The following is a 576,716-nucleotide window of genomic DNA, read 5'->3' as shown; positions in this document are numbered from 1 at the left end:
TGAGGGAGGTTTTCCTTCTAGTCATTTTGCTCAGTGCAGAGTGGCCAAAAGCAAGTTGTATTGGGAAAAGGAGAAAAACAGAGGAGAGAAAGAAGGAAAGAAAAGAGAAACATGGGAAAAAAAGGAAGAAAAAAACGAAAAAAAAGAAGAAAAAGAGAAAGAAAAAGAAAGGAAAAAAAGGGGGGTGGGGGAAGGAAACAAATCAAAAAGCAAAACAAAACAAAACAAAACAAAATAAGAACAAAAAAAAAAAAAAAAAGAAAAAAAGAACCACGGGGGAGTATCTTCTGATTCTGTATACTTTAAGTCCCTTGACTTCCCCTGGAACTTGTCCGTCCAGCTGGTCCTCTGGGGGAGGGGCCTGTTGTGCTGATTTTCAGGCGTTAGCACTTGGGGGAGCTGCTCTGCCCCTGCCTGGTGCAGGGCTCAGTGGGGGTTGTTTACCCCGTGAGGCCCCAGGAGCAACAGCCCTAGTGGCGGGGCCAGCTCTGGAAACCTGGATTCAGCCCCCGCAGGAACTCCGGAGCTCTCCGTCTGCAGGGCCTGGAGGCTCCGGGGCGGGGCCGCTGATCTGCTCAGCTGGGGCAGGGGCGTCCTTGGGGTCCTGGGCCCTCCCGGCCTCTGCCTGTCCCGGGGGAGGCCAGATCCTGGGCTGTGTCCCGGCGCCCTGTGCTCCGGGGCCTGCGCTGTTGGATTCGCGCTCCCGCCCCGCAGCCCCCTCCGCGGAGCCGCCCCCTCCCCCTTCCGAGCTGCTCCGGGTCCCGCCGTGCGCTGCAGCCCTTAGGGAGCTCGGCGCACTCTCCCGGGGCGCAGGTGTCTGTTAGTGTCCCCGGGAGCCCGAGGGCATCCCCGCCCTCCTGGGTCCTGCTCCACCTCCCCGCGAGCCCCTTTCCGCCCGGGAAGGTCGGTGCAGCTCCTGCTCCTCCGGGACGGGGCTCTCCTGTCCTGGGGACACTCGCCCCGGCCTCAGCCCGGCTCCTCGCGGGGCCCCTCCCCCTTGGAGGCCTTTGTTCCTTTATTTCTTTTTCCCCGTCTTCCTACCTGATAGAAGCGCGAACTCTTCTCAGTGTAGCATTCCAGCTGGTCTCTCTTTAAATCTCAGGCCGAATTCGGAGATTTTCAGGAGGATTTGAAGGTTATCTAGGTAAGTTGGTGGAGACAGGTGATTGGGGACCCTACTCTTCCGCCATCTTGCCCCTCCTCCTAATTGTGTCTTTTGATGCAGTTTTTTAAGTTTGATGTAGTCCTAAAACGGAGTTTACTTTCAAGATTTGTATACCTAAAGCATTTTTCCTCCCTTCATTCTCTTTTTTCTCTTCCCAGCTTATTTTATATGTCAGCTTCCTGATCTCTACAGGCCTAGCTTTTATTTATTTTTTTGGAATGCATTAAATTGTTTGGGTTTCTGGTTGTCATAGTATTTGTAAGGGAGTAAAATCCACCAATTTTGCATATCTTTGCCTATTTGACATTAGCATAGCTATAAGATATGTTTTTCTTCACTTTCTTTTTTTAAATTTTTATTTATTTATGATAGTCACACAGGAGAGAGAGAGAGGCAGAGACACAGGCAGAGGGAGAAGCAGGCTCCATGCACCGGGAGCCCGACGTAGGATTCGATCCCGGGTCTCCAGGATCGCGCCCTGGGCCAAAGGCAGGCGCCAAACTGCTGCACTACCCAGGGATCCCTTTTCTTCACTTTCTATGCAACAGGAGTTACTAACCAAAAAAATAATAGCCTTAACTTTGGACCATTGCTGTGATGTTTGGAAAGGAAGGTAAATCCTAATCTGAATTTATATCTACAACTGGGAGGCAATATTCCTATGTATTATTCCATGGAAGTGGGCTTATATAACCTATTTGCCATAATTCTCCAGGCTTTCTTCCTCTGTTAATTTGATTTCTCTCATGATGGATTCATTGTAATGGCTCATATTTTTTGAGCCATTTTTGAATCATACTTAAAGCTAACTATTATTATTTAGATTTTGTTTTTTCTAACCATTGCTATGTTTCTATAACCCTGATGGCCAGCAATTTTCCAGATTCTAGACTGCCAATTTGCAGACCAAATAGCAATGCAATGTCATTTATTATTGCTCAGGGATCAACCATTATCAATTATTATGTGAAAAAAATTACTCTGATATAATAGTAGCTTCCAAGATCACTACCCAAGAAACTATTTCAGAAGTCATGGAACAGAATGGCTCACAGACCAGATTAAGATGCTTGAGGCATATGACTTTTAAAATCAATTAAAATACACAGCAAAAAGTAGGGGGGAAGAGATGGATAACATGCTTGGATAAGGCAAAAAAGAGTAGAAGAATCTTCCTACTTAAATTATGCAAGATCATATATCCTCTCTCTCTCCCCTTCTGCCGTATCAGCATTCTCCACTGATTGTGTAATTTTGAGAACCAGAGTTGAGGTCTGTCCAAAGCGGTTCCAGATAGAAGACACACTGAGTCAATGCATACATTTGCTTTAACCAGAGGGACGCAGAGAGGCACATATGCCTGAACACAGATATGACTCCTCGTAGCCTGACAAGCTACTGTGGATCTTGTTTATGTTCCTTGAGCAGAAAATGCAAGGGATCAGAATGGGTGTCGCCAATAGGTGATCCAATTAAGACCTTAAAAATACCAAATGCTTCAAGTGTATCTTATGAATATTTGATATCTTTTTAGCCCTTCCATCCCTTCCTAACTATGTTTAACACTCATATGCTCTATTTCTTTATATACATCTATCATAACATAATTCACAAACTACTTGCTTCTATACTTAGTTTCTATGTCCTCCTTACTTCATACAACTTTCTCTATTCAGTTACATATATCCTCCTTTGTTTCTCTTATTTTCTATAGCTGAGTTGAGTATTTTTAAACAATATAGCTAACACACATTATAGCAAACAACCATTAATGAGGATGAAACATCTCTATTTACATATTGACTGGAAGTATCCCCAAGATATAGTTAGTGAATAAAACAAGTAAAGGGAATCGTGTATAGTATATTGCCCTTTGTGTGAGAAAAAGTGCTTATGTACTTGTTTGGAAGTATTTTTCTGATAGGATACGGAAGAAACTGGTAATGGTAATTTCCTCTCAGGAAGATCATTAGATGGCATATATATCTTTTTAAACATTCTGAATTTTGTAAGAAATTTTTATAGTTATACATATATTTTTATATATAACCTATTAAAAATTAGTTAATTATTTGAAATTTTACTTATAAAAATACTAAATCATATTTCCTTTTCTATAGACAGCTATCAGAATGACAGCACCACTGAACCTGCCAAAAATTACAAATGACTGGACAAAAGAAGATGTAAATAGATGGTTGGAAAGTCATAGAATTGATCAAAAATATAGGAAAACCTTGCCTGCAAAAGATGCACATGGAGCAATCTTGAAGTGGTAAAAATCACCTTGTTGATTTGGGCATATCACATGGACATTCAACCTATTCAAGATTTACAGAAAACATCTTCTGAAGATCCTATTCAGACATGTAAGATGAAAAAGGTAGTAAAAATGTTCCTAAAATACAACCTTTTATGCAAGAGGAAAATGGAGAAATTTCAAAGCAAAAACAAAATGATAAAGAGAAATCAGCTATAGCTAATGCCTCTACAATGAGTACAGTTACTAAAGGTTCTCAGCCACTAAAAACTAAGTTCATGGAAGATGAAATAGCTGACACAAAGGAAAATCAGCCATCCAGAGAATTAACATGTGTATCATACTTTTTGATGAATTCGTGACTCATATCACTACAAATTGAGTTTTAGTCTGCATCCTGAAACAGGACCACCACTCAACTTCATTGATCCAATACATGAATTCAAAGCCTTCACAAATAGCCACAGAAAAAATGTTAAGATGAAATTTAGCAACAAATTTTTCAATTTGCTTCAGCTTGTATGAAATTCACCTACTAATGGCACCATTCATTTTGGAGTCAAAGGCAAACCCCATGGAAAAACTGTTGACATGAAAGTCACCAATTGCACCAAGAAAGCCCTTACTGACCGATTCAAACTGATGATCCACTAGTATTTTGAAGACCATCAGGTCCAAAAAGCAAAGAAGTACAATTGAGAGCCAAGGTTTGTAGACATTTTACTGCCGAATAGTAAAATCTGTCTGACAGATTTGTTATTGAAGTGAATGTCATTCCAAAGTACTCTGAATGTGAACATGACTATTTCTAGACTAAGATACAAAATCACAACAACAGAACAGGGAAACAAAATCCAAAACATTTAGTCTTCATGCAAGATGGGGCCAACTCTAAGGACATGATGAAAAATAATGAAGATTTCAGAGCATTTAAATTAGATTTAAAAGCACTAGCAGGTGTAGAAAAGAGGCAGAAGAAAAAGCAAAGTGAAAAAAATAAAAAGGAGAGTAAGGGATGAACACTTGTTAAATTGTTGACAGAAAATCAGGATTTGTTTGATAATATATACCACAACTGGTACACATTCTTGTAACAAATAATTCCATCCAAATGAAACACCTAGATTTCCTAAAGGAAATTAAAATGTTTGCTCTATTGGAGTTTAATCCCAAATCTGTAAGCAAAGGGGCAAAGCTTGCAAAGAAAGCCAAGTAGCAAACCTTCACTTTCCAAGTCTATCTGTGGAGGGGAAAACTACATAAAATGCACAGATTTCTAGTCTGAACCTTTATCAGTAATGCAGCTGGATTTTCAGCAATGGCAGGAGGTTATACCATAACAGTGAAAAATATAAACCCTTAGATCCAAGTCCCTGACAAAGAGAAAGACTATTACTCTCTATGACTCTATTAATCTCTTCCATTGATAGCCCACGAGACTGCCTCCTTGAGACTTCTGTGCTTTCTATCGAGATCCCAAAAGAATGAAAAATATGTTGTGTATTTGTGTACATTCACACATATGTCAGGGATGGAAAGATCTACTTGAAGCAGAATTAACAAAACAGCAAAGTGGTTTGTCAAGCTAATGTATTTCTGACTTAAATCTTGAAGAAATAAATGGCACTATTCTTGAACTAAAATCTGTCACTCAATCCTGAAAGAGATTTTTGCCATCTATTGGTTCATTTAACCGTCCTTCTGAAAAGGGAAGAAGTTGTCATAATTACCACTCTGGAATTTCTCTGTAAAAATGAATATGAAATTCTGAGAGAGGAACAAAAATAAAGTATTTGAATTCTAGGCATCAAAAGAGGAAGACTTCTATTAAGGTGGTAAAGTATCATGGTGGAATTTCAACTTTCCTTCTGTCAAAAAGGATAAATACAAAAAATTTGAAACAATGATTCAAAACTGGGCAAATTCTTCTAAACCGACATCTGCCAAAATTATTCATCCATATCATCATCCAGGCTATTGGGGGACTATCTTGGCTGTGCATATTCTTTGGGAACTAAGGAAGAAATTCAGAGGTACTATGTTGAAAAACGAGACAGGATTTTTCTGAAATTGGAGAACAAGTGACTAATTTAGTCACCTTAGGGGCAATCAACCATCAGGAAAACTTAGTTGGATTGCTTCTTGGTGATGATTTAAAGAACAAAACAGGGGATCCCTGGGTGACTCAGTGGTTTAGCACCTGCTTTCAGCCCAGGCTGTGGTCCTGGAGTCCCCGGATCGAGTCCTGCATCGGGCTCCCTGCGTGGAGCCCGCTTCTCCCTCTGCCTATGTCTCTGCCTCTCTCTCTACCTCATGAATAAATAAATAAAATCTTTTTTAAAAATAAAAAACAAAACAGTATCTATCTTCTCTAAGCCTCTATTAGCAGTAGCTAATAACTACATTGGATATGAGAAACTTCCAGTGATCCTCTTAACTTGCATGAGATCAAAGAATCCTGAAAAAAAGCACTAAGATCTCACTAATACAACAACCATCTCCCAAAGAATAGAGTTTAAATAGAAAAAAATTGAAGTGCAACATAAAAACTTTAAAGATTTATATTTCTTCATCATCATGAAAAATAACTTTTAGTTAAAAAATACATAGAAAATGTGCCCAGAAAGAAAAATAAAAAAGGAATTTAAAGAAAGAAAATAGAGATGTCTGGATGGTTCAGCAGTTGAGTGGCTGCCTTCAGCTCAGGGCTTGATTTGGGGGTCCTCGGATCAAGTCCCACATCAGGCTCCCTGTGAGGAGCCTGTTTCTCCCTCTGCCTAGGTCTCTGCCTCTCTGTGTCTCTCATGAATAAATAAATAAAATTCAAAAAAAGAAAAAAGAAAGAAAGAAAATGTAGCCAGGCACATCCTGAAAAGACAAGATACTTCTTCTTTTTTTTTTCAAGGAGCTTTATTGGGTCCATAAAGTCAATGTTAGTTCCTTAAAGCTTTCTGGTCATGTCTGAGTTCATGCATATCTCTCTTATACATGACATTCCAGGCAAAGCCTTGGTAATAGAACAAATGTTTCTTTTTTTATATAATAAATTTATTTTTTATTGGTGTTCAATTTGCCAACATACAGAATAACACGCAGTGCTCATCCTGTCAAGTGCCCCCCTCAGTGCCCATCACCCATTCACCCCCACCCCCCGCCCTCCTCCCCTTCCACCACCCCTAGTTCGTTTCCCAGAGTTAGGAGTCTTTATGTTCTGTCTCCCTTTCTGATATTTCCCACACATTTCTTCTCCCTTCCCTTATATTCCCTTTCACTATTATTTATATTCCCCAAGTGAATGAGAACATACAATGTTTGTCCTTCTCCAATTGACTTACTTCACTCAGCATAATACCTTCCAGTTCCATCCACATTGAAGCAAATGGTGGGTATTAAGACAAAATACTTCTACCAAGAAACAAACCTCTTCTTTTCTGGTTCTTCTTAATTCATATATGCCTGATAGCACCATTTCACTATGATAGTGTGAAAAATTCTTAGGAATCACAAAAAGAAGGCTTTCTGGCAAACAGAAAAACTTGAAGACAAGGTAGGCACTAACTACCTGTTTGGATAAAAACAGAGGTGGAATGTGGGAAGTACTATGTATTACATATTATTCAACCTTTGAATGTGATTTCCTCATTGGAGGAACAGAAGATAAGCTATCACTTGGATAAAAGCCAAATTATTCTAGATATGTTAACAGAAAATGTATTCTATGATACTGGTTTAAGAAAAAACAATCCAATCATGAAATGGGCCATGAACAGAAATCTCACAGAGGAAGACATAGACATGGCCAACAAGCACATGAGGAAATGCTCCGCATCACTTGCCATCAGGGAAATACAAATCAAAACCACAATGAGATACCACCTCACACCAGTGAGAATGGGGAAAATTAACAAGGTAGGAAACCACAAATGTTGGAGAGGATGTGGAGAAAGGGGAACCCTCCTGCACTGTTGGTGGGAATGTGAACTGGTGCAGCCACTTTGGAAAACTGTGTGGAGGTTCCTCAAAGAGTTAAAAATAGACCTGCCCTACGACCCAGCAATTGCACTGCTGGGGATTTACCCCAAAGATACAGATGCAATGAAACGCTGGGACACCTGCACCCCGATGTTTCTAGCAGCAATGTCCACAATAGCCAAACTGTGGAAGGAGCCTCGGTGTCCATCGAAAGATGAATGGATAAAGAAGATGTGGTCTATGTATACAATGGAATATTACTCAGCCATTAGAAACGACAAATACCCACCATTTGCTTCGACGTGGATGGAACTGGAGGGGATTATGCTGAGTGAAGTAAGTCAATCGGAGAAGGACAAACATTATATGTTCTCATTCGTTTGGGGAATATAAAAAATAGTGAAAGGGAATAAAGGGGAAAGGAGAAAAAATGAGTGGGAAATATCAGAAAGGGAGACAGAACATGAAAGACTCCTAACTCTGGGAAATGAACTAGGGGTGGTGGAAGGGGAGGTGGGCAGGGGGTGGGGGTGACTGGGTGACGGGCAATGAGGTGGACACTTGACGGGATGAGCACTGGGTATTATTCTATATGTTGGCAAATTGAACACCAATAAAAAAATAAATTTAAATAAAAAAAAAAGAAAAAGCAAATTTTTCCAAGATCTGCAAGCCTTGCTGCTCCCTAGACACCACAACGAACATGAAGATGAAACTGGAACTTGGTTTTCCCCATTTATTAAAGCATTATATAAAAAATGAAGGAAATATGGCAATTAAAGAAGTATTGCTTGAAGGTGTTCATCAGTTCAGTCAAAATACCTTCTTTGCCAAGCCTTTGCAAGACACTTCCACATTAAAGAGAAGGACTTTGCAATGCTCAAAATTGGGCAAATCAAGCAAAAATAAATAAATAAATAAAAGATAGGGCCTGAGACTTCTTATCTCTCAGATACACTGGGTCAAGTCTACAAAAGTAAAATAAGTTGGGGAATAGAAGATAATGGAAGAAACAGGAATATTTTACTTGCTGATTTAGCTGATATTCTGGATTAGCAGTATATGCCTCAAGTGCATTCAAAGAATTTCAACAACAAAGTGAAAATACAGAGTATAAAGTGACGGAAAAGCTTTACCAGAAGTCAAAAATATGATATCAAACTACAAGATAGCTGGATATCAAGGGGAGATAGAAGTTGGGCTCTACACAATCCAGATTCTCCAGCTCATCCCCTCGTTTTTTGACAATAAAAATGAACTTTCTAAAAGAAATATGATCAACTTTATATCAATAATGATATTCCTGGAGATCCAAATAATGAATTTAAATTAACACCTAAGGGGATCCCTGGGTGGCTCAGCGGTTTAGCGCCTGCCTTCGGCCCAGGGCGTGATCCGGGAGTCCCAGGATGGAGTCCCTCATCGGGCTCCCTACATGGAGCCTGCTTCTCCCTCTCCCTGTCTCTCTCTCTCTCTGTCTCTCATGAATAAATAAATAAAATCTTTTTTAAAATAACATAAATAAATTAACACTTAAGAACTTTATTCCTTATCTAAATAACTTGCAGTTTTCTTTGAAAAAAATCCTTTGAACTTTTTGATGATTATTTTGTCCTTCTAAAATTCATGAACAACATTAAGCAAAATGAACAGACCAAAACCTGAGGAAAGATGGCTATATATTTTAAGAAATTTGCAGATATAGTTGGTCTCTTAGGGAAGTCAAAAAACCTCAAATCAAGGCTAAGTTTGCCACTTCAAATAGATGTGTTTCGAAGAAGCCTAGAAATCTTAAAAGCAGACAGGTTTTCTGGGCTAGTGGGATATCTTATCAAAAATCAAGAAGATGCTATAATCACCATGGAAGATATAGTAGGCAAATATACTTTTCTCTTTGAACAATCCTGCGATAAAACTATGAATGTATACTCTTTTCCATTTCTGATCCTTTTTTTCTGCTAGGGTTAGAAAATAGGCAATGGCTAAAATACCTGAGATCATTTTAATCTTCTCTAGCAAAGATGCGCAACTGTCAAGGAGGCTGCAATTAGGGCTAGTATTTTATTGAGTGTGTGGTAATTTATTGTCTAAAGATGAGGCCTTAATAACTTCAACTAGTAAGGTTAATAGAGACTCATATTCTCTGTAATGCAAGAAAGTTTGAAGTGGATAATAAAAATAACTACATAGAACCACTGCTATACATTTGGAAGTTAAAAAAAGTTCATGAGGTAAAGAGAAAAATCAAAACTGAAATTTTAAAGTGCTTATAGCTGAATAAAAATTTAGACATTACATTTCAAAACTTGCAAAATGCAGCAAAGGTATTGCATGGTAAGAAATGTATAGCCTTAATTGCTTATTCTAAATAATATAAAAAGAATGAAAAATAATCAGGTAGGTATAAATTAGAAAATATAGAATAAACTCAAAGAAATAAAAGATTATAATGAAGATAAAGGCAGAAATTGATGTTTTAGAAAAGAAGAAAACAGAAGAATTCAATAAAGCAAAAACTGGTTATTCGAAAAAACCAATAACATAGGACAAGTTCTGATGTAATTGATCAAAGATTATTAAATATACAATGAATGAAAAAGAAACATAATTATAAAGTAAAAAAGATTAATTTCATCTTCTAGGAAGATGGAATAAACATACTTTTTCTTATTCCTTCCACTGAATATAAAAGGTGGCTCTGAAAGGTGGAGAAAAAAAGGTAAACTAGAGACCTAGAGATCAAAGAAATAATATAATGCCAGGGTGTTAATCAGCACCTACTGGGAAACCTGAAACTTCCACTCTTACTCAGTAGTAATGCCCCCACTTGAATGTCAATAGAAGCCAAGGGAGGAAGGTGGATCACCATCCCTACTTGGGAGTAATGAGGCAAGGGGCACTCCCTCTTTCTCTGACAGAGTAGTATCACAAAAAGCCAAGTAAGACAGGTTTAAATAAGATTTAAAGCCTCAGAACATAATACCTAAGTACCAGGTTTTAATATAAAAATTATTCATCATACCAAGAACCAGGAAAACCTCAACATGAATGAAAAACTACAATTGATTGATGTTAATACCAAGATAGCAAAAAAATAAGATTTTTCTTTCTTTCTTTCTTTTTTAAGTAGGCTCTGCATCCAATGTGGGGCTTGAATTTACAACCCCAAGATCAAGAACCACATGCTTTATCAATAGAGCCACCCAGGTCCCCAAAGATTAGAATTTTCTAAGAAAGATTTTAAATCAGCTATCATAAAAATGCTTTAATTAGGAATTATGAAGATTCTTAAAACAAATAAAAAAGTAGAAAGTTTCAGCAAAGAAATAGATTCAGCAAGGAAATGGAAGATATAAAAAAGAGCCAGATGGAAATTTTAGAGCTAAAAACACAATAATGAAAATAGAAAACTCAATGGATGGACCCAGCAGTAGAGTTCAGGGGACAAGAGAAAGAATTAATGAACTTATAGATAGAGCAATAGAAATCACCCCCTCTGAGTAAGAAAAAGAAAATAGACTGGGGGCAAGGTGGGTGGGTGGGATTCAGAGAGACTCAGGACCTGTGAGATCATAACAAAAATATCAAATATTCATTTCATGGGAATCCTAGAAGGAATAGAGAAAGAGTGAGACTGAGAAAGTACTGGAGAAAATAATGGCTGAAAACTTCCCAAATTTGGCAAAAGGCAGAAATCTACAGATTCAAAACACTGAGCAAACTTCAACTGAATAAACACAAAGACAACCACACCAAGACATAGATACAATGGTCAAAGGTAAGAGCAAAATTCAGTGAAATTCAATTCAGAATAAAAATAGAGAAAATCAACTTTTTAAAAAGCTGGTAATTAGAAAATATCCATTAAATGGACATTAGACCCTGCCTTTAGCAAGACTGACAAAGGGGTAGGGAGAGAGAAAAGAAATAAATCACCTTTATCAGGAATGAAAGAGGGAGATCACTACACATTATGATGACATCAAAAGAATAATAAGGGAATACTACGTATATGTAACATAAGGGAACAACTCTACACACATGAATATGACAACTTAGATGAAGCTGACCGATTCTCAGAAAAGCGCAAACTGCTATATCTCACTCGATGTGAAATAGATCGTTTGAATAACGCTGTATCTCCTAAGGAAATTGAATGTATAATTTTAAAACTCCCAAAATGAAGTTTCACTGGAGAATTCTACGAAGAAATTAAAGAAGAATTAACACCAATTCTAAACAATCTCTTCTAGAAAATAAAAGAAAAACTCCCAATTTATTTTATGGACTTGAAATTACTCTGATGCCAAAACCAGAGACAGCCTACCTCCAAAAAAGTAGAGACCAATATTCCTCATAAACATAAACACAAAGACTTTTAGCAAAATATAAGCAAATATAACTCAGCAACGTATGAAAGAATCATATACCATGGCAAATGGGGCTTTTAGCAGGGATGTAAGACTGATTAAATACTGAAATATTAATCAACTATAAAAAAATAGTCAATTGTCATTATTAGCAAGCTATAGTAGAAAATCACATGATCATATGAACTGACAAAGAAAAAGCATGTGATACTAGTCAACATTCATTTGTGATAAATCTCACAGAAAACTAGGAATAGAGGGGCACTTCTTCAACTTAATAAAAAGCATCTACAAAAACATATATATGTATATATACCGCTAACATCATACTTAACTGAAAAGACTGAATGAATCCTTTTCCACTAAAATTGATAATAAAGCAAAGATAGCTCTTCTTACAACTCTCATGCAGCATTAAACTAGAAGTCTGAGCTAATTCAATAAGGCAAATAAAAACATATCAGATCAGAAAGGAAGACATAATTTGTGACATGATTTTCTACATACAAAATCCAAAGGAACCTATAAAAAAAATCATTTTGAACTAATAAGTGAGTTCAGCGAGGCAAGGTCACCAGATACAAAATAAACATACAAAATCAGTATCACTAATAATCAAAGAAATGCATATTAAAACCACAATGAGACCTTATATTTGTCAGAATGTCTAAAGTCAAAAAGATAAGAAGCAAGTATTGACAAGGATGTGAAGAAAAAGAGCCCCTCATGCATTGTTGGTGAGAATGTTAATTGGTAGAACTGTTATGGAAAACAGTATGAAAGTTCCTCAAAACATTAAAAATAGAAATACCGTATGATCCAATAATTCTACTACTGAGTATTTGCCCCCAAAACCATAGAAATTTATTTTAAAAATATATGCATCCCTATGGCAAGATATGGAAGCAACCTAAGTGTCCACTGATAGATTAATGGTTAAAGAAGATGTGTATGTGGGTAGGGAGTGGGGGGTGTGCAAATACGTGTGATGGAATACTACACAGCCATAAAAAGGATGAGATCTTGTCATTTGTGACAACATGGATAGACCTAGAGCATATTATGCTAGGCAAAATATGTCACACTGAGAAAGTCAAACACCAAATGCTTTCATTTACATGTGAAGTCTAAAAGCCAAAAAACAAGAATAAACAAAGAACAGAATCAGACCTATAACTACAGTGAACAAACTGATGGTTGCCAGATAAAAGGGAGATGAAGGAATGGGCAAAATGGATGAAGAGGAGTGGGAGATACAGTCTTCCAATTGTGGAATGGATATATCACAGGAATAAAAGGCACAGCATAGGGAGTAAGTGAATGGTATTGTAATAGCATTGCATCGTGACAGTTGGTAGCTATACCTTCAGTAAGCATAGCATAACATATAGAGATGTTGAATTTCTATGTTGTAACTGGAAATAATGTAACCCTGGTCAACTATACTCAAAAAATTATTATTAAAAAATTGTCTTTCTATATATGAGCAATGGACACTAAAATGAAACATCAATACTTTTAGTAATCATCAAAAAAACTGAAATACTTAAATGTAAGTTTAACAAAACGTGTATAACTCCTAGGCCAAAAATTACAAAATGCTAATGAAAGAAATAAGAGTTCTAAATAAATGGAAAGACACATTATGTTCATGAACTAGAAGACTGAACATAGTATAGGTATGTATCTATTCCTCCCAAATTGATTTATAGTTTTAGTTTTATTTTTTTAAAAAAGATTTTATTTATATATTCATGACAGACACACAGAGAGAGGCAGAGACACAGCAGAGGGAGAAGCACGGTTAATGCAGGGAGCCTGATGTGGGACTCAATCCGGGATATCCAGGATCACACCCCAGGCTGAGGGCAGCGCTAAACCGCTGGGCCACTGGGGCTGCCCTGATTTATAGTTTTAATGCAACTTCTATCAAAATCTTAGCAAGATTCTCTGTAGATATAGGTAAGATTGTTGTAAAACTTATATGGAAAGGCAAAGGAAGTAGAATAGCTAAAACGGGCACCTGGGTGGCTCAGTGATTGAGCATCTGCCTTCAGCTCAGGTCATGATCAGGTCCTGGGATCCTGCCTCTCCCTCTGCGTATGTCTCTCTCTGTATCTCTCATGAATAAGTAAATTAAAATCTTTTTTTTTTAAAAAAAGAAGAGCTAAAACAATTTTTAAAAAGAATAAAGTGGGAGGAATCAATATATCTGACTTCAAGACTTATATAGTGATCAAAGCTGTGCAGTGTTGGCAGAGAGATAGATACATAGATCAATGGGACAGAATAGAGAACTTATACATAGACCCACATGAATCTTTGACAAGGTTGTAAGAGTAATTCAACGGATGAAAGATAGCCTTTTCAACAAATGGTGCTAGAGTGATTAGACATCCATAGGCTAAGAAAATGAGCTTCAGCCTAAACCTCATACCTTATGCAAAAATTAACCCAAAATGAGTCAAAAGTTTAGGTTTAATATTTTAACTTTATAAAATTATAAACTTTCAGGAAAAAAAGAATAAGAGAAAATCTTTAGTATCTAGGGCCAGACAGCGTTCTTAGACGATATCAAAAGCACCATCGGGAGATCCCTGGGTGGCTCAGTGGTTGAGCACCTGCCTTCGGCCCAGGGCGTGATTCTAGGGTCCCGGGATCTAGTCCTGAGTCACGCTCCCTGCATGGGGCCTGCTTCTCTCTGCCTGTGTCTCTGCCTCTCTCTTTCTCTCTCTCTCTCTCTCTCTCTGTCTCATGAATAAATAAAATCTTAAAAAAAAAAAACCACCATCCATGGAAAGAAAAAGTGATAAATTGGACTTAAAAATTTTTGACTGTATGAAAGGTCCTCTGTGAAAGTGAAAAGACAGGATACAAAATGGAAGAAAATATTTGCAAACCACATAACTAACAAAGGACTATTATCCAGAATATATAAAGAAACCTCAAATCTCAATTGTTAAAAAACAAAACAAAATACCCATTCCAATTAGAAATGGCAGGGACATAAAAAGACAATGAGATACTTCATTCAAAGAGGACATACAAATAAGCACATGAAGAGATGTTCAACATCATTAGCCATTAGGGAAATGCAGACCAAAACTACAATGCAATATCACTACATACTTATCAGAATATCTAACATAAAAAAAAAAATAGTGCCAACACCAAATACTAGCAGAATGCAGAAAAACTCATGCATCATAGATGGGATATAAAATGATACAGCCACTCTGGAAGACTGTTGGCCATTTCCTTAAAAACCTAACTATGCAACTATTATGCAATCCAACAATTGCACTCCTGGGAATTTATCCCAGAGAAACAAAAATTTATGTTCATCCCAAAACCTGTACGTAAATGTTTAAAACAGCTTTATTTATGATATTTCCAAACTGGAAAATAACCCAAATGTTTTCCAAAATAAATAGCTAAACTATAGACATTTCATACTATGAAATGTCACTCAGCAATAAAATGAAACAAACTATTTATACACTCAACAACTTGAGAATTGGTAGAGTATTTTTTTTAAAAAAAACTAGTCCCAAAAGCTTATATACTGAATGATTCAATTCATACAACATTCTTGAAATAACAAAATTATAGAATTGGAGAACAGGCTATTGGTTGCCAGGTGTTAACTTCCAGTCTGGGCAAGTAGTAAGAAAAATGGATTATAAAAAGGCAATAGTAGTGATCCTTACAGGAATAAAATTGTCTGTATCTTAACTATATCATTGGATCTTTATTATTTAACAATTGCATGTGAGTCTATAACCTTTCCCGCCAGAGTTTTTAAATTAAAAAAGTTAGGAGAATATAGCAATAATTTATACCAACTTAATTAATTAATTAATTTGTATATATAAATTTACAATTACAAATTTATTCCATATACATCATTTATAGACATATGTGTATAATTTATAGTTTCCTGAAATTGTATGTAAGCCTGTTTGGCTTATCAGTTGTCTTAGTAGGAAGGCTTAAAACCATGATTTCAGTTTCCTGAAACTTACTTTTTTTAGTCAATTTTGTAAGTTTTCTATAACTTAGGAAACCTCAAGTAAATGAATAAATGTGTATATAATTGCACATAGATGTGTGTGATGCATGTATAATATATATGCATAAATAATACATATGACTTAAAATAGATGTTAATAGCCCCTGGAATGTTATAGCACTGTAGTTACTTTCATCTGTGGTAAATTTGGACGGGATATGGTAGAAGGAGATGCACTCCCCTGTGTCATACTTCTGGCTCTTGAGATTTAGAGGGAAAACAGTAACGATGAAGCTTGTGGGATTAGTTGGTGATCCAGGCTCTAATGACACCATGAGGAGAAAGCCGTGCTCTAGTCACTGCAGGGTCCTAGAAGATAGAGTTCACCAGCCAATACCCCAAAGCCCCAGCAGTCTTCTAATCTGAATCATTGCTGAAGGTTTTAGAAAATTGAAGAATAATTTCCTCCTTTACATTTAGTGCATTCTTTTGCACTAGCCAGCATTCAAAACATGTTTATTCGTCGGTAGATTTTCTTTTCCAAAAGTTTTTATTGTTCTGATAAGTTCCATTTGCCCCATGGGTCTGCTCTTCACCTTCTTCTCCTCCTTTCTGCCCAAGATGCTCTATCTGTGATGCTCACATTGACAGGCATACTCTCACCCTCTGACCTCCAGTTGGGGTTGGCTGTTAGGACCCCTCAATAAGAAACTAGGGGAAAGGTGAGGAGTAAGGATATTTGTTGCCCTGGCTTCCTCTTTGCAAAGTCAACTTTTCGGTTGTGCCCCTGCCTGAGGGAACTATTTTCCACTGAGCCTGCTTGACAAGACTCTCTCCTTTTGGGTTCTAAAACCTCTCCCTGTATTTATTTTAGCCTCAAGGGGAACAGTTGTCGCTGCTATTAAGTCCAGAACATTGCTTATGGTTTCCTTTTTTTTTTTTTTTTTTTTTAAGATTTTATTTATTCATGAGAGACACAGAGACACAGGCAGAGGGAGAAGCAGGCTCCATGCAGGGAGCCCAACGTGGGATTCGATCCCGGGTCTCCAGGATCACACCCTGGGCTGAAGGCGGTACTAAACCGCTGAGCCACCTGGGCTGCCCTGCTTATGGTTTCCTATACTAACACTTCTTCCCTTTAATAATCTTCCCCAAATTATCCTAGTTTGCATGTGTAAATCTATTTCCCACTGGGATCTGACTGATGCATATATACTCTTTGCCTGAATCATCTCCTAGGGGCTGGATATGATTAACTTGGAAGGAGGTTAGCCAATTTCAAAAGAGATGGAAACCTTAAAGCAAAGTCTCATTCTTGGTACTAGGAAACCTAAAGCCTCAGACTCACCAAAATGAGAAAACAGGAAAAATTTGCATCTGGCTTTTTTTCCTCCTCCCCACCCAAGTCAGATATTCTATATAACCCTCTGTTAACTGACTGCTGACAGTTTGCAGACTGTTTTCTAATCTTTGCCCTGAAGAACCCAAAATTTCGGTGGAGGGTCTTTGAAGAAGGAAGTATAGAGAAAATGAAAACAATCTCAGTAGGCAGAGCTTTCTATTTTATCCAGAATACTTCTCATTTTTTAAAAATTTATATGCAATTGTCCCATAAATTTTTACTTGAAAAAAATTTTCATTCGACTAATTTAAAAAAATTTTAAGCACTGGGGCACCTGGGTGGCTCAGTTGGTTAAGCATCTGCCTTTGGCTCAGGTCATGATCTCCAGGTCCTGGGATAGAGCCCTATGTTGGGCTCCCTGCTCAGCAGGGAGTCTGTTTCTCTATTTCTCTCTCTCCTTCTTCCCCTCATCCCTGCTTGTTTTTTCTCTCTCTCTCAAATAAATAAATACAATGTTTTTTTTTTTTTAAATGTAAGCACTGGCTTAATTCACCTTAATAGGTAGCCACTGACAAATCAACACTCTCTAAGGTTAAGAAAGAATCCTCTAATCATAGAACTTCAGGTAACAGTAGAAGTGGTAACAGTGCAGGGATTTAGAGTCAGGTGATTCCAGTCCAATGTTCATCAGGTTATATCTCATAAGGGCCTGCTTATTAGAAACAGCCACTCAAAACTCTGATAATCCATTTCTTTATCAATAAGGATGCCTCCTCAGTTATTTACAAATCTTGACCTCCAGCTGAGTAAATCCTTATATAATTATTTTTATCTTCCCCTAGGAGCCCTACCTAGGCTAGTTGGTAATCAGCCTTCAGCCTAGCAACTGGCATAATTTAATGGCTTCCAATTAGTGAGTTGTTGAATCACAGAAACTTGAAGTTGGAAGAGGTTTGTCAAGGTTGCTCAGCCTGATTTCTCTTTCCTGCTAGAAGATCTGCTCTAATTTGTCTGACAAGTGGCCACTCAGCTACCTGAATGCTTACAGGTAACAGGTAAGACCCTATTTTGCCAAGCACTCCATGTGTGAGAGAGTTTTTCCCTATATTAGGTTCAAAATGTATGTTCCTGTGCCTAACACCAGCTAATACCAAGAATTCCCTCTAAAACAAAGAACAGGTCCCCTCCTTATTTACAAGGCAGTTTAAATATTAGCCAATAGTAATCATGTCTTCACTTAAAATCATCCACAAAAATCACCCATCATCATCAGATCTAAAACTATGAGGACATGTGATCATTTCCAGACCCCTCACTATGCTTGCAGTTTTTTCCTGGATGAAATTTTCCAAATTTCACTTCATTCTTAAAATTCATGGTCAGTATAAAACACCATTCAGGAGACATGTTCTAAATAGTTAAACCCATAGGCTACCTTGCTATATAGATATTAAGCTGCTTAAAGTTACCAAGACTATCCCTGACTTCTTTTTAGCAATCGGTACACACCATCATCCTGACTGACACAGAATCAACTACAACACTCACATCTTCTTCATGTGAGTCTTTATATTCAGATCTCACAAGATAGATACACCCAGCCTAGTATTCAGGTTGGAGAACGTCACTCAAAGAAGCTAAGTATTTTGCAAGGGTCACACAGTTAGTAAGCGGCTTAGCAGAGATTGATTCCAGATCAAAATCTGTATTTTTTCTGCTAGGTCATAGAGACTCTTCATTCATCTACTCCCTATGTTCCACACATTATTCCAAGCCCTGACATGAAGTGGTGTTGAAGGCATGTCCCTTATGGAAATTATATACCAGTGGGGAGTATGCTTTATAATCTTGAAAACATTTAAAGGAAAGATATCCAAAAACACAGGAGAGAAAATGAATAGTCAAAAACATAGACAAAACATATCAAATTTTATACCTTAAATGTGTACAATTGATTGTGTCACTTTACCCTGAATTTAGGGGGTGGAAAGTGCAAGGGAGTTCCACTTTCAGTTTAGATGTAGGATAAAAGACCATCCTTTGCATGGTAGCAGGAAAACACCAGATACATTTAAGAGTATTCTTTTCATTAAAACTAAAGAGCAATGGATACTCTTACTGTTAACGAAGGACATTCCTAGAGGAACAAGCCCCTCATAGGTGAGCAAAGAATAGCAGTCACTTCCACACATGGAGGAAAGTGATGGGACTAGGTACAGTCTGAGAAGCAAACTTTCCAAGGATGAGGAGAAACAAATCATGTTTTCAATGACAATGTGGAGGAGCATGACAGATTAGACTCTGGAAGAGCTCCAAAAACAAAACAATAAATTGTTCAACTTGGGAATCCTTTCCCCTGGTAATTTTTGCTGAGTAAGTAGCAGTAGGACCTAGAGCAAAGAGTAGAAAACAAAATTTCAGTTTCATGTAGTCTTGCAGTGTTTTAATTACTGTGCCACACTCAAATGGAACTCCATATTTTTTTTCTGCTAATAACATTTAAGATTTACTATCTTAACAACTTTTAAGTATCTTGTATCTGTTGAGGTACATTCCTTCTATACCTAATTTCGTAAGGGTATGTATCATGAAAGAATGTTGAATTTTGTCAAATGTATCTTTTTCTGTATCTATTGATATGCTCATGTGATTTTTATCTTTCATTCTATTATTGTGGTATATTTATTTTTGATTTGAGTATATTGAACAATTGTTTCATCCCAAGGATAATTCCCACTTGATAATGATGTATAATTCTTTTAATGTGCTGTTAAATTTGGTTTGCTAGTATTTTGTTGAGAATTTTTGCATCTATGCTCATCAGGAATATTGACCTGTAGTGTTCTTACAGTGTCTTTATCTGGCTTTGATATCAGGATAATACTGGCTTTGTAAAATGCGTTTGGGAGTGTTAGTTACCTCCTTTTTAATTCTTTGGAAGAGTTTGAGAAGAATTGACATTAATTTTTCTATAAATGTTTGATAGAATTCAGAAGTCTCTGGTCACTTTTATCAAAATTATCATATTAGCAAAGCTTTCTTGAAATTAGCCATTTTTTTCTAATTTCCATAACCTTTCTTGTGAGAGTAGACTGGAGTCAGAGGAGAGGGTGTGCAAGAACAAGGAGGGAGAGAGGGAGACAAGCTGTGGGCTCTTGTGATTATCCAGACCAGAGATGATGGCAATTAAAAGTAGTCAGATTCCGGTGTATTTTTAAAGTACAGTCAACAGAATTTGCTGCCAATGCAATATAGATTGGGAGAGAATGAGAACAGTAAATGATGATTCTAGGAGTTCCAGCCAAACTGGAAAGATGGAGTTTCTAGGAACTGAAATGGGAAAGACTACAGATGGAGGTGGTATTGAGGGAAGATCAGGAATTCCATTTTGGTCATAGTAGGTCTAGGATGCATATAAAAGCAATGACATCCTAGTGAACATGCTGAGTAAGCAGGAAGATAAATGAGCCATATATATGTTTGTATATATGTAAAGGTATAGTACAAGAATGTTTTACGCATTGATAAGAAAAAGACCTCTCCCCCAAAAAAAATCCAGGAGGAAAAGAGACAAAAGAAACAATTTACAGAAGACATCTGAATGTCCCAATAAATATAGGAACAGATGCTCAAACTCAGTAGCAAGGAGAAAAATGTAAATCTTACTATAAAAAAGAGACAATAAATCATACCTATCAAATTGGCAAAAATTTTGAAAGACTGCTAATAGTAGGTGTTGACAAGGATGTAAGACAAATGTAGGAGCACTAGTTCACTGCCAATGAAAGTAAAAACTGGAACAAACATTAATGCAATCACTTAGCAATATACTACAAAGTTGATGATGTCCGTGTTCTAATCCAGCAATTCCACTTCCAATTATATCCTTGAACTGTGTATCTTCAAATCAGTATTAGTGTTTTTTGAGAGTATATGGAAGCCTTTCAATGCATACCAGGGTATTGGGAAAGAAATTAGTGTTAGACTTTCAATTTTCATATTTATTCTTTCCTAAAAGTGATCTACCTAAAAACAATGCCTGTTTCATTCACTCTAAAGCTCATATAACTTGTCCTATTCTTCCAACCCTTTTACAAATATCCTTCCCACTTTATAATGCTCGGAGCATTGACTTACCAGAGCAAACCACCCCAGAGCAATTTTTCCTTTGCTACAATAACTGGCAACACCCCAGATGGAAGCAGCTGTATCAGCCTGAGGCCCAGAGTAGGGATAATATACAGCAGAACCCAACTAACCCAGATGGAATGTGGGAGGAGAAATAATGAAACTTTGGTGTTTTAAGCCACTGAAATGGGGGAGGTGTTTGTTACTAAAGCATAAATTGACTATCCTGGCTGATACAGAGACATGTCTCTTCCTATTCCAAACTTTAAACTGGTGCCCCAGTTTAAAAACCTCAGGGGCACCAAACAAAGAAGCAATTTGAGTTATTGGTTTCTTCTTTAATGATTGACTAATGTACCGTACCCAAAGGTCTTTTTGTGCCTTATACATATTTGTTTTAAGATAGAGAAGCAGAGTATTAAGAACAGGATATTTTAGCCCATGCTGGATACTGTGAACTAAATTGTGGTGGAGGAAGATGGAAGAGATGATGTTCATTTAATGACTTCCTATCTTCAGTCAACACTCCTGTTAACACACAACCGTTCTTGAGGAAAGTTCCACAAGAGCAGTGCAAGGAGAACATTAGTAAGAAATAATGAATTCCCAAAAGGGTTTTCCCACATAGTCACATGAAATTAACTTTTTTTATTTTTTTAAAGATTTTATTTATTTATTCATGAGAGAGAAAGAGAGAGGCAAAGATTTGGCAGAGAGAGAAGCAGGTTCCATGCAGGAAGCTCGATGTGGGACTCGGTCCTGGAACTCCAGGATCACACCCTGGGCCAAAGGCAGGGGCTAACCACTGAGCCACCCAGCATCCCGAAGTTAACTCTTTTTTTAAAAATATTTTTATTGGGGTGCCTAGGTGACTCAGTAGGTTAAGCATCTGCCTTCGGCTTGGGTCATGATCCCAAGATCCTGGGATCCAGCCCCACAGCATGCTCCCTGTTCTTTCCCTCTGCCCCTCCACCTCCCCCTGCTGGTGCTCTCTCTCACACTCAAATTTTTTTATTTTAAAAAATCTTTGAAAAAAATAAAAAGATTTTATTTATTTTATTTGAGAAAGAACACACTCATGCATATGCACAAGTTGGGAGTGGGGGCAGTCGGGAGGCAGAAGGGGAAGGAGACAATCTCAAGCAGATTCCATGTTGGGCATGGACCCCCAAAGCAGGGCTCCATCTCAGGACCCTGAGATTGTGACCTGAGCTGAAACCAAGAGTCACATTCTTAATGGACTGAGCCACCCAGGAGCCCCACATGTAGTTAATTCTTATCAACTAGTCTCAAAATCCAAGGAAGTGCCTTCATCTGAAAAGAAATGGGTCTTTGAATAGTTGAAGCAGAACAAGTTAGTGACATAGCTTCATTTACAAGAACCTGGAAAGATATTTAAACTACCTAACATTTCAAAATATACTGCATGGAATTAGGAATGACAATTCAATGGCTATCTTTCAGATTCAATGTATATCATTCAATTTAAACTTACCATGATTCTCACAACCTGTGTAAATATTCAAGGTACTTCTCTTTGTCTTAGTCACCTTGGCTATAAAATGGGAATAAATACAAGAACTATCTCATAAAATTGTTATGAGAAATATATCAATTGACATTTGCAGAGCACCTGGAACAGAATAAACACTATTTTCTACTAAATGACAAATAAATTATAAAGAAATATTCCATGACATAGGTAAAGCATATTAATCAAATTGTATTAGAATTATTTACACCACTTACATAATTATATAATTATTATATAAGATTATATAAGATGATCTGATGTCACCTTATAAGTTATTTCTGGTTCCTATTAAATTGTGGCTCAATGTATTTACAGAAAGTATTTACAGAATATATACCCTTATTTTTTTTTAAAGATTTTATTTATTTATTTGAGAGAGAGAGTTAAAGCAGGGGCCGAGGGCAGAGGGTAAGAGAGAGAATCTCAAGCAGACTCTGCACTGAGCATGGAGCTGAAACCAAGAGGCAGACACTTAAACGAGTCACCCAGGGACCCCAACTCTTATTTTTTAATAGAGAGAAAAGATATGTCTATTGAAAGTGTTGAAATTATTTCTAATTTTTTTAAATGATTATTTCTAATCATTTTAATGACTCCTAATTATTTCCAGAAGATAAAAACAGGAGTGTCAATACACACATACACAAACACACACTTTCTTACCAAAAGAAGTCCGATGTCTTTGCTTACTCCTTTTCACAAATATGTAATTTTTGCAACATATAACATTGTATTATTTCAAATTAAGTAATGAAAAACATTGCTACTGTCCTGTTTTATATTATGACTTATGAGAAGAATAATTTATATTAGAGCTATATATATCACATTAACCTCCTCTTCTTCTATTTTACAAGATGCATTTTTATTTTTCATTGGCTTTCATAATATGCCTCCAAAAGTATATTAACACACATTTGAATTTTTTAAAATGAAGTCATATTTTTACTAACAGAAGCTTTAATTTGGCTGATAGCTTTGCAAATTAAATTTCAGATTGCCAGATCGCTGAGAGGCTCAGTGGGTTTAGCGCCTGCCTTTGGCCTGGGGTGTGATCCTGGAGTCCCAGGATTGAGTCTCATGTCAGGCTCCCTGCATGGAGCCTGCTTCTCCCTCTGCCCGTGTCTCTGCCTCTCTTGCTCTCTCTCTGTGTCTCTCATGAATAAATAAATAAAATCTTAAAAAAAAAACTGTTAAAAAGTAAATAAATTTCAGATTGCCGTTTTCAATGAATCGAATTAAATAAATCTACAGTTCTAAGATTTTAATGAAAATATCCTTAAAACATGAGATTATAGCTGTTTACTAAAAATTATATTAGAAAAGCTGTGTTAAATTTAAAAATATATTTATTTTCCTCAAATTTTCTGATTATATTGGTTTAAACAAGATGCCTCTAAGTAAAACTGAAACAGGTATGATTTTTCGATAGGCCTGCCAAAGTCTTTGTGGTATATTTCCCAGAATCTGAGAAAGTAAATTACTAATACCTGTATGACGAAATATTTTGTAAGTCTAAGTCAGGTTGTTTCCAAATCTTTGTTTTCAATGAAATTGAAAGAAGATCTAAATGAGTTGTCACCTGACAGGCCATTAACATTTATGATAGTTATATTATTTTTTACAGTATAACTCACCATAAGTTCAAATAATTAACATAGTTTTAGCAAAATACTCCATTCTCACCCACTTTTTAAAAAAGATTTTATTCATTTATTTAAGAGAGAGAGAGAGCACATGCTTAGGAGCAGAGGGAGAGGGAAAAGCAGACTCCCCTACTGAGCAGGGAGCCCATGTGGGGACCGATCCCAGGACCCAAGAATCATGACCTGAGCTGAAGGCAGATGCTCAACTGACTGAGCCACCCAGGCTCCCCTCTCATCCACTTTTTTATATGAACAAGATTCTCAGCAGCTTCAACTATAAAAATGAAAAGCAGGAATAGGTGTTATACTACATGTTGACAAAAGAATTTAAATTTAAAAAAAATTTAAAAACAGTAGAATTAGCCACTATGTTCCAGAAATTCAAAAGTTTGCTCAGAAAATTAAAGATCTTGACTCAGATAGATGCTAAACTTGGTGCAATAATTGTGTGAGATAAGGGAATAGTTGGGGTAAGTAGCAGTGACTACTTTTGGTTTTAAAAGGAAGACTCTTTGGGCAGCCCGGGTGGCTCAGCGGTTTAAGCGCCGCCTTCAGCCTAGGGTGTGGAGTCCCACGTCAGGCTCCCTGCAGGGAGCTGCTTCTCCCTGAGCCTGTGTCTCCACCGCTCTCTCTTTCTCTGTGTGTCTCTCATGAATGAATAAATAAAATCTTTAAAAAAAATAAAATAAAATAAAAGGAAGACTCTTCAAATAACCAATGGACTACCTTTGTCTTTGGAATTTTCTAGACATCCAACTCTAGAAAAGCAGTATTTCAATGCCAGTGTATGTGATAGAATATAGATGCATAAATTAAGCTTTCCTTCAGATTTAACAATTGTTTAGTAGCAAAAAATACTTTGCCCGAGTTATTGTTTCCCCTGCAAACTACAAGTTTATAGGGCATGGATTGTGAATAACAAAAATGGACTGATTGTCATTCTGGTCAGGATGACTCCGTGAAGATTATCTGTGCAACACCCTTTCTGATTTGTTTTTTGCTATGGATTTTATTTAAACTGTATACTGAATTTCGGGAATATAATTTTACCAGGAATCGCTGTTATAAGGGCTAATGGTTGTTCCATGCCTTTTATGGGAATGGAGACAGAAAATTGATAATATTCAGTGTTTTGTGAATGTTTTTAAACCAATAAAAACATTTTTTTAAAAAAAGAAGCAAGAATAGTATTTATGCTGAACTCATAAAATTCATAAAATTTTAATATTTATGCTTAATAACCATTAACCAAAATAATTATTATGTTGCCTTGACCAGTTTTGTACTGCTTATAATGGTGCTAATAACTCAATTCAGAATAAAATGTTTTAATATTCAGAGTCTTTTGGTCACAGGGAAAGAACATGTTTAAATTTTTGACGTGCATTTTGTTGTAGAGAAATATGATAGGATAATAGAGAAAATATTTTCAAACATCAAAACATGTATTAGGATAAAACTAGAGTTGATTGGAAACCTGAGTTGAAGCTAGAAAAGAGAACAATGTAACATTTCAGATTATATAATAGAACTTACGTTTCTTTATACTGATGGAGATAGAGCCTATCAATCTGCTTTGACATTTGTATATTTTGAACAATTGTACTTTAAAATACTGATATTTACAATAAACTGAAAATCACATCATTTGCCACTATGCAAATTTTAAATGTAAACTCTTTAAAGCTACCTTTAAAATGTGCAAGAAATTACAGTTTGTCAAGACTATTTTAGGGGTACATAGACAAAAAAGTTGCCTTAAAGAAATTCTCACACATGTGCACATGGAGACATGTTACAGAGCATCATTCTAACATTGCTTGAAATAAGAAAAACTAAGGGGAAAATTATATATTCATCAACAGGAGAATAGGTAGGACAAAAATGGAATGCTACTAAACAGGAATAAAAGGGTGAACCAGATGCGTATCAGTTAACACAAATGGATGTCAAGACCATAATGTTGATAAGAAAGATATTCACATAGATGTTTCAACCAGAAAAACACACACACACACACATACACATTTAAAACTAGAAAATACAGAATAAAAATTTTAAAACATGCTTGGAATTATAAACATCAAATGCATAATAGAGATGAATCCTTGAGAGAAACGGAGAAGAAAAAAAATGAGATTGAGGAGGAATATTCAAAGACTTTAACTGAAACTGTAATTCTTTTCTTATTTAATAATCCTGAGGCTGTTCAGCCAAATGGCAGGAGGAAGGCATGGGACTTGTCATACACCTATCTTTATAGTTGAATAATTTCATGATAGAAATAGCTAAAAAGAGGGGTGCCAGGATGGCTCAGTCCATTGAGCACCTGACTCGATCTCAGCTCAGGTTTTCAGATTAGGGTCATATATTCAAGCCCCACATTGGGCTTCACAGTGGGCATGGAGCATACTTAAAAAAAAAAAAAAGAAACAAAGAAAGAAAGCCAAAAAGAAACCAGTAGTACAATGTATCCTAAAATGGTAGAGAGAAGAATATACATACATAATATCTATATTATACATATATATGTATCTCCAACAGATTATATGAAAAAAGAAAAATAAAATACAAAGAAAAAAACAGTGAATAAAAAACACAAAATACGGTAGTGGAAGTAAGTTTGAATGTATCAGTAATCAGTATTCATAAAGAGAATAAACTCACTATTGAAAGATAGAGATCCTCAGATTTTTTTTTTTAAGCCAGCCACGTAAGGCTTACACCTTAGATAAAAGGACACAGAAAGGTCAATTATTTCCCAGGGGAAGCCATGGATTTATGTGCATTTAACAATGCACATACAAAAAGCAAAAAATCTGACAAAAGTATGAGATTTGGATAAACCACAATCATGGAGAAAGATGATTGCAAAAAACAAAACCAAAAAACAAGCAAAACAAAAAAAAATTATTTCAAGTGCACATAGAACAATGACAAAAATCTAACACAGATTAGCTTTCAAAAGAAGTCTCAACAAATTTCAGGTCACCACACAGATCACATACTGTTCCCACAATAAAATTAAATTAGAAAACAACAATAAAATAACAATTCTTAAGTACTAACATATGTTTGAAAACTTTTTTTTAATGTACTTTTAAAATAAGGAGAAGGGACTCTCAGGTCCTAACCAGTCCAATTTTCTAAAACACTGGAGTTAAATTTGAATTTAAGTTCCACCTCAAACAATGGCAGTAACATATGGGATCCACTAGATGTCAGTGTTACTTTATATTTATTTCCATTTGCTCACATGGCAGAGTCAAATCACACGAAGACCACCCAGTTCAGAGAATTAGATTTCAGACCCAGTCCTAAGCCGGGTTAGGTTTTCACTCAAGGATCTATAAATAATAATATTTGGAATAATTTTAACATACTTTACAAAAGTAAACTTTTGTCATACAATTATTTTCCTAAACCTCCTTCTGTGTATTTCCCACGGAGTATTTTTATAGCTTGATAAAGCAGTTTTGTATGATTTTAAAGGCCTATAAAGAAATTCCAGGCAACATGTATTTTGATTGCTTTGGGAACAAAAATTCCTCTATATTCTTTGATTCATAGGTGTGCATAAAGTGAGTTCCTCTTAGAAACACGGCCTGGGACAAAAGTAATATTAATATTAAAAGAGATCTTTAAAAACCATCTATTCTAACTGCCTGCATCTAAAAAACTGAAAAATGGGCCACTATTCTATTTTTAAGGACTGCAGGGAAGGAAATCATCAGTCAGGAAGTTCTTCTTCCCGTCTAATCTAAATCCCTCCTGATGAAGTTTAATCCCATTTCCTTTAGCATGAAACTTTCTAGTGAGGTTGAAGGAATAAACTGCCCATCATCCTCATGTACAGAATAACCCTTTACTTTCTGGAATGTGGGTACATCAGTCTTCTCACCCCTTAGCCACGGCAGGGATACCTTCTAAGACCCCTTCTGAAACTGCGGATACCACTGTACATACATTTCTATTTTTTTCCTATGTATATTTTCTTGTACATACATTCCAATGATAAAGTATATTTGATAAATTAGGCACAGTAGGAGATTAAAAATAATATCTAATAACAAAATAGAACAATTATAGCCATGTACTATAATAAAAGTAATGTGAATATAGTCTCTTTCTCAAAATATCGTATTCTACTATATTTGCCTTTCCTGTGATGATGTGGGATGATAAAATGCCTATGTAATGAGATGAAGCGAGGGGAGTGACATAGGCATTGGGTAGGAGCGCCTCAGCAGGAGGATCATCTGCTTCCTCCTCATGGTTGTCCGGCTGTTGGTAGGGAAACAAGCCACAGAAAGCCAAGCTGAGGATAAACAGGCGCTACCGTATACTACTAGGCTCTCCTAACTACAAAGTGGATCTCAACATGGGAGGCAGGAATGAGCAACTGTCAAGGTAGTAATAGCCCAAAAGTTATCGTGGTCAAAGAGAGTCTCTAACAGAAACCCTGTAATGTAGAGACCTAGCCTTGACTTAAAGAGATGTGAGTTCTTATCTCCTCTCGACTTCACTATCGCTCTCAGTTGTCTTAGAGGGTTGGATTAAATATAATCCTGATTGAGCACCTACTATAAGATAGGAGGGATTATCATCACCACTACCATTATGATTATAATCATATCCAAATGAGGAAACTGAGGTTTGGGAAGGCTAATCACTTTGCCCAAGGGCACACAAGTGGTAGAAGACAGCTGGACTTTCAGCTGTGTGGGACTCCAGGGCTGCGCCTCTATTCTTCAGATTCTTCAAGCTTTAGAGTGATGGGCTTTAAAAAAGGAAACATGAAAAAAGGAAGTGGAGGTGGATTTCCTTATCCAAGTCACTGCTCCTCCCTTAACCTTAATATGGGTAATTGAAAGTTAACACTGTGTGTTAATATATGATGATCAGCTGTTCTGTTTCTATACTAGGGACAGAGGTATACTAGGGACTCAGATATAAGAAAAGAGTATCTTGTTGTAAAGATCATTACAAATGAAAATGGTTACCAGGGCACCTGGGTGGCTGAGTCAGTTAGTTAGGTGTCTGACTCTTGGTTTCGACTCAGGTCATGATCTCAGGGAGGTGAGATCAGGCCACGCTCCCTGATCAGTGGAGAGCCTGCTTGAATCTCTCTCCCTCTGCCCCCACTCACTCTCCCTTGCTCTCTCTAAAATAAATAAATGTTTAACATTTAAAAACAAAACCAAGTGAGAATGGTTACCAAGGGAAGTTGTGGGATCTACTATTCTGTCTTAAAAAAACAAATAAGAAATATTTGGGATCCCTGGGTGGCGCAGCGGTTTAGCGCCTGCCTTTGGCCCAGGGCGCGATCCTGAAGACCCGGGATCAAATCCCACGTCGGGCTCCCGGTGCATGGAGCCTGCTTATGTCTCTGCCTCTCTCTCTCTCTCTCTCTCTCTGTGACTATCATAAATAAATAAAATAAAAATTAAAAAAAATAGTAATGCCTTTAAAAAAAAAATATTTGCAATTGTCTGGGATTGAATCTGGCCCTACCTGAAGTCATTCTTCCAAGTCCTGGTTAATCATGAACACTGACGTTTAGGGGCTCCCTTGGCTCTGCAGTAAAATAACTGTTGTCTCATTTTCTCCTTCCTTTCTTCCTCCCTTTCTCTTCCTTTCCTTTTCCTCTCTTTTTTTTGAAACAACCAAAGGTGAGGTGGGGCCTGGGAGAGGGGGTGATAGGGAAATGAATGAAAGTGGTCAAAAAGTACAAACTTCCAGCTATAAGACAAACTAAATCCTGGGGATGTAATGTATGGCATGGTGACTATAATAATAATACTGTATTATACATTTGTACGTTTCTAAAAGAATAGATCTTAAAAGTTCTCATCACAAGGAAAAAAAGTTTGTAACTATGTGAGCTGATGGAAATCAGCCCACATTGTTAGTAACTAAGCTTACTGTGGAAGTCATTTTGCAATACACACATGTATCAAATCGTCATGTTGTACACCTTAAACTAATACAATGCTATATGTCAATTACATCTCAAGAAAATTAGAAAAAAATGTTAATTACAAAACTACCATACATTTGTTGAGAAGAAAAATTAAACTATGTAGGCATATAGAAAGTGAAAAAAGATTGAAGTTCTCTTCTGCTACCTTTCCACTCCCTTTGTCCAGGTGGTAACCATTTATAATAGTTTGATGTGTATCCTTTATGGCATTTTCTATGCATTTACAAAGAAAAAGGAAGGAGAGAAGCAAAGAGAAAGAAGGGAGTTCTTTTTCCAGAACTGAGGCAATGTTACTCATGTTGTTCTATTGCCCGGTTCTTTGACGTGACACTATCTCATACACATCTAATATTTATACTTTCTTGTAGCAGCTTTACAGTATTTATTATCTAGATGGCCATCATTTGTTAACCATGGCCCTATAGCTTATTTTTTTTCTTTTAAAGATTTTCTTTATTTATTCATGAAAAACACAGAGAGGAGAGAGAGAGAGAGAGAGGCAGAGACACAGGCAGAGGGAGAAGCAGGCTCCATGCAGGGAGCCTGACATGGGACTGGATCCCAGGTCTCCAGGATCATGCCCTGGGCTGAAGGCGGCGCTAAACCACTGAGCCACCCGGGCTGCCCTATTCATAGACATTTAAATGGTCTCCAATTTGTTTTTATTCCAAGCTATGCTATAGTGAGGTCATTGCCCATATATCTTTTTGCACTTAATGTGAATATTTCTAGGGACAGATTTCTACAAAGGAGATAGCTGGGTCAAAGGTATGGCAGCTACAGTTTTGATAGGCCCTGTCAAAGTGTCCTTCCAAGTCTCTAAGAAGTTACAGGTCCACCTTGGACCTGTTTATCAGTTTAGGATTTTTTTCTTTTCAATTCTTTCTGTGTAATAGAAACAATTTTTGCTTCCACAAAACCAGCAAATAGACAAAGGCTTAAGGATCATAATTTAAGGAGCCTTATACATCTTTCAATGTTCTATGAAATTGTTACTTTATCTCATAGAGAGTGACAAGAATGAAATTGGTTTTTTTCTTGGCTTTTTCTTCTTAAAGACTTTGTTTTTTTCCAGAATAGTTCAGGTTCAGGGCCAAAACAAGAGGAAGATACATAGATTTCCCATATATTCCCTCCCTCATAGACTCCCCCATTATCAATAGCCCCAACCAGTGGTACATTTGTTACAATTGATAAACCCATCCTGACAGGTTATAATTACCCAAAGTCCATAGCTGACATTAGGGTTCACTCTTGGCATTGTATATGCCATGGGTTTGAGCAAATTATAAATATCCATCATTATAATACAACCAGTAATCTTTTTCTTGTCTGCATATTTGGCCTTTTCCAGGATATCGCATAGTGAGAATCATGATCATGCAGCGTGTAGCCAATTTCAGACTGCCTCTTGCACTTAGTGATATGCATTCAGGGTTCTTCTGTGTCTTTTCATGGCTTAATGTCTTAATACCCACTTATTTTTAGTGCTGAATAATATTCTATTGTCTGGATGTACCATAGCTTATCTATCCATTCGTCTATTGAAAGACACCTTGGTTTCTTCGAGGTTTTGGCACTTATGAATAAAGCTGCTATGAAACATCTTTGTGCAGGTTTTTGTGTAGGCGTAAGTTTTCAGCTCCTTTGAGTAAATACCAGGGACTACAAATGCTGGATCATACATGCTGAGTGTGTTTAGTTTTATAAGGAATCACCACTCTGTCTTCCATAATGCCTGTACCATTTTGCATTCCTACCAGTGATCAGTGAGAGCTCCTACTGCTCCACATCCTCATCAGCATTGGGTATTTTCTATGTTCTGGATTTTAGCCATTCTAATAGGTGTCTAGTGATAATTCATTGTTGTTTTAATTTGCAGCTCCCTAATGACATGCGACATGGAGCATCTTCTCATGTGCCTGTTTGCCATCTGTAGGTCTTCTTTGGTGAGGTGTCAAAGCCTTATCCCATCTTGTAATCATGCTGTTTTCTTATTGTTGAGTTTGAAGTATTATTTGTATATTTTGCATGAGTTCTTCATCAGATGTGTCTTTTGCAAATATTTTCTCCCAGTCTTTGGCTGGTCTCCTCATTTGCTTAACATTATTTTTCACAGAGTATAAGTTTTTCACTTTAATGAAGCTCAACTTATCCATTACTCCTTTCATGGATAATGCTTTTGGAATTGTATCTAAAAATTCATCACCATACCCAAGGTCACCCAGGTTTTCTCCTCTATTATCTTCCAGTTTTATAGTTTCACATTTTCCATTTAGGTTTTGATCCATTTTGAGTTAATTTTTGTTAAGGATGTAAGCCTGTATCTAGATTCATTTTTTTGCATGTGGATATCCAGTTGTTCTGGTTGAGGAGACTGTCTTTTCTCCATTGTATTGCCTTTGCTCCTGTGTCAAAGATCAGTTGACTGTTTCTATGAATCTACTTCTGGCCTCTCTATTCTGTTCCACTAGTCTGCCTGTTTTCTTACTAATATCACACTGTGGTGATTACTACAGCTTTTATAGTAAGTTTTAAAGCCATGTAGTGTCCATCCTACAATTTGTCCTTCCATGTTGTGTTGACTATTCTGGGTCTTATGCATCACCATAAAAACTTTGTAATCAGTTTGTCAGTGTCCACAAAATAACTTGCTGGAACTTTGATTAAGTTTGCATGGTATCTGTAGATCAAATTTGGGAAGAATGACATCTTGACAATGTTGTTGGCTTTCTAAAAAGTTTTCTGAAGTAAAATTCATATACAGTGAAGCTCATACATCTAAAGTGTACAATTCAATGAGTTTTCATAACTGTAATAGAGAATATTTGTATTATCTAAGAAAATTCCATCTCACCCACTTCCAGGAAATCCCAACCTCATGAATATTCTCATACACATTCTTCTGTGGACGTATTTTCAGTTTCTTTGAGTAAGTACCTAGCAGTAGAATTACTAAGTGATAGGGTAGTTGTATATTTTTCTGAATACATTACCATACAGATGGTGCCATTTTATATTCCCACTAACACAGTATGGTATTCTACAGTCTCACCAAGATTTGGTATGAAATTATATATTACTATGGTTTTAGTTTGCAGTTTCCTGACAATGACATAGAGTATTTATTCTTGTACATATCTTTTCTTTTGCAAAGCATCTGTTCTAGTGTTTTATCAATTTTTTAATTCTTATTTAATTTTTAGTTGTTGATGTGTAGGAGTTCTTTATGTATCCCCTATAGAAGTCTTTTCTCAGATATATGCATTATATTTTCTCACAATTTGTGGCTTGTTTTATTTTATTAATGGGTCTTTTAGATAAGCAGAAGCTTAAAAGTTTTGACAAAGTCCAATTTATAAATTTCCCTTTTATGTTTAATGTTTTTGTCTTCTCATAAGAAATCTCTGCTAACCTATGGTCTCAAACATATTTTCCTATGCTTTCTTCTAGAAACTTTCTAGTTTTAGAGTCTAGGTTTAGATCTAAAAACCATCTCAATTAATTTCTGTGAGTGGTATGAGGTGGGAGCTGAAGTTCCTATGGTTTCAGGGATCCCTGGGTGGCGCAGTGGTTTAGCGCCTGCCTTTGGCCCAGGGTGTGATCCTGGAGACCCGGGATTGAATCCCACGTCAGGCTCCTGGTGCACGGAGCCTGCTTCTCCCTCTGCCTATGTCTCTGCCTCTCTCTCTCTCTCTCTCTCTCTGTGACTATCATAAATAAATGAAAAAAAAATGAAGTTCCTATGGTTTCAATATGTTTATCCTCTTTTTCCAATACTATTCATTAGCATAAAGTCATAATACTCCCTTATTTTCTTTGATTATCATTTTAAAGCCTATAGGACCCATAGTATTATTCTCTATTTCATTCCCATTATTGGTTATTTGTGTTTCTCTCTTTTTCTTGACCCGCTTGCTATGAGTTTGTCAATTTTATTTAATTTCTTCAAAGAAACTTCTTTTGGCTTTTGTTAACTCTCTCCAGTGTTTTCTACTTTGTCAACTTTTGTTCTTTTAAAAGAAGTTTTATATAAGGAAATTATCTACATGGCTTAATTTCTCCTTATTTTAGAGCAATTTAAAGTGAAATCTTTTATCATTGGTTTTATCTTTTTCTTTTATTAAAATATAAAAGGGGATGCCTGGGTGGCTCAGCTGTTGAGCATCTGTCTTTGGCTCAGGTTATAAACCCATGGTCCTAGGATTGAGTCCCACATTGGGCTCCCTGCAGGGAGCCTGCTTCTCCCTCTGCCTGTGTCTCTGCCTGTCTCTCTGTGTCTCTCATGAATAAGTAAATAAAATCTTTTTATTTTTATTTTTATTTTTTTTTAAGATTTTATTTATTTATTCATGATAGTCACACACACAGAGAGAGAGAGAGAGAGAGAGGCAGAGACACAGGCAGAGGGAGAAGCAGGCTCCATGCAGGGAGCCCGACGTGGGATTCGATCCCGGGTCTCCAGGATCGCGCCCTGGGCCAAAGGCAGGCACCAAACCGCTGCGCCACCCAGGGATCCCTAAAATCTTTTTAAAAATAATAAAAAATAAAATAAAAATAAACAGTAAGCTCTTTGAAGAAAAAATATTTATCTACTTTTGTATAACTATTTCTGGTATTCTTTCTTGCTTCTGTTGATCTGAGTTTGTACCTGCTATCATTTCCATTTAGCCTGAAAAGTTTTTTTCAATGTATCTTTAGGGAGTCAGACTTTACCTTAATTTCTGAAGAATAGTTTTGCTGGATGTAGAATTCTAGATGAACCGAATATATCAATCAGCACTTTAAAGGTGTGCTATTGTTTCTGTTGAAAAGTCAACGATAATCTGTATCACTGTCTCTTTATGTGATGTCTTTTCCTCTGACTGCTTTTCAGGATTTTCTCTTTCTTGTTGGTTTTCAGAAACTTGGCTAAATTGTGCCTAGATGTGGGGTTTTATAGTTAACTTACATGGGTTTGCTGAGCTTCTTGGATCTATAATTTGATGTTTTCTACCAATTTGGGTGATTTTCATCTATTCTTAATTTTTGTTTCTCTTTCTCTCTCCTCTTCCTCTGGAACCCAATTAAATGATTTTTAGACTGATATTTTCCCACAGGACCCTGAAGTTCTTTTCACATACTTGTAAAACATTTTTTTTCCTCTATTCTTCAGATTGGATGGTTTCTATTGATGTCTTCAAATTTCCTGACCCTTTCTACTACTTTTAATCCTATCTGTTGAATTTTGTTTTAAATATTATACTTCTCAGTTCTAGAATTTCCACTTGGTTCATTTTTATAGTTTCCATATCTTTGCTATAATTCCCAACATGTCCCTCATTATGATTATCTGATTCTTTAAGTCCTTTGACAAATATATAATAGCTCCATTAAAGTCTTAGTAACATCTGGTCATCTTGTGTGATTTACTATTTGATCACAACTTTTTTGTTTGTTTATTCATATGTCTAGTAATTTTTTATTGTATACTGGACATTGTAGAGGATTCATTATAGACTCTTGTCCTAGTTGATAATTACATCACTGGCTGATCACACTGAACTTGTAAAGACTTGGTTTGATACTTTGATGGGGTCTGTTTCATTAGGCCTAGAGCACATCCTTTAATTATAATATCCAGTCTTTATATCTAAGGTATGACTTTTCTAGAGTTTAAGTAAAAATCTTGAAAAATTATGAAGCTCCTCAAACTTGGCAGGACTCTGATTCTACACTCTGTCTTCAAGCAGTGAAAAGAAGCTGAAATCTCTGTTCTGTTCTTTCAGCCTCCCAGGAGTAGTTTTCTATGGGGCAACTCAAAATCTCCCCTGCACATGTATAGTTCAGGGGTCAGCCCAGGGCTTGAGAGGACGATATAAGTGGATTTGGGGGTCACTCCCACTGTGATCCCTCTTTCTGGGATTTTCACTCCTCAATTTCCAGTCACTGTGATAGCTCCCAAACTCCACTCTCCAAACCTTCAGGCCAATAAGACAACAACTTTCTGCTTGAGTTTTAGTTGTCTTGTACCAGGCAGACTAGAGCATTCTCAGAAAATTCATAAACATATTGATCTTATCCAGTATAGTTCTTCCTTCAAGGTCAATTCCCTCCAGTTTCTGACTGCTTTTGGTCACTGTCTGATATGTTTAAATAGTTTTCTTGAATATTTTGTCTAGACTGTATAATTGCTATCTGTAGAAAGGATAGTCTGTTACATGGTACTACATTGTAACCAGAACCAGATCATATATCCATAACTTTTTCATTTGATTTCACCCAAGTAAGAGCTGCCTTCTTTACTTGCAGCAAAGATTGCAGCAGATTGAAATTTGGGATAAGCCTTTCATTTTTCAATCAGTGGTTCCCTCTTCTAGATCTACATTACTTTACTGAAAGGGAGATGCTCCAAACAGAGAAACAAATGCTTGACTTCCTTGGGACAATCTCAAAAGAAATACCAAGTCTGCTTTTGCTTTAGTATTTGTAATAGCTCAGGACCATAGCTTTCTAAAATTCTTCAGCCTGAAAGATGTGGCTTCTCAGTTTTATAAATAATCCTTGAAAACAGCTCTATGACTGACCATCTATGTAAATAAGGGAAGCCTTTGTTTTAATTTGTTTTACTGGGTAGACTAGACAAATTAAGGGAAGGAGAGCCAGGTAAAAGAATTTAGTAAGCTGGGAAATGTCGGATGTTTCTTTTGTAGGACGTGGTTTAGAGATTCCTAGTTGGAATGGCCCATACTATAAGAGTTCCGGGTGGGTGCCATGCCACACAGGAAACAATTGTACCCTGCCCCTGGGAGTAAGCCAGAGAGCTAACAAATTCAGTGTGCATTGAAATGCTTCATCAACAGGCCTTCTGCAGGGCCTGCCCTCTCTGCTGGGTCACTGACCTTTATAAGTGCACAGTCATGGCCACCGCCTGACAGGCATGAAAAGAAGACAGACAATGGACGAGAAGGAGACATGCACAGAGGGGGAAAATGCACTCATTCAAGGGATTTACTGGTCAGAGATGTCATGTCCTATGCCCAACTCCAGAATGCAAGTGACGGTGTTTAAACCATGCATACCAGGCCAAGGAAATATAAGAAATGATTATCATTAACATAAAAATATCTCTGAGAATCATGATCAATTTTGTAGCAGCAAAGAAAAATGTAGAAATTTGTTCTTTGCTATAATTTTTTTTACCAACTTCTAAAAGCTGTAGATCATTAAAATTGATTAGAGTGTCATACAGCCTGATTTCAAAGGCATTCCAGACTCCAAAGACAGCATCATATGGTGGCTTGCAAGTGGGCAAAAAAAATGAATTTGGGTCCTGAATTTGTCACAAAGTAGTTGTGTAACCTTTGGCCACTTGCTGCAAACCCTCATTCTCTGTCCCTGTGTTAAGTAGGTGCTCTTATGGTACAATGACCCCATTTCCCTAATATTTGAGGACATCTGTTTGTTACTGTCCTGTTGTATTCTCAGATGATTTGTACAGTTTCTTGTTCAGGAAGTTTAAAAACCATGTTAACATGGTGCTTTTCAAAACAAGCTTCTGGAACCCTAAATCTTTCCTCATTCAATAAGATGCTCTGGTGTTATTTTACATATTAGAATTCCATGTAGGCCTGTGTTTATTTTTATTTTAGTTTTTAAAGGAACCTACTACTAGGGGAAAAAGCATTTGAAATCTCATTCTCCAAGATGTTCTTTCTATCTCCAAAGGCCTGTAATTCCTGTAGTAAAAAAGGAATGTGGGATCCCTGGGTGGCGCAGCGGTTTAGCGCCTGCCTTTGGCCCAGGGCACGATCCTGGAGACCCGGGATCGAATCCCACGTCAGGCTCCCGGTGCATGGAGCCTGCTTCTCCCTCTGCCTGTGTCTCTGCCTCTCTCTCTCTCTCTGTGACTATCATAAATAAATAAAAATTAAAAAAAAAAAAGGAATGTATACTTGTGTACCTTTTATTGATAAACATTTTTCAGAGGCCTCTACCAGTGATAATAAATTACATAGCTCTACTATTCTTGGCCAAAATATGATTCTGATAGAAAAATGATGTATTATAGATGCATATGGAGAGAGACATGTGTTTTGAGAAGCCTAGCCTGGAAGAGGAGCCCTGTCCTAAGTTGCTTTTACACCCATCCCCCACTACAGAGATAGGTCCCATAGAGTGGTGTTATCAGCTGGTTCTGTCCACATTTCATGGTCTTTCCCCTCTTGTCTGGTTACATTAGCTTAAGGGCATCTAAAAAATGGCATCTTGCCTTGGCTTCCACCCCTAAGTGCCTAACAACCCATCTTGCTTCTTGGAGAACTTCTCTTAATGATCAGTTATTCAGGGAAAGTAATCCACTTGTAACACAAACTGAACCCAGACATAATTATGTGCATATGTCTGCAGAAGGACAAGTATATGATGCATTTCAAAGCCAAATACAAGTGATTTCTATTATTAATCATCAAGAAGTAATCTTTCTTACTACTCCTTTCTACAAATACAAAGTAACTAAAGAGTTAAAGTGTGTGAGCAATCTGCAAGTGGGCTCCCAAGTCTAAACCACACTGATATTTACAGTAGCTTTCACTTGAGAACCTACTGTAGTGATTCTTTTTATTCCCAATGCACAAAAGTAAAGAAATTTAGTTCTGGAAAGGATGACATCAAAGTTCATTTTAAGATGCAAGTAATCATTTTTCTCTGCTAAAGAGACTGAACTCTCTATGACAGAACATAAATGTCTGATTAAGGGTAAAGGTGAAAGCCTTGGTTCATCTTCTAGAAGAAGCAGATGATACTTTCTTGTTAGTCCCTAAGCCTGTGTGATTGGAATAACCATTCCCAGAGCTTCATGAGAAATACTCATAGTAGGGCTATGCGTGTGTTTAATATAGTTAAATCACTGTGTTTAATATAGTTACTCCCCAAATACAAAGGTGTTGGACCACCCTCTAGGAGTTTTTATTCAGTTGCATGAAGACTCTCATAACATTCATGTAGCCTAAAATATCACAGTCATATACTAAACATTTTGCACAGTTAGGTTTTTTAGATACATTTTTAGTTTGTTCTTAATTGCTCTATTCATTTTTAAATTTCTCTATTCCTAGAGTTTTCTTGCTGGAGCAGAGGGGGAGCCACATTTAAATATAATAGAGAGGACTGTTAGAATTCTGAGGAAAGTGAGTAGGCTAACCCCACCCACATCATCAGGAGAAACTTCCTGTGTGAGGTAGGATTTAAGTCATATTAATTTGTCCCAGACCACACCAAAATTAAGCTGTTCACATCCAAAACATTCCATGAATTCAGTTGCGAGGAAGAATTTGTTCAGCCATGTTATGGATTCATATTTCTCTCCTCTCCCAAGAAGGTCTGGGTGTCCTTATAAGGGAGAACGCCCCTGTTTCCCACAGTGTGGAGAGCTAAATAAATACTCTCTCACAGTCAATGCAGAGGTAACTTTTTTTTTAATGGATTAAAAAAAAAAAAAAAGCAGTTCTGAGAGCCCATCACTGTTTCAGCATCCCCATTCAGAGAGGGGGCTTTTGTCTCTCTCTCAGTGGGAGCTGCCATTTTAATGGGGCCTCCAGCGGGGCCTAGTTTGATGATGTGAAGTAGGTCTGGAAGAATGGAGGAATTTTTTTTTAATTTAGATTTTGGTTAATTTAACTATACTAGCTTTCAAATGAACTGAAACTTTAAAAAGTAAATACACGGTAAATGCAGTCAAAAGCTGCCACCAAATAATTTCAACAATTTCTCATTTCTGAAGCTTTCTCATTTGAAAACCAATCCCTTGAAGTTCTAACAGGCATTAGGGCATCCCCCTCCCATCTGTTTGCAAAAATGAAAATCAAGAGAGTTCATTCTTAAAAATAGGCCTACAGCATACACACGTACTTGGACACAAAGATACACTCCTACGTGCTAGATGAAAGCATCTTCCAAAAATTGCTTTTAGCTGATTGGTGATCCAAGCCAGAATTGAGATGGCTTTGTGGTAATTCTGGGGTTTCCCTTGGGCCTGAGGCAAGAGTACAAAGATACTCAGAGGACTCCCCCGCGTGCCATAGCCTCAGGAGTGTCAGCATTACTGCCCCCCTTGCCCCAAAGGGGGGATTCCAACCTCCCACAACATACTTTCTAGATAAAACTATTGCTCTCAGGAACAAGGCTGGAGCCTGTGGAGCCAAACTGGCCCTCAGACCGCTTTCTGCGGGCCTTGGCATGGGACCTGCCCTCCCTCAGCCCACCCCAAGGCCTCGAGGCCACACACTGGCTGCTCCTGGCAGCTGTGCACCCAGATGCCAACCACTGGAATGTGTTTTATGTTCCTCAGTCTCTGCTGGCTGGCCTCACTGGCTCCAGTGCTGGGCTAAGGCAGCAGGAGAACTGACATGAGATCAGTTTACAGATGAGCCTCTCACCCTTACGGGAACTGTTTGCCTGCACAGACTCTGAGCGGGAGGCACACACTGAGCTCCTTTATAGGGCTACAGGACCACGGTTCTCTTTGGCCAGATTTCTTTAGTAAGCCGCTGACTGCCTGGACCTGCTGCACCATCCCAGTACGGGGGGTGGGCAGTGTGTGTATGTGTGTGCGTGTGTGCTTGCATACCCATGTGTACATATGTGAGCTCATGTTTATATATAAAGGGGCTCATTCTTTGCAGAAATGAATGAATGGATGAATTAATGAATTCTTTTAAGTATAGTTGACACACGTTACCTCAGCTTCAGCTATATAACACAGTGACTCCACAACCGTATTACACTGTGCTCATCACAAGTATAGTTGCCATCTGTCATCATGCAACACTACCACAGTATCATCAACTACATTCTCTATGCTGTGCCTTTTATTCCCGTGAATGAATGGATTTTTAAAAAGTTGGTAGAAGAACTGATGCATTTCCGAAAAACACAAATATCTGGCAAGATGCCACAGGCTCATATATGTTTTTGTAACATATCTATCCATGATTGCATTCTTGGAGAATTCACATAAAGATATCTTGCAGTCGAGCAACCAGCAAACAAAAAAATACTCCTTGATTGGGTTGAAAGTGAGGAGAAGAAATAAAAAAAGAAGAAGAAAAACTACCCTTGTGAAATAATTTGAAATTCAGCTTTGCATTTTTCTCAGTAACTGTTCCCAGCAACTGGGGGATGAGAGTGGGAGTGGAAAAACCCATCCATCTTGGTGCTGTGCCTCTCAGAAGCAACTGTGAAGTCTTGTAGGCAGTCTGCAATCTGTGTTTGTTTCACACATGAAGTTCTAATTCATCATATGTAATAACATTTGGTATCATGTCATTGCATCATGTCATTCATTGGCAAGTCAGTCCAGAGCTTCTCCTGCTTGCCAGTGTAGCCCTTTGGAATATAAAAGTGTGAGGCCGTCCACCACCAAGAGCTTAGATGATGATAAAAAATCATTTTTACCTCTTTTTTATCTTTTCAATGCTTCCTAAAGGAAATGACAACAGCAGATGCAAGACACTAGGCAACATCTGAGCGAGGGATGAGAAGTCAGGCTCTGCAGACCCAATTTTACATGCAGTTCATTTTTGGAGAAGGCATGTAAAAGTGGACATCAAATTATGTAAAATCTTGACAGCAGATATGCTCTAACTTTGAAAAGAATTTAAATTATAAATGTATTACTTTCTTGTAAAAAAAATACAGTACAGAAATGTTTAAAGTAAAAAGTACACATTCTGCCCTCATTTCTTCTCCCCAGAAATTATCACTTACTAGTCTATGAGTATCCTTCTAGTCTTTTCGCACATGCACATATATAATGCACATGTATACATAACATATATATGTGTTACACATACATGTAAAATGAAATACATATTTAATATATCTACATAGACTGCATCTATTCTCTTTAATGGGATTTTATGAAATATATTGTCCTGTCACTCCCTCCTTACTCAAAAATCTATGTCAGGGACAACTTTTCTTGTCAGTTTAAGCGATTCTAGAATGAGTCTATAATATTCCAGAATATCAATGTACTGTGATTTATTTAGTCCTTCTTATACTTATGGTTATTTATGTTATCCCAATTTTTTTCAGTAATACAAAAAATGCTGTGGTAAAAGTTCTTGAATATCATCAATGTTCAGCATATTGTATTCAGACGCACTATCAGCTAAGCAGACAGAAAGTACAAGAAATGAAGTGTGGGTATTGAATCAAGTATAAATCTGCAAGTTGCAAAGCAGTGGGTTGCCTTGCCTGTAGAAGCAGTAGACTCACTAACAGTTGCATTTGAGTGTGAAATGTATTATTTTTCATAGCCATGACATTATTTGTTCTTACAATATCTTCAGAAGATAACATACCTGTAGGTATGCAGAGCTCTGTCCCCAACGTTATAACTAAAAGAAGTGTGGAATTGGCTCCCCCATATACCTTTGAAATAATGGGAAGGACAGGAATACTCATGGGGTTCTCTGCAGCTAAAAAGACCAGCATTAGCTACAACCTGCAGCTGTGTTTGTCTCCATTTTTCAAGGCTGGAAATCGAAAATTACAATTTATTTTTCCTTAGGTTTATTTTATTTATTTATTTATTTATTTATTTATTTATTTATTTATTTAAAATATTTTATTTATTAATTCATGAGAGACACAGAGATAGAGAGGCAGAGACATAGGCAGAGGGAGAAGTAGGCTCCACGCAGGGAGCCCAACGTGGGACTCGATCCCAGGTCTCCAGGATCACACCCTGGGCTGAAGGTGGTGCTAAACTGCCAAGCCACCCGGGCTGCCCTCCGTCAGTTTAATATCCTGTCTATTCTACCTTCTTTTATTGTGCACCCTTTTTCAAAGTCCCTCACATCGTTATTAATTGGGTCTCGAGTCGTTCCTTTATTATTCAATTATTGATATGCATCAGGATATAATAGAGCTCAATAATCTCCAGGATACCAGGAAAAAATAATTGCCATTCACCATCTGGACCAATGAATCTTTTGTTTGTTTGTTTGTTTGTTTGTTTGTTTGTTTGTTTTGTATTGTTAAGTCATTTATAAATAATTTATAGAAATAAAGAGACAGTCAAAAAGATTTTGTTTCAAACCTTAATAACAATTTAAACATAGAAAATTCAAATTTATATTTCAGATTTTCCTGCTTCTGAAAGTATGCATGCCCCAATGGGTAGTATCTTTAAAATCCAACTGACAGGGAATGCCTGGGTGGCTCAGTGGTTGAGCGTCTGCCTTTGGCTCAGGTCATGATCCCAGGGTCCTGGGATCAATTCCTGCATCAGTCTCCCTACAGGGAGCCTGCTACTCCCTCTGCCTATGTCTCTGTCTCTCTCTGTGTCTCTCATGAGTAATTAAATACAATCTTTAAAAAATAATAAAATAAAATAAAATCCAACTAACAATCCATCAGCTGCCATACAGGAGCCTGGATCATTTCTATACTATAAGCACTAATTTTGGATTTCAAATACCTCTGTAGTAGATTTTAGCTTATCATTATTCCTGGGTTTTGTAGCATTTGGCATTATCAAATGCAAAATAGCTCTGGACATATATCTAAAATAAAATTGCTCTATCATATTAGTTTCTGCACCTGATAGAAATGGAAATTAACAGGTTATTATTTGCACATACTTGAAACCAAGTGTCATATATTTCCAGGAATCATCCAGAATCTTACAGTGTTTAGCAATTTTAGTTTGTGTGGGAGTATGAATATGAAGTATAATGTTTCAGTGAGCCTCCTCCTGTAAGAAGTATCTGAACTCTAATGCCCATTATTTCCCAGTGAAGTTTCCTGATGCCACTCTAGCTGCATTTCCAGTATAAAAGTTGATAGGGCCTTCGGGAGCCTACATCAGGCAGGTAACCAGGTCCTGAAGGAAGGATGGAGCATGGATCTCTCCCTCATTCACTGGGGAATTTCTCATGGGAATCAGGGTACCTTACACCATTTAGAGTACACCAAAAGCTTTTGTCCCAAAAGCTCATTGTTCTCCTTACTTGTTGTTCTTTGCCTACCCTTCCCCTCTTTTTTTTTTCTTACAACCCAGAATTCACATTATAATGGATTTTACGGTTTCACCATATAGAGCTGGTTCAAACTCCCTTTACAACCAGATTAATTGCTTTCACGGAATAACTTCATCCATATCCTTTGCAGATTGTAAATCATCAGAGAACAAACCATAAGCCATTTTCCGATACATTTTCAGAGGTACAGATGCTGGTTCTCCCACCTTCTAGACAGATGACCTTGGGCCACTCTTTTAACTGCTCTAAGCTCCTATCAGCATAAAATCTACTTCACTGGACGATATCAATGATTAAATGAGATTAAAGGAAAAGTTCTGGGGCACTTGGGTGGCTTGGTGGGCTAAGCATCTGCCTTAAGCTCAAGTCATGATCTCAGGGTCCTGGGATAGAGCTTTGCATCACGCTCCCTGCTTAGTGGGGAGTCTGCTTCTGCCTCTGCCCCTCTCCTCCCCTCAGGATCTCTCTCTCTGGTTCTCGCTCTCTTTCAAATGAATAAATAAAATCTTAAAAAAATAATAAAAGAGGAAAGTTCTATAAATGAGCCTACCACAGTGCCTGGCCACTGTAGAAGGGGCCAATAGTGTTTATGAAGTCTAAATCCTTTTTAAAAACAATCTCATTTGGAGAATAACGCATTGCATGAAAAGGATTAGCCCCTCCAAATTTCCAAGATTTTAATTTATAATAAAAGATTTTCTTCTTATATATACCATTTTAAGTAAAATATGGTGGTTTTATATAAAGTAACTAGTAAAGGTTTGAATAATTCTGTGTTTATGTAATTTCACTAGGTTTATCCTAATTTAATAAAAGAGGAAATGGAAGTATATGCATTTGATTACTGAAGGAAAAGACAATTTTTTCAATAAAGTACTTATGAGCCAATTTTCATTTTTTCAGAATATTCGTTTTTATGGAGTGAATCTAGACCTGAGTCAAGTCATAAAGGCATGTTTTACTGAATTTGAGACCCAACTACTTTTGAGGAGCTAGCTAGCAATCTTGAATCTCATCAAGAAAGCATTTGAAATTAGGGCTGCTTATGTGTGATTATTTTCATCCTGTCAGAATGGTCATTTCCTTAGAATCCAAATTATTCATTTAGTTTTTCTTTTTTAATCCATTATTCACCATCTTTCTTCCTCATCCCTCTAAAACTCTCTCCTCTATCATCCCTACCAAACTATGAAATAAGATGTAGTGACTTGTGAGTAGGAGGATGCTTGAGGTCTGCTTCACATACTACACTGTCACCGGTATATGAAATCCCACTATTCTCATGTTTTGGCTTGTTAGATTCAGAGTCTCACAGGTACAGAGATTTTACCTATTTCTAAAACTACCGTACATATAGTGGGTACTTTACACAGTATTTGACATAAAGTGGTGCCCAATAAGAGTTTGTTGAATGAATGCAACACTTTTTAAATTTCTTACCATGATTTAATAATGCAAATATATTCAGTAATAATATAGTCTGCATATCCATCACTAGAACCATCAAGGAACTTAGATGTCTACTATATGCCACAACCATGCTAGTCCTTTCTGCACAATGCACTTAGCAGCTATGATGAGGAATCATATTCCTGATGTTTGTCTGGGAGCAAGTATTATTTGGGGGAAGGGAAAGGATGTGTCTAAGGACACAGAGCAACTTGGGAGGGAGAATCATACAAGGGAAAGCTAATAATAATAATGGTTTCATTTACTGAGTTCTGACTGTGGAGCATTTATTCCATTTAACCTTCATGCCAACAATATGAGGTTATTTCCACTTCACAGATAAAGACTCTGAGGCTTATAGATGTTCAGGAACTTCCCCGAGGTCATGCGACCGATGTATGGCAAGGCTAAGCTTTGAAACAGTTTTCTGACCCTAAAGCCTTGTCTCTAGTTGCAATGTTTCTGGCCTTTACTTCCACAAGGGCAGAGGGTTCCTGGGACAGGGTGAGATGGGATTTGAAGCAAAGAGAAGTGTAAGCCAGTGTGCCACCAGACTAGCCTCCTCTACATCATAAGGTTGTTTAGAATACACTCTATTTAGGACAGAAGGTAATTAATACTCATAGAGTTTAATTATCCAGTTTTACTCTTTCTGACTGAAAGTCACTTGGAACAACCCAAGATACTAGACAACATTCTCACTCTTGGAGGCTTATAACTGAACCTTGGAATTTGTGTGGGAAATACCAGAGGTCCTGAGATAGAAAACTATTTTAGCAAATGTACTAGCCATAATGTGAGATTCTTATGTTTCCTACCGCTGAAGTTGACTCAACTGCTTACCTCAGCTGCTTCCCAGTCTTCTGAGAAAGCAATGGCAAATTCTAGAAAAGTTACATGTTAGGGCAGGGAGTACAAGGTGTCTCATGCAGTCTACACAGATTCTGAGGCCTTAAACCAAGCCAGCAAATGCCTGCATATGGAAGCAAACCCCCCAGAAGCAGAGAGGTCTGGCTTTCCACATAGTGGGGTGGTGAATTAGCCATGTCTAACGAACCAGTGGAGCTGGTCCCAGGAATTGGTTTCCCTGAAGGTTTGTGTCTGAAGAACCAGAGAGGGTGGGCTTTTGGAGGGAGAATGCAGAGAATAATGTGGTGTGTGTCATGGGTTCTAGTTCTTTACCTCAGCCCCATAGACTCTTATTTGAGCCCTGAGGAGGCAAAACCTAAAGGAAGAGTTTTCCTGAGAAACTCTGTGAGGCTGGAGGTAGGAGCCATACTGCTTAGGGCCTGGTGGCCAAGTAGGACAGTCAAGTAGGAAGAACTGTTTTCTCCATATTGGGGTTAGATGCAGCAGCATTTTCTCCTTCACAGATGGCTCTGGCCATGCTCATGTTAAGAACTGGTAACCTAGAAAGCATTCAGGACCCTTGATCCCAGACAAAGGCATCTGTGCTCACAGGTGGGCAGTGGCCATGGGACGGTAGTACCATTCAATGCCTTCAAAGGTGGCTGAAACCAACAGAGAAGCTATAGAAATACCACATGAAGATACTGGTTGTGGGCTTCCTTTAGATACCTTTGCAGCCTTCTGTGAATGAATTCCAAAGTTCCTGAGGATTCTGTGTTTAGAGATAGTTCAAAGAGCTAAATACCTTGAATGATGACTTCAAATGTGCCCACAAAGTCTTGTATTATCTAGAAAATGGAATTTTATGCTACTAAAAATAAGTTTTGAGAATCCCAGACCCACTCATGGAAAAATGACCTGGGACCCTCTCACTTTACCTTTCTTATCAGCGCCTACCCCCTTCTGTCATTCCAGCTTTTCTCCTTGTCCTTGGCTGTCCACACTCAGCTCTTTCCTGATGGTGGATGCACTGGGCTTCTCCCAATTCGACCTTTCTCTTTCTTGAACACTGTTGACTATGGATTACTCCACCCCTTCCCAATCTTGGCCCCTCTCAGAGGACCCCCATTCCTCTGCCTAGCTTTTCCCTGCCTCTCACAAGGAGAGTCAAACATATAGAGGAAAACTTTCCACACTAAGGTTTAGTGAAAGCAGACAGCAAGTAATTGAGACCCTCCACATAAAAGCAAAAAAACAGACATCTGTAGTTTACATGATACATGCTTCTAGGTTAAAGGACAGTATATTACAAACATAAATGACACTTTCAGAGAAGCATATTGTATATATTATAATTCCTAACATTGTAAAACAAGAATGTTAAAGTCCCCTAAAGAGAGAGGAGACCATCTGTGGGTTTATGACGTGAAGCAGATGGAACAGTATCTGAGAAGGGCTTAAGTTTCCGTTCCTGATATTGTCATCAATTCAATCATAACTTGAGCAGTCTGAGAAGGATGTTTTCAAATCCTAAGGTGACATAGTATTCAGGAGGCACCACAGAAATAATGGAGAATTCACCACAATGATTGAGCATCAGTTATGTTCCTGGCATACACATCATCCCATGTGTTGTCAAATGTTAACCCGTATCCTACCCAGGCAAAGCAGTTATGAGAACCAAACTTTTTCCCTCCTAGGTTTTCCCCTGATGTCGCTATTTCCAGTATTGTCTGGCACAAGAGTATTTCAAATCTTTTCCATAGTGTTCCAAGGTCTTGCAGTGGAAAGAATCATAAAGGAAGCGCATAATCTCACCCTTTCATCCAAAGGGAGTTTAGCTCTATAATACAAACTATTGTTGTCTTAAAGCACGACAGCTACCAACTCTACCACAGGCCTCTGAATGAGAACCCCAAGGGGCCTTGGAATCTGCGTTTTAACATATTCCACAGGTATTCTTTTGCACACTGAAATTCGAGAACAACCGTCCCAGAACATCTTAGTTTGCTATAAAAATATGAGAAAATGCTCCACAAACACTATGTTATTATGTTCCTCATATAATCTTAGAGGTTGAAAAGAATCAGAGTACTTGTTGTTTAGTTTGTGAATTTTTTTTTTTAAGGAGTGAAAGATATGCTAAAAGTTGAGGAGGAAAGCTTGTATGATAAAGATCCCAGGAAATGAATTGTACATGTCCTCCAAAGGGGGATTAATTCAGTAGGACCTACACATTTTTACAACCTGGATTAAGCCCGTTCTTACGGCGTCATACAATTAGAATTTGTGAGAGCAGGATTACTTCACTGGGAAATCAAAGCAAAACAGCTTTCAAAATATCATATGTCTTTTCCCACAGGCATAATACACAAAAAAACGATTTAGGCAAATTCACCCAGTGGACACTGTTTATTACAACATACTTTCAGTAAAGCCTCTTTGGACTAGATCAGCTCATAGCAGCTTGACATGGAATGCCCAAACATTGGAACAGCTGCTCTATAAGTGAAATATCTTGTTACATTTTCATTAATCAACCAACTATTCAGAAGGTCCTGTCAGTGTGTCCCACAAACATACAAAGTCCCATAAAACTATTCAAAATCTGCTAAAAATCCAATGAACAATAATAGATATTTCTCCAAAGATGGTTCGCATTCAGTCACAAAGCCCTTTCCAACATCCTTTGTTCTGGTGTACAGAGTAAATTTAGCTTGCTTATTTATTTATTTATTTCACCTTGGACTACAGCTAGCCGCAAAAGCTCTTGAGTTCCCCGTAATAATCTGGACTGTTCCTTAGTTCTAGGTGGCCTACCAAGCCTCAGAGTAACATCTGATTTCTCCTGCACCAAATGGTCTCACCATCCATCTCCAAATCCAAAAGATTTAGGTTGCTGTTAAAGAAGGCTCCTGGGAAGATGAGGTTTGACTACCCAGGTGATCCAATTTACCCCTAAGCTTTCCTGAGAAAAAAATCTGAACGCACTGACCACTAGCCAAGCCAGATCTAGTCCCTCCTTTTCTGCCTTTCAAAGTAATTGTAACCAAATGCAGAAATCCCTAACAAGAGCTTCGTGGATGGGCTTCATCAATTCCATAAAATGCTTGAGATTGTGTGTGAAGATTTTAAATGTGCATATCCAGTTCCCCAAGGAGATTGTCCACACCTTCCTACAGTTTTTTCAAAAGGGTCCATGACATTAAAGTTTATGGCATTCACATCTGAAGTTCAAACATAATAGGACTGAGTTAGAACCTACCCCTTATGCTTATTGACTTACTCTTAGTTTGAGCATTCACTTCTTTGTGTCATGGGTACTACCCATGTACTCAGAAAAAGGTAAGTAGCTTGCCTTCTGTATCAGTCAGGAATTGGCTTTGCCGCTGGTAACACAGATCCTGTCACAGTGGCTTAAACAAATTAGGGATTTATTCTTTCTTGTAAAAGAAATCTGGGAAGGGAAACCCAGAGTCTTTATGCAACCGCCGAGACTCCATTAGAGACACAGGCTACTTCTCCCTTCCTGCTCTGACATCCTCAGGACCTAGCTGTGTACTAGTCAAGAGAGCTGCCATCTGTCTGTTTTCCTTTTAAGGAACTTTCCTAGATGTCCCACCAAATAAATTTACTTTACATCCTTATTAGCCAGAACTTAGCAACAAGGGAGGTAGAGAAGTAAAAGCTTCATAGGCAACTTGCATCCCCATATGCCCCCAAATCAGGTTTTTATTATTAAGAAAGAAGAGTAAAACATGTTCAGTAGGCAACTAGCAGTCTTCTTTATCTTTTATGAGAACAGATGTTAATGAAGTGCCTATTTTCTGCTTAGGTTTCCTCAGGAAGAAATTCTTTGTAGCACCTATTCATTCAAGAAAGCAGAAACGTGTCTATGAAATACACTGTTCTACGTGTTTGTGAATCTCTCTCTCCCTGTCTCTCCACCATAGTCTTTCTCACAAGCTGGCACCTGCTCACAGCCACACGTACAACACACACACACACACACACACACACACACACACACAGGTGCCCAGCACTGCCAGAGCACTTGAAGCTGATTCAAGAACTGCTGACAGAACCCTGCATCCGCGTTCACCTGCCCCCAGCGCACCTGCCCTCACGCGGCATTCCACCTGCTGCCACACACAACACTGGATGAAGAAGGGGAGACTCCCCTCCTCCTGCTGCTCTGTTTCTCAGTGTTGAAGAAAAATGAGCAAAGAACCCGTCTGTGCCACTGGAGAATTTCCTTTGCTGTGCTCAGCCTTTCCTTGGATCCTCCTGAGCTTTATGAGTCGAGTTCACTTTCCTCAAACCCACTTCAGCCGATTTGTAGGATGGGATTGGGATCCCGAACTCTGGATCTCTTTCCGTAGTCTACCTCACTTACTGGGGTTTACATGGTAGACCAGATGGGCTGCTTTGCTGTCTTTTGTGAGAAAACACCCAGAACCTCATTTATCTTTCTTCCCCTTGAAGGATTCTGATTTATTACCCAGAATGAGTTCTCAAGATGACATCAGCCCGTCCTTGGGAGCACCGTGCACGTGTCCTCCAGGGGTCAGAGGGGACAGGAGTGTTCTAAGGCCAAATATTTCTGGGTCCTAGAACAAATCACTTCTGCTCACTAAGCCCGTTTCCCTGTCAGTAAAATGGCAGTGATCGTGTCTGCTCCAAAGATGGGGAAATGAAGCTCTTTCCCCTGAGCAGCAGTATTTTCCACTAATGGTTTCATCCTTGTGGCCGCCCCGCGGGAAGGGAGCAGCCCGAGTGCGAGCAGGCCCGGGCCGCGGAATCTGCGCTGCAGAGTTTCACTTCCAGTCCTTGGAAGCAGGGGGGCTTCGGGCTCTGCCAGGGAAGGGGGCCCAGTCCGCTGGGCGAAGGACAGACGGGTTCCGACCCCCACGGATGGTTGTCCTGTCCTCGGGGCCAAGACGCGGCGGCTGGAGGGTGAGCGCTGAGCCCCCAGAGCTGCGGCTCGGGAGGAAGCGGTGCCCGGGAGGTGCTCAGGGACAGGCGCGACGGCCCGCGTCCAGGATGGGCTCTCTGCGTGGTTTTCCGCCCTGAGAACGGTGTGCATAAGGGTCCCAGGGGCCGCATGGAGGGGGCTCTTTAAAAACAACTCAACTGCAAGCCGGAGATGCTGCGGCTGAGCAGGCTCTGCCCTCGGCCTGCCGAGAGCACAGCCCTGTCTGGCTTCCTGCGAAGCTGCTCGGGGCCCAACATCTTCTCTCCGGATCCTCTTCTCAGCAGCGGCCACAGCAGTAAATCTTCAGAGAGGCCTCATTAGGCAAGTTCCTTTTTGAACTCCCTCCACCCTCCAGACCTCTCGAAACCACCACTGCCATTCTAGCATGTTATTATTTTTTCCTCCTAAGCTTGCATTTTCCTCGATCCTGGCACCTAGGCCTCCCCACACGGCTCTCTCTTTCCTTCACGGACTCTTCTCTAGCTGGAACCCCTCCAAAGGGTGTGTTCGTGCAATCAAAAACTTCCCTTTTTGTTTTATCGCATCACTGAACATACCAGATAAGGCCCAGCAAAGGGAGAGAGGGAGGGCTCCGGCTGGTTGGACTGGGGGCGGTGTGGCGGTGGGGGGCAGGTGAAGGGGGCACAGGAAGAAAGCAGAGGAAATCTTCACTTCAGCTCTGAGGACCATGTAGGGACAGCAAACAGACACATGGGTGTCTGGTGTGGCCTCTCCCCATCCGACCCCTCTCAGGAAGGCCACCTCTCAGGAAGCTGCACGCCCGCATTCAAACCTGCAGCCGATGACAGTCCAAGACCTGAAAAGAGCCTGTAGAACAAACCAGACACAAGATACAGTAAAACACAGATCCCAGGGCATTAAATAGTTAATTTTCAGCAAACCCAAAATTGCATTTCCATCATGTGCAAGCAGTCAGCTGCTATTGTAGGTCACCGAGATACAACGCATTATTTCTACAGTTTGTGGAAAACATTAGGCAGCTGTAATAAAGTCAATGGTATTTCCTTCCTTACTGAAACATGACTTCAGTAAATCCCTGTTTAAATTTTTTCCCCTTTCTAAACATTTCTCTCCATCTGCACGATAAGTCAATAAAAGAAATTAAAAGTTAAAATGCCTAATGAAATTTTATCAGGCATGAAATGGCATTTAAACCAGAGTTGCCACCCGGGCTTAGATGGATGAAAGCTGACCCGAACTTGAGGGGTTTATAAAAAGCAGGGGGAGGGTAACAGCAAGTTTCAGTGGCCTTTATGTATTGCAGCCACTGAAAAAGAAAATCATTCCAGAGAGGCATTCCATGAAACCGAGACTCGCGGAGCAGTTAAGATTTTTACAGGAGGTACATCATTTCTGTAAACCTCCACATTCTTTCAGGCCGCCATTCGTTTTTTTCTCATATTCACTTCTTTGCGCCCACATGCTTGTTTTGAAATCAATCTTCATCTGTGTAGTCTGTCATGATCCCAGGAAGAGTGGCAGGAAGAAAGCCTGAGAACTTTAAGAAGAAGCAACAGATGGGAAGGGTAGAGGACTTAATCTTTCTTAGAGATGAGCACTGGGATGTGCCATGTAGACTCAGAAGGAGTTTTAAATAAATGGGCATGGGGCCGGGGCCGGGGATGGGAAATCATTCTCCCTTATATAAAATTATTTTAATAATTATGTATTACTGCATACTTAGGACATAACAGACATCTCATTTTCATAGGAGTCTGAAAAGAAGCCATTCAATGCGTGTGAGGATAGTTCTCAGATTTAACAATTTAAAAGATTAAACTTCTTTGAAAACAAATCCCAGAGTCATCCTTCATGCAGAACATCCACTGAAGTCAAGAGGCATTCCATCTAGGAAGGGACAGCAGTGGCAGACTCTAATTGGAGAGCATATTCAGAATTTTCCAGAAATATCCTATAGTTTGTAGCCAGAGGGCTGTGTCACAAAGTGGTTGGCCTTGCTGATTGTCTTGGTGGAAGGAAGCTGTTGTCCAGCCTGCAGAGCAAGGAGAGGCACTCTATCCATTTCTAATGGCTCTGAAAATCAGCATGGGACAGTGGTTTTCTCACACGGTGTTCCATTCAGCTGCCCTTGAAAAGCCAGCTGCCAGAGTGCTGAGCCCGAGCAATGTGGAAGAGAGAATCCTTGCCTCTATCTGCACACCGGCCATCAGGTAGGCAGGGAACTATGTTTGTCAGCCGGGGGCAGCGTCACAGCACCAACAGGATTATGAATGCATCCTACCAGCACGCACCTACACTGACAGTATTAAAATTCCCTTACTTCAGACAAGGTGATACAATTTTCAAGTATTTGCACAGCTTTCAGTGTCTCCCAAGTTTTTTAAATCATCCAAGAAATCTGGGTCTGCAAGTCCACAGAGAATGTGTTTACTTTTATTTTTTTAAAATCCTGGTTTTCTGTAACAACAAAACAATTTGCCCTAATTTTTCAAACTTCTGCCTTACCAGGCTAACCCCAGAAATCCTGTAGTATTGGAGGCTCTATGACACTGAAACACACAAAACACTTCCAACAGCGTGCTTGGTAATATTTGGAGGGACAGTTGACCCCGATAAAAAGAGTTGCAAATTCTATGCAACAGGTCTGCACAGTTCCAAGGATGGGGAGCCCTCAAGATCTGCAGCTATGCATGAGTCTCCAGTGTTTACAGCCCAGCCACCAAAGCCCAAACAAGGCTCTTACCAGACTAGGTGGGAGCAGAACGCCTGAGCTGTTGCAGGCTGCAGGGGAGATTCATGACTTACCCTGACAACTAAAAGGCAGAGAAATAGGTCTGACACAGCAAAACTCCGACTTAGGGAAATGCTTTCATGATGGATGCATCACGCAGACTGTGAGGCAACAGTGGAGGTGGAAACAACACCAAGTCAGACCAACAGAGGAGACAAAAGGGTGTGCGTGGTGTGGAGAGGACTGCTGGCAAGTCGGCCATTTCTGTCGCATCTGCCACAGGTGGGGACCCTGCAGTAGCAGCAGGGCGAAGCGACATCTTGTGGACCAGATGCTTGCATAATATAGGGGCCTTTTTTAAGAAAAAAAATTCAATGACATATAAAATTATGTATTGATGTGAAGATTTATTTAGAAGGGGCCCAGGCAGGGGAAGGGCCCTGAGGTTTAAGCTTCATTGGCTTCCCAATAGGCCCAATAGGCCCACCACTGGTAACAGTATCTTTCTCCTACAAGACGGATGCTGCATGAACACAGCTCCAGTCGGTTGTGCAATGGCCAGACTAATGAGGGACTATGTCTTTGCAGGAGGAGGTCTGCTACAGTTTTACAAAGATTCATGTTCTGTTAACATTTCCATAAGGTTACCTCTTCATAAGGTTACCTCTTCATCATGTCTTTCCAACTGACAGGGTGGGCACTTGATCTTGAATTTGACTCCCAGCCGTTATCTCAACCCCAGGATTATTTTTATTAAAAGGACATGCAGATTTGGGCTGTTAAGGGCTAGATCAGATCCCCTGAGCACACAGAGAGATCATCTGAGGCTTTGTGGTGAAGGTCTTTCATGAGACTCTGTATTCTTTTGTGTTCTCCCTCCCTGTAATCTTCTCCCCAGGGATCACAGTATGATCCAAACAGTCACTTGCCACTAATACAACTTGTGATCAGTAAAGTTGATTCAAAATCAGAGTCAACTTCAAGCAATTTGGAGATCTAAACTAGTCATTTTAAGCAGCAAGTTAGAGGACTGTGAATGCAAAACCAGTCTAAAAAACATTAAAAGGAGATACCATTGGAAATAACTGGCCCTTCATGGATGAAGACCTCAAATGTCATTAAAAAGGATAAAAAAAATAATGGAAAAGATTTTTAAGCAAGGCTCTGTCAACCTAATGTCTTATTTCGTGGTAGAGACAGTCTAACTTTATTAGTCTTAATTTAATTATTTATCTCAGATGAAATCTGTGGGATGGTGGGTCCCATAACCTTCTACACTCTCAGACCAACTGTGTTTTACTGGTTGATTCCAGGAGGAAAATACAGCAAATTTCTTCTAAATCTTTCCATTCTGCTTTCATTTATTGACTCAATAGGATTAACAGTTAAAGAATCCACTCCCCTTCAATCCAACAGCAGCAGGAAAATCTTGATGCTGCAACTGCCTTTGATATTAATATTCTTTTTTTAAGATTTTATTTATTTATTCATGAGAGACACAGGGAGAAAGAGAGGCAGAGACATAGGCAGTGGGAGCCCAACGCGGAACTCGATCCTGGGACTCCATCCCGGGACTCCAGGATCACGCCCTGGGCGGAAGGCAGGCGCTAAACCGCTGAGCCACCCAGGCATCCCTGATATTAATACTCTAACATTTTATGAACTAGAAAGTGGCAAATAAGCTTTTTTTTTTTTTTTTTTTTTTTTTTGAGGAAAATTAGACCGAAGGTCCCTAGAGAGGGGTTTTGAGCTGGATGGACACAAGTGAGACAGTTAACTCCCTTCTACACAAAGCTGGTTGCCTGGAAGGTTAGTCCCCAGAGCTGGTGTGGCCAGTGGTCATAACAATGCTATCAGAATAGCTGTCTCTTCCAAAAGGAATTGAGGCATCATTCCAGGGCGACACAACACATTTCCCACATTACAGAAAGAATCATAAAATTGTCAAAATTGCTATGACTGTTACCTATCAATACATGCAAAGTCTATGTTTTTTTTCATTAATTCAACTAACATTTGTTCAGAGATTAGTTTATGTCAGACACAGGTATGTAGAGATGCTTTTGAGGAACTTAAAATACATTATATATATATATATATATATATGTGTGTGTGTGTGTGTATTTACCTCTCACATATTTACCACACAGATACCATACCTTCCTACACACACACACACACACACACACACACACGCAATTGGTTATTTCCAGCTATTTTAACTATCTCTTACAAACCCAAGAACCTCTGAGTCACTTGAGAAGCCAAACATGTCACAAAAGTTTAATGAAAAGAAGTCATGAATTCATAGGAGAAGCCTTTGGGCCCCACACAGAACCCATGTGCTCTTCTCTCACAATTCCAACAAGCTCGATTATCTCATGTCCAATATAGCAGTTTACAAAATAAAAGGCCAATACCAACAGGAGGGGAGAGAAGCTATTAAATGAACACAGGAAGTAAAAAGTATAATAATTTTGCCCAGGGACAAACAAAACTACATCCTCAATAATGCGTGAATTACCAGGCGAGATTAAATTTGTTCAACATATCCCGTTATGAAGACAAGGAAGTGTACAATTCATTTTAGAAAAAATATTTTGTTTTTAAGCTGATACTTTGTTACATTTCTTCAATAGTACTGCTAAACAGATGAGCTGCTATTATGCAAAGACATTTGTCACATTTATCAAGTTTTGTCTGTCACTAGTTTAGGGAATGAAAATTATAGATAGGAAAATAATTATAGGGTGGTAAGTGTGATATAATATACACTTCTTCCACTGTGAAAATACTCTAGCAAAACAAAATTTTGTGTCCCAAAGAAATCCTTTGGTGACAGGGTAGGGAGGTTTCGTCCATTCAAAAGACAAGGCTCAGGCTCTGTCTTCAGCATAAATCCCCTTGATTTGTGACATAATAGTTTGCATGACTAATGTTTTTGATTCCTCATTTCTATGGACTGAACTGGTGAAAGTGATTCTACTTTCCCTGGAATTCCCAAGACCTAAAAGTGAGCTTTTTGCCATTTCAAATACAACCTACACAACCTGTTTTCAAAGCCTCTGAAGTGAGGTGATCCCTTGCACCAGGAAACCATGGGAGAGCAAGATAACTTGACAATCTGAAAAGTATTGCTGTTCAGTAATGCCGCCCACTTGCCTCCCATGGTGCTGGAGACCTGGTATTTGTGACCTCCATGACAAATTACACACATCATAGACACGAAGTGCTTCATTTAAGGGGTTCGTTTGCAAGAGAACATGAAAGCAAGACCTTATAATGAATTCTTAGGATACTTAAGGCTTAAAAGCAACTGATGTAAATTATTATAAGAAGCAAAGGGATGCTTCCAGAATATGTACAAGTGTTCAGAGTAATTACATGAGAAAAAGTTCCTCTCTCAGTATTTCCAAATTCGACAACTCTATGAAGAGTATAATAAAAGCTGGAGGTTGTGCGCCATCTGATTTCAAGATTTAGAATAAAGCTATACAAATTAAGCCCATGTGGTATTTGTGTAAGAATAAACAGAAGACAGTGAGAAATAGATCAACACATATAACTGATTAATTTTTGACAAAGATTACTCAATGTAGGAAAATAGTCTTCTCAATAAATGGCTTAAGAAAAATTGATGTCCATATGCAAAAATCATATGGTCTTTACCACCATATACAAAAATTAATTCAAAATGGTTCATTAGCATAGATGCTAATACTATAAAACTTCTTGGGGGAAAAAAAGAATGGGTAAAAATGTTACCTTGATTAGGCAAAGATTTCTTAGGACATAGAAATCATGAACCATGAAAGAAAAAAATTGGTAAACTGGACTTCATTAAGTCACTTCATTAAAAATGACTCCTCTTTGAAACACAGCATTAAGAAAATTAAAAAGCAAGGCAAAGACTGGGAAAAATATTTACAAATTACAAATCTGATAAAGGACTTGTATCAAGATATATAAAAGAATGCTCAAAACTTATAAGAAAGCAAACCATCCAATTAAAAAAATAGGCAAAAGAATTGAATAAACAATTCACTAAAGAAATATAAATATGGCTAAAAAGAATTAAAAATATGGCAAATAAGCATATGAAAAGATGCTCAATGTGATTAGTCATTGCAGAAATACAAGTAGTATCACAAACCATGATGTGGCTCTCAGAGTGGCTAAATTTTTTTTAAAGATGTATTTATTTATTTATTTATTTATTTGAGAGACAGAGAGCAGGGGGAGGGGCAAAGGGAGAGGGAAAAGGGGAGAAACAGACGCCCAGCTGAGCGAGGAGCCCAGTGTGGAGCTCTACTAGGGGCTCCACTCAGGGCTTAATCTCATGACCTTGAGATCATGACCTGAGCTGAAATGAGGAGTCAGTTGCTTAATCAACTCAGCCTTCCAGAAGCCCCTAGAGTGTCTAAACTTTTAAAATATCAAGTGTTGAAGCTTCGGAATAACTGAACTTCTCATACAGTACTGGTAGGAATGTAAAATGACACAGCCATGTCTAAATGAGTTTAGCAGTTAAAGATTAAATTTAAACACAAACTTACCATATAATGTAGGAATTCCATTTCTAGAAATTTACCTAGAGAAATAACATACCTCCAACAAAAACCTATATATAAATGTCAACAACAGGGTATTTATAGCCACCATAAACTGGAAACAACCTAAATACTCAATAACTGGTGAATGTATAAACAAATTTTGGTACCTCCATACAATAGAATACTACTCTATAATAAAATATATCAAACTACTGATATGCACAATGGTGTGAATCTCAAGAGCTTTGTGGTGAGTAAAAGCCAGATTCAAAGGCTTCCTACTACATTATTTCATGCTTCTGAACTTAGCCTCTTTAACATAATTAAAATTGCCATATAACAGAGGCATATTACAGACTTCCAGATTTTTGTGTGCATTTTCTATTTGGTCAAACTCATAGTTGTTGTTTTCTCCTCAATTAAACTGTTTATCAATGGAAATTAAAGAGCTTCTCCTGAAATTTAACCAAAAGCTTTTTACCATTGGATGCTCAGTGCTTAAAACTAGTTTTTGGCCAGTTTAGACAGCCTCTCTCTCTCCACTTTGAAAATGGCCTAACTTCCATCTTGCTTCTGAGTCTAATCCCATCAAAGAAGACAAATGGGGACAATATGATTGATAAGGTTCTAGAAGAAAGGAACTTGAGAATTGATAAGAAAGATGGTAGCTGGTACCAAACTGGAACTTCACAATTTAGAATGGAAAGATCTGCTGTGATGGTGGTACCTGTCACCCACCAAATCTTCAGTGAACTATGCATTTGTAGTTAATGTGTTATACAATTTAACCCATTTCTACAAGGCATCTAAGCACTTAGTCCTTCTTCAAAGTAGAAGTAGAGGAAAATGAAAGTCACCACTATGGTACAGTCATATGCAATTATAAGAATGACACAATTTGCTTCTCTAAATTATTTTGAGAATTAAATAAGACATTGAAATAGCTTGTATAATACCAGGCACTCAATATATGTTTACCAAGCTTTTATTTCCTTTCACTTCCTTTAGGAAAAGGAGAATATTTTTAGAAGTGGAAAAACCTCAGAGTTTATCTTGTCCAGTGTTTTAACTTTACAAATGAGAAAACCAGACTCAATGAGACTAAGTGTATTGTCAAGCTTACCCAGAGTTAGAAGTTCAACTTCCAGTTTACACACATATTTTTCCTAAAGCAACACATATTTTTCCTAAAGTACCTGCCTTCAATTGCTCCGAGTAGCAGAGCCTGGGAAAGATTGAGGGAGAAGAGGTTTGCTCTATATATTCAGGGATTGTGGACTACTTTGCTTCAGGCTCTATGTTTGCTTTGGCTATTTTCATTTATTTTTTACTTCAAGAATGAGAGGCAATCTCCTCAGAGATTGCCAGATTTAGCAAATAAAACACAGTGCACACAATAAGATTTGGGCTTCGGATAAACAATGTATAGTTTTAGTCCCATGAAATATTTAGAACATAATACTGGCAACTTATCTGCCAACGCTATTAGAAATCAAACAACAGGTAGCTCACAACTGTAAAGATTTTTTTTTTTACCTTAAAGCAAATAAACAATGATAAAATGGTCCTGCATAAATCTTAGCTTCATAACCGTTTCTTCCCCATGAACATTTTTCCTCACCTAGGATCAGGACCACTATAATGAACAGACTCTGTGGCCGAGGCTGAATCTGCTGGGGATGGTGATAGGGCAGGAAAGAGCTGATGAAATTCCTGAGCAGCCTGGGGAAGACATGTTTTGCTAAACAGGAATACCTAATTGTTTCCAGACAGACCAGAATTCAAATCCGTCTCTCTCTTACTAGCTGTGTGGCTCTATGACTTTGGGCAGGTTACTTAAACTCCACCACACCCACCCACCCCTGGAGTCTGCAAAATAAGGATACCTTAAGATTTTCTGAAGATCAAATATGATAATAGGAAGAAGGCACTGTGATCACTGTGCCTAGAATATAATAGCTACTCTTATAATTATCATGTCTTAAACGGTACATACATGTTTTATATACTTTTCTATGCATTTGGTATAGTTCACAATAAAAATTGTTTAAGCAAAATTGCTAGATGAGAGGTAGAGTGGTGAGGGCCTTGAAAGCCAAAATATAGAGTTTGGATGCTAAATTTTATCTTGTAGTTATAGAGGAACCATTGCTATCTACACAGTATTTGGGGTCCTGAATCCAGGAACCTCTCTAAGTTCCCTTTAAAAAACTACCTGGAAAATGGTGTAGCATATGCTTTCCAAGCACACCTAAACTAACACAGGGTGAACTGACCTGCCTCCTAAGCGTCTTCGGCTGCTCCCTCTGCTCCGATCTTGACAGAGAAGGAAATAAGAAGTTGTAACTCTTCCCATTGATCTACATTGTGGTGTATGAGAAATTAACAGGCATCAGACACAACCAGGAATAATTCTATCCATCACTTATTTATTAGCAAGATGGCCTCATCCAAATCAATCAACTCTTTCTGAGGTCTGTACAATAGGGATAATATCAGGGTAAGGTCTCAGAATTAAGACTCTAGAGATTACCTGTTATAGGAGATGCTCAGTATCTGTATTTTTATTTCCACTTTGTTAGAACACTACCCTTAAGTTTTATGAGTCATAGATCCCTGAAGTGCTCTTTCTCACACCCATCATAAAAGTCTTGTGGGGCGCCTGGGTGGCTCAGTCAGTTGAGTTCTGACTCTTGATTTCGGCTTGGGTCATGATCTCGGGGTCATGAGATCGGCCCCATATGGGGCTCCCGCTCCACAGGGAGTCTGCTGGGGAATTCTCTCTCCTTCTCCTTCTGCCCTACCCCCAGCTCACACACTTTCCAAATAAATAAATAAATAAATGAAATCTTTAAAAAATAAAATAAAAGTCTTGAGACTCGGTTTCAGAAGACTGCCCAAAATTGAGGACCAGTCATTTAGGCCAACATTGTTTAGAAAATTCTCACGGGATCCCTGAGTGGCTCAGCGGTTTAGTGCCTGCGGTGGGCTCAGGGCGTGATTCTGGAGTCCTGGGATCCAGTCCCACATCTGGCTCCCTGCATGGAGCCCGCTTCTCCCTCTGCCTGTGTTTCTGCCTCTCTCTCTCTCTCTCTCTCTCTCTCCCCGTGTCTCTCATGAATAAATAAATAAAATCTTTAAAAAAAAAAGAAAATTATTTTACCACAGGCACCTGGGTGTCTCAGTCCGTTAAGCATCCAACTCTTGATTTTAGCTCAGGTCATGATCTTAGGGTTGTGAGATCAAGTCCCCATTGGGACTCTGCACTGGGCATGGAGCCTGCTTAAGATTCTCTCTCTCATCGCTTCTCGGCCTTTTGGCTAAGATCAAGTGAAGAATCTCCCTCTCCCTCTGCCCCTCACCCCCCCCCCCATCATGAGCACATGCTTGCTCTTTCTAAAGAAAAAAAGAAAAGAGAATTGTTTAACCAAAATATCTTAGACAGTTGACACCTGAGTGAGTCAGATTCTTACTCAGCCTTCCATTTGATGCTGTGTAGGCTGCAGTCCTAAGGTTCACCCTTCCCTTGCTCATGCCTTTAGAACCTGCAGATATGTGTTATCTGCTCCTTCTGTTTGGTTAACTTCAAGAGCTTCTAATCTTTTTATAACCAGTTCTGTTGGCTGTTATCTGGATTTCTTGTAGTGCCTTGTCTATTGTACAGTTTAACAGACCTCCACCCTGTTGCCTGGCAATCAGAAGAGCAATATAATTATTTAACAATGTGCTAGAGTTCTATCAGAGAAGCTCCTTAACTGGACATTTACATCCTTTGCTATTTGTGTGTGTGTGTGTGTGTGTTTGTGTATGAAAAGTATTACCTGAAGGTTGTTTTTTTTTTTTTAAAAAGCTAGATTTTTATACAATTCCCTGGGCTAAACACCAAATAAGGACCCAGAGCGCCCTTCTGTCAAAAATCCCCCCTTCTTATCTCTCCATGCAGTCTCTTGGAGAGACAGCTGCTGTTTTTTACAACCTGGAAAAATTAATCAGACCTATTATTTTAGTTTTGCAGCTCTGTTATTTTCTCATACAATCTTACCTCTCTTTCTATTATGATGTCTTTATCTGTGTGACTCCAGGGACAGTGAGATCTCCAATTCTAAACCTAATCGCAGGATAACATAAGAACTGGAAAAAGTAATGACTCTGGGTCAAGAGAGGTAAGTATTCATCCAGGCTCTGCCTCTAACCATGTGACCTTGCCAAGGCAGTTAGTTAACTGCTTTGGCTTCAAATTCCTTATTGATAAAATATCTAGAGAAGACATATTCTCCTTTAGGTTTGTGCTGTGTACACTTTCACCTCTGAAACACCTGTCCTCACATTTATGGGTTTTCTGAATCATTCCCAATCACCCAGCAGAAAACTGCTTTTACTTTAGTTCAGTATTTGACTCTTAATTCTTGCCAAATTTCTACTCATACACTCTCGTATTAACTCCAAATGTCTCAGCTTGACTTAACATGAAGCACCTCACACATACTTCTGAATATTCACTATAGATCCACTAACCTAGCTAGAGTTAGATCTACTATTCTCTGTAATTTCAAAAACAGTCATAAAATTTTATTTTTTAAAAGATATTTATTTATTTTTTTTTAATTTATTTAAGGGGGGGGGAGCATAAGTAGGGGAGAGGGAGAGGGAGAAGCAGACTCCCCACTGAGCAGGGAGCTTGATATGGGGCTCAATCCTAGGACCCTGGGATCATGACCTGAGCTGAAGACAGAGCTTAACTGACTGGCCACCAGGTGCCCCCCCAAAAAAATTTGTTTTAAATAAGTGAAAATGTTAGCCATATAAATTTTAAAGTAAAATTCATAATTTAAAACTGAAATTATATATTTCTTGGTCAACTTGTGAAATTATTAACAATATTTTTCTTTAAAAAAAAGTGGAGTGATAGAGGAGGGTTAACTTTAAATTAGGTTAGTTATCCTCATTCTATGCAAGATGAATTAGAGGGTAATAACCAGATGTATTATGTTTATGGAAAGAAAAAAATATATATTCCAAATGTGGATTTGAAAACCTTCTCAGTCTTTCTTGAGACTTAACAGGGTTCTTTCCCCCTCAGAGCCCATCTCTCCCTGGTCACCATTTCAAGAAGAGCTGATTAAAGCATAGCAATAGAGCTCAGTGTTCCAGGAAACTCCCCAGGGCCTGGCCAGGAGCCTTAAGATAGGAGGTACCTACAACTTGAGTCCAAATCCTTGCATTATCAGATACTTCCAGCCAGGGTGAGGACCAGCTAGTGACACGCACAAATTTTACTGACCACAAGCTACACCCAGCTCTGGAATAACAGCCTCCTATCCCCATCCCATGGTTATTCTAGAGGAAGCAAAGAGGAGGGGCATCTTAACTTCAAAGGTGAACCTATGTTAACATTGAGAAGAGGCTAGGTGTTTCATTGGTGGTGTTTTCCTTTGAATGTAAGTGCATGAAAGTCAATCCCTGTAAACTTGAGGTGAGGTATTGCACAAACTGCTTGTTGTTCTGGTTGATCTCTCCAGCCCTTCTTTTTTGGCTAGATTCAAGCTCCCCCATTTCACTGGACCACCCGTAGTGCTTGAGTGATCGTCTAGTCTTCAGTCTCACCTTGCCTGCACTGTCAAAGTACTCTCCCTAAAAACTGTAATTCAACTGGGATTTCCCTTAACCTTCATTTGTTCCTGATCACCCTCAGGATATAGTCAAAGTTCTTCACCGTTACCTACCCAAAGTCTTCCATAATCTTGACCCTTCATACTCATCTTGCCTCACTCTACATTCTTCTTCTCCCTCTTGCATAGTAAACTCCAGCAGTGTTGAACTTTTCATGTATCTCATGTATCAATTCAAACTTCTAGAGTACCTTTCTCTTGGATCCTCACCCTCTTGTCCACTTCATTAATTCACATTCAACTCCTCTGATAGATAGATACAACTTATATGCAATCTTCAAAACTCAATTCATAAAAATTGAGTAGAGTGGGAAAAATATCTTGTTATTCGTAGTTGCAAAAATTCTTATTACTAGTAATATTCAAGTTTTTTTCATGTTTATCAGCCATTTATGTTTCTTATTTGAATAATTTAATTCTTAACTTTTATCTATTATTCTATTTTTATAGTGTTTTTTTAAGAGCAATGCATATGAAAAAATAAAATAAAAGCAGGGGGGCCTGAGGGCTCAGTCGGTTAAGTGTCTGCCTTTGGTTCATGATCTCTGAATCCTGGGATTGAGCCCTGCATCACATCAAGCTCCCTGATAAGTGGAGAGTCTGTTTCTCCCTCTCTCTTTGCCCCTCCTTACCTGCTCAAGTGCTCTCTCTCTCAAATTAAAAAAAATTAACAAAAGCAATGCATATGATATTTTTCTTTTTTTTTTTGCATATGATATTTTTCTACAAAGAAGATCCATTTGTTTGCCATGTATGAAGGACAAACTTTTTCTTCCAACTTATTGGTTGTCTTTTAATATCTTATTTTAGTGAGTAGTTATATTTCACTGTGAAGAATTTGCTTGTAGTTAAATTCTATCAAAGTTCTATGGCTGATGTGAGCTGATTTTAATTATTAATTATAGCAATAAATTATTCTCTAATTTTTAGTAAAGTGATTAAATTGCATTAATAAGAACAATAGCAAAAACCAGTTTATAAGTCACAGCCCCCAACATAGAGTGGGGGTTCAATAAACCACTGCTGAATGAAAGAGTGCACAGAAAGCCAGAATCCAAGTGGTGAAGCTACAGCCTTTCTATCTTTAAGTCCCATCTTTCTTCTGACTTTAATGGCTTCAGAAGTATCAAATACAAGATGTCATAAAAAGTATCTAAGCAAGTACCATTTTACCTCTAGTTCCTAGTATTTCTTAAAAGGTGACTGTTCCATCTGGAAGAGATCTGAGAAAACCAACCAAACCTTAAGTTTTCTCTATTCCAGAAGAATGCAGGGAAGAACTATTTCAATCTTACCTGAGCTGGTTGGTCAAATTATATAGACATTTTAATTGTTCTTTTGATTACACTTGATCCAGAACTTCTAGTACCTGCTCCCAGACCTACTGTGATAGTCTGGCCTCTTGAGCATTCACATAGTTATTTTGGGACTAACTTGGCCAGAATTGTTAGGGCCAATTCCATCCCACACACTACCAGGACCTAGATCCTATATTAGGTTATGACTAGTGTCCAGACTTGGAGGCAAAAGGAGGTTCAATAGTGGCCTCTGGCCTCAGTTGCCTTATGTGATAGATTGCTTAAGGGCCTGAATCGTATTTTTTCAATACCTATCATATAATGTGAGAGATTAGCTTTTCCGGGAGAAACATAACATTGAAGATATTCACAAGTCATCCCAAACAATATGGAAAACCTTTTGGATTCCATTTTAAAGATGACACAAAAACATAAAACTCATGCAACTATCTGATATGTGTTGAGAACTTCTCTGGGGATAAAGCAGATCTGGAGATATCTAAAGCATAGATACTTGTAATAAGTCATCGTAAATACATATAAAAGATGAAAATAAAAAAGCTAAAACTTTTAAAATATAAGAGTCTAAAGCTTAAGAGTCTAAAGGAAAAAAGACAACTCAAAAGGACATAATATAATAGTCTTAAAAGTCATCTTTTTATAAACAATGCCTTTGCCACTATTCTACAGCAGCAACATGACATGCCACACTGTTTAGGTCTGACCCAACTTCTTATCTCCAGCCCCAGCCTCTCCCCTGAACTCCAGACTCCCTGAGGAATTGAGTCTGTACTCCACCAAATACTGCCTTCTCCACTTGGGAGCTTAACAGGTTTCTCAAACTTAACACATCCAAAAGGACACCCCAAATCTCCATCCTAACACCTGTTTCTCCAGTAACATCCTTTATCTCAGTTAATCGCTACTGCCATTTTAAGTATTCCAGAAACAAATCTTATACTCTTGACTCCTTACCCTCTTTCTCTCTAATGTCCAATCCGTCACCAAATCCAGTTGCATCTATATTTAAAGCATACCCATACCTCTCTCACCTCCACTGTTATCATCCTGATCCAAGTTACATCATCTTTCTCCTGGACTATTGCAGTCTTTTCTCAACTGATCTTCCTGCTTCTGTCCTTGCCTTCTATAGTCTATTCTTAACCAAATAATCAAAGTGGTTGCTTTAAAATAGAAGTATAATAATACTCTGACCTTCGGTGGTTTTCTATCCCTAAAGGTAATATCCACTATCTGCGGTCTTCTATCATCCCCTACTTCCTCCTGAACCTATTTTGTTCCTTCTGTGCTTTGTGAAGAACTCTTATGATGTTGATATGTTACTACTTTCTAGAATATAAAGTTAGTCTTTCAACTAGACTAATTATATAGCATAAGTTACATATCAGAACAAGAAACACATGTCAACTGAAACTAACATTTGTGGTATAGGAGGATAAATAAAGTTGTATCTTGTGTTATCCAGTAACGCACATTTCTGCCAAGTCAAACTTAACAGGGACCTTCAGAGCTAGCTGGGAAGGACTCATCAAATTGTACTACAGCTTTTTTGGACGGAAGGGCCAGAGTTATCTACTGATTCATACACATACATACACACATGTCATTTCTTTTTTGTGGTGAAAACACATAAGATCTAGTTTTTCAGCAAGTTTGAAGTATTTAATACAGCATTGTCTATAGTCAGAATGTTAGATCTTCAAAATTTATTCATCTTTTAGTTGCAAGTTTATATCTTTTAATAACATCTCCCCAATTCCCCCAGCTTCTGGTAACTACCATTCTACTCTGTTTCTACAACTTCGTCTTTTTTAAAATTTTATTTATTTATTCATGAAAGACACACACAGAGAGAGAGGCAGAGACACAGGCAGAAGGAGAAGCAGGCTCCATGCAGGGAGCCCGACGTGGGACTCAATCCTGGGTCTCTAGATCACGCCCTGGGGTGAAGGCAGGCGCTAAACCGCTGAACCACCCAGGGATCCCACAATTTTTATCTTTCTTTGACTAGCTTATCTCACTAAGCATAATGCCCTAAAGTCCCATCCATTTTGTTGCTAATGGTAGGATTTTCTTTTTTCTCATAGTTGAATAATATTCCATTGTATATATACCACATCTTCTTTATCCATTCATCCATTTACTGATAATTAGGTTGTTTCCATATCTTGGCTGTTGTGAATAAAACTGTATAATAAACACAGGAATGCAGATTTCTTTTTCTTTTTTTTTTTTCTTCTTTTCTTTTTTATTTTTGGCTGAGTAAAGTATATTTTATTGATAGTACATGACAAGGTAAGGATCCCCAAGTCCCTCCTCTTCTTCAGGGGGCCCGGGTTGGAAACTGTGAAGGTAAGGAGATTCTCAGTATGTTGGGGGATGATTTGGGGCAAGGACTCCCCAACAGCTGAGGGCTTCTCTCTTCCTCTTGCTCTTGCTGGGATTGGTGGTCCAGGGCACTCTTACTCCTTAGAGGCCATGTGTACCATACCGTCTGCCACCTGGTTTCTATAGCCAAATTCATTGTCATACCAGGAAATGAGCTTAACAAAGCTCATTGAGAGGAATGCCAGCCCCAGCATCAAAGGTGGAAAAGTGAGTGTCACTGTTAAAGTTGTAGGAGACAACCTGGTCCTTAGTGTGGCTTTAGATGCCCTTGAAGGGGCCCTCTGATGCCTGCCTCACCTGATTCTTGATGTCTATACAAAGACAGCTTTTGGCAGCTTTCTCCAGGTGGACAGGTCAGATCCACAACTGACACATTGGTGGTAGGAACACAGATGGCCATGCCACTGATCTTCCCATTCAGTTCAGGGGTGACCTTGCCTATAGCCTTGGCAGCACCAGTAGAAGCAGGGATGATGCTCTGGGCAGCCCCTCAGCCATCACACCCCAGCTTCCCAGAGGGACTGTCCATGATCTTCTGGGTGGCAGTGATGGCAAGAACTGTGGCCATGAGTACTCCCCACGATGCCAAAGTTGTCATAGATGACTTTGGCCAGAGGGGCTAAGCAGTTGGTGGTACAGGAGGCATTGCTGATAATCTTGAGAGAGTTGTCATACTTTTCATGATTCACAGCATCACAAACATGGGGGCATCAGCAGAAGGGGCAGAGATGATGACCTCTTGGCCTCTGCTCTTCAAGGACCCCAGTCTTCTCCATGGTGGTAAAGATCCCAGTGATACCATAACATACTCAGCACCAGTATCACCCCATTTAACATTGGCAGGATCTCACTCCTGGAAGAAGGAGATGGGCTTTCCACTGATGACAAATTTCCTGTTTTCAGTTTTGACTGTGCCACGGAACTTGCCATGGGTGGAATCATACTAGAACCATACTAGAACATATAGACCATGTAGTTAAGGTCAATGAAAGGGTCATTCATGGTGACAATGTCCACTCTGCCAGAGTTAAAAGTAGCCATCTTGACCAGGCTCCCAATATGGTCAATCCATTTACTCCAGTCTTCACCACCACATCTTGTGGATGCGGCTGGCACTGCATCAGAAAATGTGTCTGTGTCCGACAGGGAGAACTAGAGAGCCAAGATTTCTTTTCAAAATCCTGTTTTAATTTCCTTTAGAATGAAACCCAACAATGGGATAGCTGGATCATATGGTAGTTGGATTTTTATTTATTTATGTTTATTTTTAGAGAGAGAGCATGACATAGGGAGGGGTAGCAGGAGAGAGAGTATCCCAGGCAGGCTCCATGCCCAGTGCAGAGCCCGATGCCAGGCTCAGTCTCAGAACACCAAGATCATGACGTCAGCCAAAATCAAGAGTGGACCACTCTTGGCTGGCTCAGGGCCTGGCTGGCTCAGTCAGTTAAGCATCTTCCTCGACTCAGATCATGATCTCAGGGTCCTGGGATCAAGCCCTGCATCGGGCTGGGAGTCTGCTTGCCCTTCCCCCTGTGCACTCTCTCTCTCAAATGAATGAATAAATAAAAACTTTAAAAAATAGAGTGGGCCACTCAAACTACTAAGGCACTGGTAGTTGCATTTTTAATTTTTTGAGAAATCTCAATAATATTCTCCATAATGACTTAACCAATTTACATTCCCACCAACAGTGCACAAAGGTTTCCTTCTCTCCATATCCTCACCAACACTTATTAACCCGTCTTTCTGGTGATAGCCATTCTAATAGGTGTGAAGTGATATTTCATTGTGGTTTTGATTTGCATTCGCCTGGTGATTAGTGATGTTGAACATCCATTTCATGTACCTGTTGACCATTTGGATATCCTCTCTAGAGAAATATCTACTAAGGTCCTCTGCCTATTTTTAACCAGATTATTTGTTTTTTTGTTATTATTATTGAGTTATATGAGTTCTTTATATATTTTGTATATAACCTTTTACCCAATATGCAGTTTACAAATATTTTCTCAGTTGTATAGGTTTCTTTTTAATTTTACCAATTTTTTTTCTGTGCAGAATATTTTTAGGTTGATGTTGTCCCACTTGTTGATTTTTGTTTAGATTGCTTGTGCTTTTGATATCATACCCAAAAGCTTACTGCCAAAACCTGTGTCAAGGAGCTTCTTCCCTATGTTTTCTTCTCAGAATTTTACATACCAGGTCTTTCTTATGCTTAAGTCTTTAATCCACTTCCAGTTAATCTTGATGAGCAGTCTTAAGATAGGGGTACATACTTTCATTCTCTTTTGTCTTCCTTTTCTATAATCATTCCTTTCTCCTTCCCTCCTTCCTCTCCTTTTTTTGTTCTTCTTTTGTTTATAGAGTTTTCTTTTTGTCTTTAGATCAAAACCGTGTGTGTGTGTGTGTGTGTGTGTGTATGTGTGTGTGTGTGTGTGCAATTGTGTGTTGGGGGTGGGCTTTTTAAAGGAGTTTTCCAGTATTTACTTTATGAAAAAAAATTTAGTTTTTCTCTAACTTTTAATGAAAGCCAAATGTTAGAAATAGTAATTAAAATGTTTACATTGAAGTAGATTGCTAGATCTGCAGTGTAGCCAAGGCTGGCAGCTTTTGATAAATTAGAATGAGCCACACAGGCTGGTCTTTTTTTTTTTTCACTAAAATGCCACAGTGTCCTGAAAGCAATTCCACCCCACACATTACCCTTGTTTCAGATCAGATGAACTGAGCAAAGAAAATGCCTCCCAACATGGCAAATTACCTACTGTATCAAAAGAAACTGGAAGATGTTATCAGTGGGAAGGATGGCTTTAGAAAACATGCACATCAGGATTTTGATGTAAAGTTTGATTTGGGGGCTTTTACCAAACTGCCCTTCATTAGGGGAAGCATCATTACAGGTCATTCATGTGACTATCGTTCTACTTTGACCAGTCCAGGTACCACTGATACATTTCAGAAAATAAAAAAAGAAAGGAAGGTGAGGAATCTTTTCTAGCTCACTTTCCCTAAATGCCTTTATGTAAAAAAGGTTTCCCAGACCCCCAGAAGCACTTGTTTCACACTCTTCTGAGTGAATAAACCTTCTGTAGTCTGGAAACGTATCATTCTGAAAAGTTTCCACACTTTCTGGTGACACAGACATCTGGCAAAATACCTATGGAGCCTTCACATCTTCACATAACCCCCGCCCCCCCATGCAGCACTGCCTTCTTAATGAAATAAAGGAATTGCTGGTGAGCAAACCTTGCTGATGGCCATCAATATTTAAATCAGACCTCCTGGGTGGCTCAGCAGTTGAGTGTCTGCCTTTGGATGAGGTTGTGGTCCTGGGGTCCTGGAATCAAGTCCCATATCAGGCTCCCTCCAGGGAGCCTATGTCTCTGTCTCACTCTGTGTCTCTCATAAATAAATAAGTAAAATCTTAAAGAAAAATAAATCAGACCTTCTGATCAGGGAATAAATCATCCCACATTTTCCCATAATTTGCAGTGAATTTAGAAATTATCATGTAGATTTGTGGTGCTTAACACTGGCTACACACAGATATTATGTGGAGAGTTTTTTAAAATATCGTTGCCTGTGATCCATACCTGGGAAGGACAGGTTGTCAGTATTTATTGGAAGCATTTACACACTCGCCTTCCCACTAATTCTAATAGATAGCTGGGCTAAGAACCACTGGCTGTTGAGGGATTTCTGATTTTTAACTCTGTGTTTTTATTGTTGTGAGATTTTCTTTACTGGCGCCCACTAACGTAAGCCTTTCATTTGGCCAAATAACTTTCATTTCGTATGGTAGGATCAGAAACTTGAAACTCTTGTTTTTCAAGTGATCTTTAGGTATACATGTCAATACTGTGTCTGTGGAATGTTCTAAGTTTCTCTAGTGGTAGCCAGGTTCTCCAGAAGAAGGATATATAACCTGATTGCTTGGAAATATTCAGTAAGTCCAGGTGTTAACATATAAATAGTTCTCAAGTTCATGTTTAGCACCTTAAAAATCTATCATCAGTTGCATAAAAAGCCAAAAACGGCCAAAGACTCATTCTCAGATATTAGAGGGCTTCTTCTCTCAAGGAAATTTGGTAAGGAAAACACAAGTTTTAGTTTGGTTTACATAAATGTGTGTGTGTGTGTGTGTGTGTGTGTGTGAGAGAGAGAGAGAGAGAGAGAGATTTTGTTAAAAAGAAAAAAAGCAGTATCAGCAACATGCACACTTTTATAAACATAAAAGTAAGAGTCTTATGAAAGTAAGAGTCATACAAATAAAATGTGTGTTAATGCTGCTTCTGCTGCATTCGTGGCAGATTAATTAAATGACCCGTGCCAATCCATTAATGCTTAAGCAAACCAAAAAATTATTCTCTCCTCCACCAAAATCATAATTCTTCTCAAATTCTATTGGAAAAGCTATAAGAGAAAAAATTTAAAGGTGAATGTTTTTATGAAATAAATTTTTTTCTCATAAAACTGCTACTAAACAAAAAAGTCAGTCAAGTTCTTCTTCCCCTGTCTATGCATATTTATTTCCATGCAATAAGTAAACTGGATTATGCAAATCCCCAGAATAGAAAACTCCCAGCATCTAGTGGTTTTTTGCTAAATGAGGAATAAGTCACATGAAGAACAATCTTTTACAATAAAATGAGTATGTTCTCTCTTAGTTTGATCTTATTCACTATCTCCTGTGTGTCCAAATGCAAAAGAGCTCTGAGATTGAATATAATACAGGGTCAATTCTCCTTAGAAGTATTCTACTTCTTTATCAATACCTATCAGTCCAGAAGAAAGGTCATTTTCCACTGATTTACCAAGATGTCAACTTTGTATTATCAACAAACCAAGCTTCCATTACACTGTAATAGGAGAAAAAGAAATCGTGAATGAAGGGAGACAGTCCCAGTGGCAGAAAAGGAAAGGTGACTGTTGTCAGAGCAATTAGGAAGTCTTCTCTAAAATTAGCTTTAATTTTGATACTCAAATGTGATTTTATCTATTTACCGTGACAGTTGTCTTTACACTCATGACAGGAAGGACAATCACCCTCAACACATCATCTTCCACAATAGATCTTATAGCTCATTCGAAAAGTCAAGTCCAGTGCTGTACCTCATCATGAGGTTAATTTAGGAAATGATACTTTAACTGGATGATGAAAACCTCCATGTTGCAGGTCAATATTCAATTACCATCACATGATGAAAAAAAAGAGCAAACGCTGGAGCCAGGATATAACTCAGTTTTGTTTCATAAGTATGTACGACTTCAAGCAAATCACTTTACCCTCCAGAACTTCACATTCCTTATCTGTAAAATAGAGACAATGATACCCACTTTGTAGAGATATGTCCTTTTTAGGATTAGGAGTAGTATCTGCAAACTGCCTAGCACATAATTGATACTCAATAAATCGTAGCTACTATTTTCCATAACTTCTATAAAGAAAAGTAATCTGTGAATGGCTTATAGAAGGTGCCCAACAAAATGAATTAGTTGTTTATTAAACATCTTTGTCTACTATATTATTCATCCTTTTTGAGTCTACCATTTAAATCTAAGTTAAAAGAGCACCTGGGTGGCTCAGTGGTTGAGTGTCTGCCTTTTGCTCAGGTCCTGATCCTGGGGTCCTGGATCGAGTCCCACATCGGACCCTGCAGGGAGCCCGCTTCTCCCTCTGCCTATGTCTCTGCCTCTCTCTAAATCTTAAAAATAAATATTTATTTACCAAATAATGACAAGAGTCATTTACCAAAAAATGACAAGATAAACCAGATTTTTAAAAAATATGAAATCATGTAAATGTACCAAATATACAGTGGGAAGCACAATCCAACATGAGCTCTGATGAAATTGAGTTTATGTGGCAGAGCTTGAAAATCAGCAAAGAGAATTTCTGACTCTCTTTTCTCTTCCCAGATGTCCCCACTTGGCCGTGACATTAGCCTAGGCACAAGTAGTCATCAAATCCAACATGTAGACGGAGCTTCAACTCACATCTAAAAAAGCCACATGAGAGAGCTTTGTGGTGAGGCCTGGGAACTGGAAAGAGTAATGATGATGACCAGGGAGACAGAGAAAGAGAAAAGAGGGAGAGAAATGTAGGAAATAGAAAGAAGGGGAACTGACTGAAGCAACTAATAAGGACCCTTATCGTTCTGGATGCCTATTTTTAAAACTTCTTATAGTAAAATAAAACACAGAAGCCAAAAACTGCACAAAGTCATAGCTTAGTGAATTATTAGAAGGGGAGCACCTGTAACCACCACCCAGGTCAAGAATGGAACTTTGGTAACATCCCTGAAGCACCTCCATCTGTCCTATTCCAGTCTCAACGTCTTCTCTCTTCCCAGAAGTAAGCACCCACCTGACTACCATCATAGTCATTCCACTGTTTCTTAATGTTTTTATTACTCAAGAGTGGACCTCAAACATTCTAGTTAAGATTTGCTCTTTTTAAAAATTGGTATCTCTTTTAAGTCATTTTTATTTTAGAGATTTCCTGTCTATCCATTTCTTTTCTTGGCAATTTATCTGCTGAAGAACCCAGGGCATTTGATCTGTAAAGATTCCCAGGATCTGAGTTTTGCCAATTGCACACTCATAATGTAGTTCAACATTCCTCTGTCCTCCATAGTCCCTGCAGATTGGCAGCTAGATCCAGAGGCTTGATCAGACTCAGGTTCTATACCTTGGGTAAGTCCATAAGTGGTGATGTATTCTTTTATCAGGAGGCATATGACCTAGCTCTTTATGTTAGTAGCCTTTGATGCTTGATGCCTAGATATTTTAATTGATTAGGGATTGAAAGATGGTGATATTCTAATTTTATCGGTATTTTTACATTTATTGGCTGGAGTATTTATATAAAGATATACTTCTTGGGGCGCCTGGGTGACTCAGTCAGTTAAGTATCCAACTCTTGATTTCAGCTCAGGTCATGATCTCACAGTTGTGAAAATGAGCCCCAAACAGGCTCCACACTCAGTGTGGAGTCTACTTGGGGTTCTCTCTCTTCCTCTCCCTCTACCCCTCCACCTGCTCACTCTCTCTCTCTAAAATAATAAATAAAATCTTAAAAAAAAAACAAACTTCTTTCATCTACTTTAAATTACTCAGTAGAATAACCCATACAGAAAATACAGGATAATTACTTGATTCTTTCCTCTTATTTGCCAGTGTTCAAAATAATTAATTCATTCTTTATCATCATTTAAAGGCGACTGATTAGGGGTTTTGTTTATATTATTATGAACCTATATGGATTTAAGCATATTTGATGGTTCTGGCTGTTTCTACCAGACTGCTGCCATGAATACCAAGTTATCCCTCCAGTGTTTTAAAGGAAATGGTTAATACCTAATGCCAGGTATTTCTTGTGTCTTTACTTGTATGTGCCATCAGAAGGTTAGAGTTGGATACATTTGCTAATCCTTGTTACCACCAATTTGGCAAAACCTAGTTTTATGAACCCGTCCTCATTTGCGCTAAATAAAATGACAGCCCTTCCAAGTACTGGAAAACATACAATTTCACAAATTCATCCTAAGTTTATCATTTTCTAAAAAATATACATAATTTTCAACTTTACTGAGTAAATAAATAAGTCAATTGTTAATTAATTAATTAATCTCAAGAGCCCGGGAGTCATGGAAAAAGAAATATGAGCCATTCAACCAGCAGAGGGAGTACAAGTTAACTGACAAATCCAACCTCCCAAACTCTGCTTTCCTATTGGTGAAATCACTGATAATGTTTTGGAGTGAAGGAAGATACCAGGAACAAGACAAGACATATCTGTGCTTCTCTGAGTCTGTTGGATGCAAAGAAACAACACTGCTTGTTGAAGGGAAAATACAACAGTAAGGGGGAAAAAACTATTCCCATGAATTCCATCAGAGCCTTCTTTGCTCAAAATATAATACATCATTGCCCATAGCCTGATTGATAACTGTCTTGGTGGATATGAAAGGAGGAAGATATGATTACTATACTTTTTGTAAATTTAAAAAATAGAGGCATCCAGAGGTGATATGAATTCTCTCTAGTTACATCAATTCAGAGCAGAGGCAAAATTTAACATAAATCATCCAACTCCCATCCCAACTTTTCACGTGGGACGTTAAAGGGAAAAAAAGGGGAAAAAGTTACAAAAGTACTTTGCAGTTTTTCTCCTTGTCTCTGCTAAGAATGATTCAATCAAGGCAAGAATAAGAGCTTGAGAATATAGAGCACCCAAGCACTCTCTGATTTCTTTGCAAATGTTCCTCTGGAGTTGGTGCTTTAATTTCTAATCAGTCTGAGTCAATAACGTATGGTTGTCAGTACCATTGTTGACTCTCACAATTTCTTGTCTCAATCCCATAGTTCCTAAAGCTTGGGGCTGGGGGTCACTGGCAGGGGTTTCGATTTGGGTCTTTCTATGTTTACACAATAGGGCAAGTCAATATCTCTCCTGTATCAGTGAATTCTAGACTAAACTGATCTATCAAGCATTGCAGACAAATGAAGACCTTTAGGGACAGAAAGAAGGCTCTCTGGAAGTCTCTTCTGCTTTTACATTTCATTGAATCCACAGACTCTCACTTGCTCCCCACAGAGATCTGAATGCAGCTGAATAAGAAAGGAAGAAAAGTCTCATGAGAAGAATGGAATGCTCTTACAATATTTTTAGGCTGCAATGTATACTGAATTCCATTCACACAGTCCTGCAGGAGGTTTGGCCCATCTTCACAGAGCATGCCACAACTCCTGCTTATTGCAACAGATATGTACATTTCTCAAGGACTGACAATAATTAAAGAAAAAACAAACTGGGAGGTTCTTTGCATAGGATTGTTGAGGCAGGCTTTCCCTTTTTCTTTTGTCGATACCTGTTTTATAAAAAGGATGATAAATTTGTGTTGGAAAGTTCAAATTTCTCTCCAACCTGATAGGCTCCTAATTGTGTACCTAATTCAAACCAGTTTTGGAGATAATGGAACTACTTCTAACTTCCCAAGAAGCTAATAAAAAGACCAAGAAATTTTTGAAGAATCTACCATCATTTTTAAAGAAGTAAAATTAACATGGAAATAAATTTTTATGAAAAAAAAGAAAAAATTTTCTTGGAGACGCAGTTTGAATAAATGAGGACTTCTTGGTGGTGGCCATAAAAGAATGAGTTCCATTCTTCCTTTCACTGAACTCAAAGTATACAGGTTTCTACTTGCATGTTTATTTGCCTTTATTCTGTGAACCTACTCTGTCTATCACACATCAACAGACAGCAGGGCCTCCTGAAGTCCATTCCTTCCCAGCCCCGGAGCCTTCAACCTAGAGGCAAGACTTTAATCACTTCCAAGTGTTCTAAAACACCTAAGCTCATTTAGCTGTGTGAAATGAGTTAATGAAATCAAGGTCATTGTTTCAGATATATATAAGATGATTCTGCTAATCTTGTCCTCCTCTCTGTCAAATAAACACATTATTACCAAACATATCTATCCCCACTGGCATTGTAAATCCATTACTCACTGAAAGGGTAGGAGGATATGGTTGAAAACAAACTGTATTAAACTTGTCTCAGCCATCTCATAGCTCTATGAACTTATGTAGATTTCTTATTTCTTAGTGCTTCTGCTTCCTCACCATAAATTAGGAATAATAATAGCATCTACTACCTCATAAGGCTGTTGTAAGGATTTAGTATGTTATTCGTGTTATGTGTTTAACACAAAGGTGGGTACATAGAAATGCTTAATCAATGTTATTTTAAGTTCAATTTAATGCTGTTGGTATTGTTGTTATTATTACTGCTATTCCTGTTGGACATTTTAAAGCCCAAGTTCCATAGTGCTAATTGTCCATAAGTATGTGTTACAGTTTAAGTTCTGTTACCATTGGTATATATTGGCTTTAAAACTCAGATCAAAAAAAAAAAAAAAAAAAAAACAGATCCATGAGGTACTTAGAATCCAGAGAAGGTAATGCATGTTCATGAAAGCACAAGGGAGGCAGTAAACCTCTACTCTCAAAGCCACTTCATACATCACACACTTAAATCAACACAGATGAGCAGCAAGTAACTCATTGGTGCTCACTATGACTTTTCAATCTACTAAGGATGTCTCCTAGTGATGAAGCTTAAACAGATGTTTAGTAATGAGGAGTATGGGATATAATTTTAGACATGAAAAATAAAGTCTCCCTTCTTAACAAATCCAGAGTGCAGCCATTTATCTATTTTGCCTTTTGGGAGAAAAAAAGAAATGAATTAGAAAAGTTTTGTTTCATTTTCATTTCTTCTCTTTTTAAAATAAAACATGTCATTAGTTCTACACCACGGAAGTCAAACAAAGGAACGAATAATTCCCTGATGGTTTAGAGAAGTATCAATATCTATTTCAGATCATCCCCATACCAATTTTTAGTGCACATCTACACAACTTAATCACTCCTCTTTAGCTTGGGTGTGTAGACTAGCTGAGAAGTATATCTTTAAGACAGATGGAAAAAGAGAATGTTCCAAGTACTTGTTTACATTTCAGTAAAAAGCAGTGACAAAATGGGAGCAGTCATGAATATTACTAAAAATATCAATTTCTAGACAACTCCTCTAAGTGATTCTGATTCAACCAGATCGGAGTATGACCTGGGAATCTCTGTTTTCAACACTTGTTCTGGAGATTCTTATGATCTGATACACTGGGGACACTGATCATCTGTTGCTTCTGCTTGCCCAACATCTCTTCTTTCCTCTGATAAAAGCACCTCAATTTTCCTTTGAGAAAGCACTCTTCCCAAGCTCCCAGCTCCTGTGGGGGGTTGGGACTGACTGCACCACGAGCTCTATAGGGAGCCTTGGACCCAGACCTGTTCAATCACTGTAATCAATAAATATCTCTGGTCACACTGATTGGTTCAGAGATAAGTCTAAAACTAAATCCTGGAATATTGAAACCATTGGAAAGAGGAGCTCTCTTTCTTCTGGATTTAGGAAAATTTATCCACACAAAAAAGAAGCCAACACCAAGATGTAATAAATGGAAAAAGGAAAGACAGATTGATACAGAGAGAAAGACAGAGAATGCGAATGAGAATGAATATCTAGATTACTTTGTTTAGATTCCCAGACTCAGACAATTTTTGTTTGTTTGTTTTCAGGAAAAAAACAGAATCCATAATGACAGCAATCAAAGAAACAAAATGGAAACACAACTCAAAGTTTACAAATTCAGATGGAAATGTAAAAAACATAAGCTATATAACCAGTTAATGACTGTTTTCTAAGAGTTTATTAAATAAGATATAGGAAACTATGGTAATCAGATATAGAACATAAGAATGAGTGTATTGTGGGTTTTTTCTTAAATACGTCTTAAGTTTTTTTTAATTTAAGTAATCTCTACACCATATGGGGCTTGAATCCATGACTCAGAGATCAAGAGTCATGTGATCTTCTGACTGAGCTAGTCAGGCACCCCAAGAGCTTATTTTGGTTTTTATATAGTTTCAAACAAGAAAGAGTTATGTTGAAAAATATATGTATATATGTGCCAAATAACAGAACTCCCAAATACATGAGGCAAAACCAGATAGAAATGAAGAGGAAAAAATACACAGTTTAATAATAATAATTGGAGGCTCCAATATCCTACTTTAAATAATAAATAGAATAGATATAAAATCAACAAGAAAATAGAAGACTTAATGCTATACACCAAGTAGAACTAAGATATATCTATAGAACAATCTATACAGCAACAGAATACACATTCTTCTCAAGTACACATTAAATATTCTTCATTATAGACCATATGTTAGGGCACAAAACAAATCTAAATAAATTTAAAGGATTGAAATAATACAAAGTATGATCTCTAGCCACAATAAATTGAAATTAGAAATTAATAGTAGAAGAAAATTTGGGAAATTCACAAATATATGGAAATTAAACAACTCACTGCTAAATAATCAATAGGTAAAAGACCTAACCAAAAGCAAAATTAAAAATACTTTGAGGCAAATGAAAACGAAAACAGAACATGCCAAAATTTATGAAATGCCCCTAAAACAGTATTTACAGAGAAATTTCTAGCAATAAACACTGGTTAAAAAAGAAGAAAAGTCTCAAATCAATAACCTTACTTTCCCCTTCAAGAACCTAGAAAAAGAAGAGGAAACTAAATGCAAAGAAAACTGAAGAAAGAAAATAATAATGATTAGAGCAAAAATAAATGAGATAAAGAATAGAAAAACAAATAAAATCAATGAAAATTTGTTCTTTGAAAACAACATCAAAATTGGCAAACCTTTAGTCAAACAACCAAACAAAGAGAAGACTCAGATAACTAAAATAAATTATTTAAAGATTTATTTATTTTAGAGAGACATAGAGGGTGTGGGGGCAAGGGGCAGAGGAAGAGGGAGAGAGAATCCTAAGTAGATTCCATGCTGTACATGAAGCCCAACTCTGGGCTCAATCTCACAACCCAGATATCAGGATATGAGCTGAGACCAAGAGTCAGACACTTAACTGACTACGCTACCCAGGACACCTAAATAAGATTTAAAAAATAATTAAAATTGGGAAGCCCAGTTGGCTCAGCGGCTTAGTGCCACCTTCAGCCCAGGGCGAGATCCTGGAGACCCCGGATCGAGTCCCACATCTGGGTCTCTGCATGGAGCCCGTTCCCTCTGCCTGTGTCTCTGCCTCTGTGTGTGTGTGTGTGTGTGTGTGTGTGTGTGTGTGTGTGTCTCATGAATAAATAAATAAAATCTTTTAAAAAAATAATTAAAACTATAGGGGAACTATGAATTGTTGTATGTCAACAAATTAGACATCCCAGCTGAGATGGACAAATAGCTCTAAGGATACAAACTACCAAAACTGACTCAAGAAGAAATAGAAAATCTGAATAGGACTATGACAAGTAAAGAGATTGAATTAGTAATCATAAAATATCTTACAAAGAGAAGCCCAAGCTTCACTGGTGAACTCTACCAAACCTAAAGAAGAATTATTACCAATCTTTCACAAATTCTTTCAAAAAATAAGAAAGGAAGAAGCACTTCCAAATTCATTCTGTGAGGTCAATATTACTCTCCTACCAAAACCAGACAAATATTTCATGAAACTGAATCCAGCAATATGTAAAGATTATATACCATAACCAAGTAAAATGGATTCCAATGTGCAAGGTTGGCTCAACATATAAAAATAAATCAATCTCATATATCATACTAATAGAAGAAAAGACAAAACCACATGATTATCTCAAATGGTGCAGAAAAAGTATTTGGCAAAATTCAACACTCTTTTGGGATAAAAAAAAAAAAACTCAACAAATTAGAACGCAGCTTCCTCAACCTGATAAACAACATCAATGAAAAAATTCACAGCTAATATCAAACTTAGTGGTGAAATCATTTTGCAGAACTTAATTCCATCATAGAATACATTGAAAATGCTGCAAGCCCTGGAGTTCTCTAGGTCAAGATTTCTATTTTATTCTGATCTTGACAAGAAGCCATCAGAGGAATTTCAAGCAAGGAAGGATTGATTATGATTTGATTTTTATTTTTAAAAAGTACTCTGGTTACCACATATCCATCCCACTTGGATTCCATTTGTCTTGGGTGTTGGGAATAGGAGAGAGCCCTGGTGTGATGAACAGATTATGGGAATAGTCCAGAAGAGAGATTCTGGTGGTCTGGATGAAAGGTGGAATGGTAGAAACAGAAAAAGTAGTTGTTTTCAGAATACTTTTAGAGATAAAGTCAGTGGTTCTAAAATGGGTTCAGATATGAGGATGAATGAAGGAGATGTTGTCTCCTAGAATTTTGGCTTCAGCAATCAGGCAGATGGTGAGTGATGCCATATACTGAAACAAAGACCCTGTGGGGTTTGACTTGGGAAAGAAAGATAAAAGTTTATTTGATCCACACTAAATTGAAGATTCTCATTTAGAAATAATGTGGAGATGTCTAATAGGGACCTGGGTATGTAATTTGGAGCTCAGAAGAGAAGTCAGAGCTGAACATAAGATTTGGAAATCATCAGCATACAATATTTAAAGCCATTGGATTAACATGGTTGATTTGAAAAGCTGCATAAATAGAGCAAAGAAGGAAGGCCATGATAGAGCTCTGTATTGCTCATATCTATAGCTTTCTGACAGAGAAGATGGAACTCACAAAGGAGACTAAGCAGTTAGGGAAATAGAAGGAAATCAGGAGAGTTTGGTGTCATGGACTCCAAGAAAAGTAACTGTTTCAAGAAGGAAGATGAATACATTCTAGGGATCTACTGTACAACATTATGCCTATAGATAACAATACTGTATCCTATACTTTAAAAATCGGTTAAGAGGGTAGATCACATGTTATGTGTTCTTACCACAATAAAAAAAAATTTTTTTTAAAGATTCATCCATTCATTTATGATAGACACAAAGAGAGAGAGAGAGAGAGAGAGAGGCAGAGACACAGGCAAAAGGAGAAGTAGGCTCCACACCGGGAGCCCGACTCGGGACTCGATCCCGGAACTCCAGGACCGAGCCCCCCTCCAAAGGCAGGCGCCAAACCGCTGAGCCACCCAGGGATCTCCCTAAAAAATTTTTAATAAATAAATATTTTTTTAGGAAAAAGGAAGGAAGTGGTGATCAACTTTGTTGACTACTGCTGAGAGGGCAAGGAAGAAAGGAATGGTAGAATGGCCACTAATGTTTAATATATTGGAATTATCGATAATCTTGACAAGCACAAAGTCAATGAAGTTACAGGGACAGATGTCCACTTGAGGTTGGTTAGGAGAAAATGTTGGTTAGGAGGTTGGTTAGGTTGAAAAAGTAAAGGCAGGGCAGCCCGGGTGGCTCAGCAGTTTAGCACCTGCCTTCGGCCAGGGTGTGGTCCTGGAGACCCAGGATCAAGTCCCACATCGGGCTCCCTGCATGGAGCCTGCTTCTTCCTCTGCCTATGTCTCTGCCTATGTCTCTGCCTCTCTCTCTCTCTCTCTCTCTCTCTGTCTCTCATGAATAAATAAATAAAATCTTAAAAGAAAAAGTAAAGGCAGCAACTCTAGATAACACTGAAGAAAATTTTGATGAAGAGGAGCAGAAAAATTGAACAGAAATTCGAAGGATGGATTCTGAGAGTGAATAATTATTCAGAGTGAGTGAATTATTATTCACTCTCAGAATGGGAAGGAATGGAACATGGTGGAAGTCGTTGACCAGGCTGTCTTTTGACCTGCGTCAAAACACATCAGCCATAGTAAAGAGCAGGAAGTTGTAGGAGTCATGAGGCAAGTTTTCATGGGAGAAGATGAGGGAGTTCCCATCTAAATGCTTCTACTTTCCTAATAAATATAAGCTGATAGTGAGCAGTGAGGTCAGTGGAGAGACTGAGTAATATATCAGTTTCAAAGAGAAGGAGTGAAATGATCACTTGGGAATTGCTAGGGACTGAACTGTGTCTCTCCCAAATTGTCATGTTGAAGCCCTAACCATCAAGGTGACTGTTTCTAGAGATAGGGTATTTAGGAGCTAATGAAGGTGAAATGAGCCCATAAAAGTGGGGCCTTGACATGATAGGACTATGGTTTTATAAAAAGAGAGAGAAAGAGGGAGAAAATCTATGCCATGTGAAGACACAGCAAAAAGGTGGCCATGTGCAAGCCAGGAAGGATGCCCTACCAGAAACTGGAACTAGCTAACATTGGTCTTAGACTTCCTGCCTTTGGAACTGTGAGAAATTAATTTCTGTTGCTTAAACCACCCAGTCCATGGTATTTTTTTAGTGGTACCCTGAAGAGACTAAGATAGGAACGTAGGAAGGTGAAAATATTATTAAAGTTGAGCGAGATTGTGGACATGTTGAATGCCCAGCTTAGATTTGTGGCTATGGAACTTAAAGAGAGACCAGGACATACAGTTGTGTGTGTATTTTTTTCCCCAGCTATTTCAGCTGCTCAGATGCCAACACAGCATCAGCAGACAGATAGGTTTCACCCAGGTCATGACTTTGGAGATAAGTTCAGCCAAGAGAGGACAGAGAATTAAGGGTATTCATAAGACAGTGTTTAGGTGAGATGAGACAAAAATACTGGTGATGACAACTTTAGAAATAGATTCCTCTGCCTCCTCTCTGATATAAAGATGAGCCTTCCTAAGGAAGATTAGCCTAGGGGCACCTGGATGGTTCAGTTAGTTAAGCATCTGCCTTCAGCTCAAGTCATGATCCTGGAGTCCTGGGATAGAGCCTTGAGTCAGGCTCAAGGGGGGGGTCTGACTCAAGGCTCAGTGAGGGTCTGCTTCTCCTTCTCCTTCTGCCACTCTCCCTGCTTGTGCTTTCTCTCTCTTTTTCTCTCTGTCAAATAAATAAATAAAATCTTTTTTATAAAGAAAGATTAGGCTAGATATTCTTTATCCATAATTGCAGTGCAATATGCAAAATTTTGCCATATCAATACAAAATAATCCCACTATGAGTGACAGTGCAACACTTTTAAATAATCATGATGCTACTCATGTGTATATTGCACTACAAACTTCCAAACAAACTGGAGATCCAGGTAGACAAAAATCAGATGAGTACATATTTGTTTAAGAAACTCTTTCAGGATAGAACTTTAGGTAACTCTATGTCTCCTCACCCTTTAGATTTTTCATTTTTAACATTTTTTTCTTCAGAGTTTAATATGTTTGATTTCAGACTGGTATCAGTATGCATAAGAGGAAGTAAAATTTTACAGATGAAATTTTGCCTTGAAAATTAAGTTATGTTCCAGTCTTCCTTCCTGTCCAAATTTTGAGCTAAAATCCTGAAAATGAAAACCATTTCTAGACTCTATGAATGCCCTAATCCTAAATTCTTCCTGAATTGTGAAGTGGAAAATTAAATCATTTTTGTTGGAAAACTCTCCCTGTTCAATGGGTCCAGATCAGCACTCAGATGATGTCAGCAAATGTTACATTTTTTTCCAATTATGAAATGAATTATGGGGCGCTAGCTAACCACAGTCAGTCATTAAATAAAGCTATTTTTGCCGATACATTGTTGTCCTGCCAGAAAACACAGGTGTTTTGTTTTTTAAAAAGTTTTTAAAAATTGCTTTAAGAAAAGATTGCATTAACAGTCCTTCAGTACAAGCAATATAGGAGCGTAAATAAGAAGGTGCCATTTGTAGAGAATTTGTGTGGCAAGGGTAGAGATTGTATTTTCACACACGAAATAAAGAGTTGCTTTATGTCCATGGAATTGAAACATTTGGGCTGTGATGTATGAAGACAGTGATATATGACCATGCATTATTTAAACACATCTCTACACAGAGTCTTAAGAGTTGAATGAAAGGCACCTTATAAACATGAATTATTATTGTGAACAAACTTTCTTAGATTGGTATTTTCAAAGAATGTTAGTTCACTCATTCTATGATGATTCCCGAGGGTTTCAAATCACAGTCTCAAAAATGATGGCATGTACCTCTCTCAATATAAAACATGTACTTGTTAATAGTAGAACCAGAGCCATACTTTCATTTGGAGGCAATTCCTTGAAAGACAAATGAGCGCAACATTTTTTTATTGGCCCAATAGTCATAATGGCGATTTTGAATCATTTTGCATTTTCAGTAATAATATTGAGCCTTCTCGTTTTTTTCTCTCTTTCAATCAACTGTCTTCAATTCACATATCACCAAATTATTCCTTAACTAAGCAGCTGCTTTCAGTTGATTCATCTAGGAATTCAATTATCTCATCCAAACCATGACATCTTGGATCATGCATTAATGGCATGCTTATGGAATGAAGTAGTTTTCTGTTTCAAAATGACTTTTTTCCTCTGTGTGTACAAGAGAGTATAAATGACACATATCTATAATCCTCGGAACTCAAAAACTAATGCAACAATCAACTTCTCATCTGGGTTAAAACTATCTTTAAAAAGAACAATGATCTATTGTCAAGCATAACTTAATAAACTGTTGTTGGAGATAAATCCTAGGGTTTAAGTGTTGAAAATACCACTTTAAATGTATTCTCAAATCCATTTCTAAGAACTAAGTTGCCCAGGTTTTATTTCAGAGTTTCTAAATTCTTTTAATATGGACTTTAGAAAAACCTCCTCCTTAAAGTAATTTTGGACAATCTCATTTTTGAATACTGATATACTAAGATTCTTATTCAAATTTTCAAGAATGTTTTAAAAACGTATTTTAATCAACAGTCCATTCAGTATTACACTAATTACTCATTCACAAGTCTGTGGAATTCACCTGAGGTACAAAAGCATTTTTTTTGAAATACTAAAAAGACAAATTATTTATGAATCAACTATTGCCCATACAAAATTGAATGATTCAGTAACAGCCTGGTAGAGAGAACCATGAGTTAAGCTGTTGTTCAACTAAATGTTAAGGACACTTTGTAAAATGAGAGAACTCAGATCAATGACCAGATTTTATACTATAGTGACATGATTTTGAAAAAAACAAAACAAAACATTATTTTTCTCTGAACATGTAACTCCAATACCACTTCATTCTTTCCATTTTAAATGTGACAAATTCTGTCATCAAGTGTAATTGGCAATATGTTGTTCTTAATAAAAGGTTCAGGTTAAATGACCAGTTCAATGTATGTTTTATATAAAAATATAGCATATAACTATGTACATAATAGATGATGATGAAATTATGAAATAATCATCATCATCATCATCATCGTCGTCATCATCATCATCTTTGGTGACTAAAACTTTGTGCCTGTTCCACTTGCTACCCCTGAGCCTAGGCAGGCAGTAGGGACTGCATTCCATAGATTCCCCCCAATGATAGTAGCCTCTATGATCCAACTGAGGTGGTGCAACGGCTAAGGATAAACTCTGGAAGGCTGAAGAGCCATGATGGACTGATCAGTGGTCTTCTTCAAAATTCTAGGGAAATTTCAGTGGAGAGGAACACACACAGAATACTTACCTACCTAAAGGTAAATTTGCAAGCTGATAGATTAAAGGATAAGATTATTCCCATAGTAGAAGAGTTATAATTCATCTCAGGAACATTTGAAGAAATACATTTTCAAACGTTTGCATATGACTCTTTAAATTATTAACAAAGGAAGACATTAAAAGCTAAAATGCTATCAACTACTGATGCTTTTCAAAAGTATAAGTTCACATATTCATTTTTTAAGATGTAAAACTATTGACCACTGTTCACCACCATTTACAATAAACAATACACAGTTGGATAGCATTCCAATTACTACGAAGTTAAGTTTTTCCAGGCTTCTGCTGAACCTGTAACCCAAATACTGAAAAGGTTGCACCTACAGGCAAAGAATGAGTTGTGGGTAAGGAAAAACACGCAGATCAATAGTTTAGATTACAAAAATTTGTTCACTTATTCATTCCAGCAGATCCTAAGTTGCCAACATCTCTAACCACGTGACGAGGTTTCCATGAACAAAGTCTTACACATTAACCTTCTGGTCGACATAGCACAAGGATGCCAACTTCTAGTAAAGTTTTGCTAGAAGGAACCCTTTGAAGTCCATTTAACTAAGTCTTGCTTGGCTAGTTAAAACACACCAAGATTTGTCTAGTGTTCTTTTCTGGGTGGGGAGATTGTTGGTACTGATAAAATTTTCCCATTAGGAGTTTTGCAAATAAACTTGCATTTATAGGACTATAGTTATAGATATTACATTCTGATAAGGCTGTTTTTAAATTGTCCAATTTGAGTTGTTTCAATATATTTAAATTGTTCAATTAATGACAGAATCATCTATTTACTCTGAAATATTAAGGCTTCAGGAAAACTTTTAAATTTAGCTCCTAATGGTTTATTTCTCAGATTGCTTAGAATGAAGGCATTGCAAAAACACAGGTTTATCCATGGTTGTGAAAGGGCATTTTTGTTTTTGTTTTGGCGAAAACCAAAAAAAAAGAAAAGAAAACTACACACACACACACACACACACACACACACACACATATATATGTGCATGCCCACAAAAGAACAAATAAACATCTCAGACTAGTCCTTAGGCATATGAGTTAAACACAAATTCTTTTTTTCTTTTTTTTTTTCTTTTTTTTTTGAGTTAAACACAAATTCTGATTAAGTAATGGCTATGGAGATCTTTCCCAACCTTTAAAAAACCTGTTCTCTAATGCAGAGGAAATAGTATACTATGATATCAAATGTTCTTTCCTGATAAAGGAAGCAACTAAGAAAGCTTTATTTATTTGTTCAAAGCAACCAGTGCTACAGATAAAACTCCAACTCCTGAGATACTACTGTCAAAACAAATATATCAAATTAGATTTTCATTAGAAGGTAGTTATTTCTTCACACTAATAAATAAAAAATCAAGACCCAGATCTTATATATAGTCACATAAATAATTATATAACATGATTACATATATAGTTGCTAACGGTAGCTCAAGCTATTCTTGAGCTTCAGTTTCTGGACAAGAATGCCAAATTAGTCTCTTTTCATTAAGAAGGATTGCAATTTTTTATTTTTTTTATTTTATTTTTTAATTTTTATTTATTTATGATAGTCACAGAGAGAGAGAGAGGCACAGAGACACAGGCAGAGGGAGAAGCAGGCTCCATGCACCGGGAGCCCGACGTGGGATTCGATCCCGGGTCTCCAGGATCGCGCCCTGGGCCAAAGGCAGGCGCCAAACCGCTGCGCCACCCAGGGATCCCGGATTGCAATTTTTTAAATTGTATTCTTTTTTAAGATTTTATTTATGGGCACCTGGATGGCTCAGTGGTTGAGCATGGGCCTCCAGCTCAGGTCGTGATTCTAGGATCCTGGGATTGAGTCCAGCATTGGGCTCCCTACGGGGAGCCTGCTTCTCCCTCTGCCTACGTCTCTGCCTCTCTCTGTGTGTCTTTCATGAATAAATAAATAAAATCTTTGAGAAAAAAAGATTTTAAAAAAGATTTTATTTATCTATTTGAGAGAGAGAGAAAGAGCATACAAGTGAGTGGAGGGGCAGAGGGGCAGAGGAAGAGGGAGAAAACAGACTCTACACTGAGCAGGAAGTTCATGAGGCCAGAAACCCATGGTACTGATCCAGGCCCCTAAAATCCTGACCTGAGCCCAAAGCAGCCACTTAACCGACTGAGCCACTGAGGCGCCCCAAGGGATCACAATTTGACAGCACTTTATATTTGCCTCTTGCCAATACCAAGCTTCTTCTGAATCTTTCCATTTCAAGAGAAACATTAATTCTCCACTGTTGTCTGCAGCATCAATTATTCATCTGAGATCCTGACCTCTGGCAAGTCCTCTTGGTTTGTCAGCAGCAGCTCTTTTCTCTGGTTTGCAATCATCAGAATCACTGGCAGATAAAGATTTTCTTTTTGTGCCATATTTTTCTTTACCCAGTTGTTTGAGAATTAAAAAGGATTTCAATGAACTCTATAAAATCTAATTTTTCTTCAGGTGTGCCAAGATTATCAGCATACGTATTACCTTCCACTTCAGAAATACTCCTCTACCTTCCTAGTCACTACACACTGGTCCTGTGCTCTTTCCACCACAAGTTCTTCATTCAGGCTTTTACTGTTTCTATTCTGGTTCTTTCCCATTTTTCCCAGTGTAGTTTTATCGGAAACCATGTCTTCTTACAAACCTGAAAAGCTATTACTTGCCTTCTCTGAGATGCCCCCAGGTGTACCACTTCTCCAGCACATTGGACCTCAAGCTCCATTTTATTTTTAATTTTCATGTTACTGGACATCTTTTTTTTTTAAGATTTATTTATTTATTTGAGAGAGAGAGAGAAAGAGAGAGAGAGAAAATGCGGTGGGGAAGGGCAGAGGAGAGGGAGAATCTCAAGTCTCTACTCAGCACAGAGCCTGATGCGGCTCGATCTCATGACACTGAGATCACAACCTCAACCAAAACCAAGAGTCGATGCTCAACCAACTGTGCCATCCAGCTGCCCCCAGACATCTTATTTTTAATTTTCATGTTTTAGGCTGTAAGATACAAGCCGAGTGTCCTGGCACCGCAAGATATGAGGCTCACTTTGGATCTCACCATCTCTCCTTTGGACCTAGCCCCACTCCCCCTGCCACATCACACCTCCATGCATACAACATCTGGTCACTGACTTTGTCCACACAGGCAGAAAAGCAGAATGGAGGGCTCTTGGAACACATGTCCCTCATATTTTGGGGATGGGAATAAAGTCACGTCTTTATGCAGAAAGCTCTCCTAAGTCCTCAGACACCTTTGAGCATCACTTTCACAGGCCTTCCTCCCTCCTATGCCCTCACCCTCCAGGCCTACCTTTACCCTGGTTTTCTTTCTGATTCAAGGCTCACCATCGACGGGACAAAATCCTGAGCAATTATGTACACTTCACAGGAATAACCATGCTCTCCTTTTCTCATCAGAATATCTTTGGTGAACATTTTTTGGCAGAGCTGGGCTGGGAGTGGCCCCAGGGAATTTATCCTCCTTGTCTTCAACCTTGTTTCATCAAGAAACTGCTAGTGGTCAAATGATAAATGTAATAAAACTCCTGAAGCTTCCCAAAACATATTTATAAGGAGATTCTTTCCTGCTTTATTGAAAATTAATTGACCATATAATTGTGGGTTCATTTCTGGGGTTTCTATTCTATTCTATTGATCCATGTGTCTGTTTTCATGTCAGTACCATACTGTTTTGATCACTACAGCTTTGTAATATAACTTGAAGTCCAGAACTGGGATGCCTCTAGCTTTGCTTTTTTTTTTCAAGGTTGCGTTGGCTATTTGAGGTCTTTTGTGGTTCCATACAAATTTTAGGATTGTTTGTTCTAGCTCTGTGAAAAATGTTGGCATTTTGATCGGGATTGCATTAAATGTCTAGATTGCTTTGAGTAGTGTAGACATTTTAACTATGTTTGTTTTTCCAATGCATGAGCATGGAATGGCTTTCCCTTTCATTATACTCTTCAGTCCCTTTCATTGGTATTTTATAATTTTCAAAGTACGGGTCTTTCACCTCTTTGGTTGGGTTTATTCCTAGTTATCTTATGGGTTTTGGTGCAATTATAAATGGAATATTCCTTAATTTCCTTTTCTGCTGCTTCATTATAAGGGGGCATTTCTAGGATGGGCTGTATATCAAAGGCTGGCTGCAGGCTGGAGCTGCCATAACTGCCTTTCTTTCCAGCAGCATCCACCATCCCAACTTGGTAGCTTGTTGCACAAGAAAATATGCTATGTAGCTCAGTTAGACTGATGTATTTTCTAAAAATGTTTGTATCAATGAGTTTTCTATGTGGGAAAGAATCTTTTAAAAGAGCATTTATTGGGTTCCTGTCTGCTTATGAAAGTAATGGAAACCCAACTTTAGAAAAGCATAGGAAGGAAAATAAAAATCATATGTTATTCCACCTCACAGAGACAATGTTAACATTTTGAGGTATTTCCTTTCAGCTGTGAGAGACAAGAAAGAGTTACCACAACTGGGATCATGGTAAATTATAAAGGCATTTTTCATATCTTGCTTTTTAAATTTAACACTACAGCATGCATTTAGCATTCAGCAAATTTGAATGGACTGTTGTAAATCAGAACAGTACTTGTCTCTGAAAATTATGACCATTTTCTGGTGATATTAACTACTCTTCAAAAGCATGATTTTTTAAAAGCTACAGTGTTCAAAAAATTTATTTTTATATAACACAATTACATTCCTCTCCAACTTTTGAACCTACATATTATTTCTTTTATTTTAATAGCTTTATTAAAGTATAATAAACTGCACATATTTAAGATATACAGTTTCTTAGTTATGACCTATGAATGTACCTGTGAAACCATCATCACAATCAAGACAATGAACAGATGCCTCTCCTAGAAAACAAGAGTTTTCTTGTACTCTTTTTTAATCCCTCCCGCCTGTCCTTTCCTAGCCCTATCACTATCTCATATCTGTTTTCTGTCATTCTAGATCAGTTTGGATTTTCTAGACTATTTTATGAATGAAACAATATGCTCTATACCCTCTTTTGTTTGACTTCATTCACTCCTTATAATTATTTTGAGATTCATCTATGCTGGGCTGCAATCGGTATCTTCTTTCCTTTTATAGCCAAGTAGTATTCCATTATATGAATATACCATAATGTATTTACCCATTCACCTATTGATGGACATTGTTGTTGTTTCCAGTTGTTGGTTATTACAAATAAAACTGCTATGAACATTGCATGTGTCTTTGTGTAGCCATTTATATGCTTTTCTTTTAGATACTCTACACAAAGGCCTATATACAAATGTTTATAGTATCTGAGGATGAAACATCTTGGCCATATGATGTGCATGTGTTTCTTTTTTTAAAAGATTTATTTATTTATTTGAGAGAGAGAGCAAGGGAAGGGACAGAGGTAGAGAGAGGATCCCAAGCAGACTCCCCACTGAACACAGAGCCTGATGTAGGGCTCAATCCCATGACCCTGAGATCATAACCCAAGCAGAAATCAAGAGTCAGATACCCAACCAATTGAGCTGCCCAGGCACCCTGGGTTTGTGTGCCTAAGATACTGTTAAACTGTTTTCCAAAGTAGTTGAACCACTTCCATTCTCACCAGCAGTTGAGGAGGGTTCCAATTGCTCTACATCCTTGCCAGCACCTGATATGTTCAGTCTTTCAAATTTTAGTTATTCTAATAGGTATATGGTGGTATCTCATTATGGTTTTATTTTTTATATTTGAATGTTATATTTTTTATATCCCTGATTACTAATAATATTGAATATCCTTTAATGTCCTTAAATCAATCTGTTAGACAGATTTCTCAAACCTTAAGTTAGGTTTAACCTAAAGCAATGACTTTTAGTCACAGAAGAATACTTCAAAATGTAAGCTCTTAGAAAATTCTTTCTTGGATCCCTGGGTGGCGCAGCAGTTTGGCACCTGCCTTTGGCCCAGGGCACGATCCTGGAGACCCGGGATCGAGTCCCACGTCAGGCTCCCGGTGCATGGAGCCTGCTTCTCCTTCTACCTGTCTCTGCCTCTCTCTCTCTCTCTCTCTCTCTCTCTGTGACTATCATAAATGAAATAAAAATTAAAAATATTAAAAAAAAAGAAAATTCTTTCTTTAATGATAACTTCCACCATTTTGTCTCACTCCTATTCAAAGCACTCAAGGATGCATAGAAATAAAAGATTAATGTTATTAATAGATGATTATCAGTGATGATGATGATGATTTAAAAGTCTTACCTAATCATCAAGTGGACAGCTTGAAAACAAATCTATTTTAAGGAAGAACATCACCATTCTAGGTACCAACTACCACTTTCTAAAAGACCAACTATCCCAAGATCATCACAGTTATTATATTACTTTATGCCTTTCTTAGAAATCTCCCCATTTATTCAAGGTGAATTTTACTTAGCAATTTTGATATGGGTCTCTGATCACTTCTGGCTTGTTTCCCCCAACCCCATTCTTCCTCAAATTTTTTACCCTACCCTGTTATACCCTCCAACCCATTCTCCCTTCTCTCAATAGATGATCTGTTCCTCCTGTCTTCAAGAGAATCATCTCTTAGGGACACCTGGGTGGCTCAGTGGTTGAGCGTCTGCCTTTGGCTCAGGGCATGATCCCAGGGTCTGGAGACTGAGTTCCGCATTGGGCTTCCTATTGGAAACCTGTTTCTTCCTCTGCCTGTGTCTCTGTCTCTCTCTCTGTCTCTCATGAATAAATAAACAAAATCTTTAAAAAAAAATAAAGAAAATCATCTCTTGTCTGTGATTTCTACTCCCTTCTTTTCCTTAATTTATAAATACATCTACTTCTTCACTCTTGCTTTCCTCCTTTGCCTTATGTGAGAAACACATACTCCTCCTTTTATCTGAGGCCAGTGCTGCCGCCAAGACTGGATCTCTTTCCTCCATATCTGTAGGCATCAGTATTTAGTATCTGTCTCTTCCTTGTATCTTTAAGTCTTGCCTAACGAGTCACTCCTTTCCTTCCGCATCCAAACTTGTTTAAGATTCTGGTGGCTTAAGATCAAAATCTCCCTTCATTTTGTGTTCTTCAAATAAAATTGCCCTTCCCTTCAGATCCAAACTCTCAGAAAACACAGATGACCCCCACTGCAGTATGGCCCCAGTCTACTCCTTGGCCTATTTTTGCTAAGGATATCAAAGGTCTCCTAATGAAATTGGACAGCCACGCGCAGAAGAATGAAACTAGACCGTTCTCTTACACCATACACAAAGATAAACTCAAAATGGATGAAAGAGGGATCCCTGGGTGGCGCAGAGGTTTGGCGCCTGCCTTTGGCCCAGGGCGCGATCCTGGAGACCCGGGATCGAATCCCACATCGGGCTTCTGGTGCATGGAGCCTGCTTCTCCCTCTGCCTGTGTCTCTGCCTCTCTTTCTCTCTCTGTGACTATCATAAATAAATGAAAATTTAAAAAAAAAATTAAAAAAAAACAAAATGGATGAAAGATCTAAATGTGAGACAAGAATCCATCAAAATCCTAGAGGAGAACACGGGCAACACCCTTTTTTAACCTGGCCACAGCAACTTCTTGCAAGATACATCTATGAAGCCAAGGGAAACAAAAGCAAAAATGAACTATTGGGACTTCATCAAGATAAAAAGCTTATGCACAGCAAGGGAAACAGTCAACAAAACTAAAAGACAACCTACAGAATGGGAGAAGATAGTTGCAAATGACATATCAGATAAAGGGCTAATATCCTAGCTCTATAAAGAACTTATTAAACTCAACACCCAAGAAACAAACAATCCAATTATGAAATGGGCAAAAGACATGAACAGAAATTTCACCAAAGAAGACATACACATGGCCAACAAGCACATGAAAAAAATGCTCTGCAACACTTACCATCAGGGAAATACAAATCAAAACCACAATGAGATACGACCTCACACCAGTGAGAATGGTGAAAATTAACAAGACAGGAAACAACAAATGTTGGAGAGGATGTGGAGAAAGGGGAACCCTCTTGCACTGTTGATGGGAATGTGAACTGGTACAGCCACTCTGGAAAACTGTAGAAGTTCCTCAAAAAGTTTAAAATAGAGCTACCTTATGACCCAGCAATTGCACTGCTGGGGATTTACCCAAAGATACAGATGCAGTAAAACGCCGGGACACCTGCACCCCGATGTTTATAGCAGCAATGTCCACAATCCCAAACTGTGGAAGGAGCCTCGGTGTCCATTGAAAGATAAATGGATAAAGAAGCTGTGGTCTATATATACAATGGAATGTTATTCAGCCATCAGAAACGACGAATACCCACCTTTTGCTTCAACGTGGATGGAACTGGAGGGTATTATGCTGAGTGAAATAAGTCAGTCAGAGAAGGACAAGCATTATATGGTTTCACTCATACGGGGAATATAAGAAATAAGGAAAGGGATTATAGGGGAAATGAGAGAAAATGAGTGGGAAATATCAGAGAGGGTGACAGAACATGAGAGACTCCTAACTCTGGGAAAAGAACAAGGGGTAGTGGAAGGGAGGTGGGTGGGGGGATGGGGTGACTGGGTGACGAGCACTGACTGGGGGGCACTTGATGGGATGAGCACTGGGTGTTATACTATATGTTGGCAAATCGAACTCCAATAAAAAAAAATATACAAAAAAAAAAAAAAAGGTTTCCTAATGGTCAAAACCACTGGACACTCCTCAGCACTGATCTTACTTGACATTGTAGCTACTTTTGATCCTGTTGGATAACTTCCTCCACAATTCTATGCCACAATTCTCTTAAAATTGCTGAAATGGTTTCTGTTATCTGCACCTGAATTCTAAATGATCCAGCCTCCTTCTACACTTTATACTACAAGAGAACTAAACAAACTCTGCACTGCCATGCTCATACTTCTCAAGCTCTGTTTACCGTGTTAGCTCCACCTGGGAGGTCCTCCCCTCCAAATATGCACAGGTTACTTGAGTGAGATTGGAAACTTTGCACACAGTTAAGGAACTGTCAAAGAACTATGGTATGTAAATGTGTCCCTGGATTTGTGAAAAGTTTCCCTGTAACATTTCTCCTAAATCTTTCTCCTGTTCCTAATTGCTAATGATAAAATATCACCTCAGTAATCAGTTCCTTATACATCTGCAAAATTCTGGCTGATTTCCCATAGCTAGCTACCATCCATTACTATCTCTTCTTTTAAAAAGTTATGCTTTTATTTTTATTTTTTATTTATTTATTTTTTTTATTTATGATAGTCACACAGAGAGAGAGAGAGAGAGAGAGAGGCAGAGACACAGGCAGAGGGAGAAGCAGGCTCCATGCCGGGAGCCCGATGTGGGATTCGATCCTGGGTCTCCAGGATCGCGCCCTGATCCAAAGGCAGGCGCTAAACCGCTGTGCCACCCAGGGATCCCAAAAGTTATGCTTTTAATTCTATATCTATATGTCTACCTCAAATTCCTAAGAGCAAACCAAAAATAAAAGTCTCTGAGAAATATCTATTTTTCTCCCAGGAATCCATTTTCTATGGTATTCGTGGAAACCTTCCATAACACAAAAAGAAATAGAAGCGATTAGAAGCTTTTTGGAAAATACAAAATGAATTTTTTCATTCAATTCCCTGTGATCATGAGCCTGAAGATTTTATTCCTGGGAAGAACTAGCTCTCAAGATCATGACATGGCCCCTGTTGTATATGGAATTAAAATTGATTTTTTACTGAGTAGTAGAACATTAGTGCTAGAAGGAATTTTAGTAACTGTCCCTCTCCCTCCATGAATGAGGAGATAGAGACCAAAAAGAGAGAAATACCATACCTATAAAGGTCTAGCATACTTATGGCAGAGTTGTGTCCCCTAATGCCAATTAAAGTATCATTCTCACTATTTTTCAATGCCTTTCTTTTTCAACATTTGCAACACTGATTAATAGTCTGCAAGATTCAGTTGTTATATTATTCATTTTGGAGAAACTGAGAAATGGAGATTTTTACACCATGCAAGCTAAAGCAAAGAACAACATATTCAGAATCTGGAAACCAGATTAATCTTTTCAAATGATCACTCATTCTATCCTAGGCTGAGAGGGAGCAGGCCTCGGGGAATTAGTACATGATACAGGACAATTTAAATTCAATCTCTCATCTTATATTTCTGCTGAGCTGGAATAGGCAGACTTTCTGATGACTGCTTAGATTCAAAGCTATCCTTCATATGTACTAAAACATGAGTCTATGACTTCTCTCATTTCAAGTGTATTTTGGGCTTTCCACAGGGTTTCCAAATATGTATATTTCTCAACCTAATTAACATAACCATCAGTATGTGAGGCCTCTTGTTTAACCAAGTGAAAAGTAAATCTCTTTCAATCAGACCTATCTTATCACCATTCCCACTGCCTTATTTTGGAGCTTCCTAACTATTTAGGTATGAAGACAAGAACTATAATAATTTGTGAACCTCCGCAAGTTAAGAAACTAAAAAAGAACCAGGGAAAGTAACTTGGCACTGTTCCAGATGCTCATGTGCACTCTCATACGTATTGGTCCCTTAGAGAATCAAGCCTGAATTGCCACCCCAATGCTGATGGGTAGGTCACCATGAGACTCCAATTCAGATAGCAGTTTTTACAGATCTAACTACTGTTACTCAACTGGGTGTCCATGGAAACTAAAAAATTGGTTTGTTGCCTAGAGAAGTGGAAAGAAAACCAAGTCATTTGGTTTCTATGTGGTTTCTATGAAGCTAAGGAAATTTTTTGGCAAATGATAAAAACAAGGATGGCTAAAGCTACATGATTCTCTTGGTCAATTCTTGATCTTATCAGGAAATATTCCCTGTGTTTATTACTCAAAAATATGAAAATATTCTAAATAAAGGAGTACCAGATTCTCAGGTTATTTGATTTTTGGCTGGATTGGAAACAATTCCTTAAAAGAGTGACCAATATATGCAACAAAATCTAATAGGTTTAAAAGCCCTTGGATTCATTACATATGGAAAATGTTTCTCATCCACAAACTCAACAGAGTTCCAAGTATGAAAGAAAAAGCCAGTATTTAATAAGGGTGGAGGAGACTGAAACACCTATTCATTAATCCTATGGAAATATTTGTCACTCATATGTGGTTTAGGGAATTGGGTAAAAATAGCACCTTCTCAAGAATTTGTTCATCTGGCCATAGACCTTTATCTATCTGAGCAAGTAAATATGACATAACAGTAGACAAGGGACTTGTACAATGAAGTCCCTGATAAATAGGACTTAGCATATGTTGGCATGATTTGACAGCATCTGTTGGCTTGCCATCAGATCAAAAACAACTCCTGGCAGATCTCTTTTTTCAATGAATGAACAAAATTAACCAGGCCAAGAAAAGTATACATGAGTTATAACCAAGAGTTGGCCTGACCTTAGCTATTCAGAATTTAGGATAATTAATGCTGCTTCTTAGCTTGTCTTAGAATACTGAGAAGAAATACCTATAAAAATTCAACTTCGGACATGAAAAATAGAAATTGGTTTTATTCATGAGTCATGAGCTAAACTGACCAAAGGGCCAAGTAAGGAATGAAAATTAATATATGGAACTGAGTAGAAGCAAAACAATAGCACTAGTGTGATGATAAACATCATTGACACAGGCTCAGGGTTGGAGAATAGCAGGAAGTAATGATGACAACTGTAGAAAAGTATGGAACACATTTCTTCTCGAAAAGGAACAGTCACTGTTCCAATGTAGATATTTGATGCTATGCCTTCACTTATTGCAAAGGAGGTGAGGTTTTGCTTGCCCACATCTTTTTGGAGTACCCACAGTGATCTATTTATTTAAGGAAAAAATAGTAAGAAAAAAAAAAGTAAACCCAACCAACTATAATAAATTCATAAATCATTAAAATTGCTGTGTAATTTTGTACAAATAAAAATTTGTATGAAAAAATATAACTTCACATAAACTGCTAAAAATATTGATGTATGTGCATACGTATATAAACACACAATACACACACTGATTCATGGCTTAGAGACAAAGGAAAGCTGACTTGGTTAGAACACCAAAAACTGAAACATGGGCTCTCAGTCCAGTGGAGAGGAGGAAGATGTTCTCCTGCTTCACCTTCTTCCTTCATGCTTCTGGGCCATCTCCTATGTGTGTTCTGGCTTTGTGTTTTGGGTTTAAGTCATCAAGAGGTTACAGTAAAGGAGCGCCTGGGATGATGCTGACTTCTCCTCTGCTATTCATTATAAGCCATCCCACCTCATTCATATTATTTTTCAATCCAAGATCTTTCCTGACTTCTCAGTACCTTTGAAACAAAGTCCCAACTCCTTGGTTCAGGTCTCAGTGAGCTTCCCATATGTACTCTGCTGCTCCACACACCTTCACCTTTCACCTGACCCTTCTCTTCACAATCCCCTGTAGCCCACTACCACATTGATCTTTTCTACCTCAGAACCATACATTTGCTCTGTTCTTCTTTACACCTACTTGTCCTTTAAGATCCACTTAAAAATCTTACCCTATGTAGGAATCCCTCCTAGACCAGACCAATCCAAGGTGATATCTCTTTCCTCTAAATTTCACATGGAATCATAATAACAATGATGGTGATCCCAGCTGGAATCTGTGTTAAATGTTATATTTGCTTTACATTATTCACTCCTAACCCCTGCTTCTCTTTGAAACACATACTATTATTATCTATCCCCATTTTATAGATGAATAATGGGTGTGGATTCTGGGAACCAGAGATATGTAAATCAGTGACCTCTTTACTGGTAGAAAAATAGGGGTGCCTGAGTGGCTCAGTCTGTTAAGTGTCTGCCTTCAGCTCAGGTCATGATTCCTGGGTCTTGGCTTAGGTTATGATCTCAGGGTTCCAGGATCTAGCCTGAGTCAGGGTTCCCAGCTCAGCAGAGAGTCCACTTCTCCTTCTCCCTCTCCTCTTGTCCCTCCCTCCCCTTGTGCTCTCTCTCTCTCTTTTTCTCTCTCTCTCCCTTTCTCTCTTCTCATATTCTGATAAAGCTGTAAAAAAAAAATGGTTCTAAAAGGTCAACCCATAAAATTGTCTTAGAAATCTTCAATTTAGAATTTTCACTTAAATGAAAAAACTTTAAGTGTAATATAAACATTTGTTGAGATGATCTGGATGACCAGCCTATAACCACCACCAGGTATTATTAGTTCACATGCCCTATTCTTGTTTACAATCTCATTCTCACCACATGAAAAGCCAAAAGGCCTCAAAGCAAATAGCACAAATGAGAGGCTTAAAGTCATCTAAGTAGCAAAAAGTGGTGGGAAAACCCAGCCATCACACACTGTATGGTAATAAAGGGAAACCAGACTCACAGAACCCACCCACAGGAGTTAGGGCCATGTTAACCCTGGTGTGGATCTACTGTGGAGTCCTGCTTTGTCTGCACCATCTCATTAGGTATTAGCAGTGACAGTAACAGTGAGCCTACCATGAAGCACTTGTTATAAAGCAACTCTTTTAGAGTCTTTAATACTGTTTTGGGGGTGTATTCAATAACTGTCAATGTTAAAAACAAGATCTTTAAGAAGAAAACTAATCATATTGATAATGATAATAATAATAATAATTCAAACCATGGTTTATAGTGCTCAAAATCAAAAGAACCAAGTTAACATAAATGTTTCTTTCCTATATTGAACTGAAAGTTCAAACAAGACTGTTTTGTAATTTTATTTATAGTAGATTCCTAAATTTGTTTTTGTTGTGTTATTTGAGTAAGAACTCGAAGTATTATGAATTTAAATCTAGCTCAATCACTGTGTCTATTAAATGATATTAAAAATTGACCTCAGCAAAATAAGTACATGTAAATTATTTTCCTCTAAAAAGTTTCTATGCATTTCATTGTTGTGAGGATTCAGTGAGGCAGTTTGTAAAGTGCTAAGTCAAGAAATGCAGATTTTAGGGTTCCCTGGGTGGCTCAGTCAGTTGGACATCAGACTTGAATTCAGCTCAGGTCTGAATGATCTCAGGGTCCTGGGATCAAGCCTTGCTTGCGTTGGGCTGCACGCTCTGAGGGGAATGCTGCTTAGGATTCTCTTTCCCTTTCCCTCTGCCCCTCCCCCCTGTACTCCTACTCTCTCTCTCTCTCTCTCTCACTCTAAAATAAATAAATAGATCTTTAAAAAAAAAAAAGAAATGCAGATTTTAGAATTGTGCAAATAACTCATGATCGAAATGCTCATAGCCTGAAACCATGATGAAGCTATAAACTTCAGAGAAAGCAGAACATAGTCAACTTCAATTAACTAGAATGTTGGAGACTGATGTGTTTTGTAAAACCAGAAATTTAATTTTCAGTTTTAAGCCTCCTTGGAAGCATCTGTTAAGGTATTTGGTATGCTTTTCTTATTATAGAAGATAATTTCACCTTTATTTTATGACCTAGAAACTGTCAGTGTCTCAGTTTTATCTTTCAATAATAAATTCTTATAGATCCAAAATTACAGAAAACAAAAAAAAATTACTCTTTAAAAAATTAGGGTTAAGAATTTTTTAATGCAATCCCCCCCCTTTTTTAAGCAATGGAGTATATAACATGAGGTTTCTTAGGTTGCAGTCCAGTTAATTGCAGTTTTATTGTGCATATATGGCTACTTTGATGTAGGATAGATAGGCCTGACTGCAGGGAGAGAGAAAGGAGGTGAGTCATTTGTCCCTATGTGCGAAGCAGCCAGGAAAGTTTATATTCCATTTTATACACTTAAACTGAATGAGTGCTATGGAAGAAACTGGGGGAGGGATGAGGAGAGACATAAAGAGATGAGTGAGATATTGTCACCAACTTCTTAGAAATTTAGAGCCAAAAGAGAAATCGAAACTTTGTAATCCTATTGCTTCAGTGGACCTGAACAGAGTTGCAGTGATTAATCCTAAAACTGAGAGAACTCTGGATTACAATATCATCCACAGTGGTGGTGACAGCTTTGTCTATTAGAAAGTTACACTGTCAACCCATCTAATTAATGGACTAATGTCAAGACAGGGCCAGTTCCTGAGGGAGTGCCACAGGGTCGAGTGCAGAGCCCGGTCCTGCTAACACTTTTTTCAAAAATGAGAATAAAAAGCTATTTTGCAAATTTATCAGATCTGCAGTCAAAAACAAACCAGAAAGGACAGCAAACACAGGATGAGACTCAGGATCCAGAGAGCTGAAACATTTGGCTGAATTTAACAAGATGATTACAAAGGGGAAAATGTAAGTTCCTGCACTCTGGCCCATAAAAAAAAAGAAAAGAAAACAAACACTGTGCACAAATACAGGATGGGAGAGGCATGGAATAGTGTGTGTGTGTGTGTGTGTGTGTGTGTGTGTGTTTTAAAGAGTCAGACTTGAACTGGCTTGAACTGACAACCATCAAAGACATATTAATGATTAATAAATAAACAAAACTCTTTACCTTCATTATTAATCAAAGAAATTAAAACAGTAATCCCTCAGTCTACCAAATGAGTAAAGATGATAAAGAAAGTCCTAGGGATCCCTGGGTGGCGCAGCGGTTTGGCGCCTGCCTTTGGCCCAGGGTGCGATCCTGGAGACCCGGGATCGAATCCCACGTCGGGCTCCCGGTGCATGGAGCCTGCTTCTCCCTCTGCCTGTGTCTCTGCCTCTCTCTCTCTCTCTCTCTGACTATCATAAATAAAAAATTAAAAAATATTATTAAAAAAAAAGAAAGTCCTCATAAGTCCTTCTGTAACTATTTGGCAATATGTATTGAAAATCATAACACAGGCACTTGGGTGGCTCAGTCAGTTAGGCACCCAACTCTTGATTTCAGCTCAGGTCATAATCTCAGGCTCGGGATCAAGCCCTGTGTCGGGTTTCACATTCAGTGGGGAGTCTGCTCAAGATTCTCTCCCTCTTCTCTGCACCTTCCCCTGCCCCTGGTCTCTCTCTCTCTCTCAAATAAATAAATCTTTTTAACAAAAGAAAATCATAATACCATGCAAACCTTTTATCCTAATAATTACACTTCTAGCAATTTTCTTAAATAATTAAGGATGCACATAGTGTTTAGCTACTAGAATATTAATCACAGCATTTATTTTTCCCAACTTTATTGAGATATTATTGACATATACCATGTAAGTTTAAGGTATGCAGCACATACATATATATAGATACACATATATATTGTGAAATGATTACCTCAATAAAGTTAGTTAACACATCCATCACCTCACATAATTACCTTTTTTTTCCCCTGGTGGTAACATTTAAGATTTACTCCCTTAACAGTTTTTAAGTATATAATACAGTATTGTTAACTATAGTCACCATGATGTACATTAGATGCCCAAAATGTATTCATCTTAAAACTGGATGTTTGTATCCTCTGACCAACGTCTCCCCACTTCTCCCAACCCTTGGCAACCATCATTCTACTCTATATTTCTATAAATTTGGCTTCTTAGATTCCACATATTAGTGAAAACATATAGTATTTGTCTTTATCTGAATTATTTCATTTAGCAGAATATCCTTGAGGTCTATCCATGATGTCACAAAAGGCAGGATTTCCTTCTTTTTAATGACTGAATAACATACCATTATGTGTGTGTGTGTGTGTGTGTGTGTATGCATGTGTGTATACCACATATTCTTTATCCATTCATCTGTTGTTCCCATATCTTTGCTATTATGAATAATGCTGCAATGAACATGAGCATACATATTTCTCTTTGAGATCTTGTTTTCATGTCCAGAAGTGAGATTCTATATATACTGGATCATATTTTTAATTTGTATTTTTAATTTTTGAGGAACCTCCCTACTTTTTTCCATAGTAACTGTACCAATTTATATTTCCAACAGTTCACCAGGATTCCCTTTTCTCCACATCATCAACACTTACCTCTTATCTTTTTAATAATACATATCCTAATAGGTATGAAGTGATATTTCATTGTGGTTTTTATTTTCATTTCTTTGATGATTGGTGATGTTGAGTTTGAACCTATTAGCCATTTTGATATCTTCTTTGGCAAATGTCTATTCAGATTCTCTGCCCATTTTTAATTAGGTTATTTGGGTTCTTCTGTTATTGAGTTGATGAGTTCCTTATATTTCTTGGATATTAAATTTTTATGAGATAGGTATGCAAATATTTTCTTCCATTCCATAGGTTGCCTTTTCATTTGTTGATTGTTCCTTTTGCTGTGCAGATGCTTTTTAGTTTGATGTAGTACCACTTTTTTATTTTTGTTGCTTGAATTTTGGTGTCATATTCAAAATTCATAGTTAAGACCAATGTCAAGGAGATTTTTCCCCATTCCTCTAGGAGTTTCACAGTTTCAGGTCTTATATTTAAATCTTTAATCAATTTCAAGTTAATCTTTGTAAGTGTGTAAGATAGAGGTCCAGTTTCATTCTTTTGCTTGGGAATATCCAGTTTCCTAGCACATGAAGAGACTATGACAGCATTGTTAAGGGTGGCAACACATATAGACACATATACACTTATATGCATACAAGTGTCCCAAGGTGGGAAATGGGTATATACATTATGGTTGTTGGGTTTTGGGGTTTTTTTTAAAGATTTTTCATTTTTTTATTCATGAAAGACACAGAGAGAGGCAGAGATATAGGCAGAGGGAGAAGCAGGCTCACTGCTGGGAGCCCGATGTGGGGACTTGATCCCAGATCCCAGGATCACACTGTGAGCTAAAGGCAGACACTCAACCACTGAACCACCCAGGCATCCCTACGTTATGTTTTTTTTTTTTTATATATGAGGCAATTTTAAATGAATTTGTAGAAATAAATGTATTGAAACTGGTGAAATGCAAATAAGATGTACAGTCTAGTTAATGGTATACTAATAACAATTTTCTGATTTGGATAACATACCATCATAGTTACTACTGGAGGAAGCTAACTGAAGGGTACACTAGACCCTAATATTTTTGCAATTTCTTGTGAGTTATAATTTCAAAATCAAAAATAGGAAAAAATCAATGTATTAAAACAGAAAGCTGTTCACAATATATCTTTGAATAAGGTATATCAGAAATATCAATAAATCAGAAAATATAATTCTTTTTTTATAAAATATACATGTAATTCACGTAATTATGATGATGGTAATCAAGTGCCATTTTCTGAAGTCATGTTTTGTGGTTACAAAGAGTATCTGATCTAAATCTCACAACAATAAGATAAATGTTGTTATTTCCACTTTCCCAGTGAGGAATGGGATTAGGAGAGATTATACAACTTTTCAAATGTTGTAAACAACTGGCCAGTATTTCAGAATTCATGCTGTTGGCTATGTTCCACAAAACTTACTACATGATCTTTTTTTACAGTCTAGAAAGGTACATATCAAAATTTTTACCATAGTTATCTCTATAGTGAATATCAGTAGCATTATTTTTCTTTTTTCTTATTAGGTATGTGCCATTTGTGTAATTAAAAATAATATGTATTTTTAAGAGACTTGAGTGTTTTAACTGAAAGCAAGGTCAGTATGAGTTCATAGGTTGAAACAAGTGTCAAAATACCTAAGTTTGACTATGTTGACAGAAAAATAGTATCTAAAATAAAGATGCCATCTTTATGATGCAGAGATAAGATGTGATCTGGCATATAGAGCCACTCTTGATAAAGACATTGATATAAAGACTGAAGGTTATTTATAGAAAAGCAATCAGAATGGTGAGACAATCCAACATCACATTGTAATACTGATGGTAGAGAGACCTGGGGACAATAAGTTTAGAATGAGACAGACTCAGAGACAACATGATAACTGTCTTAAAATTTTAAAGGGTCGACACAGTAATAATCATAAGCAACTACCGTTTATTGAGTGCTCACCATGTGCTAAGTACATACAATCCTCACGACAAAACCTATAGGGTATTATATGAATATATTAATATTATTCTCCTTTTACAGATGAGGAAGCTGAAGCTCAGAGAGGTCAGATGACCTGCCAAAGTCACATATGTATTAATGATAAAGTTTCTATTCAAGCCCAGAACATGTCTGTGCTATTAACCATCACACAGGGCTATCTCACATCCCAACAAAGGAAAAGGGACTGTATTTGTTAGTGTGACTCCTCATGAGTAGAATTAGGACCACAGAAGAGATATTCAGAGACATAGTTATCAGCTTAATACTCGAAAGATTTATCTCAGAAAAATCAAAGCTATTTAACTATAGGATGAGTTGCCTTAGAAGATAACGAATGCCTCTCCATACATTTAATGTAGGTTCAGTGATTCAGTGGTGATGTCAGAGAGATCTCAAACTTCATTTTGTATCAGAATCACTGGGGAGAGCTTTATAAAACATAGATTGCAGTGCTCCACCTCCAGAGATTCTGATTTAAGTGTCCTGAAGTGGTGAGATTTGTGAATTTACAATTCCATCAAGGTCCCAGGCAATGCCAGTGCGGCTGGTCCAGGATCACCCATTGAGCTCCCTTCAAATCTTCAATGTCTATTACTTGTTGAAAATCATATTCTATAGATGGGACAAATTTTGTGCCCTTCACAACCTCTCTCGTAGAATGACAGCCATAATGCCCCTAAGCCATACAACAAATTTTGTTTCTTTGCTTTTCCTATTCAAGTACCAGTCAACATCTTTTTTTTTTTAAGATTTTATTTACTTAAAAAAAAGATTTTATTTATTTATTATGAGAGACACAGAGAGAGAGGCAGAGACAAAGGCAGAGGGAGAAGCAGGGTCCCCACAGGAGACTCAATCCCAGGACCCCAAGATCACACCCTGAGCCACCCAGGTGCCCCTAGTGTCCTACATCTTTTAAAATGAACTTTTATTAAATCCAAAAAATAAAATAAACCTTTATAGCTAATTGTTGTTTTTATTTCCCAGAGTTTGCTAGTATACTAGAGACCAAGTCTTTTGAAGTTTTGTTGTTGTTGTTTTAGAAATCCATCTATATTTCTGATAAAGAATGAATAAAACCAAACCTCATTAAATTATTAGACAAGAGGCTGATAAATCTGAGCATGTTCAAATAGTCCAAGAGGAAATGTACTTTCCTAATATGATTCACTCTTCAGCTGTTTAGCTCAATTTGGAATGGGAAGTGGAAATGCTATTGTTTGCCAAGAAATAGGATGATGGCCATATGTTATGAACTGTGCTTTATTATTTTCAACAGTTGGCAATCTTAGCATAAAATAGTTTTAATTTTTCAGAACTTCTGAACTGTATTCATGTTTACCTTAAGGATAGCTTTTCTTCCCCCACTTTCTGATGAAGTTTAAAATTGCCAAGTATTTTTAAAGTAGGCCAAAACCCCAAAATCAAATATTAAGAAGAAAGAATAGCTGCCTGTGGATTGCACCATTGGCCCTCTGCTTTCGGGAAGGCAGTTGATACAAGGCTCACAGCTGCTCCTTGACACACGAGATTGTCCCCTGCCAACCTGAACAGCCAGCATCCCCATATAAGAACCACAAGTGGCTTTTAAGGTGATAAGATAAAGTTTAGCTGCTGTATTTTATGACATAATTCAGTCGGTGTTCCTTTATAGAGTGCCTGCTGGCTGCCTGACTTTAAACAGTCATAAACATTTGATTGTAGAGTAATTTAATTTAATGATTTATTTGATCTTCAAATCACAAGAGGCTGTTTTCAAAACACTTTGTTGCCATGTTGATCCTCTTTTAACCTATGGGATTAATAATTGATGTTGAAATATGGTTGGGAAAAAAATTGACAATGAACTTCTTTCTGAAGGAAACAACACCTGCATGAAATAGCAGATTTATACAATAACTTCCCCCAGATAAGAGATAGATACCTTTAAGTGAACAAACTTTTAAAATCACAGGCATCTTTGGATGGAACTCTTTCTAAAATGTCTTACTGCTCTCTTACCATCTTAAACAGAGTAATGGAACATACTTAAACATCCTTGATGAATCAACATAATCCACATAAATACATATAACTCTATGGTATAACTAAATAGTATTCTCAGAGAGCATAGTCAAGATTTGATCAACTTATTGCCTCTAAAATGCCTTCAGAACCTTATACCATGTGAGTCTTTTCTTGAATTTTTATAGTATTACACTCTGTGTTTCATTTAAATGTACTGACCATAGTTAATTTTTCCTTCCCTTTTAATTTGCTGTTAAATTTATTGTGCACTAGAAATCAAGGTTATTAAATTTACTGGAAGCGTGTACAAATGAATATGAGGAGTATTTGTGAGAATTGTCTGTTACACCTAGTGTGTATAGAACTTGTGCCTTAAGTTTTAGCCTCTCAAGGAGTTTATTTTTAATTATTCCTGCTTCTTATCTGCTGTCCTGTAAATCAGGTTGCCAGATATGCCTCTACTTAAGAAAAGTCTAGGGACATCTGCGTGGCTTAGTCAGTTAAGCGTCCAACTCTTAGTTTCCACTTGGGTCATGATCTCAGGGTCGTGATCTTGAGGCCCGAGTTAGGCTCTGCCCTCAGCTCAGAGTCTGCTTGAGATTCTTTTCCCCTCCTTTTCTCTCCCCCTCTGCTCCTCCTCATTCTCTCTCTCTCAAAGTCTGCCATCAAGCAATGATAATAACTGATATTTGTTTTATCACCATGGTACTCTAGCTGGGCTAACTCTTTGTATTCAAATCTACATTTTAAAATGTAGCACCCACAATACCAAGTGGAATTGAGATGACTTTGCTTTTTAAAACCTCACATTCCTCCATCCTTTTATCCTTTAGACCTCAGAAATGAAACCAGAGGAAGAGAAGAAGACATGACTTCAGATAGGGGCTTTACAACTCATCCCTTAATACCTCCTGCATTGAAGAAAGTCCCTAAATTGTAGCTTTTCATCTCTCCTACTCACAGAGATTAAGGAAGGAACAGGAATAGGAAAACAAGGAAAAATATATATTATTTTACCCTCCTGAAAGTCATGATTCTCTGAAATTCTTTTCAAGTTATGAGCAGTTATTCTGTGTGTTACTCTCAGAAATAGCTTTCATCAAGTTAAAAAAAAAAAAAGAAAAAGGTCTCAATCTGGCCCTCAAAGGCCTTACGATATGGCTCAATCCATCTTTCTAAGCCCATCTTCCACTGCTCTCTTCATGCCAGAACAAATCCTCCATGGATCCCACATCCCTTTCACTTCTCTGCCTTTGGAGCACTTACTAGGTGTTAATATATGCTCCTGAAAGGGAGAAAAAACAGGGTGGGTGTTCCAGGGTCAAATAAATATGGGAAATGCTAGATTAACCAGCATAAAACAGGTTTCTTTACTAGAGTACTTCTCAGAATCTCTTAAAATCCTAATGTTCATTTCAATCTCCAAAAGGGGATTACGGTATAGAACAAGAGTAACTACTCATCACACTTTGCCTAGACAGTCCCAATGTACACCTGTTGTCCTGGTGTATTTAATAGTGGTGTCTCTTCTGCTTCTAAAGTCCTTCATGCTGTACAATATGGTTAGCCTGTATATAGCACTTTCTAAATTAATTTGACCAACACCCATTTCTCATAGAATGTCTAAGTGTCCTGTAGAATGGTTTGGAAATATGACCTTTGCCCCATTTTGCTAGCTGTCACCACCAGCCTAGATCTCAAATCCTATCCCAAATAATTGACTCTCTGGTGAAAGTTTCCCCTGTTTTTGGTCCTCCACAACTGGAGTTACTCCCTCCCTCTCCTGAAGGTCACAATACTTTCTCTGTATCTTTACCTTGTGACATTTTGCACTTTCTGCCCTATTTTTAGTTTGGGGGTTCAAGCCTTCCCTCCTCTATAGTACCATCCATAATAAAATCCAGGTAGTGTTTCACTTTGTACTCCGCTATAACACCAAACTCAAAAAATATCTTTGAATGATTAAACTTATTTGCACCTGAAGCAAATAAGTTTCTCTTTCTCTTTCTCTTATTCCACAGAAGCAGACCCTCAATGCAGGCCAAGACAACCTCACCATGACCCTCACCTCCTTTCTTGGAGACTTCTGCTGATTTTTTTAAAAAAGATTTTATTTAATTTTTTATGAGAGACACAGAGAGAGAGGCAGAGAGACATAGGCAGAGGGAGAAGCAGGCTCCCTGCAGGGAGCCCAATGCAGGACTCAGGCCCAAGACCCCGGGATCATGACCTGAGCCCAAGGCAGATGCTCAACCACTGAGCCACCCAGGTGCCCCAGAGACCTCTGCTGATTATCACCACACCCTATTTCTGTCTCCCACCAGCACTTAAACATACTCAAGATTCTCCTGTCTTAAAACAGCCTGTTCTCAATTTGGCCTCTCCAGCTAGTACCTTAACTTTCTCCTACCTTTCAGTCTTTCACAGTTCACATTCTCAAAAGACTTGAAGAAATGGCTATCTCTAAAAAAATTAAGATTAAATAAAAATAGTTATTCACTTCCCATTCACCTGCCAGCCCACTGCCATCTGGCTTCTAACCACCCCCACCCCTGCCACCTCGGCACCCAAACTGCTCACATCAGTGTCTCCAATCACTTCTTTCTTTTTTTCCTAAATCCAATTGACACTTCTCATTTGGGTTTGAAAACCTCATATTCTGAAATGGGTTTGCCTCTTTGATTTATATTCTTTAAAAGTTTTCAATGTTTCTCAAAAAGTTAAACAGAATTACCATGTGATCCAGTAATTCCCCTTCTAAGTATACACCCAAAGGAATTGAAAGCAAGAACAAACAGATACTCACACACTGGTGTTCATGGTAGAAGTCACAAGAGCCAAAAGGTAGAAACAACACAAATACACTTCATATATTGAATCGGGTAATCAAAATGTGGTATGTAAATACCACGGGATATTTATTCAGCCTTAAAAAGGAATGAAAGTCTAATACATGCCACAACATGGGGTAACCTTAAAGACATTATACTTAATGTCTTATTTTAGCCAAACGCAAAAGGACAAAAATTATATGATCCCACTTATATGACATACCTAAAAAAGGCAAATTCATAGAGACAAAAAGTAGAATAGAGGTTATCAGGGGCCAGGAGAAGAAGCTATTGTTGAATGGATACAGAATTTCTCTTTGGGATGATGAAAAAGTTCTGGACATGAATAGTGGTAGTGGTTGCATAACATTGAGAAGTATTTAATGCCGTGAATTGGACACTTTAAAAATGGTTAGAATGATGAATTTTATGTTGTGTATTTTATCACAGTGGGGAAAAGAAAGAAGAGAGAGGAGAGAGAGAGAGAAAGAAAAGAAAGTGCCCAAAGTATTGAAGCCCCTGAAATTAAAACTTTTGCAGTAAATACAGAAAAATCAGTTTCATAACTCCCTTCTGTTCAACCAGTATCTCATTCTGGGGAAAACCTACAGTGGGGAATTCCCAACCCAGGTAGGCGTCCTGAGTCCGCATCTTGGAAAAAGCTTTCCACTTAACCTTATCTCTAGCCTTTCCGGTGACACAGCCACACCTCATTTTACCAGCTAAAGCCTATTTTCCCAATAACTTACGTTATATAGTCAAGGAAGTTTTATGTCATTTATAATTGCTCTTCAGGTGGCATTGCTTGAATAGTTTTCCCTTTGGGTTTCCTCACTACTCTCTTACCCTTCCCCAACATCTTCCTCTCCAAGTGGCAATGATTTATAAATGAGCAGATAGCCAAGGAGAGAACCAGCCACGTGCAAAATCAAGTAAAAGAGGTACGTGTGATATGAATGGTCCCGGGTGGCTGGGGAAGGGCAGGAGAGTCCACTCCCGCGTGCAATGCACAGATGAAATCTCATCGAGCATTCTGTTATCGATGTTCAAGGGCCTGCTTCTGGGGTAGTCTATATTCGTGTAATGTTTTCTATCGGAAACATGAGAGACTCCTAACTCTGGGAAATGAACAAGGAGTAGTGGAAGGGGAAGTGGGTGGGGGGTTGGGGTGACTGGGTGATGGGCACTGAGGGGGGCGCTTGGCAGGATGAGCGCTGGGTCTTATGCTATATGTTGGCAAATTGAACTCCAATAAATAAAAATAAAATAAAATAAATAAATAAATAAATAAAACAAAATAAAATATTTTCTGTCGGCCGTGAATGGCCTGCTTCCGATGCCCAGATTTTCTGAAACCGCTGGGAGCCAGATCCGTAAAGGTGATTTCTCTGGCTTTGCAGAGGGAACGTGTTACTCGTTAGTATTTGTTAATGACGTGCCCATTGCCTGATACGAAAGTCCTCATTCCGCAGTAAAGCATCTTGCTCCCTCACAGAGTTGGCTCCAAGGCTGTCATAGGAGAAAGCCCCTACTGTTTCAAAGTATGAGCTTTCATTTGGTTTGGTAGCACTTGGGAGCTCCTTGTAAAATTCTCACTCAAGGGTAAGTGAGATGTCCAAACTCCTGCCCCAGGTGATTTTCACTGTTGGGAATTCGGTAGGTTTGAGGGAGGACAGATAAAAGAACTGAGGCTTTTCAGTACACCCAGTTACTAAGGCCTGAATATGGGCTGTGGTAGCGGAAAAGGAATGATTCCAAAAATATTAAAAACACAAGAAAGGAGGGTACTTGGTATCTCAAACCTTCATTTCTCTGAGCATCTGGTCCTTAACTTTTCGGAGCTAGAGAGTTCTCTATTAGAATAAAGTGACAGGAAGCCTTTCCTCACGTTTTTCTCCTTAAAAAAAAAAAAAAAGTCACCACAAGAGCTCTTTACCCTCATGGAATTTCGAGGAGATCCCATGAAACTGTGCGTGGATTGTGCCTCCTCCAAGGACACTCCCTCATGCACACGACGCTGGCCGGATTTTGTAACTGCGTTTATGACTGATTTACAGAACTTTTACTTGGCAGGCCCTGCTGTTACTGTTAGCTGGTTACTATGGATCTTTCAACATGCCACTCTGGCATGTTGCATTAAAAATAACCTCCCAAGACTGTACAGAATACATAGAACAACGGCAGTACAGTCATAGCTGCAGACTCCAGGCTCTGCTTCGGTGCCTACGTATCCACATGTGCTCCTGTGAGAAGCAACTGCAGGAGAAAAGTTCAAACACCTTCTGAAATGTCTGGTCACACTGTAAGCTTCCCCAGAGCCAAAGTTCTCAGAGATCAGCAGCATCGCCCCCCCACCCCTAAAAAAAACTGTGGGCCAAAAGAATAACAAAACAAAAATTATCAGTATTTGTTAAGGGCACAGATCCAAAGACAGACAATCTGAGTTTGAATCCTGACTCCAGTACTAACTAGCTCTGGGATCTTAGCAAGTTCTACCACAAGCACCCGCTATCTCCTCAGCAGAACGGAGTGATAACATCATCGATCCCGAAGTGTCCTTCTGAGGATTAAGGGAGATATTCAGGTAAAAGTCCTTGGTTTAGTACCGGTACATGGGAGGTGCTCGATGAATAGATTACTACTTTTTGAAGGCCATCCATTTATTTATTTATTTATTTATTTATTTATTATTTATTTATTTAGAAGGCCGTCCTTTTAGCATGTAGTCTTCATAGCATTTATCAACACGCAGCTAAGGTCACAGTGCCCGGCACTGAGTAGGTCCTTAATGAATCTCTGTTGACTGTAGGAGCGATGCCCAGGTACTTACGTACATGTCTGATACCCTTTTCTAGATTATATACTTCTTAAGAGCAGCATTTGATTCATCTTCCTATTTTCCACAGCTCTATCGGTGGGTAATGAATAAACATTTATTGAAATAAATGGAAAGAGAAAAACTGTTGCAATGCAAGAGACAACAGTTAGTATGTAAACTGGTAGTAGAAAACAAATTTTTCTTTAAAATCACACGCTTCAAGTGCAAAGAGAATCCAGTGCCAAGAAAACACTGACGTTCCCTGAAACTAAATGAATATATCAAGCTACATATGAATACAATATTTGTAATGCTGGGTCTGGTTCAGTGAGTCTGGTTCTAGCTGGGTACTGGAGAGGGGAGAAAAGCTTTTATCTCTGTCCCACCCCTGGCCTCAGCCCATGACTCAAGGGAAGAATTGCTCTCCCAGAGCCAGACACCACAGTCACCGCAAGCAAAGCAGTTTCCTTATGCCACTTCAAGCATCACTGGATTCGGTGGCAGCAGCGTAAGCAGAAGATTTGTGCTGAGGGATGTGGAGCCAGGAGATTATAGACTCTGTCCCAGTTTCCACCACTGGTGCTTGAACCAGCGTGAACAGAGCTGTGCCCATGTAGAGGTGAGAGAAGGATGTCTCCTCCTGATCAGAAAACCAGTGGGCCATTCTGAATCCTTAGTAGGGAAAATAGTAATAAGGTTCTGTGGCTATGGATCCCTTTCTGATCCTCAGAGCAAAAAAGAAAATAATAAATCGGGGCGGGGGAGGGGGGCAGTGTGTGCACGCATGTGCATGCACACACAAACGTGAAAAATACCTTCTTTTCTGGCAGTATGTGAACACTCTCCAACAAAAGGCCACCAGGAACACACCTGTAGTTGACCAAGCTGGGTTTATCACTTGTTACAGAAAGGTATGGCATTCACTGTGGGGAACCCATGGGGCATCTTAGTAAGGGGATGTTAGAAAAAAACTTTTATAGAATTTGCACTTTGGATAGGTGATTTGGAGAAGGCTCTAGAAAAGTGGGAATTTATTCTAGATTGGATACTATTAGAGAACAGGGATTTTTCTATGATTAGGTATCTCCCCAAGTGTTATCTACAGAAAGGACAGACTAAAGTAAGGATAAAGCTATCATTGCCAAAGGTGTAGCAGTCACATTAGCTGGGAGAGGGGAATGTTTGGTAATTTGTCACTTGGACAACATTCATGTTTTTATCTGTGTTCAGACATAATTACAGAGTCATTGTCTTGATCCATCATGGTCAGAGGGTGATCTAGTCTCATGTTGATGTCCTGGGAAATTGTTTACAACCAACAAGTGAAGGCCAAGACCTGGCTATGACTGCCAGGCCAGTTGGCAATGCCTAGACTAGCTGATTATGCCTAGTACAGAGTCAGATGTCCGTTACTAATGTAGTAGAAGAGGAAAGTGGTAAACCAAATGGAAAGTTATTTCAGTAGTATCCCAATAAAGTTCCTTGGAGCTTGGTACAAACACATAGCATTTAACTGACTGATGATGGCACCCATTTAGAATTGATTATCAGGTTGAGATCAACCTGTGCTATCTACTGGTTTGCTACAGGCACCATCCTTGGTTCTATCTTGCCAATTTGCTTATCATTGAAGGCATGTGATCAAAATCTAAACATATAGTAAATATATTAGGTGGCAGATTTTTTAATCCAAAAAAGAAAATCTGCACAGACTTTAATTATGGCCTGAGTCAGAGAAATTAAGTTTAATAACAACTAATGAAAAACACTTAATTTGGATTCAAAAAAATTAGTACCAAGGATAGGATGGGAAAGACCTGGCTGAGGAGCAAAGGAAGGGGGGAAAACTAATGGTTGGCTGACTGTAAGTTTTATCAACAGTTAAATAATAACATAATTTTAGACTACATTAATGGAAGTATGGAATCATTAGTGAGGGAATTGACAATTTGATCCGTTCTGGACTGACCTGACAATATCTAAAATACAGTGTCCACGTTTGGGCAGCTCAGTTTTGAAGGATATAATTCTTCAGTCAGAGAAAGAGACTCACTGTCCCCCTTCACCTAGAAACTATGGGCCATGTCAACAAAACAAAAACACAGAATCATAGAAGGGGTGATTGATGAAGTAGTTGACATTCAGCCTGGCGCACAGGAGATCAAGTGGAAACATGAAAACTATCTTCAAGCATTTTAAGGATCATCATGTGGAAGACGGATTAGACCATTTTAGCTAGTTTAGTGACTTAGGTTCAGTTAAGTTAAAGGCAGGCAATTTTGTTTTTAAAACACACACACGGGACACCTGGGCGGCTTAGTAGTTGACCGTCTGCTTTTGGCTCAGGTCTTGAACCTGGGGTCTCAGGATTGAGTCCTGCATCAGGCTCGGGAGCCTGCTTCTCCCTCTGTCTATATCTCTGCGTGTGTGTGTGTGTGTGTGTGTGTGTGTGTGTGTGTCATGAATAAATAAAATCTTTTAAAAATAGATTTTAAAAATTAAAAAACTAAAACACACACACACTCATGCACTGACACACAATGACATCAGAAATCATCTTTCTATTGAAGAAGCAAATTTCCCATGATTAGAATTCTGTAAACAGAAACTGAAGGACTATCAATAAGGATATTGTAGGAGGGTATCAAGTGTAGAAAATCAAATTTTTAGCTCCTCCATTAAAGCTTTTACGTCTAAACACCCGTAGTATGATATTCTCTTCTATCTTTCCAGATTCTGAATCTGCTTGACATTTCTAGTAGAAGTAATTTTTTTCTAGGCACACATTCCATTCAGAACCTTGTAAAACAGTCTGCATGTTTATCAAATTTCTGTATAACTCAGCAAGAACCTTAATAGGAATTTAAGTTTGTTCCCAAAAAAATCCAGTGATTTTGGACTTGGTTAACTGATTAGGCTCTATTCTATCTGACTACTTTGACCTATTTGTATCTTAAATTATTCGCATTATATCTGGATATGAAATATTCCAAGTTACAAATTCTACTTATTGTTTTCATAACTACACTGATCTACACCACCTCTTACTCTTGTGTAATGACTAGATTTTACCTTCACAACAATATAGTTCTACTTCTGTGGAACTTGAGAGTTATAAACTTTTATATGACCCAAAAGTCCCTAAAACTCTGAATCCCTCCCAACTTGACAGTGAAAGATTGCCAAATACAGAAAGAAATCCTTTCTGAATATACACAATTGTCTCAAATTCTCTAAGTTTTATGAATGTAAATCTTCCATGCCATGGTATTTTTAAACCTTAAATAAGCTTATATACATATTTTTAAAATAGGCTCCATACCCAATGTCTGGCTTGAGCTCACGACCCTGAGATCAAGAGTCGCATGTTCTACTGACTGAGCCAGGCAGACACCTAAGCTTGTATAATATTAATTCATTTTGTAGGAAGGCTTCTTTTAGTCTGAGATCTCTAGAAGGCAGAGCCTAATCTCAGATGTGTTGACGTCTGTGATATTGTGATATAATAAGAAATATATACTTGAGGTTTTGTCCCTGGCTCCTGGCCAGAGCTCCTAAAACCGTTGTAATTCTCTAAGCAATAAAGGTGCTAGGGGCATCTTTTGTTCTATTTGGTCTTTGACCCAAGTTCCTGACACTAAGCTCCTAAACCTCTTGAATTTCCTGGGTGATAGGAGAATCTTTTGGTGTTTTTTCCCCCCTAAAGATTTTATTTATTTATTTGAGAGAGGGAGTGCATGAGCAGGGGGAGGAGCAGAGGGAGAGGGAGAAGCAGACTCCCCCTTGAGGAGGGAGCCCAACAACATGAGGCTCAATCCCAGGACCCTAGGACCATGACCTGAACTGAAGGTGGACATTTAACCAAGCAAGCCACTCAGGCACCCGAGAATCTTTTGTTTTAATGAGGTAACTATAGGTAGGCTCCCAGAAATCTTCAGAATGGGTGTGGGTCACCAGAAAGACCAAGCTATGATTAGAAATTTGGAATTTTCAGCCTAATTCCCCATCCTCTGGAGGAGGGGAGAGGGCTGGAGATTGAGTTAATAATTAATCATACCTGTGTGAGGAAGCCTCCATAAAAATCCCTGGCCTATGGAGTTCAAAGAGTCTCTGGCTTGGTGAACACATCCATGTGCCAAAAGGGTGACACATCCCAACTCCATAGAGACAGAAGCCCTAGCTCTCAGGACCCTTCTGAACCTTGCACTACATATCTCTTCACCTGGCTATTCATCAATATCCTTTATCATAGCCTTCATTATATAATCGGTAAATGAAAGTGTTTCCCTGAGTTCCGTGAGCTGTTCCAGAAAATTACTGAACTTGAAAAGAAGGTCATGGGAACCCTGAATTACAGCCCAGTGACCCAAAGTACAGGTGACAACCTGGGACTTTTAATGGACCCCTAAGTGGTAATAGTCTTTGGGACTGAGCCCTAAGCTTGTAGGATCTGATAACTCAAAGTAGATTGTGTCAGAACTGACCATAGTTGTAGGATATTCAGTAGGTGTGCACCAATAATTGGGGAAATGCTTGATGTGTGGAAAGAAACCCCACACATTTGGTGGTCAGAAGTGTGAGTATGAGAATGCCTGTGTGACTCAGTGATTGTGCATCTGCCTTTGGTTCAGGTCATGATCCCGGGGTCTTGGGATCGAGTCCTGCATCAGGCTCCTCACAGGAAGCCTGCTTCTCCCTCTGCCTGTGTCTCTGCCTCTCTCTCTGTGTGTGTCTCTCATGAATAAATAAATAAAATCTTTTAAAATTTTTCAATTTTAAAGTGTGTATGATAGTACTAGAAAGTAAAGTAATAGAGGAGGAAACCGAGATTTCTCTTACAATTTGGGAATACAATCCTAAACCAGAAAGAGTAGGGAAAAAAGAAAATGAAACAGCAAAAGATGGGAAGCCATAGAACAATGAAGGATTTCCATGCTGGCCACTGCTTTAGAACGGGCCAGATGCAGCAGGTCTCCTGACTGACCTTCTGGAAAAATTGTGCCTCAGGGGAAGGAGGACTAAGAGGGAATGTATCTGCCTACTTCCCTCCTGACTCTTGGTTTCCATTAGTCAAAGATTGAGCCACAGGCAATTAGCTTCCCAGCCCTTCCAGGTTGCCACATTCAGCCTTTTTGGCATCCCCTTGGAAAGCCAGATTGCACACTCTGCCCATGCAGCATTTCATTCAAGTCTAGAAGAGACAGGAGAAGCTCCACAGCCCAGCCCTCCCAGTGACTGGGCAACGCCAGGTGCTAGAACCACTTAGGTTCTAGCCAAGACTGAGGCAGAGTAAGTGGCTAAGGGACCAGGAGACACTGGTACAGTATAGTGACTCTGAGGAAGCACTAGCTGTTGGTGATACACTTTCTCTTGCCTCTCTAAGCCTCTGTCACTTTCCACCTTTAATGAACTTTTAGCACTCCTTACTCTTCATGGCACAAACATCTAGTGTCTCCCATATGCAAATCTCCCTTCTCTCCTAGATGCGGAGGGAGATTACATTTCCTGCCTCCTTGCTGTCAGGTGGGGCCACGTGATGGTTCTGGCTAATGGTCACCAGAGGAAGTGCTGTGTGTGCTCCTGGGCCAAGGCACGTGAGAGAACATAAGTTCTCATGTTCCTTTCTGCTGCAGCCACCTTGGAAGCCACGCTCAAATTATGGAGTCAGGAGATGGAAACCAAAGCCCTGAGACAGCATGTGGGGAAAAGAGCTGTATTTGTATTTCATTCGTCAGACTTAGCTGATTAGCAACAGAAAACTTACTCTAATTTGCGCAAAATACAAAGGGAGGCTGGAGAAGCAGAGAGCAGACAGGAACCAGAGACTCAATAACAATCACAGTCAAGTTCAGGCCACAGGAACTGTCTGGCCCAGAGAGTGCTACTGGCCACACCATCCCTGCCCCAACAGACACCACTGCTGCTGGACTCTCTGTGCTGCCATAAATAATTTCTAAACAATCCTGATGTCTTTGTATTACTGCTTGCAAGGTGAAAGCAGCAAGGGAAGAAATGATCTCAGCCTATGTCATTATGTCCACACTGTAGCTACAAGGACAGAGACAAGGGACATCTGTCCCATTCTTCTTCCATCCCACCAATACCACTCACTAGGGCACTCCCACAAGTAGGAATGAGCTTGAACACTAAGCAGCCAATAAGGAAAAAAAATCTTAAATCCTTCAAATATCTACTGTAGTCATATGCTACTTTATTTATGCTGCAGTAGTCAATGAATAAATATTTGTGATTGATGAAGAGCTGAGTGGTGTAAATTTAATGATATAGGAAATAAATGGGAAGTTGTAGAATTCAGTACCTAAATCCTGTGTTTATTTCTGATGAGCACAAATCATGATTTAAAAAGAGAATGAAATTTAGGGACAGAAGGTTCTAAGTCAATGGTGTCTATTGAGAGAGTTATTACTACCCTCCCTCACAAGGCAGGCTTTATCATTTCTATGTGGGCCTAGATATCTCCTTGCTTTTTCCTTCTGAGGTCCCATTTTCTGGGAGAAGCAGAAATCACCAGATTAGCATTATTCTCCTCACTTCTTCTTCATTGAAAGAAACACATGATTTCAGTTATCACCCACCCCAGCTCAAGCACCTCTAGCTACCATGCCTTAGGTGACAGTTTCTCATTCTCTACAGAACCTTGAGATTAACTTTAAAAAGATCCATATCCTTTCTCCTTTGGGACTCTACCATACAGTGTGTGACTATATCAAGAAACCAATCCTGAAGAAACAATGAAGTTCTAGATATACAAGTAACAGGCTATTAGGAAGTTATTGGAGATAACTAAGGTATTTTCATAACCTTTGAGACTCCCCACATAATTTTCCTTGATGTAGAAACAAAATCCTGATATGGGTGGACCCATAATCTGGCAGGTTAGCCCATTTTATCTCTTAAATTCTTGAAAGGGGTAATTAAACAATGAACTCATTACTTGAGGAGGATTTTCCTGATTGTTTGTTTTTGTTTTTTGTTTTTTGTTTTTTCCTGATTATTTGTATGAGAAGAACTAGGACAAGGTCAGTGAAGGTAGATGATAAAGACCAGGATGTAGGCTATGGAGATTTTTTTTTTTAAAGAATTTTATTTATTTATTAATGAGAGAGAGAGAGAGAGAGAGGCAGAGATCCAGGCAGAGAGAGAGAAGCAGGCTCCATGCAGGGAGCCCCATGTGGGACTCGATCCCTGGTCTCCAGGATCACGCCCTGGGCAGAAGCCAGGCATCCCTAGGCTATAGAGATTTTAAAAAGACAGCATAAATCTCAGAAAATTCTGGTGTCTGCTCCAACAGGATTTGTATGATAAATACCAGGAGAAAAACAGTACCACTGGAAGCAAGATGGCTTCAGATAGACAAAAGTTGCATGCAGCTCCCCTATGGCAACACAGAGTAGCATCTCCAGAGTCAGAACTAAGATAGTGATTGTTTTGGCAATAATCAGCAGGGCAGCAGTCAAAAGCAACATGCCCCAAGGAAACAACCTGAAATGTGCTCACTGCTTACTTATTGCCCTAAAAATGTACAGAATGGTGTCAAGTGTCCTAATTAAGGAGAGAGGATTTTTGCCCTTAATAATAACTAGCATTAATTGAGTAGCCACCATATGAGGACCACTATATTAGGTACTTAACATACATTGCCTCCTATTCTGTTTCTATCATTCTTACAGATGAGGAACTGAGGCTCAGAAAGTTTCCTTCATTTTTCCAGGATCACATGGCAATAAGTGGTAGTACTAGGAAATGAAGTTAAGGATGCTTGATTCTAAATGCATCCTGTCTTTACTGAACCACAGTGTCTCAAAACAAATGCGTTGGAAGAGAGGGCACTTGACATATGGTTTAAAAATAATGCCATTGTGGGTTACATTGATGCACAGTGGTCAAAATGGTATTTCCTTTGGTGGCACAGTAACACCAATGACAAAGCAAAAAACACTTTCATGGTAATACTGTCATAATTCTTAAATAAATGTAGGGATCTTTGGTCAACGGTACTGGGAATTTCTAGTTATAAGTCTTTGACAAGCTGGTCATTGTTTTGTAGATATGTATTTATTTAACATGAAACTTCTCCTTGGAAAAATCAATTTATAACTTATTACTTACATGCCCCTCAAACAAAGGTTTATTAGGCATAATTAGCTCTAATCACTGCTTCCCTAAGAATGTGTTTGCATTTTCCTTTTGGTAATGATAATGTGTTTTCTGTGTTCCTCTTTTTTTCTAACTTCCAGAGCCAATCCTGATACCCCAAAATAAAAATACTTATTAGTCTATAGTTTAGAATACTTGTTTTCTTTTCTTTTCTTTGATTCTGACTTTTAATCATTTATTTATTCAATAACTTTTGAGTACCTAACATGTGTCAGATACTTTGCAAAGTATGGTGCATACAAATGAATGTAACTTGATTCCTAGCTTGAAAGACCTCATAGTCTAATAAGAAAACTTACTTGAAACAGCTAATTGCAATATCATATGATAAGTGCTATAATAAAATTATATGCATGGAACAGCCGTAGAACAAGATAGAAGGGTCAGAATGATGAGTTTTGAGTTGGATCTTTAAGTATGGGATTGAGTTAATGGATGGTTGACTGGGGGTGAGGAGTTAGGAAAGAGCATCGTAGGTAAATTTGTAATTATTTCACTTTTATTAACCTTATTGGGTAGATATATTTTGTTCAAAATTGCTCTGAATCCTTTTGGAAAAGATATGGGAAGATGATAGGTGGCAAATTTCCATACCAATGGAGTCCTATGCAGTTGGGCAAAAAAGAGGCAGGCAACCAATACAGCCTGATCATAGATTCAAGAATAAAAGGTGCATCCATGTTGACACAAATAGCAAGATATCACTCACTTTTATGGCAGAGTAATGTCCCATTTTATGTATGTTCTGCAACTTCTTTATCCATTCATCCATCTATGATGGGCACTCAGGTTGCTTCCATATCTTAGCTATTGTAAATAATGCTGCCATGAATATAGGAGTGCATATATGTTTTCAAATTAGTGTTAAACCATTTTCTTTGGGTCAATACCCAATAGTGGAATTACTGAATTGTATGGTATTTCTATTTTAAATTTTTTGAGTAACCTCCATACTGTTTTCCAACAGTGGTTGCACCAATTTATATTCTCACCAAGAGGGTTTCTTTGCCTCTACATCCTTGCCCACATTTGTTATTTCTTGTCTTTCTGATACTAGCCATTCTGATAGGTATAAGGGGATATCTCATTGTGATTTTGATTAGCATTTCCCTGATGATAAGTGATGTTGAGTGTTTTTATGTGTCTGCTGGCCATCTGGAATAGCATTGTATGGTTACAGAGGGTTGATAGACTTGTGGTGAGCATAACACAATGTATAGAGTTGTCCAATCACTATATCTCATACCTAAAACTAATGTAACAGGGGGATCCCTGGGTGGCTCAGTGGTTTGGCACCTGCCTTTGGCTCAGGGCATGATCCTGGAGTCTCAGGAAGTCCCACAGCAGGCTCCCTCATGGAGCCTGCTTCTAAAAAAAAATAAAATAAAAAATAAAACTAATGTAACATTGTGTATCAACTATACTTCAATAATTTAAAAAAGAATAAAAGAGTACATTTACTTGCAAATCCAGAGCTCTTAAACGTCCAGTTTTTGGGTTTTGTTTTGTTTTGTTGTTTAGAGAAAGAGTGTGTGAGCAGGAGGGGAGGAGCAGAGGGAGAAGGAGAGAGAGAGAGAATCTGAAGCAGGCTTCATGTCCAGCATAGAGCCTGACTTGGGGCTCAATCTCACGACCCTGAGATCATGACCTGAGCTGAAATCAAGAGTTGGACACTTTACCCACTGAGCCACCCAGGTGCCCCATGTTCACTTCTTGAGTTAGTGTGGAGCTTTTCCTCTTCATCTTTCCTCATTCCCCTTTTTCTCCATGGTCACACCATATATTTCTACTCTCTTAGTGTTCTATCTGTATATTAGCATAAATCTCAACAGATTCTTCTTTCTTAATATACTAGTGATAAATGTAATTCATTTCAGTCATTTAACTTACCTGCAGTGACTCTACTTTTTCTCACATAAGGAAATTTATTACCTTAAATGTTGAGGTGGTTGCACTGTATTGTTGCTAATGGTGTACAATTAGCCTATGTTCTAATCCTCCTGTCTGGTTCTCATTTCTTGATGTTCTCTTTGCTTTGTGTGGAGTATAGAGTAAAAAGCATGAACTTTGGAGTCAAATCTGACTTTGAATTCATGCTCATGCACCTACTAGCTGTGTTATCCTGAACAAGGTATTTAACCTCCCTGAACTTCAGTTTCCGCGTATGTCAAGTGATGACACTAAAATCAGCTTTTTGGAATTGGTGACTTAATATACATGAGGAGTCTTGTACATTGTATATGGTGGCTTCAGTACATGGTTGCTGCTACTGAAGTACCAATGCTTCTACACTATTCATCTTATTGTCAAAATCTTAAACTTCACCCTTGCTCTCACAAAGTTTTTTCAAGGGCATTATATAGACTAAACATCATGCTTACTTTTAAAGAATTTCTTTAGAAGTCCTCCATTCCCTGCACATTCCCATCCCCACTTTTCCAGCGATTTCAGCTTCCCTTCTCTCCTACCTAGGCAGCCTCTCCCTATCTGCCAAGTCTTCCCCAAGTCAAGATCCTACCCCTCTGTTCTATTTGTGCACACTGGAACATAAACTCCCCAGGGCAGGAAACTTGTCTTTCTACATATTTGTCAAGTATCATGTGCATTTAAGGAGATAAATAAATAATAAATATTACACAGTCAGAATAAACGTGTTAAATAAATACCTTGGGTATTATCTCTAGGTTCTAATTACACGAAATCTATGGACATGAGATGTATAAATAGAGGGCTGGCTACAAAATAGTAAAATTACATTTTTGGTTGCTTTATATTGGTAACAGGCTGTAAGTGTGGATGAGTAGCCTACAAATTTCCTATCCTCCACTCCCTAAGAGCAGAGCCTCAGCTATCAGTCACGTGGGAGATCATACCCATATTTTGAGCCATTGCTCAAAGATTAGCCCTGTACATTTTCCTTCCCCTGTGATATTGCCCAGAGCCAATTGCTGAAACCACTCAGGTGGGCATTCTTTTAGCAGAAGTAGGTTGTGCTTTACAATTCCTTGCCTGTGCCTATGTTATTTATTTTCTTTTCTTCTCTCTCTCTTTTTTTTTCAGTATAAAATCTTATTTATTTATCAGTCTGAGCATTTCTACCCTTAATACGTTATTTCTTAATTGTTTTATAGGTCTGGCTCTCTTTAACTAATCTCTAGGCTCCTAGAAAATACCTTTACTTCCCTTTATTCGCTCGCAATATTGATCACGTAATCTGTGCTACAGAATTACTTTGTTTTCACTTGGAAAGCCCCCAGAAGATGGTCCCTCCTTGTAAGGTTTTGACTAATTTCTCATTTCTTTTTAATGTTTTCAAGCTGTGTATATAAAATATTGCCAACATATAGACAAGAATGAAAACATAGTATGATACTTATGTAGCCAGTACCTGGATTAAACAAATATTCATATTTTACCATATTTTCATCCACCCTCTCCTTTGTGTTTAAATGTTACAAACACAGAGAAAATCACCCTCATTCCTTCTCTTTCCCTCCATCCCTCAAGATATCTTTCAGTTGATGTAGTTCATTCACATCTAAGATTTTTAACTAGTACAGGCATAATGATCTATAAACTATGTACTATTGTTTCATGTGTTTTAAAATTTTACATCTTTGGTGTTATTGTATATATATCATGCTGCACCTTGCTTTTTCCATACAAGAGTCTATTCCTGAGATTAGTTCACCTCAGTATTCATGGATCCAGTTCATTCCTTTTAGCTCCTGAATAGGAGTCCATGGATCGATCCACCCATTTGCCTTTGGAGGGGCAGTGTGTAATCATTCACATCTTTTGATGTTCTAAGCAGTGCTGCAGTGAACATTGGTAAACATCACTCCTGGGGTATAAACTTCTGCAGGATGTTTGATGGATAACAGCTTAGGTTCTGAAGCCAACTACCCACTCCAGTTCCAAGCTCTACCACAAAGACCCAACAGTGCAGTCTTGAGCATGTATCTTAATTTCTCTGTGCCCCCTTCTGTAAAATTAGAACAATGGAAGCATTTCCTTCCAGAGAATAAAGCAGTGAAAACAGCATCTTCACCAAGGAAGTACTCAGTATACAACAACAGTTATTATTGGGGCGACCACCTAGGTAGGAAGAGGGTTCGAGCATCTTTGGCTTTACAAAGTATTTCCAAATTGATGTCCAAAATGTTGTACCAATTTACATGATCACCAGCACTGTTTGACTTTCTGTTCCCTACATCCTTTCCAGGACTTGGCATTAGCAGGGATGGCTCCCTAATCTTTTCAAATGCAAGACAATCCAAGAATGAGATGAGAGAATGGGAGGAGGCAGAGGTGTGCTGGTAATAAGTAATCAGAGAGAGCAAATGACCAGCAGGAGCAAAAGGAATGGGCTGGGAGGATTGCAAAAGTGGAGGAAAGTGAATTCTTTTAGGTAAGAAATTTAAAAATCATTCAGAATCAGACTCAGGGAAATTGGAGCTTTACAGAAAATAAGGAGGCATGGTGCTAAAGAATAATGTCAACAGACAGAGTGTGTGATGTGAGTAAAGCAGAAACTCAAAAGACAACAGGCCTTTTGGGAATCTGTTGGTGATTTCTCCAAAAGGTCTGTGAGGTGGTGTAAGTAGGGACAGGGCAACTCTTTCTGAAAAGGGACAAGGCGAAAGAGAGAGTAGCAAAATGTCAGAGTTCGTAGAGTAGCCGAGGTGAGGAGATGGAGTTTCAGGGAAAGAAGTCAGTCGGCAGAACTATTTTTTTCTGGAGACCGAAGGACCGGAGTCACCTATATGATGCAGTGTCAGCCTCTGCAGCATCTCTCTGATTTCTTTCTTTTGCTTGGCTTCTGTGGGCTCTGCTGCACTGCACGTGCTGATTTTCTCACGCTCGCGTGGCTACAGGGGCTGTCGGTGGCGTACTGAACTATTCCTGCTTATGAATGCAAGAACTAAGGCTCAGATGATTCACTAACCTGCTCAAGATCACGCGTCTTGAAAATGCTGAAACCAAGACCAGAGCCTAGGTGTTCCAATGCCAAGCCTTAGCCTTGGAAATCCTTAGCCTTAGCCATGAAAAGAATTCATGGTCATCTTAAATCTTTCAACCTCAACCCTAAAGAAGGTCCCATTTTTCTCCCAAGACAATCACAACTTCTCCGTTTGACTTGCAAGGACTTCCACTAGTTGGCACTTGTCGCTCAGTCCTCTTTCCCAAAACACTCCTGGCCATACTCTCATGGCTGCACCCGAAAGCATGTCTTAGCTGATTCATGAGGTCACCAAGTTCATTCTCACCTCTGTGCCTTTGTTCCTACTATTCCCCTCTCTCAGAGACACAGCCCTCCTTTCCTCGTCATTGCTATAGGCCCTGTTCAAGGCTTACACCTTCTGCGATGGCTTCAGTGCACACTCTTTGGACTGCCATACTGATGTTTCATCATGAAACATGATTCCATTGTACATTCTCTCAAATTATCCTCAAATTGTTACCCTATGCCACGAAACACAAAGCAGATCCCTGGAGGCAGTCATTTACTTGCTTTGTGTTTTCTTACCCACTCTTTCTTGTTATACAGGAATTTTTCAATTACCCTTAGCCTAACACTGAACACATATCAGGCGCTCCATAAATACCTGATGACTGATGAAATATAGAAGGATCACAATTAATAGGAGATATGAAATACAAAGACTTCGGAAGTTATGATAAAATCGGTAATCAAGGATCCCTGGGTGGGCAGCGGTTTAGTGGCTGCCTTTGGACCCAGGGCGCGATCCTGAAGACCCGGGATCGAATCTCACGTCGGGCTCCCAGTGCATGGAGCCTGCTTCTCCCTCTGCCTATGTCTCTGCCTCTCTCTCTCTCTCTCACTGTGTGCCTATCATAAATAAATAAAATAAAATAAAATAAAATAAAATAAAATAAAATAAAATAAAATAAATAAATAAATAAATAAAATCGGTAATCAAGATAAAAGCCTATTGGGCATGGTAGGAAATTTAAATGACAAAGTTATGAGGCAAACTGGTCAAAAAGATGCAGAGGCAGAAATCAATACCAGACCAAACCATCCCATTTTCTGTTCCCTCTATGATGACTCTGGTTTTCTGGTACTCTGCATTATAAGGGAAGTGACTTCTATTCACAACTTAGCAAACAGGCTCACCCACGCTCAGAAATAATCAGTATTATCTGCAAATGAGGATCACATTGTGTGTTCATGCAGCCAAAGCTATATTTAACATTTTATGAAGTGATGCAAAAGATTTTGTGTGTATTCTATTCCAATTTAATGATCACCTTGTTGGTGAAGAAATATCAAGAAGATCCTAGCCTCTGCTCTTGGGGAGCTGAAAATGTGTGTGATTAGGGTAAAGTACTCCTTTCTATGCACAAGTAACATGTAGACAAAGCCAAGTTCATATAACACTAGAAGTATTTCCATGTTGAGGTGATACTGATAAAAAGAAATAAAAACAATTATGTGGAAGATTTCCGAAACAAAGTCTGTAAATAAGATGAACTTAATTTCATGGCGAGGAAAGAGGAAATATCCTAGTGTGTACAAAGTTGGAGAAGTAGGAGCCAATACTTTAGCATAGTGTACCTGGTAAGAGTACAGTGATGGTAGTAGTGGTGGTGATAGTAGTAATAGTAGTAATATTCCCATTTAATAATGGGAGATGAATGGCTGGACACTTACACTAACTTGCCCTAAGTCATAAAGCATGTTACTGGCACAGCTAGGAGTGGTATTTTGGGAACACTTTACATCATGAAACACTAAAGCTGTATGTTTTTTCAATACATGCCAGGACTCCTAGGAACTTCTTGGACTACAATGAGTAGAAACTAAAATGTATGCTTAAAAGGCCTGCTTCATAAATATTGCAAATGACTGGACAAGGAGCCTTCTTATTCCCCTACTGCAGGCAATCAGAGTATTTAAAAGGAAAAAAAATAATCATTAGCAATGTTTCCCGAGGGAGAATATAGACTTCAAGCTTGTGCCAGAATTCCACATTATTACCTGAATTCAGAGATTATGGGTGTGTTTTGCCCACACCCTGCATTTTTGGGAACACAGGCCCTGCTGTTATGTAAGAAGATAACGTGACTCGTCTCTTCATGAGAGAGCCCTTATTCTGATCCATAATATATTTCTTTTCCTTTTTAAAAGATTTTATTTATTTATTCATGAGAGACCAGAGAGAGAGGCAGAGACACAGAAGCAGGCTCCCTGTAGGGAGCCCGATGACGGACTTGATCCCAGGACCCCAGGATCACGACCTGAGCCAAAGGCAGACGCTCAACCACTGAGCCACCCAGGTGGCCCCATAATATGTATTTCTTAAATGTGCTTACCTTAGCCATGCTGACAGATGTATCACTCAGATGGACACACATCTATGCATCTTGATGGCTGCCCACTCCTGTAAATGCTAGCTCTTACACAAGACAGGAAAACCACTTGGAGTGACTGGTCTACTTGTTTTCATCATCTACAGAACCATAGAATGGGGAGGACTCAAAATAGAGGAGTAAATGGTTTTAAATACAATATGCTTTTTGCCCCAGACCACAGCCAAGAAGAGCCCCATGCACCACGTTACAGTATGGGCCTTTGTTAAGACTTCTATTTCCCACCTGTATTGCTTTTTCTTTTTCCAACAACAGTCTGTCTCTGTGCCAGCTCTAAATAACCATAAATTTTGTTCTTATAAACCTTAATGAATGCCTGGCCAAGATGCTGTAACTATTGGCTTCTACGTTGGAGCATAAATGGAAAGGAAAAAAAAAAAAAAGTGTGCACAGTGAAAAACTGGATAAAATGGAAAAAAGATCACAGCAAACCCAAAGTCGCAATTTGCCTTTAATGTGAAGGAGGCCTTGTTTTCACGGTGTGGCAGCTTTCAGGGGTTTTAATCTCAAAGTGGCTGATCAATTTAAGGTAAGTGGCAGGCATTTGGCCTGGTTCCCAGGCTTGGCTTTGCTGCTCTGAGAAAAGAAAGGATTCAGTCAGACACACAGACAACAGGCATCATCGGCGGCTCCCACATTCCAAGCATTTTAACACAGATTAGGTTGGCATGATTCTACTGTTTACTGAAATCTCCTAGGTGTTGCATTTTTCCCTCTCCTTGCGTGGTTATCTGAGATGGTTTTCCCAGGTCAGGACCTTCATATGCCAAATAGCTGGCAGGGCTGTGAAGGGAAAAAGAAGAGCATGGGTCAAGACTTCTGATTCAAACGCTATTTCACTTGCTCCCTGCAAAATCTGAGACTTCAGACAGCAGGTAATTGAGCACTGAACTTTTTGCCTTAGGCGTACATCGAGACAGGAACTGTTTTACATGCATTCCTGAGAGGGGGGGGAACGAAGATAATTTCTTTAACAAGGACAAACTTAATTCAGCTAGAAATGCCCAATGGATTAACAGGGTGATTTGTGGTTATTTTCTCTTCAGATTTTATAAGCCTGAGCCTTTTATATACGTGGAGCAATATGGCAACCGATACAGTCCATGTTTTAAATGAACATTTTCACATGAAATGTTCTTTACTTTTTCAAAGCAGTTAATATTAAAAGAGCTCGATGGATCCCTTACCATTATCTCATTTTTTATTTTAGCCAAAGGGAATTTTCTTAATCCACTTGACCTGAGTTAAATAAAATAGGCATTCAACTGATCCAACCAAAAAAAAAAAAAAAAGTGTTAGTTGTCTTTCATGTACTTTTTTTGGCTATATTATGCCTTATGGAAATTTTATATTTTAAAATATATTTTCATAGTTTCTAAAAATACTTTATCTCACCTTAATATAGTCAACGCTTTTCCTTTAATCATCCTCATGACAGATTTCCTCATTTTTTTCTAAGAATATTATTAAAATAAATAAGATGTATTTCAAAAATAATTTTCCAACCATTAAACTTTTCTTTCTTTCTTTCTTTCTTTCTTTCTTTCTTTCTTTCTTTCTTTCTTTCTTTCTTTCTTTCTAAAGATCTTATTTATTTATTTGTGAGAAAGGGTGAATGAGAGAAAGCACAAGTGGTGGAAGGAGAGGGAGAAGTGGACTCCCCTGCTGAGCAGGGAGCCTGGCAAAGAGCTCGATCCCAGGACCTGAGAATCATGCCCCGAGCCAAAGGCAGATGCTCAATGGACTGAGCCACCAAGGCACACCATTATTAAACTTTTCAAAGGCAATGTCCAAATTATTATACTTAACATACCTGCTTAACATTTCAAAAATTTACATTGACAAAATTCTTCCAAAATCAACATTTTTGCAGTTGAGTAATTAATTAAGAATGTGTCTAGGAGGGCTGCATGTATTTTATGCATTTATTTTAATTTGTGTTATTATATGTGCAAGTGTGATTTTAAAAATCAATATGGGATTCTTCATGGATTAGAGGAAAAAAAGAGATAAATGGGATGCCTGGAACTGAAGCAGCCATCTTGCAACCATGAAGAGAGCTAGCCCAAGACACCAAGCTGGCATACTGAGGGTGGCAGACAGGGAAGATGAAGAGACCATGGCTCTCAATTATGTCATTGAGCTGCAGAATCAATGATCCTGGAAATTGGGACTTCATCTTATATAAGATAATAAATTCCCTTTCATTCACTTACCAATATTTGTTGAGCACCTACCATGTGCTCTAGGCACCCTGTCCTAGATGCTTGAATATCTCAGTGAACAAAATACATAAGAGCCCTGCCCTGTGGAACTAACATTCTAGCCAAGAAATATATTAAAATAAAAACATAAATAAGAAAGTTCTACTGTATGTTACAAAGCAGTAAGTGAATAAAATGTAAAAGTCGAGCATAGTAAAAAGGAGACAGGTGTTGGTGTTGAATAAAGTGAAAGTTGGCCAGCCTCACTGAGGAAGTGAGATTTGAGCAAATACTTGAAGGAAATGAAGAAATTATTCTTTAAGCCGGTGAGAAGTAGGTTATTTGGTTTTTAATTTTTCTTATTATTAAAAACCCTCTAAATGAGAAGGTGGGCCAAGATATATGGATTCTTGGAAGATATCTAATGCCAGTTCCACTCAATTCTTCCAAATCCCTGTGAGCCAGAACATGTCTTTCTTTGTTTAAGTTTGGGTTGGGTTTCTGTCTCTTGCCACTGAAAGAGACAGGCTAGTAAATTTAAGTTGGTCACAAATAAACTAGTTCTGGTTCCACGGAGAAGTCCAAATAGATACTGGTCTGTAATTCCATCCTTTTTTTTTTTTTTTTTTTATGATAGTCACAGAGAGAGAGAGGCAGAGACACAGGCAGAGGGAGAAGCAGGCTCCATGCACCGGAAGCCCGACGTGGGATTCGATCCCGGGTCTCCAGGATCGCGCCCTGGGCCAAAGGCAGGCGCTAAACCGCTGCGCCACCCAGGGATCCCTGTAATTCCATCCTTTATGTCATGAGCTTGCTTTTCCATACTGAGGATGTCTAGGCATCCATAAAAAACATGACTTAGTAATCCAGACAGAGTGCTATTGATGAAAGAAGAAATAAGTCAGTGGCAGAAAACAGAGAGCTTGTAAATAACTCCAATAAATGTAGTTAACTGACCTTTGACAAGCAACAAGGCAATACAATAGAGAAAAGACGGTCTCTTCATCGAATGGTGCTGGAACAACTGGACATCATATGCAAGAAAAGTAAATCTAGACACAGATATTATAGCCTTTACAGAAATCAACTGAAAATCACAGAGGTCAATATAAAACAAAAAAACTACAAAATTCCTAGAAGATGACATAGGAGAAAACCTAGATGACCTTGAGTTTGTCGATGGCTTTTTACAGAGTCATTATCCATAGGGGGAAAAAAAGGTAATGTGCTCTAAGGGATCCATGGGTGGCGCAGCAGTTTAGCGCCTGCCTTTGGCCCAAAGGCGCGATCCTGGAGACCTGGGATCGAATCCCACATCGGTTCCCGGTGCATGGAGCCTGCTTCTCCCTCTGCCTATGCCTCTGTCTCTGTCTCTCTCTCTCTCTCTGTGACTATCATGAATAAAAATTAAAAAAAAAAAAAAAACAAAAACAAAAAAAACTTCTGCTCTATGAGAGACAATGTCAAGAGAATGAGAAGACCAGCCACAGACTGGGATAAAATATTTGCAAAAGACACATCTGATAAAGAGTTGTTATGCAAAATACACAAAAACTCTTAAAAGTCAACAATAAGAAAACAAACAACTTAATTTAAAAATGAGCCAGGGGCACCAGGGTGGCTCAATCAGTTAAGCATCTACTCCTGATTTCAGCTCAGGGCGTGATCTCAGGGGTGTGAGATGGAGCCCCACACTGGGCTCTCATTTGCCTATGCTCTTTCTCCAACAAACAAACAAACAAACAATGAGCCAAAGACCCTAACAGACACCTCGCCAAAGAATATACACAGCTGAAAAGTGAACGTATAAAAAGATGCTCAACAACACATGTCATCAAGACAATGCAAATTAAAATAGCCATGAGGGGCACCATCTGTCTTCAGCTCTGGTGATGATCTCCAGGTCCTGAGATGGAGCCCCTCATCGGGTTCCCTGCTCAGCAGGGAGTCTGCTCCCTCTCCTCCCTGTTCATGCTCTCTCTTGCTATTTCTGTCACTGTCTCTGTCTCTCAAACAAATAAATAAAATCTTTAAAAAATAAAATTAAAATGGCAATGAGCTACCACTACACAACAATTTGAATAGTCAAAATCCAGAATATGGATGATACCAAATGCTGGCAAAGATATGGAGCAATAGGAACTCTCATTATTGCAAAATAGTGCAGCCACTTTGGAAAACAATCTGGTGGTATCATGCAAAACTAAGCATACTCTTATCATATGATCCAGCTATTACAAAGGAATTGAAAATTTATGCCTACACAAAAACCTATACACACATGTTCGTAGAAACTTTGTGTTCATAATTGCCAAAACTTGGAAGCCACCAAGTTGTCTTTCAGGAGGTTAATGGTTAAATAAACTATGATACATCCGGTCAATGGAATATTATTGAGTGCTAAAAAGAAACGAAGACGTGGAAGAACCTTAAATGCATATTAGTGAGTGAAGAGGTAAGTCTGAAAAGGCTATACACCACATGATTCCACCAATATGACATTCTGGAAAAGCAAAACTATGGAGACAGTAAAAAGATCAGCCGTTGGGGAGAAATGAAGAGGTGGAGCACAGGGGATTTTTAGGGCAGTGAAACTATTCTAAGTGATACTGTAATGGTTGATAAGTAACATTATGCATTTGTCAAAACCAAAAAAAGTATACAACACTTTTACAGGGTTCACACTTTCTCACAGTGATGAACCCTTATGTAAACTATGGACTTTAGTTAATAATACATTAGAATTGGTTCATCAGTTGTAACAAATGCACCTCACCAATGCAAGATGTTAATAATAGGGGGAACTGGGAAGGGGGAAGAAATATATGTTCTTTCTGTTCATTTTTCTGTAAACCTAAAACTGCTTTTAAAAAATAAAGTCTATTAAGGTGCCTGGCTGGCTCAGTTGGTAGCGTATGCAGTTCTTGATCTTAGGGCTTTGAGCTCAAGCCCCACATTGGGTATAGAGATTACTTAAAAATATATAATAAAAAAATAATAAAGTCTTTTTTTTTAAAGCACTAAACAGGGATCCTTGGGTGGTGCAGCAGTTTAGCACCTGCCTTTGGCCCAGGGCGTGATCCTGGAGACCCGGGATTGAATCCCACATCGGGCTCCCGGTGCATGGGGCCTGCTTCTCCCTCTGCCTATGTCTCTGCCTCTCTCTCTCTCTCTCTCTCTGTGACTATCATAAATAAATAAAAATTTAAAAAAAAAAGATATTCAGTTCTGATTGTGTCAGATTCACCGTGAAGTGTTCTCTTTTAAATAAATAAATAAATAAATAAAGCACTAAACATAACAGGAAAGATTGGCCATACAGACTTCTTACAATTTAAAACGTCTTTTCATGGGACACCTGAATGGCTCAATGTTGGACATCCGACCCTCAATTTTGGCTCAGGTTATGATCTCGGGGTCATGGGATCAAGTCCCACTGGACACAGTCTGCTTGTTCTTCTCCCTCTGCTCCTCCCCAATTCTCTCTCTCTTTCTCAAATGAATAAATAAAATCTTTAAAAAAATAAAACCTCTATTCATCAAAATATAACATTAAGAGAATGAAAAGACAAGAAGTAATGTGGAATAAGACATTTTACATGGATAAATCATACAAAGGACTATTTCTAGACCATATAAATATCTCTTATAAATTAATAAGAAAAAATTGACAGACTCAATTATTTTTAAGAGAGGATAAAAGACATGAATAGATTTTTTACAAATGAAAATATCCAAATGGCCAATGACCATGAAAATATGCTCAGCATCATTAGTTATCAGGAAAATGCAAGTTGAAAATAAAACAAGGTATCTCTACACACACTCCAGAATGGCGAAATTTTAAAAGGTTGACAATACCAAGTATTAGAGAAGATATAGACTGCCAGAAACTCTTAAAATGCTATGCAAACTGGCAAAACTACTTTGGGAATTTTGTTGCCAAGAAAGGTAAGCATACATACACCTACTCTATAACTCAGCAATTCAACCTCTAGGTGTAAATCCAAAAAAATGCATACAGATGTGCACAAAAAATACTTACAAGAATATTCATAGTACATTATTCTTAATAGAATCAAATGAGAGGGTACCCAAATGTCCATTAACAATGGAATGGGTAAATAAAGTATATGCATAACACAATACAGTAGTGAGTTTGTGTTACACATATTTCTATGTGTAACAACATGGTTGAATTTCAAAGATATAACATTTAGCAACAAAAAGAGTACATACTATATAATCTGGTTTATTTAAAGTTCAAAAACAGGCAAAACTAATTTATGGCAAGAGAAATCTGTGTAGTAGTTACCTTTGGAGATGGGACACAAAGTAGGCCTTTGTAAAGTTGGTAATGATTAATATCTTGCTTTGTGCGATAATCAAGCTGTATACTTAAGATTTGTGCCCTTTCCAGTCAATATGTTAAATTTAAATAGGTAAAACTAAAGATACATGGTTGCCTAAATCAACCAACCGTAAATTAAAGCCATGAGCCATAAAAATTCCTAGGTTACATTTAATCCTACCATTGCAATAAAGAATTATTTCTTCTACATTACTATTCAGATGGGGTCACTATATGTGAATCTTGAAACTAAGACTCCAAGCTATCATTCCTGACTCTCTGGTAAATGGCAAGAATTTCCTCACACCAAAATTCACTCTACTATAGACACTCCAATATTACTCTGATGCCCAACAAATTATTAATAATAATAGCTAACATTTTAAGGACTCTTACTATGTGCTCATACTGAGTGCTTGCATGTATATTTATTTGCATGCATATATATTTAAGTCTGTCATTAACCCTAAGAGACAGGTATTACTAAGCTACTTTACAGATGAAAAAACAGGTTAAGAAAACTTAATAAATGTTCCTCAGGTCATTGAATCAGTCAACATCCTTAGTTACATTTAAAAGCAACCAAAAGTTCAGTTGAAGCAAAAAAGAATGTATTGAAAGGTCATTGTGGGGTACCTGTGTGGCTCTGTCAGTTGGGTGTCTGCCTTTGGCTCAGGTTGTCATCCCAGGGTCTTGGGATTGAGCCCTGCATTGGGCTCCCTGCTTAACAGGAAACCTGCTTCTCCTTCTGCTGCTCTCCCTGCTTGTGCTCTGTCTCTGACAAATAAATAAATAAAATCTTCAAAAATAAATTTAAAAATAAATAAACAAAAGGTCACTGCATAACTCCCAGAATTGCCAGGATGGTGAGTTGAGGCCTCTGCAGTCATGAACCATGTCCCAAATCAAGACATTGAAAGTTAATGCCCAGCACTGGACAGGACGATCCACTCTGCCAGCCAGAAACTCAGACACAGCCATCACCAGAACTGCCACCGCTCTGCAGGGCATCACCAGAACTGCCACTGTTGCACCAACGAGGATGACTCAGTTTCCACTGCACCAATCACATTAAGAGCACACAATTCATGTCCTAGGGCAAAAAGGAATGGTATGTGCACATTTCTAAAATCAGAAGTGCAGGGGTTCTGGCAAGCAGGGATCTGAACCCAGCTGGATTGCCTCCAAAACCCAGGTCCTCAACTCCTATGCTAGGCTGCCTCCACTTGTGTGATGTTACTTTACCATTTGAAGAACCACATTAGGCGAACAAGTATGAAAACCTCCAACAACACTTCATGCCACCATACCATGTAGATCAGAAAGCTTCAGCAATCTCTTGCTTGACTAATTCAGAAAGACAGAATAAAACTACTCATATGTAAATTGAGCCTCTAAAATCAAATGCTTCACTAAAGGCAGGCACAGAGGACCTGGTAGGACATCTCATCAAGACCCACCAGGCACCATGTGAAACCATGTGGCCACATGCTGACTCAGATTGGCGGTGGAGAAGGCGGGCCACTTCTGAGTCACCAAGACCACATCCTGCCCCTCCCTCATTTTTTCCCCTGGAAGCTGCCCATCAGTCTTCTTGCTGAGCTCTCCACCCAGGCATGAGGCTCAGGTATTTGTAGCACATGTCTATGAAGCTCAGAAGTCCCATTTTCCAGGAACATTTGGCCCTGGTTCTGTCAGGGGCGTCTGGGTGTGAAGCTGGCTATGACTAAGTGTGAAACTAAGAGTCCGCATGAAGACTCTGGGCTAGATTCTAATCCTTTCTTATTTTTCACTGTGTTGTGGCAGGCACAACATAACTAACATTGCATATATTTGTGTTCTCCCTGAAAATTGTGCCATAAATGCGTATTCATTATAGCCAGAGACGAAACAGGCATTTCATCCTGTTCTGATTCATCTTAGAAAAATGTGTGGTAAGCAATTCAAAATCCCCCCCCCCCCATCTACTTTCAAATAAAGAACAAGAGGAAAAGTCTTCTTCTTCTTTTTTTTTTCTTTTTTGGTAAAGGCAATTTAGTAAAATTTGTATCTGTTGGGGTTTTTGTTTTGTTTTGTTTTGCTTTGTTTGAGGTTTTTTGGCTTCCACTGAGGACAGTAGTAGGAGTAGGATAACAAAAGCTGAGGTACTCAGTAAATGGAGAGATGTGAATGTGGAGGAGTCTGACCTTTATTCTGTAGGCAGGAAGTAATTCATACAGGTCTTTTTAATCTAATTTATTTTTAACAATTTTTAAGTCAAATACAAACAAACAGAAAAGTAAATTTAATTTAGAAAATAATAAAATCTGTGCAAGTACCACAAGTGACAGGATGAAGGTGGTAGCTAAACAGTTGACCCTCAAACAATGTAGGGGTTGGGGTGCTGACCACCTTCCCTCAAGCCCTCAATCCCCACACAGCCAAAAATCCAAGTATAACTTTTGACTCCCCAAAACCTTAACTACTAAGGTTAGATTCTGTTGACCAAAAGCCTTACCAACAGCAGTCAATTAACATATATTTTGTATGTTATATGTATTATATAGAGTATGCTTACAACAAAGTCAGCTAGAGAAAAGAAAATTAAGAAAATCGCAAGGAAGAGAAAATACATTTATAGGATTGTACTATGTTGAAAAACATCCATATAAAAGAGGACCCAGGCAGTTTGAACCCGTGTTGTTCAAGGGTCAACTGTACTACAATGGTAATCATTTTGCAATTTATAAGTATATTGAATCAACACATTGTATACTTCAAACTATACAATATTACATGTTAATTATATCTCAATAAAGCTGGGGAGAAAAAAGAAATAAGAGATTGTGAGCACTAGAAAATTCCCTAGTGGCATTTAAAAAAATATGATAATAGAGACAAAGCATAAAGCATATATGTCAGTTTAACATGCTGTCCCCTTCAAGGCCATAAAGTCTAAGATCAACAGCATCCCAAAGGTCTCCTGAATTCACCGCACTAATCACAAGTCCCTTCTTCACTCAGCTAAGGCAATTACTACCCTAACACCTGGAATAATCATTTCATTTCTTTTTTTTTTTTTTATGGTTTTACTACCTAGCTATGCATCCCTAAATAACACATTTTAATTTAGCTTTTTTTGAACTTTAAGTGGCATCATACTTTGTTTTCTTTGTTTTTTGCTTCTTTTACGTAAGAATATTTTTTGAGCCATCCATGTTAATGTTTGTACTCTATAGTCCATTCACTTTCTTTATTGTAAATATTCCATTGCATGAGTATATCACAAATTGTTTATCCATGTTATATTAGTTAGACATTTGTGTTGTTTCCAGCTTGAGGCTGTTACAAACAATGCTGTGGTATATTTGTATGTGTGTGTGTGTGCATGTGTATAAGAGAAAAAAGAGGATTAGGAAGATCTATCTAGCAGTAGTGTGTAAGTTGCACTCAAATAAAGAAGGATCAGGGAATTCAGTGGGGTTCATCAGTCATACAAGACTAACACTGAAAGTTAGTGATTAACAGAGTGAATAAGAGACAATAGATTCATAGGAGTAGTTTACCAAGTAAAAGTTATACTTATTTAAAATTTTAATAAATACTGCTACATTTCATTTTTAAAGGCTTTATTTTAAAAAAGGCTTTGAGACAGCCCAGGTGGCTCAGCGGTTTAGTGCTGCCTTTGGCCCAGGGCATGATCCTGGAGACCCTGGATCAAGTCCCACATTGGGATCCCTGTATGGAGCCTGCTTCTCCCTCTCTCTCTCTCTCTCTCTCTCTCTCATGAATAAATAAATAAAATCTTTAAAAATAAAAATAAAAAAGGCTTTATCAATGTATATTCTCACTAAAGGATTGTGTATGAATGAAAATGCCCATTCTTCTACATTTTTGTCAACTTAAGATATAATCCACCTTTTTAAATGTTTGCCAAAATTATCAGGAATATTTTAAATTTTATTTTTTTTAACTTTAAAAATGTAAATCTTTTTACCTTTTATTTTCTTAATTCTTAGTGAGTTTGAGCATATTCTTACATTTTTCCATCAGACTATTGTATTTTGTATATGAATTTCCTATTCATATCTTTTGCCCATTTTTCTATCAGCTGTTTCTTGACTTTCTTGTTGATTTGGGGGAACTCAATAAATTTTTAATATTAATACTTTTATTATCTATATTGTGAATATATCTACCTATCTATTGTCTTTATGTTCACAGTGTCTTTTGCTGTACATATATATTTTAATTTTTGATGTATTCACTTGGCTAGGATACAGTATCTAGTTATTCAATCAAATACTAATCTTGGGTTTGCTGTAAAGGTATTTTTCAGATGTAATTAAAACCCCTAATCAGTTGACTTTAGGTAAGGAAGATTATCCTGGATTATCTGGGTGAGCCTGATTCAATCAGATGAAAAGACTTAGAAAAGAACTGACGCTGTTCCCAAAAGAAGATATGGTTCCAACATACTTATGATATTCCCTTTCTGAAGACCTGCCCTGCTCATTTCAGACTTTCTTAACCAGCCCCAACAATCACACAGATCTATATATCATCTATCTATCTATCTATCTATCTATCTATCATCTATCTATCTAATATTTTTATTTATTTATTTTCCCTATTGGCTCTGCTTCTCAGGTTGAACCCCGACTGATATAGTATAATATTTTTACATAGCCAGTCTACCATTCTTCTCATTTATAGCATCCTGATTTCATGTCTTGCTAAGGTAGGTTTTATACAAAGATGTACGCAAATCATGTTCATGCAGCCTTGGCAGTAATGGCTAAAAACCGAAAAGTTCTCCTTCATTCCCCTTGACCATACCTTTCTCATCTAAAGATACCTATTGTCAATAAGGGAGGGGGGATATATTTTACTGGCCTACATTTTTAAATTTTTTTTATTTTACCTACATTCAATTAATTAACATATTGCATATTATCAGTTTCAGAGGTAGAGTTCAGTGATTAATCAGTTATATATAACGCCAGTACTCATTATATCAGGTGCCCTTCTTAATGTCCATCACCAAATTTCCCATTCCCCTACTCCCCACCCCTTTAGTAACCCTCAGCTTGCTTGCTATAGTCAAGAATCCCTATGGTTCATCCTCCTCTCTGATTTCATCTTGTTTTATTTTTCTCTCCCTTCATTTTTGCTCCTCTGTTTTGTTTCTTAAATTCCACATAGAGTGAAATCATATGATAATCATTTTTCTCTGATTGACTTATTTTGCTTGGCATAATGCCCTCTAGTTCCATCCATATCATTGCAAATGGCAAGATTTCTTTCTCTCAAGATTTCTTTGCATGAGGGTGCAAAGATACAGATGCAGTGAAACACTGGAACACCTGCACCCCAATGTTCATAGCAGCAATGTCCACAATAGCCAAGCTGTGGAAGGAGCCTCAGTGTCCATTGACAGATGAATGGTTAAAGAAGATACGGTATATATATATATATATATATATATATATATATACAATGGAATATTAGCCATTAGAAAGGATGAATACCCACCATTTGCTTCCACATGGATGGAACTGGAGGGTATTATGCTGAGTGAAGTAAGTCAATTGGAGAAGGACAATCATCATATGGTTTCACTCATAGGGGGAATATAAGAAATAGTGAAAGGGATTATAGGGGAAAGGGGACAAAATGAGTGGGAAAAATTAGAGAGGGTGACAAAACATAAGAGACTCCTAACTGGGAAACAAACAAAGGGTAGTAGAAGAGGAGGTGGGTGGAGGGATGGGGTGACTTGGGGACAGGCACAGAGGAGGGCACTTGACGGGATGAGCACTGGGTGTTATACTACATGTTAGCAAATTGAACTTCAATAAAATAAATAAATAAATAAATAAATAAATAAACAAACAAACAAACAAACATGGGGGTGCATGTGCCCCATTGAATCACTATGTTATCTCCTTTGAATAAATACCTAGTAGTGCAATTACTGGGTGGTAGGGTAGCTCTACTTTTAACTTTTTGAGGAAACTCAAAAAGTTTTCCTGTTTTCCTGGCCTGCTTTTTATGTAAAACCTAATAGTCTGTGTGTGTGGGGAGGTGGTATGCGTAGGGGTGTAAAGTCTACAAAGTTTCCCAGAAGAATATATCCTAATTTAATGACAATAACTATCTGTAGATGGGGAAGGGTTGGTAGAGACAAATGAAAGAGGACTCTCAGGGCTCTTGTACTTTTGATTGTCTAAATCTTATACAATGAGAATCTATTTGTATTTAACTTGGGTCTTTTTTTTACCATCTTAATTTATAAGTACAGTTCAATGCTGTTAAATAAATACACACAGTGATTATTTCAAAGGGCAAAAAATACTTCATAAAAGTTATCAACAATGACTGCAATATTTTAACGTTCAGTGACCAGGAAATGACTTCATTGAGATAAATAAATATGCCAAAAGCAAGACGGTTTATTACAAGCATTACCAACTTCAAAGTCTTTAAATACCTGGCTTATGTAGAAGAGAAGATAAAAGAAATGTTGAGTGTGGTGTCTACCTAGGGTGCACACTCTTGGCCTAAATTTCAAAAGCCTATATAGTCCAAATAAAACATACCTCCAGGCCAAATTTGCCTTATAAGCCATATGTATATCACCTTTGCAACTGTGTAGGAAAAAATGAGGTTGCTTTAAAACCAAGAGTGATAGAATTTGAGCCTTAGAGAAATCTAAGAATCACAGAAAACTATGACTCTAGAAAAAACATTTGTCATGTTTTTAAATTTGAGTTGAGATGGTACAAGAATGGATAGTAGCCTGAGAATAAAAGGTTGGCTCAACAGCCAACAATCAAGTAATGTAGGTTGAAAGATGTTGGTAGAGTATGAGGATCCTAGGTTTTCCTCATTCCATGAATACACTAGATACCTGTCAAATCATCCTAAATACCCAGTAACTTACCTGAAAACTGGCAAACAAACTTCACAACTAAAAGTAGAAAAAAGACCCACATCAAAGAAGGTAGTAAGTATGGAGATGCAATTTGGGAGAAAAATAGTTCATAGCCACTGCAGAAAGGATGGAGCCACAATCACAGAGAAGGACAAGAGACAGACTAGCACACAGAGGGGCACATAGAGAAAACAAATCTGCATAGCAATTGGTTTGGAAAGCAAGAGGAAATGAATTTTTTGATTTCTCGCAACCAAAAGAGCTTAAAGCCTGGAGTTTTAAAGATCAGTGGACATGGCTGGGATACAGCCCAGAGGGCATTGCACTGATCTTGGAGAGAAGCCAGGCAAACAACCAGTAGACATACAGTGTGCATACAGCAATCTGAAGTGCACCTGGCACATATATTGGGGAGGTTATTTGATCATCTTGCAGTGCATTCCAGGGAGACAGCATTCACAGAGAGACCCTTCCAGGAACAAAAGTACTGTCCAGTGCCATTTTCCTCTCTTGCCCCTCAGCATAAGCACCAGGCCATCTGCAAGAACCAGCACAGCACCAACACTTATTACCTAACTTGCTTACACTAAGTCCTGCCCCCACACACCATGGTGGAACTGCCTCTCTTAATTATGTTTGCCTCAGTAACAGCACAACAAGCCCCCTCCTACAGAAGATCAACCCAAACCCCTGCTCATACTATGTCTCCCAACCCAGGAGTTATGTAAAGCTTTGGTTCTGGTGGTGGTGGTGACAGGTCTCATTTCATAAGCAGAGAACACCTAGTTAAAATATGCCACATTCAGGCCAGGGACCAAACACTGCCCACAAAAGGCAAAGAGAGCCTCTGCAGACAAATTGCCTGAAGGATAAAGTGGCCAAGACAAAATAGCAGAGCACACACAGCACAAATTGGAGATACTCCTGAAAACACCAAGCCCTTAAGAACAGGAGACACCACATGACAGGACACTACAGTATTTCTTCTTAATAAGACCATTACCCTCAAGAACAGAGACATAGCTGACTTCCTAACACAGAAATAGACACAGCAACTTAGACAAAATAGAAGACAGAGAAATTTATCAAGAACAGAGACATAGCTAACTTCCTAACACAGAGAAATAGGCATAGAGACTTAGATAAAATGAGAAGACAGAGAAATGTATCTCAAATGAAAGAATAGGACAAGGCTACAGCCAGGCATATAAGCAAAACAGCTATGAACAACATGTCTGATAGAAAAATTAAGGTAATGATCATAAGGATACTCATTGGAATTGAGAAAAGAGTGGAAGACATGAGTGAGACCCTTAATACAGAGATAAGGAAAAACATAACAGAGATAAAGGGCTCAATAAATGAAATGAGAAACATGCTTGATGGAATGAACAGCAAGATTTCTATCCGCAGATGAATGAATTAGTGAACTAGAAGATAAAGTAAAGGAAACTAACAAAGCTGAACAAAAGAGAGAAAAAAGAATTATGCAAAACAAGATTAAATTTAGGGAACTGAGGAACTCCATCAAACATAATAACATTCATATTATAGGAGTCCCAGAAGAAGAAGAGAGAAAAAGGGACAGAACATTTATTTGAAGAAATAATAGCTAAAAATTTCCCTAATCTGAGAAAGAAAATAGATATCCAGATCCAGGAGGCACAGAGAACTCTCATCAAAATCAACAAAAGCAGAAGTACACCAATTACAATTACATATTTAAATTAAATTAGCAAAATATAGAGATAAAGAAAACAATGTTAAAGCAGCAAGATAAAAGAAGATAGTAACTTCCAAGGGAAAACCCATAAGGCTAGAAGGAGATTTTTTAGCAGAAACTTTCCAAGCCAGAAAGGAATGGCATGATTACTCAAAGTGCTCAGCGGGAAAAGTCTGCAGCCAAGAATATTCTATCCAGCAGGGTTATCATTCAGAACAGGAGAGAGAGTTCCCAGACAAACAAAACAAAAGGAGTTCATGACCACTAAACCAACTGAGCAAGAAATATTAAAGGGAACTCTGAGTGGGAAGAAGAAACCAATAGTGTCCATATAAAGGTAAAAGACACAAAAGCAGAAAAAAAAATATTTCTATTAAAAAAATCAAAGAACTCACAAAATAAAAGGATATAAAATATAAAAACATATTACTAAAATGTGGGGAAGAGAGGAGTAAAGAATGGATTCAAATCTAAATAACTATCAAATTAATATAGACTCCCTAATGCAAGTAGAGGTCATATACAAACCTAATCGTAACCATATATAAGAATAAAGAGAAAGAAATCCAAATATATTACTAAGGAAAATCAGCAAACCTTGAAAGAGAAAAAGATAAGAAGGGATCAGATAAAAATCTTTGGAAAAACCACAAAACAAATAATAAAATGACAACAAATACATATCTTATCAATTAATTACTTTGAATGTAAATGGACCAAATGCTCCAACCAAAAGACACAGCATTACAAAATGGACAAAAAACAAGAACCATCTATATGCTGCCTACAAGACACTCATTTTAGACCCAAGGACACTTGCAGATTGAGAGTTAGGGGTTGGAGAATCATCTATCATGCAAATGGCAAAGGAAAACCAGAGTAGCAATACTTATATTGGATAAAATAGACTTTAAAACAAAGAGTGTAACAAAAGACAAAGAAGGGCAGTATATAATAACAAAGAGGACAATTCAACAAGATTTCACAGTTGCAAATATTTATGTACCCAGCATAGGGACACCCAAATACATAAAACAGCTAATAACAAAAAGGGACTAAATAATAATATGATAATAGTATGAGACTTTAGCACCCCACTTACATCAATAGAAAGACTATCTTAAAAAACCAACAAGGAAACAATGGCTTTGAATGACACACTGGAACAGATGGATTAACACTGAACAGATATCTTCAGATCATTCCATCCTAAAACAACAGAATACACATTCTTTTCAAGTACACATGGAACATTCTACAGAATAGACTGCATACTAGCCCACAAAAAAAAAAAAAAAAAAAAAAAAAAAAACTTTAACAAATTCAAGAGGATTAAAGCCATACCATGCTTTTTTTTTTTTTTTTTTTAAATCAAGCTTCTTTTCTAGTCACCAAACCTATGAAATTAGAATACAAACCTACTCACACACAGGAAAAATCTGGAAAGACCACAAATACATGAACTTACTACTAAATAATGATTGAGTCAACCATAAAATAAAACGAGAAACAAAAATTATGTAGAAACAAATGAAAATGAAAACACAACAGTCAAAAATCTTTGGAATATAGCAAAAGTGATTCTAAGTGGAAAGTTTATCCCAATACAGGCCTACCTCAAGAAGGAAAAAAAAAATCTATTTTAAATAAACAACCTAATCTTATACCTAAAGAAGCTAGAAAAATAACAACAAACAAAACCTAAAACCAGCAAAAGGAAGGAAATCATAAAGATTAGAACAGAAATAAATGATACAGAAACTAAAAAGAGAATGGAACAGATCTATGAAACCAAGAGCTGGGTCTTTGAAAAAAATCAATAAAATTGATAAACCTATAGCCAGGCTTATCAAGAAAAAAATAAATAAAAGGACTCGAATAAATAAAATCACAAATAAGAGAAGAGAGGAGCAGTGTAAAGAAGAGGCAAGAATGACCCCCGGACCGGCCAAAGCCCGCGTGCCGCTGCATCCCTGCGTCCAGTGCTTACGACCTGCTGCCGTCACCGCCATGCCCAAGAGAAGGGGATGCTGAAGGGGATGCTAAAGGAGATAAAGCCAAGGTGAAGGATGAGCCACAGAGAAGATCTGCAGGGTTATCTGCTAAACCTGCTCCTCCAAAGCCAGAGCCAAGCCTAAAAAGGCCCCTGCAAAGAAGGGAGAGAAGATACCCAAAGAGAAAGAGGGGAAAGCTGATGCTGGCAAGGGTGGAAAGAACCCTGCAGAGAATGGAGATGCCAAAACAGACCAGGCACAGAAAGCTGATGGTGCTGGAGATGCCAAGTGAAGTGTGTGCATTTTTTATAACTGTGCACTTCTGGTGACTGTACAGTTTGAAATACTATTTTTTATCAAGTTTTATAAAAATGCAGAATTTTGTTTACTTTTTTTTTTAAGCTATGTTGTTAGTACACAGAGCATTTCATTGTTGTTTTGGGGGAAGGGCATATGTCACTAATAGAATATCTCCGAAGCTAGATTGATAACAAGGGAAAAAACACCTTTTCCTTCTAGTTTTGAGAAACTTCCTCTTGGCTCCCACGGGGATTCCTTGATATTGACACACATGAGCCACCTTGGTGGTGTGGAAAAACTAAAATTCATCTTTTTATGTCCTCTTCTCCCTCTTTGCCTTCAACATAGACTTGACTCCCTTAAACCCAGAGACCTGTTGGAACCTGACCCCAAGAAATGGTTCCTAATATGTCAGGCAACCTGGACTTTACAGTGTCACCCCTGAGACAGTGTCCCTCAAAAGAGTTTTTTAAGCTTGTGGATCTTCAGATTGATAATTCTGCCATTTTCATTTCATTTCCTGAAAGTCAGGGTCAGCTTGTGAAAAGTTGTTAAACAACATGCTAAATGTGAACTGTCAACCCTTACTTTAAACTTTCCCTGTTCAGAGCATCACATGGAGACTTCATTGGGTTTTATAGTGGCTTTCTGATTTTGGTAGTCCATTGAAGAAGGGAGTTTAAAAGTTGTATACTGTTAACGATCGTCTGCCCATGTTCTGCCTGAAATACCATGATTGTTTATGAAAAGTATCTTTAATAAAGCTGGATACAGTTTGGCTTGAAAAAAAAAAAACAAATAAGAGAATAAGAGAGGAGAAATAACAACCCACACCACAGAAATACAATTATAAGAGAATATTATGAAAAACTATATACCAACTAATTGGACAAACTGGAAGAAATGAATAAATTCCTAGAAACATATAAACTACCAAAACTGAAACAGGAAGAAATGGAATATTTGAGCAGACTCATAACCAGTAAAGAAATTGAATCAGTAATGAAAAAACTCTCAATAAGGACGCCTGGGTGGCTCAGCGGTTGAGTGTCTGCCTTCGGCTCAGGACCTGATCCTGGGATTCCAGGATCAAGTCCCACATCAGGCTCTTGCATGGAGTCTGCTTCTCCTCCCTCTGCTTATGTCTCTTCCTCTCTCTCTGTCTCTCATGAATAAATAAATAAAATCTCAAAAAAAAAAAAAAAAGAAAAAACCTCCCAACAAAAAAAAGTCTAGGACCAGATGGCTTTCTAGGCAAATTCTACCAAACATTTAAAGAAGAGTTAATACCTATTCTTCTCAAACTATTCCAAAAAATAGAAAAGGAAGAAAAACTTCCAAATTCATTCTATGAGGCCAGAATTCCCTTGATATCCAAAACCGGATAAAGATATCACTAAAAAAGAGAACTACAGGCCAATACCACTGATGAACATAGATACAAAACTCCTCAACAAAACACTAGCAAAACAAATTCAACAGTATATTTAAAAAATCAGCCATGGGCACCTGGGTGGCTCAGTTGGTTAAGTGTCTGACTCGATTCTAGCTCAGGTCATGATCTTGGGGTAGTAGGATCAAGTCCCATTTCAGGCTCTGTGCTCAGTGTGGAGTCTACATGAGATTCTCTCCTTCTCCCTTTGCCCCTCCCCCTGCTCATTCTCTCTCTCTCTCTCTCTCTCTCTCTCTCTCTCTCTCTCATTAAATAAATAATTTTAGGGGATCCCTGGGTGGCTCAGCAGTTTAGCACTGCCTTCAGCCCAGGGCTGATCCTGGAGTCCTGGGATCAAGTCCCATGTCAGGCTCCCGGCATGGGGCCTGCTTCTCCCTCTGCTTGTGTCTCTGCCCTTCTCTCTCTCTCTCTGTCTATCGTGAATAAATAATAAAATCTTTTAAAAAAAATAAATAAATAATTTTAATGATATTCAAGTGGGGTTTATTCCTGGGTTGCCGGAGGGTTCAATATTTGCAAATCAATCAACATGAAACACTACATTAATAAAAGAAAGAATAAGAACCATATGATCATTTATATAGGGGAGAAAAGACATTTGCTAAGGTACAACACCCATTCATGATAAAAACATTCAACAAAGTAGGTTTAGAGGGAACATACCTCAACATAATAAAGGTCATATAGGCAAAACCCACAGCTAATATCATCCTTAATGGGGAAAAAAACACTGTTTTTCAGGTCAGGAACAAGACCAAGATATCCATCCACTCACACTCCTTTTATTCAACATAGTACTGGAAGTCCTAGATGCAGCAATCAAACAACAAAATAAATAAAAGGCATCCAAATCGGTAAAGAAGATGTAAAACTTTTACTATTTGCAGTATGACATGATGCTCTATATGGAAAACCCTAAAGATTGCACCAAAAAACTGCCAAAACTGATAAATGAATTCAATAAAGCTGCAGGATATTAAATCAATGTACAGAAATCTGTTGCATTTCTATACACCAATAATGAAGGATCAGAAAGAGAAATTAAGAAAACAATCCCATTTACAATTGCACCAAAAATAATATCTCAGAATAAACCTAATCAAAGAGGTGAGGGACCTGTACTCTGAAAACCATAAAACACTAATGAAAGAAATTGAAGACAACACAAAGAAATGGAAAGGCATATCATGCTCATAGATGGAAGAACAAATATTGTTAAAATGTCTATACTACCGAAAGCAATCTACACATTTAATGCAATCTCTATCAAAATACCAACAGCACTTTTCACAGAACTAGAACATACAATTGTAAAATTTGTATGGAGCAAGAAAAGACCTGAATAGCCAAAGAAACCTTGAAAAAGAAAAGCAAAGCTGTAGGCATCACAAAAAAAATAGTTCCATCTACTATAGCATCAAAAGGATAAAACATTTAGAAATAAACAAAGGAAGTGCAAAACTTGTATTGAGAAAACTATGAAACATCATGAAAGAAACAAAAGACAATGTAAATAAATGAAAAGATGTGTCATTTTCATGGATTAGATAAGATGGATACACTCATGTCCATTGGTAATATACAGATTCAATTCAATCTTTATCAAAACTCTAAGTGGCTTCTTTACAGATGTTAACAAACTGACCCTGAAATTCATACGGAAATCCTAGCTACCCAGAATAGGCCCCAAAAATCTTGAAATAGAAGAACAAAGTTGGAAAACTGACATTTGCCAATTTTAAAACTTACTACAAAGCTACAATAATGAAGATGATATTGGCATAAAGACAGACATATAGGGATGCCTGAGTGGCTCAGTGGTTGCATTGTTGAGTGGCTCAGGTCTGTCTTTGGCTCAGGACATGATCTGGGATCCTGGGATCAAATCCCACATCGGGCTCCTCACAGAGAGCCTGCTTCTCTCTCTGCCTGTGTCTCTGCCTCTCTCTGTGTGTCTCTCATGAATAAATATATATATATTTAAATTAGACAGACATATAGATCAATGGAATAGAATTTAGAGTCCAGAAGTAAAGGCTTGCATTCACAATTAATTGCCATGACGATTCAGTGGGGAAAAGACAAAAGGTTCTGAGACAACTGTATATCCACGTGCAAAATAATAAAGTTGGATTTTTGTCTCACATTGTATATAAAAATTAACTCAAAATAGATAAAAAAATAAAAACAATGAGCCAAAAAATAAATAAAAACACTGAGCCATCCAGGTGCCCCTGAACTGTACACTTTAGTGAAGTGTATAGATATGATTGAGATGGCAGTTTTATCTCAGTAAAGCTTTTGTTTTTTAAAACACAATAAAATTAAGTTAAAGACTGGATGGCAGAAAAAGTGCCCAGTCATAGCTCTTCGGAGAGTGGGATGAGGTAACTATAAAGGTGCATTGCACTATTAGTGGGCAGGTAGAAGCTGGTTACCTCTTACATCCACGTCTTTATATAAACTCCAGGGAGTTCTCCATTTTCTCCTACAGCCCCCTAATCTCAAATTGAGTTCTGTATAACACGGTTTATCATAATCAAAGTGTTGGACCATTCTCTGGGAGTTTTGGCACACTAGAAGATTAAATAAGATCATACATAAAAATCAAGGTTCGGGGTGCCTGGGTGCTCAGTTGGTCAAGCATCTGACACTTGGTTTCTGTTCAGGTCATGATCTCAGGGTCTTGTGTGAGATCCAAACCATGCCCTGCCTCTGCCGTAATGGGCTTTTGCTCAGTGCTGACTCTGCTTGTCCCTCTAACTCCCCTACCCCTACCCCAGCTCATGTGCACACACTCTTTCTCTCTCAAATAAATAGATAAATAAATTAAAATAATAGTAATTAAAAAATCAAGCTTGGGCAGACTTTTGGATAGAGGTACCAGACAAACTTTTCAAAGGCCAAAAAGAAGTCTGAAACAGTGTCAGTCTGTTTATAGCTGTATTTGGAAGCCACACATAGTTTCTACATTCACTTGCCATTGAAAAGACCATTGGTCAATGGCAATGATTGTGTGCCTACTGTATGCCACACACTGTGCCAGGTGCTGGAGACAGATACTGAGTAAAGCAAGTTCTCTGCCTCTGAGAAGTTCCCAGCGTAAAGGGAAGCAAATGATTACATAAGTAATAGATACAGGCTGTAGTGGAAGTCTGGACTAAGCCACTGTGGGAGCAGAGAAGAGGGAACAATTGGCTTTGCATTAGTGAAGCTGAGAAAGCTTCCTGTGATGGTGACCTTCCAGCTAGAGAATGAACAACACCAATAAAAGCCTGAATGCCCTCTTGGCATTTTTTCCTCTGCATATAAAATTCTTGTTATGCTATTAAGCCAGTGTTTATAATTATCTAAAAACGAAGCTGAATTAAATACCAAAAAGGCACTAAATATAGCTATAAAGCTATTCAAAGAATAAAACATGAGTATGTGGTGTGTTGTTTTTTTTTTTGTTTTTTGTTTTTTCTTTTTCTTTTTTTTTTTTTTTGAGTATGTGGTTTGAGACATTTATGGACTTTCTTTATCCTGCATTTTTATAAGAACACAGTTAATTAAGAAAATAATCTATTGTCGACCAGTTCTATTTTGCTTATCAAACAATAGGCTCATTTCTGAATGAAAGACTAAGCTGAACCACAAGATCATTTAATTATAATGCAAGTGGGATGCCTGGGTGGCTCAGTGGTTTAGTGCCTGCCTTGTGTTTAGGGCATAACTCTGGAGTCCTGGGATCGAGTCCCGCATCGGGCTCCCTGCAGGGAGCCTGCTTCTCCCTCTGCCTGTGTCTCTGCCTTTCTCTCTGTCTGTGTCTTTCATGAATAAATAAAATAAAATAAAATAAAATAAAATAATTATAAGATTAGCAGTGACTTCACTACATAGTCTGTGCTTCCTGACTTTAGGCCTGGCTGGGTTTAATTACTCCTGGTTTAAAATTTTTCTTTTCTTAAAATAGTTTAGTATGATTTTCCACAACTTCCCTTGATAATCTGTTTTTTGTCACCTATGGACAGTCTCACATGTCATCCGTCAAGTGAAACAAAGTGGAGTCTTACTGTGCAATTACTATAAAAACAAGCTGGTAACCCAAAAGAATACTAGCATTGGACTTTTCAAAAGGCTGAATTCCTCAGACATTGAAGCTTATCAGCAAATGGCCTGTGAACAATATTTTGCTGCATCTCTGAATAAGCAAAGTGCTTTTATCTTAATATGATTTGTCAAGAAATTTCCCTACCAAGAAAGACACCCCTACCATGTGATTTCCAGGATGACCATCTCCTGCTGTGATAAAATTGAAATTTCTTCTGTCAGTTTAGTGGGAAAGGGGAAATATGTGATAACAGAAAGATTTTTCTTTCAGGAAGCAGTAAGAAACTACCCCCTCATAGAAGAGAGTTTTCTTGCCTTCCATCCTTGGACTTGGCTGCTAATGTCCTAGGAACAGGCAAAAATACTCTCTCACCTCCTATGCCTGGTTACACCCCAAATGAGCCAAACAGATTTACGACTTATATTTGTGAGCTCCCTTTGATTTTGTGTAACTAATAGTGTTATATGGTTTTGTTAAAACTATGTTTGCTGGTCAAAGGTATGACTTTAATTTCAACTCCTTTCTACTTACTTTCTTAAGATTTAGTTCTTGCTTTAATTTCTTTAAATTTAGTGTTTCAATCGCCCCTTCCACCCCCAAGAGGATTGGCTTTGGTATGCTTAAAAAAACAAAAACAAACCCTGATTATGATTGAAACACAGGATGAACTTTGAAGGTATCCAGAGGTACTTGGAAGTGTTTTTCCCAATATAATTTGGCCACAAAATACAGGAGCAGAACAATCTTGGACTTAAATTAGTACTGAAGGTTTACAGACCTTCTACTAGTGGCAAATAATTGTTTCAGTGGAGGACAACTGTGTCACTGGTTTTATGCAAGCAATTTCCTACACACAAAAGCAGAATGTTATTTCTTCTCAAATGAAAGTTTAATTGCATATGACAGCCTTAGAATTCAACCAAGAATTGGGGAAGAGGCCCAATTAGGGATCAGCCATTCTCAGCCCCTACTCCCACCAGCTCTGCCCACCATCCCAGCCTCAGACACTAGCCAGACAGAGCTAATCTAACCCTTCCCAGAAGCCTGTGTGACAGGAGACTTGAAATCAGAGCGTCTCTCAGAGTAAATTCTGACCAAGGTGTTAGTTCATCCTGGCCAACTCCTTCCAGAGAGACCGGAGGTAGACTTCCCCTGAGTCCATGGTTCCTTAGAAGTGTGGTCAGTCCATACCTTGGTGACTCCTTTCAAAGAGGATTCAGCTTGGGCTCTCACTATTTTCAAAGTCTTTGGAAAGTTCATTATATCTTGTGGTGGGACCAAGTCTGAGAAACAGTCAATCTTGGTCAGGTGAACCCTTGCTGACTAGTTTCAGAGCACCTCAATCCATCATTCATTCTTTAAGCGAGTTTATAGGTGACCCATCCAACCATGCAGCCGTAAATTGAATTTTGGCAGACCGTGCCAGCAATAAGGAGCCCACAAGAAAGCAGCAGAGCAGAGTGACCAAAGGCTTGAGCTCTGAACCAAACTGTATGATCTTGGACAAGTGACATAATCCCTCTGTGGCTCAGTAGCCTCATCCATAAAATAGGGATAATAGTATTTCCCCTACAGGCAATTTTGAAGAATGAACGAGTTAATACATCCAAAAGTGCTTAGAATAGTGCCTGAAACACGGTAAATGCCACATAAATATTTGCTGTTGTGAGTTATGAGCATGGTCAACAGACTGAGGTATTTAAAAATCGGTATGATATAATTAAAAACAAATGAAATTGTACTTCACTAGGCTTCAGCTTTGATTGGATTTCCTAGCATGGAGATACGTTTTTGATTACTATTACAGAGCAACTATTCCAACACTTCTTAAACTGGTCTTAACAGAAGATTATTCCAGGAGATGTTAATTAGGTGTGCCAGAAAAAAAATGTTCCTGCAGCAAACAAATTTGTTTGTTCAGCCATTAAACAAAATTTAACTGATTTCTTGACTCCAGGACTTTTTAGTCTTTCATGTGATACGTACGTTATGAAACACAGGAGAAAGATTTGGTGTGCAAGACTTACCAAGTGTAATTGAATGCAGAATCCTCTGTTCTTAGAGTTCTCTTCCATCTACTAAGCATCCCCAAACTGTGTTCCAGTTCCACTTGGCAACTGACAAAAAGACTATTACATCAAGTTACATTTAAGTCCTTTTATCCTAATTCCTAATTGGTATGAACAAATTATATCACACTGAAAAAAAATATTCACAGGTGTGGAAACCAATGAGCAGTTTCCAGATGTGGAGTTTTCAAAGACAAGTAAAATCAATAGGTTGTCACTATTTTATCTTACCAGAAAAGATCATTAAGATAAATTGTCATTTATTATTACCATTGTTTCATATAAGAACCAATTTTAACAACCCCCAAAAATGAAGGAACAATATAACTTAAGGGTAAAGTACCATTATTAAAGTTAAATACATGCAGCCATAATTAAGAATTGAAATAATGATAATTATGATCATTATTGCAAAATTCACTACATTATTTGCATTTTTGTCATTTTGCCTCAAATCAGGGAAAATTTCTTCTTGATCTGTTATTTGGGAATGACTGACATTTAGAGCAGTTTATGGAGCTTGTCAAATTAAACCTATGTAGTTCAGATTTGTTTTATTTTGCAAAATATGGCTTCTTACTTATTGGCCCCATTCGTCACTGTCATGGAGTCCTGCATGTCTGGCTGACTATCATGCATATGTCTGGATATCATTATTTAAAGAGATGGTGCTTCTATCTTGCTAGTAGGTTAGGAACACTGTGGTGGTGGGTAGGAGGAATGGACAGGGCCACTCCAGGCATACCACTGACCTATGAACACATCTCCATGCTTTTTTGGGCATCTTGTCCAAACTTACAACTATATCTTCTGGAAATCCCTTCTATAATAAAGAACATGTACCACGTTTGCCTTAATTAAGATCTAGTTCTCCTGTGAGGAGGCTAGAACCTCTGCCGTCTTTCAAGTAGAAGTTATGCATTTCCCCCATTCTTTCCACGTTAGAAGGAGGGGATGATGTCTTCCTCATTCCCTAGTACAATTTCCAGCCCCATCTTGCTCCATTTTTATATAAAAGTTGCCTGAAACACTCCCTTTTCAGATTTTAGGAGTATTCCCCTTCTCATGGTTTTTCTCTCTCTCCTGCTTTTCAGACTCCTTCATAAGATCGTTTCTTTACCATCTGTCCAAATATGGCATTCCTTGCTTTGGTCAGTTACCCTCTTCTTTTTCACTTTATATTCTTTCCCTGAAATTTCTCAATATAGGATCACTTATCATCTAATTTACTAATGAATCTCAGATTTTTATTTCTTATCCAAAGCTTTCTTCTGGGCTTCAGACCTATGTATCCTGCTACTCATCCTCCCCCTACAGATTTCACAGGTTCCTCAAATTCTAACCAACTAACTTCATTTCTTAGCTAAGTTCATAACTAACCTTGCTTCCTTTACCCCAAACCTGTTTCCTATCCCAGACACTGTACCATCAGTCATCCAGCCAATGCTGAAAACTAAGGGACACTTTAACTCTTCTTTTTTCTTCACCTTCCCATGCCCCAGAGCCCAAATCTCATTTTTCCTTGAGATCAATAAAATCTACTTTCTAAGCATCTCTCAAAATTTACCATTTTCTCTTTTTCTGGACTAGCCCCTGCCATCATGCAAGGCTATTCTCTCTTGCTCGCATCACTAGGACTCCAGCCTTGCCCCTTCAGTATTTTCTCCCTTCTGCAGTGACCTTTCTGATTACAGCAACCTCAGACCTGAAACCCTTCAATGGCTTCCCTACCCAACTCTTTAACATGACAGCAAAGGTCCTTCCTGATCTGGCTGCTGCTTGCTTCTACAACCTGTGCTATTGCCCCTCCATACCCAATGACATTTGGCGACTTACAGAAGCCACACCCTCTTAAGACTCTAGGCCTTTGCACATGTTACTCCCCACCATACACATAAGACCATTTAACCCACATATCCCTTTGCCTGGTTCATTTTTTTTTCTAACTTCAGGCCTCAGTTTGGATATCTCTTCCACCAGGAAGTTTTCTCAGATATCTCAACTCAGTATTAGGTTAAGAGCCTCTCCTCTGGGTTTTCATAGTGTGCTAATTGTAGAATTTCCTACAAGAACAATCATTATTTGTTTGTCCACCTTCTCCTCCAAACTATAAGCTCACGAAGACAAAGACCATGTTGTTTTTATTAACCATCTTATTTCTTGAGCTTTGCACTTGGCCAGCTCATAATAGGCACTTGATAATATTTTAAAAAGATGAATTTGTGCATTTAATGATTGTTTTCTAATTTAAGTGTTCTTATTAGTGGATGTATCACTTAGGTCTCAAGAGGAAGCAGCCCACTCAAAATAAGTTGATTCAGGGACAAGTGACTTATAAAGGGATGATGTACAAGTATGCAAACTTGGATATGCAAACTTGTAGTAATGATTCAGTAACTTAGGCTGTTACCACCTTTAGGAAAGAAGCAGTTGCAGAACAAGAAGGAAAGATACTCATATAAAACTAGTCACTTGACAAGAACATTGGCCATGGTTAAGAGACATAGCCAGCTGAAGTCAGGATTCAACCAGAGAAACAGGGCTAGTAGGAGATAAACAGTAAGACATTGATTGCAAGGGATTGGCTTATGTAATTGTGGAGACTAGCAAAGCAAGGCCAAAATGTGTATAATAGGCCTTTGGGAAGGGCAGGCTGGAACCCTCAGACACAGGATGAAGCTCCTGTCCACAGACAGAATTTGGTCTTCTCCTGGGAAGCCTTACTTCTACTGTTAAGTGCTGAAGTGATGGAGTCAGTCCTGCTCAGATTACCTAGGAGAATCTTCCTTTCATAGAATCAATTGATTATAGACTTTAATCACATCTAAAAAATACTCTCACAGCAACACCTGGATTAGTGTTTGATTAAGTAACTGGGAAATACAGCTAAATTGGCACATAAAACTGACCGTCTCCACTAACCTGAAGGAAGGGATCAAGGGAATGCACATCCTGTCCTCACTCTCTCCATTGGCTGAGCCCTACTTGTTCTCAGTCAGAAGGCAGAACCTATTGATGGACTGAACCCTCACAGGTTACTAGATTCCTCATATCACCTGCACTGTGAGACAGAGAGATGGAACCAAGCTCCAGAACATGCTGCTTGGGTTGAGTGTGAGATTTTTCCAAAATAAATAAATAAATAAATAAATGAGGATTCAGACTGAGTAAAGGAAAATGCTTTTCCTTTGGGCTGTAGGGACAGATCCATGTGGTTAATGATTCCACCTACTACTGCCCCCTTAAATCAGAAATCCCTTTACTCACATCAAGACTTCCTGATAATTTGAATGCACCTCTACGAGCTCATGTGGCATGTTGTAAGGAACAGAGCCAGGGCAGCACAAAGTGATGTGGCCCGATCTGCATAATTTTTCCTGTGCTATCTCCATCAGGATGCTGCAGCCTGTGGTATCTCCACTGGGAGTCAGCCAGGCCTGAAGTGGATGGAAAGCAGCTGGATGGACAATTCAGGAGCTCTGACATAAGTCCACCTGCCAGCCTTTGCCCAGTGCAAAATAATAAGGTGATACAAGTAAAGGGTTGACTATCTCCTGGGTAATACTTACTTTTCATAGTTAAAAGTTCAGACTCCAAAATTAAGCTGGTAAGGTGCAAACCCCTGCTTCACTACCTGCTGAGTATGACTTTTTAGACAGGTTAGTTAACCTACAGAGAGAAAATTATTATGGAGATTCAATGAATTCATGAATATTTCAGAACAGTACCTGGTACGTAGTATCCATCAAAAGCAAAAGCAAATTGATGTTTTCAATTTCCTAAATACAACAACCTCCAGAACTCTAATGCAGCAGTCAGCAAAGCCAAATCCAGTCTGTTACCTGTTTTTTTTGTTTTGTTTTGTTTTTTAATATTTTTTAAAATATTTTTTTATTTTTTATTTTTATTTATTTATGATAGGCACACAGTGAGAGAGAGAGAGAGGCAGAGACACAGGCAGAGGGAGAAGCAGGCTCCATGCACCGGGAGCCCGACGTGGGATTCGATCCCGGGTCTCCAGAATCGCGCCCTGGGCCAAAGGCAGGCGCCAAACTGCTGCGCCACCCAGGGATCCCCTGTTACCTGTTTTTGTAAATAAAGCTTTATTGGAACATAGTCATGCTCAATCATTTACATATTGTCCATGGCTCCATTTACTCTGCAGAATCACATAGTTGCCACAGAGATAGTATGACCTACAAAAAATAAAATATTTATTCTCTGGCCCTTCCTAGAAACCCCAGATTTAGAAAATGAAAGTGATTACTTAAAAGAGATTAAATGGAACTGCTTTATACCCACAAGAATAGATACACTATTACAATACATAAAGCTTGATTTTTCCCAAAGAAATCTTATCACTCATTACACAATACTCAGGAATAAGTATAACGCATGTTCCCTCCACACACCTTTTAAAAAAATTTTGGCCTTGACTGAAAAAAGAAAAGCTTGAGATAAGATTTCAAACTGAATTTTAAAAATGAAGACCCAAAAGATTCCCTTTCCCTTGGTTCTGTATGCACAACTTTGGTCACAATCTGTTTGTGGCAAATTAGTTCAGTCGATTAGAGAGAAGGGTGCTACTGAAACTCAAGTTAAGTCTTTGACCTATAACTGGTCAAAGCTGATGTTTTATTCTGTCTGATGACCTTGAATATAGACCAATAGCTAATTCCGGTCAACTCTTTTACCAACCCATGTACCAGGTGCCCATACTGCTATCCCAAGTGATACTTTATTCCTCCCAAATGTATCATCACTACTGATATAGTCAATCAAGAAATATACCTTCACATGGTGGCTCAGAAACATTCTGTTTACTTGCAACATATGACTGGTTTTCATGGACCATACTATTATGTATATTCAGAGAAACACATAGGTTGACCACATAAAGGCTTATCTGATAGGCAAGGTCAGGTGGGAGATAAAAGAATTATTAAACTCCCTAAAACCCTCTTTTCCTGCAATCTGCCTATTCTTTGTTGCAGTTTATCTTAATTTTTCCTACTTTACTTATTACTACATGCTCCTGACCTTGACTTGATGCCTCTGATTTTGTTTTCTAAGTCCTGATTTAAACATAGCAACTGCTTCTGCTCTCCATCTTTCCTAGATTCTCCCCCTCATGACTTTATTCAAACCTGGTAATTTGACTCTTAATCTCTGTTATTTTCTTTGTACTTGGTTTAGAAAAGAGGGATAAGCCCCTCCACACACATAAAACAGTCCCCCATTGAAAAGAGCCTATCAGTGCAAAACAGGATCAAATGTGGAGAAGGTCAAATACTGACTATTGTATTTCTTCACTTTCTATTGTACTTGGCATCACGTCCATGATCAATCTGCAATAAAATCTACACATGGATTACATGTATGAAAAGTAGACATTCAGGAAACTGCTTTATTTTTAAAACACAATGTTCTGTCTCTTAGCCAACCATACTTATTTTAAAGAGTTGGTATGCAATTAATGTATTTGGAACACATGACTGATTAAAAATAGCAGCACTGTTAAGTTCTAACTTTGTTCTTTTGCCAGTTTTGAAGTTCCATGAGAGCAAAGGATTTAACGATCATAGTAACTAGATAAAACTGAAGCTTATGTAAGTTTGCCTGCTTTGTCTCATTGAACATGTCCAAATCTGCATATATAATCCAAATCAGGTACTGCTACAGGCATATATTTTTCAGTTCTGTAGATCATTTACAACTCTGACATCACTTAAAGTTTTCTAATATATTTTACATATTACCTCACTATATTAGATACACTAGTTTTCAATGAAACTAGATATTTTATTATTGAAGTATAATTAACATATGTTAGTTTCAAGTGTACAACATATTGATTCTATAATTCTATATATTACTAATGTTCACTACAGTAAGTATAGTCACCATCTGTCACCATACAGCATTATTACAATTATTTATTCTATTTTATTTTTTTGAGAAAGAGAGAGTGTGAATGAGGATGAGGGGGAGTGGGGAGGGATAGATGGAGAGAGAGAATCTTAAGCAGGCTCCATGCCCAGCATGGAGACCCACTCAGGGCTAGATTTAAGGACCCTGACATCATGACCCAACCCAAAATCAAGAGTCGGCCACTTAATGGACTGAACCACCCAAGTTCCCTGCATTATTACAATTATTATTGACTATATTTCCTATGCTTTCTATCTTCGTGACTTATTTATTTTATAACTGGAAGTTTGTATCTTTTAATCCCCTTTAGCTATTTCACCCATTTCCCCACCTACCTTCCCTCTGGCAACAACTAGTTTGTTCTCTGTATTTAAGAATCTATTTTAGGAGTGCCTGGATGGCTTAGTTGGTTAAGCGTCCAACTCTTGATTTCTGATCAGGTCATGATCTCAGGGTCATGGAATCGAGCTTATGATTCTCTCTCTCCCTCTCCTTCTGCCCCTCCCCACCACCCTGTTCACACACACAGACTCTCTCCCTCTAAAAAAAAGCAAATTTATTTATTTTATTGTTTGTTCATTTGTTTTGTTTCTTAGATTCCACATACAAGTGAAATCATATGGTATTTGTCATTTTCTTCAACATTTCACTTAGCATGATACTCTCTAGATCCAGCCATGTTGCTACAAATGACAAGATTTCATGCTTTTTAATGGCTCAGTAATATTTTAGTATGTGTGTGTGTACATGTGTATTCTTGATCCATTCATCTATCAATGGACACTTAGGTTGCTTGCTTATCTTGGTTATTATAAACAATGCTATAGTAAATATAAAGGTGCATATATCTTTTCAAATTAGTATTCCAGTTTTCTTTGGGTAAATATTCAGTAGTGGAATTACTAGATCATGTGGTATTTCTATTTTTAGTTTTTTAAGGAACCTCTACCCTGTTTTCCAAAGTACCTGCACTGATTTACATTCACCAACAATGCATGAGGGTTCCCTTTTCTCCACATCCTCCCCAACATGTGTTATTTCTTATCTTTCTGATACTAGCCACTCTGACAGGTGTAAGATGATATCTCACTGTGGTTTTGATTTACATTTCCTGATGATTAGTAATGTTGAGCATCTTTTCGTGTGTCTGTTTGGCCATCTGCATGTCCTCTTTGAAAAAAAATGTCTATTCAGGTCCTCTGCCCATTTTTAAATTGGATTTTGGAGGGGGGTTTTGTTGAGTTGTGTACATTTTTAAAAATATATTTTGGATATAACCCCTTGTTAGATATACCATTTGCAAATTTCTTTTCCCATTCACTAGGTTACCTTTTAGTTTTGTTGATGGTTTCCTTTGCTGTGCAAAAGATTTTATTTTGATGTAGTCCTAATAGTTTGTTTTTGCTTCTGATTCTTTTGCCTGTGGAGACATATCCATAAAAATGTTTCTAAGAGCAATGTCTGAAAGACCACTGCCTATGTTTTCTTTTAAGAGTTTTATGACTTTAGATCTCACATTTAGGTTTTTAATCCATTTTGGGTTTATGCTTGAGTATGGTGTAAAAAAGTAGTCCAGTTTCTAAAGACTCCATCAAACAAGATAATAACAGACCAATATCTCTCATAAACATTGGTGTGAAAATACTCAGCAAGATACTGGCTAATAGGATCCTGGGTTGCAAGGTGGTTTAACACTCTTAAATCAATCAATGTAATAGATCACATTAATAAAAGAAAAGACAAGAACCATACGATCCTCTCAACTGATCCAGAAAAAGCATTTGACAAAATATAGCATCCTTTCTTGATTAAAACTCTTCAAAGTATAGGGATAGAGGGAACATTCCTTAATATCATAAAAGTCATCTATGAAAAGCCCGCAGAGAATATCATTCTCAATGGGGAAAAACTGAGAGCTTTTCCCCTAAGGTCAGGAACACGGCAGGGATGTCCACTCTCACCACTGTTGTTCAACATAGTACTAGAAGTCCTAGCCTCAGCAATCAGACAACAAAAAGAAATAAAAGACATTCAAATTCGCAAAGAAATCAAACTCTCACTCTTCGCAGATGGCATGATACTGTATATGGAGAACCCAGAAGACTCCACCCCAAGATTGCTAGAACTCATACAGCAATTCAGCAAAGGAGCAAGATACAAAATCAATGCCCAGAAATTAGTGGCATTTCTATACACTAACAATGAGACTGAAGAAAGAGAAATTAAGGAATCAATCCCATGTACAATTGCACCCAAAACCATAAGATACCTAAGAATAAACCTAACCAAAGAGATAAAGGATCTGTATTCTAAAAACTACAGAGAACACTTATGAAAGAAATTTAAAAAGACACAAAGAGATGGAAAAACATTCCATGCTCATGGATTGAAAGAATAAATATTGTATAAATGTCTATGCTACCCAGAGTAATTTACACATTCAATGCAATCCCTATAAAAATACCATAGTCTTTCTTCACAGAGTTGGAACAAATGATCCTAAGACTTGTATAGAACCTGTATACTTGTATAGAAAAGACCCTGAATACCCAGAGGAATGTTGGAAAAGAAAACCAAAACTGAAGGCATTGCCAAATGTTGGTGAGGATGTAGAGAAAGGAGAACACTCTTACACTGTTGGCGGGAATGCAAGCTGGTGCAGCCACTCTGGAAAACAGCATGGAGGTTCCTCAACAAGTTAAAAATAGAGCTACCCTATGACCCAGTAATTGCACTACTGGGTATCTACCCCAAAGATACAGATATAGTGAAATGACAGAACGCCTGCACCCCAATGTTCATAGCAGCAATGTCCACAATAGACAAACTGTGGAAGGAGCAGAGATGTCCTTCAACAGATGAATGGATAAAAAAGATGTGTGTGTATATATATGTGTATACACACACACACACACACACAATGGAATATTACTTAGCCATTAGAAAGGATGAATACCTACTATTTACATCAACATGGATGGAACTGAAAGGTATTATGCTGAGTGAAATAAGTCAACTGAAGAAAGACCATCATATGGTCTCACTCATATGTTGAATATAAGAAATAGTGAAAGGGACTATAACGGAAAGAGGGAAAACTAATGGGAAAAAATTAGAGAAGAAGACAAACCATGAGAGACTCCTAACTCTGGGAAACAAACAGAATGTTGCTGAAGGGGAGGGGGGGTGTTTATAGGGCTTGCATTGGATCTGTAGATTGCTTGGAGTAGTATGGGCATTTTAACTATATCAATTCTTCCAATCCATGAGCATGGTATATCTTTCCATTTGTGTTGTCTTCAATTTCCTTCATCAATGTCTTATAATGTTCAGAATATAAGTCTTTCATCTAAATGATTACATTTATTCCCAGATATTTTATTTCTTTTGGTGCAATTGTAAATGGGATTGTTTTCTTAATTTCTTCTTCTACTACTCTGTTCCTAGTGTATAAAAGCACAACAGATTTCTGTATAATGATTTTGTATCCTGCAAATTTACTGTATTCATTTATTAATTCTAATAGGTCTTTTTGTGGAGTCTTTAGGGTTTTATATCTAGTACCATGTCATCTGCAAATAGTGGCAGTTTTATTTCTCCCTTATCAATTCAATGCCTCTTGTTTCTTTTTCTTGTCTGATTGCTGCAGCTGGGACTTCCAGTACTATGTTGAATAAAAGCAGTGAGAGTTGACATTCCTTTCTTGTTCCTGATCTTAGAAGAAAGTTTTCAGTTTTCTGCCACTAAGTATGATGTTAGCTTTGGGTTTTTCATATATGGCTTTTATTTTTGAGGCATGTTCCCTCTAAACCCAGTTTGTTGGGAGTTTTTATCATGAACAAATGTTGTATCTTGTCAAATGCTTTTTTCTGCATCTTTTGAGACTACTACATGGTTTTTATCCATCCCCTTGTTAATGTGATATAGCACATGGATTGCTTTGCAAGTATTGAACCACCCTTGTATCCCTGGAATAAATCCCACTTGATTATGGTGAATGATCCTTTTAATACATTTTTAAATTAGATTTGCTAATATTTGTTGGGGACTTTTGTATTTATGCTCATTAGAGATATTGGGCTACACTTTTTTTTGTCATATCTAGTTTTGGTATCAGAGTAAGACCAGCTTCACAGGATAAATTTAAAAGTTTTCCTTCCTCTTCTATTTTTTAGAATAGTTGGAGAAAAATAGGCATTAGCTCTTCCTTAAATGTTCAGTAGAATTCACTTGTGAAGCCATCTGTTATTGGATTTTTGTTTGTTGGGAGTTGTTTTTATTACCAATTCAATTTCATTACTAGTATTCAGTCTGTTCAAATTTTATATTCCTTCCTGATTCACTTTTGGAAGATTATATGTTTCTAGGAAATTTATCCATTTCTTCTAGGTTATCCAATTAGTCAGCATATAATTTTTCATATTATTTTCTTATAACTTTGTATTTCTATGATACCAATTGTTATTTCTTCTTCATTTCTGATTTTGTTTATTTGAGACCCCTCTCTTTTTTCTTGATGAGCCTGGCTAAATGTTTATCAATTTTAAGAACCAGTTCTTGGTTTCATGGTATTTTATAGTGCTTGTTTGCTTGTTTTTTGGTCCATATTTTGTTTATATTCACTCTATTCTTTATTGTTTCCTTTCTGCTACTAGCTTTAGGCTTTGTTTGTTTCATTTCATAGTTCCTTTAGGTATAAGTTTAGGTTGTTCAGTTGAGATTTTTCTTATTTCTGTATTTTTCTTCTTTCTATAAGCTTCTCTCTTAGCTTTTGCTATATTCCAAATATTTTGGACCGTTGTATTTTCATTTTCTTCATGTATTTCTGGATTTCCTCTTTGACTTCTTTATTAATACATTGGTTGTTTAGTAGCATGTTGTTTAACTTCCATGTATTTGCATTTTTTCTAGTTTTTTTCTTATAATTAATTTCTAGTCTCATACTATTGTGGTCAGAAAAGATGCTTGATATGATTTCCGTTTTCTTAAATTTATTGAAACCTGTTTCATGGTCTGACATGTGATCTCTCCTGGAGAATGTGGAACTAGACTTTGATAATAACAATCAGACATGATTTGGAAGGTTGTTCAACAAAATAAAACTTTATTTTTCAAATTTACCAAACCATTAGCCTATGCTTCCCCAAATTCCTTTTGAATTTTATCCTTTAAAACAGGTTTCTTGGGATCCCTGGGTGGCGCAGCAGTTTGGCGCCTGCCTTTGGCCCAGGGCATGATCCCGGAGACCCGGGATCGAATCCCACATCGGGTTCCCGGTGCATGGAGCCTGCTTCTCCCTCTGCCTGTGTCTCTGCCTCTCTCTCTCTCTCTATCATAAATAAATAAAAAAAAAATTAAAAAAAATAAATAAATAAAACAGGTTTCTTTTCAGAAAAAACTTTATCTGTTAAATTGTATTTTTTTTATTTTTAAAAATATTTATTTATTTTCAAGAAAGAGCACGTGCATGTACATGAGCAGGATGAGGGGCAGACAGAGAGGGAATCCTTAAGCCAACTCCCCACTGAGCTCAAGCCTGATGTGGAGCTCTATCTCAGGACCCTGAGATCATGACCTGAGCCAAAATCAAGAATCAGCCACTCAGCTGACTGAATCACCCAGGCACCCTTATCTGTTACATTTATTTATTTTATTTTTTGTGAGTTTTTGCCCAATGCTCTGCTTCTATATGTTATTATTTTGGAGGGTTTTTTTTTTTTCTGTTTAATTTAAGGCAGCTGGTGGCATGTACTCTCAATTTTTATTTGTCTGAAAATGACTTCACTTTGATTTTTAAAGGGTATTTTCACTGGGCATAGCATTCTAGACTGGCATTTTCTCCCCAACACTTTGAAGACCTCATTCCATATAGTTTTTGTAGCACAGTGTTTCTGTTGAGAATTCAGCTATCATTATAATATTTGTTTTTTTAAAGGTATTATGTACTTTCCCCCACTTCTGACTGCTAAGATCTTTTTAACTGCTATTTATTTATTTATTTATTTATTTATTTATTTTTAACTGCCTTTTATTTTCAGTTTTACTAAGATGGACCTAGATACATTTTTTCTGAGCATTTATCCTGCTGTCATTTCAAGAACTTCCTGGATAATGTACTTCGGTTTTGAACATCTTCAGACATTATTTCTCCCTGGTTGTTTCTCTTGTAACCAGGTTGCTTCTCCTCCCCCATTCTCTTGCTAGTCTCCTTCCAAAGTTAGACTTTTTCACTCTGCCCCATATATTTCTTATTCTATTATTTTTTTATATTCCATTCTTTTTCACTCATGCTGTTTTGGATATTTCCCCTACCTACCTACCTTCCAGTTCTTTATTACTTACTTCAACTGTATCTAAGATTATTAATAAGAATAAATATATAAATAAAATGAATAAGAGAGATCCCACAAAGCTCCCTAGCTCCTTCTGCCCTGTGAAAATACAAAGAGAAATTTGTGACCCAGAAGAGAGCCCTCACCTGATCATGCTGGTACTCTTCCAGCCTCTAGAACTGTCAGCATAGATTTCTATTGTTTATAAGCTACTTGGTCTATGGAATTCTGTAATAGCAGCCCAAAAAGACTAAGACAGAGAATTGGTCCCAAGATGGAGTTGCTGTTGTAACATATACCTAGCAATGTGCAAGCAGCTTTGGAACTGGGTAATGGGCAAAGGCTGAAAGAGACTTGAAGTGAATACTAGAGAAAGCCTACATTGCTATGAATGGATTGTAAAAGCAAGTCTGGCAAGAGCTCAGAAGAGGAAAGCTGTAGAGGTGCTTGGTTGGTTCAGTCCATAGAGCATACAACTCTTGATCTCAGGGTTGTGAGTTTGAGATGTTGGGTGTACAGATAACTTAAAAATAAAATGTTTAGAAGTGTTCTGTAGTTTTTAGGATATATATAAGCTCTTTGGTTAGGTTTATTCCTAGGTATCTTATAGTTTTGGGTGCAATTGTACATGGGATTGATTCCTTAATTTCTTTCTTCAGTCTCATTGTTAGTGTATAGAAATGCCACGGATTTCTGTGCATTGATTTTGTATCTCGCCCCTTTGCTGAATTGCTGTATGAGTTTCAGCAATCTTGAGGTGGAGTCTTTTGGTTTTCTATATAGAGTATCATGACATCTGCGAAGAGGGAAAGTTTGGTTTCTTCTTTGAGAATTTGAAAGCCTTTTATTTCTTTTTGTTGTCTGATTGCAAAAATAAAGTGAGGACGAGGAGGAGGAGGAAGAGGAGGAGAAGAAGAAAAAGAAAAAGAAGAAGAAGAAGAAGAAGAAGAAGAAGAAGAAGAAGAAGAAGAAGAAGAAAGCTGTAGAGAAAACCTTCATCTTCTTAGAGAATTCTCAAGTGGTTGTTAGCAGAATGTCGGTAGAAACATGGATAATAAAGGTCATCCTGTTGAGGTCTCAGAAAGAAATGAGAAACATGTTTGTGTTAACTCCAGGAAAGGCGATCTTTGTTATAATGTGGATAAGGGCTTCACCAAATTGTGTTCTTGTCCTAGCGTTTTGTGGAAGGTAGAACTTGTAAGCAATGAAAAGTAGATATTTGGCTGAAGAAATTTCGAAGCAAAGTGTTGAAGGAAGCATCTGGTTTCTTTTGGATATAGTAAAATTCAAAAAGAGAAATTATTTAAAGGTGGAATTATTGGGATCCCTGGGTGGCGCAGCAGTTTGGCGCCTGCCTTTGGCCCAGGGCGCGATCCTGGAGACCCGGGATCGAATCCCACGTCGGGCTCCCGGTGCATGGAGCCTGCTTCTCCCTCTGCCTGTGTCTCTGCCTCTCTCTTTCTCTCTCTGTGACTATCATAAATAAATAAAAAATTAAAAAAAAAATAAAAAATAAAGGTGGAATTATTAATCTAAAAGAATGCAGAATTTTAAAATTTGGAAAATTCTCAGCCTATCTGTTTTGAAAGAAATAAGAAAGCTTGTTTTGGGAGAGAACACAAAGAGTACAGCCAAATTTGATAAGGAAATTGGTATGGATTGGCCATCTCAACACAAGATAAGAGCTATTCATTAAGACAATTGGTAGATGGTGGGCCTTCCAAACAGAAGCCAGTACTTATTGTTCAAGACAGTAGAAGAATGACCTGAAGGCAGTTCCGGACTGGCCCTACCTCCACAGGTCCAGAGTTCAAGGGCCTCCGGGCCATATTTATTTCAAAGGAGAGGCTGCTGTCTACCTCACAGTGCAGGCTATGCTCCCCCAAAACCCTGAGCTGCACCCCTCAACCTCCAGATGCCGTGGAAGGAGGCCAAGGTGGCAGTCGCACCTGAGAGCACAGGCAGTAAACATTGGAAGAGCCCCTACAGTGATCAGAGTGCACAAGCCTAAAGCAGAGTGAATGGCAAGGCCCACTAAGAATCACAGGATTGAGACATGTTTCAAGTAGCCATGTAGCATCAACATTAAATTCGTGAATTATTCAGTTTATTGCACAAGTTTATCACATAAGCTAGTCACACAAGAAAGTTAGATGGGAATTAATAGACCACTCTGAAGAAGATCTGGGAAGGAGGCATCACAACATGAGTGGGGAGGCTCCAGCCCCATCGTAGGTCCTGCAAAGTGTTGGCCTAGATTGCAGTCAAATGGTCTTCTGTTTAAAGACCTATATGTCTGGCAGTGCCTGTGTGGAGCGTGTGGACACATATAGCATGGGAGATCTGTCAGCCCTCCAGCCAGTGCAAGACAGCTCCTTCTTTTAAGGGTCCTCTGAGTTGGGTGTAACAGTTCTGCCTGATGGTCTGCCCTATCAGCTCAGTCCACTAGATCTCACCCAAGTCTCTCCACAGACCTTTCCTAACAAGTGTTACTTATCTGTCAGCACACAACTTATCTATAGAGGCACACTCAAAGTCCTATATCCCACGTTGACAACTAATAGGGGAGTTCACATTGGCCACTGTGACTCCATCTTGTCTTACTCTAACTTAGCTTATTCCCCATCGTCTATGACTAAGAATCACATACAAAGTGTCACACCAAGACAGAGTCATTAGCCAGTAGAAATATGGATATCTCCCCTAGATCTGAAAAGAATGGAGCCTCCCAGAGCAGCGGGGTCAGAATGGGGAGGGGCCACTGCAAAGAAATCTGATTAGGGCAGTGACCATCTGAGTCCTAGGGCAATGACTCCAGCCCCAGAGAAGGAGGGGCAGACATAGGACTCCAACCTATGAGAGCTCCTGTGTGGGCTGCAAAGCTGTGGGGGCAGAACCACTTGGAGCCTTAGGGGCCCAACTTCCACCTGGTGTGTCCAGAAGGTGGGATCTCTGCCCCCTTGTGTTTTAAGGCTTTGGAAGTGGCTAAGAAATCATTACGCATTTCTTCTTTCCTATTTCTTCCTTTTGAATGGAAATGTCTATCCCATGCAGTCCCTTCCTTATACCTTGGAAGCACGTAACTTATTTGATTTCAAAGGTTCATACTTGGAGAGCAATTTACCTAAAGGTGAATGTCTCACATATCTAATTCAGCTGATAGTTAGATGAGATTTTGGACTTAGACTTTTGAGTTGATGCTGGAACAAGTGAAAACTTCTGGGGCTATTGGGATGGAATGAATGTATTCTGCATAGAGAAGGACATGAATTTTGGGGAACTGGGGGGTAAAATGCTGTGGTCTGTATGTTTGTGTCCCTCTCCAAATTCATATTTGGAAATCCTAACCCCCAAGGATTATAGTATTAGGAAGCTGATCCTTTGGAAAGTGATTAGTTCATAAAGGTTAAGCCCTCATGAATGCAGTTAGTACCCTTATAAAAAAGAGACTCCAGGGATATCCTTTCCCACTTCCTGCAAGGGAGGATACAACTCAAAGGTACCATCTATGAACCAGGAAGAGGGCTCTCACCTGACCATACTGGAACTCTGATCTTGGACTTTCCAGCTTCCAGAACTGTGAGAAATAAATTTCTGATATTTATAAGACACCCAGTCCTACAGTAGCTGAACAAACTAAGATACAACTCATAGAGTCTCAAAAGATATAGCCAAGTACAAAGTTAAATGACAAAGAGCAGATGAAAACACTTGCTACAACCAACAGGCATAACAGAACATAATGTACTTCTTCAAATTAATTAAGACAACTACTTAATAGAAAAATAGTCAAAGGAAATAAGCAATTTATAGAAGTAGTACACATGGCTTCATAAAAACTGCTTATTTGAAAAAAAGTTCAACATCACCACTAACCTAGGAGATGTAAGTTAAAACAAAGATGTGATGTAATTTTAAAAATATAATTGGCATAATTTTAAAAGTTTGATAAGGTCTAATGTTTTTTTTTAAGATTTTATTTATTTATTTGAGAGAGAAAGAGAGTGCAGAGCGAGAGTGAGAGGGAGAGAGAGAGAGAGAGAAGAGAGCACAGCAGGGGAAGGGGCAAAGGGAGAAGCAGACTCCTCGCCAAGTAGGGAGATTGATGTGGGGCTTGATCCCAGGACACTGAGATCATGACCTGAACCGAAGGCAGATGCTCTGAGCCACCCAGGTGCCCAAAGTCTAATATTATTAAGATTGTGAGCAAACTGTTTATTCTATACTATTGGCACAAGAGTAAACTAGTGAAGCCTTTTTTAGAAGTTGGTATGGCAGTATCCATCTCAATTCTAGATACCCAGGAGTTCTATGTCTGAGTATCTGTCTTTGAGAAGCACCCACATACAGTAGGTGCCCAGAGACAAGTACAAAGGCGTTTACTACAGCACTGTTTGTAATAGCCAAAAATCAGGAATGGTCACATAAATGACAGTAGACTTCCATGAATCATTTAAAAAGGTTGAAGGTGATCTTTATATACTAACTTGGAACGATCTCTAAAATATGTATTTAAAATAAGAACAGAACCACAAAATAATAAGTCTATGAAGAAATATCCTATGTAATAAAAAATTATTTATGCAAATAAATATATAGACCTATATTGAAAAATCAGGAATGATACACATCAATTCTCAACAGAGTTAATTAACATTTATTATCATCAAGACATGGGCAAAGCGAGATGCTAACTTCTTACTTTATACTTCTGGAGAAAACATCTGTTAATGTCTTTCTATTCAAGACCTTTTCTAAGATGAATGGATAAAGAAGATATATATACAATGGAATATTACTCAGCCATTAGAAACAACAAATACCCACCATTTGCTTCGACATGGATGGAACTGGAGGGTATTATGCTGAGTGAAATAAGTCAATTAGAGAAGGACAAACATTATATGTTCTCATTCATTTGGGGAATATAAAAAATAGTGAAGAGGAATAAAGGGGAAAGGAGAGAAAATGAGTGGGAAATATCAGAGAGGGAGACAGAACATGAGAGACTCCTAACTCTGGGAAACGAACAAGGGGTGGTGGAAAGGGAGGTGGGCAGGAGGTGGGGGTGACTGGGGGATGGGCACTGAGGGGGGCACTTGATGGGATGAGCACTGGGTGTTATGCTATATGTTGGCAAATTGAACTCCAATTAAAAATTTTTAAAAATTTAAAAATTAAAAAAATGGAAAAAAGACCTTTTCTAAGCATTTATTACCCAACTATCACCAGACTTCATTGTACTATGACTTTCATTAGCTTGTTAGTACCATGTGAAAAAAAACCTAAGAACATGGGAAAGAGTTGTCCTTGAGCCATCCCTGGCCTCGGGACCACCTGCACAGCTGGTGTGGTTAATCTTAGCAAAGTTCTGTTTAGGCCTCAGCAGCCCACAGTAGCATCCTGGCTTCCCATTTAAACTACATCACTGTGGTTCACTCAGGCCAGTAGTATCTCCACTCCAGTGTCACCTCTTCAGCAACTTTTAGGACTTATACTCATCCCTCCCCTGAAAGTCAACAGAAATATGGCTCTTCTTCGTGGGTTAGGCTCTCCTAGGGGGTTTCTATAACATGGTGGCTTGGGTCCTAAGGTGTTATAGCTCTTTTTAGCTTTACACATACACATCTTTTCCCTTACCAGGGTACATCTCAGAGAGAATAGCTAGGTGGTCACTTTCAAATTAAAGAAAGCCACTAACGACTCAGAATTACATTTGGAGGGATTTATCACACAGATGGGATAAATGACTTTTGTGCAGTTATTTACTTAAACATTGTCTGTAATAGCCAAAGATTAGAAACAACCCCAATATTTGTCAAAAGTAACTGATTAGTTAAATACACGATAATATATCTATATCATAGAGCATTAAACAACTGTAAAAAAGAATGAGGAAGCTTTCTTTATACCAATAGGAAAAGAAGCCCAAGATAAACATACAAACAAAAAACAAGGTGCAGAATGGTATGTAAAATATGCTGTCTTTGTAAGCAAATGAAGAGAAGTAAAAACCCATTTGTTTTTGCTTACATACGCTTGAAGAAACTATGGAAATTTACGTAGGAAATTAAGGACAGTGGTTACGAATGGTAGATACTGGATAAGAATTGGACAGATGAATGACAACAATGATAGGGAGACATTTTAGTGTGTATCTTTTAATATTCTTTGGTTTTTAAATCATATTTATGGTTTCTCTATTCAGTCTTCAGATTTTCTTAAAGTCAAGTCCTTGCCATGGACCCATGTCAATAAAATCCTTGCAAGCTGGCTTTCTGGCCCCAATCCTTGTTATGTTTTTGTTTTGCTTTTCTTTTCCCAGGAGGTTCCTCTAGGAATTTTTAAAATTTAATCAATGTAAATGGGTATGGGACAGAAAGAGCACAGGCCATTTTCAACCCCATTTCCCCTTGCCCAGGATTTAAACACCCATAATGACATATGTGTACATAATAACATGTATAATGTTTACAGAAATGCATACTCCTTGGGTTACAAATGCCAGAGATTCAACTCAAACTCTTAAACTAATCCTAAGATTCCCCTGCATATCAAGGGCAAGAAAGTATTCCTAACTTCTAGCGGTGATGGAAAGATGAAGTAAATTAAAGCATATAAAGAACATGGTCATGCACCTCCTTCAGAGTAAATAGAAAATAAATAAATGTTAGTTGTTATTATCATTTGTGGACATTTTATTTTTTTTGAGATTTTATTTACTTATTCATGAGAGACACAGAGAGAGAGAGAGAGGCAGAGACACAGACAGAGGGAGAAGCAGGCTCCATACAGGGAGCCCAATGTGGGACTCGATCCCGGGACTCCAGGATCAAGCCCTGGGACAAAGGCAGGCGCCAAACTGCTGAGCCACCCAGGGATCCCCTGTTTGTAGACATTTTAAGGCATAATATTTGCTTTTCTGTGCCACATGTCTGAATATTGTTTATAAATGTTCAGGATCTATTATACAAGTTACAAAATAAGTCTTAGGTTTTAAGGTTAGTCTTTTCTTTACACACAGAAATTTCTATAGGGAAAGACAAAAAACAAAGTCCACAATAAATTTTTAAATAGTTAAACAAATTTAATTCAAACCTCCAAGTGTAATTGAGACCAAGAATATATGAAAATGCCAAACAAGAGAAAAAAGGGGATTCCAAACGGTGCTTCATAAACACTCATTCAAGATCTCAAATACTCACACAGGGGAAAAGATGAATGATTTGATTGGGCAGCAGTTATTGTTAAAGGAAAATAAAGTGGAAGAAACTGAAATATTTAGGTACCTATCAAGAAGTGATGAAAGCCAGCTGTGGAAAAAGATTCTTTAAGGGAGTTTCTGTATTACAAAGGAAATAGCTGTGCAATGTCAAGAAGGGAATCAGTGAGACAGAAAGTAAGGAAACCCACCACAATAATATGCCATCTTCGCAAAAGCATTACTCACACACAATCTCAACATTTTCTTCCTACTGTGCCGTGCGTGGTTTGAAAATTTTGCTTCATCACTCATGAATTTACCTCCAAATATATGTGGCTATCTCATTAATTTTAATATTTGTCTTCTAAAATATTTTAATATTTGTCTCTTGGGGTCCCAGGAATGTACCGTGGTATGTCTCTTGTTCCACAGGTTGTATTTATTAGTTGAGAAGGGAATGGAGAGTAGAATGTCTACTGTGATTTTCAAAAGGTAATATGTCAGTGCAAAAGCTGAATGTCTAGATTCCTACACATTTTGACAACAATAAATCAGTGATTCTGAATTATTCCTAACACATATTTAAATATTGAGCAGCTTTTGTAGACTGGCAGATAGACCTGTTGGCATCACCTTTCTTATAATAAATATAATAAAGGTGATGGTGTTGATGATAGCAACTGACTATCATTACCTAATATTTTCTGGTTTTAAAAGAATATTTTGAATTTTAGCTAGAAGTAGTTCACTGAAACATTTTGCTCTAAGGTGTGTGACAACTAGAATATGAAACTAACTATACACATAGCCACAGTTGGTGTTTGTGCTCCTTGAAACTTCAAGTGTTTTGAAGTGGCAATGTGGACTGGAAAACCATGATAAGCACACTGTAACTAGCTCATTTCAGACATCCATCAGTGTTTTGATGGTTAATTTTATGTGTTAACGTGAATGGATCTCAGGGTGCCCACATATTTGGTTAAACATGATTTCTGGTTGTGTCTGTAAGGGTATCTCTGGAAATGACTAACATTTAAATCGAGTAAAGCTGATTGCCTTCTTCCATTGTGGGTGTCTTGTCCAGTCTGTTGAAGACCTAAATAGAGTAAAAAATTAAGAAAAAATTCTTTCTCTCTACCTGTCTTTGAGCTAAAACATTGGTCTTACCCTGCCTTTGGATTCAGACTTGGAATGGAACTCATACCATTGGCTCTACTGGTTCTCAGACTCAGACTAGAACTACACCATAGGTATTATAACTAACAACTTACAAAACCTCCGTGTGTGTGTGTGTGTGTGTGTGTGTGTGTATGTGTGTGTAATTTTTTTCTCTAACTGGTTCTGTTTCTCTGGAGAACCCTGACAAATACAAACATAAAATACTCGTTGGGGGTCTTAAAATCAGGCTAGACATCATGAAGGAACAGACAATCTTGCAAGATTTCCAGGACTTCCTGTGTTCAGTTAAGGCAGCAATGCCACGAGATGAGCCTTTCTTGTTTATTTTTGTACTTCCACTTCCTGTCAAGTGCTCTTAACCAGTGAATTCAGAGGTGCATGAACATTTAAATAAACTCAAAGTGTGCATAATTGTATGTTTAGTATCCACTCCCCCTCACTCAATAAGTTCAATTCTTTAGAGATTTCTGCAATTGATCGACCAGCAGAATTTTTACTTTAATTCAAAAGTGATCACCATTACCTCTCTCACTTCTCTGAGGACATATGTAAAGGTAGTGTTCTGTCTTGGGTAATAACTATAATGACAAAAACTTTAACACCACCTATTAGTTCTTTATGATGTATACCAGTGTTTCTCAAAATTCTGGTCCCTAGATCAGCAGCATCAGCATTACATGAAAATTTATCAGAAATGTAAATTCTCAGGGCACCTGGGTGACTCAGTGATTGAGCATCTGCCATTGGCTCAGGTCTTGATCCCAGGGTCCTGGGATTGAGTCTCGCATGGGGCTCCCCACAAGGAGCCTGCTTCTCTCTTTGCCTATGTCTCTGCCTCTCTCTGTGTGTCTCTAAGCAATAAATAAATAAATACATAAATACATAAATATCTTAAAAAAAAAAACACCTGTAAAATATCCAGGTCCACTCCAGACCTTCTGATTCAGAAACTCTTTAAAGTTTGAGAACCACTGGTTTATAGATTCACTTCATAAGCATTATCTCATTAAATCTATCAAGTTTGGTACTATTATCTCCATTTTATGGAAGAGGAAAATAAGGCTCGGAGAAACTAAAAGGACTTCCAATTATCACACCCATAAAAGGCAGAGCTGAGGCTTGAACCAACTTCTTGTGACCCAAACCAATGCTCTTTCTACAACACTTGAGGTTCTCTTCTTAAATAACTGAGGTATATTTCTAACATGTACCCCCACTGCCATGTAAGACTTGGGATACTTTGGGCAGCCCAGGTGGCTCAGCGGTTTAGCGCCGCCTTCAGCCCAAGGAGTGATCCTGGAGACCAGGGATTGAGTCCCATGTCGGGCTCCCTGCATGGAGCCTGCTTCTCCCTCTGCCTGTGTCTCTGCCTCTCTCTCTCTCTTTCACACACACTTTACATAATAACTCCACATAATGGAAATGTGCCTGACCTCATAGGAAAACAACAGTAAGTGGCCCTTTCATAGAGCTTCTGTGTGTTTGCCCCCCATTTACGGGTGGCAATGAGGCACAGAGAAAAGCAAGACCTAAAAATGTTGGGTTCATGTGAGAACAACAGTTCATTCTGTTCTACCCTGCCTTCAACCCTCCTGTCAGGAGGTTTTCATGTTGTTCTTTCTGCTGAATTCTGATTCAGTATAGTTTTGTGACAACAGAATACAAACCACCTAAATGTCCATCGGAAGGGAATGGTTAGTTAAGTTTTGCAATGGTTGTAAAGCATCAAGCAGGCAGCTCTATCTGGACTCATAAGGAAAAGGTCTCTAAGACACATCAATCAGAGGAAAAAGCAAGGTGCAGACAGTGCATATAGTACCCTATTATTCACATGGTGAAATAAGAAATAACTCACACACATATGTGGTTGTAAATGCATAGAACTTCTCCAGAAGGATAAATAACAACTAGATCATTGTGGTTTTTGTCTACCAAAGGAACTAGGGGAGGAGGAGAAGGTAGAGGAAGGGGAAAAGGGAGACTTACTTTTCACTGTAAACCCTTTTGTATTGTTTGAATTATTTTATTTTTTTAATTTTATTTTTTTAATTTTATTTTAAATATTTCATTTATTTATTCATAAGAGACACAGAGAGAGAAAGGCAGAGACATAGGGAGAGAGAGAAGCAGGCTCCACGGTGAGAGCTCGATGTGGAACTTGATCCCGGAACTCCAGGATCATGCCCTGGGCTGAAGGCAGACATTCAACCACTGAGCCATGCAGGTGTCCCTGTTTGAATTCTTTTAAAGCCAAAACTAAAATTACCTCTTTAGTATATCTTTATTAAACATGTTTATTTATTTATATTTTTTATAGGTTGGAAAGGACAATTATGAACTTCCAAGCATTCCATCTACCCTTCATAATCAATTTTATTTTCATTCTCAAGAAACTTCTTATAATTTTAGTTTAAACTAACTTTTTTTTAAGGTTTAAAAAAACTTATTTATTTGAGGGAGAGAGAGAGAGTGAGAGCACAAGCTGGGGAGAGAGGCAGAGAGAGAAGTAGACTCTCCTCTGAGCAGGGAGCCTGGATGCAGGTCTCAAAACCCAGGACCCTGAGATCATGACCTAAACTGAAGGCAGACACTTAACAACTGAGCCAGCCACCCAGGAGCTCCTTAAACTACCTTTTTATGTAAGTTCCCAAAGTTCACCTCATTGGGTGAAGCTGAATTTTTTCTTAAATGTGAAGCATTGCTTCCTAATTCTAGCATACTAGTAGTGATTTCTTCATCTTTCAAAAGCTGTTAAAAATTCCGAAATCTAAAATCCTCTTGCATACCTGGGACATCTCTGAGCCTAGAGCTCTCCATCTTGATTCTTTTCTAATTCGGACAAATTGCTTTCCACCCTGGTTCCTCCAATCTCAAATCCTAACCTGCCTAATACTCTTTAAATGAGCCAATGCCCAATAGATAATTAATGAGCTGTGAAGTACCCTCACAGCCAGGTGCCTTCTCTTTATGGGGGAACCTCCCCCAAACTCCTCACCTTGTACAAAAAATAAAAAGAATGAGCAAGGTTAAAAGAAAGAAAGAAAGAGTCTTGATAATTACTTATAAGGGCCAACTATAATTATGCAAACCAGGATGAGCAATGGTGAGTTCATTTAGAACGGATGTTAAAAAATATTTCAAATAAGGGAGGAAGAATGGCTGTTATACACTGAAAAGTAAATGTGTAATTTCTGGAATGTGTAAAATTTTGAGTGATTCATAAATAAAACTTAGAAGAGTGTAGGAAGCAGGATATGGGCTAAGTAAAAATATATGTACAGGGGTTGGTAATTTATTGGGAAATACCCATAACACACCACAACCTAACTTAAAGTGGGGGGGTTAGAAAGGGGAAAAATACAGTGATGGTAGCTGTGTTGGGTTGGCTGAACAACCCTATTTTGAGAAGACTCACCATACTGAAAGAAAATGTGGAGTTATCTTATTCACATAAGTACTAATTTGTATTACTAATGATTTTAATCACCTAACTAAATAGGTACTAGAGAGTTCACAAAATAACTCAGTTTGTTAGCACATAGAAAAAGAGAGCTCTGAAGTCAGACTCACTCAGATCAATATTCTTACTTATAGCCCAGGAATGTATCCATGTTGATCAATTGTTAGACGATGAACAGGCATTATCTGTCTGAATCCACAGGGTAGGGTAATGTAGGGGAAGAGGGAAGAGCTGGTTATCCTGATAGTTTCCTGGTTCCCCCAGTTCACTGTCACACCAACCTCAGCTGTTCAAAAATAAGATTATGTTTTCATCTGTCCCATAACTTGACAATTGTGGGGAAAACTCTAATAGGAAGACATTCTACAGATACACTCTGTTTCTGGGATTAAGGCAATTTTTAGTATAACTTTTAAGCTGGTTTTTAGCATAAGTTTGTTAAGTAATTTCAGTTACCTTCTATTTGATTTTCTCTTTTCTAATTGATGAGGTTAATAATTATTACAAAGAAATAACTCCAGGCTGTGGGATGTTACATATTTTTGACATTCTAATGCCACGACTAAGCACTGTATATTACTCTATGCGCTCACTCTTTTTCTTTTAATTCAGCACTTTCTGAAGATTGTTTTCTACTAACTTAATGTGCTCTTTCTTTAGCAATCAAGATTTTTCAATGATCTATGCAGGTGGTGGTCATTGTAGGTGAAATAGTCATAGTAAATTAACAGGCATTTAAAATGTATCCTGTGTTCAAAACAAAAGCACCAATTCACCTCTAAAAATAACTCCAATATGAATAATAGAGACTTGGGGGGGTGGCAGTTGATTTAACAAACATTTACTTGGTACCTATTGTGTTCTGGACACTGTGCTAACCACTTGGATGGCAACGATGTATAGGATGAGGTCCCTGCTTTGAGATACTCTCAGTCTAGTGGAAGAGATGGAAAAAGTAAATATGAAACTTCAGTATACTAAGAGCTCTAAGAGAGTACATGAATAGAACATTGTGGCAGGACAGAGGAACCTACTGCTGCCTGAGGCAATCAAGTAAGGCTTTCTTCTTTTTTTTAAGATTTATTTATTTGCTTGAGAGAGAGAGCACACACATGAGTAAGAGGAGGGGCCGAGGGAGAGGGAGAGAGAGAATCTCCAGCCGACTCCCTCCCTGCTGAACTTGGTGCCCCCATACTTGGTTCCATCCCAGGACCCTGAGACACTGACCTGAGCCGAAATCAAGAGTCAGAGGCTTAATTGACCGAGCCAGCCAGGCCCCTGACTAAGGGTTTCTGTTTCATCTTGAAGACATAGGTGGAGTTTGGTGAGCATCTCTGGCACAGTGGAAAAGGTGAATATGGCTTTAGAAGAACTGGTAGCCTGGCAGGAGAGACAAAGCAGCAGAAAAATAGCTATAAGACAATGAGACAAGGACTTTAAGTGGAAGCCTGCATAAAATGATCTGGAACAGCAACGGCAGAACAATTAGTTTTGTGAACATGGTAGGAGTGGGGTGGAGGCTAGCAAAGGGGTGGAGGTTAGCAAAGTATAATAGAACAGAGGTGACACTGCAGCTTCACATAAAAGGAGGAATCGAGATTTGCCAAGCAGAAAGAGGAGAGAAGAAACAGGAACATTCCAGGGAAAAAGAGCGCCTTGATCTTAGCTCTGAAGGCACAAATGGGGAACATTTGGGAGTGTGTAAAGGCATATGGGGGAGGGAGACCAAAGGGTAGATAGAATATCAGACTTGGCTATATTCTGAAGGGGATCTTATGCCACACTAAGGAGTTTTGGCTCAAGTATATCCCGGAGGCAAATGGAAATTGAAGAGAGTCCTTAATCCTGGTAGTGACGGGATCAGATCTGATTGTAGAAATATGACTACAGAAAAGCCTACATGTGACCTACCTCAGGTGTGAGGTGATGAGCTCTGACCTAGACTGGAGCCGTGAAATGAAGAATGAAGAGTCAGGAGAAGGCTTCTCAGGAGGTGAAAGCAAAAGGAAGTAAGGAGGCTAGAGGAGAGGCAGATTCACTCTTTGGCATTTGGGAGAATGATGGCGTTCCCAATGAGCCAGGGAGAAGAGGAGAAGAAATCCATGTGAAGAGTTTGTAGGGTGAATGTCCTGTCAATTCTTTACGGTATGCTGAATTTTGAGGGGCCTCGAGAGGAATTGCTGTGAGTAGTTGGAGATACAGATCTACGGTTGGAGAAGAAATCAGGCCAAAGCATGAGATTGCCTCAGAGTGAGGGGGATGAGGAGGGAAGGAGGAGGAAAGGGTAAGAACAAAGAACAAACCCGAGGGGACCCCAACTTCTAAGGGATGGATGGAGGGATAAAAAAAATAATTGAAGAGGCAAAACACTTGGAGACACAAGGGGAACCAGGAGAAGGAAGTAACACAGAGCTCTGAAGAGAAGAGGACTTGCTTGCTGGAGATAGTAACCATTAGGGGCAAATGGACAAGAGAGGCATGTAGGACAGTGTCCATTGATTGGTCACTCAATGTTCTTACCCACCCTGGTGAGAGCAGCAGTGGGTGTAGAAATCAGAGGGCAGTGCATTAAAAAGGGAATGGGACCGTGCTCCCTTTAGGCAGAATGTAGACTAAAATTGGAACAATACAGAGAAGATCCCTGTGCAAGGAGGACATGAAAATCCACGAAGCGTTCCATATTTTTGTCTTCTGGAGGAGCCACTCTGGCAGGGCAAGCTTCTTGCATGCATTGCTTCAAGGCCAGGCCAGTGTGGCTGAGTAGATGGCTCCATGCGGGAAAGCAAGGAGCTAGAGTCCTATCTGAGGAAAATCAAGGTCCATAAAAGCAAAAAAATCTCCTTTCCTCCTATGCTTGTCATGTAACAAAGGTGTTTATTGTATAAAAAAGAAAGAGAGAGAGAGAGAATAAGACCTAATGAATAGACTAAGTCATGTAGTCTTTTTTGTTGAGAATTTGATGATGAAAAGGTGAAATGTAAGGCATTAGCCCAGAAAAAAAGGAAGTTGAGCTAAAGAAAGAGTGGTTGTTTTTGTCACCGTTTTTTATTTCTTTAACGTCTGGTGGAGTCTTGAGCACATGTGTACCCAGAAGAGAAAGGATGGGTCACAAACAGGAGAGGAGGGGAAATACTGAGGAAGCCAGATTTTGAGGGCTCAAGGTGAAGGCCAAGACTTGGAAAGTGCTAGAAGTTTTTCTTCTGGGATGTTAGGGAAGAAAGAAGAATAGATTTAAGCCTAGAGAAGTCTGAAGATGGTGAGGAAGACCAAGTTGGTGAGTTGATGCCTGACAACCTCTTTTTTCTTGACGAAGCAGCTGGCGAGGAAATCTCTGAAAGTAAAGACAGAATGAACAGGCCTAGAGAGGATGTTGTTAATAAATACTAGTATCTTGTTTACTCCTTTAAACACATTGCTTCACTTTCTCCAGTGAGATCATTAAAGTCTTATCTCAAGAAAGGTGGTTAAATATGACAGTGGAAAATGCAGACCACAAACTTCTAGATACAGAAGAATCTGTGTAGCCGGACTAACACTGGGCTTTCATAGCTTTGCCTGGGGCTTCAGAAATGCTTTGATAATGCTTCTTTGAAGCAACTCTGGGGTAAATTTGGGGTATAAGATTTAGAATTTATTTGGAGTAAAATATTCCAGTACTTGGTATGCTACCAAAAAAAAAAAAAAAAATCAAAGAAACAACAGCAAAAAACTGGACTTTGCCTCAGTATGGGAAATATCTTAAGCCTGCGAGACAATTGATGTGTCTCTCCAGCCTTTTTAGAAACTCAAACCACTGATTATCAGGTCTGGTGTGTGCTGCATGGTTGCCCTGAACAAATGAGCCTCAGACACAACCATAAAAGAAAGACATCAGACTAGACAAACTATCATTTAGAAAGAATTAAGACAGCCATATTGTATGCTTACCATCAGCTCATCTATGGCTGTTCTGGTGTCACTACTCTCCAGAGGCTACTTAATCTCATTGAGACAAGACAGCCAGCCTAATTGATACAGAAAATGAAAGCCCTTTGATCTCATATCAAACAGAGTCAGACTAAGAGAAGGATCCAGCAGGCAAGATGACTGTCTTCCAAAGGAGAATTAACACTGCAGGCAGGAAAGTAGGAAAGGATAATATCTTACTTTGGAATTCCATGGACTTGTTTTACTTAAGTAAGGACTGAAAAGTAATAGATTCATCTCAATGCATGAATAGGGGTTTTTTGCTCTTAGTGCTATGAAATCTTTCAAATTATCAACATTTCCAGATACGTATGTTATAGTAGTGATGAAAAGCACAATGGAAGTATAATTAATGTAAAAACACCTGCCTTTTAGCAGGTAACTATAAAGGACAGGTGTTTGTCAATGTCAACCTTTACTGCTATGATCTGCTGCCCCTACTAAAGAATTTCCTTAGAAGGGGTTTATTATTTTGTGATTTAAATAGCACTCATTATGCTTTATAAACAATTTAGGTAAGTACCCCAGCAAAAAAAAACTGGCTTTGCAATAATCAGAATGTCTATGAATATACTAACATGTCTTTAAAGTTATCAGAGCACTTATTCATGTATCAGGAAACTCATCAAAATTTGTGTTCTCTATTCTAATGCAAAAAGTACACACTTCAATAATCATATCAGTTGTATTTTACATACTTAATATAATGGTAGTTTTGAAAACCAGTCCAAGCCTGTGATTGTATAAGTAAGATAAAATAAGTTATGGTATTTAGGGGAAAAAATGACTAATAGTGTTTTCCTTTCAGATACAGAGGATTACTTGAAAAATAACATACTCTCTACTGTAGTTGGTTCTGCCAACTGGATCTCATTCTTGATGTATTAAAATGCCTTGAGTATCTGATATTTGGGAAAGCATATCCTCCCACTATTTGACACTTTCAAAGCTGAGAGACCATGAAAAAATACAAAAGAAGTTTCAGAAAGGAATCAAGGCAGAATATAAAATAACATCTTTTTCTTACCCAAGATAGTATCCATAATGATGAATAATCAAATCAACAACTAACAAATTAACATGTATTTGAAAGAACAAGAAAAAATATATATGGCTGATGGTATATAGTATCTGGATGTCTTCAAAATAAGTTCTGGCCCTCTTGGGATTTTTCTTTTCTTTTCTTTCTTTCTTTTTTTCTTTTTTCTTTTTCTTTTCTTTTTTTTTTTTTAAGATTCTCTTTATTTATTTGAGAGAGAGCAAGAAAGCACAAGCTGGGGAGAGGGAGAAGCAGTCTCCCAGCTGAGCAGAGGCCTGATGCGGGGCTCTATCCCAGGACCTCGGGATCATGATCTGAGGCAAAGGTAGATACTTAACCGACTAAGCCACCCAGGTGCTGCCCCCCCCGCCCCCCCACCTCTTTTCCATTTTAGATTTTAAGGGATTTCTCTTCCAGGAATTTACAAGCCCAGACTTTAAACTTTTGGACTACTCAACTGTCAACTTCATTTTCCTCTTCATTTAAAATTGACACCAGTTCTCTGTTCCACCATCTTAAAGGCACCACAGCTGTCGTTTACTGAATTCACATGAGACCCACTTCCATCTTTCTAAATGAATATAGCACCTGGCTTATGATCTTCCTCCACATCCTCATTCCTCATCACCACTTTCTGACAACTTCACAATTCATTCTGGGGACCCATCAGTTACCTCAGCTGTGGAGTCCCATGATCTTATTCCCTGCAATCCTCTAACTCCACTCTACTCCAGCCACAGACCAGCAGGATCATTCCCTGAATTTAAGCATTACAGGTACTTGGAATGTTTGTTTTATATACCCAACCCCATGTGTACCACTGAACTCCTCCCCTTCCTAACCTTCTCCTGGCTTTCTACTCACTGAGTTCAATAAACACTAAATCCTTTTTAGTTTATTTATTTTTTAAATATTTTTTAATTTTTATTTATTTATGATAGTCACAGAGAGAGAGAGAGAGAGAGAGAGAGAGAGAGGCATAGACACAGGCAGAGGGAGAAGCAGGCTCCATGCACCGGAAGCCCGACGTGGGATTCAATCCCGGGTCTCCAGGATCGCGCCCTGGGCCAAGGGCAGGAGCCAAACCGCTGCGTCACCCAGGGATCCCCATGTCCTTTTTATTTTAATCCATCCATGAACCCTCTTCTCAGCCCATTATGCCCCTGTCCACCTACACCCCTGTCATATTCTTGTGACCCACTGTCAGTGGGCAAACCCACATCATACATGCTATTTAGTTTTTCCATGTATGCCCAGGAGCATGGCTGGAGGAAAGCTGAGAGTACTCTGGCTCACTATACCATACTCACACTTGCTTTCCTTGTGCCACAATGCCAACAACAGTCCCCGACTCGGTGCCAGGAACATTCTCCCAGACAGCTATACACACATAGTTCTCTCTCCTCAAAATCTCTCATATCTTTCCTGTAAACATTCATAGCAGAGACTTCCCGAAGCAATTGAATGTAACTGGTCTGGTATCCCCTCCACATCTCAGCATACACCTGTCTCTTCATTTAATTTCCCTTAATTTCCAACTGCTTCAAAGCTCTTAAGCCATTTCTCTGACTTCCAATTCTATATTTGTAACTTCAAACTCTCTCCAGAAGTCCAATGTCACATTAACAACTTTTTATAACGTGTCCCCAAGTTGAGTACTGAGCTGACACATGGTAAGTATTCAGTAGATATTTATGGAATGAATGAGGAAATAGATAAATCTACACCTGGATGTTTTACTTCCAATTCGACTCTAGATAAGGGAGGAGAACTTTGTCAAGAGGAAAACTGCTTTCTGCTTCCTCCACTCCAACTCTTGCTAGTACCTTCAACTCTAGTCTTTGGTGCTCAGTTGATTTTTCAACAGAGGTGGGTTTTTGGGGGGGAGTAATTGAAACATGGAACCAGACCCACATATGATTACTCTAAATGAAATAAAAACAACTTGATTTCACACACAGTGTTTTAAAGGGCAATAGTTACTTCAGTACACACTATACATAAAGTAACTTACTTATAAAATCAAAAGGACATCACATCATCCCTAAACCATCCTGATCACTAGCATTATTTTGCTGCATTCGAATTCTTACTGCCTGATGACTACTGTTTTTGTGTTTTTCAGATGTATAGGAGCTTTATGACAGTATAAAAATAGTTACCCACCACATCGGTCTATATGTTTTCCTACATGCTGGTTCTATTATGTATGCTATTTTAAATTTCTTATGAACTTGTTAAAAATATGTGTTTATAAATTGTATCTGTTTTTCTGGTTTCTTCAGCTATGATTTTTTCCCCGTCTAATATGGATGGATTCCAGAAAACCCAGAAACAATATCTAACAAGATCAGAGCAGAGGAAGGAGAGGAATAGCAAATAAACATTTTCCAGTGTCGAGTTAGGAAGATATTCGATCTTCCAATGTGCTCAACAAATGGGTTTAATAATGCACATTTCGGTATAAAACAGTTCACAACAGAAATATTTGCTACTCAGCCCATTTATCCTGGGAATTACACAACATGGACCATTTTCAATAACTCTTTTCATTATAATGATTTCCTCCTGCTCAAGCAATGGAGATGTACAAACCATTTTGGTCTAGAAATGTAATAATGTCGAGATACAAATGTATTAAAGAAAAATTAAAATACAATAATTTTCATCACTTTGGGTCAATGTTATATTGTCTTTCTCAAGGTACTTTAGCCTTCTAAAATCTTTTCAACCAGAATATAAGATTGCTTTTTATTCAGAACCCATACAACTAGATAACTTGACAAAGTATATTTATTTAAAAGTCACAGAAAACTACTGGCAGACCAAAACAAGAGATGAAGATATATTTTTAGGGCACCAGTTGGTTTCTCTTAATTTTGTAAGTTAAAGATCTTGAAGTGCCTTTTGAATCATAAAAAATAATATAGTTTGATATAATTTTGACCTATAGAATTTTTATTTTAATGCCAAATCCATATATGTATTATATAGATAGTAACTTTTACCTAATAAGACAATTGAATTATGTAAAACCTCTTTGGACAGTAGTGGCAGTATAACATCATCCATTTCATCATCCTTTCATTTATTCAGCAAACAGGTATTGAAAGCACATGATGTGTATAGCACAACAGTAGAAACTAGTTCCCCCAAGGAGTTTAACAAATAATAGAGAGAATTAAGATATATTTCTATATCACTATAATTTATAGTATAGTAGTCCCCCCACCTTATCCACTGTGGATACTTTCTAAGACACCCAGTGGATGCTTGAAACCACAGACAGAACTGAATCCCATATATACTGGCTTTTCCTATGCATCCATACCTATGGTAAGCTTAATTTATAAAGTAGGCACATTAGGAGATGAACAACAATAACCCATAATATAATAGAACAATAATAGAACTGTAATAAAAGTTATGTGAATGTGGTCTCTCTCTTTCTCTCAAAATACCTTATTGTACGGTACTCATCTTCCTTTTTGTGATGATGTGAGATGATAAAACGTTTACGTGATGAGATAAAGTGAGGTAAGTGATGTCAGTATCGTGACCTAGCGTTAGGCTACTATTGACCTTCTGACGGTAGGTCTGAGGAGGATCATCTGCTTCCTGACAATGGTTGGCTGCAGGTAACTAAAACTGCGGAAAGTGAAACTACGAATAAGGGGATCTAGTGTAATAACTGCCACAAAAGATATGCTAAGGAAGTTTATAGATTTGTGATAAGTTTTTTTTTTTTTTTACTGGTCTGACAATTTAGTGTTTAGAATTGTATGTTTTACAAAGCTACCTGAATGACAATCACATAAAGCACTGCACTCATTCTTTCAGCCTTTGTGTACTCAAATTTTGACCACGTTTGTCTAGTACTTGGAAAGCAAAAATTCAGGGAGTGTTTAATTACTGAACGCATATTGTGAATAAGGCACTAAGCTCTGCACTGGTCCTAAACATTACAAATGAAGACAGCAGACATGATCCCTTTGCTCAAGGAGTTCCTAATCTAATAGGACAAAGAGGAAAAAAACACTTGCACTGAATATGTCTTTCATTCCTTCCTACATTCTCACCATCACTGGAATTGAACTTTATTAGGCATCAAAGCAACCACATTATTTCATCCATGCCCCCTAGGAGCAGCAAGCAATACAATTGGTTATGGTTGATTTTATGGTTGGCCCCTGATTGTTGATAAGACAAGTCAGTGTTTTCTAAAGCATTGGATGCTGCTGGTATAACCCACACATGGGTTAAAAGTGCTGAGATGGCACTTCTGATCAACTTGAGCAGCAAGCAGTCTTTGATAAAGGGCTTCAGATCTCAGACGCAGAGGCCCCTTGAAAGAGCAAAATTCTACCCAGGAAGTAAGAGCTCCAAAAGATTGCTTCTGGGGGCTCTTCCTGGTGACATGACAGTTCCTTTCCCACCAGAACTCTTCCTCTGTGAGAACAGAAATAGCACGAGAATGGAGGAGAAGACGGTGAGGGCTAATGCAGAACAGACTGTACAATGTATGAGAGAAAGTGTAGAAGAAAGTAAGGAAAGGCAGGATTTATGAGGAGAGAAGGGGGGAAGAGGGGGAAGGAGAGAGGGAAGGGGGAAGGGAGGGGGAGGGGGAGAGAAAAGTCGGAAGGGAGAAGATGGAGCATAAAACACTGGTAGCAAAGGATCCAAGGGTGTGGTGGCTGTACCGATTGAACACAGAGTACTGTGCAGTAAATCCTGGGCCAGGTGCCCAGGAAAAAGGACAGCAAAACTCTAAGAAGTGACAGCTGTTTTATCAGGAGGAATATTAGTAATAATCATAGCTAACATGTACTTTCTATGTGCCAATCCTGTAAGTGCATTACATGGATTAATTCCTTAAATCCTCAGGATGACCCTAGAGGCAGAGAGTCTTAACCCTGATAAAGATATTGAGTTTCAGAGAAGTCAAGTCACTTACCCAGGAACACAAAGCAACTAAGCAGTAGGATCTGGATTTGAAACCACCAAGCCTGGCTCCAGTGATGCAACTCTGAAGCACTAATGTTACCCTTCACTGGCTCCCACCGGGAATGCCAGAACCTGGAGTAGTAATATGGTAGGGAAAAAAACCATGATGGCCTGAGACATGAATCTGGCCATACCTGGGTTCTGAACTGCTTCCCACTCTTTATACGAGGTGAGACAAGAGAGAGCCATGACAAGCATGAGAGTAAAGGTAATGTAGGGCAAGACTGAGATTTTATTCTGAGAGAAATGGAATGACACCAGAGGGTCTGACACTGGAGAGGTGCAATATGAACTGATATGATATGAACTGATATGAAAATAACCCTGCGGAATGAAAAAGGAAAAAAAAGAAAAAAGAAAAAAGGGGGTAGGGGAGGTGGGGTAGCTCCCCTCACATATTTCTAGAGAAAGAGTATTGGGCAGGAGATACAATGTCATCAAAGGCCAAGCTAAGAAGACAAGGTTGAAAGGCAGAAAAGAGGGATCCCTGGGTGGCGCAGCGGTTTGGCGCCTGCCTTTGGCCCAGGGCGCGATCCTGGAGACCCGGGATCGAATCCCACATCGGGCTCCTGGTGCGTGGAGCCTGCTTCTCCCTCTGCCTGTGTCTCTGCCTCTCTCTCTTTCTCTCTGTGTGACTATCATAAATAAATAAAAATTAAAAAAAAAAAAAAAAAGAAAGGCAGAAAAGAGATTGATAGGATGACAGCTCTTGAAGCAAGAAAAGTGGGAGCCAAGGATTATGGGAGAGTGATGGGGGGGTGGGGGGAGGAGCTCTTGCAGGGAAACAATGGCATTCATGGCTTTTAATACAAATGTCAGCACTCATGGGCCACACCAAAGCAGTGGGAAGGAAGAACAAAGAGCCAAATGGAAGGAAGAAGGTGAGGAAGACAGGGAGGTACAGACTAAGGAGGTTGAGCGGTATTGAGGTAAGGTCTCAAGTGAGACAACCCACTCTCTCCTCCATTCCTCACATACCCAGAGATAGTTGTGGTTTTGTCAAAGCCTAAGATAATTTCGAGTGTGTGCTGTTTCTGGGGTTGTTCTTCCTGCAATGGGTAGATGTTTCAATCTTGCTGAAAAAGAAAATCATGTCAGTCAAAGGGTTAGCTATCTTAAAAAAAATTGAATAGGAAATGTCATGAAAGAGATGTTGGTTGTATATTATTAATATTTATTAAAGGTCTATTAAGTGCAAAATATGCATAGTTGACACTAACTGAATTCTCGCCCCAGCTTATTGTGGTGGATAATTGTATCCTTACTCTGTGGGTGAAGGAAACTAGGGATCGGAAAGTTTAAGAATCTACTCAAGGTCACATGGTGGCCAAGCTACTAATCCACGACCATCTGGTTCCAACTGTGAAAATGTTGTTGCACATCTAGGGAAAACCTTAAAACCAACCATGCACATGGGCCAATGTGATAGAAAACAAGGACACAGAGGCAACAGCCTGTTTCTCTGCACACAATTTTAATAATGGCTTTGGATCAGCAGTTCTCAGGATTTCTTATATTGCTGGAGCCCCTCAGATTCACAGCATACTGCCTTTTAACACCCCCCCAATGCCCCACTTCCCACTGCCTCTCACAGGAGGCTGCCATAGACGTTTTCAATGGTTTACAGATATATCACATCTCCCAAAGTTATGCTTCATGATATCTTTGAAGAATTTCTCTGTCATCCAACATTTCTAGTCTTTAGTGTCCTGGTTCTCTGAGTACCATTGTAATTTATTTATCGCATCTTATTAATGAGGGTTGAATAATTTAATCCATCACATTTCGTTTTAGCCAAGTAATTAAAAACCTGGCTCCTCTCTCCCTTGTCTAGTGAATTTTTCAAATGTTTTTCTAGAGGTCTTCATTTCTACTCAATCTCGAAAATACAGAGGCTTATGTTAGAAGACCCCAATATATCTCACATTTAAGTCCAGAACCCTCTCTGGGTTGCTAACATTAAGAGTCCCATCCACTGGCACTATTCTTGTTTAGGGGATTTATAAGAGTAGCTGTATAATGATGGCACCAACTACAGCATTTTCAAGCTATAGCAGCAAATATTAATTGTTGAATGTAGTCAACATTTTTATTGACAAAGACCTTAAGGTCCAGGGGCTGAAATATGTTGCCAAGGCCACACAGGTAGTTCCTGGCCAACTTCCGGTTAAATTTCAGGTCTTCTGACCCACAGACCAGCAACCTCAATTACCTTTCCGTACCTTCTCTTGTGAAGGTAAAACTCTCTGTTGCATCTCTCCAAACAATTTTCATAACATCTTCCTGAATGATTAGCAGATCCATTAAGTAGGCATAGACACTGAAGGTCAGAAAGATTAAATGACTGATAACTGAGGGTGCAGTGGGCATTGCAGTGGAGGAAGAACTAGGAATAAAACACAAGCTCTTGACTTAGAAATCAAGGATTCTCTCCTTTAAAGTATACTCCCATAGATGATAAGGATATTCTCAACAAAATTAGTAATCTTTCTCAGTTCTGAACTATATAGTTTTTCTAATATACCTTAGAGCTTAATACTTGCTCTTTTTTTTTAAAGATTTTATTTATTTATTTATTTATTTATTTATTTATTTATTTATTTATTCATGAGAGACACAGAGAGAGAGACAGAGACATAGGCAGAGGGAGAAGCAGGCTTCCCACAAGGAGCCAGATGCAGGACTTGATCCCAGACCCTGGGATCATGCCCTGAGCCAAAGGCAGACGCTCAACTGCTGAGCCACCCAGGCATCCCAGTACTTGCTCTTTTTAAAGAAAAATTATTTAATTGGAATTTTCTGGGGAAGACAATGCAGAAAGTTACCTAAGTACATTTTTTTGCAGGTAAGATTTTAGAATTTGTTTTTCAGACAAATTTAGAAATTAATCTGAACACATTTTCTTTCAGACAAAAAAAAGGTTTTCAATGACTAATATCTGCAACACAAGAGAAACATAACAAATCCACAAAAAGTAACAGGATGACCTGGTTCTTTCTTGTTTAAGCAAAGTGGAACACTGTCCTCAACTTTTTAGATGTTATTCTAGTTATGCCACGCTGTTCCAGTCTGTCTGTGCCTGCCTGATTCTGTAACACTCATGCAGAGAGACAAGAACCATTGCTGCGTTCATTGACCACCTACTATGGCCAGATGGCACAGCCAGGTGCTGGATCATTGCCAAGGGGAACAAGGCATGGTGGATGTACCTGGGGAGCTCAGGGTGGTGGAGAGCAGAGCATCAAGCTTTTAAAGAGGTAGAAAGCAGATGGCCTCAAGGAGTCAGAGCCAAGAGGAATGTCATTCAGCTGAGGGAATCTCCTAGGTTTTAAGAGCTGGGCCTTAAGAAGATGATAGGATTTAGAGGAGAGAGCTACAGGAAGAGAACTGCAGGTAGAGGAGATATGGTTCTGAAGCCCTGACATCAGCACACTGATCCTTAAACTTTGCTGGGATTATATTTAAAAAATTATTAGAATATATCTCCCTGAAGGGAATAGGAAGAAGTAGTCCCAAAGGAGAGGAATGAAGAGTATAAAGCCAACTTTCCCATTGACTAACATTTATTGGACATAAAATAGTTGCCAGTTACTGTAATAGGTATTGAGCACAGTAAGATCTAGGTAGCTGAACACATTTATAGCAGGGTTTAAAAATCAGATTCTCCCTTCAATTTATGAAAAAAATATCTGATCCACAGAGCTATGCTATTATATACTTTCTTCTAGAAATCCAAAGAACCCTGCAAAGAATTCCTTTCTATATTATTTTTAGGAAAAATCCATAACGAGACAAGGTAAAATAGTTACATGAATATAGACACATACATTATATAATCTCATTTAATAAGACAGATTTCAATGCACAATAGGTGTTCATTCTAGAAGAATTAGGTTGCATGGATCCTCTATATTAGAGCCGTGAGGCTGCATCTCTTGGTTCCAGGACCTTGGTTCCAGGCAGTATTTCCTTTACTTGCCCCTGCTGTCAGGCCATTCACAGAAGTTTCTCCTAGGTGACTTCCTTTGTCCTTCCTCCTACCTCCCAGATCGCACTTTATCATGATTTACCGCCACTGACTGTGTCCTACCTTCTCTGCTTCATCTGAACAGTCTATCTAAAACGTGAGTGCACCGTTTAGCTCAACCAAAGGCAGCTATGGCGACACAATTGTTAGGCCATGTGTACAGTTAAGATGCAAGTATTATCTTAGAAAAGAAATGTTAGAAGTCAGTGAAAACGATAGGACGCTATACATCGAAAGGAAATGTAGGTGTTTCAATGTGATTATCATCATCTTTTATATTTCCACGGTTATTTTTCTGACTATTCAGAATACTAATATAGATGATGAAAGGAACTTAAGAACACATTTTGAACATGTCACGACGGTATGCTAAGAACATACAAGTATTCACACACACACTAAGCAAAAAGAAGATATAGGAATGTCTATCAAAAGGGGAAAAAAGGAAATATGATGACAATTATACAAATATGAACATAGTACTGACATGTTGTACAGGGAGCACAGGGATAATTATAGAGCACTAGAACCCATGAAAACGGAAAGTTTCAAAAAAATAATAATGTCTTGTTTTTTCTTCTTAAATTTATAAGCTACCACCTGATATACTTTTTCCCCTCAGGCAAGTATCAACATCTTTGCAAGTTTCACTGCCTCAATGTAATACACTAAATCACATGCAACAAAAAAAGAGAAAACCCCAGGTCATTTCGAAATTGACAGGAAGTAATTTATTTAGAAGATTGAATTTAAAAAATCATTTAAATGAAAATTTTACAATTCAAAAAGTTGGTAGTACAATTGAGTTTTCCTAATATATTTAGTAAATTTTCAATATTTTAAGGGAAAACCTAAGAAAATATCTTGGAAATGCCTGAGGAAGAAAGAATGCATTAAAATGTACTGCATTACATTATACTATTTTTGTTAAACTTAAAGTTTTTCATAGTAATTACTCAACAATGATAATATTTACATACTCATATAAATCAAGTTAAAGATAAGGGTAACTGATTTTAAAGTTATTAAACCAGAGAAGTTGTTTTTGTTTTTGTTTTTGTTTTTTAATCAGAGCAATAAACAGGAGATCTTTACACACTAAAAGGATACATTTACATGGACCGCCAATCAAAATTACTGGGTAGTATATAGCAAAACCTTATTTCCGAGTTTCTGGAAAATGTGTTTCATAAATTCAAATAGCCAATATAAATCAGAGATGGTTGAGAATTAGATGTACATTATAAAATTACTAATTTTAAATAAGTTACTCATTCCTTAAACAAGATTACAAATCATAGACTAGAACTTTAAATTTTATTTTTATTTTAGAGAAAAACATAGTTTATAGATATTGATATAAAGTGTTCACATATAGAATGCACTTCTTATATGGCACTAGAAAAACTTTCAGTACAAGCTACAATATCATATTTGAAGATAAATCCATGAGGTGTAATTTTTAAAACCCTGTACGATGATTTGCAAATTTAGGATATCAGATATGTGGGATGCAAATCATTATTCTTGAATGCTCTGTATTCATTCATAAAAGACTCCTAAACAAAGGAGTCGGAATTTGGTTCACAGTTTATAAACTTTGCACAAATTTTGTTATGATAACCTGTTACCTACAGAGGAAGTTATCCATAAACAAAAACAATCTGGTATTTACTAATTTTACACAATCCACTGTAAAACTTCCTGGTCTAAGGCTTTAGCCAACTGGGATTTCATATGAACCATAACCAGAGATAGTGAACAGTGATAAATTAACAGTATCAGAGAAAGCAGATGACATAAAAAGAGTTAACACTCAGCATATATCATTAAAAACTTTTTTCTTTTCTTTTTTTTTTACCTTGTACAAGTGATCTAGTGATCTAAATCATGGAATCTCAAATCTATCTTTGGTTGTTGTCAAATTCAGTAGTTAAAAATGCAACCCAGTGTAGAAAAGACACTTTTCTGTTAATTTTAAAGACATTTATGGCTTACTATTTTTTAAACAAATTATTTACCCAAATAAATTCTTGCAGTCATTTGCTGGTTCCTATGACTATTTATTGACAATTATTTCTAAATTACATAAATGTGTAAATCACCAGCAAGTAAATCTTGTTTTAAAAATCATTGATAAATGTAGCAATTATAAAAAATGTAAGAGTCTCATTTGCATCTCTGGTTTAAAGTCTAATTAGTGATTTGTACTGAACCAATATTTTTCATAAATACAAAATCTAAATTTGTTTTCTTAAGTCTATATGGTTTATGAGTTTATAGATACCTTTACAAATTTTGTTCAGAAATTGAATTTTAGAAGACATGCTTCTAAACACAAAATGTATTTTATGAATTATCTTAAGCATAAAAAAACACAAATATCCACTTTTATCATTCAAGAACAAATTACTATAATGTATTATAAAATATTTCCTAATGAAAATGCAAAAATTTTAATTTGCCTAACCTGTTACTTCACACTGTAGTTGGAATTAATTTTATAAGGGCGAAATTTTGATTTACTCTGACATTGGGCAACATGGTTTAATTCAAAAAGTCAAAAAATTTATTGAGGTTAATATTTCCAATTCAAACAGTATTTCGCTGGATTTCAGTTCTTCTAGAGATCTGAAATAAATAAATGTTTTAACTTTGCTTTAAGATGTTTAAAAGGGTTTCAAGTATTCTACAGATACAGACTTTAGAGAACACTGGATTCTTAAAAAAACAAAAAAAAAAAACAAAAACAGCTTTTTTGGGGGGAGGATTTACTCCTTTGCAGGGTCTTGAGGACTTTTTTTTTTTGTCAAAAATCTCATTTTCACCTGCAATAATTGTATTCAGGTTTTCTCAGCAGGTAAAGTATACATTCTTACAAGGTTTCAAATTTCAGAATTCCAATAATGCATTTAAACTGAGCACCCACTGAATCACGTTCTCTTCTCTTTGTTTGGGGTGTGTGTGTGTGTGTATCCATTATCTTGCAGTTCTGATATTTATATTAAATTTTAGTCTTTTTAGCTCCCCAGAAACACCTTAGTGAACCCTTAGCAATTGCTAACCACTTAATAATTGTGAACCCGCGAGCCCCTTCAAGTACGTCGTTAACCACAGAGTGCCTGACAATTTCCAAATCCTATCCTCTGTCCAAAAGGAAAAGATAGGGCTTTGTGAGGCCGAAAGGAAGCGAAGGAAAACAAAACAAATGTAGCTCATGCTGAAAGTGAAAAGTGCTTGGACAGATTAGTATTTTCTTTTCTGCAAGGCGCCCTGCCAGACTTTTTTTTTTTTTTTTTTTTTTTAAATAGAGAAGAGTTATTTTTTTGGTCTGATTTTTCAGTTTCTTGGAAAGTGTTGGTCTTTCCCACCCCCACCGGCCCCTCATAATTATGGTTGGTTGTTTTGTGTTTTTCCCACCCGGCCACATCACAGCCTGCTGGTCCCCCCGCCTCACTCTGTCAAAACCCCAACTCCCGGCGACCCTGGGTTTGGAAACTCCGCGGACTCCCGACGACACGTCCCACTCTCCCTCTCACGCCTCGTATTTTAGTTGCAAGATCCCTCGCTCCAGTTGCAGCGAAAGCCGGAAATTTTCATTTAACTGCCCCCCCCCCCCCCGCCGCCCTCCCGCCCCCCACTCGGAGCCGAGCGTTGGGGAGTGGAGACCCGGAGCACAGCCGGGCTCGCCGCCTCCCCTCTCTCCGGAAGGCTTTAATTTGCACACTTGCTTGCCTCGGCGCAGCGAGCCCCTAGCCCCGTCGCCGCCTCCGGGTGGGTCTCGGGCAGAGTCGGCCTGGGGGGGGGGGGGCGCCCCCGCCCCGGCTCGCCCCGAGCCCCGGCCCGCGCCCCGCAGCCCCCGGCCGCCCCCAGCGTGCGGCGCGGGCGGCGCCCTCCGCCGTGCCTCCGCCGTCCCTCCGCCCTCCGCCGCTGTGCCCACCCCTTCGCGGGAGAGAGCGCCGCTACCTCCTTCCTCCGAGCCGGTTACCTGCTCGGCGCGCGGTGGACACGTGCGGAGGTCGCACAGACACTCGCAGCCCTCCCCGGAGGCCCGACGCGGCCGGGCCCCTCAGGTGAGGAGCAGTGCGGTCGGGTGGGTGGGCTGCGGGGTGGGGGGTCCCCGGGGGAGATTCGGGAGCTTGGCCGGGGTCGGAAGCGGGGGTGTGGGTGGAGGTGACTGTGGTGGGGGGTGTACGTCTTCGGAATCGGCTGTAGTTAACCCCTTACGACCCGAGGCGGGCTAGGGATGGGGACCAGTCCTGGGGAGTTAGAGGACTCTCTCCTAATCTGGCGAGGGAAGGACATCCCATACCAGGGACACCCCCCAACACTAAGATCCGGTGCTGCTCCCACACAGCCGTGCGCGCAAACACCCACGCACTCATCAGGCTCCTTAAAGCGGAATATAAACTCCGCTCGGACCCTCAGAGAATAATCTACCCTTTAGAGTTTAAAATGCACTGCCTCGGGGGGGACTCCATGCGGGACACTGTGCTTCCGTGCCCCACATTCATTTCCCCACCGGAGCTCACTCTCCAGCTCGCGGAGGTGTGGGTGTGGCCTCCACCTTCTCCACCACGAGATCAATGTTAACGCAGGCTTCTTGCTGGAACCCCCTCCCCTGCGGGGGTGTTATGCACACTTAGAGGAGTGCACGCAGGCGGCCAGTGCACGGGCTTGGAGCCCCACAAGGACGCACGTTGGCGTTTAGCTTCCCAGTTTACTTTTATTAATTTGCAGTATCCGAGTTAGAACGCACACCCCGCGGTGAGCAGCGCCGGGCCCCGCAGCGCGCCCCACAGTGTGCACGTGGGGCTCATCTGCGTGTGCGCACACGCGGGAGTCGTGGTCCCCGTGCGGCCTCTTGTCGCTGCGCTGGTGGCGACCCTTGCGGTGCTTGGCAGGCTTCGGGAGAGGCACATGAAGGATTTCATTGAGTGTGAAGACAGAGAGCAGAGACAGAAAGCAGAAGGAGGCGGCTGCAGCCTTTGTAGTCGCGGAGGAATGCGGAAATGTTGAAGCACTATGTCAAACTTTTTTGAAATGGGGTCAAGTCACATTCAGCCAGCGTGGGAAAGCAACAACAACAACAAAAAAAAGTGGAGGAGAGGGGGGGAAAAGGCACTGTTGCTCCCGTTTCTCTCCGCCGGAGCCGACCGTCCGGGGAGCGGGGGGGAGGGGGGAGCCTGGGCGGGCGGTGCGGGGCCGGGCGGGGGCAGCGGGCGCAGCTCCCTGCGGGGGTGGGACGTCCGCGGCGCTGCCGGAGCTGCTGAGCCTCCGGTCGGACTGCGGCGGGGAGGGGGATGCGGGAGGGGCGGGCGGGCGGCGCGGCCGGCGGCTCCGCGGCTACCTGTGTGGCCCTAGGCCTGGCTCGGACCCCCGCGCAGGCTCTTGGGGGGCTCAGTCCTTTCTCCCCCGGGACTCGCCTTTACCTTTTAAGGAGAGCTTTGAATGGAGTGTGAGGGGCCCTGCGCTCGCTGCGGTCCCCTCTGCCAGCACGCCGTGGGGATCGCGCCATTTGTTTAACTCCTGGCAGGAGGCGAGCGGCCGGCGGTGCGGGGCAGGTAATTCCGAGGTGTCCCGGGGATTCCAGACACGCGGCCGGCGTGGCGAATGTACCGCCGAGGCCGCGGCGGCCCTGGATTACGACTGAATGGGGAGGGGAAAGCGTGTCCCTACCCTGCCTCCCCACCCCCGCACTGTGTTGTGCGGAGGGCCCCGAGCGGGGTCGGGGGGTCGGGGGGCGCGTTTGGCCCCTGCCTGATGAGACCAGGCCTCGAGCGGAGGGAGGAATGGAGCAGCCACCTCTGCAACTTCAGATCCAGAAGATCTGGAGAAGTTCCAGGGAGTGGGGAAAGGTTCGGAGTCCCGGCGCCCAGGGCGCAGCCCCTTCTCTCTCACCCCCGAGGCTTGGCATTTACTCCTCCCACCCCCAACCTTTTTAAGAGGAGGTTGGGTTTTGATGAGGTTGAAATTAGTTGAGGATTTCAGGGCGAGTCGCGGTTACGCTACCTTCCTCCCGCAGTTACTCTCTCAGGAGATGACAAGCCAAAGTGCGACGAATAACCCGTCCTCCCACCCTTATGGTCCTTTGGGCGACTCCCCCCTCTGGGGCCCCACCGCTCCTCCACTCCCGAGTAGCGGGAGCCCCAGCCCTCCCCGACCTCATGGGTTTCCACCAGGGAGGTCCTCCGAGTCGGAGGAAGAATTTCGTTTCCAGTCCAGACTTCTTTACCCCAAAAAGACCATTTGTGTGTGCAAGTCGTTTTTAAATGTCTCCTCGCAGAAAAACTGAAAGTAGAAAGAAAGGAAGCAATTTCCCAGCAGATGTCTGACCACCCCTCCTCGCACACTCCCAGCATCGGGTTACAGGGTCCCGGGAGCCCCCACCCACATTCGGCAGCCCCACACGGGTGGACCCACAGCCCCTCCACAGCAGCTTGGGCACAACCCCCGAAAGCCCCACGGCACCCCGGAGCCCCTCTCCCTGCACGCCCAGGCCCGGGGGGGCGGGGTGGGTAGCAGTGCAACACAATGATGTAGGGATAAATATTAAGCCGTGACATTGACGTGCCCGGCACCTCCCCTCCCCCGCGCTCCCGGCACACTCTGGGCTGCTCGGCACGCCCCCTCCCGTTCCACTGCGTCCCGCGCCGCGCGCTCATCCCCGAGGGGCCCCTGCAACCTCTCTGCGCGAAGACGGCTCCAGCTCTGCAGGGAAAGAAAAGTAACTTCGCTTTTCTCGGAGGAACCAGGAAGGATTAAGCAGCCTGGGAGAGGGCAGGAGCGCGCCGAGGGTAGCGATGGGGGCTCTATGGAGTAGGAGGAGGGGAGTCTGCGGGAACTCGGAGGAAGGCGCCCGGGATGTCTGATTGCACTTTTTCTTGTCCTCCCGTCTCTTCTTTTAGGTGGAAGGCTTGTGGACTGAGACGCGCAGGGGTAGAGACTATGTAATCGCTTCGGTGTCTGTGCAGAGGACTGCGCTTCGGGGAGGGAAGAGGAGGGATCGGCTCGCTCCTTGGCGACTCGGCAGGCGGAGTTTCGCGGCGGCACCGGGGTTGCGCCCGCCCGCGGGGAGGTCGCTCCATCCAGCCCCAGCGGCCGCGAGAACCCGAGCGCCGGAGCGCGGTAGTCGGCGGGGGCGAGGGCGAGGGCGAGCGAGACCGAGCTCCGGGGCGCGAGGGAGCGGGCCAGGGAGTCCCGGAGGCGAGCCGAGCGCGCCCCCCGCCCGCCCCAGCGGTGCCGCGCCGGGCGGCGTCCGGGCGGCATGGAGAAGGACGGCCTGAGCCGCGCGGACCAGCAGTACGAGTGCGTGGCGGAGATCGGGGAGGGTGCCTACGGGAAGGTGTTCAAGGCCCGGGACCTGAAGAACGGAGGCCGTTTCGTGGCGCTGAAGCGCGTGCGGGTGCAGACGGGCGAGGAGGGCATGCCGCTCTCCACCATCCGCGAGGTGGCGGTGCTGAGGCACCTGGAGACCTTCGAGCACCCCAACGTGGTCAGGTGAGCGGGGGAGCGGCGCCCGCGCCGTCGGAGGCCGCGCGTGCCCGGGGAGGACCCGGGAGCCGCGGGGCGCGGGGGGCGCGGGGCGCGGGGGGCGGGGGGGGGGGCGGCCGGGGAGGCACGGCCCGACCCGCTGCCCTCACCCAGCGAGAGAAAGTTTTGTCGACAGAGCCGCAGGCCGGAGCCGGCGACCTTGCCAGACCGCGAGCAGAAAGACGAGTCAGGAAATGTGACCTGCGCAGGCTTCCCCGCCGCGGTGCAAGTTCTGTCTTCTCCCTGCTGTCCCCGCAGGGGGGTCCGGGAAGTTGGGAGCCTCGTAGGGAACGAGCCGACCCGAGACGTGCCCTGCCAGCCCCCTCATACTTTCCCTGGCCACTGGGGAATTTTTGAAAGGCTGAGAATAAAGAGAAGTGGCAGGAGGTGATGAGAACTGGTAGGATGAGACCCTTCCTCGTGGAGCCTGGTATAAATAAAGTTTGAAAAACGTAGAGACGTAAGACTATTCTTGCCGATGACGTCGTTTTTCTTACTGAAGTTCTAGAATGATAAATAAGCGTCCAACAGGGTCGCCTACAAAGTTTCTGCCACAAATGTTGCCTATTTGTGTATGACTTTACGTCTCCGAGGTGCATAGTTTTCAGAAGTGGTGATGTGTGACTCTAAGATGTGGAGTCTTCAGATTCTAAGTGTTCTCCGTTTGCTTTTTCTGGAGGGGATGTGGAAAGTGGATGAAAAGACCGCATTTCTTAAAGCCTCTCCTGTGTGGTAACCAGTAATTAAACTAAAGTGTGTGTGACTAGGATAATGGTGTTTTCTTAGTGATCCTGGAATTTCCCCATTGTGTGGTTGACATTGTGTGGTGTGTCATGCTTTTCTTTTCTAAACAAATATACGTAGTTTTAAGTAGAAGAGGAATGCACAGAAACTTCTGCCAGTTCTGGTGTGATTTTACTTATCTCAACTCTTAAGATAGTGTGTTTGAAAAAGGAAATCTTGAGGTGTTCTTTCTGTCTTCTCATCTCTCTGAGGAGTCTGTTCCAGCACATGCCTACTGTGTGCGCTGTGGATGAAAGTATGTTAATAAGCACAGCTAAATATTTTTGTAAAAAGTCAAACAATTTAACATTAGTCATCAAAGTCAAGAGACCCAACACTGACCTTTGAAATACCAAGACCTCTAGAGACACAGAGCCCAAATGTCTTACCAGATCTTCCTGGGAGGTTTTGACTTGTCTCCCCTTATCCTGTGTGATTTGTGTGGTGCTTTGTTCCCAACACAGTGAGACTAGGCTAGAAGGCTGCAAAGAATCACAAATACATAAATAAGGTAGTGAATAGCTATGAAAATAGGATCCCCCATTATACTTCTGCTTTAGCCAGTAAAAGACAGGGGATGAAGGATAATGAGGCCAGGAGAATGAGTGTTTTAAGGAAGATGGAATTAAACATAAGAGCAGTAGATAACGTTTTGTGTGTGTTTTCTTTGTTGAAAACCAAGAAAAGCTCTTCCTGCGAGCCTTTGTGATAATTGGAGGGAAAAGGAGAGAGTACATTTGGGCCCCTGTAACTTAGTCATCTTCCTGGAGGAATCACCTAGGTGCTTCCCAAAGGATAAATTCTACTCCTAGAATTTCAGGAGTGTGTCCGATTAAGGACCATTACATGTAGATAAATTTTTTAAAAATACTGTCCTTCCAACATAGAGATGTCACAGAGGCACCCCTGTGTAATACTATTTTTTACAAGGACTATCCCTATAACAGGATGGGTTTTGCCGTTGAGTTTGATTTTGGCTAACCCATCCTTATACTCTTGATTTATCCTCTTGAAATTGGTTTGTCTTTAGAGATTTCTAACTGACCCATGACTTGGATTCTGTACTGAGAAATTTCAGGAGACTACTTATAAATTCAAGACAAAGTTATCTAAAGGTTTTTTAAAGAGCTTATTTTTATGGGTTAAGTGGTAATGATGGTGCCTACCTCTCAGGAGTTGTGAGGAAAAGCTGAGACAGAGTATATGAGAGTACTTTGTAATTTTAAAAATGCTTCAAATGTCCAAGTATTATATGTTTCCATGCTGACTCGTGGGGCTCTCGCCTCCAAACAAGCTCCTAGTAAAGCATCAGTTCCCCTGACCTTTTCTATAGAACAAATCATCCCAGACGTTACAGGGTCTGGAACCAAGAAGGTACTTGGGTGTAGTGAGCCTGTGGTTTGTCAGAAAAGACCATCAGTCATATGCCATGAAATTCAGTGACACTTGAGAAGAGTATTGATGATGTCATCTTCATGAGCTATGTATCTCCATTCCATTTGGTTTCCTTCCTGTTTATTCTCTTCAGCCTCTGCTTTGGGGCACTCATTGGTCCCCATGACCTGCTTAACTAGACTAAGAATTCAGGATTTTGAAGGTTGCTAATATTTGTTCAGAGAGGGTCAGAATCAAGGATAGGTGACAATGCTTCTTTTCTTTCCAAGGGAAGAGTTGTCACAGTTGGACACCCCCCATACCTGTGACGTATTGGTGTGCCCCACAGGACCAGTTTTACAGCGCTGTGGCTGGTTCTCTAAAGGCTTCTTAAAAGGACAGATGTCTTTGTAAGTGCCTTCAAGTCATAAGTAATTGATCATAATTATAGGCCCTTCCCACAGGTAGTTAAGCCTCTAAGCTTGCAGGAGCATAATAAACATATTAGTTTTTTCAAAAGTTTAAGATTTAATTTTGATGGATTTGCCAGAGAGGCTGACTTGTTATTGCTGGCACTGGCATCGCCTGTATGCACAGGGGTAATGACTTGAAATTCTTGTTTACCCGTGCTTGATGTATCCCAGGCCTGGGCTTGATCAGCCAGTCAATGTCTAGCATGTAAATTTACTTTTATTTTACAGTTGGTAATCCCCAATCCTAGAACCTTTGCCAGAATCCGACTTCTGTGTGAACCTATATTGGAGCTTCTGCACTCCACAAAGGAATCCTGTTTTAGCTTCTGAACACAGTATATATATATATATATGTATATATATATCGGTATATATATATATGTATATATATATATCGGTAGATAAAATGTTTTATCAGCATCCTGTTGATTGACCAAATATTTAATGATGGCTTATTATGTACCAGACCCTGCTAGGAACTGGGGATTCGTTAATGAACAAGTCAGAAAAAGTCTCCATACTTGTAGAACTTACTTTGTAATAAGATGAGTAGTTCTTTCTTCTCTTTAAAAATTCACTTCTCTTTATTTCCATGGGCTTGATGTGCTATGTTTAGCCTAACTAGTTTTATGGAGCAACTAGTATTTATGATAATTTGGTTACCAGGAATTTGCTGATTAAGTAAGATAACCAAAACACTAATCAGAGTCATATGCTTTTTGAAGCATTAGGGAGAGACATACAAATAGATTTCTACATGATGATACTGACATGTAACTAATAGATACGAACATTTGGGCTTTGCATATTTAAGAAGGCTTTAGGAAGGACCTACTTTTTAAAAACGGTGGAGTTAGGTTCTGGGAAAGATACCTGGGTAAATCACACCTACTTCCCTCAAGTAGTTCCCCCTCACTGTGTTTGAATGAATAAGATGATCACTGAACCTTGATAGGCGACAGTGTTGTATCATTACAAAGATACTGGTAAGCGCTACCAGCATTGTCCCCAGGGATTAGGTTTATTAGTGCAATTCAAATCAAGTACTGGTTCAGAAATTAAAACGAATGGCATTTCTAAGTAAGTTAAACTTATGATACCTAAATATGTTAAATTATTGTTGGCATATTTAATCACTGCTTTAAAAAAGAAAACAACCAAAAAAAATAAAATAAAATCCACGCAGCTCAATGATTATTCAAGGAGAGTTTTCCAGATTTTTATTTTTAAAGATCTCAGTAACATATAACATAAAAAGAATATAAAAATATTATTTTCTCTAGGAAAACCGAATCATGGCATATTATTTGAGGTAGCATAAAGCTGAATCCTTAGGTGGGTTTGCTCATGGGAATCCTGAATAAAAGTATTATTTTGTGGGTGAAGGATATGTTCATTAGGATTTGTTTTAGTGAAAGCAGGAAAAACAGGGGTTTAATTTTCTTTTTTTAAGTTTTGGTATGTAACAAGTGTGCTTGGCCCTTCATTCTCTAAGAGTTCCTTGAGAAGTTTCCAGTTTATCAGGGTTCTTTAATACATTTTCACAATTATGTTCTGCCCATTCTTTGTTCCTGCTGAAGAACTAGATAAAGCTAAATTGTTGGCATTGCACTTGAATCCTTTTACATAATTGTTATCACCCTGGAATTATTAGAATGTCTCTATTAAGGAAGAAATGGCTTATAGAAGGGAAACTTGTATAAACTTGAACATCTCTTGGTCTATTTCCCTATGTTTAAGACATGGACAAGTGAATATCAATGAAAACAGACTCTTTGTTAAGAGGAAATTATCTGTTGTCTTTTGTTTTTTGTTTTTTTTAACACCTCACTATCAGTGATTCCTAGGGAATGTTCTTTCAGATTGAAATATCTGATGGTTACATATGTCATTTCAGACTCCTGGGCATTAGAGTTGGAAAGACTTTGGAAGTCTTTTAGCCCTTTTATGTTATACGTAAAGAAATAAAGTTTAGAGGTCAAGCAACGTGTCTGTCATGCCATTTTTAAGTTGTTTACTTGTTCTAAAATCTGAGTGGCAGTTTTTTAAAAAATTCTTTTTGTTTGTTTGATGGAAGAAGTTAAAGCGAATACCTTTCTAGTTTGGGAAAAATGAACTATGTGTAGACAAAGATGATGGTTTGCCAGGAATAAGTGACATATCACTTCAGGAAATTCCTGAAATCTGTGGTATTCCCTGCTGAAGTTTATCTGTAAAAAGTGTGATGATTATCCATTAAGTTAAAAAAAAAAAAAGATTATCCATTAAGTTCTGCCTTGGAAGAATTGGAATAATAACTATGATCACATAAACAGCTGCGGTTAAAAAGTAATATGTTAATATACTTAAATAAGTAATAATAGTGAATTCATTTTAGACAAAACAATAGGAAAAATATAAATGCTCATCTGATAAATGAACTGTTAAATAATGTGGCTCTGGTATCTACTACCCATATAATGAAATAAACATTAAAGTACTTGAAAATCAGGCAACATAACAATCTCTAGGTACATAAGCAAATATGGTACTACTGCTTCTTGAAGAACTAATCATACTATTGCTATATTTGTCAGGAGATTCAGGTGAACTTGTCTTCCTAGGAAGGAAATTGTGAACTTCTTGGTGTAATAGAACATGGCAGAAAAGAAATCTGGGTGCAGGAGGTTTGGTAATAGGACAAGATAGTGTGTGTATGTTGGGCTTTGTCCAAGGGCCAAAAGGCACTGTTGAAAGTGGGTACTGGTGGTTGGTAACAAGCATGCCTACATAAAGGTCATCATTTGTGTAATGATCTAATAATGCTAAGTCTGCTGAGGCAGATAGGTCAGCGATCGGAGGAGTTTTATAAGAGACACTGGGCAGTTGTTTAGAATATCACCAGTTTGCTGCCATACTTGATCTCGTTTTACCATCTCCACATGGAGCTCTCTAATAGGTGAAGTGAAAGTACCTTAAGGCATGTGGCAGAAATCTGTGAATGTGTAGTAGTAGCCTGGGTGTCCATTTGGGATAGAATAATTATTAAACATTTAGTAGTTTACTTAAATTTGAGCAACTGTTGGCTTTGTCATTGAAGTGGCCATTTTTTTTTAAATTCTCCTTGTCTGGCTTTCCTAAAGGATTTTAATGCAGTAGAATTAGAATCATAGTATATGGATTTCTGAATTGGGAAAGGTCTTAGATACGACCTAGTTTAATTCCCTTTTAGTCTGTGTAGGAATTGTTTTGTCAACTGTGTAAAACACCTTATTTTTAGTCAACTGTTTTATTCCACGGTTATATGCATCTTCTACAATACAAATTGATACAAATTGAGGATGGCCTAAGGTTCCGATGCAGGTTTATATCCAGTCTTTGCAGGACAGGATGATTAATGGTCATCGCATATCAGAAAAACACTCCCTTGGGATGTAAAAATTATTTTCAGTTTAATGATTTCATGTTTTTTCTGACTTGACTATAAGATTATATCTTTTATATGTACAAATAACACAATGTCTGTAACTATTAGTTGCCTAGTGTATATTTTCTAAATGAAGGAGAATAAGTTATAAATTCCTAAGGTGAGAACTTTTCATCTTTTTAGAGCTGCATACAGCATTAGCAAGTATCTCTGGCTAAACCCTGGGAGATTATTGGGTATTAATTGCAATGCATCTGCAACTAAGACTATTTAGTAAGAACTTTCAAATACTTATACCCATTTTTAAATTATACAAATACCTACTTTTTTGTCTTCAGTACTAGCTTTGGCTTTGATAGGATTTTCTTGTATTCCTTCTGTGCATTTGCTACATGTATTCTGCTGTGCTGGCAAGTAGACTACTTAATTTTCCCTGAATATGCTCTTTGCCATCCACCTCTGCAACTTTAATTGGGCTGATATCAGAATGTGCACTCAGTACCCTTCCCTGTACTACTGTTTTCTACCTGTTGAAATGCTACCCATCCTTCAGAGGCAAGCCCTAATGCCACCTTTTGTGTGTGTGGTCTACCCACCCCTTAATACCTACACTTGGTTAAAATTTCTATTCCCTTTGAGCCTTGGCATCTTTGGACCTCCTTTATGACAATCCATATATATCTGTCCCTTTATATTGTTTATTATATAATATATGATATTAATCTCCCCCCCCCCAACCACCCTCTTACGATCCTCTACCTTTCTACGTCCTAGTTATAAGCTCCTTAAGGCAGAAAGTATCTTGTGGTCATGTCCACTTGCATTCTATATCCAGTGGAAATAAAATTCATAAATGAACAAATGAATGAAATAATGGAAAAGAGGTTCAGTTATTAAGGAGGGGACCATATGGATTATTTCTCTTACATGAATGTTAATACTAAGGAGTGTCAAAAGGGAAAACAAATCAGTATATAGGATTATATATGCTTGGTTTCCTAGGAATAATGAAAAATACTGAAAAGAGAACATTTCATTTTTGTTGTACTCCAATCTATATAGTTTATATTGAAGTGAGTTTCAAAATTTAAGTAATTCCCATTATTATCTGTACATTCTTGGACTTAATTTATATACTATAATGAAGACATGAAAAAAAAAGACATGAACATTACAAAATGCACACACATTCAGAAGTTGGAAATGATTTGAACATTTTTAAATATAAGAATGGAAGGTATTCTAAATACGTTTTAATCAGTTGCTTGAATTATTTTTTCCCCACTAATTTTAATATTGTTGGCTTTCTTTACTGGAAGAACTCAGGAGGAGCAAAGTTAAGGAAAATCTTCCTAATAGTTTCTAAAAGAATATCAAGATTCGGAATTCTGTTAAAACATTGTCTTCCACTCGACTTTATAATATATGTACAGAGAATTTCATTCCACCTTGACAAACTGGTAGGATTAGTTAAGTATTCTTCCAGCCAGACTAATTCCAGTTCCTCAAGACACATGTGGTTGAGGTGTGTGTGTGTGTGTGCGTGCGCGTGCGTGCATGCATGCACGCACGCGCACATGGGCATATGCATGTGTATGTGTGCATATCCAGAACAGTTGAATGCAAGATCCCTAAAAGATGGGACTGTTTTCTTGTTCCTCTTTTGCTAGTGACTGGCATCTTCTAGCTCAGTATAAATATTTGTGAATGGATGGATATGTACCATCTAGGAATTCAGATTTGGCTTTTTTTAGTCAGAATTGGGTAATAATGTCTGAAAGTATATATGAGATCTGTAGCATTAAGCAAGTATTTATGGGTTATTTGTTATATTCAACATTTTGTTAAATATGATTGACCTATATCTTGAAATATTTCCCCAAAAAGTGATATTAGATCTGGAAGTTGTTTCAAAATAGACTCTAGTTAAAACAAGTTGACCATTGTTAAAGCTTGTAGAAGTTCATTTTCCTATTCTCTCTTCATTTGTATATGTTTGAAATTTTTCATCTACTAATAGTAGTAGAATACTAGAATACTTGTTCTGACTTCCTTGACCTGTTAGCTGAGTGACCTAGAGTAAATTCCTTATGTCTTTGCATTTTGGATTCCCCACCATAAAATAGGATTATTACTACTCTTTTGACTTTAGAAAGTTACTGTGATTAAATGACTTTGTATATATGAAGGTCAAATGTTATGGAGATGTAAGATACTAATAACAAAATGAATTCCTGACCTCAAGAAGTTTTGTAATTTTGTGGAGGAAACCAACATGTATACAGATATCTATATTGCAGATTGTTGGGAGTATGTACTTTCATTTTTTCACCCCATAGGGTGAAAGTATAAATGGAGCTAGGTATTTCTGAAAAGGTATATTTTGGGTTTATAGTAATTATAGTAAAATACAGTCATTAATCTGAGTATTGGTAATTGGTTTCAGATTTACCCAATGCTGTATGCTTTCACTAATGGATTATTGTAGGAGGGTCTGAGGACAAAGTTCTCCTGGGACCACACTGTCAAAACTGATGGGAGTCTGATGATTTTTGTATTTCACTATTCAAATTAAGGAGAACTTGAATTCATTGCTTGTTCTCTCTCTCTTAAAAGATTTTATTTTTAAGTAATCTGTACACCCAATGTGGGGCTTGAACTCAGCCCAAGATTGGGGTCCGACTGAGTCAGCCAGGTGCCCCTTTCTATTTTTTTAAAAAAGATTTTATTTATTTATTCATGAGAGACACAGAGAAAGAGAGAGGCAGAGACACAGACAGAGAGAGAAGCAGGCTCCATGCAGGGAGCCTGACATGGGACTCGATCCCTGGTCTCCAGGATCACGCCCCAGGCTGAAGGCAGCAGTAAACCGCTGAGCCACCCGGGCTGCCTCTCTCTCTCTCTTTTTAAATTTCAAATCTCAAACAAAATTATTACTTTTTATGTCACACAGTTAAAATTTTTTTAAAAAGATTTATTTTTTTGAGAGCGAGAGTGGGGTGGAGGGGCAAAGGGAGAGAGAGAGAATCTCAAGCAGATTGTCCACTGAGCATGGAGACTGACATGGGGCTCAATCTCATGACCCTGAGATCATGACCCAAGCTGAAACCAAGAGTCAGACACTGACTGAGCCATTCATGCACCCCCTAAAACTTTTTTTTAAAAATATTTATTTATTTTAGAGTGGAATGGGGGAAAGAACAGAGGGAAATGGAGAGAGTATCTCAAGTAGACTCCCTGCTGAGCATCGAGCCCAACGCAGGGCTTGATCTCACAACCCTGAGATCATGACACAAGCCAAAATTAAGAGGCAGATGCTCAACTGACTGAGCCACCCAGGTGCCCCTTTTTTAAGACTTTTTAGTGAAAACCAAGAAACTATCTGAATGGTTTCAAGTTAGGAGTTTTAGAGGATACTGTCTACATTTCAACCATGGAGAATCCCTTGAGGAAGTTATTAAGTAGCCTTGGGTAAAAATGGGCTGTTTTCTTGTTGAGCCATGAGAAACTGAGACAGATTGAAAGATTGGGTTAGAAGGAATTCCCAGTGTTAATCATGTGTATGAAGTGTATTTAAATTATGGAAGTCCCCTTAAAGAACTGGGAAGGAAAGCATCCTTTTGAAATAACACACTTTTTACACATTAAGACACAGATGAAAAGTTGTGACATCCTGCTATTCATGCCGATGGGATTTAATCAGTGGTAATTTAGCTAACTACTAGTTCATTAGACTAGAAGTTGGGGTTGTTGATGCCATTTGGGTTCTCCGCTAAACAAGTTAATATTGCAAAGAGAAAAACTCTGTATCAGAGGCATTACTCTTTATTCCTTAAATGTTGGCTGACTCAGAATGTTGGGATTGATTTCAAGGAGAACCATATAAGGGATCCCTGGGTGGCGCAGCGGTTTGGCGCCTGCCTTTGGCCCAGGGCGCGATCCTGGAGATCCGGGATCGAATCCCACATCAGGCTCCCGGTGCATGGAGCCTGCTTCTCCCTCTGCCTGTGTCTCTGCCTCTCTCTCTCTCACTGTGTGCCTATCATGAATAAAAATAAAAAAAATAAAAAAAAAAAAAATAAAAAAAAAAAAGGAGAACCATATAAGAGCATGGTTGACTCAGTGGTACCAATTCTGAATCCTAGAAAAACAAGACTTTTGAAATTAGTCAAGAGTAGCATCATTGTTTATGAAAAATGGTAGTTTTATCTCTTCCTTAGTTGATAAAATTGAGAGGTGACTCATCATTAGGCCAATAGAGAATGGTCTGGAAATTATCTTGTGGTCTGAAAGGACCACACGCTTTCAAGGTGTGGCAGAAGATGAATTAAGTTGAAGTAGAGGTGAGCGATACAGTGACGTGAAAATAAAATACGGTGGTAGAACTTGGAATAGTTTATATAAATCTGAAGTTTCTTAACTCCAAATCTTAAACCTAGTGATCTGAAAGTAGATGAAAACGCTGGTATAGAGAGACCCCAACCAGTACGTGTTGAAAAAGTAAACTCAGACTGTCATTCTTTAATTGTATATAATGAAATGGAATTTTATTTTCTGATCGCTTTTTCATAGAAACTTTATCTTAACCATCTTCACATTGTCCTTTGTCCCTAGCACTCAGATATTTGTGGAAGTGATGCATGAATTAACGTAGAATATACACTTCCCTTTAAAACATAAGCTCCATATGAGCAGGAATTTTTGTGTGTTTTGTTCACTTCTTCGTTCCCCATATCTAGAATAGTGCCTGGCACATAGTTCAGTAAGCATCTGTTGAGGGACTGACTGAATGAATAGTTAAACTGTGACTAAAGATTATTCTTTTACAGTAACTTTATTAGCAGTAAAACTGTAAATTAATATCAAAATTTAGGGGTCCCTCATGGCTCAGTGGTTGAGCATCTGCCTTTGGCTCAGGTCGTGATCCTGGGGTCTTGGGATCAAGCCTCATATCAGGCACCCTGTGGGCAGCCTACTTCTCTCTCTGCCTATGTCTCTGCCTCTCTCTGTGTGTCTCACATGAATAAATAAAATCTTAAAAAAATATCAAAATTCAGCAGATATGTTCTTTTTCTATTCATTCATTAGTATTGCACTTAAAACTCTTTCGGATTATATAGTCTCTAATAATTAGAGTAGTATATTGGATTCTGACTTAGAAAGTAGGAGTTGGTTGATATTTTAATGGTTAGCAAGTAGATTGGATACTCCTAAGCTAGGTCTTCCACTAATGTTTTTATAAGTTATGAATATAATTTTAAATAAAAATATTAAGTGATACCTTAAATGGTTATATCTTTTATAGCAGAATTGATTTAGATGTTTTGGTGGAAATTATAAGGCATGGTTTCAGATTCTCTGGGTTATCGAAATTTTATAAAAAAGGGTTGACACACTCTCCTAAAGAGTTTGACATAAGTTGTCAAGCCTTTGTATATAAATGACTGTAACTGTCCTTATAAGTAGTGAAGCCCAAGTGTCCAGTCCCAATTTGAACCTTGCTCCAGTACTCCTATTTGATGCTCCATTACAAGTACCTTCCTTTTCTGCTTAAAGTTGATTGTGGTCATATAAGGAATCTGACATTACTTAGTCATGACCAGCTATAAAGACTAACAGTTATAATGATAAGAAGAGGAAGGAGGATGAGGGGAAGGAAAGGAAGGAAGGAAAGGAATTAAAAACAGAGAGAAGGAAGGAAAAGGAGGAGTAGAATAGAATATCAGGTATGTTGCTGGAGTTCTTGGGGAATCGTTTGTATTTTTTAAATTTAAAGTAGTTCTAATTTTCTGTTAATTGTTCTGGTTATTACTGTTGTGTAGTCAAGTGGCCCAAAATTTAGGGACTTAAAAATACCATTTTCTTATGCTCAAAGATTAAGTGGTTGGGGAATTCTGACAAAGCACAGAGAGAATGGTAGATTTCTGCTTCATGGTGTCTGAAAGCTTCAAGTGGAGATAAAGTAGCAGCTAGGGGTTTTATCATCTGGAGATGTCTTTATTCTCCAACCTGTTTCCTGTGGGCTAGTAGAGGTAGGATAAGACCTGAGCTGGGACTGTAGTCCCACCTTACCTCTCCATGTGGTCTGGGATCCCTCTCAGCATCAGGACTTCAGAGTATTTGGATTTAGATGGGTGGCTCATGGCTCCAAAAGCCTGTCAGTGTCCCTAGGAACAGGCAGTGTCATTTCTGCCACATTCTGTTGGTTACAAGTTAATTTAAAGCCTTATAGATACAAGGGGATGGGACATACATTATCTCTTATTGGAAAGAGTATTAAAGAATTTGTGGCTTCCCCCCACACACCACCCCCCCCCCGCCCGTCTCTCTTGCTCTCTTTTTCTTTCTTTCTTTCTTCTTTTTCTTTTCTTTCTTTCTTTCTTTTTTTTTTTTTTGTAATCATGACATTAGTACTTGGTGATTAGTATAGAAGAATTCATGATTTCAAAACAAAACAAAACAAAACAAAACAAGGCTCCTGACCCAATTATCCCTATTCCCAGTACTCAGACACAACTTTTAACTCTGTTTTTGGTGCTTGTGATAGTTCTACCTGTTAATCTAGATAAAATACTGTGCTCTCTTTCTTAATACTTAACCTTTAGATACTGGTTGACTTCCTGCTCCGAAAGATGAGGGTTTAGCTCATTAATACTACTCCCTGTTCATCTCCTTCACCTTTTGTTAGATAGGGATATTTTTATTTCATATAATAATTTAAGATAATATCCTTAAAGACCAGGTTTTTGTTCTTTCATTTTTGGCAATATCTCTTGATTCTCCATTGAATTGGAGAAGGGTATTTAAACCCCTAACCTTTGTACTCCTTTTAACATTACACCTTTTTTTTTTTTTAAGATTTTATTTGTTTATTCATGAGACACACAGAGAGGGAGGCAGAGACATAGGCAGAGGGAGAAGCAGACTCCCTGTGTGAGAGTCAATCTCAAGACCCTGGGATCACAACCTGTGCTGAAGGCAGATGCTCAACCACCAAACCACCCAGGTGCCCCTAATATTATAACTTTTATTATCTACTTTGTTAAAGTTGTTAAACATTCATATTCTGTTCTGCAGCCACAACTGCAGGTCCACTGTTATAACTATTTATGAGGTCATAGAAGTCTGTCTTTCTTAAATACCAACATCTGGATTCTCATTTCTTACTCTGTATCACTTTTAAAAAAATTATACTCTATGTTAGTGTACTTCTTATTTAGACCATGACGTTTTTATACTGTTTTGTTTTTCCTGGAGTTTATAATTGCCTTTCTATTTTTTCATACACTGTTTGCCTTTGTCACAGCCTAAACTTTTTTTTTCAAACACTTTATCATACCAGCCATTTCTGCCGAATTGCCCATTTCCTGAAGTTTCTCTGAAGTTTTGATTTACTCTAGACTGGTTATTTACTGAGCCTGATGAACAGTTGTCTTCCTGAGACTTTTTCACTGTTTCTTGGGTTGGAGCCACTTAGTCCTACATCCTGGCCTTTCCTCTTTAGTGGTTCACACCCTTGTTTTGCTAGTATATGTTTGCAAGTAACTTCCTAAGAAATTGTGTATGAGAGATAAGCTTTCTGAATCCTCACCAATTTGGAAACATTTTATTGTCCCTCACATTTGATTGTAGTTTAACTGTTTTTAGAAGTTTAGGATGAAAATTTTTACCACTGAACTTGAAAGCCATTGTTCTCTCTGTTCAGTGTTGCCAATGAGAAATTATTTGCCAATATGATTTTCTAATTAGTTTTTAGTAAGTTTTTGTCTGGAAACTGCTAGGATGTGTTCTTTGGAAATATGTATTTTATGTGGTACTTTTTAAAATTAAATTTGCTGGGGGTGCCTGGGTGGCACAGTTGGTTGAGCATTCAGCTCTTGGTTTTCGCTCAGGTCATGGTCTCAGGGTCATAGGGTTGAACCCCACATCGGGCCCATGCTCAGCAGGGAGTCTGCTTGGTTTTCTCTTTCCCTCTCCCTAAGCCTTTTCTGCTTGTGTTCTCTATCTAAGATGAATAACTAAATCTTTGAAAATAAATAAATTAATTAAAATTGCTGGGCATTCTGTAAGATCTATGTGTAGATTTGTTTCATTTTACTTTAAAAATTATTTATTTATTTATTCTATTCTTCATTTCCAAGACTCTTCTTTTAGATATTTGATCTTTAAGTGAGACCTTGAAGTCCCTTAAGTTCAGTTTTACAGGTTGGATCTTTCTGTGTGTCTTGCCTTCTTTTCTTCTGTTTTCTCACTATTCTATTTGCTTTGGTTTTGTTTTGCTCTATATTCAAGAGAAATTTTCTCTATTATTTTCCCAACTGTATATTGAATTTACTCTTGGCAATTATATTTTAACCTCAAAGCATCTTTTGTTGTTGTTCCCAGTTTGCTTTTTTGGGGGGTAAGCATTTTGTTCTGGTTTTATGGGTGTAATAATGTCTTTGAATTGCTCCAAATGTTTAAAAACTCCATATTATCTTTATTTTAGTAAATGTTAGTTTTAGCTTTCTTTTCCTATTGCTGGATTCTTTCAATGCCTTGTGATGCTTGGATATCCTTTGCTTTTAGAAAAAAAATCAAGTTTATGAGATGTAGTTTATATGCAGTTAAAGACACCCATTTTAAGACTGTGCTTTTTATGAGTCCTGACAAATTTATACAACCACATAGCCACTTTCAAAATCAAGATCTAAAACAATTCTGTTACCCCTCAAGTTCCTCAGGCAATCAATCTCCTCCCCTACCTGGACCCCTGGCAACCACTAAATTTCTTTCTGTCCTAATAGATTATATTTGTCCTTTCTAGAGTTCTGTATACATTCAAACAGCATTGTGTTCTTTTGCATCTGGCTTTCATCACTAATTTTGAAATTCTTTCATCTTTACTGTATCAGTAGTTCATTCTTTCCCAGTATATGGATTTGCCACAATTTTTATATCCATTCACATCTTGATTGTTACTTGTGTTGCTTCCAGTTTGGAGCTATTTTGAATGCTGCTCCTATAAACATTCATATACAGGTCTTTGTGTTGATATGACATATGCATTCATTTCATTTGCATAAATACCTAGATGTGGTTTGCTGGCTTGTATGGCAAATGTGTGTTTAATTTTTAAAGAAATTGCCAGACTTTTCCAGACTCGTTGTACCATTTTACATTTCCACCAGAAATGTGTGAAGATTTCATTTGACTTGCATTCTATTCAACACTTGGTATTGTCAGTCTTTTTAATTTTAACCATTCTATATTAGATGTGAACTGATACTACATTGTGGTTTTAATTAGCACTTACCTAATGACTAATATTATTGACGTCTTTTCATTTGCTTATTGGCAATTCTCTTACCTTCTTTCAGGAAATATCTATTCAGATATTTGGCGATTATTTAAAATTGGGTTATCTTATTGTATTGTGAAAATTACTTATATATTCTGAAAAAGTTTTTTGTCAGATATATGTATTACAGATATATTCTCTAGGCATATGGCTTCCTTTTTTTTCCTTTTTTTTAATGCTGTCTCTCAAACAGAAGATTTTAATTTTTCCAAAGTCATTTTTTCTCTAATGGTTTGTCCTTTTTTTTATATCCTATCTATGGAATCTTTGCTTACCCCAAAGGCATATATATATATTTTTTTCTTCTAGAATTTTATGATTTTGCTTTTATATTAAGTCTGATACATTTAAGTCAAATCTTTGTATGTGGCTTGAGTTAAGAGTTCCATTTTTCTACTGGCACAAATATCCAGCTTCCTAGTACCATTTGTTGAAAAGTCTCTGCTTTTTTTGTTTTGGATTACATTGGCAACTTTGTAAAAAATTAGTTGACCATATATACATTTGGGTCTATTTCTGGACTCTGTTCTGTTCCATTGATTCATATTTCTTTTGTTCTGCCCTGCCATGGTGTTTTATTTACTGTAGTTTTATAGTAGGTATTGAAATTAGATAGTGTAAGTTTTCCAACCTTGTTCTTTTTTATTTTTATTTATTATTAGTTTTTAGGATTTTATTTATTTATTCATGAGAGACACACATGGGGGAATGCGGGGGCGGGCAGAGACACAAGCAGAGGGAGAAGCAGGCTCCATGCAGGGAGCCTGCTGTGGGACTCCATCCCAGAACGCAGGATCACAATCTGAGCCAAAGGCAGATAGATGCTCAACTACTGAGCCACTCAGGCATCCCACCTTGTTCCTTTTTTTTTTTTTTTTCCCACCTTGTTCTTTTTTAAAATTGTTTCTTGCTATTTTGCTTTTTGTAATTTTGCTCAGAATTTTTACATCTATGTTTTTGAAGGGTATTGTTCTGTAATTTTTTTATAATGTTTCAGATCTTGATTTTGAGGTAATTCTGGCCTTATAAAATGAGTTGTTGAGTGTTGAGAGCTCGTCTGAAAGATTTTCTGAAAGATTTTGTGTAGCATTAATATTAATTCCTTCTTATACATTTAATAGAATTTACCAGTTCAGTTATTTGGGCCCAGCATTTCTTTATGGGAAGGTTTTAACTAAAAATTCTAGTTCCTTAATGAATATCGGGTCGTGTAGGTAAAATCATATTTTGTTGTTTGTATTTTTCAAGAAGTGTTGTGTGTTACATGTAGGTTTCTTAGTTTATTGGTATAAATTCTTTATTCTTTATTGTCTCTTATTTTTAATGTCTGCAGAATCTATAGTGATGTCACCTCTTTCAATCTTGATATTGGTAATTTGTATCCCCCCCCCCTTAAACCACACAGGTCGAGTTTTGATAGTTTTATTGCTGATAAATCAGTTTTGGGTTTCATTAATTTCCTTTATCATTTGTCTCTTGTCTAGTTTATATTTACCTTTATTTCCTTTTCCTACTTACTTTGGGTTTAATTTGCTCTTTTAGCTTCTTAAAATAGAAGCTTAGCTTATTGATTGTAGAATTTTCTTCTTTTCTAATACAAGCATTTATGTTGTTTTATTCACTTTCCATAAATTTTGGTTTCTTTTTATTTACTTTTATTTTTATTTTTTTTTAAGATTTTATTTATTTATTCATGAGAGACACAGAGAGAGAGAGAGAGAGAGAGGCAGAGACACAGGCAGAGAGAGAAGCAGGCTCCATGCAGGGAGCCTGATGTAGGACTACAGAATCATGCCCTTGAGCCAAAGGCATACGCTCAACCGCTGAACCATCCAGGCATCCCAAATTTTGGTTTATTGTAGTTCTGTTTTCATTCAGTTCAAAATATCTTAACTTTATTTTGGTGATTCTTCTTTGACCCTTGGGTTACTTAGATTTGTGTTCTTTAATTACGTACAGGATTTTTCAAATTCTTTCTAAATAAATTCTGTTGTGATCAGAGAACAACTCTATGATTTTAATCCTTTTTCAATTTATTTACTTATGTATTTATTTATTTTTAAAAGATTTTATTTATCTATTCATGAGAGACACAGAGAGAGGCAGAGACATAGGCAGAGGGAGGAGAAGCAGGCTTCCACGCAGGAGCCCGATGCAGGACTCCGTCCTGGAACTTTGGAGGCAAAGGCAGATGCGCAACCGCTGAGCCACCCAGGTATTTGATTCCTGCTGCTCTGATTTCTATTGAAACCCTATGGCTCTGAATTATTTCCTTCTCAAAGTGGGATGGTTCCGAGGATGAGAAAGGAGCATTTCTGCTCACATTTATGGCTGTGGTCCTTGGTGTGGGCCACACAAATACATTTTTTTTCTTGAGTTGCCTTATTGCCTATACTTAATATATTAAATATAGCTAAAATTTAGTCTTTAGATTGAGTTTCAAGGGCTTTTTTCTCGATTGCAGCCATTTACTGAGAGTTAGTTAGGCAAAGCAAACCATTTTCTCACGGTTAATCTAAGCAAAACAATGGGAAGGGACATTTGTAGACTCCTCCTCTCTTCTTACTCCCAACCTGGCTGCTTGTTATTTGAATGAAACACACAATGAGTGTCCCTCCTTTTTCAATTTATTAAGACTTTTTTTGGTCCATGTAGTTTATCTTGGTACATTTTACATTTGGTTTTTTTAAAAATATTTTTCATTTTCTTCCTCATTATTTTCATGTTTTCCTTTAGGTGTTTGAGCATATTTATAATATTTTAATATTTGTAATAGTTACTTTGATGTATTTGCTATTCCATAATCTTGGTCTTTCTGGGTCTATTTCTGTTGACTGAATTTTTTCCTGGTGGTGGGCTACATTTTACTGTATGTCTGCATGTTTAATACTTTTTATCAGATGCCAAACATTATGAATGTTATACATTGTTGACTGCTGGATTTTGTTCTATTCCTTTAAAGGGTGTTGGACTTTGTTCTGATGGACAGTGAAGTTACTTGTGGTTCAATTTGATCCTTCCAAGGCTTATTTTTAGTTTCTAGGGTTTTTTGTTGTGGTGGTGGGTTTTTTTTGTTTGTTTGTTTGTTTTGTGGTGTTTTTTGTTTGTTTATTTTTTTGTTTTGTTTTATGGAGAGGGGAATCTACTGTTGGCTTTATTTTAGGGCTAGTGTAGACCCAGTAACTAAGGCATTAGCTTTTTGTAGTCTTTTCTTCTCTAACTGATGGGAACAAACTGAGAAGATTTCTTGCCCTTTGTGAGCTCTAGGAATCATTCCATTAACAGTTTCTTAGTAGTTGTTCTTTCCTGAGAAGCAGTTTTTGCCTGATTTTAAGCAGTTCCTATGTGCAGGTTAATATTGAAGAAGGAAGTAATCGACAGCCCCCCATGTAGATTTCTGAAACACTTTTTCCCTGTGGCTTTTTGTTCAGTACTCTTACAGATTCCAATCACTTTCTTAGCTCTGATACCTTCCTACTCAAGTCATGATACTGTAGTCCTCACCTGGGTTCTTCCTCCCTGTACCTGTGGTCTGGAAATTACCTCCACACAGAAAGCCTCCAGGGCAGTTAAGGGCTTCCCTCATTTATTTCTCTTCTCTCAGAAATCACCATTCTATACTACCCAGTATCTGAAAACAGTTGTTTTATATATTTGTCCAGTAGTTGTTTGTGACAGGTGAGTCTCAACATTCTTGCTTTCTTTCGCTTTACCTTTGAGTGAATGGGAAAACTGATTGTCTGGATGAGGAAGAACCCCCAAATGCCCAAATTAATAAGAAAGGTTTTATCCCAGCATCCTTGGGATGGGGATGACAGTGGGGATGCTGACTGGTGCAGTAACCTGGTGCACACCTTCATTTGACTCCCCTGCCTGGGCTGCCTTTCTCTTTCTCTTTCTCCATCCTACCTGCTGGCTCAGTCTAGCTCCTGCTTTCTCCACAGTGCCCTCATAGCTTATTCTGGGGTACAGGCCTTCCCTTCATTAAAAAGGTGCATGCCCCAGATCATCAGTAACTTATAAAAAAATGCATCTGTCCACAGATGTATACATATTGAAAATCAGAAAAATAATGATTTTGAAATGAAGAAATAAAAATTGCCTATAATTTAAAGGTGTTTTCTTAATATGGTTCCTGAATTACATGTTCACCACTTTGGAGACCACTTTTTTTTGTGACTTTCTCTATTTTCCTCCATCAGCTTGCTTCTATTTATTTTTAGTCATCCAGAAAATCTACTAAACTCTCAGTTTCTTGATGGCATCTTTTTTACTTATGGGATTTATTTCTTTTACTCCAACATCTTGAGAGAGACTGGAGGCAAATGTTTGCAATGGATCTGCCATTTTTTTCATCTTTTTTTTTTTTTTAAGAGAAGGAATGGGAGGGGCAAAGAGAGAGAATCTTAAGCAGGCTCCACAACCAGCACAGACTGCCCCCCCCACTCCACCCCAGGCAGGGCTTGGTCGCCCAACCCTGAGATCATGACCTGAGCCAAAATCAAGAGTCGGACGCTTAGTGGACTGAGCTACCCAGGCACCCACCCATCTGCCATTTTTGACTAAACGTCCCATTTAATGTATTTCTTAAAATTTTAAAAAATTAAAATGTTATTATTTTCTTGCAGTTTTAAGTTTGCTTTCCTGCATGGGAGAAGAGTGTTGGGTGTTGCTAAAGGTAGTGGCCTGAGAATTGCTCATAACCTGAAGGAGGTTTTATATATACAACAGTCTTTACATTTGGATAGATTTAAAATAGTGTGACTCAAAGAAGTAGCCCACACATTTCACCAGGAGCAAAAAAAGTTTAAGAACACATGCCCTGGAGACATATAGAAATCATGTGAGGTAGATTTTCCCCCTATTTTTGTGACATTCTTTAATTTGCGGGATGGTCTAATCATCTGGAAAAGAGCTGTGTATGTAGGAGGAACATGGTCACCATCTTCCAGTTGCCTGTTGCACCTGGTTATCTGCGATCATTGTCATTCTTGATTTTCAAACCTAGTCATTTCTAGGTTTTCATTTAGCATCCCAACAGCTGGTGTAAACCCCATAATGTGCAGCAACTAATTTGACATCATATAGGGAATGTTAACCAATTTATTTTTCTTAAGAGAAACATACAAAAAAAAAAAATAAGACCACTATGAATTAATTCTTTGCAGGAATTTCCCATGTCTGATGATTTAAAAGAATAAATTCTGCATGTAAATGAATCATTACAAGCTTAATTGAAGCTTGTTGGATACTCAAGATTACTCACTGTGGTGTGTTTCTGATGGAGACAGGAAGTGAAAAAGCAAGGTCTATGAGATTTTTTTTGTGCATGAAGTCTCAGCCAGTCTTTTAATGTTTCTCATTGAGGCTTTGGTCGCTAGGGTAAATGACTCAAGGTATCTATTGCTGCTTAGCTGTTTTTAAGGGGGAATTCCCCCCCCCCACGCTCCTCCCTTCCCCAAAATAGCTAATTATATACTGGAAGTTTCAGTACATTGTTCACAGTTTGTGAAGTCAGCATATTTCTGGAAGCTCACTGTGAATGTAATTCTTAGCTGTACGGATGCTTTTGTTTCTCCATCTCTGCAGCCAGCACTGTACTGTAAGGACACAATTCGATCGCTATTTTTTCCCTCACATTTGATGTGGTAGTTTGCATACAGCTGCAGAGTAGACAGTTACCTTTGAAAGGAACATTTGGCTGCTCTAATTTGATTAAAGAAAACCACCTCAATCATTTCTAGACTGAGAACGTTTTCATTTTAACTTGGCAGTAGGAGTTGGGAATGTACTCACTGCACTTAGATATGTGGGGGAGCAGTCAGGGAACAAAACCAACTGCTCCAATGGAGAAAGCTTTGGTGCAGTTTTTTCTTTCTTTTGAAGCAAGCAGTGTTATATAGGATTGATTCTCTTTCTCTTTTCTCCCCAAATTTTCTACAACCTTGATTTTCACTTCTGTCCTCTTTTCATGGACTTTTACTTAGCATTTCCAGTGAACTGATTGTGGCAGAGGTAAAATGCTAGCCTCACGTGATTTGAAGGACTTTCAGGACCTCAAAAACATGATCCCACTTTTCTATAAAAAGAAAACCCCAAATCATAAATGACTATGAACTGGATATGCTTTCTTGGCCACTGTTGAGTGGCTAAAAGAGTTTTTTAGACCATGCGTGCACAGACCAAGGTTGGAAATTGAGTTGAAAGTTGCAGAGAAAAAAATTGCCTGCTGTCTGGAACCTGCAGCCCTAGTGCTAGACCAATTATCTCACATATGTCTCCTTCTGAGATAGAAGCCTGATCACCCAGTTAGTATGACAGTTGAAAATATATTCTGCTGATTGTGGGTTGGCATCAACTTTATGCATCTGTTATTGTAAATGATTGAGCAGGGGCTTAGTCTGTAGGGTAAACCACGAACAAATTCATGAACCACAGTTTAGCAATGTAATATATGGTGTTCTTGGGAAAGGTACTGTAGTGGTATCCTAAAAAGTTTGATTGTGAAATTTTAAAGAAAACGTATGAGGGTACACAGAGTCTTGGAAATATAACCACGTTATTATTAATAGACCCTTGGATATTACTGATAACATAAGAGTCGAGGTCAAATGTGGGCTCACATTCTCATTCTCCCGCATGACCGTATGACTTGACCACGTCATACTTCTCACCTCCCTAAGCTTTAGTTTTTTATTTGTAAAATTAGGATACATATTAAATAATGTTTCTGAACATTCCCTGTTCTGTGTTCGACGTTTGGCAAATATTTAGTTACCTCACTGCCTCTGCCTATCCTCCTTGGTATCACCATTCAACTATTTGGAATGTTTTGAGGGAGAGTGGTTTTGTTCATGGAATGTGTGGCCAAACTCAATAAAGTCTTTTTGAAATTCTGATGTTATGTATTATGTGCAGCCCTCATTCTCTTGGTCATAAATCATTCAGTCCTGCAGGACTCTATCTAAAGTCTGCCTAGCTTTCCTCTGGATAATAAGCTGTAGGTAGACGTTATATCAGGTAGTAATTAAGATATGAGCACAGTGGATATGGGAATTATTCAGCAAATGTTAGCTGTTGGATAGAGTTATGTTGTCATCTTGAATTCTTTTCCATCTTGTGTCATCTCTGGGTGCTAAAATCATTTCCACATTTAATCTCAAGATTTAATGAAGTCACCCTCGTCCTTTCTTCCTTTTGAGAGTTTAGGCCAAGAGGCAATCTTCCTGTTTTGTTTTCACACACAGTTGGGAGAATGTAAATCTTTTCAGTCACGTCTGGGTCATCTAAGTGTACAAAGACTGCAAAGGGACTGAAAAGATGATTGTCCAAAGGCCACTGCTGCATCTGGATTTGGCGACCCAAGATTTTTAGTAGATACAACATGTTAAATGTAGTTGAATCCCTGGCTAGCTCACAATGCTTATTTGTTCCATAATATAACTGCAAAAATTACCTCAATGCAATAAAATATTGAAAAAGATATTTGTGCTGTGCTTTTGTTCAGCTATCAGCATTACAACATGAAACTAGATTTTAAAAGTTAATTGCCAGTTATTGAGGAAAAGTTGATTTAATTTAAATATGTTTTTGGATACCTGTAGAGATACTGCAGGGAAATGCTGAGTCCTAATTCTTGGTATCTTCAAACTGTCCTTTTCCTCAATATAACTATTATTGTGATATTTCTCATATATAGTTACCTTTTCAAAAATACACTTTCATATAGCCCAGTACTACTGAATACTGTCCATGCACTACTATTAGTGTTACCAGATTTATCTTCTTGTGTGGACTCTAATCTGGGTGACAAAGTAAACATTTAAATCCAGTGAAATTATTGAACGTGTCTAATGAATTGCATGGAGCCTGGGACCAAGATTTGGTTTTGTTTTGTGTTTCAATAATGAATGTCTCATTCTTTTTTGCATGGCGGTTGTATACTTAAGTGCTATTAATATAGCTGGGAGGGATTGTTATTCCCATTTTATGGATAATGAAACTGACAGAGAATTTAAATGGCCTGTTCAAGGTCACCTTGACTCCAGGTATTATTTCCCAAATCTTAGGGTTTTCTGTCTAGTACTACCAGTGTTTTGGTCATGCAGAGATCATTTGGATAGGACAATTTTGGTAATGCCTGCTTGGGAATTAAATGCAAATTAACTAGATGCTGGCAAGGGCACACTGATTATTTAAGGAGGAAACTGTCTTCTGTTACTAGAAACTGGGGGTTAATCGCTAAATTTGACATACTCAATGCCATCTATATTTTAATTTTTCTAACAATTTGTTTTAATAGTCGTATGGAGAGACAAATGCTCCTGAAATTGGGACTATCAAATAGAGTTATTTGTTAGGGTTCATGTTGCTCCTCCAACTTGGTATCAGTCAGCTTTGCCTTGCCTGCCCCAGGCTAGTGAGAGAAGGAAGAGTGGCAGGTCAAAGGAAGTACACTCACCTCTGAACCTGGCACCAGAAGTGCTGACCACAGTGTCACTTATGCTCTTGATGACTCAGCACTTCCTGGTTTCTCTTTGTAGCAGGCTCCAGCTAACATCGAATGACCTTGGTCCAAACTGAGCATTTCAGGGAACCTTTGGTTTCCTCATCATCAGACATTTGAAATCAGAAATGATTCTTTCCTTTCTGTTGCAGATTAATTAATGAATGGTACTAGATATGAGCCATTATATTCTGTGCTGAATTACATACTTTTGTTCTTAAGATTAGAAGTAGCTTTGGCTCTGGAATAAAATAAATAAATAAATACATCCTACTTCTCAACTCAAGGCAGTCCTGTTAGAGAATTCATTTGGTCTTTGTATTGTTTCTATACAATCTAATGACTAGAGCAGGAGTGGAAGGAAATGAAGTTCAGACACAGTTGCAGTGTATCTGTGACTTTGATTTCAGGAAAGGTTTAGGGACCCAAGAAACTGAGCAGGAAGGGAGATTGTGGATCTGTTCATTGGGACAGACCCTCATCACTTTCTGGATAGTCCAGCACAGCCCTCATTGTGAGTGAAACCAAATTGTTTTATATTTAGGACCAGCCAAAATTATTAGACTAAAAAACTATTAGTACTGAAACATCTGGAGATGAAGCATTGCAGAAAGCCTTGAAAATTTTAGAAAACCTTGGAAATTTTTTCCCTGTTTTCCTGGGCTGTTACATTAATTATAGACAGGGTTGAGAGTTTATCCATGTTGACAGCCAATTTGTTTAAAAATTTATGAAACAGATTTAAATTATTTTATAGGTTATCCAGACATAAAGTTTCTATAGAAACATAGTTTTATTATTAAAGACAATCTTAGAGCATTAGTTTACAATGAAGAGCAACTTACAACAAACATAATGCTGTGTTTAAAACATATATTTATTATTTCTTTATGTATTTTTATCTTTACAGAGGCCCCTAAATAGCAAGAATCTAACTGCTTTCAAGTAAGCAAAAGTAAAAATTCCTGCAGAAAACATAGCCCTGACCTTTTTGCACATGTAATCCAAACTAAAAGTTAGCTTTGAAGTGGTGTCTTGTTACATAATCATACTGAAAATATGCGGTAATATGTATTCCTTTGAATGTCTTTCATTCAGAAACATATTTTTGTTTATTTGAGTATCCTACCAGCTGAAAATGGATTATGTTCTGGTTGTTCATCTAACCACCCAACCTCAAAATACTTGAGAAATTACATGAAGAGCTTTATTCCAAAGCATAACATTTTCAGAGATTCAGACCATTGGAAAATTGAACATGGCATTTCACTCCATAGATGATTATAAAATGAAAAGCAAATAATGGAAGAAAATAAACAGAATTTACAAACCCAGGTTTTGCCAGACAGAGCACCTGTCCAATAAGCAGTAAATTATTTTAAAGAGCATTTCTAGAAGGTACTTAGTGTGGATCATTTGTTTCAGACATGTCTGCAAGCATTTCTACCAGACCATTTGGCCAACTCACCATTAGGGAATACAGCATCTGTAAGCATCACAAATTATAACAAAGAGTGTGAGAATTATGACCAGTACAGGGAAAAACAAATGAAACCTCTTTTTTTCCTGAGTGTTCTCTGAAATACTGCTATAGGAATACTCAAGACTCTCAAGTTTCTGATGCTGCCCACAACAGTACAAAAACACATTTTGATTCCTTTTGCATTTCCTCATCTGATTTAATGAGCACTCTGCATATTGAGGTATATAGCAAGAAACTCTACTTATCACTAAGGAAAATACCATATGAGATTTTTAAAAATTTTTATTTATTTATCTGAGAGAAAGAACACAAGCAGGAGAGGAGGCAAAGGGAGAAGCAGACTCCCCAGTGAGCAGGGACCCCAGCACGGGGCTGGAGCCCACCTCAGGGCTCCCATATCACTACCCTGGGATCATGACCTGAGCCAAAGGTAGATGCCTAACCAACTGAGCCACCCAGGCAACCCCCATAGGAGATATCTCGTTTTTGTAATTGTGTGACATACATAGGGAAATCTTTTTGTTGAGTTGCCTAATTGAGGAATCGAGTGCTCCAGTTAATAAGAAAACCTAGTTAATAGGAGGTTGTCATCTTTTCTGACCATTAAGACTCATTTTCAGAGAATTAGAATATGAGAAGTATGTTGGGGAACCCTGGGTGGCGCAGCGGTTTAGCGCCTGCCTTTGGCCCAGGGCGCGATCCTGGAGACCCGGGATTGAATCCCACGTCAGGCTCCCAGTGCATGGAGCCTGCTTCTCCCTCTGCCTATGTCTCTGCCTCTCTCTCTCTCTCTTCTCTGTGTGACTATCATAAATAAATAAAAATTTAAAAAAAGAAGTATGTTGAACACTAAAACTTATAATTTAATATTTTGATTATTGAGAATATTTCAAGATTTGTACTTTATTATAATCCTTCTGAACTACAGTTATGAACATGTACTATTCCTGCAGTTTAGAGAACTAACAGTTAATTAAAATGTTAGCTTGGTTATATGATTTGGCTATCCATGAAAGAGAAGGCCTTATGTCATGTCTGTTGAAGAAACAAAATCTGTTGTGTTATGTTTTGGTTAATTTTATTATAAAATTTCATTTGCTTATTTTTTTAGAGAGAGGAGGGGCAGAGGGAGAGGGAGGGAGAGGGAGAGAGAATCTTTAGCAGATTCCACGCTGAGCTTGGAGCCTGACATGGGGTTCGATATCACAACCCTGAGATCACGTCCTGAGCCGAAATCAAGCGTTAGATGCTTATCCAACTGAGCCACCCAGGTGCCCCTAAAATTTCACTCTTTAAATCTAGAGATTATAGAGGGAAAGGTTGAGAGACTGAGATGGTAGTAGTGAAGAACAAGAGGGAGTTTAGGTGGAGAATAAACTTAATAAAAACTGAGAGGACAAACGTATAAGAAGAGGAAAATTCTGAATGTGTAAAGGTAGAGTAGGGAATGACCAAAAGAATCTAAAAGAGATCGAATTAAAGAAATAATTTCTTAAAGTTTTGAAATATCATGAAAGGCTCAAAATTAGGAGGGGAGAAAACTCCTGGTTCTGAGAGAGTATCCCTAGACTAGACAGAAAGAAGACATGACATTAAAGGGGGAAGAAAAACACCTAAAAATGCAGAGAGTAATTAAGAATTAAAATGAGTTTGGATCCAAAATTGGTAAGAGCTCCAACTTCAGTGTGGTTTGTCTTAAATTGTTGACCTGTTGCCCAAAACCTACGTTTGTTTGTTCTTCTCATTAATGTTTTTGGTGAGAAACATAAGATAAATTTATGTTACACTCATCAGCTTTTAGTCTTATAGTAGAAAAATATGGATAAAGAAGTTGTTATACTTGACATGCAAATAAGAGCTTTTGGTCTGTTCCATATGTTGTAAAATTCCTTTTGTTGTTGTTGTTTTTTTTAAGATTATTTATTTGTTTATTTGAAAGAGAGAGAACATGAGCTAGGGTAGAGAGGGGTAGGAGGAGAGGAAAAGCAGACTCCTTGCTTGGCTGAATCCTAAGACCCAAGCCAAAGGCAGATGCCCAACCGACTGAGCCACCCAGGCAGGCGCTCCTCTGTTTCGTTATTGGTATTATGATAAATGGTATCTTATGCTTGTTATCCAGTTACAGAGGAAGCCCTTGTTATATGATGTTAAAAGGTGAATTGACTTCTTTAAACATACAGATATGCGATAATCAATTTAGAACATTGGGTTCTTCATTTCTCCTTTACATCCCCACCACTCTTCATGTGGGAACATGTGCATATCCATTTTGCACTTAATTGCATATGTTTATAAAGGTGTTAATCAAGTGGTAAATAGTGATAAAAATAAGGGAATAGTGGTGGTGGGGAATAAAAAAAAAAAAGTCATTAACGAGTCTACAATTGTAGGGGCCTCTCCCTCTCTTCTCCCCCTGCTTGTGCACACTCTTGATCTCTCTCTTTCTCTTAAATAATAAATAAAAAGCCATTAAAAAAGAGTCTACAATTGTTTACTTTTTAAGAGGGACATTTTAAACAGTCATAGATACATTCTCAAAATACATTGCTAAATTTGGGGGTGTTTGGAAGAGAGAGATATATACTTATATATTTTAAAGATTTCTTTATTTATTTGAGAATGAGAAAGCTTGTGCATAAGAGTAGGGCAAAGGGCAGAGGGGCGGAAACTCCAGGAAACTCCACGCTAAGTGTGGAGCCCAAAGCAGGACTCAGGCCCATGATCCTGAGATCATGACCTGAGCCGAAATCAAGAGTCCGATGCTCAACTGACTGAGCCAGCCAGGCAACCCTGGAAGATATATTTTATTATGTATTTTGTAAGGGGAAAATCTAGTTTTATTTGATGTTGAGGATAAGAAGCTTCTTTGGAAGGATGCCTGGGTGGCTCAGTGGTTGAGCGTCTGCCTTTGGCTCAGTCATGATCCCGGGGTCCTGGATCGAGTCCGGCATCAGGCTCCCCAAGGGAGCTGGCTTCTCCCTCTGTCATGTCTCTGCCTCTCTCTTTGTATCTCTCATGAATAAATAAATAAAATCTTTAAAAAAGAAAAAATAAAGAAGCTTCTGTGGATAGGATATTTTAATCATACCTTTTTTTCAAGAAGGTATTTTTTAAAACTTTTTGGTAGAATATGCAGAAGATAAAAATTACTGTTTCAGCTATTATCAAGGGCATTCAATACGTCCATGTTGCTGTGCCATGTTCAGTGGCATTAAATATGTGCCACGTTCAGTGGCATTAAATACGTCCACGTTGCTGTGGAGCCATCATCACTATCCAACCCCAGAATTTTATTTCCCCCTCCCTCACAAGAAGATAGATTTTTAAATGACATTTTGTCACTAGATGAGAACCAGGCAGTAGTACATGATACAGCCAGCAGGCTTAGTGTTAGGAATGGGAATAAGAGAGACCCACTAAAGCTAGCTCAAGAAAGAAGGATTTTCTTGTAAATGCACAGGACCCTCATGGGAATCTTTGCACATTTGTCTTCTTGGGACAGGGGTTCTGCACTCCAGGAGCCTATAAAGAGTGCCTGTGGTCTTCTCGCTCTGGGGAGTTGCCTCTGAGGGTTTGTCTTCACTACTTCCTGTGTGTCTCCATACCCAGGGCTTCCTCATAACGTCCACATCCAAGGGCCATGGTGGTCTTCACAGCATTGGACTTGTGTGAGGTTTTCGGTGTGGTGCCCCACACCAGCATCAAACACTGATTCTTAGTTCATATATCAGAGTGAGGCAAGATGTGTGTTGGGAGGGAAGCCCCAGTCTAGGAAAGACTGAATTTTAGCCCTGATTTCACATGGTGAAGAAAATTGGTTGATGTTTGATTCTTTCTGTTCTGGCTAACATCTGAGTCCTTAGAAGCAAAATACCATGTTTGTCATGAAAATACAGCTTTAGGATAATTCTTAAATCATTTTGAAGTTTGCCTAAGCGTTTCAAAGCCATATGTGTTCCTAAACAGGTTTAAAATTGCATGCCAACACTTAACAGTAGTTTTTAGTCATAGAAACTTGGAGAAGTTTCAACTTGAGAACACTGAAGATGTTCATGAAGAGTAGGTTGCATGGATGAGCATAATCAGTTCCTGGCCACAGTGATGTGTAGAGTAGAGCTTACTCATTTTGGTAGGAAAGTCATGCTCTTCAGATTGAAAAACTGGAACATCATTACCCAAAATGGATTCTATTTTAAACCGTTGAGTACAAATGCTGCTTGGCTTTATGATGGCTAGAGGACATCTTAAGCACAATTAACTCACTGGCAGATGCTTTTATCAACAAACTCAATTAAGCAACATCTCTTCTGATCCTGAATGACTTGAGCCCAGAGAAGGGAGGGACAACATGGCAGTGATTCTGGAAGGGCAGGCAGCTCCACAGATCAGCTTCCAACCCTTCCCAGGTTTAGCCATGCTACTCTGCGTGTGCCTACTTTGGAGGCACCAGTTATATGACTAGTTTTCTTCCACTGGGGCTTCAAGCCCACTTAAATCGAGAGAAAGAGCCGTATGTTTTTTAGGGTTGAAGAAATTAGAGACGTTCAGACCTACTCATACTCATTTGTTCAGTCTTTGAACCAGGATTATTTATACAAGCACTGCTTGACCAGTATTTGTCTCCCAAGATCACATTACAGCAGTGGTCTTCAGCTGGGAGCGTGATTACCTCTCGGGGGATATTTGACAATTTCTGGATGTGTTTTCTTTGTCATTACTGGGGAATGGTGTTGCTCTGGCATCTAATAGGTGAAGGTTATGGGTCTTGTTGAATATCCTTAGGAGGCATAGGATAGCTCCCTTATGCAAAGAGGGTGCAGAATGTTGATAGTGCTAAGGTTTAGAAGGCCTGCATTACAGAATGGCACTGGTTAACATCAGTTTGTAGAAGGCAAAAAAATCGTAAGTCTGTGGTGTAAATTGGAGGAAACACATAGGCCCAGCACTATCTAGCATTAATAAGGCTAATGTTAATATAATCAGCACTCTGATGTTAGTACTTTCCCTTACCATCAATGGGTGAGAAGAGGAAAACCCAGAGTAGGGATAACTTTTTTTCCTGTTTACTTCTTAAGCAAGACAAGGTAGATGGAGCTCAGGTCAACTGGAAAATTTGGGATTTCCTTAAGAGTGTGGCTTGGAACTGGAACCCACGATGAAGGCCAGGAAGTAAAAGATTGCTGCATTTGTTTGTTTATTGAATTTTCATTAGTTACATTTTATCCCTGCTAGGGAATCAGAGCTTTTTTTTGAAAAAAGACTAAAGAAGTAGGATTGCTCTGGTGACCCTTCCTTACAAGAGGATACACTTATCCTCAAGTGAAGAAAGCCTAAGGTAGTCCCAGACAACTGACACCTCTAATTAGAACCTCTTTCAGTTTCTAGATGAGTGGCCTTCTCTGTTCTTTATTGTCTTTTTTTTTAAGATTTTATTTATTTATTCATGAGAGAGAGAGAGAGAGAGAGAGAGAGGCAGAGACACAGGCAGAGGGAGAAGCAGGCTCTCCCTGCAGAGAGCCTGACGCAAGACTCGGTCCCGGGACTCCAGGATGACGCCCTGGGCTGAAGGCGGCGCTAAACCACTGAGCCACTGGGGCTGCCCTCTTTATTGTCTTAATGTATATCACAGTGGCTGGTCTATTAGGTTTTATGGTTTTCCTTCTAATGCCTCCGTTTATAAATGCATTAACCCATATGAGGGGATTAAATAAAAGAACTAGTGAAGAACTCTTAAGGTTAATTAGAGTGAGTGAGTCTGAAGTTTATGAATGTGGTAGATAGTAGTTGAGGCTTCACCTGTTTTTCTAGTCATCTAGACTTTACCCTTGAAGATTAGTTTCCCTTCTACTTGATGTGGTCTGATATTAATCAAGCCCAATAGGTTTTTCCTTCAAAATGTCCTTGGTACCCATTTTTTTCTTTTCATTGTTATTGTTCCTGTGCTAGGGTTCTGTCAGCATAGAGCTCTATGGCTTCACTTTTTCCTCTTTTGTGTTTACCGTCTTCTAGTTTATGTCACGCCCTTGACCATATCACTTTGTGCTCAAAATGCCCTTTAATTTCTACCAGCCACGTCAAATCCAGATTTTTCTGCCTGTCCTTCAGAGCCTTCCAAAACCTGGGTCTGTTCCACATGCTCATGCTCCCCCGACCTTCTAGATGAACTCTGCCCTGCTTGGCCCTCAGATAGAGCCTGAGTGCTGTTCTCAGCAAGCCTTGCCCATGTGGCTACCTGGTATGGCTGCTTTCTCTTTGCCTATTCGATAGGACACTCGTCTTCAAAGGTTAGGCTCTGATCTCATCAGCTCCATAAGAGTGTTTCTGGAAACGTGAGTGCTTCCATTGATCATTTCTCCCCTGAGAAGTTTGTTTCACCTGGTTTGACCCGGTGTTCTATCTTATCCTGCAGTGCCCATGCTTATTTGGTTATTTTGTGTGTGCATGTCTTCTTTCCTCAACTGTAATGAAAGATCTTTGTGAATAGAACTCATGACATTTTCTTTGATGGTTAGCATACTGGTGACCACATGCAGGTGCTTAATAAATGCTTGTTTGGTGGATTGTGTGAGATATTCTATTTCTTTAGAAATTACATCAAAATAATATGTATAAAGGCAGTAACGATGATGGGGTACAAAAACACTTGAAAAGATTAATTATCAGTCATCTTAACATGGAGTTACATGGGAATGGTGGGTTTTAAAAATAGTGTCAGAATATATGCAGAAGTGAACACTATCCTCAATAGAAGTAGTTTCTCAACTGAGGGAGATTTTGCCCCCAGAGGACATTTGGCAAGGTCTGCAGATATTTTTTGGTTGACAGTTGGAGGGATACTACTGGTATCTAGTGGTAGAGGCCAGGTATGCAGCTAAACACCCAACATGCACAGGACAGTTCCTCCCAACAAAGAGTTGTCTGGCCTTAAGTGTGAATAGTGCCCTAGTTGAGATACCCCAATCCATAGCCTTGTGTGGATACCACTATGAATGTCCTTTACCACCTAAAGGAATGAGAACAAGCAAAAAAGCAGTGCATATTTTTATATGGAAGAAATGATTATATAGTATAAACTCCTAAACAGTGAGAACTGCAGCTATGTACATAAACCAGAATGGCCTGACAGTTAAAAAGATGTGTGATAGCTGCTTATGTAATAAACGGGCACTTTATGTCTTTGGCCATGCCTTTGGGAGGACAGGACAATAAGTTGAGAGAATTCTCTTACGGCTGACTACACTTTTCCACGATTTTAGAAAATGAGAGGCATTTACTAACCCAGAAAGATGTATTTGAATATTACATGTTTGAAAGTCACATTTTAATAAGCTGAAATTCCTCCCAAAGGTTTGATAGTGTGTTAAAACACTGAAGCATGCATCCTTCTGAGTTTTTTTTTTCAAATATTTTTAAAGCTTCCTTGAAGAATACTTGATAGTCTTTAAGGTATAAGAATAATATGCTTTTCCTCCTAAGATTAATTTTGGGGGAGGTACTTTTGCTGCATTCAGTAGCAGAATGGTACAGTGGGGAGGACAGGTCAGAGAGGGATCCTAGGCAGGTCACCTTACCCATGCCCACCCCTCAGTTTCCTTATTTTCAAAAAGGAGGACTAAGACTTGATGACCTTTGGCTTTAAAATTCTATATTCCTATAATTTTAGTGTCAAATAGCTTTTAAAAAGGGAGATTGTGCACTAAGTCGTTTATGAGGGAAATTTTGAAGGCATAAATTATTCCAGTTTGTTTCTTAGAAACTAAAGAAATAATCCTTTTCTACAAAGGCTCACTCCCAGTGTTTAAAGAAAGAAAGGAATTCCTGTTATAAGTAAAAGTTGTCCCCACCTCCAAACAAAATAAAAAGAATCAAATGAAATTTACAACTGATTTTAAAATGTCATTGTTAGCTAATTTTGAAAATGTTGCCCGTTTTCTTCTGTGTTTATACTTAAGTATAAAGAACATATTTTAATATTTAATTTAACTAATAATGCTGAATTTTTTACACAATTAATGTTAATCTAGATGGCTTCCAGAAATTTGCTGTTTGTACAGCTAAAACACATTTGAAAGCTTTATTAAGATTTTTAGTCTACCATTTAGTAAGTTATTGGGCTCTGAATGAAAAGATGAAGCTTTCCTGTTTGCTGGATGGAAAATTAAATGGAACCTTGAAATTTCCTCCTTTTTCCTAAAATGGCAGGTCAGGTACTCACAAGATTGAGGATGATATAATATCCCATGAAATGAAGGTTGCTTTTGTGGAGTCTCTATTCTAAAGAGACTGGGAAGTTGGTTCTGGCGTATTCCAGTTTCTCCAGGGGCTTGTTCTAGAACTTGGGTATCAGGATTGCCTGATTTGAAGATGGTTTTTGGATGAACCCAAAGATGCTACAGCACCCAGTTACAGTTTAGATCTCAGTCCCAGAGTTAATGTTGCCAATGTAGCTGTATGTGACACAGGATGCATTCATAAAAGAGTGCCTTTAGATGACTTTCTACCTAGCAGAGGTTAACCGAGCACCTCCTGAATGCAAGGCACTTACTATAAGCAGTATGGTCAGTGGGAATCAAAATGTGTATTAGCAGCCCCTATTTTCATTGAGCTTATGACCTAGCTGGAGGAGAGAGGAACCCACGCAAACTACTATAATATAAAGAATAAAGTATGGACCATGTGGAGTCACAGATAGAATTTTAGGCTACTTCAGAAAAAGAAACTGCTTAACTTAGGGGAGCAGGAAAGTTAGACTCCACGGGAGAGAATCACAAAAGTGGAGATGAATGACATATGATGCATGACCAATGAGTCTGAGGTGTTGAGTTGACCAGAGCGAGAGGGGAAGGGAAGTAGTAGAGATGTGCACAGTGGTGGGAATAATAACAGAATAATAGAGTAAACAAGTTGAAATAGAATCTAGAGACAAGCAAACTAGAGAGAGAGAAGCAAATGGTGGCCTAAGTTGGGATCATTTCCTTGAAATGAGAGAGCTGAGTGCAAGAATTGGCCAGTCGGGGTAGCTGGTTGGGTGTATGGGTGAGCAGGGCCATAGAATCAGCAAGATGAATTGGGGTTGATTAGCCTGAGTGGGAGAATGTGGTTCTACTGTTAGACATCGGACTCCCTGGAGAATGAGCGGGTTTGAGGGACACGGATGAGTTCTCTTTTGAACATGTAAGTTATATGTGTTCTCAGGAAATAGCCAAGGCAGAGTTAGAGTTGAAGTACAGGAAATCGCATGTTCCAGAGACGAGTCCAGAAAACCTATGACATTCTTAAAGGAGACCTAGCTAGATCTTTTTGAGTCCCACATTTGGAATACCAGTTGCACACTGTAGGGAGCAACCCATAAATGCCCCATGTGGAAACTGAGCACACGACTAGGCTTGTATCACCAGCTGAAAGGACTTGTTAACACACAAGTTTTCACAAGCACAGGTGTTTCAAATCATGCCTCAGAAACAATTGCTGTCTGTAGTAGATTGTTAAGGCCACGTTCAAATCAGATGCCACGTGTTACATCAGTGACTGAACAAGAGCACCCACATATTGAGGGGAAAAAATAAGAAGAAGAATGGAGCCTTGAGATCACCTGTATTTAGGATTGATGGAGAAAAGGGAGTCAGAGATCAGAGAAGGAGAAGGGAATCTTGGGAGGGAAGAGTTTCAAGGAGGAGGAGACATTTCATTCAGGTAAGGCACATGCTGTCAAGAGATTGAAGAGACTGTATTTAGTCGTGGGAGGTTACCCGTATCTCTTTGAGAGAGCAGATTTTGCTGGAAGAAGGAGAGGGGCAGCCAGGCAACAGATACCAAGAGAGAAAATGTAGCACAGAGAAGAGACTATCATTAAATAAACTGAGGAGATGGAATGTGGTTGGTAGAATGACAACCAGGTTGAAGTAAAACTACTTTAACATTTTTGATGTCCTTATACAAAGGAAATGTGACTGTGTTTGTAGATGCAGAGGAGAGATGAGAGAGGAATGATATTAGGGTAAAGAATGGGGACACCTGGGTAGCTGAGTGGTTGAGCATCTGCCTTTGGTTCAGGTCATGATCCCAGATCCTTACTCTCAGCATTTCCCACCCCATGAGGCAATTCATAATTAAAACAATTCAGTATAAACTAAGTTAAGAATTAGTCTTCTCCAGGATGCCTGGGTTGAGCGTCTCCCTTTGGCTTAGGACATGATCCTGGGGCTGGGATCAAGTTCCATATCGGGCTCTCTGCAGAGACCCTGCTTCTTCCTCTGCCTGTGTCTCTATTTCTCTCTCTTGTGTGTCTCTCATGATAAATAAATAATAAAATCTTAAAAAAAAAAAACAATTAGCCTTCTCAGAGGTGCTTCTATGTGCTACCTGCAGAGATGGTCGTTTTAGAAGTTTTTCTAGCAAATGTGGGTAAATATGTGCTTGAGATATTGTCTTAATGTTACAGTTTACAAGTTGTATGAATTAGAAGTCAAAATGCAGAAACATTTGTTACAGTGTGAAGAAAAAGTATGTCTCAAGGTCAAGGTAACCACTGTTGCCTTTTGAGGAGTCAGAATGATGGCTGGCTGCCCGGAGCCAGGGAGCCAGGTCTGTGGTGTGGTTGCCATGTTCCAGGATCTGCCTGGCATTAAAGGCTGGAAGCCCAATTTTATTAGTATACCTAGAGGGATTGAGAGTCCAGGGATAACGGACGCATGCCAACCTCATAAGAAACAGGTTTGAACCAAAATGTTAATTTACTCTCTTCCAATAAAAGCTGTAGTTCTCGAGAGTGCTCAGATCTGCCAGCCAAGGCATTGCCTTCCCTGCATGCTTATCTGTGGGAAACCCAGATTATAGTGGGACAGTTGCACCTTGCATGTGGAGCCCGGGAAGGGAGTTGGCTGATGACCTCAAACCTTGTGTTTCGTGCATCCATTTTGACTGTAAGGGAGGAAGTTCTGTTTGTCACACAAATTTCCTCACCTGCGACAGGATCCGAACCACATTGCCAAATTGGGTCTTTTCTAAGAAGAGTTTGCTTTTGTAAAGATGAAATAGAAGCTTTTTGTAAAAGTAAGATTGATTGATTACACTGTGCTCTGTTAAATTGCCATCACAGCCTTGCCACTTAGATTTGAAGTGCTCATAGTCTCCTGGGCCTTTTCTTCTCTATTTTTTTTAAGATTTTATTTATCTATTCATGAGAGACACAGAGAGAGGCAGAGACACAGGCAGAGGGAGAAGCAGGTCCCCTCCCGGGGAGTCCCATGAGGGACTTTGATCAGGCCCCCGGGGCAGACAATCCATTGAGCCACCCCAGTCCCCATCTCTTGGGCCTTTTCCGTTAGCAGCTCATCCTCATCACTTGCATTTTAATTTTCTCTTCTTTATTCTTTTTTTTAAAATTTTTATTTATTTATGATAGTCACACACACACAGAGAGAGAGAGAGAGAGAGAGGCAGAGACACAGGCAGAGGGAGAAGCAGGCTCCATGCACCGGGAGAGAGAGAGAGAGAGAGGCAGAGACACAGGCAGAGGGAGAAGCAGGCTCCATGCACCGGGAGCCCGATGTGGGATTTGATCCCGGGTCTCCAGGATCACGCCCTGGGCCAAATGCAGGCGCCAAACCGCTGCGCCACCCAGGGATCCCTCTCTTCTTTATTCTTAGAGTTGGTCCTCCATTTGAATCAGGGCTAACATGTTTTCTGTTCCATATCCTACTTATGCATACATTTGTGTCTGTTCATTGAACTAACATCCCTGACTGAAAACTAACCTCCTACAGATAACTTATTGGCACATCATTTAATAGTGGTATTTGAAAAATGTTTAACTGGTATATAAGGGAAGTATTGTAGAATTCTCTAGTATTTTATTTACTTCTATGGTTGACAAGTACTAAACTATAAATTCTATACTTTGCTGTTTTAAAATTTTCGTGGGTGATTTTCTTTTGAATATCTAAAAAATAACATGAATCTAAGGGCAGAATGTCCTACTCTTTCCAACTCCAGTTTTCTTTAAGAAACTGTTATTCTGGGGATCCCTCGGTGGCTCAGCGGTTTAGTGCCTGCCTTTGGCCCAGGGCGCGATCCTGGAGTCCTGGGATCGAGTCCCGTGTCGGGCTCCCGGTGGCATGGAGCCTGCTTCTCCCTCCTCCTGTGTGTGTCTCTGCCTCTCTCTCTCTCTCTCTCTGTCTATCATAAATAAATAAATAAATCTTAAAAAAAAAGAAACTGTTATTCTAATTCTGAATGGGAAATATACTCTGAAAAACAACAACAAAAAAGTGAAATATCAAAGAAGGTGAGAAAACAATATGAAATAGTAAATAAACAATATTTATACATTTAGCCACTTGCAAAAGATAATTATCTCTCAGGTTATTCTGTGAGGATGATTAGAAAGACTAAAAAGAGACTGTTACTATTGGATTTATTTTCTTTTTAGCATGTCTGATCAGGTCAGTAAAAACTGTAACGTCATAGGGCAACTTGTTATCTGCTCATTTCCTTGTTAAAGAGGGATATGTAGCCAGTTTTACGCTTTACTTTTAATGAAGAAATAAAAGCCAAGAGGCCGGTGATTGAATATCTACATGTCTGTAACATTTTAGAAGTTGTGTAAGTATGTTCATTCCCGAAGTTAACACTTTTCGGAACTATTGTTCGTTACCTAACAAAATGGATGTATTTTAAGTGATATCCTCCTATTAACAGCCAGGAAACACTTGTAACTGACATTAGCAGATATGTGTGTAAGAGGCTAATTCCAAGCTCTAACCTTTGTATATACTACTTCCATGTGCATGATGTAAAAACCTGTAAAATTCTGATATAAGAAAAACTGTTACATTAAAATATATAGGTAGTTCTAAGAGAACTGGCCAAAAAAAATTAGAGATGGACAAAAAATCACAGATGGGCTTATTGGTGTGTGAGGATTGAGACTTAAAAGAAACAGAAAGATCAAATGTGTGCTGTGGTGCAGGTTAGTTATCTTTTATTGTTTTGATAGTGCGCTGAATCCAAATTTGGGCAGGACTTCTCTCAGATGTGATTTCGGGTATTGAAGTTGTTTGTTTCAGGAAGCTCTCTTTCTGTAGTTCCTTGGAAGTTTCTCAAAATGTTGGAAGAGTGAAACATGTTGTCATGTTAAAACATTTTGTGACCTAGTTTTGGCCTAAGTATACTATTGTACTGGCAAATACACAGAGGATTTAGGCTTTAGTAGCTAAATGTACTCAAATGTATACTGAATGTAAATTGTTTTGAAGGTGATAAATCATCACAAGTTAATAGATTCTGGACCTTGTTTTTCCTTTCATGAACGAGACATTCCTGAGTTAGGGTGAGATTTATATTAAAGAGTAGCAAATTGTTTCCCTCTTTGGAAATAAGCAAAATCTCCCTCTGATGATAAAATATTTCTTTAGCATGTCAAGATAGTTACTGAGTAAAGAAAGCATGAGGGGGGATATGGGGATAACTTAATTAGAGGCTTACTGTTTAGGAAATGAAGTATATTTAATAAAAGTGCAATTGCCTTATACCTTGTGACTTGAAAATAATGAGACAAAGAAAAAAATGAAAAACATCATACTAGAACTTATATGACCAAATAAATCTTGTCCCATGGGAGGCAGTCCAGTTTTTCTAGCTCTGCTCTAATTGAGCAAAAGATTTTCAGACTATTTTGGAATTGTCTTCAGAACTGTTTTATGAGCCAAACCCCAAAATCAACATCTTTACTTTATTATCACACCTCTTTTTGGACCCAAAAGAATATTACTCAGCCTGATCCTCCACTTAATTTATCAGACTTGGCCCAGGCTATTTCCAGAAATACAGTGTGCTCTTTTATGGGACAATCGAATATTTTTATTCATTTATTTATTCATTCAGTGTTGGAGGCTGAGTGCCTCCAGTGAGTCAGGTATGTTGTGGTAACACATAGGAGTCTGGATCTGGAAGTGGGAGGAGAAGAGGGAGAAAAGTGAGGAGCACAGAGGATGCTCACCTCTGAGTAGTCTTTGCAGGTGAGCAGGAGGTAACCAGATGGACAGAGAAGAGAGCTTTGTAGACAGAGGTATCAGCTTGTATTGAGGCACAGAGCAAAAACCATACACATTTCAAGGACTGCAAGTATTACAGGATGGATAGAATCTAGTTAAAAGATGAGAATGGGGGCAGCTAGGTGGCTCAGTGAGTTAAGCGTCTGCCTTCAGTTCAGAGGGTCCTGGGATCTAGCCCATAGCCTGGCTCCCTGATCAGCGGGACGCCTGCTTCTGCCCTCTGCCTCTTCCCCCGCCCCTGCTAATGTGCTCTTTCTTAGCTCTCTCTCAAATAAATCAATAAAAATTTTAAAAATTGATGAGAATTGATTGGTAATTGCAGTGAGATCAAAAGGACCATAGTAGGCCATGGAATGGAGGATACGGTGGTTAAGAGTGAGGGTTCTCGTGCCTGATTATCTGAGTTCATATTTTGGCTCCTTCGTTTATAAGCTTTATGACACTGGGCAATCTCCGAATCCTGCAGCCTTAGTTCTTTCCATCTGTAAAAGAAATGATAATGCCTACTTTATAGTGTTAAAAGAGGTTTAAATACATAGACACAGATAAAGTTCTTTTTTTTTTTTTTCAGATAAAGTTCTTAGTACCATATCTGGCATACAGTAAGCACGCAATAAATATTAGATTTTTGTACTGCTACTTTATCCTGTGGGCAAGAAACAACAATGGAAGTATTTTAAAGAGCAAAGTATACTTCTTTGCCTGTAGCATTGACCAGTCCTCTCTTCTTGAGACAGTCTCTTATGTTTTTTTCTTTTTCAAATAGCTTTTTCTCACATAATTGACATGTCATACAGTTTACCCATTTGAAGTGGGTGATTCAGTGATTTTAGTGTATTCCCAGGGTTGTACAACCCATTACAATAATCTAATTTTAGACCATTTTCATTCCCCCTAAAAGAGATCCTATTCTATTAGCAGTCAGTCCCCATTTCTTCTGTCCCCCTGCCAGCACTCACCCTAGGCAACCTCTAATTTACTTTCTGTTTTTATAGATTTGTCTATCCTAGACATTTCATATGGATGGAATCATTCAATATGTAATCTTTTATGCCTGGCTTCTTTCACTTAGCTTAATGTTTTCTAGGGTTCTCCATATAGCATGTATCAGCCCTTCATTCTTTTTTTGTGACTGAATGATACTCCACTGTGTGTATATTACATGTTTTATTTATTCATTCATCAGCTAATGGACTTTTAGGTTGTTTCCAGTTGTTGGCTATTATGAATAATGGAGCTGTGAACATTCCTTTACAAGTTGTTGTGTGGATGTATGTTTCATTTCTCTTAGGTATGTATGTCAAGGAGTAGAACTCTACACCATGTGGTAACTCTATACTGAACAGTTTGAGGAACTGCCAACTGTTTTGCAGAGTGGCTGCACCTAGTTACATCGCTACTGTAGCATTATATGAGGGTTCCACTTTCTCTACATCTTTGCCAGTATTTTTATTATCTCTTATATTTTATTTATTTTGGTGTATATGAAGTGGTATCTCATGGTTTTGTTTTGAATTTCTCTAGTGACTAATGATGGGTAAACATCTCTTGTGCTGATTGTCCCATATTATATCTTTAGAGAGATGTCTATTCAAATCTTTTGCTCATTATTTTATTTTATTTTATTATTTTATTTTATTTTCAGCTTTATTGAGGTATATTTGACAAACTTTGTCAAATTTTAAGTTGGTTTATTTGTCCTTTTATTATTGAGTTGCAAGAGTTTTTGTATATATTCTGGTTGCAAGTCTCTTTTCATATAAATGATTTGCAAATAGTTTGATTCTGTGGGTTGTCTTTTCACTTTCTTGATGTCCTTTATAGCACAAATGGCTTTAATTTTGGTGAGTCCAGTTTATTCTTTCTGTTGTTTGTGCTTTCGGCGCCGTAGCTAAGGTATCATTGCCTAACTCAAGATCTTGTTTTCTAAGAGTTTCATAGTTTTAGCTCAGTTAGGGTTGTGATCCATTTTGAGTTAATTTTTATGTAAGTTGTGAGGTGGTGTCCAACTTCAGTATTTTGCATGTGAATATCTAGTTATTCTAGCATCATTTGTTGAAGAATCTATCCTTTCCTCAACCTTTTGGCACATTTGTTGAAAATCAGTTGAGCATAAACATGAGAGTTAATTTCTGGACTCTTAATTCTATTCCATAGACCTATATATTTATCTTTATGCCAATACCACACTGTCTTGAGTACTATAGCATATAGTAAGTTTTAAAATTGAGAAGTCTTCCAACTTTTTCTTTTTCAAGATTATTTTGGCTCCTCTGGGCCCCTTGTATTTCTGTATGAATTTTAGTATCAGCTTATCAATTTCTGCTAAAAGGCTGGAGTTTTCATACGGACTGCCTTGAAGCTACAGATCAATTTTAGAATTACTGCCTCTCAACAATATCAGATCCCTCTCATCCATGAGTACAGATGTTTTTCTATTTATGTAGACCCTCTTTAATTTCTTTTAACAGTGTTTTGTAGTTTTCAGTATACAGTGAACTTCTTTTCTTAAATTTATTCCTAAGTATTTTATTGTTTTTTGATGCTATTGTAAGTGGATTTACAATAGCATCATTTTCTGTGTGTGTGTGTGTGACATTTTCTCAGCTGTTTGCTTGTTTGCCTCTGATTCGTTCAGGGGTGCTGTTCTTCTTGTTCATGTTATAGTCCCCAAGATTCTGTCTCAATCCTATGCTGATAACTTTCCAAACTATTACTTGACCTGTATCCAAAGCTCCCAGTATGTGTTTACAGTTGTTCCCTAGGCATTACCACCTGAATGTCACAAACATCTCAAATTCATCTCTTCTAGAAAGAACTCATTAATTACTCTTCATATCTTCTTTTTCTCTTTTCTTCTTCTATTTGGAAATTGCACCACTATCTATGTTGTTGCCTAAACCAGCACTCTAAAAATCATTCTAATCTTCACTTCTTTGAACTTTTACATCCTGAGATGATCACCAAATCCTATGAAATCTACCTCCTAGATATTACTGTGGGAGTAGAAATTGATGCAATTTTCTATAAAGCTATTTGGGTCAAGAACTTTTTTAAAAAGATTTATTTATTTGAGAGAGAGAGCAGTGAGGGGAACGGGAGAGGAGAGAGAGAATCCCAAGCAGACTCAGCACTCAAAACCCAATGTGGGGCTTGATCCCAGGACACTGAGATCTTGACCTGAGTCAAAACCAAGAATCAGACACTTAACTGGCTATGCCACCCAGGTGCCCCTGGATCAAGAACTTTTAAAAAATATGTATGTTTTGATTCAGAAAAGTAGATAACTTTTGATCTTTGCAGTGTCACTTATTTAGACATTTATCGTAAGGTAATGGGCCAATGTTACAAGAATAGGGAAATGGTTTGATAAATTATGTAAATTTAGTGCAATTTAAAAATGGTTTTATCATATATGAACATAAATACTTAGAGACTTGTGAAAGCATTTGATATATGGTGAAATTTTTAGACTGTAAAACATTTATGTAAAGTATGATTTTCTTTTTGTTTAACAACAACAGAAAATTAGCTCCAAGGGAGCAGGGATCTTGTCTCATTGACATTGATATGCCTGAAATAGTGTAGGAGCTCAGTAAATATTTGTTGGTTGTATTGGTCTCTCTTTTTACTGCTTCTCTTGCTTTAATCTATCTGTATGTCTTACATGGGCTTTTGCAGACACTTTCAACGTGTTTTCCTCACCTCCAGTTTTATTCCCCTACAGTCCAACTTCTGTTCTGCAGGCAGAGTGGTATTTCCAAGTGGTAAATCTGGCCATGGCGTTGCCTACTGTAACATCCTTTGGTTCTTCCCCAGTGTTCCTAAGATTTCCAGACTTCCTAGCCTGGATTACCAACCCCTTCGTAATTTCACTTCTGTTTACTTTTCCAGCTCTTCTCTTGCCATTTTCCAAGATAATCACCAAGCCATGCCAAACTATCCACAGTTCCCCAAATATGAATTTTCCTGCATACCTACATACCTTTGGACATGCCATTCCTCCTGCCCGGATCACACCAAGCTTCCCTTGTTTATCTGGCAAATTCCAGATCATCCTTTGAGATTCTGTGCCCCAGCTACTATCCCTCTAGGCATATGAGTGCCTCTTCTGCAGGGCTTCCATAACTCTTGAACTCTTTTGCAACCTTTATTATATATGAGATGTCTCTATGGCTAGAGAATTAGTGAGAGCAGGGACTGTATTATTCTTCTGCCTTCAACTCCTCATCTGACTGCTGAATGGACTTCTGCTAGATCTCCATCTCAGGGCTTCCCAGTTTTCGTCTGAGGCCTGGTACCAATTTTCTATCATCTGTGATGAAATTAGAAAAATAAGGGCCCTGTGGGTGAATTTTTCAGAAAGCTAAATCTGTTTACATTTTGGGTGTTAAAATGTGCTTTTTCTAATGAAATGATGTTGATAGTCGATGGTAGGGTGTATTTATGTCTTTAGTTGACAACATTCTGTCAGAGCCCAAAATTAGTTGGAAATTTTACAGTTCCCTGAAAACCAAAGGTCTGGGAACACTGCTGTATCTCATGGGGTGGCACCAAGTCCCCAAAGTCAAAAGCCTATGAGTCATCCTTGGCTTCTTCTCCTTCCTCATCCCTCCACCCCCGCCACATTCAGACACTTAGCAAGTCCTGCCAATTCAACCTCCTAAATATTTCTGGAATCTGTACTCTCCTCTCCGTCCTTGCTGCCAATTCCTTAGGACAGGCCCTCTTTATTTTCCTTATACAACTGCAACAGTCTCCTGACTGGTCTTCTTGCTACTGTTCCCCTCTTACCCATGCCCACCAGAATGAGCTATTTAAAAATCATAAGTATATACCCATTTTCCACAGGAAAAAAAATTCTGTGTGGCAGACAAGGTTTTTTTTTTTTTTTTTTTTTTCTTTCTCTAGGGGAATACTTTCTTGCTGTCCTGTGTTTATACTTTCTCCTGGTTTTGAGTGCCCTTTCTTCACCAGCTTCTTGGGTAACCCATGTGTAAGTCCAGTTGTCATTTCCTCTACAAATTCTTTACTACAAGTCTGAGTTAGGTACCTCCTTTATTACTCTAAAAATGCCTTGTATATATTTCTCCCTCAGCATTTCCAGATTAGTTAATATTCGTGTTTTTATGTCTGCTTTCTCAACAGCTTAAGAAAATGTGTTTTATCTATTGATCGTTCTCTCCCCAGCACCCAGTACAATACTAGAAAATGACAAATATTGAGTAAATATTTGTTGGCTGAATGCATTTGTTTGGTATTATGATCAGGTGTACACTGTGGGAGGTTTATGGACCAGAGTGAGGGGCTCCATGAGGCAGGGAACAGGAAGGGCCCTCTATAGAAGTTTAGGCTAGAGTGATGAGTACCTGAACTCAGGAAGTAGCAGTGGATATTGAAACATTTAGGTGGTGGAATTGGTGCTTGATTAGATGTATGGGGTCATGGAAGAACCTAGAATTACTTGAAGGTTTCTGGGTTTAGAAAATTGGTTGGTTGGTGGTATGGTTCACCAATGCGAATAAGCTCTGTTCTAGACACTTTGAAATTGAAATATTCAGAATATTGGTTAAAGTTGTCCAAGAGGTGACTGAGTGTGGCGTTTGGGGAGAGAACTGTTTCAGAGAGACAGGTTGGGAATTTTGCAGCCTTTAGGTATTATATGAAGCCTTGGCCACGAGGGCGATAATTGTCATTTGTTATTGGCTATGTAGCAGAGGTGGTGGTGCATTGGGTGAGAAGAGAATAGGACCACAAGATTCTAGATATTGGAGGTCCAGATCAAGGAGAAAGAAGCATGTGAAGGTTCTAATTGAAATCCTCGTTGTGTGTCTTAGAGTTATATCACTCTGGACAAATCACTGTGTCTATCTCAGCTTCTCCATCTGTAAAATGAGGATAATAATACCCACTTAATAGGGATATTAAAAGAATTCAGTGGGTTTGCATATGTAAAGTCTCAGGTACAGTCCTGGGCTCACTCTAAGAGCTCATAAATGTTAGAAGATTCAAGAAAATATTTCTCAGGACATGAACATAGTTTCAAAAAATTTTTTTTTTCTTAGTAATTACATTGGAGATTATAATTAACACCCTAAACCTAAAACGGTCTAGTTTTAAATAATACCAACTTGGCTTCTATAGTGTATAAAAACCTTTTTTCCTGTATAGTTCTGTCCATCACCTTTTCTGCTATTATTGTCACACATTTCATCTTTATACATTGTACAACCTTTACCATAGATGTATACTTATTGTCTTATGCATTTGTCTTTTTAATCATATTAGGAAAAAAAGATTTCCCAAACCAAACTACAATAATGCTGGCTTTTAAACTTTTTTTTTTTTAAATTTATGATAGTCACAGAGAGAGAGAGAGAGGCAGAGACCCAGGCAGAGGGAGAAGCAGGCTCCATGCACCAGGAGCCTGACATGGGATTCAATCCCGGGTCTCCAGGATCGCGCCCTGGGCCAAAGGCAGGCGCCAAACCGCTGTGCCACCCAGGGATCCCTAAATTTTTTATCTATGTAGTTAGTTACCTTTGCCATGGTTCTTTATTTCTTCATGTGGCTTTGAGTTACTGTCTCCTGTCCTTTCATTTCAACCTGAACGACTCCCTGTAGCATTTCTTCGAGGGCAGATCTTCTGGCAACAAATTCCCTCAGCTTTTGTTTATCTGAGCAGGTCTTAATTTCACCTTCATTTTTGAAGGATAGTCTCTCTGGATATAGAATTCTTGGTTAGCAGTATTTTTTTCTTTCAGCACATTAAATGTGTCATCCACTGCCTTCTGTCTTCCATGGTTCTGATGAGATGTTGGCTATTAATTGTACTGAGTTTCCTTTGTAGGTGGTAGGTAGCTTAATCCTTGCTGCTTTCCAGATTCTTTTTTTGCTTTTTGACAGTTTGATTTATGATGTGTCTCAGTGTGGATCTCCTGGTCTCATGTTTATGTGCCTAGAAAGCACTCAAATAAAAGATCATAGTCATGCAGCAGAATTAAATGATTATAATTTCATAATAACAATAGTGACTGTGAATTATCTATCAGTAGAACGCAATCAGTATATTGTGCGTAAAAAGTTAAAATGTTTAATGCATGCTACAGAGAATTCCATTAAAAACTTTGATTTTTAAAAATAGTTTGAGGGCTTACAATAGGTAAAAAAAGAAAATTCTCATGTGGATAGTTGCCCGATAGAATCTCAGTATGAGTTGTTCCTATGGTTCTTTGCAAAAGAAAAGTTCTTCCTTGGGGGACATATAGTTAGAGCTACATTTTCAAATTCTTACCTCCTTTAATTTTTAATTGCTATCAACACCATGTAATATTTACCTTATTATATGAAATATTCCTAGAACAAAGATTAAACTCTAAAATAAAATTGCTTTTTAGGCATACTAAATCATAACTTAATATTATACATTTTTACATCTGAACAGAACAACCTATTTTCAGATACCTAAGCTTGGTAGTTGATAGAGCTATCAGTTCTTTTAACATTTTCAACTATGTTCTCTTTGCTTATCTTTTCATATAGTTTCCTGATGGTGTCCTTAAAATATATTTATAGATATTTTTTTCAGTTCTTAACATAGTAGTTCCTGGAAATTTGTTTCAACAGATCCAATTTTAAAATGTAAGATATTAGGGGTGCTTGAGTGGCTCAGTCGGTTGGGTGGCCAACTCTTGATTTCAGCTTAGGTCACGATCTCAGGGTCCTGGGATCAAGCTCCACATCGGGCTCTGCTCTCAGGTAGAAGTCTGTTTGAAGATTCTCTCTCCGCCCTTTGCCCTTTTGCCCCTTCTCCTGGCTTCACTCACACGTATGTGCGGGCTTGCTGTCTCTCTCTCTCTAATAAATAAATAAATCTTAAAAAAAAATAGAATGTAAGGTTAGGTGTAATTTTTATAATGACTTTAAAAAAAAACATGCTGTTGTTCTTTGGTTCTTTTGGGTATACTTCATTATATTAGAAAGGGCTCTGAATTCTTAGGAGACCCAGGTGTCTTATTCTTTCAGTTGCTTTGCCTGTCTGCATTCTTTTGGCCTGTGTTTCTTTCTACAGTGTACAGAACCAGATAATCTTTATATTTCCCCATACTTTGAAAATTCCATAATTCTACCATGCAGGATTTTTCTTTGGCTTGTATGATAAACATTAGAGTAATTTGAAGAATTTGTAAGCTGTCATCATTTCTCTTTTATTTCATGGTAATTCTGTTACTTTTGTGACCTAACAATTAGCTAGGCATCAGAAAAGTAATTTTATTTTTCCTACATGCTTTTTTATGGAGTTGTTCCATACATAACCTTCAGTGAGGTAGTAATGCATACATATTATTTTTTTCTCCTAGAACAAGTTTAAGAACTTATATTTAATTTTTAAAACTTCCCACTTCAGGACTGAGGATCAGGATTTTTCTCAGTAACATAGAGGAAGGAGCAGATTGAAGAAAAGTATTCAAGTCATGAAAGGAAGAAAACTTAAATAAGAAAAGAAGCTTTTATAATTCTTGTTTTTCAAATGGTGATTTTTTTTATTATTAAAAATTGGTAAGTTCTTGAGACGCCTGGGTGGCTCAGTGGTTGTGCATCTGCCTTCTGCTCAGGGCTGATCCTGAGGGCCTGCAGAGTCCTGCATCAGGCTCCCCGCAGGGAACCTGCTTCTCCCTCTGCCTTTGTCTTTGCCTCTCTCTATGTCTCTCATGAATAAATAAATAAAATCTTTTAAAAAGTTAAGTTCTCAGTGTAGAAAGTCTAGAAATAGGCAAGTAACAGGAAACACAACTCAGTAATCTCATCACTCAGAGATAACCACTGTTAGCATCTTGATTTATCTTTCTGCCATTTTGTTTATGTATGTGGAATCAAACTGCACATATTCTTTTGAAACCTGCATTTTCTTTTAATAATATATTATGAATGCCTTTCTATGTTCAGTAAATATGAATCTGAATCATCTTTTTAAAGGCTGTGTGAGCTATGTATCTATTTATGTACCTATCTACCGGTCTTGCTAGATGACTCTCCAGAAAGTTTTTGTTACTGTTGTTTTTTGTTGTGTTTTTTGTTTTTGTTTTTTATTTTTACCAGTTTGTACTCCACAGTGATGTGGGTCCATTTCACAAACCCTCACAGACACTATGCCATTTTATCATTTAAAATTCATTACCCAGTTTGAAGGGCTTAAGTAGTATATTGCTGGTGTTTTCATTTATATTTCATTAAGTTGCTACTATATTTTTCTCATACGTTCACAGTCATTTATGTTTCCTTTAAAGGAGCTACCTTCAGTGGTTGTTTTATTAGATACAAACCTAATCCTAAATACCTGAGTGAATTAGCGCTGGGATGAATTTACTCACCTCATAAGGATGTGATTATGAAAGATTTTTGGCTGATGGTGTAGGTACAGTTTGGTTAGTTTTCTCCTAAGACCCAGCAGACAGTCTTCAGCACAGACAGCTGCCTCGTTTTGGCGGATTCGTCGTTTTTCCTCAAGAGAGACCCAGAGCTGGAGAACAGGGCTTTTACAGGTCAGAAATGGAGACAGAACTGAATGTTGGAAGTTTTCCAGAATCCAGCACTCTTTCTGACTCAAGCCAGAGCTGTTGACTTTCCTTTCAAAAATATCATTTAACTCTGTGTTTTTGAGATCAGGATATCTTTTTCTAGCTCTGTTGGGTGAACTGAAGTGTGTTCTTTTTCTAACTAGTTAAGGGAAGGATGTGAGAAGGCCTAGGGGATCAATAGTCTCCAACTTGATTTTTCCTGTGAATTTTCCGAACATTTCTGTTTTTCACTCCAGCATGTGAAAGCATAGACTGCTGTATCCAGGTTTACCAAAGACATTTGGGAGTTGGCATTACTACAGCTCCTGTAAGCCAGTGTGTCTCCTTTGCCATAGATAGGTCTTTGACCCAAATGCTGCAGAGGTAGCATTTCACAATGGTTAGGAAACCAGACAGTCTGACTTCAGATCCTATCTCCACTGCTTACTGTCCTGTGCTTTAGGCAAAGTACTAAACCTCTCTTTGGCTATTTCTTTCCTCCTTTTGTTTTTATTTTGTTTTATTTTATTTTATTTTATTGTTATTTATTTGAGAGACAGAGAGAAAGAGAGAGACCGTGAGCAGGGGGAATGGAGTGGGGGGGGGAGCAGATTCCTGCTGAGCAGGGAGCCCAAAATGCTGGGCTTGATTCCAGGACCTGAGATCATGACCTGAGCCTAAGGCAGATGCTTAACCGTCTGAGCCCCCAGGTGCCCCTCCTCCTTTTGTTTTTAAACAGCTTTATTGAGATACACTTTATATACCATCAAGTTTATCTGTATCAACAGTTCAGTGGTTTTGGTCTATTAACTGAGTTGTCCAACCATCACCATGATCTAATTTTGGACCATTTTATCACCCCAAAGATACCCCAGTTGCATTACTGGTCATCTTCTCTTCCTCTCCTGCCCCACCACCTCCAGCCCTTGGCGACCACTGATCTCCTTTCCATACCTATGGATCCATCTACTCCGGACCTTTCATATAAAAGAAATTGTGCAATTCGTGGCCTTTCATGACTGGCTGTTTTCACTTTAGCATACCCTTTTCAAGATTTATCCTTGTCATACCATGTTCTACTTCACTCCTTTTTATTATCAAATGATATTCCATTATATGGATATACCATCTTCTGTTTATGCATGTATCAGTTGATGGACACTTGAATCATTTCTACTTTTTTTAGCTGTTATGAATGATACTGCAGTGAACTCTTGATGACATACATCTGTTCCTTTATCATAAAATGAGCACCATCTCATAGAGTTGTTGTTGTGAAAACTAAAAAAGCCCACACATGTAGAAGTGGCTAGTAGATAGGGAACAAACTAACCGTGTTAGTTAATAAATGCAACTTTCTAGCGCATCTCCTCACTTTACCTCAGTTGCCATGCTTTTTTTCCTAATGACATCTCCGAAGATCTTCTTTTACTTTGCTGGTGACTTTTCTCTGAGTTACAGTTCTGAAAGTCTAATTCATTCAGCAAACATTTATTGAACACCATTGCTATGAGTTAGATGTTGTGCCAGGGGCCCTGGAGAATCAAAATAACAGGATAAACAGAAATGTAGAGAGGCACTTCCAGTTTAAGGCTGGCTATCTCTAGATGGCTAATCTGTAACCTCTGACCTGTCAATGGGGTTTAAGACTTGGGGCCCATGACCTTCACACCAAATGCCACAGATTTTGGGGTCTCTTAATCCTTTCACTCATGTCAGGCCCTAATTTTGACCAACATATTTATGTTTGTCAAGTGGCTGATGGAAGCTGACTGTTGTGTAAATAAGGTGATTGAGTCTTGGTGGAGATCTCAACAAGTAAAAGAGTAGTTAGTATCTCATTCCTGCCCTGTAGCTGGGGTTGCCCCAAATGGTGTTTATTACAATCCATATGGAATATTCCTGAATTTTCTCAATTTGCAGGTTTCTTCCCTTTGTAGAAATGACTTTCTATTCTTTTTGAACTTACAAAACTATTTTGTATTGGAACTAGACTCAGCAAAAACAGCAACTCAGCATTGCTTAGCTACCTGTGTTTTCTGTCCCTTGACTTTGGGTAGATAGTGATTTGCATGATGACTTAGAATGCATTTGTCGAATATTTCACCTCTGCTACCATTCTCTGCCCTATAAGAGAACAAATAGGTTTTTATGATTTCCTCATTTGTTTGAGCTTTAAAGTAGTGTTTCCTTCTTCCCATAATAGCATATAGTTAGCATAACAGAATGATGCTACTACTTCATTCTTCTCTTTGCCTTTCATTCAGACAAAATGCAATATAAAGAACTGTTTGATAATGTAAGAGTGCCTCTAGTGCTTGCTGTAGGACTATGAAAGAAGTTTGAATTCTATTGTTTAATGTCCATTTCAGGAATTCATCTTGAATATGAGCAGAATAGTTTATAGACACCACATATTCCGATTAGAACTTCCACGTAGCTAATTTAGAGGCTAGGTAATAGTATACCAATTTTGTGCTGTCATATGGTACAAGTGTGTTTCCATATATACGAGTTTTACTGTTTGCTCTGTTTTAAATATTTACTTTAGTGCAAGCCATATCTTGTAAACTTGCCCAATTTGGGGGATTCCCATTTAACTTATGAGACATTTTGTGGTTAGTGGATGCAAAGATATTACCTCATAGATCCAGATTGCCACATATATGTTGATATAAGCTAAAACCAGATTAGTAGAAACTCTAAAGATAGACTAGAGGAAGATGAACCATGAAGCTTTCTTTTGAACACTCTCTTTAAGGCTATAAAGAATCAAGTGATTTAGTAAATAAAAGATGTTGACTTCTCATTCATTTGTCAAATGATGGTAGCCTTAAACTTAACAGCATGAACAGAGATGTCCCTGCTTTATAGTTATGACTTGACATATCTCTTGACCCTTGAATAACACAGGTTTGAATGCCTATAACCACTTATATGTGTGCAGATTTTTTCCAATAGAGTACTGTAAATGTATTTTCTCTTCCTTATGATTTTCTTAATAACATTTTCTTTGCTCTACTCTATTTTATTTTATTTTTAAAAATACGGAACGTTTGTCAAATTTGCATCGGGGCCAGTTTTGGTATATGTACTGCACAAGTGAGCACCAGCTTGCCTTATTTAAAAAATTCAATATATAATAAATTTAACACACAAAATATGTGTTAATCGACTATGTTCTCAGTAAGGCCTCTGGTCAGCAGACTGTTAGAAGTTAAATTTGGGGGAAATCAAAAGTTACACATGGATTTTTGACTGCGAAGAGGTCAGCACCCCTAAACTCTGCATTGCCCGAGGGTCATCTGTGCATGTCCCCTTTTCAGCAATAGGTAGTGAGGTTGCTTAATTCAGGGTTCTAGGAGAACATATCTCTGAGCATTCGGATTCAGCCTTTAAATTAAACTATATTTGTGTTATTTTTAAATACTTCTCCTTGCCTCTTCCTCACTTCCTCTTACCCCACCGAGTCCTTTCCTGTTCTAGCTTATATATTCCTCTTTGCTCTAAACTTGTCTGTGTGTCTTCTGCCTTTCTCCACTTTTTCTCCACAAAATGTTTCTGCAGTCAGACCAAGAACCTCCAATAGGAATCCTGGGAGGAAGCTGTGTGCCTTCTTGGGAGAGATGAATTAGTCTGCTCTGGGACTGTCAGTTACTCTTGCCCAATGGACCAGCTCATCGAGGGATCATTTAAAGGAAATTGTCTCCCAGCAAGTCAGGGTTTGTTCAGTCACCTAGAGGAAACTACTACTATTTATATGCTTGACCTTAATTCATTTTGTCTTAAATGTAAAACATATTTGAAGTCAGATATTGATGTTTCAAAATCATTTAACCATTTCAAGATACGTATAAATGTCTTGGGACAATTTTGGGTTTGTTTTTGGTTTTTTTTTGGTAAGTGATAAAAGCCCCGCTCAAACTGGGTAAACATAAAAGTGATGTTACTGGCTAACATAACTAATAAATCCAGGGTTATGTTGGCACAGGTGGGGCCAGTGCTTAACCAGTGGCGTCTAGAATCTCTTGCCTATCATTTCTCTGCCTTGGCTCTCTTTCCCGTTTGGCTGCATTCCATGATATCCTCACTAAAGTGGTTGCAAAGACAGCCATCGGCACCTGCAAGCTTATATGTTGCCAGTTTGGTAATCTCAGAATAAAAAGAGCTCTACTCTCCCAGAAGTTCTAGTAAAAGTCCTGGGACTGAGTCATATGGTCCTCTCCATCCCTGAATCAGTGTGTCACTCTGTGGGGTAGGTTACATGCCATACTGCACTCATGCCCCCAAACTATATTGCCTGAATAGGAGTAGTTCCTCAACAAAAAAATGAGAATATGGCTTATGGAAGAGGTAATAGGTGTTGCAAAAGCAGACACATCACAGATGTCTACCGAATATTAGGATGTAGAATGAATTCACTTTGATGTGATAAAGTTTCATGTTATATTTATAGAATTTATTTCAAATTAATACTTAGCCAGATGCATTACTTACAGTTTTGTATATCAGTCTCCTCTCTCTCAGCTAGATAGTAAAGCTCTTAAAGATCATATCCATCTTAGATGTACTGGAATTTCTAAAACTTAGTACCGCACCTGCACATGGTAGGTACTCATAAATGTTTACGGATGCTGCTGAAGTGGCAAGTTCCTTCTAGCAGCATTCTCATTTTTGTTGGTGGCAAATACCTCTGGAGTTACACCATTCAGTATTGCTTTAGAACAAGTGCACACACAGTCCATATTTAATGAACAAATGGAGAATACCCTGGCCAGTATCCAGTAGTGCAGGGCAAGAGGGATGCATGAACATAACCTTGTGTGCGTGCAAGCTATAGGCACAGAATGTACTTCATGGACTATAGAGAAAGAGAGAGAAAAAAGAATTCTTCTCAATTCCAAGGACTGGCTGTTGTTCAAATAAAATTTTGTTTAGCGCCCTTAGGCAGCTGTGCCAGACATCTCTCAGCTCTTGAACTATTTGATGTCCAAACATTCAAGGGTATGAAAAAAAAGTGACAGGAAAAAAAATCCTCGTAGAACTTCCTGTGACAGGTCAAAGTTTAATCACAACAAATAATACAGATTTCCCTTTTATTATAACCAAAAAAGAAAGGCAGGGCTTGTGTTTACAAAGCATGTTGTTTGGGAGACCTTTGTAAATTGTAATCTTTGGAAATCCCAAATCTATTGGATGTAATCCCATCCATTAGATGAAGGCAACTTGCCTATGCAATAGATCCAGAATAGCAAGTTAAATGGAAAACATGAACAGGAAGCAGTCATTAAGAATTACAATGGATAGGATGCAGAGTTAATTCACGGAGATATTTTGTTATGAGATAATTACATCACTAGGACAGCTGGAAAGCTTGAGTGCTATGCTGGACCTCAAGTGCTGCTCTCTGCTCTACAGCTGAGGGGTCAGGACTGTTGAGACAGGGAGATAACTTACTTTATGGGATAGTGAGGGGCTTGGCTGACTTAATTGTAAAATGGTAATGATGTATCTGGCTTTTTTGGATTGCTTTTTGCATAGCTAAACTGGATTCATAGTTAGCGAATGCTGAGAACCACTTTTCACTTCTTTCTGAACATTCACTTGGATCACATTAAACTAAGCTCTAGTAGATGCATATTGAATGGTAGTTTTGACTTCCTCCAGAAGACATCTATTTTGTTCATATTCAACATGGTGTGATTATGTTTCTGTTATGGAATTGCAATCACACAATCATTGAAATGGTATTTTTATTAGTTTACTGAATAGCAAAAAAAAAAAAAAAGTTTTCAAAAGTCTTAAGATGTTGGTCAACACAAAGAATCATACAGTTATTTTCCAGTGTTTATATTCTAATGTTCAGACCTGTCTGGCTCTTTTGTTTTGCAAGTGTAGGGGTTATAGGCAGCTTGGTCACATTCCTCATTGATTTATATAAATATATTACAGATTGTTAACCTCCTGCCAAATACCAGGGATTTCAGTTCTTGTTTCGCTCAGTTGCTTTATGTGAGACTTATTTGTTATATTAAAACATCTATGTTCTCTTTATTGCCCACCACATTGACTATTATTTATTTGATTTGGGGCAATTCCAGAGGGAGTCATTGTAGACAAAAAAGCATCATAAATATTATGTTCTAAAATTCCTAAGATGAATACAGGCCTTTCCTGCTATTTGAAAGTAGAATGTTCCTATGAAACCTTTTGTAGGCTGAAATGGTGTAAAGTAAAGAAGCAATTACCATTAATTTATATGGAAAAATTTTTGAGTGTTCCCAGATCCAAAAAAATAACCTCTCCTAGGCTTTTCTGGTACCCTAGGACACATGTTGCTAGTGGGTGCACAAAATAAAATGAGATAAAGCACACATGCTCACAGAGACCGTTCAAAGCTAAGGCGGGTTGTGCCTAGAGGCTGAGTATAGTTGTGAGGAAGGAGCTTGTGGGGGTGCCTCACTGTTTGGGGTGCATGCTGCCTCTATAAAGGCTCATTACAAAACAAGTATTGAATGCTATTTTCACTTTTTTCTTTTTCCCTAAAAGCAAAAATCCTCTTTCTGGTTTCTTTGCTTAACAAAAACAGGTGTACTAATGTAGGACTTTTGTAAAAGTGCGGTGGTGTGATGTGAAAGTGAAGTGGCACAAACTTTCGAAAACTGGGGGGATGCCTGTATTTATATTGTTGATTCAAATGCATTTCCTATACATTATGACTAATATAACTTATTTTTTATAGTGATAATGTTCATTAACAAGTCAGACTGAATTTTGTATTTTAATGTATATCAGTATTTCCCAAAATGTCTTCTATGGAGTCCTGGCTCTGTAAGATATTGACCATGAACATTGGAGCCAAAAGAGGCAGGTATCCTACAGGTCCTCCCAGGACCTCTAGTTCCCTTGATGTCACTTGTTAATTTCTTTCTTTTACTTTTTCTTTTTTTTTTTAAGATTTTATTTATTTATTCATGAGAGACACAGAGACATAGGTAGAAGGAGAAGCAGGCTCCCTGCAGGGAGCACCATGCGGGACTCAATCCCAGGATCACGACCTGAGCCACCCAGGTGCCCCCACTTGTGAATTTCTAAGGAGAAAGTATTATGCTGCGTTTTCCAGATGAAATTAATATTAGCACCCTAACCACCTGGAAAGGCACCATCATGGGCCTCCAGCTCCAGACACTGATGACTGAGGCTTTACTGTGGCCTGACTCCCAAGACTTGAAGACAGAGGAAGCTAAGAGGGTTGGTTCTGAGGGGAGGGATGGCTGCAAGGCACTCAAGGCCCAAGGTAGCGACAGAGACATAGGAGCACTTTCCCAGGGCCCCAGCCATGGCCAAGTCTAGGGAGTGGCTGTAGCATTGGGTAGAGGAGCTGGAGTGGGAACTGGCCAGGGAGGGAAGTCGGGCTGTGGGTGGACTGGCTGTGGGTGGACTTCTCATCAAGAAGCTGGACCTGGGGATACCTGGGTGTCTCAGTCAGTTTAGTCTCTGTCTTTGGCTCAGGTCATGATCCTAGGGTCCTTGGGATTGAGCCCTGCATTGGGCTCCCTGCTCAATAGCAGGAGCCTGCTTCTCCCTCTCCCTCTGCTATTCGCCCCAGTGTGCTCTTTCTTTCTCTCTCGTCAAATAAATAAATAAAATCTTTAAAAAAAAAATCAAAGAAAAGAAAAGAAGCTGAGCCTGGAGGTGGTGGACTCTAGTCCCTATAGCTGCCTAATGGCACTGAAATGAATGGGAATTAGAAGCAACTGCGAGGACCTCCATACCTTTGCTTTAGCAATGATAGGTGTTGGTGGAGTTGGTAGCGTGACTGCTGATGTGGCATTGGTTAAGTTGCTACTCTTTGACTATGACAAGAAGGAACTGGCCAATATGAATAAACCTTTTTCCCAACTTCCAGTCAAGCAGGATTAAGTAAAGTTCAAGTAGCAGAATATGCTTTGAGGAACATTAACCCTGATGTTCTTTATAAAGCACACAACTACAATATGACCTCAGTAGAAAACTTTCAACATTTCATGGATAGAATAAGTAATGGTGGATTAGAGGAGGGAAAAGCCATTGACCTACTTCTTAGGTGTGTGGACAGTTTTTGAAGTTCGGATGACAATAAACACAGCTTGTAATGAACTTGGGCAAATGTGGATGAAGTCTGGGGTCAATGAAAACGCAGTTTCAGCTCATAATTCCTGGGGAATCTGTTTATTTTGCGGGTGCTCCACCAAATTGCTGCAAATATTGATGAAAAGACTCTCAAATGAGAAGTGTGTGTGCAGCCAGTCTTCTACCACTGTGGGAATGATGGTTGGGATCTTGGTACAAAATGTTTTAAAGTTTCTGTTAAACTTTGGTACTGTTAGTTTTTACCTTGGATATAATGCAGTGCAGGATTTTTTTTCCCTACTGGGTCCATGAAGTCAAATCCTCAGTGTGTTGACAGAAATTGCAGGAAGTAGCAGGAAGAATATAAGAACAGGAAGTCGGTTGTTCAAGAAGAAGAAGAGATAATACATGAAGACAGGGATGAGGTATTGAGTTGGTATCTTAGGTTTCAGAAGAAGAACTGAAAAATTCTTCAAGTTCAGTTCCTGACTTACCTGAAGGTAAGTGTATATGGCTGTAGCATATACAATTCCCAAAAAGAAGGTTCTGTCCCTGAGGTAACTGTGGAAGATTCTGGTGAAAGCTTGGAAGACATCATGGCTGAGATATGTGGATAATGGACTGACCTGTATCTTATTTCCTGAGTTTAAACCTATTGCTGTGCAATTAAAAAAAAAATCATTTAAAAACTGGCAGAGCTTAGGGCAACATTAATTGATATATAATCTTCACAGAATTGTTACACTTTTTGAAAATACTATGTTACTTGTTGCTTTTTCCCTTCAACTAAATGAGTAATTCCCCCTTAAGCTTATGTTTCTTTTTTTTTTAAGATTTTATTTATTTATTCATGAGAGACACACAGAGAAGCAGAGACATAGGCAGAGGGAGAAGCAGGCTCCCTTTTGGGAGCCTGAAGTGGGACTTGATCCTAGGACCCAGGGATCATGATGCCTGAGCCTAAGGCTTATGCTCAACCACTGAGCCACCAGGTGTCCCACACATGTTTCAGTCTAGTTAAGAAAACTTAGCTACTGAAATGTTTTGGCCTTTTGGGGGAGGGCTGGGAAGAAACAACCAATTTGATGCTATATTTCTTTTCTTTCCAGTTATTCTTTGTGCCCTGTTGCCTGAGGCCATGGACAATGAAATGCGTAGTTCTCAAATATAGGGAAAAGGACAGGAGGTACAGCCAATTGATGAGAGCTAGTAGACATCTACTCACTGTTTAGAATCACTCTCTACAAGAAAACTATCCACTACTATTAACTTGGCTAACAGTGAATTTAAAATAGTTAACTTATAAAAATTAAAATGTCCTCTCAAATGTTACCTGATGAAATAAAAGCTGAAATGAAGAGATTGGAAAAGTTTGTAAACCTGTGAATTATATATTCAGAATAAGACAAAGGCAAACAAAGAGAAGCTGTCTTCATGGATAAACAGATAAAGGTGCTTTCAGGAAGTACAAATTTTATTTCTGCATTGACCAAGGAAAAGAAACCATTGCATCTGTGGAATATGTATCTGGAGTCACTGTACAATGTGGAGCAAGGAATATATTTAGGCTAAGGTCATCTAGATCATACCCATCATATGAATTACCTTCTGAATATTTCATTTAAATTTGATTCTCTAGACATTTACATAGTTGTCCTGTATTTGGGGCATAAAAGATACTTAAATTACCTCTGCAATGACTGACATGTATTTATTCACTAGAAGAGTGTCATTTGCCATGGTCACAATCACTAAATTATAAATTGATAAACTGGCTTTCTCTAGAGTTGCATACAAATAATGTAAGCTTAGAGAGCCTTAGTTAAATAAACTCCCGGTGGCTTGGAGACCAATAAAAAACATGCATGTATAGCCATTATCAGTAGGATGTTACTATGCTGTGCTGATATTCTACTCTGATGATTTTTTGCTTTGATGATATGAATGTCTAAATTAATCTGTAGGCAAGAAATGTTAATACAAAATGAAATATGTGATTTCCACTTGTAAAATAAAGTTTTAAAAATTTCAGGAAGACCTCCCCGACAAATAATACCACCTTCTTGAACCAGCATGAGACACTTCAACCGAACACCATTCTTTTTGTAACCTAGAAGAATAAAATAATTATATCCATTAAAATTTATACGGGAATGTTTTATGGTATGCACTGTCACACATGCCTCTTTAAAATTCCACATTTAAAAAATTGCCAATTATAAAGGGTTGCCTGGGTGGCTCAATCAGTTAAGCATTTGCCTTCAGCTCAGGTCTTGATCCCAGGGTCCTGGGATCGAGCCCTATATCGGGCTCCCTGCTCAGTGGGGAGCCTGCCCCTTCCTCTCTCTCTGCCCTTCCCCTGCTCATACATGTTCTCTTTCTCTCTCAAATAGATAAATCTTAATAAAAATTGCCAATTAAAATCCGTGCCTTTTCTCCATGGCTTATCATGTAGAACAATTGGCAGTGGCTTCCATGAGCTCACCTTTGTCTCTCTCAGGTGTGGAGTCTAATTGTTTCAGGTTCGTTCCATCAGTGAGTTTTCTTATTTTGAAGAGAATGATATAGGTTTGAGGAAAATAACTTGTGTGGGTTAGATGTTATTCTTGAATTGTGTCCTACAAAGAGTGTTTGAAAACATGCTTTCAGGAAAATGAAGCAACAAAGCATACTGCCAGGACTGTTAAGCAATTAACAACGGTTTAGAAGCAGGTGACCTTTTGGTTCAGCAGTTTTTATGATCATTTTTATTCTCCAGTTATGTCCTTCTCAAACTTTTTGTTTTCTTTTGGAAATTACTAAAGTATCTTATATATATCACAAACTATAAGTGCAGTAAGAACTGGAGTTACTAAAATCAGTGTTGACCTGAGGCAGTGATAAAAAATACATTTTTTTTCATGGAGGAAATGTATTAATTATAATGGAAAACATTTAAAAGCAATGTTAAAGAAGCACAACTGTAATGGTGCAGTTCCCATGTTTGTATTTGAATTTAGTATATGTCATTTATGATTCACTGCTGTTTTATTTCATTACAAAAATAGAAGTAACCTGTAGAAAGAAGGTTGGTGTTTGTGGAACTCTTTTCTTCAAGAGGAAGAAAACAGTGAAGCTGGCAGAGTGTGTGGGTTTTTTTAATGGAAAGAGGGTGGTTCAAAGAAGCCTATGAATAAATGGTAATTGCCTCACTTTACCAAACTGAAAGAGTTGTTTTGATAAACACCCAGGCATCAAATTCATGCATGATAGTAATCATATTTGTCATAGCATGACATTCATATGATTAATGGCATTATCTTTAATGAATTTATTAGGAGTTTTAATTTTATCAGAGTAATTTTCCAGAATAAGTCACATTAGTGTCATCAGAAGACTTTGAAATTTCAAAAAAAAAAAAAATCCAGTTTTGAAGTAAATGATTAAACTTAGAAATCGGGGCACCCGGGTGGCTCAGTCAGTTGGGCTTCCAACTCTGATTTCAGCTGGGATCTAACCCCAGTTGGGCTCAACATGGAGTCTGCTTTAGGTTCTTTCTTCGTCCCCCTTTGCCGCCTCCCCCTGCTCAGAGGCACATGTGAGCATGTGTACTCTCTCTCTCAAATAAATAAAAATAAAATCTTTAAAACTTAGAAATCAGAATATTTCGAAGTAAATACAAGAAGAAATTCAGCTGGTCTTAATTGATTTTAGTGGAGTTGTAGAACTCATCCCAGACTGCCTATAATTAAAAAGTAGCATGGATCTGGCTGTGAAGTATGTGAGGTTAGTGGTGGTGGTGTTCATCCCAACAGATTTAACTTAATTATAATGTTCTTTAGTTTATTTTAACGTTTAGTTTAGATTTACAGAGAAGTACCCAATATTGTGGGGCTCCGTTTAGCCCAGAAATGCAGTAGGGTGTCATGGTGAACCAATTTGAAGTTAAAAATTCAACAGAGGTCAATATACAAAGTACATAATTGAGAACGTTGCATTTTAGTGATGGGTTTTATGCACATTTATCAATAGTTTCTTTGAAATGAGTGTTTATTCAGTTTTTAAAAATGAAAGAAAAGACTATGAATAGCATTTTATTAGCCATTGCTTAGTATTTATATTACATTCTTGTCAGATTTTCTTACGGCTTGTTTAGGGATGGTTTGTTTAATTATTCAAACATGTGGTGAGCATCTCGTGCTGGGTAGTGTGCTGTGTGTGATTGAAAGTAAGGAAAAATTTGTCCTTGGGCTTGAAAATGCTTCTGATTCCTGAAGGCTTTGCTTTTAAAACTTGAATTTTGAATTAGTTGTAGAATTTTGTGGAAGATTATTAGATTCTGCCCATACCAATTTAATTATAGTTTGTTAATCTAATCTGTCTTTATCACTTAAGGGTGATGTAGCTGACTAATGCAGTTTCAAATGCCACCTCTCTCCCCCCAAAATGTTGAAGTTTCCGTTTTAATTAGCATGATATTTGGAATTTTTAAACCAAGAAATTTTGCCCTTTCCAGGATGAGAAGTCTCTCTTAGAAATAAACCAAATTTCTCTTTATTTCACCATCTTTATTTTCACAGGCATGTTTGTAACACCTTAAATTCCAGGAAAATCAGGATGCATGGGTGGCTCAGTGGTTGAGCATCTACCTTTGGCTCAAAGCATCATCCCGGGATCCAGGGATCGAGTCCCCCATTAGGCTCTCTTGCAGGGAGCCTGCTTCTCCTTCTGTCTATATCTCTGCCTCTCTCTGTGTGTCTCTCATGATAAAATAAATAAAATCCTCAAAAAAAAAAATCCAGGAAAATCTTCATTGTGGAGTCCAGCATCTCCAAAGAATGCTTAATTGGTCTCTAATAATTCTTGAACTGTGTGCAAAGAAGAACCATATTTTTCCTAGGCTGCAGTTTTTTAAACTATCTCCGTTGGCAAATAGTTGTATGTAAGTTCTTAACTAAGGAAACTCTCCAGGCAGACATTCTTATGCTGGTCTTGTTGTTTTCTCTTTGCCACTGTGGATTTTGTCATTATTTACCCAAGTGCTTCTCTCCTGAATCTCATATTGCTATTAAAATATCAAATCCCATTAGGCATCCTTCCATATTATCACAAGGAATGATCAACACTGGTATTTTTTTTCTCATTGTATGATCGAATTGCCGGATATGTGTTAAGACATACAAGTTCTTTGCTTATTGCTATATACTTAATGTCTCTTTTCTTTTTTCTTTTAGATTGTTTGATGTATGCACAGTGTCACGAACAGACAGAGAAACGAAACTAACATTAGTGTTTGAACATGTTGATCAAGACTTGACCACTTATTTGGATAAAGTCCCAGAGCCGGGAGTGCCCACTGAAACCATAAAGGTATCAAGAGTCATCTTCCTGCTTGATTTAAGTTATCACACTGTTAAAGTTTATTAAGCAATTGCATTTCTTCCATATGAAAATTGCGAGGGGGGCATCTGGCTGGCTCAGTCAGTAGAGCATGAGACTCTTGATCTCAGGGTTGTGAGTTCAAGGCCCACATTGTGTGTAGAGCTTACTTTAAAAAGAAAAAGGCCAGAATTAGAGTTTTTGGAACACAGTTTTGGAACTATATATAGTTAAATATATTAACCCAGTGAGATGTTCAAAGAATAAGATATATTCTAGTTCATTAGTTTTAGGACTCAGTGAAAAAACCTTTTTAGTTTTAATATGTATTAAAAGTATTTAAAAGTATCTATATGTACATTATCTGCCCCTAACCTTAGAGGGTATAGTGTCATAAATATAGCTCAGTCTTTTTCTGATGATTGACAGGCTCCAAGCGATGTAATCTGAAACTTTGGGCCTGAGCACATTGAATAGTATAATTGTATACTGACTCCAGGACATGAATTATACTATGTAGATCTGAAATACTGGTTCTTAGGTCCTTCTTTCTCCATTTTTTTTCTCATTCATAAAATATTTATAGGAAGCCTAAGTACCAGGTACTGTCCTAAACCATTGGGATTCAGGAATGATGTAAGACTCCTTAGAGGTCAGCAGGCTAGATGTACTGGATTGACCAGAAGTTTTTCCTTCCTTGAAGTCTTATGGAAAAACTTACTTAGGAAGTTTTGTTGGTCATATTTCTGTTCTGCTTAATGGAACTTCCCAGTAAATCTTTTAGATCAACGTGTGCAGGTCTCCATTAAGACCGTTTCGGTTATGTGTATTAGGTGACTTAACTAAGCAGACTCCTTACCTAATCATTCCTTGTTTAGAAATGGGTCCTAAGGGGATCCCTGGGTAGCTCAACGGTTTAGCGCCTGCCTTCAGCCCATGGGGCGATCCTGGAGTCCCGGGATCGAGTCACGCGTCGGGCTCCTGGCATGGAGCCTGCTTCTCCCTCTGCCTGTGTCTCTGCCCTCCCCTCTCTCTCTATGTCTATCATGAATAAATAAATAAAATATTTAAAAAAAAAAGAAATGGGTCCTAAAATTCAGCATCATTTTAGATTGGAGGTAATAGCTGGCAATACTTTATCTTGTCTTTTAGTGATAGCTAGCTGGTGTTTTCATATACGGACACATATATAACTTGACATATTGAATAATTTATTCCTTTGGTTTTAGATTGATAACAGGTTTATGTTCCCATCTGCCCTTCCTAAAAGAATATATATATGCTCAGTAGTGCTCTCATTTCTTCCTGAGCAGTTTCAAGAACTTGAACTCTCTCTAAATGTGGGTATTCCGGGATGCCTGGGTGGCTCAGTCAGTTGAGAGTCTGCCTTCAGCTCAGGTCGTGATCCTAGGGTCCTGGGATCGAGCCCCATGTCGGGCTCCCTGCTCAGTGGAGAGTCTGATTCTCCTCTGCCCCTGTCCCCACTTGTGCTCTCTCTCTCTCAGATAAATAAATTCTTTTTAAAAAAATTAAAAATGTAGGTATTTCTGGGGAGCCTGAGTGGCTCAGTCATTTAAGTATCCAATTTTTTATTTCAACTTCGGTCATGATCTCAGGGTTGTGAAGTCGAGCCCCATGTCAGGCTCCTCGCTTAATGCGGCATCTGCTTGAGATTCTCTCTCCCTCTTCCCCTCCCCCTCCTCACATGCACAGGTTTTCTCTCCCTCTCCCTCCTTCTCTCTCTCTCTAAATAAATAAAATCCTAAAAAAAAGTAAATGTAGATATTTCTTCTTATCTGTTTTTGGCCCTCTTCTCCTTTATCTCTGTACACCTTTTTCCTCTCAACTTCAATTCCAATGTGGCTTCAGTTCCCTCCTTTATGAGCTTGTCTAAAATCCTCTGTTCACGGGATGCCTGGGTGGCTCAGAGGTTGAGCATCTGCCTTTGGCTCAGGGCGTGATCCCAGGATGGAGCCTGCTTTTCCCTCTGCCTGTGTCTCTGCTTCTCTCTCTTTCTGTGTCTCTCATATGAATAAATAAGTCTTTAAAAGAAAAATAAATAAGAAAAAATAAAGGGATCCCTGGGTGGCGCAGCGGTTTGGCGCCTGCCTTTGGCCCAGGGCGCGATCCTGGAGACCCAGGATCGAATCCCACGTCGGGCTCCCGGTGCATGGAGCCTGCTTCTCCCTCTGCCTGTGTCTCTGCCGCTCTCTCTCTCTCTCTGTGACTATCATAAATAATAAATTAAAAAAAAAAAAAATTAAAAAAAAAAAAAAAAAGCCACCTTCTAAAAAAAAAAAAAAAAATTATGGTTATTTATGTCCATATTCATTCACCTTTGTATCCTGACAGTCACTGCACAATGATTTTTACACATAGGTACTCAGTAAATAAGACACATTGACAACCTATCTTCAGATATAATTATTTCAAAATTATTTTTAAATGACTTCCCACAGCTTACATATATACTATCAGAATAATCATCAGCTTCTTCTGAGTAGTTAGTTCTAAGTTCAAAATTATTTTGCAGGGGCGGGGGATCTTTTTTAAGCAAAACAAGGTAACTATATATTTATGCCATACATTACCACCTGCATAGATCATTTGAGCTTCATATTAAATTCTCCTGGCATTAGAGGCTGCTGAGTGGAATTGGTCACAAAAGTATCTGTGTATTTAAAATGGTTGATAGGAGGCACCTGAGTGGCTCAGTTGCCTTCGGCTCAGGTCATGACCCCAAGGGTCCTAGGATTGAGCCCTGTGTCAGGCTCCTTGCCCAGTTGGGAGTCTGCTTCTCCTTCTCTCTCTCCCTCTCCCACTCCCCCTGCTTGTGCATGTCTCTCTCTCTCTCTCTCTCTCTCTCTCTGCCAAACAAAAAATCTTTAGAAAAAAATAAAATGTTTGATAAGCCAGAGTAATGCACTGAACTAGGGTTTGATCAGACAGGAGTAGAAACAAAGTGGGTTGTGGGGGATTTATTTCCTTTTTTTTTTTTTTTTAAGAGAAAGAGAGTGGGGGCGTTGGCAGTGCAGTGGGAGAAAGAGAATCTTTTTTTTTTTTAAGATTTTATTTATTTATTCATGAGAAACACAGAAAGACACAGACACAGGTAGAGGGAGAAGCAGGCTCCCCACAGGGCTCGTGGGACTCGATCCCCTGATCGAGGATCATGCCCTGAGCCAAAGGCAGATGCTCAACCGCTGAGCCACCCAGGCATCCCAGGAGAAAGAATCATTTTTTTAAATTATGTTTTAAAGATTTTATTTAGTTATTTATTCATCAAAGAGAGAGAGAGAGGCAGAGACATAGGCAGAAGGAGAAGCAGGCTCCATGCAGGGAGCCCTACGTGGGACTTGATCCCGGGTTTCCAGGGTCAGGCCCTGGGCTAAAGGCGGCGCTAAACCGCTGAGCCACCCCGGCTGCCCCGGGAGAAAGAATCTTAAACAGACTCTACACCGGTGTGGAGCCTGATGTGGGGCTCAATCTCTCGACCCTGAGATCACGACCTGAGTCAAAATCTGGAGTTGGATGCTTAACCAACTAACCCACCCAGGTGCCCCAGGTTTGGGGGAATTCTTAAGGGTGGGGGTGTAAGGGTAAAGTAGGATAAGATGAGGAATAGGCAGAAAGGTGGTCACCAAAGTGAGATAGAGGAGAGGAGCTTGGAGAGTTGAGCCAGGGTTGATGGGGGAAGAAAGGGGCAAGAAGGGAAAATAATGCTGGTTATCAGAAGGTTTTGATAAGGTGAATTGTTAAAGTATTTCTGAGTTTTTCATCTGTCCCCAGGGAAAAAGAATGTCACTCATTCTGTATTGAACAGGAGATTCTCCCAGAGTCTGTTAACATTTTTGCTAACTTAAAGGCTGATCAAAAGACCTATTTTGGGGGCGCCTGGGTGGCTCAATGGTTGAGAGTCTGCCTTGGGCTCAGGGCGTTATTCTCAGGTCCTGGATCAAGTCCTGCATCAGGCTCCCTGCAGGGAGCCTGCTTCTCCTTCTGCTTATGTCTCTGCCTCTCTGTGTGTTTTTTCATGAATAAATAAGTAAAACTTTAAAAAGACCTATTTTGTCTTCATCTTTAACTATTAAAAATTTTCTGAACAATACTATGCTAATCTACTTTTCTTCTTTATCAAATATAAGAATTTTTAAAAATAATTTGAGCTTTTGCGAGCTGTTTAGGCCATTATTTAAAATATGAATAATCATTTAAAACAATTACATAACCATCGTAAAACCATCAAATGTATAGTTTTAGGCCAAATGTAGAAATGATACAAAATTATTTTTAGAAAAGACATACTTTTGTTTTTGTGATTGACTTCTTTTTAAGAGTTGGTTGCAGGATAAACATCTGCTAAGTAAGAGGTTCTGGTTAGTTGGGGTTCTGGTTAATTGAATTTTGTATGGACTCAGCCAGAGAACAGAAATATTTCATTGTCGTATAGGCTTATTTACAGGAAGTCTCAATAACTAGATACCTAGATCAAGAGAATGTTGTTATTATGAACAACCTATTGGGAACAATTGGATTCTTACATAGAATACTTTGTTGTAATAAGATTTTCTGAGTATACTGGTATAAATATTTATTGAATATTTGCAGAGTTTTGTGTTAGCATTTAGGGAACACAAAAATGAGTTAGTCAAGAAGCTACTCTCAAGGACCTTGTAGTATAAGAGAAGAGGTGAAATGCACCCAGATGCATGTGGTACACATTTTCTGTGGTTATTGCAATACTTTAGGGAGTGTTTTCAGGTGAAAGGGAGAAAGAGAACCACTTACGAATTAGCACAATCTGTAGCTGCTCAGTCTTTGTATTATGGTACCAAAATATTTTATAAAATGTTCTTCAATAGATATTAGTACTAAGATTGTCTTGCAAGTGTCAGAACATGCCATATTATAAAATAATTGTAAATATGCAAAAAAATTCTTAACATGAAATAGATATAAAACAAAGTCAAGAAGAGACCTCATACAAGATCATTTTTCCTCCGTTCTCCTACCCCCCACCATGTTTTCTGTAGCACTATTTACCTATTATCCACTTAAGTTCAGGATATTCTAGTGCCTGCTCAGGACATAAATTATAGGAGAGCAGTACTTGTATACAACTGGAATGCTCCATGGTCTCTTACTAGGTATTAGAAAGGTAAAATCTTTTTGTTCAGTATTTTCATCAACATGTTTATTAGAAAAGAACCCATGATGGGCTTATTTGACCTGCTTCTTGCATAAATCACATAACAATTTTTCAAATGCTTTTAAATACTATTTGTTATTAAAAAAATAGAAAAGGCAGAAAAGCAGCACAGCCCTGAAGCCCTAAGTATTTGTGGAGGTTGATAGTTGGGTGAACTTACTAGAAAAGCCTGCGGTTATTGCATGGTATTCATGTCAGGCTTTGATAAAGTAAGTGAAGTGTATAGGCCTGAACTGAAAATTGCCATTGAGAAGCTCATGAGAATAAAAATCATTGGTGGTTCTTTCCAACATTTAAAAATACACCTTATTCTTTAAAGTAAATAAATAGATGCATATATACATCTTACACATACTCCATCTTGTGGTCTTCATCTCTTCCTGCTATCCTAAGGCACCCCATACATTGATGTTGATAATGATATTTCTTTAGAGGAGGCTGCTCACTGTCGTACTTTGAAGTCAACATATATTCACATTTTGCTTCATAGACTTACCATTGCCATACCGTGTTTTCCTCTTTCTAATTCAGAATGTTATCTTTAGTAATACTTGATTTTGGAGGAATTCAGTGCCACCTTTATTTTTATTTGAGATTTGACATTGTTTTGGACTTCCATGCTTAAACTTGTAAGACCATAATTGACACCTTAACAATTATCTTTTTTTAGGGTTCATGATAAATTTAGAATCTCTGCTTATATAGCACTTTCCCAATTATGAGGGCTTCATGAGAAAAAATGGGCTTTCAGATTCTTTTTCTCTTTCTTTCCCTTATCTGCTGCCCTCTAAGAGGGAATCAGAAAGAACCTGTAAATAAAATCCATTTCCTTGTTCTTTAATTATTGTAACTGCTACCCAGAAAATGAATTATGTGGCAGGATATATATCGGGAGAATAAAATCTTCTGTTTTTTTTTTTTTTTTTTAATAGGGTTTTAGAATGGAATGCCCTATTCTACTTGAACTATTCATTGGGTACTTAGGCTTGCCTATAATAGTACAAGATATTTTCTAGTACATACCTGGCTTCTCAACATCTTATAAACTCCTTCTTAACCTAGTGTCGTTCTTTGGACATTGCATATAACATGTTTGATGAAACTGGCAGTATAATTTCACAAGTAGAAATTCAAGACATGAAAGATCAGCTGCCTCTCCAAAATAGGACAGAGTTCTTTTAGCTCAGGACCATATGGCCCCTTTGTATGACTCAATCTTGGAATAAAAATGACATTTTACTTATGTATTTCTATGATAAATGAATTCTATAGGGCTTGAGAAGGCCAAAAAGCTCAAGGTTTGTGTGTCTGTATGGGTCATTTTCCCTGTGAATTAGATTTCATTTTATCTTCAATTGAATGTTTCTTACAGATTTCTGTTGGTTGTCATCTTTTCACTAGAAGATAAAATATACTATTAGGTTTATTTTACAAAACCCAGACTTCAGAGACTGACACACACTCTTAATAGCACCTGTTTTCTGCCTCTGGGAAATCTGTTTTCATGAGTAATATCTGCTTGCAGTCAACAGTGGCTCTGGTGTCAGTATGAGATGCCCAGGGCTGATTCATCTTTCTCCATCTGACATAATGCCAAGTGACTGATGGGTTCCCCCTCCACGCAGATGAGGAAAAGTGTCCCAGACCCTTCTCTCCTCTCACCCCTAAAGGAGTCGAACCATTGCCCATTCTCGGGCTCCTGGTGGTCTCCACTTTGCTTGAATTATGAGCAGGTGATTTGTCTCATCTTTGTAGGACACAGAGCAAATTAACATGAAAATATCGCTTCTCAGAAAACAAGGCAGGCTTGAATGGCCTGTCGTTGCTGGTCATTAGCCATCTGCCACAGACACTCATACTCTGTTTATCACATTGGAAATTCAGAGCAGATGTTGCATAATAAGGTGATCCCAAAAACAAGGCAAGAAATTCAAAGAACACATACTCCACAATAATGATAAGGATCCTGGAAGGACGTTTTTTTTTTCCATCTAATATCATGGCTGATTAATTGAATAGACTGTGTTTTTAAAAACACACCATGCACACACACATCTGTCCTTGTGTTTAATGCTGCTTTTTGTAGTAACATGAAATAATTTTGAAAGAAAATGCATAAGTGAAAGATGCCTGAGAGGACTGTTTTAATAAAATTAATTTTAATAAGGCAAAGTAGAATGTCATAATGACACTAAGGACCCCATAGGTCAGTCATGCCAGGGTTGATTTTTAGTCTAGGATGGGCCTCATCATATAGCAATTCAGCTTCAGACAGTTCACATGGTACAGTTGAATCGCTATGGGTTCATTGCTCACCACTGCTGTTTCCCAAACAGTTAATTTTCTTTTTTAGTACTCAAGATCCTCCATTCCCTGTAGCCTTTCTCTCCACTGCTCCTCCCACCCACCCTTGTCCCCACCACCACCATGGTCACCACATCCCCTCACATGCTTAGCTTTCCTGGGTTCTGCATAGCTCTGCACCAGCCCTCTCTTCTGTCCCTGGCTTTGGGCTCTTTCCAGCCTGCGTTCTAGGAGTCTTTCATTTCAGTCCCACTACCCTTCCACAATAAAGTGGTATTTTACTGGCTATTACAGTGTTTTATCAAATCAGTGTATGCACATTCTAGGCCCTTATCATGCCTTATAAAAAGCCTATCATTCGGGGCATCTGGGTGGCTCAGTTGGTTAAGCATCTGACTCTATTTCAGCTTAGGTCTTGATCTCAGTGTCATAGGGTTCGATGCTGTGTGAGGCTTCCCACTCAGCAGGGAGTCTGCTTGAGGTTCTCTCTCTCCCTCTCCTCCTACCCCATGCTTGCACGTGCTCACTCTCTCTTTCTCTCTCTAAAATAAATAAATAAATCTTAAAAGTCCCATCATTTATAGTGTATTAACCATTGCGCTTGGAGGCATTCAGTTATTTTTTTTTTTAACAGGCATCTGGACTTTCCCTCAGGAATGCAGCCTAGATTATAGTTTTTTTCCTATGGAAAGTCAGCTTCAAATATAGTCTTTTGACTCAACAGGAATGTTTTCTCCACCCAAACACATCCTTACCTATGTATGTGCTCCCCCTATACATACATACACACAGAGCTGGGGGATATCTTTAAGAGGAACATCTGCTATATTGCTCTCAGGAAGAGTTAAGCAGCCAGTCCGAGAGTAGCCAGCAGAGAGGCACCCCATAGTTGGTCATTGACTCCAGTAGGAGAGTTCGTCAGAAGGAAGTGAGTCAACACTGAGTTTCCCCCAAATGTAGGGGGAAATGTGGAGTGTATAAGTTATAAGTGTGTAGTAACTTTCAATAAATCAAGGATCTTCTTCAGGGAGAACATATTTAGACAATCTAGGTTTTGAGGACTCCCTCAAAAACAAATCCTTAGGCAATTTCCCAGCCCCTGTGGTAGCTGAAAATATCAGGAGAAAAAGGACAGAATGATGCAAATACATGATTATCTAAAAGTATGTAATAACAAACTATAACAGTTATTTAGTGGTTTGGATTTTTTTCTCCCTAACAGGAAATAGGGGTTAAAAAAAAAAAAAAGCTAGTGTCTTTCTTACGACTGACTCACTAAAATAAGCAAATGACACTTTGATCAAGCTAATAACAGGTAAGTTAGAATCTTCTAGAAAAATTTTTCTTCACCTTGGATATGAAATCTGTTTATAGAGCCCATTAAAAAGTTGCAGGCAGTGTACACCTAGTCTGTAGTCACCATGGTGACAGATAGCAGAGTGATGCTCTACAGAGAAGAGGGATATTCCTCATCTAAATTTAGCATTGCCTAAGCTCTCTGGTTATAGTCTTTTTTTCTGGCTCTCTTCCTTGAAATGTTGGAACATTCAAGGCTTCACCCTCAGCCCTCTTTTCTTCACACTTTTTGGCCAGGTGATGTCATTCAGTCCACAATCTTCAGATATCGTTATGTCCTCCAGCCGCACCTCTTCCCTGTGTTCTAAGTGTACCATATGATATCTAAAACCAAAACATTGCCCAGGAACCTCTTCCCAATGGAAGCCTTCCCCATAGGCCCCATTGTTTGAGCTCCAAACCTAGGCATTATTCTTGGTTTCTTGCTTTTCTTCACAATCTTTATCCAGTCTATTAGCAAGTACTTTTGGCTTTATCCGCAAAAAAGTATCCCCAGTCCAACTACTTTTCAGTATCTTTATTGCTCTCTAGCCCAACCTGTCACACCAGCTTCCTTAACTCAATATGCTGTCTTCCAGCCCTACCCCTTTTAGATCGTCCTCAGTATAACAACCAGAGGGATCTTAACAAAAACATAAATCAAAGTGTTTACTCCCCTATTAAAAACTCCAGTGGTTTCCTGTGACTGTAGAATAAAATCAAAAGTCCTACAGGATCTAGGGTTCTTTCTTACTGCACCCTCCAAATTCCAGTCTGTCTCCACCCTTCTCCTGGCTTCACTGTTCTGGGGCCACACCTGCTTTCTTTCTGTTCTTCTACCATGCTTCCTGCTTAGACTGTATGTACTAACTGTTCATGCTGTTTGGAATATTCTACACCTCTCCCTCCCACATGGTCCTATTTTATCTTCTTCATAACACTTAGCTGGAATTATCTCATTCATTTTTTAATCTGTGTTTGTCTTTCCCAACTAGAAGGTAAGACCTTTGAAGTCAAGATTCTGTTGCACTTAGCCCAGTACTTGCATGCTGTCTAGAATGTAAGGGACATTCAGTAAACATATGTTGGTCACTATACTAGGGTACTTACCTCATTAATCCTCTAGTTCTGAAATGTAGGAGTCAACTTACCCATTGTACAAGTGAGTAAATTGTACTTTTACAAGGATAGATTTTATATGTAAATATACATATACAACATATGTAGAAAAATAAGTTGATATGGTATGCCCTATCTCAACATACCCACTCTGTGCTTTCACATTCAACTCTATATGGTGGGCAGGGGTGTTGGGATTATCCACATTGTAACTAAGGATTCCCTTCATTGGCTTGGTTTAGATATAGTCTAAAACCAATAACTAATCTCTACTAGAACTATATGGTATTTTCTCTGTTCATATACTAGTGACTTAACAAAATTCCAGAAATTATCATCTTTCAATGTTGGATTGTGTTAAATATGTTTTATACTAAGGATATGAAACCAAGTCCAGTGAAGAGAATGATGCTATGAATCCTAGACCCTATTCTCATCTCCCAGAGATGTGTCTAAAAGATAATTGAGCAATTACACATTTTTTAAAATTTGAAGATAAGTGTTTCATAAACACATATTCAGCATTGTGTGCAAAGTTCCTCCCTATCCCCGCCAAGAGAAGCAGCTTTGAAGTTACTTTAAAAAATCTAATTGAAAATACTCTATATTTATTCATTTGCATTTTTATTATTCTTATCCAAAAATTTCAGATACTTATATACATTTTGCAGTTTAGAAGTTAAGGCATCAGAATTGCTGCTAGAGCAAATGCTAACCATTAACAATCACATTTTAAATTAGTGAAAGGCATATAAAGATGGTATCCCTCAGTTATCTAAGATAGTATTTTATTCCTCATTCCTAAGCAAGGTGTAACGGACTAATCAATCCTTTCATTGCAGTTAAGAAAATCATTCTTGGTTCTAGTAAATATTTGTTGAATGAATAATGCTTTCACAAACATTTGTGTAATGAACCCTTGGAAACCCGATAGTGGCAGTCATAAGAATCAGATACCTCCAGTATATGAAATATTGTTGTGATTCCACTCATTCTGCACTTCCTCTTCCTCATCATCATTCTCAAAGAGTAAGTCTCCAAAAAGACTGACTCCAGTGGAATATCAAATGAAGAGAGTTTGACCTTAATTTGTACTTCTATATCTAAATCAAGGCCTGATGCCAAGCATCTGGATACTGTGACACTTGAAGTCTTAGGAAGTGAAAGATAATTCCTTGAATTTTAGCAATAATCAAATCTAAATCTAATCTCTAAAAACTCTTGCTCCGACCATACTATGGTAAGCTTCAAATAGATGCCTGGAAAATAGACTAAACCCAACAAATTTTGCAAAAAATGAGTTCCATCTAATAAAGGGTTAATGAAGTTAGGCAGATATGATGTTCTGTTTCTCCAGGTGTGGTCATGAATCACCTACATAACCACTGCCTGGAGTGCTTGTTTAAATCAGTAGTCCTTGGGCACCTGGGTGGCTCAGTGGTTTAGTGTCTGCCTCTGGCTCAGGTCATGCTCCCAAGGTCCTAGGATTGAGTCCCACATCAGGCTCCCCAGAGGGAGCCTGCTTCTCCCTCTACCTATGTCTCTGTGTCTCTCATGAATAAATAAATAAAATCTTAAAAATAAGACCATAGCCCTGCCCTAACCAATTCCCCAACCTAATCTTGGAGGGAGTTTCTAGTAAGTACCCTCCAGTGATGCTTATAGACACTACAGTTTAAAAAATATTCTCCTTCAGTGTGACATATAACTGGACTGGAGTGAGGAATGGAATACACTCTGAGACTCTGAGATATTTGTTTGCTGTGCATGGGTAACACCAGCCACCAGAAGGTTCAAATCTAAGCCCAGGTGAAGTCAGGTGTGACATTTTACCAGCGTCACACGTATATAAAACACCTATTAAATAACACTGAGGTTTTAGGGGTGCCTGGGTGGCTCAGTCGAACCTCTGAGTCATGATCCCAGAGTTCTGGGATCGAGCCCCGCATCCAGGCTCCCTGCTTAGTGGGGAAGCCTGCTTCTCCCTCTCCCTCTGCTGTTCCCCTGCTCAGGCTCTCTTACCTTTTCCCTCTGTCAAATAAATAAATAAAATCTTTTAAAAAGACAACACTGAGGCTTTACTCCTTAAGATGTTCTATTGGTAAATGCTAACTCACTAATAAAAATTAAAAAGAAAATGCTTAGGAATATGAGAATTCTAACTAGAAATTCTTAAGCCACCCTGAAATCTTATTCTTTAAAAAAAAAAAAAATGTTAATGACATCATGATTTGACCTTTGAAAGATGCTTTTTGTTTCATTTCACTTACCTTTTCACAGTTCTCTGTGGTCTTAAATTAGTATACTTGCAAGTAGACTTGCAAGTGTAACTGGCTCAGAATTCTTAACCCTGTTTTATAAAGATCAGGAACCAAAGCCATGCAAAAGTTAGGTGGATGATAGCTTTTTTAGCGCTGACACCAGTGCCAAACAGTATTCAGGTACTCCCTTTGAGGTGCATGTATTAGAAGCAGTGAGTGCTCAGTATTTCTTACAGTTGTCATTATAAGCTTTTTTTTGTTTGTTTAAAGATTTATTTGGGGCGGGGAGAGCACGCGAGGGGGGGGGTGGGCAGAGGGAAATGGAGAGAGGGAATCTCCATCAGACTCCCTAGAGCATGGAGCTGGATGTGGGGCTCAATCCCAGGACCCTGAGATATATTGTAGGCTTTTAACAAATATAAGTTAGTAGTTTTGTTGATTTTTGCACTTACATTGCTCTCTGCTGTCCCTAACCATACTTGTTCATTTTTCCTTTCTTGGACAAAACCAAAGAAATATTTATCATTCTATTCTAGTATAGTCATACCACTTTGAGATTGGAAAGCTAAAATAGAAAGTAGCAGGAAATTGGGGACCACAGGGCAAAGGAGATTTCAGTATGAATTAAGTTTGGGAACTGCAACATTACAGGTTAATTAAGTCAACATTGAGCAATCAGATTTTGATTGATCTGGAAACAGTTATCGTCAGTTTAAGATGTTCTTTGGATATGTTTAGTATGGAACAAACACTTGAAGTGCTCCTTGTTGACATTTTAATTTCACTTATATATCATGTTTTAATGTTCAGATCTGGAATAAGAAATTCACCTCACCCGTAGCTGGAGACCTGAAGTGTTTGTTGACACTAATTTGGTGTGAAGGCTGTAGGCAAAGGCCCTGCTTCCTTCTGTGTCCTCCTATGGAAATACATTTCTGTCGGCGGGATGACACAAAGAAAGGGAAGAAATAAGTTGGTGGTAACAAGAGGAGAATTAGTTGAATAGGTCCCAGGAAATAGAAATTTATAGCCCTCAAGTTAATCCCTCAAAATAGTTTTTTAGAAATCACATGATTATGTCAAATGTAAATATGTGAAACATTATGTACTTTTATCCCTCACTATAATGATTACCCCAATCATAACAATTTATCCTGTAAACCTATTAAGTTCTTTAATATTTTCAACCAGATATTAAGGATTGGTTGATTCATGTCTTCAGTGCAAAAACTATATGAATGCCAATAAATGACACAGAAGGACAAAAATACTGGTTAAATTTTGTCTTTAACATCATCTGTTCTAAATGTGGCCACTGTACTAATGGCCCTTGATATGCATCTCATCATTGGTGTAAGGCCTTGATTGAAAACACTTAGGAACTGGGAAGAAAGTGAAATATAAATTACATTAGAATGAATTAAGAAAAGGGTTGCATTTTGGTATCCTCCCAAGCAGAGAGATTTATGAAAGCATCACCCACCGAGAGAAAGGACTTCTTTCCTTTTCTGTTTCAATTCTTCCATCACTTTCACCAGCAAGGTTTCTCAGGACCTTCTTACTTTATTTATCACTAAGTTCCATAATTAACATATGGTTCATGTTATTGATTTCTCAGGTTTCAAAGTAAAATAAATTGAGCTTTCTTCCACATTTAGAATATACAGTTTTTTTAAGGAACTCTAAACAAAGACACGCATTATTTGTAAGTCAGAGAGCAGCTGCCAGAAAACAGAAAATTAGGAATGGAGTCATGGGTGAAATAATGGAGATACTGTTCAGAGGTAACCCTTTGTACAGCAGGAAATTTTCCTTAGAAAAGAGACAGCTGAGTTTGCTTGTAAATTTTGCTAGAAACAGGCCTGATTTAGTAACATTTAGTGCTGGTTAGGAGCTGAAGACAGCACTTTCAGCTTTGGATATCAAGCAAGTGCCTTCTTTTACAGTTTTGTATAAAGTCTAATAAACACTTTATAGTTTCAAAAGACGTGTGTATATAAGGGCGTTTGCTATTAATTTTTTTTAATGAGTAGAATAACATAAGCAAATACCAGATCTAGGAGTAGAGAAGAGTTTTCTAAGCAAAACACTGTAGACATCATCACAAAGGAGATAATTCATAGATTAGACTGGAAATTTTAAACTTGAAGTATTATAAATAAAACTAAAAGGCAAATAAGATATTTATAAAAATATAACAAGCTTAGTATCCTTAACATATAAAAAGCTTTTATAATCCAATAAGAAACCCAATTTAGATGTGGAAAAGGAATATGCACATAGTCACGAAGAAATACATATACACAGAATGGTTGAAAGATAGAGGAAATGCTCAATCGGAGAAATACACGTGAAAAATGAGACTGTACTATGATTAAATAAATTATGAAAATTCATCTAACAATTGTTTTTGCAAAAAAAATTCATATTTTTGAAAAGTAATTACCTAAAGAAAGATATGCTCTAAATTGTTTATATAATATGATCCTAAGTTTGAAAAACATCTCAAGTACACGTATAGAAAACTAGAAGGAAATATACTAAAATACTAATAGTGTGCCTTTGTCAAGGTATTACGGGTTACTTATTTTATGGTCTAAAGTGGACATATACCACTATTACATTAAGCCATATGATTTGCCAATAGTCCACTGCTATTGCCCTACAAAATAGAAATTTCACATGATTCAACCGAACATTCTTATGATCCAACATGGGTGTTTTAACGTCATTTTTATGGGGATTACCCTGTATTACAGAGAAGTTTAAGTTCTTACATCTGAATTTTTTCTTTCTAGCCCAGCAAGAATTACCAACATAGTATCATTTCCTTTGCTGTCAGGCAACTATTCAATAAGATAGATTTTGTAAAATAATTGTTGTGTATACATTAAATGCATTTAGTACATGGTATTGTTGATATTGATAAAATGACAAACATTGAAAGAGTAGAATAAATAATGATATTGTCATTTTACCATTAAATAGTATAATTCTATAAAGTATAACTTTATAGAATGAAGTTACAAGCCTATTTTTACTATAGTGGCAAGCATAGGTATAGATTTCTTTAATGCATATGAAATGTTTTCACTCTTTTTTTACCTAAAATCAACTTTTTGGGAATCCCTGGATGGCTCAGCAGTTTAGCGCCTGCCTTCCGCCCGGGGCATGATCCTGGAGACCCGGGATGGAGTCCCGCATCGGGCTTCCTGCATGGAGCCTGCTTCTCCCTCTGCCTGTGTCTCTGCCTCTCTCTCTCTCTCTCTCTCTCTCTCTCTCTCATGAATAAATAAAATCTTTAAAAAAACAAAATCAACTTTTTGTCCTCTTGCTAAAATGAGCTCGTAACAATTAACATTATATCGTTAAGCACAGGCTTTTTCAGACATTTGTGTTATTCTGTACTTGCTTTAAAAAAAGTGTTTCTTTCAAACCCTGGATTTGCCTTGTACAGAGAGATGACCCACAAATAGATAAGAATTATGAATGCAAAATTAATTTAATGAAGGGTTGTCAGATACCTTTCCAATTTAACCTGAAGTAAGATATTTGAGACTTTTGAAATGCTAACCATAATTTTTGGAACACGCACTTGCCCTCACAATAACATGAATAACACTTAAGACAACCTGTGCTTCTTCAAAGTTGAAGGGGGGAAAGTGATGCCAAATGGAATTTAGATGTATGTTTATTATTTTCTAAACTTGGGGAGGGAGGAGGGACCTTCCTTAAAATCTGTCATCCTTTTCCATTGTACTCCTTTTGAGCATAGGAAGATGAGACTAGACCAGTGTGGGTGATGGTATATGAACATCATTAAGGGGACTTTGTTTACAGAAAGATGAACACCTGCAGCTCTGGTAGGTCCCCTCGCTGGACTTAAAAACTGACATCACCAAACAAGCTATTCAGAATAGCTTTTATCCCAGGCTGAATCATCTATACAGGAGGTAGAATTGCTGTGTTCCAGCTGAGCAGTGTGAGCCCTAAGCCATCAAAGACAGATACTTTTAAGGTAGAGGCAAAGTAAAGCATCGCGGAGGAGAGAGTCTCGTTTCACTGTGGATAGAAACCACTGAGCTCTCTTTCCTCCAGCCAAAATAACAAAGTCGTAGCCTCTGGTGATTGATGAGCATGTTGCCAGGGGAAATGGACTGGAAAATCATCGCCTTGTCTTTTACTTGCCACAGGAAAGCCATAACAGAGATCTCTATTCTTCTTGTTCTGATAAGAGGCCTAACGAATCATCCAGAAGGGCTGGGAAGCCTGGAAATGTTATATCCAGCTGCTTGCTGGATTGCCTTTTAAAATATGATTCATAGTTCCCTAACTCACAAATCTATGTGCAGGGCAGATAGGCTTTAACAAGCTGGCCAACTTCTTGACCACTACAATGTGGCATTTGAGCTGAGAGAGGCTATTTTACTAAATACAGGTATCCCCTCTTTAACTTAAAAATACGCATTTTTAAAACATGTTTCTGTGATGAAATTACACATGTAGAGTTATTTATTCCTCTGGCATTGTTAAATTGGATATATATAGTCTGGAAAAAGTTGGGAGTTCAGAGATGTAAGCTGGAGCTAAATTCATAAATGCAAGTAATATTTTCATTAATGAGAAATGAAATGAGAAGCACTCCCCCACAGCACTCCTCTTGACAGAGCCTTTGGTGGGAAACTGCAAAGCTGCTGCTCACTCTGTGGGCATCACATCTCAAGCTCAGGATTTCACCTACACAGGTCTTCGATAATATTTGCAGAATTGATTCTGAGAGATCCCAGTGCTCACCACCTAGTTGTCACATAAGAGGGAATGTCTGAAGTTGAATGGGATTCCTGCCTATTAACGTGTCCACGTTGGTCATGGGCCTAATGACCTGTTGATTAGATAGTATGTTCTCAGCATCCTTTGGATTCAGAATGTTTGAATTTTCATTAGAATATTACTTTGTGATCAGAAAGCAGGGATCCTTGAAGATTGTGCTATCAGGGACTATTTTTAAAAGGCTCAGTGTAGTACAATAGGGGTGCCCAGGTACCGTAGTCAGTTAATCATTTGACTTAATTTCGGCTCAAATCGTGATCCATGATCTCAGGGCCTTGGAATCGAGCCCTGAACTGGACTCTGCTCAAAGTGGAGCCTGCCTCTCCTTCTTCCTCTACTCTTCCCCCCTGCTCACGCGCTCTCTCACACACTCTCTCTCTCAAATCAATAAATAAATTTTCAAAAAAAAAAAAAAAAAGGGCTCAGTATAGTACTATATAGTATATTACATAACATTATATAGTATATTTTGGACATGTATTTGTTGAAATTCGGATTTCCATTTCCACAGTTTACTCCTTTGTGTTTATTTCCAGGCCTGAAGTCCAGTTCTGAGTTAGAAACATTTTAAACCTTTCCTAAATTCACAGATAATATTTACAGAAACAACAGCTCATCCACTATTTGGTGGATTATACTATTTCACTCTCTCTCTGGTCCTATGCTTCTTGTCAGGCCGAGTTGGGTTGGAGAATTTTGTTAATTCCATTTACTGGTGGAAAGATAGAATGCCTGTCCCTGTAACTAACTCTTTGTGGCCGTAGGATGACCATCCTGAGCCCCCCACTCTCATGTTGGCTTTGAGAGGTCCTCTCAGAAGTGGAAACACATGTCCTCTTATTCTGCAGGGTCAGTCTGGTAATGCTGTGGGTGTTTGCATTCTCTCTCCAATCTTATTCCTATGCCCTGCAAAAATGAGAGGCCTAACTTAGACCAAAATTTGCACATTCGTCATTTGCTAGATTCCCTGGTTGCTGTGAATGTTCCTTATTTTCTCAGGTACTGGCTACATCTTTACATCATCTAGTATACTCTAGAACTTCGGAGGGAAGAAAAAGTGAGTTGAATAGATTCTTGTTTTTGAGAGTATCCACTACTTCAGAGCACCTCCATGCCATGTCCAGACACAAAATTGAGGAGCCTCTGTTGTGCCTTTTTGAAATGCCCTTAGGACTTCCCAAGTGTGCTAGAAAGCACAAACCAGTGTAATAAATTTTCCTGTTACAATTTTCTATCTTTCTCCCTAAATTTGACTTTTTGAGTTCTACATGAGATCATGGTTAGTTGACTTTTCTACCAGCCTGTTTTTGTTTTTTAATCTCTAAGCCTTTATTTGTTTGAGCCGAAATCAGCAGGGCCTAATCTATAACAGGGCCACTATTTTAAGTGACCACCGGCAGAGTTTGGTTTCTGATTATATCAAGAGGAGAAAGTGGATCTTGCCAAGGTTGGGACAGATTCCCCAACCTTGTAAAACGTTGCGGACAAATAATGGGCTTGAACTCGAGATTCTTTTGTGTGTGTGCTTGTATGTGTGAGAAAGAGTGAAAGAGACACCCATGCATAGAATTTTTAAACTGGGCAGCACCATGGTACTTAGCTAGAGGCAAGAGATACCCTGTTGGCTCCTAGGCCTTCCTGGAAGCTGCCTGCTGGAAAAGCCTCCTTGGAGATAAATCTCACATGGCTTCCCTTTGCCTGAGTGATGTTCCTGCCCTCAACCTGAGAAGGCCTTGGGAGAGGAATACTTCTTATATCTAAAGTACTTTGCACATGGGAGTCTTGCAGTTTGTCACCGAGGAAAACAAAGCAACATATTAACTCCCAACAAATGCTACCTCTTTGGTTTGAAGCGGTTTGTAAAGCATTTTCTTCCTGGTTTGTGCGCCCTACATTGTTTCGGCTCCTCTCATCACTGACCAGCTGGCTTGTTGGTGAATAGAGCTGTGGGCCCCTCGCCATGTTTCATGTGAGGTCTTGGCTGGGTGGCAAACAGGCAGCCTGTAGCCAGTGTCAGCAATTCAGGAGGAATTGGCACAGCAGTGTCCCCATTAATTTCTGCTTGTCACATACTGTCATGCAAGTTACACCAGAGAGGAAATGACCGTTAAAAAAAAAAAGGTACCCTTGTGGCACTGGGTCCCCTCCAGACGTTCCCCGAGGTTAAACAAGTGGATACAATTAGCCCTACACAGACAGCTGCAGGGACGGGAAAGCCTAGAAGTGGGCCCCACAGCAATGTGTCTTTCCTGTTAGCAAGGAGTGTCAGCTATCAACATCTGCCAGATTTTAACCCTTCAAAGGGACCGGTAAATTAAGGGGAGCTATTATCCCACGCTCCGCTGATCATTATCAATCATAATGCCTTGAGAAATTACCACAGTGCTGCTGTCTTGGTGGCAGGTTTTGTCCTTCGGGGAGCATTTTTTACGCTTTCACTGGGAGCACAGAAGAGGTGGAGGCAAGAAGGGTGAGGGGAACTGGCTCTTTAATCGTTGGTAATTTACTGCCCCCAGGGAAGGGGGCTGGAGGGCAGTAAACTCCTCTTCAGTTGAAACCCAAGTCGTTAAAGTTGGTGGGCTCCAGACAGCTTCCATTTCCAAAGAGATCCATCTTGCTGACTGACTTTTGTCAAGCCGTCTTCCCCAAGACCTATGGTGGCTTTTAGAACACAGACCAGAACTTTGAGGAATGAGAGAGAGCCACTTTCAGAGGAGGACCATCCAAGATGAGAAAAGAAACTTTAAGATAAGTTAGAAGCTTCCCAAAACTGTTGTTTTGTTTTTGAAAGATTGAAATGTTAAAGGTGCTATTATCCAGATGGAGTCCTGACTGACCCTTGTAAGCACATGCTTTGTGTCAGGGTAGGTTTTTTTCTCGTGAGAATCTGATTGCCAGCGTGGAAGGATGGATAATGAGATGGTTCCATGTGAAATTATGTTTGTTGAAACTTATTTGTCTGAACTCATCATTAAAAGTGGTTTAGAGAGGAGTACCTAGGTGGCTCAGTGGTTGAGTGTCTGTCTGTCTTTGGCTCAGGTCATCATCCTGGGGTCCTGGGATCGAGTACTGCATCAGGCTCCCTTTGGGAGCCTACTTCTCCCTCTGCTTATGTCTCTACCTCTCTCTATGTCTCTCATGAATAAATAAATAAAATCTTTAAAGAAAATAGTTCAGAGAAAAATAGAGAATGTTTATTATGGGTTTTAACTTCAAACAGGTACTAAGTTCATATTTGTGCACTTGGAAGGTTTCTCTTATGAAAAGATAGCATTTTTCTCAGGGCAGGGGATGAGTGTTTATCAGACAGGTGTTCTGAAAGTGATTGGCAGTGACTATATGACTATGAGCTGATGGTTGACTATATGATTGTACCAAGGACAAAATATTGGAGACAAAGTATGGAGACATACTTTGGATTGCACTGAGTTCTTACTTAACGTTAGTGAAGAAAATTCTGGCAGCAGTTAACATAATTTTAAGTGAGGGTTAGGAGCAACCAATAGGATAATTGAGGAGAAGTAACACTGTCATATTAGGACTTCATCTCTTCCTCTATGGAAGAAGAGGTGGCATAACTGATGAATGTTAGAGCTGTTGCAACTCTATTGCATCATCTAGTCTGAGACCCTCATTTTATAGGTTGAAAAACAAGCACAGAGAGGTTTAGGGACTTGACTGAGATGTCACAGTGAAGCAGAGAGAATTCAAGTCTCTCCTTCCCAGGTGAATTGTTTATATCATTTCATAGGGTGACTCAGTAAAACAGGAGTCCTAGGCAATCTCAGCTGCATCAGAGGGGTCCACCAGCCCTGTCAACAGCAGGCAGTAGGAGGGAAGTACAAATCCGGGGTAGAGGTGACTTTCTTCAGTAAGGACCACAATCAGCTTCTGCCATGATGTCCGGCTGTAAATTTCATGTACCCATTTTAAGTTGCCCCTATTGGAGCAAGAGATACCCATTTTCAAAGACGGTCTTCCTGTCCAATTTTAAATGTATCTAGTAATATGTAAAAGTATTTCTTAATTTTAATATCAAGATAATATATAGATATAGGGAAATTTGCCTCTTTAGGTATTCATAATATTTTACATAGTAGATTGCAAAGGAGAATCAGTAAAGTATATAAAAATATGAGCTCATATGAATATATGTTCAGTCTCTAATTATGGAGTCTCTTCTTGTCTCATAGATGGATAGACTATATGGGAGTTTTTCTATTATGTTACTGATCTCTGATTTTGGGGGATAATTGGTAATTGACTTCTGCTTGACTGTAGGTGAATATTGAAGCACGTAATTTTTAATAAGCTAATAAATGTCACAGTTGACGTTCAGAAGTAGATTTATTAACTATAAAGTAGATTTTTATTTTAGTTAAAATATGTAGAAACTAAATTATACTCACTCATGTTTAAATAGCATTGTTTTGTCAAAATTATTTCTTAGGCCTGCCTGATTCCAGGATCTATCATATAATGTTAGGCTTTAATTAAACCCCATACCTGAAGATTGTGTAGGCTCCAGAAGATTCCAGATGATTGGAAACAGGATAGCAGAGAAAATACCAATTTAGTGAAAATGATGAGCCAATTTGACAAAAAACAAAACAAACAAAACACTGGATTGAATTTCATGGGAAGTCACCGAATCATTACTAACTCCCGTGGTATTCTGAATCATAACATCAATCATGATGAACCACTTTGGTAGTCATGTGTCCATAATATGTAATTCCATAAAAATTCTCTGGATTTTAGAATTAATTAATAGTGCTATATTTTATAAAGTGGCAAATTTCATTGAAAACACCTATTATTTATGTGTCAACCAAGAACTTGAAAATCTTTCCTAGCATTCATTAAAATTATTGTTACTAAATTCTCGTGGGAAAAAGTAGTTTCACATTTTAAGTCCTAAAGTTTTGACAGGATTTGGTATAGCGTTTCATTTCACTTCTAGTCCTAATGATTCACTGCATTCTTTTCCCAGAACTTATCCCCTGTTTACCCTCAGCCTTGTCTCTCATGTAGACACAAGCCTAGGGAACCAATAAGCATGACTATTTTCATGAACAGTTGAATAGTTCCAACTTTAGTAATGCCACTGAAAGACATTAGCTAGTCTGCAAATTTAAGGAGAATTAATACTTCCTGTACATTTATATCTTAATTGGATTTGGCTTTTCAAAAAGATTAAATTCTGGGAGAAATTTCTCAGAGCTGAGCCTGCAACATTCTCATGCAGCTGAGAAGTAGCACTGTCCTCATTTTACAGATGGCACAGCTGGCATAACCAGCTAATTAATGACTTGCCCAGGTTCACACAAGTAAAGAGCCAGGAGCTAGATTTGTGACTCTTGCACAAGCCATTAAACTGTTTTCATCTAAGTCACTGTAGTAGAATTAAATATAATTTATATAGCTTTATCAGTGCTATTTAATGAGTAAATCCTATTTACATAAATGTTTTAGTATTTCTATGCCCTCGGGGTCATTAAGGCAATTTATTTTTATAATTTTAATTATTATAAGCCTCTAAGTATATAAAATAAATTCAGAAACAAAATGAAAACAGATACATTTAATTTTATTATTATGATTAAGCCCCATGGTGTCAGTGATAGGATTCCAAAGTAAGCCTTTTCAATAGATATTGGCTGTTTCATTTCATATATTGTATTTTGCTTAACATTTTAGATTCAGAGTTAAGGAGAATATGCTCTTATTTCTGCAGATTTACTTTTAAACCATTAAGGAATGCATAGCATATTTTCAAAGATACAGCTTGCTTCTTTAATGTAAGAATCCTGTAAAAAGTGAGCAGAACTGACTATGTGATCACTACTTTTATGATATTTCCTCACAAATCTATAAATTGTCAGTTGTTCATGGTTGCTATTGCCATATTGTCACAGAGAAAGGAGTCCACATTAGGATAATCTCTAGTTAAGTTCTCTTCTCTCCATTTAAAGGATCTTGCCCTTTCCTTTTTTTTTTTTTTTTTTTTTTTTTTAAATTCTGGGAGAATGACAGGCAAACTTTAACACAGTTGTGAATTAGAGCTCAGCTTAGTTAAAGACAAAAATGTATCCCACTCTTGGGCAGCCTGGGTGGCTCAGCGGTTTAGTGCTGCCTTCAGCTCAGGTTGTGATCCTGGAGACCCGGGATCGAGTCCCACGTCAGGCTCCCTGCATGGAGCTTGCTTCTCCCTCTGCCTGTGTCTCTGCCTCTCTCATGCACGCTCTGTGCCTCTCATGAATAAATAAATAAAATCTTAAAAAAAAAATATGTCCCACTCTCACTCCTTTTCTCCATAAAATATCAATCATAATCTAGCATCACAAATAGGTTCATTATCACCTAAAGACTTCTTAGCAGTTTTTCTTGTGTGACTTAGTATTTTTTATGTCTTTATTTGAGAACAAGTGAAGATTGTGAGAGACCCCTGAAAATAGAATTTTAGTATTCTGAAGGAATTACTGTATTACATTGTTCCCCCAAGCAGTTCAGAAACCACTCCTAGGATTTCTTTGTCCATTTAGTGTCTTGTAGATATTCAAATCTGTGTCTACTTCCTTTGTTAAAAATAGGAAGGCCTCCCAGGCTGTAATTTTGACTATCGACTTTTGTAAGGATCAAAAACAAGTGTCCCTATAGAAGATCTATCTTGTTGTTTGGCTAGTAATCCAAAAATTTAGGAATAATTTAGGAATAAGACATTATAAAATCTATCATTAAATATCATTGTCTTTTTTTAAAAAATTAATATATACCAGGTAAATTTTTATGTAGTGATAGCTGCACTAAACTAAAAGCACACCTTGTAAAGATCTGTTAGAATGCACTTGAAATTCCCATTGTACACGTAACGGGACAGACAGATTTTCAAAGCCAGCATTCTAGTTATTCTTTCAGGTGCCTGAATGCAACTAGAATGTTGAAAAAGGCCCATCTTCTACAATGTGACATAAATCCACTTCTTTGTTTTACTTTTCTTCAGAAATGGCTTGTTTCAGTATGGTTTTGTCATCATGACTGTGTTGTTCTCTACAAATGGTGTACATCCAGACCATTCTCCTCTTACTCTTGCCTGTAAATATGGTATAGTACCAACTCAACTTGAAATCTCAAGACATTGGCAAGGTTTATCTAGTAGGATCTGTAAATTAAAAATGTCAACAAAACTGGAGGAATCTTTTTAAACCTACTTAGGAGGGGGCAGCCCGGGTGGCTCAGCGGTTTAGTGCCACCTTCAGCCCAGGGTGTGATCCTGGAGACCCAGGATCCAGTCTCACGTCAGGCTCCCAGCATGGAGCCTGCTTCTCCCTCTGCCTGTGTCTCTGCCCCCCCCTTCCCCCGTGTGTATGTGTGTGTGTGTCTCTCTCTCATGAATAAATAAATTAAATCTTTAAAAAAATAAATAAATAAACCTACTCGGAAGGGTGTTTTTAGAGGCTTGAGGAAGACATCACTTATATACAAATTGATGAAATTTTCAAAATTGGAAAATGCCTTGGAATGTGTATAACCCAGTTTCCACATAGTACATTTAAGGAAATGAGTCCCAAAGAAGTAGGGAAGCTGCCCAAAGTCATGTAGTTAGAACCAGTGCTACAACAGTAACTCAAATCCTATTGTTATAGTCTAGTGCACTTTCCACAGGCGATATAAATGTGGTTTTGTTCTCATTTATATAAAATTATTTGCTATAATAAAAACCTATCCTTGAAAAATTTTGTTATGCGTTTGAATGAGTTACCATACTTACTTGCACATTCTTCTTAAAACAATGTTAGTTTGAACTTTGCCCTTGTTTTTACTGATCTAACCTCAGAATTTGTAATGTTTCCTTTGCTGGAACTTTCATTCTTAACATTTTATTCTCTTTAACTAGAGCCTCATTCCAAATGTCTTCTTTTTGTCCGTGAAGAGTTGTAATAATTTCTGTATTACCTATTTCATTTCAGTAATGCTTGCGCAGAAGTTATTTCTTATTCTTTCCTTGGTAGCTACTTGCATATTTGTCAAATAAGGATATATGTCAAATAAACTCATGGCTTTTATTCAATTCAGTAAACATTTATTGTGCCTCTTCTATATAAGAAGCACTTTGCCATCAAAGGACTAGAGATGTCTGAAATAAAGCAGAATGCCTTAAAAAAACTCACAGGGCACACAGGACAAATGCTGCCAAGCATCAGACATTCCCTGTGGGCATACATAAAGGAGGGAAAGGAATTACATTAGAAATTAAAAGGTTCAAAAATGCAAATGTGGGGGTGCCTGAGTGGTTCAGTCAGTTAAAGCGTCCGACTCTTGGTTTTGACTCAGGTCGTGATTTCAGGGTCATGGGATCAAGCCCCATATGATGCTTGGCACACAGTGCAGAGTCTGTCCCTCTCCCTCTAACCACCCCCCCCCCCGAATAAATAAACAAATAAATAAATACAATCTTTTAAAAACCGCACACATGGTTAAAGGAATGAAAATTTAGCATGCCTACCATGAAGAATTTCTGGTTTTGTGTTTGGACACTAGTATATATTTTATTTCTCAGGGTTTTGTGTTTTTTTTTTTTACCTTTGTTAAAAACATGTTTATTATAGATCTTTCTAAAAACTTCACTATATATATATTATGGAATTTGTATCATTTCCATTCACTGAAACCACTGTGGTGTGTGCAGCTGCAAGAAGCTTGTAAGAATCAGTTGGCTTTAAGTTGCAAAAATCACTTTGCAAACTTTGCATTAATATTCATTAATTCTACAGGTGTGGATGGGGAAGTGGGGGAGAGGAGTATTAAGTAGTTATATGTTTTTGCCTTCTATGGAGTCTCAGGAAGCAGCACATCATCTAGATTTGGGGAAGTAATACAATACTTAAAGGTCTTAAAGCTCAGAAGACACTGCTTATTTCATTTTATTTATTTGATGAGAAAGTGAGTCCCATGGCAACAAGATGCCTGGTTACTACCCACGTGACCTGAGCGAGTCACTTAACTTTTCTGAGGTTCAGTTTTTGTATCTAAACAAGGATTTAAATCTGCAAATCAATAGTTATAAATATATAAAATATTTTTAAAGGATGCAACATCTTACTCATAGAAGGAGTGGTGATTGTTCACCTATGTACTTTGTAGTTACCTGCATGTACTTTTCAAATGTAGAGACCTAAATGGATCATAGCACTACACCAAGATCTGACCAGTGATAACAGTGGCTTATCAAAATTGTCTAAAATGATACCATATAGATGATGCTTGGAGTCTTTAATGACCCACAAGGATCGTTTGATCTATTTGGTGTCCCTAATGGTCTTTTTTCCTTCTGGTTTGGGCTGTAAAATGCCTTTGACTATATAAAACACCTTTTTGCATTTCCTTTCATCTATTTCTTGCTGCTAATATATTAGTTACCTCCTGAATTACTTTAAAAATAATCTTCAGATGCTCTGGAACATTAAATCCTATAAACTTTTATCTCTGAAATTTCTAAGTATAGAACACACAGTGTGCCATCATGATTTGAGGGAGTTGATTTTTAAAGAGTTTTCCATTGTGTACTTGCACATCTAAAAGATGAAAGGCCTGAGGTTAGTATATTTAATGTCTGTGCATTTTCCCTCAATTTTTAATTACATTTTCCTGTTGGCAGCTGACCAAATTGAAATGCTGTTTTAAAATATTCTAATATTTGGGGTGCCTGGGTGGCTCAAGCAGTTGGGCTTTGGATTCTTGGTTTTAGTTCAGGTTATGATCTCCTGGTTGTGGGATCAAGCCCCACATCGGACTCAGTGTGGAGTCCACTTCGGATTCCTGTTCCTTCCCCCTGCTCACTCACGCCCTCTTCCCCCTCCTCAAATAAATAAGATCTTAAAAAAATAAAAAACAAAATATTCAGATATCTGATGTACCTCAAATACACGTTTTATTGGATGATTTAAATAGGAACAAGAAGGCCTGTCTAGCAAGGAGGTATATTCCAGTTTTGTATCTAATAGCTACCACATAAGGCAGCAGTATATGATAAATGCCACATGTTAAAAATGATAAGCGCTGCAGGAACTCAGAGAGTGGAAAAATAAGGAATGGCTTCATAAAGAACCTGGCACTTGTGTAGTACCTTGGTCATGTTACTCTAAGGCACGAATGACATAAACCAGAAGCAGGACTTGGTAGTCTTACTCAAGAGTAGCCAATTTCCACTTGAGGAAAGACAGCATTAGGTGGGGCACATCCGAGAGATATGGACAAGAAGTCAGTTATGCAAGAGAGAAATGAACTTGATCATGTAGGCACTGGGAAATAATGGCAGGCTTTTGGGTGGCTGGCTGACTTTGTCATTGTAGTGTTTTAAACTGATTGATTTGGTGGTGATAAGCAATGACAACAGGAATTGAATGGGAATTCAATTGGAAAGGAGACAGTCTCTTCTAGAAGGGTAGCAGTGGTGCACTGTTGGTGGGAATATAAACTGACAGAATTTTGGAGGCAATCTGACAGTATCTATTAAAACTAAAAATGAATATATTCAGTGACCAAGCAGTTTCACCTTTGAGAGATATGCTGACACTAGTGCAAAAGGAGGTATGAATAAGAAAGTTTACTATAACGTTAATTATAATGGAAAAAAATAAATAGAAATAACTTCAGGGCTAATCAGTAAGGTGATGGCCAAATAGACTGTGATACCATATGGAATTCTATGTGACAATTAAAAAGAATGTTGTTAATCTGTAAGGAATTACCTTTAAAGCACAGTGTTGAAAGAGCTAAAGGAAAAAAGAGCCAGTTTAAGAACTGTGAGGACAGTGTGGTTCTGTTTTTCTGAAATACATATTTATCTCTTCTTAAAACCAAGTTTGGAAGAGTGTACAACAAACTAATGATAGTGGCAATCTCTTTGGAAGACACTAAGGTTAGAATAGGTGGTAAATTTGCCAGATTTAGCAAATTTTTTAAAAAGATATTTGGTTAAATGCCAGTATCAGATAAACAACAACAAAAATGTTTAGTATAAGTATGTTCCATGCTATAGTGGGGACATGCCTACACTAAAAGATTATTCATCATTCATCTGAAATTAAAATTCAACTGCACATATATTTATTTTATCTGACAATCTTAGTAGGTGGCCAAGTAGAACTTCTACTCTTCAGGTTTTGTCCCTTTTCATTACACATATGAAACATAATGTTTCATAATACATGAAATATATTCATATAGTCTTTATGTAATTTAAAAAAATAAGACAAGTGATAATCACTAGGAGTTGGCTTAGTTTCATTCAGAAACTGTCCTCAGAAATAGTCCTATTTTCCTGCCAGATAAGATTGCTAAACTGGTATGTTAAAGAATATTACAGCTATACAAGATTTTTTGTCGAAAAAGACTAATTTAGCATCCCCCACATTTTTCAGAATGCCCACCATATCCTTTCACTGTGTATTTCATGAATGCTTATTGAATGTCTGGATGGTTGGTAAAGTGTAGTATGGAGCATATTTCTGACCCAAAGTGAAAAACAACAGATTTATCAACAGCATGGATTCCTGGAAACAGTGGAGTCACATCCTAAATTTTCTCATGGAAAATTATTTTCACACCAGAATATGTTACCTCAACATTATCTAATTTAATCTATATAACAATTCTGTAAGGGTAAATATTGTTTTATTAAAGAGGAAACTGGGGTTCAAAGAGATTAAGTATAATATTTCATTGGTTCTAAGATGCCCATTTGGAATGCATTGTACAGTCACTGCTAACAGGCTTCAGTCATGATTGAGTTGTTATTGACCGCACACGTGCTAGAGAACTTGCAAAATTAATCAGTGACTTGGATGAAAATCCTACAAATAACAGTGGCACTCTTGATCACACAGAGGACAGAATTGTGTGGGGAAAACAGACATCGGAAACTCTGGAATGGAAAAGTGATGTGAAAGAGCAGAACTGTGAGGGCGAAGAAGTTTTTGGAATACTTGAATCAAATTATTTCACTCAAGTTTTAATTGAGATCTATGTTCAGGAGCGATACATAATAAAAATCCAAAGCTGGAGAAGTCTAAGGAGCCCTTTTACTAAGTTTAACTAAAATTTCTATGTGATAAGAAAGAGTTGTGTCATAGTTGAGGTGGCAGTTGTCTTCCTTCTTTAGTGGTCCGTTAAAATAATAGTAAATCTTAAAATAGATAGTGTTTTAGATTCAGTGAAATACGCAAACCTGCCAAGTGTCACCTAGCGGGAAAGGTACAGTCAAAACCTCATACGCCTGTCCTCTGAGGCACTGCAGTGAACCATGAAGGGAATAGGACAGGACACTCTTTAATCTTACTCGTAATTAACTTCTGATGTTTTGTATTTCAAGAATTTAAGAATTGTTAACGAAATGGCAGTGATGGACAAAATCTTGTGTCTTTAAAAAAATAAAACATTGTGGCTTTAACATCATTTGGAGAAACCTTGAGTGTTCCAATGTCAGATAAGCAATGGTAATATGTACATGCATATAACACTTGATACTTTCCATAGTGCTTACACACATGCATATTACCTGTGTCATCCTGTGTCACCCTCCTGTCTACCAGTGAAGACACTGATACAGGTGGAAATGAGGCAAAATGATTATATTGCTGAGAAGTAAGAATGAACAGATCCCAAAGGAAAATCGAGAGCATGATCCGTGAAGACTCTTAATACTGAGCCTGCCAGACAGGTTCTGAATAGCATGACTGAACTATATGACTTCTCAGATTTGGATGGATATTGGAAAGACAGGGTTTTGTGTTGTTTTTTCTCATTGAGGTGTAGGAAACAAACACATAATAAAGAAGTACACTCATCTCAAGCATGCACGTAACTTGGTTTTTTACTTATAGTCACCACCCAGATCAAGAAAGAGAACATACCCAAAGGCATCTTCATGCCCCTTCCCAGACCATAACCCTCTCCCTAAAAGTAATGACTACACTGGCTATTGTATATAAAAGTGTATACTTTTTTTGTGTATTAGCTTTGATTACTTAACATCGTATCTGTAAGAGAAGTTTTTGTTTCTCTGTGTACCAGTGGTTGTGCCCGACAATTTCCTAAGTGGTTTAAACTATTTTGTATTTCTCCATCAGTGCCAGAAGGGGGTCAGTTGCTCCATATCTTTGTCAACACTTGGTGTTGTCAATTTAAACCGTTAAAATGGTATCTAGTTATGCTTTTAATGTTCAATTCCATGGTGACTCATAGGGGTAAGCACCTTTTTGTAAGCTCCTGGACATTTGGGTTTCCTTTTTTGTGAAGTGCCTATTCACGTCTTCCACCATTTTAAAAGATTGTGTTATATGTCTTTTTCTGATTGATTTGTAGGAGCTCTTTATATATGGAGGGTATAAGTCCTTTGTCAGATTGTGCAGTGCAAAAATCTTCGCCCAATGTATAGGAATTTGAATAGGATCCTCCTCTCCACTCAGAACATCAAACATGATTTTATCATCACTTACATCTCTTCTTATCCAAGCAGTTTAAAATACATAGAGGCAGGACATTTCCCTAATGCCTTTGCAGCCTATTTTGGCAATTTTAAGTATCCAGTAAAATATTTTTAACTACAAATTAAACATTTGTGACAAATAGTGAAACCTCGTAAGTAGGCTTTTAAATGTTAGAAACTTTCCATTTCCAGTGTGCATTTTATGTACCCCCAAAATACTGAAAATACAATGCCAAAAGGGAAGAGCTTTATGAATTTTAAGTATTAAAAACAATTCTTTTGGCTTACCCACTATTTTGCTTTACAATACTGTGTGTGTGTGTATGTGTGTTGAGGGGTATAACTACCATATCCCTCTTCGACGTCGAATAGTATAAAATAAAAGTAAATCACATTCAAATATAAGCTATTAAGGAAAGACCAGTAAGCACTGACATCATGTCTAACAGAGATTGAAATGACCCTAAAATCTGTGCTGAAAGTTGTCTGGCTCCCAATTTTTGGATTGCTGCCTACTAACTTAAACATGTGGTTGGCAAAAGGGACATTTTATATATATATATATAATTATATTAAATTGTATTAAATATTAAAATTGTATCTAATTTCATTATATAAAATTATATTTAAAAATATTTTTATAAATATATATATAATTCTAACTGGCAACCTCAGAAGGACACCAAAAAGTAAAAATCAGGGATGCCTTGTAGCTCAGTTGATTGAATCCAACTCTTGACCTGAGCTCAGGTCTTGATCTTGGGGTCATGAGTTCAAGCCCTGCATTGAGCTCCACGCTGGGCATGGAGCCTACTAAAAAGAGGGGGTGCACCTGAGTGGCTCAGTGGATTAAGTGTAGAGTCTTGATGTTGACTGGGGTCATGATCTCAGGGTCATGAGATTGAGCCCCATGTGGGGCTTTCTACACTGGGCATGGAGCCTGTGTAAGATTCTCCTTCTCCCTCTGCCCCTCCACCCTGGCTCACACATACATTCCCTCTCTCTCTAAAAAAAAAGTAAAAATCACCGACAATTCTACCAGTTTAAACACTTGACAAAAAAAAAAAAAAAAGCAGAAGTCTTCCTTTTGTTCCTCCTTCCTACCCCCACCTCCAGTGGTAACAACCTTTAACTGGAGCTCTATCTCCTTCCAGACATTTTTATGTGTTCAGATGAGGTTATCAGATTTAGCAGATAAAGACCTTCAGTTAAATTTCAATTTCAGATAAATAGCAAATACTTCTCCATATAAATATATCTCACATATTATATGGGACATTTTTATTTTACATTTTTTTAATTTAAATTCAGTTTGCCAACATATAATATAAAATCATTTCTCATCCCATCAAGTGCCCTCCGCAGGGCCCGTTACCGAGTTACCCCATCCCTTTCTGCAACCCTTTGTTTCCCATGTTTGTCTTGTGGTTTGCTTCCCTCTCTAATTTTTCCCACTCAGTTCCCCTCCTTTCCCTTATAATCCCTTTCACTATCTCTTATATTCCCCGTATGAGTGAAACAATATGATGATTGTCCTTCTCCGATTGACTTATTTCACTCAGCATAATACCCTCCAGTTCCATCCACGTCGAAGCAAATGGTGGGTATTTGTCTCTTCTGATGGCTGAGTAACATTCCATTGTATATATACCACATCTTCTTTATCCATTCATCTTTCAGTGGATACCGAGGCTCCTTCCACAGTTTGGCTATTGTGGACATTGCTGCTATGAACGTTGGGTGCAGGTGTCCTGGTGTTTCACTACATCAGTATCTTTGGGGTAAATGCTCAATAATGCAATTGCTAGGTCGTAGGGTAGCTCTATTTTTAACTTCTTGAGGAACCTCCACACTGTTTTCCAGAGTGGCTGCACCAGTTTGCATTTGCATGGGACATATTTAAGCTAAAAAACCATTTAACTGAGTGTTCTGTGTCTTATCTAGCCACCCTGATATGGACATACCCACACGTACGTTAATGTCTACACTTTCCTTCTATCAAACTCAAATCAGCTGTATGTATTACTCTAAGGCTTCTGCCTTTTGCTGTTAACTTATCTAGTTTACAGAATTACTCAGGTTCTTTCTAATGGCTGCTTCATATTACATTGTAGACTGAGAATTTATTTACCTCTCCTCCTATTGGTAGACATTTTATGTATTTCCATTTTTTTATTATTTCAAATAACATACCATTGATCCTCTTTTTTAAAAAAGATTTTATTTATTTATTCATGAGAGAGAGAGAGGCAGAGAGAGAAGTAGACTACATGCCGGGAGCCCAATGTGGGACTCCATCCCGGGTCTCCAGGATCACGCCCTGGACTGAAGGTGGACTAAACCGCTGAGCCACCCGGGCTGCCCTTATCCTCTGTATGGACTTAAAGAGTTGTGCTGTTGCTTCTGTAGGATGTAGGATACTTCCTAGAAGTGGAATTAAAATTTGAGGTTCCTTAATTTACTAGGTCATAGCATAGTTTAAAAAACATTGTTTGTTCAGTTCCTTTACACTTATTCACCAAGGCCCAAGGCATGGGGCAGCTGAGGGCCAAATACACCTGAAGCACCAGGTCTGGAGGAGCCAAGGCAAGACTGATGTTTCAAGATAGCCACCTTGCTTGACCTCTCAGAACTGGCCTCCCCTCCTCCATTGTCAACTCCATGACACCAGACACTGTTGTTCTTCAAGTGTAGCACAGTGACCGATGACATTAATTTAGAATGAATGTGGATTTACTCAAGGGATTGTTGTGAGAATTAAATGAAATATCATCTGGAAAGTGCTTGGGATGCTTCCTTATTTTTCTTATCTACCCCATTTCCAGTTCCTCTGTTAGCGTTAAGGGGTCTAACTCACTGAGGGAGACACCATAGTATAGTAAAGTAGGATAAGTCCTGTAATAGAATCATACTTAGGGGGCTGTAGGATTACAGGAAAGGGTGCCTACCTTAGCCTGGGGGTGTCAGAAGTTTTGCCCAGGACTTGGTCAAGATCTACTTAAAGTATGTCTTGAAAGATAAATTGTAAAGACAGGCAAGCTGCGTGTTTTGGGGGGAAGGACAATGGAAGAAATTTCCCAGGCAGAGGACACGGCGTTGTAAAGGGGCAAGATATAATAGAGTCTGTCACCTTTGGACCATAGAAACAGCCAGAAATGAAACCAGAAGTGGTTAGAAATCAGACATTAAGATACTTTGGGGCACCTGGGTGGCTCAGTGGTGGAGCAGCCGTCTTTGGCTCGGCATAATCCTGGGGTCTTGGATCAAGTTCCACATGGGGCTCCCCGCAGGGAGCCCGCTTCTCCCTCTGCCCATATCTCTGCCTCTCTCTGTGTCTCTCTCATGAATAAATAAATAAAATACTTTTTTTGAAAAAATGCTTTAGGTAGCAAGCTAAGTTCTATCTTTGTCTTAGAGTGAACAACAGTAGAGGACTTCTGTAAGATTCAGATTTACATTCTAGAAATATCACTGGGTTGACACTGTGGAGAAAAGATTAAAGATGCTAAAATCTAATGATAGATAGCTTATCTGTTTTGGAACACTATTGCAGTCATCCAGGCAAGAGATACTGGCAACTTGACAGGGACCATGGAAATAGGAGAGAATGGCTGATTTGAAACATAATTTAGGAACTATATAATTACCAGGATTTGGTGACTGATTAACTATGTGATCAGGAGAAATGAAGGAATCCAAAATGTCTGTTAGATTTTGACTTGATCATTTGGGTGGACAGTAATACCATGTATAAGGGAAGAAATATACAGGCAGAAGAACAGATTTTGTTGGGAAATGAAAGAACTGTTATTGTTTGGGAACATATTGCTGTGGAATATTCTAGGAAACATGAATAGGAAACTCTGAAGTTTGCATGTCTGAAACTCAAGAGAGCTGTCCCAGCCACCATTATGACTTGGGATACATCAGAATATGGCCAAATGTTGGAGCCATGAATGAAAACAGTGAGGAGGTTAAGACAGAATTTAGAATTTAAGATACTTTAGAGACACATAATTGGGCACACAGACAAATGGTGAATGTAACCACTGTGAGCAACAGAAAAGGGAACTTACCAGAGACCCAGAGAAGGTAATACTGAAAGCCCAGATGAAAGTGGAGACCATGATGTGGTGCTTTTCTCTCAGCAGCTTTAATTCTAAGACTAGGGATGGTAGGTAGTAGGGTGAGGCCTTGGAGGATCAGTGTAAGAAGTGTGAGATGATTTTATGGTGCCTAGAAAGAGAGTGACCATAAATACTGAGAGGGAGTCTCAGATGGACCAGGAAAAGATTTGAAGGCAACAGGGGCAGGTTTGAGACAATGATGAGTCCAAGAAGTTTTGGGGAGGGACCTCTTTAAACCAGAGCAGTACTCGGTATATATATGTACTTATACCTGAATATTCTTAACAATTAAATCCTCTAGCCATAGACCACCCATCGTTCCCTGGACAATTCCTATTGCACTGCTTTACTTTAATGTTAACTTGCTGAATTCTTTGTAAAATACTCCTTAGATTGTTAACCTACTTTTCATTTTTGCCTTGGTGTATTGCTCTTCAATTCCATGTAGCCTAAAGATCCCCTTTTCTCTTGGCCTCCATGCTTTTCCTGACAAGAGATGACCACCCAGAGCCTCTTCTTCCTGTAGACTGAAGGAATTATTAGTGAAGAGCATATGGTTCTCCTCCCCCTGGAGATGCATTTGCTCCCTAACAAGGTTCCGCTTAAAAATTCAGGCCTTGCAACAACATGGAATAAAGAATGTTGAGCCTCCATAAACAGCTGTGCATGCAGCTTTACCCAAAACAGATAATATGCACAGATGTGTTTATGGGAAGGAAGCATGAATACGCAGCATGTTGTTTTCAGCTTCTCACCACTGCAAGGATTTCTTTTCTTTTTCAAGGAAAGAGGTACATTGTGGTAAGCAGTGTTTTATGACCTATAATAAAAACTCTTGTAAAGACCATTTTTTGACCAAATGAAGCTAAGTGTTCTTTTCAGAGTCCTCGTTTGTTCCTCTCCTCCTCTCTGTATTGGAATGCACATAGTTCAGCATTAATGGATAACATAAGGAAATAATATCACAAATTCTAGCTCCTATTTGTTAAGCTTGGGAAAGCAACCAAAGTTAATTATGTAATAAAGTTCATTAGTAATGTTTTTCCCTATTCAGTAGAAGCTTCTGAATATATATGTTAAGTAAAAAATTATATGCGTTCAAGTAAATGATTATCACGTGAAAACACCCATCAGACAGTTTGAGGAAATCTCACCAGTTGGAGGCCTCATAGAAAAAACAGTTCGGGTACAAGGTAAGAATTAACTTGGGATGCCTGGGTGGCTCAGTGGTTGAGTGTCTGCCTTTGGCTCAGGGCATGATCCCGGAATCCGGGATCAAGTCTCACATCAGGCTCCCTGTGAGGAGCCTGCTTCTTCCTCTGCCTGTGTCTCTGCCTCTCTCTTTCTGTGTCGTTCATGAATAAATAAATAAATAAATAAATAAATAAATAAATAAATAAATAAATAAATAAGAAGAAGCAACTTAAAACCACCTTAGAAAGTTGGGTTATTTACAGAGGCCTATAATGCATTCAGTGAATAATAACAGTTCATTTCTAAGGATGCTTCTAAATCTAAAATGCCAGCAATCTTTAGACTTTCAAAATAAAGAACAGGTAGTATAACACCTGATTTAATTAAAATAAATTTTTTAAAGTGTGTACAATCTAGTAGGCACACAGTAGTGTCTGTTGATCTTAATTTTGACTGTTTGGGAAGATAGGAGGCTGTCCATTTACTAACAAGAGAAAAGTAGATGGATCTGAACTTAGCCAGATGCCATTGCTAACAATGGGTCCTCTTCTTGATTTGGTGACACCAGTCCCGAACCTGTTACCCCGGCCAGGAGGTTACCGCACTAGCGTTAGTCTTCACAACCACCTTTCAAGAAAATGTCATCCTCATTTTACAGATGAGGAGACTAAGACTTGATGCTCAGGGAAGGGAGATTAAATAAAGTCTCTAGGCCACCTCATGTGTAACCTGGAGATGTAGCAGAGTCCTCAAAAGATGGCCTGTTAAAGTCAACCTGTGAAAACATTCACCGATTACTTTTGTCTGTTGATTTGACTGTCCTCTTGTTTTCCCTTTCTGATGTTCTAGTTCAGACCCTACTGTCTTATGTCTAGAGTAGAATAATAGCCTCCTTATAGCATCTCCCATATTTTCTATAAGCTGAATCATAAATAATAATACCATTCTTTTACAAAGTTTCACTAGTTTCTTACAGACTTTAAGATAAGATTCCATAAACACCCTATGCAGGCCCAGTAGTGAAACCCTTTGCAATGTGGTCCCGTTTAGGAGTAAGCCCTCTTCAGGGGCTGTCACTTGTCCTCAAATACCTAAGCACTTATTCTCTAAAGCCTCTGCTATTCCTCTGGGCTTACTCAGCGGCTATAGCACCTGTGCCATGTGTAGTCCTTGCCGTAAACTGATTTGAAGTGTATAGGTATCTATTTATATCTTCTCTGCCCATTAAAACAAGTGTCCTGAATCTTAGTCTTAGGTGTTTGTGTGTATCATTACCACACAATGCCTGACACATAGTAGGGTCTTAATATCTCTTTCGAATAAATGGTAGCAATGCGTTGGGTGCACTTTACACCATATAAAAGTACTTAAGTATTTCATGTCCTACTTATTATAGGTAATTATATATTATTACAATATGTATAATTATATATAAATATATAATATCTTATTAAGTGTCTTCAAGGTTATTTCCACTTTTATAGATGTGAAAACCAAGGCCCACAAGTGTTGCAAATGATTTGCCTTAAATTATATAAGTTACTATAAGCAGAAATTGAGATGCAATGCCTTTAGCACTAAATTCAAAGGCCTTTCTTTTAAATCATACTGCCCTCAAATGGAAATTTGCATCTCACATGCAGGTGGCTTGCTTAGGTTGTATACATTTCCAAGAGAAATTTCTTTTGTGTTTTACTTGGCAAACACTCAGTAAATTCTTAGTGAATAACTGATAAACCACAATGGAGGATTGTAGACTTTTCACTAACAACTTAGGAATCAGCTTAATAAGTGAGGATGTTTATATAACTTCTCTGCACGGAGCCAAGAGCAAAAGTCATTATACTTCATCTTCATGCCTATCTAGGCACTGTTAAATAATTCATCAAATCAAGTAAAATCAACAGATCTCTCTGTATAAGGTACTTTCTTGGATTCCAGGGAGAGTATAGATAAGCCCCACATACCTGTTTCTTAGGGAATTTACAGTGTAGCACTTGACAGTTTAAAAAACAAATCAAAACCTAATTTTAATAATAATAATAATAATATCTCTTGCAGTTCTGTGATGGAGGCAGGGCAGAATTTATTCTGATTTTTTTTTTATAAGATACTATTCATTTATTTGTGAGAAAGAGGGAGAGAGAGCACACAAGAACACAACAGGGGGAAAGGCAGAGGCAGAAGGTGAGGGAGAAGCAGATTCCCCACTGAGTGGGGAGGCCAATGCAGGGCTCGATCCCAGTACCCTGAGATGTTGACCTGAGCCAAAACCAGATGCTTAACCAACTGAGCCACCCAGGTGCCCCGTCCTGACTTTTATGAATAAATAACTAGTTCCAAAAAGTTGGGCCTTGGTTGATCAGTTGGCTAGTGGCCAAGATGAAATGGAACTTAGTAGCACTGGGTTAAGAGCCCACACTTTGAGAACTATTGATGTGGTGATATGAAATTAAATTATTTGGAGATTTAGCCAGTAGTCTAATTCTGCATCTAAGTGATATTTCAAGCAGAGGGATTTAATCTGTAGAATGCCTCTCTTAGGATGAGAGCTGATAAGTGACTTGCTTAGAGTCATACCTCTAACTGTGGAACAGTGTGCTAAAATCAAATCCATGTCTCTTGATGGGGCTTGGATTGCTACAAGAATTTTGGATAAAGGTGGTAGGATAGAAAGAAAACATCTTTCATTGTTTTTATTCCATGCTTCAGTGTTCATTATAGACCTAAGGATATTATATTTTTGAAATAATGAACCAAAAGTCCTAACACACATATGAAGATGCTCTAATAGCTACCAGGTCTTAATAGGGTCTTAGTAGTGTAGGAATAGTAGGAATACTGATTTCTGTGCTATGCCTCTTTGGTCCCTATCGCATAATCCAAACCTACTTTTTCTGATTTCCCTTGAATTTTATCACCCGCCAAAGTATTCCTCCTTGGGAAGAGTCAGTGGGTTCTTTTTAAGTTTATGGCTTTATAGATTTCATAGTCATCCAGTTTAGTTTGTGGACTTTTCACTCCTCTGTGAAAAGTCATTGAACATTTTTGGCACCTGTTAATATGGTGTCCTAGGAGTCTAGTGTATCTGCAGGAAGAGTGATTAAAGCAGGGCCCTCTTTCAGAAATGGGGCCATAGAGCAGTGAGTGAGTAAAGATGGAGGAAGTCCTCAGAAGCTCTAAGATACAAGACCCAGAGCCAGGTAGGCTTGGTTTGAGGGCATTCAAGCATGAGAATGATCTGATAGGATCAGGTCTGCATGTTAGAAAGTTCAGGGTAGGGGCACCTGGGAGGCTCAGTTGGTTAAAAATCCACTTCTTGATTTTGGCTTAGGTCATGATCTCAGAATCATGAGATGGAGCCTGGCATTGGGGGTCCAAGCTCAGCAGGGAGTCTGCTCCAGATTCTCTCTCTCCCTCTGCTTTTGCCCCCCCCGCCCCCACCACCACTCGCTTTCTCTCACTCTCTCCCTTTCCCTAAAAATAAATTAATCTTTAAAAAACAAAAAACCTTTTGGTTAAAGATAGTATACAAATAAAAGGAGAATAGCACATGACAATTAAAAGTTAAGTAGTAGATCTGTATTCCTTGACATGCAAATGGATTCAGTATACATTATGATGTGAAAAAGACGGTTACAAAATCATATACACTCATATTCCATTTATAAAACAGGAAATAACTTTCTATATGAGAATATATGCATAGAAAAATTAGAGAAGGATACACTAATATGTTAATTGTGGTTATCTTTGGGTGGGAGAATTGTGGGTAATATTTATGTTTTTCCTTGTGTTTTGACTTTTTTTTATTTTAACAGTGAATATGTGTTACATTTCTGATCAGAAACCTAGAGCTCTTTTTCCTTTGGAGAACAGAAACCTAGAAGGTCGGGGAGGAAGGGACCTAGGGTGAAATGCCATGGAGTAGAATGTCCCATTGGTTGTGGCAAATGAGTGGTTATTGGTGATCTTGTAAGAGCTGCAGCATCTTCGTTCACTGTAGTGATGTGATGTGGATGAGAAATAGGAAAATGTGCATTGCTATGTATAAAGATCATTGTCTGAGAAAAGAAGGGGGGGGAATCCTTGGGTGGCGCAGCAGTTTGGCACTTGCCTTTGGCCCAGGGCGCGATCCTGGAGACCCGGGATCGAGTCCCACGTCGGGCTCCCGGTGCATGAAGCCTGCTTCTCCCTCTGCCTGTGTCTCTCTGCCTCTCTCTCTCTCTCTCTGTGACTATCATAAATAAATAAAAAAATAAATAAATAAAAAGAAAAGAAGGGGAAGGGTGCCTGGGTGGCTCAGTTGGTGGAGCATGTGACTCTTGATCTCAAGTTTGTGAGTTTGAGTGCCTGTTGGGTATAAAGATTACTTGAAAATAAAATCCTAAAAGAAAGAAAGGGGTCACTTGGTCAAGAGACAATAGAGAGGGAAGAAGTTCCAGGTATAGTAGGGAATGGCTAGTAGAGCAAAGGTTACTTGAATAAGCTGAATTGAATGAGACCTAGAGTGTAGAAGGAAGATGAATACTGAATAGAAGGAAGGAAATCCTTCCTACCAGAAGATAAAGGAGAGGGCTAGATGCCAGTGCTTATAAATTTATAGGTGGATACAAAGGAAGGGAATAGCATTCCCTTGATGTCTGTGTTTCTCCCCATGATGGAGTATAGGCTAGAGTGCTAAGAAAGATGATAAGGTAGGGAGACAGCAGTAAAAATTCAGACTAGCCTATAAGTACAGCAGGATGGCTCATTAGGGATCAATAAGATGACATAGCAGTAATCAGGATTGAAGGCTAACTTCATATTATTGATAATGGACACATATTATGTGATCATTCCCTGCCCACACACACACCCCCAACAACTCTCTGCAGCATAACAGCCAAGAAAGAAAGAGTGGTTGGATTAGCTGAGGATTAAGCTTTATATAAAGATAAGATTAAAATGACCAACAAGAGAGATGAGGGAATTGGCAGATCTAGCAAATGGTGTGTGAAGAGGTTGGCTCTCCAAATTTTAATTAGTTATACTGTCTAATGAACTTACGTAAATGTGATATTTTGACATATAAATAAATGTAATTAAAGTAATTTAAACATTGTTTAATTAAAATATTATATATCAGAGTTGAGCGATAATGCATTCTTGGTTTTTAGCCATGGAGATAAACAACAAATATAATGGAATAGGGTTAAAGAAGTCAAGGTCTCAAGTCAAGGTACTAGCTAGGTAGGGCATCTTAGCTGCTTGAAGTCATGCAGGAAAATGGTGAGTGTGGGGTAGAGAGGATGTGCCATAGAGCCTGAGGAATATGGAGGATTGATAGCAAATGATAACAATGAAGAAGATGTTGTGACAATAAATGAAAGGAGGTATAAATTTCAAAGAGAAAAAGATAACCACCTGGAAGTGGTAATTGGCAACAAGAAAAGAATGCTAGTACAGCCCCTTGCGGGGTGGGGAGGGGTGGTGGGTAAGCAAAGAGGGCTCTAAATGAAAGATAATGACCTTAACAGGTTTTAGTTAATGTAATTTTAGTTAAGTTTGATTTGTTAGAATAATTTTCAACTGCAAATTATAGAACACTTAATGAAAAAATAGCTTTCTTTATATAAGGGCATTATTGCTCTAACTACAGGGCCAGAGGTGGGCAGCCCCAAAATTGATTCAGCTATTCAGCAATGTTATCAAAAACCCAGACTCTCCCTCATTACACTTTGGCATTTTATAAGCACAGATGATGTCTCCCTTTGTGTTTCAAGATGGTTGCTACAACTGCCAAGTTCACAGCCTCAAGGAGTAGCACTTAGTGTAAAATGCTTGGATAGAGAATGGGGGCTGGGAGGTGAGGAGGAAGTACTGCAAGAATTTTCTACTGTGGAGACGCCTGGGTGGCTCAGTGGTTGAATGTGATCCCAGGCTCCTGGGAGTCCCGTATCAGGCTTCCTGCAGGGGAAGCTCCTTGCTTCGCGCCCTCTGCCTATGTCTCTGCTTCTCTCTTTGTGTCTCTCATGAATAAATAAATAAAATCTTTAAAAAATCCAAAACTATTAAAAAAAAAAAAAAGAATTTTCTACTGTGGTCCTCTTTTAAAGGGGAAAAATACTTCCCGAAACTCTAGAGCAGATTTACCATTACATCTCATTGGCTAGCACTAGGTCTCGTGTCCCTCCCTGGATCAATTCCTAACAAATGAGAATGTGATTACCTTGGACCAATCTTTATGGCTGGCGACCAACAATGTCTATTACAGGAGGCAGATAATAATATGCTCCACTCTGGAGCAGAAAACCAACTTTTGAAATCCATTACCTCATTTGGAGAGGAGGGGAAGATTCTCAGAACAGGGAAATGAGAAGGAGAATGGGGAAAGATGAGAGGATACTTTTCCAAATGCAGCCATTAAAAAGCATATTGTTAAAAAATATATTAAAGAATATGTCTTGAAATGGGGAAATATGCACAGTATGTTGTTAAATGTTTTTTAAAAGAGGCACAAAATAATGTGCAAAGAACAAAAACCATTTGGGTCATTTGTGAACAATCTTCTAGGCACTGGTGCTCAGTATTTTCGTATTGATGCAATGCTGGTTTTTGTATCCTGCTCTGAAAAAGTTATAATTGACCTTGCTATTTGTAGTTTGAATTCCCGATGACTTCCCACTGTGGGTTAATAATAGCCCTCATGGTGATGTAATGATTCCTCCTTTCAGACTGTCCGTTTAGTCATTACATTGTCCTTCAAATACCAACTTTCCACACTTGATGAAAATTAGTTGTTCTTTTCTGATTTCTAGTTAGTTAAGACTGATTCTTTACCTACTTCAGCATTATGGTCACTTCCAGGAATGAATAATATATGGATTCTTTTCATTCTCTCTTTAGAATACATATTTTATTAATAAAATTGGCATACAAAGCCACTTTTATTATGCTTTTATCCAGTTGCCTAGAGGCAGTAAAAATAGAAAGTCAGCACTTGCAATTAGGGGCCTTGCCTTTGTTTCTGCTGAAGAGCCCCCAGGCGATGTATTGCCTTTACTCAGTTATCTATCCTGTTCTCACCACTGGCCCCTGGCCCCTGCCGGCCTGAGGTGTGGTGAGGTGACAGGGAATACTGGCAGCTTGCCTGGAGCAGAGCTCACATGTGACTCTTGTAGCTTGACTCCAGGTCCTCCCATTTATTGGAGCTTTGAATTCATGAATTACAGCTTTCCAGGTGATCTGAAGTTTGCAAGAATCTCCTTTAACCCCCCCCCCCCCGCCCTTGCTTTGTCAGAATTTGTTTTGCCCTTCCGTGATTTTGGATGAGCATTCTTTGGGTACTCCTGAGGACCAAAATGAGAAGCAGCAGGAACCTGTTTTTAAAGCAATCTTTGCAGCCCATTGTTATTGTTGTGAATTGAACAGTGAAAACATGAATGAGCGAGCTTCTGTCAATTTTTGAAGTAGAATAAAGGTGTGTAACCTGACAGTAAGCTTGATGTGACATATAGCAGATTATCCCTGAGCACAGAAATAGGAGGGAATGAAATTGCCAGTGAGTGAATGACCTGCTAACTGACCCAGACGTGGCTTTTTTAAGTCACTACTCCATTGCTTTATGGAGTAATATTGTACTATATTTTATAGGAGAACTGTGATTTTAAAAGACCCTGGAACTAGATCCAGCAATTCCACTTCTGGGTATATATATCCCAAATAATGGAAGGCATAGATGCAAAGAGATGTTGGTACACTTGTGTTCATAGCAGCATTATTCACAGTAGCCAAAAGGTGGAAATGACCCATGTGTCCCTCAGCCCATGAATAGATAAGCAAAATATGGAATATACAATGAAATATCATTCAGCCTTAAAAAGGAAGGACATTCTGACATATGCTACAACATGGCTGAACCTTGAGGACATCGTGCTAAGTGAAGTAAACACGTCGCAAAACAACAAATACAGTATGATTCCAGTTACATGAGGTATCTAGAATAGTCAAATTCATAGAAACAGAGTAGAAGAGTGGTTGCCAGGGTCTGGGGAGGAGAGAGAAATGGGAAATTGTTCAATGGGCATAGTGTAAGTTTTGCAAGATGAGAGAATTCTGGAGATTGGTTGCACAACAGTGTGAATATACTTAGTACTGAACTATATACTCAAAAATGGTTAAGATGATAAATTTTATGTTATGTGTATTTTACCACGCTTAAGAATTTTAATATATATATTCATAACCCACAAAAACAAAAAAGATTCTGGGACTAACCCTCATTACTGTCATTGTTATTATAGTGCTCTACTTTCTTTATGGCTTTTACTATCACCCTTTATATGCAGGTGGTCACAATCTTTTATTTCTATTCCTAATCATAACCCCTACCTTATACCTACATCTTACCAGTTTAATGTAAAATACCTTTATTGTATGTGATCCATTTTAGACTGTAGACTCCTGTAATACCCTTCATAGGAAACCAACTGGATAGTAGGCCTTTGTAGCAAATTACAAACCATTACTAAGATACTTGAAACTTGAATAACAAACACTGTAATTTACACATTTTAGGAGAAAAAAAATGTCATTGACTATGGGTTGTATGTGTCTTATTTTTAGTTTTTAGATATACTGTTGGTGTACATTTTTGTCACTAAAACCTTGGGGATGTGACGATACCAACATAGATAAGGCCAAAAATCCAGAATTGTCCATTGAAAGCTGTCATTTCTGTGATTTACTAGATGGTATAAATTAGGTGTTTTAGTATCGTTTTTGGAACTAATGACACTTTGTAGTTGAAAAAAAAGACCCAATGATAAAAGTTCTTCCCATTAGAAAAGCATGAGGTAAGTTTTCAGTTTGTTTGCTTGATGTCTTGTTTTTAAAGAAATAACAGGATTGAACCTCTAGAACGGTTAAAAGAAATGATTACAAAGCTTTACAGATTTCTGGTATGCTGACGAAAGTCCAGAATCTTCTGAGGGGAGGGTCACCAAGGACAAATCCCCACCCAAAGTCACTGGGAGCCAGACTTCATTCCATGATGGTGCCCTGTTAAGACATGTTTTTCCATGTGTTTCAGAAAGATAATGAGGGCCCCAAGTGACTAGATGTTGAATCCTTTTCTACCAGGATTGTGCATTGTAATGTAAAAAGGTTTAAATCTGTGTTTAACTTAAAGAGCCTTAACAGTAGTATCCACAGTTTCCTTGCCTTGTATCAGCAGGCTTACTGTAAAATATTTGTGTGTCTTGTATAAGACAGACTAAGAGTTTTATTAATTAGTTCAAATTTTACAATTTAGATTAAATTCTTGAGAAGCTATTTTAAAAGTATGTCTCATGATACTATAAACTGAGATCGAACAGGTAATAAGCTTAAGTAAAGAATCCTTTGAAATGTCTTTGATCCAAGCACTTCTTGTGGTTCTGAAGCAAAAGTGTGTTTCCCTGCCTTGTTTAGTGGTACAGTTTTGTTCATTTCATTCTGAGAAATTGGTACCATGTCTTATTTTTCCTTATGACTGGAGTCCCTAATGTAGCTGAGTATATTTTCCCTTTGAGATTAGGTGTTCCAGTGAATGACAGGTAAAGATTGAGGAGGGTTCCCACATCACAGTTATTACAAGTCTACAATGTACATCAGTCTACCTCACAATTGAATCATTGAAGATAATGAGATTTGGGCAAAAATTTTTAAGCTATTTAATTCAAAGCTCACATAGTTCAAAACTCTTTTGTAACTGGATATTGTAGGTTTAGGAGAAAACCCTATTTGCTCACACAAAAAAATTTAAAAATAGCCTGATAGGGCACCTGGGTGGCTCAGTTGGTTAAGCGTCTGCCTTCCACACAGGTCATGATCCCAGGGTTCTGAGATCAAATCCCGTGTTGGAATCCCTGTCCTGTATCTCCCTCTACCCCTCACCCCTTCTCATACTCTCTCTCTCTCTCAAGTAAAAATATAAAATCTTTAAAAATAAATAAAAATAGCCTAATAAAATCTAAAGAATGGCAATCCTTATGTAAAATCAGCTTCCTATACCTCGATAAGCACCATTTATGTGGAATCGTTATTGCACTTATATGGTTTGGCACTACTTAAACTGTGCTGGGTGTAATAGTTATAATGGTAACAAGTCATTTTCAAGTACTCTAGCCTTAAATGAAGGGGAACTAGACTTCCAGTACAAGTTTCAAAATAACACAACTAAAATAATGATTATGGCATATCTCAGGGAGGAAAGCCATGCAGCCGTTAAAAATTATGTTGTATTGGGATCCCTGGGTGGCTCACTGGTTGAGTGTCTGCCTTCAGCTCAGGTCGTGATCCTGGGGTCCTGAGATTGAGTCTTGCATCAGGCTCCCCATGGGGAGCCTGCTTCTCCCTCTGCCTATGTCTCTGCCTCTGTGGGTCTCTCATGAATAAATAAAATCTTAAAAACAAATCATGTATTAAAAAAAAGAATCTTGTGGATGTGGCAAAAATATTCATAATGAATTGTTAAATGTTTTTAAAACATTTAACCACATAAACCACAAAATAATGTGTACAGAATAATCATTTTTATTTACAAATACGTGTTTATATTAAGTCTTTGTTTATGCTATACATTATATATATTTACATATAAATATGATGTATTTATACTTACAAATATAGCAACATCTGTAATTTTTTTTGAGACATTTGTAATTTTTGAAAGACCAGAAAGACAAAAAATATTTAATGATAAAGTTTTCTCTATTCTCTGAGCAATAGGATTTTGAGTGATTTCTGTTCTTCCTCTGGATTCTTTTTTAAGATTGATTATTTATTTATTTATTTATTTATTTATTTTAGAGAGTGAGCATGCAAGCAGGGGGAGGAGCAGAGGGAGAGGGACAAGCAGACTCTGTACTGAGTGTAGAGCCCCACAGGGGGCTCAATCTCATGACCCTGGGATTATGACCTGAGCCAAAATCAAGAGTTGGACTGTTAACCAACTGAGCTACCCACATATCCCCTTCCTCTGGATCCTAAAAACATTTTTATAAGTTTCTACATTAAGCATGTACCATTTTAATAATTAAGAAAGATGTCATATGTCCTATATAAATAAATACATAGATAAAAGCAATTAACACTTTTTTTTTTTTTTACTCTTGGTTCAGGTTTTTGGTAAACTTTAGATGAGTTTTATTAATTAGTTCAAATTTTAAAATTTTTATTCTGCTAATTGGCTGCTTAGACTATTATAAACAATGATAAATGAACCAAACATATATTCTCAGTAGTTTTAAATGGTTGGTGTTGAAAGTATAAGAATAAAGATGACAGGCCAGCATGGCATTACTTTAGGTTAATCATGCTGTTTAAAATCCAGGGCTTACAAGCCATGAGCATAACGTTTCCAACAATGACTGGTTTGCCCCAGCAGAGTACTCTTGTTAATACATATGCTTCCGTTTCACACTGGAAGGATGTGCATTGTGAGGTGTGTGACCTGCAGTGGTTCCCGGGTCCTAAAGGACTGACCCTCATCAGTGCAGTTTTCTTCAAGAGGTTTGCCTTTGAAAACTTAGAAGGTAAACTTTCCCAGGACAGAGTATCCATTGAGGTGCATCTCAAAGGGATTCTAGTACACCTGGGTCATTGCATATCACTGCTCAGTGCTTTGTTTCCAATGCTAAGGAGTCAGCAGGTTCCCTGACCTTATGGCACTGGCCACATTTTCTTATGGTTGTTTGTGATTGTCTCCCCTGGGGAAACAGGACACTTGAATGATTGTCATTCATTGAATGCTTACCATTTCCCAAAACTGCACTACCTCCCTTGGTATATATTACTTCATTTAATCTCATAATATTATAAAAAGTAAGCACAATTTTCTCTTCATTTTATGTAAAACTAAGGCTTCGATTTTAAATAAGCCAGCAGAACTCCCAGCTCTAAAGGAAAAACCAGCACTGTAACCAATAACCAAATATGACTCAGCTGATGAACAAGTGTGTCCTCACAGCCTTTGCCAGCTTTGAAGCCCATGATGCTGCCCTACCACTTTTCTAATCCTTATATGAACAAAATAATCCCATCCTCCCTTGTGCACAGCATTTGCACAGTATTTTGGAGGGTAGGTCAATTTTATTAACCTTAGAATTCAAAGGATCCAATGGTCAGAATCTTAAATTCCTACTTTCAGACACTGTTTCTGAGTTTTAAATCTTCTCTCTAATTTTACTGGTTCCAAAGTTATAAAAAGATGTGACATTATTTTTTGAATGCCACCTCCCGCCCCGCTCCATGCTGGTTAATAATGATAGCAATGAGCTACCATTTATTGAGGACTCACTACTGTGCTAAGTGCTTTCTTAACAGTGATGCCATGAAATCGGTTTTGTTGCTTAGGAATTGAGGTTTCACAAGGTTAAATGGCTTACCTGGCCTTATATACTCATTCCATCATTGATCTAATAAAGGAATGCACTGGGAATTTGAACCCACTTTTTCTGTTGAATCAACACTACTTGGCTAGTGATGTTACTTTGGGCTAATTATATATACCCGTGAATCAGTTTCTTGACCATAAGATGCGATAATGCTATTATTTACCTTAGTGTTGGGTATTGAGAAAAGTACTTGACACGTAGTGACTACTTAGTTGCTATAAAAGTAATAGGAATTACCATTAATAGCATTATCATATACTAGGTTTTAACTGTTGAAATAATATATTAAACCATATGAAAGTATATAAAGTAAAAAGTGTCTCCCTCTTACACCTACTTCTTCTCCCCAGCCTTTACTACAGATACCAGTTTGGTATTTACCTCCCAGAATATTTCTTATGCCATCCAAAACTATTTTTTTTTAATATTTTATTTATTTGAGAGAGAGAAAGCATGAGCAGAGAGGAGTGGCAGAGGGAGAGGGAGAAGCAGATTCCTCACTGAGCAGGGAACCCAACACGGGGCTTAATCCCAGGACCCTAGGATCGTGACCCGAGCCGAAGGCGGATGCTTAACCGACAGCCATGCAGGCACCCCAGGCATCTGAAACTATTTTTAAATTTTCCTTTTGTGAATAAGATACAGGTCAATGTGAAATTTTTTGCTTGTGACCTTGCAAATGGAAGACTAGAGAGGTTAAGAAGGAAAACAAATTCATTTATTCAGGAAATACTTGTCAAATGCTTTCCAAGGCTAAGGATTCCTCCACATGTTGAATTTCTGTTTTGATAGTTTATTGATTTTCTTTTTTGGTTTTATTTAGGATATGATGTTTCAGCTTCTCCGAGGCCTGGACTTTCTTCATTCTCACCGAGTAGTGCATCGCGATTTAAAACCACAGAACATTTTAGTGACCAGCAGTGGACAAATAAAACTGGCTGACTTCGGCCTTGCCCGCATCTACAGTTTTCAGATGGCTCTTACTTCAGTGGTGAGTGAGAAAGTGCTATTCTTTCATTAAAGTTATGTTTCCTCTTTTAAATAATGAACTGCCCTTATGCCATGCCCCTGAGATTATTACTGCCTGTGGTCAGTTGGGGGAGAGAATGTCTTTACACTTTTTAAAAAAAAAAAGGTTTTATTTATTTATTCATGAGAGACACAGAAAGAGAGAGAGAGAGAGAGGCAGAGACATAGGCAGAAGGAGAAGCAGGCTCCATGCAGGGAGCCCGACGTGGGACTCGATCCGGTTACTCCAGGATCATGCCCTGGACCAAAGGCTCAACTGCTAAGCCACCCAGGCTTCCTGTCTTTGCGCTTTTTAAACAGGAGGGCTAGGTTTTGCTTGTAACTATAGATACATACAGACTGGGCTTGTCACAGATAGGACCTATTGCAGAAAATAGTCTGTTACATTGTCACCACTAAAAAAGAATCAGTTACAAGTTTCCAGTTGCTTTTTTGCCATAACCACTATTTTCAGAGCTGCATACACAAAGTCTGGGGAAACATAGTTCAAGGGTTTAGGAAAGAAGAGCGCCAGAAATGTTGTCCTGTCTGTAGCATCCTAGTTTGAGAAATAACGAGGTACCTACACAGGTATGTGAAAGCACTCTTCTGAATCTGTGGTGCTGACTATGAAGAAGAAACGAAGTTTATAGTGAACTAGGATGCCCCATGAACAAGCAGCACCCCACCCTCCCCACCCAAGCCAGAGTATAAGGAATAAATCCAAGGGTCTGTTTTGGCAAAGAATGAGTTACAGTGTCCAGGGTTTTTTTGTCTCCACCAGACACAAAACCATCATGTAGGCACTAATAACTTTTATCTTTTAAAGACCTATTCTGCATGTAGTGAATTCATGCAGAGATAACAAAAAGCCAAGCAATATTCCTTTACGCTGCTGCTTACTCAGTAGGAGGTTGATGCCAAGAATCCCCCTGGGTCCATGAAGACTATGAAAGTTGTCGTCAAAGCATTAGATTAAGCCTTAAGAAAAAGAATGTTCTTGAATCAATATGTCATTTTTCACATCTTTAGCCTTGAAGATTCTCAGTGGAGGGCATTGTTGAGAAATGTATGGCAGCATCTTTGGTCATCCTGATGACTTAAGGGATGGCTGTGGCCACAAAGAGGCTGATAACTGCCCACCAAAGAATTGTTTGCCCAAATTCCAGTAATGCCTCCGCTGCTGAGATATAGACAGAAGGGGAGTTGGAAATTCTCTGAGATAGCTTGTCTTAGGAAAACATTCAGTTTACAAAAGTGTTCCATTTCCCCATCCCCCAAATAGGGATACTAAAACCTGGACACATAAGACCACATACTTTCCCCAACATTGTATGCTTTACCCAGGGCATCAGAATTTTTACAGAGGTTTCTTAGAGTGTGTCACCATTGTTGAAAGATAAATCATACTTTTGAGAAAATGAAGTACAAGATAGTATTTAAAGGATATGTTTCCACTTTGGGCTGGGTCGAGTGAGCCCTTGTATTCTTACATATCCACAGCCAAAATGCTGAGTCTATGTATTTCTCCAGTGGGAAGGGTTAGGTGGGCTGCGGGCTTCCCTAGGATATAGTTGTTTAGTGTCCCTGAGGAAAAGCTTCAATAGGCTTTGTGATCCCAGTGGTCACCAGGGGACCAGATGAAAGGAGCTGATCTCTTTGGGTATCTTAATAGTGGGAAGGACGAGCCGTTCATGAGGCAGACTCTTTATTTTGATTTCCCCAAAATGGGCACAAAAAACCATAAATAAAAACAGGAAACCCAGTTGGTTTTGTTTTGATTTTTTTTTTTCTTATTAAATTTAAAGAATGGTAGCCCGGCTTATGTGTAATATCAATTAACATTCCATTCTTGCTGAAAGTTGATATCTTCAGACAGGAAAACGTAGACCAATTATTTCATAGAGAAAAAGGGATCAACAGTCATAAATACCTGATTTTTCAGTGTCTCATTTGTCCCACATACTCTGTATTTCTTATGGTGACATAAAGTAAAAAATACTAGCAAAAAATACTATCAACTGGGAAAGACACTGGAACAAATTTGACATTATTTCCAAGAATGATAGCTGGCATTTAATGTCAGTACTAAAGGTTATGATTCCTAAAGGGTGCTGCGTTTAAAAGTTTTCCCATTGTTTTTTGTTTGTTTGTTTTTCTGTTAAAAGAAGAAACCATTTAGTGATGCATTAGTTAACATATCCGTGGTGATGTATAAAGACTTAGAATCACAGTTTTTCAGACCGAACTGGTACTTATTTTTAGAATTTCTTGAAGAGAAAAAGACTGCACTCCACTTCCTGGAAATACACATTTTTTAGTGGGTTATGTCATACAGGACCTGGGAATCAACTTAATCTTTGGAATGTTAAAGGAATTACAAGTTAACTGATTCAAAACTGGCATCTTACAGCCATGGGAAATGCTAATATATTAGTTACTTTTCAAAGCCTGACCCAGGTGTCCCCTTCTTTTACTCCCTGTAAGAATCAATCCTCCCTCAGTGTTTCTAGGCTAACATCTTATTAATATCTATCATAATACTATTTTTCTATCTTGCTTGTAATTATTTTCAGGGTCTTATATATCTGGCTGTAAGCTCCTTGAAGGAATTGGCCTTCTGGGAAGAAATTTAGAACAATTTATAAGAGTGGACTATAGTCATAGCTGTAGGTGGTGAATCGCTTAGGGTGAGTGACAAATGGCTTAGCTTGTCTTCATCTGATATGGGAGGGTGAGGTGTCCTTTAAATGCCTGACTTTGCCAGGATGCCTCCAGCATGACAGTCAAGATGTCTTTAGAGAGTATTGGGTACTTGCTGCTCAGTACACAATCAGACATGCAGATGTTACACATACAGAGAAAAGATGGTTTATGCCTATTTATTTAAAGATTGTAGAATTAAGATGTGAATAGCTACAGTGAATGCAGTAGACTCAGGCAGAAGGGGCCCATGGCCAGGATCTCATACTTCAGAGGAGCCTGCGTGGGCCCTGCTCCAGCTGGGCCTCTTCATGGAGCGCAGAATCCAGGGTGCCACGGAGGTGTTCCAGCTAGAGTCTGAGACCCCCCCTCTTCCTGCCATGCTCAGGGCACTGGAATTCCCTGATTGGGCACTGCATGGGCTCTCCTTGTGTCCTTCCTTCTGACAGCAGATTGTGGCACATGTATGCACTCCCACGTCTGAGGGCAACGGCTCACAGACAGCCAGTCAGAGTGTGCACGTGGGGGTTGGAAGGTCCATGAATACATGTATGAGACCTAGCACGGTACTGGAAGGGGCCAAAACTTGGGGGCGGAACCCCATTACACTTGGTTACCTGATGTGGATGATTTTTATCAGAAATTTCTCTGAAACCATGAAAATCAACTTCTACAACCTGTATTGAAATACTACTACATTTGTGGAAAAACAGAGTAGGTTACAGGGAGGTTCTTTCCATTGCACGTATGTGATGCGTGTAAGAATCATGACTCATGGGCTTATATAATCTCAGTGCCAAAAGTTTTTCAATAATGTATGCCTATTCAATAGAATGACTTCAAGACTAGCTAGAATGATAGAGTCATTCTAAAGCCAACATTTCTAAGTACTCCCCATGTCAAATGCAATGTATGGTGCAACTCACTTTTGTCTGTCAGAAGAGAAGTAGAGAGCAACCACTCATACTTGACCCGGAGGGTCTGAGAAGCAGAACCTGGGATGTCACCAGCAGTCTGATGATGACTCTGCTAACCATGAAGCACTGTGGATGGCATCTCAGGGAGGGAGCGGTCTTCACATGTCTATGATGCCAAGTATTTATTATTGTTTTTCTGAATTGGACCATATAGTACACAGGGTGATGCAATACTATGGTTATTAGGTACGGTGTCGGGAGAACTCCTTACCAAACATCTCATTTTGAAAGTGGGGAAACTGAGACCCAGACAAGCAGTCTGTGACCAGGTTAAGTCTGAATCCACCAAATAGATTGCAAATAGCTTGGAGAAATCTAATGTCTGTATTCTGGCTCTCACCCACCATCCCTTCTCCCCTCCTCCTCTCCATACCATAGATAGGCTCCAGTACTGCAGAGGCATGAGACTATATATTCTGTAGGATTATTGGGTCCTGCAAAGGGCATCCAGAGATTCCACAGGTGTTCCAACACTTGAGGACTTTCTAAAATTTAAGTCTTGTTAAAATTATAATTAAAAAACAACTAGCTCATGCCACATTTTGACACAGTAGAGAACACTGAGGCATGAACTTGTACCTTCTGGCTAATTTACTTTTGTTGTTGTTGTTGAAGAGAGACAGAGCAGGAGGAGGGGCAGAAGGAGAGAGAGAGAGAACCTTAAGCAGGCTCCATGCCTAGTGCGGATCCCAGTGTGGGACTCGATCTCATGACTCCAAGATTATGACCTGAGCTGAAATCAGGAGTTGGACGCTCAACCGACTGAGCCATCTAGGCAACCCCTGGCTAATTTATTTTTTACATAGACCTCAGAATAAAACTTCTGCCACACTCCTGCAGACTCAAACGTCTTGGTTGTTTTTTTTTTTTTAAGAGTTTATTTATTTACTCATGAGAAACACACAGAGAGAGGCAGAGACATAGGCAGAGGGAGAAGCAGGCTCCATGCAAGGAGCCCGATGTGGGACTCGATCCCGGGACTCCAGGATCAGGCCCTGAGCCGAAGGCAGAAGTTCAACTGCTGAGCCACCCAGGCATCCCCAGACTTGAACGTCTTGTAAATGGATTGTTACTTAGGAAAAACTAAGCATTCTCTTGGTTCACTCCTGTGTGTGTCCGTCGCCTTAAAATCACTCAGATGCATAAATGCAGCAGCACACAATACCATGTTACAGTCACCACACAGGAGACTTTTTCAAGGGCCGTTCAGAGTAATGCCAGTGTTGATGTTTTTATATCCAGATGTATTTGCCATACCACCCAGACACTCCCCCAGGACAGACCCCGAAAGCTGCCCATGGATAGAGAGATGTCTATGCCTTAGAATGAGTTGTTCCTTTTAGGGTCTCTGTAACTTCACATGCTGAGATGAGGTCCCAGAATGGCCTGCCATAAACCCGTTTCTGCTCTGCAGTGAACAGTCTTACAGTGACTTTTCGTTGTATTGGGGGGGTCTTCATACAGCCATTAGACAAAAGGTACAGTTAGCATTTTTCCTTCAGATGCTTGTGTGTGATACACGTAGTTTGGAGAAAAATTCTACGTTGTACCATAATGGAAGAGTAAGACAGGGATCCCTGGGTGGCGCAGCGGTTTGGCGCCTGCCTTTGGCCCAGGGCGCGATCCTGGAGACCCGGGATCGAGTCCCACGTCGGGCTCCCGGTGCATGGAGCCTGCTTCTCCCTCTGCCTGTGTCTCTGCCTCTCTCTATCTCTCAGTCTTTCATGAATAAATAAATAAATAAATAAAAAATCTTTAAAAAAAAAAAAAAAAAAAAAAAAAAAAAAAAAAAAAAAAAGAGTAAGACAGTTCTCGGTCTTTCTAATGACTTAATGAAATTCTCACAAAGTGAATTCTATTCCCCTTCTCCAAGGGTCTTTTTTTCCATATCATGTATCCAATTAAGAGACACTTGTGGAGGCACCCAGGTGAGGTGGCTCAGTCTGTTAAGCGTCCAACTCTTGATTTTGACTTGGATTATGATCTAGAGGTTGTGGGATCTAGCTCCACGACTGGCTGCCTGCTCCATGCAGTCTGCTTAGGATTCTCTGTCAGCCCCTCCCTCTGCTTGTGCCTTCTCTCCGTCTCTCTCTAAAATAATTAAATAAAATTGTTAAAAAGAGAGAGACACAATGTTCTGAAGACATTTTGCACTCTGTGGAAACACCAAAACAAAATAAATGAATAGTAAACATGGGAAGACTTTTATTTGACAACTCTACAAATTAGAAAAATTCACTTGGGAAATAAGTGATTCTCAAAATTATTGTATTTAAGATCATTCAATTATTTAATACCACAAGCATTACAAAAACTCAAATTCCTTACATTCCATTCTTATGCCTCTAGCAATAGATGGTTTTCTTACTCTAACCCTAGTTGGGTAGCATTTAGTAAACACTGAAGGAAACTTGAGGATTCAAAAACTTTTTGATAAAAAAGGGAGAAGAGTAATGAAATGAAATTCAGTCAGCAAATAATTACCGATCACTTTCCGTCTGCCAGGCACTGTCCATGAACCTGAGGGATGATGGGACTTAGAAATGGCCAGGGTTTTTGCTCTAATGGAGCTCAATCAAAATGGGGAGACATCTTCATAAAATAGTCACAAGAAGAAATGTAGTTAGAAACCAGCGTGCAATAAAGGGAAGGGACCCAACTCCATCAAGTTTTGTGTCTTAGGAACCCTCAGAGGCTGGGGGTCAGGGAAGCTTTCCTTGCTCACCTATGCCAAGATGTGAGATGCTCAGAGAGGTCACCAGCATCACCCTGTCAGAACCTGCATAGATGGAGGCCGCATGAATTGTGCACATCACACAATCTGCTAATTTTCTCTGTGTCTGGAATAGTTCATTTTATGGCACCAGGTCGGCACCACCAAGTTGACAAAGTGAAGTAGGACCAGAGATCGGAGAACAATGTCATCTTTTACAAGAGAAAATAAATTGTTTATGCTTGTTTCCTCTTCGTGCATGTCGTATTTACTATGGAGACCTGGCAAGGTTTGTGCCTCAGCCTGGGCAGCCGAGTTGCTCCCACAGAAGCCTGCAAATGCTGCCAGTGCATACTGAGTAAATCAAACCAAGAGCATTAATCGAGTATAATGGAAAAAACCCAAAGCCCTGTCGCCTCAGCACCTCAGCGAAAGTGCAGGACACACCTCTGAAGCCGGAAACGCTCCTGTAACTCCCTCCCCACTCAACATCCCCTTGCCATGACACAACCAGGTCTGTTTTGTGAAAATTTCCAGTTGCCAGTACATATTTCATAGTTAACAATGGAGTGTTTGTGCCGGTTTCGTTTTCACTTTCACCAGTGAGGGAAGTAGAACACAATGGGGCAGTGCACAGAGCTGGGAACAGGACACGTTTTCTTTAGGATTCCCAGGGCTGGGTACGTGGAAAATACCAGAGCCAAAACAAACATGAAAACCCATCCAGATCCTTCGTTGTTCATTCTCAGTGGCAATAAAACACATTTTGAGTTACCATATGATAGGTTAACTCTGCCTCCACAGTGAAGGCAAGCTTTGATGACCACTGTGAAACTTTCTCCCATGTAGAAAGATAATGTATTCTATACTGTAAAGAAAGCTCCTGTGGATATGTGTATATGCATGAGGATATTTAACTGTATCACGTATATTTGTGAAGTTAAATCAAATACTTTTCTTGTTTATAAAAGATAGTCATTCATTTGACTCACCTAATTCTAGCTCCTTCATCAGTGGTCACTGTTGCCAATTAGTTCTAGATGAAAACAGTTTAACTGTAGTGCTACTGCCTGAAGGGTGTTTAGTCAAAGAAAGCACAAGATGTTCTTTGATTCCATACATCTGTTTGGCCATCATGTCCTATCAAGGTACAGTGCAGATGTGGTCTGGTTGTCACCTGGTTTTTTTATATTCTATCATATAGACACCCTGTATGATACCATTCAAATCTCAGAACTTGAGAACAAGTCTGAGTATCCAGACCAAGCATTGTCTTAAGGTCGACAAGACCAAGTGCTTTAGGAAGTTTTTGCAAGGCAAAGGGTTTCTCAGGGATCCACACAATGGAAAAAGGTTTGTTAGATCTTCTATTTAACATTCTTATGGGAATGTGCCTTTTTTGCGTGGTCAGGGACTAGTCTGACAAACTGTATTAATGAAATAATTTCATCTCCCCTAAATTTGATTTACTCAGGTGTGTTAATGTTCATCTAAAGGAGCATGAGACATAATTCTTGGAATAGAATATAAAACAATGTTTTTATAACTTGCACTTTTATATCCTCTTTCATATATTCTTTGAATATGTGAGCTTCTTGATTCTCCAATGTCGAAAGAATGAATTCCAACTCTAGCATGTAGCATGTAGCCTGCAAAGTTTTTTTGTAGTGTAGCCCTGACCTATCCTTCTGTCCTCCCACTCAGACTACCCTCATACACATAAACGCCTACTCCCTGTCCTCTTCCTACATTAAATTTCTCACTACTCCTTGAATGGCATCGAGTTCTCTTCCAGCTCCCTGGAGTTCTCTTCCAGCTCCCCGCTTTCACCAGTGAATCAATGAATGAATTTCCAACTGCATTTTCCATGTTGCTGCCAGGATCACTTCATCATCAGTTATAAGCATCTAAAGTACTTGTGTTTGGTTGTGTGTGTGGTTTTTATTTTTTGCTTTATTTTGAGGTTTTTTTTGTTGTTATTTTTGGGTTTTGTTTTGATTTGGTTCTTTTTGGATTTTTTGGTTTTGTCGTTTTGTTTTGTTTTAGTTTTTTTGCATTAGATGAAACTTTTAGTTAATCTTCCCAGCTACCTGCGTCATCCCCTCATATAGATAGCAGCTTGAACCCTGAGGAAGTAACATTTGCACTTAGAACGTCTCTCTGGGCAACCATTCCTAACCTTCAGATAATCATTGTCCTTCATCCCTGCTTCTTCAAGATCATAAACCTTCATACACCTCCCCATCTTGTGCACTTAACATTTTCTGTATGGTATGTTTTAAATAAAAATTAAGATCTCTTGGGGCTTTTTGGAAGAACCATGGCATTACAGGAAAAGGTTGAAAATGTCTGCGTTGTAGTTTTTTTAGTTACTTTATTTAGTCTACTTGGGTTCTTGGGTTGATTAGGGGTGTACTTACGTTAATCTCTACAGGCTTTTCTAAAAGTTTTTATATGATGGCTTTGTAATGCGGATTTTCTTTGGTATTTTATTGACCTTATTGCTAATATGCCGAATTTGTTTCTAAATGATGTTCTTTGGGTCACGTTGCTCCCACATTCTATTTTCCTTTTCTCCAGGGATTGAAGCACAGAATTTGAGTGACATCGTTGCCCCCAGTGTCTGTAAGGATACTGATGATTTTTAAATCTCTCATAAATGTGAATGTTAAACTTTACAGTTGGCTGTGGAGGAATAATCTACCTTCAAGTCTCAGGGAAGCGTCCAAAAGAAAGAAGGGGAAAGCGTAGGAGAATTTACTTTAGTGCTGCTCATATATTTATTTTGAAGGTTGGCAGAATCTAAAAGTGGGGCTGTAAATTTAACAGCTCAGCCGTAAAAGCCCCAAAATAAGGGAGAAAAGTCTCTACTACTTCTAGATTTGGATACTAATATAAAGCTACAAGGATTCCATTCTGTCATCTTACTTTTTTTTTTTTATCTCTAAAGCTCCCTGTCCTTTTCTTCTTTCTCATTTTTATTTTGATTAATTACTTTTTAAAAGTAACAATGCTTTAAAATGTATGGAAGCTTTCTCTGAATACTTACTAGCATACTACTACAGTCGATAGATTTCCCAGTGACGATAGATTTCCCAGTGACGTTGAGTCCTATCTGCACCTTATGTAACTCTGGGTGATTTTAGTGAGGTGGGGATTGCACATGGTATCAGTTCTTGTGGGAAAATATGCTTCAGTGGCTTACTGGCACTGCTCTTGGAATGTGGCATTTAAAAGTACCTTTTTACAGTGGGAAAGAATTCTGTCAAGAATAAACAGTCTGACCTTGTTAAATGGGCCAAAGTCTGTCTGTAACCTAGTTCCAGAAAACTAGCTTTTACTAGTTTAGCAAATGCAGATTAGAAAAATTACAATTAAATTTTTCTAAAGACAAGGAACAGTTGCTGTGAAAAATACGAAAGAAATTCAAAACAATGATGGTCTTCACATATATTCATGAAAATTTCCTTAGATGACTATAAAATCCCACTCTTCCAGAGTGGGTGAAAGATCAGGACCACAGTCGGTCAGAAAAGCAGATGTTCTTTTTCCTGGAAAGACGAGACTGGCTTATAGAAAGGAGCCGTGGGAGGGCCTACATAGCGTAGACCTACCGTGGGAAACCAGTAGGCTTGGAGAGCTGAAGAAAAAGTAAAAATTGTCACTGACTGCCTGTTGCTCACAGGTTAAAAAGTCTAGATACTCCAATTTGTTCCTAACTTTTCTCTCCACCCCTATGATCTTGCCACTCCAAACCTCCCTCCTCCTGATTGAAACAACATGCCTTTAGATTTTGTGCCTAGGTGCCTTAGGCATTCTCTCTGCTTAGATTGTCTTTCTCCTTCTCAGGCTAACAAACTCCTACTCATTCTTCAAGACTTTATGCAAAAGCCATCTCCTCCCTGAAGTCAGCCTGGCTCTGTAGGATAAAGCTAGGCATTCCTTTCCTGTGTACTTTAATTTGCCTCCAAGTAGCTGTCATATCAGTTTCAGGGCTTGCAGTAACAACACACAGGCACACAGCACTGCTCTGTGAGTGTTAAGAGTGTGTGTGTGTGTTCTGAAATAAGAGGTTTCTGAGTAGAGGAGGTGGAGGGAGGCTGCATTGGGGGTACTAAGTGTGTTTGGGAAGAGATGCTTCCCCTAAGCATCAGCTTCCCTGAAGGGTGTGGTTACAACTTGTATCTGCATCCATTTTGAAATTACAGCACCAGGAATCAAACTTGTTTTATTGATCAGTTTCATTGCTAAAACCTTGTGTTTATATTTCATTGGTATTCTGGAAAACCAAGACATGATGGCTTTTACTCAGATGCATGACTGGAAGTTAGTTGGTTAGGTGTTATCAGAGTATACTAGATCTCAATGATGCTTTTTCTGGTCGTAACCATTTGTAACGTTAAATGGGTTTTTTATCAGTAATAAATTGGGGAAATTTTTTTAGTAGAATTACAGTAATAACCTAATCTTGTGTTCTAAAACATAATATAGCTTTAAGAGAACTATGTTAAGGTAAAAAAAACTAATGTGTAAAGTAGATAAATAATCAAGTTCTTTGCAGATGGGCTTGTGGCAAAGATTTTCAAAAAGGAGCCTATGAAATTTAAAATATAATTCAATACGGGCCCCTGGATGGCTCAGTTGGTTAAGTGACCAACTCCTGATTTTGGCTCAGGGTCCTGAGATCCAGCCCTGGCACCTGGCCTCCCCACTCAGCAGGGACTCTGCTAGATACTCTCTAAGCTCTTCCCCCCTCCCCCTCCCTCTTATCTTTATGATAAGAGAGCACGCTTGCTCTCTCTCTCAAGTTAATAAAGAAGTCTTTAAAATATAAATAAATAAATAAATAAATAAATAAATAAATAAATCTTCTTATTCTATCTGGCCACTCATTTTTTTTTTTTTTTTTACTGCTTGTTTGTACAAAGATAGTTAACAACAGCCAAAAGAGCCCATTGGGGATTTAAAAGCATTAGTAAAGTGGGGGGTAAGGTGAGGGTTGTCAGTTGTTAAGCATCCAACTAGATTTCAGCTCAGGTCATGATCCCAGGATGGTGAGATCAAGCCCCACGTTGGGCTCTGTCCTACGTAAGAGTCTCTCTCCCTCTACCCTTCCTCCCTCTCTAAAAAAAATAAATAAATAAAATGAAATAAAAGTGTTAAAGTCTGGGAAAAAAGAGACTTGTTCTTCTTTTACCCAAACACAAATTGGCCACAATCATGCCTTCTACTGGCAAGTTGAGGTTAGAAATGTAGCAGAACATTTAAAATTTTGACATGGTTGGGTAACCAATCCCTTTGAAGTGAGTAGAGCTTCTTCAATTGGGGACTTTCTTTACTACTTTTCTATATCTGTTGTTCTCTATTGTATCTAAAAGGACTCCTTGATTTTAGGACATGGGGCTGAAATGCCGTGTGTAAGTGCCATGTTGTTGCTACCTTACCTAGAGCATCATCCAATTTGTATTTTCCATCAGGTTTCTTTTTCATTGGTGGTTTATGTGCTCCTGTTTATAAAGGCATCAAATTTTCCCAGTGTTTAATTATACTTCGCAAGTATTGTTAGTCATGTAACATTGGAGAAAAATATGATATTCATCAATTGCTTTAAATATCTGATATTCAGAGCATCCATCTGTTCTGTAATTTTATTTTTAGAAATTTGGTATCAGGAGACATTTTTGAAAGAGAAACAGCATTAGAGTTAGCCCTGCTTTATCCATGGGGGATACGTTCCAAGACCCCCAGTGGATGCCTGAAAATGCAGGACAGTTCCCAACCCTATCTATGCTCTTGTCTGCTCCTATACATAAAACCTGTGATAAAGTTTAATTTATAAATCAGGCACACTAAGAGATTAACAACTAAAAATAGAACAATAATAATTTATGTGATAGAAGTTACGTGAATGTGGTCTCTCTCAAAATATCTTCTTGTACTGTATTCAGCCTTTCTCCTGTTTGTGATGATGTAAGATGACAAAATGCCTGTGTGATGAGATGACGTGAAGGGAATGACTGTGACGTAGCTTTAGGCTTCTGTTGACTTTCTCATGATACCTTAGAACGATCATCTGCTTCCAGACCACAGTTGACCGCTGGTAACTGAAACCACAGAAGACAAAACCACAGATAAGGGGGCCCACTGTATTTGTAAGACACAGTTCAACAAATCCAGACGCAAGGTCTGCCATTTCCTCTGCAAAGCCTTTGTGGCATTTGTATGCAGGAGTCAGAAACCTCTAAACCCTTATTCTTCAATCAATTTTTTTAAATCTACATTTTTTAAATTGCTACAATTATTTTAAAATTCAAACATCCCAGATAGGTTTAAAAAAATGAAAAAAGAAGCTCCTCAATGTTTCCTCCCAGAAAAAGCTACTGTTAAGTTTGGTGAATGGACTTTCACACCTTTTTATATTTGTATGAAACTATATATATGTGGAAGCAGTGTGTTTGTAGTATACATACACGTTATTTTAATTTGTTTGGAGTCTTCTGTGGACTTTTTCCAATTTATCGTGCACATTTTCCATATCTAACATTGTAGCCTGTTTATTTTTCTCTTCTCTGTGTGAATATACATAGTAACATTTTTTACCCCAGTCTTCTAGGATGAACCTTCAATAGTTTCTCATTGTTTGGCTGCAGTGAGCATCCTTGGGCTTTTGTCTTCTCACCCAAATACTAATATTTTTGTAGGATAAATTTCAAGAAATTGCATTACCAAAAGATTTTTTAATGTTTTGCTTCTAAGAAACTGCCAAACTGCCCCCCCCCCTTTTTTTTCATTTAAATTATAATTCTTTTAAGTAGGCTCCACACCCAGCATGGAGCCCAAGGCAGGGCTTGAACTCTTGACCCTGAGATCAAGACCTGAGCTGGACTCAAGAATCAGATACTTAACAGACAGAGCCACCCAGGCACCCCAAGAAACTGCCAAACAATCTTTTAAAAAAGCTGTAACATAAAAAAAAAAAAAAAGCTGTAACATTTTACATCTGCCCCACCCCACCCCAACCCCCCAGCAGTGAACAAGAGTTCTTGTTGCTCCATATCTTCATTAGCGTTTGGTGATGTCAGTGTTTTGAATCTTGGCCCTTATAATAGGTTTATTGTTGTTTTAATGAGTATGCCCATTTAAATCTGATAGTGCCAAGCTATTAATATTAAAGCTTATTTTAAAAACTCTTATAACAATTCAACTTCAGCCAGCTTGATTACACAAAGTAAAATCCTCTCTTTCTTTCTCTCTCTTGCCAACTTTTTATACCATTCTGTCCCTTATTCTCCTCTTTCCCATTCTGAAATAACCCAGTTTTATTTTAGGACATATTTACATTCTTTTCCCTTACAAACTAATCTCCATACCTTGTAAACTTCTTTTTAGCCAAAACACATCCTACTTTCCTTATATAGAAGTGTTTCCCTTATTATTTTTAGTAGCTTTAAAACTATTAATTAAAATTTTTGACCTTTAGAAACCTTACTTTCTAGTGAAAACTAGTAAGTGAGCAGTTATAAACTGTCACACCAGCATTCTTTTGATTGGCAAATTTATCAGTACATTTTACGATTTCTAGAAGCATGTGCTCCTTTTTAGTAATACAGTCTTTCGTGGAGGCCTGGGTAGCTCAGTGGGTTTAAGTGTCCGACTTAGGCTCAGGTCATGATCTCAGGGTCCTGGGATAAGCCCACCTCTGGCTCCACTGAGCAGGGAGTCTCCTTCTCCCTCTCCCTCCCCGACCTTTACTCCCATGTTCATATGTGCACTCTCTCTCTCAAATAAGTAAATAATCTTAAAAAAAAAATGCAGTCTTTCGGTATGACACAAGGCGTGTTTACTAACAGACTTAAATTTATCTTTAGTTCCTCTATAATAAGAAAACCATAGATAAACTTATGTTCCATAATTAGTGTGCACTATTTTATCTTACTTGGGAATAAATGATCTAAATATTCGTTGAGCCTCACGCCATTTAATTTAACTTAGCAAAACTTTAAAGTTTCAAGTTAACAAAGAGATTTGAGAAGCTGTTTTTAAGTATACAAACCATAAAACATGATTATTGTTAAAAAATTCACCTAAAAACTCTTACCTACTCATATCTGTCTAAATCACTTGCTCCCAACAATTATGTTTCAACTACTTACAAAAACTTAATGAGACATTAGACAAAGTCTGCCATCATCCCAAGCGATCTCTGTTGCTGACAAATTTTTGTAAGCAATATAGCATGAACTTATTTGACTGGTAAAACTCAGGCAGAGTAAAAGTTATTTGCCTGCATTATATTCAATGTAAAAACATGTCTATTTTAATTACACCAATGAACTTAAACTTTGATACTTACTATTTTCAGAACATATGAACCTGAAAAATATTTGGGTTAGTTTCTGTTAAATTTCTGAAAACTTGAGGGAATATTTAAGTGCTTAGTTTCAAGCCAGTGAAATAAAGAAAAGTATCACATATTTATAACACATACAGCAAACACACAGGGAAATGCGAACAGAGAATTACAGCTTTTGTTTAAAAGTTTTAGCCATGAGTTAGGTACAACAATACGAAACTCACTATTTTATAGAAGAACCGTTGAATTCAAATTTTGTTTTGGCAGTTGAAATGAATTTAGTTCACCTCAGAAGGCTAAAGCTTTTCGCAAATATTTGTAGAGAGGACAGAAGATTTTTTCAGTTGCCCAGTGTCCAGATACCTCCTCCCGCCTTTTTGTTTCTTCAGATGAGAAGCATCTCCCTAAAATTTGCCTTTTAAAGAGTGGCTCTTAGGTCTTAGGGAAGATGAGGGTAGAAAATCTACATCACAAAGGCACAGAGAAAATATCCAAATTTTCTGTAGAGTGGAGTTTTAGAAGTATATTTGCCTTTTATCAGAAGTCTAGGGTAATTACTATTTAAATTTTTCCTTTCCTTAAGCACAGGACAGTTCTGTTTAATACTTACAATATCTGCAAATATTTTGCATAAATAGAAACGGTTTGGGGATTCATAAAGATAGGTCAGCTTTGAACTGTTACCTAGAGCCACATTTCTGGCTTTGTAGAAATTTGCAAGATGAAAGGTTCTAATTCCCCCCAAAAAAACTGGGTTGGTTGCATCCTAAATATTAAGGGATTGACCAACCCATCTGATTAAAATTTGCTTCTTTGTATCAGAGAGGTTTCCAACTAAGAAATCAAAAAATTTCTAGAGCTTCTGGGTTTAATGCAGTATGTCTTTTAAAAGTCTATCTAAAGTGTTTGAAAAAGGCTTCCTTTATGAGTGCCCAGTTTAATGTTGAACCAATTCACTTTAGGGAGAAGGGCTTTTACTATTGCTTCTATCAGCCAGCCCCAAAACATTAGCTTTGGCTGATCCATTTCCCTGATCATATGCAGGAGGGCCTTGGAGAAATTTTGGTAATCTCTTTCCTCTATGAAGAGGAGGCTTTCCATAGAAGGCTTTCCCATCTGGCTTGTCTGATACCTGCAGTAGAATCATGGGTGACAAGAGCACCCCTTAGCAGTCAATCATAGACTTTGTTAGTGGGGTTATAAATGGCCACTAATCTTTACAGTTACTCTATGAATTTGGTAGGATCTTCTGAAAGTAGAGGTAAAAGGGCTTTGTAATTTAGACAATCTAGATCTATTTCTTTCCAGCAGACATGAATTCTTTGAGGGTCCAGGATACATTTACAAAGGACATTGCATGGGAAAGTCCAAAGCTGGTAGGATCCAGGATGCATTTGCAAAGGACATTGCATGGGAAGGCCCAAACCTGGCAAAGCCTGATGACAGAGCCCTCCAAAGTAGGAGGAATCCTTAGCCCTACCATCCATCTGTGGTACTTCTGCTAAATTTATTCCCTGGCATTTATTATTTACACGAGTAACCTGTATAGCCTGGGTCTGAAGATCAGGCTGGAGTGCTTTCTGTAAAGCTCATAAAGAAAGGGAAGTTAAATAGGCAGCTGGGTGTTTGAGGGATTTCCTGTGGAAGTTAGTGGAGTTTGAGGATCCAAGAGAATTGGCTGAAGCAGTGAGGCTGGATTTTGAGAGGGGGGGATTTAGACCAAGGCCAAGAGATCTAAAAGATCTAGAGTGTCAGGGAGAGGAAGTTGGGGATAAAGGTTTGCAGTAAGAGGGTAGAGAAGGGGCATTTACATTAGATGGTGAATTATAAGTTTTGTTCTTCTGTCTTATTAAGGGAGTCCCTACAGATAGCAATTATACTCCTTTGTATTCACTTTTCAACTTGGTCTTTCTATAGATACCAATAAAACAATTATTTAGGATAAGGTCTCTCTTAAAAAAAAAATTCTTTAAAATGTAGTCAAGTTAGAGGATCCATTGTCTGACCATTGACAAGTAGGATCTTAGGTTAATCTAAATAGCAACTCAAATCAGTAACACTTCTTACGGCTTAACCATGGGCACAAGAGGCAACCCAAAGAAGACTAGGAGAGATGCAGCCCTCCCAGGATCCAGAAATGAGACAGTGAAGGCTGAGACAGTAAAGATCCCTTGTGGATCAGGACACCTTAGGAAAGACTTTCCTGAGAGCTGGCACAATAGGGTAGAGATGCAGATGGAAGACCAGGTTGTTACCTTTGACTCGGACTAACCAGCTATAGCTAAACTTATCCTAACAAAGGAGTCTTGGAGTTGGGTGACAGGTGCTCTAACAGCTGTTAGGTGCTCAACCTGTGCCCACCAGTTTCGTTGCATTTTGCTTCTCGTTAGGAATGGCCTTTATCTCGTGTGCCGTTAACTCATGGTAAAGTATGTCTAAACAGTACCGGTCTGGTAAGAAACATGAACTTGACAGTGTGTGAGGCCAGCTCGAACAAGGTGCTCCTAGGACCTGTGCCCACTGTGGGTGATACTCTGTCACTTTCCTCATCAGTGACAAACCACATGAAAGACAAAAACAGTGGCCATCTCTGGGAGTAAAAGGATCAATAATAAACAAATTTTCATGACAAAATTTTACCAGAGTCACTATTCAAAAGGAACTAGTTCACCCAAATATTTTCTCCTGTTAATCTGAGAAAAACCAAAGGTCTCCCACCACTCTCCCTTCCGTCAGACCTTGCAAGGCAGAGTTCCAGGAGACTTACATGGTAAAGATTCCTTACGTTCTGTGGGTTTTGTCAGAGGTCCCAGGATCTCTCGGCTACAGCAGCCCCTGAGCCAAGCAGTGTCTAGCCAGGGAAGGGTCCATCTGTTCGTTCATGGTCACCAACCGTAGGAGTGGAAAAGTTTTCTCTTCCCTACCCCCCATTCTAGGTTCTTTGGCTGGTCTAATAATTTAAATCAATATAAGACAGATTAACAGGAGAAAAAGAAATTTTGTACATATAGGAGCCCCGTAAAAATAGAACACCCAAAAGGCAGGAGTGAGATAATTGAGGCTGATATAATGATCCTGCATCAAGGAAAGGGGGAGGTGTCCAGGGATACAAAGGATAGGACGGCCATTCACAGGAAGGCAGAGGATATCTCCAAAAAGCAGAGGTGGCCCTATTATGCAGATAAGTTTCTCAGGTCAAAAGGTATTTCTGGTAATAGTTCTCTTCCTGATACAGGCCTCTTCTCCAACATAAATTTAGTTGAGCTTTTCCTGAATCTGCTGGGTTTTTATTACTTTTAGCTCCAAGTAACATGCTTCTGATTGCTTTAGCCAAAGTGATGTGTTTTGGGATGACAAACTCTACTTCCCTTCACTTTACATCGCTACTTGGTGTCCATGAGCAACAGAAACAAGACATGACAAACATGTCAGTCACTACCCTGAGCAATTCTGCTTCATTTTCCTTTCTTTATTACTAGTAAATCACCAAAACTAGAATCCTCAGGGTTTTTTCTGGATCATTTGTGTCAGCATTTCATTTGGTTACAAGTACAGAATAGTCCATCAAAAGTGTCTTGATTCATAATAATTTAAAAATTTAAAAGTAAAGTATCTTGAAAGAATTTAAAAACCTGATCTAAGAAGTCGAGATAAATTAGTGTGCTCTTGCCATGATGTCCCTTTGATTCCAGTAACCAAATTAAGAAAATTCCATTCTTCCCTCCTCAGTGAATTATGTTTTCTCTTGTGGCCTAGAGATGCTGCAGCCTCGAGCATCACCTCCTCATATGACAGTAGTCTAAGCAGTGAGTCAGGAAGTAGAGGCCAGAAAGAGTTTCACTGGCCTCTTGATCAGGGACGACAATCTTTTCCAAAGGCTCTTTTCAGACTCTCACATTTCATCTCCCAGACCATCATTTACCTACCTGTAGACCAATCACACTGTAGGTAAGCATACTGCTACTCAAAGAAAATCAGATTATGTTAGCCAGGAAGAGGGGAAAGGGCCGTTGGTAGACAACCAGCAGAGACAGGCTTTCATTGATCCAGAAAACTCCCCAAGGCAGCAGGGCCACCGTATAGGTAGAAACTTGTACTGTTCCTTCCTTCCAGAAGTACACAGATACAGTCAGTGATCCCTAATAAAATATTTTATGAAGTACAGTGCTTTTTTTCCTTAGTGCTTCCCATATGTTAAAAGTAGAAAGCTTTAGAATTTTATGGGAATGTTAATTAGGCTAAGAATGAATGCTTAACCATGTTCACCAGGACTATGATTGCTTGGATTCTTAGTAACACTAATTAACATACATTTAGGGAGCATTAATAACCTACAAGTAATCTGCAGGTTAATATCTTCACATGTAAATTCAGTTAGGTGTATCAGAAGCTAAGGGTGGTTTTTAGAACAACAAAGCAGCAAGAATACTTTGTTAAACTATAAATACTTTCTAAAAGATTATAATTTCACTAATATATTATTTAAATACATTAATATATTAACATTTCTGTTACTCAACTAATATGTTTTTAGAGTAAGACTGATTTTTTATTTAAGATTTTATTTATTCATGAGAGACACAGAGAAAGAAGACAGAGACAAGGGCAGAAGGAGAAGCAGGCTCCCAGCAGGGAGCCCTATGTGGGACTGCATCCTGGGACCTGTGGGTCACATTCTGAGCCGAGGGCAGACGCTCAACCACTGAGCGACCCAGGTGCCCCAAGGCTGTTTATTTTTTAAAACACGTGTGTACATGTGAGTCTGAAGTTGCCCGTCCATCTCGTATCTAGCCAAATAAACCTAGTGAATCGGGAGGCAAGTATATATCATTACACCTGAGAGGTCAGGGAATGCTTCACAAGGGAGGCAATCATTGAGCTGGGTCTTCAAGAATGAGGAGTCTGCCCAGTCTTTAAAAAAAAAAGGGACATCTTTTCTGATGCAATGTGATGAATAGGTCAATAAGGAGAGTTTGATGTAAATTAAGAAATTACTGGCAGGAAGAGCAGTGTGGAGGCTGTTTTAAGAGAGATACAGGATGAGAGTCAAATGAAGGCAGGAGAAAGGAGATAGAAACTGGATATGTTTAAATGTAGATACAGAGAAAAGGAGGGAGACACATCATATGCCAAAGTCTGGTATGAACTTACCTTATAAAAAAATCATTTATTTCTTTACATTGAGTAAGTATCTGTGGTCATAATTATCTTCGTATTACATTATTGTGGATAATATAATGCAGGCAACATGCTCAGGACATAGTGGCAACAAATCAATGTAATCACTACTGTTTTTATTGGCAGTTGTATAAATATGTATAGTAATTTTTCTTAATATGATGAACATGTCCATTCAAAATAGATTGTATTATATTGAGTCTGCATAAGACATCTCACTAGTAGTTGTGTGAAATTTCTAATGGTTTAATCCCAATTGTAGTTAAGATGAATCTAACATAAAATTACTTTTTTTCCATTTACAAGCACACCTTTTTCTAAAAATACATCTTTTCATCAGAATTTAGATACTATTAGGTCTAAAGACCCTGTGATATGGTTATGTTCTAGCTAATTAGCCACCTGTCTTTCTGTTTCTCCGTTTTCATCCCCATAATCCAGCTTTTGCTAAAGTTGGCAAATTATATACCTCATATGTGGTCATTATATGACTAAGCCCTAGTGAGGTTGTATAATGTAAACAACCACAAATGCCACAATTTACTCTTTTCATTAGACAACAAGCCCCATGAGGGAAGAAACCAGGCATCACATCTATTGTGCTCACTAAATAGTAATTGGTAATGGGGATGTACTTTTCAGTTGTTTATGTCTATTATCAAAGTAATATATACTCATTATAGGCAAATTTGTGTGGTCTTGGTTATCCCCTTCCCTTTGGCTCAGTTTGTCCATTCTTTTAAAATGGTGACATGAGTTTGGTTTTCATTTTTCAAAGTCAGAAAGCCAAAGTAGAGTGTGAAAGAAAGAGGTGCATATAAAAAGGTTTGTAATATTTTTTCAGTCTCTAGTTACCTTGTTCTCCTCCTGGGGCTACCTACCTTCATCTTTCTTCCTTCACTGCTCCTAAGGAGTATCAAGTGTAGAAATTAGTTATTGGATAGAACTACAATAAGAATCTTGTTGAATTTGAGGATTTTTTAAAAACTAAAAAATTTCACATCAGCATCACATGGCTACCTCACTCCCCCAAATAGCATACACTTGATAGTGGCCATTTCTTTTAAAAGAACAATGTCACTTTCTTGGGGCCAGATGTTGTTAGGTTGAAGAAGCTTGGAAAGACCTTACAATTTAAAATATTATATATGCCTGGTGTTCTTTATAATATTTCATTGGTTTACGTGTGTGTGTGTGTGTGTGTGTGTGTGTGTGTGTGTGAGAGAGAGAGAGAGAGAGAGATATCTCATCAGGTATTGTTGAATAAATAGTTCCCACTCTCTCAAGAGAATAAGTTCTTTCTTTTCTTTAAACAGTGACTCCATTGATTCTGTTTTAGAATTTCTTGCCTTGTTTCTCTTTTCCTTCTTGGAAACATTGTTTTTGAAGTCTTAAATTGATTCAAGCGTTCCTGGAATATTCCTTTTTCTCTCCTACTATTTTCAACTATAGGCAAAGAGTCCCCCCCCCACCACCACCAATCTTGCTTCATTGAAGAGGTAGCACAGACCTCTTATTGGAAGTTTATCTTGCTATTTAAAAAGCTGAGTGAGCTTAAGGAGATTCTTTAGCCTCTTTGTATTCTGGGTTTCTTATTTGTTAAAATGGGGAAAATAATTGTACCTACACTATAGCATTGTTATGGGAATTAAACAAGTTAATACATGAAAAGAATAAGCATTCAATACAGTGTTATCATTGAATGACATAGTAGTCCTACTCATCTTTGCACCTGAACTTGAAGAAGGGTACAGAAATGAGTATAACTAATTGAATCACTTTCCTACTACTAGCAAATGACTTGGGACTACTCATATTAGGGTTCAGGTTACTAGCATCCCAGGGAGACCACTCTCTCCTTTTTCATTATTACCTAAGTGTTTCTCAAAAGGGAGACTCTTTCTAGTATTTCTGAAATGAGTATGTTGAGGAAACCTTCTTTCCAGTATCAGTATTCTTTAAACAGTGCTGAAGTTTAGGAAAAATATGTGAGTATACATACACTCGGCCTTCAGATATTGACAATCAAATATGCAAATCCAAACAATTGCCAAATTTTCACTAATAAAACTGAGAATCTGTGAGTTTGGTGCTGTGAGTGAATTTCATGGACAGTTTAAACTAATTTGCAGGCACCATCTCTCAATGTGAGACCTCAGTCCCAGAAACACAGTGCTTCAACCCAGTAATAGAAGGAAGTGGGAAAAGAAAAACTGAGCTTTGACCCTATAGCACAAAATGATTCTGCTTTCTTCTTTACCACCCACAGTACAAACTCGAGAAAGATAAAAAAATTTTCAAGGACATGTTCTGTATTTAATCTCTCTAGAGAGGAAGGTAGGTGACTGAAAAGTAATTTTTTTTTAAGAGAGAATGAGAGTGCTTACTGACGTAGGGGGAGAGGGACACACACAGAGAGAGAGAGAGAGAGAGAGAGAGAATCTTAAGTAAGCTCCATGCTCAGCAGAGAGCCTATGCAGGGCTTGATCTCACATTCTGAGGTCATGACATGAGCTGAAATCAGGAGTCAGATGCCCAACCAACTGAGCCATCCACGTGCCCCAAAACGTAACATTCTTAAATTATGAAAGTAAATTTCTTTCCTTACTGTAGTCAGAACCTTATTTCTAGGCTAAACCATTTTATATTTCAGTTATCACTTTCTCTTGGGAGTCAGCGCTCAGTAGTTAATACTCAGAATGTTTCATTTCCCAAATAGGTTAGATTCTTCTCTGGTCAATAAGTGACTCATTGTACCAACCATGGATTAGGAATTAATGTCACAAATAACATACACCACTTTTCCATAGTTTGCATAAGATACGTGCCATTAGAACTCTTCCAGCTATTAACCTTTCAGAAAAATTAGTTAAAAGAAATTCTTGAGGCTTTCAGCCCAGCCCTTAGGTAACCTGCACTGTCTTGTTCTGTTTTACAAAGCCATGCAAGAATGCCCCCCATTCACAAAAGGAGTTGGTACCTAAGCTAATAACTCAGTGGCATATTCAACCTGCCATTTAGGGAATTTGTGTGCAGAATTTTATACAGTCATTTACTGTCTGGTTTTTAACAACATTTGTCTTAGTATTGCTCTTATCTACTTAGTGCCCAGTTCAAGATTCAGATTAAATCATGATACTGTCTCTGAAGAAAATGTACTCTGGGCTTTTCTTAAATTCAAGGGAAAGGTGTGGTTTGGCCAGAGAAGCAGTGCTGTGTGGAAATGTAATTCAGGAGCTTCTGCAACATGACCTGACTGGAATCCAGCTCTCTTTAGACACTTCCTGCTCTGAACTCCTGAAGCACTTCTTAAGCAAGCCACACAGTTTACTCCTTACATGAAACTTCACCCTCTGCTTAAGTTTATTTGATGCTGCTCAAAGCTCCTTGAGATCAGGAGCGATGACTTGTGTTTGCTATGCATGCCTAGCATCGTTAGTGTGGACCAGAAACTGAGAAGGTTGATTGCTTGGTGCTACTTCATCTGCTCTTCTTCTCTTGATGCCTGTGGGACATTGTAGTGGAAATACCACCACTGTTCGAGATATTCTATTACTTTTACTGTATATATGTAGAATTCTAGGTACAGAATACACTCATGAGATAGACATTTTCAGATAAACTAAAACCCAGAGAGTTTACCACCGACTTTTCACTAAAGGAACTTCTGAGGGACATGCTTCAAAAACAAGGAAACTAATCCTCACAGGAGTATCTGAGACACAAGAAAGAATGGTGAGTACATAGTACATAAATTGGTAAATATGTCCAAATAAATTATTAATCACATTAAGTATAAAATGTACAAAACTCACCAGTTAAAAGGTAGAGGATGTTAGAAGCACCTGGGTGACTCAGTTGGTCAGGCTCTGCACTCAGTGGGGCATCTGTTTCTCTCCTCCTTTTCCCTCTTACCTCTCTCCCTCACCCAGCTCAATCTCTCTGTGTCTCTGTCTGTCTGTCTCTCTCAAATAAATAAATAAATAAATCTTTTTTTTTTTAAGATCCTGTTAGATTGGATTTTTAAAATATTTACCTAATACCAACTTTGTGCTTTGTCAGGAAACACCTAAAACTTTGCTCCTCCACTGGCAAGAACATAAAAGAGTATGCTGTTTTGGAAAGTAATTTGATATTAACTATGTAGTTTAACATGCTCATAGCATGAAACCCTGCAGCTCCATGCCTAGTTACATATAGTAGGGAAATTTGTGCAGACCTTACACCAAGAGTACCATTCAGGAATATTCAGATCAACGTTGTTCTTAACAGCAAGGAGTGGAAACAACCCCAATGTGCATGGACAGAAGAATGAATAAAGCAGTTCTGGTTTCTTCACATGGTAGAATTATACAGCAGTGAAAATGAAAATGAGCTACAGCTATTGGCAATAACAGGGGTGAATGTTGGGGCACGGGGCAAAGAGGGTAGGGAGGCAAGGGAAAAGAGCAGAGTACATGAACAGAAAGGAAAGAGAGCTCTGAGCACCCCACTAACTGCAGCATCACGGCAGCCTTACAGTTACTTCCTTGGGCTTTTATTTAGAGCCCCCACTCTTACATAACATAATTTTTAAAAATTTTATTTATTTATTCATGAGAGACAGAGAGAGGCAGAACCACAGGCAGAGGGAGAAGCAGGCTCTTTGCACAGAACCCCATGCAAGACTCGATCCCAGGACCCCAGGATCACGCCCTGAACCAAAGGCAGATGCTCAACCACTCAGCCATCCAGGTGCCCCAACATGATTTCTTAAAGTTCTGCTCTGTGGTTTGAGCTGGCCAGGCACCAAATTGAGACTATGGACTGATGATGCAGATAAAAATCTCTCCACACTCTGGTGGGGAAGATGGATGGGATAAACAAATAAATAAACTACTGTGTATTTTCAGGCAGTGATAAGTTCTCTAAGTCACTGTGATGGGATGGAGTATGACAGACCAGGAATCTAATCTAAAAACAGTGAGTGGTCAAAGAAGGTCTCTTATGATGGAATTAAGGGCAGAAACATGCTAAGACTCAGCAAAGAGCATTCCAGGCAGGAGGTAGTTTGGCCTAGCCAAGGAAGGGAACGTCAGCTCCGCGTGGCTGAGGCGGAGTAAGGGGGAGGGACAGTGGTCAAGGCTGAGGTCAGGGAGGTCGTGGGGGTTCCTGCTCTGGGGGTCCTACTAAAAGTGTTTGAATTTGCTTTTAAGTAGAATAGGAAACCACCTGAGGGCTTTGAATAGCATCTTAGTCCCAAAAACACAGGCAGCGAAACAGCAGGAGTAAAGACAATTGATAATAGGAAACAAGCAAGAAAAAAATCCAAATGATTACAACAATATATTTTTAGAGCTTGAAAAGAGAAAGTTAAGTAATCTGGGAAATTTTGTCATGCCTAGGTCTTCATTCATCTTCCCACATAAGTGAGATGCTAAAACATCAGTTCCTTGCGTTGTGTACTTAGACACATGCCCGCACACACAAACACGACATGTCCTTTTCATGATACATCCGTGTCATAAAAATGTGACTTTTTTTTTTAAGATTTTATTTATTTATTCATGATAGTCACAGAGAGAGAGAGAGAGAGAGAGAGAGGCAGAGACACAGGCAGAGGGAGAAGCAGGCCCAATGCACCGGGAGTCCGACGTGGGACCTGATCCCGGGTCTCCAGGATCACGCCCTGGGCCAAAGGCAAGTGCCAAACTGCTGCGCCACCCAGGGATCCCAAAATGTGACATTTTTATCCAGAGAATCAAAGTTATTCATTTTGTGCTTTAGTTACTTACCTGGAAATGATACTGTGATGATTAGTGAGGACATTTGAAATGTGTTTTTGCCCATCCTGAGATGTGCATTATGTGTGTGTAAAAAGAGTAGTAGTATCATTATTATGCAGTATAAAAAGAGACTTAAAAAAAATCTGTCATTGCTAATTACTAAATAGAGTTCACCTGGAACTCTTTATGATCAGAAGTGGATGTAGTGTACCTGATGGGTTTTCAGTTCATAGTCCCCCCACACACACACCGAGGCCACAGGAAAGGCCCCAATGCTGTGTTCAAATGATCTTTATTTTAATTGCAGAAATAAGCTGTTTTAAATACCGTTTACCCCACACACATGCCTCCACACCGTCACATTTCCCCTTAAGTCAGGTGGCACCGGAGTGGCCCTCACTCTGGATACCATTAACCCTTCAAGTTCATGCAGACAGCCTTCTGCTTCCACCATGTTGCTATAGTAAATATTCTAAGGTCCTCATCTGGCTTAGCATCTGCTGGTACACATCTCCTCTGTTCTTCATTTCTTGTAAATATCCGCCTTGGCTTCTTTGACATCATGTCTGCCGAATGCCCTCGTCTCTTGTCCCCATCGGTTCTGTCCTACGTATGCCCTCTCCCTCAGTGATCTCCTCTGCTTCCAAGAGACAGTCCTGAAGGAGAGCTCATCTTCTCTCCTACTCAGCCCTCTCCCATGAGCCCCAGACCCATATATTCATCTTGTGATGTCATCACAGGCAGCGAGCCTGCCTGACATTCTCCTTCTGGATCCCCATGCAGGTCTCAGCGCCACCACCCACTCTGTCACCCCGCCAGAAAGCGGGGGTTTACCCTAGATTTCTTTTCTCTCCCCTTCTGCTTCATTTGACTCATTGAAAATTATTTCCCTTGCTTCTGCTCTCCTCACTGTGAGAGGTCTCCAGGTCCTCTTCCCAGGGTGCCTGGATCATCACAGTCTTTTGATGGAGCTCCCTGCCTCAAGGGTCACCTCCGGCTTCATCCCACACAGTTACCAGAACGTTCGTTTTAGAATACAAATATGACATACATCCCCTGCATAAACTCTACAGTGCCTCCCTTCCCTTCAGTATACAGTCTGGGCTTTGTCATCTGATCCTTTATGATCTGGTCCATGTAATCAGGCTCCTCAGCCTTGCGTTCAAGTTTCTCCCTCTGTCAGTCATGCCTCTGCACCTCCTCTCTGAGGCCTCTAGCAGTGGGTTCCCCTGTCCTGCACCCTGCCCTTCCCTGTGGAGTTGACATATATCTTTGCTGGTAGCCAGAATTTATAAAGCCAGGTACCTGCAAAGTACTTCATGGACTTTACATCATACAATCCTCCAGTTGTCTTATGAAGTAGGTACTATGATTCTCCATTTTGCAGAGACACAAAGAGGCTAAGATACCTGGCCAAGGTGATGCAGTTCATAAAAGAGGAGCCAGGATTTGAACCCAGTATCATAAATCATATACCTCTACCTAGCAGAGGAGCTTACACAATTAGTAGTTTCACATGTGCTTCACCTGCTCAGCTATTGGCTTTTGAGTGCAGATAACCATGATTTCAGTCATCTTCCTATTCTCTTTACAACTGGGATCACAACCTCATCACAATAGCAGGCATAGTATGTGTATGATAGAACGAATGCATGCATGAATGAATGAATCATTGAAGTGTCATTGTAAATGTCTCATAAGCTGCATGAGAAGGTGACACTAGAGTATGTAGGGGTAGTACAGTTACATGTGTGTGTTTGACCTACCATGTTTTTGTCCACAAGGACCTAACAGAAGTAAAAATGTCGTTACTGCCTTTGAGGAGACTGGTTTAATTGAGAAACTTAAATAGTTGAAAGAACTTAAGTATTGAGCTTTTTAAAAAGCCATTTTTAATTCCTCTTAGCAGTGAAAATTAATAATATTTATAGGACACAACTTATCTTTTAAAGGGTTCATCATGTGCTAATATCTAACAGCATCAGCAGTTTAATTACTGATATAATCAAGATCTAGAGCAGACTTCCTGGTACTTTGAGAACTGCAGGCCGCTTTACATATCAGCCCTCTTTGCAAGGGATCTTAAATAAGTGTAAGCTTTCCAGCTTCCAGTGGTAAACTCGTTTATCAGTTAAAATGGAAGGGATGCTTCCCAGCCCAGTGAAAGTTAGCAATGTTATTCCATCTTGGATATATCAAATTTATACATCAGAAGGATTTCAGTTACTATTTTAAATGCAAGAAAAATCTGCTTAAAATATAGGTATGGGCATATGGTGGTTTCTGGAGCTGTCCTTGTTTGTGAAGAATCATTGAAACAGAGCCCAGGATGTTCTTTGTAATAGTAACATGCTTATTTCATAAATCAGAGCCCATATAGGAAAGAGCTTCTTTTTTTTTCCCCATGCAAAAGCCTTATAACTGAATGAGAAAAAAATTAATTAATTACATGAATATTAAGAGGTTACTTATCTATTATAACATTGGGCCACAAGTTGACTAATTAAAAGGAATGCAGGTTGGAAAGCTGCCACAAATCTGCTCCTTTCATTTAGAGGACCACAGGCTGCAGCCAGTGATTGTGCGTGACAGACTCTGGCAACAATGGTGCGGCGCACAGACCGTCCAGATGAAGCATGCTCGTCTGAATTACACTGACGACAGGGTGGCCTACAGGCAAACAAAATGGTTAAACAATACATAATCAAGTTTTTATTTGGTATTTCCTGCGAGGCTGTACCAGTTGCCAGGGAGTGTACTGTATTTTTTCTTCGGCTGTATTAATTGTTGACCATAGTTGGCAGAGCACCAAACAGGGACAGATAAGGGGGGAAATGGCATCTGGACATTAAAGCCCCAAGCGTACTGGGGGGAAAAAAAAGCACAAAAAATTACAGCATATATCAGGAATTTTCCAACTAACGATGTGCGGATGTGGTAGCGCGAGGGAAAAAGAGCCAAACTGAGCTTGCTTTGTTCGCGAAGAGAGGCCCCCCTGTAACATTCCTTTTAGCTGTGCATATTTTGGCTTCATTTGTACAGTTTTAACTTTATACTGTGTGTGGAGAAGCTCAGTTGTAACTAGTTGTTCCTCATAATTATATTGCAATAATTAAAGTTCATGGTTGGCTGTTAGGATCTTAGTTGTTTAGAAGCTGCTTCAAAAACCGAGTCTTAAGTCGAAAACCGTTTTTAAGTGACATGTCATTACTGTATAAAAGATGGCAACAATTATTTTCTTTGATTTCACAAGTTGGGTTTGTCTTTTTTTTTTTTTTTTTTTTTTTTTTTTTTGTAGGATGGTTCATTTACGGAGACAAATAAGAAACAAGGTCTTAAAATCTTGGCATAGGGGTAGTGGGTCCAGATTGAAAGTGATGAGATTTTGTAGACTGCAAGTAAAATAGTTCCCCAACTGGTTTGTAAAACATGAAATTTTGTGACAGGGATAATCCCCTATGCTACTTCCAGATTCATTTAAAATTCAAACATAATGTATAACTGTTAGCAAATCTATTGCAGAAACCAAGTATTATGGTTTCATGACCTCAGTGAGAAATCATGTTACTGTCTTAATTCAGCAAGAAAAAATCTCCAACTGCACCCAGCTCTCTTCTTGATAGATTGATAAGCCTTGGAGTCCCCAGTAATAATAATAATAACCATAACGTATCTCACGGTGTTAGAGCTGTGAAGTATGTCTGCTGAGGGCTTCTCTTGCAGGGGTGATGATCTCTCCATGCGTATGGCTCTCAGGCCCCATAGCTACACCTGCAACCTCTGGAATTACACTGGGTTTGGTTCTAGCTCCAACACGTGGCTAGCTAGGGGGCTTTACTACAGTTACTGGCGTGTTCTGAACATCAGTCTCTTACCTCGAATATAGGTAAAAAATGCAGTACCTAACAAGTGATTACAGGATGTAAATGACATAAAATTTGTGAAGCCATCAGTGAAATGCCAGGCACATGGGAAACTCACAGTAAACTTTGGCTGTTGTTATTACATCTTCTTTGAGATAGAGCTGGGGTTTCTTTTAGATTCTCAAAACATTATTTCTAGTTGGTGTCTGCATTTGAATAGAATATATGTACTTAATCACCATTGACTTCTACAGGGACAGCAACACGTTGTTTGGTCTGTAATGAGAACTGGGACAGTGATTTTGATTATTCTTAAACATTCTTGGTGAAGCTGAAATTTTAATAACTTTTTCAGAAGACCTTAATATGACCCAGTTATTAGTTGAGGAAAAGCGAAAAGCTGTATTCTCAAATAGCATCATTCTTCTGGGAATGGACTTCTAACTACAGGATACGCATACTTTATGATGTTAGAGGCAGCTGCCTGGTAGTACAAAGGCCATGACTTCATCTCCAAATGTTAGGAGAAAATCCTCCCTTATTACTGTCTCATATTTGATTAAATGATTTTCATAAGGCTTATTTTAATGGCTTTTGTGCACATCAATTACACTGGTGTTTGCTGTTGGCCATTTGCATCTGCAGAAGTCTTAACCCTTAACCTTAAACCTGGGTGAGGGGTTCATTGACTCAGAACATTAGGATTGCACGATTCATTCCCATACCCCGGGAATTCAGTACACTGCCCCTTCAATAAAGGGAGGACAGTATTAAGGACAATCGACGTATGGGTCCCACACATTTTGAAATCCACAAAACTTCTCATAGGCCCAAGCGTTTGTTAAAACGGACACGAGAACTTTGCCATCAGACCACTTTTTTTTCTCCAAGTAAATCTTAACATCCTGAAAACATTTTGAGGCCTTAAATAATATTTCTGTTAAATCACATCTTTTGAGTCATTTAGTAAAGACTGTAATAAAACATGCATATGCGTAGTAAGTTTTCTATGGGATCCTTACTTCTCAGCATTAGGAATAAAAGATGATAAATTCCCCCTCACTGAAATGGTAACAGCAACTATAACATAATACTAAGGCGAAAGTGGTCAGCTTTAACTTAAGAACTAGAAAACTCCCTTTTCATTTCTACAATTGGCTTTTTCCCTTCTGCTGCTTTTTAAGCTGGGCTGTTAGCAATTTCGCCTGTCCTTAATTTTAAGCACCATTCTTCCAGTCCGGAGATCCCTATAGGAAGCCCCTCTCTCATAGCCTTGCCTCTCATTGGCTAGCTGGGAAAAGAGCATTTCTGCATAAATTGGATGCTTCCTTCTCCCCTGGAGACCGAATATGCTCATGTTTCACAGTCCCCTGGTTTGTAAGCTTGAGTCCACTGCCTGGAGCTGGAAACTTTCACTTTGTAGAGCACAGCATACATCGACATCCAGATCCAGTACCCCTGCCGTGCCCGTGGGTCTGATAGCAGATTGAATACACGCTTCTCAGTCCAGTGTTTCTGAGCTGCTCCGACTGAAATCAGAAACCGATGTGCGGGAGAGAGGTGTCCTTCAAAGAAAGGTATTTCCTTTGTGCAGCACCAGCGCACACAGGATCCAAGGGGTTAACCTGAGAGCTGCTTTGAAAACAGAGGCGAAGGTCACTGGCGGCAAACAGCAAAGACTTTTAAAGCCTGCCGTCCTGAGCCTTTCTGCCTTTCCCACCCAGGGGATTGTAAACATTGGCTCCCAGCCACCACGTCCCACAGCACAAAACTTCTCTGTGCTTTCAGCATATACATTTATGCTTTTTTATGGAAGCTGAAGCCAAGGCGCGTTATTGCTGTGAGCACAGAGAGCGTGTTTCTATTCAGCAGCAAGGGGAGGAATCCTGTCCTGCTGGAATGTGAAAGCTTACAGATACGCTTATTTAGCGGTGCTTCACATGTAACTGAGCTGTTGCTCTCTTAGTCTGACTTTCTCAAGTCAAAAGAATGTGTAGAATGCTGTCACTTAATCAGAACCCAGAAGAGCTCTTTTATCTGCCATTTGTTAGTAACTAGCAATATTGCCCTTATCTCTTTGTCCTTTCGCTTGATCCAGTGCCCTTGGATATGAGAACTGGTAACATGAAAGCACTTACTACCTTGAGCGTTGCTTCTTGTTTTTCTTCTTTAAAACCCAGGGTTCTTTAATCGCCAACAGAAAGTTGTGGGAGTTCTTTAAAATTCCAGTGCAGTTGTCCTAGTCCTAGGACCATAATAGCTTCGTAATGTTTCAAAGAAACCAAGATGATTCATAAATTCATGCTGCCATGTATACCTGATTCTTCAAAAGTCTATTATCCGTGCACTCTATTGTAATCACCTTCATTGAGTTGCATGAGAACAGAACAGAATTTCCAGAGATATTATGGGTAGCTTAAATTTCTCCCTCCTGAACTTAGTAATAGACTATGTGTGGGTTCATATCCTTCCATCTATTTGTAACTTCATGTAATTTCAGCCATTTGGTATAATAACTTTTCGGTAATGTCTATAGACCTGAATAGAGAATTCATTCTGATAGATCCATATGGTCTAGCAGGTAGGGGCAGACAAAGTACATGCTATCCCATTCCTGCTTACAGTGGCCTTTTTTTTAGAAGGGACTGCACTTCACAGGCAGACCTATAAAAATCGTACCCCTTTCTTCTCAAATGGCTATGGTGAGCATATTGTTTAACGTATGTGGATGCTTGCCTACCTAGACTGCAGCCAATCCCTATACATTCCTATTTGAATAATGATGCTAGATTCTAAAAAGAATAGAAGACAGACAACAGCCCCCACCACAGTGCACAGACATGCAGACAAGATTGCTCTCTGGCCTGTAACTGCAACTGATAAGAGATCATAGGCCTTTGCCTTTTGCCTTTCAATGTAATGACTCACTAAGATTCTTCACTGTCTCTTCTGGAATTCCAGTTTTGTTTTTTGGAATCAAAGACTCCACTGGGTACCAATTAACGCCCTTTAAATTTTCATCTTGATGCAGTTCCATTTCTTTAAAATTTCTCTTTCTTTAAGTTTCTCGGCACAGCGTCATTGACCTGGATGAATGGGTGGGTACACAGCACAATGTCCAAATGGCGTCACTGAGCATGTAGAAATTCTTGATTCTTGATTTTAGGATTCTGGGGTTGAAAGGACTTTACAAATAATCTAATGTGAACTCTTGATTTTACAGTTGGGGAACCTTGGGTCCAGTGGTATAAAACTACCTTTTTTTGCAAGCTAATTCACAGAGGTTTTTTAGTGGTATGTCTGAGGCAAAAACCCAGGTCTCCAGATCTCAGTGCAGGACTCTTTCCTTTATTCCATCCATAGTCGTGTACCCTCTAGACCGTATGATGAGTTCCCTGATGACCAGAGGTGAGATGAGTGAACATCTGATATTTGTATCATGGGTATACCTCAGCAGGAAGAAGTTCACATAAGTGGTTATGAGCAGATGTTACATGTACTGAGCAGGTGGTAACATGAAGTCTTGGTCTTTACTTGTTCCCAAGGCATTTGGTGGCTGGTATTTCAACTGTTCAGCTCATCAGCTTGTCACACCTCAGTTTCCTGTAATAAGTTTCTCACAGTGTCTGTAGAATCTTCTTTTTCTTTTGCCTATTTAACTTGTCCTCTAGTGCAAGTGACTTCACGTTGTAACAGTGAACTCTACATCAAAGCTGACAGTATAACCAAAGCTGTGCACGGAGGCTGATTGAGAGCACTGAATGCTTTTATGACTGAATGAGAAGGATTGCATATAAAGGTGAAAGCCTTCAATCCAAGGACTATACAAGAAAAGGAGTCCTTTTTTAACAAGCATCTGTTGTGTAGTATTGTTTTTTTTAAGACAAATGTTAATATATACTCAGTATGAAACATAATGATAAATTAGAGAAATACCTATATAAATCAGAAGACGGGAGTGAATAAAGTTTTAAATATAAATGAATGAATTAGAAAACAAAGTAGAATGGAAAAATAAAGCTAGGAATTGGTCCATCATGAAGACTAATACCAAAAGCAATTCTCTGACAGAGCCAATCGAGGAAAAAGGGAATATAGTTATAGCGCCTATCAGTCAACTTGGCTTCTGGGTAATAGAGCTACTGAAAGAACTGGGCACCTACAAGACTGGAACAGGAAGACTAGAAAGGAGTGCTGATCAGAGGAACCTGGAGTATCAAGGCTGCTTCGTGAACCCAGCCTGTCACCAGAGCTCCAACTTAGTGCCATCATTTTTTGCTCTGTGTGTCCTTTTACATTACCCTGAGTAAGAAAAACAGATATCCCCAGTCTATATATATGTTATTCATTCTGATGTAAGCAAGAGAATGAAGAAAATATATCCTACCAAAAAAAGAATTTGAGACTGAGCAAAGCAGACACTCGGGTAGAACTTTATTTTTCTTTTTTTTTTTTTCTTTTGTAAGATTTTATTTATTTATTCATGAGAGACCCAGAGAGAGAGGCAGAGACATAGGCAGAGGGAGAAGCAGGCTCCCTGCAGGGAGCCCAATGAGAGATTCAATCCCAGGACCCCAGGATCATGACCTGAGCCAAAGGCAAATGCTCAACCACTGAGCCACCCAGGTGGCCCTCCAGTTAGAACGTTCAAAACTCCTTTATTTCAGTCATTCTCGGCAAACACTTAACTGCACATCACCTGTGTGTAAGGCACGAGGTGCTGTCTTAGTGCTGTCACTATATACTGGGGGTATATAGTGTTAAAAGACACAGAATACATTCAAGAGGTTTGTAGTTTGGTGGGTAAACCAGATGTGGGAAAAATACCAGATGGAAAGGTGCAAGAGGTGCCCTGTAAAGGGCAATCATGATAAAATATTATGGATAAGTCAGAGGTGAAAGTAGCTTAAAAAAAGGCCTGGTTTTCATTAATAAAACTTTTTTGTCACAATACTGCCCATGAAGAAAATCATAGAAAGGCTTAGTTCTGTGTAGCTCTGTTTTAAAAATGAATTTGTTGTAATGGTCACAAAAGAATTGGAAATGCCAAGGTGAAAGCTCCCATTCTCTTCATGGTAGCAGCTTCTCAGTCTTGGAAACTGAGGCAGAAATATACTGTGGTTGGTGTATGTTCCTTCCTATTAATGCTAACTAGCTAGATTTTGCTGTGGGATGTGTTTTACAGAAATTTGTGATTGCCATCACTTCTGGATGGGAGAGTTATAATGTTCAGTTCTGTGGGTCTCATGGAGCAGTAAGATGACATCCTTTAGCTTATTCAGTGATTGCTTATGACTCTTTTGCATTATGTTTCAAGAATTTAAAAAATATAGTTGAATTATTTACCTACATTTGAAATATGTATCTCTACACTCTCCTTTTCTTTTTTGTCAAAAGTTTTCTTTACATCTGAAGTCTTTTCTCCTTATATACTTGAGGCTTTTCTACAACAAGGTTTACTCCCTCTGCTGGTTCTAACTGCAAAATGATTACACATTCCAGGGGGATTGCTTGCATAGGATGTTCTTTTGCCTTAGACTTTTTCCAAAGTGTAAAATTAAACTTTAGTTTGGCTCCCTCTAATTCTGGATATAAAATCGCCTGAAAATCTGAGAAATCTTTTACATTCCTTTTGAGAATAATATGAAATTCTATGAGACTAGTAGTAATTTGACATTCGAGAGAGTCTGGCACGCAGATTTGTAGTATATGATAGGTGCTCAATAAATATTTATTAATTTCTTGATTATAGTCATATTTTTATTGTATACAAACAGATTGTGTATGCTTTACTATAGGAGCAATAAATCACCCATTCTCTTTAATGAAGTCATCTGTATTTCCATGGCACTTTCTCCATGCCTTATTATAGTTCCAACTGCACTGTATAAGTTATTTCTTTTTATATTTGCCTCACTAGACTATGAACTCCTCCAGAACAGGCATTGTCTATTATTTGTCTTTATAGCCTCAATCCCTTTCATGGTAGTTGCCCAGTAAAATGTTGGTTAACTTCAACATTACACTACAACAAACTTCTTCCCAAATGGGGTGCATATAGACAGAATGTTTTAAGTAACCAAATTTTTTCTGCATTCTACTTTTACCAGAAAGAGGTGATTGAAAGTAAATGAAGTATTTATTCAGAACAACCACTTCCTAAATGTGAGCTAACATTCTGTACTAACAGAAAGAGTATAGTTAATACAGACATAGCAAGGCTTCTTCAACATCTACATCTGTAATATTATATAGTGATAAAAGATGTTATAATGGTTATAAAGGGGTACCTTTGTGACCTTTATTTACATTTTATACTTTAATTTTCAGTGCAAAACCAGATTTTCATAAATGTTGCTTGCTGAAAGCAAGATAGACCAGCTCTTACTTTTTAGGATGAGGTTAGTTTAGGATGTTGAGTTGCATGCATGCATACACTCCAAAATGTATTTTGGATTATTTGTGCTCCTGATCCTGTACATTGTCACAGACTATTGCTTTTCAAAGCATTTTTCGGGGAAGTCTAATTCTGTAGGATGGTAATAGGTATCGTGAGGGGTGGGGATCATTCCATGAACAATACTTGACAAATGTTAAATAGGTTTCTGTTTTGACTGTAGAACTTCTTAGAGCCTTTAATATGCCAGGGTAAAAATGTGAATTTCATGAGTCGATTCAGCATATTCCCAAATGTGTTTGATTTAGAACTGTTTTTTTCACAGGGATGCCTGGGTGGCTCAGTGGTTGAGCATCTGCCTTCAGCTCAGGGCATGATCCTGGGTCCAGGGATCAAGTCTCACATCGGGCTCCCTGCGGGGAGCCTGCTTCTGCCTCTGCCTATGTCTCTGCGTCTCTCTCTCTGTGTGTCTCTCATGAATAAATAAAATCTCTAAAAAATGAAACAAACAAAAAACTGTTTTTCATGAAACGTCTCTAGGCAATATTGTCCTCTAATTTGCCTTTGGGAGGTAAGTGTGGGATAATGAGGACTTCATGGTATAACCAAATGTATTCTTCCCACATCTCCAAGATTCTATCAATATTTGTCTCTTACTGAAAATGTCTTTATTAATAGAAAATATTGATGGAATTTTTTATACCTGTTTCTTTTCAAAGTTGAATGTAGGATCTCACAGATTCTCTGTTTACCTCAATAAACTTAACTTTCGGGGCTGAATCAGAGTATCCCTTCCCATTGTTCCCACCCTTCTGTAGTCAGGCTATAAGCCCCATCAGGGCAGGAACTATGGATCATTCACTAGCAGTGAGGGCCAGCCACCAAGCAGCACTCGGCAAATGCGTATCCACTAAATAAAGAAAGTAATTTCTACAGTCACTCAGTTTCTAAACAAGGGAAAATGGTGCCACATGGACTCTGATTATCATCCTGCAGCCCACCCCACCCCTGACATTGTTGCCGTGGTTCCCCATGTTTAAATTTCATGCCTGGGTGAATGTGAACGCGGGCTCACCACAGATGGAAACGTGACTGCATGACCTCTTCAGGAGGAAATGAGGCAACAGGGGCTAATAGCTTAGGGTTTGCCTCTTAACTAAGCCATGGGACTATATACTGACAGGTATGGTTCTGTAATTTAGTTCATAATGATGTGTCCAACTTTTGTCCATAAAGGAAATCCGTAAGAACCACCATCCAGCAGCTTCTAGAATTTTTACATTATTAATATTTTAACTTAGAATCTTGGCACAGACATTTCAAAATACCTTCCAGTTTAGTTTCCCTATTCATGGCGCAGATTGTCTAAGAATTCTGTGTAAATATATAGTTTATACACCTCAGGAAAAGAACAAACAGATTCTTAAAGGGTTGGGAATCTGCCAGAAGTCAGATTAGCAGAGGCAAAATGAGAAACCTGACATCTTAAAAATTATCTTAAACTGTTGAGTCATGCATCTATAAGAAATGATAGATATCATTATTTATTCTGCCATTACAAGGAGAATCTAATTAGAGCTTTAATAAATCCAGATTATTAATCATTTTTTAAGAACCTTATATTCTTCTAAATTGGTTAGTCAAAAGTAAATGAGGTGATGCTACACACTAACCTGAATGTTTGGGAATATCAAGTGGGGCATACTGGAAGTGTCACACATTCCTAATCAGAGTATAAAATGGCTCAACTACTTGGAAAAACTATTTTGTAGTATCTGCCAAACATATACCTACTCCCTCTCTTTTTCTCTCAAAGATGGCTGGATAGATAGATAGAGATACCTGTATACACCCAAGAGAAATTAACGGATATGTCCAACAAGAGACATACACAAAAATGTTCAGTAGAATGTTCATTCACCATAGCCAAGAACTAGAAACATCCATCAACAAAAGACAAAAATGGCTGAATAAATTCTGGCATGTTGACACAGTAGAACACCACATAACAACTAAAGGACACAAACTACTGATATGTACAACAAAATAGACGATTTACATGTTAGGTTGAGCAAATTTGATTTTCTTGCCATATTTATGAATCTGGAACACCTTTTGTACCTGCGGAATAATTCAAAGATGCATGGATTTTTTCCCCCTTTCTGCTTTTGTTTTGATTTTGTAGTTGGGGAGCAAATTTGAACTTCTTGATCTTACATTTAACAAATAGTCATTGAATGCCTGATTTCTGCTAGACACTGTGCCAGCTCTGAAATCTAAAGATAATTAAGTCCCAGTTCCTGTCATTAAGATAGAGATGGAAGCAGATTCTTGTGGTCACACCACATATCATCAGGGGCTATGAGAGATGTGTGCTGTGGAAGTGTAGAGCAGGGAGCTTTTCCCTGGCTCAGAATGTTCTGGAAGCCTTTCACAGAAGGGTCGCTGGGCCCTGCTTTTATCTTTACCATAAATTGGGGTCCTATTTTATTTTATTTTTTTTATTTTTTTTGGGAGGGGTCCTATTTTAACCATCTACAATGATGGTTAAGATTACTTTCAGTTACCAAAGACTGATTAAACTATTTTATGTAATCTACATGTCTTCTTAGATATCATTGTAATCACTTCTAGGACCATTTCAAAGTCCTAGCAGTTTCAAGGATAAAAGAAGCTACCTGCCACAGATTTCTAGAAAGCAGCAACATTCTTTGAAATGTTTGTAAGTGGAAAAGTAGTATTTCTTTGAATTAGTTCTGAGGTAAAAGCCAAGTTTTACTCAAACTGGAGGGTTACTTTTCCTTTCAAGTAATGTTTGCATGCAGCAACCACACTGCCCTGAGCACATGTGCAGCATGAGCCTCTAAGCCCAGGTGAGAAGCCTTCCGCTGGTTTTTATGTTCACACATGTATTTCTCCTAATAGCGGATATACCTAGAAACACTCTAAGTCCTTGGTATTGGTGTGGTTCTTCCTAGAAACTGAGACAATTTTAAGACAGGCATTGCAGCTCATCAAGAGCAAGTGAATTTATATGTTCTATAATTATTTAATTAACTGTATTCTTTTAAAGTGGTCCTTTCCTTCCCCTCTGCTCATAGAAGATTCTAAGATACTAAAAATCCTAGGGGTGTAGAAAAGTGTTTTAGAAAAGAAAGGAGGGAAAACTAAAAATAACAAAAGATGAAAAGAATAAAATTTATAAAACAGAGGGGGAAAATAAAGAAAGAGCAGGACACATGTTTACATACAACTTTGGTTTTAGTAACTGTAAAATCAGATCGTAAAATCTAGAGTGAGGTCATCACGTTCATACAATTGCATAGAGTCTTCAAACCTGAAAATTTCTTGTGCCCAGTGATGTGAATTTTTTTCTTTTATTCGGGGACAGCATTTTAAAAAGGGTGATGATAATGAGGAGGTTCTCCAAAATGTATCTCCATTCTCCTGTTTCCACAACTCTAGTCAAATGTACATTTTTGCTCTTTTGTAGAGATGAGAAAGTCCCCTCTTCATTCGGGGTCTACATAGATGGATGAGGGGTGAGTTTGAGGAAGAGCCTGACTTGGGGAACTGGTTAGCTGGTGCCGTCATTTGCAGAGATAGGGAATACAAAAGAAGAACAAGTTTGGGAGGAAGGATGTTGTTGTGGTCTCCAGGGAAGGAATGTTCTGAGAGGACAGCCATGAAATGTTTGTCAGCAGAAACACGCCTTTGCATACAACACCAGACCCAGATCCCCATGCAGAGCATGTGGGTAGGGAGACTTTCCCTGCCTTGCCCCCAGGCCCCAGCCATTTATACACCCACCATCTCGATGCTTCAAGTGGTGGGCATCTTGGTAAAAATCCTTCGGGACACTATCAAACAATTTATTTTCCTCTAGTCAGCTTTTCTGTTAAACCTACATTGCTATGGAAATGATTGTTTTGGAAATACAGACTTTTAAAAATTATAATTAGGCTTAAGACAAAAACTAAAAAGACCGGAAGTCAGTCTGCTCTGTGAGAACAAACCTGAGTCAGATAAGCCCTACTTCAAATCCTTGTTCTACCATTTATTAGTTGATTGGTCCTGGACAAGAGACTTAAATTCTGTGATTCTCAACTTCTTGTCTTTAAAGACCGGTACATCAATCCTCACCTTATGCCATTAAACTGAAGATTGTATAAGGCAACAGAGGAAGTCCATTCAGCACAGTACTTTATATCTCCTGTGCACCATCCATGTGTTCTCTCCCTCCTTCCCTCACCCCTTCTTTGCCACTCTTTAGGATAAAAACAAAAAGGTTTTAGAGGAAAGATCACAAAATGCCACAACAATCCATCTGCCATTTAACGGTTCTTGTCAGAAAATAACTTCCTTCTAACTACCCTGTTCCTAATGCTGCAAGCCAAGTGCTTCTCTCGGTCACATCCTCCTTCTTTTCTGGTCACAGTTTAATCTTACTAAATGCACAGCAGGAGACATTGTGCTCTTCAGAAGCACGTTTTCTTTCATTCTTGCCTTTAATTGCTGAAAGCGCAAAATAGAGCCGGAGCTTCAGAATCCTCCATAGTCCTTTTCTAGTGGTCCAGATCAGGTGGAAATTGCATGCCTGGTTTTCTTTTCCTGCATGCATCTTCGTGAGCCTTTGTAGATGGAGCTGTGCAGCTGAGATGGTGGGGGCAGTGAGTACTATCAAATGAACCGGTACCTTTTTTTTAGCTCCTTCCATCTGAGGATCTCCAGCTCCTTCTCATTTAAAGAAGGCAGTGCCCACTGAATTTTAAGGTGTTAGAGAATGTTTGAGGCTGAGCTCAGATTTTAAAACCATGCTTTTCCATTTTCCTGGTGACTTGCACTGTGTTCCTTTAGCAAGTTTGCAAGGGAGGCATGGACTTCAGAGACATTTGACTGTTTTCATGATAGTTTTTAAATTCTCTTACAAATCTGAGTGATTAAGTTCTCTCCCAGAGCATATAGATTTTTTAAGAGTTAAAATGCTTAAAAGGAAACGATGAGCTCCACAGCCTGCCATATCCTGTGCTCAGAATAATTTCATTTCTACTTATCTGTGAAGGTTGAAGGAATGTCTACAAATATTTGCTTGGTTTCTATGGTGAAGGCAGAGAGAGATCAAGTGTGTGATTGTTTAGTGTCAAAATCAAAACTACACTATACTGTACTTCTAAAAAGAGAGTAAGTTTGTTACTTGAAACGTAGTAGACATTTAGCAAGGGGTAACTATTTTAAGTTTCATAAGCTCGAGATGAAATTTAAACAATACACCCTGAAGGAAAACATGGGCCCTTTAGGCATTTTGAAACTTCATTTTACAGAAATTATATGGTCTTCAGCTTTATTTAAAAGTCATGTGTTGACTAAAGATGGTGTTGGTGGACTCTCAGGATACCTAGTGTAGGTATTGGGGATATACCATGACTTGTAAATTTACGCTGTAATAGAAGCTCTGCATCCTACCCTAGGTTATCTCTCCTAAACCTGTAGTCCTCTATTTTTTTTTAATTTTTATTTATTTATGATAGTCACACAGAGAGAGAGAGGCAGAGACACAGACAGAGGGAGAAGCAGGCACCATGCACCGGGAGCCCGACATGGGACTCGATCCCTGGTCTCCAGGATCGCGCCCTGGGCCAAAGGCAGGTGCCAAACCGCTGCGCCACCCAGGGATCCCTCTCGTCCTCTATTTTGCTATGTTCCAGCTACCCATACATTTGTTGGAATAAATATTTATTTTATGTCTGCTATACACAGCGCTTTGTGAGATTTTGTGGGTGGAAAGTCCACTTAGAATTGGTCTCTACTGGGACGCCTGGGTGGCTCAGCAGTTGAGTGTCTGCCTTTGGCTCAGGGTGTGATCCTGGGGCCTGGGATCGAGTCCCACGTCAGGCTCCCTGCAGGGAACCAGCTTCTCCCTCTGCCTACATCTCTGCCTCTCTCTGTCTCTGTCTCTGCCTCTCATGAATAAATAAGTAAAAATTTAAAAAAAAAAAAAAAAGGAAGGAAGAAATGGTCTCTGTCCTCAAAGAGCTGGCTTCGGCTCTAGTAGGCAGTAAGTACGCAATGAATGGAATACAGTGTGATAAGTGCTGGGATTACGTGTCACTGAGAAGGACTAGGTGGGGCAAGGTTCACAAGAATTAAGAATGGTATTGTGAGAAGACATTCCAGAGAAAGGTCTCAGCATATGGCAAGGCCATGAGGCATGACACAGCACGCATGTTGAACAACCCTAAAGCCTCTGAGCAGGTTGAGGAAAGTATTTGAGTGAAGGAGCAGCAGGCGATAAAACCAGAGAGGGTGAGAGCCAGATCGTAAGGGCATTGTGGGTAAACTGGACTTGAACCTGACCCTAAAAGCTCTGGAGAGTGGATGGATTTTGAGCAGAAGTGTGGTGAGCATGGCTTCAGATGCAGTAGAGAGGACAGAGTAGGAGGAGGCTGACTGGGGAAAGGAGCCCAGAGGAAGTTGTGTGGCCATCAGGCGAATGTGTGTGCAGTAGAATTGTCAGGATCTGGCAGCCTTACTGATAGTGGAGTGAGTGGGGCGCCTGGGTAGGTGGCAATTTTGCTTGCAGAGAGAGAGAATCTAAGAGGAGAAGCAAGTTTCAGGGAAAAGACAAAATGCATGCATTTTGAAATTGAAATACTTATGGGGGTCCTGCATGGTGATGTCCAGAAGACAGCTGGATATGTGGGTCTGCAGAGTTCTGGCTACAGTTGGCCCTGGAGGATATCTACAAATGATGCTCTCCAGGGAAAAGCTGAGAATCTCAGCCTTAAAGAAAACAAGTGTCGGGGCACCTGGATGGCTCAGTGGTTGAGCGTCTGCCTTTGGCTCAGGTCGTGATCCCCACAGGGAGCCTGCTTCTCCCTCTGCCTGTGTCTCTGCCTCTCTCTCTCTGTGTCTTTCATGAATAAATAAATAAATAAAATCTTTTTTTAAAAAAAGGGAAAGGAAAGAAATAAAAGAAGTATTTTAAGGGACTGATGGGGGAAGAGACCCTTAAGTGGGAGCACACTAGGACAGAACCCTAGCATTCTTCATTTGAATCACTACAGCCCACTCCCCATTCCCACTATTTTTCAGCCAACTCATTTGACTTGCTGCTTTCCTAATCTGTGACCCTCTCTCCAGGACTGACTGGTTGCTTCTCATGCAGTGGGTACCTGCATGATAAATCAAATTGAAGTTCACTTGGACCCTTAAGGCTTGATAGCCAGAGTAGTAGAACCTTTTTTAGATTGATCTGTTGAAACATTAGCAAAATGAGAGAAAGGTATAATGTTCAGAAAGAGATGGCAAGGATCACTGGTCTCATGAAAGGTCAGAAGTCGATCCCTGAACTCTACCTTGTCCATCCTTCAGTGGATGATCATCATCGCCCCTTGGGTACAGCACGTGGGCTCCTGACTACTGAGTGACTCTTCCCCGAAGATTCCTTTTATCTTCACTTGGAGGGAACACCTCTCTGGGCTAGGTTTCATTGCCCTTCAAATCTTCTCACACATCCTCTGAATCAGATTGCTTCAGCCTCACCTCCCTCCACAGATCCCATTTTTTTTAAAGATACAGGATTACTCTGAGGTACTCAGTTATTATTAGATATTATTGTCCTCATATCCTCCACTCCAGTCTAGCCAAGTGCCTCTGTCCACCATCAGCACTGCTCCAAGAGCTCCCTGTGCTTTATTCATGTATCCAGTCATCAGATAATTCCTGAGCACCGTTCAGGCATGACGCTGATCATACACTGTGACCAGAAAGTTAAATGACTATAATGGAAAATAGAAGGTTCAAATGCTATAGAAATGCAGGGGAGTTTGGGGCACCTGGTTGGCTCAGTCAGTTAAGCGTCTGACTGTTGATTTCAGCTCCGATCATGATCTCAGGGTTGTGAGATCGAGCCCCACATTGGGCTCCGTACTCAGCAAGAAGTCTGCTCTAAAGATAAATAAAATCTTCTTTTAAAAATGTAAAAATAAAATTTAAAAATGTGGTAGAAGCCCAGGAGACAGCAGTCGTTTCTGGATGTGGAAGAGCAGGAAAGTCTTCATGGAGGAAGTGATATGTAAGGATTCAGACCCGCAGAGACTCAGGGAAAGAATATCCCACAGAAAGCACAGAAGCAATGACCAGGTGATTGGCAACCAGCACATCTAAATGGGAGCCAGTGTCTCCCTTTATGAGCCAGGACAACTGTAGGTCCTGGGAAGGACAGATAGCCTTCGTGCTAATAATGGATACGTCAGAGCAGAGGCCACAATCGTTATTGGCACAATGCTCAGAGTCTCATTTTTGTGTAGACCTTGGCCATTTTTTGTCATCTCCTCTATCAAAACATCTTGTTCTGGCCCTTAGATTATAAATGAGTCTGTTTGAGGTGACTCTACTATTATTTGCTGCAAAGTACTTGGGTTAACTTTTATTGTTATTTAATCCTTAAAAGTTTCCATTGAACTGGCTTGGCATAATTCTGATGATGATGTTAATTGTGTGACTTTAAAGAGCTGAATTTTGAGACCCTTTATGAAAAGTCAGTGAAATTGCCATTAATTTTTATTTTCATTTTGCAAAACCACAGTAGTCTTCTGGAAGGAAAAACAACATACATACCAGAGAGTTTTATATTGATTAGAGCATAGTTCAGAAAGCTTAGAGCATAGTTCAGAAAGCCTTCACTTTGGCAGTGTCAAGATTGAGTTCTTCCAACGACTGTATACATACATATTCCTCAGAAATCCTTATCTAAGTTTGTATTTGAGACGAGATATTGAAGCAGACCCCAGAAGGAAAATATCAAGGCACTGATACCCTCCATAAGTGATTACTACACCAAAGGACAGACAAGGATGTCCAAAAATAAGAGTTCTTGCGTCTATACAGTATGTACCTTTTTTAAAGCTTCATGACCACTGCCACATTATGTGACCATCGTCACATCATTAGAGACGACAGCATCTTAGAATGCTAGCAGAGGTCACCTCACAGATCATCTAGTCTAAATGCCCACATTGACAGAAAAACGAGATTTTACCATCCATGCTTGTTTCTTCATCTGCAAACTGAATGTATTGGTCAAGATCCCACTGGGAAATAGGTCCCAGTGCACATTCAAAATAATACGAGGAAGTTTTGTTTATAGAGTCCAGATTTACAAAGGGGGTTTTCGGGGAAGTACAGTGAAGGTGCTAACTTGGGTCTCAGTTGCAGCCAAGCTTTCATCATTCCCAAGCTTGACGGGAGCTGTTTCTGGAATCATGTATTGCCCAGGATGGACAAACTGTGATGGCAGCACAGCCCGCCCTGGACAACCTCAATGGGAGGAAATTTGGAGGTTAAAGACTCTGCCTCACTCTTCTCCCTTTCCCTGAACTCCTGCCTAGGCTTCGCATTGGTCAAACCCAATAAGAACATGGAGGCATGTGGAAGGTACAGATCCACTCCCACCCCACAGAGCAGAGACCATCCAAAGAGGCAAAAGGAAGATGACCAGCACAGCATTCGTGATGTGCTTTTCTACTCTTCATGCATGTAGCCATATAATAAGGATGGTTCAGATAACATCTACAAAGTATTTTCAGGATCTTGGTGAAAGGAACATGAATAAAAGACTGTTAAATCGGATATTAAGTAAGAATGGTTTACTCTGATGTATTGAGAGTCACAGTTGGCTTTGGCTCTCCTTTATCTTATACTGTTATTGGACTGGTTCAAAAAATTGTAAGATCAAAGCAGTTTAAACAGATACATCCACTTGGGTAAATATCCTTGAAGTCCCCTTCCCCCGGCTTCCACTCTCCTTCCTGTTGCCAAATCCATTCAGCACCTCTAGAGGCTGTTAATACATGTAATGACTGTAATAAACATAGTATTTGCTTTGGTTCCAGCTGGCTCCAACCACTAAACTCTGTCCATAGTTCCTATTGTTGCCTTTGCTTAGTAGACAACTGCATTGTTATCATGTATCAAAGAGGCTACCTTTGTCATAGATATCTTTTTTTTTTAATTTTTATTTATTTATGATAGTCACACACACACACACACAGAGAGAGAGAGGCAGAGACATAGGCAGAGGGAGAAGCAAGCTCCATGCACCGGGAGCCCGACATGGGATTCGATCTCAGGTCTTCAGGATCACGCCCTGGGCCAAAGGCAGGCGCCAAACCGCTGCTCCACCCAGGGATCCCTGTCATAGATTTCTAAATGTTGGTCTTTATACATTGCATTCATAGATTTTCTGTACATGTTTCTAAATTTAAGGTCACCCATGATATTTTAAGAATATTTAGAATTATTAAATACAAAAAAAAGAATTATTAAATACAAAGAACTTTTGGGTAGAATTGATTACATGGTTGAGAACATTCTTTACTTCATGCACTAAACCCTTGACACATTTTTTTTTCACTTTTGTCTATTCCTTAAAAAGCTTTAAAGTAAAAATTAATGAATCTGCTTCCATGTGACAGACTGGTTTTAAGTTAGGCAGTCTTCCATAAGAAAATTGTAGAGTCACAGAAGTGTAATAATTCGAAAGCAAATAGAATTTATATTTTACTGTCAGGAAAAATTGTTACAATTTGTTCTCAAAAACTTGGAACTTCTATATTTTAAATCCCATGAAATCGCAGAAATTGTCATCATTTGAGATATGTAAAGTGAGAAATTACAGTGATATGTAAAGTGAGGACTGAAAGGCTCTGGATCAGCCACATAAATTAGAATGTGGAACAGCCACATAAATAGCAAATTAAAACTGGGGACACTGTGACATACGAGATAATATTATATAAACTAGGGAACAACAATTAGACTTCTATCTATTGCAAAAAATAGTAATTTGTTATTTTTAAATGAAGGCCTTGGACATTGTTGGGATTTTTTAGAGAATTATTTAGAAATATAAGTCTTCTACAATCCATACTTCAAGCATGTTGAATTCCACAAAGATTAAACCAAAAAAAGATGTCTCTGTAGACAAATGCTAATACTTCAAACAGAATATAAGCATACACCTAATTAATGAATCTGATTCCTCTCACTGTTAACAATGATTTACACATAGACCAACAAAAATCTTAGGGCTGCCAAAGAGATTTTTAAATCTTTATTTTTATTGAAATTATTAAATGGGAATTTGACGAATAGTTGCCATGCCATTCAGAGCACTGTTCAGAATTGAATTTTGAAACCTTTTCCATAATCCTTTTTTTTTTTTTACAGAAATCATTTAACCCCAAAAGTGAGCTGAGTTTTTGAGTCCTATAACTATAAAGTATTTTAAAAGTTTACATTAGGGCGCCTGGGTGGCTCAGTGGTTGAGCATCTGCCTTTAGCTCAGGTCCTTCCTGATCCCGGGGTCCTGGGATCGAGTCCCACATTGGGCTCCCTGCATGGAGCCTGCTTCTTCTTCTGCATGTGTGTCTGCCTCTCTCTCGGTCTCTCGTGAAATAGATTTTTTTAAATCTTAAAAAAAAAAAAAAGAAAAGAAAAAAGTTTACGTTAAAATATCTCAGTGTAAATTTAAAATCTTTTCCTCTTGGTTATCTAATTATAGCCTGTGTGCTTGCCTGTTGATGTATGGATGTTTGCAATGCTGAATTGAAGGTCTTGTGTTGGATGTTGAGGAAGGAGCACAGAGTTGAAAGCAGTCAGTCCTGGTTGAGAATAACAGCTCCTCCTCATCTCAGCTCAGTGTTTCTGGCCAGATGACTCAGCCTCTCTGAAATTCAGTTTTCTCAGCTATAAAATGTGCTTACTGACAGGAACTGACTGATCTTGTGCCTCTGAAATCATCCTCTATCCCCTTTTCTTTCAACATTCAGCCTCCTGCACTGTCACGTTTTTGTGGCAACTATTCATTTACAACTCATGTCCATGTAGAGAGTCCTGGCAGCCATTTCTGCATGCATATATGACTTCTGGATTACACCCACACATAATCTGTTCAAAACGTATTTATTCACTTAACAGTATATCATGGACATCTTTGTGTGGGAGCACAAATGAGCAGGAATGAGAACTACCTCATCTTTTTTGATGGCTTGATGGCTGAACAGTAATTCCCCTATTGGAAATCATTGTGGGATAAACATCCTCGTGAATACGTCTTTGTATACTAGACTGAATATTTCAGATAAACTCCTGCAAGTAGAACTCTTGACATGGGCACTATTCCTTTTATAAATACTGTCAGATTGTCCTCTAAAAAGGTTGTGCCAGTTTATGGTTTGAAACCGTTTCCCCCAGAGTTTAGGGATAGAGGGAACATTCCTAAACATCTAAAAAGCCATCTACGAAAAGCCCACAGCAAATATCATTCTCAATAGAGAAGCACTGGGAGCCTTTCCCCTAAGATCAGGAACAAGACAGGGATGTCCACTCTCACCACTGCTATTCAACATAGTACTAGAAGTCCTAGCCTCAGCAATCAGACAACAAAAAGAAATAAAAGGCATTCAAATTGGCAAAAAAGAAGTCAAACTCTCCCTCTTTGCAGATGACATGATACTATACCTAGAAAACCCAAAGACTCCAGCCCAAGATTGCTAGAACTCATACAGCAATTTGGCAGTGTGGCAGGATACAAAATCAATGCCCAGAAGTCAGTGGCATTTCTATACACTAACAACGAGACTGAAGAAAGAGAAATTAAGGAGTCAATCCCATTTACAGTTGCACCCAAAAGCATAAGATACCCAGGAATAAACCTAACCAAAGAGGTAAAGGATCTATACCCTAAAAACTACAGAACAACTCTGAAAGAAATTGAGGAAGACACAAAGAGATGGAAAAATATTCCATGCTCATGGATTGGCAGAATTAATATTGTGAAAATGTCAATGTTACCCAGGGCAATTTACACGTTTAATGCAAACCCTATCAAAATACCATGGACTTTCTTCAGATAGTTGGAACAAATTATTTTAAGATTTGTGTGGAATCAGAAAAGACCCCAAATATCCAGGGGAATATTGAAAAAGAAAACCAGAGCCGAGGGTATCACAATGCCAGATTTCAGATTGTACTACAAAGCTGTGGTCATCAAGACAGTGTGGTACTGGCACAAAAACAGACACATAGATCAGTGGAACAGAATAGAAAATCAGAAGTGGACCCTCAACTTTATGGTCAACTAATATTTGACAAAGAAGGAAAGACTATCCACTGGAAAAAAGACAGTCTCTTCAATAAATGGTGCTGGGAAAATTGGGACATCCACATGCAGAAGAATGAAACTAGACCACTCTCTTGCACCATATACAAAGATAAACTCAAAATGGATGAAAGATCTTAATGTGAGACAAGATTCCATCAAAATCCTGGAGGAGAACACAGGCAACACCCTTTTTGAACTTGGCCACAGTAACTTCTTGCAAGATTCATCTATGAAGGCAAGAGAAACAAAAGCAAAAATGAACTATTGGGACTTCATCAAGATAAGAAGCTTCTGCACAGCAAAAGATACAGTCAACAAAACTCAAAGACAACCTACAGAATAGGAGAGGATATTTGCAAATGACATATCAGATAAAGGACTAGTATCCAAGATCTATAAAGAACTTATGAAACTCAACACCAAAGAAACAAACAATCCAATCATGAAATGGGCCAAAGACATGAACAGAAATCTCACAGAGGAAGACATAGACATGGCCAACATGCACATGAGAAAATGCTCTGCATCACTTGCCATCAGGGAAATACAAATCAAAACCACAACGAGATACCACCTCACACCAGTGAGAATGGGGTAAATGAACAAGGCAGGAAACCACAAATGTTGGAGAGGATGTGGAGAAAGGGGATCCCTCCTGTGCTGTTGGTGGGAATGTGAACTGGTGCAGCCACTCTGGAAAACTATGTGGAGGTTCCTCAAAGAGTTAAAAATAGACCTGCCCTACGACCCAGCAATTGCACTGCTGGGGATTTACACCAAAGATACAGATGCAATGAAACACCAGGACACCTGCCCTCCGATGTTTCTAGCAGCAATGTCCACAATAGCCAAACTGTGGAAGGAGCCTCGGTGTCCATCGAAAGATGAATGGATAAAGAAGATGTGGTCTATGTATACAATGGAATATTACTCAGCCATTAGAAATGACAAATACCCACCATTTGCTTCGATGTAGATGGAACTGGAGGGTATTATGCTGAGTGAAATAAGTCAATTGGAGAAGGACAAACATTATATGGTCTCATTCATTTGGGGAATATAAAAAATAGTGAAAGGGAATAAAGGGGAAAGGAGAAAAAAATGAGTGGGAAATATCAGAAAGGGAGACAGAACATGAGAGACTCCTAACTCTGGGAAACGAACTAGGGGTGGTGGAAAGGGAGGTGGGTGGGGGGTGGGGGTGACTGGGTGACGGGCACTGAGGGGGGCACTTGACGGGATGAGCACTGGGTGTTATTCTATATGTTGGCAAATTGAACACCAATAAAGAATAAATTTATAAAAAAAAAAAAAGAAAGAAAGAAAAAAGAAACAGTTTCCCCATACTATGGCCAACCCAGAACACTGTCATTTGTTCCTTTCTGCTAATCAGGCAAAAATGATACCCCTTTATTGTGATGATTTTCTTCCTTTATTCCTTCCCTCCTTTCTTTTAATAGGATTAAGTATCTTTGATAATGTATTTCTTCTTGTGAATTCTTATTATATTCTTTATCCATTTTTCTGTTGTTTTATTTATGTAATTTGTTTTAGATGTATTATCCCAGGTTATTTGTCTTTGCCTTAATTTTATACTGTTTACCAAGAGAATTACAGTCTGAAATAACTGGATCTGTTCATCTTTTCATCTCAAGCTTCTAGATGTCCCTTCATGTCCCTTTATGCTGAAAAAGGCCTCCATAGCCCAAAGTCCTCCTCTGTTTTTTTCTATTACATTTTCCTAGCTCTACTTATACACTTAGATCTTTCATGAATATACAGTTTCTTCTTAGACATGGTGTAAAGTATACACCAAACTTACTTTCTTCCAAATGATTGGCCAGTTGTCTTGCTTTTACATGTTGAAGTACATTTTCTCTCTCACTAAGATGAAATTCACCTATAAGAATGTTAAACTCCATAAATAATAGATCAGTCTCTTTTGGACTTTATCCTTTTTTTTTAACCTGTTAGCACCTATTATTTTGTTCTCTGTACCTTAGAGTTTGTTTTGGTAACCAAGAATAAATCCTCCTCATCTTAATTTCTCAGACTATTTTTGGCTCTTCTTAAGCATCATTCTGCCAGAGGTTCCATATTGTCAAAGTTAAATTCCTCCCCCAAATCATTTCATTGTTTTAGACTTTCTTGTTAATATAGGAATGACAATTATATTTACAATAATGTTTTTTCCCATCCTAGTCATGGTCTGTCTCATCATCTATTTGATTTTTAAGTTCTTCAACAATAGTATATCATTGTATTTACATAGATTTTGCTTTTTTTAAATTCTTCAATGTTTTATATTTTTTGTTACTATTGTGAATAGTATCCTTTTTACATTATATCTTATAACTGACTTACTAGGATTTGTCTATTTATTTTATATCTTATATCAGCCATCTAAACTATTTATATCTTAAGAATACTTTTGCTTCAGGGCAGCCCGGGTGGCTCAGCAGTTTACTGCCACCTTCGGCCAAGGGGTGTGGTCCTGGAGACCCAGGATCGAGTCCCACGTCAGGCTCCCTGCGTGGAGCCTGCTTCTCCCTCTGCCTGTGTCTGTGCCTCTCTCCCTCTCTCTCTCTCTCTCTCTCTCTCATGAATAAATAATTTTTTTAAAAAAAAGAATACTTTTGCTTCATAAATTTTATTTACCATAATATAAGGCCAATATGTATAGGGCAGAACCCTTAGAAACACAAGGAGATTCTGGGAGAAGGAAAACAAAAATTTGAGTCTCTTCCAGAGTTTGACAAAGTATAGAAAAATAGAAGGATCTGTATGAGACCAACTTGTATTAGGATTGAACTTTACACTTAAAAGAGAGTTACTCCCGGGGTGCCTGGGTGGCTTAGTAGGTTAAGTGCCCAACTCTAGATTTTGGCTCAGGTCCTGGAATTAAGCCCCAAGTTGGGCTACCTATCCAGCCAAGAGTCTGCTCAATGATTCTCTCTCTCTCTCTTTTTCTCTCTCCCTCTGTCCCTCCCCCTGCTCTCTCTCGCTCTTTCTCTCTAAAAATAAATAAATCCTAAAAAAAAGGGAGAGTGAGTTACTCCCCTGAAACCCTATGACACAAAACCCAGATGTGCACATAGTCCTAGAGAAAGCAGTAACAGATTATACCAAGTAGTGGCACCTGGGTGGCTCAGTCAGTTAAGTGTCTGACTCTTGATTTCGACTCAGGTCATGATCTTAGGGTCCTGATATCAGCACCCCCGTGGGGCTCCACACTCAGCCAGAGTCTGCTTGAGACTTTCTCTCTCCCTCTTCTCCCTCCTCCTCCCCCTCTGCCTCTCCCCATGCTTGCATGCACATGCATGCTCTCTCTCACATAAATAAATAAAATCTTAAAAAGATAAAATAAAATGAAAAAATTAATTCTACAAAGTAGAAATTTGCAGGTTACTTTCTCTGGCCATGAATTTCTGAATTTCTAAAGCTGGAAATCCAACAATTAAGAGATAACCATAAATAACATGACCACATGGAAATTTTAAAATACTTTTCTAAATAATTTATTCATTGAAGTAGTTTACTCTTGGATTAAAGGGAAAATTGAAGGTAAATTACATATTCTTTAAATAATGTTATATCATCAATTAGAATTAAAAATCAAGTTTCAATTCAAGTAGATAGACTGGTACAAAGAAACTACTTTTGTCTTTCAGAAGATAAAAGTAGAAAAACAATAAATTATAAAATAAAACAACCATTCTCCCAAAATGGAAATAAAACTCTATGTCAGTTTTTTTTTTTTCCAGTAAATAATATAACTAAACTCCTGGAAAACCTGACTGATACAAAGAAAAGACAAAAATATGCAACATTAAGAAAAAAAATACAATTTTCTCTTCCTCAGAAAACCGAGGAAATACATGGCATGACAATAATTATAAGAAATACTATGTACAAATTTAATCCAACACAGTTTAGAATCTAGAAATTCTCATGAAAATCCTTTATTACTACCAAAATTAACTCAAAAGGAGATTAAAACCTAAACAGACTAAGAAGAAATTCAAAAGATTGTTGAAGGCATAACAGCTAATGAAGATCCAGATCCAGATGGTTTCATGAATGAGTCCTTTTAAGAGATTATTTTGATCTTGTTTATAATATTCCAGAACATAGAGAAGGCTAGAAACCTTTCATATTTCTAATATCAAAACAGGAAAAATTAACACAAAAAATAAAACTGCAGCTCAGTCTCAGGAATACAAGTTAATATTCTAAATAAGTATTAGCAAATAGAACCCAAGGGTCTATTAAGAGAGTAATACACCAATATTAAAAGAATAATACATCAAGATTAGGAATGATTAATTCCAAAAAGGCAAGGATTGTATTAGGATATCTGCTAATGGACATACTATTCATAGAATGAATGAGAATGATCATATGGTCATTATTAATAGACATTTTAAAGATATTTGATAAAAATTAATTATCCATTTTGAGTGGTAACTAATTTTTAAAAGGACTAGAAAGGAACTTCCTAAACATGTCAATGTAGTTATTATTTTAACTGTCTAGACATTTTGTTTGATGATCATAATAGGTACACTGATTAAAGTACTCAAAATGAAAAAGTCCCACTAACATGTAATCCATCAGAAATCACAGCCACTTTAGAACAGCTTAAAACAATGCAATATTCAGGTTAAAATTTTCATCCCATATGATGCTAGACTTTATTTCAAATGTTGCTGAAAAAGTGGGTGTGTGCCTGTACACTGTGTATGTCTATAAACCACTGAGCAGAACTTTACGAATTGTTTACGCCTACACCTTTTTTTGCAATGTATCAGAGGAGCAGAGAAATGTTCCCCCAGCTAGAAATATTAATAAAGCAGAAATAAATAATTCATTTATTCATTCATAATTCATAGAGCCCAGAACTGAGTGCTCTTCTTAGCAAATGTAGTAAGTACCTTCTTCCTGGGGAATGACTGATAACCGAATTTTGCCAACTTATCTCCTAGCAATGATTGGCTTAAAATTGTCAATTTGGTATTTGTTAAACCCCAGTTGTTATGTGAGCAATATCGTGATGGGTATTTACAGATGTAATCATGGATAAAATCAAGTCCGTGTCCTCTGCAGCAAACCATTTTAGGAACTATGTTACAAGGTATGATTTTCAGGTGGCAGTTGGTTCAGGGAGATGATAGCATCAGAGCCAGGCTTTGTAGGATAAGGGGAATTTCCACATGTGCAGAGGAGAAGGAAGAGCTTTCCAGACTAGAACAGTGCCAGCTCTAAAGCATGGAGGCAGGAGCTAGAGGTTATGTTTATATAATTGAGTGGTGCTCAGACCTAGTCAAGGGTTAGTGTTACCTGAAAAACTGTTATATAAAGAGAAGAAATAAAAAAGTGAAGGAAAAAAAAAAAAAAAGTGAAGGAAGAACTCCAGGGCCCCCATCATGGAGGTCCAATTCAGTGAGACAGAGAAGACCAACACATTTTTTTTTTCTTTTTCTTTCTTCCTTTTTTTTTTTTTTTTTTTAGAGAGAGTTTTTTTTTTTATTTCTTTTAGAGAGAGAGCAGGAAGAGGCAGAGGGGGAGAGAAAACCTCAAGCAGACTCCCTACTGAGCAGGGAACCCAGATTGGGGCTCAGTCTCATGACCCTGAGATCATGACCTGAGCCAAAATTAAGAGTCAGACACTTAACCGACTGAGCCACCCAAGCGCCTCTAGACATATGTTTTTTAAAAGTCCTATGAATAGGGCACCTGGGTGGCTTAATTAGTTAAGCATCTGCCTTCAGCTCAAGTCATGATCTCAGGAACCTGGGATCCAGCCCCATGTCAGGCTCCTTGCTCAGTGGGGAGTCTGTTGCTCCCTCTCCCTCTGCCCCTCTCTCTCACACTCTCTCATGTACTAATAAATAAAATCTTTTTAAAATAAATAATAAATAAAAGCCCGTGGATGATTCTGATGCACAGAGTTGAAACTCAGTGCTGTGGTCTATTATGTGAGAAGACTGTAAGAGTTATGGAGATACTATACTATGGTATATGGAGATACTGCAGGATATGCTGCTGGAAAGACATATTGGAGCCAATGATAACTGGGTGACACTATTTGGTTTTGGGGGGGTTTGTTTGCTTCCTTTTTTAAATTTGTTACATCACCACCATGCCTCCATTAGATGTCAACCAGATATCCCTTACACAAAATTTGACTCCTTGTGTGAATTCAAAGCAACACCTGTTAAATCAGATGAAGAGGAGGAACCAGTCAAGAATCTTGTTTCAGTTCGATACTGCTGTATAATCTCCCCAAAACTTAAAACAATAGTCATTTTATTATCACTTGTAATCCTCTGAGTGGACTGGACTTGGCTAGGCAGTTCTGTTCCCTGTGACATGGGCACGGGTGGCCCACAGCCATGTGGGGGACTGGTCCGACTTGAATATCCAAGATGGCTCACTAGCATGGCTTTCAGCCGAGAACTCAACGGGGCATATCCACTAGAACATCTTTGTGCTTCTCACTGCATAGCATTTGGGATCCAGAGGAAGCACCTCAAAAACAATCATTCAAAAAGGCCCAGACTGTAGGGCACCTGGCTGGCTCAGTGGAGCATGCGACTCTTGATCTTGGTGTTGTGAGTTGGAGCCCTACATTGGGTATAGAGGTTACTTAAAAATAATATCTTAAAAAAAAAAAAGGCCCGACTACCAAGCTTCTTCTAACCTAGTTTTGATAGTCTCAGATGCATTCTCTTAGTTTAGTTGACCAAATCACTAAGACCCAACTCAGATTCAATGGAAGGTGACTTAAACTCTCTCTCTCTCTCTCTCTCTCTCTCTCTCTCTTTTACGATTGTTTAAATTTATTTATTTGAGAGAGAGAGAAAGCATGAGCTCTGGGAGGGAGAGGGAGAGAGAATCTGAAGCAGCCTCCACACTGAGCACAGAGCCCAACATGGGGCTTAATCTCAAGACCACAAGATGGTGACCTGAGCTAAAACCAAGAATCCAACACTTAACTAACTGAGCCACCAGGCGCCCCAAACTCCATCTCTTGCTGGGAGGCACAGTGTGTGTCTATAAGGAAGGAAGGAAATAGATGGCAATCATGTTTTGGAGAATTGCGACTGCAATCTGAACACACCAAGTACTGCAGCACCAAAATACATAAAGGAGAATTGTCGGAAATTTAGATTGATGTCAACAAAAGTGCAATTAGACAAAACAATAAGTAAGGATAAAAGGAATCTGAATAATATAAAATGCTTATGTAATAGATTTATGTATTGAATTCCTTACCTGGCAGTAAAGAATATTTCTTTATTTCAGGGATCCATAGAATCTCTGTTTCCCTCCAAAAGAGAAGCACTTGAACCCACATATACTGATATAAATCTGAAGCCTATAAATGTATTTGTTCCCTGACCTCTCAGCCTTGCAGAAATAGTCATGGTGGGGTCTGTTTCACCCAACTCTTGTATTGAAATTCTTCCTCTTTGGGAATCCTGTCCTCTGGATGACTTTTTTACACATGGTATAAACAATTGAGTTACACATTCTCTCTTAAGTTCTTAGTTTTTTATTTGTTTTCTGAAAAGCATGGCATTGAAGGAGGCTTTATTTTGATTCCCCACAGTCTCATGATAAGAGTAGTTTTGACTTGTCCTGAGTGTTCTTTATACTTCAAGGTCAACATCTAGCAACCACTGGAATCATTTTCTGATTTCCCAATAATGCTGGCATAAGAACCAAGCTGGAATCTTTGCCAACACCTGTTTTCCTTGTATTGTTTTTTTTTTAAGCCCCTTAAAAAAAAAGTAGTTTTCAAATTCATGTGTTTTTTTGTTTTTTGGGGTTTTTTTAGTCTTTACTCTGCTTTCTGAAACTCAATTATTTTACCATCCTAGTAAGAAACACAGAGTATGAGCTGGGGACCCAGGTTGTGGGGATGATGTCATTTCCTGGCCTGTCAATGATGAATCCTAGTTATTTATTGCTTCTAGCTCAGTGTCCTCATACAATGCTAGGTGCTCTTTCTGAATTGGATCTCGGCTATATACCACCCAAGGTAAGAAGTTGAAGCAACCAGCCCTCTTCCACAGTAACGCTCAGATCCGTTTGCCCTTGCAGGTCGTCACACTGTGGTACAGAGCTCCAGAAGTCCTGCTTCAGTCCAGCTATGCCACCCCCGTGGACCTCTGGAGTGTTGGCTGCATATTTGCAGAAATGTTTCGTAGAAAGTAAGAAATACCTTTTGTTTTGCTCTGTCTTCATTGGAAAGAGACATTTTGGGTCTTCAGTAATTTAAGTGGCAACATAGCATTTCTGTTTCAAGTAAGGTCACGAGTGTGTGTGTGTGTGTGTGTGTGTGTGTGTGTGTGTTTGTATCTCCATATCCACCTGCTTTGGGCTGCCACATTCAAGCTTGTCCTGGAAAAACATTCTTGGTCCTTAACAGTGAAGTTTTATAGGACTCTAGCTTCCACTTCTTGGAGATTCAGGGAAGGAAACATGCCATTGTCCCTACAACTTATTTTTGTGGGTGATGATGGGACGTAGAAATATGCTCAAGGTGGACTTTGTCCACGGTAGAAGGACCAGGGCTGTTACATGTATGGAAATTTTGATGCTGAGAATAGTTGCTTAAACACAATGTTCAGGCTAAAAAGGACCAGGCAAGGAAGATGTCAGCACTAGTTCAGAATACTGCAAATGCTGTCAGACTGAGGAGATTAGACGTATTCAGGCATAACAGAGAGCAAAGTAAGGACCAGGGATTTAGAAATTATAGAAATAAAGGTTTTTGGTCAGATGTGGGAAAAAAATCTAATATTGGACAGTTGTCTGAAGAGAAGATTGGGGTTCGTGAAAATAGCACATTCTCATTAGGTGTCTAAGAAGAAACTAGGTCACCCCACACTGATGTTTTCAGTGGCACTAGTAGAGTAGGCAGGTGGGCTGAATGACCTCCAAGGACCCCTGACTCTTAGGGTCTGTAATTCATTTGTTTGACTTTCAGGTCACAAGAAATAGCCAAACAATATTATAAAGATCTGCCGGGAAAATAATCCATACGTGGGAACTAAATTCAGCAAATCAAAATTAAGCAGAGAGCCTAATCATAATCTGTTAACTTGTTGTTTTCTATTTTTAGAAATAAAAATAAAACAGAAATAAAAATTCTGTTTTCCATGGGAAATGTGAGTTGGAAAGCTGAGTATATATTCCTATTATACATGTTATGTTCAAAATGTCAGCTACACAGTAGCTCAGAAGAAAGAGAAGTGGTCAGCCATTCCTTGTCTGTTCTTTTAACCAAATGAAGTTTAGTGCTTATAATAAATTTGGGGACCTATTTTTAGAACTCAGCTTTTTTTATATGTGGCTCACAGGAAGGAATCATACCAAAGAAATCAGAATACCTAGATGTTCATTGCAGGCCTACTGTGTGCCGAGTACAAGACCAAACCTCTCCCCTTCTGTTACCTTTTTACACCTCCCCATGAAAGATAACTGATACACAGTGATAAATTTAACTGACATCACGCAGCTAAAAAGTAGCAAGAGTATTGCTCCAAATGAAGTCCTGTGCATTTTAATCCAGTGTTGTTTTTCTATCAAGGAGAGAGGAAAAAAGTAATATTGAAGGTAGCTTCAGTGTTTGCCCAACAGGCTAAATAAGTGATTTAGGAGTGTAGTTCTTGTACCAACAACCTCAGTATCTCTGAGGACCTTGGTAGAAATGCAAATCCCACCCCCTCCCCCAGGGTCCACTGGATCAGAGGTTCTTGGGCTGGGGCTCAACAGCCTGTGTTTGAACAAGCCCTCAAGGTGATCCTAATTCACCCTCCAGGCTAAGAACCACTGGGTTGGATGACAGGATCACCAGGGATGAGCAGTCTTTAAATGTGCAACTCCCAGATCTCTCCCTTAGAGATTCTGATTCATTACTGGGCTGGGGCCAGGCATTCTTGTTTTTAAAAGTACCTCATGTAATTCTTTTCGTCAAACAGGTATAGAAAACATTGTGTTAAAGGATTATGGTCACAGGTGCCTGGGTAGCTCAGTCAGTTAAGCATCGACTTTTTGATTTTGACCCAAGTCATGATCTCAGGGTCATGAAATCAAGTCCTGAGTCTGCCCCCCCACTCTGGGGAATCTGCATATACCTCATTCTGCTCTGCCCACCTGCCTTTTCCTGGCTTACTTTCAAATAAAATAAATAAATGAAATCTTAAAAAAAAATAAAGGATATGGTCAGAACAGGAAATAATTTACTGTCAGCATTGCAGGATGGAAGTCAGGACAGTTATTCTAATTCATCTCATAAATAAGTTCATTAAGCTGAAAGCTGATTCAAGAAATGTACAGTAGAATTAGATTTCTGTGTCTAGAATTGTCCTCAAATACAAAGAATGAGTCCTTCTTTTGTAATGGGATGAGAGTGGTCAGTTATTTTTCAATAGTACAAGACTTGATACCAGCCACTATTCATGATAAAATCAATATCTTCCTGAAAGATGTTAAAAGATAAAATTTAAGATATGTAGTGTTAAGCATTCACTAGTAAGGAACTTGCTATATTTCTAAGTATAGCTAGTCACTACTTATGGAACAGTTGCAACCTAAATTTTCATTTTAGATCATTAAAACATTTCCCACTGAAGTGGCTTGCAGAATCCTATGTAAGTCTAGCTTGTGGAATACTGTATAACCTGGAATATATATGAAATGTTATTGGTGCTAATTCATCAAAACCCATTTTCTGTTTATAACATTTTTTCTGTGGGAAAATTCATTCTTTGTTCTAATCCACTATGACAGGGATATACCCTTATTTTCACCCTAGCATGAGAAGGGGGTACTCAGTGTTGGAGACTCAGAGAAGGGCTCCTTCCATGATGGCAGCAACAGCCAGCCTCAGTTTGCTGAGAAAGTGAGATGGTGGGTAGAAACCCATTGGCTCTTTAGAGATGCACAGAAGAAAATTACCCTTTCTTGGAGCCTTGCGTAGAGGTAATAAATTGATAATTAATTGCCTGAAGGAGGAAGCAATATCAGAATCCAGTCCTCTGTGCCTTTCTGGCTGAAGAATGAATCCAGGCTTACCACACATCATTCCTAGCCTGGGCGTTCTATCTCCTAGGTAGTTCCTGCTGGTTTGGCTTTGACCTTGAATATGGCTGTGGGATCTGACCCTGTTCCTGCTCTGTTCATGTTTGGTATTTCCTGTGATAACACCAAGATATCTGAAAGTGCATGCTTCTTACTCATGCCAGATGAGTTCTGAGGTCTAGCCCCCAGCTTGACCTGATTGTAGCTTAAGTCCTGAGTCGGTGTTGACACACCTATTGCAGTGTCCAGCTGAATTTACAAGCCATAGATTCTGAAAGCAGACTCCCTCATTACCTTAGGTTAATCCTAAATCAGAGAATGTGGCATTAGCATGTGTCTACCCCGGGGTTCCTGCTTGTTATTATGGCAATATTTCCCAAATGTTGTCATCTTTTTTAACACCTTCATGGTTTTTCCATATTCTTGAAACAACTATACTTACTTAAATTTTTACCCTAAACAATTTACTTTTTTTTTAGTTGAAATATAATTGACATATTAGTTTCAGGTGTACAACATAGTGATTCAGCATTCATGTACATTGCAAATCAATCACCACGTTAAATCTAGCTACTATTTGTCACCATTCAAAGTTATTATGTATTATTATTAACTACAGGCATACTTCATTTTATTGTACTTTGCAGATACTGCCTTTTTTCTTTCCTTCTTTCTTTTTTTTTTTTACAAATTAAAGTTTGTGGCAACCCTGATTGAACCAAGTCTGTCTGCAACATTTGTCCAACAGCATTTGCCCAACAGCATTTGCTTATCAGTTCATGTCTCTTGTCACATTTTGCTAATTCTTGCAATATTTCAGACTTTTTCATTATTATCATATTTCTTATGGTGTTCTATGATCAATGATAAGGACCCACCCAAAACTCAGATGATGGTTAGAATTCTTTAGCAAAATATTTTTAATTAAAGTATATACATGGGCACCTGGGTGACTCAATGGTTAAGCATCTGCCTTTGGTTCAGGTCAGGATCCCGGGGTCCTGAGATCGAGTTCTGCATCCAGCTCCCCACAGAGAGCCTGCTTCTCACTCTGCCTATGTCTCTGCCTCTCTGGTCTCTCATGAGTAATTAAATAAAATATTTTTTAAAATTAAGGCTTATACATTGTTTTTTTAGACATAATGCTATTGCACATTTAATAGACAACAGTATAGTATAAACATGACTTTTATATGTACTAGGAAACCAAAAAATTGATTTGATTCACTTTATTGATACCCACTTTATTATGGTTGTCTGGAACCAAACCCACACTATCTCCGAGATTTGCCTATATTTCATTTATTTCTGCTCTCTTATTTATTATTATCTTCCTTCTACTAACTTAGGCTTTGTTCTTTTTCTGTTCCTTTAGGTATAAGGGTAAATGCTTATTCTTGAAGTAGATCTGTATCACTGTAAAATTCTTTTTTTTTTTTAAAGATTTTATTTATTTATTCATGATAGACATAGAGAGAGAGAGAGAGGCAGAGACACAGGCAGAGGGAGAAGCAGGCTCCATGCTGGGAGCCCGAGAACTGCCGTTGCTGTGTCTGTAAGCTTTTGGACTATTGTGTTTACCTTTTCATTTGTCTCAAGGTATATTTTGATTTCCTCTTTGATTTTTTTCATTTACCCAGGGGTTATTTAGCAGCTTGTTGTTTAGCCTCCATGTGTTTATGTTTTTTCTAGTTTTCTTCTTGTAATTTTTAGTTTCATACCATTGTGGTTTGAAATGATGCTTTTATATGATTTTAATCCTTAAATTTATTAAGACTTATTCAGCCACTCTGTGCCTTTTGATTGGAGCAGTAGTCCATTTAAAGTAATTATTGATAGATATGTAATTATTGCCATTTTGTTTATGACTTTCTGGTTGTTTTTATAGTTCCGATTCCTTTCTTTTGTTCTCGTCCCTTGTGAGTTGGTGACTTTCCTTAGTGTTATGTTTATATTTCTTTCTTTTTATATTTTGCATATCTATCAGAGGTATTTGGTTTTTGATTACCATGAGGTTCCTATATAAGATCCTACATATTATAGCAGTCTATTTTAAGTTGATGGCTGCTTGAGTTCAAGCACATTCTAAAAGCAGTACATTTTCACTCCTTCCCATCCATGTTTTATGTTTTTGATGTTATATTTTACATACCATTTTGTATATTCCTTGACAAATTATTGTAGTTCTAGATAATTTTATTCCTTTTGCCTTTTAACCTTCATACTCGCTACAAAGTGGTTGATCCCACTACCTTTACTATAAATTTACCTTTTTACCAGTGAGATTTTTTTTCATGATTTTCTTCTTTCTTGTTATGGCATTTTCTCTTCCATTTAAAGAAATCTCTTTAACATTTCTTGTAAGGCCAGTTTCGTGTTGATAAACTCCTTTACTTTAGCTTTTGCTTCTCTGCAAAACTCTATATCTCCTTCTATCCTGAATAATAATCTTGCTGGTTAGAGTATTCTTGGTTGTAAATTTTTCCCTTTCAGCACTTTAATATATCCTACCAGTCTCTTCTGGCCTGTAAAATTTCTGCTAAAAAACCAGCTCAGAGCCTTTTGGGGGGTTCCCATGTTTGTAACTATTTATTTCTCTCTTGTTGCTTTTAAGATTCTCTCTTTAACTGTTGACACTTTAAATATAATGTGTCTTGGTGTGGATCAATTTGAGTTCGTCTTTTTTTGGAACTCTCTCTGTGCTTCCTGGACTTGGATGTCTTTTCCTTCACCAGGTCAGGGAAGTTTTTAGCCATTATTTTTTCAAATAGGTTTTCTGTCCCTTTCTGTCTCTTTTCGCCTTCTAGGATCCCCACAATATGAATGTTAATATACTTGATAGTGCCTCAGAGGTCCCTGAAACTATCCTGATTTTATTTTTTATTTTTTTCTTTTTGCTGTTCCAATTGGGTAATTTCTACTTGCTTGTTGTCCAGATCACTGATCCATTCTGTATCCCCTAATCTGCTGTTGATTCTCTTAATGTATTTTTCATTTTAGTGACTGTATTCTTCAGTTCCAATTGTTTCTTTTTTATATTTTATAGACAATTTACTTTTTTTTAGCCTCATCCTGAGCAAAAATATATAAAATCACAGATCTGATGAACTAGTTCTTTATTTGTTTAGTGCACACTCAAATATATAACCTTAAAACTATTGAGTAATGTAGTCCATGTTCAGCCCCTAAAATCATCTCTCTCACATATCACCGGTGGTCTATGTTGCATGTGGGAAACCTTGTAACAGGTGTTTCATTAGTCTACAAATAACTTACAGCATGGCCATTAGATGCAAGACCTTTTTTTAGAGAAGAAATTAAATCCTACTGGGGAAGAGATGCATTGCATGCATGATTAGCTGATTAGCCTGAGCCAGGATAAGTGTTCTGAAGAAGCATAGGGTTCTGTGAATAGATATAATGAGAAGACTCTTTCCAGGGAGGGAAAGCAGTTTCTCACTGGAAGGCCAGAAGTCAGGATCAACCTTCCCATACAGGCCACATCCCAGCTGTTTATATAAAATTGTTGAGGAATAATCATTTCTGTATTAGTAAGGCTCACCATTCTCCATAACCTAGGGAGAAAAATAAAAAAAACAAAGGGAGGTAACACTTGTCTGCCATGTGACAGAGCCAGGGCCAGGCACTTCACATGCATTATCTCAGTAAACCCACATTCTGAGGACTACTATCCAGAGTTTCCAGATAACGAACCAAAGTCTTCTCCAAGGAGAGTAAATAACTTGTCCGTGGACAAACAGCTCTTAAATGGCAGAGCCAGATTTGAACCCAGGGCTGCCTGACTCTGTAACCTTAGATTTTTTTCCCCTCTGTCATGTTTCTGCCTTTGCTATTGTTTTACCCTAGTAGGTCATACTTTATCTGGAATGTTTTGTGCATTATTACAGTGTAACAGCAATGACATTTTAGAAAGGTCAAGAAGCAAACCATACATTTAATAGCTTTGATTTCCAGGCGCTCCCATATTAGATAGGTTGACTGGGAAAAAAAAGAAAAAAGAAAATAAAAAGAAAGGTTGACCAATTGATTCTCTGTAATATTATTAAGGGCTGCCAGAGAATTTTAATACAATCTGTCTCTATTATCTTGGTTTAATTATTGCCACCAATGACTTACAGTGACATGCTACAAAATGCGTAAGAATTGAAATTTTTTATCTTCTTCCTATAGCTCTTTGCCTATGGGTGGTCCACCTATACCCTACATTGAGTTACATTTTAATACTAAAAAACATTGCTGTGAATGTAGTCAGTAGACAACTAGTGAGATCGAAGGATGGCATGAGATGGGATAGGATGGATGGATGGATGGATGGATGGATGGATGGATGAGATAGGTTGATTTTTAACTTCATAGCAAATTAAATTCACAGTTGCTAGCTATCCAGGTTATCTTGTGATCCTGCTCAGAACTATTGTCTGTGGTTTGAAAGTTATGGGGTTTTCCAGGTTACAGCAAATTCATAAAAAGAAAACGCACATTTAAAAAAGTAAAACATGCTAATTCTTTGAGGGGAAAAAAAACTAATCCTAAAACTAGTTCTTTGAATATGGAGATTGTGGTAAGCAGATAGTAATTCTTAGAAGTTCTGAGTTGCCAACCCTACTGATCCCTAGCTAAGAAATGCCAAATGCCACCAGGAAGAACATAAATACAGTCACTGTTGGAAGGAAACAAACAAGGCTTCATGGCTACATTATCCCATGTGTGGTGGCCTTTCTAGGTTAGTCGTCATTGATTTCTATGAATTAAACACACAGTAGCTGAGAAACTGACAGTGAAACTGTCCTTTGTGGCTGAGTGGTCTGTGAACTAATGACTTTAAAATGTCACTGAGTGCCTTGCCAATTTTCCCGTTGGTTACTATGTTGGTGTTTCCCCTTATTTGAGTCCTCTCTTTAGTGACATCAGTAAATTGAGGTTCTTAACTGGCTGACCTGAAGACCACACAGGACAAGCCCTAACCTTGAGGAGAAACCCATCACCTCAGGTTAGGTCAGAACATGTGTATGGAAACTAGAGCATACAACTGGACCTTGAGAATTCTTATCTCTTCTGGGATGCTTTCATAGGCCTTTTTTTTTTTTTTTTCCTTTAAAGAGTCAACCAGGGGCACCTGGGTGGCTAGTGGTTGAAAGTCTGCCCTCAGCTCAGGTCATGATCCCAGGGTCCCAGGATGGAGTCCCACATCAGGCTCCCCAAGGGAGCCTATGTCTCTGCCTCTTTCTCCATGTCTCTCATGAATAAATAAATAAAATCTTTATAAAAAGAACCAACCCAAAAGGAAGAACTTTAAAGAAGCATTTTCTTGAGTAAGGAAATACCCCAAATGGTACCTAGGAAAAGAACTAATCTTGGTTGAATAATGCATTAGAGTAAGTAGTTCTAAGAACGAATGAGTACTTTTTAACGTAATCAATGTTGACCTCTCTTATGCTTAATATGTATCTTACTTTAACATGAATTTGAAAAATGCGTTTGTTTTCCATGATGCATACTGAAAAGCCACCAAAGGGCATGGCCTGGCCTTTCCCCATCAGGGCAGCTCTGCAGCACTCCAGCACCCAGCACTCCAGTTGGGCACCTTGGGGCTGCCTATTTTGTGGTCTTCTCTGCAAACTAGATTTTATCCTTATAGTACTCTTCCTGCCAATTTTGCCATCATGTTCTTCCCTCCAACTGCACAAGTCATTGCTTCCCTTTACCTGGCAATGACTGGTCTGGGACTTCTCTCCATGGTCTTATCCCTGTTCTGAGCAACCTGCTTTCCCCCTTCTCTGGCTCTCCAAACTGTGTTAATCCTTCCCTCTTGGTCCTTAGGATCCCTGTTCTGGGCCAGTTTGTCCCCTTCACAGAACTTTTTCTTGAAGTCTCCTTCTTCACGCCTTTTCTGTCAATGCTCTCTTCACCTGGCCATCTGGTGCTGGGGGTACTCTTCTACCAAAGCCTCCTAGCTCCTTTTTGCCACCCTCTCCCGCTTTAGTCTCCCCCTTCCTAATTATATCACCTTTCACATAGAACCAGCGATTTTTTTTAATATAGAGCTCTTTTTAAGCATAATAGCTTTATCAAAGCTACTCCAGAGTTGGAAGCACTGTAACTGATGGAAGTGGTTGGCATGTAAGAGGAAACAGCAGACTAAGAGTCCTGACCAACTTTGCTGCATTGTTCAGTGTACCCTCTCCCTGTCTCCCCCTGCCTGCACTTAGGCATCCAGGACCTTCTGATGAACTTGTGCCCTCTGCTCACTCCTCAGGGGCCCTCACTGCACCTTAGGGATCATCGTCATCCATGTGTTCCACCTTTAAACCTGAAGCTCCATGCAACAAGGACATGTAGGCTTTCCAGCACTTGCCATCTGGGCTTTTGGTGGCCACATCTCTTCTCCTCTAGATCTCTTCCCTCAGTCTCAGACCTGGTCCCATGCACAGTTCTTTACTCTCCAACCCCCACAGTCCCTAAGCCCAGTCTGTCCTTGCACTTCCAGCCCAACATTCCACCACATCTCCACTTGACTGAGATGAGCGAGTCTATCCAAAGTAAGCTCCTTTGTGCCCCTTCTTTCAACTCAAAAATCTCTCATATTCATCCCCTCTCTTCCTTCTCTCCTCTTTTTGTAAAGATTTATTTATTTATGTTAGAGAGAGAGGGGTAGAGAGCACAAGCAGGAGAGGGGAAGCAGGGAGAGGGAGAAAGAATCTCAAGCAGACTTCCACTGAGCGTGGAGCCCCCCGCACCGGGCTCAATCTCGTGACCCCAAGATCATGACCTGAGCCAAAATCAAGAGTTGGGCGCTTAGTACACTCAGCTACCCAGGTGCCACCTTCTCTCTCCTTTTAAGGAAGGATGCATTCTCCTTCCCTTACAAGACAAGTCCTTCAACTGTGTTCTCCATGCTACCCTGCTCCTGGACACTGCCACTATCCATCATCCCCTTCTGATTTGTGACTTCAGAATCTCCCTGTCCCTTAGCTTTCATAACTCCTTTCTAGAAAAGACCTCACCCTCCCTTTTCTGTGCCCTCAGTCTTTGTTCTTGTCTTCATGGCCAAATTTCTGAAAAGAACAGGGTCTCTACATGCAGCCTCCACTTCTTCACCATTTGCCATTCCTTAAATCCTTCCAATGATAAAAATTATAGATAATGCTTAGCAAGCACTTACTACAAGTGCTTTTTGGTGCCTCAAAATACATAATTTCATTTAAATCTCGGAGTGACTTTGTGGGATACTGTTGACCCCCATTTAACAGGTAAGAAAACTGAGGCCCAAAAAGCTTAAGTAGTACAGAGTACCACAGCTAATAAATGACGAGAGGCTCTAAACCCAGGCATATCTATCTGACTGCTCAATCCTCCTGGCAGTCCATCTGCTGCCTTCTGAGCTAACAGGAACCAGCTCTCTGTTCTCTTCTTGGTATCTTCAGCATCTCAATCTGGTGACCACTTATTCCATTAAACTCTTCCTGGCCTTGCTGTTGGTAAAGAAAAAGCACAGTGCTGGATGCCTCTGCCTTTCTTTATCTCTTTTACTGGCTCTTCTTCTCTCCCAAGCCTAGATGCTTCTGAACACTTTCTGTATAGATAAGATACAGATGAGTTCCAGAACCACATTTCAGTTCTCTGATTGGCTGACTCTCCACCAACCATCTCACAGACACCTTACCTTCACCAAACCCCCGAAACCAGCCATTTCTCTCGCCATCTCCTTTCCTGTTAATGGCATCCAAATTCCCACAGTTACCCAGCTAGGTTCCTAAAGTCACTTAGGATCTTCCTCATCCTTCTCATATATTTAAGTCCTGTGGATCCTGTCTCCACAGGGATCCCTCAGATCTCGACTTCCATCAACTCAGTTTGGTCCTTCATAGGCAGCCTGCTTTCCTGTGTCCTGCCCGCTCATGGATTTAGCATAAGCTAATCTTCTTATTTGTCACCCCTTTGTAAAAATGTATTAAAACTGGTCTAGCAAGACACCTGGGTGGCTCAGTGGTTGAGCTCTGCTTTTGGCTCAGGGCGTGATCCCAGGTCCGGGTTTCGAGTCCCACATCAGGCTGCCTGCGAGGAGCCTACTTCTCTCTCTGCCTGTGTCTCTGCCTCTCTCTCTCTGTGTCTCTCATGAATAAATAAATAAATCTTAAAAAAAAAAAAAACTGTTCTAGGACCCTTGGCTCTCAAGACCTTCTAAAGAAGCCCCAACTTTATTCTGGCCTCAGTACATACTCCTCTCCAAGATGTAACTTTATGTTACTGAAAGTGACCTACTTTAATCCCAAAATTTGCCCCAGGTTTTCCTCCTTAGAATCCACACATTTTTCTTGATCTGGGTACCAACCTGTCCCCTTTCATCTCCAGAGCTAACCCTAGAAGCTGCCTCTTCAGAAAGAGACCTGCCGTACTACCCACTCCCCCCCACTCCAAATGGCTCCTCAGCATTCCATTTGTCTTGTCTCATGGTGCTTTTCTCAGCCACATTCTCTCTGGGCACACACGTTGTCCTCCACAGCTGCAGTAATGATGTGGTGCAGAGCAGTGTTCTTTCTCAAGAACCAGATTGTTCACTCCATGTCATTCCTCCCTCACCAGTTCTGTGACTGAAGACAGCTCATTGGCCTGGAGCTTAGTGTCTTTATCTGTAAAATGAAGAGGCCTGTATAAGATACCACATCTATGGTGTTCACACTCCTGGATGGTTCAGGCGTTAACATCCTTTCTTGCTCCCACACTCAGTTTTGTTCAGGTTAGCTTGATTTCATCTTTTTTATATATTGGGCTTCTGAGGTTTACTGGATAATGTCTAAGATTCATTCTAACTCTGATATTGCTTCTGGGTAGAAGCATAATCTGGTCAGTTCTGGAACTCTTACTGATGTCTGGCACAGCTAACACTTATCGACAGAGCTTATTACATACCCTTGAATATGGTCCTGAGCACTTGACATATATTATTCAGTTTAATCTTACCACATGATTTGCCCCAGAATCCCACATCTGGTCATTGGCAGAGCTTGAACTCAGAGCTATATGGTCTATAACAGGTACACTGAATTGTACAAGCAACTCTAAAAATTAGGCATCAAGATATAGAGGATAGCATTGTAACAGTTGGGGTGTATGTGTGTGTTCATTCATGCCTCCCTCTCCACCTTACTATTCCTTTTTTTAAACATTTAAGTATATAGACTTTCCATCCATGAAGGTCTAAAGCAACTCTGCTGAATAGAAATATAACATGAGCCACAGTGTAATTTAAAATTTTCTAGGGGCCCTTGGGTGGCTCAGTTGGTTAAGCATCTGCCTTCAGCTCCCCACGTTGGGCTCCCTGCTCAGCAGAGAGACTGCTTCTCCCTCTCCCCTTTGCCCTTCCCCACTGCTTGTGCTCTTTTGCACTCTCTCCCTCTGTTAAATAAATAATTTTTTTAACCGATTAATTAAAATTTTCTAGTAGCCACATTTAAAAAGGTGAAAAAAACAGATAAAATTAGGTTTTTTTTTTAAGATTTTATTTATTCACAAGAGACACAGAGAGAGAGGCAGAGACATAGACAGACAGAGGGAGAGGTAGGCTCCTCACAGGAAACCCAATGCAGGACTTGATCCCTGGACTGGGATCACGCCCTAAGCTGAAGGTAGATGCTCAACTGCTGAGCCACCCAGGTATCCCTAGTTTTAATAGTATATTTTATTTAATGCAACATATCTAAAATATTATTTCAGTATGTAATAAATACTTAAAAATATGAATGAATGAATGAGCTATTTTACATTCTTTCTTCATAATAAGTCTTTAGACTCCAGCATGTATTTTACACTTAGAGCACATGTCAGTCAGACTAGTCACATTTCAGGTGCTCAGTAGCCACCTGTACTGTACAATATCACACAGCTCTAAACCATCAAATAGAAAAGTAAAAAAAAAAAAAAAAAAAAACAGACTGCCATTTACTGGAAAGGGAAGAAGTGAATCAGTGCCCTTCTGTCCTAGGCTCATTGAATCTATTTTCTAGTTTGGAGGCTTTAAAAAGTTGAGGTCCTTGTATGTAAAACTAAAAGAGTTGATGTTGATGTTGATATTGATGCAGCTGCTGGGCCTTTGTCCCTGAACTGGTGGCACTTGAACGCCAACCTGCAAGTGGGTTTGTCAGCACCTGCAGATCTTCCCCTCTCTTTTAAAATTGCGTGCACCTGGAGCCTCACAGTCTCTGTGATCTCTCTACATCCCACTTTAAGAAACAAGAATTGCTAAGGACAGAAACAAATTAGGAGATTTAGATGCCAATTAGCTTTATTGAAAAGAAAAGAAAAATTTTTAATCACAAGGTAGAGTAGTCTGGTTGCAAAATGCCAAATGGCACAGAAGTGTAAAAGTGAATATTATCTTTTCTGTACTCATCCAAAATCTGCTTCCCAAAGATGAATTCCTGGTTGTACTTCCAGATCTTTTTTATTGCAAATTCAAAGGTGTGTGTGTGTGTGTGTGTTTATAAATACATATATATATATATACATACTTATAGATGTACATTGATAAAGTTGTGTCACAGAGATGGGCTTACATTGCCTTAGTCACTTTATTTTATCATATGTTATATCAATTCATTGAAATCTAACTCATTTTTAAACTGTTGAATAATTGCCAGTTCATTTATCTCATAATTTAATTTCCCATTGATGGACATTTAGGGGTTATTTGTTTTTAGTCTTATTGAAAACAATTTTGCAGTAAAATCCTTGTGCTTATTTTGCGGAACATTTGTCCAAGTATTTCTGTATGGTGAATTCCAGAAGCAAAATTACAGGGTCAGATAACATGCATACTTAAAATTCTGCCAGCTAAACCAAATTGCCCCCCAAAAAGCTTCAATTAAACTCTGTTTTAAGTTTAAGGTGGGAAATCGGATTGAGGTTCTCAAAGATTAGAAGTATTGGCAAGAGTAAAACAAGACAGGGGCATCTAGGTGGCTCGGTCAATTTAGAGTCTGCCTTGGGCTCAGGTCATGATCCCAGGGTCCTGGGATAGAGCCCACATCAGACTCCCTGCTCAGCAGGGAGTCTGCTTCTCCCTCTCCCCCCTGCCCTGCTTATGAGCTCAGGCTCATGCTCTCTCGCTCTCACTCTCTCTCTCTCTCTCAAATAAATTAATAATTTTTTTAAAACAAAACAAAACAAGGACACATATAAGCCCTGGCTATGTCCTCTATCCATATTTAAAAATAATATCAAGAGGGAAGTATAAGTGAATATGGTAATTTTATAAAAATTAACTGTTAAGCTTAACTGTTGTTAAGCTTCGTTTGAAACATAAGAGACCTCCTTCAACTGTAAAATTCACTGTGGGTTTCCTTTCTATCAGTTGTGTAGTGATAGGGAAGGAATCAACCTCCTTTTGTCAGTTAAAAAAAAAATTATCTTAAGATTAAAGTCCCAAGCAGTTTTTCAGACTAGTTTTTTTCCAGTGCACAGACAACATGAAGGTCATTCTGCAGAGCTCCAGAGTGCCTAGGCTTGGAGAATAATGTATATTGCGGCATGATCTTCGTTCCAGGCAAAACTTGGAATGTGGCCTTCTTTTCACATTGCCCTTCCTTCTTGGTCTTCTTACTCTCCAGACCTCATGCATCTTTGCTTCGGATTTTGCCTTTGGGTCTCCTCATTGCATTTACTCTGGAAGCACTTGCTTTAACACTGATGGTCTCCTTTCTACCTTGGTTGTGAAGTCTCAGGTCTTCTGGTCATATCTTTCAACCATTGCTTTGAATAAAAATATATGAGACAAGAAGCCATCCACTTTTAATTATAAAACACAAACAGAGAAAGTAACTATTTTATATAGTGAAAGCTCGTTCTTACCAGTCCAATCTTTTAATCAGTGACAGGCTTGTCTTCGTTGTCCCCTGGCTCCCCTGGCAGGAGGTACCTCCCAGCCCTGAAAATTAAAAAGTACCGAGCCTGTGCAGAATTACTTTAGCTGGAGGTTGGACCTCTGATCTGAGTTGAGTCTGGCCTTGTTAATACCATCAAAATGTCATATAACATTACATTTGTTGTTTTAGAATGTTCATGAAGATTTACCAGACAAGATGATAGACACTATAATGAATAATACAAAGTATTTTAGATAAATATAAATTCAGGAGATATTATTGTATTCCTGAATAGTTTTCCACAGAACAGCATTACGGCACCAAATTACAACAAATGGGAAGATGTGACAAATGATTCCATTTGGTCTTGTCCTAAAAAGATAGGGTATAGTGACAATCTGTCGGTAACTCCATGTGGCCCATTGCTGTGGGGTGGTCTGGTCTGTCTGATACCCATGCTCCATTGTTTCATACTGGGCTTCTGCCTTCCATCTGGCTTCTCACAGTGACTGAAGGAGCTCATCATCTGATAAGACCCAGTCTCTGGCTTAACTGAGAAGTATTGGACTTCTTTTTTTTTAATAAAAATTTTAAAAGTTTCCTAGATTTTCTTCTTTCTCTTCTTCCATCTTTTCTCCTCTTGTCTACCATTCAGGCTTCTCTCCTCCTCTTCTGCCCTTCTTTTTCTCTTTCTTTCTTCCACTCTCTCTGTGTCACTCTCTTGCTGTTCCCTTCTCCTCAATTTAACTGTGAGAGATCCAGGGCATTTAACATGGCCTTCCATATATACCTTCTCTGATAATACATGGTAGTACTGAGTTTCTGGTTTATTGTTCCAGCTTTGCTAGCTAAATTAAATTTTCAGAGATTAGAATCTATTCAGAGATAGGTCTAAGAGCAATCAGCTGCTTAGGGGTTTGTGTGTATATGGTACATATGTATACACATGTATGTGCATATACGTGCACGTCCTTTTATAAAAGCAAGAATATGGTTTATTATTTCTGGATCTTGTTTTCTTATAAACATTTCACAAAATCTTAAGATATGATAGAAAGGTGGGACAGAGACAGCTATAGATACATGGGCAGTATTTACTTGCTAATTGAAGTATTGCAAGGTTCCGTTTAGAATGGCAGGTTTCCGTTAGAAATGAGATTTTACTATGAGCTGAATTGGATACTACTAGCTCTTCTTTTATCACTGGCACAGTTCAAGTTTGCTGGATATTCTCATTCTGAAACCTGGGAGAAGGTCCAAAACCTTGGAAATCAGGCATCAGGAGCCTGCCAAATGTGTTTGCGCTATGTTGCCCAACCATTTAGTAATCATATGACATACTAATATTTTGATATTCAGAAATAAACTGGAAGTCAATTGCTGTGTGTTTTAAGCTAGTCAGAGTCATATTGAATTCTACAGGTATCAGCATGTAATAAAGTTAATTTGAAAGGCACTCAGTTAAAAAAAAAAGAAAGGCACTTTCTTAAGTGGTATGGGAATGAACTGAATATTGGGAATGAACTGTCATATTGAATTCTACAGGTATCAGCATGTAATAAAGTTAATTTGAAAGGCACTCAGTTAAAAAAAAAAGAAAGGCACTTTCTTAAGTGGTATGGGAATGAACTGAATGTGTAGATATTTTACATTTTTCCCCCTAAACTGGTACCTTTTTTTAAAGATTGCATATTAATAGCTTCTTGTGTCTGTGAGCTCTTAATCAGAAGTCGTTAAAAATGTTAGGACCTTTTAGTTTAAAATGATTCCTACTGCCCCTCTCTCAATTTCCTACTAAAAAGACAAAACCAGAATTAAAACTAGCAGTGAGAGAATTATCAAAATTATTGGAAAAATTTCCAGTTAGCCAGAACTAGACTTAAAAATCCATTTGGTCCCTTGGTGTTGTTATGTGCACCTAAAAATAATTAGATAGACTTTTCTCTCTCCCTCCTTCCCTGGTTTCAGAAACACAAGGTTCACTCCAATTCAAAAAATGGTCAGCTATTCCCAACCATTGTTCTATTGAGATCACTACAGTGTGTTGCCTATCCTCTGCCGTCAGCATTCTGTTTCATTCTTTCTTAGGTATGAGTATACATACCAGAAAAAGGAACAGGGGAGCTGAGAAGAATAGGGTAATCAGGAGGTAGACACATGAGAGCAATATTAGATGAAACATGGTAGATATTAAAATTGATCTAAGAGCTACTCAGTATTTCAGTATTTACAGAATGAGTTCAAGTAAAGTCTACATTTTGTTGACTACAACTTGTCTGGGCTGTCACCCCTTTTAGAATGAGAACACCAACTAAAAGAATAAAATTCTTGTGGCTTTTGAAAAAAGACTTACTGATCAAGGCAAGTAACATTATTTAGAAGTCCAAGAAAAAGATAGAAAACTGAAAAGGATAGCAAAATCAGAAGAAAATTTCTAAAAATTAGTAGACTAATACAGAATACTAGAAGACATGCTCTCTAAAACAGAAACAAAGGCTCCAAGCATTGAGCATTCTGAAACGCAGAAACAGCAAACTAATGTGAGAAGGGAGGTAGATACTATGTGGAGCTGTAGGGAAACCCCGTACAGGGACACAATTAAAATCTGGTCAGAGGGAGGGACGAATAGATGGCTCAGTCAGTTGAGCGTCCCACTCTTGGTTTCTGCTCTGGTCATGATCTCAGGGTAGTGAGATCGAACCCCACCTCAGGCTCCACTCTGCTTGGGAGTCTCCCACTCCCTGCCCCTCTGCGCCTTCCCAAATGCTCGTGCACTCTCTCAAAAAAAAAAAAAAATCTGGTTGGAAGGAGTAAAAAGTAGAATTAATACTATAGGACAGGGAATCATTGATTTAAAGGACAGTATTGAGACATTCTCACACAATGCTGAGGAAAAGAACAAAAGGTTTGAAATGGTAAGAAAATGACAAATAGGCAGAATAAAGAATGGAAACTTGGCTTAAGAAATTGATGGCCTTGAAATGCAGTAATCAAAAACATAATTATAGAACATGTTCCTGAATGGAGACAGGATTTGAATATATGAATTCAAAGGTCTCAATATTTGGGGGAAATCATTGAAAAAGAGGCCATAGTGGTTGGGGTGCTCAGGGCTGCGAGTACAGAAAATTTCATGTGGGTTGACTAAAGAATAAGGAGTTTATTAGCACACAGAAACAATGATTCCAGAAACAATGATTCCAGAGATAGGTGAGCTTCAGGATTGGCTTAATCCAGAGGCTACAGCTTCATTTCTCTAAGATTCCTTTAACTATGTCCTGGCATCCTGGAAGACTGTCTTCTCTTATGGCAAAATGGTTGCAGTGGTTCCAGGTGTCACATCTTCAACATCAGGACGCTCAGACAAAGAACACATTCATTGTACCTGGGGTCCAAAGACAAGTGCCAAAATTCATCCTGAGAACTGCTTGTGGTATATGCCTGCACTTGAACCAGGGACTGACACCAGAGAAATGGATTCTGTTGACCAGATAGATGGTGGTCTGAAGAACATCAAGTTCTCTTATAAGGTGAAAGGGAAAAATGGGTAGTGGAGAGGCAACCCATGGAATCTGCCAAAAAGGCTGACACAGGGCACATTTGGCAAATGTTTGAACTTCATGGAGAAAGAGAAAAGCTAACAAGGAACAAATTTATTTGAAAGCTGTGCAAAAAGGTAGGAAAATCAGGCCAGCCTCAGACTTCTCTTTTATTGAACTAAAAGGCACAAGAGAATTAAGAAAAAATCTTCAGCTGGGTGAGGAGTGGGGAAGAAGTCTGTGCCCAAGAACTTTGTACTCAGATGAGTTGTCTTAAACAAGTGAAGGCAACAGAAACGTTCATATGTGCAAGGATGCACTTACTGTTGGTTTGTTTGTTTGTTTAATACAACTTGGGCAAACTTGAGCTAACTGAAAGAGATATCAAAATTAGCACATCAAGAATGGGAAGCCACAGTATGAGAGGACTGGTGGCCTTCCCTGAGGGGCTGTCTTCAGCCCCAACACCCAACTCTGCACAATCATTCTGAGGAGAACTGTGACTTCAGCAGACCTCACCTGTTTGTACTGGCCATACTAATGACCCTATAGGAATGTGGTTGGGTTAGTATATTTTTCACAACAGGATCTGGATGAAGCTTAAAAGCAAATAATTTCATTATGAATTAATAGTCCTTATTATGAGACTAGCCCTGTAATTGGGCTTCAGAAATTCCCCTGAAAAAGCTTCAGGCAGAGTGTACCATCAGATTTAAAAGTCTAATTAAATATGACTAAAATTATGTTTCATTTTAGCCCATCTGTAACTAGAAAGAAATGGTCTCTAAAGACCTTTAAAAATAAGAGTAGGTCAGAGTGAAAAACTAAAGATGAAAAATAGGAAGGGAGATGCATGGGATAAGAAACAATTATAAAGACATAAAATGGAGCATCCAAGTTACAGTCCCCTCAAGGCACAGAGAGCCAAATTGACACTTAAGAAAATTGCAGAAGTGATGCAAAAGGCACTGGGTTAAATTTTCAGGTGGGTGATTTGTTCCTGCTGATACCATAATTTCTGGCATCTTCCCATTTTTCCTAAACACTGACTTTTTCTATTTAAAGATTATATTAACACAGAAAGTGGAATCAATCAAAATGTTCAACATTGGTAGAATTGCTTAATAAAATAATAGTGTATCAATTTAATTTTTAATGTATCCACATTGTTGAATATCTTTGGGTTGCTAATATTGCATCCTGTACTGCTTGTTAAAATATTGGCAATGTTTCCATACCCATTTGTTAAAAAGCCACTACCCAGAGTACTCTAGCTGCCTAGATGCCCCCTGCCTCTTCTCCCAAGATCCCCAGGGACTCCCTAGGATCCAACTAAAAGGTCACTGTCTGGCATGCCCGGGCTGATCCAGAATTCTGCTCCTGCCCTTTCATGTTAAATTTTTTTTTTTTAAACTAGTATCTTAGTCAATAGAGATGTACTCCTAGGACTATACATTTGCAGAAATCCCTATACTCTCTTTAAGTCCCTTGAAGCCATCCTGTGCTTCTGGCAGTCATTTCTTCCAGCTATCATTTGAACAGCTGCTGATCTCAGGCAACATGTCAAAGACCTTTCACCATTCCCTAACTGGCTGCTGTTAGGGACCTATCAGGTCCAGGACCCTATTTCCTGGACCTAAAGACTGCTGGAAACAGAGTAAAACTTGGAATTTAACATCCTGCTGTGAAATTCTTCCTTTGTTTTGTTTGGGGGTTTTTTTGTTTGGTTTTTTGGTTTTGTTTTTGGTTTTGTTTTTGAGTCAGGGTTAGCATATCTACCACTGTTAGCAATCTTGGCACAAAAATGTTCACCAAAAATTGTACCTATAGTGGCACATAAATAGGTCTATGCCCTAATCCCTATGAATTTCTTTCCTTCTAATGGCAAAAAGGCAGCTGTAATGAAGGTTATGAACCTTCAAATAGGGAGATTATTCTGGATTATCTGGGTGGGCCTAATCTAATCATGAGAGCCCTCTCTCCGGCTAGAGGCAGGAGATGGGGGAAGAAGAGGGGAAGTCTGAGAGATTTCAAGTGTGAAAAGGATCCAGCTCACTGTTGCTGCCTCTGAGATGAAGAGGCCACATTAAGAACCAGAGCAAGGTCTCCAGGAGCTAAGAGTGGCCTTCACTAGACAGCCAGCAAGGAAGTGGGGACCTCAGTACAACATCTATATGGAACTGAATTCAGCCAACTCCCTGAATGAGATGGGAAGCTCCAGTCTGGATTACAGCCAGGCCAACATCTCAGTTTCAGCTTTGTGAGACTAACAGAGACCCAGTTGAGCCAAGCCATTCCCAGATTTTTGATCTACAGAACTATGAGATGAATTATGGGTGTTGTTTTAAGCCACTAAATTTATGGTAATACATTACAGCAGCAATAGAAAATTAACAAACACACCAACATATAAAGTAATGGCAACACAACAAAACAAGTGGAATAAGCCATAAGCGTTCCAGAATACACAATTCACAAAGACTATTTAGTTGCTCTCTGGCTGAGAATGTCTTACATAGTGAGGACTATCAGTTCCAAAGGTCAAAAGGACCTAGCAGTAGCTGCACCCAACCAGCACCCCACATTCAACCAAGAGCGTACAGAGGATTATGTCGGGGGCTGATAGAGAATTGTGTCTGGGGCCGGAGAGGGGCAGAGGGAGACACGAATATGTATGTACTATATATCTTTTTTTATATCATATTTTTGTAAGAAAAATACTTTAGAGATGAACCATTTCACAAAGTGGCCTTGAGCATTGCTGTGATCAAAAGAGCATGAGTATATTAGTAGTTCCTTGTTTGTTTACTTTAAGGGTAATGGTGTATATAGTAACAAATCAGTGAAAAGAATTACTATGCAAGGGGGTTTTGACAATGGTACATGAGGGGCTTTTGATGATGGTACATGCAGTCCCATTTGTATTTTATTTCTTCTGGTACAACTGTAAAACTTTGACAAGCTTTTGAAAATGTGTTAGCATGTGCTCTGCGTATAATTTTATGGTCCCTGAATTCTGCAGGCTACTTACGTTAAGGCTTTGACCCAACTGGAAGGTACAGTGAATTGCTTTGTGATATGAATTGCACTCGTAATATGCAAAAGGGAAGTTTGCTGATATGTGCTATAATCCAAATGTAGTAAAGCATAAAGGATTGACACTCTGGAGCCAGACTACCTGTATTTAAATCCCAGTTCTTCCACTTACCAGCTGTGTAGCTTTAGGCCACTTACTAAACCTCTCTGTGTCTTCTTTCCTTTTCTGTGGAAATGGATAAGAGTACCTCTCTCCTAATTAATTGTGAGAATTTAAAGTGCTCAAAATAGCTTAACACATTGATAGGCAGCAATAAATGTTATCTATCATATGATTTTTTATGCTTTGATGAAAAATAGAAATATTCCTAAAATTGGAGCTTTTTGACTTCTTGGACCTAAAAAACAAAGATCCCCAAGGTCTCCCTCAAGTAGAGATGACCCTACCCATCCTGCATCAGCTACCCAAACCAGGGTTTGGTTCTGTCCCTGCCCACTGTTATTTTCCACTTCAAATTAGTGAGGCTTTCTAGGTAACATTGCCATTACAGTATTTTCTTTAATACAAAAATCTTTTTTTTTAACAATGTTAAAGGACATTTCTCTATCTGCTGTTTTGAAGAATTATGTTTCATAAGATGTAAGGTGTGCTATGAAATGGTAGGATAATACTAAAATAATCTGACAAATTCTGGTTAAAACACAAGTTTCCTTACTCAGGACTCATCAGAGCTCTTAATATTAAGGTAGCAGATTTTGGAATTTCCAGGATATATTGTGCAAGGCTCCCCCAACATATTTAACAAGTTCTTTTTTTAAAAAAAGATTTATTTATTTGTTTATTCACAAGAGACACAGAGAGAGAGAGAGGCAAGATCCCCATGGAGAGCCCGATGCAGGACTCTATGCTAGGGCCCCAGGATCACGCCCTAAGCCAAAGGCAGACCTGAGCCACCCAGGTGTCCCTCCCCAAATGTATTTAACCACAGAACTTTTCTCTCAAGATATGCCTGTTAAAAATTCCCTGGGAGTGTTCAGCACATCCAGTTTGGTAGAAAACTGCACTAAAATATGAGCATATTTCACCAAGATTATTGCAGATTTGTGAATTAAGATTTTTATGAATTGTATCTTGTTCTAAAGGAGATATTATAGTTATACATCCCAAATGTATGTCTATATGTACATGTTTCCAAATTAGATTTCAATAAAGCAGTGAAGTTCTAATTCTTACTTTGTAGATTAAAAATGGCCCTGGCTAGGCTAGATTATTAATCTTTCCCAATAGTCCTTCTCTTACACATAATGAGAATTGTGTTCTAAAAGGACATGATCCTCCACCTGGCCAAGACTGAGTCCTCAAATACATACTGAACTGGGCATTCTCAGTCTGTCATCCATAAATCGAGAGAGGCCTTTTAAAAACAGTTTGTATTTTTAGCCAGCACCATTTTTTGAGATGGTAAATTCTATAAGGTCAGTATCCTCTAGTGAAGAAATTCTTTTCTTTTGTCCCAAACTTACCTCTCCTCAGTATTAGGGATTGACTCCTTAATTTGATGTTCAGGATTGGTGAACACGACCTAGTTTTCTCTGATCAATTTTACAGACTTCAACCTTCTCCCCCTCCTTCTCGTGTTTTGCCTTTCTAAACTAACAAGTCCCCATTCTTCAGGCTGTCAGAGATTGACGGCAAGAACTATGAAGCATCTGAGATTTTACCCTCCTTGCAAGCTAACCGATTAGTCCACCACTATTTCATGGATGCTGGCAGAAAACACACAAGACTCCTAGGTTAGAGACCAGGACAGTTTATTACTCAGCAGTAGCAGCAGCTAGAGTACCAGCATGCACACCAGCTCCCATGGGGAAGTAAGAAGGCTGAGAGGACTGAGTGACACCTGCACACAATGAGTTATGTTACACAAATCAAACTCCAGGCTTAGGGAATGCGGTGTTTCTGACGGGTAGCATGTCCATCTGACCTTTGCCCCAGTGTGAGACACTATATTAAAGAATAAACAGACCTGCTGTTGCCCCAGAGGGAGACACTATCTCTTATCTCCCAAAGGCTGCTCACTTGAAAATCTAGTCCAGGACAAAAGCTACCAGCGCCTCTAACTCACAAGATGTAGAATTATAACAGCTGTCTCCTCCATCCCTTACTAATGTAATGATTCTTTTCTCTGCTGTCATCATACACATACCAAGATCTGTAGCCAGCCCTGCAGTATTTAGATGAATACAAGTTAATGTTTTTATGTCTTGTCACAGAACATGAAATTCCAGAGGGTTAGGGACATTTGCTTTGTTTACTTGGATATCCCAAGGGCATAGAACTGTACTCACACACAGTCAGCATTCCATAAATATCTGTTGAATGTGTCCATGGATTTCCTAGATCTTTTTTACTGGGATCCATACAAGGATGAATTGGCTATTTTCCTTCAGTAAAGTTTGTTTTTTATTTTATGTTCCCAGAAAGCACTTAATTTTAAATTTAGAAATGTTACATCAGGGCACTTGGGTGGCTCAGTACATTAAGCATCTGCCTTCAGCTCAAGTCATGATCCCAGGGTGCTGGGATCGAGCCCCATGTCGAGCTTCCTGCTCAGCAGGGAGTTTGCTTCTCCCTCTCCCTCTCCCTCTGTGCACTCTCGATCTCTCCCCTCCCTCTCTCTCTCTCTCTTTCTCTCTCTCTCTCTCTTTCTCAAATAAATAAAATATTTTTTTAAAAAAAGAAATGTTATATCATTTTACTAATCAGAGAGATGTAACATATTAAATAGATGCTGGTTCTAGCATTTTTTCCTCTGGGTAAGTCTGATGTTTAGAATTACATATATTCAACCCATTTACATCATAAAGAAATGAAACTTACCAAAACCAGGGATTCTTATGGTTTTTCTTTGAAAAACCTAGAAGGTAGTTAAGTTTATTCTGGGCACTATGGGAGATAGCAAAAAGTCAAAGACCACTTCTCACTTATGCATACCAAGGTCTGTGGCCAGGACCTCAAAGAGGTTATAACCTACATGAGCAAATAAGATGTGTGAGTGTGTAATACTTAGCAAGCAATACCAGACTCTGTGCATACGTAAGTGCTAAGCTAAGTGGTACAGATTTAAATATTAAATATTACAAGAGCTCAGAAAAGTTCAGTACAACTCTGAACTGGACTAGAAAAAAATAGAGGCTTCATGAAGTTAGTCTTGAACTGGATTTTGGAGATAATCAGTTGTATCCTTAACAAGAACCGCATTAGACAAGCCACAGAAATAACAGTGTGTTCTGGGAAAAGCACAATCTGGCTGGAATGGAAGGTAAAAGTTTGGGAAATAGTGTGTTTTATCCACAATCACTGTTGGACTATAAGAACTGCACACACAATCTTTATGACTTCTTTTCCAGTCTGTTTAACAGTGCACAGCAATGAAGCCACACCTTTGGGCAAATATAGCTGGGATGAGAGAGGCCAAAAGATAGAGCCCTTCTAAGGAGGATCCATGAAGTAAATAAACTCTAAAGGAAAGACTTGGAAGGTCATCCAATGTACTCATAAATTCCAGCTATTACCAGAGATGAAAGGGAAGTGAGAGGCATGAAGAACAATAGGAAGGAGTGTTCCCCAGGTCCCTCCAACTGCCTGTTTACAGTAGGGGAGGAGCAGCAGGGCTGCCCAGATGGCAGAGCCGAAGTTAGAATGAAGCTTCCTTGCCCTAAGACCTCTTTAGGAAATCCTGTTTGTGACAGTGGCTTCACTGCAAAGTAATCAGAAGCCCTCCCTGTGTCGTAGAAGTACACTTCTGGATTGACCAGCAGTTTCTAATGAGTTTGAAATCTTACTAATATGTGCGCTCAGCAAGATAGAAACTGGGTGTCAGGTGAGGCTTGGGTCAGGCCTTATTTTGCAAGCATTTACTTATCTTTCTTGTGCCATTGAAATGCTGGTAACACAATAGCATAAAAACAAGATAAGCCTCATCTTTCTTCCTGTATGGGTATGTTAGGGAATGATCGTTTTGATGGCCTTTAAAAAGCAGGAAAGGGCAAAGCCCTGTGATGCCATTTCTTTGGCATTGCATTACTTCATTAAGAGAATTCTCTTAAAAGCCTGGGAAATACAGCTTCAGAGTGAAGAGAGCTAAGTTGAAAACACCCTGGAATCCAAACCAAATTAACCATAAGTTTCATCTCCACTTTGACATCCACACTTGGGGTCTGTGCTCTTCTCCTTTGCTTCTGCCACTCAAGTGGTTTTGGATATGGAGGCACACAATATGCTTTCTCTGCCAAACCTCATAAAATAGGATTTGTCTTCCCTCGCAGACAGGTGGCCAAGCCGTGACAGAGAGGGCTCTGCCTGGCTGCTGGCCACTCTGGAGACGCAGCCCTGCATCGGCACAGCACCAGGCCACGTATCTGACCCTGTGGCCTCACAATCTGGAGGCCCATGTTGGCAGCCCCGGGTGCTGACAGCTTTGGTCAGTTGGTGTGGAGTTCTACTGGCAGACAAAGAGAGCAGGACAGCATGCTGCTCCATGTCACTCTGTGTGACGGAAGAGACTTCTAAGGCCCTGGATGTGTGTGGAACCGTAAAATGGCTGCTCCAATCAATCATTAAAATACAGGCTTTTCCTCCATCTTTTTTTGGGGGAGGTGGGGAGAAGGAGGAACCGAGACCTTGGGAAAGGAAATTTGGCCTTCCCAGATGGTACACATTACTTGATGGGTAATTCTGCACTTAATTCTATGCATCAGGAGTGGATTTCACAAGCCTTTTTCTTGTGAGACTAGATTAGTCCTTAGGGTTAATTTTTCGGTATAGAGCAAGTATTATAATGGAGGGAAAAAAATAGACTTCTGGAAGCCAGGGAGTAGAAGGTCTCAAGATACCAGATTGCTCTGTGAAGGGAGCAAACGACCATTTTTATTACAGGCTTTGAATACAAGAAAATAATTGTGATTTGAGTTCTCTAAACATCAGAAATATTGCCCTAGCCATATATGGCCATGGTCCTAGTCCTCCGTATCCTCAGGGAGCTTCCCTTCTCCTAGAGAAAATGCAGTCAGATTCTAGTAAAGAAGGACCTAGGTCCTTCTGTTGCCTTCAGGCTGTTGCCTTCATCAGACTCTCCAGAATCTCTACTTAAGAGATAATAAGACGACTGCTTTCAGAAATACAGAGAAGCTGGGTCAGCCCTCACCAGTTCTGACTGAGAAAGCCTCTTGATCCCGAGTGCCACATCTGACCACTGCATAGCATTGATGGGGGAAAAAAACTGGACTCCATTCACTGCTTTTTTGCTTCTCCTGTCCCCCTCAGGGCCCACGTGAATAGCACTTTTGGCCTTGTTTTCTTAGGACCCTCTGGGCCCATTTCTTTTCTTTCATCATCTTTCCTAGAACTGATATGACTGTTCCGCAGGGAAGAAACAAGTGGTACACTTGGATGAACTCTGCAAAACACAAAGAGCTTCTCTCTTATCCCTGCTCCTGAAGTGATTTTCTATATTTAAAAAAAAAAAAAAAAAAGGGCAGTCCTAGACTGAATAGTAAAAAAAAAGGAGTCCTCTACTGAGTAGTAAAACCTCATTTATATCTTGTCTGGGATGTCTTGAACTGTATGGAGAAAGCACCAGTGATAAAGCATATGGATTGTAAAGTAGTGGTTGACCTGCTTAACAGAACCCAAGGAAAGAATTCTTGAAAAGTACTTGAGGATTCCAGCTACCACCAAAGATGAAAGGGACGTGAATAGACCTCAGCAGCTCTGCTTCTTCTGTGTCATCCTCGAGTTTAATGGCACCTCCCTATGTGGCTATTCCTCACTGCTCTGTTGTTGGTCACCAGAGCATCTTGTTTCCTTCACAGCACTCACTGCTTGTATAATGATTATTTTTCCTTTCTCCCTTCCTAAACTGTAAGCCCCACAAGGTCAGGGACCACATAGTCCCTGCGCTCCGCGGATGGAGGAGTACGTCACAGATCCACAAACGTGCAGAAGGAACCTACTGAAGTGCTAGGTGGCAGGTTTGCCCCCAGATTCGCAGGTCCTCAGGATCCCCCTCTCTTCTCAACTGAAGACAATTCCTTCATTTCAACATCAAGCTCACCAGAGTGGTTTTCATTCATTCATTTTTCTTTTAGGGGAAAAAAAAAAAAAAAAAAAACATGGAACTTTTGTTCAGGCAGAGACTCCAGTCCATTAACAGTTCCATGGTCCTCTGTGACGGGCATGACACGGAGAAACCGTCACAAGGACCGGCTTTGGAGCATCCGGGTTCTGCGTCCACCACTTCTTAGCTGGGTGATGGTGACTCACTAGTAACCATCATCTCTCAACCTTCATTTCCTCAGCTGTAAAGTGAGCATATTGACATCGCCTTCCCACCTAGGGTTGATCTGAGGCTAAATGAAAGCATGCCTGTCAAGCACTGAGCTTTGGGCTCTGCCCTGCACGTGCGTAGTCAAACTTAGTCACTGTTCTTAGTGTTCGGGGTTCAAGTACCTGGATGTATCATTTTTCTGGAGCAGGATAAGGGGGGCTTCTTGTCAGAAGTAACATCGAACGTTGGAAGAACTCAGAAAGCCTCGGACTTGGTGCCCCGGGATTCTAGGCAGAACCTCACGCCTAGGGCACAAAGCATGAACTTAGGTCACAGCTGACTGGGCGGTGTGGCCAAATGACTCAATCCTGAAGTAATGACTAATCATTGCAGGGCTCCCAGTGTCCCCTCCACCCCACCACAGTCACCACAAAGGCTAAAACTGGTCGTGGCGTCTGGCGAGAGGCTGAGCATGCCTACCCTACAATGGGTTTCAGTAAAGCCATCCGATAGGAGGAGAGAGCCCAGGCAGGGCGCTCTTCGGGGAAGGGGCTGCTGCTCCTTGAAGGGGAGGAATAGGGGCTCCAGGTTTATTTTCCTTGATGCCTTACAGAATCCAGAGCGCGGTCCCCCGGTGTATATCGGCCCTCAGGGAGTCTTGTTCTGAGCCACAGGAAGCAGTGCCTCGCACCAGCTCGTAGGGAAACTCCAAACAGTCACCAGGAAGAAACTCACAGATGAAAATGATTTTGTCTCACTGTTTCTTCTCTGCAGCCTTCTGAGGGGGGAGGGGGAGGACAAGGAGACATTTGGCTATGAGAAATTCATTGAACAGAATGTGCTTTTTTAACTGTCTCCTTTCATATCTGGGGTTGTGTGGCCGCCTCACTGTTTTCAATCAAGAAGAGAACCATGACTTCTGCATTTAATGATCTTACTGGATATGACTGCCTTTCTTACTGATTTGTAAGGCAGATGCTCCCCTCTCCCATCTCAACTGGAACTCAGGAGCCCCATTTGTTTTTGTTTTGTTTAAAGGTTTATTTTATTTATTTATTATTACCCCCGCTTATTATTTATAAGCGGGGGTAGGGGCAGAGGGAAAAGGGAGAGAATCCTCAAGCAGACTCCCTGCTGAGCATGGAGCCCGACACTCGAGGCTGGATCCTAGGATTTGAGATCATGACCTGAGCCAAAAATCAAGAGTGGGTCACTCAACCAACTGAGCCACCCAGGAGCCCCAAGAGGAGCCCCATTTGTTTAATATTTCTGACCCATGCGGGATGAACAACCTGGACTTTTTAAATAATCTTATATTATATGTAAGTTTTATTCTTTAAATAGTGCATAGTCTTTCATTTAACAAAAATAATAGTTAGTTATTGTACAAGAGTTTTTAAAATATAAGTAAAGAATGTAAGATAAGCCTAGAGCATCTTGTTGTACTAGACAGAAAGAAAATGTTTTAAATAATAATAAAAATGGAGGGTGCCTGGGTGGCTCAGTTAGTTGAGTGTCTGACTCTTGCTTTCAGCTCAGGTCATAGTCTCAGGGTCATGAAATTGAGCCCCACATTGGTCTTCATGCTGAGCGTGGAGTCTGCTTGTCCCTCTCCTGCCTCCTTTGCCCCTCCCTCTGCTCTCTTGCTCACTCTCAAATAAATAAATAAATATAATAATAATGGAAACATACCAAAGAAGACAGAATTTGGCTTGAAGAGACCCCTGGACAAATCTGAGCCCATTTGAGCATGAAAATATGTAATTATAGTAATGGATTATAACCCATTAAAATAATGAATTCTTCTACTGAATGAAACAAAATTTGTGAGTCCATACTAATAAAAATAGATAAAGCTCCTTCTTAATAGTAGAGCGCTAACTAATAAATAGAAGGCATGTTAGAGTTGGAAAGTCAAAATTGCTCGCCACAAAATACTTTCTTTTTTAGAAAGGTAAGGAGAAAGAAAAAGAAAAAGAAACTCAATAAGTGACTCAAAGATTACCATTATTAATGGTTTACCAAGTATCTTGTTTTCCTATGCATTATAACATTTCAATTTTCATATAAAAGTGAGCTCATGCTTCTTTATAACCTGGTTTTTTTTTTCATGTAAAAATATATCCTGGTCTTATTTATGTGTATTTAAATATTCCCCCCAATAGATAGATAGATAGATAGATAGATAGATAGATAGATAGATAGATATTCCCCAGCACATAGTAAGCATGTATTTATTGAATGAATGAAATTTGCAGGGATTTTTAGAGCAAGACTGTGGTATCTGTTCTGGCAGCTCATGTTTTGCATGTTCCCATGACTTTCTTCAGGACTAATTCCTGGAATTGGAATAGTGAGGTAAAGAATATTCAAAACCTAGTTGATGGGGCGCCTGGGTGGCTCAGTTGTTTCAGCATCTGCGTTCGGCTCAGGCCATGATCTCAGGGTCCTGGAACTGAGCCCTGTGTTGAGCACCCTGCTCAGTGAGTCTTCTTCACCCTCTGCCTCTCCCCACCATTCATGCTTGTGCTGTCTCTCACTTTCTCTCAAATGAAAAATCTTAAAACAAAAACAAACAAAAAAAAAAAAACCCTACTTGATGCAGGAACCAGTCTGCCCTCCAGAAAGATTTTTCTATTTTATTCCCCCCTCCCCTGGGGCTGTATTAAGACATGCCTTTCACTACATTTTTTTTTTTTTTAAGATTTTATTTATTTGTGAGAGACAGAGAGGCACAGACACAGGCAGAGGGAGAAGCAGGCTCCATGCAGGGAGCCTGCCGTGGGACTTGATCCCTGGTCTCCAGGATCACACCCTGGACTGAAGGCGGCGCTAAACCACTGAGCCACCCGGGCTGCCCTTTTCACTACATTTTAAAGGAAGAAGATTGGGATTAATGTGTGCGAAACACCATCCAGAGTAGGACCTAATGGTTGTCAGTTAGAAAATAATAATCAAGTCCTCTTCTACCTGCATGCAGATAGAGTATATCAGGGCCAAAAGCTGGGGACCATTTCCCAAAGCCTTTGCTCAAACGATGGAATTTCTGTGCATGCAGAAAGCTCCAGGGTAGGACAGAATCTGACTGTAGTGGAGCCTGTCATATACCCTGCAATATACCATACCATCCTCTCTCAGTATCTGTTGGAAAGCCCAGTTACCTGCACTAGGCCTGGAGGCTGCCACGTCAAGGTGAACAATGAAGAGAAAAATGAGGTTCCTGATTGTGATAGCTATCCTATCACAGCTCCACCGTCATCAACACAGAACCTCCAGGAGGGCCTCCTTCATTTGGACTTTGATACTGGCCACATAACTTACTTGAACACCAGCATCCCGTGCAGTCTCTGGGGTAGGGGGAGGGACAGTACAAGGAGTGAGATACACAGGTACTCTGTTGGCAGCTGAGCAGTGTGCCCTGTTACGCAGGCTGGAGCCCATGGCACCAGCTGACTTCAGTCTCCAGCAGGTTGGAGCAGGAGGGAGTTATGTCCTGATACAGATCATTAAGGAGAACCAAGAAGAGGATATTCAGAGGGGTACTTTTGGATTCAAAAGAGAAATCCGGGGCACCTGGATGGCTCAGCGGTTGAGCGTCTGCCTTTGGCTCAAGTTGTGATCCTGGGGTCCTGGGATCGAGTTCTGCATCGGGCTCCTCACAGGGAGCCTGCTTCTCCCTCTGCATATGTCTCTGCCTCTCTCTGTGTGTCTCTCATGAATAAATAAATAAAATCTTAAAAAAAAAAAAAAAAAGGGCAGCCTCGGTGGCTCAGCGGTTTAGCACCGCCTTCGGCTTGGGGTGTGATCCTGGAGACCCAGAATCAAGTCCCACGTCAAGCTCCCTGCATGGAGCCTGCTTCTCCCTCTGCCTGTGTCTCTGCCTCTCTCTCTCTCTCTCTCTCTCTCTCCCTCTCTCCCTCTCCCTCTCCCCTTCTCTCTCTTTCTGTCATGAATAAATAAATAAAATCTTTTAAAAAAGAAATGTTGAAAAAAAAAGAAAGAAAGAAAGATGAGAAATCAGAACTATACCATGCTCTGGATTTGCCTGTATTTTCTCTTTGGGCTTCACTGGCTATCAGGCTCTCCAGTGATGACAGTTGAGCTGATTGAGAGCCGTTAGTCAAATCCAGTAATAGTATTAATCTGTGGTTGGAAATGACTGTTAAAGTGCCAGCCTATTCGGTTGCGGTTTTTCTTCCAGCTTCCAGTTGTGCCAGGCTTCCAGCAGGAGGAATAGAGGCTGTGGTAGAGGAAACCGTTGATAAATGAAAGAAACCAGAAACTGTCACTACCCATAACAACGAAACAACAACAACAACAAAAAAAAAAAATTAGAGAAAAGGTGGGGGAGACAAAGGAAATTGTATAAAGCAGCATAAGCCTGCACAGTGTGATGTGCTCTCTAGGCGTGAGGCTCAAAAGCTGTGCTTGGGCACTGACTCCTGGTTTTCCAGCAAGAGCAGGAAGGCTTTTTTACCAGACTCCAGGTCTCTCTGGTGATACTGCTGAGCAAGAAAGCTTCTCTTGAGGGAAGAACATGACTGGAGCTTAAGTGAAGCTATTTTTATCAGCTTCCTGACATGCTCCTCAGACCATTAATACACAAAGGAAGCCAGAGGTCTGGTCACCAAATTGTGTCAAAAAAGTTTACCCTAGAATCCTCTTTACTAAATTTTCCCTGACAAACATTCAGTAAAGTTGCTACCATTGATCAGTGATCAAGAAATGCATGTTGTGAGGCACCTAGGTGGCTCAGTCAGCTAAGCATCAGCTCTTGGTTTTGGCTCTAGTCATCTCAGGGACCTGAGATCGAGCCCTGTATCATGCTCAGAGCTCAGTGAGGAGTCTGCTTGGGATTCTCTCTCTTCTCTCCCTCCACCCCTCCCCCCACACTCTTTTTCTCTCTAAAACAGATGAATCTTTAACAAAAAAAGAAATGCATGCTGTAACTGAGAAGTGCTTAGCCAATCAAGGCCTCCATTTGCTGTTTTTATTTTATTTTAAGAACTTTAGCCTGGCAGCTCTCCTTGTTTTTTCACCAAAGCTCCAAAGTTTTGTTAATACTTCAAAAAGGAAAAAAAAAAAAAAAAACTAAGTAAAGTCTGTATTCAGTGAACCAGAAAATTAAATGGATCTATAAAGAAATCAAAGCCGTAAGTTCCGGAGTTACATTGAGGAGAGTCAGAACACAGTACACCTGGCACATTTCACTACCTCCTAATGAGCAAATAAGTATTTTATCAGCCCTTCTACTGTATTTCAGTGTTTCTGAGATGTTCATTTTTTTTTTTCACATTTGATTGTTTCTAGAATCAGGATGTAACTTGCGATCGATTGGTAGCATCTTACATTTGAAGAGATATGGTAGTTCTTAAAAAGCAGAAGTTAGTAATTTTCTTCATATCAGTATCCAAGAGCTGGTTAACTTTGGTGGTCAAAAGATGTTTTGAAGCATTAGTGGGGAAATTTAATTTGTAGACATTTTTATTATAATTTAGGATGTAAATGATGTTCCCTGGGATATTCAAAGAGTAGACTAAGGAAACTAAGGCTGAGTTCATGTTACCCTCTCAGGTCACAGCTAGCTGATGGTAGAGCAGCATTAGAATGTATCCCTGGCCTGGAGGGTCCACACAACATGTGTTGTCCTGCTGCCTGTCAGAGCCCATGCCTTGCAAAAGCAAAGCAAGACCCTGCAGGCTAAATGCCACATTTGCTCTGAAGTGTCTTTCTATCGAGGCATTGGCAGAACTCCTAAACAAGTGGGGAGAGGTACCAGGAAAGTTCAGCCTGAATGAGTGGCTTGGTGAAACCTGACACAGTAGAACACTATGACGGGCTGTGGGATCAGCAGGCTGTGTTACTCAGCTGCTCCAAGCTCGGCCTAAAGACTCTTCCCTGGTATCGGGGACTTCCTTCTCTCAGGTGCCAGGTTTATCTTTTGAAATTAATCATGCGTAAAAAAAGTAGTACTCATGCTAATAAAATAAGAACATCAAAGGCATACTAAAGATATATTTAGGTAAATTAACAGAGGAGAGAAGTTTGGTTACCACATAAAGAAAAATGTTAATACCCTTTAGACTTCTTAGCATGCAAAATCAAAGGAATCAAAGGTGTGTATTAGTTATGTGCTAAAGCAACACAACCTGAAAGTGCCTTTTTTAACCAAATGTTTTCATTTATGTGGGTAACATAAAACCTTTCGTCCATAATACCCTTCTCTTATGAAGTCAAATACGTGGCAGATATATGCAGTAAGCAGGTCATTGGTAGTCATGTGCCCACAACCTCCTCATTCTTATAAATTCATTTGTTTTGTAAATAAAACGAAGATATCATGCTGAGGCCAAAGATTGACTTTAATATTTGTTTGGGAACATACATTCAAACATGCATTTTTTTAATGTGCTATGGTAGATTGCATTTAACGTGTGATAAAATAGTATCAATAAGTAATCGTGATTAGCAATATTGATCCCAGCTCCTACACTTAATCACATACATACATGACTTGTCTGGTTAAATTACAAAACTGTCCTGAGCCCCAGCTTCCTCATCTATAAAATTAGGCTAGTAATGACTGTGTTTCAGAGTTGCTTGTAGGGATTAGCAAAATATGTCTTACCTATAGTTCTTACCCATTTCATTAAGCAAAGTGTATATGGCTGTGTTAGAATTGTGAAGTAGAAATTCGCAGAAGTGTTACCCATGATAAAGAAACAGGGGATCCCTGGGTGGCGCAGTGGTTTAGCGCCTGCCTTTGGCCCAGGGCGCGATCCTGGAGACCGGGGATCGAATCCCGCGTCGGGCTCCCTGCATGGAGCCTGCTTCTCCCTCTGCCTCTCTCTCTCTCTCTCTCTCTCTCTCTCTGTGACTATCATGAATAAATAAATAAAATCTAAAAAAACAAAAACAGAAGGAAGGGCAGCCCAGGTGGCTCAGCGGTTTAGCGCCGCCTTGAGCCCAGGGCCTGATCTTGAAGACCTGGGATTGATTCCTATGTCAGGCTCCCTGCATAGAGCCTGTGTCCCTCCTATCTCTCGTGCATAAATAAAATCTTTTAAAAAAGAAATAAAATGTTCAAACTCACTGCTAATTGGGGAAATACACATTCTAACTATTAATGCTTTCGGAAAGAGGGAGTGTGTTTCATTTACTACTATATCGAATGGGGAGAGGAAATGGTCTAATTAGCTTTACTAACCATGGATACTGGATAAGAAAACATATTCCACCCCCACCCCATATTTATCATTTTCCTGACTGCATCATCTTCAAATTTTCTGAGCCAGTGATCTTTGTGAATAGCCCTGCAGAATATCATGAGTAAATTAAATTCAGAGATTTCGTCCAGACATACGGCCAAAACAACAGCAATGAATCTTCTTTGCACGTTTAGACACTGTGAGAAAAAGAGAAGAAATCATGGAGGGGTGCAGATGGGGGTAGGTAACACAGTATTACACAAAAACGAATAACTCTGGAATGAGAGTTCATTATATTTGCTACTTGATTGATGGCCTTACTTCTACTGAGAAGCTGATTTTACTTCTCAGCTGTTCTAACTGCTTCATCCACATAGTTTATTATTTTTGTAGCATGTCTGCAGTATAGAGTGGGGCAGAAAAAAAGCCATGATACCTGTCCTTTAACAGATGAGCCGAGGTGAAGTGGCCTGCCTGCCTGCACTCAGCAATTAGTTAATCAGTTACAGAGCCAGCATTAAGAGATGGGGCTTCTGCCTCCTGGTTTATTCTCCTTTCCATTACACGTGGCTAAGTGCTTCTATCTTATTCTAAAGAAGTCTCTACGGGGAACCTACCCTGTTCTAGAAATAGCATTGTTACTGGACAGGCCAATCTGCCAGGATGACCATTTTCAAGTGTTCTAGGGAGCTAGAATTTAATAAGTTGGGGTTTTTTTTCCCCCAAGAGGAAGTAGCAGTGAATCCTATACCAAAAATAACGCCTTCACTGCTAATTCTGCTTAGTAGGTGGTTTCCCAGGGATGATCCAATGCAGTGAGTCATCATTCTGATTGCTTATTAGCACATTATCTCTCTTTTCTACTAACCCCCAGTGCTTTTGGTTACATGTTTTTTAACCTTTAAAGCCTTTCTGAGCGGTTTACAGTCTTCATACTAGGAATATAAACCACCCCCCCAACATGTCCCTCTTTTCTTTCTTCTTTCACTCTTCAAATCTAAAATAATCCATGACTCAAGAGAACAGTCAGGATTATGACCTCAGACAACAGAGTGGCAGTTTCTCCAGAGTTGGCTTCTCTAGTTGGTAGCATTTCATTCCCAGTAAAAATAAAAAATGTAGACTAATGTAAACAAATGTGTGGGACCTATATCAAGAAAACTATAAATTTGATTGAGAGATATAAAATACCTGCATAGATGTGGAGAATAGTTAAATGTTAGAAAGAGAATATATTTTCCTGAATGAGAAGATTGAATATTGAGAAGATACAAGATCTCACCCAATTAACTCATGGGTTTATGCAACTCCAATCAGAATCCCAGTGGGATTTTCTAAAATGCATTTGAAGAGTTACATTGGTTAAAATAGCAAAGGATTTTTTTTTTTAGTTATGAAGGAAAGCTTTCCACTCCAAAACACTAAAATGCATTCTGCAGCTACAATAACAAAAACAATCTAGGGGTGCCTAGGTGGCTCAGTCGGTTAAGAGTCTGCCTTCAGCTCAGGTCCTGATGCCAGGATCCTGGGATTGAGTCCCACATCAGGCTCCCTGCTCAGGGAGCCCACTGCCCTCCCCCCCCTACTCATTCTCTCGCTCTCGCTCTCTCTCACTCTCACTCTCTCACTCTCAATCTCTCACTCTCAAATAAATAAAATCTAAAAAAAAAAAAAAAAAAAAAAAATCTAGTACCAGCAGAAGTGATAGACATTTATGGAACAGAATACAGAATCTGGAAAAAGACCCCAACTTACATGATTTGCAGGACAGAATGATTTATTTAACAAATAAGTTAGGGTAACTGGTCAACTTGTTAAAGGTGGGGAAGAATGGTAATCTGATTAGTGTCTGTCTGTTCCTTATCAAGGAACAAATTAACAAGTAGTTTAAAGAGTTAAGTATTAAAAATGAAACCATAAAAGGATGAAGAAACTATAGGAAATATTTCTGACCCTAGAATGGAATAGACTTTCAAAGCATTAAAAAGTCACAAAGAGCAAGCACATGGGTGGCACAGTCAAGCGCCCTACTCTTGGTTTTGGCTCAGGTCATGATCTCAGGGTCCTGAGCACGGAGCCTGCTTAAGGCTTTTTCTCCCTCTCCCTGAGCCCCTCTCCCACCTCAAATAAATAAAATAAATCTTTCTTTTTAAGTCACAAAGAAAAAATACTGATATACTTTATAAAAATTGAAAACTTCATCAAAAAATGCAAATACTTAAAAGTTAAAAAGGATATGCTAATCTTGGAGAAAATGTTAGCAATGAATATAACAAAGGCATAATTTCCTTAATGAATAAAGAGCTCTTAAAATTTGTTGGGAAACCAGTAGCATACTTCAGGGTAGCTATACCACTTTCCTATCACATTATGCCCAGGTCACAGTGCTAAATAGGTTTTATAAACAGAATACAGTTCCAATAACCCAAGAGAAATGTATATCTTACTTTTCATTCACATATTCTTTGTTCAAAGACAGTTTAAGGAAACTACACATTATGCTATAAATACTTGAGGACAGTTTGTCCACACTGACACTTCCATTTCCTAAAATGAAACCCTCACTGGCCCACAGGGAGAAAACAGGCTGGCTTTGTTAACCAGCTTTATTTCAACAAGCACATCCATATGGTAAGAACTTCCTCTGATGAGTCACCCACAGTTGTCAAACACCAACTTTCCTTTGTTTGACCTGTGCAGAAATAAAGTCTGTGGAAGCACAACGCAGGAGTCTGAATCATTTAATTGTGTTTTTTTTTTTCCTATCTAAGTTTGCATCCGTCACAAACCCAGTATGTCCACCCTAAAAAATTGCATTCTTCAAATATCACTGAAAAAATCCCATTCAAATGGGTCTGTTCTGTCTAGATAGTCTGTGAAATTTCTAAGGAATGTTGTGGGCTTTGCTTCCTGTGCTAAATTGTTGAGTTATCACACATTATTGGATTCTACCCAAAATGTGCTGGATAGGAATATTATATTCATACAGGATACCAGTTGTCTGTACCATTCAGAAAGGAAAAAAAAAATTACCACTCCTTGTCATAAAATAAAACTCCGTCTAAAAGGGTAGATAGAAATGTGTGTGCAAATAATTTTTTTAAATATGTCCTTGATTCTTGTCATCATAGAGGCTTGAGTGGTATTTAGTCACAGCTTTGTTATGACTGCTAGGCACTTTCTTGTCTCTTCAGGTTCAAAACAAGGACTATAGAGCCCAAATTCAGATCCTGCTCTAGGGTATGGTGCCATCTTATTTGGTTGAAAAGGAGGAGATCTTTAGAGATGCTATCTTACCCATTTGTATATAAAAAGAGAAAAGAATTGAGGTGATGCTTTGTGATTTTTTTTTAAGTACTCATCATTAAAAATATTAAAAATATGTGATCATCAGGGTCCTGGGATCCAGCTTCTAGTGGGGAAAATCTCTGCTCAGCAGGGAGTCTGCTCAAGGATTCTCCCTCTCCCTCTGCTCCTCCACCTGCTCATACACTCTCTCTAAAATGAATTAATAAATCTTAAAAAAGAAAAAAGCCAATCTCAAAAGGTTACATTCTGCAGGATTCCATTTATATAACATTCTTGAAAATGACAAAATTATAGATACAGAACAGATTAGTGGTTGCCAGAGGTTAAGGAGAGGTGGGGGCAGGAGGGAAGTGAATGTGGCTCTAAAAGAACAACATGAAAGATCCTTGCCATGGCAATGCTCTGTGTCTTGACTCTTTCAAAGTTAATATCTATATCCCGTGTGTGTTATTGTATTAAAATTCTCACAAGATATGTTTTCTTCGGAGAAACTGGGTAAATTTTTTTTAAATCCTGTATATATATATATATATATAAATGCAATAAATAAGCCTCTAAAAAATTAAGATGGCTCTTGGGTCAATAAAATTCTATCCTGAGAAAACAAGTGCTAACTTCTGCTGATTGATCACTGCACTGATATTTCAATATTAGTGTCACGCGTAGACAGCATCACTAACATTCCAGGGCTAATACCCTTTTGTATGCTAAGCAGGCTTCTTTTTTTTTTAAGGAAAAAATGAGAAAATCAGTCTTCTGCTATTTGGAATATTTTTAATCAAAGATTGAATCTAATTTGAGGATATTTTTGGATAATTTGTAATATTCTTTGAGGGATACTTTTGGTTCTTTTTTGAGTAAAACTACTTTAAAAAAAAAAAAGCCACTTCAACCAATAGACACTTCTATTTGAGAAAATTTGTAGTGATTATTTAACCCCCAAATCAACATTAAGACCTTCAGCCCTGGATTATGTCATTTTGATGACAGATGGTTGATGTCAGTATTAGAGTGTTTGCAGGAGAAAGCATGTGTACATGAGCATAGAGGTGCTCAGAATTAATATACTAAAAGACATATCCACATTAGAGCTTGTAAGACTCTCTTTGGTGAAAATGTTGTATCAAAGACAAAGCCTGGTAGATTCCTAGAATAAATGAAGAAGTGCCTTTGAAAGCCACAATTCTGTTACCATGACATATGTAATACTTGGTCTTGGAATGTGTCATTATTAGATGGGCTAACTTTTACATTTGCTAACTTTTATTCCTTGTATATATATTGCTTTGATGTCAGTTTATCAGAGAGAGAAAACTTGATTCACTTGGGTTACTTTCAGTCCATTTGGCTAGTTTGTTTTCTATATGTTTTGCTGATAATCTCCATACTCTCCTGCATACACCAGGCAGCACTTTAGAATTGTTTCTCAGGCCAGCTCGAAGCCAGTTGCTACCAATCAATTAGATTGGACAAGATGAAAATACTTCTTGTCATCTTAGATAAATAGCTCCACCTCCGTCTCTTGGTGGCTGCCTTTTTAGACCATGCATTTCCCTCAGACCGTTTGACCTATAGACTGGCAATCCTCTTGCCTTAGGCAAAACGTACAGTTGACCCTGGAATGACACAAGGGTTAAGGGTGCCAAACCCTTCCCCAGCTCGGTGGAAAATGGATGCATAACTTTTGGCTCCTCAAACTTAACTACTAATAGCCTACCATTGACTGAAAACCTTATGAACATTAACACATATTTTAGATGTATTATATACTGTGTCCTTCCAATAAAGGTAGAAAATATGTTTACCATACTGTAAAAAAGAAAATCCGTGCATAAGTGAGCCCAACCTGTGTTGCTCAAGGATCAAATGTATATACCAGGTCATTTGCTGAGAGTAATAACATCTTAAATTATGGTATGGGGAGAGAGCTTACCAATAATCTAGTCCCTTATCACATAGTAGCAGTGAGTTGTTAAGAAAAAAAGAATGAAACCTGTCTGGACCACCTTCATTCTTACTGTTTTGAAAGATGCTCATCTGATTTTTCAAAACAGCCCTCAGAAATAACAATGATGATTTTTTAAAAAGATATCTCTCTCTCTCTCTCTCTCTCTCTCTCTCTAAATTCCTTTTCCTACAGCCTCTTGTTCTGGGTCTCCTGTATAGGGTGACAACCATCCATTTTGCCTGGGACAGAGAGGCTTCCTGGGATACAGGATTTTCAGTGCTAACCTAAAGCCATCGTGGGCAAACTGAGCTGCTTGATCACCGTATTCCTGGGTGCTCTACCCAAATGGCCACGTATTGAGGAGCCTGGGTACCAAGGTTCTCACTCATGGACCAACTAACTCCCTGCTACAGTTTTTCTCTCTCTCCTAGGAAGGCATAATATCAAAAAGAGCTAGGAATGGCAGACAAATGATTTTATGATGGGGCCTAATGAGCTTCCAGTTTGGTTGCGGGATATCTCTAGTTCACAGTTCTTCCTCAGAGTAAAGGTAGCTGATAAACTCTGAGCCCAGTTAATAATCAAAGCCTGACTAATTAATCTATGGCACTGATTCAGTCAGGAGCCTAGTAATCTCTGATCATTTCTCTGTATTTCCACACACCACCATCACTCTTGCCCCAAATGATTTTCCAGCATGTTATCATTAAAGTTTCTCATGCCCAACATAAAATACAGTGAGTATTATAGCTAGAATTTTCATACAGGAGAAAGATTCCTGCTATGGGTTTATATGACAAACAGAAGACAGCTTTCCCCAGAGTGCTGAGCCTGAGATGTCTGGCTGTTAATGAAGCTGCTTGCCCATGAGAAGTGAGGTGATTCCAGTGAGGGTCACAGGTTCTGGTCTTGCTTCCAATTACCTGGTAATGAGTAATTCTAATATAAATGCTTCACCCTTGCAAGTTACTGCTTCATAGGTTTGACTCAGATTTCTTTTCCCTCTGCTAAAACTTTCTTTCAGATGCAGTTGTGTAGTATTTGATCTGACATCAGGGTGACAGTAAGGATGAAAATGTAATAATAAAACAAGGAACTCAGCCTTGTAGAAAGTACTTGATGTATGACCATGTCTTTCCTGCCTTAGGAACTTCTCTGAGCAGTGTGACTGGAGAGCAAGAGATAAGGAAGGCACTGTGAGAGTCATGAACATGTACTTTGGCAAGAAAACTTACCAAAAAGTATATAAAATGAGTACTTGCACCCCAAACACAGAATGAGACAAATCATGTTTGTTGCTCCCATTGGACAAGAACCTGCCCAGCTTTCTGATTTTAAAAGTCAGAAAGATACTATATTTAGTAATGTGAGGAAGGAAGTGTTACAGACTGAACGTTTGTGTCTTACCACCACCACCACCAAATTCAGATATGGAAGTCCCTTCCCCTGGTTTTGATGTTATTTGGACATCAGAACTTTGGGATTATTTAGAGATTAGTTTTGGGATTACTTAGGGTTATTTAGGTCAGGAGGGTGAGGCCCCCATGGTGACATTAGTGCCCTTAGAAGAAAGACCCAAGGGAACTTGTTCTCTCTCCACCACGTGAATATGCAGCAAACAAGTGGCCGTCTGCAAACCAGGGAGAGAATCCTCACCAAACATTGACCCTGTCAGCACCTTCATCCAGGACATCCAGCCTGCTGAACTATGGGAAATAAATTTCCATTGCATAAGCCACCCAACCCATGGTATTTTGTTATGGCAGCCTGAGCCATAACTGAGACAAGAAAAGATAGCTCTGCAACAACAGAAAGGCGACTCTTTAATTGAATAAGTATTTAAGAGCAATAATTATTTCTGACAAATGATAGATAATACTTGTTGAAGTGGTTAGAAATATTTTTTTTTATCTGACTGACCACTTAGGCTTCTTGAGTCATCTGTAAAATTGACTAAGTCAGTAAGTATATTAATTTGTAAGTTTTGTAATGTTTCAGAAGTCTCAAGTGGTTTGTTGAGGTCCCATTTAATTTTAATTCTCAATTTTGAATTGAAAATTGGTGGGGTTTTCCTCTGCCTCTCTCGTGCTTGCTTGCTCTCTCTCTCAAGGAAGTTACTCATACTTAGTCCAGTAAAATATGAGCCCTCTGTGGAGAAATAAATTATTCACATCTGGTAACAAGGAAAAATTAATTCAGCTATTTATTTGTAAGGAAATGACCAGACTCAGAGTCCCCTGCTGTGGACAGAGGGCAGCACGCTCTCTAAGCTGTATTCATCTGCTCTGTCCTGTCAGCGGCACCTCCCTTCCCTGGTAGGAGATGCTTTTTCCTCTGGGTCTCTGGCTCATTCAACAGAACTACATCTCAGATTCTTCTTTTTACCTGTGTCCTTGTATTGTATTCCTTGGGCTTTAATTTTATTTTTCTCCCATGCTCTTTCCCACCAGCGCCCCTTCCTTTCTGGGCTGGTTTCCTACAAGAGCCTCTAATCCCCCCACACCCCCTCTAATCCCTCACTCTCCGTTGTATTTGCTGCACTTCTTCTCAACCTTTCTCTTTCTTTGTCTTCCAAGAAGCCCATCCATGACCTGCATACCTGGGTAAAGTAAAGCAGGTCAGGGCAAAGTTCCTATTATCCTGCATGCCTCTTGCTGCTTCTCTGATGGTTTGGGTGAGATTTTAGATGTAGGAGACTTCATTGTCAACCAGCCCCTGTTTTTAAAGACCCACTATTTGCAGGATGATGTCTTCTAGTGCCACAGATTCGTTACAGCATAAACAGATACAATAATAGAAATCAAATCGGTCTGGGCTCTAAATGGACATACATCTGTTCACATATACATATCTGCACAAACACACATGCTTGCACTTGAATTATCCAGAGTGAAACCAAGGACACAAGTTTTGAGGTGGGAGGGACCGAGGTTGATGGGAAGAAGGGAGAGAAAGCCTTCTCAGTGGGAGGAACAGTAACCATTCCTGTTTATTAAATGAGTGCCAGTCATGAACAAAGCAGGGGTAAATTATGTGCCCTGGATACTAAAGCAAGTAAGGTTTGGCCCTGGCTTCAGAGAGTTTTCAGTTTGGTTGGGCAGACCAACAAGTAACTGAGTAATAGAAGTAGGTTAGCATAAGATGGGGGAATGCAGAGATGAGGTAAACAGATTCCATATATGCGGCACTACATAGCAAGTAACAGCGTTGGGGTTTTTTCCTTCTGAATGACACTCCATTGTATGGCTATATGACATTCTTTTATCCCACTGTCAGTTCATGGACATTTGGGATGTTTCCACTTCTTGGCTATTATGAATAATACTGCTGTGTGCATTCATGTACAAGTGTTTGTGTACACATACATTGCAGGTATTGTTGGGTATATACCTAGGCAGGCCTAACTATCTTTTGCATGTTTTTCATTTTTAGATTTCAGAGTGTTGTTTTATACATTATTTTTTGTTATAAAGGAATATGTTTAAAATTAAGTCAGTCATCTTCCAGTTTTCTCCCCATACTTCCGTCTCCATACCTTTCTCATTCAGCCTGGCTTTACCAATAATGCAAACTTAAAACCATGCTGTTTCTCCCAAGTTGTATTCAGTCTTTTACCAAATTCAGATCACCTTCCCTTTTATGTCTTTATGCCCTTTCCCATTTGCTTGTCCCCCTGGTTTAGGTCCTTGTCATCTCATTCATGCACTGACCTCCCCGTTGGCCTCCCTAACTGTCCCCGTCCCCTCTGAATGACTCAGTAAACCTTTGCTATATTAATCTTTCTAAAACACTGCTTCTGTTTGCTCCTCATTAGGAGTCAGACCAGCTTAACCACTTAGTGAGCAGTTTCCTTGGTTAAGTTTCTTTATTTTTCATCTATAAAATGCAGTTAATCAGACCCACCTCCCAACATTCGAGTGAAGATTAAATTATTATCTTGAGCTTTTATCTCCCACCAGTAAAATGAAATAAACTTCTTTATTTCAAGATCCTACATTTGTATCTCTTGTCTCCCACAGAGGCAAGGATCATTATGGTAGTATGTAATATGTATATTTACTTATAACTACTGTAAATTTACATTTTAATGTATTTTATATTTATATTAAAATGTGTAATATAATTTAAATATATGTATATTATATGTTAAGACCATATATTACATAATATTTACATTTAATATATATTTGGGGAAAAGGCTTATCTCCCAGCACCTATGCAGCCATGTGTGCTTAGTGGATGATCACTCAGTGTTTATGAAGCAAATCACTTAATTGATTTTCTGCTTAATCTGGTTATTTGAATAGGTGGAAATTGTATAGTGATAAGGTAACATTTTTAACTTAACAGATAACAGCTCTCTCTAGAACTGAACATGGGAGCAAGCATAAAATAGTAAGCAATATTTTTCAAAAGGTCACGTATGAACATGGACAATTCCTCTGTTCATCAAGAAAGATGGCAGTGAAAGTGTAACGGCAGGTCAAATGCAGGTTGCAGAGGTGTTCTATAGGGTGATCCATGACTTCCTCATCTTTTTAGTACAATGAAAGTATTGTAACTAAACAAAACCTTTCATCTTCCCTTATGCATGAATCATTTCCTTTCTATAACAGACATATCAGCATACACGTCTCATCTGCTAGAAAACATACTCTACTTCTAAATGTTTTCCACTGTTTATTGAGGTTATGAATGATATTTATATATTCTTTTAGTGTGTTTAAAAAGGCATGTAATCTGAAACTTGGTACCCTTTGTAATTTGACCCGAGAAAATTCACTTCATGCTTAAAAGACGTGGTGAGTGTTGCTAAAACTATGTACAGAGGAAGAAATGATATTGCCGATCCAAAATTAATCAAAGCTTATTGGAAATGTTGACATTCATTCTTTTCCTGATGATAAATGTGTAAGAGTTCTAACAGGTGTAGGGAATAGTGACCCGAGAAGAAGAACTATTAGCCATTAATATGATTTGGGCATCTACCATGTGGTGACAAGTATCCCCTTCCTTTCTTGTTCACTGCATGAAATATTTTATCATTTGTGTACAATAATGGCCACGAACAACAGAGGTATCTACCATGTATGAGTATGAGAAAGTATGTATGTGTTTAGTTGCCACTTAGTGTAGCTCTACTATAAACTGGACGTTTTACAGATAAAGCAAATAAGATTTAGAGAGACTAAGTGACTTTCCTAAGGTCATTCAGAAAGAAATAAGCCAGGTAGGGAGTCACCCAGAACAGTTCATATGCCCCTTCCCCAGTCAAAAAATATCCAGAAAAAATCAACATGTTGGACAGGGTTTGTGTGCATTAAGGCTGAAACTCTCACAAATTCAAAAAAGCTTTGGGAAAAATCCTTGCTAATGAAAACCCCAAGAACCATACTTAATTTGGCATGAGAGTGCCCACAGTCATTTTAGAAGAAAATTGACTTTGCTACGGTTTGAAATGAATGCAATTTGTTGTTTTATTTACAATAATCTCCTGTTAGTTAAAAAATGCTTATATGTATAAATTAAAATTTATTGTTTGCAGAAAGTTATCTTATCAGCATTAACTATTATCAAGTATAATAGTGAAGGACGATATTTGAAGAAAATACTTGGAAATAACCTAAATTTCTCTTCCGTAAAAACATAGCAATGTTCAGTTTCAGATATTTTCCCCCTAGATATTATTTGTCAAATAAATTGGATTCAAAGGGTAGAATGGCATAGTCTTCCAGTAGGGTCCTCTGTAGTTAATGTGGTAATTTAAATAGAAAAGAGGTTGGGGCCATGAGAAACTGAGAGAGAGGTTAATGCAAATGGGTGTAATAGTCTCAAGAAGCAAGCATGGAGAAAATCTTCTGAGGAAGAAGGAAGGTCATAGGCTAGGTAAAGAGAAAAGAAAAGTATAAAATTAGGAATGGATCCATGAAATGTAGATTCAGCAAAGGCCTTTAGTAGATAATGTTTGTACACCATTTACCCAAACACTTGGTTTAAACTACTGAAAAGTCATCTGAAGTAATTAATTATAGTTTTTGATAGAGTAAACTGCATAAAAGTTACTCACCTTAAGTAATGACCCATATAATAAAGGAACTTTTTAGTATATCAATCCAGTAAAACAATTGCAGTTTTTATGTGGGGATGTTCTTGCTGGTTAACCCCCCAAAAAATGCGTATATAAAGAAGAAATGTTTTGAAAAATATAAAACTAGGCTTCAGATGTACTGCTTTCAGTAGAATATCTCTTTTGTTAATTTTACTTTTAAGTAATTAGTTTTAAAAAATTAGTAAGTATGTCACCTGGAAGGCTTTGAAGATAGCTTAGTGGATCCCCTCCCTGCAATAACTCAAAAAAATGCATGCCTTTTTAATTTTTATGAACCTCTAAAATATAAAAATATAAAACCTTTGTAATATATATTCCCTTTTTGTCTTCAGTCTTTACGACAGGCCCATATAAATACACCCTAGGATTTCCAGGAGAGGTAGATGTTTAGGTAATAGGAAGAAACGGAGTTCGGAGTTATTTTGGACTTCCTCACATTGTAGCTGTCTGGCCATCTCTAGCCCAGTCTCAGTGTCTCAGTCTTTCTGGGTATTCTCCCCCATGTTGGTCCTTCCACCCTTTACTTCCTTCCAGCTCAGCCTTGTGTCATGGTTATAAAGAAGCAGCCAAGTTTGACTCATGTATGTGTGTGTTTTAGCTGAATCATTGCTACAATTATAAAATTATTCAAGCCAATAGAATTAAACTCTCCCTCACCACCAAACCAAAGAATGTAGCCAAAAATGTCCATAATTGTCCGCCTAAAATATGGCATAAATTATATGAATTAAAGGATATTTAACTCAGCTCATCTGAGGGAGGAAGAAATATTCAGAACAGCCTCAGTGAAAATACAATCCTCAGTACATGATGCACACAGGTCAGAGACCTGACAGCCAAGACTTTTGACCATGGAGCCTTATTCATAGACAGATTGTATCATATAACTGAACAATTTTATTCTTACATTTCTGTATTATATCATAGCACCCCAAAAATTCATCATGATGAAAACTTTCATCTTGCCTCTAAATCCACTGTAACTCTCCATGCTTCTAATGAACGTAGCATCTTCTATCACAAAACCAGCTCCTACAAACTTGAGAATGGTCAGCACAAAACTGAATGGATGGTCCTAAGAATTTGTTCACATTCATGACCTGCCTTTTGGTCAACTAGGAGTATCATTTGCAATTAGGCCTGTTACCCCCTTTCATGTGATTCATTTCCATTATCTTGTAACTGATTATGTTTTTACATCACAGAGATCTATTTCATAGGAGTTCATTGCATGCAGTCAGGACTTAGTGGTTCTATATAATTTATGCCAATCCATATCTGTCATAAAGCCAAATTAATAGACCTCATAGTCACATGCCAGGTCTTCTTATGGGCAAATGTCATTCTGACATTCTATACACTGAATTGTTGCTTCCAAGTTGCTAGTATTCCCCATAGCAGGTCACAGAGAAGTGGTTATGAATCAGACCTTTCTGCTTCTTAAACTCATTAAAGCAGGCCAATTTACTGGGCTAATTCTAAGTCAAGGATGTAAGGGTCATTTCATTCTGTGAGCCAAGTCCCGCCAATAGAGGTAAGACTAGGTTCTGGCAGTATGGTAGACTGCATGATTTAAAAGCCCTCTGCTACAACATGCAGCAAACATAAGATAAAATATCCAAGCCCTTGCTTAAATGCACTGTGGAACTAGCAAAAAAAAAAAAAAGTTACAATATTGCCAAGGGAGAAAAACAAAAAGGTAGCTGAAAACCAAACCAGTGAGGGGTGTGAGCTGCTGCTGCAGCTGAGCCTCCTCAGGCCCTGGTATCAGTGTCTACCTCAGGAGAGAGAGATGGTCTCCTGCTTTTGCCTGGGAACAACATCCACTCAAGTCAATCCGCTTTATCTGTTTCCCAGTGGCCATGGCCAGTTGATTTTAAACTGCTCCATGATCCTCAGATAATTTCACTGTGGATACCAGTCTTCTTCATGAAGGGTGAGGGGCTTGGCATATTTACAAAGCTGCTTAACCAGCTCATCAGATTAAACATGATCCCTCTGTTCCCTCTGTGCTTGCTGACCTGACATGCCCATCACTCGAGCCATCTGAGATACCTGCTAAACAAAGATGGGTGATTTGCGTCTGTCCAAACCTCAGAATGCTTAATATACTTCGTTATATAATTTCATGCTTTTAACATTAAGGAAAAATGAGTTTGAAAAGAAAGAGCACTGTTTTCTGTGCAACCCAAGTTCTGTACTTTGGAAAGGAAAAAAAAAAATGGTGTATCAATTAAGATGTGACCAAAACAGTTATAAAAAATTGCACTGGGGGAGGAGTGTAAAAATCTAGAAGGGCCTAACACTGTATATCAACAATACTGGAATTAAAATTTAAAACTTCATGGGGGATCCCTGGGTGGCTCAGTGGTTTGGCGCCTGCCTTCGGCCCAGGACATGATCCTGGAGCCCCGGGATCGAATTCCGCATCAGGCTCCCTGCATGGACCCGCTTTTTCCTCTGCCTGTGTCTCTGCCTCTCTCTCTCTTTCTCTGTGTCTCACATGAATAAATAAAAAATCTTTTAAAAATAAAAATAAAATAAAATAAAAAATGATAAAACTTCATTAAGGGACACCTAGCTGGTTCAGTCAGTAGAGTGTACGACTCTTGATCTGGTTCAAGCCCCATGTTGGATATAAAGATTCCTTAAAAATAAAATCTTTAAACAAAAACAATTAAAAAAATGTAGAAGAGCCATCAGACAATAAGTTTATGAAAAGAATAGAGAACTTCAGTCAGTCTGGTGAATTGCTTTGTTCTTTGTTAAAGCAGGGCAAGAATTTAAAGACACCTTGGACATATGCAAAGCAGTCTTAAGTACAGAATCCCATAGGCACCTGCTTGTGAAAACACGGGTTCTCTATAAAGGGCTCTTCACACTGTCTCTGTGCCATTTCACCCTAGAGGCTCAGCTGTAGGGACCATCTATGAATGTAGAGAACATTAGTAACCAAAAAAAAAAAAAGTATTACAATTTAGTAATGAAGCAGATAGGCTTTGGAGCAAGACAGACCTTGTTTGAATTTTAAGTCTGCATTTTGTTATTTGTCCTTAAGTAAGTCATGAAACATCTCCAATCCTATTTGCTCATGAGAAAATAGTAATAATAATACTACCTTGCACCTGAAATTTTTGTGAGAATTAAATGAGATAATGTTTGGGGAGCACATGGCATTATGTCACATTCAACATTAGGGTTCTAGAAATAATAGCTGTTAGGATTCCATTTTTGGCTTTTCTAAAATAGATGCATAATATTTATAACTGATATATAACATTATAAAAATATCCCTGGTAATAGGCTATAAATATTTTCTAAGGCACATTATTGTTGAAAAATATGGTTGCCAGTCATTGATTAAGGGGTTAGGAAACATACACATGTGTGCCATAGGAATATATTAAATATTTATTGACCGAGCACCTGTTCAGGTAAATCACTATGACAAAAATCAGGAGCAAACTGGAGAAGTTCTTGCCCTTGAGGAGTATTGATCCACTTGGGAAAATGCCAACAATGTCACCAAGTGAGCTCATTTAATTGCCAGTTAAATGCTCAGTGTAGACACTGAGAGGCTGTGTGTTCATAATCAACTCGGAAGCCCATAATGATGGCTAATATTGTAAGAAGGGAAAGTGATAAAATCAGAAAAATAGATCCAGAGGTATACCACAGCAGCATCAGGACCCATGGGAAGACGGAGAGCCCACAGGAAGTCCTGTGATAGCAGAGAGATGAGGGAGAGGTGCTCAGAGAAGAATCTGACCAAGAACAGTTTCAAAGAAGCCCACGCACCCCTCAGTTCAGACAAGGGCAGTGATGGATTCCACCCTATCACAAAGTTAGGTAGAACTTTGAAACTAGGGCCTGTATATGCAGTGAGCGTGAATAGGATACCCAGAATGATGATAGGACACGAGAGCCAGGTACCAGCAGATACCTAGGAGGGATCCTTCCCGTGAAGTCAAATGCAAGGAAAATTTTCATTGACCAGAGGAAAGATGTCTCACCCTTCAAGAATGTTTTGCTTCCTGTAAACAATGGTAATGACCAATATGATTGAAATGTAACCTGAGAATATTCCCTGTTTAATATGTATCTTTTTATTCTTGTAGGCCTCTTTTTCGTGGAAGTTCAGATGTCGATCAACTTGGAAAAATCTTGGAGTAAGTAGTAATTGTAATTTCACGTTGGCATTCATAGCATTAAAACATTTGCAGTGCCTTTCCTCTGACATTCATATAAAATGTTTATTTCTTGTCTTTCCTCCCCCAAGCTGCTGCCTCAGTGTTATTATTATCTGTATGGTGAGTGGGGCCATGGCAGACCTGCTGTTTTATGCAGAGCCCATCATGGCGTGTGGCGTAACCAGTCTGCTCTGGAAGCTTGTGTGTTGCTCATGTGGCTTTTTCCGCTGATCCTCCTTCTCCACTTGGCTGAGCTCCAGTTCTGTAATTCAGATGTGTTGTCTGCTTGGGGCCATTTCATATGCATCCACCATCAGAGGTGGGGCGTTTGGTTGCCTGGTAACCCATCCTTGCCCACTGGGCTTCCTGTTCCCATTGACTATCCCCATTGAGTCATCTAGATTGGTTTCGCATTGTTTTGTTTTCGATGGTATGCTACACTACTCATTTTTCTTTGGAGCACTAGAAGTAAGAAATGAGAATCCTAGCTTCTCATTGTATGTCTGTTGCTACATAACTTTGCAATCTTGAGAAAGTCCTTTAAAACGCCCGTAAAGTACTTACACGGTGCCTGAATGCTTTAAGAATGGCAGCTATGATTATAATTCATCATTAATCACTTAACCTTTTTGTTCCTTAACTTCTCCTGAGTCATGAAGCTTTAGACGTAAATTGTAAGATCTCCTTTCTTGCGCTCAAATTCTTTGGTTCTAATTGTCTGTCACTTATCTTGTTGATAATTTGCAGAGTTACATTCATACCTACATGTTTGTGCCTGTGGGCATATATATGCTTTCATGTTTCTAGAATGTTGAGACGGGGCTTTTCCTCTCACAGAGCATAAAGAATGGCATCCTCTTGGGATACATGATGCATTTGCCAAGCCCCATCAGAATTGGAGTGAAGTAAGAAAAAAGTGAGAGTTCTAGAACCAAAAAATAGCCCTCATCATTGGTCTGTAACATTTTATAAAAATCCCAGTGATTTTTATGTTATTTTCAGTCCGTCAAACTGGTGAAAACTACCCCTAAAGAAAATAATTAATATATTGATACTATCTACTCAAGCATGACTACTGAAGACGGTTGGAATAAACCCGGAACCTGAATTTGTTCTTTTAGTGACTGGAAAGCTGTCTACTAAACTTGTTAGTACCACCATGGAATAAGAACCCCATGGCTTCAAGGCCTGAAAAATATTTGCTGGTTTTATTGTGTGGGGCCTTCCCTGGTCCAGGGCAGCTGCTGAGACTGCCACTCTTCCTCCTCTTCTTCCTCCTCCCCCTCCTCCCCCTTCTCCAGAAGATGGACAGATTCAGGACAAAACTCCTGTTTTCTTGCTCCTAGGTGTCAGCTTCTTTGCTCATACAATGATGAACCCCCATCTGTTCTTCCCCGTTACTGTTGAATATAATCTGTGTGCAGTGAAAACCTTGTTGAAGCAGTAACTGGGACAGTCAGACATACCAGTGACTATGTTAGAAGGAATAGTGATCTTGGCTGAAGACAGCTTGCCAGCCCTTGAAACCCATCACCACCTTTTCCCTGTTGATGTCACCTGGGCACTCTGTCCACCCAGGATCTGCAAACTTGTTAACGTTGTTAGTGCCTCTCAGTATCTGAAGCCGGTGAGATGGACCCAAAAGAACCTCTGGCAAACATGTTTGACTTGCTTCCAAGGGAAAACCAGTTGCACTTTTGGCAAAGGCCTGATATCCCAGGTTGCCAGCACAAAAGAAGCCCTAAAGTTCTATATGTTTTATGCCTTGAGAATTTTTATGCCTTTAGAATTCACTTCTTGGTTTCTGGCGTTGTTACACTGAAATTATGTTCTGTTTACTTTGCATTTGTTACTTTGGCACAAAGAAAAGGGCCAATGCTGCACCCTAGTGTCATTTCTGAAGTACTTGAAAAATGATTTCTGTCCCTACTGCCATTTATAGATTTTGTGCCATCAGTCTATTTTGTACCATCAGTCTATTTTGTGCCATCAGTCTTTACAAGTGTCAACTTTTAAGGCTTATATTCAGCTGTCCAAATACTGAAACTTGATGTAAGCACTTTTTAATGGACCTATCAGAGTTTCACAAGACTCATATATGGGCCATAAAAGTTCATACTGGATATTAAAGTGAAATTTGGGGGGGGGGGTTGGGGGGGGGTTTAGGAAAGCCATATTCACATTCTCTTATGGGGAGAAATGTTTCTGTATTTAGAAAGATTTATACTTTCAAAGAACAGCAAGTACTTTGAAAGTGAAACTGAATGCATTTAGCTCGTGACATTTTAGAGCATTTTTCAAAACAGAGTCATAGTTAAATGGAAACAAAATATTGGATTTGGAATAAAGGAGAGCTGGGTTCACTCTCACTCTGTGGCTGAACTCATTGTGTGACTTTGGCAGTTGATTTCACTCCTCATCCCTTCTTTCTACGCCTATAAAAAAGGAAATAACAACTGACCTACACATCTCATGAGATCATTATGGAATCAGAGGAGGTGATAGATTTTAAAATACTTTTGAAAGTTATTTATATAGGTAGCTACTTACACATATATGTATAATTATACACCACACATACATATACACACAGATACTCTTTTTTGCTTTTTTGCTACCCATATCACCAGATTTATTTCAATATAAATATATTCAAAGAAAGATTTTTTTAAAGATTTGAAATTATTACTAAGTGTTTTTATAATTGATTTCTAGATGACTAGCGATGATATGCAAAAAAATGATATAAAAGTGGCTAAGAAGCTAAAAATGAAGGAAATTATTAAAGTTCTTTCATAAGCATTCTCTTTTTCTTCTTCTGCCTATCCCATTCTTTCCAAGCATACACATTTATGTCTTTTAATAATTAATAGTGGTATTTTTTTTCTTTTTATTCTTATTCTAGATCTCACTTTATTAAGCAAATTTGTATATTGCCCAAGTTGTCATTTCCTCTCACTTGTTCTGGTAAATATGCCCATGAATCTGCCTTTCTTTGCCTCAACAACATGGCTCTCCTAACACGTCCAACAGATGTAGGATTTCAGTGTCTTTCCCCAGACACCCATTGACAGGCGCAATTATGATCCAGGTGTCTGTTCTTCCCAGGGGAAGTGTGGGACCTGGGCTCTGTTGAGGGAAGCGAAGGGGGAACAAAGCCTTACAGAGAACCTGTGACATTCCTCACCACATCTTCTGACACCTGGAAATCCATTCATGAGAACACATTTTCTCAACCTTTGTCCCAATGAGTGCAGGCCAAGGAGAAGACCCTAATGCAGGCTGGCACCATTTCTAACTGTAATTGAAATATTTGGGGGGGATCCCTGGGTGGCTCAGCAGTTTCGCACCTGCCTTCAGCCCAGGGCATGGACCCTGCTTCTCCCTCTGCCTGTGTCTCTGCCTCTGCCTCTCTCTCTCTTTCTCTCTCTCTCTCTGTCTCTGTCTCTCATGAATAAAAAATTAAAGTCTTTAAAAAAAGAATTTTGGTCAGGGGCCACCTGGCTGGCTCAGTTGGTAGAACATATGACTTGTTCTCAGGGTTGTAAGTTTGAGCCCCACATTGGGTGTAGGATGACTTCAAAATAAAATCTTAAAAAGAAAAAAAAGTCTAGTCAATTTAAATAGCCATTATATTCTGTCCACTAAATTATAACATTTTAGTTTGGAGTTAATCAGAGTCTATAAGTGAGATACAAGTTCTTGCATCCTCTGATTTCCCCTGTTCAAACCTATTTACTATCTATACATAAACTTTTTTTTAAGATTTTATTTATTTATGCATGAGAGACACAGAGAGAGGCAGAGACATAGGCAGAGGGAGAAGAAAGCTCCCTGTGAGGAGCCCAGTATGGGACTCAATCCCAGGATCCAGGATTGTGACCTGAGCTGAAGGCAGATGCTCAACCACTGAGCCACCCAGGCATCCCTCTATAAACTTTAAATAGTATTTCCATAGTGTAGGGACACCTGGGTGATTTGGTCCATTGAGCAGTCCACTCTTGGTTTCCAATAGGTCATGATCTCAGGGTCATGGGCTTGCCCCCTGCCCCCTACCATCAGGCTCCATCCTGAGTACAGAGTCTGCTTATCTCTCCTCCAACCCCAACCTCTGTGCAAGTGAGCCCTAGAAGAAGAAAGAAGAAGAAAGAAGAAAGAAGAAGAAGAAGAAGAAGAAGAAGAAGAAGAAGAAGAAGAAGAAGAAGAAAGAAAGAAAGAAAGAAAGAAAGAAAGAAAGAAAGAAAGAAAGAAAGAAAAGAAAAGAAGAAGGAGGAGGAGGGGAGAGGGAGGGAAGGAAGGAAGGAAGGAAGGAAGGAAGGAAGGAAGGAAGGAAGGAAAGAAAGAAAGAAAGAAGAAAGAAAGAAAGAAAGAAAGAAAGAAAGGAAGGAAGAAGGAAGGAAGGAAGGAAGATGAAAGAAAGAAAGAAAGAAAGAAAGAAAGAAAGAAAGAAAGAAAGAAAGAAAGAAGAAAAGAAAGAAAGAAAAGAAAGAAAGAAAGAGGGATCCCGGGTGGCGCAGCGGTTTGGCGCCTGCCTTTGGCCCAGGGCGCGATCCTGGAGACCCGGGATCGAATCCCACATCGGGCTCCCGGTGCATGGAGCCTGCTTCTCCCTCTGCCTGTGTGTGTCTCTGCCTCTCTCTCTCTCACTGTGTGCCTATCATAAATAAATTTAAAAAAATTTTAAAAAAATAAAAAAAAATAAAAAAAAGAAAGAAAGAAAGAAGAAAAGAAAGAAAAGAAAAGAAAATCTTTTTTTTTAATTTCCAGAGTGTCTAAGTTGTGGAAAGCCACTGACCTATTAATATTTCTGAAGAACCTCAAGTCACACACCAATAGGACACAGTTCATATTTTTAGTGTGGTAGTGATGCATTGCCTGTGCATTTTAGATTAATAACATTATTTTCCTCATATGATAATGAATTATCACTGTAAATCATGATTGTTAAATAAAGACACTGAGGCTCACAGAAGTTAATAATTTGTCCTTACCTACCAGTAAGTGGTAGGTGCAGAATTTGAACCCAGGTCTGTCTTTTCCAAAGCCTGCACTGTTTTTTTTTTTTTATTTATGTTTTGTATTTGAATATAGTTGGCACACAATGCCTGTGCTGTTTCTGTATCACTTGATCCTCTCTCCATGTTTCTGATCCCAGAATAATTTTTAGGGGAAACCTAAATGATACTGTATTTATTGTTTGCTAACTTTGGAATACCCTAAGACAGTTTTGTAGCGTGCTTGGATGGGTCAGTTAATCATCTGGCAGCTTTAGATTTCTGCTCAGGACATGATCTCAGGATGCTCAGGTCTGTGCGTCTGGCTCTGTGCTCAGCATAGAGTCTGCTTGCCCTCTCCCTTTGTTCCCCTGCCACTTGCTCACCTTCTATCTGTAAAATAAATAAAATATTTTAAAGTAAAAAAAAAAAAGTTTTGTAATATAAAATATATATAAATTAAATTTGATTTGATAAATTATAAAACCATTTGCTGCAGATTAACATACCTTTTAGCCTCCTTTTTGGTCTGATTCTAATGTATGTAATTACTGTTTGGGGAATTAATTATTTAACCAAAAGTGCAACCAGATTTATGTGTTAATGAATCATGCTAGATGAGCATCATAAAAACATGTGAATATGAGAGTGTTAAATCAGAACACAAAAAGCACTCTTGGGCACAAAGGAAAATATATGCCCATGTGGGCCTCCTTGGAATATATAGGTCCTATTCTGTCAGTATGTTAGGACTTACTGGTAATATAATATTTCCTATTTCTGCATCATCTCATACATTTAGTATCTGCCACCAGAGTGATCTCTTAGGTCTTCCCAGTAAATTTTACAACTCTCTGAGATCGTCCTCTAGCCTGTGTTCACTATATTGCAGTAGGACAGAGATGAGCGTCCTGCCGATCATACAAGCGAGGAGCTCCCTTGGCTCTGTGTCCCCTGCCTCCTAGACTTCACCATCATCCGGATTTTGGTGGGAAAATAGCTTCAGCATAGCAGCTAATGCGTATGTTCACACATGGTTCTTTTGTAGCGTAATTGGACTCCCAGGAGAAGAGGACTGGCCTAGAGATGTCGCCCTACCCAGGCAGGCTTTCCACTCAAAATCTCCTCAACCGATTGAGAAGTTTGTGACAGACATTGATGAACAAGGCAAAGACCTCCTTCTGGTAAGTTCATGTGGTACAAAGTTGTTCATATGGTGCTGATGAAAGACATGATCTGTCCACTGGGTGGTCTGCTGGGTGGCAGGCACAGTATCAGGTTCAGCATCATGTGCCACAACACACGGGGCAGAAGGCCATAATCTCTCTGTAGCTTTCATTTCCACACCTGCAGCAGTTGGTGGCTTTTGATTCTGGAATGTCTTCGTTTCTTTTACACAGAGAAAGGATCTGATCCACACACTTTCAATCTGCCATCTTTTAAATGTTCATTTGAATGCAGCCTTTGAAGCCTCTCAATTCATCTAGACATATGCTTCCAATAAGGATTGAATGTGCCATGCATATATAAAATACCTCACTGGAAATAAGGACTTGTATTCTGAGATTGACACTAGTAATACTTGGCCTTATACATCATTCCCTATACTTAGAGGACAGAACAATAGATAGAGGAGTGTACGTATTGAGCTACTCCTGGTGTTCAGAACCCAATGAGTAATGAGTATATCCTTTAACTACTGACCAACAGCTTTTGCTATCTAGCCAAGAAAGTGCTCCTGGACCTAGATGAGCTAGTGCTCCCATTTTGTCAATGTATTCTAAATTTCAGATAGAGACCTAAGAGTCTGTGGGTTTTTTGTAGAAATATTATACTTTAGGGAGTGCCTAGATGGCTCAGTTGGTTGAACATCTGCCTTCAGCTCAGGTCATGATCCCAGGGTCCTGGGATTGAGCCCCGTGTCTGGCTCCCTGCTCACCGGGAAACCTGCTTCTCCCTCTCCCTCTGCCTTCCGCTCCCCCTGCTTGTGCTCTCATAGAGCCCAGCCAGCTCTGCTTTCCTCTTCCCTTCAGTGCTTCTTTTCAGTAGTACTATCTGCTCCCCTTAATTGTGGCTGGCCCCTTGACTATCAGAACTGCAGCTAACTCTTGGATCCTCTCAGCTCCAACCCCCACTGCTAACATTTGCTCTATTAGCATCTTCTACATTAGATTCCTAAAAGGAAGAATGTGGCTGATCTACCTCACCTTCTTGCCAAGCTGTGATGAGTTGCTGCCCCAGGCCTGGTCACCATTCCTGGTCTAGTCAGCTATGCTGGGAGATGGGAGGGATGATATGTTAATGAAAATAGGGCCACCATCAGCTTTCCTTTTCAGCAAAGGAAATGGAATGCAGTTGAATGGAATGCTTCTCTTAGAAGAAGATTCTGGACAGGCAGTCACAATGACAGTTTTCATAGTGAAGCATCCCACTCCTACAGCCACTGGGACACCCAAAGACAATTCAAAGTATCTCCTAGATCCAACATCAGTAGAAATCACCAAGAGGAGCTGAAAATGAAAAGATAGCAGACAAGGCCCCTTGCTCATTCAGTGTCTTCCACTAGTGGTGATGGCCTTCAAAGTCAGACCACAGAGTAGCGCTAAACTAGAGAAGGAGCAAGAAACAAAGAAGGAAAGGAAACAAAGAAACTACCAGGAAGAGAAGGAAGAGAGTGGACAAGAAAGAGATTAGAAAAACCAAAGGAAAGGAATAAGAAGCAGACCCAGAGACATCAGGATTGGAGGAAGAAAATTAAAGCATAATAATCCATGGGCATTCAAGGAAAAGACACCCCAACACCTCAAAGCTCAGAACCCCCTTCAAGTTCTCACTATTTCCTGCTAGAGGTACACAAGATAGAACTATAAAACAAAAGAAAGAGAGCTGTGCGGTCCCAGCCAGGCATCTGAAACCCCAGCAGTACTTGTCGCCTCTATTACAAATTATTTAGGAAGGATGAAAAGTGAAAGGTATTTTAGAAAGTTGTTTTATTTAAGAAACATCACTTAAATGGTTGAGCACTTCAAGAATTGTCCTTTGTTTTATCTCAAAGAAAAGGCTGACACTATAATGCCTCAGCCATGTATGTGCAGATACATACACTGACATTTATAAATGCTCTTACACGTACATACAAGTAGTACACAATAATAAGACAATTCAGGGGGAAAATTATTTTTAGCAACTGAAACCTACCCATCTTTATAAGTTTTATCCCCTTCATTCTGGTTAACTTGAGAAGCTGAGTACTTATTCCAAATGTAATGCTCTTGCTGAAAAAAGTTTGAGAATTTTCTGCTGTTTTCAGAGCCTAGGATACATATTTGGAGAGGGGAGAGTATTCCTTGGATTAGGCTATTTTTGCTACATTACAAACCCAAAAGTCTCACTAGCATACATCAGTAAGCGTTTATTTCTTGCTCGTGGCTCTGCAGATTGGCAGAGACAGCTTCCCTGCAGCCTGTAGGTCAAGTACAAGTGTTCTCCATGTGTCTCATTCTGGGACCCAGAACAAGAGGGACTTTGGCTCCCTGGAGCATGTTTTTCTCACAATAGAAGGTGGATGCCCCTAGAAGGGCAAGCATAAACACAGTGGCCCCATGGCCTGGCAGAGGCTTGGAAGAGGCACCCTGCTGCTTCTCCTCACATTCCATTGACCAAAGCAAGTTCTGTGGCCAAGGCCAACTCTAATAGAGGAAGGAATACTCCTCCTGTGAAGGCAGGGATGGGAAGGAGGAGGATATGTGCTGAAAAATGATCCAATCCATCATAGTATACAACTCTGGACTAAATAGCAATTCCAAAAGCTCGTTTTATCAGTCAGTTATTTGGCAAGTAAATTAGATTTTCTCAGAGAAACAATATTCTTAAATAAGATTTTGAATTATTTCTAAAGTCATCCAATTGCTCAGTTGAAGTAGAACAATGATAGAGCTTATCCACCATCTCTAACAATATTTCTATATGACATATAAGGTATTAAGATTTCCAACCTGAGATTCTCACACACTTCCACGTTAGGCTAAGGATTTCTCCTTCTCTCCACCCAACTTCCCATCTCTAAGCCATCAGGATAACTGTGGGGACAGGCTTCCTCCCAGACAGTCCCCTAGGGACATGTCTCTATCCTGAGCGTATTCCCACAACTTTTTTTTTTCTTCGTTCCCATGCCCTGGAGATTAAACTGGTCACTTCTTTTTCTAATGTCACTATCTAATTTTCTCCTTCCTGGACTCAGGGAAGACAGACCAGGCTCAAGGATTTTGCCCCTGCTCTTCTGTGCTGAGAAAATACAGCCCATGCAAAGCTTTTTCAAGATGTTTATTGCTATTAGAGACAGTAGGACCATTCTACCAACCATCTCTTTCCTCTGCTTGCCCTTTGGTTCTTTGGTTTTCAGGAAACAGACACTATGAGAGACTGGCATCCAATGACATCCAAGGCCTGGTGGGCAGTTCAGGAGAAAAAAAGTTTCAGGGGACCCAAACATTGGCTTGGAAGTGTATAGAGAATATAGAATTTTCTACTCATGAGTGTTTTTCTAGGTCCGTAGCATCCTACGAAATGTTAGAGGGCATCCTAATCCAGATAGGACCTGACTGTGACTCTGAGCCCCTTGAGGGCAAAGACCCAGGTTAAATAGAAGAGGTCAGCATAACCGTGGTATGTGCCATCTTTTGATTACAGAGAGGGCTGAAACTGATAGACATTTCCAATCCCCGGCTCACTTCAGTGGGCACTGCATCACAAGGATGGAGGGGCTGGAGGAGCTTCTCTGCTACTTGTGTGTTCCTGGGCAATGGGGGGGTCTTAGTCATCCTTCACTCGTGCTTGCCACCTGCTAGGCACTGTGGAGGTGTTGGTGGAAGGACAGGAGGCGGATGTGAGGAACAGGATTACCTGGGGGCAGAGTGGAAATGGAACTGGGGTTAGGGAAGCATTCTGCGTAATTGATGATGAATGGGCACTTGGGGAGCAGAGACGGCTGCTCCAGAGGTTCACCTTCACCCCCTCTCACCTTCCACCTGCACTGGAGTTGACAGCCTACTGGAGAGTTCAGTACCTGAACTGAACCTGATGGACGTTGCTGCTGCCCATATGGCACCAGCACCGAGACTTGACTAGAGGAAGGTGTCGCTCCCTGCAGACGGTGCAGCCCCGGGGGCAGGGTGCACGGCTTGCTGGCAGATCCAGATCCGCAGCACCTGGGTTTTAGCCCTTAACTTGCCACCTCCTTGGTAGAGAAAACCTTTATTTCCTGGCATAAAGTGTTTTTCCTTTTTTTGTTTCTTCTGTTGTTATTTTCTTTGGGTTTTGATGTTAGAAATCCTGATGTCAGAAACTATTTCTATCACGTAGTCATGAGCCATTTACCCCGTTCCATTCCCTACTCACCAGTAAACATTGGGGAAGAGTAAAAAGTTCAGGTGACATCTCTGACTATAGCACAAAGTTTGCTAGCATTAGAAAAATCACTACCTAAATAAGGTTGTATACATGCTACAGTAACAATACCTTTTAGCAACTCCTGGGTGGCTCAGTGGTTGAGCATCTGCCTTCAGCTCAGGTCATGATCCCAGGGTCTGGGATCGAGTCCCAAGTCGGGCTCCTTGTGGGGGATCTGCTTCTCCCTCTGCTAAGTCTCTGCCTCTCTGTCTCTCATGAATGAATAAATAAAATCTTAAATATATATATATATATATTTTTTTTTTTTTTTTAAAAGGACATAGTATGAGTTGAATAGAAAGCCCGGGGAGCTAACAGTCCACAGGCCACTCGAAAGCTGTTGCCTCTTCCTGAAGAGCAGTTTATACATCGAAGACATACATAAGATGGCTATTGTCTGCATTTTGTTTAGTTTCCCTTTTTTTTTTTTTTTTTAAGATTTTTTTTAGGGCAGCCCGGGTAGCTCAGCGGTTTAGCGCCACCTTCAGTCCAGGCCCTGATCCTGGAGACCCGGGATGGAGTCCCATGTCGGGCTCCCTGCATGGAGCCTGCTTCTCCCTCTGCCTGTGTCTCTCTCTCTGTCTCTGTGTGTGTGTGTGTGTGTGTGTGTCTGTCTGTCTCTCATGCATAAATTAATAAAATCTTCAAAAAAAATTTTTTTTAGAGATTATTTATTTATGCATGAGAGATACACAGACAGAGAGGCAGAGACATAGGCAGAGGGGGGAGCAAGTTCCCTGTGGGGAGGCCCAGGCCCCCAGGATCAAGCCCTGAGCCAAAGGCAGATGCTCAACCTCTGAGCCACCCAGGCATCCCCTTTTTTTAGAAGATTTATATATTTATTTGAGAGAGAGAGACAGGGTGATCAGGGGAGGGGCAGAGGGAGAGAAAGAATATCAAGCAGACTCCCCACAGAACACGAAGCCTCAGGCTGGGGCTCAGTCTCACCACCCAGATCATGACCTGAGCTGAAAGCCAAGAGTTGGCCACTCAACTGACTGAGCCACCCAGGCGCCCCCTAGTGTCTCCTGAGTAGACATTCATTCTCATTGTAGAACCCCAATCCATAACTTGTAAACACATTCTTTAAATGGACATGTTTTAAGTCAATCGATTATTTTTTTCTTTATCACAGAAGTGCTTAACATTTAATCCAGCCAAAAGAATATCTGCCTACAGTGCCCTGTCTCACCCATACTTCCATGACCTGGAGAGGTGCAAGGAAAACTTGGATTCCCATCTGCCGCCCAGCCAGAACAGCTCAGAGATGAACACAGCCTGAGGTCCCAACTACCACCTTGAGCTGATCACCCGAAGAACACCCTTGGGGGCTGATGCCATCCCCCCCACCCCCACCCTTGAGTAAGCCCTGGCAGAGCTGCTGAGGATCACTGGCTGGGGACCTTCTAGTGGCCATCTTCTGGACGGGCTCTGCTTCTCCATGGAAACCGCCTAGTTTACTGTTTTGAAATCAATGCAAGAATGATTGCAGCTTTATGTTCATTGTTTGTTTGTCTGTCTGTTTGTTTGTTTCAAGAACCTGGAAAAATTCCAGAAGAAGAGAAGCTGCTGACCAATTGTGCTGCCATTTCATTTTTCTAACCTTGAATGCTGCCAGTGTGAAGTGAGCAATCCAGGCACAGCTGAGTTATGATGTAATCTCGCTGCAGCTGCCCGAGCCTGATTCGGTACTTTTGAGCGAGAGTGTGTGTCTGTGTGTGTGTGTGTGTGTGTGTGTGATTCTTGAGCTCTTAAAGTGTTACTTTCTATAAACAAGAAGAATAATTGAATTTTAAAGTCTCAAAGTGACCTATAAATAACTGGTGTCTGTTGACTAAAGGTGATTTACCAGAATGGGCTTCTCGAATTAGAAAGTTGAACCAATGTCCTCAGAATCTCTTTTATGGCCAAAAGTAGTAAATTTGCTAGCAGTAAAAGATTCACTATCTAGATGAAGTTTTATACACACAACAAAAGGAAAAAAAGGCTAGTGTCTTTTAAGAGACATGTCTTTTAAAGCATAACGTTCTGTTTACTCTTCAAAAAGCTGAATTTACTCCTTATAAGTCCATTTTAACCTGTATTATATGCTTTATTGTTTCTTTTAAAAGATACCCTATAAGCTTTTTCTTACTTGCTATAGATTTAGGGAGTACACCTCAAATAGGTAAAATTGTCAAAAAAAATTTAGAGAAAGCCTTTATTTCCTGATTTAAAATCTATTTCCTTTTTAGGTTTTGTTGTTACTTTATTTTGGTTTTGATTTTAGGAATTTGTCAAAAACTGTTTCCTGTTCTGATTTGGATAGTAGTTCTGACTAGAGACAGGAATACCATTTAACTTTTCTCTATTACACTGTACTTTTTCTACTATGCACTGCCTTGTTTGCAAAGTATCCATCTTATCTATCCCCCAGGGCCTCTAATATACATTACTACCATTAAATAACTAATAACAGATTGCTTAAGCTTTTCCCATGCACCTCTTTCTTGCTTTCTTTCAATGAACCTTTTGTAAATAGAGTCAGATTGTGGCTTATGGCTCCAGTTGTGTGATCCTAACAGGGTCCTGAATGTTCTTGCTCTGATGCGATCTTCCTACCTAGCATTCATTGTTGTTACCTAAGCAGTGAGTAGAGGACTGGTTCTTCTCTATCACCAGCACATAGATTACTTTAAACTGTTACTTAGTGTTTTATGATTTCTTAGAATATGTTGTCAGTGTAGAATCAGAGGGGAATATCTTTAACTATTTTTTAGAAATATATATTTTACTCTATAAAATGATCTTTTCTCCATCCCAAGGCTCTGCTTGTTTCTAGTGCCTTGTGCATACTCCTGCTCTCTGCAGAGCCAGCCTGACCTGGGCATTGTGAACAGCTTTATTTTTGTCTCTTGCCATTTTCTCTACTGTTCTTTATATTCCATGTCATCTCTGCCTTATATGTGGTCAGTGCTCGAAGACACAGAGATTAAGTATCTTTTTGGAAATTTAGCTGTCTTTGCTCTCTGACTCATATTTTCAGTGCATGCAAGAGTTAGACCATGTTTAGAGTTAGGGTTTTCAAAGAATGAACATTGCCTCCCTCAGTAGAAAATGTTCCAGATGATGTTTATATATTGTCGAGCCTTACTGAATCCTTCACAGCTCAATACTCTATACTACCATCTTGAACGAGAGAAAAATTAGGAGACTTTTCTCCTTGCAAGCTTTTTGGGTTGGGAATTACTCTTTTTTTAATATATATATTGTTTAACATTTTTCTGACCCAGTAACTTGAAGAGCAGGAAGATTTGTCTAAAGCCAGATAGGAATGAGAAGATGGGCCATAAGAATGCATAACGCTTTTCTTCATTGTTGACAACGTTGATTATGTTTTGTCATCACTGTAAATGCTTGAGATATAATGAATCCAGAGCATTTGGGGCAATGTCTCCCCTGGAACAGTGAATATACTGCCTTAACTTTGATCAGGGGTCAAAATACAAAGACATTTTTGCTGGGGCCTAGAAATTGAATTTTTAAACTCACTGCACTGATTTATCATGTGCTTTTTAGTTAGTATCCATGGTTAGAGTGGACATAACTTGCGTTCTTGCTTTTTTTAAGTTTTTCATAAGTTCTCTCAAGAAAAATGCAGCTGTTCTAAACTGGAATTTTTCAGCATTCTTGAGAATTTTAAACAAGTGGAGCACTCCACTTTATTTCTAGCATATGCTTTAGGTTCATTTCTCAGTAGTGTTTATGAAGAAAACTTAAAGCACAAACATTTCAGCATTGGATACTTGGCAAATTATCCTTGGAGAGGCAGCAGGAGGAGGGCACCTCGGCCTCTCTGAACTTAGGAGTCTGACCCCAGATCTTCCACCTGTGGTTCTTGGAGTTGAGTGATTCCCCTCTTGCTTTATGTATTTTAAATCTGGGCTCACCAGTTCTGAAATTCAGATCCCACACAAGCACCCTTGCCATTAGGGCACTTGGAAGCATATAGCCGCATAGGAGTTTACTGAATACAGCTTATTCTTCTGTGACGTATGGTTTCAAACATTTTTGCCAAAAGCCAAGCAGTGGTTAGCTGAAAAAGTCATACTGCCCCAGGATTATACTGAAGCAGCTATAAGCAGTAAAAATACGATGTCAGATTGAAAATCACGTTTGCATTTCTTACTGAGGACTGGTCCTGGAATGTGCCTGATAGTTTCTATATGATAGCTGTTCTGGTGGCCCAGGCATTTTGGAAACTGTTGTGCGGAGTAGAGTTCTAACCATCCCTATTAAGAATAAAAGAGAAACCTGTCCATTTCAGCATCATAAGCTATCATGGCAAAGGTAAAAAGGCCCCAATTTTATAACCTTAAAAACAGAATTTCCAAGAGCTTGTAAGAACCTGGTGTGTTGGCGCCTCCCACTTTGTCTCTCCTTTAAAGTAGATAGAAACCCAAGAAGCAAAGAACCTGTTTTGGACAGGAGCTCCGAGCCATTTCATCCCTCTGTGTTCTCATGATTTTCTCTCAGGAATCACACACTAGAAGAGCACACTTTGCATTTAGCCCAACATGTGTTACTAAAAATAGTTCAAAGTATTTACCTAAGCATAGAATTTCATCTTCTTTGTTTTAAGTAAAAAGGAAAATTTTGGAACACATGGGATATCTTAAAGAAAATTTGTACCACTTTACTGGAGGTTTATCATTTGACTCCAGAATGCGGTACTATCCATCCCAATGAAAAAAAACTAAATAGTACCAAACATTTTGAACCTTAAATTATGTATTAAAGTTGAGCTTTTAACTATAGCTGCTTCTCTTAAAAAGTCGTGTCTATTAAAGTCAATAATGGCAATCCTCATTCAATTATGAAAATTAAAATCATGTAAGCTTCCTAATAGCACAAACTAAATATTAAAATTCTTCTCTTCAAAGAATCACTTCTTTTAAATGACAACTGGACTGTTTTTATGATAAGTACAAGAGAGAGTGTCTCACATTTTTCAAAAGCAGGCTTTTGTTGCATAGTTGGGTCTAGGAAAGAATAACATTAAGTTAATAAGCCACTATAATTACTTAATTATGTTGGTACAGAAACTATAGAATATTTACCTTGGAAAGAAAATGTTGAGACATTAGAAATCCTTAGGTATTGGTAGAATTCAAAAGAATGCATTTTTACATTGTGACACATAGAAACAGTGTATTTTATAAAAATAAAGATGTGGTGTGATTTCTAAACCTTTTAAAAGTCCTAAAACAGTGGACAACGGATAGAGGAAATTCAGGAGAAAAATGAAGGTATTTCAAAGAAGGATAGTTTCAAAGTTAGATATATTTTGAAGGATATATATTTATTAACAAATATATTGTAAGAATCTATATTAAAGTCACCTTGCAACTGAAGTTGGTACATTCAAAAACATGTTTTATGGAAAAGCTGTTCCAAGCAGTTGCCATTTCAAAGGGTGGCCTGAGCACACTAAACCATCTGTATTCCTTTCTTATTTCATGAGAGGAAGCAGCTACATGAAGCTACACTCATTATGCAAGCCTAAGAATGTTCACTGTAAAGAGAAATAATAATATGTTTTTAAAAGGCACATATTTCCTATTCCACCAGAATTTTTTGGAAAATTGTGAAGCCCAAATCATGTGCATTCAATACATTCAGATATTAGAAACATAGCTACATGCTCTTTCTCCACCATGGAAACACTTCTTGAGGCTACCAAAAACCTGTTGAGCAATTAAGCCCCCCAGATATTGAATAGTGGTGTTTTCCTCAAAAGCACAAGAAAATAGCATTTTCACTCATCAATGCAATTTTCAACCTAATTGTGTTACATACCTATATCTCAAGCATTTCTAACTTGTACTTTTTCAGAAAATAAACCAACATATTCCTTTGGCCTTTTCTACCATCTGATGTTTGTATACAACAGAAATGGAAAAGGAGGAGTCTGATTTTTCAATGTTTTCCTTTTTCTCAATTTGTTTCTGTTGGTTTTAATGAAGTACGAATCAGCTTTTCAAAATGTTTTGTATTTCTTAGCATTCCTGGGGAGTTTAGATAAATGAATGAACTTCCATTGACATATTTATGTTTCCTTGATACTGGTGCTCTGGCCTTTAAGAGGAAAACAAAAGCCTCTTGAAAATTAATACAGGCTTTTTTCAAGCATCTACATAAATGTTTTTACAGTAATTTGAAGGTTATAGGGTAGGAAAGGGAGACGATTTTTCTTGCAAATGTCCGTTTTAAAATTCACTGTCCTGTTTCATTCTTGTTTTATTCCATTATACTCCACAAGGTGGCACTTTTGGGGGTGAGGGGGTAGGGGAACAATCTGAGCAAGGCTAAAGAGGTACTTCTGAAGACTTGGTTCTAACTTTATTTTTCTGTATATATTCTAGTCTTGCTTAGCCCTTGTTTGTCAGAATGATTAATAATCTTCATAACATTCTGGAACCTCAATATTTTAGCTGTTAGCTAGGTTCTGAACAATTGTCTGCAAGTAAGTTCTTCTTGAGAATGAAGAATACACCCATTTTGATCATTTAAGTGCATACAGGGAGCCAAGCCAAGGCATGGTATTTTTCAAGAAGCATTTTTTTTTTTTGAGGTCCCTAATTACCTTACTGTTGCAGGTGCAGAAGCTTCAAAGATGGACAGGCTTACTCATTAAAAGGCAACACGCATCTGTGACTGGGATAGTTTTGTTAGGAGTGTAAAAACTCCTCCAAGTGGCCTCAGCCAAAATACCTATGCCTCTGTTTGCTCTTTTCACATTTCCTCCTATGATGGCCTTTAGACATTGATTAAAATTGTAAATCCTCATTTAAAAATCAGATGAGTAGCATAAGTAACATTGGTGTTTAAGGAGACAAAACTATTTTTTTCTGAAGAACTGCCATGCCAAAAAACAGAGCCCTTAAATTCTAAAAGACCCGGTAATATTTTTTTTTTTTTTACATCTGTGTGATCACAAGTGTAAATTCACAAGAAACTCTAATATTTAAAAAATCCTCTCCCAGCATATGAGCATAATAATCCAGGAGGAGCATATTTGCATAAATCTTTAATTTCTCCACTTGGGACGTTCTTTGGCAGCTCTCTATATCTCCATACACTCCTGTGTTTTAGTTCGCAGGTCTGCTCAGAGACTCACTGTCCCCCCCACCCCCACCCCCACCCCCACCCCCACCCCGAGATGATTTTAGTTAATTTCAGAAGTCCCTTTGCTAAGTGTTACAGAAATTGAGGAGGAAGGCCCTCGTAGTACTTTTCCGTTCCGTTAGCTCGGCACCACGGAAGGCAGCTTACCCCTCCTGAGTGGCAGAAGCCAACGGCGCCCGCTTAACTTCCCGCAGAGTAGCCGGCAGGCAAGTCTCCCCACGTCCTGCTGCTGCAGGTACCGCGCGCTCCAGGGGCGGCGGGGGCTCCCGGGGAGCCCGGCCTCGTCCCTCGGCCAAAAACCCCACCGTAGGAGGTTGTCGGAGGTTCCAGCTAAGCCCCTAAATGGAAGGCCGAATTCGGACCTCGCGTTGGATGCCCGTTGGGCCGGTCTGAAAACCTGGGGTGGGGCCGCCTGGGGCCCGCCCGCCGCTCACCTGTCCGAGGTCCCCGTGCCCTGCTGCTGTCTCAGAGGCATCTGTTCTGCGATCTTAGGAAGCCAAACGTCCCTAGAAGCAAACGGGTGTCTTCTGTGCATAAATAAGTACAACACAATTCTTTGAAAGTTCGGGTATAAAGAGATGCTGCTCTGTATGAAGCGTCTACCAGGCATCTCTCAAGCTCTAAGCTCAGCTTTTTTTTTTTTTTTTTTAAAGAGAAGATGTATAATTACAGGAAAGATTTTTTATTTTTTTATTTTCTATCATTCTACATATATGATGGCAGAAGATACGTGTGGAAAAGTTTTGTTTTGAAAATTTTGAAATTTATTTTCTGCTTCGGCGAAAGCTCCTCTTTAGTTTCTAATTTCTTCCTTTTCTTTTCTTTTTTTTTTTTTTTCCTTTGTCAAATAGTTAAAGGTATGCAAGCAAATTATCTCCCAGAGTAGGAGATTTTCCTGTTTAGAGGATCTCTTGTGTGAATTGTTTCATCAAGCAAATAACCCTTTCTCTACTTTAGGAGTTTGGATTGTCAAGTATAGGTTTCCTTAATTAAGGGGGCACATAACTGTACATATTGCTATAAAGAACTATGACTGTAGCACTAATGAGCAAGCATAGAGCCACACACAGTTATTTAATTTCTAAAGCTCTGTGGTTTCTGGCCAAATTCCATTGGCATGCTTAGGTTACAGTCCTGAAGATACCCGTGGTACCCTTAACTTGAAAGATTCTAATCTTAGGTTTTTTGAAATGCAATAATATGTATTAGCTAGCAATATTTTCTGTGATCACCAGCAACTCCTAATTTAACCTCGAAGTCTCTGAATAATGAAAATAGATCCCAGCAGTAATACATTTCTTGAACTGCCCCCCAACTACATTACATAGCTTCTCATTTTGGTCCTGTGTTTGCAACAGCTACACGTGAATATTACAATGCCTCACTTACTTTTGTATTCATGTGTTTTACTATGACCAGTAATAAATATATTAGTTAGTACATGGAATGAATAGCAACTACCCCTAGAGTCAGCACTTAACAAGTTGGGGAATTTCTATTTCAAGTTGTTCTACACTTGCATAAATTATTTCTATTGTTATTCATGTATGTTATTTATTTCTGAATCACACTAGTCCTGTGAAAGTACAACTGAAAGGAGATGGCATTAGGGTTTGCATTTAGTGTTTATTATCATGGTCTTGATGGAGCTAAGTAAATTAAAATTAGACTAAGCCCCCAGATAAGCTGCATGCATTTTAACATGATGGGTAGAATTTAAGTCTGTAGGTGTAGTATTTTTGTGTCTAGGTGTTTTATCATTACCTAAAGGAATTAAAGCAAAGGACTATGTAGTTCTTTTGTCAAGTATGCATATAGTATAGTGTGAAAATACAGCAAAAATTAAAACCAGATAGAAAAGCATCAGAATCTGCCTTAATTTAGGAACTCCGCCAGACGGCCGCCAGAGTAGATGCCAGGCAGAGACAGGTGCCTGGGTGGCGCCTCCTCTTATCTGGCCTTGAGAAGAAGCTTCCTTCCTGCGATCTTGTGCCTTCATAGGTGTCATGTGCAGTAGTGGGAACAGGTCGTACTGTTGCAAGAACAGGGTGAGAGTTTTCTGTAGAAGCAAACTGTCAGCTTGTGCCTTGGGGCTTCCAGAATGTGTGAGATGGAGAAATTCAAGTTTCTGTGCTTCAAGCAACTGAGTTTTGTACAGAAGCAATTCAATCTGGTAATAAAAACAAAGATTGCATGTACAGTACTCAACAATGGCTTTTAACAACCAACAGTTCCCAACACCTCAGAAGCTTGTTGCATTTCTGGTATTTTAGGTTTTGATATGAAGGCTAATTGGCAAGTGTTTGGTATAGAAGAACAGTATGTGTTAAGAAAAGCACAATATTGGTTCCCATAGAGTGCAAATTAGAACTAGAGGGTTTTATGAGATTTTCATGTCAGAGATGTGTAAATGCATGTTCTCACTGTAGAATGTATTAGTGTAGTGTTTCTGCATTCCCATAGGGCTTAGTTAAAACTTTATTCTAGGTTTTCAGCAAGGCTGTCATACCCAGTAAGCTTTTTCGTTCGTTTGTTTTGGGGACTTACTCTTATAATAGAAAATGTGTTAAACGTAGAAAAAAAATCGTAACTTGGACATTTGACTTGTTGGTTTCTGTGTTTGAAATCACGGTTCTGGAGATGTAGAGACTGTGCGTGTGCATGTCAGATACTAATCTAGGCTGTGTGAACCAGCCGAGATCACCAATGTCCTCCCATCCTCTGTATCCTGTCTCCATCCAGGCCCGTCTGCGTGGTGCTCTTTATCCTCCTGGCCGCCCTTTGGCCGTTGGGGCCAGGTGAGAGAGATGCTGTAGGCATCACAGGTGTGCCTGCTCAGGCTTGGCCGCCACTTCTACTTGACCTTTGGCTGGGCACAGAGTGTGCCCGCAACACCAATCACAAATGCCCTCTAGCCTGTTCGTGTGCATCTTGATTTTAAAACCAAGTCTTTCTACGGAGCATTCAATTTTCGGCTGTGGTACAAAGAGAAAAACTAAACAAGCCTAAAATCCACATTCCAGGCTGCTGTTTTCTATCCATCCACAGGCCATAGTTTTACTGTATTTCTTCATACTTGAAACTCATTCTGCTATTTTAATATCAGGGTACAGACATATAAGGGTGCATGTTCCTTAAAGGTGCAAAATTACTCTCATTCCGTTTGCTCGAATTGCTACAGAATGCTCTTTTGGTGCTTTGGGTTGAGCAGGTCAAAGAAGCAGTGTGGAAAATCACTGCCTGGAACACAGTCTTACAAGAACGTTGGCAGATGGCTTGGTAGTAGATGTTGCTTCTGCTCTTTTCTCCATACACAGCTTGAGATTACCACCCTGGCCTGTCAGGTTCATCTGAGTATCCTTTCTCACAGAGTGCCAAACCCTGTGCCCCCCGCCAAAAAAATGGGGGTGCAGTGCAGCTCTCTGAAAGCAGAGGCCTTCCTAAGTGCCAGATCATTTAGCCCCCAAAGAAAAATGGCCGTGGGTGTAGACAGGAGCAGAATGGGAAGGGCTCTCTCACTCTAGTGACCATCCCTCCACGCTGTACAGAAAGCTCTGTACGGGGGGAAGAAAAAGAATAAAAAAAAAAAAGCTTAACTGCAAAGTTACCCCCTTCATAGCACCCTGAGCTAAATGATCTTGCTTCTTTCCCTTTAGGTAGATGAAAATACAGGTCAGTTTATCTAGACTCTTCCCACCGGAAGAGGAAATTAGAAAAGTAGGTTATTTGTATCTTGTAAAATATGTAATCCAAGGACTACCAAAATTTACATTAAATCCCCCATCAGTAGCAATCTGTTTTAAAAAGTAGCTCAAGTTAAAGATGCTCTGACCTGAACTGCCCGAGGTCAGGGGCAGCCGTTCTAGCACGCTCGCTCTGGGACTCCTTGGGAGAGCGACAACTACCAATGTTGACTTTGTTGCAGTGGCAAAGATAGCATGTCAGACGATTCAGAGGGTTGCAGATCACAAATCCTTTGGAAACTGGATGTCTTACTGGGTGCTAGAATGCAAATTTAGGTATTTATTGTTGGATAATGGAATTTATTGTTTTTTAAGATTTAGTGTTGAAATGTCACTGTCCAGTTCATTGTTTTCACTTATGCACAAGCTAAATTGAAGCAACATGACAATGGTTTGTATATTTGTCATACCTTTTGTATTTCTTACAATAAAAATATTGGTAGCAAATAAAAATAATAAAAACACCAATCTTGGACTGCTTTCTTGGAAATGAATCACTATCGCTATCACAGCTGTTTTTCTTTTTACCTAATGTAAAATGAATATAATTATGGTGAATAAAGTAACTTAGAAATAAATAGCGAGTTTTAGCAGAATACGTTTTAAACTTTTACTTTTCAGGTTTCAAATGCTTTTAAAAACTAAATAGCAGTTCATTGAGCTTAAAGCTCCAGTAACAAATGTTAAAGCTTGAAATCGTTGACTATGCTAAACTCTGACAACCCAAAACCAAGTAAGGCATGGCAGTCCTTTCCAAAGCTTGCAGATGGGGACCCGTGAAAAGGTTTGTGTAACCAACTGCGGATAACCTAGTGATGAGCAAAGGATTCACACTGGAAGGGAGGCTTGAGTGGACTCAAAACCAAAAATCAGTGTCTCCCAGGCATACAAGCAGAAATACTTTGCACGTGCAAAGGCATGCAGTTATGTAAGAGCAAGCAGTACAATTGGTGAAGCCACCCCTGGGGCAGTGGCTATTAACATCCGGATCATACCCTACAGAAAGAAATCCAGCCTTACCGAATGATCTGCTGCACACGTGCACACGCACACCCTGATGCACACATGTATGTGCCGAGAACTGAAATTGCACAAAATGATACTGAATGCCCCACATCTCCTACACTCTTTGAAAATACTGGTGGCAACCCACTAAACTGATTTCACAACCCCTCTCACTAATAGACCATGATTTAATGTTAGAAGAGAATTAGTAAGGGGGGGTGGGTATGTGAAGGAGTCTGGAGATAATGTTGAGAAGGGTTTAATATTTTATATAATAAAATATAAAAGAATTTGGACTACTGAAGGGTGTTAACAAGGAAGACAGTTTCTATTAATGTGTGCTCTTGTCTAACCGCTTTCATACTGATCCAAAGAGCTAGATGAAGCAGCTACTGAGATACTACACAACACATCAAAAGTGTTGCTGTCTGAACATTCCCTTCTTTGTGTATGATATTAGGTACTTTTTATAAGATTTATTTATTTTAGAGAGAGAGAGAGCACGTGCAAGGTGGCAGAGAGGGACAGAGGGAGAGAGAATCTCCAGCAGATTCCCCATTGAGCGCACAGCCCAACACACAGGGCTTGATCCTAGGACCCTGAGTTCATGACCTGGGCTGAAATCAAGAGTTGGTCATTTTGGGGCAGCCCAGTGGCTCAGCGGTTTAGCGCTGCCTTCAGTCCAGGGCCTGATGCTGGAGACCGGGGTCAAGTCCACATCAGGCTCCCTGCATGGAGCCTGCTTCTCCCTCTACCTGTGTCTCTGCCTCTCTCTCTCTCTCTCTCTCTCTCTGTCTCTCATAAATAAATAAAATCTTAAAAAAAAAAAAAAAGAGTTGGTCATTTCACCTACTGAGCCACCCAGGCGCTCTGATATCAGATATTTTTTAATAAAGTAAGTCCTCCAGAATTCCCTGGGAACTCATTAGGATTCGCCTTAATTTTGTTTAACAGGCCCTAAATTGCATCTAAATTTTAAAAATTTGCATGAAATATTCAGGAGGGATAATACAAAAAGTCAAGAATATGATCTTTACCAAGAAATTTAAAGTTTGTAGGCGCACCTGGCTGGCTCAGACAAAAGAGCAAGTGGATTAATAAAACTTCAAAAAAAATTGTTTAAGAAATTAACAGTTTATAGCTTAAGAAGTCCCTCGTAACTACACATATTTCCACAAACCATGGGCATCTACAATCAGGTTTGACTGGATCGTTTACTTCAGCGTGCAGAAAGATCCTTCAATTAATCTCTAGTTATCTCTGCTTATACTCACTTAGAACTTCATTCCATTAAAAGCCCGAAGGCCTTTTGCCCTTTTAAGTGTCAGCCCAGTTTACCTGCTCCCTAGGGAACAACTCTCGAAAGGGCTGGGCTCTAGGAGGTCATATTTGTTTTCCAAAGTCCCCTTTTCTGGTTTTGACAGATGATGCAACCATAGTACCCCGTGGAATGTGGGACATGTGGAATGTGGGATGCAGAGACTGCATCCATCTCTTACGTGTCTGCGAGCGCTACCTGTAAATCCAGAGTGTGGAGAGCTGTATTTCTCCCTGTGTGCACAGAGGATCATGGGGTGCTGACCCATGGAAAGAGACGGTAATGTGCAGAGACTGAATCCAGACAACCTTCTGACTCCTCTTCCCCAGGCTCAGAAACTCCCCATATAATGAAGTCTGTCTCTAGCTTTATTTTTTTTTCCTCCATTTAACTTGGGTAGCTCAGGTAAATTTCTATCGATTGTAGCGGAAGTCCTAGTATAGCTCCCTGTCTCCTCTCTCAGTACTATAGCTTGAGGCCACTGCCCTGCACTGTAATTTCAAGGCTTTGAAAAGCTAAATGCAAGAGAGGTGTCCTTATTGAAGTGTGGATACAAACTGACAGTGGAGCCTGCACCTTGCCAATGGGGATTCTCAGAAACCTGGAATATACAGGGGAGAGTACAAAGCTACAGATAAAAAGATCTACTTTCCTCAAGCCTCAATTTTGCTTAAAATAAAAAAGAAAAATGTTTTTCATTAAAGAAAGACACTTTTTATTTTTTTAGATTTTATTTATTCATGAGACCCGGGGGCGGGGGGGGCGGAGAGAGGCAGAGTCACAGGCAGAGGGAGAAGCAGGCTCCATGCAGGGAACCCGACGTGGGACTCGATCCCTGGTCTCCAGGATCACGCCCCGGGCCGAAGGCGGCGCTAAACCCCTGAACCACCCAGGCTGCCCAGAAAGACACTTAAAAAAAAAAATTTTTTTTAAGACATTATGGAATAGAAGGCAAAATTTTAATTTTTTAAACAACATAGATGACTTCAAAGGCATTTTATGACTTCAGTAACTGCACAGGACAATTACAATTCACTCTCCTGCAGAGCATTTTCGAGAAGTACGATATCAGCATAGAGGAGACATGAGCTCTTAGAATGGGATCCATTATTCTAAATCCTGTACTTCCTGCAATCTGCAAGATTCCTCAGTGGAAAATGACAGTGTATTCAGAAAGCTGCTAGAGTCAAGTTTACTCATATTCACTCAACATCTACCAGCCTCAGCTTTCAAACAGTATCTGACGCAAAGAGGCAGAAGGGTCAAGAGTGATGGTTTGTGATAACAGACCCTCCCTCCTGCCTGTTGGATTTCACTGTGATACAGTGTTATTAAGCTGTAGGTCCAGCAAAAATGGCACTCTCAAGAGGAGAAGGGAGGCAATTAACGTTCAAAGAGCCATCCCCCAAGTGCCAGATATTCTGACATGCCCTACAAATACAAAATACCTTATTTCCTCAGTTCATTCTCTCCAAGTCAGAAGTAGATGGTGGTGTCAGCTGCAAACACTCCTAAAATAAGGTTGCATACAACACATAGGAAAGGAATGTGATTGGGGTGCCTGGATGGCTGTCAGTTGAGCAGCCAACTCTTGGTTTCGGCTCACATGCTCTCAGGATCATAAGATTTGAGCCGGGGGGGGGGGGGGGGGGGGGGTTGATGTGGAGCTGTGTGCCCAGTGGGGAATCTGCTTAAGAGGCTCTCCCTCTCCCTCTCCCTCTGCCCCTCCCCCTGCTCAAGCTCTTGCTCTCTCTCTCTAAAATAAATAAATAAATCTTTAAAAAAAAGAAAGAAGGGTAGCCCGGGTGGCTCAGCGATTTAGCACCACCCTCAGTCCAGGGTGTGATCCTGGAGACCCAGGATTGAGTCCCATGTCGGGCTCCCTGCATGGAGCCTGCTTCTCCCCCTGCCTGTGTCTCTGCTTCCCTCTCTCTCTCTGTGTCCCTCATGAATAAATAAATAAGTAAATCTTTAAAAAGAAAGGAAAGAAAGGAAAGAAAGAAAGAAGAAAGAAAGAAAGAAAGAAAGAAAGAAAGAAAGAAAGAAAGAAAGAAAGAAGAAGAAAGAAAGAAAGAAAGAAAGAAAGAAAGAAAGAAAGAAAGAAAGAAAGAAAGAAAGAAAGATGATTATATGCTCTAGGGTCTAGAGGCACCTGAAACTGAGCAGAAGTTCAATAGTGTTGAATAAATAAGTGAATGAGTTTTCAGTGACCAGACAAATTTATATGTAACTGGTGAAATGAAATGCTAACATGTTGACCATAAAATAACTTTAAAAAATACAACTAGGGAGTAGAGAGAGAATGCAGACAACTTGTTCAAGAAGCTTAGCCATGAAGCCGAAGAGCAGCTCCACACTCAGTGGGGAGTCGGCTTGGGATTCTCTCTATCCCTCTCTTTCTGCCCCTCCCCCTGCTCTCTCTTACATGCTGTCTCTCTCTAAAATAAATAATAAATAAATAAATAAATCTTTTTTAAAATTACTAGAGCAAATTAATTTAACAAGGCCAGAAGATTATAAGGGCAATATTTCTTTTAAAATTATATTTCTATCTTTTTTTTTAAGATTTTATTTTTTTATTCATGAGAGACACAGAGAGTGGCAGAGACACAGACAGAGGGAGAAGCAGGCTCCTCGCAGGGAGCCCAATGGGGGACTCGATCCCAGGACTCCAGGATCACACCCTGAGCTGAAGTCAGATGCTCAACTGCTGAGCCACCCAGGTGTCCCTATTTCTACTTTAAAATGAAAATTGTAAACCAGAATTTAAAAATACCAATTACAGTAGCATCAGAAAATGAGTGAAGTCATACTGGATTAGGGTGGGCCCTAAATCCAATGAATTAATCATACTTAAAAGAAGAGGGGGCTCACAGAGATATAGAAAAGATGGCCATATGAAGACAGAGGCAGAGATTGGAATTAAGCTGTCCCAAGTCAAGGAATGCTTGGGGCCACCAGAAGCTAAAAGGAGTAAGGAGGGATTCTTCCCTAGAGCCGTCACAGGGATCATGGCCCTACTGACACTTTGATTCCAGACTTCTAGCCTCTAGAACTGTAAGAAAATAAATTTCTGTTGCTTAAGCCACCTATGGGTGATACTTTGTTTTGGTGGCCCTAGCAAACTAATAGAGGAATTCAATGGGGGAAAGTACAATCTTTTCAACAAACAGTTCCGAAGAAATTAGTTATCCATATGGATACAAAAATGAATCCTGACCCTTATTCCCACTATGAAAAATAATTAATTCAAAATGGATCATGGGTCTAAACATAAAAGCTACACCAAAAAAACTTGCAGAAGAAAAGATAGGAGAAAATCTTTGTGACTTTGGGTTAAGCAATAATTTCTTAGGATACAAATAGAAATACTGATAATGGTACTTCATCAAAATTTAAAACTTCTGGGGGTGCCTGAATGGCTCAGTTGGTTAAGTATGTGCCTTCGGCTCAGGTCATGATCCCAGAATCCTGGGATTGAGCCTCACATCCTGCTCCCTGCTCAGTGGGGAGTCTGCTTCTCTCTTTCCCTCTACTCCTCCCTCCAGTTCATTCTCTCTCTCTCTCTCTCAAAAAAAAAAAAAAAAAAGTAAATTTTTTAAGATTTTACTTATTTATTCATGAAAGACCCAGAGAAAGAGAGAGGCAGAGACACAAGCAGAGAGAGAAGCAGGCTCCATGCAGGGAGCCCAATGTGAGCAAAAGATTTGAAATAAAACTTCCAAAGAAAGGGTGGGCAGGGGATTGGGGTGACTGGGTGACGGGCCAGTACTGAGGGGGACACTTGACGGGATGAGCACTGGGTGTTATGCTATATGTTGGCAAATTGAACTCCAATTAAAAAATATACATAAATTGGGATCCCTGGGTGGTGCAGCGGTTTAGCGCCTGCCTTTGGCCCAGGGTGCGATCCTGGGGACCGGGGATCGAGTCCCACGTCGGGCTCCCGGTGCATGGAGCCTGCTTCTCCCTCTGCCTGTGTCTCTGCCCCTCTCTCTCTCTCTGTGTGTGACTATCATAAATAAATAAAAAAAAAATTTAAGTTTAAAAAAATATATATATACATAAAAATCAATCAATCAATCGATCAATCAATCAATCTTCACCAAAGAAGATAAATAAAATAAGCACCTGGAAAGATGAACAACTGCATTAGTCATTAGGGAATTGCAAATTAAAACTCTAATGAGATATCACTAGAATGGCTAAAATGCTTAAATTTAACAACACCAAGTATTTGTGAGGCCATGAACAACTGAAACTTTCACCATTGATCTCATTAATGAAAAAACAATACAGGATACCGTTTTGGAAAGAGTTGGGAGTTAAATATACACTTATAATTCAATCCAGCAACCCCACCGATAGGTATTTACTCAAAGAAAATGAAAATATATGTGCACATACTTACATATGAATGTTCATAGCATCTTATTCATAATAGGCAAAAACTGGAACCAATCCAAATGTCCATCACAATGTCAATGAAGAAGCAAATTGTGATTTATAAATAAAGTGGGATGCTACTCAGCAACAAAAAGGAATAGTTGTTGGGACCCCTGGGTGGTGGAGCATCTGCTTTCAGCTCAGGTCGTGATCCCAGGGTCCTGGGAATCAGTCCCTCATTGGGCTCCCCACAGAGAGCTTGCTTCTCCCTCTGCCTATGTCTCTGCTTCTGTCTCTGTGTCTCTCATGAATAAATGAATAAAAATTATTTTTTTAAAAAGAAAAGGAACAGCTGTTGCCACACACAACATAGGCGAATCTCAAAAGTATCCAGATAAGTGGAAGAAATTAGACACAAAATTACACCTCTTAGTTAATGGCATTTATATGAAATTCTAGAAAAGGCAAAGCTACAGTGACAGAAAATAAATCGGTCTCCCAGGCTGGGAGATAGGGAAGGGGATTAATTACAAGAAGTCACAAAGGAACTTCTTAGAGAAATTAAAATGTCCTGTATTTTGACTGTAGTGGTACTTACATGACTGCATTTATCAAAACTCAACAAACTGTACATTTTAAACTGGCGAGTTTTATTATATGTAAGCTATACCTCAATCAAGTTTGTTTTAATTAAAGGTGTTCTCTTTCATTGCTAACAAAAGCCAACCTAAAATGATTGGAGAACTTTTATAGCTTGAGAGTCACCTGAATAGAGACGGAACAAGAGGAGAATTACGGCGAAACTATAATGCATTGAGTTGTGGAAGCTCTAATGAACATCAGGAATTTTCCTTACTGACTCACTGTGCTTGGTAATTTCTACTGCCTCTGCTCAGTCATAGCCCTGAAACACAGGTTTACAAAAGGAAATGTAATTAAAGGGAATGGCTCCCTTTCAGCCGGAACTGCCATCTTCCTGTCGTTTGCCAAAATGACCAATACAAAGTGAAAGAGGAGAGGCACCCACTGTATGTTCTCTAGGCCTTTTTAGAAAACACAGAGTGGTTCTTTCAGCCACATACACGCCAATCCATAAGAAAGGTGATATTACAGACATTAGGAAAATGGCATTGTTCAAAAAGGAATGCCCCATGAATGTGACCATGGCAAAATTGGAAGAGTCTACAATGTCACCCAGCATGCTGTTGACGTTGTTGTAAACAAACAAGTTAAGGGCAAGACTCTTGCCAACAGAATTAATGTACATGTTGAGCATAACGAGCACGCAAAGAGCCAAGATAGCTTCCTGAAGCATGTGAAGGAAAATGATCAGGAAAAGAAGGAAGACAAAGAGAAAGGTACTTGGGTTCAACTGAAGTGCCAGCCTGTTCCACTCAGAGATACACACTTTGTGAGAATCAATGGAAAGGAGCCTGAGCTACTGGAACCCATTCCCTATGAATTCATGGCATGATAAATGTAAAAAATATATAAAAGTATATCCTCTTTATATTTTTTTACAGTGAGAAATATACCTGTGTAGAGCACAAGATAATCGTGTTTACTGGTCACTGTTTTCTCTCTGTGGAGGTAAAATTCCATTCATAACTGACATGGTGAGCATGGACTCAGCAAAAGGAGAATTGAATAGTTGAGCAGTTTTGTAACAAAATAAACCCAAAAAGAAAGATATGTGGTGAAAAATAAAAATGAATATGCTCCCCCTTCAGCTCACTAATACTATTATTATAAAGTAACCACCAGGAAGAGTTTAGTGTGTAAACTTTTTGAAAGTTTTCCTAAACATATCCAAGTATACATATGTAATAAGTTAAACCATATGAAATTGCCATTCTTTTATGAAATTGCCATTCTTATAGATTAGAAATTGCTGAATATCAACAATTTCATGTGGTTCAACCAATATATCTTCTTGTTAACACACGTGCTCTCGTAGTCTATATATTCTTCTAAAATTCTCTTAATTTTGTATAGTGGCCATTCTTCTTATCAACACATATAGCTGGATATCGCTTTCTAAATACCTGGGTATTTTGCCACTGCATGGATGTACCATACTTTATTTAACCATTTCCCTTGTAATGGATATTTACCCTATTTCCCATCTTTTGCTTTCTTGGTTAACTTAGTCGAATAATCACAACGGCTATGTGTTCAAACATGGAAGCTCCTTGCTTCCATTTGCAGTCTAGCGATATGCCCACTCAAACAACAAACCATTGGGTTTGTGAATTGGGTTTCTCTGTCACTATTGTTGAAATTCTTATATACCCACACAATAACAATGAAACATATATAATATTTAACTATATTATTAAATTTGGATACAGGTCCAAGTTGGTCCAAATGTACTTAAATATGCCCTCTGAGTTAAAAGGGATTTTCAAGTTGAAAATCCCTACATCAGAATAATAATTATTATTACCATTGTTATAATTAGACCATCATTATTTAAAGGTCTACCTTTTATCAATGCTCATGTTATTATTACTTTGTTCAAAAACTTTGCCTGCAGGGGCGCCTGGGTGGTTTAGTCGGTTAAGAGTCTGACTTGGCTTCAGCTCTGGTCATGATCTCATGGGTCGGGAGATCGAGGCCCACCTCAGGCTCCATTCTCAGCCAAGGAGTCTACTTGAAGATTCTCTCCCTCTGCCCCTCCCCTACTCTCTCTCTCTCTCTCTCTCTCTCTCTCTCTCTCTCAAACAAATAATCTTTTTTTTTAAATGCCTAAGCATCGTACATTTTTTAAAAAGATTTTTATTTATTTATTTATGAGATAGAGAGAGAGAAAGAGAGGCAGAGACACAGGCAGAGGGAGAAGCAGGCTCCATGCAGGGAGCCCCACGTGGGGCTCGATCCTCGGGTCTCCAGGATCACGCCCTGGGCTGAAGGCAGGCTGAAGGCTAAACCGCTGAGCCTCCCAGGGATCCTAGATAGACAGCCCCTTTGAAGGCAGGGCTGGTGTCGTCTTCTTCTTCTTCTTCTTCTTCTTCTTCTTCTTCTTCTTCTTCTTCTTCTTCAGATCATTCATTCATTCATCCATTCATTCACGAGAGACAGAGAGAGAGGCAGAGACACAGGCAGAGGGAGAAGCAGGCTCCCCGCGGGGAGCCCAACGCTGGACTCGATCCCACGACCCCGGGGATCACTCCCTGAGCCAAAGGGACACGCTCAACCCCTGAGCCACGCGGGCGTCCCAACAGGGCTGGTCTTAACCATCTTTGTGTCCTGAACCATATCCAGCTTCCAGGCCCTCGTCAGTGAATTGCACAAAGTGCATGTTCAACAATCAGTGTGAAATAAACGCACCGGTGGTGAGTGGATGGCACGGACCGTAAGGAGCCACTTCTTTGGCAGCATCCACCAGGGCTCTATCTCGTCCCCAGCACCTGCGGGGCTCCGCGGAGGGAACGCGTCGGTCCGGGTCGTCCGGTTGCCGCCAGCACGCGCGCTAGGCGGAGCGCAAGGAAGCGTCGGCGCGGTGGCCGCAGCCCCCGGGCACCCGGGCGTGGAAGGGCGCCGGCCGGCGCGGGCCCGACGGAGAGCGCCGCCCGGGCGACACGGCGGCGGGCTGGGGCGCCGGGAGGGAGCCCGCCGGGAGGCCCCGGGAAGCGCGGGCCGGGCCGGGCCGGGCCGGCGCCCGCCTCTCCTCCGCAGCGGCAGGTGGCGCTGTGGCCGGCCGCGGCCGCCCGGCCTGCGCGGCGCCTCTCTGCGGGCCGGGCGCGGAGTCGGCCGCGGGACCTGCGGCGGGCCCTCCCCGGCCGCTCTGTGGCCCGCTCTCCGTCGGCGTCCGGCTGCGCGGTCGGCCCTGCACCATGGGGAAGCGGGACAATCGGGTGGTGAGTACCCGGCGGGCAAAACGGCGGCGCGACGCGGACCCGGGGAGGAGAGCGGCGCCCCTTGCTCCTCCCCACGGGGCCTGGGGGTCCGCCGCGGCGCACGGACCCCGAGCCGGGCCGCCCAGCGCCCCCCGTCCCCGCCGGCCCGAGACGCGCGTGCGCCCTGCGCGCAGTTGGCGCCGTGGGGCCCCCGCGCTCTCCTCCCTCCCCCTGCCTCCAGCGCCCCTGCTTTGGTCAACCGCGCCGCTCCCCCGGCAGTGCCCCCGGCTCCCTTCCCTCCCGCACCCGGGCTAGCGTGCCCAGGTGTGAGGCCCCCGGAGAGCCGCGACGCGCCCTCTCCTCGGGGTCGCCACCCCGGCCCCGCGCCCCGTGGTGCGCGCGCAGGGGCTGGAGGCGGAGGCCCGGGCGCCCCCCCCGCCGCCCGCAGCGCGCCCAGGGTTAGCGGCCCGCAGACGCCGGTGTGAGGACCAGGACCCTGCATCCTGGCGCTCGGAGTCGGATCCTCACTCCCGGCACTGCCTGGCACCTAGTAGGCCCTGTGTCGGAATGAAGGGCGCAGACCGCGGGCTTGGGAGGCGGGCAGAGACTGGAAGGTCAGTTTTGAGCCCTCGGGAGTCGGGTGCCCGGGACAAGTTGCTTTTTCTTCTCTGAGCCTCAGCATCTCCCTCTGTAACGGGGCGTCACTGTTAATCCACAACTTTGCAGATTAGTTGGAGCCGCAAAAGGCAAATGGCCAGGGAGTGCTTGGCCTGAGAGTTGTTGTTCTAGTGAAGGAGATGAAAGAGACCCAGGAATAAGTCATGGCAGGAGGAATAAGGAATGCCGTACGGTGGAGAGCCGCGGTTCTCAAGGCGTTCAAGGGAAGGTGCTCTGGGCAGGAGGAGATGGGAGGAAGGCGTTCTGCACGGCTGCTAGGTCGGTCTGGGAAGTCCACGTTATGAATCAACGACTGGATCGGCGGGAAGCGTTAGGGGATTAGCAGTAAGCTTAGGTTGCCGCTTTACAGTTCCTGGGTTGATCTTTTTTTCCTTTTTTTAAAGATTTTATTTACTTATTCATGAGAGACACACAGAGAGAGAGAGAGAAAGAGAGGGGCAGAGACACAGACACAGGCAGAGGGAGAAGCGGGCTCCATGCAGGGAGCCCGACGTGGGACTCGACCCCGGGACTCCAGGATCAGGCCCTGGGCTGAAGGCGGCGCTAAACCGCTGAGCCCCCCGGGAATCCCACCTCGATTACAATGTTAAGGAATATTCTTTTCTCCTGCTTCCCTGATTGTAGGTCAGACCTCGTGGTATCCTGATTCTTCATAGAGTTGAAAGGGTGTTGTGCCCCAGCATCCTTAGGTTTGAGGTGTTGAGTGTTTTGATTCTTTAATGACTGAGGATTTGAATGTTTAGAAATCATCAGACCTTGGATACAGTTTCATGCAGAGGCCTAAGAGGTTTGTTTTTTTACTGGGGAGAAGTGTTGGTATCCACGTCCCTTTCTTTAAAGCATTCGAAACTTTTCAAATTAGCTTCATTTACAAGAACATTTTGATAATAACTCTGGGCTCTACTTATTACCCAGTATGTTGTCATCGCACAGTGTTCTGGTAACATTTTTTGCTTGCATTTGAAAGGTTGTGGGAATGAAAACATGAAATCAAGAGTTAGAAGACAGATTGTCACATTTACTCTCCTCATTTCATAGAGGAGGAGATGGAACTGCTTAAACTGGGACCAAAACTTGGGTCAGCTGATACTTAGTTCAGTACATCATAACTCTTAGTTTTAAATAAAATTATTTGCCTCTGAAAATAATGGCATTTTTTTCCTTCTTCCATTGATGGTAAAAGCATAGTTCTAAAGATGAGAGAATTGCTTTCTAAAAAACTCAAAGTCCACGTTGAAAGCTTTGTTGTTTGTTTGTTTTATTTAAAGACTTGACTTTGTGGTGCCTGGCTGGCGCAGTCAGCAGAGCAAGCTACTCTTGAGCTCAGGGGTTTAAATTCAAGCCGCAGGTTGGGTATAGAGATTACTTTTAAAAAAAAAAAATTTTTTTTTAAATAGACTTGGCTTTTTAGAGCAATTTTGGATTCACAGCAAAATGGAGCAGTGAGTACAGAAGGTTCCCATATATTCCATGTTAGCAGTCATGCCCAGCCTCCCCTACTTTCAAAGCTGCTCTAGAGTGGTTTGTTGTTACAATTTTTTTTTGTAGTGTTACAGTTGATGAACCTAACTTGAAGCATCATTTTCACCTGAAGTCCATTCTTTACATCAGGGTATTGTATATTGTATAGTCTTATATATATATATATATATATATATATATATATATATATATATATATATTATATTCTTGAACAGTTTTTTTTTTACCTGAACATTTTAGTTCTCAAGATTTGTAAAAGGCTCTTAAATTCATGATAGCCACCCTTTGTCCCCATTGTTTTCCAGAAGTTCCTTCATGTTCTTTATTGTTCACTTTGTGCCCTCTAAAACAGATGTATCCTCTAGATAAAAATAGGTAATCAAAGTAACAAATGAAGTTCTGCATACTTTGTTCTTGCATCACTCTTTTCAGTACTGCCCACTTACATATTCCCTTGAGCCCAATTTGCTATCCTAAGTTGCCTTTTCTAAGATTTTATTTTATTTTAAGATTTTATTTATTTATTCATGAGAGACTCAAAGAGAGAGAGGCAGAGACATAGGCAGAGAGAGAAGCAGGCTCCATGCAAGGAGCCCAATATGGGACTCGAACCCTGGAATCTGGGATCACGCCCTGAGCCAAAGGCAGGTGCCCAACCGCTGAGCCACCCAGGTGTCCCTTTAAGATTTTATTTTTAAGTACTCTCTACACCCAACGTGGAGTTTGAACTGGAAACCCCAAGATCAAGAGTTGCATGCTCCACTGACAACCAGCTGGGTGCCCCAGTATCCTGAGTTTCAAAAAAGATTGTTTTCTGTTACTCAAACTCATGCAGCAGTTTGCAGCCAGACATTTCTCACTACATATGAATACAGAGTGTTTGATTTATAAGATCACGGTATTTAAAGTGATTTAAGTCATAGAGAGTTCAAGAAATTGCACAGTTTCTGTATTTTAACTGATGCCTAACCACGTACCCCTTAATGTGAAGAACATTTGCTTTTCATACTGATACATAATAAGTGAAAAGGTCTTATCTTTATAAGAAAATAAATCCTTTTAAAAAAAAAAACCTTTCTATTGTGCACAGTAAAAAGCATTTTTGCTTAATGATAATGAGCATAAGATACACTTACATATTGCTATTACAATGGAAATAATTGAGATATTTGGAATATGCTTAAGCAGACTAAGGATAATGTTTCAGCCAAAAGCCTGAAAGTTAAACCTTAATGCATAGACAATGCATTAAGTGGTTCATGTGATTGTACCATAAGTTGTCTGTAGCTGGGGTCCCTCGGTGGCTTAGTTGGTTAGAGTAAGCATCTGCCTTCAGCTTGAGTCCTGGTTCTAGGATCCTCGAATCAAGCCTGCTCCTCCCTCTCCCGCTGCCCTGCTTGTGTGCGTGCTCTCTCGCTCTCTCTCTCTCTCTCTGTCAAATAAATAAATGAAGGGATGCCTGGGTGGCACAGTGGTTGAGCATCTGCCTTTGGCTCAGGCGGTGATCCTGGGGTCCTAGGATCGAGTCCCACATCGGGCTCCCTGCATGGGGCCTGCTTCTCCCTCTGCCTGTGTCTCTGCCTCTCTCTCTCTCTCTCTCTCTCTGTCTCTCTTGAATAAATAAATAAGATCTTTAATAAATACATTAAGTAGATAAATAAAATCTTTTAAAAAGTTGTCTATAATTAATAGCTTTAGTATGTGAATATACTACTTTACTATTTAATTTTCTTCTGAAGTGAATTGTAAGACAGACTGATTATGTGCTTTGGGGAAGCAGTTTCACAGTAGACATTAAAGCACATAAAAATGTTGATGTACCTTTAAAATACATGCTAGAATATTTGAAGACTGTAAAACATGGTAAATGTGTTAGGATTTTTTTTTTTTTTAAGTAGGCTCTTCACCCAACATGAGGCTTAAACTCATGACCCCAGGATCAAGAGTAGCATGCTCTATTGATTAAGCCAGCCAGGCACCCCAGATTTTTTTTTTTTTAATTAGAGTGAAAAGTTACCACTGTACTTTGTGAATTTTTTTATTTTTATTTTTATTTATTTTTTTTTTTTTTGTGAATTTTTTTAAATATTTTATTTATTTATTCATGGGAGACATAGAGAAAGGCAGAGACATAGGCAGAGGGAGAAGCAGACTCCATGCAGCCAGCCAACGTGGGACTCGATCCCCAGTCTCTAGGATCACACCCTGGGCTGAAGGTGGTGCTAAACCACTGAGCCACCTGGGCTGCCCTGTTGGTGAATTTTTCTTGAAGACAGTTCAGCTCTCTGAATTGGAGTGGCAGTATTATGGTTAAATTTTTATTTCATTTAATATTATGATAATGTTTGTAATTTTTTTTCTTTTTCTTTATAAAGGTAATGAGTTTTTTTTTTTAATCTCTCAAGTGTATGAAATGATAGAAGAGAACATCTGCCTATACATTTTGGTACATCTGGATTTTTAAGAAATTTATAGCTGTTTATTAAAATGGTATCTTATATTTTGAAAACTTGCTTTTGCTTTTCATTTGAGAAATCTTGGACATCTTTCCGTATCAGTAACTGTAGATCTTTCTCATTTTAGTGGCTGCATAGTATTTCATTTTGAGGGTATACTTTATCTCAGTTTGATGGCTCCTTGGGGGTTTCCAGTTTTCCCTATTTTAGTAATTTAGTTTTGAATATCCTTGTATATATTTGCATTCTTTGGAAATAAATAGTTTTTACAGTTTTAAACTTACGATGATTTATACTTAACTGCTGCTAGAATTATGACATGGTATCAGAGAAATGAAAAGATGATAGGTATTTCCTGTTTTAAAAATCAAGAACTTGGGGCACCTGGGTGGCTCAGTGGTTGAGCATCTGCCTTTGGCTCAGGTTGTGATCCCGAGGCCCTGGGATCAAGTCCCACATCAGGCTCCCCGCAGGAACCCTGCCTCACCCTCTGCCTATGTCTCTACCTCTGTGTGTCTCTCATGAATAAATAAAACCTTTAAAAATAATAAAAATTTAAAAAATAAAAATGATGAACTTGGCTTTGCACGTTGTACTTGCTTTTGGTTAATATGATTGTCAGTGTCATTAGTTGAACCAACAACCCCTGTATTGCAGCCTTCATTGGTTGTCATATTTCCGCATGAACTGAGTGAAATTCTTGGCAGAGACAGTTGAATGAAATATTTGAGAACATAACAGTTGATGTAAAAAATGGCACTATATGCCTCTCTCTAAAGAGAGTTGCATTTGATACTCACATCTAGTCCTGGTTCTGTAAAAATCCCTGACATTAAGAGGTCTAGCATTAATTCCTGCCTGTAAGAAGATAATGTTAATGGATTTTTTTTCTTCCCAAGTAATTAACTCAGCAGTGTCCAGTTGAATGGAAGTAGTTCTCAGTATGTGTTGTTTATAATAGTTTATATTGTTTGCTCTGCTGGAGAAATCTGGAAATCTAGAACTCATTTGTTATTTGGGAAATACTGTTCATTTTCGCAGGTTTTGTTAAATGCAACAAATACATTAATATCCTTTCAATTCTTTGCGAACATTAAGTATTAGGTTTAAGGCCTTAAAATCAACCTGGATAGTAGACATCTTCAACCAGAATTCTTTTTTATTTAAAAAGTGGAAGAGTGGTCCTGGGTGGCTCAGTCAGTTAAGCATCTACCTTCAACTCAGGTCATGATCCCAAGGTCTTGCTCAGCAGGGAGTCTGCTTCTCCCTTTTCTCCCACGCAGCTCGTGCTCTCTCGCTCTTTCTCTCTCTTTCTCAAATAAATAAAATCTTTGTATGAATTGGCTTATTCTAAGTACCTCATAGAAATTGAATCATATAATATTTGGCTTTTGTGTCTAGATTGTTTCACTTAGCATGTTCCAAGGTTCACCTACATTGTAGCCTATTTAAGATATTTAAGATTTTCATTTCTTTTTTCTTTTTTTCTTTTTTAAGTGGAGGGGCAGAGGGAGAGGAGAGAGAATCTTAAGCAGGCTTCATGTCTAGCGTGAAACTGAACGTGGGGCTGGGTCTCATGACCTTGAGATCACGACCTGAGCTGGTATCAAGAATTGCATGCTTAACTAACTTAGCCATCCAGGCGCCCGAATTCCATTTCTTTCTGAGGCTGAATAGTATTCCATTGTATGTATATGCCACATCTTGTTTATCCATTCATCAGTAGATGGATATTTGGACTGTTTCCACCTTTTGGCTATTGTGAATAATGCTGCTATGAACATGAGTGTACAAGTATCTGTTTGAGTCCCTGTTTTCAATTATTTTTCAATTCCACTTAGAGGTGGAATTGCTGGGTTGTATATGGTCATTCTGTATTGAACTTTATGAGAAAAACAAGTTTTCTATTCTCACCTGCAATGTGTAAAGGCTCTAATTTCTCCATATTTTTGACAGCACTTTTTATTTTCTGTTTTTGATAATAGTCCTCTTAATGGATGCAAGGTGGCATCTCATTGTAGTTTGATTTGCATCTCCCCAATCACTAGTGAGTTGAACATCTCAATTGAATTTAAATTAAAAAAAAAAATCTGTTTATGTGCTATTGGACATTTGAATATCTTTTTTGGAGAGTTGTTTATTCAAGTCCATTGAACCTTTTTTAATTGGGTGTTTGCTCTTGAGTTGTAGGATTTCTTTATGCATTCTGGATATTAATTTCATATCAGATGGATGAGTTGCAAATATTTTCCCCATTCTGTGGATTGTCTTTTTGCTCTTTTGGTAGTGTTCTTTGATACACAAATGTTTTAATTTTGATAAAGTCCTATTTATTTGTTTTTTCTTTTGCTGTCTGTGCATAATTTGATTTTTGGTATTAACAATTGGCAAGTAAAATTGCCATCAGTATGGCATACTATTTCCTGAGATTAAAGATATAGTAGAATAAACAATGAGTTTAAAATTAGAGCTTTAACTTCTTTGCAACTGAGTTTCTTCATCTGCTAATGAGCATAATGTTATCAGCCTTACGGAGTTATTGAGCTTTAGGAGAAAACATTATAAAGTCATCTTACAGTAAGAAAGAAGTATCATTATTATTTTCATTAAATCTCTGGTAAAAAAGAATTTTTTTTTCTATGAAATAGCGGTATTACTCATCTCCCAAACTTGTGAGACTTAGTAGAGCATTAAATTTATTTTTTGTAATGAAAATTTGGCTAGTCAAAGTGTTCATGCTTAGTTAGGTATACTATGCATTTAAAATAAGGAATGCTTGGTGAGTACATGAGCATTTGCATTTTTGATTTTTTTTAATTGTGTTAATTTTTGTTCTTTCCTCAAGGCCTATATGAACCCAATAGCAATGGCCAGATCAAGGGGTCCAATCCAGTCTTCGGGGCCAACAATCCAAGATTATCTAAATCGACCAAGGCCTACCTGGTATTAGTGAAACAATTTAAACATTTATTTTCATAAACTTTTTAAAGGTTACTGTTACAACTTTTAGTCCTTGCAAAGCAATTGTCACATATGTAATTTTTTGAAGTGATATTCATAGGTGCTTTCTTTTCAATGTATGAAACACATGCATCATCAGTGTAAAGCAAATGTTTGAGAACCCACATCCTGTGTAGTTAAAGAGCTACCAGTTATCTTTTTCATATTGGTATCTTCTCTATCCCCTAAAGAGACCTTAACCTTGCAGTGTTTTAAGCTATTTAAAATGGTAGGTTTGACTAATTTTGCCTTTCATTGAGATGTAACTAGATGTTAGGAAGGATAATGTTAGGTCATGTTTCTATTCTTATCTGGTGGCTTTTCAATAAGTTAGAATTTCCCATAGTAAAATTTCTGTTTTAAATTGTTTTTTGGGTTTTTATTTGCTCTCTTGAGTAGCTCCTAAGATAACTTATGACAAACTTCACAGTTGTTAGCTTCATAATCGTTCTAAGTGCCCCTAAAAGCTGGGCAACTATAGTTGAAAGTTGTGCTTACATATAACAGGGAATCTTTCCTTTGGGTTAAATAGATAGTAAGCCCTATCTACCTCTTAGAGTATTCATGAGTGCTATTGTTGACTATTGCCACATACCAGAAGATTATCCCAAAACAAAATATGTTTTACCTTTAAAATTGGAGAGAAGAAATGAACTTTAAGAAAATGCTCAAGCAAGTATATTATGTGTGTCAGAGTTCCCCTAAGACAACTCTTAGGCAATTTGCTAGAAGGGCTCCCAGACAGATGTACTCTTAGGTAAGATTTATTACAAAGGGTACCAGCCACAATCAGCAAAGGGAAAGGATGCATGAGGTGAAGTCTGGAGGAGAGTAGGCTTAGATATCCAGGGTTTCTTCTCCTATGGAGTCACATAGGACACACTTAATCCCCTCACCATGAGTTGTCTTAACACATATGAGATGTTGCCAACCAGGGGAGTTCATTAGAGTCTCCTGTGCCCGGGGTTTTTACTGGGACCTGTCAGCCTCTGCCTGTCAAGTGCCAAAATTCCAGACTCCCAGAAAGAATGCAGGTGCTCAGCCTCAACGGTAGTATTTGTGCAGACTGGCACAGTGAGCCACTCTTAGGAGGAAATGGTAAGGACCTTTCCAAAATCCAAGTTCCCAGATGCCAGCCAGAGCCAAACTTAAGCAGGCCTTTCTGAGAATAAATAGTCAGGCATGCTATGTCACCCCTTTTCTGTATAGTATGTGAGATACATTATAAATAGAATTTTAGTAATAAAATAGAATAGTTTAAATAGACATTAGCTCACCCTAACACTAAAACTGCTAGCTTTGGGACCCTAGGCAGATTTCTTACCTTCCTCAAGCTTCTCTTTTTTATCTGGAAAATTGGGGTAATAATACTGTGTTTTCTCACAGGATTATTATGAGGATTAAAGGAAAATGTATTAAAAACAGTGCCACTTACATTAAGTGCTCAGATGTTTGGTGTGTTAGCTTTTATAATCCATGCTTAGAAAAGAAATGATATCTCAGTGGTATCTGACAGACTGTATTAATGATAATTGATTTACAAGGATGTGAAAAAATTTTTAATGTATCAACACTGAAATGGAGGTTTATTAGGATATTAAGAAAATTTTATTTAGGAGAGTTTTGTTTTGTTTATAAGCATCCATCTCTCATTTGAACTGCTTGAAAACTTATTTGTATATTCTATTTTTTAAGGGAAGAAGTGAAAGAACAACTAGAAAAGAAGAAGAAAGGCTCCAAGGCATTGGCTGAATTTGAAGAAAAAATGAATGAGGTTTGTAAATAATACCTGTTTGAAAAAAATAGGCACCCCAAATGTATGATTTCTTTAAAATAAAAAGGAAAACTGTATCATAGTAATGTATGTCATCTTAGGTTTTCTAAGTATTAGGTTCTTCTCTTTGTCTTCCCATGCCCCCATATTTCCCTGGGAATACCATGATGTTTGCCTGTTTTGATTATAAACATGTATGTAGTATTTCAGCTACAATATAGATTAATTCAGGGTTGTCTTGCTGGTTTAGCTGGTAGAGCAAGCAACTTTTGGACTCAGGGTTATGAGTTTGAGCCCCATGTTGGGTAGAGAGATTACTTAAAACTTTTAAAAAATATATGGATAGATAGATACTATCTGGAAAGAGAATCTAATCATCTTTGTTAAAAAAAAAAAAGTTCTCAGCCTCAGTGATAATACCTAGTCCTCTCAATATACAGTGGAGAATTCCCACTCTTTACTATCCTCTTTGAAAAGAGCTTGTGGGTGGTGCCTCGATGGCTCAGTCAGTTAAGCAGCCAATTCTTGATTTCAGCTCAAGTCATGATCTCAGTATCATGGGATGGAGCCCCATGTCAGGCTCCAGGCTCAGCTAGGAGTATCATTGTTCCTGTCCTCCCCTCCCCCCCAATCCCTCCCTGCTTGCTTGCTTGCTTACATAAGCGCGCGCTCTCTCGCGCTCTCTCTCTCTCTATTTCAAGAGAGAACGAAAGAAAAGAGCTAGTAAAGGGTCCTTTGGTGACAGGGTTCTGGCACCTGGAGTACCTTTTCCTTGTGCTAAGAGGCTGAGATGGTGAGAGGTAGAGAAGAGAGGGAAGTTAGTGGCTGTCTATATCAGGTGTATTAGAGGGGATAGATAGCTTCTGATGTTGTTTATAACCTTTTTGCAGAACTGGAAGAAAGAACTAGAAAAACACAGGGAGAAATTATTAAGTGGAAGTGAGAGCTCATCCAAAAAAAGACAGGTAATACTTTTTTGAGCTTAATGCTGTTCTTAATGTCACATTTGTGTTTTCATAATCTGTGTACTACTATCAGTAGATAATTTTAAAAACTCACACCAACTTATTTAGATTTGTACTTTATTTGTTTACTTTTAGAGAAAGAAAAAAGAAAAGAAGAAATCTGGTAGGGTGAGCAAAAGTTTTCCATTCTTCTAAATGTTACAATTAAGAGCCTACAAGAAAAGTAAGAATGATTTATATGATCTGTATGGTAACTGTAAATGATTCAAGGAGCCTTGAAGTCCTTTGATAGTTACGAGTGGGTTTTGTTCAATTAGCAATATAAAGAAAAGTACCAAACTCCTAATAACCTAGTAACTCCTCTATTGCTGTCAGGGAGAGAGAGGGGCGGGGGGGGGAATTGACTACCATTGGTATATCTGTTGTTACCTTGTTTAGCCTTTTTCCTGTGTTTAAGAGACTGTGACATAAAACATTTTGATATTTAAGTCTCAAATATGATATCTCTCAGACGCTAGATTGCTTTTGTTGAGTATTTGAAAGACTTAGTGATAAGAAAAAAATTCCTGCATCTCACAAGCTTTAATTGTTTTGTGCTTGGTCAAGTATTCATCTTCTTCTTCATCAAGCTCTGATTCTTCCAGCAGTTCTTCGGATTCTGACGATGAGGTAAGTGGAAATCCATTATGGAATATCTGTTAGAAATGTTGACTTCCATGTTTTGGTTAATTATCCATAACTGAGAGCACTGACATGAATAAATAACTAGATATTTAAATATTAATATATATGTATATATATATATTTAGGTTCCTACATTTGTCTTTAATCTCTTAAAAATATCTTCTATGAAATTCTGTGAAATGGAGTTAAAAAGCTAAAATACTGTTTGACTAAATGCTACAGGTTACATGTGACTCATATTACTGGACTTTTCTTTTTTTATAAAACAGGAAGGTTAGTATAAATTACATTTTAACCAGTACTTATTTTTTAAATTTTTTTTTTTAATTTTTATTTATTTATGATAGTCACAGAGAGAGAGAGAGAGGCAGAGACACAGGCAGAGGGAGAAGCAGGCTCCATGCACCGGGAGCCTGACATGGGATTCGATCCCGGGTCTCCAGGATCACGCCCTGGGCCAAAGGCAGGCGCTAAACCACTGCGCCACCCAGGGATCCCTTAACCAGTACTTATTAAAAAGAGTATCTAGCTCACTCAGAGCGTGTGACTCTTGATTTTGGGATCGTGAGCTCGAACCCCCACATTGGGTATAAAGTTTACCTTAAAAAAATTATTAAGTAAAATATGATTCTTTCATTTAAGATGTGTTCATTGATAAAGGTATGATATTAATAAAATGCATCAATTATATTTTTAAAACCAAAAGCAAATGTTTTTAAAAATGTTTTATATAGGATAAAAAACAAGGGAAAAGGAAAAAGAAAAAGAAGAACCGTTCACATAAGTCTTCTGAAAGCTCCATGTCAGAAACTGAATCGGACAGTAAGGTAAAATTACTCAAATTAGCAACATTCTGTATAGCAAACATATTTATTTAAGTTTTTCTTTTAAGTCATCCTGTCTTAAATTACTCTCAGTTTAGAAATTAGATGCTATTTTTTGTACTTTGATACACTGTGCCACGTAATTGATATATTAATAATATCTTACATATGGCATTGTATTGTTCTCATACCTCCACATATGCCTCCATGTCTCAGCATTTCCATGGCAGCTTTATAATAAGCATGGCAGATATTATTTTTCCCACTTTCATAAAGAAGTGAGAATTCAGAGAAAAACACATACTCCATTATCTGGCCCAGTGTTCTTTCCGTTACACATAAATCTGCTCTGTGCTGTCCAGATTTGTGAAACATAATTGGCTCTCAAATGTCCGAGGTAATAAGAAATACATGCAGGTTGAAATAAAATTGTAGATTCCTGGGCCTCATCTTGAGAGTCTGATTTAGTAAGTCTGCTTAGGCTCAGAATTCTACATTTTTAACAGATGTCCTCTATGATTCTGATATAGGGGTGTCCTTGGACCTCAGTTTGATAAACACTATCATAGGTTCCCAGGAGAACAAAATAGCTGTCTGGTTTGGGAGCAAATCTCTACTTGTTCTAGTATGATTTCTTCTGACAAAACGCCCAGCATCTAGAAAGTATTCAGTAAATGTTGGTTTTCTCTTTGTCTTTTAAGATCCAATCTAATGATACTGATAGATAAGCTTTATCAAATGCCTACTGTGTTAGGCACAGTTCTAAGCACTTGACATATTAAATCAATCCTCTCAACAACCCTCATCCACTTTATGGATACAGTAGGCTCAGGTGGTTAATGGCTAGGACCGAAAGAATCAAAAGCAGAAATTCTTACCTCTCCTCCTTATAGGGAGAGTAGAATCAGTAAAATCAGATTAGTGGATGTCTGAGGACAGTGTGAATTAGAACCTCAGTGCATATGACCACGACAGGCAAAAATAGGTAAATGGCATTAGGTCTTATTTTAAAAGAAACCATGTGGTTATTACAGATATTGTCATTTTAGGTATATAGAGATTTGATAATACAGGCAGATAAAGGACGAAGCCTCATTTCCTTACAAGCACATATTATATGCAACATACATTTCTCCTTTATTTTCAGAATAAAATTCTGGTATTGAAATAACTTTTTTTTAGTCATAGCGCAAATCACTTTTTTGCTGTTTTTGTCCTTATGCTCTTTTACATTTAAAATTGATATGTATATATGTGTTTGTATAGGATAGTTTAAAAAAGAAAAAGAAGTCAAAGGATGCAAATGAGAAAGAAAAGGTAATTATAATTTTATATTAACCTTTAGTCTGTCATACAGTATTTCATTTGCTTCTCGAAGTTAACAATAATGTGTTCTTCCTTTTAACTTGAGAAATTTGTTTCCTTTGCTTACAGCATTTTGTGTTGATTTAAGGGAATTTTTAAATTCATTGTCAAAGGTTAAAAGATCAGAAAACTATTCCTACAGAGATTTTATTTTATTTTATTTATTTTTTAAAGATTTTATTTATGAGAGAGACATAAGCAGAGGGAGAAGCAGGCTCTCCACAGAGGGAGCTCAACCACTGAGCCACCCAGGTGCATCCCTACACTATCTGTGGTTTCTTCTGACTCTTTACTGTTTGGTTTCTTATGACTCACTATCTGTATGGTTTCTTATGACTCTTTACAGTTCTATAATGTATAATTAAAGAAAAGGAGGGTGCCTGAGTGGCTCAGTTGGTTAAGCATCTGCCTTCAGCTCAGGTCATGATCCCAGGGTCCTGGGCTTGAGCCCCACATCAGGGTCCCTGCTCAGTGGGGAGCCTACTTCTCTTGCTCCCTCTGCTATTCCCATCATTGTGCTCTCTGGTTCTTTCTGTCAAATAAATAAGTAAAGTATTTTTTTAAAAAAAGACTTTATTTATTCATGAGAGAGAGAGAAAGAAAGGCAGAGACACAGGCAGAGAGAGAAGCAGGTTCCACGCAGGAAGCCCGATGTGGGACTCAATCCCAGGACTCCAGGATCACACCCTGGGCTGAAGGCAGCGCTAATCCACTGAGCCACTCATACTGCCCTAAATAAAATATTTAAAAACAAATAAGGGACGCCTGGGTGGCTCAGCGGTTGAGCGTCTGCCTTTGGCTCAGGGCCAAAGGATTGAGTCCCACGTCGGGCTCCTTGCATGGTGCCTGCTTCTCTCCTCTCTGCCTATGTCTCTACCTCTCTTTCTGTGGCTCTCATGAATAAATAAATAAAATCTTTTTTTAATATTTTTTTAATTTATTATTTATGATAGACATAGAGAGAGAGAGAGAGAGAGAGAGAGAGAGGCAGAGACACAGGAGGAGGGAGAAGCAGGCTCCATGCCAGGAGCCTGACGCGGGACTCGATCCCGGGACTCCAGGATCGCGCCCTGGGCCAAAGCGCTAGACCACTGAGCCACCCAGGGATCCCCTATAAATAAAATCTTTAACAAATAAAAATTAAAATTAAAAGCAAACAAGAAAATAAGGTAGTTCCTGGCTGGCTCAATAGGAAGAGCATGTGACTTGATTTCATGGTCATGAGTTTGAGTTTCAGGTTGGGTGTACATGTTACTTAAATAAATACTGTTTTTAAAAAGAAAGAAAATAAGGAAGATATTACATCTCAGTGGACATGTAGTTATTTCCTTTCAGGTTATCTAATAAAAGCGTTATTTTATTGGAATTAAAGATGGTAAATGGCATCAATTTTAGACATATCTAAGATGAAAATGAGATAATTTTTGTGATAATTGAAAAGTTATTAATAAAATTTGTGTGACGTGGTCTTACATCTATTTGATCAAGATATGTGTGTTTATTTTGTTCTTTTTTATTGTTTAAATCCAGTTTGCCTACACGTGTATTTATTTTTCTTAGGACATTAAAGGACTCAGCAAAAAAAGAAAGATGTATCCTGAAGATAAACCATTATCATCTGAGTCCTTATCAGAATCAGATTATATTGAGGAGGTAAGTATATGATCGAATCCATTTTCTTCACTTTAAAATGTTTAATTATTTGTTTTTAATAAATACAAGTCAGTAGAAAGAAATACTTCATGAATATTCAATTTACTCCTCTTTTATGTGTACAGTGAAATAGAAATGGAAGTTGTTCCATTTCAGAATGGGTTTTTCATTTTCTAGAGGATGATTATATAACTAATATAATAATTATCCATATTTACAAATCTCTACTCTGAGCTATATTATTTTTATTCTTCTAATATTTACTTTTTAGTATACTGGTATTTTGATTACATGACATGCTTTTTGATATGTAGTGTATTGAAACCCAGCAGTCCCTTGTTTCTGTTTGGGACTACTACTAGTAAGGGAGTAGAATGGCAATGAAGTAAATCAGAAATGTTGGTGTGGTTCTTTTCCTATCTATAAAGTTAGGAAGTAGAATTAGGTAGTCTCTATAGTCCTTTTCAGCTCTGATGTTCCTATCTTAGATTTTTTTGAACTCTATTAGAATAAGAGTCCATTCTTAGTTAATTTTAGGTCTGTAAGTTATCATCTTTAAAGTATTTCTCTCGGACTTGGTTTCCTCATTTGTAAAATAGGACCTATTGCCCCCCTCTTTTGTAGCAGTATTTTATAATGCCCCCTGAAATGAAATTGAATTGGAAGTGAATTGAATTGAAACTGGAGTGTATGTAATGTACATAATCTACACATTTTATACTAATATCCCCTTAAAAATTTAAAAAGAAATATAAGAAAATATTAGTATATGATTTTACTGAATTGTATTTCAGTGCTTAAATGCTTGAGTGTGATAACTGGAAGACAAAACCTTAAGGCAACAAAATTCAAGCTGTAGCGGTACATTACATATGCCTTTCAAAAACTGTACAGTGGTATTGTCATCAATGACATTTTCCAAAATGATGAACAATTCTCAGTGAACCTCTGAATGAATGAAACAAAATACAGTCTTCCCTATATTTCTATGATTTTGCATTTCTGGGACACTCATTGTATCTTAAAACCCTGTACAAAATACTTTGTGTTCATATCACAATAAATTTAGCTTTGTAGGAACACCTGGGTGGTTCAATGGTTGAGCATCTGCCTTTGGCTCAGGGCATGATCCCAGAGTCCTGGGATCGAGTCCTGCATCAGGCTACCTGCATGGAGCCTGCTTCTTCCTCTGCCTTTGTCTATACCTCTCTCTCTCTATGTGTCTCTCATGAATAAATAAATAAAATCTTTTTTAAAAATTAGCCTCTGTACTATAAATGGATTTATTACATGGAATGTCTGGCAGGCTGTCTAAAAGTCATGTCAAGGTGGTCTTGGATGTCACATGACAGCATCCCCTGTCAAGCTGGCTATATTGGTTGCAGTCATAACTACTACCATCCCCAGTCATTGTTACAAGAATAACAACAAAAAACAGTAATTTCTTAAGTTCCTCTAGAGCACTAATCTTAATATATATTACACTTGGACTTAACATTAAATATGCATAAGCTTTAGGAACTTTCAGTTTAGTCTTAAATCCAATGTACACTTCAAAAGATTAATATAAAATAATAATGGGGTAATAAAACTTTTTTTTTTTTAAGATTTTATTTATTTATTCATGAGAGACAGAGAGAGAGAGAGAGAGGCAGAGACACAGGCAGAGGGAGAAGCAGGCCCCATGCAGGGAGCCCAACGCGGAACTCGATCCTGAGTTTCCAGGATCATGTTCTGGGCTGCAGGCGGCGCCAAACCGCTGAGCCACCCAGGCTGCCCAGTAATGGGGTAATAAATGTTACTTAAAAGGATTTTAATCCATTGGTTAATACTGAGTACGCCGTGCATATAGCTACCATTTAAACACCAAAGAGTAAGAGAAATACTTAACTTTATTCCATGCACTTCCCCTGGAGGATGGATATTATCTCGATTTTACAGATGATGAAACTGAGGGTAATACATAGCAGAGGTAGGATTCAGAGCTTGGTCTGTTTTATTTCAGAGCTCATGCTTTTTACCCACTGTTCCTAACTGCCCTTTTTTTTTTATTATTTATTTATTTATTTATTTATTTATTTATTTTTTTTTGTGCTGAAAGGGAACCTAAGAGAAGCCCTCTAGAAATTTAAAAAATCTTAATTTTCTTTCCTTTATGTTTCTCATTGACTTGTCATTATATAAACAGGAGTTTGAAGTATAACAAGGTATTTAAAATAGCATTTGATCATCAAAATGTTTTTTACACATAAATTTTAAAGATGTAAGGTGTACGGTAGGGAATTTAAAAAATGTCTTGAGTACAAGTTACATATTTGTCTTCTCAACAAAAATTCAAACTTTTTAGGTACGAGCAAAAAAGAAGAAAAGCAGTGAAGAACGAGAAAAAGTAATAGCAAGTATCACTTATATTTTTTACATGACAATAGTGTAGCTCTTCTGTTTGATATAAGGTGAATCATGGTAAAGCACAACTTGATATACTGAGGCCAAATAAATATTCATCGGGAAAAAGTATGGTATTCTACTTTACCTAATGGGCTTGAGCAAATTAAATTGGCTCAGGAGAAAGGAAGAATGATCTGGTAGGAAACATCTGTTTCCCATTTCAGTATTTTATTCAGTATTTCATTTTATTTTACTCCATATTCAGTAAACTTGAACTTTTGTTTGGCTATTTTAAGCCATAATATGAAATATTAGGTATGGTGATGCCCTCCATCCTCAATAGTAATTACTTTCAGGTTGGACAAACCTGGTAACATTAGCAGAAGCAGCCTCTCTTAGCACAGGCTGCAATGAGAAATAAGCAAGAATGCGACAATATAAATGTTTCAATAATAAAGATGATTCTTTTGACCATTTCTAAAGCCAGCTCTGCTCTTATGCAGATGGAGAGGTATGAAAGGAGAAAGAAGGAAGAGGAAAGAAAATGGAAGTGATATCTTTTCAGCAGACCAACCTAGGGAATGTGGATAATGGATATCAGAGTAATTGCAGACCATATCGTTAAAGCAATTTAGGAGAACTAAGTGTGGGTGATGGCCTTTGAAGGCATTTTCTTAGGAACGGGTAAAAGAAAAATGAGAATGGCATCTTTTGTAGGTTTGAGGGTAACTTCCCCTTTTCAGAATTTCTCTTGCTCTTAAAATGAGGGTCCTTCTCTGATAGATTCACCTGGTAATGTATGACTCAGAAGTAACATTTTAGGTACTTTAAGATGAAGGCAACATTTAAGAGACTTTCCTGAATGGAAAAATAATTTGGGTGAAGACTGCTTTGGTCTTTAGATGATTCAGATTAAGACATAATACTAATTAATTTTGGATAATTCTAATTTATACTTACATACTACACTGTTTCATGCATTCAGCCAGCATGTGTTTATTAAGCATCTCTGTGCAGGCACTGTTGGTGTTGGTAGTGCTATTACAATGGAATAGGATAGGTAAAAGGTTGACATGTGAGAGTGACTTTAGAGAGGGAAAGCTTCTCTGGGGAAGTAAAATTAAGCTAAAATAGGATTTATCAGAAAGAACCAATCATGTGAAGATCAAAGGAAGAATATCCTAGGCAGAGAAAAGAGCTAAGGACCTCTGGTAGGAATGAGCTTGATTTGTTTGAGGAACTGAAAGGGTAAGTGTAGCTTATACCTAGTAGGTAAAGAGGAATAACAGGGACACCTGGTGACTTAACAGTTAAGCTTCTGCCTTTAGCTCAGAGCATGATCCTGGAGTTCCAGGATTGAGTCCCACATCTGGCTTTCTGCATGGAGCCTGCTTCTCCCTCTGCCTATGTCTCTACCTACCCCCCCTCCCCCGTGTCTCTCATGAATAAATAAATAAAATATATTTTTTTTTAAAAAAGAGGAATAACGGAGATCTCTGGGTGGCTCAATAGTTTAGCACCTGCCTTCAGCCCAGGGCATGATCCTGGAGTCCCAGGATCAAGTCCCGCATTGGGCTACCTGCATGGGGCCTGCTTCTCCCTCTGCCTGTGTCTCTGCCCCTCTCTCTCTGTGTGTCTCTCATAAATAAGTAAATAAAATATTTTTTAAAATGAAAATAAAAAAAGGAATAACGTACAGTGAGGTTGAGATATAAGCAGAGGCCATATCACAAGCAAGGTGTTTGGGTTTTCATCAGAATGTTCTGGGAAGATATTATGAGTATTTTAAACAAAGAAGTGACCTGTCTTAACTTTACATTTTTAGAATGCTTTGGCAGAGGAGGTTGAGTGGACATAGGTGAGGAATGGTGTTGTTTGTATACAGTGATAGTAATGGAGATGGACTAGTCTGATGGATTTGAAATATGTTGTGGGCTTAGACGGTAGAGCTTGCTTGCTTGCTGCTTTGGATGTAAAGAGTGAAGTTAAAGCAGAAAGCGGAGTCAAACATAGCTTAGATTCTTTGCCTAAAGTAAAAGGATGAATTAGAGGTGCCGTTTACTAAGGGGATTTGAGCATTGTTTATGGTAATTTTAGATAGACCTGCTAGGTAACCAGGTAGACCTCTCAGTCTTGAGTTCAGAGCACAGGACTAGATATGAAGATTTGGTATGTAAGTGGTATTTAAAGCATGGGGTCTGAGAGAGCATGTGGAAAGGGAAGGAAGGAAGCCCTGAAAGGTCAAGCAGAGAAAAAAGAACCAGCACAGGAGTTGAAGGGGTCTTTGCAGTGGAAGAAAACAACAGACAGAGGTGTCGTGGAAGCCAAGAAGAAAAGTAGTTTTAAAAGAGTGTAGTCAACTATCCTCTTATGAAAAAGTAACACAAGAGTCAGAGTTCAGCAAAATTGTAGCTCTCTTTATCCAGTCACAATTTGACTACTTTTTCTAGGCTTCTAAAAATTAAGCATCTGAGTGCCTGGCTGGTTCAGTCAGTAGAGTATGAAACTCTTGATCTTGGGTTTGTGAGTTCAAGCCCCACATTGGGCTTAGGGCTTACATAAAAGTTTTTTAAAAAGAAAAAGCATTTATTTTACCTAAAAGCTAAGTAGACTTTTCAGCTGCACATCAATATTTTGTTACCAGTTAGTTGTTTGGTTGGTTTATTTTAATTGTTAATTTAATAATTACAATAGTGCTCAGTTTAGGCAGGACATAATTTGTGTTTCTGTTTATTTAAAAAATGCCAGGTATAACATACCTGTTTGCCAAAAAACTGTCATATAAAAAAACAATTGTATTTTGCTGTGATGTGAGGATTTCTTTGTAGTAACTACAATTACTTCACCTTTAGAAATTATATAAGAAATTATATAATATATAATACAGCAGTTGATATTATTATTCATAGAATTTATTTTCTACAGGAAATTTTGTTTAAAAGCTACATTTTTGTACTAACAACTTAGTTTTTATCTTTTTGAAAATCAAGGACTCTTAAGTCCTCATATTATTGATTATTGAGACTTTTTAAAAATGTTCTGAGTAGTTCCCTTGTTGTCTAGATAGTTTGAAATAATTATATAGTAGTTTAAAAGGACCGTGATAAAGTTGTTTTTAATTTGCGTACTTTCCTGCAGAAATGTCTAACCGGGAACTATCTTTACAGGAAAAAACAAAAAAGAAAAAGAAGCATAAGAAACACAGTAAGAAGAAGAAAAAGAAGGCTGCTAGTTCAAGTCCTGACTCACCGTAACATTAAGAAAAATCAGGATTCCCTTATAAAGAAAGTGCAATGTCTAAGGAAATTTCAACTGTGAAAATTATGACATAATTACTAAAATGCATGAATTTTCTTGTTTTTAGAATTATTCCTGGACTATTCAGTAGCCACTCGGGTGCCGCTGTGTGAAAGGGCCATAATTGTTGCCTGCTGCTTGAACATCTATTTTTTTCTCTTCCAGTGCTTAACAACTCGGGGAGATAATACATTGCAGTTGTGCTAGTGGTTAAGATATTTGGGGATAAAGTTAATATTTTTGACTAGAAGTATCTATTGATAAATCAACAGAAATCGAATCTGGATACATCACTAAGATGTAATTAGCAATGACCAGATAATTCTAGTTAACATTTTTGAAATAGGGATCACATTGATACTTCAAAATCCTTATTCTGTAGATAAATGTATTTTAATTTTTTCCCCTTATATACTTTTATTTACCTGGGGAAGGAGCTTTTAGGGTTGGGGGGTGGTTTGCTATCTCTTTAGCTAGCAGAATAGTGTGCCTTTTATCCTCACACATCCTATTTTTGTGGACATAGTAGCCATGCTTCATGGGGAGGTCAGAGCTGGGTATAGCCATCTTGCCCCTAGACATCTTTGGACTTTGTCGTTTGCTGCTTTGAGTGAACCAGAGAAACAGCCCTTTGCAGCATGACAGAGCTCCAGAAGCTCTGGGATTTACCTCCACTTCAATAATACTGAATGTTTTTTAGCATTAGAATGTGTTATAACATTTGAATTAATTTTGACTACAACTTTGGCTTTGGAGAAGAATCATTTAAAATAGACACTGGTACTTTTTGAACTTGATAGCTAAAGATTTAAAATGCATGTTTTATACTGTTAAGTTTTAACCAGTCAGGAAAATTTTATGTAACCAGTGATAGTTATTTTATTTTTGTAAGAATTTTGTTTAGGCTGCAATGTTTAGCTTTTATTAATTCTTTATTCTTGCTATCTTAAATTCCTTACTGTGTTTAATGGCATACTTGCCAAGATACTTAGCATGTAAACAAAGCAAGCTTTTGATTTTTTTTTTTTTTTAACAGCTTCATATTGAAGCTGAGACTTAACCATAAACAATTGAGTGGCAGGCCTGGTATGCTGTGTCTTGTTACATAAAGCTATTGCCAGAATCTTAGTAAATATAACATTTTAGAAATTTGTCTTTGTATATTCATAACAAATGATGACAAGTTAAGTGAGAATTACATTATTGCTCTTCCTGTGTCATATTTTACTAAGATTTTGTGCCTCATATCTACTGCTGAATTGTTTACTAGTAATGTTAAAAGGAATTGATAAATCATTTTCACTTTACATTTTTATATAATCAGGTAACATGAAATATAATTTGATGTACAATTTTGCCTGTTACAGAGGGTGTGCTAATTATAGTGATATATGCACAAAACATTTTGGCATGACAAGAGGCTGAATAAATAGCTATTTTACTTAAAAATAGCTGTGTTCTTATCAGCTTCCTTTAAGTCCCAAGTAAAGTTCTAAAGATCAAGAAACACTGCTAGGTGGTAAGTGGATAAGACATGTCCCCAAGTTTTTAGCTGTAAAAATATATTTCCCGGTAAGCTTCCTTAAATTTTATGCTTAAAGCTTCATACTCTTTTTCCTAATAAAAGATATCTATATACTCTTGAGTACACAGCAAGTTCGAGGGACATTTTTTATCCAAAAGGAAGTTTCTTAAGATTGTTCACAAAAGTGCTAAAAGACAAGTTTATCAGGTTATTTGGTGATGAGTTTTGGTATAAACTTAGAAGTGTTCCTTTGTAAACTGGCCCAGTACATGATGATTATGTCCCATTAGAAGCAACTGTTACTAAACTGAGGAAGAAGGTGACCTGACAGAAAAATTGTATTCTTTCCAGACTATGTTAACTGTCTGGAAAACATTTTTCTCATCGTTCCTCTGTTAGTAGCCTTTTTTTTTTTTTTTTTTTTTTTTTTTAGTTCAGTTAACATATAACGTATTATTAGTTTCAGAGGTAGAGTTCTGTGATTCATCAGTTGTATATAACACTAGTGCTCATTACATCAAGTGCCCTCCTTAATGCCCTCATCCGGTTACCCCTTCCCCTCCAGCAACCCCAGTTTCCTATAATTAAGAGTCTCTTAGGGTTTATCTTCCTCTCTGATTTCATCTTGTTTTATTTTTTCCCTTCCTTCCCCTATGCTCCTCTGTTTTGTTTCTTAAATTCCACATATGAGTGAGATCATATGATAATTATCTTTCTCTGATTGACTTTATTTCACTTAGCGTAATGCTCTCTATCTAGTTCCATCCACGTTGTAGCAGATGGAAAGTTTTTTTTTTTTTTTTTTTTGATGGCTGAGTTAATATTCCATTGTATATATTTACCACAGCTTCTTTATCCATTCATCTGTCGATGGAAATCTGGGCTCTTTCCATAGTTTGGCTTTTGTGGACATTGTTGCTATGAACATTGGGGTGCAGGTGCCCCTTCATTTCACTACCTCTGTATGTTTTGGGTAAATACCCAGTAGTGTAGTTGCTGGGTTGTAGGGTAGCTCTATTTTTAATATTTTGAGAAACCTCCATAATGTTTTCCAAAGTGGTTGCACCAGCTTGTATTCCCACCAGCAGTGTAAGAGGGTTCCCCTTTCTTCCTCTGATGGTAGCCTTAACAGTCTTCTTTTTAATAAGGTATGGGAAGAAAATTTAATTAAGTGATATTATGTGCAAATCTCATACTTCCTCCTCCCACCAAACCACCCTTTTTCCTGATTAATTTTACACCAATTTTATAAACACAGGGCATGTTATTTAGATAATGCCAAGGTAACTGCAACAAAATTGATGAGTGTCTGAATCAAAATATTGAATTTATACCAGTACTTTCTTTATCTGGTTGTTTTGAATTCATGTAGTTGCCCTTTAGTATAGTTAGGTGTTTTTTTTTTAATTATTATTTTTTTAAGATTTTATTTATTCATAAGAGACAGAGAGAGAGAGAGGCAGAGACACAGGCAGAGGGAGAAGTAGGCTCCATGCAGGGAGCCCGATGCAGGACTCCATCCCGGATCCGGGGATCACACACTGAGCCGAAGGCAGACGCCCAACTGCTGAGCCACCCAGGCATCCCTAGTTAAGTGTTTTAAATACCATAAGAGTGTCCTGAATTTAGTTTATCCAAAGGGTAGATGTATTGCTTCAGTCAAGGTGTGCTAAAAGCCTGCTGTCTAATATTCTTTCATTTGATGAAGAACAGTAGACTAGCCTCAGAGAAATTGAGACCGTTACTCTTCAAACTTAAAGTGACAGGTTTCACTCTTTTAAAACATTGCTGGTATTCAACTAAAATTCAATGAACATTCATCTGGTATTTCCTAAAGAAAAGTTCAGAAAAGCTTTTTTGTCCCAGTTGTATTTGCTTTATTTTAAAACTCTTATTTAAAATTTGTATGAATATAGTGTCCTAAACTCTAAAAATCAGTTTAGTACATTTTCTTGCCTTACCATAGTGAAAGTTAGCAAACGTAGACTAGGAGATGTTTGTTCTCTGTATTAGGATTGGGCAGTAAACAAGAGTTAGAACAGTTTTTGTTTTGGCCACTTTTTGCATGGCCTCAGCATGCTTTCTTACCAGTCAGTGAGGGGTACAAGTGTGGCTTTACATTTCTCTAGGACCTCCCAGACTGAAGTCTCTCTTTGGTGATCATGAGAGTACTTAGAGTTTTTATTTTTTAACTTTTTAAAAAGAATTTATTAGGCGTAGAGAGAGAGCATGCATGAGCAAGGGGAGGGACAAAGGGAAAGAATCTGAAGTAGACTTCCCACCAAGTATGGAACCCATCGCAGCGCTCGATCCCACAACCCCAAGATCATGACCTGAGGTGAAACCAATAGCTGGACACCCAACTGACTGAGCCACTCAGGTACCCATTAGTTAGAGTTTTTAAAGGAGGTTATAACCTTTGAAGGAGCTATTTATAGCCTGGAAAAAATATTTTATTTCGGTGTTAAAATAAAGCCTTGATAATCTTACTTAATTCTCAATTAGGTATTCAGGTAGGAAGGAAACATTTTCAACCATACAGTTTGTGCTAAGGAAAAATAAATGAAGTACCATCTAAAGTGGTGGTTAGCCCGACAAAAACCATAAATGTTGGAATTGCTGTAGATATTTCAAATCCCAATAACATTAATGAAATTACTGCATTTATATTGGGTGGTAACAACCTTGCTGCATATTTTTCCAATCACTTGAGAACCTTCTGTGTTTGGTTGCTGGAATGTTGCCATGGTCACATTCTTTGGGCATAGAGTAGTGAACTGTGGAATCAGTGGCAACCCAGGACATGCAGGGTGGAACTAGGGTGTTAGAATTCTGCAGTGTGTTGAAGCCTCACTTAGCATGGACCAGAAGACTATGAAGAAACTGGTGGAATCCATCAGTAATACTGTCAAGAACTGTAAGTACTAACTAGACATCCAACACTGCCTGAATACTTTTATTCCATAAAATAGAAACATTGACAGACCTGTTGGACATTAACAAGTTCTTTGTAACTCCCAAAATAGAGTTCCTCTCATTTCTAATATTCTCGCCATTTAAAAAAATAAAAGTAATTTTCTCAAAGTCTAAGGACAGTCTCAGGATTCTCAGTCAGGATTGCTTGTTGTCATACCCGAGAGACAAAGCAATTCCTTTTTAAGGTCAGGGCAAGGAACCCCCTCCCCCCCAAATCTGTTATATTGAATTTAATAGCACTTGCAATGTGCTATTTCTTCAACATCTAAAAGATCTTCTGTAGATGTCAATCCCCTGCCTCTATGGGGAGTTTTTGTGCCAGAAAACTCAGGGAACTGGTCAGAGTAAACCTTTAAAGTTTGAGTCTCATCATATTTCAGACTGTATCAGAATCAGTACTTGGTTGACAGATAATCCTTTAGCACTTACGCTGTCATAGAAGTCCTTATATGACTCCACATACACAAATATATTTTGGGACACTTGATTAAAATATTTTAAGTGTAGGGCTCGTGTAAGTTCACTTGTGATCTATTTTTTCTTACTCCAGTTGTAGTTTAAGCAATGAGTTCCTCAGGCCCTTCTAAGGTCTGTTTTTCTAATCCTGCTGTTAGACAACCCTTAAAATTCATCTGGCAGGTGTAACCAATGTTGGATGTAATATCTTCCGTTACTTGCTGTTTTCTTAACAGTATCTTGAGTTTTATGACATTCAAAAGGAAATTTTGCAGACTTTAAAAATCTAACTCCTCTCCCCATTCTGGAGAAACTTTTCATTAATGTCTGCTATCTAAATGTGTATTCAATACCATAACATGTTATTTGAAAGCAATTTTCTGAAAGTCTCTCGGTTTTGAACACGTAATACTAGACTGATCCGTATTCCATATAGTCTCCTACAAAGAAGATACTTAACAATTATTTGAAAAGAGGAATGAGTTGCATTCCTTTCCAAAGCTTTGATGCTAAGTTAGAAACAAAAGTTCAGGCTATAGCTATTCACCAGTGTAACCAGATTACTATTTTACACGCCGATTACTAACAACTCATGTTTATTGGGCTCTTCATTGGGAAGTTGCTGTGCTAAATGGTTTGTGTTCATCTTCAATTCTCAGAACAAGCCCAGTGAGGTAGGTGATATTTTCCATGTTTTCAAATGAGGAAACCCAAGTCTTATAGATTGTCTAAAATTTCAGTGGACTTTTCTGGTGGGGGCAGGACTAGAACAGGTGATGCCAGAGCCTGCACTCAATCTTTATTTCTCAAATTATAGAGTCTTATGGTCATTTTGTATGTATACAACTTTTATGTATGTATGTATACAACTGTGCCATAGTAAGTACAGAATGAAAGTTGAATTTGGGGCAGCCCTGGTGGTGCAGTGGTTTAGTGCCACCTGCAGCCCAGGGTGTGATCCTGGAGACCCGGGATCGAGTCCCACGTCGGGCTCCTTGAATGGAGCCTGCTTCTCCCTCTGCCTGTGTCTCTGCCTTTCCCTCTCTGTGTGTCTCTCATGAATAAATAAATAAAATCTTAAAAAAAAAAAAAGTTGAATTTGGCTCAGTTCTTGGGTCCTTCAGTAAGAGACAAGGGTAGACATTGGCCTCTCATGACTTTTTTTGTTGTTGTTCTTTTTTTGTTGTTTTAAGATTTTTAAGTAATTTCTACACCTAACATGGGGCTTGAATTCACAACCCCGACCGAGATCAAGAGTCAAATGCTTTACCAAGCTGAGCCAGCCAAGTCCTGGAATTTGGTTCTTCATAGGCATGAGGAGGGTTAACAATGAGTGCTGTGTTGGCCTCCTTTTCTCAGGAAGGGACTGTCTTGAGGCAGCTGGCTGGAATAAAATATGGAGCTAGAGCTGCATTGCCCAGTATAGTAACCACTAGCTATGTGTGCCTTTTTTTTTTTTTTTTTTTTTTATTTAGGTAATTTCTACACCCAAGATGGGGCTTGAACTCATGGCCCTGACATGAAGAGTCATTGCTCTAACCAACCAGCCAGGCGCCCCATTTTTTAAAGTATGTGTGTGGCTATTTAAAAGTAATTTTTTTTTTTTTTTTTTTTTTTTTTTTTATGATAGTCACAGAGAGAGAGAGAGGCAGAGACATAGGCAGAGGGAGAAGCAGGCTCCATGCACCGGGAGCCCGATGTGGGATTCGACCCCGGGTCTCCAGGATGGCGCCCTGGGCCAAAGGCAGGCGCCAGACCCCTGTGCCACCCAGGGATCCCTATTTAAATGTAAATTAAAATTATTTTAAAAGAAGGGGGCACCTGGGTGGCTCGGTTAAGTGCCTGCCTGTGGTTCTGGTCATGATCTCCGGGTTCTGGGATCTAATTGAGACCCACATTGGGCTCCCTGCTCCCAGGGAGCCTGCTTCTCCCTCTCTGCCCCCTGCTCATGCTCTCTCTTGCTCTCTCTCTCTCTCAAATCTTTTTAAATAAATAAATGTAAATTAAAATTAACTAGAATTTTTAAAACGTTTAATCTAGTGGAGGTGGAGGATCATTACCTCAGGGCATAATTAATCATGGGTTGCAACCTATAGATTGTCACAGGGCCCCATGCTTAGTTTAATGCTGTGTCACTGACAATGTGAGTGAAGGACCCATGTTTTCTTTGCTTTGGGCCCACAAATTCTGTAGTTGATCTTGGCTCTGTACCTCTTACTCATAGTATGGTGGGAGTATCTCCACCATTAGAATCACCCAAAGATTCATATTGAAAATGTAGATTCCTGGGTACCACCCTAAGTACATTTAAAAAATCAGCAAGTGGGGCCAAGCATCCGATCATTCACTCCATGTATTCTTAAGACACACTGAAGTTTAAGAATTCCTTTTTATTTTAGTTTTTTTTAAGTTTAAGAATTCCTAATCAAAATTGTCTTTTCCAAGTGAAACTTCATTTCTTTTTGTTTTTATACTTATGGGTTCAATCTTCTATTTTTCTAAATTTATACATTAAGTTGCATATTCACACATCCTTGGCAATCTGGTTTTGTGTGTATTTGTATTTAATTAAATCTTTGCTTTCTTGGGTCTCTGGAATTTGAAACCTAGCTAATTTATTGTCTTGGTTTTATTTCTCACATTGGTGGTTTTTTTCTCTTGAGCCTTCAAAACTCATTCAGAAACAATATACAGGAGTTTCAACTGCCTACTGCCTTTCCTAGTGCTTTTAAGCCCAGGGAAATTGTACTTTTTTCTTTAGGATCTTGAATACTATTGCTAACTACACGGTGATGTCTTCCCTTAGAATTTATTTTTTTAATTTAAAATTCAATTAGCTAACACATATTACATTCTTAGTTTCATGAAACTTCAGTTCTGTAAGCCTAATAGCAATCCCAGCTTGACTGATGGCGAGTTAGGAATTGACCCAGTCTTCACACATATGTTGTTTAGCCACATTTTTTTACACTTAACGTAGAATAAAAGTTTTTTAAAGCTAAGTGAAGAATTTTAAAGCTTCCCAATAATTTCATATTGTTTGATTCAAGTGATTATTTTGGCATCAAGATGTTACTTTGGATTCTGACTCATCCAGTATATTCCTTTACCTCTGCTATTTATAAGGGGCCATCATTTATTTAGCAAACATTCATTTGAAAGCCTACTCTTGTGCTTGGCACTACTGGATACTGAGTAGATAATTCATGTAAGAATAAGAAATTTTTGTCGTATGCCTTGCTAAAATCCAAATACTTTGTAATCTGCATTTCTCTGATTCAGTAGGAATGGTCCTACCAAAAGGAGGAAATAAGTTAAATCTAGTATGATTTATCCTTATGAATTCATGAGCCCCTGAGTGTTCATGAATTTCTAATACAATTGATTATCTCTTCTGGGACTTAGCCCAGGACCACCTATAAATCCAGTAGTCCAGTATTTGCCTTGCACTTTATTTGTGAGACATAACATGTGCCAGTATGTATGCATACGTAGGTTAGTATACAGACATATTTTCTAGCAATGTTTGCTGAAAGGGCTTAGAAATATTCTGCCCCCTTCATTATATATTGGGCTTAGAAATATTAATACCCCAGTAATAACAAGCACACCCAGTGCCTAGACCTTGGTGTCTAAATATCAATCTCCACTAAAAAGAATGAGGATTCCTTGAAGAAATAGCTGCACAGAGTGTAAAGGAAAACCTACACTACACCTCTTTTTCTCTTTTACTCTGACATTACTACCACGCCTACACTTCTGGTCTCCCAACCATATGGTTTTTCCCCCAGCAAGCAATTTTCTGTGACATTCCAGCAATTTCTTAATCCTGACACTCCCTGAGATGGCATCAGATCCCATAGGTTCAGTTCCACAAGACTCTCCTACTTCAGATGCCCATCACAAGTCTAAGTTGTTACCTTCATTTCTGAGTGACTATAAATTGGAGGTCCAACTAATTTCACCAAAGAGATGAAAAAGCCAATGGATTATGCTATGTGAAACATACAAGAAACCATTCAAAAGTTCCCAGTGTCCAAAATGAACAATTTGAGCAAGAAAATTAACAATTTTTATAAAATGAGTATATGTGACACACACACACCTCATACTGACATAAATAATTGAGTAAGTAAATGAGGAAAGACCTCTTCCTTTGAGGAGAAGGAACTCCAAATAATAATATAGATACTCCTTCCCAAGAAGTGGAATTCATTTCACATTGAGCAGCTGGCTTCTAAAGAATAGATTGTGGAAAGGGAAAATGGTAACTAGAGTGGAGAATCCTGTAGACCAGCTTAACCAAGTGATCAAAGTTATCAAGAGTTAACCTTGTTAATATGTATCCCCCTGACATGTGAGAAGAACAGCAACCTATCTCTAGTATCCTTCCCCAAAACCCCTAACTACAGTCTAATCGTGAGAAAAACTTAGGCAAACAACTGAGGAACATTATGCAAAATAAAAACTCAAGGTCACGAAAGACTGAAAACTCACAAATTGGAAGAGACATGACAACCAAGCATATCCCCGCTTGGATTCTGGAACCCGCCAATAAAGGACATTTGTGGGAAAAGTGGTAAAATCTATAGTTTAATAATAATGTGCCAATGTTAGTGTATTTGTTTGACAAATGTACCATCGTTCCGTAAGGTGTTAACAAGGAAAGACAGTGAAGATTTTATGCAAACTCTCATCTTTGCTGCTCTTATGTAAATCTAAAATTATTCCAAAATAAGTAACACGGGCCAATCTCTAGTACCTCACCATTCTCATTACCTATGATCTCCCAAATATCATTAACAATGGTTCCTTGACCTCATGAGTGAGGTCTTTAGATATAATGAAATGTGAGCTTACATGGATAAAACTCAGAAAAAGTTATTACCTGCTGAAGATTGTGCCTAAAATCCTTACTAGCTGTCTTGAATGACTTGTTAATATTTGACTCAGAGCAGCTCCTGACTCTTTTTTTTTTTTTTTTTTTTTTTTTAGCTCCTGACTCTTAAAACATCCCTTTCTTCAGGGATCCATTTTCACATTGTTGGTGCTAACATTTCCACTCCGATGATAATTCTCTCCCTCAGAATTGAGCAGGAGTGCTTTCAGGCGATCATTAACATACTCTGCTCTCCTTATATTGCATCCACACCTGAGCTGCTTTGTTCTTCGTATTCCAAAGAAAAGAAGGAGAACACTACAAGTTTTTGTCCTCGGAGCTGCTGCATCCCCTTATGTGATCTAGCCTTGAAGTCATATTGCTTCATTTCCACTGAGCTCTACTGGTTGAAACAGTCATACACACACACACACACACACACACACACACACACCCTGCCCCCTCCTAGTTTCAAGTAAAGGAGAGACCCCCATCTCTCAGGAATATCAAAGTCAGGAATCCCTGGGTGGTTCAGTGGTTTAGCACCTGCCTTCAGCCCTGGGCATGATCCTGAAGACCGGGATCGAGTCTCATGCCAGGCTCCCTGCATGGAGCCTGCTTCTCCCTCTGCCTGTGACTCTGCCTCTCTCTCTCTGCATCTTTCATGAATAAATAAATAAAGTCTTTTAAAAAAAAAAGGAATATCAAAGTCATTGTACAAAGAGCATAGGGGATGGATTGGGAAGACAGTGTTGTCATATCTGGACTCACCCATTCACAAGGTAGTTTTTTTTTTTTTTTAAGATTTTGTTTATTCATGAGATACTCAGAGAGAGAGAGGCAGAGAAACAGGCACTTACCTTTGGCAGGTCTTAGCTCAAGTGACACCTCGGGACCTTTCTTAATTTCCTACTCCCTCCCCAGTTGATTATTCCTTTCTTTGGGTCATGGCCAAACACCATCAATCATAGTGCTTGTAATACCTTGTGGCACTTTTTTTTTTTTAAGATTTTATTTATTTATTCATGAGAGATAAAGAAAGAGAGGCAGAGACACAGGCAGAGAGAGAAGCAGGCTCCACGCAGGGAGTCCGATGTGGGACCCGATCTCAGGACTCCAGGATCAGGCTAAACTCTGAGCCACCCAGGCATCCCTTTTATTTTTTTTTTTTTTAATATCTTAGCCGAAGTATAACAACTTTGTGGGCAGGAAGCATGGTGTATTCATTGCCTGGTTCACAGGAGGCTCTTAATAAATGCTTTTTGGATGGATAAAAATGATCTTTATGTTGTATTTCAGGGCTTATAGTTAGTTATATTGTGGAGCCTGGAAATCTAATTTAGTTCATAAAACAGTATTAGTAGGTACCTTTGTAATTGCTTATTCTTCAGATTTATCAACCATTCCCCTAAGAACCAAATCATTCTGACCATTGTAGAAACCCTAATGTAAACTGTGTATGTGCTATGTGTTATCATTGATTTCAATTGGGTGAGTTAAAATCAATTTAAAGATAGCATCTAAAATATTTCTCCCTACTTTCCTTATAAAAAGAAAAAACGGGGGAAGGGGTGGAAGAGAAAAAAATAGTAACCAGGTTTCCTTCCTAACTCTTCTGGTTCTTTCAAATAATCTATGATTCATTAGAAATGGGCTTTTAGAAACTGAAGAAATCTCAAAGATCATCTAGGACAATACCCAGTTTTCATAGGTGAGGACTCTGAGCCATAAGGAAGCTTTATGACTCATCTAAGTCTGCTGTTCTAATTTAGAAACAGAAGTGGAATCTGGCACTTCAGTACCTCAGCCCCCTAAATCTAATCCCTTAATTCTCGGTCCTGATAATGCATTAGAATCACCCATTCACTTCTTTCAAAATACCCTTTTCCTAAATCTAGAGTGAAATTCGGGTGTAAGAATATTGGAAATTTGTTAGAAAATTAGTCTCCAAGTCCTGATTTTCTCTAACATCCCAAGTCCCTTTCCACTTTCTGACCTCATCTCCACCTCCCTAACCAAAGCCCTATCACTCCAAGCCTGGCTTCTATGCTTCCAGTTTTCCCCTTCAATGTAATTTTGCCAGATGAATTTTCCTAACCACTTCTCAATCCGTAGGGCCTAGAAGAATCAACAGAGCTCTTGTTTAAAAGCTAATTCCTGAGCCTGATGTTAGCAATTTTGACTTGGTAGGTCTGGGGCAAGACATGGGAATCTGGATTAAACAATGAAGAGGGGATTGATTCTCTCATACAGATGGTCCAGAAGTGGTCCATGAGAAACACTGCTTCAGTAAAATGCAGCTGACCCTTGAACGACCTGTAGGATACAAGCACCAACCCTCACACAGTTGAAAATCCATGTTTGAGCTTTTAAAACCTTTACTGCCAATAGCCTACTACTGACCTTAATTATAAAATCAATTAACATATTTCATACATTTTATGTATTATATACTGTAATCTTAAAGTAAGTTAAAGAAAAGAAAATATTATTAAGGAAATCCTAAGAGAGGGATGCCTGCGTGGCTCAGTTCATTAAGCATCTGCCTTCAGCTCAGGTCGTATTCCTGGGTTCCTGGGATCGAATCCCACATTAGGCTCTCTGCTTCATGGGGAGCCTACTTCTCCCCCTGCCTCTCTTCTGTGTCTCATGAATAAATTAATAAAATTTAAAAATTACTATTATTAAGAAGAAAATCATAAGAGAATGGGGCACTTGGGTGGCTCAGTCGGTTCAGCCCCCAACTCTTGCTTTTAGCCCAGGTTGTGATATCCTGCACTGCTCTGGGGGTGAAGCCTGTTAAAGATTCTCTCCCTCTCCCCCTCCTCACTCCCCCCTTTCCCCAAAATAAAGAAAATCATAAGAGAAAATACATTTACAGTCCTGCACTATGTTTTTTTAAATCATCTTTAAGTGGATCTGCAGTTCAATTCTATGTGGTTAAAGTCAACTATAAATGATAATTTTCTCTGCCATTAGCCCATTCTCTTCAATCTTGTTTCATTTCTCCAGTTGTTGTGCTCCCAATAGAGCATGTCCAAACCCAACCCATTTCTCTCCCTGGAATTCTCTATTTTACTACCTCCAACACATTTCTTCCTGCATAAATAATATGCATCCTTCAAATCTCTGTTAAAAGTCTGCTCCCATGATAGTGACCCAACTCCTCTTTCCCACACTGATTTCTCTTTCTTTACATGTCTATAGTGGTGACTGTTATGTTACATGATTTTCCATTTACATGCTATCTTATGAGACTTCTAGGTGATGCCTGTTTTAATTGTGTAAGCCATTAAGTAACAAGTCATGTCATACTTTTTCATTGCTAGGGCATCTAGCACCATAAGAACAAAATAGCTGCTTAGTAAAATATTTTTTTTTTTAGTAAAATATTTTTTATTAGATTGGAGTACTCACTAAGTCTAAGCTGTATATATTTGTATTTTTATTTTACAGTCAAAAAAAGTGAAGTAGAGTGTCTCATAAGACTTTTTCACAGCTTGGTGGAAAGAGCTAATGTAAGACTTAATAACTTTGGACTAGATCGTAATGCATTTCGAGCGATCCTGCACAGCGTATTTGGAATGACTGATGATATGCTTATGAATAGGGGTAAGAGTCTTAAGAAATTGAAATGGACCAAGCTGAGATGGCAATATATATATGGTGTACATATTAATATGTGGCAAATATCTATTTGTAATGACAAAATTATATATGGCAAATTTTTATATATGTATGTGTGTTCAATTGTCATCAAAGACTTTGAATTTTTTTAAAGTTTATTTATTTGGTGCAAGTTGAGGGAGGGGCAGAGGGCAGGGAGGGGGACAAGTGGACTCTGAGCTGAGCAGGAACCCATTCCTGAGCACAGAATTCCTCTGGGGGCTGGGGAGCTGATCCCACACCCCCCAGATCATGTCCTGAGCCAAAAGTCGAGTTAGATGTTCAACCAACTAAGCCACCTAGGTGCCCCTTGAGTTTTTCTCTCTCTCTCTTTTTTTTAAAGATTTTATTCATTTATTCATGATAGAGAGAGAGAGAGAGAGAGAGAGAGAGAGAGAATGGCAGAGAGAGAAGCAGGCTCCATGCAAGGAGCCCAATGCGGAACTCCAGGATCACGCCCTGAGCCGAAGGCAGGCGCCAAACCGCTGAGCCACCCAGGGATCCCCCTTGAGTTTTTCCATGCCAAACTAGATGGACTTAATTCTGATAAGGCTGCCAATATAAAATAAAAGTTGATCTGATTGTGAGGATTTTTAAAAGAGATTTTATTTATCTATTTATGAGAGAGAGAGAGAGAGAGAGGCAGAGACACAGGCAAAGGGAGAAGCAGGCTTCCCACAGGAGCCCATTGTGGGACCCAATCTCGGACCCCAGGATCATCCCCCGAGTCAAAGGCAGACACCCAACATCCCGTGAGGGATGCTGAGCCACCCAGGCATCCCGTGAGGATGGTTTTTAATCAAAACTCACTCAGAATGTTTTATCTCATAGCTGTACCATTTTGAGAAATAACCAGTAAGTTGCCAGTATTGGTTTTTTTTTTTTAAGTTAAGCATATGACTTTTTACTCATGAAGTCTTTGGATTCATATGCTGTAGACATGTAAACTACTAAATGACTTCTCTTTCCTCATAAAAATACTGTATTAGTACCAAAAATGATAATTACTCATTAAACTGAAAAAAGTAGAGGATCTTATATTTAAAATAGGAAACTAGGGCCACCTGGATGGCTCAGTGGTGGGGCGTCTGCCTTTGGCTTGGGTCGTGGTCCCAGGGTCCTGGGATTGAGTCCTGCTTGGGCTCCCTGAGAGGAGCCTGCTTCTCCCTCTGCCTGTGTCTCTGCCTCTCTCTGTGTGTCTCTCATGAATAAATAAATAAAATCTTTAAAAAAATAAAATAGGAAATTATCTAATGTGATCCAGTTTCACTAACAAATTTTTAGTGTTCAATTTGATGTTTTGACATAGGTATATACCTTGAAACCATAATCATAATAAAAATAATTAACATTACCCCTAAAAGAGTCAGTAACATTTTATCTTCTATATAATAATACTAAGATTTCATTGGTAATTTAAAAAATAATATGTTATTTTAGTAAATTATCTTTAGGTATTATACATACTTTTTTTTTTAAAGATTTTTTATTTATTTATTCATAGGCACAGAGAGAGAGGGGCAGAGACACAGACAGAGGGAGAAGCAGGCTCTATGCAGGGAGCCCAATGTGGGACTTGATCCCGGGTCTCCAGGATCACAGCCCAGGCTGCAGGTGGCGCCAAACTGCTGCACCACCGGGGGCTGCCCTATACATACTGTTTAGAACAGAATTTTGCCACTCTTTTCAAATGCATTTTATTTATAGTATTACTATTTTATTGTTTAAATTTAATTTAATAAACTTATTTCAAAGATTTTATTTATTCATGAGAGACACAGAGAAAGGCAGAGACACAGGCAGAGGGAGAAGCGGGCTCCCTGCAAGGAGCCCAAAGTGGGACTCAATCCCGAATCCCAGGATCACGCCCTGAGCCGAAGGCAGATGCTCACCCAGGCATCACTATTATTACTATTTCTTAAAGTCATCTCTACATTTAACATGAAGTTTGAACTCATGACCCCCTCAAGATCAAAAGCCACATGCTCTACCAACTGAGCTAGCCAGGTGCCCCCTTTGCCACTCTTTTTATTTTTATTTATTTAAACGATTTGTTTATTTTAGAGACAGAGTGTGAGTAGGGGGAGGGACAGCAGGAGAGGGAGAGAGAATCTCAAGCAAACTCCCCACTGAGCAGAGATCCAATGCAGGGCTGGATCCCAGGACCTGAGACCATGACTTGAGCCAAAATTAAGAGTTGGCTACTCAACAGACTGAGCCACCCAGGAACCCCTGCCACTTTTTTTAGTATAAATTACCATCACTTGATTAGCTCCATGTTGCTCTTCTTGGCTCATGGTAACTGTACAAAATATCACAAGTGAAGTTCATCATTGATCCTGGAGGAGAATTATTCCTTTTTTTCTATAAAAATCTGTGGGAAACATATTTCTAGTAATTTTGACTCTTGTAAGAAAGACTGTGCCAAAACCCTTTTTTCCCCTCAATTTGGGAGGAAAGGTTTTCAGTGTGTTTTTGTTGTTGTTTTGAGGAAGGTTTTAAAAATCTTTTGATATATACATACTTCTGAATTATAAAATAACTGTGTGGTGCCTGGGTGGCTCAGTCAGTTAAGCATCTGCCTTCGGCTGAGCTCATGATCTCTCAGGGTCTCCTGATGGGGCCCCGCATCAGGCTCCCTGCTCAACGGAGAATCAGCTTCTCCCTCTGCCTCTCCCCCAACCCACTCATGCATGCATGCTCTCTCTCTCTTTAAATAAATAAATAAATAAAATATTAAAATAAAATAAAATAGTTGTAAATTACAATATGCTTCTATGATATTTTTCTTTCAGTATTTTTTGCATTTGACAAAGACAATGATAACTGCATAAATGCCAAAGAGTGGGTTAAAGGATTATCGGTGTTTCTTCGAGGGACTTTTGAAGAAAAGCTTAAGTGTAAGATTTCTTCTACATGTTATTACTGACAGTAATATGCATTGTCAATTTTGTATTTAGTGAATGCTTAAACATTTTTAAAAAATATAAAATCCATGTTCTCTACAGCAACCTTTCAAAAATAGTTCATGACAGTTTTATAAAAACATCAAAACATGAAATGGGTGGCCTGTTTTATGGGAGAGTCCCTAGACCCAGGGTCCTCAAACATTTTCTTCACTGGTTCTGCAATGCCTAAATGTCACCATGCCATTCTTTGGCTTAAGGCCCAGGTGAAGACCAGCAAGTTAAGGTCAGGGCTTGAGCCCAACTGCAATCAGCCAGCAAGGCCATGATTTTGTGGCTGTCTCTGGGCTCCGCTGAAAATGGGCCTTGATACAGGCCAGTGCATAAGTCACAGTGAGGCCATTCCTGTCTCTTAATCAAAGAAAATAACTGGGAGTGATTGACGCAAAACAAGATGAAACACACATTAACCATCAGACACCAATACGCTAGTGTTGGAATTTGCATAAATTGCTAAGTTTTTGGTGGATGTAAATCGTTGTGGCAATACATGATTAAATAGCATCACACTATCAAAGAATTTTCCTTCTCTAATCCCTCTTTCTAAAAAGGTCTCATAGACATTTCAGGATATGTTAACTTGGGAAAAATACTACTTCTCAAGGTTGTGCTTTATGTATGCTCTGGATTGAAGAGACTCAACAAAAAGACACAGCTGATCTGATTATCTGGAATTTTATACTTGGTTCTACATTTAACTAGAATACAAAGTTTGGAAGAGCTCCTGCTCTACTGTATTTTTGGTACCTGAGTAGGGTCATCTGTGGCATGAATGAATGGATGGAAGTCATGGAAGACACTCTCCAGGGAGAGAGAGATCATTTTGGATAGTGCAGATAGGCAGGCTCTCAGGGAATGACAAACTCACTACCCAAATATATTGAAAAATGTTGTCAGTGATGTGATGAAGTTTATACTTAGTTTTTGTACTGTATGTAAGAAGAGAATCATAATATTGAGGTACACACACACACATGCATGTATGTGTACACGTGTATATATGTATTGAATGACCATAAGTTTAAATATTTATCTTCAGAGGTGCCTGGCTGGCTTAGTCAGTAAAGCATGCAACTCGATCTTTGGGTTGTGAGTTTGAATCCCACATCAGATGTAGAGTTTACTTAAAAAAATATTTTTATATATCTCCTTTATTGTAGTTTCATCACACTTTTTTGAAGTTTATAAAAGTCTTCTTTTATTTGTGATCCAAGAAGTCATTCTACAACAGGAGATGCTCAGTTCTGGGTCACATAATACATATAAACTAATAACCACAATATAATATGATTACTTAGAAATCTATGTATTTTCAAAATACTACATGGGAGTGTTGAGAAAGTTCTTTCCAGTGGGATCTGGTGGATCAGAAGACATTTTCAAAGAATAACTAGCCTTTCAGTTGTTTCTTGGTAAATCTTGAGCAGAAAGAAACTAGAAAGAAGACCATGCTAGGTATTAGGAACGGTATGAATAAAGGCATGGATGTCTAACTGAGTAGGTTGAGCTGGGAAAAATTGATGTCGAGACATGAGGCTAATAAGGTAAGTTGAATGTATATATCATTAAGGTTGAATCTTACTAAGGAAAAGACATCAGTTTCCTCTCCCCAACACTCTCTAGAGGATAGTTGTGAATCAACTATAATAAATAACGAAAAATTAGATAGAGGCAGGGGAGTTTCTTAGGAGATTGTTGAAGTTATCTAGGAAATAACAGTGGGGACAGAGAAGAGGAAAAAGACTATTAATATTTACAAGTTGGAATTGATGGTATCTCTTTGAATACAGAAGGTATTGTTTATAGTTTCAAGTACCTAAATTAAACTCCTTGATTTCAAAGTATTCCAGAAATAAGAAGTCACCAACTAAGATAATGTATTTATTTCCAGTCCTTTGCCTATTTTTAAAGTGGGTTGGTTTTGTTTGTTTTGCTATTGAGTTGTAGGAGTTCTTTATATCTTTTGGATATTAACACCTTATCTGATTTGCAAGTATTTTTTCCCATTCCATAGGCTGTCTTTTCAGTTGTTGATGGTTTCCTTTTCTGTACATAAACTTTCTAGTTTGATGTATTCCCATTTGGTTTTTTTGTGTGTGTCTTTTTTTTTTTTTTTTTTTTAGTCCCGCTTGTTTTTTACTTTTTTTGCTTGTGCTTTTGGTGTTAGAGCCATGAAATCATTACCAAGACCCATGTCAAGGAGCCTTGTTCCTATATCCTTTTTTGGGATTTTCATGGTTTCAAGTTTCATAATATTTTTAAACTCTCAATTTCAAAATCCACATCCCAAGGGATATTTAATCTTGTGGAAGGAAGTATAATAAAGAGTACTTTATTTTAAAATCTATCATATGGGCAGCCCTGGTGGTGCAGCGGTTTAGCGCCGCCTGCAGCCAAGGGTGTGATCCTGGAGACCCTAGATCGAGTCCCGCGTCAGGCTGTGTGGAGCCTGTTTCTCCCTCTGCCTGTGTCTCTGCCTCCCTCTCTCTCTCTGCATCTCTATGAATAAATAAAAATAAAATCTTTTAAAAATATATAAATAAATAAATAAAACCTATCATATGGACCAATAATTGTAGGTTGTAGAAGTTGTTTTTATCTTTTTAAAAACTAGGTATTGATATGATTAAGGAAAAGACTAGTGATATTTTAACTGTTCTTACCCAAGTCTTTAAATTTCTTGTGCTTTGGACAGTCTGTTTTGAAGTTTACTATTTGAACGGTGATGGTTACATTTCTCAAGAAGAGATATTTGACATGTTGAAGAACAGTCTGCACCAACAGTCATCTGAGGAAGAGACTGATGAAGGAATAAGAGAGTTGGTAGATATAACACTGAAGAAAATGGTACAAATGAAAACCTAGAACTTATCCAATCAAGCAGATGTTGGAGAAAGCTAAGGACAATAAATGATTTATTTCACTCTATAATTTTTTTAAAGATTTTATTTATTCATGAGAGACAGAGAGAGAGAGAGAAAGAGGAAGAGAGAGGCAGAGACACAGGCAGAGGGAGAAGCAGGCTCCATGCAGGGAGCCCGACATGGGACTCGATCCTGGGACTCCAGGATCACGCCCTGGGCCGAAGGAGGCGCTAAACCACTGAGCCACCTGGGCTGCCCTCTATAATTATAGTTATCTTTATGAGGGCAGGAAATTTTTTGTTCTCTGCTCTATTCATTGCCTAGAACAGTACCTAGCTGATAGTGGATGCTCAATGAATACTTATGATATGACTGGGTGATTAAATGAATGACTGCACAAAATGAATGTTAACTAGTTTAAATTATTTTACTATCAGTAAAACCTCATTAATGTGTGGGTGGCAGTGCAGCAAATGCTTCTAAAATTGGATGCTAATCTGTCTTCATGACCCTACCCCTCCAACCCATCTAAACACCATTATAACAAAATAACAATAATTAAAATAGTTGTCCCTTATAGAGTACTTACTATATGCCAGGCCCTTCACAGAACATTAATATATGAACTCATTTTAATCTCACAACAACCCCATGTTGTAGAAATTACTATCTTTATTTTCTAGATGAGAAAGCTAAGTAGTTTTACCCAAGGCACACTAGAAAATGGGGTGCAGAATTCTTTCAATGAAACCAATAGTACCACTTTCTAATGGACATAAGGATTTTCCTTTTCTTGCTATGACCCTATCCTGGATATCAGTGAAAATTTATGACTCTAAGGCAGCCTGGACTCTGCTTACCTCCATTACTCTGCAGATCAGGAAGGAAATAGGTGATGGGGGCTGCTGAGTCTCACATTTAGCTAACACAAACTCCAGGGTATCTTCTTCCATTAAAAATACTCACTAGGGACACCTGAGTGGCTCAGCAGTTGAGCGTCCGCCTTTGGCTCAGGGTGTGATCGGAGTCCAGGGATCGAGTCCCGCACCGGGCTCTTTGCATGGAGTCTGCTTCTCCTCCCTCTTGGTATGTCTCTGTTTTTGTGTGTCTCTCATAAATAAATAAAATCTTCAAAAAAAAAAAAAACCTATTTAAAAAAATACTCACTAGCTGCTGCTTAGGGCTGAAGGTCAACTTCTTGAGAGATAGTATTTCCCAGGACTAAACCCACTCCCTTCTTTTTGGAAAGGAAATATTATGGACTGAGGTGTCTTAGTTTGCTTGGACGGCTATAAGAAAATACCAGACTGGGTGACTTAAAACAGGAATTTATCTCTCAAATTCCTGAGACTGGGAGGGGGGGGGCATCTATCTGGCTAGCTCAGTTGGTAGAACGTGCAAATCTTGATCTCAAAGTTTTAAGCTCAAGCTCCACATTGGGTGTAGAGATTGTTTTATTTTTTTTTAATTTTTATTTATTTATGATAGTCACAGAGAGAGAGAGAGAGAGGCAGAGACACAGGCAGAGGGAGAAGCAGGCTCCATGCACCAGGAGCCTGACGTGGGATTAGATCCCGGGTCTCCAGGATCGCGCCCTGGGCCAAAGGCAGGCGCTAAACTGCTGCGCCACCCAGGGATCCCGAGATTGTTTTAAATATTTTATTTCATCATACCCTGGGCCGAAGGCAGGTGCTAAACCGCTTAGCCACCCTGGCATCCCTAGAGATTGCTTTAAAAAAAAAAAAAAAAATCCTGCAACTGGAATGTCCAAGGTGCCCGTCAATTCTCTTCCATGGTGAGGGTTCTCTTCTTGGCTTGCAGACAGCCACCACTTCAATGTGTCCTCACATGGCAGAAAGGACTCTGGTCTTGCTCCACGTATAAGGACAGTTACGTCACAGGGGCTCCACAAGACAGCTAAAGACAGCTAAATCTAATTGCCTCCCAAAGACCCCACTTCCAAAATCATCATACTGGGGGCTTTAAGATGTGAATTTGATGGCAGGAGGGACACATTCAGCCCATAATACCAGGTATTCCAAATAGAATTACAGGTATCAAGTAGCCCTGATAAATAAGTACCTTTTGATTTATGAAATAGGGCCCACTGAAGTGTACTTGGCAAAGTTTTCCAGGCAAAATTAAAACCTATCATTTATCAAGATATCATCTTCCTCTCTAGGATTATGACAATGATGGCAAGATATCTTTTGCAGACTTTGAGAAAGCAGTAAAAGAAGATAAACTTTTGTTGGAAGTGTTTGGACCATGTTTACCAGAAGCAAAGGTAGAGTGCCAACAGCTCAAATTGGTTAAGGGAACATTTTAAGGAAACAGTAAGTAATACTTGCTGGACAACTCACCTCTGTAGGGGCTTTGGCCCAATGCTGACATTCAGACAACCACAAGGGTCTCGGCTTCATCCTCATGTTTTGGGGCCCAACAATAGTGACTGTTTATTATATTCAATGGACTTTTTGAGCTTGTAACTTCTTTAGCCATACACAATTCCTGATTTATTGCATGTTAATGTTATTTTCCCAAGGAAAACTAGGACATATTGGCTTGCTTAAGGAATAGAACACTGAACAGTATACTCAGCAGGTACCAACCATAAAATGCTAGGACAAAACTTGTTCTCTTTCAACCCAAATGTTGTCAAACAATGAGAATAATTTTCAAAAACCTTGGACACATTTGAAGTACTTTATAGTATCTATGTTTATGTTTTTTCATTTATGGATTTGACCAAAGTTTTCTGAGCCAGAAGAGCCAGCCTAGTAATTGATTTGACACATTAATATTTTAATTCTTCCACTGATCAACTGCTTTGCGAACCTACAGAAACTTTTTATTCTCTGTAGTTTGGATGGTGATTTTGTGCATGAACTTGCATGTTAAGCTCTCCTGAGTTATCTCAGCTTGTTTCTCTAACTTGTCTGAGTGTAGCTTATTCCCACATTCTGATTCTGCCTGTAAATTTTTAGTAAAATGCAATGTATGAAAGGAAGAATGGGGGTTCTGTTGGAACACCAACAGTTCTTCAGTTGCTCCCAGAATTCAGTAGCCCAGCTATCAAGGGTCTTGCTGTGCACAAGCAGCAATGGTGCTACCTAGTAACTTGTGAGAAATGGAGAATCTCAGGGCACACTCCAAACCAAATGACTCAATCTTTTCTCTGTCTCTTTCTTCTGATGCTTGACACAGCAAAGGTTCTTCTTTCTTTCTCTCATTGTGGTCAAATATAGTGCATGTTGGTGGGGATGGGGAGGCATGAGAGCTAGCCTCCAGTCCCTGAAAAGATCCTGAAAAAAACAGAAATCCATTCAATAATACAGAACTGAGTAGCTCCTCCCTTTAAGAATTTAAATTCTTGAGGGCAGCCTGGGTGGCTCGGCGGTTTAGCGCCACCTGCAGTCCAGGGCGTGATCCTGGAGACCTGGGATCGAGTCCCACATGGGGCTCCCTGCATGGAGCCAGCTTCTCCCTCTGCCTGTGTCTCTGCCTCTGTCTCTCATGAATAAATAAATTAAATTTTTAAAAAAAGAATTTAAATTCTCCCTTAGAATTTTTAATTGTGATAAAATAGATCTAATACAAACTACCCTTTTAACCAATTATAAACATACAATTCAGTAATGTTAGGTATACTATGTTGTACAATCTCCAGAACTCTTGTTTTTATCTTGTAAAACTGAAACTCTATACCTGTGAACAATTCTGCATTCCTATAACCCACAAGTTCCTGGCCACTACCATCATAATTTTCATTTTAATAAGACCCTGAGGTGAAGATTCATAATATCTTAACATCTGAGAAGTGTGTTCTAGACAGTAACTTGCTCTTTCCAATTCTATGCTTGGGTCTCTAATGTGTCTTTTACCTGGGAATTCAGCAAAGAAAAATCTCTAATTACCTTACAAGGAAGTAAGGCCAAACCCCTTGCCTAAAACTTCTTTTAATACCATCTACCACTTGGAGCCATCCCAGCAAGTTTCAATCAGTAGGTCATAACTGATGAACTTTCTTAACTGGTATATTCAAAATCAATTCATTAGGCAAGGTATAGAGAAAAAAGAACAGACCACCATTTGATATGGGCTCTCTCAAGTTATTTTTATCACTTAAAAAAAAAAAAAAAAATGGGAAAGAGTGAACATAATTATTCCAAATTCCAATTATGTGGTTCCCTGACAGGAAAAACAATGTGGGTATGCTAAGGGTAGTGGTTAGCATTTTCTAATAGTTTGTTCTAATAGTTTACCTTTTTTTACTTTACAGAATTGTATTGATTTTGAAGCCCTGGCATTCAGACACATCCTGACTTCTAGTTTTTGAATGTGAATTACTCAATACTTGTATTAAAATCAGAAGCAGATCCTGACTGCCTATCTTTACTTGCATTCTAAAGTTTTTATCTTTGCTTCACTTCATTTACCTATAATTACTGCAATGTGAGAATAAGAACAGTTTCTGTAATATTAAGTATGATCAAAATAACACCTATAAGTAATGATAAACTAATTTTACTTTTTAAGTTAGCCAACAAGGCTTAGATCTTAAGGCAAATCCTGTGAATAAGCCTTTCACAACCCCCTTTTCTCTTGCTTCCTCAACCACAGAAGTTGAAAACCTTAAAAAAAAAAGAAAAAAGAAAAAAGAAAACCTAAACATTTATTTACCATGCCAGACCTCCCCAGTTAGGAACAGCCATGAGCCCAGTTCTAGCTAGTAAGATGTAACCAGAATCACTGGAAAAGTTGTTTTCTTTTATTAAGGAATATATTTGGCTGGCATGTATTTTGTCCATGATAAACTAATTTTAAAAGATGAAATTTTATTAAATAAGTAGGTTGAATGATATTACAAAGAGGAATGCATTAGAAAATTCCTGCAGTACAACCTCTTCAAGAATTAAAATGACAGGCTAAAAATAATAAATAGTCCCTCAGGAAACATAATTTGCTGCTGGCAATCTATATTCTTCTTCTTTGTTTTAATGGACGACTTGAATGCACATCTTCCAGCTTGTCTTCTGGAGGTTTTGGCACAGATGAAATTACCTAGTTTAAAAAAAGAGAACCACCAACATTTATTCCTTATAGCACAGGAATAAATAAACTAATAGAAGAGGTAGGATCTACATCTAGTAGTTCAAATCTTGCCATCACATTGGAGGCAGAGTGAGTCCAATTTCAGGGTATAGCCTACAGAGCAAAGTTTTCTGTCCAAACACTGATGGGAGTAAAATTTCTAAAGCCATTTAACAAGAAAAAAAATTTCAAGGGAGAAAAATAAATATGTACTCTTCTATATTAATCCTTTATTATTAGCATCTGTAGTAAGTTGTGTTTAAGCATTTCTCATTTTTGTTGTTCTGCTGTTTCCTTTTTAGGAATTGAACCTAACAACTTTTTTTCTTGAAAATACAGTCTGCTCTGGCTGAGAGCGCTATGCATCTCTATCTATGCCTCAGCTCAGCTGTATTTGAAGGAAGGGGGCCAGCACAAACTAAAAATTTTAAAAAGAGGCTTAAGCATGGAAACTGCGTTTATAGATTTTTGTTATTATAAAATAGGAGCTCATCCTTAATGAGATAGTAATTTTCAGGTAAAAAAAAAAATACACATAACCTAAGCCACCTCAGACTCCCTTAATCACTCTGTAAAATATACATACAATTACACAAAAAGCACTCTCTGAACCTCAGATTAAAGTTTAAGAGAATGGTCTTTCTTCCTCAGCTTGATTTCTACGAGGTTTGCCCCATAAAAAAGGTATCTTTCAAAAGCTAATTCAAATGTTAGCTTTCTTTTATTGGTGCTTGGAAAATGTAAAATGATTACATAAATAATATGTAAAGAAATTACTACTTAAGTAGTACAATCGAGCTGTATTCTATTTAAGGAGCTGACATTTTGAAATGCAGACCGTAGTGGCTAGTCTTTAGAAATCTCATCTTTTTCTATGGCTATCTTTATCAAAGAAGAAAAAAGCATTTTAATTTAATGTAATTTTGAAATAACTTTAAAGAAATAAGTTGTAGTAATTTTCCTTCAACACAACAGTTCTGTACTTTGGCTCATAATAGAACCAACCAGGGAGCTTTAAAAAGGGAGGGCCTGGGCTCAATTCTCACAGACCAACCTCACTGACTGAAACCACTGCTTTTATAGTTTAGAGCTAGAATGATATGAAATACATTGTTTAAAGCAAGGATTAATGACATCAAAGCACATACATTTCTGTTAAGTCAAATTCAGTTAATTCAACAGAACTGTAGAAAAACACATAAAAAAAAACTGAAAATGAAAAAAATTAATGACAATACTTTAGCTGCCACAAATCTCGATTTAGCTGTTAGTCCTATGACCAGATGGTCTCTTAAAATAGTTTTTTAAAAATGATCTTACCTCTTGAAGTTTATTCCGAATTAAATTTGCTGTCGTATTCAATGAGTCGTCATGCATGTCCACTTTAGGTATGTCTGGTAACAGAGGCCCAATCATAACCTCATTACTACTTGTGCTTGTTTCAAGAAAAGTTTCAATTTTACGATCATCTTCTCTTCTTCTTTTCCGCTCCTGCAGTTGTGTTGTCCTAGGCATAAATCTCTCAACTGCCTCTGAAGAAGTAATAGCCTTTTGTGCACCAGGGAAGGCCAATGAATTTTTTAAAGGTTTCATTTGTATCTTCTGCAAAGAGTCATTGTGCATACAATGCTCCATTGTTTTAGCATGGTTTCTACTGTCCTGAGAGAAGTTGGATGCTTTACCCATATGTTCCCCTGACGAACATGTACATTTTGAGGAAAAATAACATAAAGGCAATTCACAAGAATAAGGAAGACAAGGGTCTGAGTTGCCAGCAGAAGTATTCACAGTGACTGCACGAAATCCAGATGTCCCTGAATGGAAGTTCTGTCTGAAATCTTTTGTGTCTTTAAGCTCTGTAACCGGTTTCTTCTTTGTTATGTAATGATCTTCACATTACAATTTAAAAGGTGAGATAAGAGGAAAAAGAAATGTTTTATTGTTTTCATCATTCAGAAAACTATAATTTTAAAAACAAACATTACTTTAAATGTTAACAATGGTACCCTGAATAATTTATTTCTTAAGCAGGCAATACCTTGTATTTAAAAGCTAAAAAGGATAAAGAATATATTAGTGTCAAGTGTCATTCTTTCTTTGCTCCCCATCTTCCTCGTTTCTACTTCTCCATAAGTAATCCCAATTCTTTCTTATTTATCTGTCCAGCTAGGTCTTACTTTTCCTTCTCCCACCAACTCCTCTTTTTCCATAATATCCATTTCTTTGTTCCTTTGCATTTTCCACCTAACTGTAGATCTTAGAGATCTTAGAGATTTTTTCTTGGTCATTACATAGAATGCTTATTTCTTCACAGCTTCAGAGGAGTCTACTGTATGAATGTATCATGCTGCTTAGTTTGTGTTTAATTTTTAAAAGAGGCAGTATGCTGGACCCATATTTTGTAATTTTATTTGCCACACAACCATAAAGTTTTCCTAGAACTATTCACATATCCCATGGGTTAAAGTTCAGGGTCTACTAATGACCATGGGCTCTCAACAGTTCTCTTGCCAAATTTTCAAATAAGTCTTCCAAGAGTCTTCCCTCCTTACTTCTCTTCACCTCTGCCACAGGCCACTTCCCCAGTCATAAACTCCTCATATTCAATAACTGTGTGGATACTGACTTGGTCTTTCAACTAAAGGGTGGAAAACTGGTCATCTGAGCCTCCAGGACTATTCAGATTTCAGACCACACACATTATTTTAGTCCAATTCTGAGTGCTCTGTTCCTACAATCCTTGTACCAAATCCCATGAGACCCTATTCCAGGCACCTGGAATTTATGTCTAGTGAAACTCAGTGGGGCATATGGCGTCTCTGGCCAGCTACTGGTCAAAAGTGGGACTTTTTCACATTTAATAGTTTTAGATTGGCAGTAGGTAACTAGTCTGCAAATCATAATTGTTTCTCACTGCCTTTATGTCAAGCCTTAATTCCTCAGCATGGGACAGACACGAGGCACTTCATGATTCAGTTCCTGTCCTCTTTTCTAATCTTATTTCTAGGAGCAGCCCATGTTGTGGTTGCCCTGTACTACTTGTAGTTCCTTCATACACATGATGTCTACTTATTCCTCTGCTCTTTAAACATGCTACCTGGCTTACCTTTCCATCTCCCCTTCTGAGTAATGTCTACTTGTCCTTCAAAACTCAGCCATCTCTTTCATCCTGTAGGACTCTTTTCACAAACTAACATCTTTCCCTTTCCAGCCCAGATTACTTGAGAGTGCTGCACAGAATCCTGCAGTTTATAGTTAATGAATATTGTGATTATTTATCTCTCTTCCCACTAGACTGGGAGGCTCTATGATGATACACCTTGCAGACTGCCTGACACACAAAAGATGTTTAGTACCTGGCTTTACAAACCTTTATTTTTAGTAGTTCTTGCTATATAAGCCTTCCTCTCCTGTAATTTTTTTCTAGTTTCTTCAACTGTTTCAAATTCTGGAGCATAGCATACATGAAGCAATCCACCAAAGAAACTCTGTTCATCCATTTTTCTCTTGGCTGTCCTAAACAGAAATATGTGATAGCATGTTTTATTAATCTTGACCTACTTAGGATGAAAGCTGAAATAGTATACAATGCATTGATCTAAAAGTCCAGGTTTTGCTAGGTGTACATACATCCTATGGTTTGGGAGTTAAGATGTTCTACTTGTGTATGGTATTAACTCTACTGATCTAGTGCATACTCTTCAAGCCTTTCATCCCCTCGCTCTATACTACTAACAGATTTTGAGCTAAGTCATCCACACATAACCAGACTCCCTTTAACCAACTTAGGAGCCAATAGTTAACTTGAGGTACACAATCTGTGGTCACGAAATAGAGATTTCTCTGTGTTAAATGTCCCTTAAGAGTCAGCTCATACCCAATTTAGCCTTTTCAGCACAATGGATTCACAAATAAAAATATTGTAATAGTAAAATCTTCAATAATTGAGTAAATATTGAATATATAAGCAATGAGATAGTTACATGATGATATTCAACAAATACTTATCAAACATATGTAACTGGCTAAGCATTATACTACAATAAATATTTAAGTACTTGTGTGTCTAGGGATAATGATAGAAATACTTATTGAGATTTTATCACACACCAGGCAGTGCCCTAAGTACTTCACCTGAATTAAGATTTCATAAAACCCTATGAGGACCTAAGGAGGCCTCAGGAGATTTATAATTTAGCCATGCTCACACTAGTTTGTGGAGTTATGATTCAAATTGAGATGCTGAACTCCACAACCTACCATATTATGTGCTGTGGGAGATGCAAAAACTCTAGAAAATATGCTTCCCTAACTATGAGGGGAAGTTGGTTAGGGGAAGTGAGATCACATAAGGGAGCAAACTGAGAACAATACATAACCCTATAAAAATCAAGTGCTTTTGTGGCAGACTGCAAGTGCTATTTGGAGTACGGAAAGACAATGTGAATGGTGGGGCACCTGACTGACTAAGTCGGTAGACCATGTGATGCTTGATCTTGGTGCTGTAAGTTTGAGCATGTTGGGGATACAGTAATTAAAATCTTTTTTTTTTTTTTTTTTTAAAGAGAAAAAGGAAGTATGAATGGTAATAGCCAAAGGATGGATATTGGAGCAAATTAGTGACAAGAATGGGGTAAACATAAAACTAGATGAGGCATTTCACCCTTATTGAAGCACAGAATTTATGCAGAAGGCAGGAAAAGACTGAGTCAATTCACATAGGTGCATAACATTAAGAACTTCAATAGCGGACAGCCCAGGTGGCTCAGCGGCTGGAGACCAGGATTGAGTCCCATGTCGGGCTCCCTGCATGGAGCCTGCTTCTCCCTCTGCCTGTGTCTCTGCCTCTCTCTCTCTCTGTGTGTCTCTCATGAATAAATAAATAAAATCTTTAAAAAAAAAAAAATCCCAGCAAGTTTAAAGAAAAAAAAAAAAAAAGAACTTCAATAGCTAATGTTTACTGCATTCTCAACAGGAGGCACTATGTTTCAGCCCTTTACGTGGATTATTTCATACCATCCTCACACAACCCTCAAAGTAGGTCCTTTTACTGTACAGATTTCAGAGACTAGAAAAAACAGGCTTGTTGAGGTTAAATGACTTGTCCAAAGTCACGATGTTAGTAAGCTGTGACGTTCGAAAACTTATCCAAACCCATTTTGTAATCTACCACAATATATGACTGAAGATTGTTAAGCAAGGTAATGACATTTAAGACTGGAGTTAAGATAGGGCAGCCTGGGTGGCTCAGCGGTTTAGCACCTGCCTTCAGCCCAGGGCGTGATCCTGGAGACCTGGGATCAAGTCCCACGTCCGGCTCCCTGCAGGGAGCCTGCTTCTCCCTCTGCCTGTGTCTCTACCTCTCTCTCTGTGTCTCTCGTGAATAAATGGGTAAAATCTTAAAAAGGAAAAAAAAAAAAAGACTGGAGTAAGATTAAAATAATACAGCGTTACTCAGTAATTCAGGTATGAACGAGGGACAACTGGGACCAATGTGCTAGCAATGGGAATGGCGGAAATGAAACTTAAGCTTAACTTGCACATTACCTTGCACTTTGTAAATTCATAAATTTAATAAGATAAACTTCCGTAAAGTCTTCTGCTGGGTATTCATCTAAAGCGTTATACTGTTCAATTGCACCATATAGAGCAAATCGCTCAACTAATTCCTTCATTGCTCCCACCGCAGGAACTCCTTGAATTAACAAGTACCGAGATTCCAAATTGATTGTATATACCTAAAAGAAATGCAGACACATAAAAATGTATTTTCCACATATTAGTGAACCCATGTGATACCTGCCTTTCTCTGATTGACTTATTTCACCAAATAACATAATACTCTCCAGTTCACTAATACATGGAATATAAGAAAGAGCGCAGAGGATCGTAGTTAAGGGAGGGAAAACTGAACGGGAAGTCATCAGAGAGGGAGAAACACCAAGAGAGACTCTTAACTCTAGGAAACAAACTGAGGGTTGCTGGAGAGGAGGTGGGCGGGGATGGGGTAATTCCGTGATGGGTACTAAGGAGGGCACATGATGTTATGAGCACTCGGTGGTGTACCTAACTGATAAACTATTGAACATCTGCATCTGACACTGTGTACTATACGTTGGCTAACTGAATTTAAATTAAAAAATGTATTTTCCAAATAAGCCTAAGACACATCTTCTATTTAAAAAAAAAGAAGAAAAAGCTCTGGGGATTAAAGAGTACATTTACAATGATGAGCACTAAATAACGTACAGAGGTGCTGAATTATCATATAGTACACCTGAAACTAATATAACGCTGTAGGTTAACTATACTAGAATTAAAATAAAAAAAAAAACAAAAAACTTAAAGCCCTGAAAAGAAGAAACATTCTGTTCAGCCGGTCTGCAGAAAAAATAAAGAATAAATTCACCCCTCCGTGTCAGGGCCTCTAATTAAAACACAGAGTATCTTCAATGGACATATTTTCCGGAAGTTGGCTCAGGAGAAGTTAACTGGAGAGAGAGCGAGAACGATTCACTGAGCGCTTACCACGTAAGCACGGAAGATACAAAGACTAAAGCGGAGCCCCGTCCCCGCGGAGCTGACGTTCTAGCAGGTAGCCGAGGAGTTCGTGAGAACGTCTGGTAACTGAGCGCCGGCCTCTCGTCCCACCGCCGATGCCTGGTGGGCAGGCCCGCAGCCCCTCAAGCCTTCATCTATCAAGCCGGGCATGATAACGCTATCGAGGATAGCGAGTGAAAACCCAAGTCACTTTACCTTGACAGCGCGAGGCCGCCGCCCCTCCCGATACTTGGCCCGCGTGTCGCACACGGCCCTCTGGACGTGGTGATCGAATACGCCCCCGAGCTCCCCGCCGCTCGACGCCATCTTGCCTACTTGGCTCCGGCCAAAACGACAACATCCGCCGGGCCGCCCTCCCGCCCACCCAATGACGGAGGGGAATGGGCCACGGCGTGCCTGGATTGGCTGGAGAGCCGACGGCGGCCCGCATCGTTTCCGGCGAGTGAGACTTGGGTGAGCGAGGTGCCGCCCTCCGGCGGCGCGGCGGAGAGGCCCGGGACTGCGGGGGAAGCTTGCTTGCCCCTCCCTCCTCGGACGGGCGCGCGGCGAGGGGGCGGGGCCGCAGGGGGCGGGGCCGATCGATCTTCTCCGGCTCCGACGGCCTCGGCCTGCCCCGCGGCGGGCGTCGGCTGGAGCGGGCTGCCGCGGCGGGGGCGTCTTCGGCGCCGGACGATGTGGGGCGGCGACCGCCTGGCGGGTGCAGACGGGGGTGGGGTGGCGGCGACTGTCGTCTTCACCAACGCTCGCGACTGCTTCCTCCGCTTGCCGCGGCGCCTCGTGGCCCAGCTGCACCTGCTGCAGGTACCGCGCCGCCCGCGGACGGGGCTCCCCGCCCAGACTCGGGACACCTGGGAGCAGCCTGGGGGCGGACGGGGCTGAGGCCTTGGAGGCACGCGGCGACCCTCAGGCCCCCCGCCCCGAGCGGCGTGGCGAGGGCTGCCTTTCCGCCGTCGCCGCCGAGCGGTTCAGAGGCCGGACTGAGGGCCCCTCGAGGGCACGGCCGCCGGGGGCAGGTCGTGCAGCCCTGGGCCTTTAACTTGCCCTGTTCCAGGTGTTTTCACTCCATGAGACTGGGCTTACAAACATCCTAAGTCTACGTCTGCATTCAGAAATATTCCTCACTCCGGTTTGGAAAAGCTCCTGGGAAGTCGCTAATTTTTATTTTTATCTTGAAAAATGTTTTTCTTGGCAGTGATTTCCAGATCCCTGCACGACTGCCGTCCTGGACTCCAGAAGGAGGGGCGGGTTGGGTTTGCAGAGCCCCTGTAGATTAACAGCGGAGCACCGCGGCCCCCATGCGGAGTAGGTCACTAACCAGAGGCTCCCCCCAGTCCGGGGTGTGCCGGGGATGTGCAGTAGAACTCTGCATACCTGGAGGTACATAGGTAGGATTACTTGAGCCTCTGCCGTCAGTCGTCCTTTTTTTATTAATTACTGGCAGAAATACAGCATCCGCATTTTCATAGCTAGAGATAGAGACCTGTAGTCTGTGAGTCTGTGTTTATGCAGGCAAAGGGATGGGATCTTTGAAATCCTCAGAAATCCTGAATGCATGGTACCCACAACTGGCTCATCATGAGGGGGATATTTAAGAGTTTCCAATAGTTTTAAGTACCCGACCTTTCCATCTTACTTCTCTGGAACTGTTTTTTTCTAGATTATTCCCCCCCCCCCCTAGAATTATTGGACTAGAAGGCATAGGTGAATTATTAAAGCAGGAAGTCATGAATTGGGAGCTAATGTGTTGAATTATTTTATCTGGGCTGAAGTGTGGAGTACATAATACTGTAATGCTGTAAAGGGGAAGAGGGTCAGAAGAGTGGTTTTCTGGCCTGTGTCAGGCTTACCTTGAAGCTTTTAAAAATGGGAATGTTCTGGTCCTTTCTCAGACCTGTTGAATCAGAATCTTGGTGAGTGAGCTTCAGGCATCTGTAATTATAAAAATACCTTTGGGCTAGTGGATGCAAAGGAACTGAGACTCGCTGTTATAGAATCATAGAATGTTAATGGTGATAGGGACCTGGGGTTTCTAGGTCATTTCTGTACTTTCACATGTTAGGAAACTAGCAGTCCTAGGGAGGGTACCATTTCTAGTTAATTTGTCCTCTTGTCTCTCACTCTGCAGCATCCAGACTGGCCTTCTCACTGTTTCTTTCATAACCCAGCTCCTCCCTACTTCTGTACTCTTACTCATGCTATTCTTTCTCCCCAAAACGCTTTTCTTCATTTTATGCCTTCAGAAGCTGAACATAATCTTATACCTCCTCCATCTGGCTTTCAAATTCTCAGTTGATCACATTTGTCTCCTTTTCAAAACTTCACTGTTTATGTGACACATCCCTCTTGTACTCTATGTTTCAAGTATCATCTTTTGCTTATCCAAGTACTTATTTTGGGGCTGGATACGCAGTAGATGCTTTAACCCAGGATTTTTTAATCTTGGCACTTGAGGCTGGGTAATTTTTTGTTGTGGGAGACTGTGAGTATTTTAAGATATTTAACAATATCTTTGACCTCTTTCCACTAGATGCCAGTAGTACACCTCCTCCAGTAGTGACAGCCAAAAAATAAAAGTTTCCACATGTTGCCAGATGTCTCCTGGGAACAAAAATCACCGCCAGTTGAGAACCATTGCTCTAACTCCGTTATTTTGTCTGTATGCTGGGCTCCGTGCTTCCTGTGATTGCTGAAATGGGGAGAGGGTTCACAGCCACACTGAATGCAGACAAATCTAAATCTCCATCCAGAAATGGCTGGGTACAAACTTAGCATTTCTTTTGTGTTAGCAAGGGAGAACCCAGGCCTTGGATCTGGCTGGTCTAAGGGCCTGAAAGCCTGTGATTTCACTGGAAAGTGCCCTCCAGGTGATACAGATACTGCAGGTATGGGCAAAAGCAGGTGGTCAGTCATTTGTTGATTGGCCTCCTGGGAAAGGAGCACCGTTCTCTCCAGTCTATTGGCTGCTTCTCTTTACCCGAGGTTCTGTGGTTCAGGTGGAAAAAGTTTACATGAATGTGGACTCACAATACTCTGCAAAGTGTACTAACTCCAACTAAACATATATTACGACTGACTGTAGAGCTGGTTACGACATTTTGACCAAATGAAAAATTAAGGTATTTTTCCTGTTTAATAAAGTTGATTTTCCTTTTTCCAGTGAGTTGGTAGAGTTCTCCTCTTTGATACTTCAGGACGCATTTTGTATTTCCCTATTTAACATCTCTAGTTTTGAAAGTTTCTTCTTATGAAATAGATGATCTGGATTATATGCCACTGACTCTGATGAAACTGTGGAAAACACCTGGTGGGTTGGTCACCTTCACCCTTATAACCTCAGTTCGCACACAGCTGACATAGTAATTTGGAATTTGACTCCAAATCCTGGGCTCTGTATACTTGATCACACTTTGCTTGGGGGAAAGGTTTTGTCAGTTTGAGCAGTTGGACTACCCTGTGAATTGTGAGAAAAATTACACACCTAAGTGATACATGATGAGTTTCTTCAATACGAAGTTTTAACATTTTAATTAACAGGTCTAATTTAAAGTACATTATATTGCCTCAGAAGTTGCTCAAACATATTTTGAGATTTTTTTTCCTATTTAAAGAAACAGTAAGTGGCCTATAACTAGTTTGAGATAGTAAAATTTGATGCAAATGAGTGAATTTAATATTTAATAATTTGACAAATTTATTTTGATATAAATGATTTTAATACAAAAACTTCCTGAGATGGTAAGTTTTGATGGCTATTAATGAAGTGTCCTTACTTTTTATTGAAAAAAATGATATATGTGTGTGAATGCTTATGAGACAATATTAATTGGAAAAATATTAAATCATGACTATAATACAACTATGTAAAGAATTTGCCTCAAAAACAGGATTGGCTAGAAATAGACAAGATTGTTCATGTACTTGTCTTATTGTGGAGGAAATATCAGTAATTCCTCTTTTCTTTCCAAGTTTACATATTTTTTAAGGTTTCAATAATGAGTTAGTAACTCTTTGATCATAGAAAATCTTGTTTTTTTAGTCCTTAGCCACAAACTTAACATATTTTATATAATTGATCTTAATGAGAATACATTTTATATTTTGATTTTTGTATTCTAATTCCATAGTTGTAAAACTTTCAAAATTATTTAAGAAGCTGCCTAATATAAAATTTCTGGAAGTGTACATAAACTATTAACAGTAAGTACTCTGGGAACAGGAATTGTTTTATGCTTTTATAATTTTTGTGCTTTACCGTGTACATTCTCTAATAAATACTGTTACATTTTTAATCATGGTATATTTCTAAATGATAAATAGCTTTACTAAAATAGTAAATTTGTAGCTTATTTAATAATTTCCCCATTAATAGACCTTTGTTTTCACTGTTATAGAAAATACTGCAGAGGTATGTTCTGGTGCAGTTTTCTTCTTTGAATCATTAATTCAGAATACTCAAATATATATATATATGTATGTATATATACACACATATATATAGCTCAAAGTGTAAGTAAATTCTTTGGCTACCTATTGCCATTTTGAATTTTGGAATGGTTGAATGAATTTGTAATGCCATCATAAGAATACAAGGACACGGATTCCACCCACAGCATCACCAGCTTTGGGTATTGAAAATGATTATAGCTTTTTAAATGCTCTAATGTGCACAACAGAGAGCTATCACCTGTCCATAGAACTCTCTTTGTATGTGTGTGTTGCAGTAATAGTTTATATGCGTTACTGGATTCACATAAAAGATAAAAACTCTCATCCCTCCTTTCTAATTTCTTCTCCCCTCCTCCTTTCTTATTTCTTGAATAAATAGAATCAAGCTATAGAAGTAGCCTGGGGTCACCAACCTGCATTCCTGAGCTGGGTGGAAGGCAGGCATTTTAGTGATCAAGGCGAAAATGTGGCTGAAATTAATAGACACGTTGGTCAGAAACTTGGACTCTCAAATGGGGACCAGGTGAGTACAAAATGTGATGACTGTGACTTTCTCCTAATGTCACACAACACAGCAATGGAAAGAAAAAGTTCAGATTAATTTTTTTAGGGAGATGAAAGGACACCTAACTTTGTGCTGCTATAACCAGTCCAGGATATTCAAGTTAACTATATGCTATTGTTCAGTTATTATCTTGTAGTCTGCTCCCTATTTGACTTTGTGTTCTATTTTACTTACTTTCCAGGTTCCCTAATTCTGTTTGTATGCGATTATTTTTGCTTTATGAATTATTGAGTTTTACTTACTGTTATTGAACTTCATTTGTTTCTGCAAAACCTTCTAGTCTTCCAAGGTCATACTTGATTTTTAAAAAACTATCCAGGGAACCCTGGGTGGCGCAGCAGTTTAGCGCCTGCCTTTGGCCCAGGGCGCGATCCTGGAGACCCGGGATCGAATCCCACGTCGGGCTCCTGGTGCATGGAGCCTGCTTCTCCCTCTGCCTATGTCTCTGCCTCTCTCTCTCTCTGTGTGACTATCATAAATAAATAAAAATTAAAAAAAAAAAAACAAAACTATCCAACAAAGGAGTTAATATTTTTCTATTTTAGTCTTGCCTATCAATTTAATATGCTTAGATTGTAAATCCCCAAAGCTAGAAGACTTATACTTTATTATTTTTTAATATTTTTAAAATTTATTCATTTGACAGAGAACAGGCAGGGGGAGCAGCAGGCAGAGGGAGAGGGAGAAGCAGGCCCCTTGCAGAGCAGAGAGCCCAATGCAGGGCTTGATCCCAGGACCTGGGATCACAAGAGCTGAAGTCAGACATTTAACCAACTGAGCCACCCATGTGTCCCCAAGGACTTAGATTTATGTTTTCATTTTATTATATTTACCAATTTATTCCCTTCTAAATATTTTTAATTACAGAAGTAATACATATTTATTACAAATATTTTACAATTGAAAGTAAAAAGATGTTTTTCTCTTTCTCTAACCCCAGCCTCAGAACGAGCGTGTCTTGTATGTTGGGATCTCAGTATACTTTTAGGGTTTAAAGAATGGGATCATACACATTTTCTGCCATTTTTCTCCACAAGATATATCAGAGACACATTTCCATGTATCACAAACAATACGGATTGAACATCTCTACATATACATGGAATGAAATAATATAAATTGAATTGCAGAGTCTAGGGGACTCTGCATTTAAAATTTTGATAGATGCGTTCTATTACCAGTTTCCCACAACAGTATGCAAAAAGTGCCTCATCTTTTTAACTGTTTTGAACACAGACTAATTTTATTCATGCATGTTTTTGATAATGAGTATAGGCCACTAATGAGACATCCGTATGCCTAGTATTAGTCCTTTGCTTACCCTAAATCTCTGGTAGAATCTTTATTATTTATTTATTTATTATTTTTTTGAAGATTTTATTTATTCCTGAGAGACACAGAGAGAGAGAGGCAGAGACACAGGCAGAGGGAGAAGCAGGTTCCCCGTAGGGAGCCCGACGTGGGACTCAATCCCGGGACTCTGGGATCATGCCCTGAGCCGCAGGCAGATGCTCAACCACTGAGCCACCCAGGGATCCCTCTCTGGTAGAATCTTAAAACTTCAGTCCCACAGCGACCCTGGACATCACTAACTTTTGTGCCTTGCTGTCCAAACCTGGGGACACACAACATTTCGCCCAGGATTGCATAGCTAGTTAAAGCTCTGTTGTCTCTGTTTCCTCATGGGAAACACCCTCTTCCTGTTGCCGACCTTGCTGTCGTCATCAGCCTCTGAATAGTCTTGTGTGTTTTTAATGCCTGTTTGCTTCAGAGAGAACTTTTACCTGAGTGTCTGCAGATCCTCTGTACATTGTAGTAATACCACGAAGGTACTATTTCCCAAAGACCAGGAACAGAGTGGTCCAGCTCACCTGGGGCTAGAGCTGCTTGGTGGGCTGGAGCTGCTTTGTGCTCCCCACGTGGGGCACATGGGAGATGCCGAGGGGAGATTCACTGAGGGTGAGGCATTTGGGGAAATTCTGCTCCAGTCCGCAAAAGCAGAGAGGGAAGGGCTAGTTCACGGAGCATTTAATACTCAGTAGCTATGGGTTTTAATCCTCAATCCCCAGAAATGCCAAAAGAAAAGCAGAAGAAAGTAAGGTTGTAGATTCCAGCTTCTGACACACACTAGAATTTCACATACATCGACAGGCTGGAGTGAGGGCACATCTGTTTTACCTTACTTTCAGTTGTGAGTGTTTATACTCCTAAATAACTGGCTCTGATCTCTGTCTCTGCATTTTTTTTCTTTTCTAGAAGCACCATGGCTTGAGGTTTGTTATAAAACTAACAGTAGTAAAACCTCTAGAAATAGTAGAGTGTGTATATACTAGATCCAAGCCATGATTTGATGACCTTGTTTCTTCTAACATGTTTAAACTACATTTCTTTTGTTAATGGTTTTATTTATTTATTTATTTATTTATTTATTTATTTATTATTTAAAGGAGTCTCCACACCCAGCAGGGAGCCCCATTCAAGCCAAACTCACGACCCTGAGATCAAGACCTGAACTGACAGGATGCCTGGGTGGCTCACTGGTTGAGCATCAGGGTTTGATCCTGAGGTTCAGGATCGAGTCCTGCATTGAGCTCCCTGCAAGGAGCCTACTTCTCTCTCTACCTATGTCTGCCCCTCTCTCTGTATCTCTCATGAATAAATAAAATCTTAAAAAAATAAAAATTAAAAGACCTGAACTGAGATCAAGAGTTGGGCACTTAACTGACTGAGCCACCCAGGTACTCCTTATCTTTATTTTTTTTTTTAAGATTTTTAATTTATTTATTCATGAGACACACACAGAGAGAGAGAGAGGCAGACTCCATGCTGGGAGCCCAACGTGGGACTCGATCCTGGGACTCCAGGATCATGCCCTGTGCTGAAGGCGGTGCTAAACCGCTGAGCCACCCAGGGATCCCCCTTATCTTTATTTTTTAAAAAACATGTTGTGCTAGGATATTTTCCCTCTTTCTATAATTAGTTGTGAGACGGTTTTTTCTAAAATATTGAGTATATCAAGGCCTAGCTAAGAATAAGTGCTTAATATTTGTCCGACGAAGATCTACACGATGCATGCAGGCACACATACTTTCTTGTTCACACTTAACTGCTTACCTAAAGAGAGAACTTATTTCCTAGGGATACAAAAAAGTATTTTAAAAGTAGTTTTATATTTTCTATTTTTTCTAGGTGTTTCTTAAGCTGTGCTCCCATGTGGTATCCTGTCAACAGGTTGAGGTGGAACCCCTCTCAGCAGATGACTGGGAGATACTGGTAAAGAAAACACAATGAGAACTAGCCCAATTTAAGGTTAAACTATTACTGTGCAGTTGTTTATGTTGAAGTATAGCTGATATACAATGTAACATTAGTTTCAGGTTGTACAATATAGTGACTCAATTGTCTCCATACCTTATGCTGTGCTCACCACAAGTGTAGCTGCCAACTGTCACCAGACAACACTCACAATACCTTTGACTACATTTCGTATGCTGTACCTTTTATCCCTGTGACTTCCTCATCCCATAACTGGGAACCAAAATATCAGTGTCTTTAGATTTCTCTTGTCTGAGCTAAGTTCTATATTCTGAGTTGGTTCAAGTTATAAGAATGAATTGTGATTTCCTTACCAGACACAAAATGACAAAAGGTAAAGTGAATAGATCTTTTTTGTTGGTTATAGGAGCTGCATGCCGCTTCCCTTGAACAGCATCTTCTGGATCAAATTCGAATAGTTTTTCCAAAAGCCATTTTTCCTGTTTGGGTTGATCAACAAACTTACATATTTATCCAAATTGGTAGGTGCTGTTATATTTTCCATTGTGTTTTACACCATGGCCTTGAATCCACAGCAGAGGTGAGCATGTACTAATGAACTTTGTTTTCCACCCAGTTGCACTAATGCCAACTGCTGCCTATGGAAGGCTGGAAACTGACACTAAACTCCTTATTCTGCCAAAGACCCGCCAAGCCAAGGAGAATACATTTTCCAAAGCAGATGATGCACATGGGAAATTTAATAATTTTGGAGAAGACCAAAAAGGATTGACAGTTACTGGGTCTAATGAGACAGATTCAGAGGTTACAGCTGACTCACCATCCATGCCAAGCTTATGGACTCTGATAGGAAGCATTTTTTCTTTTGGGTCTGAGAAGAAACTGGAGATGTCCTGGGGTTTAACTGAAATGAATGCATTCAAAAACATGCAGTCCAAAGTTGTTCCTCTAGACAATATTTTCAGAGTGTGCAAATCGCAGCCTCCCAGTGTGCATAATGTAACGGCGACTTCAGAGTTTCACAAACACTATGCTGTTCACATATTTCCATGGGACCAGGAATATTTTGATGTGGTGCCCAGCTTTACTGTGACCTATGGAAAGCTAATTAAGCTACTTTCTCCAAAGCAACAGCAAAGTAAAACAAAGCAAAATGTCCTGTCACCTGAAAAAGAGAAGTCAATGCCAGAACCACTAGATCAAGAACCAGGCACCTCAGGCTACAGTCAAGAAGCTAAGGCCTGTGTGCTACAAGTCATCTGGAATGGACTTGAGGAATTGAAGAATGCCATAAAATACACCAAAACTGTAGAAGCTCTTCATCTTGGGAAAGTCTGGGTTAGTATAAAATTGATTATTAGGGAGAAAGTAATTTCATTATCCTTGAAATTCTCCAAATTATGAATTAGAATAACATTTTATATACAATTTGAAAGTCAGTATATTAAGAAAGAGTATCTAAAGTCCATGCAGGGACACATTCCTGATTGCAAGGTAAAGTCCTTGTGTGGGTAAAGATTGCATGTTTTCTGGTTGAGTAAACTTGGACAGCTATAAACTTAGGAATAGGCCCAGGGTGCTCACGGTTACTTGCCTGAGTTATTTTGTTTTTTTGTTATTTTACTTGTCTGAGGTTTCATAAGAAGTACAGCTGGGATTCACAGCCGGGCGGGCCTACTCAAGTTGGTGCTTAGCATGGGTGCCTTACGAAGCCTGGCGTCTTTAGTACCTGCAGGAGGTTTGCTTCCCAGTTCCTGAAAGCAGAGGAAGGTCTCGCTGCGGAGGGGGGAGGGGGGGCAATGCCCTGGATAGAGAGAGACCAGCAGTGTGAGGTGGGCCCCGGATTGGAGTGTACCCAGAAGCAGCGTAGCCTGCTGCACTGCCTCTGTAACCGTGGGCCTGGGGGGGAAACACAGCAAGTGTTCCGCTGCCCCAGCCTGGCCTCAGATACTCCTGCGCACTTTATGTGGTCACCAGTCCGTTTTATTTGAACTTAATTTGAGCCGTTGTGAAGTGAGGCTTCATGGTGATAAACGGAGGAAATTATTAGGACAGGGAGGAAAAATAGGAAAGGAAGGGGTTCTCCTTTGTAGATTCCTATTATTGATGGTTTCACCTATGAGCTCTGTGCTGGCAGCTTAGAAATTTTTAATCTCTCTGGCTTATGTCATTTTCTAACATTCTGGCCCATCAAGCTCATTATTTTCCGTTAGTTCTAGACTCCTTAGTTTTTGGAGATCCTGCTCCATCTTCAGAATAAAAATGTCTAACCCCGAACTCGATAGGACTTCTCTTTTCTATTAATGGTTCTGCCATTTGGTGGGAATACCATCTTTTTCCTTGAAACCATGGGGTGAAGACAGGGTGAAGAAGTACCAGGTAAAGGCATAGAGAGCATATTAAGAGAGCAAGGGGTCCACACTTCTCAGTCCATTTTAAAGATAGGCAGCCGTGGGCACTGAGGAATGGCAGTACTGGATGCGGGTGCCATCCAGTACTCACGCAGGCTCCACTTGAGAGATCAAAATCGAGGGATCGCATTCTGAAGAGGGTGTGAAAAGAAAGAAATGAAGGGAAAAAATTGAAATGTTTGTGATATGGCAGTGCCTGAATATCTGTCTGGTTACTCTGAATCCTGATAACTTCAATTAATTTACCTGAATTCGTAGAAGTTAATAACAACATGCTGTGGGATATTTTAAATCAAGTTTTGCACATATTTATATTTTTATTTATTTTTAAATTTCAGATTCCAGATGACCTGAGAAAGAGACTAAATATAGAAATGCATGCAGTAGTCAGAATAACTCCAGTGGAAATTACCCCTAAAATTCCAAGATCTCTAAAGTTACAACCTAGAGAAAACTTAGTGAGTTCAAATTTATGTTATATCATAGCTATTTTACATGTCTTGTAAAATTTCTAGTTGCTTCAGCCAAGTAATAAAGAATATTGTATTCCTTTTGGCTAGGAGGGCAAAGAAGTCTTTGTTTTATTTTATTGTGGTAAAAGCATATAACGAAATGCTGTTTTAACCATTTTTAAGTGTATAGTTCAGCGGCATTAGTTACATTCATAATGTGCAGTAACCACTGACTATTCCTAAAACTTTTCCAGCCCCCAAACAGAAACTGCTCATTAAGTAATAATGTCCCATACCCTTCTTTCCCAGCTCCTGGTAACCTGTAATCTATATTCTGTCTCTGAATTTGTTTATTCTAGATATTTCATATAAGTGGAATCCTGTAATATTTTGTCCTGTGCATCTGGTATATTTCATTTGTTTTTATAGGCTCATCTAAGTGGTAAAATGTATTCATTCCTATTTGTGGCTAAATAATATTCCATTGTATGCATATACCATGTTTTGTTTGTCCGTTCATCTGTTCATGGACCTTTAAGGTTGTTTCCACCTTTTTCGCTATTGTGAATAATGTTCTTATGGACATTAGTATAAGTATCTGTCGAATCCCTGCTTTCAGTTCTTTTGCGTATATACCTAGGAGTTGAGTTGCCTTTTTTTTTTTTTTTTTTAAGAGAAAGGAGGGGATTTGGGGGTGGAGGAGAGGGAGAGAGAATCTTAAGCAGGTTCCATGCCTAGCATGGAGCTTGAGGCAGTCTCATGACCCTGAGGTCATGACCTGAGCCCACATCAAAAGTTGGACGCTAGAGCCACTTAGGCATCCTGAGTTGCTGGATCTTAAGGTAATTCTATTTAACTTTTTCAGAAACCAAAAAGTCTTTAGTAAGCAACACACAAATTATGTATATTGTGCCAATGCAAATATGGATAATTAGGCTTTTTTTTTTTTTTAACTTTACTTATTTATGATAGTCACAGAGAGAGAGAGAGAGAGAGAGGGGCAGAGACACAGGCAGAGGGAGAAGCAGGCTCCATGCACCAGGAGCCCGACGTGGGACTCGATCCGGGTCTCCAGGATCGCGCCCTGGGCCAAAGGCAGGCGCTAAACCGCTGCGCCACCCAGGGATCCCTAGGCTTTTTTTTTTAATTAAATAAGCTCTATGCCCAACATGGGGCTTGAATTCATGACCCCAAGATCAAGAGTTTCATGCTCCACTGTCTGAGCCAGCCAGGCACTCCGATAATTTGGTTTTTAAAAGATAGATATTTTTTTCTACATCTATGTAATTTAAAAAAATTCCCCTATATTGTTTCATACTGCAGCCTGAAAATGCCAGACTGCTCATTAACAGGGTATTGTCACCTGTGCCAGTTTAGTTTACCAGTTCTCTGAGAACTACCACACAGGAAATTATTGTGTTAGAGGTTTTAAAAGTTTCAAACATGATTTTATCCTTCTCTGATAATTCAGATGGTATTTTTGAATCTTTCAGATCATAATGGTTATAATATCATGGAAGAACCATTTTAACAGAACTTTCTAGCTAATGAGACCCCCAGATAAGATAGCTTATATTATGTACTAGAGAAGAGGAAAACAAATAAATGCCATTTCCATAACAGTATGTAACTGAACGTTTAACACATGGCAGAATGGTGCACAGTGATTTCTACTTTCAACTTTTGAGTTAATCTTGGTATTTTTCAAAAATTAGGTCTCATGAAAAAAATAGGTCTCATGTACAAAAACATGTGGCCCCTAGTCGTTAGATTTTTTTTGTCTCAGTAATAGGATATTACTACAGAATTGCCTTTTTTTTTTTTTTAAGATTTTTATTTATTTATTCATGAGAGACACAGAGAAAGAGGCAGAGACATAGGTGGAGAGAGAAGCAGGTTCCCATGAGGAGCCTAATGCGGGTCTCGATCCCAGGACCCTGGGATCACAACCCGAGCTAAAGGCAGATGCTCAACCACTGAGCCACCCAGGTGCCCCCAAGTTGCATATTTTAATGGAAGCTTCAAGACATTGGCAGGTTTCCCTGGGCTGATTATATGTCTTAGGACATAAGAATGTTTGATTCTTCACATTTTGATTTTTTTTTTTTTTTAAGTAAACTCTACCTTGCACATGGGGCTCAACTCAGGACCCAGAGACCAAGAGTAACTTGCTCTCCTGACTGAGCGAGCCAGGCACCCTTCCTTTAGGTCTTTAATCCCATTGCCCAGTAATACCCAAAGAAGTAACAGACTGTTTGCCATCTTTAAGAATGTAAGAGCAATGCCTGTACTTAGTTTAGCCTGCTTTTTCTAGTGATCAGGTTCTAAACTGAACTAAATCAACAGAACTAAGCTTGACTCTGGATGAAGAGAGAACAGAAATGGACCAGTTGAGAAATGGTGGAATGAAGAGGTTTTTACTTTCCTAGGCAGATAATATCTTCCCTACATGAATTTTTGGTTAATCCCGTTTTTAGCTTCAAGTGGGTTTTAAAAACTTAATTCTGATTTTAAAAACTTTAAAAATTAATAGTGTTTTTCTTAGAATCTCTTCATACCTTTGGAACAGTTTATTAACATTGTACTTAGTATCTCAGCACTGTGGCCTGCTTAACAGAAAAGAAAATGAACTTATAAAGAATTTATTTTTCTCATGTACAGAGAAGTTTGGAGGCACTCATAGGTGGTTAATCAAGGATCTAGGCTCCTTTGGTCTAGCTGCCATCATTAGCCTGTAACTTTCTTCCTCTGAGATGCAAAGCATGTGCTGTACTAATAGGCATCACATATGCATTCTTGGCAGCAGAAGGCACAAAGCAAAAGCCTTCTTGCAAGGTTTCTCTACCTTTTAATTAGGAAGAGAAGCCCTTCCCAACGATTGCTGATTGCAGGCACACATACATGCATATTCATATTCTCATTCTCTCTCTCTCCCTCTCCCTGCTCCTCCCCCTCTCCCTTTCTCTCTCCCCTCTCCCTCCCTCCCTCCCTCTCCCAGGCTGGGAATTGAGCTTTTTTTTCCCCACCTCTAATGCAGGGAGGCAAGGGAGAATGGATTGGAATGGTTACCCAGTGAGCCAAATTATTGTATGTGTATCACTGGTCATGAGATAAGGAGGGTTTAAAACTTCACCACTTCTGATAAATGTTTATTTGTTATAAAAACTGAGGTTCAGAGAGTTTTATTAATTTGCCCACAGTCACACAGATAATAAATGGTCGTGCTAGGCTGGTTGCATCTTGAACTACTAGCATATGTAATCACTTGTGCCAAACTGGTGCAGATTGGGTATACTGTGATTTACGTAATTGACTAGTTTCCTACTAATGACACCATCTTACAGTTCTCACATGAGGTGAGCAAGGCTCAGAGTTTAAGAGGCTAGTTTAAGGTCCATCAGCTGTATCCAGGTTTATATATTATTAGCAAGATAAGATATTAAGCTAAGGATGTTAACATGCAGTTAGGTAGTAGGATAATTCATTATTGTTCTTCCCTTTTCTCTGGCAGCCTAAAGATGTAAGTGAAGAAGAAGTAAAAACTGCGTTCTCTTCATGGCTACAGCAGTGTACTACTACCACACTTCCTTTGATAATATCAGAGGAAGAACATATTAAGCTGAGAATGAAAGATGGTGGGTAAATTTTGTCTTGATATTTTTCCTATTGAAGAAGTCATAAAATTTTTCATTGTTTTTCCAACTGTAATATGTGTGAACAGGAAACATAATGATAAGTAAACGGTAGATTTTACTATAGAAGAATGCCTTTATTTAAACTTAAATAAATTTAAATCTTAAATTATTTCATCTCGGTTTCAGTGCTAACTCTACATTTATTACTTTTCTTTTTGATAGGGTTAAAGGAGTTTTCTCTAAATGTAGTTCATTCTTGGGAAAAAGACAAAGAAAACATTTTTTTGTTGAGTACCAATCTGCTGCGGAAGACCACAATACAAGTAATCACATACTATTGAATATTTAATGAGATAATATTTGTCACATTGAATTGATAATAAAGTATGAGCTTACCTGTAAGACTTTGTACCTTAAAAGTGTATTAGAAACATGATTGATAAGAGTAAGGAATAACTTGATTTAAAATATTTTATTATATAGTCTCTTTAACTTCTCTAAACAAATTGATCTACCCTAAACTTAAAATCAATGCACAATTAAGTTTCAAGAATAGAATTGATTGTGTTAATTGGCAAGTGGATCATGATTTCAAATTATTTTAGTATTAGAACAATAACCCATATTATTTTGGCAGTTCTTGAATTCTCAACTCTTCACAAATATCAGATCATTTTTCTTCTAGAAGGATTTTATAACTCTTCTTAGAATATTATGTTTTAGTTAGGATATTCCCTCTTCTTGTTATAGAATTGAAGATACTCTAGTCGTTTTAGAATTTGAATGGTTGGGAACTAGACATTTGGCCTCTCTACTTTTGAGATAAAATTGAAGGAATGCCATTCAGAGGAGATGGAAATGTAAGAATCATGAAGCGTAAATAGGACACAAATCAAAATTGCAAATAAAGGTGTATCTGTAAACTGTATGGAAGAGATGACATTCTTTACTCTTTGTTGATTATAAATATTTATGTTCCTTGGTTGAGTAAATTACTGTTGTCAAGGCTATTTTAAGTAATGATCTTGCATGTACAATGTGTTTTTTCTCTCTGTGTAACAGAATCTATAATTCAGTTTCCTGGGACCTGAGAAAAACAGGCCAAAGATGTAACTTTGAAATGTAAAACTGATTTTTCCTTGCTACTGTAGGTCCTTCTAGATCCTATGGTAAAAGAAGAAAACAGTGAGGAAATTGACTTTATTCTTCCTTTTTTAAAGCTGAACTGCTTGGGGTAAGAAGTTACAGCCAAACAAGTATGTTTACAGTCATGTTTGACATGATCTCTGACAGGATTTTTATGTGTAAACATTAAAGTAGGTGTTAATGCCATTGACTAATCTTAATCATTAGTAGATATTGTTTCAAAGATTGTTTTTATTTTCACACCCCACTTAGTAATTTGCCTTGTCTTCTTAGATAACTACATAAAAGTCTGAAGCTTATTAGAAATTTTGCTTTGAGATTTGATTTATGAGAAGGAAGAACTGGATAGGACTTGGATGATATGTGCTTGAATAAAACAGTAATTCTTAGAGTTAATACATTTATTTTATTTTATTTTTTAAATACATTTATTTTAAAAGTTAAATCCAAAAACACTTGAGTGTTTAAAAATATTTCAAATTAAGTTATTCCTTCAACTATCTTATTAATGTACTAATTGGGATTATTTGTGTTTTCCGCAACTTTAAAACCAAACAAATCTGAAAAGAACCTTCTTTTAATTTATCTCTTACGCAATATGAGAATCACATATAAACATTACATCTTAGAATTCTTCACCAAAGCTTTTAGTAGTTGTAGTATAGTGATTGGATTTCCTGTAATCATATAATCTATCAATGTTCTAGTAAAGAGATTAAACCATAAAGTAACAGTGTTTAAATACAGCATACTATTCATGTTGAAAGTAAAATCTCTTCAGACTCCGATTTTAGGAATTTATATTTATTATCAGAAATAAAGTGCTAGAGTCAGGAAGTAGGTTGATGTTAGTGCTGTATAATCTACAAATTGAAACTGGATTTCAAAGGTTAAAGTTTTAAGAGGAAATAAGTCTTCAATTATTCTAATACTTCAGACATACTCATTTGTGATTATGTTGATTAACAAACCAAAATTCATCTTGAGAGGAATGTTTGTGTGTTAAGACAAATTTCTTAAGATGTCCTGTTAACACAAAACTTCTAGTTACGGAACAGGTTTGAAATTAGTAAAACTAATTTTAAAAGCTGTAACTCAGATTTGGCATTAATTCAGTATACTTTGAAGTAAGGGAAAATTTCCACATTTTACTCTTTTTAAAAATCATTAACTAGCCTGGGAAGGAAAGTTTCAGAATTTTTTACAACTGGATTTTATCCTGCTTCGTGTTTTATCTTGCAACCATGTATATATTTTGCAGAGGAGTGAATTCCTTAGGTGTATCCTCCCTGGAACACATCACCCATAGCCTCCTGGGACGCCCTTTGTCTCGACAGCTGATGTCCCTAGTGGCAGGACTTAGAAATGGAGCCCTTTTATTCACAGGAGGAAAGGTATGTGGTTAAAATGAGCCCATTTCACTAATCACTTTTATTTTTCTCTCTTTGGGTTTTGATCATCTGTCATATAGGGTTGTTCATACAAGGTATAGGAAGGCTTTATTTGCTTTGGAAATTTAGAAAGTGGCGATGAATAAGGTGACATGCTCCCTGCCTTTTTTTTCTGTACCAATTGATAACAATTGTATGATTTTTGTGTTTTAGGGTATTGATAGGGTTAATTGATTTTTCAAATGTTGAACCAGCCTTGCATATCTGTAATAAATTCCACTTGGTTGTGGTGTATTATTCTTTGTATACATTACTGAGTTTGTTTGCTAATACTCTTTTTTTTTTTAAGTCTTGGGTTTTTTTAAGGATTATTTGAGGGAGAGAAATATGAATGGGAGACATGGCAGAAGGAGAGAAGGAGACTTCCCACATAGTGGGGAGCCCAACATGGGGATCAGTGTCACAACACTGAGATCATGACCTGAGCCAAAACCAAGAGTCGGACGCTTAACCCACTGAGCCACTCATACGCCCCAGTTTTTAAAATTAATTAATTCATTCATCCATTTATTCATTTATGTAATCTGTACAACCAACATGGTGTTTGAAATCACAATCCCGAGATCAAGAGTTCCAGGCTTTTCTGACTGAGCCAGACACGCAGTCCATTGTTTGCTAATATTCATTCACTCATTCAGTTTGCTAATATTCTTTTGAAGATTTTTACATCTAAATTCATGAGCGAAATTAGCCTGTAGTTTTCTGATTTTGTATTGTCTTTGTCTAGTTTTGCTATCAGGGTAATTCTGGCCTCATAAAATGAGTTGAGAAGTATTCCTTCCTGTTCTGTTTTCTGGAAGAGATTATCTAAAATTGATGTTCATTCTTCCTTTAATGTTTGGTAAAATCTCCAGTGAAACTATCTGGGCATGGAGATTTCTTCACCTTCAACTTTTTAATTATAAAGTTAAATTTCCTTAATTATGTATTTCATCTTGGCAGATATTTAGTAGTTTGTAATTTCAAGGAATCAGTTTACCTCTCCTAAGTTGTCAAATTTATGAGCCTAAAGTTGTTGATACTATTCTTTTTTTTTTTTTTTAATTTTTATTTATTTATGATAGTCACAGAGAGAGAGAGAGAGGCAGAGACATAGGCAGAGGGAGAAGCAGGCTCTATGCACTGAGAGCCCGACGTGGGATTCGATCCCGGGTCTCCAAGATCGCGCCCTGGGCCAAAGGCAGGCGCCAAACCGCTGCGCCACCCAGGGATCCCTACTATTCTTTTTATTATCCTGGAATGGCTGTGGAATCTGTTGTGTCATTTCCTGATCTTGGTGATTTGTGTCTTCTCTCTTTTTAATCTTCATCAGTTTTGCTGGAGTTTTCCTGCCCTCTTAAAGGGCTTACGGTTTTATTCTCTGCCAATGCAGTATTGTTTTCAGGGGTACTGTGTGGTCTTTATGAGTCCTTGTTCTTGTATTCATTTCAAAATCTTTAAGGCTTTTCCAATTCCATTCACTTTCAACTCTAGAAAATAACTCTTTTTTCCAATAATGAGCCCAGTTGTTTTCTTCTGTCTGATTCTTACTTAAAATATGGCAACTACTCCAATAATCTAAGCTTCCCCATAGGAAACTAGAAAAAGAAGAGCAAATGAAATCCAATGTAACCCGAAGGAAAGAAGTAATAAGAATTAGAGCAGAAATCAGTGAAATGAGAAAATAAGTGAAATCAAAAGCTGCTGCTTTGAAAAGATCAATAAAATTGATAAGCCTCTAGCCAGTCTAAGAAAAAAAAAAAAAAAGACACAAATTAGTAATATCAGAAATCAAAGAGAGGACATCACTATAGATCCCATAAACATTAAAAGGATAATAAGGTAGTAATAGTCATAGACAACTCTATGTTCACAAATTTGATAACCATCTTAGATGAATGGACCAATTCCTTGAAAGACACAAGTTCTCAAAACTCACACAAGAAGAAATAGATGATATAAAAAGATCTTTATCTAGTAAAGAAATTGAATCAATAATTAATAGCCTCATAAAACAAAGCACTAGGCCCAGATAGGTTCATTGGTGTATTCTATCAAATATATAAGAAAGAAATTACACCAGTTTTCTACAACCTGTTTCAGAAGATAGATGCAAAATGAATGCTTCCTAATCATCCTGTGAGGCCAGCATCACCCTAATCCAAAACCAGACAAAGGCATTATGAGACAAGAATACTACAGACCAACCTCTCATGAACATAGATGCAGAAATCTTCAGAATATTAGCAAATCAAATCAACCAGTGTATATAAAGAATTATATACAGTGATCAAGTGGCATTTATCACAGGTATGGAAGGCTGGTGAAATATACAATTAATATACATTGTATGTAGTTTCTAGATTTGCTATGTCAGATTTCAAACTGTATCATCATGGTAGAGTATTTTTTTTGGAAAAAGCAGTATTGACTCAGAAACCAGACTTCTCATCTCACCTACGGGTGGCCTGGTTAATAGGAAGAACAAGCAGAGAAGACCTCGATTTGAGTCCCACCTCTGTCATGTACTTACTGGCCATGACCTCAGGCAGGTTTTTGGTGTCTTACCTACCTCCATAGGAGTAACCTCACTTAAGGAAAATAATATATGTGAAAGCACTTTGTCAACTGAAAAGTGCTATTATGCAAATGTGAATTACTTTATGTGAGGAAAAGGCCCTCAAGTAGGCAAAATGACTATGACAGGGGATCTCTATCTCAGCGCCTTAATTTCTTTATTCTTTGGAGTGCATGGACTTCAGGGTTTTTTAAATTTTTTTTTTCTAAAGATTTTTATTTTTAAGTAATCTCTACATCCAACATGGGGCTTGAAGTCATGACCCTGAGATCAAGAGTTGCATGCTCCATTGACGGAGGCAGCCAGGGACGCCTGGAGCCCATTGACTTTAAATGTAAATGACACTCTGTAAGCTATAATGATGGTAGTATTTGTTAAGTACCTGCCAAATTTCAGACTTTGTATAACAACCTTGGCTATTTTTCCAGCCCATGGTGCTGAAAAAAAATATTGGAACTGGTGTAGGGCTCTTAAAGCTAGACAAAGCAACAACAGTAAGAAATAATAGTACACTGAGGGAGAAAACTTAAAGTAAAAGAACTATAGGTCCCCTGGGTGGCTCAGTCGGCTAAATGTCTGCATTCAACTCAGGTCATGATCCTGGGGTCCTGGGATCGAGTCCCGTCAGCTCCCTGATCAGCAGGGAGTCTGCTTCTCTTTCTACTCCTCTCCTGGTCATGCTTCTCTCTTACACACTCTCTCTATTGCAAATAATTTTTAAATATCGTTAAAAATTAAAACTAAAAACCTACCTATGTTCAACCTCTCTAGGGGACATTATAACAGGTTCAGCAGAATTTTATTTTATTTTTTATTTTTTTAATCATGAGAGAGGCAGAGACACAGGCAGAGGGAGAAGCAGGCTCCATGCAGAGAGCCCGACGTGGGACTCGATCCCAGGTCTCCAGGATCATGCCCTGGGCCGAAGGCAGGCACTCAACCGCTGAGCCACCCAGGCATCCCAAGTTCAGCAGAATTTTAAATGTGTACCTTTTGATATGGTAATTCCACTCCTAGAAATTTATTATGAAGGTATAATCTGACAAATAAGTAAACAAGTATATGGATATTTATATGGTAATTCCGCTCCTAGAAATTTATTATGAAGGTATAATCTGACAAATAAGTAAACAAGTATATGGATATTTATTTTAGTTTTACTTATAATAGTTAAAATCGGAAACAGCACTAATACACATCTGGATGGGTTATTGAACCTGTTAGAGTCTAGTACATCCCACAGCAGCAGCATGCTGGGTAGTTGATGCGGCTCCATATTTGTTGATAAAAGAGGACAGTGATTTGTCATGAACTCACATAAATAATTACATCTTCATAAGTTTACATAAAATGTGCCTCGAGTGTCTGGAAGGATGATACATCGAAACAATTGACTGTGGTTATTATCATGACAAAATGTTTTACCTTTCTCTGCTAAGTATTTATTTTGTATTTTCTGCATATTACTTTATAAACCAAGGAAAAAAAAGCTTTACTAGAAAAAAAAATGCACATTGGATCAAACCCTATAGTCTGGAGCCACTTAATATAAAAATAAGCAGTTCTATCCACCTTAAGGGCCGCTGAGGGCTACATGGTTCACTAATTGGTGGTCACAGTAACACTGTAAATGACCAAGAAACTGAATTAAAATTACAGCTAATTTAAGATAATAGGGAAGTGAGTAGTAAATGTTTTCCATTAAAAATAATTGAAATTAAATAGGAGTAGGTTTCACTTCTCTAGAAAATTTATTTAATGTTCACATTATTCCCTTCTAGTAAGTAACGGAACATTGCCTGTTTTAAGGGTAAAAGATTTAAGTATTAATGATTTTTTTAACAAATTGTAAAAATAAATGAGATGTTTATTTTCTATCTATGCCCTATAACAAACATCAGATACATCTAGCTTCTAACAGCTTAAAAGAAAAGCCATTTTAGTAACACCTGCGTTTCTCACATAGCAGCTAGACTGGTATGTACATTTTTTACTTTCTCAAAGCAATTTATTATTTTTAGCATCAGTGCCAACTGAGATTGGAATTGGAGTGGGAAATGCCCCTTTTTGGGGGGCTAATATTCCTGAGATTGGGTTGTCTGTTAACCTTGCCAGTGTTTCTATACTACTAGAATCCTTCTATTCAGGCTAGGAAGCTGGAGCCTCCTGGTTTCTTTGCAGAATATTATGAGTTTTGGTTTTTTAAATTTTATTTTTTAATTTATTTTTGTTTCATTTTGTTTTTATAGACTTGAATACGTATTTAGTAACTAATTCCTTCCCACTTATCCCGCAGTGCTCTTAAAACTTACTGAGTCCAGATTTTCACTCCTTCCTATTACTTTACTTTATACCAAATGTTACTCACCATAAATGATCCTAGAGCTCCAGGGATGTGAGGTGGTTTTTTGTTGTTGTTTTCTTTTACCCCTGGCTTTATTGAGATATAACTGACATAGGACACCGTGGGGTGTATACTTGATTGGTGAGGGTGAGTCTTGGTGATTGCCATAGTAACAGAAGCTATTTCTTTGATTGGATATGTTGCTTATGAAGCAATTGTTTTTTAGGGCAGTGGAAAATCAACTTTAGCCAAGGCAATCTGTAAAGAAGCATCTGACACATTGGATGCCCATGTGGAGGTGGTTGGCTGTAAAGCTTTACGAGGTATTAATATGATAATACTCTACATAACCCCCCCCTTTTTTTTGCTTAAAGACAGAAATGTTATTTAATGCTGTTAATCTAACATACCTAATCTTTCTTTAATTTTTCTGTTATTGAAATTATAAATCTTTGGCTTTCTAATATTTTTAGCAAAACTTTTTAAACTCTCCATACTTGATGGAGGCCTCCTCTTTTTTTTCCTAGCCAAAACTCTGTACACTCTATTCCTGGAAATGCCAACTTAGACCATTCTGAGAAAGTTCATATCTAAGGTATATTCTATGGGTACAAAGGATCCTTGCACTGCTGCAGAATCTTGGGGGTCAGGGGGATAGGGAGAGGGTGGCCATGGACAGCGAAGAGAAGTATAATTTACCATATACACTTTGGTACTTTCTAGGTCTTTAATGCTTATATTATCCTCTATTTGGTTAAAAAATGGTAACCAAGGGTAGTGATTAATAAATTTTAGTGATTGGTATATTAACAGAATAGGACTCAAAGTTTCATAGTTAAATCAATATTGAGCTTTTCTAATGCTCTCAAAAGGCAGCCTGAACTTACCAACCTTGAATTAACATTAAAACCCATTTTATTTCTTGCATATTAAGGAAAAAGGCTTGAAAACATACAGAAAACTGTGGAGCTGGCTTTCTCCGAGGCAACATGGAGGCAGCCTTCTGTGATTCTGCTGGATGACCTCGACCTCATTGTGGGTGTGCCTGCTGCTCCAGAGCATGAGCATGGCCCTGAGGCTGTGCAAAGCCAGCGGCTTGCACATGGTAATGGTGACACGTCCACCTGAGGCTGTGGACCTTTTTTTCTTCAGTTAGATGACCATTTTAGTCTTCATGATAAATCTACCTTCTTCAGAAAATGCTGTTACGTGTTGCTTTTGAGGCTTCCGTGTTAGTAAAATTGGTAGATAGGAGCAGTGTGAAAATTCTGCAACATCGTGATTTGTCTTTTGGAGTCTTTTCCTTCTCATATGCTTATTAGAAATTGCTTCATTGTGCAGATTTACTCTGGCTTTGTTCATTTGACAAATATTTGTCTAATGCTTATGCACAGCCTGTATCCTCAAAGTCTAGGACCGGAAAGAAAAGTAGACAGTTTTAGGACAATACTGAGAGTAATAATGGTAGCAACCATGTACTGAGTGCCTTTCCTGGGCTAGGGTATGTTTTTGTACTCTATGTGCAAATATTGTGTTTTTATGGATGAATAAATGGAAATTCAAAGATTAAGTAATTTGACCAAGGTGGCACAACTAGGAGGTGGTGGGATATGTTTTGCCAGAAGTGTACACAGGGCACCATAGGAGCACACCCTCAGGGACCTGTGAGGGGCAGGTAAGGAGTAACAGAGAAGGCTTTTGGTGGGAAGTTGATGACTGAAATTCACTGAATTTTGATGGAGGAGTAGAAGTTAGCATGAAGCGGCTTCATGTTAATGAAGAAGCAAAGAAAGTGTGATCCCCAGGCAAAGGCACAGAGCTAGGAGAAATGGTGGTATGTTAGTGAATACCCCACAACTGGAGTTTAGAATTCACAGAGAGAGCTGGGGTAGAGTGCTGGAGGATATGACAGCAGGTAGCTGCCTGCAGCTTCTCGAGAGCTGGAACAGATAGGAAATGCAACTGCCGTGCCTTGCATTATTAGAAACTCATGTTTGTCTCACAGTTTGAATCCTGTAGGATCTGCAAAATTGTGTAGTGTTTAAAGGAATGCTGCAAATTTCTAGGTCGGGACTCAGATATACATTATTAATGCCCGTTTCAGTTCTGACCTAACAACCAAACCTGGCAAGACCTAGGGTGGAAGGAGATTGTTCAGGAATTCATAGGAATAGGAACTGTGTTTTGCCTAATCAGAGCACGATACGGAATTTTATCACCCTCCTGTGTTTATTTCAGAGACTCCTGTTTGTCCTAACCCTAACCACTGAGGCATTGTTTTGAGTGTATAGACTTAGTTGACAGTACTTGGTTAGAGTCGGGCTGATATTAGGTCCTCAATCAATCAGTGGCAGTGAGTGGGACTTTGTACTCCACCTAAAAGCTCAACTTTAGGTTATCATTGTTTTTAATGACTATATAATTTTTAAATATGTTTCTAGTCACTAAGCTTTTATGCTGTATTGCTTAATTCTAGCTTTGAGTGATATGATGAAAGAGTTTATTTCCATGGGAAGTTTGGTTGCAGTGATTGCCACAAGCCAGTCTCAACATTCTCTGCATCCTTGGCTTGTCTCCGCTCAAGGAATTCACATATTTCAGTGTGTCCAACATATTCAACCGCCTAATCAGGTAATACTACTTGTGAAGATTGTTGAGATGTGTCCCTCTGTATATAAACAATTTTTCAATTTTATTTTATTTATGTATTTAATAAATTACATTTATTTATAGTAGGTGTGGAGCCACTGCAGGGCTTGAACTCATGACCCTGAGATCAAGACCTGAGCTGAGATCAAGAGTTGGACACCCAACTGACTGAGCCACCCAGGCTCCCCTCGTTTTTAAATTTTATTAATGATTTATGGCCTTAAAATTATACTTACAAATATTTAAAAGGTGACATTTGGTGCATTTTGTGCTTAGATGCACAGTTTCCCTTTATAACAATCTGAAATGTTACTATGCTCTTTGCAAGGGTTTTTGGAAAACATTTCTTTTTTAATTACTAAAATTTTGTTATTCCATCCAAAAGGAAAAAAAAAACAAAAACAAATTCTAAACTGCTTCATTTCCCATTGGTGAAATCTGTAAATACATCATGGACATTAGGATTTTTTTCAGTTTATTGCGGTGTGATTGACAAAGTTGTGTATATTTAAAGTGTACAATATAATTTATATATACATTGTGAAGTATTTACCACAATCAAGTTAATTGAGCACATCCATTACATAGTTAGCTTTTTTAAACATTTCTTTTTAATAAGAAAGAGCATTTAGTGAGAAATGCAAATAGATTTATGAATATATGTATTTTTTCATCATAAGTGTACCTGTCACGTATTTCACTCATCCCCCCCCACCTTCCCTCTTGTAACCCTCAGTTTTTTCTCTGTAGTTAAGAGTGTTTCTTGGTTTGTCTCTTTTTTTCCCTTTGTTCATTTGTTTTGTTTCTTAAATTCCACGTATGAATGAAATCATATGATATTTGCCTTTCTCTGATGTATTTTGCTTAGCATTATACTCTCTACCTCTATCCATATTGTTGCAAATGGCAAAATTTCATTCTTTCTTATGGCTGAGTTATGTTTCTGTGTGTGTGTGTGTGTGTGTGTGTGTGTGTGTATACACCACATCTTTATCCATTCATCTGTTGATGGGCACTTCGGCTGCTTCCATAATTCAACTATTATAAATAATGCTGCCATAAACATAGGGGTGCATGTATCCCTTTGAACTAGTGTTTTTGTTTTTGAGGGGTAAATACCCAGTAGTGTGATCACTGGATCATAGGGTAGTTCTACTTTTAGTTTTTTGAAGAACTTCCAAAAAATGGTAGTTTTCCACAGTGGTTGCACCAAGTTTCATTCCCACCAACAGTGCAAGAGGGTTCCTTTTCTTCACATCCTTGTCAATACTTTTTCTCAGGTGTGAGGCGAGACCTCATTGCAGTTTTGATTTGCATTTCCTTGATGAGTGATGTTGGGCATCTTTTCATGTGTCTGTTTGCCACATGTATGTCTTAGAAATGTGTGTTCATGTCTTCTGCCCATTTAAAAAAATATTTTAATTATTTGACAGCGAGAAGAGCACAAGCAGGGGGAGCAGCAGAGGGAGAGAGAGAAGCAGACTCCCCACTGAGCAGGGAGTCCAATGTGGGGCTTGATCCCAGAACCCTGGGATCATGACCTGAGCTGAAAGCAGATGCTTAATGGACTGGGCCATGTAGGCGCCCCTTCTGCCCATTTTTTTTTAAGATTTTATTTATTTATTCATAGAGACAGAGACACAGGCAGAGGGAGAAGCAGGCATCATACAGAGAGCCTGACATAGTACTTGATCCAGGGTCTCCAGGATCACACCCTGGGCTGCAGGCAGCGCTAAACTGGTGTGCCACCAGGGCTGCCCTCTGCCTATTTTTTAATTGAATTATTTGTTTTTGGGGTATTGAGTTCTATCCTTTATATATTTTGGATACTAACTCTTTATCAGATGTGTTATTTGCAAATATCTTCTCCCATTCAGTAGGTTGCCTTTTAATTTTGTTGATTGTTTCCTTCACTGTGCAGAAGCTTTTTATTTTGATGTAGTCTCAAAAGTTTATTTTTGCTTTTATTTCCCTTGTCTAGGGAGATACACGTAGAAGCATATTGCATAGAACGACATCAGCAAAATTACTACCTTTGCTCTAAGGATTTTTTTTCTTTAAGGATTTTTATGGTTTTAGGTATCACATTTAGGTTTTCAGTCCATTTTGAGTTTATTTTTGCATATGATGAAAGAAAGTGGTCCAGTTTAATTCTTTTGCATGTGGGTGTGCAGTTTTCCCAACATCAGTTGTTGAAGGAGACTGTCTTTTTTCCATTGGATATTCATTCCTCCTTTGTCAAAGATTAATTGGCCATATAATTGTGGGTTTATTTATGGGTTTTCTGTTCTATTCCATTGATCTGTGTGTCTATTTTTATGCCAGACCATACTGTTTTAGTTACTACCACTTAGTAATATTGCTTGAAATCTGGAATTGTGATGCCTCCAGCTTTGCTTTTCTTTTTCAACATTGCTTTGGCCATGTAGGGTCTTTTGTGGTTCCATATAAATTTTAGAATCATTCTAGTTCTGTGAAAAATGCTGATATTTTGATAGGGATTGTGTTAAATGTGTAGATTGCTTTGGGTAGTATAGACATTTTAACAATATTTGTAATTCCAACCCATGAGGATGGAATGTCTTTCCATTTCTTTGCGTTGTCTTGAATTTTTTAATCAATATTTTATAGTTTTCAGTCTTTTACCTCTTTGGTTAGGTTTATTCATAGATATTTTATTGGTTTTGGTGCAATTGTGAATGGGATCATTTTCTTAATTTCACTTTCTGTTGCTTTATTATTACTGTATACAAATGCAAATTTCTATATGTTAGTTTTGTATACTGTGACTTTATTGAATTCATTCATCAGTTCTAGTAAATTTTGATGGCGTCTTTAGGGTTTTCTTTATAGTATCATTGTCATCTGCACATAGTGAAAGTTTTACTTCTTTACCAATTTGGATGTTGTTGGATATTGTCTGATTGCTGGGCTAGAACTTCTAGTACTATGTTGAATTAAAGTGGTGAGGGTGAACATCCATATCTTGTTCCTGGCCTTAGGGGAAAAGCTCTCAGTCTTTCACTATTGAGTGTGATGTTCACCATGGGTTTTTCAAATACTGATATAAGGCCTTTATTATGTTGAAGTATGTTCCCTCTTAGAAGTACTTTGCAGAAAGTTTTTATCATGAATGTATGCTGTACTTTGTCAAATGCCTTTTCTGCATCTGTTGAAATGCTCATATGGTCTTTATCCTTTTTTATCCAAATAGATGTTTTTTTAAAATTTGACTATTTGTTTCTTTACCAGCACCAGTATTCTTTACCCATTACGATTTTAGTACACAATTCTAATGTGTGGGGTTTTCCTTCACACTGCCAAGCAATTCTCAAGACACCAGATGGGTGTGCTAGAATTCAACTTAATTCTGCTGTCTACTCAGCATCAGATTCCACAGGTTAAGAGCTCAATCCTATAGACTGCTTTCTACGTCAATTGCCAGTTGCAAGTCCAGCTTGTTATCTGTGCTTCTGATCCACTAGCTGTAAATCAGAGTTTCCACAACCCCCTGCTTAGCTTTGACTGATTTGTTAGAGTAGCTCACAGAACTAAGGAAGCTAGTTTACTCAGTAGATTACTAGTTTATTACAGAGGATATTGAAGGATACAAATCAACAGCCAGATGAAGAGATACATAGGTTCTGTTCTTAAAAAGCAGCCTCTGTGCTTGTGAAGTTTACAGCCCAGCACGATGGCACACAGAAGCTTTCTGGTTCACCAACCTGGAGGCTCTTTGAATCCTCTCCTTTTAGGTGTTTGTGGAGGTTTCATTATATAGGCATGATTGATTAAATCTTTGGCCTTTTGCAATTGATTGAACCTTCAGCCCCTTTCTCCTTCCCAGAAGTCAAAGTGTGGGACTGCAGGTTTCAACCGTTTCTTCATGGGTGGTTTCCTGGCAGCCAGCCCCCATCCTTAGGTGCTTTCTGTTAGTCACCTCATTAACATAAACTCTACTGTGTTGGAAAGGGTGTGAATACCAAGACACCTTTATCACTCTTATAACTTAAGAAATTCTAATGGTTTTAGGAGATCTAGGCCAGAAACAGGGATGAAAACCATATATATATATATATATATATTAATCATAAATTACAATATCGCAAGCACAGATAGCCTATTGCCCCCTATGGGGATTCATGTTCATGAAGGTTTTAGAGGCAGTGAGCTCAAAGAAGTATGTTCCAGGATAGGCAACACATTTTAATATCTTTTTTAAAATTCTTTTTTTTTTTAATCTTGTTTATTTATTTTGAGAGAGAGAAAGAGCACGCACAAGCTGGGGGAATGGCAGAAAGACCGGGAGAGAGAATTTCAAGCTGACTCCATGCTGAGCACAGAGCCTGACGTGGGGCTATATCTCACAACTGTTAGATCATAACCTGAGCCAAAATCAAGAGTGCAACACTTAACTAACTGAGCACCCAGGCTCCCCTTTAAAATTCTTACCCTAAATATTCAGACCCTGTGCAAATTAATTGTTATTGAAGAATGAAAGTATTAAACCTGGTTGTAAGTATAACAGAATGGTAGTGGTATTGGTCATTGAATATCCATCTATCTATTTATTTTTCAAGTAGGTTCCATGCTGAGTCCAGCACAGGTCTTGAACTCATGACCCTGAGATCAAGACCTGAGCAGAAATCAAGAGTTGAATGTCCAACTGACTGAGCCACCCAGGCGCCCTCAATTATCTTTTTAGAAATAAGTTTTATAAGAGCAACAACAAAAACCACTCTTAAAGGAACCAGATGTTACTAAAAAGGCTTTTACTGGACAGAGCAATCAGTTATCAAAGTGATTTTTTTTTACAGCTTTTTTGAGGCATGATCAAAGACCACAGAGTTGGTATTTATACAATTTGATCAGTTTTAACATGTATATATTATATACTGTATATACCATTTAATATATATATATACCATGAAACCATTATGACAAGTAAGGTAGCAAACATTTCCATCACTCCTCAGTTTCCTGGTGCTCCTTTGCAATCTTTCCCACCCCCACTCCAGCCTGCCGACAACCACCAGTACTTTCTGTCACTGTAGATTATATCGACCTGATTTTTCTGGAAATATATGTACTAATAAGTTTACATTTGAGTAAAATTAGAAATTGAATTTTTTTTTTAGGAGCAAAGATGTGAAATTCTGCATAATGTAATAAAAAATAAACTGGACTGTGATATAAATAGGTTCACTAACCTTGACCTCAAACGTATAGCTAAAGAAACTGAAGGGTTTGTGGCTAGAGATTTTACAGTGCTCGTGGATCGAGCCATTCATTCTCATCTCTCTCATCAGAGGATAACCACCAGGGAAGGTATGTGTTCTTATTAAATTTAAAGTTTGAAATCTTTTCATTGCAGAGAAAGTTAATGTAGTAAGACTTAAAATGTTCTATTTTAGTATTCAGATTAGCAAGTGAGGAGAAAATCATCTCTAGCTTAGATGATAGAGTATTTTGAAGATGCATATATAGATAAGACTACCAAAAGAAGTTGTGTTTATTTTTAAACAGAATTAGTTTTAACAACGTTGGACTTCCAAAAGGCTCTCCAAGGATTTATTCCTGCCTCTCTGCGAAATGTCAACTTGCATAAACCAAGGGACCTGGGCTGGGATAAGATTGGTGGATTACATGAAGTTCGGCAGATACTCTGGGATACTATCCAGTTACCAGCCAAGGTACTTAAAAAAAAAAAAAAAAAAAAAAATCAAGCACCTGCTTCCAGAAGAACCACTGAAATAGCTTTGTGTGTTGGCTTGCCTAATCTCAGTTTGATTCAAATATCTACTGAATTACCAAATAAATACCAGCACTATTTTTGGTATTCTAACAGATTTTTTAAAAGTATTTAATAGATTCCTTACCTGTACATAACTTAGAAAGTTGGGGTGATATTTACAGTATGTCTGTTTTGATGTGGATTGTATAATTCTTGTGATTTGCTGGAATCATTCAGATTGTACTAAAGCAGAATGAACTGACTGCTGGGATTTTAACAGAAATGGGTAGTAATAAGCTGGAGGAGTCATCGAGGTCCACAGAACTGAGGGATTAGGTCAGATTCCAGACTCTGGGTCCCAATCCTAGAAAGACGGAGTTAGCAGGCAGCATAGACCAGGCAGGTGGCAGGATACAGGGGGCAGCAGTAGATTGTTCAGAAGATCAGAAGGTGCAATCTAGGTGGTGTAGTGCATTTGAACCACAAATCTGAGAGGTAAGGATTATTGCATGAGATGAACTACCCATGCAAAGAGCTGAGATATGGGTGAATAAGGACCTCAGTTACATGTGACTAAATGGCAAGTCCTAGAAACCGTGGCCAGTGGGCCTGGGACTGCAGGTTAAAGCCTGTCTGAGAGAATGTAGGGATTGGAAGCACTTGCCAGCAGGATCATGACTCCAAATGCTGGGTTTGGGCATTGGAATCCAGATGCACCGAGGCTCTCTGCAGAATGGCTGACTTTGGGGCCTCTCCAGATTAGAATGGAGAGAGAGAGATGGGGTTAGAATTTTGTCAGCAGGGGGAACTGAGTAGGCATACCTTACAGAAGAGACCAGGATATTGCTGACATTAGCCTGATGTTTGGCTCACTGGTTCACAAAGTCCTCTTGCTCTCCAGTAATTAGAAGCAGTCAGTTGCTTGCTCAGCACAGAGGCTCTGGGGAGAGCTTGCTGTTATCATTATACATGCTTCTCTATTATTTTTCTTTTTTTGAGTATATTTGAATATACATAGCTATCCTATGTTGCCCTGTGAAGCATTCAAGGGGAAGGCAGTATACTTATTAAAAGATTGGTTTTTATTTTCTTAATGTATTTTTATATTATTTTTTAAAACAGGAAAAAATAAAAAATAATAAAATTAAACAGGAAAACAGAAGTTCAGAGGCAGTTAATAGACACTTTATGAAGAATGTATTGTATGGTTCATTTGGTAAAAAGTCAACCATAGTTTCTTTGAACTCATTTATTGAGTGGGAATTTTATTTTCTGTCATTACTCTGTTAGTAAAGGTGGCAGTTCTACCGTCTGAATTCTTCTTTCTGTACCGTGACTTTGCTGCATAGTCATTTTTTTAGATTCGAGCTCTTTGTCATACTTGTATTTTTCAGTACCCAGAACTGTTTGCAAACTTGCCCATACGACAGAGAATGGGGGTACTGTTGTATGGTCCTCCTGGAACAGGGAAGACCTTACTAGCTGGAGTAATTGCCCGAGAGAGTGGAATGAATTTCATTAGTGTCAAGGTATGTCTTGCATTTATCTTTTATCTTTCTCTTTTTTTATGGAGGTAAATTTACATCATAAAGTGTATACAAATCAGTGACACATAATGCATTCACAATGCTATGTAGCCACTACTTCTCTCTTATTTCAAAACTTTTTCGGGGCACCTGGGTGGCTCAGGGGTTGGGCATCTGCCTTTGGCTCAGGTCATGATCCTGGGGTCTGGGGATCAAGTCCTGCATCGGGCTCCCCACAGGGAGTCTGCCTCTCCCTCTGCCTGTCTCTGTATCTCTCATGAATAAATAAAATCTTAAAAAACAAAACAAAACATAAAACGTTTTCATCTTATTTCCTGTCCCCCTAGCCCCTGACAGCCACTAATGTGCTTTCTGTCTCGGGATTTTCCTGTTCTGGACATTTCACATAAAAGGAATCATGTAGTGTGTCATGTCTCTGTGACTGGCTGCTTTTACTTAATACGTTTTCAGAGTTTGTCCAGATAGTAGTAAGTGTCACTACTTAAGTTCTTTTTATTTTTTGTATTTTTTTAAGATTTTCTTTTAGAGAGTATGCACGTGGACACAAGGGGGAGGAGCAGAGGGAGAGAAAATCTCAAGCATGCTCCACACTGAACACCAGTGGCGATTTTGATCTCACAATCTTGAGATCATGACCCTGAGCTGAAATCAAGGGTCGGACGCCTAACTAAGCCACTAAGCGCCCCAGTACTTCAGTTATTTGTAAAGCTGAATGATATTTCATTGTGTGGGTATGTCAGGTTTTTAGCCACTCATCATTGGTGGATATTTGGGTCATTTCCACCTTTTGGCTCTGATACATAATGTTGCTGTAAACATTTGTGTACCCATTTCTGTTTGGACATGTTTTCATTTCTCTTGAATATATACCTAGCAGTATAGTTGCTGGGGCATATGATAACTCTATGTGTGACTTTTTGAGGAACTACCAAACTGTTTCATGGTGACTGCATGGCTCAGGATTTTGTTTTTAAATAATTTTATCTCAATTCTAATTTAATTTTATTTTACCTGATAGGGGCCAGAGTTACTCAGCAAATACATTGGAGCAAGTGAACAAGCGGTTCGGGATATTTTTATTAGGTTGGTTCCCTATGACTTCTTTTTAAGTAACAAACACTATGATTTTTTTTTTTTTTTTTTTTTTTAGGCAAACACTATGATTTAACAGTGGTTTTTGGTCTGTTGTTTTTTTGGAGAACTAATGTTTTAATAAGTGAGGATTATATCACCAAATATTTCCAAAATTTAATATTTATAATATTCACAAAATGCTGAAAGTAAATCCTAAGTGGTTATTCAAAGGAATCTCAAAGTAATATGAAACACATAATTATCCAGTTTAATTAAGTCAGCAACATGCGGTATTAATTTATAAAAGAGAGAAATAGTTTTCCTTTATTATGGCATTTATACAGAAATGCAAAATATGCCAAATACAGAAGCTAATAGTTAAGAATGAAAGATCTGTAAATTCAAAAACTACTTTGTGTCATTCTAAAATTTCATTATAAGATATATGGACATTCTCTTTAAAATTTTTTTTCTATCTTTTTTTTTTTTTTAAAGTTATTTATGATAGTCACACACAGAGAGCAAGAGAGAGGGGCAGAGACACAGGCAGAGGGAGAAGCAGGCTCCATGCACTGGGAGCCCGACGTGGGATTTGATCCCGGGTCTCCAGGATCACGCCCTGGGCCAAAGGCAGGCGCCAAACCACTGTGCCACCCAGGAATCCCAATATATGGACATTCTCTTAACTGCATTTATTTATTTTTTTTTAAGTAAAATGAACTCTTGAATATCTACCACCCAGTTTAAGAAACAGAACATTCTCAGGAAGGCATTCTTACGATAAATGCAGTCACCACATGATGACACATTACCACAAAGATATTACAATTCTAAAATTGTGTGTATTAAATATTTTGAAGCTATCTTATTGAAGGCAAAAATTGATAGAACTGCAAGGAGAAATTGATAAATCTACCTTCATAGAAGATTTTCACATAGTTCTCAGTATGTAATTATATTGAGGTTAAAAAAAATAACAGTAAAAATGTAGAAGATTTAAACATCATCAAGACTGATCTAAGCATATGTAGAACACATACCCAACAACTGGAAAATAGTCTTTTTTTAAGCACACCTGGATATTTTTGCAAATTGGCCATAGGTGCCATACATAGGAACCAGTAACTTTTTCAGAGAAACAATATCTATACAGACTATTCCCTGACAAGTTAAAGTAAATAACAGAAAAATAATTCCCTCTCATATGTTTAGATATTTAAAAATAAAACTTCTAAATAATTCATGGGTTCAGGAAGAGATCATAATGGAAAATCCTGAGTACTAAATATTAATGAAAATGCTGGGCAGCCCTGGTGACTTAGTGGTTTAGCGCCGCCTTTGGCCTGGGGCGTGATCCTGGAAACCCGGGGTCAAGTCCCACGTCGGGCTCCCTGCATGGAGCCTGCTCCTCCCTCTGCCTGTGTCTCTGCCTCTCTCTCTCTCTCTCTCTCTGTCTCTCATGAATAAATAAATAAAATCAAGAAAGAAAGAAAGAAAGAAAGAAAGAAAGAGAATGAAAGAAAGAGAAAGAGAAAATGCTACTAAAATTGTGAGATGCTGCAAAATTTATTTCAAGGAAAATTGATAGCCTTAAAAAGATTATATTTCTTCATTTCATGAGACGGATTTCTAAACTAAAAAAAAATAATAATAAAGGGCAAAATTTAATAAACTAGAAAATAATTCAGTAGAGAAGTTCACAAACCCAAGTAATTTTTGAAAGCCTGGTAAAACTACTAGATCTCCAGCAAGATTGATCAAGGAGAAAGCAAGCATGACTAAGTAATATTAGAGATAAAAAGGGGTACATGACTAAAGATATACCAGAAATGTAGAAAATGGTAAGAGAATATATTATGAAATAATATAAACTTCATGCGAATACACTTGAAACAGGTGACATAGACAAAAATATAACCTACTAAAATAAAGCACAGAAGAAACAATCTGAGAAAGAATTAGAAAACAATTCGAATCACTAGTTAAAAATCTTCACAAAAATCAATCAGACCCAGCTGGTTATTTGAGACTTTTGCCAGACTTTCAAGGAGCAGGTAATTCCAGTTCCTTGTGGACCCTGGATTTGTCTTCTGTGCAGTGTGTTTCATAAGATATGTGTTGCGTTTTTTTCAGTCAGTATGACAGGTATTTTCTGTTAGGGTGATTTTTCAGACATCTGGTCCATCCTGTTACCAGAGATGGAATTTGTTTTTAATTAAAACAATTATTAAAAAAATTAAAAGTTTAGAGAAAGGTAATATACAGAACTAAAATATTTTATGGAGATCCCTTATAATATATGAAAAAAATGAGCTTGCCAAATTTTAAATGGATAACAGACATGAGTAAGTATTTCACAAAAGAAGTAAAGGTGGCTAATAAGCATATAAAAAAGGTTTACTTACAATAAGAATCAAAGAAACATTTCATTGATTGAATAAGACTCTGGTTTTTGTTTTAGTCCCTGTCTGGAATGCATGAATCTTAGGCCAATATCTTGATTTGTCTAAGACCCAGTTTACTGAAAACAAAGATAATTACATATGCTTTGCCTTCCTTAAGGGTTTGCTGTGAAGACTTAAATAAATACACACATATATGTGTATGCACAGATACATATGTATGTAGATACATATAATTTCTTTGCAAACTCTGAAGCCCTATTCAAATATGAAATATTGTTTGTTTTTTCCCAGAGCTCAGGCGGCCAAGCCCTGCATTCTTTTCTTTGATGAATTTGAATCTATTGCTCCTCGAAGAGGCCACGATAATACAGGAGTTACAGATCGTGTGGTTAACCAGTTGCTGACTCAGTTGGATGGGGTGGAAGGCTTACAGGGTAATAACTGTAAATGCAGAAATCTCTTATCGTAACAGGTTTCACCAGAATTTAGTAAAGAATATTTTTTCCCCCACAGGTGTTTATGTGTTGGCTGCTACTAGTCGCCCTGACTTGATCGACCCCGCCCTGCTTAGGCCTGGCCGACTCGATAAATGTGTATACTGTCCTCCTCCTGATCAGGTGATAATTTCATACTTAGAATCTCTTAAAACCCCACAAATGCTACACTCTTTCCTTGTGAACTTTACTTCTTCCTGGTAATAAAAGTTGTCCTTAGAAAACCAGCTTTAGGCAAGGCCTTCGTCACAGTTAGCTCATGGCATGGTTAGATGTAAAGCCCAGCCATTTCCCTGCAAGTCTGAAAACTTTGTAGTCTTTCCCTGTTGGCCAGTTGCAAAAAAGGGAAGGAAACTTAAAGTATCACATGTCCACATTCCCTGTGTCCAAAGATCACACACCTCCTTATCGTGGCAAGACTAAGAGTCAAGCTTATGACTAGCGAGCATCTAAGCAGGTTACCTAAAGGTAAGATTTTCACCATTCCTAGTCTGTGTTGTCCCAGCTCTTTTCCCCAAATGTAGAAACTAATGAATAAATGAGTGAAAGAACAAATAGACAAATGAATACTCAAAGGTATAAATTTGTCACTTATAGCTATTAATTTTTTTTTTTCTTTGAGACACTTCCTTGGCGCATTTGCCAAAATCTAGAAAATAAACACAGTCTGAGTAGGAAAGGATTTACACCGAAGGGTTAGGAATGTTAATTTTCATTCACTTTCCTAATTTTCGTTCTGTTAGGGAAAAAGCTCCAGAGGGTAGTTAGTAGATGGGGGTACGTTTTTCAGGTTATAAAGCTTATTAGAGAGTTAATTTGTAAAAAAAAAAAAATTTAATATATAATTTGAAATAATATTTAACTTTGTTTTATTTGTTAAGTCAATTAGTTTTTCTCCCTTCAGGTGTCCCGTCTTGAAATTTTAAACGTTCTCAGTGACTCTCTACCTCTGGCAGATGATGTGGACCTCCAGCATGTGGCGTCAGTAACCAACTCCTTCACGGGAGCTGATCTGAAAGCTTTACTTTACAACGCCCAGTTAGAGGCCGTACATGGGCGGCTGCTGTCCTGTGGGCTGCAAGTAAGTTCTGTCAGGGAATCGAGCAAAGTATTTATTTTGAAGCTCAAATTGTTCCGGAACTGGCCCCCAGGAGCCACTTGTGGATGGCTTCTGTGTCTTCTGATATGTCCCCATCATTCTTTGGTCGCTTCGTCTTGAAAGAACTAGGTACAGGGTATCCTAAGTTTATTTCACACTTTCTGTGCCCCACACCTAACATCAGCCTTTTTCCTCTTTCCCTCTCAAGATGGTATTTTAATTTTTGCAGCAGATAATTTGACTTCCGCTACATTAAAGACATTATGTGTTCTAGGAAAGGTTTTCCTGTGTACTCCTCTCCCCTCCATTTTGTTGGAGATTCTCACAGGGCCTGCCATTCCTAAATCAGATACTGTCGAGTTTTTGCTATTTCTTTTGGCAAACCACTGAATCTCCACCCTCTTCGCTAACAGAAAACACATTTATTTATAAAATACTGTGTGATGATAAAGCATCACATGGCTGATTCATCATTTCATAGTTGAAAGATAGATTCATACAAATAAAATCCAGAGGTTTGAATCCTAGCTTTGTTAGAGTTTTTGGGAGATGATAATAATCAACATTTTATTATGTGCCTCAAGAGCCAAAGTTTGGCTCTGTGCATGTTTCCTGGATGCTGGTTGGTGTCAGGCCCTTTGCTCCCATGCTGTGTTGTTGGAGAGGCTTTCCAGGGTTCTCTCTGGACATGTTACATGATAGCAGCGTACTTAGTTTGTCACAGAGTCATATTAACAGCGGCTCATACAGCATTTGGACAAAAAGCATTTAGGTGGTGGCTAGCTCACAAAACTGCTGGTCTCCTGTGTGTGGGAGAGCTGTGACACCTTTGCCATCTGCCCCAGACAGCGGGGATCTGAGGGGATCATAGAGGACATAGGGTGGACAAGAACCCTGTTCAGAAATGACAGAAGAGCTTTTTTGAAAAATGCCTCTTGGACTGGTCCGTTAGAATGCTCTCTGTGGTGTTCATTTTAGAGCCGTAGATTATTTAGATCGTTACAGCTGCTGTCCCTTTGTGTGTTTTAGGATGGAAGTTCTAGCTCTGATAGTGACCTGAGTCTGTCTTCAATGGTTTTCCTTAACCACAGCAGTGGCTCTGACGATTCAGCGGGAGATGGGGAATGTGGCTTGGAGCAGTCCCTTGTTTCTCTAGAGATGTCCGAGATGCTTCCAGATGAATCGAAATTCAATATGTACCGGCTCTACTTTGGAAGCTCTTATGAATCAGAACTTGGAAACGGAACCTCTTCTGACTTGGTATCTTGTGCGATCACCATTGTGCGGTTCTGATAGTAAAGCTGTGGGTTGGTGTGGAGCTGGATGGTGATCTCTCTCCTAACCAGCCCCACCTGTGCGCTGGCTGGTTGGTTCGTCAGAAAGTAGTCTTGGTTTTCCTTGCTCTGATTAGTCATTTTATCCCTTGGTAAGAAATGGGAATAGAGCTGGCAGCCCGAGGGAGCCAGGGTAGGCGGGGCTGGTGAGGACCTTTGGTATCTTGGGGGTTTCTCGCCCTTCCTTAGTGGTTTTAAAACACCATTAGCAGCAGATCCATTTTATATTAAACTCTGATATGAGGATAGTTGAAGATAATGAGAAAGTTGATGTAATGTCCCCATTACCATGATGTAATGTCCCCATCACCTTGTTGCACCAATGCAACAAGGAATATGTTGAGATTCATATGGCCAATATCCTTGCTTTTCTAAATTAGAACAGCATTTAACACCTATCCTCCCAAAATTAACAGTGGTTCACTTTATCGGTATGTGTAACATTTTTACATGTGTTATATTTTTGGTTTTTGCACATTTGCTTTATTCAGGTTTTTAATCTAAAAGTGAATTGTTTTTATTCCCAGGAATAGTAAGCTGTTGTTTTAGTTCTAGTCTTTGTCTGTTTCTTAACTTCTCTGCAACTGTTCCAAAACCTTACGGTATAACTATGCAGAAAACTAAGAATAAGGCACATTTGGAACCTACCCCAAGGGCATTAGTGTGGTAGATTTAATAAAAAGGATTAAGAAAAAACCTTGTGGCAGTTTTCATACTGGGGCACACAGAGGATGAACATAGCTTCATTTCAATGAATTCAAATGTACACTTGTTGATGTTAAGGTTTTTACTACTTCAGATTTTTATTTTAATCCTTGATAAACATACACTTCTCTCCCGCTCTCTTCCTCCCTGCTCTCCTTACTACACTTGACCCTGCAGAGCCCACAGTGCCTGTCTGCACCAAGCTCCACAGCGCAGGACTTTTCCGGAGTTGCTGGGAAAGAGCAGTCATCTTCCCGGCCTCCAGTGTTGAGAACAGCTTCCCAGGAGGGTTACCAAGAACTGACCCAGGAACAGAGAGAGCAGCTGCGGGCCGACGTCAGTGTCATCAAAGGCCGATACCAGAGCCAGAGCGGAGTACGGCTTTCCTCTCCCCACCCCCATGATCATTGTAATGACTGTGAAACTTCTTCCTCCTTTCTTGAGGTGTCTTTTGGTTAGCAAATGAGCTCTGTTTATAAAGAAGGGACTGAAACACATGGATCAAATTGTCATGTGCATTGTGCTTCGGACCAATTTTTAGTGCTCTTAGAGATAGGGAATGTGTGGCCTCCTGAAAAAAAGTGATGGCTAGAAACAACACATGGGCTGCTGCTTTTCCTCATGGCAGCCCTAGGTTAACTTTGTGTTTCCCTTTTTGTTTAAGGAGGAGGACTCCCTTCACCAGCCAGGCCCAGTCAAAGCCAGTCTGGCTATTAGCCAGTCTCATTTAATGGCTGCTCTGAGTCACACAAGGCCATCCATTAGCGAAGATGACTGGAAGAATTTTGCTGAACTGTAAGTACTGGATTCCAATTCAGAAGCATAGGTGTTAGAGGCAACAGTTCTTCACTTAAACTTTTAAATTTATCGATTTTGAACATACAAAAGGCCCCTTCAAAACAATAGCTGTGCGTGGAAACACCCCAAAACTTCAAGAGTGTTGAAGTAAAAAATGAGTTTTCATTAGCCAGTTCACTTGACTGTATTTGAATTATTTATAATGAACTGATTTAACTTTAAAAGCTTCTTCAAAGCTCGAAATAATTCCAATGTAGTTTGCCAGAACCGTTCTGAAAAATATACTTGTTTTGCTTTCTTTTAAATACATTTGGATTTATCCACTGGTGGACCATGGTTCACCCACATTGGATTTAGAGCCTTCTTGCAGTTGTCTCTAGACCCCATAGATTGGAGACTATTCTAGGTCAAGGATTTAACTTACTTCAATGCAAGAAATGTTTATTCCTGGGCTTTAGAAGTCACAACTCTTTCTTGTCTAATTTCACAGTACTTACGGTGGGCCTGTGTATGTACAGTGTAAGGGCAGGAGAATTTTCCCTTCTTCCCTCCTGTGTTGTTTGGCTGGTCTAATAGTTCATTGACAAGAGACAGTAACAGGAGAAAAGCAATGTCCTGCATACAGGGGTTCCCCTGCAGTAGGAAATGCTAAGTTGGTCAGGCGGTAAGGTTTCGATGCCATACTGAGCTGTAGGAAAGGGACAGGGTCCTGGGGCCTCACATGGAGGATAAGAGAGCAGATGTCTGCCCTGCTCCAAAGGAAAAAAAAAAGTCATCTCTGCTAATAGGGAACCTGTACCAGGAGAGACACCTAAATTCGTCTCGGGTAGTTAAGGGAGATAAAAGGCTTTTCCCCAAGTCTGCTGGGTCTTGATTCCCCTCAGCTCCAAATAGTCTGCATGCCAGAGTGGCACATTTTGGCGTGGCATATTTTGCTCCCCAATAAGTACATATGTTTATGTCCTTATTATGGAAAAATCTGAAAACAATTTTCCCTTATTCTCACCCTTCCCAAAGCATATATTGGTATGCTTTTTTTTTCCATAAGCCACTCTGCACTAGTGCTGTATAACAGCCCCTATACATCTTGAATTTTCACATTTTAAATGTTACTTTGTTTTTAATGTCATTTTATAGTATGACCATGCCACAATTTCCAATATTTGGACATTTTAAGTTGCTTCCAGGTGTTTAGTGTTATACCAATGTGCTAATGAACATCCTTGGAGCTGAATGTTTGCACAGAGCCTCAGCTGCCCGAGGCTGAGATGGAATTGTGGCATCACAGGACACTCACATTCTGGCAAGGCTTATTGCCTTCCAGAAATACTGTACAACAGTATATTGAGAAGGCCCATTTTGCTACCACCTTCAAAAACACTGGGCATAATCATCCCTCTCTAAACTTGGTCTAAACTTGGCCAGTGTGCTTGGAAAAAAATCTTGTTTAAAAAGATTTTTAAAAATATCACTGCCATGTGGATTTTCTCTTTTCTAACTTGTCGCTTTATCCCCTTTGCTCTTATGAATTGGAATGCTCAACTCTCAAAAATAAAGAACTCTAATTTCTGTTACAGTTTTTTCCTAGTTAAAATATATTATTTACAAACAATTCTGTCTTTTGTAATTTTAGCACCTACATGTATTAAATAGTATCTGTCATTTTTTTAAGGTATGAAAACTTTCAAAATCCAAAGAAGAGAAAAAATCAAAGTGGAACAATGTTTCGACCTGGACAGAAAGTAACTCTAGCATAAAATAGGCTTGTGATTTTGTTTTTTTCTGGCTTGTTCCCATGATATAACAGTAAAAATGGTGTCTATAAATTTATAGATTAACTTAATTTGTTAAAAAGAAAATCACAGATTGGTAAACCTCTGGTTATGTAATAATCAGGATTACTTGAAATTCATATGGTAGAATTGGGATATTTATAACAGATTCTGTATCTTATTTCCTATAAATCTAAATTAAATCGTTAGTGAAATAATATTGACCAAATGATGTAACTAATTTTTTTCTCATCTGAAGAAAATACATTTCTTAGAGCTCACATATTCAGCATCCTCCTTGCATTTGACAAATATTGTGTTTAGCAACTTTGACCATTTAGAAAGATCTATTCTTCTAGCAGAACATGTAGACTTCACACACAATTCAAATAAATGTAATTATTGCCTCAACCAGAAATAGGATCATATCCCTCTAATATTCTATATCCATCTCCAATGCCAGGATCTTGAATGATGTCCATTCCTCCCCTGCTCCATCATAATGTTATCTAATGTTCTCTAGTCTGTGAACTAAGTGTAAAGTCAGCCACCATCAACACAAACCAAGTGGAGTAGTGCAATAAGGGGCAAGGAAAAGGGAGAAAGTTTAGGTGAAGTATATAAATTCATGAAACAGCAAAGAAAAATGTACAGGCGGCAACTAGTAACCTTTCTGCAGCTAATCCTGAGGCTGCGGCTGGTATTTTTGACTTCTCTCTCCTGTTAGTTAGGCTGTGTTTGAGTTCAGCCAGCACCGCAGTGGATTGGAGTCCTGTTCAAGGAGGGATGATCTAACCCTTCCTTCCCATCTGAGCCACTGGCTTCCAATTATCACAGAGATCTTCCATTAACTCTTACTATACTCAGTATTATCACCAGGTCCCATCCATACTTCTCTCATCCTTCACTGTGTAGCAACAAGACTGTGTTCACCCGGCCAATACCATAACAGCCCTGACTGCCTTCCAAACCACAGTCACCACTGTGTTCCTCTTGCATTTCTCCTTTGTTTGCCTCTCAGTCAGCAAATCACGGGGGATAGAGGCAGAGATTTGGGGTAACTTCGGTATTAGCTTTGAAATGCTATCCCCCCTTACCCTTTAGTTCCCAGATCCATCCTTCACTGTGGCCATGGGCCCTGATTTACTACATGTACTGTATCTATTCCAACCTCACAAAGAGCAGTCTCCCTAGAAAGCCAGCTGCCTCAGGGTGATGAGTGTTTATATTAAGCCCATCAGCTTCTCTTCAATGTGAATTTTGTGATTGGAAAGCAAGGGTCATATGAGATAGCACAGTGACATCAAAGCATGTTAGTAAGTCCTTGAAATATGGTATCAGCAGAAATTTGGAAGAAAAGCAAATCCAAATCCAGAATGTATCCCTTCTAGGGAGGGCAAATTGCTGTCTCCTTTCTGATAGAAGAGGGACACATGTAATCAACCTGTCACAAGGCCTGAGCTAGAACCTCTAGGATGTACCCCCACATGGTTGGTCACTACCGCTAACAAGTGGGCTGTCAGGGTGAAAGCTATGTCAGACTTGATGAGGGGAAATCCACATTGTACAGATGACACAGACACCCCCCCCCATCCCTGTCACTGTGGCCACAGTTTATGAATCTATTAAGCATCGGCGGGGCTGGAGATGAAAGCTGGTAGACATCTGTAGAGAGATACCTAGAACTCCTGATTATTAAAAGCACTGAGGACTTTGAACATTCACTTAGATCATGCACATTCTTATTCTCTGAGCACATTCCAAGAACTCTGGCCATAGTTTTTCCCTGGGCTTCTTCATGGCCATTTCTCTATTCATGCTCTTTAAATCTCTGATCACCTGGTTGTTAGCCACTGACTGGATCAGCATGGATTTTTATATCAGACATCTCTGCCTCCTGACAAAACAGAAGAGACATGCTGTTTAAAATCTGCTCTTTGGAGGATTTTCTGTCTCCACTGGTTGTCAGGGCTGTCCCCTGAGTATAGCAGCAATGCCTTCACTTCGACGGATAGGTCACAGTGGAGCTCTGGATCACCAGGAGTTAACATCAGTGCAGAACCAGTATCTCTCAGAATGCCCAGAATGTCTGGTTACTTCTCGGGACATCTGGAGAATGGTCTAGTCAGTGGCTTTGGGTCCTTTGGGGAAGACTTAGAAGCAGCAAGGTCCATAGCAAGTACTTTGGATGTTATTTCAGGGCTCTTTTCACTGGACACCTGGCTGCTTCGTTCTGTGTCAGACCTATACCTGAGAACTGGGGGAGGGGCCATGACAATATTGTGACCGCTCACATCACAAGTAAGTCCTTGAAATATGGTATCGGCAGAAATTTGGAAGAAATTTGTTTATTGACAGGAAAAATTTTAAACTATAAAAATCAATTTATCTATTTTGTTCTTAAGGACGCCACAATTAGTTGGGCAACACCAAAGAACCTTGCAGGTCAGATCCTTGTAACAAATGCACTGTCTGCTAGTTATGGTAGCCACAACCACCTGGCCTCTGTTATGCCAGGATCCATTCATCCCCACCAAAACCAGAGAGCCCATTTCTATTGTAACGTCTCCCTATCCATTGCATCTCTACAAACAGACTCATTCAACAACCATTCCAACACTCTCTCCCTTGCCTTCCTATGCTCCTTGGAAAGTGAATTACTGAGTCACATGATCTCCATTAAAGCCATGATGGCTGTGTGACATAGTTCTAGAGAGAGAGCAGAGGTAAGTAAAAATCCTTGGGGTGGGCTTTCTTCCTGAAGTGAGGGCATAGTGTCTGGAGATGCAGCAACCATCTTGCAAATGTGAGAGTGAAAACCATAGGTGACTGATGACAGAGCATGAAAACAGCCTGTTTCCCGAATGACATCACTGAGGTGATACACCAGCCCTGGATAGCCTATGCCTAGATTTTTTTTTATGCTGGAGTTATGTCTTGTTTACTTCTCTGAGAAGGGTTCCTATTATAGCCAGGATCAATCCTAACAAATACACACTGTATTTAAGACCTTATTGAGGGCAGCCCTGGTGGCGCAGCAGTTTAGCGCCGCCTGCAGCCCGAGGTGTGATCCTAGAGACCCCGGATCGAGTCCCACGTCGGGCTCCCTGCGTGGAGCCTGCTTCTCCCTCTGCCTGTGTCTCTGCATCTCTCTGTGTCTCTATGAATAAGTAAATAAAATCTTTAAAAAAAAAAAGACCTTATTGAAGTACTTTCTGACACCTCCACTATTTTGGGGGACATGGGTAGTAGTAAATTGGTGAGTTAGACATTCATTCACTCATATGTGGGGGAGATGGAGAGGGGAGAGGGAGAGAGAATCTCAAGCAGACCCCACTGAGTGCAGAGCCTGACGCGGGGCTCCATCTCACAACCCTGAGATCATGACCCGAGCAGAAACCAAGAGTTGGATGCTTAACCAACTACACACCCAGGTTCTCCTTAAGTGCCTTTTAAAAACTTCTACTTTGCCAGATTCCCTATTCTGGACTATCAAGTCCAACTTTGCCCACTTACAGTTAATTTCAGGATAATTATCCAGCAGACTTCATCTAAAACCTTAGCAATGCAAACCGCTATTGCCCTCACTTTATACTTGGAAGAAAGAAGAAGGTAGGAAAATGAAAGCGTGCAAAATCTGGGTCTCGTGCTACTAAGGGAAACCCCAGCGTCATTTAACAATCCCCACATGCAATCTGGTCCTACATGGGTGCAGCTGTGAGCGTCCCCAAGGACTCTCCCCTAGGGTGCCTCCTAGAGGATCGAGCAAAGTTTAAATTGGGCAATTTAAAGAGAAATTAATATCATACTGCAATGAAACTTGGCTTCAGTATCTACTACTAGACCAAGAAGTCTGGCATAAGAATGGGCCCTTAAGGGCAGCCCGGGTGGCTCAGCAGTTTGGCCCCACCTTCAGCCCAGGGCGTGATCCTGGAGTCCCGGAATCAAGTCCCACATCAGGCTCCCTGCATGGAGCCTGCTTCTCCCTCTGCCTGTGTCTCTGTCTCTCTCTCTCTCTATCTCTCTCTCTGGTCTCTCATGAAGAAATTAATAAAATCCTTTAAAAAAAAAGGAGGGGGGCCCTTAAATTATACTGTCTTACAGCTTGACTTATTGGGTAAATGGGAGGAAACATATGCAATGGCCTTTATGCAACTCTATCAAGACCCTAAAATTTTCTTTAAGATTTTGAGAGGGAATGGGGAGAGCATGAGCCAGGAGGAATGGCAGAGGGAGAGGCAAACTCCCCACTGAGCAGGGAGCCGGATGTGGGGCTCGATCCCAGGACTCCAGGATCATGACCTGAGCTGAAGGCAGATGCTTAACTGACTGAGCCACTTAGCACCCTCGAAGACCCAAAATTAAAAATTTTCGAATTGCCCAAAATTTTAAGAATTGTAAGAATTAAAAATTGTAGAATGTGCCCAGCTCATCTTCACTAAAAAAATCTGATAGACTGGATGAGCCCCTCCATGTAGGGGCCCCTCCATGTAGGGCCCCCTCCCCCCAACAAGGGGGACCCTGCATCGGCTGAGACTTCAGATGCAAAGACCAGTCCTGCTGAGCCCGTTCTGATCCAATGACTCCTCCTTCATATTCAGAAGTGCTCCACCTTTATCCATCTTTGCTCCAGGAACCAAGATTGAGTTTTTATTTGACGCAGGAGCCACTCACTATCTGGCTCCAACACTGCGGGCATCTGCCTCCACAATCCTGTATTACAACGGGAGCACGTGGACAGCCACAAGTAGGGTGGCTCCCTTCCCTTGGACGTGCAGATTGGGCTCTTTGGCCTTCACAGGATTTCCTCCTGGTGCCTGAATGCCCTGTGTGTCCCCATGGTGGAAAGAGTTTGCTTTTTAAACTTCAAGCTACACTTTGGGAACTTTAGAGTTGAAAGAAGATGAAAAACACACAGTGTGAGCCACTTTGACTTGGGAGGAGAAAACACTATAACTGATAAAATCCCTCCCCACATCCTCACTAACGTAAAGCCCGCCACAGGAAACAGAAACTCCCGGTATGGCTAAAGAGTTCTCTCCCGGAGTTATCGCCTGCAAATGTTCAATGGCCTCGGGAAAGACAGTATCCTATAAGGCTGGAGGCTAGAGGCTCAAAAAGGCATCGGCCTCTGATTAAGATGTTCTTAAAATATGGGAGGGTTATTAATCCTTTGTCAGTCACCCTGCAGTAGGCCCATGGAGGTAAAACTTAAAGGTATCTCTGGTTGGGTTCACTGTCTAGAAAACATTAATAGTAATTACAGCAGGAATTTTTCCCTTGCTGTGGATGCTACTGTTGCTGCATGGCCTCCAAACCTAGATATCCTATTCTTAGGATGAGGCCTCATTTGCTGCTCCAAGTGAGACAACCTACAACCAGAAGCCCTTCATTTAGTCAGATAGCTCTGGATTTTTATGCTTCCCAATAGGCACGGTCTGCCATTGCTTTCAACTTGAAGAGGCTACAGAAGAGGAGACCTTGGCTCTTCAACATCCCCTTAAGAATGAAGAAGATTAAAAAAAAAAAAAAAAAAAAAAGAATGAGGAAGATAAAAATCCCACAGCAGGGAGATGAGGTTGGAAAGCTGAAGGGACTCCATTTTATTTATTTTTATTTTTTTATTTTTTGGGACTCTATTTTAGAAAGGCTCTGTCTCTGCTCTTTTTCTGCTAGGCCCCATTTATTCATGTTCCATATTTTGCCTCTGAATAAGCCCAAGAAGCCATGTTTCCACTTCAAGAAGGAAGCAAGAAAACCCTTCTCTGAGTTTTGTCCAAGGCTACAAATACCTGATGACATCTAAGAAGATCTGGATGCCAAGTATGTCCCAAGACATTAGCTTCAAACAAACTTCTGCTGATGCAGGCATCAACACCCTACCTTTAGTAATTTATGGAATAACACCGATTGTTCACCTGACACTTGCCTTTGGGGGGGCCCTACCCTGGATTCCCAGAGGAACATGCACCTTAGACTCCTCTCCAATATGAACTCCCAACACCAAGTGACAGTCTCATTCTCCTTTCCTTTCCTCCCAGATACTCCATCTGCTATGCTCTTCCTGTCACATATACTATTCCGTAAACTTCATTTTCACTTTCTCTGGCTCACATTTGATCTCTATCCTGTGTGAAGCCAAGGACCATCATGACTAGTCCTGCAGGACCTCCCTCTGGGGCCTTGGACTCAGCCTGCCTGCATCATCAACTTTATTCAGTGTGAGTCATTGAATCTGGGTTCCAGCTACCCAACCATGGAATCATTAGAATATTCTCAGATGCTGAAGCAGCACACTGAATTAAAAAAAAAAAATCAAGTGCATTAATCACAACAAAGTTAAGTGAATACATTCACCCTAACCAATATTTATGTTCTTCCCTACTGAGCCTACCTACCCTCATAATCTATCTCCACAAGTATTTTTCAGGGATCACATGAAAAAGCCAAATATTGTAGTTCTTCTGTTGCCTGAGGCTCCTCCTTCAAGTTTGACCTACTCACTTCCCAGGGCATGTTGGGATCTGACAAAGGATGAGAGGGTTGGAATGCATGAATGAGCTTCCTTTTACAAGACTAATCCCCCCAGATGTGGGCATTTCAGGGTCTTCACTCTTCTGCCACCAATGCCTTAACTTTTCCATAAGAGATTCGATATGCCTCCGAATTCAGTAGGTAATGTAATCCTCTAAGTTGTGAGATCAAACCCTGCATTTGATTTTCAGCTCTGAGCCTCATGGCCCCAAGAGACAAGTGGTTCTTTAGGCAGTCATACGGAGCCTTCATTTATAGCCAATGCTTTGAGCTGTAAATATAAACACCTGAGCTCATCTTTCTTTAAGTTCTCTAGTGCTACAGTCAGCTCATGCCTCTGAAATCCTCACGTGTTTCCTACCATTCTAGAGCAGCAATCCCTTCAATTCCTAGGGAGAATTTGTGATATTTTAGTTACCAGTATTGCCACTGTATGCTGTGGATTGCCAAATACATGCCCCTTAATAGGAATTGGATTTTCCTTGTCCTCAGCCTTTACTAGGGTAGAAAAATGTCCCCAAATTCCCCTTCTGCTCTTGAAAGTCTGTTAGCTGTAACCACTTGTGCTACTACTTTCTGCACCCACCAGTGTTTTTACTTGCATACAGCAGAAACCAACCCCGGCCTTCTTAAGCAGAAAGGGAATTTGTTGAAAACTTATTGAATGACAGCATCCCATTCATACCTCTCAAAGTTTCCCCATTCCTAAAATTCTGGTTTCCCCAAAACCCCATGTAAGATCAGCAATCTAAGGAGACACGGCTCTCCAAGAGATGTGGGGTGAGAGTCTGGCTGGCTGGATCGACATTCAACTATTTTGAACTAGGAAGAGATAATAGGATTAAAGGATCAGTCTGCACAGTTGGAGCAAGAGATTGTGGCAGATGCAAGGCTTAACCTGACAAACAAAGCACACCTACTGAAAGGTGCCAACACTCCCCACTATGAGCAAGGAGGAACTCTGAAGAGGAAGGACCAGTGGGAAAGAGCAGCCAAAACACAACAGCAGAGTGTACACAGCATACTCCAGAAACACTTCCTGAAGTCTTCATTGTTGTTGCTATTATTGCTGGATTTTTTCCTTTCCTCTTTTCTTTTCTGGACACAATGACTAGAAGGAGAAATTCACTGCAAAAGAAAGAACAGGAGGTAGTACTCTCTGCCATGGATTTAAATCAATATAGACTTAAGTAAGATGTCAGAACTAGAATTCAAAATAATGATTATAAAGATACTAGCAGGGCTTGAAAAAAGCATAGAAGACACTAGAGAATCCATTACTGTAGAAATACAAGAACTAAATTCTAATTGGGTCAAAATTAAAAATGCTATTGCTGAGATGCAGTTAAAAGATCGAAGCTCTAACAGGATAAACGAGGCAGAAGAAAGAGTCAATGATATAGAAGACAAAATGATACAATGCAAGAAAGCTGAGAAAAAGGAAAACATCTCCTGGATCAGGAAGAGAGATCTTGAGAAATCAGTGATATCATAAAGTTAAATAATATTCAAATATAGGGGTTCTAGAAGATGAGATGGACATGTGGGTGGAGAGGGTTTATTTTCACAAATTATATCTGAGAACTTCCCTAATCTGGGAAAGGAAGCAGGCGTTCAAGTCCAGGAGGCACAAAGAACCCCCCCTCAAAAATCAATAAAAATAGGTCAACACCTTGACCTATAATAGAGAAGCTTGCAAATTTCAGAAATAAAGAGAAAATCCTGAAAGCAGCTCAGGACAAGAGTCCTCAACCTACAAGGGTAGAAATATAAGGCTGGTAGCAGACCTGTCCACAGACACCTGGCAGGCCAGAAAGGACTGGCATGATATATTCAACATGCAAAGTGGGAAAAATATACAGCCAAGAATAGTTTATCCAGCAAGGCTGTCATTCAAAATAAAAGGAGAGAGAAAGAGTTTGCAGGATAAACAAAAACTAAGGAATTCATGACCAATATTTCTTCCATGGCCCTGGAAGAAATATTAAAGAGGATCCTTTGAGTGGAGAGAGAGCCCAAAAGAAAGACCAGAAAGGAACAGAGACAGTCTACAGAAACAGCAACTTTACAGGTGGTACAATGGCACTAAGTTCATATCATTCAATAATTACTCTGAATATAAATGGACTAAATGCTCCAATCAAAAGACACAGGGTATCAGATTGGATTTTTAAAAAGACCCATGGATATGCTGTCTATAAGAGACTCATTTAGACCCAAAGACACCCCCAGATTGAAGGTGAGGGGGTAGAGAACCATTTATTATGCTAATGGACACCAAAAGAAAGCTGGGGTAGTAATCCTTATATCAGACAAACTAGATTTTATTTTATTTTTTTTTTTATTTTTTTTTTTTAATTATTTTATTTTATTTTATTTTTAAATTTTTTTTTTTTATTATTTATTTATGATAGGCACACAGTGAGAGAGAGAGGCAGAGACACAGGCAGAGGGAGAAGCAGGCTCCATGCACCGGGAGCCCGACGTGGGATTCGATCCTGGGTCTCCAGGATCGTGCCCTAGGCCAAAGGCAGGCGCTAAACCACTGCGCCACCCAGGGATCCCCAAACTAGATTTTAAATCAAGGACTATAATAAGAGATGAAAAAAGACACTATATCATAATAAAAGGGTCCATCCAACAAGATCTAATAATTGTAAATATTTATGCCCCTAACTTGGGAGCAGCCAATTATATAAACCAAATAATAACAAAATTAAAGAAACACACTAATAATACAATAATAGTAGGATTTTAACACCCACCCACAGCAACGGACAGATCATCTGAGCAGATCAAAAGAAAACAGGGCTTTGACTGACACACTGAACCAGATGGAATTCACAGATCTATTCAGAGCATTCCATCCTAAAGTAACAGAATACACTATCTTCTTGCGTGCACATGGAACATTCTCTAGAATAGATCACATACTGGGTCACAAATCAGGTCTCAAACAGTACCAAAAGATTGAGATTATTCCCTGCATATTTTCAGACTAGAATGCTTTAAAACAAACTTAATCACAAGAGAAAATTTGGAAGGAACACAAATACATGGAGGTTTAAAAGTATCCTGCTGAAGAATGAATGGGTCAACTAGGAAATTTAAAAATACATGGAAGCAAATGAAAATGAAAATTTGACAGTTCAGAACCTTTGGGATGCAGGAAACTCAGTCTTAAGAGGGAAACATATAGCAATATAAGCCTTTCTCAAAAAGCAAGAAGATACTCAAATACACAACCTAACCTTACACCTAAAGGAGCTGGAAAAAGAACAGCAAATAAAGACTAAACCCAGCAGCAGGAGAGAAATAATAAAGATTAGAACAGAAATCAATGGGGAAGAAACCAAAAGAATAATTGAACAGGTCAATGAAACTAGGAGCTTGTTCTTTAAAAGAATGAAGATAGATAAACCCCTAGCCAGATTTATCAAAGAGAAAAGAGAAAGGACCAAAGTAAGTAAAATCATGAAAGAGGAGAGATCATAACCAACACTGAAGAAATGCCAATAATTATAAGAGAATATTATGAGCAATTATATGCCAACAAATTAGGTAATCTGGAAGAAATGGATGCATTCCTAGAAACATACAAACTACCGCAACTGAAACAGAAAGAAATAGAAAACCTGAACAGACCCATAAACACCAGAAATGTTTAAGAAATATTTTATTGATTTATTCATGAGAGACACAGAGAGAGAGAGAGAGAGGCAAAGACATAGGCAGAGGGAGAAGCAGGCTCCCCATAAGCAGCTCAATATAGCACTCGATCCTGCACCCTGGGATCATGCCCTGAGCTGAAGGCAGACCCTCAACCATTGAGCCACCAGGCATCCCTCTACCAAACATTTAAAGAAACTAATGCCTTTGAAGCTCTTTCAAAAAATAGAAATGGATTACTTCCAAACTCATTCTATGATGCCAACATTACCTTGATCCCAAAATCAGACAAAGACACCCAAAAGAGAGAATTACAGATCAATATCACTGATGAACATGGATGCAAAAATTCCCACCAAGATACTAGCTAATAGGACCCACAGGACGTTAAAAAGATTATTGACCATGACCAAGTGGGATATATTTCTGGGCTGCAAGGGTGGTTCAACATTTGCAAAAAAAATGTGATACACCACATTATTAAAAGAAAGGACAAGACCCACACGATCCTCTCAATAGATGAAGAAAAATGCATGTGATAAAATACAACATCCTTTCTTGATGAAATCTCTCTGCAGTGTAGGGATGGAGGGAATGTACCTCAATATCATAAAAGCGGATAGAGCGGTTTGGTCGTTCGTTGGCGGGTCTTCTTTCTTTGCTCGGCGCCTGCGGCTCTCCATTGGGCAGCGGCGGCGCAGCAGTCGGAGGAGCCTCTAAAGCTTCAGCGTTGGGTAAAAGAAAATGGCCCGAACCAAGCAGACTGTCCGTAAATCCACGGGTGGGAAAGCGCCCCGCACACAGCTGGCCACTAAGGCCGCCCGGAAAAGCGCCCCTTCCACCGGCGGGTGAAGACACCTCATCGCTGCAGGCCTGGGACCGTAGCCCTTCGGGAGACCCGCCGTGACCAGAGGTCCGCCGAGCTTCTGATCCGGAAGCTCCTTTCCAGAGGTTGGTGAGGGACATCGCCCAGGATTTCGAGACCGATCTGAGGGTTCAGAGCGCCGCCACGGGCGCGCTTCAGGAGGCCAGTGAAGCGTGCCTGGTGGGTTTATTTGAAGATACTCATCCGTGTGCATCCACGCTAAGAGAGTCACCATCATGCCCAAAGACATCCAGTTGGCTCGCCGGATACGGGGAGAGAGAGCTTAAGTGAAGGCAGTTTTTATGGTGTTTTGTAGTAAATTCTGTAAAATACTTTGGTTTGATTTGTGACTCTTTTTGTAAGAAATTGTTTATGATATGTTGCATTTGTACTTAAGTCATTCCATCTTTCACTCAGGATGAATGCGAAAAGTGACTGTTCACAGACCTCAGTGATGTGAGCGCTGTTGCTCAGGAGTGACAAGTTGCTAATATGCAGAAGGGATGGGTGATATTTCTTGCTTCTCATGATGCATGTTTCTGTATGTTAATGACTTGTTGGGTAGCTATTAAGGTACTAGAATTGATAAATGTGTACAGGGTCCTTTTGCAATAAAACTGGTTATGAAAAAAAAAAAACTGGTTATGACTTGATCCAAGTGTTTAACAATTGGGGCTGTTAAGTCTGACCATACATCACTGTGATAGAATGTGGGCTTTTTCAAGGGTGAAGATACAAGTCTTAACCACAGTGTAACTTACAGTTTCCTTAAAAAAAAAAAAAAAAAAGTAAACCTGGCAGCTATAGAATACACTATGTGCATTTATAATAGCTATTTTATATATTGTAGTGTCAACATTTTTAAATTAAATGTTTTACATTCACATGTGGTGGGGAGTCTTGTCATTAAGGTGTGTGTAATTTAAAGTCCAGTTGGTTTTCTCCTAACTAGACTGCACTTGTTTTCATAATAGTAAAATGCTTTGCAAATTATACCTTGCATAAGTCCTCATTCTACCACATGTTAACTAATCCTCTAGCTGATTAATGCAAACACTAATGGGGGGATTTTATTTATAAGGGCTCTAGAATATAATACAAGTTATTCACACCAGCATCATCTGTTACTAATTCTAAACTAGTTAGTGCAGCTTTTCTTTGTGTTGTGGTTGGTCTCATAACTAGGTTGAGTTTTTCGCTACCAAGAGGGAAACAATGCCGAAGTTCTTTTCCTTGTGGAGTTTGTATTATAATAACCCTTAGAGTAAACTTGCTGTGGGGGAGGGGCACAAAACTCCAGCTTTTTTTGAACTTCTGCGGGTTAACATGGTGTCGGGTTAGGTTACATCTGATACATGGTCCTGGGAAAAATCACTTTATAGAGATGGCCTTTCCAAGTGGTTTTAAAAATTATCCTTCTATTGAAGTCTTCTAGGTCAATTATGTATGTTGACTAAATTTACAAATAAACTTGTTTATTCAACTAAAAAAAATATATCATAAAAGCCATGTATATGAAAAACCCACAATACATACCGTCTTCAATGGGGAAAACCTGAGAGCTTTTCCCCTAAGGTTAGTGACATGACAAGGATGTCCACTCTCACCATTGTTGTTCAACATAGTACTGCAAGTTCTAGTCAGCAATCAGACAACAAAAAGAAATAAAAGGCATCCAAATTGGCAAAGAAATCAAACTCTCATTCTTCGCAGATGACATAATATTCTATATAGAAAACCCAAAGACTCTGGTGAAAAGTTGCTAGAACTGATACAGGAATTCAGCAAAGTCACAGATATAAAATCAATGCACAGAAGTCAGTTGCATTTTTGTACACTAATAATGAGGCAGAGGAAAGAGAAATCAAGGAATCTATCCCATTTACAATTGCACCAAAAACCAGAAGATACCTAGGAATAAACCTAACTAAAAAGATAAAAGATCTGTACTCTGAAAACTACAGAACACTTAGGAAAGAAACTGAAAACACGAAGAAATGGAAAAACATTCCATGCCCATGGATTGGAAGAACAAATATTGGTAAAATGTCTTATGCTACCCAAAGAAATTGACACATTTAGTGCAATCCCTATCAAAACATCACCACCATTTTCCACAGAGCTGGAACAAACAATCCTAACATTTGTATGGAACCAGAAAAGATGCTGAATAGCCAAAGGAATGTTGAAAAAGAAAACCAAAGTTTTCACAACCACTGTTGTGATGCCACCACAAGCTGTATTACAAAGCTGTAATCATCAAAACAGTGTAATACTGGTGTAATACTGGCACAAAAAAAGACCCACAGATCAATGGAACAGAATAAACAACCCAGAAATGGACTCTCAAATCTATGGTCAACAAATCTTTGATGAAGGAAAGAATATCCAATGGAAAAAAGACGATCTCTTTGGAAGATTGGACAGCCACATGCAGAAGAATGAAACTGGATCACTTTCTTACACCATACACAAAAATAAACTCAAAATGGATGAAAGACCTAAGTGTGAGACAGGAATCCATCAAAATCCTAGAGGAGAACACAGCAGCCTCTTTGACCTCAGCCACAGCAACTTCTTGCTAGACATGTCTGCAAAGGCAAGTGAAACAAAAGCAAAAATCAACCATTGGTACTTCATCAAGATACAAACTTTTTCACAGAAAAAGAAACAGTCAACAAAACTAAAAGACAACTTACAGAATAAGAGAAGATATTTGCAAATGTCTTATCAGATAAAGGGCTAGTACCCAAAATCTATAAAGAACTTATCAAACTCAACATCCCGAAAACAAAAAATCCGGTCAAGAAATGGGTATAAGAAGACATGAACAGCCATTTCTCCAAAGTGAAATGGCTAACAGGCACTTGAAAAAATGCTACCCATCAACTCATCATCAGGGAAATACAAACCAAAACCACAATGAGATACCATCTCACAAGGGGAACAATAGATGTTGGTGAGGATGAAGAGAAAGGGGAACTGTTGGTGGGAATGTGAGCGGATGCAGCCACTCTGGTAAACAGTATGGAGGTTCCTCAAAAAGTTAAAAATAGGGCAGCCCGGTGGCTCTGCGGTTTAGTGCCGCCTTCCGCCCAGGGTGTGATCCTGGAGACCTGAGATCGAGTCCCACACCAGGCTCCCTGCATGGAGCCTGCTTCTCCCTCTGCCTGTATCTCTGCCTCTCTCTGTGTGTGAGTCTCTCATTAATAAATAAAATCCTTTAAAAAAATGTTAAAAATAGACCTACCCTATGATCCAGCAATTGCATTACTAGGTATTTATCCATAGGATACAAACATAGTGATTCAGTGTGGAGCATGCACCCCAATGTTTATAGCAGCAATTTCACAATAGCCAAACTAAGGAAAGAGCCCCCCACCCCCAAAAAAGAGCGCAGATGTCCACCGACAGATGAGTGGATAAAAAGAAGTGGTCTATATATATAAAGGAAAATTGCTCAGCCATCAAAAAGAATGAAATCTTGCCATTTGCAATAACATGGATTGAACTAGAGGGTATTATACTAGGTGAAATAAGTCAGAGAAAGACAAATGCCATATGATCTCACTCATACATGGAAGGTAAGAAACAAAACAGTGGAACATAGGGGAAGGGAGGGAAAAATAAAAGAACATGAAAACAGAGAGGGACACAAATTCTAAGAGACTCTTAACTCTAGGAAACAAACTGAGGGTTGCTGGAGGGGAGGGAGGTAGGGGGTGGGGTAACTGGGTGATGGACATTAAGGAGAGCACTTGATGGAATGAGCACTGGGTGTTATACTGATGAATCACTAAATTCTACCTCTGAAACTAATAATACACTGTATTAGTTAATTGATTTTAAATTTAAAAAAATTCATTAATTAAAATAAAAAGATCAGCAGTCTGCTCTACTAAGGGAGCCTGCGCATGAACAGCAGAGTGCAGGGATACTACAGTAAGCAAAAAATTCAGCTTTGTATTTTTTATTTCAGATATTAAGCAGTGGTTTCATTATCCTTTGGTATTTCCCTAAGCAGTATAATAATCCATAACCTAAAATCTAGTCCTCTGTTAAGAATCTGACTGGGAGAACCATGAGTGTAAGTACTGACTATTAATTTTAAACCTGGGATCCCTGGGTGGCGCAGCGGTTTGGCGCCTGCCTTTGGCCCAGGGCGCGATCCTGGAGACCCGGGATCGAATCCCACGTCGGGCTCCCGGTGCATGGAGCCTGCTTCTCCCTCTGTCTGTGTCTCTGCCTCTCTCTCTCTCTCTCTATGTGACTATCATAAATAAATAAAATTAAAAAACAAAAAAAAAAACAACAAAAAAAAAAATTTTAAACCACACCTAGTTGTCACTACACTATCTTGGAAATCCCATAAAGGGTTGGGGTTTTGTGCACATTGTTCACTGCTGTAAACCTAGAACTGTGCCTTGTGCTGGTGATCAATCAATAATAATAAACATTTGTGAATGACTTGTTCTTATTTCTCAACTGAAATTGGGATAATCTTCCTTTGAATAAACGAAGGAAAAGGAAAACAAAGTCTAGTATTTTAGTTCTTAACTTTTTTTTTTTTTAGATTAGAATAGATACGATTGGTTAGGAATCAGTTTTGATTATAAAAGTAATGGAAAAATTAACATCTACAACAGTTTCAGGAGATATTAGCAGCACTGATTTTTAAAATAGGCATTTTTACATTCCCATAGTAAAATGCTCAATATTGGTTAAGTGTAAAGGAAAAATAAAGACGGAAAAATAAAAACATAAAACGTAAAACACTGGGCAAAGATGTCATGCCATGGAGTTTCCTTATTTCCTAGACAACATGACATCTTTTTGTAAAGCTGACTTAGGACTCAACCTCCCAGGAAGTTTGCAAGAGTCAAACAAATCAACTAAAAGCCAAGGAATATTCCAGGGTAACAATTACCATCAACCATATATTGACAGAGACATTTTGCCTAGGGGTTTTGAGTAAGCTCTATGCCCAACATGGGGCTTGAACTCATGATCTGGAGATCAAAGGTCTCATGCTGTACTGACTGAGACAGCCAGTCACCCCTTGCTGAATGCTTCAGACAGAAAATTGAAATGGTGCATTTTGGCTCTAGACATTTGATCTGGCCTGTTATTCAGATATTTTGTAGGAATTCGTGTCAGATAGGGAATGCTACAGCATCTTCACAAAAGTAAAAATGCTGAGATCTAAACACCGATGTGCAAAATACTTAACCACAACCTAAGGTAATACATTTTAATCAAGATCCAGTCCCTATAACTTACTGCTGAAACAATTTACAAAACAATACCTACTCTTAGTACATGTGATGATACTCTCTATTCCCTTTTTATTCTATTCTATTTCATACAAACAATGCTAGTTTTGATCCATACACGGGTTGAGACTTGCAAATTGAAAAATACTGACCTGAAAAGGAATAAAGTACTGGAATATAGAACTGCTTTATATCTTATGATTTTATTTCTTTATATATGTATGGCACACAAAAAACAACTTTAAAGCTACTGCTTTTTTGGCAAAGTACAACTCATCTAAGTAGGAGCATATCTTAGTATCCCAGAGATATTAAATTTATAATTGGTAGAATCTTTTTTTTTTTTTAATTAAGTAAACTCTACCCCCACTATGAGGCTCAAACTCATAATCCTGAGATCTTGGGCAGCCTGGGTGGCTCAGAGGTTTGGCGCCTGCCTTCAGCCCAGGGTGTGATCCTGGAGACTTGGGATCGAGTCCCACTTCAGGCTCCCTGCATGGAACCTGCTTCTCCCTCTGCCAATGTCTCTGCCCCTCTCTCTCTGAATAAATAAAATCTTTTTAAAAAAATCCTGAGATCTAGAGTCACATGCTCTACTGATTAAGCCAGCCAGGCACTCCCAAATCTTTTTTGTCTTTGGTGCAAATTTATCCAGTAGCACTTGGAAAACTTTCATATTCTCCAGTGTATACAGATAAAGTGGGTTCATCGTTAAGAAGTCCAACATAAAATTATTTGGATTATCTAATTCACCTTTCCCAATTTTGAAGGGATTACAGATTTTTAAAATCATCCCACATGTGGGGCACCTGGGTGGCTCATCCAACTCTTGATATCAGCCCAGGTCATGACTTCAGGGTCCTGAGATCAAGCCAGATTGGCTCCATGCTCAGCGGGAAGTTTGCTTGAAATTCTCCCTCTCCTTCTGCCCCTCCTCCCTCCCATGCACATGCTCATGCTCTCTCTCTCTCTCAAAGAAATAAACAAATAAATCTTAAAAAAATCATCCCACATGTAAATCAAGCAAACAGTCCTTAACTTTTTGAGTTGATGTGTTTTCCCTTCCAAAAAAACTGTGACAAGCCATACAAGTACAGATTCAGTGCAGTCCTTATCAAAATATCAATGGCATTTCAGGGATCCCCGGGTGGCTCAGCGGTTTAGCGCCTGCCTTTGGCACAGGGCATGATCCTGGAGTCCCTGGATGGAGTCCCACATCGGGCTCCCTGCATGGAGCCTGCTTCTCCCTCTGCCTGTGTCTCTGCCTCTCTCTCCCTCTCTCTGTGTATCTCATGAATAAATAAATAAAATCTTTAAAAAAAAATGGCATTTCAGAGAAATAGAGCAAAGAAGCCTAAAATTTGTATGGAACCCTGAATAGCCAAAAGTAATCTTCAGAAAGAAAGACAAGGCTGATTTCAAATTATATTACAAAGCTATATTAATCAATCAGTAATTTTATTGGCATAAAAATAGATGCATAGATCAATGAAACAGAACAAGAAGCCCAGAAAGAAACTCATGAATATATAAACAATTTATAACAAATGAGCCAGGAATATACAATGGGAAAAGGACAGACAATCCCTTCAATAAATGGAGTTGGGAAAACTGGACAGTCATGTGAAAAGAATGACACTCAAATGCTAGCTTATACCAAATACAAAAATTAATTCAAAATAAAGACTTGGACATAAGACCCGAAACTATAAAACTCCTAGAAGAAAACATATGCCATGTGAAAATTAATGAAAGGAAACCTCATTTAAAATGAGTTGGGAGGGGATTGATTCCTGGGTGGCTCAGTGGTTTAGCGCCTGCCTTTGGCCCAGGGCGTCATCCTGGAGTCCCGGGATCAAGTCCCACGTCGGGCTCCCTGCATGGAGCCTGCTTCTCCCTCTGCCTGTGTCTCTGCCTCTCTGTGTCTCTCATGAATAAATAAATAAAATCTTTAAAAAAAACTATTAATCTAATAACAATCTGAAATTTTACTTGACTGTAGGGATTTGAAATTTAAGCCAGAGTTAATATGAACTAGTATTAATTTAAAAATCAATACCTTTTTATAGGACTATTTATATGTAGATATAGCCAATTATCCACTTTCTTTTTAAAATTCTATTCATTTATTTGACAGAGTACACCAGCACACACAAGCAGGGGGAAGGGGCAGGCAGGGGGAAAGGGAGAAACAGACTCTCCACTGAGCAGGGAGTCCAACATGAGGCTCAATTCCAGGACCTTGGCATGACCTGAGTTGAAGGCAGACGTTTAACTGAGCCACCCAGATGCCCCTCCACAGGCATTTCAAATTAGTGAACATCTAATTTGGACTCTACACCAAGCACCTCCCGTACGTGAGGACCCGAAGTTAGGTGCTGTGTGAGTCATAAAAATTAAACACACCATCTCAGGCAGCCCCGGTGGCTCAGCGGTTTAGCGCCAGCTTCAGTCTGGGGCCTGATCCTGGAGATCCGGGATCGAGTCCCACGTCAGGCTCCCTGCATGGAGCCTGCCTCTCCCTCTGCCTGTGTCTCTGCCTCTCTCTCCCTGTGTCTCTCATGAATAAATAAAATCTTAAAAAAAAAAAAAAAAAAAGCAGAAACTTCAGTGTCACAATAGAATAGGATATTGATTATTTCAAGGATCCATGGGAATCTGGAAAGGACTCATGGAGAGACAGAATTCAAGGGTCTTAAGAAAGGCCTTTCCGGTGGAGTTGAAGGGAACACTATGAACAAAGGTTCAGTCAGGAAAATAAGGAGAGTGTTGGAGGAAACCTTTCAGTGTCAGGGAGAAGGGAGAGATAAGGCTGGGAATATGGCCTGGGACCACATCAGGGCAGGCCTTCAATATAGAAGAAAAGGAATTAATTTACCCTGTAAGTAGTGGGAGCCATTGGTATGTGTTGAGGAGGAAAGTGAAAATGCAATCTTTATTTTAAAAGATATTACACAAGTATGTACCAACTTAGAAACAAATGGTAAGTATATATACTGTTTTTTTCAATATTTCCTCATTTTAAGAAGTATCATACATTGTTTCTTCTATATTGGCCATTCTTTGAAATTTTCCTAAAATCAGTTATATGTTGATCAGTTTATTGCTCCAAATTATGAGAACACTGGTATTTTCTATTTATACCATGTTTAGGTAGAAAGCTCCACATTTAATTATTTAAACAAAATAAATCCAAAGTAAATATAATGTAAAAAATACACTTTAATCCAAAAGTTTGAATACTGGCACTTAGTTATTTACAATGGTATTTACAATCAATTTTACAGTAAACTTTGTGGGGAGAAATATGAACATCAAGCTATCTACAGTTGCTTCCTTCTAACAAACAAACCATAACTGTGCAGAAAAACGTTAACAGTTAACACTGCTACAATTCTGAATCATTATGATTAAATTAGATTCTGACAAATTTTCCTGGGTTTGAGAAACATTGGTTCAGTCAGGATAGTATCAGAGGCGAATGTATGCAATCCCTTCATATTGTTGTTCCCTTACTTAGCTAACCTGCACTTGAGCTAAAATCTGTATCTGAATTCTGGACAATTTCATAAAAAGCAGGGCACCTAAATCTTAAGACTTTATTTTAGGCCTGTTACTATGAGTCTCCAGCAGATGATTTAACTTTAGGTAGGCATTTTTAGATATTAATGATTATGACCTTTTGATTAATGATTATGTCATTTTTTTGATTGCACAATGGTTGCTTCAAAGATCATCAAGAAACTACCAAGTATGGGGACGCCTGGGTGGCTCAGCGGTTGAGCGTCTGCCTTCGACCCAGGGCCTGATCCTGGAGTCCTGGGATCGTGTCCCATATCGGGCTCCCTGCAGGGAGCCTGCTTCTCTCTCTCCCTGTGTCTCTGCCTCTCTCCGTCTCTCATGAATAAATAAAATATTTTAATAAAATTTTTTTAAAAAAAGAAAATACCAAGTGGGATGCCTGGACATGACATGTTTCCTGTGCACGTTTCATGAAGCTAACTGTCTGGACTCTACAATTTTATGGTTTGGTTGGGAGCCTCACTTAGAGAAGGAAGGTGCAATGAAGATCAACAGAATAATTCTGAATCTATCTGCCACAGAATAAAGTTTTAAAAAGACTCAAAATAGTAAAATCATCCACCAATTACTTTCCTTAAGGTTAAACAGTCTATCTAGGATTTTCTAGATGAAAAAATAAAGCCTGTGTAACTCTGTGATAGACACAGTTGGCCATAGCTACATAGTCCTTGGTCAGAAATCCAACCTTAATTAACATTTTGTTCCAATAGGAAAGTACAGTCCATTGATTGTAATGAGTTTCTAGAAATAAATCGTGGAGAAAAATAGATATTACCTGTTCCTAATGATCTCCTTGGAAATTGTGGCCTTTGCCTGGGAAGACACACATATAGAATATATTCAACTTTAAAATATTTAATTCCTTTTAAATTTCCAAGTAACTAGTAATTAACAAGCTAATGATTACTGGGCAGTTAGGGAAAAATGTTTAGTCTTTCCATCTAAGAATTTCATGAAAAGAAATATGTGGCATGTCTTATAGGAGAATGAACACAAGATGACTGGAAAGAAATTTCACTTTCTAAACTACAAATGGTTGGCGACGGTTTCCTTAATAGTGATTGCAGGAGTAGGTCCAACATGAGTCCATATGTAGCCCTTCTCTGGTCTGGTCGGAACTGTGGGAAACGGTGATGAACGGGACTTGAAATATTCAGAAGGTGCATGACACACAAATTCCAAGTATTCCATTTTCCTTGGAAGATCTTCCTCTGGTCCTAAAATGCAGTCAATGGAAAGATTAAACACATTTTTGAACATATGTATCCTTTTCATAAAAGATTAAGATTCCAAGATGCTACTAGGTGAAACCACTCTGGTGGTGACATTAGTCCTTGATACATGTGTTATTCTAAAGTCACTCTCCATCATTTTCTTTTACTTTAGCTGCTTAACTCCCCTAAACAATGACTCAATACAGAAAGGATTCTAAAAAGAATATTAGCACTGTACAATGTTTATTACATGCCCACCCCATTCTAAGTATGGTACATTTACAGATACTTTGAGTCCTGACAACTCTGATCTGAGGAAGGCACCACTATTATTCCTGTTTTATGTATGAGGATTATGAGACAAGAGAGATTAAGGAACTTGCCCAGGGCCCTGTCACAGCTAGTCAGTGCTGGGCTAGGAACCCAGATCATCTGGCTCCACAGTGTGTGCTCTGAACCTCTATGCTCTGCTCCCCACTCTTGGGTCTGAGGATTAGGAGAAGGAGATGAGAGGGGAGCCCCAGAGGTGATTCTTCACATCACTGCCTCTGCTGAGAGTCCTGTCCTATACGTCATGTAGATGAAAATCCACTCTTCTACGTACCTACAAGCAGAAGACTAAAACTGGTCAGGTATCAAACTTCACACAGAGATGAGAAGAACAGTAGTACATTATTTGTCCCTGATTTCCCTCTGGGAAAAAAAAAACCAACCCCAAAACCTTTGTATGCAAAAGTAATGCATGCTTGTTACAGAAAGGTTGAAAATATGGGGTAACTTAAAAACTCTGAACACTTTTAAAATTGTATAAATCAGCAACTCATTCCTGTGAGTCTACATCAAGAAACATTTATACCACTTCTGTCAGCCTTGAAATTAGTAAGAGAACAGTGGCTGCCATTTCAACTATACATAATGATACGATCTAATCAGTCTACGATGATGTATGTGACACGTAGAGGGACACCTAATGAAAACTTGTAAGATTCTAGAAATCATGGGGATAGTTCCTCTTGAAATTATTTTTAACTAGATTTTTATAAGTAAATATGCCTAAATAAGCCCAATTCCTGAGCAATAAATTCTTTAATAGCGTTTAACCTTGGGTCGTTCAGAAAAATCTTATCCACATCACTTTTTAGTAGGTATCTCCTGCCCTAACTCAAAATAACTGATAGCACTCAAACCCCAGCTATATAAGATATCTTTCATATTTTCTATAAAGCTCTTTACTTTTTAATATATAATGATGCTTATGTTCTTTTCGTTATGGACTGAATTATATTCCCTTCATTCCATATGTTGAGGCTGTAAACCCCAAAGTGATGGTATTTAGAGATGAGGCATGGAGTCTTTTGGAAGGTAATTAGAATTAAATGAGGCCTGAGGGTGGAGCCCTAACTTGATAGGACTGATGTCCTAAGGAGAGGAAGAGACTGAAGAATGTGCACACACAAAAGAAAGGCCACGTGAGGACTTAGAACGAAGGTGGTCAGTCACCTACAAGCTAGGAAGAGAGCTCTTGTCAGAAAGTGACCCTGACAATACCTTGATCTTCAACTTCTAGTCTGCAGTACTGTGAGAAAATAGGTTTTGTGTTTATGCCTCTCAGCCCGTGTTACCTTGTTGTGGCAACTCACTCACACTAATATCTTCTTTTACACAATAATGGAGAATTACCTGAGTTCAAGAAGCTGTACCACCTATCAAACTCACCGATGATGTAGGATGCAGGATCAAATTGGTCCCTGGGGCTTGAGAGGGTGGGAATGAGCCATGTCAGAGCGGCACTTTTCTCACAGTACTGGTCCTGGATGAAACCCCTAATCTGAGCATAGTAGGGCTTTCCATCTTGTTCATCAATCACAGAAACAACATCTCCAATTTGGTAATATACTCCCTGGAGGAAATAGAAGATCATCCCATATTTGAAATAAAAATAGAGAAAAGCAGCACAGCTATGAACTGAAACCTCCTTAACACAAAATAAATAGTTTGCAAAGCAGTGAGTAAAACGTCTTTGAGATGATCTGATGCATCAGTGTTTATACGGTTGATGCTCATTCTTTTTTCTTTAGAGAGTGTGTGCAAATGGGAGTGGAGGGCCAGAGAGGAAATCTTTTTTTTTTTTAAGATTTATTTATTTGAGAGAGAGAGAGAAAGAGTGTGCGCTCTTGGAGTGTGTGTGGGGGAGGGACAGAAGGAGAGGGAGAGACTCTTAAGCAGACTCCATGCTGAGCGCAGAGCTGAGGTGGGGCTCAATCTCATGACCCTGAGATCAGAACTTGAGCCAAAATCAAGAGTCAGATGCTTAACTAACTGCATCACCCAGATGCCCCTTTTGATTTTGTTTTGTTTCTTTGGGAGAGAAAGAATCTTAAGCACACTCCATGCTAAGTAGGGCTTAATCCCACAACCCCGAAATCATGACCTGAGCTGAGATCAAGACTGGGACACCTAACCAACGGAGCCACCCAGGTACCCTGATGCCAATCCCAAAGTTGTTCACTCTTGAATGAAAATTATATACACTCACCAAAACTTGCATCTGTAGAAAACATTTGTTTTTAAGTCCTCTGATTTCATATCAGAATAGTACCATCCCTGTTTTTTGGCCACAGCCATTGAGCTGTTTAAAAGGGGAGTGACTTTGCTGAAGGCTACTTTACTGAAGGCTACTGAAGGCAGAGAATGCAGCTAAGGCTTCTTCACCAGTTCAGTGGTCCATCTCTGGCCTTACTGAAAAGCAGTAATAGGAATAAAAATCTTTATGATACTCAGCACTTCCTTACATGGGTGTGGTTCTCAGCTGGTGAAGGTATCCTTGATTTGTAGGAACTAAGTGTGATTTATCACTGCTTCACTCAAAACAGGGCCTTGGTAGCAGATAAAGCTGCTGGGGCATGCACCTCAGCCATAATAATAATTCTGAAGAAATACTTTCAGTGAGTGAGCTGTGACAGGCATTCTTCCTGGTGGACCTTTCATCCATGTGTCTAAGGGTGACAGTTGCATATGGACCACTATGGATAGGTAGGGTCAGTGCAGGCCACAATCTGCTACTTGCTAGTTCATATCTATCATCAGCTGGTCTTTGTAGCCACTATTCAAGGTTCTAAGTTATTTGTCATATAAATACTTTGCATTTATGGCTTGCTTTGTCTACACATAGAATCATTATTCTCAAAATTTGTTTTTTTTTTTGCACACACAAAGAATGGGACCTTGTTTATCATGGGCACTCAAATATATGCTAAATGAATATTGACTCAAAATATATAATAGTGTAAAAATAAAACTGCTAGGCAAAGACAATGTCTTATTGAAAGATTCCAAGGATGCCTGGGTGGCTAAGTTAGTTGAGCATCCGATTCTTGTTTTTGGTGCAGGTCATGATCTCAGGGTCATGGGATCAAGCCCCCCATTCAGTGTGGAGTCTGCTTCTCTGCCTATCTAGCCTAGCAGTGCAGTCAGCAGCCTCTGATCGACATCAGTACCTGAATACTTTGTTGTACTTTGTCCTTATTACCTAACAAACACGGTGGTAGACAGCCATAAGAAATACGATACTTGTGGGGCACCAGGGTGATTCTGTTGGTTAAGCAGTTAAGCGTCTGACTTTGGCTCAGGTAGTGATCTCAGGATCTTGCATCAGGCTCCCCACTCAGTATGCACATGTACACACATCTCAAAAAAATAAACAAAATTTTTTAAAAAAAGAAACAGAAATACCATACTTGTAATAACAGGTCCCACATATCTTTTGCCTTTTGGTTGAGACATGCCTCAAAATCATTAGTACACTAAATCCTTAGCCAAACCAGTTGCTGCTTCTGCTTTTTTAAAAAAATTTTATTTAAGTAATCTCTACATTCAACATGGGGCTTGAACTCACAAACCCAGTACCAAGAGCTGCATGCTCTACTGACTGAGCCAGCCAGGTATCTCCCAACTAGTTGCTTCCAGACTTAATTTGCAAACTGTAAATTCAGCTGTGAGAGTGATACGCAAATTTGAAACCATGATGATGTCTATTTCTACTATTCATTAAGTGCTTATTCTGCTTAACATACATGATCTCACTTGACACACTGAGGTAGCTGCTACTTATAATCCCAATTTTATAGATGAAGAGACACCAGAAAGACGGGCTTGGCCCAGTTACACAGCCACTGGCCAGTGGGGCTGAGAGCTGAGCCCGGCCTTCAGACTACTTCACTCCATGACTTGGTGGCTATAGAATCTTTGACAAGTTCATGAAGTTCTCTGTGCTGAATTGTTCTCATCCATAAAATGGGGATAACAGTAGCGCCTCATAGAGTGGACTGAACAAAGTCAAGCCTGTGAATTGCTCACCTTTGTGCCTGATGCATAGCAAACACATACTAAACTTTAGCTATTTTATCTATTACTAACAATGCATGAATTGCTGGAAATTTAGGAGAGACATTTGCCTGTATATTGGTTGTTTTAGACTACACAGATTCTGGGCTAACAAAAACAGGTACTGAGTAGAATACTTGAGTTTCTCAGTGTTTGGTCTCCTTCGGTCAGTTATGAAGCACTAATTCGTGCCACTGCCTCCCAAAAGATAGTTCAGACCCCCAAAACACCAACAGTATGTAAGGGCTGCTGCCTATACCACACCCATCAGGCTTTGAGGTCTTTTTTTTTTTTTTTTTTTTTTTTTTTAAGATTTTATGAGAGGACAGAGAGGTAGAGACATAGGCAGAGGGAGAAGCAGGCTCCTTACAGGGAGCCAGATGCAGGACTCCATCCCAGAACTCCGGGATCATGCCCTGGGCTGAAGGCGGATGCTCAACCGCTGAACCACCCAGGCGTCCAGTCTTTCCTATGTTCCAACTGCTTTCCTAAGGCTTCTGGCTCAAAATCAACAATATGTCATGTCTCCCGCCAAAGTAGAAGATGTCTGTAGGCCTTGTCCCTAGGAAATCTGACTTTACTCTTTCATCAGAACATTTTAGACTCTCTCTCACCATCTACTTCTAGTTTAATCCCTGCCCCTGACCTTATTCCTCTTGCTTCTGCTTAAAGGCATTTTAGAATCTCTGTGCCTACTCCAGATATTAGGTCTACAAACCCTCTATCAGCCCAAGTCGTCACTCTGTGCTTCTCACACAATGACTGTCACAGTGACTAGGAAGGCTCACACTTTCATGACTCCACACTATACATTAGCATTTTAAGATACTTAAAAATACCATGTTTCAATAAGCAACTACCCCTCCTACCTCAGCTCTGGATGAGATGTTTTTATACCAGCCACCTATGGGAAAAAAGGCTTAGAAAAGAACAACAAAAAAATTACACATTATACAAAGGAGCAGAGACCTCTGGATTAACCCAACATTTGGCAGCATATCCTAAAACAGGCCCAAATCTTCCCTTAGTAACCCTACTGTTACCTTGTAGAAGATTGATTCTGCAGTGATTATAGTGGAAACAGACTCAGGAGCTTTGATGGGCTAGGGGGAAAAAAAGTTAAAAATATTAGCATACTCATAGTGTGCACGTGTGTATAGCATATACAGGCATTTTTCCGGTCATTGAGTTCTGTAACTTAAGAAATACTAAATCTGTTGCCTGTTGACAAGAAGTGCAATAGAGCAATAAACAGTTTTCTGAATGTTGCAAAGCACAGTCTGAATATTTCTGTGGCTGTTTCTGCTACCATCGGCTTAAAAATTGCTAAGAACCAAAGTACAAGCTTCTGACTATGCCACTGAGATCTACAAGGGCTCTCAAAGCTTTATTACATATTAACATTCTAGTTATAAACAATATGCCGGCTCTGATGGCTTGGCCATGATCGGAATGGAAGTCATAAAAGAATGTGTAAATTAACATAAGGTGTCTTTTTAAAAATTTTTATTTATTCATGAGAGACAGAGAGAGAGAGAGGCAGAGACACAAGCAGAGGGAGAAGCAGGCTCCATACAGGAAGCCCGATGTGGGACTCGATCCCGATCCCGGGTCTCCAGGATCAGGCCCTGAGGCAAAGGCTGACCCACTCAGGCATCCTGTGGAAAAGTATCTCTTTAAAGACATTTTCCATCTCAACTACGGTACTAGTTGGGACCCTTGTCATCAGAGGAAATATTCCAGGGAAGCTGAACTAAGACTATATGCAACTTCCTTGGCAGTTCTTAGTTATTTACCACCACCCACCCATTACAGCAATCCCTTCTTAAGCTGCAGTACATGCTTATATGTCACAACACAAAAACCAGGCCTCCCGAAATGTGTCTTGGTATCATCCTTGAAGACAGGGGTTGCTAGAGAAATAGCTACTGAAATAACTGCAGAGCATATTCTACCACAGAGGGAAACATGTGGTGATGCAACTATCATCAATCGCACGTTGACTTAACATGCTTTGTTAGCAGGTGTCTCATTTTAAGAAAACTAAATTAGAAAAGTCTTAAATAAATTAGGGGCAACTGGAGGATCCCTGGGAGGCTCAGCGTTCTGGAGCCTGCCTTCGGCCAGGGCGTGATCCTGGAGTCCAAAGTTGAGCTCCCTGCATGGAGCCTGCTTCTCCCTCTGCCTGTGTCTCTGCCTCTCTCTCTCTCTCTCTCTCTCTCTCTCTCTCTCTCGGTCTCTCTGTGTCTCTCATGAATAAATAAAATCTTAAAAAAAAAAATTAGGGGCAACTATTTTCAGTAAGAAAAGAATCTGCAATCTGCACAAGAATTTACTACAGGGGGAATGCCTGGGTGGCTCAGCGGTTTAGTGTCTGCCTTCGGCCCAGGGCATGATCCTGGAGTTCCACATTGGGCTCCTGCATGGAGCCTGCTTCTCCCTCTGCCACTCTCTCTGTCTCATGAATAAATGAACAAAATCTTAAAAAATAATAATAATAATTTACCACAGGGCCCCTCTGTGTTTTACAAGGGAATATGCCCAACTTCAGAACTTCCTTTAGTGGTAAGGGAAGCATTCCTGTTCTGAAAGAAAAGAACACCGTACTGAGGTTTAAAAAAAGTCGTCTATAATGCACTGCCCACTGTGTATGGCCATTTTCCTCTTGTGTTTACAAAAATACTGAGAACTCCATGCAACAAAAGGCACTTTCAACTACTCCCCCGCCCCACACACACATCTTCCAACCATCTATTTTTTTATAGCAGCAGAAGGTTTAGCAAAATTTTTGATTCACATTCATCAAATTGATTATCGTAAACTTTCTGGGGCTGTAATAAACAAATGTGGAAATGAATGAGTTCCAGTATTATTTACTTAGATCTTTAAAGAATCAAAAAAAAAATTTCTTCCCTAATATATCTGGCCTTATCAAGAACCATAATCCCACTTCTTCCTTTGCATGGAGGACCCTATAAAATGCATTCAAGATTTATGTTTCTTTTTTTCAGACTCAAACCTTTTATTTCCCAGCAGGAAAAAAAAAAAAAAGCTAAAAAAATAGGATATTATTAACTATAAATAGTATGTATACCTCCTGCAACAGAGCTCACTTCCTTCCAGCAAGTGTGGACCACTCACTCCCCCAGGACACTGCGGAAAGGCCCCGGAAGAGCAAAAGTTCAGATGGGAGATGAAGGCAGTGACAGGACACACTACACACACAAGGCCATTACTGTAAAAGACACTGTCCACAATCATCTTACATTTTTTAATTTAAAAATATGTCTTCTCCCTTTTCCTTTGGTGGAAACTTTCTTTTCAGCAGCTGGAGCAGATTTGTATTTAGTGTTTCTCAGCCGAGCAGACCTTCTGTGAATTTCCTGCTTACTCTGTTACAGAAACAATTAAAGAACAAAAAAGATCAAAGTCGTAGAAAGATTGCTGTCCCCATTCAACCATCTTCCGGGGACTCCAGAGTAAGCCCCTTACGCTGACTGACCTTTCAAAACCACCCAAGAATGTGCCTTTTCTTTTGCCGCTGGGAAAAAGTACCTCCGGAACTGGGCTGATTACAACAGGGAGCGCCCTAGACAAGCATCTGCAGAGCCTCCAAAAAGGTGTCAACTCCTTACAACAGGGCCTGGGGGAGGCGTCGGAGGGAAGTCCAGGGCAAGGGGAGGACTACTTATTTGTTGTTTATAGTCCAGGAGAACTCTCCGACCCCAGGGAGCACGTTGGGTATGGCCCTTCCTGCAGTGGGATACTTACCGTGCTGTCATTTAAAACAAGGACACGATAATCTTACTTAGTAACATAATAAATTAACAGGGAAGTCAGTCCAGCAGCACGGCCCTATTTACGTGTGTACACGTGTGAGATGTCTGGTTACCACCGCGGATGTCACTACACTGAGGGGGGGGTGGGGGTGGGGGGACTTCTGAAGGGTCTTAAATTTTCTTGCTCCTTTACACTTTCAATTTCTCACAATAATAGAAGGTGCTCCGCCCGGGCCAAATCTACACAGTCGCAGTCCCCGCGAGGCGGGAGCGGGCGGGCCTCCCCAGCAGGGTCACCGCGCCCCGCAGGGACCGCGCCCCCCGGCCGGCCGGCCTCCGCGGGGGGGCCCGGAGGAGCTCACCTGCTTGCCGCCCCCGCCCCCGTTGCTCTGCGGAGGGGCGGCCGAGGTGCTGGCGAAGGTCGCCGCGCCGAAGCCGCCGCCGCCACCGCCGCCGCCGCCGCCGCCGCCGCCCCCCGTCCCGCCGGCCGCCCCCGAGCCGCCGCCGCCCGCGCCGCCCGCGCCGCCCCGGCCCGTGCAGTGGTGGCAGAGGATCTCCCCCTGCGGGCCCTTCTTCCACATGGAGGACGACGTGGTCTTGCAGACGCTGCAGGTGGGCTTCAGGCCCAGTGGCATCGTGGCGGGCTCGGGCGGCCCCCGCGGGCGCAGCGACACGGGAATGGCGACCGCCGGCTCGGGCCGCCCGCCGGCCGGCCCGCCACTCCCAGCGACAGGAAGAGCGGCGCGGGCGCCGAGCGGTCCACGCAGGGACCTGAGGGCGGCCGCTGCCCCCTGGAGGCAGGAAGGCGGCGACACCCGCTCCGCGACAGGCGGCGGCCGCGGCGGCCCCAGCGGCGGGAGGCGGGGCCGGGGGCGGGGCCTGGCCCGCGCGGCTTCCGGCGGTGGGTGGGGCCTGCGCGCCGCGGCCCCGGCCCTCTGACCGGAAGTGCCCCCTCGGGCTCCCCGGAAGCGGACCGTGGCGGGGACCCCCGTCTCCCTCTGCGGGAGGGGCGGGCGGGCTTTTTTTTGGCTTTAGGTCTGGGATCGGCCGGGGAGATGCAGAACGCCGAATTCAACTTGAATTTCAGAGAAACCACGAGTGCCATTTTGATATGAGTGTATCCCATGCACTATTCTTGGTTTCTCTGAAATTCAGATTTAACTGCGGGTGCTGTGTTTTTATTTGCGAAGTCTGGCACTCCTGAGGACGCCTGTACGCTGTTGAAGATTACAGTGTAGACCCCCCAGATACTTGTGCTGAATGTGTCGTGTCTATTGACGTTCATGCATTAGTTGAGACACATTTTAAAACATTTAGGATGGGGCAGCCCGGGGCGGGGGGACGGGGGGCTCCGCGGTTTAGCACCGCCTTCCTGATCCTGAGACCCGGCATGGCATCGAGTCCCACGTCGGGCTCCCTGCATGGAGCCTGCTTCTCTCTCTGTGTGCGTCTCTCATGAATAAATAAAATCTTTTTTTTTTTTTAATTTTTATTTATTTATGATAGTCACAGAGAGAGAGGCGCAGAGACACAGGCAGAGGGAGAAGCAGGCTCCATGCACCGGGAGCCCGATGTGGGATTCGATCCTGGTCTCCAGGATCACGCCCTGGGCCAAAGGCAGGCGCCAAACCGCTGCGCCACCCAGGGATCCCAAATAAAATCTTTAAAAAGTAAGAAAGCCTACGATGATGTCAAGCAGATGTTCCTTAGCTATTGGGTGGTGATGTTATCCCAGGTCCTGCAGCCTCTAAGCCGTAGGCCGCTGAGAGCATGAGGGTGGAAAGCCAAATAACTGATTTGGCCTAGGATGAGAGCATTATGACAAGCCAGCCCCCCTCTTATCCAAGTCGCTGGTCTGAACAGGCCTCCCCAGAGAAACGGGTCTCTGCTTTTCAGCCTCACTTCATAGTGTCCTACCTGTTTTCAGGATGCTGGATTTTCTAGACTTGGCATACTAGGAGGCATCTCAGTGAATATGCTGGTGGCATGCCTCAGCGAGAGAAAGAAAAATAAACTGTATTGAATGTCTATGATGTCACAAAATCACATTTAGTACATATGACCACCTTGAAAAGAGTTATTATCCTTATTTTGTTGACTGATGACTAACGGAGGAACCATAATTTGGACCGGCTGCAGATACAACTTCTGCTCTGACACCACATTCAGAAGGCCTTCAAAACAGCCCTGGGGTCTGGGCTGTGACTTGGGCATTCTTTTTATCTTTTCAAATGTTTTTTTTTTTTTTTTTAAAGATTTGTTTATGCATGAGAGACACACAGAGGCAGAGACATAGGCAGAGGGAGAAGCAGGCTCCC

General features: G+C 39.0%; 7 protein-coding genes, 4 long non-coding RNA genes and 4 pseudogenes across 29 annotated transcripts; 10 read left to right on the top strand and 5 right to left on the bottom strand.

The window, feature by feature from the left end:
• Window positions 1-3,297: 3,297 nt before the first annotated feature.
• On the top strand, window positions 3,298-9,359 carry LOC112674782 (sterile alpha motif domain-containing protein 9-like; annotated as a pseudogene).
• Window positions 9,360-47,995: 38,636 nt separating this feature from the next.
• On the bottom strand, window positions 47,996-137,073 carry LOC112674926 (uncharacterized). 3 transcript variants are annotated; one of them, XR_007401995.1, is made up of 5 exons: window positions 136,667-137,072; window positions 129,701-130,258; window positions 129,419-129,555; window positions 61,255-61,338; window positions 47,998-52,540 (listed from the first exon to the last, which is right to left on the bottom strand). It is a non-coding gene; the product is annotated as an uncharacterized LOC112674926 (long non-coding RNA). The 3 variants fall into 3 exon arrangements; XR_007401994.1 differs by having other exon boundaries at window positions 47,997-52,540; window positions 129,419-130,258; window positions 136,667-137,073; XR_007401996.1 differs by lacking the exon at window positions 61,255-61,338 and having other exon boundaries at window positions 47,996-52,540; window positions 129,419-130,258; window positions 136,667-137,073.
• Window positions 62,725-79,697, top strand: LOC112674812 (uncharacterized). Its single transcript, XR_003145580.3, has 3 exons — window positions 62,725-63,141; window positions 74,274-74,709; window positions 79,500-79,697. It is a non-coding gene; the product is annotated as an uncharacterized LOC112674812 (long non-coding RNA).
• On the top strand, window positions 111,888-158,685 carry LOC118350540 (uncharacterized). Its single transcript, XR_004804497.2, has 3 exons — window positions 111,888-112,022; window positions 157,974-158,104; window positions 158,500-158,685. It is a non-coding gene; the product is annotated as an uncharacterized LOC118350540 (long non-coding RNA).
• Window positions 158,686-181,271: 22,586 nt separating this feature from the next.
• LOC112675151 (U6 spliceosomal RNA) lies at window positions 181,272-181,370 on the top strand (annotated as a pseudogene).
• A 16,056-nt stretch (window positions 181,371-197,426) lies between these two features.
• Window positions 197,427-199,385, bottom strand: LOC112674932 (uncharacterized). The gene is made up of 3 exons (XM_025471374.3): window positions 198,733-199,385; window positions 198,153-198,369; window positions 197,427-197,753 (listed from the first exon to the last, which is right to left on the bottom strand). The coding sequence occupies exons 1-2, from the start codon at window positions 199,383-199,385 to the stop codon at window positions 198,243-198,245; spliced, it is 780 nt and encodes a 259-aa protein (XP_025327159.3). The 3' UTR covers window positions 197,427-197,753; window positions 198,153-198,242.
• Window positions 199,386-199,987: 602 nt separating this feature from the next.
• CDK6 (cyclin dependent kinase 6) lies at window positions 199,988-441,572 on the top strand. 2 transcript variants are annotated; one of them, XM_035698480.2, is made up of 7 exons: window positions 199,988-200,220; window positions 262,555-262,690; window positions 311,810-311,977; window positions 369,218-369,327; window positions 419,681-419,731; window positions 425,795-425,930; window positions 431,732-441,572. In XM_035698480.2, the coding sequence occupies exons 1-7, from the start codon at window positions 199,988-199,990 to the stop codon at window positions 431,765-431,767; spliced, it is 870 nt and encodes a 289-aa protein (XP_035554373.1). In that variant the 3' UTR covers window positions 431,768-441,572. The 2 variants fall into 2 exon arrangements, with proteins under 2 accessions (XP_035554373.1, XP_025327156.1); XM_025471371.3 differs by having other exon boundaries at window positions 431,330-441,572.
• LOC112674929 (ubiquitin-like modifier-activating enzyme 5) lies at window positions 256,141-258,115 on the top strand (annotated as a pseudogene).
• Window positions 424,930-427,723, bottom strand: LOC112674933 (uncharacterized). The gene is made up of 2 exons (XR_003145667.3): window positions 426,954-427,723; window positions 424,930-425,139 (listed from the first exon to the last, which is right to left on the bottom strand). It is a non-coding gene; the product is annotated as an uncharacterized LOC112674933 (long non-coding RNA).
• Window positions 441,573-448,957: 7,385 nt separating the features above from the next.
• On the top strand, window positions 448,958-449,287 carry LOC112674785 (60S ribosomal protein L21-like). Its single transcript, XM_035698275.1, has one exon. The coding sequence runs from the start codon at window positions 448,958-448,960 to the stop codon at window positions 449,285-449,287; it is 330 nt and encodes a 109-aa protein (XP_035554168.1).
• A 2,224-nt stretch (window positions 449,288-451,511) lies between these two features.
• FAM133B (family with sequence similarity 133 member B) lies at window positions 451,512-473,868 on the top strand. Of its 2 annotated transcripts, none has more exons than XM_025471375.3 (11): window positions 451,512-451,673; window positions 459,114-459,211; window positions 460,964-461,042; window positions 461,933-462,007; window positions 462,143-462,175; window positions 462,614-462,676; window positions 463,426-463,518; window positions 464,782-464,832; window positions 466,441-466,533; window positions 468,881-468,928; window positions 472,089-473,868. In XM_025471375.3, exons 1-11 carry the CDS (start codon window positions 451,650-451,652, stop codon window positions 472,173-472,175), a joined length of 744 nt encoding a protein of 247 aa, XP_025327160.1. In that variant the 5' UTR covers window positions 451,512-451,649; the 3' UTR covers window positions 472,176-473,868. The 2 variants fall into 2 exon arrangements, with proteins under 2 accessions (XP_025327160.1, XP_025327161.1); XM_025471376.3 differs by lacking the exon at window positions 451,512-451,673 and adding an exon at window positions 452,023-452,266.
• A 150-nt stretch (window positions 473,869-474,018) lies between these two features.
• Window positions 474,019-545,317, top strand: PEX1 (peroxisomal biogenesis factor 1). 9 transcript variants are annotated; one of them, XM_025471378.3, is made up of 28 exons: window positions 474,019-476,660; window positions 485,511-485,666; window positions 488,516-488,620; window positions 491,382-491,509; window positions 493,733-493,837; window positions 508,031-508,174; window positions 511,406-511,489; window positions 511,899-512,013; window positions 512,109-512,830; window positions 514,242-514,361; window positions 517,867-517,990; window positions 518,213-518,313; window positions 519,142-519,224; window positions 520,398-520,530; window positions 525,715-525,811; window positions 526,423-526,593; window positions 527,965-528,119; window positions 533,276-533,465; window positions 533,664-533,830; window positions 535,266-535,400; window positions 536,437-536,501; window positions 539,189-539,331; window positions 539,411-539,514; window positions 540,296-540,472; window positions 541,520-541,750; window positions 542,707-542,904; window positions 543,194-543,324; window positions 545,000-545,317. In XM_025471378.3, the coding sequence occupies exons 1-28, from the start codon at window positions 476,603-476,605 to the stop codon at window positions 545,082-545,084; spliced, it is 4,227 nt and encodes a 1,408-aa protein (XP_025327163.1). In that variant the 5' UTR covers window positions 474,019-476,602; the 3' UTR covers window positions 545,085-545,317. The 9 variants fall into 9 exon arrangements, 7 of the variants coding, with proteins under 7 accessions (XP_025327163.1, XP_025327162.1, XP_025327164.1 ...); XM_025471377.3 differs by having other exon boundaries at window positions 491,382-491,533; XM_025471379.3 differs by lacking the exon at window positions 485,511-485,666 and having other exon boundaries at window positions 491,382-491,533.
• On the bottom strand, window positions 496,369-503,650 carry RBM48 (RNA binding motif protein 48). Of its 5 annotated transcripts, none has more exons than XM_025471385.3 (5): window positions 503,401-503,557; window positions 502,192-502,382; window positions 500,015-500,160; window positions 497,965-498,533; window positions 496,369-496,614 (listed from the first exon to the last, which is right to left on the bottom strand). In XM_025471385.3, the coding sequence occupies exons 1-5, from the start codon at window positions 503,509-503,511 to the stop codon at window positions 496,528-496,530; spliced, it is 1,104 nt and encodes a 367-aa protein (XP_025327170.3). In that variant the 5' UTR covers window positions 503,512-503,557; the 3' UTR covers window positions 496,369-496,527. The 5 variants fall into 5 exon arrangements, with proteins under 5 accessions (XP_025327170.3, XP_025327171.3, XP_048949369.1 ...); XM_025471386.3 differs by lacking the exon at window positions 503,401-503,557 and adding an exon at window positions 503,173-503,348; XM_049093412.1 differs by lacking the exon at window positions 503,401-503,557 and adding an exon at window positions 503,054-503,073.
• Window positions 545,318-555,941: 10,624 nt separating the features above from the next.
• Window positions 555,942-556,976, top strand: LOC112674938 (histone H3.3A-like; annotated as a pseudogene).
• Window positions 556,977-564,644: 7,668 nt separating this feature from the next.
• GATAD1 (GATA zinc finger domain containing 1) lies at window positions 564,645-575,165 on the bottom strand. 3 transcript variants are annotated; one of them, XM_049093410.1, is made up of 7 exons: window positions 574,761-575,165; window positions 573,886-574,011; window positions 573,714-573,772; window positions 573,126-573,204; window positions 571,663-571,722; window positions 567,953-568,136; window positions 564,645-566,239 (listed from the first exon to the last, which is right to left on the bottom strand). In XM_049093410.1, exons 1-7 carry the CDS (start codon window positions 575,031-575,033, stop codon window positions 566,049-566,051), a joined length of 972 nt encoding a protein of 323 aa, XP_048949367.1. In that variant the 5' UTR covers window positions 575,034-575,165; the 3' UTR covers window positions 564,645-566,048. The 3 variants fall into 3 exon arrangements, with proteins under 3 accessions (XP_048949367.1, XP_025327205.1, XP_048949368.1); XM_025471420.3 differs by lacking the exons at window positions 573,126-573,204; window positions 573,714-573,772 and having other exon boundaries at window positions 574,761-575,152; XM_049093411.1 differs by lacking the exons at window positions 571,663-571,722; window positions 573,126-573,204; window positions 573,714-573,772 and having other exon boundaries at window positions 574,761-575,160.
• Between the last annotated feature and the right edge of the window lie 1,551 nt (window positions 575,166-576,716).

This window comes from Canis lupus, chromosome 14 (assembly GCF_003254725.2).
Source record: "Canis lupus dingo isolate Sandy chromosome 14, ASM325472v2, whole genome shotgun sequence".
In the NCBI taxonomy this organism is placed as follows: domain Eukaryota; kingdom Metazoa; phylum Chordata; class Mammalia; order Carnivora; family Canidae; genus Canis; species Canis lupus.
The sequence above is the reverse complement of the archived record's forward strand: the minus strand, read 5'-3'. Positions and strand labels throughout refer to the sequence as shown.

Bases quoted from the DNA above. Each gene is read 5' to 3' on its own strand.
- LOC112674785 (XM_035698275.1), top strand. From the start codon at position 448,958: ATGCCCCATGAATGTGACCATGGCAAAATTGGAAGAGTCTACAATGTC.
- PEX1 (XM_025471377.3), top strand. From the start codon at position 476,603: ATGGACCAGAAGACTATGAAGAAACTGGTGGAATCCATCAGTAATACT. The intron at 493,838-508,030 runs GTAGAGTGCCAA...TTGAATAAATAG, and splicing joins CATGTTTACCAGAAGCAAAG to AATCAAGCTATAGAAGTAGC. The intron at 512,014-512,108 runs GTAGGTGCTGTT...TTTTCCACCCAG, and splicing joins TTACATATTTATCCAAATTG to TTGCACTAATGCCAACTGCT.
- CDK6 (XM_025471371.3), top strand. From the start codon at position 199,988: ATGGAGAAGGACGGCCTGAGCCGCGCGGACCAGCAGTACGAGTGCGTG. The intron at 200,221-262,554 runs GTGAGCGGGGGA...TTTTTCTTTTAG, and splicing joins GAGCACCCCAACGTGGTCAG to ATTGTTTGATGTATGCACAG. The intron at 369,328-419,680 runs GTAAGAAATACC...TTATTCTTGTAG, and splicing joins GCAGAAATGTTTCGTAGAAA to GCCTCTTTTTCGTGGAAGTT.
- GATAD1 (XM_049093410.1), bottom strand. From the start codon at position 575,033: ATGCCACTGGGCCTGAAGCCCACCTGCAGCGTCTGCAAGACCACGTCG. The intron at 573,773-573,885 runs GTAAGATGATTG...GCCTTTCCGCAG, and splicing joins ATATTTTTAAATTAAAAAAT to TGTCCTGGGGGAGTGAGTGG. The intron at 568,137-571,662 runs GTAACAGTAGGG...TATTTCCTCCAG, and splicing joins CAGAATCAATCTTCTACAAG to GGAGTATATTACCAAATTGG.
- LOC112674932 (XM_025471374.3), bottom strand. From the start codon at position 199,385: ATGAGCGCGCGGCGCGGGACGCAGTGGAACGGGAGGGGGCGTGCCGAG. The intron at 198,370-198,732 runs GTAGCGTAACCG...CTCCCCATTCAG, and splicing joins AGAGTAACTGCGGGAGGAAG to TCGTAATCCAGGGCCGCCGC.
- RBM48 (XM_025471385.3), bottom strand. From the start codon at position 503,511: ATGGCGTCGAGCGGCGGGGAGCTCGGGGGCGTATTCGATCACCACGTC. The intron at 500,161-502,191 runs GTAATGTGCAAG...ATTTCTGTTTAG, and splicing joins ATGAATTTACAAAGTGCAAG to GACAGCCAAGAGAAAAATGG. The intron at 498,534-500,014 runs GTTTGTAAAGCC...TGTAATGTGAAG, and splicing joins AAGAACTACTAAAAATAAAG to ATCATTACATAACAAAGAAG.
- FAM133B (XM_025471375.3), top strand. From the start codon at position 451,650: ATGGGGAAGCGGGACAATCGGGTG. The intron at 462,008-462,142 runs GTAATACTTTTT...GTTTACTTTTAG, and splicing joins GCTCATCCAAAAAAAGACAG to AGAAAGAAAAAAGAAAAGAA. The intron at 462,677-463,425 runs GTAAGTGGAAAT...TGTTTTATATAG, and splicing joins CTTCGGATTCTGACGATGAG to GATAAAAAACAAGGGAAAAG.